The sequence below is a fragment of the Hemiscyllium ocellatum genome, chromosome 12 (genome assembly GCF_020745735.1).
Source record: "Hemiscyllium ocellatum isolate sHemOce1 chromosome 12, sHemOce1.pat.X.cur, whole genome shotgun sequence".
In the NCBI taxonomy this organism is placed as follows: domain Eukaryota; kingdom Metazoa; phylum Chordata; class Chondrichthyes; order Orectolobiformes; family Hemiscylliidae; genus Hemiscyllium; species Hemiscyllium ocellatum.
This window is the reverse complement of record NC_083412.1, coordinates 53,215,692-53,792,407: the sequence shown is the minus strand read 5'-3', so window position 1 is coordinate 53,792,407 and position 576,716 is coordinate 53,215,692. Positions and strand designations below refer to the sequence as shown.

Below are 576,716 nucleotides of genomic sequence, written 5' to 3'. Positions count from 1 at the left end.
GCCACACAGGTAAAATGTGTACTTTGATCTTTAACTAACCCATTAAGTTTCTCCGTTAACAAGGCTATGTTGTCCTTTGATTTATTTTCAGAGAGGTCGTAAAAGACAGATTCAAAAGTCTAAGTTGAAGGGTTTTAGAGCCAGTTTGATTATAGCTAACAGATACTGCCTCAGGCAACAGGCTTTCAAGTGTTTTAAAAAACACTTATACAATGAAAGAGGAGTGGCCATTTCTCCCAGCTCAGCTTTTCTCTGGTTTTCTCTAGTTTGGCCCAGGGCCAGCTTTGACAAAGGGTCAGTTAGATTCGAAACGTCAACTGTTTTCTCTCCTTACGGATGCTGCCAGACCTGCTGAGATTTTCCAGCATTTTCTCTTTTGGTTTCTCTGGTTTGGTTTGGTTTTTAGCAGTAGTATTTAGAAGAACCAGATCCAGGCTCATACTCTCTCTTGGACTTCTCTCCTATAAGACCCTGTGTTTGATTTTACCTTTTGTGCTGAGGAGTGTTTGTGGGGATTGTCGCAAGTAATGGGAACAGCATTATTAAGTTGGGACAGTCTGCTGTGTTTTCGAATAGGTTAAATTATTCAGTATTCTGTTCTCTGTTGTTTGTGTTTCATTCGGTATTCTTGTAAATAAATTCTGTTTTGTTTAAGTGGTTTGACCAGCTACATCACTTCTGGGATATCTAACTTAAACAACTAGCCAAGTTAGAGTCTGGGCTATTTTCTTAAATGTTTTGAGGGGGTCTGGCCTGGTGTATAAAACTGTAAAGAAATAGTCGACAAGGTTGTCACCAGAACCTTGAGATTAGTTTTGAAATGCAAAAGTTAAAATTAATTAGTAAAATACTTCAGCTGATTCTGTTTCCATTACCCTTTCCTCTAACGTCCGTGTAGACACACTTATCACCGGACATGTTTACCTGGTCTGGCCTCATCCATCTTGGTCTGTCTGGTGTGACCCTGCCCATTATATTTTCTTCCACACTACCTCAGCCTGTTCTGCTCTTGCCATTTCCTCTATATCAAGCAAGAGCCACTGGTCTCTAACCTCCTGTGTCTCAATGTACAGCTCCCACACAAATTGTTTCACTTTCCCTCTCACTAGTCAAACCTCGCTTTCCTGGCAACCTCTTTTTCCTCTTCCATATTCCTGTGTAAAACTGCAGTGTCTACTTTGTTGAACCCAATTGCTGCAGCTGCCACCTGATGCTGCCTCATTTGTCCAATGGTTACCCAGTTAGATGAGATCTTTACTTTAATCTTTATCACTGCTGCCTCTGGTGATGATAAAGCAGCTCCTACTAATTCCTTAACTGTCGCTTCATATTGTTGTATATGTCCTCCTTGTGATGGAACATAATACCATCAATTCCATACTACCATATAATTGTGCACTACTTCAAAGACATGCCCACTGTCTATGTGAATGTGAGCCTGTTGAATGCTGAAACACACTGAGTGCATATAATATAACATACAATCAGGACCCAGAATATAACATTTCAGTTTGTTTTCAAATTTCCGTTTCTTTTTTTACTGCCCCTGAAGATGTGTATGGTCACACTCTCTCTGTGATGATATTGCTTACCTACAGATTCTGGATTAGTGGTGCTGGAAGAGCACTGCAGTTCAGGCAGCATCCAATGTGCAGTGAAATCGACGTTTCAGGCAAAAGCCTTTCATCAGGAATAAAGGCAGTGAGCCTGAAGTGTGGAGAGATAAGCTAGAGGAGGGTGGGGGTGGGGAGAAAGTAGCATAGAGTACAATGGGTGAGTGGGGGAGGGGATGAAGGTGATAGGTCAGGGAGGAGAGGGTGGAGTAGATAGGTGGAAAAGGAGATAGGCAGGTAGGACAAGTCCGGACAAGTCATGGGGAAAGTGCTGAGCTGTAAGTTTGGAACTAGGGTGAGCTGGGGAAGGGGAAATGAGAAAACTGTTGAAGTCCACATTGATGCCTTGGGGTTGAAATGTTCCAAGGTAGAAGATGAGGTGTTCTTCCTCCAGGCGTCTGGTGGTGAGGAGTGGCGGTCAAGGAAGCCCAGGACCTCCATGTCCTCGGCAGAGTGGGAGGGGGAGTTGAAATGTTAGGTCACGGTGTGGTTGATTGGTGCAGGTGTCCCGGAGATGTTCCCTAAAGCGCTCAGTTAGGAGGCGCCCAGTCTCCCCAATGTAGAGGAGACCGCATCGGGAGCAACGGATACAATAAATGATATTAATGGATGTGCAGGTGAAACTTTGATGGATGTGGAAGGCTCCTTTAGGGCCTTGGATAGAGGTGAGGGAGGAGGTGTGGGCACAGGTTTTACAGTTCCTGCGGTGGCAGGGGAAAGTGCCAGGATGGGAGGGTGGGTTGTAGGGGCGTGTGGACCTGACCAGGTAGTCACGGAGGGAATGGTCTTTGCAGAAGGTGGAAAGGGGTGGAGAGGGAAATATATCCCTGGTGGTGGAGTCTTTTTGGAGGTGGCGGAAATGTCGGCAGATGATTTGGTTTATGTGAAGGTTTGTCGGGTGGAAGGTGAGCACCGGGGCGTTCTGTCCTTGTTACGGTTGGAGGGGTGGGGTCTGAGGGCGGAGGTGCGGAATGTGGACGAGATGCGTTGGAGGGCATCCTTAACCACGTGGGAAGGGAAATTGTTACCTACAGATTGTCTCACTCCATAACATTCGCTAGCAGAAATTATTGTTCACTCTTACCTACAGGCATTTAAACAAGAATGTCTTAACTACCATGTCTGACGAACTTAAAAGATCCTACCATTCTATTTCTTTTAATCCACTTCCAACTTGTGGATATTCTAACTACAGCTCCCAAGTTTTAATTATTCCGATCAAAACTTTATCTTATATTGGTATGTTAATCAGATTACACCAACTACGCCAAAGTAGATTCTATCTTTCTTTAACTTAGGCATCTCATTATTACTATTTATTCATGACAATTAGAGACTTTTACTTCCCAATAAAATATTCTTAAAACAAAAGTAAATCATTCCTATTTGATTCTAGATACGAACATTTCTCCTATGTTCATTTTGTTTTTATATTTGCTTATCTTCACTTTCCAGAATTAGCCACTAAGTTTTCTTTAATGTTAAGTTGCTTCTTTAAACCCTATTTCTTTCATAGAAATTTCATGGGTTTTTTATTTCCTTGCAAGACTGGAGAACAAAAGGAGTTGTATTTCTTCAAATATTAGCAAGTCTGCCAGCAGAGTCTCAGTTTCCTGGTTGCTCTTGCTATTAATGACAATCTGACTGAAAATTTAACCCTTAACTAACTGCAAGTGTCTGAACCCCTTCAGCTCCCCATTTTTGTCAGTTCTTCTATGAGTGCAGCAATTCTACAAAGATTCTACGACAATTAAACAGGACCACAGTCTGTCTCATACCTCATCCATCAGTCTTGCATTCTCTCCATACCCTCCATCATAGCCCAATATTGAACCTCCTACTCTAGCTCAACTCTACCTGAGTGGCTACTTCCAGGAGTTGACGGGTATGTCATAAACCCCCAAACACAGAAAATGCTGGAGAAACTCAGCAGGTTTGGCAACTGTTCTGAAGAGTAATGTTGAACTCAGTGTTAACTTTGTTTCTCTCTCCACAGATGCGGTCAGACCTGCTGAGTTTCCCCAGCATTTTCAGATTTCTAGTATCTGAAGCATTTTCCTTTTATTATTTTAGCAAAGCCCTACTTGATCTTCAACGAATCCCGATGTGGTCAAGAGATGGTCTAACTATTAGATCACTTCATGTAAATTTCCTATTGACTGTTTAAAATATCCCCTTTTATAAAGTTGTTTATCAAACCCCAATTCCGAAACAACTATATCCAGGCTTGGATGTTTAAAACAGTACCTTATTATCAGGGGCGCAAGCATTTGCAGTCAATTTTGGATTTGCCCATTGTGTAGCACTGTTTCAAAAGATACCACATGGCCTGACTGGTCAAGTTCCCATCTCTAAAACGCAAAGCCTTTAATGTAAATTTGATATCTGATTTGATTTTTGTAAGACCAACTGCTTTTCAAAAACAGTACAAGCATATGACAAGATCTTATTTGTACATTTGTTTACTTTTTTCTTAAACAATTTCCAACTTTTAAGTTCAAATTGATTTAATTTAGTTTATTGTAGTCACATGTACCTAAGTACAGTGAAAAGCTTTGCTTTGCAAGCAGTACAGGCAGATCATAGCAAACAAGGACGTACAGATCATAGGGTGCTTAGACAGAGCAAGACATACAGGTTACAGCTGCGCAGGCAGTGCACAAAACAAGATCAACATTAGTAAGATCATTATTGTTTGAAGTTAGAGAGTCCATTTGTCAGTCAAATAACAGCAGGGAAGCACCAGTTCTTGAACTTGGTGTGTGTGTCTGTGTTCAAGCTCCTGTATCTTGTGCCTGATGGAAGAGGTTGTAGGAGGGCATTATCAGGGTGGGAGAGATTTCTGATGATGTTGGCAGCCTTTCTGTGGCAACGAGAAGTGTAAATGGAATTCATGGATGGGAGGTTGGCTTCCATGATGGTCTGGGTTGTGCAAACAACCTTCAGTAGTTTTTTACCCTCCTGGACAGAGCAGTTGCCTTGCCAGGCCATGATGCATCCAAATAGAATACTTTCTGTGGTACATCAGTAAAAGTTGGTGAGAGTCCTTGCAGAAATGCTGAATTTCTTAAGCCACCTGAGGAAAAGGCATTGTGCATTTCTTTACTGTTGCATCTACATGGGAAGTCCAGGGCAGGTTATCGCCATTCCTAGGTACTTGACGTTCTTTACTCTCTACACCTCAGTTCCATTGATGTAGATGGGGAGCTCCAAAGTTGAACATTGGTGTCAGAAGTGGGATATCGCAGAAATTGAGGCATAATAGCTTTAACTTTGAGAAGCAGTAGATTGTAGCTAATCACATTGAGTAATTCCTAAGTAAAACAATGGCCTTGAACTTCCTGAGAATGACAGTTAACAGAAAAGATAGGACCATCAGTAGCTTGAAATTGTAGAGTGTGATGGAAAATGCAAGCATGTTCTAGATAGACTTGCTAAAGATTTCTAAAAGGAACAATTGAGTTTGAAGCTTTCAGGAATAAGTTGGTTTTAATGCATCTGTGTGTTTTACAGCTGGATAGCAAAAACAGACAGCTTTGGGAGTTAGTAAATAAACTGCAAAGAAAGATGATAGCCAACAGGAAAGCACTATATTATACAATAAAGTGTGTCGCATGAGGAGAAAACTGCTATTAGCCCCAATAGTGGACTTGGAAAACAATTTACAGACAAAACATACTAAAATAAATGGAAAGTTAGAACATGAAACCGACTTCTCCCCATGTTTAGCTAAAATCAAACAGTACAGCCACAGCAACTCTGTGAAGAGATAGAAGCTGACTACTGTCTCAAATCAAGGTTGGTACGTCTGGGCTCTGTTGAAAGTATTTGAGGGTGCTTTCACTAGAGCATCAGAGACTGGGGGATGACCTTATAGAGGTTTTATAAAATCATGAGGGGCAGCGATCGGGTGAGTAGCTGAAATCTTTTCCCCAAGGTTGGGGAATGCAAAATGAGAGGTTTAAGGTGAGGGGGGAAAAATTTAAAGGGGACCTAAGGGACAACATTTACACAAAGAATATGGCACGTGTATGGAATGAGCTGCCAGAGGAAGTGGTGGAGGCTGGTACAATTACAACATTTAAAAGGTATCCGGAATGGTATATGGAAAGGAAGAATTTAGGGGGATATGGACCAAATGGGACTAGATTAATTTTGAGTATCTGGTTGGCATGGACAAATTGAACTGAAGGGTCTGTATCCATGCTGTACGTCTCTATGATTCTACACTGCCTCTCTAAAAACTGGCATGAGAAAGAAATTAAATGTTTGGAGAGAGTGAATTTACTTTTTGATCTTAATTTAAAAGCAAATTTTCTGAGTTGAGAGAAACTCCGTTTGTTCCCAAAATCGACACATTAGCTGAAGTTTGCAAATATCCAGTTTGAGACTGACACACTCCATACTCCATGAAGAGGGCATTACTTTGCAAGCTGAGGGGGTCTCCATATATTGTATGGACCATATGACATCTCCAGGTAAGGCAAAAGTCATAGGCGTACGCTTCTTAATCAACACTACCTGGTGCTCAGATGCGGCGACCCTGGCACTACTTCCCAGACCTACAATACCTTACAGTGAAATGCCATCCCTACTATCTGCCATCCTGACAGCAGTCTACATATTCCTGATGAAGGGCTTATGACCGAAATGTCGATTCTCCTGCTCCTCAGATGCTGCCTGACCTGCTGTACTTTTCCCGCACTACACTCTCGACTCAGATCTCCAGCATCTGCAGGCCTCACTTTCTCCGAGCAGTCTACATATCACCCCATGCAAATTTGAAGAATTCCCTGGATGAAATTTACACTGCTACAAATGCTCTGGAGACTAAATTCCTGAAGGCCTTATTCATCATGGCAGGCACCATCAACTAGACCAATCTCACGAGGGTGCTGCCAAAGTACCACCAACGCACTGAAGGACCACTGCGACAAATGCATCAAAGATGCCTAGCATTCCATTTCCCATCTACACTTCGGGAAATCAAATCATAATGTTGCATTCCTCTTCCCAGCTTACAAGCAGAAGCTAAAAGCGGAAAATCCTCTACAGAAAGTATAATATTGCTGGTGTAAGGTAGCGGAAGAGCTTCTCTGGCACTGCTTAGAATAGGTGGACTGCACCATGCTCAAGAACTCAGTGGACAATCTGGACTAGTATGCCACCACCATCACGGACTTCATTAGCCAGTACGTGGAAGATTGCGTGCCAAAGAAGTCGATCCGGATGGAAACAAACCCTTTGATCCAACTTGTCCATGCCGATCAGCTATCCTAAACTGATCCCATTTGTCAGCATTTGACCCAAATCCCTCTAAAACTTTCTTATTCATGTATCTATCCAGATGCCTTTTAAATGTTGTAATTGTACCCACCTCCACTTCCTCTGGCAGCTCAATCAGCTCATGCACTAGTCTCTGCGTAAAAATATTGCCCCTCAGGTCCCTTTTAAATCTTGCCCTTTCACCTTAAGCCTATGGACTCCCCCACCCTCTGAAAAAGACTTTTGCTATTCACCCTATCTGTGCCCCTCATGATTTCATAAACCTCTACAAGGTCACACCTCAGCCTCAGACACTCCAGGGAGAATTGCCTCAGCCTATTTAACCTCTCCTTATAGCTCAAACTGTCCAATCCTACCAATATCCTTGTAAATCCTTTCTGAACCTTTTCAAATTTCATAAGATCTTTTCTATAGCAGGGAGACCAGAATTGAACGTAGTATTCTAAAAGTGGCCTCACCAATGTTCTGTACAACCACATCATGATGACCCAACTCTTACACCCAGTGCACTGACCATTTGGAAGACAAGCGTGCCAAATGCCACCTTCACTACCCTGTCTACCTGCAACTATGCACCTGCACCCCTAGGTCCCTGGTTTATCTTACCAAAATGTAGCACCTCACATTTATCTAAATCAAACTCCATCTGTCATTTCTCGCTACATTAGCCCATCTGATCAAGGTCCTGTTGTAATCTGAGATAACCTCATTCTTGTCCACTATACCACCAGTTTTGGTGTCCTAGAGTCACACGTGGAAACAGACCCTTTAGTACAACTAGTCCACGTTGACCATGTTCCCAAACTAAACTAGTCTCACCTGCCTGCAGTTTGGCCAATATCTCTCCAAACCATTCCTATTCATGTACTTAACCAAATGTCTTTTAAACATCGTAACTGTACCTGCATCCATCAATTCCTCTGGCACTTTATTCAATTCAAATTCAAATCATTTATATAAATTACAAAAAGCATGGACCCAGCACCAATCCTTCCAGGTTACCGCTGTTCACAGGTCTCTAGTCTGAAAAAACAACTCTTTAGCAGCACCCTCTGTCTTCTACTTTCAAGCCAGTTTTGTATCCAATTAGGCAGCTCCCCTTGAATTCCATCTGATATATCCCTGCTAACCAGTCTACTATGTGGAGCCTTGTCAAGATCCTTGATAAAATCCATATGGACATCTTCTACCACTGTATTTCACAAGTTTAAGATTTTCATGCCAGGGTTTATCCATCTCTCTTCCAGTTTGGCATGTTCCCAAGTTGATGTCAGGTGTCCCAAATGCACCTGCTTCCCTCACCCTATCTCTTAAATCTGTTTGATACTCGACGGGACTGTCTTCTGATCAGCTTATTGCACTACCTATGGGTGGTAAACAAGCTATACACACCCATATATTCACTATACTCACTGTGCCTGGATGGATGCAGCTTGACACCATCCAGGACAAAGCAGTTCACTTGGTTGGCACTGCATCCAAAAGCGTCTACTCCCTCCACCATCGATGCTCAGTAGCAGCAATGTATACTATCTACAAGATGAACTGTAGAAATTCACCAAAGATCCTTAGACAGCACCTTTCAAATCCACGACCACTTCTATCCAGAAGGATGGGAAGACATGGAAATGCAACCACATGCAAGTCCCCCTCCAAGCCGCTCACCATCCAGACTTGGAAATATATCGCCGTTCCCTCACTGTTGCTGAGTCAAAATCCTGGAATTCTCACCCTCTTGGCATTGAGGGTCATCCCATAGCAGGTGGACTGCAGCAGTTCAAGAAGGCTGCTAACCACCATCTTCTCAAGAGCAACTAGGGTTAGGCAACAAATGTTGGCCAGTTACCAATGTCCACATCCTACAAATGAATTTTTAAAAATTGCCATGCCATGCTGTTGGTTCAAGACAAGTATCCTGTTTGTGTTTGTTATGTTGCGGTAAGTTCTAATGACAGACCACAGGAGTTTGAGTACAATTTATGATCATTAAATCAAGCAAAGGGAGAGTTTGCTCTAAACGAGCAAGAATAAACTCTCCTGAATATAAAAAATTCATCACATCTTCATTTTTAGCCTCATTCCGTTAGTAAAATTCCAGCCTTGTCAGTATGCAATCATACAGTAAACAGGAGTTTTAAGTCTTGGGTATGTATTTTCATTCACCCAAGAAAAGCCTCTTACCTTGCACCAGCCTGGCTGTATTGTTTGGTTCAACTCTTACCCATTTATCCTCTCCCTCCCTTTTGTCTCCTCTAACCAGTTAATCCATTTTAGTTCCTACAGCCTTTCAGGAAGATTCTTGCTGTTCTCAGCTTTTATGGTGTACAACATTCGCCTAGAGAATTTTTTTTTGCTACAAGTATAGAAGTCACGATTTAGTCTTACTCTTACACTTTTAAACTCCAGTCCTCTTATAATAAAGGCCATCATTATCATTTACTTCCTCAGTTGTTTTTATGGCATGTTGTATGAGTGGCACAAATGCTGCTGCAGTTAACGGCAGTATTTCTAAGGAGCACAGTAAGATTTTTATTCTATTTTTAGCAAATCAACCCAGATGTCTCCTTGTAGATAATTACCGAACCACACAAATATTGACCATACGTGGCACATTACCTTCTTTCTCTTGTTTCTTTGTTCCATAATTGCTCTTCACTCCCATCAACTACCTTTTTCTCCAACATTTCTCTCTGTTTCTGTTTCTATCCACATCCGTCTATCCAATGGAATACTCCTTAAATTTCTTCCTCCAGTCTTCATGTCTTATGTGACAAATGGTTCGCTTTGAAAATATTTTCTTTACAGCTATTATGTTTCTAATGCACAGAATCTTTCTTTTATCATGCTAATTTTCTCACATTCCTTCATCTAGGGCATCACTTTAAAAATGAATGAATTGAACCATTGTATCGTTGCAAGAATAATGCATGGTGGAATGATACATAGACAAGGTAAGTAGAAAATCTATATGAATCCACAAATTTAACTCTTACCACTCTAAGAAATTGAAGTTGTATTCATACTTTTGGAATAAAACATTCAGTCGATAATTTTTCCATCAGCGTCTGCCCTATGTTGCCAATGGGAGAAGTAACAAATAATTAAGTATCAACTAAAACGAGAAGTGAAGGAAAAATTTCTCACATGAGAAAATAAGATTTTGGAACAAGTCGTTCAAGAAAACCATTGGAACAGGCACCATATAGTATTCATGAGTCTTTTGGGTGCATTTCTGGAAATAAGGGTTTTGTTTAAAAAAAGGGACCAGGATTTTCCTGTACCTAAAATATACACTTAAGTTTTTATCTGACTCTTTTAAAATATTTAGGAACACTCCATGTTGGTGATGAAATCAGAGAAATAAATGGCATCAGTGTAGCTAACCAGACAGTGGAACAGCTTCAAAAGATGCTTGTGAGTATATAGATCACCTTTGCTTTTTTAAGACCAATATTAAAGTAATTTAATGTTCAGGACTTTTAATCTGTCTTTATTTTAGGGATGAATGGTGGGGTACATTGCCTCTGAGGCCTACATGCAAATCACCTTAAAATGACAAGTCATCTTTGCTCTTTCTGTTCATTAGCCAATTATAAGTATCCATTGGTACAAATTTGACATGAGCTTTGTAAACTAACAGGTGTTATTAGGCCACAGGTCTTAGTGATGTATATTGAACACATTATTGAAGGAAATTTAAGATACATTCACTTTTAGATAGTTGTTACAATTTATGATCTGTACTAAACCAATAAATATTCTATCTGTTTACCATCACGTTTATTGCAGCTTAAATCATTCACGCTACACCCAAAGTCAGCCCCACATCTCCTGTACGAAACAACATACCTTTTCCTGATATCCAGTGTAACGTTAATGTGGTCCAGAGGAGGAGCAGTAGTAGTTTGGTTATGGTATTACTGCCCAATTACTTATATTCCTTTCAATAACAGATCAATGAGCATCTAAGTTATAAACCAATTAATTGTATTATTTAACGCATATTGCTGGATTGAAGGTGGTTTTCTGCAAAACTTAATCCGTTTACCTTTCCATTTCACAACATGAATGTTAACAAAGTGTTACTGCTACACAAACTCTGTGAATGAGATAAAAGTGCCCTACAAAATTTACTCATCTTTGAAACTAGCTGGTACTAACTTTCACTATGCTTCAGTTTTAAGTCTTTCACAGCTTTCATGTGACTGCAGAGACAGCAAAACCCTCCTGTGTTGCTCATAGTTCTAGCATCAAATACTTGCATATTGTATTTATTCCCGCACAGGAATGTTTCTCTCCCCAATTCACTATTGAACTTGCACAAAAATGTTGGGTGAGGAACTCTTGCCCAGATTTTTTAATGCCACAGCCTTTGTGTAACTCCATAATGCAAATATGGCCTGTGTGAATTGTTGGAGTAGTGAAAGTGAAAAGGTGTTGAGTGCGTTGCTGTCCCATCTTTCCCTTCTTTGTTTCTGTTCTCCCACTTCTTCTCTGTCATTCCCCTATCCTTTACATCCCTATTCCCCCCTCCATCATGCCCCTATCTATCTTTCCTTTGGGTCCTTCATCTTTTGCATCTCATTATCCACTCATTTGCCCTCTCTCCCTCCCTTCTGTTTGTTCAAAATGCACACAATCTGTAGGCAGTCAGTTCATATGACATTTTATAAATTCCTACTTTGCAAATAGAACCGGTCTGACTCAGGGTTGGAATACAGACAGACTCTAATCTCACACCTTTCATGCATTGTCTGAGCTGAGATGTGACTTTTTTTTAAAAGTAAAACCTTAAGTTATCTTGGGAATGTGACTTGAAAGAAGTTCTGGGATTTACATATTTATGAATAGAAACCTGCCACCCATTCTAAGTGATTAAAGACTTAACAGCAATCTAGGTTTGTTCAATAAATCGCATCAGTTGAATGAAACTTCGATATTTCATTATAAATATGTGTCCTATGACCCTGCTCCACTAGCTACCTGAGGAAGAAGCAATGCTCTGAAAGATTGTACTTCTAAATAAACCTGTTGGACGATAACTTGGTGTTGTATGATTTTTAACTTTGTCCACCCCAGTCCTACACACGCAACTCCATATCATGGCTACTTTGAGATATTTCTTTGCAAGTTTCCTTCTTAGTTCCATAAAATCTGCCTGCAGGACCTTGTCCTTCTTCCTACTGACATCATTGCTACTGATATGGACCACAACCTCAGGGCAATAACCCTCTCAGGTCAATGCAAAAGCAAGAAAGTTATAATGAATCCATTTAAAGAAGTGTTTCAACCTGAAGTGGAGTACCGGGTACCATACTTTAAGCTGAACACATGGAAGATTTACAGGAATTGTTCCAGGGATAAGGGACTTCAGTTACAAAGATAAGGTGGAGAAGCTGGAATTGCTCTCCATAAAGAAAGGATTGTTCAGAGGAAATTGGATGGAAGTGTTTGAAAACCTGAGGGGCCTGGACAGAGTAGAAAGTATTTAGTTGTTTCCTTTGGCAGAGAACCAGAGGAAAAAGATTTAAAGTGATGACAAAAGAATGAAAAGCAGCATGAGTTTTGTTTTACACGGCAAGTTGCTTACAACTGGAACTCGTTGAGTATGTTGGAAGTGACTTTCAATAAGGAATTGGATAAACACCCAAAAATAAAAATTATGTTGAGTTATGAGGTAAGGTCCTGTTGGGAATGTAACCAGCTAAATCGCTCTTCTAGAGAGCTGGTTCAGACCCGATAGGCTTTGACAATTCTGTGTCATAACCATTGAATGATTTTGTACCAAGATAATTTTCTTGCCTAGCTTCATTTCTCTATTTCAACTAAATGAAGATTTTCTGCTATTTCTCATTTATTAGTCAAAAAGCTGTTTGGCTGGAAGTAACTTACCTGCTAAGCTCCTTTTTTGCTTGTGAAAAAAATATGAAGACAGACATAAATGCCACAGAGCGAAAACTTTAAGTGCTTTGTGTTTCAAACATGATCAAAAGCTGCATTTTGTATGAAACCTTTGCACAAATAAATATACTTACTGAAAAGTCAACTCAAAGTTTGTTGTGGAAATGTGTGGCACTACTAAACGGTTGTTAAAACTTAATGGTTTCATCTTACATACAACGCTCAAATGTCAGACTCTTGGATTTTAATGGATATTGACTTTTTCTCACTTTCAGAGGGAAATGAGAGGAAGTATCACCTTCAAGATTGTGCCAAGTTATCGCACTCAATCTGCTTCCTGTGAGGTAACAAATTTTAAAATTAGGTATTTTTAATAATCCCCCTACTTTGATGACTAACTGCGTGCTGACTGGTGATTGTTAAAGCTTTCTGTGTAGGTTGGTTCTGCCTGTACAGTTCAATATGCACACCAATTTTATAACAAAGATAACGGAATAAATGAGCGGATCCCTTTACTAATATAACATGGAGGCAAACATCTTTGTTTAGCTGAATGGAAATATGGGTGAATTTGGATTGTTTCAATTACTAAGTGTTTACTTGAATGGAATTCCATAAATTCCCTTGATCCAAATGAATTAGTTTTTCTATTTTGTATTAGATATAATTACTAACTGACAAATCTCTGCAACCTTGATCGCAGTTAAAGAAAGTCATGTTATATCTTGTAGTTTTGCTTGTTGTGGAACAGGATTTGGAAGTCTACACTGTCTCCTCTGGAAACTGAAATCTATTGGTAATATTTCATTGTCTGTGCAAGGCTGGGGGTTGGGAAAGAGCTTGACTGCTTTACCAACTCAAAGATTTTACTCTCTAGATACCATTCCAATAGGGTAGGCTAATCTTGGTTAGTTACCTAACTAATAAAATTACATAAAACCTATTGTATTACATCTGTCTCTAACGCATCTTGGAACAATGCAATACTGTTCCACATGTACAGACCTGTATTTGGATCAATTTGTATCATACATGCTGGACAAACTCAGGTCTGGCAGCATCTGTAGCAAATATACTAAATGCTTTGAGTCCAGTATGACACTTCTTAGTAAAGAAGAGTCATTGTGAAATTGAAATTTAATTATGTTCCTCTTTTCAGAGATGCTACCAAACCTGCTGAGTTTCTTCAGTATTTTCTGTTTTTATTTCAGATCTTCAGCATACAGAGTACTGTTTGGTTTTATACTATTGCAATATGTATGCATTTGGTGAAATAAGTTGATGCAAATCAAGTGACTTTTTCATGGGTACAGATCAGTGACACAAATATCAGTACTCAATTGACAATTCCATCTCAGTCGACCAAAAAAATGCAAGGAAAATATAATTCATGTGGTTGGTATTATGATTTTTTTCCCCACTTTAGGTTAAAACATGTAGATGTCAATAATAAATTTAGCTCAACTTTTCATGATTTATTCTACATCTATGGTGTTATGTACTGACATCTTATTCGATAAGTGGAAAAGAATTATGTTCTGCAGTACCAATACCATAATGAGCACCACAATTTCACCAAAATGTCCTTTTTAAAAACAAGGAGAGATACAAAACTTAGCCACTTTCTTCTGCCTCAAAAAAGTGAAAATTTCTTTCCACTGGTTGTAAAGACTAAACTGTAAGAAACATACTAATATTCTGCCAGGACAATCTTGGTTGTGACTGACACAGGAATTGATTTCATTTAATTCAAGTAATTTGTCAATGTCAGGCGCAATGCTGTTTGTTAAGGTTACATTACTAGTTTACAAGTTATCAAGGGAAAGCCACTGGCAATTATTAATAACAAATAATAAGGAATTGTTAAAAAGTACAAATTTTAAACAGAATTTGCAACAAATAACATGTTCATTGCTCTTTATTAACAAGAGAAAGACAAATCAGTGCAGGCATGATTCTTCAATGAAACTCTTCAAATTTGAGGTTAAATTCTACACTTCACAGTCCTTCGAAGTTGCAGATTACACAAACACACTGCTTTTAATCAGAAGGTTCATGACATTTCTAGCTCTTTCTAGTTTTCATATATCATCTAGGTAGGTCACTAGTTTTGTTACAATATCTTTAAAAAAAACTGTTTTGTTGTTGTTATAAAAATGAGTAAACTTGCTAAATGGGTTTTCAAAATGGTAGTAAAACCCTAAAAATGCCTAATAAAAAGTGAATTTTATTCATTCAATTGTATTGACCAGAATGGACAGAATCAAGGAAATGACTGGCTGAAATTTAGTTAAAAGTCCTTCAAGCCTTTATTCTAGAAATACAAATTCTGCTGACTATATATAAAGTGTGAACTGTACACTAAATGATGGCCTACAGTGTATAATTAAGTTATCCCTGACATTTTAAATGGATTTTTATTCACTGTGATGTGAGCATACCTAGCAAGGCCAACACTTGTTGCTCAACACTAATTGGCCTTGAGAAGCTACCTTGTTAAATTGCTGCAGCCTGATCGTTTTTTGTTTCAGAAAGGAAAGGAATCCAGTATATAGCACCTTGCACAATCTTGATGTGTGGTAAAGTGTTTCACAGCTTATAGAGTACTTTCAAAGTCTAGTCAGTATTACAATATGGGAAACACATCAGGTAGTTTGCACATAGCAAGCCCTCACAGCAGCAACTTATAATGATCTGAATTGTTTTTTGTGATATGAATTGAGGGGTAAATATTAGCCAGGGACCACTTCTTTGAAATAGTGTCCTAAGATCTTTCATGCCTCACTGAGGATGATGACACTGATGTAATGTCTCATCTTGAAGACAACACTTCCAACAGTCTTGTACACTGCCTAGATTGTGCTCAAGTGTTGAAGTGACACCTGAAGCAACACTTTCTGACACAAAAGATGCACATCCTACCAATAAATAGAATTAGCACTGCAATGACTAGGGAAACTTCAGTTTTAGTTTGCTTCAATTTCAAATGCTAGAATCTTCTTGAGTCCAGTTTCCATTAAAATAACAACGTTATTGCATGATTGCAAACTCCTGAAGTCTCCTTGAATGTTTTCATAGTTCACTAGCTACCTCTAGTGGTAGAAAGTGAATCCTGTGCCAAAACATGAACATTTTGGTACTCGGAATGATTAAAAGAACAGAAATGTTCAATCCCATCACTTTCTTTTGGTTTCACTTATCTTCCCGTTTGATGAATATGACAATTGCATAGCTATTCAGTCCTTAAGTTCCGCTCTACCTTGATGTGTTTGACTCTTTTGATATTAACCCGCTCATCACTACTTTAAGATTTCAGAATTTGCCCAAATCCCAGAACTTGTTATTATCTCAAATTAGCACAGTAAACAACAACAGTTGTTTTGATAACATGTTTTAAGTTTGAAATAACAAAGCAAAAAAAAGTGTAAAAATACAGCCTTTTATCAGACCGTACAGAATAGAATAGCAATTTATTGTCACTTGTATTTATGAAAATACAGTGAGATTCGTATAAGTTGCCACAATTCGGTGCCATTTTAATTTCAGAAATCATAAAAAGAAATAATTGAGACAAAGTTAGGCCAAAGTTCAACTTTTGTTCCTTCCCCGGCTCCTGGGTTTCTAGAGTGGCTACAGGATACCTCCACCAAAGCTGCCCCTGAGGCAGCCAAAGCAAGGATTTCTGGACTGGACCCACCGTACTGCCACCACCGAAACCACTACATCACCGCCATAGCAAGGAAGGATAGACTGGAGCCATCAAGTCAGCAATGCTGAAGCCATTGCCACTTCAGTCACCAACCAAAGCTGCCCCATTACTGCCATAGCCGCAAGGAACAAACCGGAACCGCCATGCCGTCACCACTATAGCCATTGCTGAAGCCACCAGGAGCAATGGACCAGAGTCACTGACGATGATAACTTCCTGGCAGGTGCCTGGAACAGACATCCAGATCCATCACGCTGTCACCACCACAGCAGGCCCTCGCAACTGCCGCCTTCTACCACAGCCACAGAAAAGAAGGAAAGGTGGACTTTGATCGCATAGAGAAATTAAGAAACAAAAGAAAGACAGGAATGCTGCCAGCCAAGTGAACAAGAGCAGGCACAAACGGGCACCGAGCCCAGATACTTGCTACCCTGCTGCTGCTGCCATTTTATAACATTCTTGAAAGATAAGTGAAAACTGAAGAAGCTGGAAGGGTTAAACATTTGTGCACTTCTGGTTATTCTGGTGCTGGCAATTATGTAGGCATCTACTTAATTCCGAGCTCTGGTGGACTCTGTTTTTGTAGGTCTAGCTTATTCTGCTGTAGTTTAAAGAAGCTATAGTAATTTCAGTATAGGGAACAGCACACAAGCATCTATTTCCCCACAACATAAGCCACAGACACCCCAAATGTAAGAGCCCTTAAATCTTGAATTGTGTATCTTAAGCACCCTCTCTTTAAAAAAAAAATCCGTAGTTGTTTGTTTGACAATCCAACATGAAGAGAGTTCCAGCTAAAAAGAAACTTGTTCTCAGCCTTTGTATGCAGTAATTTTCCACACGAGTATTTTGATTACAATCAGGAGCAGAAGATCAAGCCTGATTCGGAGTGCTGAGGCTAGTCTGGCCTTAGCTAAGATCAGTTTACTTGGCAGAGTCTTGGAATCAAGCTTTGGGGTTTCCTGATCTGCATTGTTTAGTTACTCTTTAAACTCACTGAGCATCAAGAAAACTCCTATTCCCATGCTAAGCAAATTATGACTTATTTTAAAATAAACCTTGTTACCTATCCTCTTCCTGTGACCTCTCCCAAAAATGGTGCATTATGGACTATAGATAGTGTGTAACTGGCTCAACTCAAATATTGAACTAGATCACAGACTTCCAAAGCTAGTGCTTAGATTTGGACCCTGGTAATGTACAATTGCAGTTTCATTGGAGGCAATGTAATCCTACTTGCGTGCCAAGAATGGATGTAAAGTTTTTTATATGCTGTACTGAAAAAACTTGCTTGGGAAAGGGAAAATGTGACAATGATTTACCAGCAGAAATTGTCTGTGATACTTGCTTTCAATAAACAAGTTTGTCTTGAATATACTCAATGCTTGAGCTACCATAAGCCTTTGTTGCAGACAATTTCAAAGATTCTCCAATGCTGTGTCAATTAATTACTCATCCTTCTCAATCCTAAATTGCCAATGCTTTATTCTGACACTAAGACCCCAAATTCTGGACTCCCAGGTCAGGAGTTAAAACCTCTGAGCAGCTATCTGGTCAAGCCCTGTAAAAATTTAATACATTATACTTCATGTAAGTAACCTTTGAAATAAAAGCTTTTGGTTTAATATAACAGGGATTGTGAAACATGAATTAACCAGACAGCTGTTCAATCCTAATCTATTTTTGAAAACTCTGCTTACACATAGAGCTTTATTCCTTTATGTGGAATTGAGAGACTGATTCCTATTTAGAAACAATTGAATTACACCTTGTCCTATTCTTTAAAACAGTGTATAAAATTCTGACATGTGTTGCAGTTGTTTATGTAAGGTACTACTGAACCTTCTATCTCGTTGCAGAGAGATTCCCCCTCCACATCCAGACAATCCCCTGCTAACGGCTATAGCAGCACTTATAATTCTGTTTCGGTAAGGCTTCCATTTACAACACCAATCCAAAGTTCTGTTGCCAGTAGTGTAATTGTGTAAATGCTGACGATTACCTCTGTACCAAAGACATTTTCTTAATAAAAGACCTGCCAGTTTTTAATATCAAGTGCGTAGAAGCCATTGATAATATCATTTGTTTCCTGATAATTTATGAAGATTAGTTTTCAGCTATGGATCAGTTCCAATGTATCTTGCTTCCAAGATTCATTGGCACAACCAACTACTGTAAACTGTTTATAAAAAAGGATAAAAATTAGGTGGGCAGGAGAAGTAGAGAGAAGTCATTTGTGTAATGATCATGCCCAACTGAAAGTTGATACAACATTACATCTAGTCTTTAAAGCATGGTTCACATGAGAGCTCTGAGAATTATGGTTAGGTTCCGCTATCTGAGTTCTCAAATTGGTGTGCCCACTGCTGCTGTGGTACATGCACATTACTATGTGAAGCTGGAGCCTGGCCTGGCAATTCAATGCTAAAGATCATTCTTTTGTCTATTGATGAAAAGTATGGGATTTTTGTACATTTTCAACACAAGTTCTTATCTTACCAGCTTTCAACTTCAGCAATCATACAAGATGTGCTCATTCATTACAGAATGTGCAGAATTTATTTTGCCGAAAAAAGGGGCCACAAAATAAACTTTTGACGTAATTTGTGCAATCAATTTGCAGAACTCTGAAGACAAATAAGAACATACTTTTCTAAGTAGCAGTGAAACTTTTTATTGTGGTAGTGATTAGGTAATTTCAGAATATGCACTATCTGTCCAATTTTTAAATAATCAAAAGAGAACTAGTATGATAACAGTCTCCTTCCAGTATAGTTTGGATGTTGCTGTCTTTTTATTACTCCTGTATTCACTAAGTTATTGTCAGTTTACCTACAAACCTGGCTCCACCCTGCTGTTTTTGCCAGTTTTCTCCCCACTTTACACAAGTCTACCATCCAACTGGATAATTTTTTTGTGTGAATGTAGACCAAAATAAACAATCAAGCTTATTCCTGCACAGAGGGAATCATACCAGATCCTGCCCTCCTCAGTGTACATGGTATTGTACATGGATTGTAATCAGAAATATATAAGCAGTGGATAGTTTTCCCCTCCATAACCAGGAGCATATATTCACAGGAAGGAAATTGAAAGAGAAAATTAACTCTCGCCACTTACAGTTTCCTCCCTTTGTCTAATCCAGGAATGACATTTGGAGAAGCCCAAGATCTGGCATTTGCTACACATTGTGTCACAGAAATGTGCAAGGAGCAAGGAACTAATAGTAATTAGATTAGATTAGATTAGATTACTTACAGTGTGGAAACAGGCCCTTCAGCCCAACAAGTCCACACCGACCCGCCGAAGCGCAACCCACCCATACCCCTAACCTAACACTACGGGCAATTTAGCATGGCCAATTCACCTGACCCGCACATCTTTGGACTGTGGGAGGAAACCGGAGCACCCGGAGGAAACCCACGCAGACACGGGGAGAACGTGCAAACTCCACACAGTCAGTCGCCTGAGGCGGGAATTGAACCCAGGTCCCTGGCGCTGTGAACAAATAATTTACAACAGAGAGTTTGTAAACTGAATATACTTTATGTAATGAAAGAGCGATTTTCTGGAGGGTGAATTCAAACAATATAGTAACACAATTCAATATCTCAATCAAATTACTCAGTTGGCAAAGGTGCTGAAATTTAGTAAACCCAAATTCTATTTCACCTATATAAAACATGCACAAAATACTTCCAGTTGAGTTCTGCCACATAGAAACAATTATTGTGTTCATTCACAGTTAAACACCTAGAACATTATATTTTGTTGAATGATTACTACAGTGTTACTGCAGTTCAGCTGCTTACTTGTGTTGAAAATGTAGATTGCCTAATGGGAATGGGCAATATTGTTCATAGCTGGTATCTGCTTTCTACAGCTTGTTGCTAAGCAGCCTGGCCTACTTATTCAGTGAATCATTTTATGTAATGGCTTGATGCATTATGCAGACTGATGCTTATAACACCTAATTATATCATAATTTTTGTAATAATCAAGCAAATAATAAATGCAATATATGGTAGAATTATCATAGCTTTGCTTTGAAGGTGAAATGAAAATCTCTTTTCCTTGGGTTGACTTTATCCTACAGGACTTGCCATCAACTACACAACCAAAAGGACGACAGGTGAATAGTTTAACTCAATAGAAATTTTATAGTATTCCTGACTTAGTATGGACTTATAATCTATTTTCTCATTTGATATTTTGTATGTTGAATTCTTTAAATTTTCAATTGATTGTATTATATAAATCTATATCTGGCCAGAGTAGAATTGGCAACAGCTGTCCGAATATTTTGGATCATAACATGATGCAGTGCAGAAACAGAACATTCGGCTAATTCAACCTATACTTCTTTGTTAGAGTGACCAATTATCTAAGTTTCCTATTCTTTCCCAATAGCTGTGTACATTTTCCCGTCATTTGTGATTTTTGAACCTCTTTATCAAATCTCCTTATAATCTTCTCTTTTCTGAGATTAACCACCCCAGCTGCTCCATTCTCTATGTAACTGAAATCCCTCTTAATTGATACTATTCTAGTTGATTTGTTCTACACCCTTTCCAAGGCTTTGTCATCCTGCTGTCTTCAAAGATTAGTGCATGTTTAACCCCATCCTTTCTGGCATGTTTCATGTTGCGCCTCATTCTTCAATGCAAAATTTATCAATTTGTACTTCCTTGCATTAAACTGCCACGTGCCTGCTCATTTCACCAGTCTACATCCTCCTAAATCCTGGATAACCATCCTCCTCAATGATTACATTTCAAATTTTTTGTCATCGACAGACTTTGAAATGATACCCTATAAACACAACTGTGCATTATTAATCTGCACCAAAAAGAGCACTGATTCTAAAACTGACCATTTTAGAACATCATGGTATACTTCCCAACAGTTTAAAAATTATCCACTCACCATTTATGACAAATAATGAGGTGGTACTTTCGTGAACGCTTTTTCAACATCCATAAACCCTGCACACACTCATCAACCTTCTCTGTTATGACATTATTTAACTTGATCAGATTATTCAAACATAATGTATTTTAACAAATTGTTGTTAAACTTTTGACCCATATTATTTGAAATTCTGATTAATTTTGTCACAAGTCATTAGCAACAATATTGCCCCACCACTGATGTTCAGCTGATTGTTTAAAAAAGGGTAGTTATGGGCCAAAGTGTTGCCAGTCCTTTAGTAACCATTCCTATATTCAAGAAACGTTAGAAAATTATACTGATCACCTTCGCATTGTTTTTATCCCATGTAGTAGTTCTACTGCCTACTGTAGCAATATGTAGAAATTTGTAAACTTTTGACATTAAATGCTTAAAAGTCCCAAGCCAGTCATTTTTATGAAAATGTAAAGAACTGTTTTTTTTTTAATTTTTATCCTTACATTTACCATTGTGTTGTGTATTTGTTAGTTCTATTTTTGACAGTTTGTGTTCCTTTAAATTCCCTGGATATGCATTCAACAAACCTTATATCTCCTTATAAAACCTCACTTGTTTCATAGATTTATGTTCGAGCACAATTTGAATATGATCCATCAAAGGATGACCTTATACCTTGTAAAGAGGCTGGTATCCGGTTCCGAGTTGGAGAGATCATACAAATCATCAGTAAGGATGACCACAACTGGTGGCAAGGCAAATTAGAAAACTCTAAAAATGGTACAGCTGGACTCATTCCCTCTCCTGAACTCCAGGAATGGTGAGTCTTCGCAAATATCTTTTATCAACAAGACACTTACTTAATTGACCATGATAGCTTTTCAATTCAAGACATGAACATTATGAGTATTGCTTACAATTCCAAAAGCTGCCTTAACTGATAATTGCCTCCCTGTCATCACACTATTTATACTACATAATATCTTGGAGAATGCATGATTTGCTTCATCTGAATGACAGTAAGACTGAAACCATCAATGCTGCACTACATTTGCTAGGTTCGTGTTTTTGCTGTAGTGACACTCATTACCACATCTTTATCTAGTTTCCAAATGTGTAAGGGACGAGTTTAGGGTTTGGCGTAACTGAAATTCCATATCTTGTTTTATAATTTTTATGATATGAGCACTCTGGCAAGGACAGCATTTATTGCCCTTCTGTTGTTGCACTTGAGAAGGTGGTAGTGAGCTGCCTTTTAAATACCCCCAACCATGTAATGGAAAAGAAACCATAATGGTGTAAGTAAGAGCTCTGTAGGATTTAGACTCAGACAATATATATATATTATGTTTTGATGAATTATTTCCAAGTTAGAATGTCACCTAACCAGGAGAAGGGAACTTGCAGGTTGGGAGAGTATGCTGTGAGGAAGATTCAGAGAAGCCCCTGTGTAATTTGACAAGTAAGCAAGCAAATACATGGTGGATGACTGTGAGGTTATCCACTTTGGTAGCAGAAACAGGGAGGCAGGTTTATTATCTGAATGGTGATAGATTGAGAGAAATGTAACAAGACCTTGATGTCGTCATGCACCAGTTGCTGAAAGTGAACGTGTAGTGCAGCATGCAGTGAAGAAGGCAAATGATATTTTGATCTTGTTAGAACCCTCACTAATTTTTCATTTCTTTTCACCAATTTTGGTTTAGAGCTGTCAGCTGAGACCTATAGACTAGGAGCTTGTTTTTAAAATGAACAAAAAAACTGGTACTCACTTATGAGGCCACGCCTGGACCTTGGCGCGATTCCAGCCTTGGGCGACTGTGTGTGGAATTTACACATTCTCCCCATGTCTGCGTGGGTTTCCTCCTGGTGCTCTGGTTTCCTCCCACAATCCAAAGATGTGCAACTCAGGTGAATTGGCCATGCTAAATTGCCCATGGTATTCAGGGATGTGTAGGTTAGGTGCATTAATCAGGGATAAATGTAAAGTAATAGGTTAGGGGAATTGTTCTGGGCGGGTGACTCTTCGGTGGGTCAGTGTGGACTGGTTGGACCAAACGGCATGTTTCCTTCCACACTGTAGGGATTCTATGAACAGCTAGGAGCTAAATTAAAAAGCAGGACCAAAAAGGTAATAATCTCTGGATTACTACCTAAACCACGAGCTAATTGGCCCAGGGTCAATAAGATTGAGAAGATAAATGTGGCTTAAAGATTGGTGAGGGAGAAGTCGGTTTGAATTCATGGGACATTAGCACCAATACCAGGAAAGAAGGGACCTGTTCCAATGGGACGGTCTTCATCTGAACCATGCTGGGACCAGCGTCCTAGTGAATCGCACAATTAGGGCTGTAGATCGAGCTTTAAACTAAATTGAGGAGGAGGGTTCAGTTAGAGGGGAAATTAGAAAACCAAAATTAAAGGAGGAGGCAACAGGAGAGGTTGTTAAAGTCTCCAGCACAGATACAAATAGGACAGTGTGTTTTAAAAGGGATTACAATCAAACTTCAAGCACATTGGACAAACGCATGACAATGAGAAGAGGGTCGGTTAATACAGGGTTGTTATATCTGAATACGCACAGTTGAGGGAATAAGCTTGTGGCACAGATTGAAATTGACAGATATGATGTAGTGGGCATCATGGAGCCATGGCAGTAAGGGCACAGGATTGGGAGCTGAATATTCAAGAATATACGTCCTAATAAAAGATAGGCAGGTAGTCAGAGGGAGTGGGGTTGCCTTACTAGGTTGCCTTTCATATAAATGAAATTAAATCAGTAGTAAGAAACAAAATAAGGTCAGATGGTGTAGAATCTGTGTGGGTAGAATTGAGGAACTGCAAAGCTAAAAAAAACACATAGCTGGGGTTATGTTTTGGCCTCCAAACAGTAGTCAGGAGCTGGGGCAGGTGGTAGTGGATTGCAAGAAAAGGAATTTGTGGAATGTCTATGAAATGGCTTTCTGGAGCAGCTTGTGGTGGACCCCAAAAGGAACAAGCAATATGGGATTTTGTGTTGTGCAATGAGGAAACTTGATAAGGGAGCTGAAGGTGAAGGAATCCTTAGGAGGCAATTATCATAATATCATTGAATTTACTCTACAGTTTGAGAGGGAGAACATAGAATCAGAGGTAACTGTATTACAGCTGAATAAAGGCAACAATAGTAGCATGAGGGAGGAGCTGGGTAGAATAGACTGGGAGAGGAGCCTAGTAGGGAAGACAATGGAACAGTAAGGGCAGGATTTTCTGGGAGTAATTCAGGAGACACGCAGAGATTCATCCCGAGGAAAAAGAAGCATGATATAGGGAAGATGAAGTAATCATGGCTGACTAAGGAAGTCAGGGATAGTAAAAAAGCAAAAGAGAAAGAATATAATTTGGCAAAAGGCAGTGAGAAACCACAGTATTTGGAAGCTTACAAAGACCAATGGAGGGCAACAAAAAAATAAATAAGGAAGGAGAAGATTAAATATGAGGGTAAACTAGCCAGTAATTTAAAGGAAGACTGTAAGAGTTTCTTTTGATATATAAAGGGCAAAAGAGAGGCAAAAGTGGACATGGGCTTGAGAAATTGTGGTGGGGAACAAGGAAATGGCTGAGGAACTGAATAATTACTTGGCATCAGTCTTCACAGCTTAAAACAAGATTAATATCCCAAAAATTCAAGAGAGTAAGGGGGCGGAGGTGAGTATAGTGTTCCATCACTAAGGAGAAGGTGCCAGAAAAACTGAATGGCCTGAAGGTGGATAAATCACCTGAACCAGATGGACTACACCGCAGAGTTCTAAGGGAGATAGCTAAAGAGAGAGTGTGGAGGTGTGATGATCTTTCAGGAATCGCCAAAATCAGGGAGGATCCCAGAGGACTGGAAAATCACTAACGTGACACCCCAATTTAAAAAGGGAGTAAGGCAAAAGGCAGAAAATTACAGTCAAATTAGCCTCACCTCGGTCATGGGTAAGATACTGGAATCTGTTGTGAAGGATGAGATTTCTGAATACTTGGAAATGTCATAAAATAGGGCAGAGTCAGCATGGTTTCATCGAGGGGAGATCATGTCTGACAAATCTGCTACAATTTGTGAGGAAGTAATGAGCATGTTAGACCAAGGAGAACCAATGGATGTTATCTGTCTGGACTTCAAGAAAGCCTTTGACAAGGTGCCACACAGGAGGCTACTGAATAAGATAAGGGCCCATGGTGTCAGAGGCAAGGTGCTAACATGGATAGAAGCTTGACTGTCTGGCAGAAAGCAGAGAATAGGGATAAAAACATCCTTCTCAGGATGGCAGCCGATGCCAAGTGGTGTTCTGCAAGCTCGGTTTTGGGACAAGTTTTCACTTTATACATTAATGATCTAGATGAAGGAACTGAGGGCCTTCTGGCTAAATTTGCAGACAATACAAAGATGAGTAGAGGGACAGATAACATTGAGGAGGCGGGAGGCTGCAGAAGGATTTGGACAGGATAGGAGAGTGGACAGTGAAGTGGCAGATGGAGTGCAACATGGGAAAGTGTGAAGTCATGCACTTTGGTAGGAAGAATAGAGGCATGGACTATTTCTAAATGATCAGAAAATTTAGAACTCAGAAGTGCAAAGAGACTTGGGAGTTCTTGTCCACGATTCTCTCAAGGTTAACTTGCGGGTTGAGTCAGTAGTTAGGAAGGCCAATGCAATGTTGGCATTTGTTTTGAGAGGACTTGAATATAAAAGCAGTGAAGTACTTCTGAGGCTCTGGTCAGACTATATTTTGGAGTACTGTGCACAGTTTTGGGTTCCATGTCTCGGGAAGCATGTACTGGCCTTGGAGCGGGTTCAGAGGAGATTCACGAGAATGGTCCCAGGAATGAAAAGCTTAACATAAAGAATGTTTAAGGACTCTGAGTCTATACTCAAAGTTTAGAAAGATGAGGGATTATCTAATTGAAACTTACAGAATACTGAATGGTCTGGACAGAGTGAATGTTCAGAAGATGTTTCCATTGGTAGGAGATGAAGAGAGGACATTTTAGAACAGAGATAAGGAAAACCTCTTCAGCCAGACAGTGGTGAATCTATGGAATTCATTGCCACAGCAGGCTGTAGAGGCCAATTCGTTGAGTGTATTTAAGACTGAGATAGATAGGTTCTTGATTGTCAAGGGGATCAAGAGTTACAGGGAGAAAGCAGGAGAATGAGGTTGAGAAACTTATCAGCCTTGATTGAATGGCGGAGCAGACTCAATGGGTTGAATAGCCTAACTTCTGCTCCTATGTCTTATGATCTAAACCAGGCAGTTTGGCTCTACTTGCCTTCAAAAATAAACCAATTTCTGTCATCTGTTTTGTTGAGTTGAAACAGGTGCATATGTGTACGTGATCTTTCAGTCTGCAAAGAGCAGGACCTTAAGTTCTAAATGTGGAGCTTTCTAGTACATGCAAGTGCACCAGATTGACAATGTTAAATTGATTGTCAGTGTAATTCCTAGCAGATTCAGGATTACTTCACAAATATCGCAGAATTAATTTTAATGTTAGACGCACTATTTTGAGTTTTGCATGCATGAGCTGGTTGCGCATGATCTGTATCTGGCTTGTTGCGAATATCTCAAGGGGTATGCTGTTTGATATGATCTACAGTCTTTTGGGTGTGTGACCTTGACACCAAAAATCACAATAGTAGTGAAATTCATAAATCTCACTACTCATTTGTGTGATGTGCAGACTTCTTTTTGGCTTGACATCAGTGTCCTGTAAAAGGCAGATATCAGTTGTGTTCTCCTGCATAGTACATGTGCACAATCCTTTATCCGAAATGCTCGGGACCAGCTAGTTTTCGGAATTCAGAATTTTTCAAATTTCAGAATAAGTGACAGTTTGATGGTGACATTTTTAAAAATCTTGCCAGAGGAGCAGACTCGCTCAGTAAAACAGGCCTTCAGAGAGAATTGAGGCCTGCCAGTGCTTGGCCACACCCCCACTTGTCTCATCTGAGTGTCACGCATCGAGTGGGTGTCGACTTGGGTTAACAGTTTGCACACCAAACAACCTTGTTAATGAGAAAGAAACTTCACAACAAAACCTTGGGACTTTGGAGCTTTTCAGATTTCGGATAAAGGATTGTCTCCCTGCATTAGATTTGTTTCATCTTATACTCAGGCTTTCTGTGGTAATCCGAGATAGACTGCACCCTTTGGCTCGTTCATGAGTTTGTGCAAAATGGAAAAGTAAATCATTTAGTCAGGATAGCCATTATTTCATAGGATTGCTTTGATGAGTCGTATTCCAGTATCAGGTTTGCACAGTGAACAAATGGCTGAAGCCCCAATTGCAAAGTTATCAATCGGGCCAATAATTCAGCACAAGGAACTGTAGGAATCCTAACATGTATGTTTTGACAGAGAAAGTTAGGCTTGTGGTAGACTGTTTTGGAGAACCTCCATGATGATTTCTCAACTCGAGGATAGGACCTCTTTTGACTACTCCGTTTTAAAAGTGAATTTGAGAGCAAGATGAATCCATTAAGATATGTTTTATCAGTTACAATTTAGTGATTATTATTATTATTAAGACAGCATTTTGTTTGAGAAGTCATTAATGATTTGAATTTAGTTTTCCCTGCTGCCATGGTAGTACTTGAACTCGTCCTGAGCATTAGTCCAGGCCCTGAGTTACTGGTCCTGTAACATCACCATTATGCCAGTGTTCTTACTGTATTCAATTATTAAATTATAAGACAAAACATTTGCAGAATTGCATGCTTTTTAACCATTTTGTATAACCCATTTTAGAAAGGGAAATAGAATTAAAAGATTTTGTCGTTATAACTGCATTTTTGAAATTATTAATTATACCTAATCAGTCAAACAACTACAACTGAATTAATTATCTTCAGGATAAGAACTGGATAAATGCTTGAGTAGGAGAAGCTTTGCAGGGTTATAGAGATACATATGAACTAATTTTAAATATGTGATACAGTGATCTATGTGCTGCTATGGCAGGAAACTGGCTTAGGAAAAAAGTAGCAAGCCAAGATTCAGGAATAAACGTGAGAAGAAAGATGAATATTCTGAAGTATCTTTAGGAATCATGGAGTACTTATTTCAGAAATGTTCCTCAAGATTAAATGTATTGGAGTTCTGAATAAAGCAAATTGGTCATGTACAGTATAGATTTGAAAGTACAAATAATGGATTATCTTTGAATAGTTGAAATATGGTGGCAAATTAATGAAGGATATTTAATCAGGTTGGGGGAACTCCACTGGCTTCCCACCACTGCCCTGATTAAGAGTGTGGTGAAAAGGGTTCGTGAATGGCCTTCCTGCACCACTGCCAATTGAGGCCATTGGGAAATGAATGTCCACTTTTTTCAATGATGCTGTTGTCATATATGGATTTGTCACATGAGGAGCTCTGAAAGCAGATCCTATGGGGTTGCTCATGGGCTGTGATTCCTTATTTGAATGCTGAACAAGGGTTCTGGGACAGGGGAGAGGAGTCCCGTTAGGCTCATTCCCCCTTTCCTTGCTGTCAATACATCCCACTCCCCCAGCATACTCTATCCCCCACCACCTCTCTTTGCCTGGGTTCGTAATTGCTCCCACACCTAGTGTGGCTGTAGTGGTGGCTTCAGCCTGTGTCTCACGGTGATGGTGCCTAACAGTAAAGAGCTGCCAGCCTCTGCCCAGTCGCTGTCATTACTTCAGTGAGCTTTCCCACGTAGACATGCCATGGGACTTTTGACCGTCATCATCTTCATTGCATGCCCTTTGCTTTCTTATGATATCCTTATTGACAACTATACCTAATTTGTTGTATTTTTGTTTCCATAACAAGGCGTGTTGCATGTATAGCAATGGAAAAGACCAAACAAGAACAGCAGGCTAGCTGTACCTGGTTTGGAAAAAAGAAGAAACAATACAAGGATAAATATCTGGCCAAGCACAATGCAGGTATTATGTTTCGTTTAGCTGCTGAAATTCTTAATTTTATTGCACCTATACATGCCCTTCTTAAAAAAAATCTTTAAAACTACAATAATTCTTGCTGGGTTAATGAACAAAGTGAGGTTTTCTGATTGTGTATTAATGCCATTAATGACCTATTGAAAATAATAAAGTGACAGCTACTAGTTGTAATATTTGCTTGGCTTGTCAGCAATTTTAACCCAATTAATATAGTTATTTTCATGGATTTAATATATCAGTAGTCATCTTCCTAGATTGGGAGTTTACCAAATTAAAGCACTCCGGAGATTTATGTTTTAAATTTTAAGCTGCCATTAAATTATTGCAGGAAGTGTAATGTAGAATTAACACACGGACAGAAACTGCATTTTTAACCTAAAATGATATTTATTTGCTTCTAGTTACTGCACTTAATTAATACTAAAATAAGTCATTGCAACAAAAAGCATCAAAATCATATTTTTGCAATCCATTTGGATTTACTGCAATATCTCTTGGTCCACTAAGCAGTTTGAGTATTGAACTTTTATGGAGTTGGCTCACAGTGCACTATTTCTGTTTGTAAAACGGCAGAATCCTGGCATGGATCAATAGCTTTCTTTTGTGATCCAGATTGAATAGCCATATCTTTCATGCATATGTTTCTCATTCGTTTCAACAGTGGAATAAATTACTCCTAGGTGAGGTGAGGTGTGTTATTAAAAGTCATTATTATCTGGTAAAATGAACACAATAGAGTCACAGTTATAATCAGATCTATTTAATCGTGTGATCACTATGACAAAATAATGATGCTATGTTACCCTACTTGAATAGGTCATGTCAATTAACTTAAAAACATTATAAATCCTCCATGTTCTAGCCTACAACCTATTTTCTGCATTTCTTTACTGCCAGACTGCCAACCACACAATATTGAGACTTGGTCAAAAAATGCTAGTGAATATAACTGTTTCTGCAATCCTTCCCTTTGAAACTAGCTTTGTGTAAAATTCAACAGAACTCCATCTCTCAAACCACTCACCTAATGAATGCAATGATCATGATGTTTGTTCTGATTCTGGTCCTATAAGCTTTTTAAGTGTAACCAGCCTTTCTAGTAGCTTCTATTTGTCAATTGTGAGCCCAACTTCTATCTAAATTATTTCTTCTTTCACTATGACTTTGATAACATCCTTCTCAATGTAACACTTGACACAATTATCACAACTCAGAATGAGGCCATTTGGCATTCTGTCTGCACCAGTTCTCCAAATGAACATTTCGCTTTGTGCCTTTCTCCAGCCTTTACCTTCTAATACTGCACAGTGTTCCAATTCAATTAATTATGTAATTCCTTGTTGAATGCCTCAATTGAACCTGCCTACTCCAAACTCTCATATTCAATGAGTTCCAACCGTAACCGCTCACTGCATGAAAACGTTTTTGTCTTAATATTACTTTTCCTGAGTCTGTGCCCTTTCATTTTCTAAACTTTCACAGGTGGAAACATTTTTTTCCCTATTTATTCTACACAGATCTCCAGCATCCATAGTTCTTTGTTTTATATTATTCATCTAGTGAACCTTCTCTGAACTGCCTCCAATGCAGTTATGTCCTTCCTCAAATAAGGAGACCAAAACTGCAACAGTCCTCTAGCTGCAGTCTCACCAATTCCTTGTACAATTAGAACATCTTCCTGCTTTTCTACTCCATTCCGTTAACAATAAATGCCAAAATTCTATTTTACCTCCTTATTACCTGCATACCTAGCTTTCTAAACTGATGCAAGAGGACAGTCAGATCTCTCTGCACTGAAGCTTTTGAAGTTTCTCTCCATTTAGATAAGAAGTTACCTTTCTATTCTTTCAATCAAAATGGATAATCCCTCACTTAATTGCATTAAACTCCATCTGCCAAATGTTGACTTATTTACCTAACCAATCCTTATACATTTGTAGTTTTTATTTTATTTTCTTACTGCAGACTTACTTTCCCAACTATTTTAGTGTTCTCTGCAAATCTATCTATAATACATTCTTTCCCAGCATTCAAGTCATTAATATTGATTGTAAGTAGTTAGGGCATGAGAACCAAACTTATGGCATCCCACTAGTTACAGCCTGTCAATCAGAAAGATACTCATTTATCTCAATTCCATAATATACATTCCCCCTAACACTTTGTGATATTACCTTGTGTATTAACCTTTCATGTCATACCTTATCAAGTGCCTCTGGAAGTCCACACACATTATATCTATAGGGTCCGCATTACCTACTTTGCTTTTTACATCTCTGAAGAGCTCTAGCAAATTAGTTGAACATGATTTACACTTCATGAAACCATGCTGACGCTGATGGGTTGCTATTATGATTTGCTAGATGTCCTACTGCTACTTTCTTAATTATGGATCCTAGCAACAGACATTGAACTAAGCGATCTATAGTTTCCTATTTTCTGTCTCCCTTTTTTTTGAATAAGACTGTTACATTGCTATTTTTTTTCAATCTATTGAAACTTTTTCGGAATTCATAAGTATTATTATATTTCATATTTGAGGGAATTTTATATTATAACCACCATCTCTGCTGCCACTTTCTTTCAGACCCTCGGATGTAGGCCATCCATGGGGACTTGTCTGCCTTTAATTTTGATAGTTTGCTCAATACTTTTTCTCTAGTGATTGTGATTATTTTAAGTTCTTCCTTTTCTATGATCTGTGCATTATCTGTTATAATTGAAATGGTTTTAGTATCCTCTACCATGAAAACTGAGGCAAAATATGAGGTCATTTGTGTTCCCAATTATTAACTCCCCAGTCTCATTCTCCAGTGGGAATGACATTCATCTTAGCTACTCTCTTCATTTTTATATGCAGTACTTATTGAAGTATTTGCTATCAATTTTTGTACTTTGTGCTCATCTTCTTTCTTAATGAATCCTTGTTTTTATTAGTTTTATTTTAGTAATCCTTTGTGGGTCTTTGAAAATTACCCAATCTTCAGCCTGCCACTGAACATTGCAATATGGTATGCCTTAGTTTCTCATGTTATCTTTAACTTCTTTGCTTAGCCGTGGATGCTTTCTTCCACTCTCGTACAATCTTTCTTCCTCTTCGCAATATATTTTAGTTGGGATGAATGGAATGTCTCCTTAAATATCTGCCACTGTTAATCAACTGTCCTATCTTGTAGTCTTTCTACAAAGACCATGAGAAGCGAACAGCCTACTCCCTGGTTGGTTTCACAGCATACTGCTGCAAGAAACAATCTCTAATACAATCTTCCTCAAGGCTACCTTTGCCAATTTGATTAATCCAGTTCATATCCGTATTAAAAGCATCCATGATTATTGTCATAGCTTTCTTACAAGCCCTCAGTATTTCCTGGTTTATACCAGAGCCGTGGTAATAAGGGACTCCATAGTGAGAGGAACTGAATGGAGTTTCTGTGGCAACAGGCGGGATTTAAGGATGGTGTGTTGCCTTCCTGGTGCCAGGATTAAGGACATCTCAGACAGAGTGCAGGAAATCCTCAAGGGCAAAGGTGAAGAGCCAGAGGTGGTGGTAGGTCAGCACAAATGATGTCGGGAAAAAGAGGAGGAACATACTACAGCGGGACTTCGGAGAACTAGGAAGAAGGCCGAAAAGCAGGACGTCCAGAGTGGTTATCTCCGGTTTGCTTCCAGTTCCTCGGGCTGGAGAGGCCGGGAAGAGGGAGATAATGGACTTGAATGTGTGGCTGGGGAACTGGTGCAGGAAGCAAGGATTTAAATTCTTGGATCACTGGGGTATGTTTTGTGGTAAGCATAAATTATACAAAAGAGACGGTTTGCACCTTAATAGGTTGAGGACCAGCATTCTGGCAGGCAGGTTTGCTCTGCAACACAGCTGCATTTAAACTAAATAGCGGGGGGGAGGGGACAAACTGGAAGTTTAAGAAGGAAATTGAAGGGAAAGTTAGAACAAGGGAAGTCGAGAAAGACAATGGTATCAATGAAGCAGAAAAAAAGGGATCATGCTGTAAGGTTGAGTGAAATAGGGGTTGATAGGAAGGGTAGGGCAGTAACAAATTAAAAATACTATATATGAATGCACGAAGTATTAGAAATAAGATGGATGAGCTTGAGGCTCTTTTGGAAATTGGCAGCTACGATATTGTGGGGATAACTGAGACGTGGTTTCAAGTGGACAGGGTCTGGGAAATGAATATTCAAGGCTATACGTGCTATCGTAAGGACAGACTGACGGGCAGAGGGGGTGGGGTGGCCCTGTTGGTAAGGGATGATATTCAGTCCCTTGCACGGAGGTACATAGAACATAGAACATAGAAGGATACAGCGCAGTACAGGCCCTTCGGCCCTCGATGTTGCGCCGACCGAATCCTACCTAACCTATACTAGCCCAATAACTTCCAAATGCCTATCCAATGCCCGCTTAAATGACCATAAAGAAGGAGAGTTCACCACTGATACGGGCAGGGCATTCCATGAACTCACAACCCGCTGTGTGAAGAATCTACCCCTAACATCTGTCCTATACCTACCACCCCTTAATTTAAAGCTATGTCCCCTAGTAACACCTGACTCCATTAGCGGTAAAAGGTTCTTAGTATCTACCCTATCTAAACCCCTAATCATCTTATACACTTCTATCAGATCTCCCCTAAACCTTCTCTTCCCCAATGAGAACAGCCCCAAGCGCCTCAGCCTTTCAAAGAGAATCAAAGAGTACCTAGAATCAGGGGATGTAGAGTCAGTATGGATAGAGCTGAGAAATTCTAAGAGTAGAAAGACCCTCTTGGGAGTTATCTACAGGCCCCCAAACAGTAATATGGATGTAGGGTGTAAATTGAATAAGAAGCTGAAATTGGCCTGTCGCAAAGATGTTACTACAGTTGTTATGGGGGATTTCAACATGCAGGTAGACTGGGAGAATCAGGATGGTATTGGACCTCAAGAAAAAGACTTTGTGGAGTGCCTCCGAGATGGATTCTTAGAACAGCTGTTGCTGGAGCCTATCAGGGAGAAGGCAATTCTGGATCTGGTATTGTGCAATGAACCAGAATTGCTCTGGGACCTCGAAGTGAAGGAGCCATTAGGAGGTAGTGACCATAATACAATAAGCTTCAATCTGCAATTTGAGAGGGAGAGGATAGAATCAGAAATGACAATATTTCAGTTGAATAAAGGGAACTATGGAGCTATGAGGGAGGAGCTGGCCAAAGTTCAATGGTGCAATACCTTAGCAGGGATGACACGGGCGGCACGGTGGCACAGTGGTTAGCACTGCTGCCTCACAGCGCCTGTAGACCCGGGTTCAATTCCCGACTCAGGCGACTGACTGTGTGGAGTTTGCACGTTCTCCCCGTGTCTGCGTGGGTTTCCTCCGGGTGCTCCGGTTTCCTCCCACAGTCACAAAGATGTGCGGGTCAGGTGAATTGGCCAAGCTAAATTGCCCGTAGTGTTAGGTAAGGGGTAAATGTAAGGGTATGGGTGGGTTGCGCTTCGGCGGGTCGGTGTGGACTTGTTGGGCCGAAGGGCCTGTTTCCACACTGTAAGTCTAAGTCTAAGACAGTGGAGGAACAATGGCAGATATTTCTGGGTATAATGCAGAAGATGCAGGATCAGTTCATTCCAAAAAGGAAGGAAGATCCTATGAGGAAGCAGGGGTAGCCGTGGCTGACGAGGGAAGTTAAGAAACATATAAAGTTAAAAGAGAAAAAGTATATCATAGCAAAGATGAGTGGGAAAACGGAGGACTGGGAAGCTTTTAAAGAACAACAGAGGATTACTAAGAAGGAAATATGCAGAGAAAAAATGAGGTACGAAGGTAAACTAGCCAGAAATGTAAAGGAGGATAGTAAAAGCTTTTTTAGGTATGTGAAATGGGGAAAAAATGGTTAGGCCTAAAATTGGGCCCTTGAAGACAGAAACAGGGGAATATATTACGGGGAGCAAAGAAATGGCAGAAGAGTTGAATTGGTACTTCAGATCTGTGTTCACTGGGGAAGACACAAGCAATCTCCCTGAGGTAACAGTGGCTGAAGGACCTGAACTGAAGGGAATTTATATTTGCCAGAAACTGGTGTTGGAGACACTGTTAGGTCTGAAGGCTGATAAGTGCCCAGGGCCTGATGGTCTACATCCCAGGGTGCTGAAGGAGGTGGCTCTAGAAATCTTGGATGCGTTGGTGATTATTTTCCAGAGTTCGATAGATTCAGGATCAGTTCCTGGGGATTGGAGGGTGGCTAATGTTGTACCACGTTTTAAGAAAGGAGCGAGAGAGAAAGCAGGAAATTATAGACCAGTTAGTCTGACCTCAGTGGTGGGAAGGATGTTGGAATCAATTATAAAGGATGAAATTATGACACATCTGAATAGCAGTAACAGGATAGGTCAGAGTCAGCATGGATTTATGAAAGGGAACTCATGCTTGACTAATCTTCTGGAATGGCGGGACTATCATAGGTTGCAAGATTGGAGTGATTGGGCTTGTATACCCTTGAGTTTAGAAGACTGAGAGGGGATCTGATTGAGACGTATAAGATTATTAAAGGATTGGGCACTCTGGAGGCAGGAAACATGTTTCCCCTGATGGGTGAGTCCCAAACCAGAGGACACAGCTTAAAAATATGGGGTAGGCCATTTAGGACAGAGATGAGGAGAAACTTCTTCACCCAGAGAGTAGTGGGTGTGTGGAATGCTGTGCCCCAGAAGGCAGTAGAGGCCCAGTCTCTGGATTTGTTTAAGAAAGAATTGGATAGAGCTCTCAAGGATAGTGGAATCAAGGGTTATGGAGATAAGGCAGGAACAGGATACTGATTGAGGATGATCAGCCATGATCATAATGAGTGGTGGTGCAGGCTCGAAGAGCAGAATGGCCTACTCCTGCACCTATTGTCTTATCCTACTGTGGAACTATTGTGAGGGGATCTATAGATTACTCCCACTAGGGTCTTCTTTCCCTTGCTATTTCTTATTTCTCCCTGTACTGATTCTACATTTTTATCTCCAATGCCAAAATCATTTATCACAGCAGGATGATCTCTTCCTTTATTTAGATCATCTCATTTTCCTGTCTTCTCTAGATTCCTTGATGCATTAAGACAATCACGTGCTCTGTACCTTCCTTTCATTTTTTTTTATAGCAGCAGTCAACCTCATAACTAACTTGCACTTCTACCTTCTTACAATTTGAATTTTTTTTAAATTTTCCAGCAGCAACTCCTGAAAACAAAAGGCCATGCAGCAAACCTCATCAGTGTACAAGTGCTGTGCACAGGCCCTCAGAATATGTACAGCTTAAAGGGAACATGGCTCTTGACACTCTATTGGAGAAAATAAAATGCCTCGCCTCGTTTTAACTGGGTGATTCCCTTATTTTTAAACAGTGATGGCTGGTACTATGTCCTCCCAGAAGGGAAACTAGCTCCACAAATATCCTGTCAAGACCCCACAGGATCTACATGTTTCAATCAAGGACCTCTTACTCTTTTAAATTTTAGCGCACATAAACCTAGCCTATCTGCCTTTCCTGACAATCTAACCATTCCAGATATTAGTGTGGTAAACCCTCTATGAACTGCTTCCAACTCTCTTTCACAAACCATGACTCCACTCTGTTGTAATTTCTTTAATAACACCTACTAACATTTTCCCCTCTGTCAGATGTTTGGCTAACAGACTTTTATTCCTGATTAATGTTTCCATTCCTTTTTGAAAGAAGGAGCTCTATTTTGCTATTTTCCAATCTAATGGGACCTTCCCCTAATTTAGGGAGTTTTGGAAAATTAAAATCAGCCATCTCACTTGCCACCTCTTTGAAAACCCTAGATTCAAGGATCTAGGTATTTATCAGCCCACAAATCCATCCATTTACAATTTATTCAGTTCCACTTCTCTGGTGATTGTAATTTTTTTTGATTCCTCCTTCCTTCCATATTTTATTTGCAGCTGCTTCTGGAATGTTACTTGTATATTACTGAAAACTTACTGCCAGTGCCTCTGCAATTTGCATTTTCACTTCCTTTAGTTTCCTTGGCTTTATCTTTTAGCCATGCCTTCTACCTCCAAGTGTAGATCTTTTGGTACCTAATCTGGAGCTAAAAAGCTCCTTTTGCAATTTTTTTTATTATTTATGTCTGTTGAAGACATTTGGATTTATTACATTTTACTTAAATTGCCAGTGTTTTCTCATTTTTCTTTGCCACTTGTTGGGATTTTGAAAAGCAACAACACATCCCATTGTCAGTCAGTAATAAGGGTGTTTTTTTGCTGAAAATGGTATCTTTGTAAATTATATATTCATCTCAATATGCAAGGAAATATGACTGACCACCCAAGAAATTTCACAAAAGCCTGAGCTAAAGACAAATCAATCATTGGCAAGCAAGTGCTTTTTTTTAAACTGCTAAATGCTTCATCTAAGTGAGTGACAGGTGATCTTTCAAGGAAACTATATAGTCATTTTCCTCACTCCAGCATGTTTCATTCATTAATCTAGACATAAAATTAAGAAAAATTATCCACGGTAGGTACCCAGGTGTAATTGTGCATCAGAACTAAGATTCTGATTCTGCTTTGAACGATAAACCAATGTTGTACACTTAAATTTGCTTATATGCTTAACCTGTGCTGTATTGATACACCTTTGACAGGACACAACCACAGATCATTGTAAAGGGATTGCTAAAAAGTGGAATCGCAGCCCATGACACAGTTATGACAAGCTGAGAAAATGGGGAACCAAACTGAAACTTGCAATTATGTAGAACTAGTCTTGAATGTATGGCAAACATAATAGATTCGAATTGGCCTTGGGTTTGTGTATATTTGTAAAAATGGAATAATGTACATGCTAGTTCCAAACCAAATAAGCACTGCATACATCTGTCACTCAACCTGGCTGAATGTTATTTGATCTACATAGGATTACTTTAGCCCTTTTGCAATGTAATGTGCTTATTGCCTTTTTGCGGATAAGATATATCTTCCATATGTTGCATTTTGTTTGTAATGTAACATTTAATTTGCTTTAGTATGGGTTTTTGTGTGTTTTATATATTTTGGTTGTAATTTAACAGTACAATGCAACATTGCTTACACAATGATGCTTATACATTTTTCATGCTGTCTTCCACCCAATGGCCTCTATGCATGTAAGTAACTGTGATTGAGTGACATGAACTTTTCTCCCTAATTCCATCATTTTATTTTTGTTTGTCTCATCAACATTACAGAAGTTAAAACTGCATTATATTTTGTTGGAAAATCAGTTTCTATATTTGATCAATAAAGATTAAACTTCTGAAAAGCAAATTGATGTGAATGACCCAGGACTACAACAATTACATATCTTATTTAATTATATTTAACGTTAGTTTCAGGTGTGGTGTACAGCAGCAGGTTTGCCAACCAATCAATCTTGATCAGAACTCAACAGAGCCATTTAGTCATAGAGTCATACAGCATAGAAACAGATCCTTTGGTCCAACTCGTCTATGCTGACCAAGTTTCCCAAACTGAACTCGTCCCACTTGCCTGCTTTTGGCCCATGCCCCTCTAAACCTTTCCTATTAATGTTTTAAATGTTGTAAGTGTTCCTGCATTTACCAGTGCTTCTGGCAGTTCATGGTATCTGTGAACCACCCTCTTTGTGAAAAAGTTGCCCCTCAGGTCCTTTTTAAATCCTTCTCCTCTCACCTAAAAAAGTGCCCCTAGTTTTGAACTCACGCAATCTAGGAAAAAGACCTTTGCTGTTCACCTCATCTCTTCTCCTCATGATTTTATAAACTTCTATAATGTCACCTCTCAACTTCCTACATTCCAGTGAAAAAGTTCCAGCCTGTCCTTATAACTCAAAGCCTCAAGTTCTGGAAACAGCCTGGTAAATCTTTACTGAATCCTCTCCAATTTAATAATATCTTTTTTGTGGTGAGCTGTAAGTACTTTGTGAAAGAGCCCTAAACGTCAGACACCCCATTCACCTAATATATTTTCTCTGTCATCTGTTCAGTCTGTGGCATGAAGTGCGAGCCCAGCAACTCAGCAGCTTATACTTCACGTTTCTCTCCCATTTATTTCATATTGGCTTTGGGTCAGTCATCCTGCCAGCTAAGAAAGACATGGTGTTGCCAACAGTAATTCACGATAGCGTAAGAGTAGATGTTGATTGAGCATAGATGAAGTAATGAAATTCTATATTCAGGTTGTAGTTAAAACATTGTTGCTTGGATATTTTCCATTGTAAAAGAGACATACTTCTGTAATTCAGTGGTTCTCAGACATTCCCTATAAATTATGATATATCTATAATGTAAGAGCCCTGCATATGAAGAGTGTTTTAATAATCCTTTTTTTAAAAAATAAGTTCCTTACTTGCAAATATCAGTAAGGTGGGATGTGCTTGCTTCTCACTGTAGAATCTTTCTATTCTTTGCAAAAACACGAAGAAAGCAGGTACACAGAAAGCTCCAATAAAGCAGTAGACACCAAGAACATGAGATGAGAAGGAGCACAGGTGTAGGAAAAACGTGGAAAGTGCAAGAACGTAGAGAGATTAACACAGTCCTCACCTGTCAGTCATTCTTGCTATTCCCCCCTGCCACCGTCATATTAGTTCACAAACACCCGGAAAAGCTCCTACAGACCAAAGCTAGGTTTTTAGACCCTATATTGAGAGCCACTATATTAATGAAGGTTCCAGCAGAGAAAAGCAATCTACCACAATGACTCCTGTGACAACATTACACTGTAATCAGTTATTAATGTGATAATTGCAAAGGGAAGTATCATTAAGTGAATATTTATAATCTTAATTAGTTACACTAATTTAGGATGTGTGAGGCTAAATGATTGTCAATGTGTAAAGAGACATTATGAAACTATAATGCAGCTTTAACTGAGTGATGAAATTGTTATGTAAGATTCATAATCCCCTGTAAGTGCGTCAGAAATTAATTAGTGTTTCATCTAATTTACAACAGCAATAATGAATGCAACTTTCTGCCTTTAATGACTCTGATGACATTTCCTTTAATATTGTGGCTGAAGACAAAGTCTATGGTGTTATTACCGTTGACTTTAGAAATTGGCAACATTATTATTGCAGGTGGTGAAGGCTCCAATTGAAGGATCCTTTTTTTTCCATTTAGAATTTAAATTATTTGTTTATAGTTTGATATATTTGAGGAGCTTATACCCTACTTTCATGCCTTATCTGCCTGAAGTTCATTTGTCTGAACAGGTTGCCTTAACTGTAATGCTTCCCTGCTTTTAGCAAGATCAGTAGTCTTTAAATGTAAGCTTTGCAGCTAGGAAAGTCTTCCAGATTAATTAGACAAGAGATGAATGTGAGTGAATGCTATGGAACTGGTGGACACCCTTTGTATTAGTGCATTAAATACTGTCTGGCCTCCTCCTGATATCAGCTAAGTGGCCACAGATTGTATAAATTCTTCTGCAAGCCCTGATTCAGAATTGTCCAAAAGTATATATTTCAAAGTAGGTGACTAGAAAAAAGCATTTTAAAAGTTCTGCTGAATTTTACATTTTTACATATAAATGTATGAAAAGTACCACTTTTCCTTTCTCTCTAGGAGCCTTATGTCTCTCCATTACCTCTGGGAGTAATTGTTTTATTAAAACTTTAATTCTGTTCAGAATCTTAAAGATTAATTGTTTAATTAATTAAGAGAGCAACCTGGAGCAAGTAATACATAAGGTTCTTCAAAAGTAAATAAACATTAAACTGTCAAGATAGAGCAGGAAACTAGTATTATTTCCCGAGACCACATGAAAAGCTCACTGCATAGAGGGCAAAAAATTCCATTGCACTAAGAAAACCCAACAAAAGTACATATAGAAAAAAAAATCTGCATTTCATTGCTGTAACGTGTTAAGGTGTTCAGCAAAAAAGTAGGTCATTTAGGATGTGTTTTCCCATGTTTAGAAGTTTGCTCATAAAAGACTCAATGTTCTATTATGCTGTTTCATTTAATTTTTTTTGTTTTCAGTAATATAGATTATCGAAAGATGCAGGTTTATGGCATGAAAAACAATTTTATGAATAACCAAAATGTGTATGTGCCAAATCTTACAAACAACCCTTCTGTTTTTATCAATAACTTGTACAATCACATTCACATTTTAAAATTGCCCATTATTCAATTGTAATACTAAATGCATTTCATTACGTCTCATTTTAATACAAGTATTCAATCACAGAATAACTTGTTATTATACATCAGTCACTTTAGAAGAATCAATATTTATTTTCAATTTGGTGCATTAGATCCTAAAAGAGTTTACAACCGTCAGTGGTTATTTTCAGAAATGCTGAATTTTTCCCTTGTATTTTAGCTGCTTTGTAAAACATTTGTAATGCTCATAATATGCAACTCATTCTCTCAGTGGGCTTCCTTTTCAGTCTTTGACCAACTAGACCTTGTTACATATGAAGAGGTAGTAAAACTGCCAGCCTTCAGAAGGAAGACGCTAGTGTTACTAGGTAAAAAAAAAATTAGTAAAATAACATTCTGGAATGGCAATTAGAAAACAGCACCACCAAAATTATATTTTAGAAATGAATTAAGACTTTTCCAATTTTGCTGTTTTTGTTTCTGGGAAAGGGGCCCATGGAGTGGGGCGAAGACACATAAAAAATACTCTGATCACAAAGCATCCGGACAGATTTGCATACCCTATTCCACGTAAGTGATAGTATTTTAAATATTGTGCTTGTTGAATGTAATTAGTAACTAAATTATTAAATCAAAGCCATGGTTTGTTGGAGTGCCATGATCGTGTATGATTTTTCTCATGAAAGAGTAAAACCAGTACCACGCTACAAAGGCAACATATTGGCATGCATTTTTCTCCAAACTGAAGGATGGTCTGACCCATGGAACTCTCACAATCAATGTCAATTGTCTTCAGAATGACAGACAAAAAATGATTGATTTATTGTTGTCACATTGTCTCATGAGATAAAGTGAAAGTGTTTTGCATGCTATACAAGCAGATCATACCACACAAAGTGCATTATGGTAGCAGAACAGATTGCAGAATAAAGTGTTACAGCTGCAGAGAAGGTGTAGAGAGAGAGGGATTAGAATTAATGTTTGAGAGGTCCATTCAAAAGCCTGACAACAGGGAAAAAGTTGTTTTTGAATACACTTGTACGTAAATTCAAACTTGTATTATCTTCTGCCCAACGCAAGAAAGTGGATCAGTATAACCGGAGTGGGAGGGGTCTTTGATTATGTTGATTGTTTTCCTGATGCAGCAGGAAGTATTGATGGAGTCAATGGATGGAAGGCTGGTATACTTGATAGACTGGGCTGTGTTCACAACTCTGTAGTTTCTTGCAGTCTTCGAAAGAGCAGTCTTCATACGATGTTATGATGCAACCAGAAAGGATGCTTTCAATGATGCATCTATTAAAAATTTATTAGAGTTCTTGTGGACATGCCAAATTTGCTTATCCTCATGAGGAAGTAGAGAGATTTTTGTGCTTTCTTGACTGTCGCGTCAACATGTGTAAACCAGGGCAGATTGTTGGTGTTCATCACTCCGAAGAACTTGACACACTCAACTATCTCCACCTCTGCACCATTGACGCAGATGGGGCGAGCCCTCCACTCTGCTTCCTGAAGTCAATGACTAGCTTCTTCATTTTGCTGACATTGATGATGGGATTGTTCTCTACACCATGCTGTTAGGCATTCAGTCTTGTTTCCTGTATTATGCCTTGTCATTGTTTCAGATCCGACTTGCAGTAGTGATGTCTTCAGCAGACTTGTAAATGGATTTGGAGTGGAATTTGGCCCCACAGTCATGAATGTATAAGAAATATAATAGGGGGCTGAGTATGCAGCTTTGTGGGGCACTGGTATGGGGATGATGGTGGGGGATGTATTGTCGCCTGTTCTAACTGATAGCAGTCAAGGATCCAGTTACAGTGAGGGAGCTGAGACCTAGGTCTCAGAGTTTGCAATTGAGGTTGTTTGAAATATGGTGTTGAAGACTGAGCTGTAGCCAATAGGTAGGAGCCTAATGTCGGTATCCAGATGTTCCAATAATGAGTGTAGGGCCAGGGAGAAGGCATCTGTAATGTGTCTGTTGCATTGATAGGTGAATTGCAAAGGATCAAGACAATTTGGTGGGCTGGAATTGATGTGAGCCATGGCTAACCTCTCAAAGCACTTGATAATTATGGAGGTCAAAGCTACCAGGTGGTAGTCATTGAAGCACACTACATGATTTTTCTTTGGCATCAGAATGGTGGTGACCTTCTCGAAACAGGTGGAGGCGTCCATCACTACTATCTTGTTGACAGCAATAAACACTGGCTTAAAAATCCAAATGGTCTCAGAGCCATTCCCTGCCTCCATAGCATCAAAAAAAGCTGCACTCTGCTAGTCAAGGAGCTCTCTGTTGCCATGGCCCACAGTAGTAACCTAGCTGTTGCATTTTCTTTTAAATAATGGGATTCGAAAAGTTTGGCAACCTAAAAGAACATCCTATTGCTATTTTCAAGCTAAAGGACTTTGTATTGGTTCTCCAGCTTCGAGAGTCCTCTACCACTCCTAATTTGATGGCAAACCCACCTTCTCGCCACTAATTTGCCAATTTAGTAAAATCACGGATGTGTGTTTCCCACAATGAAAGCTTTTGACACCCACTTGAGCTGATTTCCTGAATCTTTCAGGGAAACATCTGCCCATGTTTCACCCACTGATTGTTTTTGTGTTTTGCTAATTGATATTTACCTCCAACCCATCAGCATCTCCAAGTTAAAATTTTGTACTGACTTTGAAACCTTACCACTACCTATCTCTCTGTCTCTGACACCTTTGAACTCCAAAATCCATTGACATCCTTGTGCTTTTCCAACTCCAGTTTTGTATTTGTACAGCTCCTGCTACCTTCAGCCACCATTGGGGACCACACTTTCAGCTACATAGGTTCCAAATGCTGCACTTTTTTCTCTCAACCTTTCCATATGTGTCTCTCTGTCATATTAAAATCTGCATTGAGGTTCCTCCGAAAGCTTACCCACATACCAGACGTTTGGTTACCCCTCTTATTGTCTGTTCCTTTGACACCTGTGTCAGTTTTTGTTTATCTGGTTACACTCATGTGAAATACCTTTGAATGGTTTTCTAGGTTGATGGCATTATTTACATAAAACTCATTATTACCATGATGACACCCAGCCTCATTTTTCAGTATGCCAGTGCCATCAGAAGAGAAGAATATAATATATTTAATTATTACCTATGTTATGGCTAATCAATTCACACTGTTCAATTAATGAAATGAAAATTGTTAACTGTGGTCACATATTCTTTAAGTTTAAATGTACAACTGCAAGTGTCTAAAGTAAGGCCTAATATATTTTCTGGTTTAAACTACCCTGCTTCCTGTGAAGAAACATAGATTGAGGAGAAAGTAATGAGTTGCAGCCTTAAATTGTGCGAGCAGTTTATCTCAATAATAGGAGAGTCCTTCTCTTCGTAGATACTACCCGACCTGCCAGAAAAGATGAAGAAAATGGTAAAAATTACCATTTTGTTTCACATGATCAAATGATGCAAGATATTTCCAATAATGAATATCTGGAGTATGGCAGTCATGAGGATGCAATGTATGGAACAAAGTTGGAAACGATACGCAAAATCCATGAACAAGGACTGATTGCAATACTTGATGTTGAACCCCAGGTAATGATAAATAATTGATGGTCAAGCAATGGATAGAAACAAAGCATTTGAAGTTGAAGACTTCCTTTAAAGGCCTTAATTTTAAATGCAGTTTGGGTGAAGGGATTTGATGTTATCAACGGATCGATATTAGATGATGCCAACATTGACTTTTTTTGGTATGTTACGCAGTGCTGCAATGCAAATGTTCACAAATTTGTAAGAGCCGTAATCTGCATTTATATACCCTTTTGCTTTTTTATCATCAACTGTTTTCTTTTGGATAGATGAAAGAAGAAAGACAGTGTGGAAATGTTACCAGTAAATACTACTGGTAGTTTAGTAGTAATTGCCTAAGACTAGGAAGAAGCACATAAATGTAATTTGACCAAATGTCTGGGACGGTACAGGCTCGTCATTGACCGAATTAATGTAACTATTGCTGGTCGAACTGCACAAACCATGGGCCCAGTTAGCTCGTAGTTAATTGATTTTATTTGGTGCAGTAGGGATCCTGTAAATGGATTCCTGATGAAGAGCTTTTGCCCGAAACGTCGATTTTGCTGCTCGTTGGATGCTGCCTGAACTGCTGTGCTCTTCCAGCACCACTGATCCAGAATCCTGAAAATGGGCTGAATCTCAGGAGTTATGGAGGAAAGGCTCCTCTTCTGATCACTATACAGTGACCTCTGGTGGAAGTACATGACTGTAAATTATGAGGAAAGAAACAGGCTGACCACGTTCTTTATAGTCAAATAATTCGCCTGTGAGACTTTGTCTGCAGCTCTTCAACTTGGATCCAAAGTTCCTCGAGCTGCATCCACTTAATATAGATGTGTTCACTCTTGATCACATTGGTGTCCAACAGCTTCCACATGTTCTGTCATCGCTATCATATTTGATATAACTTATAAGTTAATTATTTGAGATTCCCTGTTCTCCAAGCTTCACTATAATGATAGTCATCTTAAATATTATCATATTACTGTACTTTTTTAATTTTCCTTAAATCTCAAACCAGCACTCAAGAGACCAAGTAAGTGAGTGACAAGATTATCCCCTTCATGTAAATAATGTTCTACATTTGATAAAGCATTCACTTTGTTTTTTTGGTAGAGCTGAAGGTTTCCAGTCTCGGGCATTATGTAAATGAAACATATGAGATGTGATTTATCCACATCACTGGTTTAGATGCTCAACTACAGTTTTTAATTAATCCTCTTAACTCTTGATCTGACACAGGCTCTAAAGGTTTTGCGAACTGCTGAGTTTGCCCCATTTGTCGTTTTCATTGCTGCACCAACCATTACTCCAGGCATGACTGAGGTAAGACAACAATTCTGAAGCTTTATCTTTGTTTACATTACAGATTTTATATGTACTGCCTTACAACTTGATCTTTTACTGCACTGAAATTGCCTGAGTTAAATGCTTAATTGAATATCTGATTATCAGTTTAATATTATAGTAAATATATACTGTGCTTCTTAAAAACCTGTTCCTGTTGAACTTTTTGTTTTGATTTGGAGCCACCACTACAACCAAATAAAACATCTTTTAATCTTCACATTTGCATCCTTCCTTAAATAAAGTTACCAATACTTTGAGCAGTTCTCTGGATGTGGGCTCACCAGTGCTCTCTATAGTTGAAGAATGACCTCCCGACATTTGTATTCAATTCCCCCTCAAAATAAGTGATAACATTCTCCAAGCTTTCCTAACTACTTGCTGTATCTGCATGCTGTCCTTTTGAGATTCACGCACAAGGACATCCAGATCACTCTGAATCACAATCTCTTACCATTTAGGTAGTATTAAGCTTCTGTTTTATTCTTCCTGCTAAAATAGACAATATATGGCTTAGTGAGGCCATGAGGGAATTTGAATATTAAAGTAGAATTTTGAATTTGAAACATTGTTGCACCAGGAACCAGTGTAGGTCCATGAGTGCAAGGGTTATAGTTGAATACTGCAAATTAAGATATTGTGAAGTTTGGATGAGTTCACAATTATGGTGGGTGTAAGATGGAAACATGGTCTGGAGAGCATTGAATTATTATGTCTCCAGAAACAAAAGCAAAGGTGAAAGCTGAGATGTGGTGTGGATGAGCATTATTGCAAAGATGAATGAACTTATTTTGGAGAAAGAGGGCATGTAACCGAAGGCTCAGGTCAGAGCCATATAGGATGCCAATATTGAAACAATCAAGTTCAACCTGAGATTGTGACATGGCAGGGAATGGAATGCATGACTGGGGAAGAGCATTTTTTACAGTGTAATGAGGAGTAGCGTTTAGTATAGTTGGACGCCACTGTGTGAAAACTGACATTGTGTTTTCAGACAATTTTGTTGAAATCAGACATGGGAGGAACTATGTAATGATGAAATGCAGGAAGAGAGGACATTAAAAGGAGGAGCTACGGATGAGGTAACAGTCCATGTACAAGACAAAATTTAAGGGGAGATTGTGGCATAGTTGTGATGTCACTGGAATCGTAATCCAGAGGCCCAAGCTATTGCTTTGGGAATACAGGTTCACATTCCACCACAGCTTTGGTATAATTCCATGCCAATGAATAAATGATAATTGAAAGCTAGTCTAATTATGACCATGAAATTATTAACAGTTTTCATTTTAAAGCCATCTGGTTCACGAATGTCCTTCAGAAAGAGAAATTTGTCATTCTTACCCCGACTGGCTCATATGAGATTCAAGTTTCTGGCCCTCAAATAGCTTAGCAACCTGCAGAGTTCAAGGGATTAGGGATGGACAATAAATGCTGACCTTGTCAGCAAAACCTGCATTCCAAAAAAGAATAAATAAAAATCACTACTTTTCTCAATACCTTCACCTTGGCTCTAAATTCAGAATTCGAGAGTGTGGTGCTGGAAAAGCACAGCAGGTCAGGCAGCATCCAAGGAGCAGGGGGATCAACGTTTCAGGCATAAGCCCTCCCTCTAATTTCAGAAGATTATCTAATGTTTGTAATTCTGACTCCAGCCGGCCTTCTGCTCTCTGTCTCAATAAGATTGTTAAACTATTTCTTCATTCTGGTCAGCGTTGTGGTGTAAATCCATGCCCACCAAAAAATCAAGTTCAGACTGTCCAAAACCCATTTACCCATTTATTGTAAGATAACAACATTCGAAATACTTTCACATTTGATTGGATCATAGATCCGACAGCTGGATGGACAAGATCCCCAATCTAGTATGCTGTCCAGTCCCCTAAAAAGAAGCACTGATTCAATAGCCAAACGTGGAGCAGCATTAATGTGGTTGTAGACCTGTCAATTTGAAAGAATAAAGAAGCATGATTACAGGAAGCAACAATGAAGCAATGAGAATCTGTGCTGATGGGTTATGAAAGTGAAATCTTTGACAAAAGAATTTGCAGCAAAGATGCTTCACAAACTAGATGATTTGTAAGTGGTAAACTTAATTTTTCCAAGTTGCTTTTTCTATATGTAGATTCTGTTTCAATTTCTGTTTCTTTTGTTTGTCTGTTGTAATTGTTTTTATTTAAACTCGCATTTTATGTTAATTTTCTTGCAACCTTTCTGATTTTAACATAGCTCCCAAGGTGGTGCAAAAAGCTACCTGTAAGTATTTGCATTTGCCAAGGTTGTCTTATGAAACTGGTGGCTTAGCTGTAGCAATGAATAATGCTATAGTTTTCACTAAGAAAAGGTTAGCAAAATTTCTAATGCTTGGAGCCTAGGCAGCTGAAAACTAGTACTGGTTGTTGAATGGAAATAGGGATCCACCTTTGATTTTTCTTTCTAACTTTGTCTGTCTCTCTCTCTCTCTCTTTTTTCTCCCAACCCATCCCTAACCCCACCCAAACCCAGCTGCCCCCCCCCACCCCAACCACCACCACCAGCATCCTAAATCTCTGCCACAGAATTGTATTTCAATAGAACGTGTGTTTCAATGTGCATGCACAGTGTGGTACTTACATATGAAATCACACATACATTTTACATGATGATATAGTGTCTGGAATTGTGTTTATGCATATTTGCGGATTAGCGTACATGTGTAGCTGCCTACAATTATAGGTGTCAGCAAACACTGCCTTTCTTGCTGCCTCCAGGACGATTTAACATAGGAATGGACAATCATCTCATGGATTTGTTTGGTGCAACTAGAGGCTCTTCGTTTGCTTTCTTAACGCTCAGTCACTTCAGGCCTGCTTTGATCCTCGTAGAACCTCTGTCTTGATTTGCCTCCTCAGCTTATAAATGCTCATAGTACTTCTGTATTGCCTTGCTGTTTAGTGCAGATGCAAAACTAGGCAACTTGTCATGGTTGTCAGCAGTTATCCAACAAAGGGGAGATGTTACTCTATGGCATCATGCTAATTCAGTCTTACATTGGTAGCACATGTTACAGATATATGCAGCAAATATATTGCCATGTGCATCAACTAAGTGGCTGTGTCTTAAAGTATAAGAGGTGTAATCCTCAGTAATATTAAGGAGGAACATTTGAAATCAAGTGTTCCCAGTACGAGAACTCAAGGGCATTGTCTGATCAAAGTCCAGAGGGTTGAACACATTCAGCTTGCACATTACCACAGTCCGGAGAGTAGGTCACAGGCAGTCCTGCAGGTCCAGTGCATGCAGTTGGAATTCACGATAAGTCTGTTAGAGCATTGCACACAAATCAGTCAGTAGTCTGATCATTCATTAGTCAGGGCTATATGTTGAAATTGGTTAGAAGCTAGGCAATGGTCATTCTGGGGGTCAACTCCATAAATGTCAAAGGATGTTGAACGGGCGCCACTGCTATGATAGGTAAGTTGGGGAAATCAGTTCTCTGAATTGGTGGGAGCAACCAGGGATGCAGAGAGGACAATAATTGAGATGGAAAGAAACAAGAGAATGTTATGGGATGCTGCCACAGTTGGGGGGGATGCAGGTTATCATTGGTCACTACCAGTCTAGCTTCAATGGGTGCACAGGAGGAAGAAAGTGAAACACTATAATGGGCATTACTAAACTGTAGGCTTAGGATTTTACTGAGTGCTGAAGGCACAAGACCACTCGGTGCGTGGGAACCTGTGGAGGCTTAACTGATGGGCTGGCCAGTGAGTGCCAGCAACAAAGCAACATGGCTTTTTGAGGGGGGTGCCTTTGATTACCAGGCTGTGTCTGAGACCGTGCTAAATGCGACCTGCATTCCTTCCGTACTCGTGTGACTCATAAATGCATACTGCAAAAGGAAAACGGCTTTGACCACACCTGGAATGAACAGAGTTAGTGTTTTTTTGCTTTCTGAGCACATGGACATTACTTGTGAGCAATCTGGCACTGTGGCTCAGTGGTTAGCACTGCTGCTTTGCAGCACCAGGAGTCCAATTTGATTCCAGGCTGGGGTGACTATTGGTATGGAGTTTGCACATTCTCCCGTGTGTGCATGGGATTCCTCCGGGTGCTAAGGTTTCCTCCCATAGTCCAAAGATGTGCAGGTTAGGTGGTTTAGCTATGGGAAATGCAGGGTCCCAGTGCTCGGGTTGGGGGATGGGGATGGATCTGGGTGGGATGCTGTTTGGAAATTGATGGGCTTGACGGGCTGAATGGCCCGATTCTATATTGTAGGGATTCTATTAAAAAAATTAAGTATTTCAAAGGGCTATTACATGTACATGTTAAAGTTATTTATAATTGTAACATCATGCTTGCATAACTAAACTATGTCAGGTACAGATGTTGGTCACAAGCTTTCTTGGTCATTCATTGCACATTGAAGATAGTAACCTTTATGAAAGAGAAGCAAATAATAGCAAACCTTTGAAAGGGCACCTGAGGACCACAAAGCACAAAGATACAGCAAAATCTCAAGGGAGCAAGGGCACAGGTCTGATTCTCTGTCATTATTGAACTGTTAGTATTCACCACTATAACTTTATAGTGCAAACGCCTTTTTTGGTTGGAAGAACAGAGTCACAGTACTCATACAGCACTAACAATCTGTACCTGTCTCATTGCAGTATGACTCACGCTACAATCCTCAGCCTAAGGTCCCCATTTGAAATAAAAACCTAAAGAACTGCGGATGCTGTAAGTCAGGAAAACAAATAGAAATTGCTGGGAAAGCTCAGCAGCATGTGTGGAGACAAATCAGAGTTAATGTTTTGGGGTCGAGTGACCCTTCCTCACAACTGATGGAAGCAAGGAAAATGTCAGTTTATATGTAGAAGATAGGGTGAGGGGGGAGGGTAAGGGGTAAACAATAGTTGGGGATAGAACTCAGAGAGAGAGAAGACTAGTTAGACAGACAAAGGTGAGGATAAATATTTGGTTGAGAGAGCAAATGGCTATTAATGGGGACTGTTAGTGGCTCTCAATGGGTTGTGTGTAGTAGCAGTCAAGATTAGAGTGGTGCTGGAAAAGCACAGTAGGCCAGGCAGCATCAGAGGAGCAGAAAAATTCACATTTCAGGCAAAAGCCCTTCATCAGGAAGTCAATTTTCCTGCTCCTGGAATGTTGCCTAACCTGCTGTGCTTTTCCAGCACCACTCTAACCTTGACTCTAATCTCCAGCATCTGCAGTACCCACCTCTGCCCTGTGTGTAATAGCAGAGTAAGTGATAACAAGGCCAGCTAATGGGGTTGGAATAAGAACATGGGAGAGCTCAAGCCCTAAAATTATTGAACTCAATATTGAGTCTGGAAGGCTGCAGGGTCCCAAGGGTACGATTATGTTTTGTTCTTACAGCTCGTGCTGACCTTCGATGAGCACTGCAGCAAGCCTGAGACAGATAAAAATAGGAATTGCTGGAAAAGCTTAGCAGGTCTGGCAGCATCTGTGGAGCGTTAAAGTTTCAGGTTGAGTGATGCTACCTCAGAAATGATGATGGTAAGAAAGCATTGCCCATCATCTCTGTCTCTGGTTTGCTGAGACAAAGGATCATTTGGCCCTGAAAAGTTAACTCTGACTTCTCTCCACAGATGCTGCCAGATCTGCTGAGCTTTTCCAATAATTTCAATTTTTCCCCCATTTGGAAGTTGCAAGTAGAAGCATTCCATGGCCCTTGTTATCAGATTCCTCCATTTCCCACTGTATGCTGGAGTTCGCTAAACCATCACCGTGAGAGATGTGAATGCTGACTGTTCACATTACGAAGGATCTATTTTGTTTATTTATGTTCCCCACACGGGTTCGTTGCAAGCGTGACTGATGGAACCAGTCACAGTAAGAAGTTTTCATCATTTGTTGCTGTAATGTAGCAACGTGTAGAGAATGGAGACAGAACAGATCCACCTACAAGTCCAGGGCCAGGAGCAACATCCAGCAGATGCTAAAATTTTCCATATGAAGAAGCTGCCACTGAAGATCCCCTCAGGTAGTGTAGCAATACCAGAATCTATCAATACTATTTCCTCCAGATGAGCAAGGTGCATGGTTGTTGCAGGCTGTGGATGTCCTAGACTGCTCATAGAGCTCTGCCTACTACTGGAGTGGGGCCAGTGACATGGAAGAGTTGGTGGCCATCCTATCACATCTGCACTAATTCTTTATGCAGCTGGCTGTTTCCAAAAATCCATTGGGGATCTCTTGATCCTCAACCCACAAACGAATTAAGACTATTAATGCAATTTTGTCCAGATCACACTATTTCATGTCATTTTCCAATGTTGTATTCAGTGCTGCAGCTTGGGCAGTAGTCTTTGGCTCCCTCCAGGTGCAGGGCAACATAAATGTAGACATATTACATGAGAGGGCTATGTCATAACATAGTTGACTTCTTCAATTGAAAGAGATTCCATTCTATCAATGTCCAAGTAACCTGTGATCATCAGTACCACATCTTAGAGCCCTCTGCCAAGTGCCATGGAAGCCACCATGATGTCTATACCCTTAAGAACTCTCATTTTCTCACGTAATTTCAAGGGTTGAATGCTTTACAAGGATGGTTACTGGTAGACAAGGTCTGCCCTCTGTGATCATGGCTGAAAATTCTGTTATACACCCTCCTGACTGAGGCAGAATGTGTTTGCAGTGCAGCTCATTCTTCAACGAGGAGAATGATGGACCAGATACTGGATCTGCTGAAAATGATGTTCAATAGAATGAACTGGGTTCAGTGATCATTCATTGACTGTAAATTCATTGGTACTCAGAAGGCAAGCAGTTCATTTCTGTTCCATGAAGCTTTGTCTTTTTTTTCCTTCTTCACTTAACATTGCTGAATAAAAGTGAATGTTTTGAACTGTTTGAAGGCTTTCCAATATTCAATGGTCCAACTTGGTGTAATGAGAGGGTGCTGGGCTACACGAGGCATGGGGGAAAGAATAGCACTAACTGAGACCGTATAGTAATGAGATTAGGCTAAGGATGGGGAAGCTGTGTGGTTGGTTCTTAAGTAGCAACAGATAAAGAATATGCATTTATATGCACATTGAAGTATCAGATATGACACCTATGTGGCCTGAGAAACATCCGTTTATAGTTACACTGCCACTGTGTGCACAGTGAAGGACATTCTGGATTGCCAGCAGCGGCAAGTATTTATGCCTTTAACAAGTTTTAAACTTTATAGGTGCCATAGAGTTCTGGTGCGTAGACAAGGAAGAATGTTTGGGGAGGTATTGTGAGAAAGCACACTAGGCCTTACAGAGAGAAACTCTCCATAGATCTTGCAAAAATTGACCCTTAGCTGATTTGTGATAAGATTCGGTCCTTGGTGTCATGGAGGGAGATCCAATCATGGATTTCTAAAGGGAATTATCTGAAAAAATTTTTAAAACTGTTGAACAATAGAGAGGGGGAGACATTGAAATGGAAGTTAAAAATTCAACGTTAAATTCCTTCTTGGTATGAATTAGACAAAGTAATTAAGTTAAAAGTTCAGCATAGCCATTCCGTCTTAAGTGTTTAGCCATGCTAGGCTTGCACTCCCCACAATCTCCTCCACATTGGGCTCACTCTCTCAAGTTCCCCCACATGCGCTCCCTGCCTCCCATGCTGGCTCGATCTCTTGCTTTCCCCTGCTCTGCGCCAAAGTTGACTCCCTGTGCCGCCGCCACTGGGAAGAAACCTTGCCTCAGCCTGGACACCTTGAAGCTGGTGATCTCTCCAGAGAAGTTAAGTAGATTAAAGTAAGGAAGAGAAAACGGAAAGGGGTAAAAAAAAATTAAAAGTGGACGCAGTAGATGAGCTCCAGGTAGAAGCCTGTATACTGTGCTGTTACTCCGCCACCATCTTGACAACAGGAACTTGTGCTGATGCTGAAAGCTAGCACAGATGCAAAGGGCTGAATGGGCTACTTTTTAAAATAAAGAAATCATAGAAACATTGTATAGTTTGCTTTATTCTTAAATATTAGAATAAATACAGAAATAAAGGACATTGGTTAGGTCACTATCGGAATACTGCATGCAATTCTGGTCTCTGTGCTATAGGAAGGATATTGTGAAACTTGAAAGGGCTCAGAAAGGATTTACAAGGATATTGCTAGGATTGGACGGTTTGAGCTGTAGAGAGAGGCTGGATAGACTGACGCTACTTACCCTGGAGCATCGGAGGCTGAGGGGTGGCCTTACAGAGGTTTATATAATCATGAGGGGCATAGATATAGGTTATCTGTGTGGGGAGTGGGGGAGTCTAAAACTAGAGGGCATAGGTTTAAGTGCGTGGGGAAAGACTTAAAAGGGACCTAAGGGGCACATTTTCACACAGGGTGTGCATGTATGGAATGAGCTGCCAGAGGAAGTGATGGAGGCTGGTACAATTACAACATTTAAAAGATATGGGTACATGAATAGGAAGGGTTTAGAGGGATATGGGCTGAATGCTGGCAAATGGGACAAGATTAATTTGGAATATCTGGTTGGCTTGGATGAGTTGGATTGAAGGTCTGTTTCCATACTATATCTTTCTATGATTCTGTGGATGTAGCAGCCTATATATTTTGTTGCTCTGGCAAGCTCCTTCCCTCAGAAATTAGATCCAGACTTCTGAATTTAGGCAGTAAATATTATTCTAAGCCACATACTTTATCTGGACCAGACAGGATTTTATTGCCTTTTCATATTTATTATGTGTGTGCAATACTACACACATGTTCTGCCTTCTAGAGTACATTGCAGTTGACTTATCATCTGTTAGCCAAATTGGTTCTGCATAGTCAGTCTCAAGAAAATTTCTCAAAATCACAAGTTTGGTAAGTACTGATTTGCAATAAGCTGTCACTGATGAGGCACATTGGCAGAGGTAGTGTCCCTACCTCTGAACCAGCCTGGGTTCAAGTCCCATCTAACATATCTGAAAAGCTTGATGAAAAATGCCTAAAACAAAATTGCGGAGCACCAGTGTTAACCAGACTGCTCTGGGTTTAAGTCCCACTTCAGAGCTTAGCTCTGGGAGAACCCAGCCACTGGTACAGGCAATTCAGTGCATATTGGTGCCAGTGTTCAACCTTGTTAACTGGGGTAGGTTAGCAATAGGAAGGGTAAGGGATCTGTTTGTAAAAGCACCCATCAAATCTACCAAATACAGTGGATATGAAGGGTGGTCAGTCAGCATCATAGTAATTCCCTGGAACATTAAGGGGAAAGCTGAAAAAGCAGATGACAATACACAATTAGTTTTGGTTCAGTCAGGGTATGTATGTTGGTTAAAACTGTAGGAAGCAAGATATTCTGATTTTCTTTTTAGACTGAAATGCTTTGTCTGTTCAGTACATTATGGAGAATGTATGATTCTAGATATTTTTAATCAACCCATTCAGATATGTTATGGCACACGTATGGGCAGGTGGGACTTAAACTCTGACTTTCTGGCCTAAATGATGGGGCATTACCACTATTCTATAAGAGCCCTGATGTACAATTCTGTGAATAACAAGCATGTAATCAAAATTATATTCCTTCAGTTTACCAATTAATTTACATCCACCCTAAAATGGTGCAAAAGACCAACCTTGAGCAACTACATAAAACTACAGTGAAACTCTGATACATTGCGCTGACAAAGAAACACTGTTGTTTTAAGAAAGCAAATGTCTATTTATCCTTGACTCAGATTGTACTGGTTCAGCATTACTTACCATATGCAAATCTGTTTAATGCATCACCATGTGTAGGAAGATTCCACTTGACTGCAAGGTAAATGGTCTTCTCTTAGACATTAATTATCATTTAATATCTTTCTGTTCCTCAGGATGAATCTCTTCAGCGTTTGCAGAAGGAATCAGAAATTTTACAGAAAACTTATGCACACTACTTCGATCTAACCATAATCAACAATGAAATAGATGAGACCATCAGGCATCTGGAAGAAGCCATTGAACTTGTGTGTACCACACCACAGTGGGTCCCTGTATCCTGGGTATATTAAGGACCAGACAGAAAAATCATGAACTTTATCATTCCCTAGCACCACCTTGACATTAGACTTTGTAAATTACCTCGCATCAAGTCTTACCCCTTATAGACAGTCTAGGATTAGTGTGCCCTAATTTTTTTTTGACTATTGTCATGTCCTACTAGATGGATGGAGAGATAAAAATTACCAAACTCTTACAGTGACAGTGTCCCTTTTTAAAGCTGTGTGAGGCTTGCAATTGTTATTAAAAATTCAGATCTACATATGCTTTCTGATCTGTATGGATCCAATAATTCCACATGGTCCTCAAAACTTATGCAAACTCTTGTTACCTCCAATTTTTTCAAGTAAATTTTAAATGCCACCATCCTATCCAGATTTATTTGGAAAATATTTTTAAAATAATATAAATATATTTAATTTATCATTAATGGAGTCCAACAACCTTGCTGGCTAGTTGAAATTTAATTTCATTATGGTGATAAAACATTGCAAGTGCAGAATAAAATCTTCTGGTTTAGTCGCCAATTGAAGATCAAAAAACATGAGCACAAGCATTAATTGAAGTTTTTGAGTCTGCAAAGTTACAGTAGTCAGAGCGTGAAGTAAATTTAGATTTGATTTTTTTCATACATAAACCAATCAGGGCTATTAAAGGGATACCGTCATTTGCAATTTAAAGATGTACAAACATTTTAGGATTTGAATCAGGATTTACTGCATGTGGACAGTTACAAGCATTCATGCTGTTGGTGTATCTGTGTTGGAAACTGTATTCTACAGCAACGTACATTCCATTTGTTGGAAAATTACCCAAGGGAATTATTGTTCAAAAAACTGTAAACCTATGCACATCTCTTGCATTGTGGGCAAGTTTATAAATGACTGATTTTTAATCATGTAGTGAAATGTGTTTGTACTTTGTTGCAATTTAATTTGTTCTAAGGGGAAGAATTAAGAGTTTTGCCATTTCAAATGTGTGTTGTCTTTGAATATAAATATTTTAATTACGTTCCGTCTGGAAAAAATGGTTTAATTTTTATCATTGAAGTATATGTATTAAAAATGCACAAATTTTACTAAAATAGTGTGCAAAAGAGAAATAGTTTGTGGTCAGATATAAACAGTTTAGGTCACATCACAACTTCATTCAAACTGGCTTCAGTGCTTCTGAAGATAGCAACAAACACAGCAACTGCAATTGGGCATTTTTTTAAAATATACTTCCTTTTATGTGGTTTTTTTATCATTTTTATATTATACCCTAAATGTCTTTCTACAAGCTTATATTGAACACATCCAAACCCAGTCATGTAAAATTGAATAGCTGCAAATATTGACTTTCAACACAGCTGCCTAAGACAATATTGTGTTTCAGTTACAGGACTGTAAGTTCTATACTTTTGTAACTGGTCCATGGTAAGACCAGTATGGTGCTGGCTGTTGGAAACTGAATAGTACCTCTGAACATGTAATATAAAAATGAAAATACTGTGGAAAAATGTAAACAGAAATGAAGCACAACTTCACAACTGGAATTTATTGAACATTTTCATATTTTCTGGCAAGTCCATTCAGATAGAGAGAAATGGTATTTTATAGACCTGTTCCCACCAGGATTTTAGAGCACAGAGGAATGAATTGTTTGCCTTAAGACATTTTGTAACTTAATTCCTGCTTTCTTTGATGTAATACCATTCCTAACAGTATTGAAAGGATATTTAGATATGTTATACATTTCAAAAATTGCTTATTGTTTAATATTGCATAAATGCCGTGAATGCTTTGATGAAACACAATTGGCCATGGAAATCTGTATTAAAGGACAAGTGATACAGCTGAAATCCGTGAGTAATTGAAAATATAAATCAATTATAATGGGAGCTATTTAAATCGTGAATACTTTAGTTGTCTTTTTCTGAATATTTTATAATTTGGTATTTAATATGTCAGTTATAAACACCAACTGAAACAGTTCAGTTTTACTATATTAATTAATCAGATGCTGTTGATTCAGTCCCCTGTTTTTTTCTGCATTTGTATGTCAATAGTTAAGTGTTCAGCGCACATGAAGTCATTGATTTCCATATTATGGAAGACAAAATATGTGAATCTCATAGAAATTCATCATGACCAAATGTACAAAGTACAAAGTTTCAGGTCATGTCAGGTGCACCCTTTGTATTTTACAACAAAAGCGTACACAATTTAAAATGTATTTGTGCATAAGCATGTGAAGTTGATCATACGGTATTGATAATTTGTATGCTAATTACCAAATAGTGTAATTTTCACATTGCTTTGACGTATTCTCTTCTCTCGTCTGCAAATAAGAGGAAAGTCTGTAATCTTAACTTCTCAATATTGGCATGTTTCTATTTAGGCACAAGAAACATGTTTCATGTCACACAACTGGCTTAAAGCTAAATCTTTTTTCTTCCCTAAGATATGACGCCTTAATTTCACACATCAGTCTATCTGAAAGTAAACAGAGCACATTCCTACCACCACATGAGTGAAAAAGCAAACTGTATGAAGGCCAAGTCAAATTGCTTCTTTCAGTAGTATTTGAATCACTTCAAAGTTGCTTCACACTGTGAAACAGGCAATATTAAAATATTTTGTCTGTTGATGATTGACAGAAAGAATGTTCCCAAGTTCTCTGCTGTTCACTCAATTTGAAAATTATTTTGGAAGAATTCTTTTATATATGAAAACATTTATACTTAGTGTAGCACTTGATTCAGTAGTACACCACTTCTCTGAGTCAAAAGATTGTTCTGAGGCTGCACTCTAGAGACAAAATAATCCACATTGAAGCTCAAACACTGGGATAGTGCTGCAGTGGATGAGTTGTCATTTTTTCAAATGAATCATTAAACCTGTCTGCCCTTACAGTTGGGCATTAAACATACCATGGTGTCATTTAAAGATCAAAGGCGTCCCCTTGATATTCCAGACAAACTTTATCACTCAAAGTAACATGAAAAAACAATTGCATATTTATTTATCATTTTAAAATATTGTTGTTCACAAATTGCCTGCTCTGTTTCCCTGCATTACAATGATTACTGATGCAGTATAGTCCTTTGTTATGATTTCCTGATACTATGAAAGGCACTATTGTTATGCCCAGATTTGTTACAGTCCAAGATGGAAGTCCACAAATGGTTACGGTTCTACATGAGGAGAGATGAACTGACGCCCTGTCTTCATTCACCCATCCTCTTGATTTGACATATTAAGGGTATTTTAAAATTGATCCCGTCCCTTGTCTCAGACCTTTCTTCCAAACCGAATTGACATTTTCTTCAAAGAAACTAATTTAGCTAGACTTTCTTGAGTTAACAAAAAGTGAGTTTTATTACGCATGTTTTTCATGTGTTTTAATATGACATGCTTACATTAAAAGTAAGCAAGTCCAAAAGGATAAAAGAAAAACAAATATATGGTTCAGTCTGAATTATTTGTGAAGTGTTGATCATTGAATGTTGCAGCTGTTGGATAACCAATACCTGTCTTTGATAGGTGAATTGTGGGTTCCATAATCCTTAGTTTTGCAAAATGGTTGAACTTCTGCAGTTCTAAATTCTTTCAACCATGATAGAATTCCAACATTCAGGGTGAGTAAGAGTCCTTTTGTTTTCCAGATTCCCTTGTTACCTGTTACCTGGCTGGTAGCAAGTTGACTTCTAGCACACAAAGTGAAAACAGTGTCTAGAGGATATTCTTTCAACTGTGACCCTTTACAAAACTTGGACCAAGCCTGGTTCAAATGAGAATGCTCAGTTCCACTGGTACACTCAGTCAAGTTGAAACCTGTCCTCCTCCTCCTTCAAACGAAAATCACAATGTACCTGCAATTTGTGACATAATCCACAGAAGGTTGATTACTTTTGAGCAAGAGATTTTCAACTCCATGTTAACTTTGTAGCCACGAGATCACTGTCCAGTCTGTTTTGATTTGGCTTTTGCACCCCCCCACGGCCACCCTTTGATGTATTGTTGTTTGAAGTTTCCATTGCAGCTGTAGTTGTGGCTTTTCGTGGGTGTCCGTTTCTACAGAAAGACACTTAATTTAAATCCACAACTATCTTTGGCTGTATCAATCTTTTAAAAAGAAATTTGGGATTACAAATTTAAAATACTACTTTGAAGTTCAGACCCATGGTCGTGATATAAGAAGAGTGCAAGCTGTTGTATTTTTATTTATTTTTGATATAGTTTATTGTCACATGGTTTTGGATAGAGGTCTGACCTAGTAAAAGTCACTGTTTGCTTTGAACAAAAGTGACCTAAACATTTATAGTAGATTTTGACTTTCTGTGCTAGTATGATAAGATGACAGGGATCAGAAAAATAAGCAGTATACAAGTATTTAAATTAGTTTTCCTGTCTCTATGAACCTCCTGTAGTTCTACCATCAGTAGCAGGAGATACTGTGATCTGGAACTGTAACCAAATTTTTGATTATGTCAGCTTTGGCTTAGCGTCTTTTTTTTAATCATGTATTTGTTTTCCATGTTAAAAGTACTTTATAAATTTAGGTTGTTGTTGGAGCTATAATGTTGAGGAATGGAAGATGCACTTTGATCCAGAAAATATAGAACATACACAATGAGACAGCCATTAGTGAAGCCAGAAAAAGAAAATTATTTGTGTATGGTAACAAAAACATTGAGAAACTAGCAAAACATAAATGGTAAATACATACAATGTGATTGACATAAAGTAATGAATATGTGAACATACAAATTCAGAACAGAACTAGACTGCTCAGTCCATGATCCAGCATGTCTCTAACTTCAGGCATAACATTTTATACTTTCAGAAATGCTGGCATCTGTATCTGGGTCAGAATGAACTACCTAGTACAACCTGAGCTAAGCCTAATTGAAACTCCACAATCAGAATATGCTATATAAAAAATAGTGCCATTCTGCTATACAAAATATCAATAAGGCATCACACTTTTTCACCATCTCAGTCTATCATCAGATATATTGCAAAGGTTCAGTTTTTCCCTTTAAGTTTCTGGAATTTAACCTCTGGCAATAGCAAACAATTTGCCTTATTGATTTATAATACGTGCAACTTGCACCCTAATAGTCATTTTTATCAGGAATCTAATGAAAGGTCTAACCCAAAATATTAAACCTTATTTTCCCCTTTCATGTACTAATGAACTTGTGCATTTCTAACATTTTCAGTTTTAAATTCCAAATTTCAACTGTTGCGAGTTTTCTTTTTAAGTCTTAATTGATTTTACTTAAGAACTATTATATGCACAATACACATTTTATTATGTCCACTGTTGTCAGTTTTGAAAGTTTGATTTTCAGTCAGAACAGTAGTTTGTCAATGGAGATATTTCAAATTACACCAATTTGGAAACTAATGCATTAATAGACAGGCAATCAGAAAATTCTCATATCCCTCAATTCCTTACCCCTTGACTGAGCCATCATCTTGGAGCACATCTCAAACAAAATACAGAAAAAAAGTGTGTTGGGGCTGCTGTAATTCTTTAAATAATGAGGATCCTTATTACTTGCTTTAGGTGATTACAAATAGCATAGAATAAGTCTCACAATAGCAGGTCTGAGAATAACATCCTCACGACATTTGCTAGTGCTGTTAGATTAAATTAACTTGTCTGTGTAATAGGAACCTAAGATGGAGTTCAGATTCAAGAAAAGCAAAACTAGAAAAAGGAAGTGAACTAGTAAGCAAAACAAAGCTGCTGAAGCAACAGCAAGCATCAAATATGATCAAAATGAAAATTAATATTATCAAAAGACTGAATTCAAGGCACCCCTTCTGGAGTGATAGAAAATTCACAAAACATTGATTCAAGTTCACAAATTGCAAATTAGAATCTGATTTAATTGCTATATCAGAGACATGGCTGCAGGGTGGTGAATACTAAAGTTAGGCAAATCGTAAGTCAAGAACATAAAGATACATGTAACGTAGATAATACAGTAACATTTGCACATAATAGGTTAAACAATTCAGCAGTAATGTGGAGGATGAATTCAGTGTGTGGTTTGAAACTGTGTTGAGGAGCCAATGAAAGATTGGACTATTTTGGATTTGATGTGAAATGAGAAAGGGCTAAATAATAAACATGGTGAGACTTTAAGAAATAGAAACTTTAATATATTAGAATTTACATTGTTTGGATACAGTGTAGTCCATTCTGAAACTAAGATCTTAAATCTACCAAGGAAATAGAGGCAAGTTAACTCGTGAATTGGGAAAATACGCAAAGATTTGATGGTAGACAAGAGCTAGTATTTAAAGAAATAGGGTCCACAGTAGGCTGAGGAACGTACAGGGCACAGATATCCAAAGGAAAAAGTGGATTAGCCATGTTTAATGAAAGATGTCAGGGATTAGATCAAAAGTAGGTGGCTTGTTATCTTGATTGGGAGCAATTTAAGACCTAGCACAGGAAGACAAAGAAACTGAAAAGGAAAAGTGATTAATGTAAACTAGCAGGCAGCATAAAGATGTTGTAAAAGCTTCTATTAACAAGTGAAACAGAAAACATTAACAAAGATCAATGTGGGCCCATTATAAGTAGTGATAGGAAATAATATGTGGTGGAGAAACCAAACAGTTACTGGTTTTTATCTTCACGAGAGAAGATGCAGAAAATCTTCCAGAAATACGGGCAGCACGGTGGCACAGTGGTTAGCACTGCTGCCTCACAGCGCCAGGGACCTGGGTTCAATTCCCGCCTCAGGCGACTGACTGTGTGGAGTTTGCACATTCTCCCCGTGTCTGCGTGGGTTTCCTCCGGGTGCTCCAGTTTCCTCCCACAGTCACAAAGATGTGTGGGTCAGGTGAATTGGCCATGCTAAATTGCCCGTACTGTTAGGTTAGAAGTATGGGTGGGTTGCGCTTCGGCGGGTCGGTGTGGACTTGTTGGGCCGAAGGGCCTGTTTCCACACTGTAAGTAATCTAATCTAATCTAAAAAAAAATACAAGGGAGTTGTGTAAATGAAAAGCTAACAGAAATTAATAAAGTAGTAGTACTTGAAAATTTAATCAGATTGAGAATTAACCCAGTTAGTTTCATCCCAAAACATTGAAGTAAGTAGCAAAACAGATTGTTGAAAAATAGTGGTTATCTTTGATAACTGTACAGATTCTGAAAGGGTCCTTATCCCCACTATTTTCACAAGGAGGCAAGTGTGATCCACACTTCAGTTAGCCTGATATCCATAGTGGAGAAGATGTTCAAGGATATAAAGCATGGGATATCTAAATGTTCAGAAAATAATGGCAAAATTGGGTAGAGTTAGCATGGATTTGTGAAAGCGAAATCATGTTTGACAAACTTGCAGATTTTTGAGGATGTTACTTTCAGCATTAACAAAAGAGAACCTGTGGATCTGGCATATTTGGATTTCCAGGTATTTTTGATAAGGTCCCACACAAAATTAGAGTCAATGAGATTGAGGTGGGAAGAACAATTCTAATATGAATTGTGAAGTAGTTAATTGACAGAAGGTAGAAAGTATAAATAAATAGATCATCCTTAGGACAGAAGGCTGCAAGAATACATGCTGGGTCCATAACTGGTCACAGTTAATATATATCATTTATTTATGGGGACCAATTGTAACATTTCCAAAGGTACTCATGATAAACTGGATGGGACCCAAGTTGTGAGGAGATGCAAGGAGTCTTCAAGAGGATTTGTACAAGCTAAGTGAATGGACTAGAGCATGGCAAATGGAATATAAGTGTGAAGATATTCACCTTGGTAAGAAACAAAAAGAATATTTCTTAAATGGTGAGAGGTTTTGACGTATGAATGTTCAAAGGGTGTTGGTGTCCACATCCATGAGTCACAAAAGGCTAGCATACAGATGCACAAAGCAATTAAAAATACATGGTATATTGGCATTCATTTCAAGAGGATTTCAGAACAGATGTAAAGATGTCTTGTTGCAGTTGTATAAAGCCTTGGTGTGACCTCACCTTCAGTATTGTGTGCAATTTTGGTCTCCATATCTAAGGAAGGATATACTTGCCATAGGGAACATACAAAGGAGGTTTAATACATTAAATCCTGGGATGGCAGGATTGTTTTATGATGAGAGATTAAGGTATTTGGGCCTGTATTCTCCAAGGAAATCTTACTATTCTGAAATTCCTATAGGACCTGACAGTTTGGATATCAGGAGCAGGTTTTTCCTGAATGTTGATTCCAGAAAGTGGCAGACCATGTAAGAGTACAATTTGGTGGAATTTCTTCACTCAGAGTATAGTGAATCTCTAATATCTAGGGCACTGTGGAAGTTCAATCAATGAGTATATTTAAGACAAAAATTGATAAATTTCTCAAGACTAAATGACTTTGAGGAATATTTAGAGACGGTGTGGGAATGTGGCATTGAAGATCCCTGAGTGCCAGGATAGGCTCAATGGACTGAATGCCTCACTTGTGTTCTTCTGTTTCTACTGACCTTACATAAACTCATGAATGGATGAGTGCATCTAATAACCTTGATGAAATAGACTTGGTATGCAAGATGTACCAGTTTTCTCCTCAGAGTGAGATGTTTGGTTAAGGTATAATAGTAAACAAGATAAAATGACACCAAAACACTAACTACGATAATTGAAGTATTATTGTTCTATTCCCTCTTCGACCATTAATTGTTGCTCAGCTCATTTTGTGTCTCAACCACCGTCTATTTGCTCATGTGCTTTCTCTCTAAACTAATTCCCGACCAAGTACCCTTCCTGGTCACCACAGGAATTCAGAGTGGAAGTAGGCAACTGAGCCCTTTGAGCCTACTCTGCTATTTAACATGATCATGGCTGATCTTATCCTGGTCTCAACTGTACTTGCGTGTCTGCTCCCCATAGCCCTTTATCCTGTTTTCATCAGAAACTTATCTATTTATTTCTTGAAACTTGATTGATTCTGCCGCCTGTACTCTGGGGGACAGTGGGTTCCACAGATTCACAATCCTCTGAGAATAGTAGTATCCCCTCAGTTTTGAACTTACCTCTTCTCACTATAGCCTCTTGTTTGAGATGTCCCACAAGGGAGAATATTATCAATCCTTGTAAGAATATATATCTCAGTCAGATCCCTCCCCCATTCTTCTGAACTCCAGTGAGTACAAAGCCAAGCTGTTCAACCAATTCTTGTGTGTAGCCCTTTCATGCCTGGAATGAACCCGGTGAAAACTACTCTGAGCTGTCTCCAGTGCCACCACATCCTTCCTCAAGTAAGGAAGCCAAACTTGGACACATTAATCCAGGTGTGGTCTCACCAATGCCTTATGTAATTGTACCAACACTTCTTTAAAGTCCAAACCATTGGCAATAAAAGGCAGGATTCCATTTTCCATTCTTTATATATTCTGCACCTATACCCATTTTCTGCGATTTCATGCCCAAATCCTTCTGCACTGATGTACTTTAAATCTGTTTCCCATTTAAATCATAAAATGCCCTTATATTTTTCTGGCCAAAATAGACAACCCAGCATTTCTCCACATTAAACTGCATTGCCAGATTCTGACCCATTCTCCTAGCCTATCAATATCTATCTGTAAACTCTTCATTACTGCCTGTTTTTGCACCTATTTTATTATCATCTATGAATTTTGTAATGTTATACTCTATCCCTGCTTAATCTAGCAAACATTGCAGATTAATAATAGTTCCCTGTTCTGTAGTAGTGTTCACTTCCTTTTGAAATAAGCCATTGTCATTCCTCTCAAAAGAACCTGCCCTGGATCCATCTATTCTTGCACATATCCAAACAATTTCCACCTCCCTTCTCCAAGTCCTGACATGTTTTTGACAAGTCCCTAACATATTGTCAGATTTCTATTTCTACCATAACCCTGAACAGACCCTTAGCAAACTCATAAATAAAGAGCTATGTAACTGAACATGGTACAAAGTCTTCTGTCTTCATCAATCTGTAGTCTTGAACACAGTTGATCACACCACCATCCAATATTTTTCTGGTGTGGAGGTGCTGGTGTTGGACTGGGGTGGACAATTCAGAAGTAGCACGACACCAGGTTATAGTCCAACAGGTTTTATTTGAAATCACAAGCTTTTGGAGTGCTGCTGCTTCATCAGGTGAGCAGATGAAGCAGCAGCACTCTGAAAGCTTGTGATTTCAAATAAACCTGTTGGACTATAACCCCCCCGGTATTGTGTGACTTTTGACAATATTTTTCTGTATTGTGCATCTGAGTCAGATTCCATTCATCTGGTTTTATTATTTCTTAAGTTTAATTCTACTTTCTACTGTGATTTCCCAGTCTTGAACTGTAATTTTTTGATCCCCAATGGATTACTGAATTGGTCCACTCAGTTTCTCGTATATGTGCTTAACTGAGCAACATCATCTGAAGCACAATGACAGGTTGTATGCAGCTGACACTCACCTCTAAATCACCAGGTCTCACTCTCTCAACTCCTCCATTTTTTCTCAATTGCCAGTTTATCTGATATCCAGTAACAGGATAAGCAGAAATATTTTTGTATTAAACATTGTGAACATCCATTTCCTTTAATTTCCTGCCTTTGTCCTCCCACTGGCTACTGTCTGAAGCTGAATTAGTCTGATTATTATTGTAGTGTCCTAAATTGACATTCAGCTATACTTCTGGCTCCAAATTCTCTCAATCACCAAAACCACCTACTTGTCTCAGGCCACCTTGACCCAACCTTCAGCTCAGTGTAATTTTGCCTATTTATAATAACTCTGCCACTGTCCTTTTGCAGCTGAAGTCCTCATTCTGTTTCCAGTATCCCTGACTTCCCATATTCCACACCTCCATGAACTTCCATTCACCTGGAACACTGCTGCCCATAGCCTAATTTGCACCAAGTTCTGTTTACTTGTCATCTCCGTGTATGTTTATCTTACAAACTCCTGACCCAATAGCACCTCAATTGTAAAATTCCCATCCTGTGTTTATATCTTCTCGCATTCTTGGGCCTTGCCATCTTTATAATCTCTAACAATCCTATAATCCTCCAAAAACTTCTCATTTCATCAATTTTGATTTCTTGTACACCTGTGATTTATATAAACCACTTTGAACAATTCCCATAGTATGCTTCTCTACCTCTTCTCATTTAACACACTTCTTAAATCATACACTTTTAACCAGGTTATTGTCTGCTTTACCGAATTATTTTTCGTACATCTTACTATTTGCAATGTGGTTTGCCTTCTGTGAAGTAAGTTGAGATGTCTTACTATGCAGCCGGTGGCCTATAAAATCACTGTCCAATGATATAACTGTAAAGCTTGCTCCATAAACTTTTATGATGATTAATTTCCTAATTCCATAGATACCTTCGGACCATTCGGTCTAAAATACACACATACGTCAAGCAAGTGATATTGATGGCAAGTGATGCATCAAGCACAGGGCAACCTGCAGCATTTTCCAGGCAGATAAAGGAACCAACCAGACAAGGGTTGTTGAGCATCCAGGCTAACTATAATGGTACTCATGTAAACCTTAGGGCTCCTCCAATTAATCATGTTGAGACAAATAGAAGAAGGTTACATTCAATTAATATTTAGATATGCATATTATAATTCTACTCAATGGCAGTCATAGAGATGTACAGCATGGAAACAGACCCTTCAGTCCAACCCAACCATGTCGACCAGACATCCCTACCCAATCTGATCCCACCTGCCAGCACCCGGCCCATATCTCTCCAAACCCTTCCTATTCATATACCCATCCAAATGCCTCTTAAATGTTGCAATTGTACCAGCCTCCACCACATCCTCTGGCAGCTCATTCCATACACATACCACCCTCTGCTTGAAAACGTTGCCCCTTAAGTCTCTTTTATATCTTTCCCCTCTCACCCTAAACCTATGTCCTCTAGTTCTGGACTCCCCCATCCCAAGGAAAAGAGTTTGCCTATTTATCCTATCCATGCCCCTCATAATTTTGTAAACCTCTATAAGGTCACCCCTCAGCCTCCAATGCTCCAGGGAAAACAGGCCCATCCTATTCAGCCTCTCCCTGTAGCTTAGATCCTCCAATCCTGGCAACATCTTTGTAAATCTTTTCTGAATCCTTTCAAGTTTCACAACATCTTTCCAATAGGAAGGAGACTGGAATTGCACGCAATTTTCCAACAGTGGCCTAACCAACGTCTTGTACAGCCGCAACATGACCACTGAACTCCTGTACTCAATACTCTGACCAATAAAGGAAAGCATACCAAACGCCTTCTTCACTATCCTGTCTACCTGTGATTCCACTTTCAAGGAGCTATGAACCTGCACTCCAAGGTCTCTTTGTTCAGCAACACTCCCTAGGACCTTACCATTAAGTGTATAAGTCCTGCTAAGATCTGCTTTCCCAAAATGCAGCACCTCGCATTTATCTGAATTAAACTCCATCTGCCACTTCTCAGCCCATGGGCCCATCGGGTCCAGATCCTGTTGTAATCTGAAGTTACCCTCTTCACTGTCCAGTACACCTCCAATTTTGGTGTCATCTGCAAACTTACTAACTGTACCTCTTATGCTCGCATCCAAATCATTTATGTAAATGACAAAACGTAGAGGGCCCAGCACCAATCCTTGTGGCACTCCACTGGTCACAGGCCTCCAATCTGAAAAACAACCCTTCACCACCACCCTCTGTTTTCTACTTTTGAGCCAGTTCTGTATCCAAATGGCTAGTTCTCCCTGTATTCCATGAGATCTAACCTTGCTAATCAGTCTCCCATGGGGAACCTTGTTGAACACTTACTGAAGTCCATATAGACCACATCTACTGCTCTGCCCTCATCAATCTTCTTTGTTACTTCAAAAAACTCAAAGTTTGAGAGACATGATTTCCCACACACAAAGCCATGTTGACTACCCCAAATCAGTCATTGCCTTTCCAAATACATGTACATTCTGTCCCTCAAGATTCCCTCCAACAACTTGCCCACCACTGAGGTCAGGCTCACCGGTCTATAGTTCCCTGGCTTGTCTTTACCACCCTTCTTAAACATTGGCACCACGTTTGCCAACCTCCAGTCTTCCGGCACCTCACCTGTGACTATCGATGATAAAAATATCTCAGCAAGAGGCCCAGCAATCACTTCTCTAGTTTCCCACAGAGTTCGCAGGTACACCTGATCAGTTCCTGGGGATGTATCCACCTTTATGTGTTTAAAGACATCCAGTACTTCCTCCTCTGTAATTTGAACATTTTGCAAGATGTCACCATCTATTTCCCTACAGTCTATATCTTCCATATCCTTTTCCACAGTAAATACTGATGCAAAATATTCATTTAGTATCTCCCCCATTTTCTGTGGCTCCACACAAGGCCGCCTTGCTGATCTTTGAGGGGCCCCATTCTCTCCCCAGTTACCCTTTTGTCCTTAATATATTTGTAAAAAACCTTTGGATTCTCCTTAATTCTATTTGCCAAAGCTATCTCATGTCCCCGTTTTGCCCTCATGATTTCCCTCTTAAGTATACCCCTACTTTTCATGTTGCAGTTGTATAAGCCTCTGGTGCGGCTGCATCTGGAGTATTGTCTGCAGTTTTTGGTCGCCATACAATAGGAAGGATGTGGAGACACTGGAACGGGTGCAGAGGAGGTTTACCAGGATGTTGCCTGGTATGGTAGGAAGATCCTTTGAGGAAAGGCTGAGGCACTTGGGGCTGTTTTCATTGGAGAAAAGAAGGTTTAGGGGTGACTTGATAGAGGTGTACAAGATGATTAGGGGTTTAGAGAGGGTTGACCACGAGAACCTTTTTCCACGTATGGAGTCAGCTATTACGAGGGGGCATAGCTTTAAATTAAGGGGTGGTAGGTATAGGACAGATGTTAGGGGTAGATTCTTTACTCAGCAAGTCGTGAGTTCATGGAATGCCCTGCCAGTAGCAGTGGTGGACTCTTCCTCTTTATGGGCATTTAAACAGGCATTGGACAGGTATATGGAGGATAGTGGGCTAGTGTAGGTTAGGTGGGCTTGGATTGGCACAACATCAAGGATGTTCTATGTACTTTCTTTATACTCTTCTCGGGATTCACTCAATCTATCCTGTCTATACCTGACATATGCTTCCTTCTTTTTCTTAACCAAACCCTCAATTTCTTTAGTCATCCAGCATTCCTATACCTACCAGCCTTCCCTTTTACCCTGACAGGAATATCCTTTCTCTGGATTCTTGTTATCTCATTTTTGAAGGCTTCCCATTTTCTAGCCATCCCTTTACCTGTGAACATCTGCCTCCAATCAGCTTTCAAAAGTTCTTGCCTAACATCATCAAAATTGGCCTTTCTCCAATTTAGGACTTCAACTTTTAGATCTGGTCTATCCTTTTCCATTACTATTTTAAAACAACTAGAATTATGATCGCTGGCCCCAAAGTGCTCCCCCACTGACATCTCAGTCACCTGCCCTGCCTTATTTCCCAAGAGCAGGTCAAGTTTTGCAACTTCTCTAGTGGGTACATCCACATACTGAATCAGAAAATTGTCTTGTACACACTTAAGAAATTCCTCTCCATCTAAACCTTTAACACTATGGCAGTCCCAGTCGATGTTTGGAAAGTTAAAATCCCCTACTATAACTACCCTATTATTCTTACAGATAGCTGAGATATCCTTACAAGTTTGTTTCTCAATTTCCCTCTGACTATTGGGGGGTCTATAATACAATCCCAATCAGGTGATCATCCCTTTCTTATTTCTCCATTCCACCCAAATAACTTGCCTGGATGTATTTCCAAGAATATCCTCCCTCAGCACAGCTGCAATGCTATCCCTTATCAAAAATGCCACTTCCCCTCCTCTCTTTCTATTCTTCCTGTAGCATTTGTATCCTGGAACATTAAGTGCCAGTCCTGTCCATCCCTGAGCAATGTTTCCAAAATTGCTGATATCCCAGTCCCATGTTCCTAACCATGCCCTGAGTTCATCTGCCTTCCCTGTTAGGCCCCTTGCATTGAAATAAATGCAGTTTAATTTATTAGTCCTACCTTGTCCCTGCCTGCCCTGACTGTTTGACTGACTTCTGTTCTCAGCTGTACCTGTCTCAGATCAATCTCTTTCCTCACTATCTCCCTGGGCACCCAAACCCCACCTTACTGGTTTAAATCCTCCCAAACAGTTCTAGCAAATTTCCCTGCCAGTAGATTAGTCCCCTTCCAATTTAGGTGCAATCCATCCTTCTTGTACAGGTCACTTCTACCCCAAAAGAGATTCCAATGATCCAAAAATGTGAATCCTTCTCTCATACGCCAGCTCCTCAGCAATGCATTCATCTGCTCTATCCTCTTATTCCTGCCCTCATTAGCTCGTAGCACTGGGAGTAATCCAGATATTACTACTCTTGATGACCTTTTTAAATTTCTGCCTAACTCTCTGTAATTTCCCTTCAGAGTCTCAACCTTTTCCTTTCCAATGTGGACAATGACCTCCTGCTGGCCCCTCTCCCCCGAGAGAACATTCTGCATCCTCTCTGAGACATCCTTGATCCTGGCACCAGGGAAGCAACACACCATTCTGCTTTTTCTCTGCTGGCCACAGAAACGTCTGTCTGTACCTCTGAGTACAGAATCACCGAACACAATTGCTCTCTTGGAAGCCGATGTATCCCTCATTGCATTAGAGCCAGTCTCAATACCAGAAACTTGGATTCTCAGGGGAACGTAGCATGAACAGCCATCACCCCCTACATTTTCCAAAACAGCATACCTATTTGAAATGGGTATATCAACAAAAGACTCCTGTCCTTGGTGCTGACCTCTCTTACCCTTCCTGGAGTTAACCCATCTATGTGACTGTATCTGAGACTTTCCCCCCTTCCTATAACTGCCATCCATCACATACTGTTGCTGTTGCAAATTCCTCATCGCTTCTATCTGTCTCTCCAACCGATCCACTCGATCTGATAAGATTTGCATCCAAAAGCACTTATGACAGATATAATCCACAGCAACCCTTAAACTCTCTTTAAACTCCCACATCTGACAAGAAGTACATATCACTGCAAAGGCCAATTTTTGCTCCTTCACAATCTACAGACCCAGAAAACAACCACAGTCTTACTCCTCTACAAACACTGCCCCAGGTTAAATTAATAGCTATGGCTTATATTTTAAGTTTAATCGAGAGACGTATTTCCAAAATCACATAATCAAGAAAGAATCCACTATAGTCACTACTGCAGCCTTTCTCTTGGACAGACTTAAAACAACAATTAACTTATCTGATTCTTGCTGTGAACTTCGCCCAACAGTTCCTCCAAGATTAGTTGTGAATTTCACTGTTTGTTAATGTCCAGCGATACACTAATTCAAACAGCAAAGGCAGTAACTGTGCAGGTTCATTCTTTCTCTCTCTCTCTCTCTCTCTCTCTCTCTCTCTGCACTGTCCTCACCATGTGCTTCCTTTGTCTGCTCTGCTCCCTTTTAATCTGCTGTTGTTTTGACTTTTTTTTACCAAAATTCCAAAACAATACAACAGCATATAAAATAGTAATTGCTGCTCCTGGAATTCGAGGAAATCACCTCCAACACCTAAAATACCTCAAAAAAAGGAGCAGCTCTTCCAGCCAGAAATTTTTCCCATCCTCCAACTTGGATTACCCAGAATCCTCCCATCAAGAAAACAACTATGTCTTTAGTTGTCCACAATACCTATGTTATTTGAAGGCTCTCACAGTTTAAATGGATGGTTACTGGGAAATGAATGAGCAAAAGCAGAATTAAGGTACAGGGTAAGAACTGTCTTAGTATTACAGTAGAATATGACATTTGTATGATAAGGCAACGATTGCAGTCAGGCACTAGAATACAGCTATGCCAAAGTAATTACAATGTGCTTACTTTCCACATAAAGATGCAGTGAACAATAGTAGAAATCCATTGTATAATAGGAGCAAAAGCACTTTTGAAATTGAAAGAAATTTGTGCAGGCCAAAAGTTTAGTGTATCAGACTCATTGGCATCTGTGGACAAATCGTTCATTTTGCACAGCTCTCAGATTTCCTTTCACTAAACTAAAATACCATCTTAAAAGTTATTAGACCTTTTAATATAGTTCATCCCAATGACAAAAAGCACAAAGTACCCAAATTTATTCCATATATAACAAAGTGTTTCAATTTCCAACTTCTGCACTTCCCTTTAATGCCCTACTACCACTTCTAGTGTCTGCTGAATGGCACAATAAGTTTGACACAAGTAATAAGTGTACTTTGTTGGTCTTAAGGGATTAAAATTGTATTATATGTACGATGTCATGAAGTAACCCTAGCATGATTGAACTACATCTGTGAATGGTAATGGATGCACATACCTGTCTATTAACGGCCACTTTTTTTTAGATATTTTTATTAGAAATTTAACATTTTTGCAAGTTTATAAAAATAAACAAAACTCTCAAATACAAACATTGATGTACAATTAAATCAAATATACAATAGTCAAAATTTAACAAAGGAAAGAAAAAAAAACAAAAACCAAAATAAAATTTAAAAAAACAGAACTCAACATTCTACTAATCTAACCTATAACTAACCAGAGTGTATACTTAAGTCTCTTACATGCTCGGAATGTATTAACATCAAATGTAATAAAACCCATATTCGTGCGGGATTCCTCTCCCAAGGGGCCCCGGAGCAGCCAGGTTTGTAGTCCTCACTATATAAAGGCCCTTGTTAGGATGGCCGAAATATCTGCATTTATGTAATTCAAAAAGGGCTGCCATTTTTTATAAAATAATTCAGTCTTTCGGTGCACCATATTTGTAAGGAAGTCAAGGGGAATATATTCCATAATTAATCTGTGCCAATTTGAAAGTCCAGGGGGGCCCTCAGCCACCCAGTTCATCAAAATATTTTTCCTTGCACAGAAAGAGAGAATAGAAAATAGTCTCTTCCCGTGCGTATCCAGGGAGGAAAAGTTCGAAAAGCCCAAAAGGAGAGATACAGGGTCCACTCTAATTTCCGTTCCTAAAATATCTGTCAGGGTACTTGCTACTTTAGTCCAATATCTACGGATCTTATGACAAGTCCATAGGCAATGTACCAGAGTGCCCACCTCTATTTTGCATTTGGGACACATTGGAGATGCTCCTGCCTTAAATTTTGCCAATCGAGCCGGTGCTATATGGGCCCTATGAAGTATCTTCAGCTGGATAGCCTGGGTTCTGTTACAGATAGTAATTCTTCTAGCATTTTCCCAAATATCATTCCACGTTTCTATAGAGATTTCTAGTCCCAAGTCTTGATCCCATGTTTTAAGCAGATTGTCCATATCTCCCGACACTTCATCATGTAGTAAATGATAAATAGTACTAACGGAGGATACCCCCACTGGTCATAGGACATTACATTCTCTATCTGATTTATAAAGACTATCTATTAACGTAGTCGTCTTCTGTATATAATCTCGAATTTGGAAGTATCGAAAGAGGTCTCCATTGGGTAACCCGAATTTCTGACGCAGCTGTTCAAAGGACATCAGGACCCCATCTTTAAATAGGTCCCCTAAACATGAGATACCCCTGGATCTCCAGAGTTTAAAAGTGGCATCTGTAAACCCCGGTTGGAATCCCCATGCCCCTACTATCGGTGCATGGGGGGATGTTTTATGTAAATTACCCTCATTTTGCCGCATTATATTCCAGGCCTTAATTGTGTTTAGTATTATGGGGTTTTTACAGTGATGTGTAATGATTTTCCTCTTGTCTGAAAATAAGAGGTTAGTAAGTGGGTATTTTACTTGGGAGGCCTCGATGTCCAGCCAGATTGATTGTGGATCAGACAAGACCCAGTCAGCTATGTAACTTAATAGGGAACTTAACTGATATTTTCTAAAGTCTGGGAAATCCAGTCCTCCCCTTGCCTGTGGAAGCTGTAGCTTCTTCAGCTTAATAAGGGGCCGTCTATGATTCCAAATAAAGGAACCCAGCCAGCCATATAATTTACGTAGGGCTATCCTTGGCAGCATCACCGGGAGCATTCTCATAGGATATAAGAGACGGGGCAGAACATTCATTTTAATTAGTGCTTTCTACCCAACCAGGAAATTGGAAGGTCTCCCCATCGCTGGAGGTCCTGCCTTATCCTTTCCAGTAATTGCACAAAATTCGCCTTATACAACTGACCAAATACTGGAGTAATAAAAATACCTAAATATAAGAAGCCCTCCAGGGACCAACGAAAGGGAAAGAGGGATCCGTCCACTAAGTGGGGTGTCATAACCAGGCCACCCATTGGCATAACCTCCGATTTTGAAAAAATAATTTTATAGCCTGAGAATGCACTAAATGTATTAATAACTTGAATTAGACGAGGTACTGACATCAGAGGATTATTGAGGAATAAAAGAACATCACCTGCATAAAGGGTAATTTTGTGTTTACCTGTACCAATCCTCAGGGCCGTTATATTAGGATCAGTCCGTATAGCTTCTGCTAGTGGTTCAATTATTAGCGTAAATAACAATGGCGAGAGAGGACATCCTTGACGGCAGCCCCTACCCACACTGAAGCTATCCGATCTTAATCCATTGGTAATAACAACTGCTTTGGGATCACTATACAATGTTGAGACCCATTTGGTAAACACCTGTCCAACGCCAAACCTTTCCAATGTGTAAAACAAATATGACCATTCAACCCTATCGAATGCCTTTTCCGCGTCTAATTAAATTACTACTCCTGGTATCTTTCCCTGATGGCAGGCTTGGATCATATTCAGGACCCTTCTAATATTATTGGATGATCTACAGCCTTTAATAAATCCCGTCTGATCCTCCTTTATAATATATGGCAGTATCCTTTCTAGTCTCAGTGCTAACATTTTAGAGAGGATTTTAAAATCTACATTTAGCAAGGATATTGGTCTATAAGATGTACAGTCTTCTGGATCTTTTCCTTTTTTGAGGATAAGAGAGATAGTTGCCTCTTTCAGCGAAGGCGGGAGACAGACCTGACTATATGCAAAGTTATACATGTCCATAAGTGGATCAGCCAATATTTCTGTAAATTCTTTATAGAATTCAGCTTGAAAACCATCCGGGCCCGGTGCCTTTCTGCTCTGGAGTTGCCTAATTGCATCAAGTATTTCTTGGACTGTTAGAGGAGCATTTAAGGCCGATACCTGTTCCGGAGTCAAGCCCGGAAAGGTCAAATTTTTTAAAAATGACTGCATCCTCCTAGTCCTATCTTCACAATCCTGCGATTTATATAACTCAGAATAAAATTCTCTAAAGATCGCATTAATCTTTTTATGATCATGAGTCAAGGTACCTGTACTTTCCTTGATAGTCATAATAGTCTGAGGGGCCTTCTTTTTCTTTGCAAGAAATGCTAAGTATCTACCCGGTTTGTCGCCATATTCATATAACCTTTGTTTTGCAAATAATATTTCCCTCTTAGCCGTTTGAGTAAGCGTAGTGTTTAGAGCTGTCCTAAGAGCCATAATCCTTTGCAATTTTATAATAGAAGGTCTATCAGCGTATGCTGTTTCAGCTGCTTTTAAGCGAGCTTCAAGCAGACGCTGTTGCTCTCCCTTCAGTTTCTTCTGGGTCGCTGAGTAGGAGATAATCAAACCTCGTGCATAAGCTTTGATGGTCTCCCACATCATTGATGGGTTGCTAGCCGTACCTGAATTAAATTCTAAAATAGTTTTAAATTCTTGGGAGAAGTACTTTACAAATTTACTATCTTTTATCAGGAAGGGGTCCATACGCCAATGCCGAGCGGATGTCCCATTGTTCCTTGCCTTAGTTTCCATATATACAGCGGCGTGGTTGGAAATCGCTATAGTACCTATTTTACAGGATAATATAGAATTTTTAAAAATCGATGGGGCAAAAAACATATCTTGTATGACATTTATGTGGATTAGAGTAGAAAGAAAAATCTCTACCCTGTGGATGAAGACATCTCCATACATCTACCAATCCTAATCCTTTATTCAGATCCGCCAATTGTCTAGATCTGGGAGATACTCCGGCAGCACTCTTGGGAATCCTATCTATTTCCGGATCCATAATACAATTAAAGTCTCCCCCTATAATTGTATGGCGGGCACCAAAGGCCATCAATTTTGAAAAAGCTTCTGTTATAAATTTAGAGGGGTGTGCCGGGGGGCAGTACAAATTTAGAATCCCATATTCCTCTCCATTTACGAGGGCTTTAATCAAAATATATCGTCCAAATTCATCTTTTATCTGATTTAGAATTTTGAAAGGGAAATTCTTCCGAACAAGAATAACAACTCCCCTACTTTTTGAGCTAAAAGAAGAGAAAAGGGCCTGATCAAATCCGCTCTGCCGTAATTTTAAATGTTCTTTATCCGACAGGTGTGTCTCTTGTAGGAGAGCTATATCAACTCTTTCTTTCTTAAGATTTGATAATATTTTCTTCCTTTTGACTGGCGAATTACTCCCCTTGACATTCCAGGTGCACCACTTAACCAACTGATCAACCATAATCATCTGGGCAGATCCGAGACCCCTTGGGAGGGGAAACCCTATCTGGAACATCCCGAGCATGGAGCATATAAAATTTACAAAAATAAAGGCTCTCTATTACACTCACAACAATATAATAAAAGACTATTTCTAAATAAAAAAAATATTAAAAGTACCTAAATGGAGATTTTCCCCCTTGTTCCCAGGGAGCGTTACTTCCTCTCCAAAAGTCCATCTTATCCTCTCTCAACCAATGCCCCACCCTTGACCCAGGTGCTCCTCAATAAAATTAGGAGAATTCAAATATAATACAAAGTGAGCACCCTACCCCCGCCCACACCAACACCTGGATATATTTGAGAATGTTAATACCAAAGTTTGTGCGAAGATTTGTAGCTCGGGTGCTTGTTGTAGTGGTTCTGTTCGCCGAGCTGGAAGTTTTTGTTGCAAACGTTTCGTCCCCTGGCTAGGAGACATCATCAGTGCTGTGAAGCCTCCTGCGAAGCGCTTCTTTGATGTTTCTTCCGGCATTTATAGTGGTCTGTCCTTGCCGCTTCCAGGTGTCAGAACTGACAGCCAGACTACTGCGACCCCTAGGACTCATAACGGCACACAAACCAACAGCCACGCTCAGACAACAACTTACTAGAACAAAGGAGCCAATACCCAACATGAGCAAAACTAATGTAGTTTATAAAATACCATGCAAGGACTGCACAAAACACTATATAGGACAAACAGGAAGACAGCTAACAATCCGCATACATGAACACCAACTAGCCACGAAACGACACGACCAGCTATCCCTAGTAGCCACACACTCAGACAACAAGCAACATGAATTCGACTGGGAAAACACTACTATCATAGGGCAAGCCAGACAGAGAACAGCCAGGGAATTCCTAGAGGCATGGCATTCATCCACAAATTCCATCAACAGACACATCGACCTGGACCCAATATACCAATCACTACAGCGGACAGCTGAAACTGACACCTGGAAGCGGCAAGGACAGACCACTATAAATGCCGGAAGAAACATCAAAGAAGCGCTTCGCAGGAGGCTCCACAGCACTGATGATGTCTCCTAGCCAGGGGACGAAACGTTTGCAACAAAAACTTCCAGCTCGGCGAACAGAACCACTACAATGTTAATACCGTATATAAATATATAACTATAAAATTACAATCTCAACAAGTAATAATTAGATATAATAATACAAAATAATAGGGGAAAAACAACCCCGCTCCTAAAGACAGAGGTAAAATAGAATAATGTAACCACCTCCCCCCACCAACATTAACCAATCGCCCCAACATATATATACATACATACATACATACCCACATATATACATAAAGTAATAAAAGAAAACAAACCAAGCGGGGGGGGGGGGGAGAAAATCAAATCCCTCTCCACGCCCCCCATGATAATATTAAACACTGAGGTAAAAAAAGGAGAGAAGGAAAAAAAAGGGGGGGAATATAGACCAAAGTGGGGGGAAAGGCAAACCAGCATCCACAATCTCTCACAGTTTATTTAAGAGAGTCCAAGAATTCCTTAGCCTTCTCTGGTGAACTGAAGTTATATATGGATCCTTCGTGGTTAAAACGTAGCGTCGCTGGATAGCGTAAGGAGTACTGAGTATTTAAGTCCCTTAAACGCTTCTTCACCTCATCAAATGCCTTCCTCTTTCGGACCAGAGCTGGGGAAAAGTCCTGAAATAGCATGATCTTGGATCCTTTATAGATCATGGCTTGGGGGTCTTTTCCAAGATTTCTTGAGGCTTCTAGGAGCATCTGCCTCTCCCTATAGCTCTGCAGCTGGAACAGGACCGGGCGTGGGCGCTGATTTGAGCCGGGCCCACGTATTGCGACCCGGTAGGCCCATTCCACCCTTACCTGGCCTGATCCAGCATGCAGATTTAAAAGCTCTGGCAGCCACTGCTCCAGGAATGCTATAAGCTGGCCTTCCTCTTCCCGTTCGGGAAGGCCCAGCAACCGAATATTTTTTCGACGACCTCGATTATCGAGGCCGTCAATATGATTTTCTAAGGTCCGGACTCGCTGCTCGAGAGTCCGGACCTGATCCGCGGCTGATTGAGCTGCAGTCTCCAAGGTCGCGGCCTTTAACTCCGCCCCTCCGACTTGGCGCTCCAGTTCCTGGATGTCTCGGTCGTGCTTCTGCAGCGCGGCCGAGAGTGATTCCCAGCGATATCGGGACTCCTCGATGAAGGCATCGATCTTCGCGTCCAGCTTGGTAATCATCTCTACAAGGCTTGTTACCGTCGGTAAGTCCCCCGGGGCAGCTGTGGACGCCTCTGCTGCAGCTGAAGTGGGGGAGGGGGTCCTGCATGTTGAGAGCTGCGGGCTCCCTTCCCTTTGGTCATTTTTCACTAAATATTAGACTATTTAAATATAATACTAAGCAACTATTTAAATTTAACAGCTATTATGAATGATTTGGTGAGTGTGGTAGGGGTGGGTGACCCACTTTACCCAAGTCTTGGGAAGAGCACTATAGACTCAGACTTGCTGGGTCGCCGCCATCTTGGATCCCCCCACGGCCACTTTTTTAACCCTTTAAGAAGAGTTGGCTGCTTAGGAGGATGGTTGATTGCCTGAGGTATGGCAATGGGGGTGGAGAGGTTAGTGAGTGAAAAGGAAAATGCACAGAAGGCAAGATTTAGAGAATTAGCAATTATAAATAAACACTTTTAACATGAGTCTGCTGCCAGCAGCTGCAAAATTCCAGCTCCAATCATATATTACGGGACAAAACATTGTTGATTTTGGTACTCATTCTTCAGCACCCAAAATGACTAAGACTTAATATGGAACAGGATGCAAGCAGCAGAGTTTCAGATTTTGTTCCTAGAGTGGATGTTAAAAGACTGGCAAGAAGGATATTGGAGAAACTGAAAGCAGGGATGATAGAAGCTTGAATATGGTTTGCAGGAGGCTGGGAGCATTTGGGATACAAGTAAATAACCATGTGAAAGTGGAAATTAGTTCTTTTGACAGAAAGTTCAGACTATGTTTTTATGAAACAAGAGATCAAAGTCCAGCATTGCCTAATAAAGCCTCAATAAGTAGTTAGGCAGGGACCGGAACCAGTTTGTGGTTTCACTGGAGGTTAAAGTCAATGTTTTCATCTTCAGAAAGTTCAGATGAGACAAGTTGATTGGATAAAGGATTAGAGATTCAAATAGACCTGAACTAGCTAATACCAAGCAACATACCATTAAAAAGTATCATATACTGCCATTGCTTCTCTATCTAGGAGCATCTGCTTGTCCTCTGAAATATTGTTGTGATAAACACTAAACTTCCAGTATGGGAACAATTGCTCTCAAACTTTGCCTCAAAGAATCATTCAGTTTAGTTATTTATCTATGTTTTAGAACAAAGAAACTCTACAGTCCAGGAACAGGCCCTTCGGCCCTCCAAGCCTGAGCCGTTCCAAATGTACTGTCTAAGCCTATCGTCCAATTCCTAAGCATTTGTATCCCTCTGCTCCTCACCTACTCATGCATCTGTCCAGATGCACCTTAAATGAATCTATCGTGCCTGCCTCTACCTCTGCTGGTAACGTGTTCCAGGCACTTACCACCCTCTGTATAAAGTACTTTCCACGGATATTCCCTTAAACATTTCACCTCTCACCTTGAATGTGTGACCTCAGTGAATCTCTATCTCTATCCACCCTGTCTATACCCTTCATGGTTTTGTAAACCTCAATCAGGTCCTCCCTCAATCTTTTTTCTAATGAAAACAATCCTAACCTACTCAACTTCTCTTCACAGCCAGCACCTTCCATACCAGGCAACATCCTCATAAACCTTCTCTGCACCCTCTCCAAAGTGTCCACATCCTTTTGGTAATATGATGATCAAAACTGTACACCGTATTCTAAATGCGGCCGAACCAAAGTCTTGTACAATTTCAACATGACCTGCCAGCTCTTATACTCAATATCCCGTCCGATGAAGGCAAGCACACCATATGCCTTCATGACCACTCTATCCACCTGTGCAGCAACCTTCAGAGTACAATGGACCTAAACTCACTATCTCTCTGCTCATCAACTTCTCCCAAGGCTCTTCCATTTACCGTATAGTTTGCTCTAGAATTAGAGAAAATGCATCATCTCACATTTGCCTGGATTGAACACCATCGGCCACTTCTCCACCCAACTCTCCAGTCTATCTATATTCTCCTGTATTCTTTGACAGTCCCTTATGCTTTCTGTTACTCCACCAATCTTCATGTCATCTGCAAATTTACTGATCAGACCAACAATGCCCTCTTCCAGATCATTTATGTATATCACAAACAAACAGTGGCCCCAGCACTGACCCTTGTGGAACACTACTGGTCACCTTTCTCCATTTCGAGAAATTCCCTTCAACTACTACACTCTGTCTCCTGTTGCTCAACCAGTTTTTTATCCACCTAGCTAGAACACCCTGCACACCATGTGACTTCACTTTCTCCATGAGTTTACCATGGGGAACCTTATCAAATGCCTTACTAAAGTCCATGTCTATGACATCTACAGCCCTTCCTTCATCTATCAAAGAACTCTATTGTTGGTAAGGCACGATCTCCCCTGCACAAAACCATGTTGCCTATCACTGATAAGGCCACTCTTTTCCAAATATAGATAGATTTTATTCCTCAGTACCTTCTCCAGCAACTTTCCCACCACTGATGTCAGGCTCACTGGTCTGTAGTTACCTGGAATATCCCTACATGAGCAACCCTCCAATCCTCCGACACCTCACCTGTATTTAAGGATGCTACAAAGATATCTGTTACGGCCCCAGCTGTTGCCTCTCTTGCCTCCCTCAGCAATCTGGCATAGATCCCATCCGGTCCTGGGGATTTATCCACCTTAATATCCTTTAGCCTACCCAACACATCTTCCCTCCTTATGTCAATGTGATCCAGAGTAAACAAACTTCTATCTCTAATGTCAGCATTCATGTCCCTCTCCTCAGCTCAGTTTTCTACAGCTGTAAAAGGATTAATTTATTAGATGGAATTTGTGCTGTGCTAGCTACCTTTAATATTCTAATAACCCAGATGATATATATTCAGCACACAACACAAGGGAAGTGGTGGTATTGTCACTGGACCTAACCATGTTCAACTTTTGAGGACTCTTCTGGCAGTGGTAGTGTCACCAACTCTGAGCCAGTAGGTCACTGTTTCAAGATTAGAGTGGTGCTGGAAAAGCACAGCAGTTCAGGCAGCATCCGAGAGCAGTAAAATTGTGCTTTGGGCAAAAGTCCTTCATCAGGAATACAGGCAGAGAGCCTGAAGGATGGAGAGACCCTTCAGGCTCTCTGTCTGTATTCCTGATGAAGAGCTTTTGCTGCCTGAACTGCTGTGCTTTTCCAGCACCACTCTAATCTTGAATCTGGTTTCCAGCATCTGCAGTCATTATTTTTACCTGGTCACTGTTTCAAGTCCTACTTATTCCAGAGAAATGCACAATCCATCTAAATAGGTTGATAAGGAACGTTTGTAACACAAAATTAGTTTCACTATGAAAAGTCAAATCTATGGTCCATGAAATCTTCTGTCCTTAAATAGCTTTGTTTCTTTTACCAACTTTTAAGCATATTTTATCAAGGTGTGATAGCACTTTTGATTTTAAAAAAATCTCAAGACAAGGTTAATCTCAACATTTTCATTGCAATTTCTGTCATTTTTACTTAGTTAAATGACGCCAATGCTTCTCATTACTTCAGTCTAAACATTACTGATTATACTTTTCATTTGTTTCTTGTGGATAGTCAGTTTCTAACTCTTTGCACGATTACCACAATCCTCCCAGATTACGATTTCTAATAGATCAAAACATAAATCCCTGCATCAAAGATAAAAGGGTTATTGTGGCCAACATTCTGTCTAGATCAGTTTTTTTCTTGTACAGAGGGATGTGCTTATGTAATACATCCATGTAAATGATATTTATAATGTACATATTACAAAAACACACGATGGTCAGATACAATATGCCCATTATTTATTAATTGAAGATGCTAACGGTAAAAGGTATTAATATTTAATCAAAGTCGACTAAGTCGGGAATCGCTGTCTGCAACATACGTGATTCCGTCTTCATTTTACAAAGTATTCTCGTTTTAAAAAATGTGGGTGCTGTGAAATTGCCAAATACAGCATGTGAGCTCAAGACTCTTCATCCTGTACAAAACTTAACCAACCTCTAGTAGAGGTTCAGAGCGATCGAGGAGGTTTATCGTTGGCCTCAATCCTAGAAGGTGACAGATGGCACACGATGATTTAAAACGAAAGGCGGCAGAGAACAGATCCAGCGGTTCAAACAAATACAAGATCAGTTCTCTCTGTTGTGGTTCCAAACTGAGGGGAGCCAAACTCAAATTCAACTTTTGCAATTCGTGCCTTTTTGTTTGACATGATAAAGATTGCATTCGAAGAGATTGCCTGCGTCCTGCAGCTGTATTAATACACGGCAAATGCTGCAGCAGCTGAACGCTGTCTCAGATATTGTAGCATAACATTATAATGGGTATGAACACAACCTGGATGTGGAGATCCAGATTACTGTTGACAGTAACCGCTGTAGACGTTTCCCGGTTAACTCCGCCCGGGACTGACATATTCCTGAAGATTTCGGTGGTGTTCTCCGAATCCTCGTACTTTTCAGGGAAAAGTAATTTCGAGATAAGGTTACTGAATCTATTGTCGGCGATGGAGCGGGCATGCTCTGTCGGAATTGGAGTATAAACTGTCTCATTCTGTTCCACTGGATCGACACAAATCCCTTCCGTAGATTTGGGGAAGAGCACTTGACTCAGATCCATACCCGCTACTGACGGTGGAGAGGCACACGGGATGTCCCGGACAAGTTTGTAGTTTTCCATCCACTCTTTCAACCATTCCATCTTGCAGTCACACTCCCATGGGTTCCTGAAGACATAGAGCCTGCCGAGGAAATATACAGGTTGGAAAACGGAAAACGGCAGTGAGGTCAGGTTATTGCTATTCAAATGTAAGGAGATCAAACTGGTCAGGTTTTCAAAAGTCCCTTCCTCGATGTAACTGATGGCGTTTCTGTCGAGATAGAGAACCTCTAACTCAACTAGCTGACTGAACCAAGTACTGGAGACGTTCACCAAAGCATTACCTCCCAGGTTTAACATCTTCAGGTGCCTGAGTTCTTGAAAAGCAAACTCGGGAAGGTTCCTCAGGACGTTATCATTAAGATAGAGATATTCCAATTCCACGCAGTCTTTAAAACCTTTTTCGTGGATTACCGCAATTTTGTTGTTTTGTAAATTTAAATATTTCAAACGGCGTAATCCTTGCAGAGAGTTATAAGCCACTGCTTCAATTCTGTTCCTCTCCAGATACAAAAGCCTGAGAGTCTCTGTGGCCCTCACTGCTGCAGGGATTCTCCTGAAGTTATTCTGCCACATAGCCAACTCCTGCAGAGAGGGAACTGCTATAAAGATCCGGTCTGGGATATTAAATAGATTGCAATTAGACAAATCGAGCTTCTTAAGTCGTTTGAGATTAGTGAACGTTCTGGTGTGCAGATACTTAATAAACTCGTTGTGGGCGAGTTGGAGTTCGCTGAGATGGGGCAGCCCTTTAAATGCGCCTGGGGTAATGAAAGAGAGATTGTTGTGGTTTAAGGATAAAGAGCGGAGGGCTGGAAGAGTACCGAAGGCCTTCTCTGACAAAAATTTGATGTTATTTTTCTCCAAACTGATAAGGGAGGCCTCCCATGGGAAGTCGCTGAGGACTTGCTGCAATCCGGCTCGGTCACAGAGAACGACACAGTTTCTCTCAGCAGAACAAGTGCACACTGTGGGACAGAGGCGAGAGCAGGTCCAGGCAGCAGAGGCACGCAGAGTCGCGAACAAAACCACTGAAAAATAAATCGACAGGAAACAGACGATGATACACATTATTATTTAAAGCAGAACGTTTAGAACCTGAAAGTACAAAGAAAGGCCCGTTTGTATTTCAGAACTGACAGTGATGCTTCGTCAGTAATTTCTAATCAATTTGTTCCGAGATAATATTTCTGGAGCAGGTGAAACCTAGCTCAGAGGCTGGGGCAATACCAGTTCGCCACAAGAGAATGCTTTGAAGAAGTAACAAGGATGTGTGGACAGAGGTCATGAAATAGGTTAAGTATGTTTGAACTTTGGAAAGTCAGACTTGCCAAAGCTTCCCTTGACTGGCGGATATCTCACTCAGAGAACCCTCTGCCCCCTTCCTCCCACACCCTTTGATCCAACCTCGTTAGCGAGTCCTGCTATTTACAGTAATTGTAAACTCAATGCTATTCACTTTGGGGCAAATTGCTTTCATCGCCACCTCCTGCCCTGAGCTGGTGGTCCACATTAGGAAGTGAACTACACATGTCCTCTAGGGCTTCTCAAAACCTGAAACTACAAGGTCAATAAACTGATCAGCTGCGGTGTCCTGACTCTACAATGCTCTGTATTTACCCTCGGGGTCTGCAGGAGATCGGGGAAGAAATTGGATTTGGATGTTTTACTGTTTGTCTCTGAGATTTGAGGCCTACTATTTCCCGGTTCGAAGTGGTTTCCAGGAAGCCTGGGGACTGCAAAGGGCATTGACTATTTCAATGATGCGGACTGAGGGGCCCAAGGAACGAGAGGGAAAAGATTTCAATCCCAAAGTCAGGTTCAAATGGCCTTTGGTAAAAAAATAAAACTAGCAGATAGGTTGAAGCGCTATCGAGTATAACAACCCCGTGAATTAGGAGGGGAATGATATGAATCAAAAAAGAAATGGTCAGGATGCAAGATTTCCGGAAGAAAGTTACAGCGAAAATAAAAGGACAAGCGGGTCAGGTGGGAACAGGCGGAGCAAAGAAGGTCAAGCGAGAATGATCAGAATATGTACAACCTGCGAGGTTAATGAAATAAATGAATAGAGTGAGGGACAAGTGATAACAATCCAAATGTTCCAAGTCTTATTTGTCAGATATTTTTCAGACGGCTGCAAATAAATTAGATTTTAATCGCCAGTTAACCAGATTGGATAGTAACATTAAATACCGTTTAAAATGATCAGATGCATCTCTGTGCTTTTTCATCTGTAACATCTCAGAATAGAGATGCACCGCGGTCTCTCTTGCTGAACACTGTCTAAAAAATACAAAGAAAATAAAATATGGGTAAGGTCAACCGTTACAACAATGTCCTCTTTGTCGGCATTTCCAACAATGAGAACCTGAACAAACAGTTGTGACGGGTTAATCAAAGTCAGTAACTGTACACAGCACCTACCTTATACACAGCCTGTTGTTCTTCGCTTTTCAAGTCCATAGCAGTGATTTCTGTCTCGGTTGAATTCACAGGTTTTTTTAAAAAAAAGAGGCTTCCGGCAATTTTTCCAAAATCCATCACTTAATGCATCGACAAATCTGCAATGTGAAAAGGGATTAGTCACAATCCAGCTGAAACATCTCCTGCGAATCACACTGATAAATGCATTTTACCTTTTCTAAAAAAAAACTCTGGAAATGCTCCATGTCGTTCAATTGCGAATACTCCATGATGAGCAAAGAGGGAAATTAATGCCATTTTATACTCATTCCATTTTGGGTCGAAGGATGACCAAACTGTCTGTTACTAAGTTTTTGGACAAAATAATGTCTTTGTTTAACTTTTCCAGAATATTTTACAGCCGTGCCTTTCTTTCAGATTCCAGAATAATTCCTTCTCAATGCTCCAAGTGCGAGGAATTGTTTGATGGCTCAGTAGTGGTGTTGTTACGTCGGTTAATGCAGCAGTTATTGGAAGCAAGCAATTTCCCAACGTGATAAGGGACCCCCCTCCCAACCCCCCACCCCGTTACTAGGAAAGTCTGAGCTTCACAGACTGAATGGTCTTCCCCCTCTGTACTAATAGTGCAATATCTTTACCGCTGTAATGATCAGTCTGGCTTCAGTCAGAGTCCTGAGGGATCTGAGCATTGGAGCACGTAATTTAGATCCATGGCACTGACGAAATGTTGCATATATGAGCTGTTACCAGGGAACACTGATTAAATTGAGACCCCCATTGTTGTTATCCTAGCTGATAAGAATAATAGACAAAACAGAATGATGTGAAATTTGGCTTGATAGACCATGAGTTTTAGCTGTGCTATTGAGCTAACATGGTGGCCTGTCACTCAACATATGCACACAAGGCTGAGGGGATATTTCACCAAAAGAACAAAACCTTATTACACACTTTTAAAATAAATACAAAGCTATACAAGACAATGTGGAAAGCTCTAGCCATAAAAGCAAAATGCAAGATTTAAACCCGGGTCCCTGGTGCTGTGGGGTAGCTATACTAACCACTGTGTCACCATTAATAGGAAGGATTGAAGAAGTTGATTTTTTATTCCTTGGAGGAAAAAGGCTAAGAGGAGATTTGATAGAAGTTTTCAAATTCATGAGCGGTTTTGTCAGAGGAATACGGAGAAACTATTCCTATGCAAAAATGCATCAAGAACCAAGGGGCAGTTTTATGATGTTTTGCAAAAGAAGCATGTGCAAGGTGAGAGAAAAACTTCTTCACACAGTGAGTATCCCAGCTTTGGAATGCACTGCTGGCAAATGTGATGGTGTCGGATTCAATTGAGGCATTCAAGGGGGCGTTTGATGATTGTTTCCATTTAAATAATGTGCATGGTTTCAGTAAGAAGACAAGAGACTAGCACATAAGTAAAATGCTCAGAGAGCCAGTGGAGACAAACTGGGCTAAGTGCCCTCCTTCTATGCTTTAATGATTCAGTGATTCTATGATTGAGAGATGGTGGGAAGCAGTTTAAGTAAAAGGTTGAATAGCTTTTAGACCTTTCTAGCCTTTCTCCCTGGAACACTGTAGCAGTGTAGAAATGATAGAGTCTACCATTACAAATAGTCATTGGAGCATTGAGGAGGGATTAGTTTGGAGTCCAAAAGAAAGGCATGGCAGTAAAATATTCTGGGAAAGTCATTACAAATACTCAATCTCATTTATAGAGCTTCTGTATTACTGAAAAAAGACACATTTTGCCAAAGCCCTTTGTCTTGTATGTACCAGGAAATTTCACAAGAATACAAATTCAGATGGAGAATCAATACTCATTGGGGAGACGATGGCTTGGTGATATTATCCCGAGACTATTAAACCAGAGACCCAGGTAATGGTCTGGGGACCACAGTTCAAATCCTACCATAGCAGATGGTGTCATTGCAATTCACGAATAATCTGGGTAAGGGTCTAACAGTAGCCATTGGCAGGAAAACCCCACCTGGTCCACTAATATCCTTTAGGGAAGGAAACTGCTGTCCTTACCTTGTTGGTCTACATGTAGCTCCTGATCCACAGCAATGTGATTTACCCTTAATTGGCTGCTGGGTACATACTATGATTTTTTTTTAATTGCATGAGAGGATAGTGCTGTTGATTGGCAAGTGACCTCTGCATGGTACAGCATTGCCATGGAGACTGCAAAATTTAAATGCAGATTGACAGTTTATAGCCAAGCTTTAAAATAATCCTTAATAAATCAGCGGATGCCAGTTCAAAGAACTGATCGACTAGATACAGATTTCTTGTTCCCTGCTATCATAAGTTCTCCTTCCTTGGATATCAAACACTAAAAACAAGGCCTTTTTAACCCGTACTAGTCATTAACTCCTGTGCTTGATCACAATCCTCTAAGCTCGAATTGGTAGTTGCATGAGCAATCCATCAATAGTCTATTTTTATTTATTCAATTTTTATTTTGTTTATACATCATCAGTCCATCAACAGTTTTTTGATTTTTTTCATTTTGTGGGTTGTGGCATCACAGGTCGGCCAGCATTTATTGTGCGTCCCTAGCTGCCCTTGAGAAGGTGGTGGTGTTCCCATATTCTTGAACCACTGCATTCCACCTGATATGGTTGATCCACATTGCCATGAGGGAGGGAATTCCAGGAGTTGACACAGCGACAGTCAAGAAATGCCAATGTATTTTCAAACAGGATGGTGAGTGGTTTGGAGAGTAACTTGAAGGTGGTGGTATTCCCATATCTCTGCTGCACTTGTCCTTCTGGACGGAAGTGATTGTGGGATTGGGAGGTACTGTCAGAGGCTCTTTGGTGAATTTCTGCAGTGCAGCTTTAAGATAGTACACACTGCTGCGACTAGGCATTGGGTAGTGGAGGGAGTGGATGCTTTTGGGTGTAGTGCCAATCAAGCAGGCTGCTTTGTCTTGGATGGAGTCATGCTTCTTGACTGTTGGGGTTTCATTGATCCTGACTTGTGCCTCGTAGATGGTGGACAGACTTTGGGGAGTCAGAAGGGGTGTTACTCACCATAGTATTCCTAGTTTTTGATCTGCTCCTGTAACCACTGCATTTATGTGGTGAGTCAAGTTGAGTTTCTGATCAATGACAACTCTCAGGATGTTGATGGTGGGGAACTCAGTGATGATAACACCATTGAATGTCAAGGAGCATTGGTTAGATTGTCCCTTATTGGTGATGGTTATAGCCTGGCATTTGTGTGGCATGAATGTTTCTTACCCCTTGTCAGCCCAATCCTGGTTATTGTCCAGTTCTTGTTGCATTTGGACACAGGCTGCTTCCCTGTCCGAGCAGTCACAAATGGTGCTGAACATTGTGCAATCATCGGCGAACATCCCCACTTCTGGCCTTATGATGGAGGCAAGGTCATTGATGTAGCTACTGAAGATAGTTGGGCCAAGGACACTACCCTGAGAAACTCCTGCATAGATGTTTTGGAGCTGAGATGACTGACCTCCAACAACCACCACCATCTTCCTATGTGTCAGGTATGACTGAAACCACCAGAGAGTTTGCCCCCTGATAACCATTGTTTTGTTAGGGCTCTTTGATGCCGCACTTGGTCGAATGCAGCCTTGATGTCAAGACCGTAAAACCATAAGACATAGGAGCAGAAATTGGGCCATTCAACCCATCAAGTCTGCTTCACTATTCAATCATGGTTGATAAGTTTTGCAACCCCATTCTCCCACTTTCTCCCCATAACCCTTGAATCCCCTTGATATTCAAGAATTTATCTATTTCAGTCTAAATATACTCAATGACCTGGCCTCCACAGCCTTCTGTGGCAAGGAATTCCATTGATTCACCACTCTTTGGCTGAAGAGGTTTCTCCTTAACACCATTCTAAAAGGTCTTTGCTTCACCCTCAGGTCCTAGTCTCTTTTACCAGTGGAAACATCTTCCCAACATGTGTTCTGTCCAGGCCACTCAGTATACTGTGTGTTTCATTTAGATCCCCTCTCATCCTTTTAAACTCCATCGACTGTAGACTCAGAGTCCTCAATCATTCCTCATATGTTAAACTTTTCATTCTTGGGACCATTCTTGTGAACTTTCTCTGAATAATATCCAGGACCAAATCATCTTTCTTGAGATATGGGGCCCAAAACTGTGCACAGTACTTCAAATATGGTCTGGCCAGAGCCTTATAGAGTCTCAGAAGTACATCCCTGCTTTTATATTCAAGTCCTCTCAAAATAAATGCCATCGTTGCATTTGCCTTCCTAACTACTGACTCAGACTGCAATCTTATCTTGAGAGAATCCTAAACTAGAACTCTTTGTGCTTCTGAATTATCTCCCCATTTAGAAAATAGTCCATGCCATTCTTCCTACCAAAGTGCATGACCTCACACTTTCCCATGTTGTACTCCATCTGCCACTTCTTTGCCCACTTTCCTAACCTGTCCAAATCCTTCTGCGGCCTCCCTGCATAATCAATGATACCTGTCCCTCTACCTATCTTTGTATCATGTGCAAACTTAGCCAGAATGCCCTCAGTTCCTTCATCTAGATCATTAATGTATAAAGTGAAAAGTTGTGGTCCCAACAGCAAGCTTTGCTGAACTTCACTTGTCAGTGGCTACCATCCTGAGAAGGACCCTTTTATCCCCACTCTCTGCTTTCTGTCAGACAGCCAAGCTTCTATCCATGTTAGCACCTTGCCTCTGACACCACGGGCCCTTATCTAACTCAGTGGCCTCCTATGTGGCTCCTTGGGACCACAACGTTTTTTGAAGTCCAGGTAGCTAACATCTATTGGTTCTGCTTGTTCTAACATGCTCATTACTTGCAAATTTGTCAGGCATGACCTTCTCTTGATGAAAACATGCTGACTTTGCCTTATTTCACCATACATTTCCACATATACGGAAATCTCATCCTTCACAATGGATTCTAGGATCTTACTGATGACTGAGGTTAGACTAATTGGTCTGTAATTTTCCGTCTTTGCCTTAGTCCCTTTTTAAACAGGAGTGTCATTTTGTGATTCTAGTGATTTCTGAAAGATTACCACAAACCCCCAACAATCTCTTCAGCTACCTCCCTTAGAACTCTGGGGTGTAGTCCATCTGGTCCAGGTGATTTATCCACCTTCAGGCCATTCAGTTTTTCTAGCACCTTCTCCTTGGTGATGGACAGCTCTGCTCCTCCCTCTCTTGAATTTTTGGGGTATTAATCATGTCTTCCAGCGAGAAGACTGACTCCAAACAATGATTAATTCCTCAGCCATTTCCTTGTTCCCCACTACTATTTCTCTAACATCATTTTTCAGCGGCCCAATGTCCACTTTTGCCTCTCTTTTGCCTTTTCTATGCCTAAAGAAACTCTTACAGTCATCCTTTATATTACTGGCTAGCTTACCCTCAGTTTTGATCTTCTCCCTCCCCATTTCTTTTTTTTTTGTTACCCTCTGTTGGTCTTTGTAAGCTTCCCAATCCATTGGTTTCTCACTTCCCTTCACCACATTATATGCTTTCTCACTTGCTTTTATTCTAACCCTGACTTCCCTAGTCAGCCATGGTTGCTTCATCCTCCCTGTATCCTGCTTCTTTTTCCTCAGGATGAATCTCTACTGTGTCGCCTGTTTACTCCCAGAAACTCCTGCCCTTACTGTTCCATTGTCTTCCCTACTAGGCTCCTCTCCCAGTCTATTCTAACCAGCAACTCCCTCATGCTTCTATTGTTGCCTTTATTCAGCTGTAATACAGTTACCTCTGATTCTATCTACTCCCTCTCAAACTGCAGAGTATATTCAACCATATTATGACCACTCCTTTAGCTTAAACTCCCTTACCAAGTCTGCCTCATTGCACAACACTAAATCCAGTGAATGGTTTATGCCCAGTACGTCAACTCTCCTGTTCCTTAGACACTGCCTGACCTTTTGCAGTGTCACACTTTTCAGCAAAATCCTGTATTGTCTGTGCACTCGTGGGCTCCATGAAAAGCTGCTCCAAAAGGCCATCTTGTAGACATTCCACAAATTCCTTTTCCTGTAATTCACTACCTGATTTTCCCAAGCCATCTGTATATTGGAATCCCCCATGATCACTGTAACTTTGCCTTTCCTACACATCTTTTCTATCTCCTGGTGTATCTTGCGCCCCAACACCTGACTACTCTTTGTAGGCCTGTATATAACTCCGACTATTTTTTTTAACCTTTGTGGTTCCTTATTGATACCCGCACAGGCTCTACACCATCTGACCCTATTTCATTTTTTGCTATTGATTTAGTTTCATTTCTTACTAATAAGGCAACCTCACCCCCCTCTGCTCACTTGCCTGTCTTTTTGATACTATGTGTATCCTTGAATATTCAACTTCCAATCCTGATCCCCTTACAGCCATGTCTCCATGATGCGACCACATCATGCCTGCCAATTTCAATCTATGCTACAAGCTCATTTACCTCATTTCCTATACTGCGTGCATTCAGATATAACACCTTCAGTCCTGTATTTACCATGTTCTTCTCATTGTCATTTGTTTGTCCAGTGTCCTTGTAATTTGATTGCTAACCCTTTCCATACGCACTATCCTATTTGTGTCTTTGCTGGAGATTTTAATGAACTCTCCTGAGTTCTGCACTCACACAAGGGCTGTCACTTACACCTCACCGCTGGAATTCAGCTCTTTTGTCCATGTTTGATGGCTGTAAAGAGGTCAAGAGCTGAGTGGCCCTGGTGGAATTCAAACTCAGCATCACTGAGCAGGTTATTGCTGAGCACGTGCAGCACAGTGTATCAGTGTTTAGCACTGCTGCCTCATAGCACCAGGGTCCCAGGTTCAATTCCAGCCTCGGGCGACTGTCTGTGTGGAGTTTGCAAATTCTCCCTGTGTCTGTGTGGGTTTCCTCCCACAATCCAAAGACGTGCTGGTCAAGTGAATGCTAAATTGCCCATAGTGTTAGGTGCATTAGTCAGAGGGAAACAGATTTGGGTGGGTTACTCTTCACAGGGTTGGTGTGGACTTGTTGGGCCGAAGGGCCTATTTCCACACTGTAGGGAATCTAATCTAAAAGCACTGTTGCTCACGCCTTCCATCGATGATCAAGCGTAGACTGATGGGCCAGTAATTGGCTGAGTTGGAGTTGTCCTGCTTTTTATGTACAAGACATACTTGAGCAATTTTCCACATTGTTGGATAGATGCAAGTGTTGTGACTGTACTGGAACAGCATGGCTAGGGGAGCAGCAAGTTCTGGAGCACAAGCTTTCAGTACTATTGCCAGAATGTTGTCAGGGCTATAGCCTTTGTAGTATCCAATGTCTCCAACCATTTCTTGATATCACGTGGAGTGAATCAAATTGGCTGAAGACTGGTATCTGTAATGCTGGGGACCACTGGAGGAGGCCATGATGGAGATCATCCACATGCATATTGGCTGATGATTGCTGTGAAAGCCTTATCTTTTGTACTGATGTGCTGGATTCTTCCATCACTGAGGATGGGGATATTTGTGGAACCTCCTCGTCCAGTGAATTGTTTTTTTTAATGTATTTTTATTGAAAAAATAGACTTTTTAAATATTACAACAAATACAAAATAATACAATTCAAAACAATACAAAGAAAGAATACAAAAAAAGTTTTTAAAAACCAATCCGCCCTTATGTACAAACGTATAAATAAATACAGAAAAATACATAATAAAAAACCCAACTAACTATTTAATTAAATAAATAATAACCAACAACAAACTAATAATAATTAGTAATAACTCAACCCAGTCAAACAAGACACTCATACATTCGCAGTTCCTCCTCCCTGGATATTGGACTCATAAAATACAATCGTTACAGCGATATAAAAGCCCTTATTAGTATGGCAGATAAATCTATGTCCAGGTATTCCAAACATGGTCACCATATCTTATAAAAATTCTCAGTTTTGTGGTGTATCATATTTGTGAGAAAATCCAAAGGGATGTGCTCCATAACAAACTTCCGCCAACCCGACTGGCCCGGGGTGGTTTTCAGGAAGATATTCTTTCTTGCGCAGAAAGTGAGGACGTGGAAAAGGTTTTTCTTACGCGTATCTACAGGGAACACACTGGGCAGGCCAAGAAGAAGAGAGATCGGGTCCTTCTCCAGCCTTACACCCAAAATCCCCTCCATTGCACCCACCACAGTGCTCCAGTATGTTTGAAGGCTACCACAGGACCAGAGACAATGGGTAAGAGTACCCGCACCAACCTTGCACTTGAGACATGTTGAAGATATCCCTGGTTTAAATTTTGACAAAAGGTCCGGAGCCAAGTGGACCCTGTGGAGAATCATCAACTGTAAAGCATAGATCTTATTGCAAATTGATATTTTTCTTGTGTTTTCCAAATATCTTCCCATACCTCTGAGGAGACGTCAACACTTAGCTCTCTCTCCCATACCCTGCAGAGTCGATCAAACTCACCCCCCGCCTCCCAAGTGATGATATAAAGTGCTGATAGAAAGCATACTCAGCACTGAGCATCCTCCTGTCTATGTCAGATTTGTAGGGATCAGTCAAAAGTCTTTCTTTGAATATAATTCTTAACTTGAAAAAGATGAAAGAGGTCCCTGTTAGATAACTCGTATTTCTGTGCTAGCTGATCGTTGTGTCTCCCTCAAATAAATCGCCCATGCAAGACAAACCCCTAGCTGCCCAACGCTTGAATCCTGAATCTATCATCCCTGGTTGAAAACCCAGCATACCCACTCTATGTGTAAGAGAAGATGTTTTGCCAATATTGCCTTCCCTCTGCCGAATTGCCCTCCATACTTTAACAGTATTGATAACTATTGGGTTATGGCAATATTCCATAACTGTCCTCATTTTGTCCAAAAACAGCAAACTAGTAAGGGGGCACTTTGCCTGAGAGGTTTTGATATCTAACCATATTCAAAGAGAGTCCCCACAGGCCCAATCACTCACGTAAGATAAAAGCGAGCTTAATTGATAGCGTTTAATGTCCGGGTGGTCCATTCCCCAATCTGTGAGGCAATTGCAGTTTAGCTAATTTAATGAGGAGTTGCTTACGATGCCAAATAAAGGAGCTGAACCAGCCGTTCAGTCTCCTGAATGTTTGCTTATTGAAAATCAGAGGGAGCATCCGTATAGGATATAACAAACGGGGGAGAATATTCATCTTAATAATTGTTATCCGACTCAACCACAAGACCGGAACCGCCTCCCATCTTTGAAGGTCTTGCTTGATTTTGTCAAATAATTGAACAACATTAGCTTCAAACAACTGATCAAGAACTGGAGTAATGAATATGCCCAAATACACACAAAACCCCATGACCATCTCAATGGAAATCAATATTTGCCCTCAAGACCTAGCACCTTCATAAGACCACCCATAGACATAGTCTCTGATTTTGCAAGATTAATCTTGTACCCAGAAGAGGCGCCAAATGAGCTGATGCATTCTATCAGGTGAGGCACTGAAACTGCTGGATTTGACAAAAAAAATGAGGACATCGTCTGTGTACAACAAAATCTTATGTAATTTTGACTCCACTCCTGGAGCTGATATATTAGGATCCCCACGAATGGCCTCCATCAATGGTTCAATCACCAAAGTAAAAAGCAGTGGGGAGAGGGGACAGCCCTGCCGGCTACCCCTAAAAATGTTAAAATTGCTTGATTGTACCCCGTTGGTGATGACTGCAGCGACAGGGTCACTGTAGAGAACCTTCACCCATCTTATAAAGACTTCACCCAAGCCAAACCACTCTAGAGTATAGAAAAATTATGGTCACTCAACTTGGTCAAATGCCTTTGCATCTAGAGAAATCACCAATCCCTGTATTGACTGTTGTTGACATGCTTGAATTACATTAAGCAGCCTCCTAACATTATTGGAGGACCTGCAGTCCTTTATGAAGCCCATCTGGTCCTCTTTATCAATAGAAGGTAACACAGTCTCCAGCCTTAACACAAGAGTCTTAGAGAGGATTTTAAAGTCCACATTTAAGAGTGAAATGGGCCTGTACGAAGCACAGTCTTCTGAGACCTTACCCTTTTTTGAGAATAAGTGAAATGTTGGTCTCTCTCAAAGATGGCAGGAGACAGTCATGGCTGTATGAGTCATTGAACATGTTGAGCATCGGGTCTGACAATATGTTGATAATTTCCTAAAAGAATTTGCTGGGAAGTCCATCAGGACCAGGCACCTTTCCATTCTGAAGCTGCTTAACAGTCTCCTGTACCTCTTGCTCTGAGAAAGGTTGTTAAGAAGGCATATAGTGTTTTAGCTTTTATTAATAAGGGATCGAGTTCCAGAACCATGAGGTTATGCTACAACTGTACAAAACTGTAGTGCGGCCGCACTTGGAGTTTTGTATACAGTTCTGGTCACCGCATTATAAGAAGGATGTGAAAGCTTTGGAAAGGGTGCAGAGGAGTTTACTAGGATGTTGCCTGGGAAGGTCTTATGAGGAAAGGCTGTGGGACTTGAGGCTGTTTTCATTAGAGAGAAGAAGGTTAAGAGGTGACTTAATAGAAACATATAAGATAATTAGAGGGTTAGATAGGGTGGACAGAGAGAGTCTTTTTTTCCAAGTATGGTGACGGCGAGCACGAGGGGGTATAGCTTTAAATTGAGGGGTGATAGATATAGGACAAATGTCGGAGGTAATTTCTTTACTCAGAGAGTAGTAAGGGTGTGGAATGCTTTGCCTGCAATGGTAGTAGATTCTCCAACTTTAAGTACATTTAAGTCGTCATTGGACAAGCATATGGACGTACATGGAACAGTGTAGGTTAGATAGGCTACAGATCGGTATGACAGGTCAGCGCAACATCGAGGGCCGAAGGGCCTGTACTGCGCTGTAATGTTCTATGTTCTATGTCTCTTGTTCGGGAGTCACACCCGAGAGTTCCAGATCCTTAAAAAAGACTCCATTTTGGCCCGTCTCTCCTCACAACCCTCAGATCGGCATAGCTTAGAGTAAGATCTCTGGAATATCACATTAATCTTTTTGGAGTCACATGTTAAGTTTCCAAGACCCTTCCCTAATGAGCATATTGGCTTGTGGAGCACTTCTTTTCCTGGCAAAATATGCTAAGTATTTGCCTGGCCTGTCGCCATGCTCATATAATCTTTGTTTTGTGAAAGTAAGCTCCTCTTTTGCTGTCCATGTGAGCACAGAATTCAATGCAGACCACAGCACTGTAATCCTCTGTAGTTTGACCAACGAGGGCCTGTCAGAGTATGCCTTCTCGGCTGCCTTCAACCATGCTTCGAGAAGACGTTGCTGCTCACCCTTCTGCCACTTCCTACTGGCAGAGTAGGAAATAATTAAGCCCCTGGCATAGGCTTTGGCACTTTCCCAAAGGACGGATGGGAGACTAACCGAGCCTGAATTAATGTCCAGAAACGCCAGAAGCTCCGTAGAGAAGTACTCCACAAACTTATTATCCTTGAGGATAAAGGGATCCATTTGGCAGTATCTCAAACCCACTGTAACGTACTTAATTTTAACCAACAGGTACACTGGAGTGTGATCGGAGATGGTAATATTGCTAATCGTACAAGATGCCACCAAATCCAGGGTAGCCACGGGGGTCAGAAAAAAAATCAGTCCTGGTGTAACATCTTAGTAGATTGAGAAAAAAGACGTAAAATCCCTGCCTGTAGGTTGAATTCCAGAGAGGAGGAACTCGAACCACAAATCATTGAGCCTTCGTGTCACAAGATTCATCGAACTTAAAAACTACATAAGGAGATCCAAGATGGCGGCGACTCAGCAAGTCTGAGTCTACAGAGCCCTTCCCAAAACCTGGGTAAAGTGGGTTTCCTGCCCCCACCACACTTGCCAAACCACCCAAAAAATTTCTTTAATCTTAATTAGCTGCTGAATATTATATTTAAATAGTCTAATACTGAGTGGATAATGAGTAAATCAAAGGGACCCCGCAGCTCTCAGAAAACAAAGACCCCTCCCCCACCCTCCTCTCCTCCGGCTGCAGCTGATGTAAAAACAGGCCTTATAGAGATGATTGCTAGATTGGAATCGACACTCGTCAATTTCATCGCAGAATCCCGACAGAGATGGAATGCATTCGAAGAAAAGCTGCAGAAACAGAATCAAACTATAGGAGAATTACAGGGCCGAGTGGAGGGGGTGGAACTAAAGGCCACGACCTCCGAGGCTGCAGCTCAAACAGCTGCAGAACAGGTGCGAACCCTCGAGCAGAGAATCAGGGCCTTTGAAATCTACATCGATGATATTGACAACAGAAATCGGAGAAAGAATATTCGGTTGCTGGGCCTTCAAGAACAAGAAGGGAAAGGACAGTAAGCAGCATTTCTGGAGCGATGGCTGCCCCAGCTTTTAAACCTGGGGGCTGAAACTGATCGGGTAAGGGTGGAGTGGGCCTACCGGGTCGCAGTACGCGGATCTGGCCCAAACCAGCGCCCACGCCCGGTCCTGTTCCGGCTGCAGAGTTATAGGGAGAGGCAGATACTCCTGGATGCCTCCAGAAAGCTTGGAAAGGATCCTAAAGCTATGATTCATGAAGGATCCAAGATTATGTTATTTCAGGACTTCTCCCCGGCTTTGGCACGAAGAACGAAGGCGTTTGATGAGGTGAAGAAATGTTTAAGGGACTTAGATATTCAATACACCTTACGCTACCCAGCAACGTTATGCTTTACCCATGAAGGATCCGAGTATAATTTTAGATCATCGGAAGAGGCCAAGAAACTTTTAGACTCGGTTAAATAAATCGTAAGAGACAATTTATGTTGGCTTGCCTCTCCCACACTCCGTGGGGAGAAATGGATACTTTATTCTACTTTACTTTTGCCTCTGGGAGCGGGGTTGTCTTCCTTGCTATGTTATTATACTTAACTGTAATCTGTTGGAGTTGTAATTTTATAGTTATGTGTGTTTGTACATGGCATTGATGCTATTAGATATACTCAGGTATGGGTGGGGAGGGGTGGGGGTGCGGTGCTCACTGTTAACTCTAGCTCGGTATTATATCTAAATCCTATTAAGGAGCGCCCGGGTCGAGGGTGGGACACTGTTTGGGAGAGGATATGATGGAACGTTGGAAAGGTAGTAAGGCCCCCTGAGAACAAGGGGGAAGATCTCCATGCAAACATGTTTAATTTTTTTTTGTTCTTATTGTTTGGAAATAGCTTCCTTTTTATCATACTGTTATGAGTGTATTAGAGAACATTTTCTCTTATTTGACGGATGTAAGCGACTCAACTATACACTCTGGATGATTGTGGATTAGTTGAATTTTGATGATTGTATATTTAAGATCTATTTTTATATTAATGTCTGTGCTTGAAAATTCTGCTTATTTTTGTAAATTTGTCAAAATGTTAAATTCCCAATAAAAATATCTATAAAAAAAACTACATAAACTAAAACCTACAAAGCTATCAAAGATTATATACAACAAAAACCAAAAAACAAACCAACATATAAAGCGCCAACAGTGTTTAATAGGGGAACTCACCCTCAGCCCAAAGAGGGCAACTACCCATCCCAAAACCCAACTTCCCATCCCACTGCCAAGACAGCAGCCCAGGCATTTAAATACCTGAATCGGGTATAAACTGCCCATAAGTAGGCATCTAGCCATCCCAACCATTTTCTCTCCTCCTAGCTAGAGTCGCACCACAAACACAAGCAGAAAAGAAAGAAAATACACCACGGAATAGCAATGTGAATCAAGAAAACCTTTTTAAAGAAAAAAGGGGTAAATACTCCACCCATCCTTTGGTATAATTTAACTTAGAAATTGAAAGTACATATCTCAACCGCCGCCAAACATAGTTTAAACCGGATTATTACCAATAAAAAAAAGGAAAAGAAGGCTCCAAGCAGACTTCCTCTGTTTTTTAAAGAAAAAAAAGACATACCCAAGCAACACTACTATTTGTACGTACTAAATTATTCAGATTAGGTCAATTGGTCCACATTGTCTCTTGTCTTCTCCGAAGTGTCAAAGGGATGTATGGATCCATCTAAGGTGAACCTTGGCACCGCTGGGTACCTCAGGGAGTACAGAATGCCAAGCTCTCTCAGTTTTCTCTTGACACCGTCTTAGGATTTTCTTTTCTGGATCACCGCTGCTGAGAGGTCCTGGAAGAGCATGATCTTAGAGCCCTTGTACATTAGGGCTTTCAGATCATTCCCCTGGATTCTGGAAGCTTCCACGATTCTCTCCTTATCTCTATAGTGATGAAACCGCACCAGGAGAGGACGAGGATGTTGACCCAGATCTGATCTCCACGCCGTGACCTGATAAACTCTCTCAATCTTCAAACCTCTCATGCTGGCCTCCAAGTTAAAGGATTTCGGAAGCCAGTCCTCAATAAATTCCGCTGGCCACTCACCTTCCTTACCCTCCAGCAGACCGACAATCTGAATTTTTTTTTCCTGCCCCTATTCTCAAGATCATCCACTTGGTCATGCAAACTACAACCAGCATCTCCAGAACTTCGATCCTATCCTTGAGGAACTGGCATTAGCTTCCACCACTGTGACCCTGTGCTCCACCTCATCCGTCCTCTTTTTCACATCTCCCAGCTGCTGTTCATGCTTCTGCAGCATGAGAGAGATCAGGGCCAGCTACTCCTCTACCTGCTTACCCAGCATCTCGCAAGATTTTGCAAGCACGTTCACCAGGGCCTGGTAGGTATTTTAGTCCAAGGATCCTGCAGGCTGGGCCACAGGCCTGGCCTTAGACACTCCTCCTTCCTTCTTCGGCATCTCTGCACGGCAAAAATGCAGGTGTTGATTTTTTACAGTTTCCTGGGACTCCACGACCTTTCCAGAGTCCCAGGATATCACGATGATGCAGGCTAGTTGGGTTAGACGTTCATCCCACTTGTGCTGTGGTGCGGCGCTCTGCACCGCGGTCCTCCTAGATCGTTGCCATCTTGGATCCCCTCCAGTGAGTTGTTTAATCATCCACCACCATTTGCAACTGAATGTGTCATGATTACTTATCCATTGGTTGTGGGATTGCTTAGTTTTGTCTATCATTTGCTACTTATGCTGTTTGGTTTGCAAGTACTCCTGTTTGTGGCTCCACCAGGTTGACACCTCATCTTCAGGTGTACCTGGTGCTGCTCCTGGCATCCCCTCCTGCACTCTCCATTGAACTGGGGTTGTTCCCCAGGCTTAACGGTAATGGTTGAGTGGGGGAATATGCCAGGCCTTGAGATTACAGATAGTGCTGGAGTACAATTCTGCTGCTGTTGATTACCCACAGCGCCTCATGGATGCCCAGTCTTGAGTTGCTAGGTCTGTTCGAAGTCTGTCCCACTCAGCACATTGATAGTGCCACACAACATGATGGAGGTTATTCTGAATGTGAAGGCAGGACTTTGTCTCCACAAGGACTGTGTGGTGGTCACTCTTGCTGATACTAGCATAGACAGTTGCATCTGCAGCTGGCAGATTGGTAAGGATGAGGTCAAGTATGTTTTGTCCTCTTGTTTGTTCCCTCATCACAAATCACAGACCCAACCTAGCAGCTATGCACTTTAGGAGCCGACCAGCTCAATCAATAGGACAGCTGCCAAGCAACTCTTGGTGGTGGATACTAAAAAAAACTCACCCAGAGTACATTTTGTGCCCTTTGCCATCCTCAGTGCTTCCTCCAAGTGTTGTTCAACAGCCCAGGGAGGAAAGTACATGGTAATCAGCAGGAGATTTCCTTGTCTGTGTTCAAACTGAAGCCATGAGACTCCATGGGGTCTGGAGACAATATTGAGGATTCCCAGGGAACTCCCTCATGACTGTATACCACTATGCCAATGCCTCTGCTGAGTCTGTCCTGTCGGACACATCCAGGGATGGTGATGATGGTGTCTGGGACATTGTCTCTGTTATGACACCGAGGGGAACCCTTCTGTTAATTAAACCAAACACTCATTTGGCTGGTTAAATTCAAATTGTCATCAAAACAGCAACCAACTCAGGCATCCATTTCACAGCCAACTGTCACATATTTTCAAATTTTCCAATGCACTCTGAGAATGCTAGCTAATCATATGACAGGTGTTTGAAAGTCCTTAGTGTAGAACAGCATTCACTCTCTCTTAAAAGGTACAGTGCATGCCTTCAACTTCATGACAGTCTGTAAGGTATAATTCCATGAGTATGATAATGTCAGGTTGTTGCTTGCCCCCAGATGTTAGGAAGGAGGAATTTACAGTGTTGACTGAGCTGTTTCTGCCATTATCTTTTCCAGTTTCTAGACCAATGCCAGGTGATCAATCTGGTTTCATTTCTTTGAGACTTTGTAGTGAATGGTACCACTGAATGGCTTGCTAGGTCATTTCAGAATCAACCACATTGCTGTGGGTCTGGAGTCACATGTAGGCCCGACCAGGTGAGGATGGCAGTTTAGCTTCCCTGAAGGACATTACTGAACTGGGTTTTCCTGACAATCGACAATGATTCCATGAGCATCAGTAGATTCGTAATTCCTGATTCCAGTCTTTGGTTAACTGACCGAGCTGTGACCAATTCCTGATCAGTTTCTTTAAAAGTAATGATGATCATTATGACATCACTTCTCACTGTCTCTTGCTTTATCCTTTGAAATGCCAATCACTTTGTGAGATCATACATTTTCTATCAGTTTGGTCCTCTTAGTTTACCAACTCATTACAGAATTAATTGCAACGTTTTACATATATAATCTATACTATATGTATACACACACATACAAATGTATATACCCATAGGCCTGTTACATACTTTTAAATTACAAACCGGAATCATTTTGATACATAACTGTGCCTTTAACTTTTTTTAATGCATTTGCATGTGTTAACATAAATTTACATTAATAAGCCACAAACAGCAATAAAAGCTTAAACCAACAACCTTGCTTTTGACATGGGCTAAATGACTTTTCTTCTCACAGAAAGTATTCCACAACTGACTACAATTAAACAAACATGGAAACATAGAAAATAGGAGCAGGCCAATTCAACCTTTCAAACCAGCTCCAGCTTTTAACTTAATCATGGCTGATACCCAACGAGTACTCTATTCCCACTTTCTCCCCATATTCTTTGATCCTTTTAGCCTATATGTAACTCTTCCTTGAAAACATTCAATATTTAGGTCTTAACCTCACTCTGTGTAAGAGAATTCCTCAGGTTCACCACTCTCTGGGCGAAGAAGTTTCTCCTAATCTGACCTAAATAGTCTATCCCATGTCTTTGAAATGTGATCTTGGTTCTGGGGATTCCCTGGAATATCCTTCATGCATTTACCCTGTCTAATTTTGTGAGAACTTTAAGGGGGGACTTTCATAGAAACCTTTATTCTTCTAAATGCCAGTGAAAATGGCCCTAACTGATCCCGTCATTCTTCATACATCAGTCTGTCAGGAATCAGTCTGGTAAACCTTTGATATATTCCCTTCATAGCCCGAATATCCTTCCTCAGACAAGGAGACCAAAACTGCACACAACACGCCAGCTGTGGTCTCATGTTTAGAATTACAACAAGACTTTGTTGCACCAGTACTCAATTTTTTTCAATATGAAGGCCAGTGTATTATTTGTTTTCTTTACTGCCTGCTGCCCCTGCACGGTTGCACCTTCTCTTTTCCTAGTCTTTAACCATTCAGATAATAACTGCCTTCCTGTTGTTACTAACAAAGTAGAAAACCTTACATATATCTGTAACTATATTTCATCTGCCATGCATTTGCCCATTCAATCAACTTGTCCAAAACAAACTGAGGCATCTCTGGGCACTCTCCCATCCAGTTTTGTTTTGTCTATAAACTTAAAGATAAATTTAAATCATTAATATATATTGCAAATACTGCAATCCCAAGCACTAATCTCTGTGCTGTTCCACTTGTCACTTCCTGCCGCTTGAGAAAAAAAACACAATTATTTCAACTCTTTGTTTCCTCTGTGCCACCCATTCTCTATCCAGGTCAGTACATTACTGCCCCAATCACATACAGTTTAATTCTACATTCTAGTCTCTTCTGTGGCACCCTACTGAAAACCTTCTGAAAGTGGAGTTAAATCACATCTCACTTATCAACACTAAGTTACACCTTCAAAAAATTCCAGTAGATTTCTCTTTTAAAAATCCATACTGACTCTGTCCAATTGTGTCACTGTGCTCTGCTATTAAATCTTTTATAATGGTCTCTAGCATTTTCACCATTACTGAAGTCAGGCTAGTCAGTCTATAATTCTCTCCAACCTCTACAATTCTCTTCATAATTCTCTACCTCATTTTTTAAATATCAGGGTGATATTAGTAACTCTTCAGCGATAGGGACTCTTTCAGAATCTATAGAATCTTGAAAACTGACATCTAGTGCATTCACAATTTCTAGGACCACTTCTTTTAAGTATTCTAGTGTGTTGTCTCAATCAAATGCTCCAGTTACTGTTCTGTCCTCAGGTGTAATCAGGTCTCTATTTAACACAGTTAGTTGTGGATCTTCAATCAATCTCTGGCACATTTGATCTGATTGCTAAGAGTTTCTCTGCACCTACAGTGTAGGAGATCAGTCCAGTCTGTGCTACAAGAATGGCTGGTACCCACTTCACGCCAGTGGTGCCATTCCTTGATTCATTACCAACACCTCTTTACTTGTCAACATTGTTGCTTGTTGTGTGTGATTGCAGCAAATCAAATGCTGTACGCAATTAATGCTTTACAATTTAGCAAGACCAGAGAACTCTGAGTCATCAAGTAGGTTGTGTTCTGGTAAGTTAATAAAAATTGGTTCAGTCTTTCAGACAGTGACATTTCTTCCCAAGTTCTCTTGACTTCAAAAATCTGTTCCATGGCTAATAAGTGCAGCAGGCTAAAGAGCTAGAAATACATGTGGAATTCTGTCATAAATTCAACTACATTATTAGATTTGTGAATACAGTCTAAGTAGAATCTCAAAAACATGGACAACTGACATAATGATGGAATGTAGAATTGCAGTATTCAAGTTAGATTTATAGATCAATATGCTCACACTAACATATAACTAAATATCCCAAGAAAAATTGGTATTATCCATAATGAGGTAGCTGCTCAGGCCATGTTGATGTAAGGGTTGCTCTTTTGTTTGTTGCTTGGGGTCTTCTTCACAAAGGTTTGTCTGCAGTTATTGTTGATAATCTGTTGATGCACCAGTCTTTTATACCCTTTTTCTTAGGTTTGAAATTGGCACAGGTCAGCTGCAAGCTGCTAACTATTGGTTCCAGGTGTGGCAATCACCAGTCAGCTTTTGCTAAGACATTGTCTTGTGATTATCTCTTTTGTTAGTTGATTATTCTATTATCAGCCAGATTTTACAATTCTGTCACCACAGCTTCTTACTTCTGTACTCTTGTGAGGCATGTCCAGCCAAGTCTTGAAGCTAGTAAAACAGCTTGACCATTTTTCCCACTGAATAGGGTTTTAACCATATAGCGTATGATTATAGCTACTCTTAAGGATTAGACAAATCTTTCTGTCAAACCATTTGTCAATGGCTGATGGGAAGCTGATCAGATCTGGTGAATTCTGCAGTGCTTTAAGTAGCTTGTAAACAATTATGATATGAATCATTATCTCATGGAAGTTGGATCGCCAATGCTTAATTGTATAAATGTGAACTGATAGCAACAATGCCCATCTCTGCTGCAACTCAGTGCGAGAGAAGGTATCCCAGTATGAGGCCCAAGTATTTTGGCCTATGGTCTGTACATAAAGTATATTCCCAGCCATTGGTACTGGTGGAGCCAACTAATGTCAAATATGATTCTAGAATGATTTAATATAGTTAAACAAAGCAGAATGTAAAAGCTATTGGCTACTCTTCACCATTTGGTAATATGTGAGAAACGACTTCTCTCACTCCAGTGATGCACCACGTACTGGTTATAACAGTAGTTTCTGTCAAAAAAAGTCAGAGAACTTCTGACTTAAAGCCTTGTTGCCAATGTAAGGTCTGTTTTACATTGATCTTCCCATTTCCAATACTTGCTTTGGTACAATAAATTGTGGAATGGCTTGAAAATGGCAGCAAGATTTGGGACAAACCTGCCATTGTAACAAAGGCAAACATTATCATAGTTGGTTGACATTTTGAGGTGGCAGTTATGGCTTTTATTTTTATTTGTGTGCTCCCTTAGCATCAATGACATAGCCTAAATATTCAATGGAATAGTTTTAAAAATTCACACCTGTGAATTCACCCTTCAGCCATAATCTTCAAGTTTCTGCAGAGTAACACCGAAATTGTGGAGATGCTCTTTTTTATTTCTCCCAGAGACTAACATAACACTGGATTCCTTCCATTCCACTTAAAACTCATCCATGGAACAATGCAGGTACAGATATGATTTCAAATAGAAGTCTCTTATATGTGAACAGTTGTTTTGTTTTGTGTTACACTCAAGTATTTGTGTGACACAGGATCTACTTTCACCTGAAGATTAGCTTGACTAAGGTCAAATTACTGATTTCTAGCTAGTCCAACAAATAGGTCATTGATTAAAGGTAAGGGATACTGCTCAGCACACCATTCCAGATGAATAGTGGCTTAGGAATCACTGTGGATGCATATCATTCATCTTTCTTCATTACTGCTATGTTACGTGCGATTGAATCATTCACTTGCAGACTCAAAGACTCCTGCCTTGATAAGCCTCTCAAATTCTGCATCAATCTTTGGTCAAATTGCATAAGGCACTGATCTGGCTTTTCAACATTTCACATGATTCTCATTCTGGATTTTCAACTTGACAGGTCTTTCCCGTTGAAAATAATGGCATGGTCCTTCAGAATTTATGATAGATCACTCTCAGAATCCGACATGCAGTTTGATTTGCTCCAAACTCATAGCAAGAACATTTCCTTTGACAATGTGTAAAGCAAAATCTTCAGACTGGCCATATAACTGAATACTTACAGTGATACTACCCTTTAAAGACACCACTTTTGCTGAGGGATGCAGTGCAACACAACTCACCAGATTCTGATATACACTTTGAAGTATCAATGAAACTGCCATTCTGATATCCACCTCCATTCTTACCAGTTTGCCAGTCAGTCAGGGAGGGACCCAGTATTGGTTAGTGCTACCAGGAATAGCCAGTATGTTTAATAACTCCTCTTTGGACTAAGTGTCTGGGCTTTTCTCATGCCCTTTTTGTATCATGTAGATTTTCTACCTACTCTTTCTGTTATCTCACTCTCATGCTGTTCATGACTCCTTCTCAAGCACACCCTATCAATATGCCCTTTTCCTGCTGCAGCTTCTGCATACCAACAATTTGCTACTAGGTTGGCAGTTTGGAGTTTGCATTGGTGCTTTTCTCTATCATTTTGTGAACTCTTATGCTCGAATTTTGCTGTTGACCTTCCTTGGCTGCTAGCTTCACCAAGTCTGCTAGCTTCACCAAGTCTGCTATTTCCAGTGCTTTCCTTAATTACAGATCCCTTGTGGATTACTTCACATCTTAAACCACACTGCAGTCGGTCTCTGATAGCATCATTTAAGTTGTCTCTAAATTCATGGAATGCTGCTATTTTCTTTAAAATTGATAGAACTGGGAAATAAATTCACTATCATGCTGGTTATGTTTGTGGAGTCTAAACCTTTCAGCAATTACCAATGGTTTTGGTGAAAAATAGTTCCATAGGATTCCTACAATTTCTAAAGTTTTGGAACCCAGTTTCTCTGGCTGTACAAGGCTCTATAGAATGTAGAAGAAATTCCCCCCACCCCACCCCACAATATTCAGGAATGCAGGGAATGAGTAAATCTGCTTCAATTTTGTTAACTTGAACAATAGATGGGTAGATCTTCCAGCTTTCTTTTCGTCTGATGGTTTGCTGGCACCAATATTTCCCACCATTTCATAGTTTCAAAATGGTAAAGGCTGCATAACACAAGGCACCACAGATTGTAATGCTTTGAAAGGGAAGAAACAAGGTAGCAAAGTATTCCGGAGACTGCTGGTTTCTTCTGGAGTCTATATTCCTAGCTCAAGACATTTCTTTCCATCTAAGACACTCATTGTGTTCATTTAGGCTGGAGAACAGGGCAAACTTCTCCTTGCCGAGGGTGAATTTGTTCTGGTGGCTGTATCTGCTTCAGTGCAGCAATGGCATTTTTTGATTTTTCATCAAAAGCACCTCTGCTATTTGCAGTGAGGGCAATTTGTTTTTCATCTTGGCTTCTGCTCAAAGTACAGGAGGCCATAAGCATCGAACAGCAGGAGCTTTAAAGAGGTAACAAAATTATGACAGTTATTTACTCACCCAAAATGGGCAATGACATGTTATGTGAACAGACAGTTCAGCATATTTACACAATGGCGTTTGGATAATGTATTGACATGAATAGAAGACTAGCTATCAGGAAGTCGAGAAGAGAAATAAATGGGTCTTTTTCAAGCTGGCAGTGATGTTCCAGAGATCAGTGCCAGGGCCTCAACTGTTTATAATTCATAAACGATTTGGGTGAATGGACTGATAACAAAAGATAGTCAGGAAAGTCAGTTATAAAGCAGACATTAGGTTAATTGAGTAAGCAAAGATCTGGAACATAGTGTGCAATATATGGGAAAATGTAAAGTTGTCAGTTTTGGATAAATGAATAAAAAGTACAATAAATGGTGATAATTGTAATGCGGAGAAATGCAGTGTGATCTAGCTGTCTCATTGTGCGACTCAGGTTAGTGCAGGTACTGCAATAATCAGTAAATGGAATATGGTTTGGTGGGGGGCGGGGGGGGGGGGGGGGGAAGAATTGAAAGTAAGAGGTTATGCTTCAGTTATACAGAACATTGGTGAGATTGCATCTACAGTACAGTCCATACATTGATCACCATAACCATGAAGGACATTATACATTGGAAGCAGATTAGAGAAGATTTACAGGACCAAACCTGGAATATGCAGATTGCCTTATGAAGGCAGGCTAAACAGGCTAAGCTCTTATTTTCTGGAGTTTGGAGGAGTCAGATGACAATTAAAAAAAACAAGATCCTAAGGGGACATGACTGGATGAATGTGGAGGGGTCTGAGAGGAACGAACAGCAAACGCAGTCTTTCAAAAATTTTTTTTAAGACAGATAGGTTCTTGATTACTAAAGGGATGAAAGATTATCCAAGACATGCAGGAATGCAGATTAAGGCCAAAAATCAGACCACGACCTTATTGATTGGTGGTGCATATTCAAAGGGCCAACAAGTCTCTGGCAATTCCTCACTCCCTAGGTCCTATTTGCAAAAACATCAAGTAAACTTGCCTTTTTTTTTACACTGAAGGTTTTTTTTAAAAAATGAGAAGTTTCCCAAAGCTAATGGAATACATTTTTTTTTGTATAGTTTCAAATTGTTTGCCTCAGCTAGTTACTATGGTCCACTTGGTGGAAGCATTTCCATCAAAAAACAGCAGTGACACTCCTAACATGAGGGATCCTAATTTCAAAGTGACACCTCAATACTAGTCTAATAGTTACCACTTTGATGGAAAAGTTCTGATCCTCTTTCTAGCAAAGATTGTGTTTATAATGGGGACATTAAAATATGGAGAAAAAGGGAGAGAGTGATAAGATGCACTTTGTAATGCTGTTTTAAGAACAATAACCTGAATTTCTCTATAGTTTTTTTTTAAAAAACTAACCAACAGACTAAGCATATTGTAGAAGTTTGCCATGTGTTTGAGCTGTTGCTGTCCACAATCCAACACCATTTGAAAAGCAATTAGGGAAAATCAAAACTTAAGGTTATGCTGGAGTATCCGATCCTAATAAACAAATGAACCATAGTTTTAGTCCATACCGTGAAATATATTAAGATACCCTAACCAACCTGACATGCATATAAATTATAGGACCTGGTAACAGAGAGGTAATGTCTCAGTCAGTTGCCAAAAAGCAGCAGCTTGAATTTGTAGCACACAAGTTCTCACACTTTGTATTCTTTGCAGCTTGAATGAATACTGCAGGTTAGAAAGCTGACAAACAAAATTTCCAGTAATAAAGGTTATCTGAGCAGTATTTTAAAAATATGAAGTTGGGGCATATATCAAATGATCCAGGTGAACAACATAGCTGACGAGAAGGATAAGGGCCTCTTGCTCATCCATTGCTTTCCAAGGATGAAATCTTGGAATTAGAATCAGTTCAGCTTAGTTCCTTTCTGCAAAGCTTTTCTTTCCCAAACATTTACCAGTCTAGTTACGAGCCTGTGAACTTTCTCCCTGAAAGTTAAACTGCAGCTACCAACACCTTTGATTCTTAGTATCAATGCAAGCTGCAGCACCACATTTTTCATGTTGGTTTGCCATTTGCACCCAGACAAAGTGCACGGTCTTATATTCTTCCCCACCCCCCCCCCCACCCCTTGCATTTCTACAGCCGCTTGCATAATCAAAATTTACAAATAGATTTGGCTCATAAATTGCCAAGTTTAAGCTTGGTGCAAATTTAAAACTGCAGGTTGCCACTCAGCAATTACAAAAGTATACTTAATACTTTCATGTAGAGAACTAGATGCTAACTAAACACTAAATAATGCACAAGTTATTCACAACTTCAAAAGGAGGATAAGCCCAGCTTGGATGCAAATGACAGCCAGAGTCTGCATTTCGAGTTGAAAAATGTTGCAAAGTAGCAGAGATGAATCAAAAAATATCCACCACCAGATTTCCACACCAGCTGAGGTTACCATGAAAGACTCTGCTGTAATGCCCCACAGGTTTAACTGCCACCAGTTGTCTCTCAAGAGCAACCTTGTGGTCTTGTAGAATTATGACTACTTTTTAGAAAATTCAAATTTACTCACTGATTGGTAAAAGGTCTCAGACAACATCCTGGCTGTAGCAAAGACTTACTTTCCAGCACTGGATGCTTTTTTAAACCAAGGTGTTCCAGTATAACTGCACAACGCCAGAATCTGTGCAAACAATGGTCGGGTAAGGGGCCCACACAAAAAAAAACCCGACTCACTTCAACTACAGAATCTACTCATGAAATTGACCAATCATTTCTATTCAATTTGGCTATCAGGATCATGGTATCAGCCTTCATTAGTCAAAACCACCTCCTGGATGAAAACCTCATCTGCTGCCTAAATTTGAAAATGTAATATGATCAGTTAATTCAGGAAACATCTATACCAGACAGTTGGACAATTAATTCTCCTTGACATTCAAAATACCACCACCACAGAATACCTCAACAATGTATGATCAACAGGAAGAAAGAGTGTGCAGTGGAATCAGAATTAAAACACTAATTTTAATATGGTCAACCAAATAGGTGTGTCTTTTGGGAAGGAAATCTGTTGCTGTCACCTAGCGTTCAGTGTCTCATAGCAATTTGAAGCTATAGAGGGGCTGAATAAGCTAGGACTATTTCTCCTGGAGCACCAGACGCTGAGGGGTGACCTCAGAGGTTTATAAAACCATGAGGGGCATGCTTAGGATAAATAGACAAGGTCTTTCCCCTGGGGTGGAAGAGTCCAGAACTAGAGGACATAGGTCTAAGGTGAGTGGGGGAAAAAGATGAGGGACCTAAGGGGAACTTCTTCCCCCACAGGTGGTGTGCGCATGGAGTGAGCTGCCAGAGAAAGTGGTAGAGACTAGTACAATTGCAACATTTAAAAGGCATCTGGATGGATATGAATAGGAAGGGTTGAGGGGGCTATATGGGTCAGGTGCTGGCAAGTGATATCTGGTCAGCATGAATGAGCTAGACCAAAAGGTCTGTTTCCATGCTGTACATCTATGACTATAGTTGACTCAATTGCCATATAGTCCAATAAAACATTTAGTTGTATGAAATTGCTACAGTAAAGCCAGAAAAGAAAGGAAACCAGATGGATCATGTGGCAATCTAGACATTTATCACTAGATCAAAAACCATGGAACTACCTTCATAACAGCATTTTGGGTGCACCTGGATCATAAAGGCTAATGGATCAAGTTGGCAGCTCGCCACCAGGTGGTGGGATGGGCAAAAAGCGTTGATGTAAAATCAGCAACATCCACATTCCATGAAGGAACAAAAGTACTAGGGAGTTAACTGGACCAAACAAACTCTGCTCTGCAGGAACATCAAAAACATCCATATTGTGTGTGCGCGTGCACGCATGTTTTTTTTTGGGGGGGGGGCGTTGGAGACAATGGACTTCAAGATTTATCACTGCAGAGTGCTGGTATAGACTATATGATCTTGCTAATGTTCTGGCCATTGCTAGTCATGTGAGCAAGGAAAGCTTCTAGTGTTAAATGCTAGAGAGTCTCCGAGCACAGAAATAAACCCTTGTCCAACTTTAACATGCTGGCCAGACATCCCAGCTCTGACCTAGGCTCATTTGCCAACACTGGTCCATATTCCTGTGAACCCTTCCTATACATATACTCATCCAGATGCTTGTTAAAAATGTTGGAATTGTGCCAAATTCCGCCACCTCAGACAGTTCATCGCGCACACGGTGTGAAAAATTGCCTCTGGTCCCTTTTAAATCTTTCCCTCCTCACCTTAAATCTATCCCCTCTGCTTTTGCTCCCACCCCAGGAAAGAAAACTTGGCTATTCACTATGTCCACACCCCCAGCAGTTTTATCAAGTTATCCCTCAGCCTCCAACACTCCAGGGTAAAAAGGCCCAGCCTATTCACAGCCTCTCCCTACAAGTCAAACCCTCCAGTCCGAAAGAATTAGAGCCTTTAAAAAAGCCTGAGAAACAAGTGTTAAGCAAAGTTATTAAGGGATATGGGCCAATGGGAGGCATGTTATAGTTACGGCATACACTAGTGCTTAAAAATGCAGAATCTTAATTTACACTTGCACTCCTACCACCACATTGTTATCGGTTCAGATGAAAAACCATGCAACTTATATTCTAGGAGGCTAGCTTACCCAACTGTAACTAAATTTCACAGCTGATCATAAGGCCTTGAACATGTTGGATCCAAGGCAGAAGACCAACTAATACTGCATACAGGTTTAAACAAAACTTCAAATTATCCATATTCAGATTTGTGCAGAGCACAGTAAATAGGTTACTTCCAATTTTGAGATCTATTCACAGCCAGCAATTGGCTACAATGTCCCAACAGCAAACAGTTATAGAGGTTAAAAAGGAAAAAACATTGGTCAAAAAAGTAGTTCAGTGCTTAGTACCATGGAAACTGAAACAAGAGGGGCAAGCTGGGACACATTTGAAAAAATGCTGCTCCTCTGGAGGTTAATCTGCTGTCAAAAAAGTCACGCACTGTGCTGGTCGTATGGCATTAAGTGATCAGCAAATAAAAGTGAACTAAAGAAGAGACCTCATAACCCCATGCAGTCTCATTTCTAATGCCACAAATTATGGGTACCCTAGGTTGCACATGTTTAGTACCAATTTTTTCACTAATGACTATTCTCTGAAGTTCAAGGACCAGTTGAATTCAATAGTACATGGATCCAGATTTTAAAAATTAGACTTAAAACTACATTTTCTCAGGATCCAGAAAGCTTCCAGTGCAAAGTGACAATTGCGAAATTAGTGGATGATCTAAAGACTAGATGACATTTCAAACCTTAGTGGACTTGCAACATTGCTTGCTTTTTTTAGGCTCATGTTTAAAAGAAAAAGATTGGGACCAGAATTTTCTCCATTTTCACAGGTCAACAAAAGAAACCATTAGTTGATGCAGCTCAAACCTTTTATTGATAAAATCATACAAGTAATGCACAGCGGAGTCTTCTCGTGCAATGTAGAGCATAGCATCTAAACTATTATAGAAAGCAAATTCTAGATCTACAGTGACTAAAAGGTATTCAATGCACTGAGCAAGGACTGGACATTCATGCACTGCAATAGTCTTGTTGGAAGTTACAGCATGAAGAGCATTTCTATAATTTGAGAATGTTAGGTCTAAAAACTACCACTTGCTTAGAAGTGTCAAGTTGAATACCCAAGTCACTTAATACACAAATGCAACTAAATGCAACAATAAATTGATAACCACATGTATTAAATTTGCTCTTTGCCAGACATTCACTAAACATAAAAAAACAAATTGGAGTACCTCAACATTTTGCCATTTTCTAAACATTTTCCTCTAGAATTTTAAGAAACTCTGTCCAAACCTTGGCATATTTTATTTCAGTTTTGATCAAATTACCCACATGAATGAATTTGATAGGACAATGGGAATTAGCGGCAATCAAGGCCGACGGTGGGTTGTGGTTCAGTTTCTGACTCTGGGTCCAATATGACCTTAACAATAAGAGCTCACGCTACCCCGAAATATATGTATATATATTCACGCATACGTTGACATTCAACATTCAAGTGCCAGTGTTTTTGGACTGTCTTTTGGTCAAGTTACTTTTTCGGGTTTTCTATGAACTTTCAAAGAATCACTTTAGGCTTACAAAACAAAAACACAAAAATTAAATATTTGTCAAATGAATAAATATTACACAAAACTAGCAGCAAAAATACCTAGATTTGTTGTGTGCAAATAGTTAATTCCCAACTGTTAGACCCCCATGGTCCCAAAATAGTCCTGGTTTGGTATCTAGCCTCTTTCCCACCCCCTCCCCTTCTAACTAAGCTGCGTTTGACAATCACTGCAAAAAAAGACTTGGAGGTTCAAGAAAATGCATGCAAGACAAGACATCTGTATATAAAATATTCTTTCTGAATGTGCATTAAAATAAATTTGTTAAAGGTATTTAGATCTCTTATATAAAACCTGATGGGCACAATGTATAAGGGCCTAAACCTACCTGTATAGCACCATTCATCACAAGAGATTAGCTCAATACTGTCAGTGCATCTACTTTCCATTGATGAGAATTTCAGTACAAGAAGGCACAACACACTTCAGATGTATTGCACGTGATAGTTCTTTTGCTACTTTTCAGTTCGTTCTCCGCCGACTAAGATTGCCAGTAGTTTTTATACTGGCAGTCTGGCCATTTAAGCCAAGAAAAAAAAACCTACCCTATCTTGGCAGTTTGAGGTCAACTCACCTGACTGCAGCATTATACAGCCCAACATTTAAGAGGTGGGAAACTTCTTTGGCCAGATTTAGCGGAATAAACTGACAATTTGTCCACATAATGGACAGTGCAAAAGGAAACCCAAACCACTATTATGTAGTGGATATGCAATCGATTACCAGCGTTGGCACCTTGTGCAGTAATGTGTACATTTCCATTCTCTGTGATCTCCAAGCATCAAACTTCAGACCCTAGTGGAGCAACTTTACAGAATCTACAGTAAACAGTTAAATGCGGCTTTTCTGAACTTTGTAACGCAGCTTGAATATACACAAATGTAATTTTTTTTCAGTAAAGAAGCCTGCTGCAGAGATCTTTCTGTTCGTTCCCCTTGACCAAAAAACAACACTAGCATGCGTATCAGACCAAAAATCAGCCGAGTCCGTCTGTACAGTCGCTCGGTGCAGTGGTCCATTTAGCCATTCTGAAATTTCAATTTCCTTTTAGATACGGCAGGCATTTAGATTTCTAATGGATGGGATTTTCATCCACACCTAAAAAGTTTCAAGTTTTCAAACTCCCCTAAAAAAAATACATTCCTAGCTACTTTCTGCCCACTCCAGGCAAGCCTGAATTAGTTAACTAGCTGCCTTTAAATGTTGTCAAGTTAGTAGATGTCAAGTTCTCAACTTTTGCATTTGCTTAGGTGTAGTAATCTGAAACAGCAGTGTATTAGAACTTGACACTGTACACATTGTTGGAATGGCTTGTAAAACTACCATGTCCCCAACAGATATCTATCCAGGATAGAGTGAGCAACATCGGTTTCCCACAGTAGGGATCAGAATGCTGCAAATGCCCCAAGTTGTCTTTACAGGTCACGCATGTCAAGGCCGTAATGGAGGTTGCTGTTTATTTTCAGCCTTGTAACATTGTTAAGTGCAACTGGGTAAATGACTCCTGATAAAGCCATTTCACCCTGCTTCTGCCAAGGTTTGTTTTGCCCAAGTCTCTCTCAGATTGTGCTAGAGAATGATTGTGAGAACTCAGGCCCAATGAACCAGTAGGACATCAAAAATAAAAGTTCCTCTATAAAGGCACAGTACATTAACATACAAATGATCCTCAGTTACAGAGAAATCAACTTAAATACAGCACACAGTTTAAACATCTATAGCCAATATTCTAGTGCTGTTTATGGCCACATTTTCTTCATGGTCTAGGGTTTGTGTTCCTCTGCTACTGCTTTCTCTTTGCATTTGAGCTCCCTTTAAAAATCCAGAGAATCACAGCTGGTAATGTACTGCGAGTTCTTGAAGCTACACAAGGTATAGTCTGGCTCAGTTACATGTGGTTTCCATTTAGCTTGTTTGGCAAGGTGGCATCCACTGCAATATATTCTTCAGTTTCCCCACCAATCCACCTGGGAGTTGTAAGCTCCACCATATCCATCAGCATTGTAATAACTTCCATAACCACCTGGAAAACAAATGCACTTTATTAGAAACTTAAAGTGACAAATTCAATTTAAAATTTGCTCACCACCACCACCACCTTCAAGGGCAACTAGAATCAGGCAATAAATCCTGACCAGCCAGGGACACACATCCCACATAGAAGAATCTAGAAGTTCAATTTGCAACAGTCTGTGGCATGAAAATGAATTCTGGACAGCAACTCAACTGGATATGAGATTCTACTAATTAAATTCTCCTATGAATTGGAAAATGATGCATTACTAGCTACTCTGAAAATAGGCTGCACATTTCTTCTCCATGTGAAGCATTTTAACTTCAGACAAAAGTAAAAATTTACCCAAGAAATCTCAAGTACTCAGCAGGTTAACATCTTACCTCCTCCATACCCTCTAGGTCCACTATGGCCAGTGCTGCGGTTCCCACGAGTATTGAAGCTGCTGCTGGTCTGCCTGTAATCTCGGGCACCAAATCCTGCTCCAAACCGACTGAAATGCAAAATGCAAAATTCAAAATACTTTGAACTAGAAATTGTGAACTTGCTGCATGCAGCTCTAGCATCCCAAACCCACTACCTCAGTTGTGTACTTGTACATTCAAGATATGGGACCAGAAGCAGAAAAATTACCAAGCTGCAAATAAATGAGCAAAGTAGTCCATCTGGAAGGGGCAACTGCTTCTGAGTGTTTAGTGACAGCCATTCTGGCCTCCAGAATTTAGCTCGTCTTGAAATTAGTGAGAATGCCAGTGTCAGTACTGAAGTCATTAGAACATGAATAACTGAATTATAGAAACTAGATAGCAATTTTATACTAAACGAATTTGGACCATTCACCCAAATAATTACATGCTGCATAATTATAGCAAAGGCCAAAACAAGCAATTCTATATCAACCAACTAACCAGAAATTTCTCAACTGTTAATGTTCATTCTTTAGAGAATGAACATTTAAGTGTTTAGAACTCAAATTACTACATTAAAAAGGAACCTGCATCACAAATAATCCCCATTTATTGAAGTCACCAATATTAAGAATGCAAATGCAACCACAAATCTATATGCTCTATTTAAATTTTTTTTAAAATGTGCAGTACTGCAGCAAATTAGCAATGTTTTGAAATGAACTTAGCTAGATCTTGTTCACCACTGTCTCTTGGTTAAGTGGCAAAATGCTGCCAATTAAGATAGTGTAGCTTTCCAAATCAGATTGCCGAATGTTCCTCTAAGGAGGTTAGTTTTAATCAAGTCAGTCACAGCACAAACCCTTCAGTCCAACTTGACCAAATATTTAATCTAGTCCCATGTCCCTGTAAATCCTTCCTATCCATATACCCATCCAGATGCCATTTGATAAGGTGCCACACGGGAGGCTGCTGAGCAAGGTGAAGGCCCATGGTGTTCGAGGTGAGCTACTGGTATGGATTGAGGATTGGCTGTCTGACAGAAGGCAGAGAGTTGGGATAAAAAAAAAGTTCTTATTTTGGAATGGCAGCCCGCAGGGTTCAGTGTTGGGGCCGCAGCTGTTCACATTATATATTAGTGATCTGGATGAAAGGACTGGGGGCATTCTAGCCAAGTTTGCTGATGATACGAAGATGGTGGACAGGCAGGTAGTACTGAGGAAGTGGAGAGGCTGCAGAAGGATCTAGACAGTTTGGGAGAGTGGTCCAGGAAATGGCTGATGGGATTCAACGTGAAGAAATGCAAGGTCTTGCACTTTGGAAAAAAAAGAATAAAAGCGTAGGCTACTTTCTGAACGGTGAGAAAATTCATAAAGCCAAAGTACAAAGGGATCTGGGAGTGCTCGTCGAGGATTCTCTAAAGGTAAACATGCAGGTCGAGTCCATGATTAAGAAAACGAATGCAATGTTGTCATTTATCTCAAGAAGGTTGGAATATAAAAGCACCGTTGTGCTACTGAGACTTTATAGGCCCCATTTGGAGTACTGTATCCAGTTTTGGTTCCCACACCTTAGGAAGACACTGGCACTGGAGCATGTCCAGAGATTCACAGATGATCCCTGGAATGGTAGGTCTAACATACGAGGAACAGCTAAGGATCCTGGGATTGTATTCCCTGGAGTTTAGAAGATTAAAGGGGAGATTTAATAGAAACTTACAAGATAATACATGGTTTAGAAAGGGTGGACACTAGGAAATTGTTTCCTAGGCATGGAGACTAGGACCCGTGGACACAGCCTGAGAATTAGAGGGGGTCAATTCAGAACAGAAATGCGGAGACATTTCTTCAGCCAGAGTGTGGTGGGCCTGTGGAACTCATTGCCGCAGAGTGCAGTGGAGGCCGGGATGCTAAATGTCTTCAAGGCAGAGATTGATAAATTCTTGATGTCACAAGGAATTAAAGGGCTACGGGGAGAATGTTGGTAAGTGGAGTTGAAATACCTATCAGCCATGATTGAATGGCAGAGTGGACTCGATGGGCTGAATGGCCTTACTTCCACTCCTATGTCTTATACTTAGTGAAATGTTGTAATTGGAGCAGATTCCTTATCTTCCTCAGACAGCTCATACCATACACATCACCCTCTGCATGGAAAAAATGCCCTTTAAGTCCCTTTTAAACCTTCCCTACTCACCCTAAAACCTATGCCCTCCAGTTTCAGACTCCCCCACCATAGGGTAAAGACTTGTCTACTTACCCTATTCATGCCCATGATTTTAGAAATCTCACCCAACCACCTCACACTCCAGGGGAGGATAGCCCCAGCCTATTTGGCCTTTCCCTGTAGCTCAAACCCTCCACCCCTGACAACTGCCTTGTAAATCTTTTGAGCCCTTTCAATGTTCAGAACAACCTTTCTACAGCAGCAAGACCAGAACTGCTCGCAGTATTCCAAAGTGGCCTAACCAATGTCCTGTACAGCCTCAACATGTCCCAGCTCCTACACAATTCACTGGCCAATAAAGGCAAGTATACCAAACGCCTTCATCACTATCCTATTACCTGTGACTCCACTTTCAAGGAATAATAAATCTGCATTTCAAGGTCTGTTCAGCAACACGCTATAGGACCTCCCCATTAAAGTGTAGAAGCCCTGCTCTAAATTTGCCTTTGCAAAATGTAGCATCTCATTTACCTAAATTAAAGTCCATCTGACACTTCTCAGCCCCTTGGCCAATCAAGATCCCGTTGCACTCAAGTCAGCAAATAAGTGAAATAGACTTAATTATGCTTCTCTAAAGTGGATTAATGAAAACAGGACTTTAAATTACAATGATTCTTGTTAAAATATTATGCAGCAATTTAGAAAGCACATACAGCCATGGTCCAAAGACAAACTAGCTTCCATTTTTGCTGGTAAAGTTTCAGCAAGAAGAGAGCTGTTTCAGATGAACAAAATCAGTTGCAGAACTTTACAGCACAAAAGATACTTAGAGTGTACACAAACCTACTTGGGTCCTACTTTATCCAAAGTCATATTTTCTATTCCTTTCTCACTAAAGGTTTGCATACTTTTACCTTAAGAAAAAATACACTTGTGGTGGTTACTACAACTACTTGTAACACTCATTTCGAACCCAAATACGTCTAAGTTTGTCCTTTGTTTACATTCTCTTAAACATTGCAGACTAATGCATTTGCATCAAACTCTTGGAAATTACCAAGATATTGAATACCCACAAAACCAAAATAAAAGCAGCATAGTAGCAGTCAACACAAGGTTAGAATTACAGAACATACAGTAAAATGAAAATCTCAAATAGTTTAAAAAAGCCATTTCACAGTCTAGTTCTATCATTGTTACAGTCAAAGCTCTTCGATTGCTAACCTCCCACGCCTGAAGGCTCCACCACTCTGTACCCCTCCAGGTAAGGATTTCTCAACCTATTAGGAAGGAGTTGCTCCAAAAATCTTTAATGGATTCATAAAAGCTACTGTATGCTAATGAATGCCTAATCTTGATCTCAGACATAAAATATTTTGTTATACTCCAAACATTTTGCAGATTCATCCAGTCACCCACTAACCTTCTTTCCAGTTAGAGAATGTTCTTTTTGTTGGACCACCTCAGTTGATGGGAGATGCAGAGCACACGCATGCATACTCAGGACCTATCTGCACACTTACCTCTTTGTTCGTCCACGACCAGAGCTCCTATGCTGTTGCTCATATGCCAGGTTTTCTAGCCAGGATGGTACTTCTTGCTTAGCTTCCACAAGCAGATCCAGAAGATCTTTAGTAATATTGCTGTTCTTCTCATTAAAGAAGGAAGTGGCAAGACCTAAAAAAGGACAAAAGCAACTAAACTATATTCACCAAAAAAAAAAACACTATTCCATTAGGGCTACTGGAGCAGTACTGGCATACCCATTATGTTTAAACAAAAAGTACAGTAAAATTATCTGGCATTTACAAAAAAAAGTGTGCCAGCTGATCAAATATTCTAGCTAAGAGATCATGTAAAAACAATAGAAATGTAATGCAGAAGGTATACACTTTCTATTTTCCAGCATGAGTCACAATAATAATAATAATACTACAACTTTTTCTTAACTTAGTAGCAGTGAGACTTCTCACTTACCCTCAACTGACTACTTTGACATCACAATAATACAGTAAGCTTGGCATTTTAGGTATATAATTGCTGCCAGTTTAGACTGCCATTTCATAAGGGTGCTGGTTAAGACAAAGTCTGCTGTAGAATCCCTTTTATATAAAAAAAACGGTGGTAATTACTTCAGCTGATGAAACTTACCAAGGTTGCCAACTCTACCAGTTCGTCCAATGCGATGCACATACTCCTCAATATCACTTGGTAGATCAAAATTGATAACATGTTTGACATTAGAAATGTCAAGCCCACGGGCTGCAACCTGTGGATTGGAAGTCACATTTTAACCAATAATAAAAAAAAAATCAGTAATTTATACTGAATTTAGTTTATTTGTCTGAATGAAACAAAGCTACAGCTGGTTTGAGTATAAACTGGAAAGCCTTTAAATAGGAATTTAAAAATCTCAAACATGCACAATTGCTTGTTTATACCCAGGCTATACTTGTTCAACATTGCTCAAAAAACTTAATTTTGGAAAGTACCGCAGTGGCAACCAGGATGGGGCATCTTCCAGAGCGAAACTGATGCAGAGCCTCTTCTCTATCTCTCTGAGAACGGTCACCATGGATACTTGTACAAGCATAACCCTCACGATAAAGAAAATCTTCCAATGAATCTGCACCTTTCTTAGTCTCCACAAAGACCAGTGTAAGGGAATCTTTGCCTTAAAAAAAAAATGAAAGCAAAAACTAATTAGTTGGATATAAAGAGGAAAGCATTCCTTGTTTGAAAACAAATTGTGCACGCTTGTGTAAGAGGAAATCAATTGCATCCAAAGCAGAAATAAAATGTCTAAGTTGATAGTGACTGCAAGCTGCTGCACCAAATGTGTCTCATTCTTGAGAAATTTCAATATGCAGCTATTTAAAACAGCAACCACTCTTGAACATCCTGAAGTGCTGACAGTAAACCAGTTATTCAATTTCCCTTTTGGATACCAATGGCCATGGAACTACTTTTCAAATTACTGTCCATCTAAAACAGCATGAACAGATGTTGCTCAAGAAGTTTCATAACATCCTCAATATAAGACAGTATTCAGAAAATTAGCTCAAGCGTAGGAAAACATTCTTTTAAAGCTTAAACTTAGCTATATGCAACTCAGCATTGAGGGAAATAAAATCAAGCAGGGATCCACAAAAATATATTTCTGATTTAAAATAAAAGCCTGTTAAATTACTTTTACCTGTGGCATTCAAGAGGTCCAAAAGGAATGATCGCTTGTCCTGTTCCTCCACCCATACCACTTTCTGAGTTATGTTTTCAGAGGTGGAACCCACACGACCAACTGCCAAGAATATATATTCATCAAGAAAGTCACGAGCAAGTATCTACAGATAAATTTTCATGAGAAAAATGTAGTCAAACACTGGGCAATTATAATGATAAAAGGTGCAAATGACAAGTCTGACATTTCCCCATAAATATTGCGAAAAGAGAAATTGAAGTCCAAAAGTTGGCCCAAATTGTTGCCTAAAATTTAAGTGCATCAAGTCATTAACAATTGCCATTTCAAGCACAATGTAAACAATTCATTTTTGAACATTAAGCAAATTACTGTACTGACTACATAATGCACAACATCCCACAATTAACCACAGTGGGCAAGACTTGAACACTGAAAAGCAGCAATGAAAACTGACAACTTCCACAGAAAATTGAACATAGGTAGGAAGCTTAAAAGGTTGGGAAAGGCACCGGAACACAGTGCAAACAGGTGATCTTTCACAGTAGAAGTTGACATTCTCTACTTTTCTTATTTAGGGATATGACATCTTTCTTTGGCCTGCCTTGCATAATTAAGCCACAATGAGATTTACATGTTGGAGAAAGGAGAAAAGTCAGGCCACTTCTTTGTAGATCTTAAGCTGGGTTTACTCAAGTCATTTGCTCAATTTGGTAAAAACTTTTTACAATGATTTTAGTCAGAATGATAGAAGTCTCTTGCTGTCCAGAAGATGACAATTCAAGGAGGGGCCTTAAGATCACAGCAACATCCCAGTCCTGCTTTGAAAATAAAATGCAGACATTTGTGCTCACTCCAAACTGAACTCTATTGTTGAGACCACCAATCACTAACCTGTATCTCTTTTGGAAATGTTGCACTGAACATCAGAGTTTGCCTCACGTCTTTTGGTGGCATTGCATCCTGCTCGACAATACGGCGAATCTGTGGTTCAAATCCCATGTCAAGCATCCTGTCAGCCTCATCCAATACTAAATACCTATCAGACAAAATTCAGTTCAAGAATGAAGCTAATATTGAAACAAAGTTCAAATCCAGAAAGCTGTGTTGTATAACTCTCCACGTGCTCCCTCCACAAACTGATCCGACGAGTGACTTGATCAGAAAAGCTCGACTTACCTGGTTACAAGCTCTTTCAAGAAATGGAATACTAAAATACATACATTTGAGGCAGGCATCTGAATAGCATTCAGGAACTAGCTAATTAATATTGTTAATTCTTCACTTGCAAACTGAGTTGGTTAGCAGTTTCCATCTACTACAAAAGAATATCGAGTCGAGAAAGGGAAATCTACTCATTCTTTTATAAGATGGTAGCTTATGGTTTAAGCTCTTATTCAGGATTAAATCATACATACACAAGCTCTCAGATCAGCCAAAATTAGTTACAAAGTATACAGATTATCTGGATTCTTTTCTGGATGTGGGACTAGATTATTTTAGCATTTAGAGACCTTCAAGGGCTCAGTGCAGTGAGGACCCCTTCCTCTGTCCTACAAGATCCAGCTTTAAGACCACCTGCATCATGTTATGCCCTGTGCAATTTGCAGTCAAAATGCACGTCAGTAAAATTGGGAATGGTACAAAGAATTGGGGAAAGCAAGTTTTACTTTGGAAAGATGTTAATCTTTGAATTGGTTTAATTTTCTACAGGGGAAGGTTGCTGATCATTAACCTATACAGGTGTTTTGCTCAATTCTACTGAACTGGTTTTAATTAGTACAGACACTTAATATTAACAAAATAGAAAAAACTACAAGTAATTAAACAAATATTGAAGTACAGCAGGGAAGATTTCAAGTGACATGTACAGCATATGGGATTTCCAGTACAACAGTTCAAGGCACTTCAATTCAGTCAAGCTAGAGCCTGAACTGTAGATGTCAACACCAGGGTGGGACAAGCTTACTCACATCTTGTACCAGCTGGTGGTCAAGTCTCAGGATAGGAGTAGGGTGTTGATTTGTTCAGAACTTGGGGACAGGCACAAGACAGTCTCAAGAGCCATGGATCACACCTGATCCAGAGGTTTGTAATTTTTTTTGAACAGGTAAACTAAAAATATATACAACATACACACACAAACAAGGTTTGAGGTTCTTTCACTTGTTGTTTGGAGGGAAGGCAGTGATCAGCAACTGACTACAACATTGTAAATACTTGGGTGGGAGAGGGAGGGAAGAGAAGAAGGAGTGCAGGCGGAGTTCAGTTATTGCAGTAAAAGTATATACTGATGACAATGGTAAGACAAGCAATACAGGACATTTATGTAGTCATGAGGAGCAGGCACCAAATTTAAAAAGTCAAAGGAATACCAGAAACCATGCATGGATTAGTATAGGGCAAAAGATTAGAGAAACAAATGTGTGGCTCCAAAACAGTGTTAGAACACGAATTCCAGTTTGTGGGTCATCATCACTTTACTGGGAAAAGCAGGGCTCTTGCCGGTGGGACAATCTCCATCTGAACAGTACTGGCTAGTGCTCTAGCAACTTCAAAACCTCATTACTTGGGAAGTAGTTTCAAAATAAATAGTTGGGGCCTGGAATCAAGTTGGGAAATGGTTAAAAAGGATAAAGACAAAAAATATAGACGATGAGAAGTGATACATAAACAATGGCAGGAAGGGACAGAGCACAACTATAAACCAGATCAGGCTTGATGCTACAATGAGGACAAAACCAGTCTGATTATAGCATTTGAAACAGTACAGATGAAACAGATTAAAATTTATATTTGCACTGAGCCTCAGGATGCAGGATGACAGGTTACAATCTGAATAATGAAAGATACATAAAAAACTTATGGACAAGATGCTAACAGGGTGATGTAACAACAGCATTAGCACACAGGGATGTTCAGGAAACATGAACAAGTATTTTGGGTCAAGACAAGTCAGTGTTCAACTGCACTGACATGGTAGGGTCAAGTACAAGGATGGCACGTAAAAACAAGTAGGAGCTAGTCAAAAGACCACAAGTGTTGAGGGATTTTAACTGCTAGACAGATTGAAAGGAGACAAAAAAAAAGGGGGGGAAGAATGTTTTGTTTTCAAAGTTCATGATATTCTCTGGCTCCAGAAACAGGTGCAAAACTAGGTGCTATCACATTAAGTTGCCTCCTTCAACAGCAAGGGAAGGATAAGAGTACAAGATATAAAGTAGCTATGAAAAGTCAACTAAAAACTGGTGGCCTTTAGTTTGTCCCCTATATTGGAAAATGTGTACAGTCAGCTTGATTCAACCAGTTTTTTCCACTATCAGGCTATAGATTATGCAATGTTTACATCACACCACTATACCACAAACCATAAAAACAAAAAAAAATTAAAATTAAACAGCCTGTGCACTGCTAGTGTGTGAACTGGCAGTCAGAACTGAAGGCTTGACCGTTTTGATTTAAAAAAAGCACTGAGCAGAGCATGATCAACATACAACAAGTCAACATAAGGGTCGAGTAGGTCCTCAACTTTTTAATGACACTATGGGAATAAAGGATTACAGCTTGTTCTGCTATAATGTGTTTTGTTAACACAAATTCACTATTACAAATCAAATTGGGGGGAGCTGTTTCTAAAACTTCAATTTTCTATAATGTAGGGTTGCACAAGAATGCAACCATTGCATTCTTGAAGAACTACTTGTATAAATCACTTCTTGAAATCAAGTCCAATCAGTATTAAATTCATTCAAGTTAGACTAGAAGCACAAGCTATTAGATAAAAGATTTAACATACTTGCAATAGTCTAATCCAACCTTTCCTCTCTCGATCATATCAACTAAACGGCCAGGTGTGGCAACAAGCAGATGACATCCACGTTCCAAATCTCTGATCTGTTGTCCAATGTCAGCTCCTCCATAAACTACAGATGGTCGAACTTTAGAACGATATGCAAACTGCAAATAAAGTTTAACATGTAAAACCAGTTTTCATTAAATATTAAAACACCGGTTATTTTTCAAACCTTACCTTTCTGGATTCATCATAGATCTGTACTGCGAGTTCTCTGGTAGGAGCTAGAACCAAAGCAATTGGATATTGCTTACGGCGACCATATTTAGAGGAATCCTGTGGAATAATCAAAATTCAACAATAGGCCACTTCAGTGTTGAAAAAGTGGAAGAATGGCTGAATTTGCAAGAATAATTTAAAGAGTCCTTACTTGAGCTTTTGCATTCTTTAAAGCTTCACCAGGACCTTCTGCATAGATTTGGCTAAGAATAGGAAGCAAAAATGCTGCAGTTTTTCCAGAGCCTAAAAAAGGGATAACAAGTAATTAACAAGTCTAATTATTTTATATGCAGAAAAATGATAAATCTTATACTCCCCTACCTACACTGATGTGTCATTCTGCAAATAAACCTGGACAGAAATGCCCACATTAATAAAGCAAAGTAACCAATTTCCTGTGACCAACAGGAGTCAGAAGTAACAAATGGGGATGCACTAATTCACACAAGTTGCAACAAATGGAACTGTGCTGATGTCTAAGCTGAAAGTGAAAAGTTAAGGAATCAGCAGTGTATCCAGATTTGTCAACAATATGCTAAGTAAGAGAACAGTACATTACAGAGGATTTTATACAGTCAAAAAGTGTAATTCAAGATACACTTTTCATCCAAACTGACTGGTAGAGAATGTATCAATTGACAGTTGGGAAAGCAGCATTTAAACCTTAAAATCAAGCAGTGAACTTTTTCTCAAGGCAATGCCAAACCAGTAAACTGCTTTCATTTTAGTTTGGGAAGTTTAAACAGGTGTGTTCATCAGTAAACAGATCTGCAGATTAATGATTCTTACTTCAATATGTAAACATAACAGCATGAATGACAATCCTAGAATCAGTTGTCAGTAATTTTAAATGGAACAGCCTCAAACAAACATCGTCTAACTGCAGTGTCACTGTTGCAGATTTTCCAAGCACAGGCTGGTTGTGTACAGTATTTTCCTGCTGCAAACAAGGATACACATTGATTGTAGGGAATTTAATCCAAGACTGACACACAATGTGGAAACAGGCCCTTTGGCCCAATAAGTCCACACTGACCTGAAGAATGATCCAAACTCCTTCCCCTACATTTACCCTAATACACCTAACACTGGACAATTTAGCATGGCCAATTCAGATGACCTGTACATCCTTTGGAATGAAAGGGGAAACCAGAGCACCCAGTGGAAATCCATGCAGACACAGGGAGAATGTTCAAACTCCAAAACAGAGACAGAATCAAACTTGGATCCCTGGCGCTGTGATGTAGCAGCACTAACCAGTGAGCCACCTTGCCGCCCCTTTTGGCCCACATACCTCAATTTCTGCTGCATATTGAAGAAACTCAAGACCTAAAACTGGAAGCTAAGAATAACCACTCAATCCTGGAAGGACAAGGCATCTCCAATGTTTGAGCTACAGTAAAAGTAAAACCTGTGATATAGATGTGTTTGATACCAACAGGGCACAACCATCAAGCCAAAAAAAAAACATTCTGGCTATCTTGACAAATGAGTAAGGAGATATCAAGACCAGTGAGATGCCAAGTTTACAGACTGTATATCCCAAAGACTGGCGATCACACTAAACAGATCTCTTCAGCTGCTTGCAATAAAGACACTGACTGTATCCAATATCCTGCGCTTGCAAAATTCAGATTAGCTTAGATTCACAACTGGACATTTGCTGAAGAATCCAGAGGGAAAAATTACATAGCCCAATTTAGGAATGTCAAAGCTTGCAATGAGATGTGCATTTTGGAAGCTCCATTAAAAAAAAGGAGCCAGTGTACTTCGCAGACACATGATACAAAGTCAAATGAATGTATGCTCACCTCAAGACAGAAAGCATTTACTGAATTTTGAAGTTCAGCCACAGCAGCTAAACAGAACTAAGACTGGATGTTCCAAAAGACATACACGTAACAAGTGACTGTTAAATGAATACTGAGTTTTAGTTGCTCAATTGACAATTCAAATTTAACCAATTAATTTAAATATCACCCAGGATACTAAAACCCATTAGTGTTTGAATTTATTGTATTGACATCAGACCAATAACAGGTTATGAGGGGGTATAAAATCTGGGCATTGAGAATTGGCCAAGCAACAGCCATGGAGCCTGAGGGCTAACTGTCCATCTAACATTTTGCTCTCGAAGAAATAAGGTGGCACTAATCAAAAGATACATTTCCTAGTAAAAAAAAAACAGTAAAAAGAAATGACAACCCAGGGAGACCAGCAGATGGAAAATCTAACAGTGGAGAAGACTGAGTGTGGACTTGAGATTAAGTTAATGTAATGCTTAAATTGTTATGGGAGCAGCGTTTTTATGGAGTTGAGGTCAGGTAGTAAAAAAAAGTGTTCAGATTGTTTAGTGTTCACAATTCAAATTAGAAAAAATTACTTTTCTTTAAATAGTGGAAATTAGGAGTTCTTTAACTTCACAGATTAGAAGGACAGTCAAGCTTTTATGGGTGTGGGGTTTTAATTAACAGTGGTTCAAACTCAGTATTGTAACACAAACAAGTACATGCACTGCATCTTTTGGAAAGATGGAGAAAGTCAAACTGCCTAGTTTAAAATTTTGAGTCTGGCAGTTAACTGTCAAGAATTAGTGGATTCACCAAGACAACATTTCTACCAGAGTCCATCTTCCAACAAACCACCAACCTCCTCACTAAGTTTTAGTTTCTGTAATTGATTTTCTTGCAAGTTACCCTGATGACAGACAAAAAAAAAACTCTGTTCCAAATTTAACTTCAGTATCAACCAACTATACAAGATTGATAATGGTTAATAGATGTACAAAAGATTATGGTGGGTCTTCACATAGGGGAGACTATGTAAAGTCAAAACTCCCCCTCTGTGCACCCCCCCATTCTAAAAAGGAAGATTTGTAAAAACCCATCTGGTTGACTAAGTGGTGTCAAAGGTCACCAAGACTAGCTTACAATTTCAGAGTTATTAATCCAATTTAAACTACGGCAGCTTATGGGATTGCAACTAGTTTTCAGGACACGCTGCATAATAGAATATTTGAAAATTTAGTCAAAGGCTGACCAAAGAGTATTTGATTTTAAAACAGCATAAGAAAAGTTTACATATTCACAAAAGTATGACCATAAAGCCTAATTGATAATACATAAGCATTCAAAAAAAGTAGATAAGAACAAAGACAAGAATGTGCCAAATTAGCACTGGGAGGAGCTCAGGCTACAAATACCACTTGTGCTAAAGTTTCAAACATTTACTTGCCTGTTTGAGCACATGCCATCAAATCCCTCTTCGATATAATGATGGGGATTGCATGTTTCTGCACAGGAGTTGGACGATCATAGCGACTCAGCTCAATGTTGCCCATTATTATTTCTCCCATGTTTACGTCCTGGAACTAAAATGCATAATTCAAGTTGAAAACTACTTGGTCCAGCCATTAAATGTTGCCTCTGCATTTCTTAAGCTGGTTTTCCTTAAGTACTATTGCATCACATACACATTTAGGTCAAATTTAGCATCAATTGGATGTTTTCATTTTTGGTTTTTTAGAAGCAAAAGTGCAGAGGATTGGTCTACTTACAGTTTCAATGTGAGGAGGAGAGTTGGCACCAGTTGCTTCAACAGGAATGTCATCATACTTCTCAAAGTTGATTCCTGTGTTACTTGCAGAAAACAACTCCCTAAACAAGAAAATTGCCTTCCTGAGAAATTGAACATATACTTCAAGGTATCTCAACAATGAAGTTAACATGCAACTGCACCAATATCTGCTGCAGCATTTCACATTATAACTGAATTTAAGTTCAATGTACAGAGAAACCTTGATTATCAGAATTTCAGATTATCTGAAGATCAAGATCCCAATAGAAACGTTCCAAAGATATTGCCAACACTGATCGCGCCTTTTGTTTACAATGATTAAAAATGAACTCTGCTTAATGAAATGCTGTAGAGAACAGTCCTGGACATAACAGGTGCCCAAATAACATCGCCAAATGACTGACCACCCATCATCTTCTTTCTCTCTCCCCCCCGCCTCCACTTTCCCTGGAGTTCTACACAGGAGTGCACCCTAAACCTCACCTCCACTTCCCCTGTGAATCTCTAACATTGTTCAGTACAGGGCAAAGGTAGAATTTGTCAAAAATGTTGCAGTAAAAAGTTGTGCGCACTAGTTTGAGACACCCCCAAAAGTCAGCAGCAGTCTCACTGTTGTTTTCTAGTCCAGCTGCCCCGAGTTGGGAAGTGGCACCCTCAGCAATGCTGCAGGTCCCTTACACAGACATCTGCTCAAACAAGCCTTGAAACAGAAGGAGCAAGGCAGGCAGAGTGAAGAAAGAGGAAACTTCAGAAAACTGAGTCCCAAAGGAGATGCACTGAATCAATCAAGTGAATAATCAATTATCTGAATGAAATAGTGCCCACCTGTCTTGTTCAGCTAGAGATTCCTCTGTATAACCAATATGTAAAATGTCAGGTAAGAGCAATGAGACTGAAATCCACCAAGCAGGAAAAAGTGTTTCAGTTGATATTTGAAGAATGCTCACATGGTCATATGTAAAACACAGATCATTCAATCTTCCCTGTCTGCAGACTTTACAGGCTTCCAAAATCACCCTCAAACATGCACATTCTCCTGTCCACTGTCCAATGCTCAATTCCTTCAACACTTAGCTAACAAAAAATTGGAGATGCTGCAATTTGTTTCTGAACTTTGCACCTCTAGCTTCTCAAGATTTAAACTGGTTTGCCATCATACTATGGCCAGACATCACCCAAAAGACTGGATTAGCTTCTATGTATACAAACATAGGAGAAAGTGAGGTCTGCAGATGCTGGAAAAGCGCAGGTCAGGCAGCATCCAAGGAGCAGGAGAGTCAACGTTTCAGGCATGAGCCCTTGCAGGGCTCATGCCTGAAACGGCGACTCTCCTGCTCCTTGGATGCTGCCTGACCTGCTGTGCTTTTCCAGCAACACATTTTCAGTATACAAACTGAGTACTAACTTTGGACTCATCTGCTACCTCTATGCTTTTTAAGTGCCAGCCAGACATCCAGTCCTAATGGTCCACAATTTCCTTCAAGCCAAAACTGGAAAAATTGAATGTGTTAAGTTCAAACCCCCACCTCCAAACAAACCGTAGTCGCTATCCTACTCAAATGCCAACCACCTGTCACCACCAGCTTCATTTACAATTCATGCAGGTCAAATGTCTCCAGTTTACAATTCATTAGCTCCCATCACTGCTTCACCCTTCCCAGATTGCACACCCAATCATGAAACTGCACCAAGTTCTGCTGCAGCACAGCACCTCCAATTTCTAAAAAAATTCAGGTCATTGTAGATACAATCAAAGACTTGTTCTGAGCGGGTAAGAATTCCAAACTTACTGTTCCATGCGTTCATTTGGTGGCAGCTGTTTTGACCAATCATCATCATCTCGTTTGTCTTCCACCCAACGACTATTTCCACCTTCACGAGATCCAAATCCTCCACGATCCATTCTGCCAAATCCTCCACGGTCAGTGCGGCTCCCAAAGTGATCATAAGCACTGTCACTAGCATTTCCTCTGCCACGATCGTCATATCTGATGTGAGCAATAACAGTCCAGCAGAAGATAAGTCACTGAGCCCAGGGGCATATAGACACTTGGCACAATTCGGGAAGCATTACAGGTAGATTTATGCACTTCAGTTAGAATATTCACTACTCAAGTGGGAAGGAAAAAAGGGAGTTCAGAGTATAAACTATAATTAAAAAAGTTTCAAAATTAGTAAAAAGATCATGGTTATTTCAAGTCAGAATCATCCTACCTTCCCCTTCCACGATCATTGAAGAAACTCGATTTACCCCGATCAGCTCGTGATCCAAAACTGCTGTATGGATCTCTAACTTCCTTGTTACTCCATCCTCCATCTCTCTCATAACCAAAGCCTGTCATTTAAATAAGACAGACATCAATGCTACTGAGCTGCATTTCAAAAAGTGTCAGTATTTAAGCAGAAAAATCCCATTGAGCAAGAGAAAATAAGCCTATTACTGGCATACGGGGTCCCAAAATAGACATGGTCACTCACTCAAATCTGCAGATGGGTTATGCTAGCTCAGATACTCAAAAGCAAAAATTGAAATTGGATCCAAGACCTCTTAAAAAAAAACAAACTGCCTAAAAGTTTTTCATCTTCCAAGAGTTCAGTTTCTGGTGCCAGCTTTTCTGCTGTACACAAATGATACCAATTTGTACAAAACAGTTCTACGCTGGACTTAAAGTCTCTTTACAGAATAAAAACATCCTTTTTTCATATCAACTCAGTAATTTGACATTTGAACCAGGTACAATTTTTATGACCAGAACTATAGTAGTCCAACTAGTGACTGGCAATCACTCAAGTACAACATTCTATTTGAATTCACCAAGGACAACAAGGGATAGGTAATGATTGTTAGCCCAAGCCAGTGATGTGCAGGAGCAAAATTTTAAAAGAGAGAGTGTTTAAGCATTGTATATAATGCTAAACTGTTCATTTAAAGCCAGATACCATAGCATTTTGTTCTGCACAACTGTAGAGAAACAAATGCAAATATTTGAAATCTAACATTTCTAAAAATACATATAATCCATGCAAAGACTGAGTACATGCTAAAATGCACTGAGAAAGGTGTTCAAGCAGGCTAAGTTCCTAATCTAGGTGTGAATTGACAAAAGTGTAGAATTTGCACAATACCCTAAGCAATAAGTAGCTGGACCACCAGCAATGAGTAGTCAGTTTAGAATTAGATTTCAGTCACGGATGAAATCCGGAATGGGAAAAAAAAAAATCAGAAAGCAGGCTTTTCACTAATACTAAATCTTGAATACATGAGCAAAGTCTGCAGGAGTTTGTACACTGAAACAAAGCTGGTTAATGCTTTTGGGAAAATTCTGCTCACTCAGCATCACCAGTGACATGGTTCGTGCCCCAGACTATTTTACTGGATTTCAGCATAGTTATGAAGGTGCAGAGGACTGAGTGGGTGGATGCATGCATGCTTTTGCTACCACGACACTTCCTTGCAACTTCAAGGAAAGCAACAAACTTTCTTTCAAAAGGAAAGGAGATATCATTTTTTTGGATTATAGCTCAGACCACAGGGCTCTAGTTGAGTAATGACCATTAATCATGACCTCAGCATTAAAAAAAACTTCTACATTATACTTAAGTGTTAGTTTGCAGATCTTCCATCTTAGACCACAAGAGTGCACAAAGACTTGCCAGTGCTTCTTTAAACACCCTGGTATTTCTACTTTAGTTAACAAAACAGTGATATTAGATACCACAGGACATCAGGGTGAAAGCAGGAAGTGATCGATTAATATTTAACTTTAATTTGTCTGGTAACATGGTATACAACATCAGATGGCAACTGTCCTCATGGTTAAACAAGGTAAAATCTCACTGACTAAATCTAGGCAATTTTTATTCTGCTGAGTAATGTCACATCAGTAACTTCAATAGTTGACATTAAACAAAAAAAGCAGCAAAATCCATGACCTGATAATCAATTGATCATAAGCCAAGTAAGATTCACACAGTACATGCGCTGAAAGCAGTGTCTTGTAATTTCACATTAAGTGACAAATGGTGAAATTCTCTGAAGTACGTGAAAGCTCACTTGTATCTATCATACAGATTGCACAAGTGGTCAGCAAAAAAAAGTTAATTTCACAACTTAATGTGGATTTACGTCATACCAAATACTTTGGTAGTGGACTTTGCTTTTACATTTATATACAAGCCCAAATGTCAAAGACACACCATCGAGTGCATTACGCTTAAATGTTTTGGCTGCCTTTCAAATAGTATGGCAGAAAGTCAGTATATTTCTAAAGTGAACATGTCAAACTGAAATAAAACAGCCTAGCAAATAAGTGAAAATAAATTGATGAAATCCAGGTCGGACACTGCAGCCGTGGGGGAAAGTAGCGTTAACATTTTGCTTCCGGGGCCCTTCAGAACGGAATGTTAACCATTTCTTCTCCACAAATGCAATCCGAAATACGAATTTCTCCAGCAGCGTGTTCACTTGTTTCAGGCCATAAACACTGGTCCAAAAATTACCTTGCAGATAAGTTAGAAACCAGTTTTTAATCACCTAGCTCTTTTTACAGGTCTGTTTATAGTTAAAAGTCACAACACCAGGTTGTAGTCCAACAGGTTTATTTTGAACCACTACTTTTGGAGCATTGCTCCTTGATCATGTGGTTAGGATACTCCAAACAAGCCTGTTGGACTACAACCTGGTGTTGTGACTTTTAACTATCAGAGTGTTATTTTTAAAGCTTGTACACCCCAATCCAACACTGGCACCTCCAAATAGTGTCCGTTTATAATTCGGTTGGAAATACCAACCATTTGTTTGTGACAAGTTTTGTAGAGGTTCTTGTCTCTATTCTCAAACTACCCCGCTGTGATGGGTCATTTCAGTAAAGAATTTGAGTTAGAAAAAAAAAGAAAACTTGGCACAGCAATTATCCCAGTCAGTAAAAGGTTGTGACAATATATAGCTTTAAGTGTATATTGTCCTTTTTAAAAAGTTTGAGACAGAAGCCAAGCGATCTGCCAAAAGCCAACTCAAGCTCGAGAAACCTTTAAAAAGTTGAAACAACAGAAGCAGCCTGAAGTGGTAAAGTTCCTACAGACCCAGGAATTTTACTTTTAGCTGCCTGCAGTGGTGGGGTCTTGAAGCTGAACATGACAGCTGTTACAGCTAAAAACAGGTTCTCTTCCTGCTGCTAGAATTGCAGGAGACACTATTCTACAGAATTTGCCTTTGCCAAGGGTGTTTAGGGGATGTTCTGACTAGTAAATAGTCCAATAGTTATAGTTAAGCCAATCATTGTATTTTGCCTTTTCATACTGGATTTAAAAAGTGCATCTTCCTTAAAGTCAAATAGTTTGATCAATTGAATTGCATCTGGAAAAAATGTCTCAACACTTACTTCGAAAGTTAATTTGGGTCTAGGCTGTCAGTGTTCTGTGGGATTTGAGCTGGTTAATAATAAAGTCTAGATAAATGCTCAGCATTCACAACTAGTGTCAACTGCTGCCAGCTTTAAATGCTAATTCAGATATACACAATATTTTGATCAAAAATCCTAGAACTTAAAACCAGATGGCAGTTTACCAGAACTAAAAGAGAAACTAAGCCAAGTAACAGTTACACAGCAGTAAAGTATCCCAGAGGTGCAGGTTAGTGCTCTAGGTACAGCGTTTGAAAAAAAAGAGTACCATGGCTGCTTTGGGGCACTTAAATTCAATTAGCAAGTGTGAAATTGCAAGGCCTCAGTAGTGACAAACTATCTGATTCAGTAAGCCTTTCAGACAATATCTACTGCCTTTGCATAGTGTGGCCAACATACAATTTCAGTGCTACAGTCATGTGGTAACATTGGCCTCCATCTGTACAGCAAGTATAGATGAGGACCAAGTGCTGGTTTTTAAGTAATGCCCACAGCCCATGAGAAAATGAAAAATAGATTTAAGATTTTTTTTCCTTCAATTTTTAAAATATGCAGTTCCCCTCATCCTCCTACAAATTTAAGACATAAATGCCCAAGATGTTGAATGGAACTTGGAAGCCCTTCGCACTAAGAATATTAAGGTCAGAATGTAGGTGTAACAAGTATTAGTAAGACAGGTGAGACAAAGTAGAGTTCTTGCTTCAATTGTATAGGAGCTTGGTGGGAATTCTTAAGGACAGTACCACTGCTGCCATGCCTAGACCAAGAGACCCAGATTCAAATCCATCTGCTCCAGGATGTGTAGTGACATCTGATCAGGCTGATTGGAAAATTCATTAAATAAATTTGTAGGAGCTTGGTAGGAACCCCTCATGTTGTGCCACTATTCCTAAAATCGTAAATCCCAGGTTAAGCCCCACACTGGAGATCTGTGATAAAACCTCATGGGGTGCTTAAAAATCTGTAGGAATATACCTGGCTCATGCAAGATTTATTGCTATAGAGCAAGTATAACAAAAAAAAACTCACTGGATTGGTTTTTGCTCCATGTAGAAATTGCCAACCTGGGCCTATAAATCTAAAGATTGTGAATTTCAATGAAATCGCAATTCTTCCCAAAATGCTAAAATCAAATTAGAAATGATGCATTTAAGACATTCCCCTTGACAGAGTCTAGAATCTGAGGACATTTAAAACTAAAGATATATTATATTTAGGACTGAGCCAAGGATAATTTAGCCTCAGGTGGTGAATCTTTGAAATTCTCTTGGGGTACAGTCTGATAGAAAAATTAGATAATGGGTTAAAAGGATTAAGAGAATAAAGGCATAGGAGTATCTGATCAGGCATTGAATAGCAGAGCTGGTTAAACAGGCTGAATGGCCTACTCATGAACTGGCACCCCAGCCTACAAGCAACTTGAATAATAGCACCATTAACAAATGGTAACCATATTTAATGCAGAGCAAAAATACAGTTAGATCACAGCCTACAAGCACATGCATAAGGTGTTGAATGAGATGGTGGCCTTTACAATATGGCACTAAACTGAAGGTGTGTTACTGTAAATTGCAAGGTAAACAATTAGTCAAGGATTAAAATAAACAATTCTCACACCAACCTTCATATTCATACTTGATTCTACTTGCATTCTTCAAAGTCTGCAACTGGTCCCAATCTTGAGGTGTCCATGAAAAGACACTGGAAATATTGTATCAAGCCCTGCTAACCCTCGTAGACATTAGCTTCCAATTTGGCACGGTCTCAAATTTCTACATTTCCTCACTTTTGTTCTCCCCTCATCTTCCTATTTTCTACATATTGTTGCTCAGCTAAAAAAGATTGGATGTACATCACTCAATGTCTGGAATCCTCCAAACTTCAGTCACTGTCCTAATCTTGCATACTGGTGCCAACATTTAATGCTCTGAAATATGCCACAGTTGTAGATATGTTCACGAAGTTGATTTACTGAGGTTTCATCCTGTCTAGGTGAAATCAGTGCTTTGGAGCCTCCTGTGAAGTGCTGCTGTACTGTTTCTTCTGTAATTTAGTTCCATTCCTTCTGCTTCCAGTTGTTCATTGTAGTGGTCAGTACATTACAGGTTGCACAGTGGTTAGCACTGCTGCCTCAGTGTTCAGTTCCCGCCTCAGGCGACTGTGTGGCGTTTGCACGTTCTCCCCATGTCTGCGTGGGTTTCCTCCCACAGTCCAAAGATGAGAGTGTCAGGTGAATTTGCCATGCTAAAAATTGCCCGTAGTGTTAGGTAAGGGGTAAATGTAAGGGTATGGGTGGGGTGCGCTTCGGCAGGTCGGTGTGCACTTGTTGGGCCGAAGGGCCTGTTTCCACACTAAGTAATCTAATCAGGTCTTGGTCTGTGTGAGATGGAGTCCATGAATAAGTGCCATGCTTCTCTAAGTTCTATCTAGCTTGTCCTATGTTTGTCATATTGCCCCAATCAAATGTGTTTTTTTTTTAAAAATCCACATATGGCTGCTAGGGACAGCTGGTCATGGTGACAATTTCCATCAGGACAACACAATTGTAGGATAACCTAGATAAAGGACAAAACTTCTAGAAGCATAGCACTTATCCACAGATGCCAAACACGCAGACCTAGACTCAACATACAGGCCTCTACAACAAAATGTGAACTGGAAACCAGAAGCAGCAGGAAAGGAACCAAACAAATTTCAGAGAAGACAGCACAGCAGTGCTTCAGAGAAGGCTCCAAAGCACTGAAAACGTCACACAGACATGTTAAGAAACATCTGAAAATCAACTTTCCAGCTGTGAACATATCCACAACTATGGCAACTAGAACCTGAGCCACAAGTCTCTAAGCAGATCTTCAGCTATGAAATATCTTGAGATTATACTTTTTTTAAAAAAAACTTTAGATCAGTTCAGTGCCAGTTGGTAGTTGTGGTGCAGCAATAAGTTATCTGAACCAAGAGGTCTGGATTCAAATCCCATCTGCTCCGGAGGTGGGCCATATTTCTGACCAAATTGATTAGGAAATATCTTCAAATTGATTGTATTGCAACTAATTAGCATGCTCAGTTTCGAAAACAAAAAATTCGCAATCAACTCCACACAGTGATTGAACACTGGCATAAGAATGTTGAGATTAGTTTTGCACACCTGATCCAGCAGTTTGCTGGGCACCAGGATTGAATGCTCGACTCCGATAGCCTCCATGGCCACTTGTGTCATTTCGAGTACATCCTCTACTGTTCAGTTCAAAACGATCACGGTCATAACCATTTATGCAACTTTCTCTTCCATCATGGCAACCATTAATTGAACTATTTCCTCGATTTCCAGAATCCCAGCTTGAATCTTCGTTTACATGAGGAAAGAGTGTTAGCTTTCAGCAATACCAACAGTAGTCTGCACCTTACCTGCATGCTCGAGGGCATACCAACATATCAGTTAACAAAGATGCCAATTTTGGTTCCACTGGTCGTGAGATTTAGTATTGATGGGAAGGGTTACACAACCTCTGCATCCGATAGAGAGAGAATAGAAGTCATAGCAAGAGCAAACTGTTTCACCACTAAGCAGGCAACATTTTAAAAATCAATCCCTTTTGTTGGAAATACCAATTGATTTCGGTAAAATCAGTACTTACCAAAAAAAGCATTTTAAAATATAATCTGGTTACAACTAAGTTTCCTAATTTGAGCTTTCACATACAAGTCCATTTTGTATCTTGTACCATTACACTACCCACTTTATGTAACCAGGTTACCCCAAGAACAGAGTATTCGAGATGGATTTCATTTAGAAGTAGTATTTCTATAGCATGAGTCTGATGCAAAATTACAAGTTCAGCACTCACTAATAAGCTACATCTAGCAAACTTCCATTACCCAAAGGCCTGAGCAATGCAGCACATTGAGCCAATTACCCTCCACAACCCAACAGACTGCTATCCAAAGGATGGAGTAAATAATTAAAACAATGATAATACCAACTTTTCTAAACAGTCAGAGTGCATTTCAGAAGGAAGCTACAGCTGGCTTTGGAACACTAACCATTTGCACTTCTCATCTGCTTCAGGTTAGACCTTCTCAGTGGCCGGTCAACTACAATAATCTCAGGGTCCCTGAGATGACACCATCTGGATACCAACCATGGCATTTTATGCCTAGGTTATTTACCCATAAACCCCTAAGATGTGCTTATGATACTAAGACTCTACAAAGCACTGACAGATGAGAACTGACAGACAACTTCTGACTAGAATTATAACAGGTGATGAACATTCAAATAGCAGCTCATGCTGGCTAAGAAAGCAACTCAAATTAGTCCTTACCGTTGCCCGTATAACAGAGCAACTGAAGGCTTAGGCGTACAAGAACAAGTAATTTCCCAGGTATTACATATGCATTAGGATTCTTCGAAATAAACCTTAAATGACATGGATAGCACACTATAGAGGCACCATAAGGATGCAGGAATGCAACATTGAGATCTTGTGAACAGTTTGGGTAATTTCTCTTTCAAGGGAGTGGGGATAGAGGTAGCAGAACATTTGAGAATTTAGGGAGACACTCAAACACCAAACAGAAGTACAAAAAAGATCAAGGAAATCTAGAAGTAATTTTGCTGGACGAAACAGACTGCAAACAAGCTACAGTAGGCCAGCTAAATGCTCACTGAAAGTTCACTGCATCTTGTTTCAAATAGTAGAAAACGTCAAGACATCCAGGAAGATTTCATATGAAAAAAAAGCTTTTTTAAAAGATACTGAATCTAACTGGATATCAGGTACTAGAAACAATTTCAACAGAGTACAACACACAATTAACTGCTCTAAGAAGGTACCTGTAAGTTGATTAAAAAAACCAACCACTGCAAATTTCATAACAGTTCATGAAATATAGACTTTCATTTCAAGTGTTCACATTAACAGATTCCTAGATAACAAAAAAGTGACAAAAATCCTGTACAAGCATAAAAAGTTAACATTAAAAGGCTTCCAGTTGCAGTGTTGCGCTAGTATAAAATGTGGAATGAAGGTCTTAGAATATTAATTCCTAACATGCAGAAAAACAAGCTTTATCATGCCAAATTAAACCAATTTCCAACCAGATTGTGGAAGTTAGCAGTTAAGTCGAACAACTGAAAACAGTTAGCTTTTAGCCAAAGGCTAATACATGGACAAAAACTGGTAACTGCTCAAAAGAAAGCACACACTGAACAGTCTCTATTGTCTTAAGTTACTGTATTATCCTTGGTCCCCTCCAACCAATACATAGATCATGGATTTATTTGTACAGAATGAACTTGCGTAGTGAAAAGTGTGCAGTTACTTGAGATTAAATTGGGCATCTACTGAACCTGCAGAATTTAGTGGCACGTGCAATGTTAGATTTTTTTTCTTGAAAATCATGCACCATGTCAAATGTCATACCACTTTGGTCCAGCCAGATTTGACTGCAGCTCTGATGCATGTCCATCTCTTGCCAGGGACCTCTTGGGAAAGCTGAGGTAACAGTAACAAGCCAGTTTTCAGAAGGGATTTATTGCAAAAGCTAGGAGGGGATTTTTTATTACCTGTTTTACAGCACTTCCAGCCAGCTCTTTCTTCCACAATAGAAAGAAAGTGTTTCTGCAATTTGCAAGAACTTAGTATGGTTTAAACAAACCAATCCAATAAAAACAGATGCTAATTTGCTATGTCCAATATAAGGTGGTTATTGCAGTTACATTTTGTTTTGACAAAGATGAAGTGCTAAGATTCTACTCAGACCAACCTTAACACTTAATATCTTTCAGATCATGTAATATTAAACAAAATTTAAACAATTTTCACATAACGCTAACTTGGGTCCATTAAGTGTAGGAAGGGACATTTAGTTCAAAATCGGTGGTAGTTACTTACAATGAGACACCAGATCTGCATGTGAAAAATCTTAATTCAAAGCCAAACCTCATGCCTTTTCACACACTAAGTGCAAAAAAGTGCAGACTTACAAATTCTCAACATTGGATAATTAATGGGACGATTTGTTCCAAATGGATTATAAGCTGAAAAAGAAATGGGAGCTGTCAATTCACCTAATGGTGAAAAACAATTACATCCGAGTCAACAGCAAGCATTTAATTGCTTGCAATTTGGTGCGAACTTAACTGTTGTGATTTGGGAATTGAACGGTCAAAACTAGCATAGAAACAGACCAAAAACTTCAAACTATTCGCAATGAATTCAACAAGGATCAGCACTGAAGTCAGTCTTTTCCACCATCCCCTACAATGGGCAGAATTCCATACTGCAAGCAAAGTTGGTGGGCTTGCAGACTGTATATGCAAACTTTCCACCATGGTCAACCATTACAACCAAGTGTGGGGTACCATCCCATAGCATCAGCAAGCTCAACAGGATATTTTTAAAAATAGAAATTAATCTGTCAAGAAAGCATTTTAAAGGAGGCAGCAGATTAGTGGGGTTTTCACAGATATCATTCCAGGGATGTATGAGCAAATCCTGCCATATCAGATGTTGGATTGGGAATTCAATACAACTCTGGAATTAAGAGTCTATGAAACCACTGTCAGTCAATCAGAAAAACCTACCGGTTCACTAATGTCCTTTAGGGAAGGAAACTACTCTCCTTACCTGGGAGTGACTCTAGACCCATTATGTGGTTGACTCAATGGCCTGCTGGGCAATTAGGGATGGGTATTAGATGCTTACCTAGCCAGGTATTCCTCATCCCACAACTAAATTAAAAAGCTTTATACCACAGTATCAAGTTTGATCTGAGAATGATTTAACATCCTGGTTCCCAAGAACAGCTCTGACAAGAAACTTAACTTGCTCTTCATACCAACAGATTGCTTCAACTGTTTCTCCTCATATTTTGCCTATTTCAATAAACCCCATGTGTAAAAACTTGTCCAAGTGCTCTTTACCCAAAATCTAGGATATTATCAGTTTCCTGACAGATTCATCCTTCACACAAAAAAAACTGACCCCATTTAACATTCAACACTCGGCAGATACACCTTCTGAAGGAAAGCCAAAGATTTGCTATTGCTTAAGTATTTTAGACTACACAGAGCAAATCTTGAAGTGCTATATTAACAGAAACCAAATCAAAACATCAGTCTTAACTGACCATAGACATTCCATAGTAGTAATGATCAGTGTCCCAGCCAGCATTCTTCCCCAATTCCTTGATTATATGAACACAATCTGAAAAACTTGCCAACTTCAGGAAGTGGATGTAATGAAGTTTTAAAAGTTTCAACCAATGTGCATTCAGAGAGCACTGCTGGAAACCAATTACTAACCTTCCCTTTTTGCCATGGTGCCATCTCTGGATACAAGTCAGCACTAGTCATTTATAATTGGGTGGAAAATATTGTGCCATGGATCAAAGTCTGTACTAATGCAGTACTGTGCAAGGGTCACATGCTTTCCTTTTAGACTATTAGTTGAAAACACCAGGAATGCTTTGCAACATGGGGGAGGGAATCAAGATATGCACACAGGGAAGGGTGGGGGCCCAAAATTCTTATTCAAAAAGTTACAGTAAGATGCCTGCCCACTGGATCAACTATCACAGCAAGAGTTCATTTTACAAATAGGATGTTCCTAAAACAACCAGGAACAGAAAATTCAGCAAGAGTAAGTGCTGGAGGTTTGATATACAATTTATTGAAACTGTAATTTGAGGATTTTTACTGTTAGTAAACTGCCAAATATTTCAAATGCTTCTTCACATACCTCTCCAAACAAAAAGATAAAACATTCCAATCACCATTACACTTGAAATTTATGCAATAAAGACATTCAAGTCCCCTTCTCTAAAATGAAGGTTGCAGTTTCTCCTCCTGCATCTTTGCACACCACATGCTGTGTTCAGGATAGCAATTGAAATATTTCAGCATTGACTTATATTTCAAAGCTACAGTCTTTAAGAAATTTACTAGTATCAAACCAGAAACTAAATTAAGAGCAATATATCCCTCAGGAATCAGCACACCGCAAGCAGCCAGCCCCAGAACATTGAATTACAGTAATTCCAACTGGTAGGAATAGTTCGAAAAACATGCATACAAGTTATTTTCTCTCCTGCAACGTTAAAAGTTATACTGCAGGACATAAGAATGCAAAGTTATTTTGACTTTTTTCTCCATGTAACTTTAAAAGAGACACAGACAAAGGAAGCACATAGTGAGGTCAGTGTGAGGGACTGGAGGTGTGGGGGGGGGGGGGGGGGGGGGGAGGAAGGACGGGGAGGGGAGAGAGGGAGATAAAGTTTATAGGTTACTGTGGATAGAGGTCACAGATGGGCTAACTCAAGGAAAGGTAAGAGAAGTAGGCAGTTAGTGCAGGAGACATCTGTGGCTATCCTCATTTCAATATGTATGCTGCTTTGGAAAATATAGTGGGTGATTGATTCACAGGGAACGTAGCACGAACAGCCAACTTTCTGGTATGGAGATTGGGTGCAATGAAATGAGGGGCACGTTGGGTTCCAAGAGATCAGTTGTGTTAAGGGACTCTCTAGTCAGAGGTACAGACAGACATTTCTGTGGCCAGTGAAAAATCAGAATGGTGCACATCGCTTCCCTGTTGCCAGGATCAAGTATGTCTCAGGAGGGTGCAGAATGTTCAAAGGGGAGAAGGGCCCGCAGGGAGACGGGGGAGGGGGGAGGAAGATCTAAGACGACTCATGGGGCAACTCCTTCCACAGAAGGTGGTATGGAATGAGCTGCCAGAGGAAGTTGAGGCAGCTAGTACAATTGCAACATTTAAAAGGCATTTCGATGGGCATGTGAATAGGAAGGTTTCGGAGGGATATGGGCCAAGAGCTGGCAAGTTGAACTAGATTGGGTTGGGATGGGATATCTGGTCAGCATGGACCAAAGGGTCTGTTTCCATGCTGTACATCTGACTATTTTTTGAACAGTTTGGGGGGGGGGGGGGGGGGAAAGCAGCAAAGAGCAGCCAAGCGCCAACAGAACTGCCAGCAGAATCTCTCCGGAAATGTACCTCTCAAGAAAGTAGTGCAGAAGACCAAAGAGGATCTAGAGGAATACACAAGGGAAGTTTGACATCCAAGAGAGGGCAACTGGTTTTGAAAATTGATTTGCCTTGAGAGATTTTAAATCAGACCAGTAGAGGGAGGTGTAAAAATAGGTTTAAGAGAAAGGACTTGTAAATCGTTGGGGTGTTCTTTTGGACTTAAAAATAAAAAATGTTTTTAATTTTTTTTCCCCCTAAATGGGGGAGTTCTTTGCCATTCAATTTAAGATTATGGCAAGAGGCGAGTTTGTGTCTGGTTTAAATTTCAAAGTAACGGGTATCTGGGAAGGTCTTCTGTGTTTAAATATTTTCCTTAACAGCACTGAACAGGTTGTATATAGACCAACATAGTCTCATATGGGATAAGATCTCAACTTCAACCTACACCAGATTTTTCAAACCACCATTTAGCTAGATCCATACGCTAATCCCATTTCTGGTAGCGCCAATCAGCACAAAGTGAGCTTATTGAATTTCCTTTCTCAAAGTCAAAATTGAAGCTATTGTCAACATTGCAGTACGTAAAAATAGAGTAACTGAAGTTGGAACAATCAGGATAAAGGTTTAAAATACTTATTGACTTCAACTTTCCTCAAGATTATTATATCTTCAAATACCTGTTGAACTTTTAGAATGCTTTCATGAAGACATATCCTTCCTTAACCAAGAGACCAAACTATATGCAAGGTTCCTGGTGTGATCTCACGTCCTGTACAATTGCAGAAGACCGATCAACTTTTATACCCATAGGATGGTGGATTAAATTTCAAGGACACCCAAATCTAGTATATGCCTCCATTTCTTTCAGTTAAAGTGGACAGACTATTTTTGACAGTGAGGACTGCAGATGCTGGAAGGTCAGAGTTGAAAAGTATGGCATTGGAAAAGTGCAGATCAGACAGTAGAGGAGCATGGAGGGCTTATGCCCAAAACAGCAATCCTTCTGCTCCTCTGATGCTACCTAATCTACTTGTGCTTTTCCAGTCCCAGTGTTTTATTTCCTTCAATTTAATAATTTACCCCCCTTCTTGGTAGGGTGTTCTTAAATCAACTTGCTCAGATGTCATGACAATTAAAGATGGACTTATACCCACCCTTTTGGGCACTGCACTACAACAGCCCTCAAATCTTTAATTTAGGAATGCTCATCTCTTACCTCTCCCCAAACACTAGGACTCTTCGCTTGTGCAGTGACTGGTGTTACACCTGAACAGGATGGCAACCTAACCACTGCATGCTCAACAAATCCAACAAAAATTCATCAAACACCAATTTCACACAAAAGCATCACACTGCTGGATTATACCACCTTAAAAAGGATTCAAGTATTTTCAAATAGACCATTTACTTCACGTATGACGTTTAATGATGCTTCTGTTGAAGGGGCTATAAAATCACTTCCATGACCTTTTTGCTATTTCTTCACTCCAAAATCAAGATTTACCATGTGTAATGGTTGAATGGAGGATAATCTCAGATAAGACCTCATTCTTTAAACAGCTGTGCCAACTCTTCAACCTTCCAAAAAAGGTTGAATATCCTAATTTTCAAATCCCACTTTGTCAAACACTTCTCCCAATTACAAAACCAAAACAATAGATGCCGGAAAACAATGGTGAATAAACTCAGCAAGTCCAGAGATAGAACTAATGTTTTGAGCTCGTTATGACTTTGCTCAGATGAAAAGCCATTCCAGACATTAACAGATCTGCCAAACTAGCTAGGTTTCCCCAGCATTCTTATTCTGTTTTGAATTGCCTGCTTATCCAACTTAAATTTTAAAGGTTTATCATTTTTATTTGGCCATGGGATGTCAGCATCATGGAGGCCAGCATTTAATCTCTCATCCATAAAGGCCCACAGTACAGTTACTCAAACACTGCTTTCTGGAGAGGAGAGACCAAGAAAGCTTGATATATATTCTTCCCTAGAGGATATTAGTAAAAAGCGTTATGATAGCTGCAGATTAATCATTTGGCCAGCTCTCCAGTCCAGATTTTAGTGAAATCTGAATTCACTATCTGCTATAGTGGCATTTGAACCCATGCTAGTTCAGTGAAAACACCATTTTGCCAATATCTCAAGTTATTATCCAACTAATATTACTTAATATACTCAATCCTTTTTGGAATTTAATTCCTCGCCACGCTATCACCTTGTCCTTCTGACTTTAATTTTCCCACGAACCCCATTTAGGTACATCAGCATACTGTTTCCAGAGAAATTTGGGTCAAGGCTAACTGACAGTACATTAGATTTGATGCCTGTGCTAAGGTTTCACTCACCCCAAACTCAATGCCGATTCAATTCCCCAATGTTAATTAAGATCAGGTGGTCTGTGGGACTTTAAAAATTTAGTTCCTGACTGCTTAGATTTGCTCAGCAAAAGTCTCAGTTAAATATTTGGACCATAATGGCTACATCCTTCTCAGAGGACATCTACTCTATCACTGTCCCTGCTTCACCTACATTCTTTCACTCCAAATAGTTGCCTGCTTAATATGATCAGTTTGTTCATCCTTCCTGCAGTTCCCATTAATTCATTCAACCTGCAAGAACTTTGAACATGTTAGATAAGCATCAGGAGGCTACTCCACTGCTAACTTTTTTCTATTACCAATACTTGGGTCTGCGAGTCACACCTTCTAGTCCCGGATTGGAGTACAGGTATGACCGTCTGCTCTCTCTCCTCAGCATCCCTCCAAAACGTCTAGTGTCCAGGTACCTTATCCTAACCTAATTGCAGCACCCAAAACTGGAATTTACCTTAACTGCTAACATGTTAAAATTTTGGTTCACAGGTGAATTAGTTGAAGGGCAGGGAAAAAAAAAGCAGTAATCTCCTACCCTAGGTGATCTCTCTTACCTTTCCTGGAGTTAACCCATCTATGTGACTGTATGAGAGACTCACACCGCCCCCCCACCCAATAACAGCCATCCATCACATACTGTTGCTGTTGCAAATTCCCCATCGCTTCTACCGATCCACTCGATCTGATAAGATTCACACCCAACAGCATATAATCCACAGTCACCATTAAACTCTAAATTCCCACATCTGACAAGTAGTACATATGGCCTTTGCAGTGGTTTTGGCTCTTTCATAATCTACAAACCCAGAAAATAACACCATCTTATTCCTCTACATAACACTGCCATAGTGTTAAAGGTTTAGATGGAGAGGAATTTGTTAAATGCGTAGAAGACAATTTTCTGATTCAGTATGTGGATGTACCTACTAGAGAAGGTGCAAACCTTGACCTACTCTTGGGAAATAAGGCAGGGTACAGTGGGGGAGCACTTTGGGGCCAACGACCATAATTCTATTAGATTTAAAATAGTGATGGAAAAGGATAGACAACATCTAAAAGTTCAAGTTCTAAATTGGAGAACAGCCAATTTTGACGGTATTAGGCAAGAACTTTCAAAAGCCGATTGGGGGCAGATGTTCGCAGCTAAAGGGACGGCTGGAAAATGGGAAGCCTTCAGAAATGAGATAACAAGAATCCAGAGAAAGTATATTCCTATCAGGGTAAAAAGGGAAGGCTGGTAGATATAGGGAATGCTGGATGACTAAAGAAATTGAGGGTTTGGTTAAGAAAAAGGAAGCATGTGTCAGGTATAGACAAGATAGATTGAGTGAATCCTTGGAAGAGTATAAAAGAAGTAGGAGTATACCCAAGAGGGAAATCAGGAGGGCAAAAAGGGGACATGAGATAGCAGTGGCAAATAAAATTAAGGAGAATCCAAAGGGTTTTAACAAATATATTAAGGACAAAAGGGTAACTAGGGAGAGAATAGGGCCCCTCAAAAGATCAGCAAGGCGGCCTATCTAGGGAGCCACAGAAAATAGGGGAGATACTAAATGAATATTTTGCAGGATTTGGAAGATATAGACTAGGGAAATAGATGGTGACATCTTGCAAAACACCCAGATTACAGGGGAGGAAGTGCTAGACATCTTGAAATGGTTAAAAGGTGGATAAATCCCCAGGACCTGATCAGGTGTACCCAAGAATTCTGGGGAAAGCTAGAGAAGTGATTGCTAGACCTCTTGCTGAGATATTTGTATCATCGATAGTCACAGGTGAGGTGCCGGAAGGCTGGAGATTGTCAAACATGGTGCCACTGTTTAAGAAGGGCAGTAAAGACAAGCCAGGGAACTGTAGACCAGTGAGCCTGACCTCAGTGGTGGGCAAGTTCTTGGAGGGAATCCTGAGAGGCAGGATATACATGTATTTGGAAAGGCAAGGACTGATTCGAGATAGTCAACATGGCTTTGTGCGTGGGAAATCATGTTTCACAAACTTGATTGAGTTTTTTGAAGTAGTAACAAAGAAGATTGATGAGGGCAGAGTAGATGTGATCTATATAGACTTCAGTAAGGCGTTCAACAAGGTTCTCCGTGGGAGACTGATTAGCAAGGTTAGATCTCATGGGATACAGGGAGAATTAGACATTTGGATACAGAACTGGATCAAAAAGGTAGAAGACATAGGGTGATGGTGGAGGGTTGTTTTTCAGACTAGAGGCCTGTGACCAGTGAAGTGCCACAAGGATCAGCGCTTGGTCCTCTACTTTGTCATTTACTAAATGATTTGGATGCAAGCATAAGAGGTACAGTTAGTGAGTTTGCAGATGACACCAAAATTGGAGGTGTATGGACAGCGAAGAGTGTTACCTCAGATTACAACAGTATCCAGACCAGATAGGCAAATGGGCGGAGTGGCAAATGGAGTTTAATTCAGATAAATGCGAGGTGCTGCATTTTAGGAAATCAAATCTTAGCAGGACTTATACACTTAATGGTAAGGTCCTACGGAGTGTTGCTGATCAAAGATCTTGGAGTGCAGGTTCATAGCTCCTTGAAAGTGGAGTCACAGGTAGATAGGATAGTGAAGGTGGCATTTGGTATGCTTTCCTTTATTGGAAAGAGTATTGAGTAGAGGGGTTGGGAGGTCATGTTGCAGCTGTACAGGACATTGGTTAGGTCACTGTCGGAATACTGCGTGCAATTTTGGACTCCTTCCTATTAGAAAGATGTTGTAAAACTTGAAATGGGTTCAGAAAAGATTTACAAGGATGTTGCCAAGGTTGGAGGATTTGAGGTTGAACAGGCTGGGGCTGTTTCCCCTGGACTGTCGGAAGCTGAGGGGTGACCTTGCAGAGGTTTACAAAATTGAGGGGCATGCATAGGATAAACAAAGTCTTTTCCCTGGGATTGGAGAGTCCAGAACTAGAGGGCATATGTTTAGGGTGAGGGGGAAAAAGATATAAAAGAGATCCAAGGGGCAACATTTTCACAGAGGGTGGTACGTTTATGGAAGGAGCTGCCAGAGGATGTGGTGGAGGCTGGTACAATTTCAACATTTAAGAGGCATTTGGACAGATATATGAATAGGAAGGGTCTGAGGGATATGGGCTAGGTTGGGTTGGGATATCTGGTCAGCATGGACAGGTTGGACCGAAGGGTCTATTTCCATGCTGTATATCTCTATGATTCTATGATTATCGGCCTTCCAGTCATCATTAACAGGTGACAATAGACTGTTTAACATTTAACTACCAAATAGAAAGCCACAAATTAAAATTAGATATATCTGCCTCAATACCAAAGCAAGATTTCATTAATTAGATCATGCCATTCAATAAAACAAAGCTTCTATACCGTAAATTAGTTATCAAACTTGCCATTAAAGAACGAGTACATGTTAAACCAATTTTCTGCCCTTTAAACAAAAAGTCACATTTTCCCATCTTTAGCTGCCAACTTTGTTCAGAGCTTGGGGTGGAGAATCAATAATCAGTTATCCCTTCAGGTCTAAAACACCGATGTAACAATATTGCTTAAGTGCATGGATTATAGTTTAAGATATCCATTACACTCACATTGACTCAAGTCCAGACTTGAACAGTATGCTGATTAAGACTCTTGGAATTACCCAAGACCAACTTTACAAGATCTACAGCATTTAAATACAATTTACTTCATTAGGTTTCCCTTGCAAGTTGCTGTCTTTTCTTGAAAAGAGAAGCCAACTACAGTTAACATGTGGTTATAGTATTTGAAATTAATCACTTCTTGATACTTACCAAATGCTGAACTGAAAATCAGTACCATTTACATGTGGCACCAGTGCCATCTTGAGCAGACAAAGAACTTCAAACTGCAATAAACAGTGTAGTGCAGTATATAGCTACAGTATATTTTAGTGCAGTAGGAACATAGTTCCATGATATTCCTACTGAAAAGTAAATACATTTGCCTTGTACAATTTGGTAGGAGCAAGTAATTTGACAAGAGATACTATTCAACACCATTTCTGTGCAAACGTACTTCAGCTGCCGATTCAAACTTCACCCATTCCCACCTTACAGATTAAAAATGGAATTCAAACAATGTCGCCCTTTGGGAAAGAGAGAAAAAAAAACTACAAAAGTCTAACACTCAGCCTTGGACATTCATATTCCAAAAGCACAGCAGGTTTTTAACATTGCTGCAAATATTAACTTGTAATTACCTCAGCCAGTTTAATAATGACAATAAGAACACCTGATACAAGTTTTAATTCTGTGTGATGGAGCGGTTCTTAAGCAGCAGTGAACCTTGACACTTTGAAGATTATGGAGTGCTGCTAGACACTTGCAGGAATTTCCAGGCCTGGATGAGATTGTATTAACAAATTCTAAAAATCGCTTATACTCGCAGACTTCAGACACAGGAGAAAATAGTTAAGACATTTTTACTATGCACATTTAAAAAGCAATGGCGATCAACCTCAAGACTTTTTTTTAAGATCTGAACTTTGCATAAACAATTACAATGTATACCCTTGTGCAACATGGCAGAAGCAGCCAACAGTAACCAAGGTCTGTTGAAAGCAACTAGCTGTAATGAGACACCTGCAGCAACTTAACATGCACAAAACATGTTCTTCTGCCAAATCATCGGACAATCAAACAGCAATAAAACAATGCTCTCAAGTGTATTGATGTGTTTCATTTTAAATTAAGCTTTTCAGCTGATTAAAGAACTTCTGAAGTTGACATACTGCAATGTCTTTTCTGGAGCCTAAACAGTAGAAGCAAACTTAGACAATTCTATTGATGATAAAGGAGATTGTTGACACCTACTAATAATCACAAGATCCTGCAGTCAAGCATGAAAGTGCTTATTTGTCAGTTCAAAACTGATTAGATTAGATTCCCTATAGTATGGAAACAGGCCCTTCAGCCCAACAAGTCCACACAGACCCTCCGAAGAGCCTCTCGCCCAGACCCATTTCCCTCTGAATGATGTACCTAACACTATGGGCAATTTAGCATGGCCAATTCGCCTGACCTGCACATCTGTGGACTGTGGGAGGAAACCCACGTAGGCAAAGGGAGTATGTGCAAACTCCACAGACAGTCACAAGGCTGGAATCGAACCTGGGACCGTCGCTGAGGCAGCATTGCTAACCACTGAGCCACTGTGTTGCCCCAATTTTATTCCAATTTGTAGAAGATTCAGTACAGTTTAGCCTGAAAACGGTCATGATCATACCAGATTATTAATTCTTCCTTCCCTAAATGAGTCTCCAGACCTAATCCGGAATGAGCCCTATTTCTGATCAATTTCATCAAACAGCTAGAATCTGAGACAAGCTTTGAAGAGGTGCCATGATAGAAAACCACAACAGTTGAAAAGTTAATTTTAATACTGACATAGCATGCAGATGAGTGCACAAGTGTTCATTCTAAAAAATGTTAGATTAGCTCAGATTATGTAAAAAAACTGGCAGCTTCACTTTATTAACTTTTCTTACAGCAATGAAAAAAAGAGTGAGGGAATCAAAGAAAAGCATCAGTAATATAGGAAGTACCATGCAGTCAAAAGCAAAATTGAGCATTTAGACCAAGGCTACAGATTTTGTAATCCATACTCCCAAACACACGCATACAATTTCCAATTGCAGCCTTCCACTTACTGGAATCAAATTTCCATTAGGACATAGAATGCAAACTCAATACAATTCAACTATCACTCACTTAAAGGAAGTACTTGTTATACTGACTTACCATTCTTGGATGCCTCTTTATTTCTTAGATGAGGAGGAATATAACGTCCTTCTACAAAGAAAGTAGAACTGTTAAGTCTACTTCCCCAAGTTAAAAATGGCCACTTACAAATTTAAACCATTTGACAAATCTTAAATTTTAATGTCTCACACCCATTTAAAAAGCAGTTGGCCCTTTAGAAATCATAAGCATCACACCTCAAGGCTTACGTTCTAGCCAATTTCTTATTCCATCAGCTGGCAAGGATAAAAATTCTAGTGGACATTAAGAGATGGGGAAACCTGGATTTTTTTTTTATTATTAATGTAATTAAATATATCCCAAGTTAGCAACAGCAATGGGAGCAAACAACCTTGATTTTTTTTAAAAAACAGTAGCTTAAGTCAAATTTGCATAGCATGTGCACACCTCCCACATCAGTATGTCATCCAAAAAGAAAAGGCTTTTTGATAGTTTGAATAATTGTCACTCAATACAAGTGAAATTAGGTGGACATTCAAGGTTTGAAGAAAGTGTAACAAGATATTTTACTGAAGGTGATGCATAACTATCTTAACTAATCTAAAAAAGGACTGGAGTGGACAGTTTAAAAAAAAAATCACACCACCACTTCATGAAGCAGCAGCACTTCAAAAACTAGTGTCCCCAAAATAAACCTGTTGAACTATAATTTTGTGTTGCAACATGATATTTTTAACTTGACAGTCTCCGATACCAGTACACTGTTATGACAACAGCCCTCAATTTTATAAACATGCAAAGGAGGCCTGTTGCAGAACAATGCATTTGCCCATATTACAATTGTGGATCTCATTCAAACAGGGTGAAACGGCATGTAACAAGTACAAATTAACAGGGTATAGTGTTTAAGAAAATCAGACTTCAATTTACTCAAAAGGTCCTTGCTGCTAATTTTTAATGTCTGATGGCGGAGATCTCATCGCAAGAGAATCTAAACTGAATGCAGTCTGGGGGTAGATGGGAAACTGATAAATACTGCAATCAGATCAACCATGATTTTATTCAATATAAAAAATTCAAAATAAAAAAAAACTTATTCTCCCAAGTTTTACATTCCTATAGACTCAAGATGGGGTTCAAACAGGGTTCTAGAACTGGAAACAGCTTTCCCAATTTCCTAGAAATGGATACTCCTTTCTTGTTTGTTATACTTTAGTTCAAAAATTTGTATACATGATGCCACAAGTGGAAAAAATAGCATTAGGGTAACAAGCTCCTTCACAGCTCCATGGTCCTATGATCCAAAATGAATCAGATTTCAGAATGTACAAGACTTCCCCACATCAGGCAAATTGAAAGAAACACTGAGGCATATTCCAACACCTGCAAAGATGCAAGCTTTGTGCAATTCTATTCTGCTTGCAGGAAGAACAAATTCAAGGATCATTTGCCTAAGCAAGTTCAAATCATCAATGTTTATTTTATCTGCACATATCCTAACTTACCATTCTATCACTTTAGGGTCTGAAACAGACAGCAGTCAAAGACATTCATCACAATTAGATTCAAACTTCCCACATCACAAACTGACAGGCCTACAGGTTTGTTTTCTCCCCCCGTCTTAAGGGGGCAACATAAGTGGCATTTTGAATTAGAAAAGTTTTAAGTTCAGATATTGGTTACAAGTGTCTAAATACGGAGATGCAGCTGCTTCAGGTCCCACATTCTTGGTTTTAAAAGATCTACAAATCCTAGAAATTTTTTCACTTTGTTTTAGGTTGCCTTGTACCACAGTCTAAAAATAGAAATATTTAAACAATCAACTTATTTACATTTTCAATTTAAAGCATGCAAGATCAATATCCAAATTTCTTTCCAGTTTATTTCATATTCCTTTGTCCTTTGGTCTACAACTAGTAAGCTAAAAAGTTAAGGGAACAAAATAATTTTGCTTTGTAGCAAACACCTCAACTGGTTAGCTTCACTCAGGTTCAACGTTTGAGTAATTCATGAAATTGAAAACATAACATTCTAATTCAGTACAAAAGGCAGACACAATGCCCTAGGTTTAAGCCTGTTCGCATGATGGATACATCATTCTGCCAGATTAATGTTTAGTAACAAATAACTGTACTCAATACAAAATGTGCAAAAGTGGTACTTACTGCCTGCCCCACCAGCACTCTGAGCATCACCTGCTGACGATGTCAAGTCTAGGCCAGCAAGCTGAGAAATACAAAGTAAAAGTAAACAAGTTGAAATGATTAACTGTACAGTCAGATTTTCAGTAAATGACTTCAACCAAGAATGCCCTGCAAGATTCAGATCCAGCCACATCATTCCATCTGCAAAATTAGCTGATTTTCCAACCATGTGGGCACAGACTAGCCTTAAAACACTACAGTACATATACTGTAGTTACATTTAGTATGGTTAGGGAAAGATTCCCAGGATTTGGATCCTGCAATAAACAGTTGCAAGTCAGAACAGCATGTGTCCTGTAAAGAAACATGCATGTGACAGTGCTCCAATGTTTCTACTGCATCTATGTAGGTTGTAGAAGCCAAGGGTTTACATCACACCTGACCTGTGCCATAGGTGGTAGACAGACTTTGAGGAGTCAACCTGTTCTTGCAACTACTGTATTTATATGGCTGGTCCAATTCAACTGGAATTGGTGAAACCTTGGAGATCGGTAGTGGGGGATTCAATAATAAATGTCATAGAACATAGCATTCTTTTGGTGATAATTAGAGTTGTAACAGTCCAAGCAGAAGGGCAGGACAACAGACATGTTCAGTATCAAAGGAGCATCAAGTGACTAAACAGTGGAAGACATCTGACTACATGCCAGGCTTTTCAAGGAGAAGGATATTTTCACAACACTCCATGAGTTACAATGGTGTAGCAGGACTGCAGAGATTAGAAGTCATCTAAAAAAAAAATGGATTAAGCTAGTGAGCCAACTACCTCTGCACAAAACCATGTTGTCTCCTACTAATTAGTCCATTTGCTTCTAAAAATTCATATAGACCTTGGAGACTCTTTCCAATAGTTTCCCTTACACTGACATAAGGCTGGTAGAAAGTGGGACTGCAGATGTTGGAGATCAGAATCATATGTGGCACTAAAAACAAGTCAGGCAGCATCCAAGGAGGAGAATCTACATTTCAGGCATCAGGACTTATGCCCAAAATAGATTCTCCTGCTCCTCAGATGCCACTTGACCTGCTGTGCTATTCCAGCACTGACACAAGGCACACAGGCCTGTAATTTCTAGATTACCCCACTACCCTTCTTAAACAATGGTACTACATTGGCTGTTCTACAGTATTCTGGGACCTCACCTGTAACTAAAGAGATGCAAAAGATGTCTGTCAACACTCCAGAAATTTGCTCTTTGCTTCCTTCAGTATTCTGGGATAGACCCCATCAGGACCCGAGGACTTATCTACCTTAATACTTTAAGGCACTCAGCACCTCTTCATTTGTAATAGCAACTTGGCTTGGAAATACAACACACCCTTCCCTTAGGACATCCTCCACCAATTCCTTCTCTTTTGTAAAGACTGAGAAGGTATTTGTTTAGGACTTCACCTACCTCTTCTGGCTCTTCAAAAACCCTTTGTCCTAGAGTCGGCCAATCTTTTCCTTATGTATCAAAAGCCTTGGGATTCTTAATTATGCTTGCTAATTACTTTTCATGAGCTTAATTCTTGTTTATGTTCTCTCCCTATATACTTAAAGGGCTCCCTCAGTTCCCATCTTCCTAGATCTTTTGTCTGCTTTTTTTTGATGAAGGTCATACTATCTCTGATCACCTAACTTGCCATACTTATCTTTCATTCTCACTGGAATATGCCATTCCTTGAACTCTTAACTGCCGCTTGAAATACTCCCACATGTCTGATAAGGATTTCCACCTCAAAAACTGCCTCTAATCAAAATTCTCCAGTTCCTGCCCAATATTCTTGTAGTTCACCTGCTGTTAACTCTACCCACGAGTATCTTAAAACTCAGTATTATGGTCACTACTCCCGAAATTCCCCACTAAAACTTTGCTTATCTGGCTGGGCTCATTTCCCACAACCAGGTCCAGTGTAACCCAATTCCTGGTTGGATTGTTTATGTACTGCGTAAACAAACCCTCCTGAAAATGGTCCCAACTACTCCCCCAAAATGCTCTTCACACCTCTGGAACAGGTACGACTTTAACCCAATACTTCTTGACTTGGGTAGATGCACGACTGTGCCACATGGTTTAAACCACAGGCATGTCTGCCTTAAGGAACTGACCATTAAATACAAGATAACCACACTATTGTAACCTTCATAGTTATCTTAAACAACCAAATCAAGTCAAAAAGAGAAAGGTTGTAGACCAAATCTCTCCATACAAAATGCTACAGTATTCATCTAGTGCAAGGCAAGTCCTCTGCTTATTGCAGGACCTCTGCTTGGACCTTGTTTCAGTCAACTAATTCAGGGCTTGTTCCTTTTTACAAAAACCACTAGGTTCATACTTCACCACTGACGTCTTTTAGGTTTCTCATTTTGATTGCCATTCTGTACAATGTGCTGAATACTGGGCCTATCAAGGCTACACAGACTTTATTTCCACACCCTCTTTATGGCATGGGTCAACTAGGCCTGAGGCATCATCTGCTCAGACCACCCTTAAACAATTTGCCATTACATTGCCTACAAGGCAATTTTACATAGAAGGAAAGTGTACTTTTTTAAAAAAAGAATCAGTGCCAATAAGATAAAGCCATTACACAAATTCAGAGGAATAATTTCCTTGGAGGAATGTTGCTTTCAGTTTTCCCGAAGGTTTTTTTAAAAAAAATAAAAAACCAAGCACATTTGAGTTGCCTCGGATCAAGTCAATGATGAACTGCTACATGAATAGCAATTACATTAAGATTATAAACGTGATCAGGATATCCTGTCCCTTGGTTTACCAATATATACACTAAGCTCTTTAGGAAAAGCTGGAATGTCCATTCTGGTATTATTTCATGGTGTTACTGTAACGAGCGATAGTCAAATGCAGAGGCCATCATGCATTCATTTATTGAAGACTTAAAACACTAATCCAATTCTGCAATAATTCAATTACCACCTAGAGAACATGAAACCCACAAGTAGTTTTTCAAACTGATTTCCTGATTCAGACTTGCTCATTAACAGTACCCTGTACCTGCATTAGGCAGTTGTCCGGCTTGTATACAAACCGGAATGCCCTGTAGAGGGCAGTGCTCGTTTGATGTTTTGGCGAAGGGAACTTGCAATGCAAAAGTCCATGACCAAAAAAAAGATGTTTGGCAAATAAACATTACCCATTAAAGTCATCTAATGGCCTACAGCTACCTTAACATTCGAGTGCATGAAACATGTGCCCTTTTTATATTCGAGCATCAAGTATTCATTGCACAATTTTACGTTGAATATCTCCGCCCCCAATGTAGTTGATTAAGTATTGGTCATTGATTTAACTGCGAAACGGAAGGTTTAATCTAGGGACACTCGTTATTTTGCAATCGCGCAGCGCTGCACCCACCCGGACCTCCCTTTTCTAATCCCATGCCCAAGGCCGTAAATAATAATGACTGCGAAGTGCCGAAGCTGTTCGGTATAAAAGATCGTCCATTTTCTTTTAAATCGTGACACGAGCGGACGATTGCACCAAATTCCTCGATGGGAAGCGATCTCGTTTCGTAAAGCGGTCGAACGTTGCTGAGCAAGCACTTTTCACATCTTGGTGCCAATTTTATTTTTGGGGGGGAAAAAAATAATTACCGCACAACACGGCAGTAGAAAATGGCACCGCACGTTCGTTACGCTTACAGGAAACTTAAAACCTTTTGTGACGAGCCTTCTCCACCCTTTCCAGTCACCCCCGTCAGACTTCAACACGCCCGTCTTCGTCAGAGAAATTAATCACCGGGATTTTAATATTTAACACCCCCCCTCCCTCTAATGTCCGCCCGGGACTCAAGACTTCTGCAATGGCCATGGACTGAGCACCGTTACCTTCAAAACAAAAAAAAAGGAGGTGAAAGACCGTTCCGAAACGGTTCATAATCTGAAACCTCCTTCAGCTTAAAAAAAGCTGCTGCGCCAGTCACAATGATGGCGCAGTTTCCTAGCGCACACAAGCCGAGTAAACAAGAGAGAGAGAGAGAGAGAGGCCAGCAGCCTACTCTCCATCTGTAACCTGTTCTCCGAGCAAGTAAAACATTTCACACGGCTGTACCAGTCTCTTCCGGTCGTATTCAACAACAAAAAAAACATGCCCAAAGTATGGACGGAACTAGTTCAGGAGTTAGGGAAACCCAATTTTTTTTAAGATCTGAAAACTTGTCGAGGCGGGACAGGGGCAGGACCAAGTCAGGCAGGCAGGCATTGAAAGCCAACACCGGGACTACGGTTGGGATCAGGAGTTTAATCACTATCTCCCAAAAAAAACAGGAGGATACAGCCATCCACATTTGTAGATGCGAGCGACGTGCCACTAAAACGATGGCGGTGTCAATTTGAAATTCTCGATGCCGAATGCCAAGTCAAAAAGACACTTTCTGAATCGATTAAAGTCTAAAAGTGAATGTATGATACAAATAGGCCAACGCTTCACTTCCCCCCGCCCCCACTCCATGCTCAAAATACCAACACTCGAGCTTGTTAAAAGTAGAGACGAAGTTGAGAGGAAATCACGCCATGACCGAGGCTTTAAATGACAACCGATGGGACTTGAAGAGGGGTAAACGCCGTTGTGAGACACACAGAGAGAGAAGGCAGGAGATTTTTAATCACTTTACTACTAAGGCCGCCATTACACATTTCGCTAGGTTTCCCTGCGCACATTTAAAACAAAAAAAAACCCACCCCCACCTCAAACTCCCCGCCGGGATAAACCCAAGAAGGGAAAAAAAATACCGTTTGTCGAAAGGAAAGAGTGCAGGAAGAAATGACCCCCTCCCCGGTGTTCCCGCCGCGGTGAAGGCAGACAAAGAACGTGGAGCCAGTTATTTCTCAGCCACATTGGGACCACCGCCGTCCACAGGAACCGAAATAGAGAGAGGGGGTGGGGGGGGGTGGGAGAGAGAGAGAGAGAGAGAATCCGACAGTCAGGATCACCCTCCACCTCCCCCCCCCCCCCCACGACAAGAAAAACCCTCAGACAAAAAAAGAAACTTTAAAAAAAAACCCAGACTCCTCCCCACCAGCTGCAGCCCCGGCGACTTCGAGGGAGACAAAAGCCGCCATTGTGGGCGAGTTCCCCCGCAACCCCCCTGGGGAGGAGGGGGGGAGGAGGGAGGGAGGGAGGGAGGGGGGGGGGGGGGAAGGGTGAGGGGGTAAAGAGAAGGAAGGAGGGGGTTAAAGAAAGCGCACCGACATCTCTCTCCCCCCCCCCCAAACACACACATCCATTAGAGAGAGAAAAAATCACAATTAAACAAGTCAGTGGAGTGGAGATCCACTCACCTGCTGATCTAGATCCAGTACATTTCCGATGGCCACATGACTCATAACTAAAAAATGAGTACAAAATTTCCGACTGAGGGGAAAAAAAAACCAAAAGAAAAAGTTCTCTCTCTTGAAAGGGGGGGAAATAAAAGGAGGACTGGGAACTATCCCCGGTGGGAAATCTTTCTTATCGTCTTCCGATTTGTTTATCCACTTATGAGAGAAGCAAACTATAGGAGACCCAGGTACGTAGAACCAGCCAACCGAGCCCTCGGTACCGGTGCCGCTTCTTGCCGATCCTCCGTTCGCTGTCGCACTCTCTCCCTCGTCCCTTCGTCTCTCGTTATCATCAATTCGCGCTGAGGCCGCCGGGAACCCAGACCGGCCACGTGACACAGCTCCCAACCAACCAGCAGGAGCGGCCGCACCAGTGCGCTCGAGACCTGGTTAAAGGACGCCGCCAGTATCGCGAGAGCCAGCTCTCTTCCCTGCCCCCGCACCCCATAAACTTTCCCTTCCCAATATCGCGAGGTTTGCACCGAGTTCCCTCGGCCTTGTGACAACTTGTGTCCGGTAGCGAACTTTTCAATCGCTCATTCTTGAGCTTGCGAAGGCCCCAGACTTCTCAGTGGCAATAGTACTTTGTTTACTCCTCCCTTCTTCCGAAAAATGTGTGTTACATAAACACCAAAATGCTGCTAATACTGAGTTCCAGATACATCTCAGGAGAGAAAATGAAAATTCCTTACTTTAAGATGTCAGCAGCATTTCGCTTCTGTGTCACCATCGTGTGAAGTGGTGTTGAAGCGAGTGAATTGTCTTGACTACTTTTGGATGCTAAGTAATCTTTCCCTAATTTGATTGTTTTAACAATGTATTACATTGTTTCTTCAATCAAAATCATCAATGGTTGAAAATGCTCATATTTCATCATAAAGGTATTTATAATTTACATAATTAGTGAGACTGGGATTACAATGAGACTGGCTCAGTAATGTGCCACTATAGTGATAAGCCATAACTGGATGGATCACATGCTTTGCTGCCAAACACAACCTGACCAAACACAAGATGTGAAGCCTTGTGGCGGGAACACAACAAAAAGTTCAATCAGCCCACTGAGCTTGATCTACCTTTCAATAAGGTCGCAGTCTGATTGAAATCTTAACTTCACTTTCCTGTAACCATTGACGCTCTTTGTGTGTCCTATGAAGATGGATTGAATTACTTGTTTAAAGCCTCTTTTGTTTCCTGCTTTCTATTAGTTTCCTAGTTTCATCCAAGGTTATAAATGCTCATTTTAGCTAGTACTTCCTTTTCATATATCTGGAGACGCTTCTACAATCTGATTTTATATTTCTTGATTGCTTTCTTTCAAACTCCAGTTTCTTGCGATTATTTGTTTCCTCGTCCTTTGCTATTTTCTTAAACTCTGCAAATTTTCTGGGCCTACAATGAGAGGCACAATTGTTACAACACAAGTGACCATTTTGCCCATCCTGTCTATACAATTTTATTACCTAGTTCCAATCTCCTATCATTTCCCCCATATCCTTACAAGTTTATAAAGGCATAACGTGTTGGCACAGACTTGGTGGGCCTGTTCCTGTGCTGTTTTGTTCTTTGTAACATGTTGTGAAGAAGGGGGAACTGGTGAATTTACTGCAAGTTTCAGAAAGTACTTGATAAGGCTGAACATCAAAGGAATGCAAAATATAAAAGCTCATGGTGTAGGTGTAGCATATTGGTATGGTTAGATGATTATTTGGCTAAGAAGAAGCAGAGAGTAGATGTAGTCCTTTCAAGTTGGCAAGATGTAATGAGTGGTTTGCCACAGGGATCACTGTTGGGGCCTCAAATGTTTGTAATTTATATAAATGACACTTGAATGGATGAAAGGTATTTGATGACGATACAAAGATAAATATAAAAGGAAGTTTCGAAGAGGACACTAGGCTGTTCGAAAAAGATAATGGGAGGTTAAGTAAGTGAGCATCAATGTGGCAAATGGAGTATAAAGTGGGAAAATGTGAAATTTTTGCAGAAAGAATTTTAAAAAGCATATTGTCTAAATGGTGAGAGATTACAGAGGCCTAAGATGCAGAGGAATCAGGATATCCCTCTGTGTGTCCAATGTGAATGCATTGGAGGCAGTCCAGGGAAGATATAATGAACGAATAACTGGACTGGATGGTTCTTCTTGTGGCAAAGAGTTGGACAGGCAAGAGTTTTGTTTACTAGAGTTTAAAAGAGTCAGAGATGACTTGATTTAAACAGAGAAAATCCAGGTGGGTCTTGGCAGAGTAGATGCTGAGAGGATGTTTCCTCCTGTGGGGAGTCTAGAACGAGGGGTCACTGTTTAAAACTCAGGACACCCATTTAAAAGAGAGGTTAGTTTAATTTTTTTCTCTGAGAGTGACAGGAGCCTATGGCACTTTTTCCCTGAGAACATGATATACCTAACCTGACTGCCTCATGAATTTAATCTCAACCATAAGCACTGTATTTGAAGAGACCATAAGAGATAGTGGCCAGCATTACTCTAATTTTCATTCTGGTTGTGCAGGACTGAGAGGTCTGGGGACAGTAGTGACTTCTGACCGTTGTGCATGGTACATTGGCGGTGGTGTGTTGGTAATGACATTGGACTAGTAACCAGAACCTCAGGCAAGTGTGCTGGGGACATGGATTTGAATCCCACCATGACAGATGGTGAAATTTGAATTCAATAAAATCTGGAATTAAAAGCTAGTCTAATGATGACCATGCATTCATTGTCAATTGTCATAAAACTCCATCTGGTTCATTACTGCCTTTTAAGGAAGTAAGTCTGCCATCCTTACCTGGTCTGGCCAACATGTGACTCCAGGCCCAAGGCAATGTAGTTGACTCTTAACTGCACTCTGAAATGGCCCAGCAAGCCACTCAGTTCCAGTAAAATTAGAAATGGATAGTAAAGCTCAATCAGTTTCACTAACATCCTATGAAAGAATAATTTTTAAATGATTGTCGGTATTATCAAGAAATAATTACTCAGCACTGCTCAGTCTTGGTTCTGTGAGGGCCACAAGGCTCCCAATCTGAATGCAGTATTGATGTAAATGGAATAAAAAGCTGAATTTTAGAGATGCGGTGAAGTTCACTGCCCTTGACATCAAGGCAGCATTTGATTGAATGTGGAATTAAAGAGTCCTATCTAAACTGAAGTCAATGGGAATTAGTGATGGGGGGAATTTTCCATTGATTGAAGTCATACTGAGCAAGATGATTTTATTTGTTGGAAGGCAATCATCTCAGCTCAATGACATAGCTGCTGGAAGTACTCAGGGTAGCATGAGGTTCAAACATCCTCAGCTGCTTCATTAATGATATTCCCTCCATTCTGAGGTCAGAGCGAGGTTGTTGGCTGATGATGTCAGTGTTCAATTTAATTCTTAATTCCTCAGTTACTGAAGTAGACCGTGCCTGCATGCACCAAGGCCTGAAGAACATTCAGTTGGGCTGATGAGTGGGAAATAACATTTGCAACATACTGGTACCAGACAATGCACCAGTCTAACCACCTTCTCTTGACACTCAATAGCACTACCATTGCTGAACCACAGAATCAATATGCTGAAGATCAAGATTGACCAAAAAGCTAACTGGACCCACCATATAAATACAGTGGCAAGAGCTGGTTGCAGAGTAGATGTTTTCTGACAAGGGATGAACCTCTGAATCCCAAAATTTACTCATAAACTATAAGACACCAGTCAGGAGGGGTGGAGAAGAAAGCTGCAACAGAGGTTGGGGGACAAGAGGCTGCAAGGGGGGTTGACTGGGAGAAGAAGACTGCAAAGGAGGTGGAAGGCCAAAAAAGGTTGCAAAGAATTTAGGCACGAGAGGCTTGGAGATGGATTTTGAGGAGGAGTGTGGCAGAGGATGGTGCAAGGTATGTTGCTGGGGAGAAGGAGATTGCAAAGGGAATGGAAAATAAGGAGGGTGCAAGAGGACTGGCAAGAAGAAGAAGGCTGTAAATGGGGTGGAGTGAGTGGGAAGAAGACCATAATAGGATAGGGGAGATGTAGCTATAAGTGGGTGAATAGAGAGGGATACTAAAAGGGATTGGAGATTTGAAGAAGAAAGTTGCAATGGACTGTTGGGATAAGAGGCCACAGGGGTATGAGGGAAGGAGGTTACTGGAAGGGGGTGTGGTGTAGATGGAGGCTGCAAGAAGCATTGGGAGATGGAGGAAATTGCAAGAGGAGTGGGAGAAAAGGTTTAAAGGAGAGATGTATTGGGAAATGGCGGGTTGAAATAGGAGAGTCATCAAGTGGTTCCATTGGGATTGGGAGTAGAAGGTTTAAAGGAGAGATGTATTGGGAAATGGCGGGTTGAAATAGGGGAGGCAGCAAGTGGTTCCATTGGGATTGGGAATAGAAGGAAGCTACAGGAGAGGTGGAAGGAAGAATGAGATTGTAAAATGGCTGTAGTGGGAGAAAGAAGCTATAAGAGGGGAGGGTGGAGAAAACAGGATGTTCCAAGGAAGGATTCAGGAGAAGGCAGCTGCAGGATGAGGTGGTAGGGGAAAATCAGCTGTAAGAGAGGTGGGAAAGGTATGCTGCAAAGAAGAATGAGGGAGTCTGCAAAGGAGACAAACAGATTTAAACCTGTCAAATAAATATTCAGCTAACTAGGAGCTAGAAAACTTGAAATCAATAAGATAATGGAACATCGAGGTTAACTACAAATATTCAGGAGCTACTATATAGGGAAAATGTATGGAAGCTATTATAATGAACTGTGTTAATTATTAAGTTTAAATCTGACATTGAGATCTGAGATGTCATAAAAGAGTATAAATCTCATAGTTAAAATCTTCCAGTTCTGTGTTCATGCGTTAGAAATGTGTTGATTAGCTGCAACATCACAAGTCTACAAAGAGTGTGTTTAGGTTGATGACTTTTGTGTGTTGAAGTGTGTGTCAGTTACTTAGAGAAATTTTTGGGGAGTGATGGCCTGGTGGTATTATCACTGGCCTTTTAGTCCAGAAACCAAAGTAATCTTCTGGGGACCTGGGTTTGAATCCTGCCAGACTAGATGGTAGAATTTGAATTCAATAAAAATCTGGAATTATGTCTAATGATGACTGTGATTGATTGGCGAAAAACCTATCTGGTTCACTAATGTCCTTTAGGGAGGAAATCTGCCATTTTTACTTGGTTTGGCCTCCATGTGACTCCAGAGCCATAGGAATGCGATTGACTCTGGGCAATTCGGAATCAGCAATAAATGCTGACCTAGCCAGTGACACCCTCATCCCATGAATGAATTAAAGGAAAAATAAGTTTTTGACTTTTGCCTAAAATTGCATACTCTGAAATCTAGGAAATTAATGCTTTCTTTGTGTATCAAAGCTTTAAGTTTAATGGAAGGGTGATAATTATTGAGATTATTGATTAATTCTTCTGCTGTGTTATGTTCCACAATCAGTATAGCAGTGTACATTTAAGAGACATAGTAATGATATCAATACCAAATCATAAGGTGTCTTTTGTGTATAAAGTTCACATACTCCATTTTACCCTGAGATCATAGAGTCATAGCGATGTACAGCATGGAAACAGACCTTTCAGTTCAACTTGTCTATGCCAACCAGATATCCTAATCTAGTCCCATTTGCCAACACTTGTCCCTCTAAACCCATTCTATTCACATACCCATCCAGATGCCTTTTAAATGCTGTAAATGTCTCCACCACTTCCTCTGGCAGCTCTTTCCATACACGCACCACCCTCTGTGTGAAAAGGTTGCCCCTTAGGTGTCTTTTATATCTTTCTCCTCTCACCCTAAACCTATGCTGTCTAGTTCTGAACTCCACACCCAAGAGAAAAGACCTTGTCTATTTATCCTATCCATGCCCCTCATGATTTTATAAGTCTCTGTAAGGTAACCCCTCAGCCTCTGGTGCTCCAGGGAAAACAGCCCCAGCCTATTCAGCCTCTCCCTATAGCTCAAATCCTCCAACCCTGGCAACATCCTTGTAAATCTTTTCTGAACCCTTTCAAGTTTCACAACGTCCTTCCAATAGGAAGGAGACCAAAGTTGCACGCAAGCATGACACACTACTGGAAGCATATTACTTAATGATGTTTAGTGTTGGCAAGACACTTCAATGTCTGAGAAATGTGATGTTTATGTATAAAAGCTAGATGTAATAAATGTCTGTTGGATTCTTCAATACCACAATTTTACTGACATACTGACCATGAACAAAACACAAAATTTTTCCCTTTTTCCAATAAAAAAAATTATGTCAAACTATATACATGGTTGTACTTTGTATTGTTGATTCAATAATTACAAAAATTGGTAAAACAGAGTTTAAATACTAATACTTCAAATTTCAATGTAACACTTTGGAGAACTGCTAACTTGTTCTCAACTGGTACCTGTAATCGTATACTTGGAAACCAAATGTGAGCAAATATTACATACATGTTTGTAAAGAGTTAAGCGTTGTTCTTTATTGCGCTTGTTTGATGGATGTCTTACTGTTGGTTGCTGTCCCTCAATGACACTACACAATTGTGTGATCTTTCTCAATCTCTTGTGCATGATTGTACATTAGTCAAAGCTGCCTTCTGTTCCTTCACAATGTAGCATTTTCCTCAGTAAGTACTTTGCATGACCTGGATTGTTTGCATATTTATAAACCTTTGCTGTTGTATATGGATCCTAACTCACACTCTCTGCCCAATCTACTGTTTTGGTAGTTCTCTACCTACTGTCTCAGTGCGTATCTCTTTCATTCTTCTCTGGTTATCCTATGCCTCAGAATGGTGAAATAATTGGTTGCTGGGCAAGGTTGTTTGTACTTGCATTCCTAGCACAAGTTATGCTGCAGATAGTAACCCCTTCTCCAATGCTGTTGCATGAAAATGCACATCAACAATGCAATCTGAAAATCCTGCTGTTACTTGACATTATTGATAATTGATTTGTTACAATATAGCGTTCATTCTGATCATTTGAGCAAAGATAGTGCAGTGGCAATATCATATGGGCTATTCCACACTGAGCTGAAAATGTGTTGCTGGAAAAGCGCAGCAGGTCAGGCAGCATCCAAGGAGCAGGAGAATCGACGTTTCGGGCATGAGCCCTTCTTCAGGCTCCACGCTGAGTACACATCCTGAAACAGTTTGCCTGTGTACTGTGGCTCATTATCGGACACCTTTGGATCCAGTATACTAAATATACTGAAAATTGTGCTCATAGTGTCAGCAGTGGTCATGCTTGTTGTGTTATTAAGTCATCGAACCTTGGAAGATTTGGAGAAATAACCTGTAACAAGGATGAAATCTTCAATGTGCACTGTGGATAAGTCAGTTATTACATCATGCAACGAGTGAATGGAGAAGTGTTTGCATGTAGAAGCTCCCTCTGCTGTTAGGGTTGGTATGTTTGGCCTGACTCACATAGATGCATGAGTCATTGAAGATCCTGATTAATCCCTGGTACACAGATTCACATACTGGCCATCTGTACGTTCTGTACCCATGTATCTCCAGTGTAACAGAGACATTTTGTAATGGTTTAGATATTAGGTCTTGTTGTATTCTTCTCTGTATGGCCAAAATAAACAAATCTGCTAAGATACTTACTTTATACTGTCAGACCAAAGGGTAATAATCCTTTGAAACTCTTTTACTTACTCATCTTCGGTAGTTGTTGATTGCAGTTGTTCACACTGGGTCTTGCCAAATTGTAAGAAATCAATCTGGAGAATGCCTTCAACTTCAAAGTCTATAACATAGATGTATCAATCAAGAGGAGTATCTTGGCCTTTGTGTGGGTTATGTAATCTGCTCAGTGTGTCAGATGTAAACATTCTAGTACAATGCTTATATCTCAATTTAAATTCATAATATTACAATTCAGACAGGATGAATGTGCTGGAAATCAACCCTACTTCACAAATGTTCAAGGTCAGAGGGAAGTCCTCGTCCGGTTGAGATCATTAGGGCAGTCCTCATAAGGTGGGGCCTTGTTGGTGGCAGATCTTGTCAGTCAGCTGTCTTCTGAGGCACCATTATGGACCAGAGAGGAGGCAGAAAACTCACTGTAGAGTTCTGTATTATTAGCTAGAGAGCAGAATGCTGCCTTTACAGCTATGTAGTGATTGACATACTCAGTGCCAATTGCTTGTTCGTCTTCTGGTATCAACAACCCATCCTGAATTATCATGGTTGTATACTTCTCTTTGTCTGTTAAGTAATGTATCATATCTAAACTATCTGAGAATCCCTTACAAATTGTCCACTTTTTTGTAAATTTGTAGATGGGGTATGAGCGTCACTGGCTGGGATTTATTGCCCAACCCCTTGTTGCCCTTGAGAGGATGATGCCTTCTTGAACCATGCATTACACTTGGTTGAAGTAGACCCATAACACTGTTATGGAGGGAATACCAATATTTTGGTACTCTGAAGGACATTGAAGGAACTGTATTATATTTCCAATATTGGAATGGTGAATGGCTTGGAGAGGAACTTGCAATAGGTGGCGTTCCCATGTATCCATTGCCCTTGCCCTTCTAGATGGTCCTGCTCATTGGCTTGAAAGATGCTGTTTGGGAGCCTTGGTGAATTTCTGCAGTGCATCTTGTAGATGGTACACACTGCTGCTACTTAGCGTTGGCATAAAATGGCGTGAATGTTTATGGATGTGCTGTCAATCAAGTGGTCTGCTTTTCCCTGGATGGTGTCAAGTTTCTTGAGTATTCATGCAAGTGCATTCATCCAGACCGATAAAAAGTATTGCATCACATTCCTGATCCATGTCTTGTCAGGAGGTGAGTTATTCAAGATTCCTAATCTCTGACTTGCTCTTGTAGCCATTATATTTATTTAGCTAGTCTAGTTCAATTTTTGGTCAATGGTAACAATTCAGGATGTTGCTGGTGGGGATTCAGTGCTGGTAATGCCAGTAAATGTCAACAGGTAATGTTTAGATTCTCTTGCTGGATATGGTCATTGCGTTGCACAAATGTTACTTACCACCTGTCAGCCCAAACCTAGATATTGTCCACATCCTGTTGTATTCGGACATGGACTATTTCTTTTTATCTGAATAGTCATGAATGGACTGAATATTATGCAATCATCAGCAAGTTCTAAAGGAAGAGTGCTGAATTGGGTGAAGGCCAACTGTAGCAAAATTTGGCAGGAGCTGGGGCATGTGGATTGGAAACAGCTGTTTGAGGGTAAATCCACATTTAATATGTGGGAGGCTTTTAAAGAGAGGTTGATTAGAATGCAGGACAGACATGTCCCTGTGAAAATAAGGGATAGAAATGGCAAGATTAGGAAACCATGGATGACAGGTGAAATTATGAGGCTAGCTAAGAAGAAGAAGAAAGTATACATGAGGTCTAGGCAACTGAAAACAGATGAAGCTTTGAAAGAATGTCAGGAAATAGGACCAATCTGAAATGAAGAATTAAGAGGGCTTAAAAGGGGTCATGAATATCTTTCGCAAACAGGGTTAAGGAAATCCCAAAACCTTTTATTCATGATAAGGAGCAAGAGGGTAACAAGAGAAAAAGTTGGCCCACTCAAGAACAAAGGAGGAAAGTTATGCTTGGAATCAGAGAAAATGGGTGAGATTCTTAATGAGTACTTTGCGTTGGTATTCACTGAGGAGAGAGACATGATGGATGTTGAGGTTATGGATAGATATTGATTACTTTAGGTCAGTTGGCATAAGGAGGGAGGAAGTTTTGGGTATAGTAAAAGGCATTAAGGTGGAAAAGTCCCCAGGTCCAGATGGGATCTATTGCAGGTTACTGAGGGAAGCTAGAGAGAAAATAGCTGGAACCTTAACAGGTCTCTTTGCAGCATCCTTGAACACGGGTGAGCTCCTGGAGGTCTGGAGAATTGCTAATGTATTCACTTGTTTAAGAAGGGTAGCAAGGATAATCCAGGTAATTATAGACCAGTGAGCCTGATGTTAGTGGTAGAGAAGCCGCTGGAGAAGATACTGAGGAATAGGATCTATTTACATTTGGAAGAAAATGGGCTTATCAGTGATAGGCAGCATTGTCTTGTACAGTGAAGGTCATATCTTACCAACTTAGAAGAATTCTTTGAAGAAGTGACAAAGTTGATTGAGAGAAGGGCTGTAGATGTCATGTACATGAATTTCAGCAAGGTATTTGCTAAGGCTCCCCATGGTAGGCTGATGGAGAAAGTGAAATCGCATGGGGTCCAGATGGATATAAAACTGGCTGGGCAACAGGAAACAGAGAGTAGTAGTGGGGAAGGGAGTTTCTCAAAATGGAGAACTGTGACCAGTGGGTGTTCCATAGGGATCCATGCTGGACTACTGTTGTTTGTGATATACATAAATGCTCTGGAGGAAGGTACAGGTGGTCTGATTAACAAGTTAACAGATGACACTAAAATGGTGAAGTAGCAGGTAGTGAAGAGGGCTGTCGGAAAATGCAATATGGATAGATTGGAGAGTTGGGCAGAGAGATAGCAGGTGGAGTTCAATCCATCTGCTGTCTCTCCGAGATGATGCATTTTGGAAGATCCAATTCTAGAATGAACTATACAGTAAATGGAAAAGCCCTGGGGAAAATTGATGTACAGAGGGATCTGGGTTTTTAGGTCCATTGTACCCTGAAGGTAACATGCATATCGATAGAATGGTCAAGAAGACATACGGGATGCTCTCCTTTATCAGACGGGGTATTGAGTTCAAGAGTTGGTAGGTTATGTTACAGTTGTACATGGCTTTGATTTGGCTACCTTTGGAATACTGCGTACAGTTCTCGTCGCTGCATTATCAGAAGGATGCGGACGCTTTGGAGAGGGTACAGAGGAGGTTCACCATGCTTTTGCCTGACTATGAAGAGAGCTTGACTAGATTAGGATTATTTACATTAGAAAGACAGAGTTTGGTGGGGGTGTGGGGGGAACCTGATTGAGGTCTACAAAATCATGAGAGGTATAGTATAGACAGGGTGGATAGCAAGAAGCTTTTTCCCAGAGTGGGGAACTCAATCACAAGTTCAAAGTGAGCAGGGAAATGTTTAAGGGAGATATGCTTGTAAAATTCTTTATGAAGAGGGTAGCAGGTGCTTGGAACATGTTGCCAGCAGAAGTGATAGAGGCTGGCATGATAGCATCATTTGAGATGTACCTAGACAGATACATGAATGAGCAGAGAGCAGAGGGATAGAGGATCTGGATGTGTGCAGGTTTGGAGGGCCAAAGGGCCTGATTCTGTGCTGTAATTTTCTTTGTTCTTTGTTCAAATATCCCCACTTGAAGAAGCAGCTGGAGATGCTTGGGCCTTGGACACTAGCCTAAAGAACTTGTGCAGAGATGTCCAGTACTGCTATTTTAGATTAGATTAAATTAGATTCCCTACAGTGTGGAAACAGGCCCTTCGGCCCAACAAGTCCACAACGACCCTCCGAAGAGTAACCCACCCAGACCCATTTCCCTCTGACTAATGCACCTAACACTGTGGGTAATTTAGCATGGCCAATTCAGCTAACCTATACATCTTTGGGTTGTGGGAGGAAACTGGAGCTCCCAGAGGAAATCCTTGCAGACATGGGGAGAATGTGCAAACTCCACACAGACAGTCACCCGAGGCTGGGATTGAACCTGGTGCTGTGAGGCAGCAGTGCTAACCACTGGGCCATATTGGATGAAAAAATCCCAACATCTAACAATGAGAAACATTCAAACAGACAGTGTTAGCATTTATCATTTAGAAAAAGTAGATAAAGTAAGCTATGCTTCCTTAGAAGTACTGATGAGAGAAATTATTTTGAGGAATTAGAAAATGACAGAAATGTTGAATGAGTGTTTTGTGTCAGCTTTGTAACAGAAGCAACAATTTATAGAACAGAAATAGAAGTGATCAAGGGGCAAAAAGGATGAAGAACTTAAAAGTGATTAATATCTTGGACAAAAGATATTGGAGAAATTTCAGAAACTCACAGTATTCAAACAGCTATCTGTCTTGTCATGGCAGCAATTCCTGATGAAGGGCTTTTGCCTGAAACGTCAATTTTACTGCTCCTTGGATGCTGCCTGAACTGCTGAGCTTTTCCAGCACCACTCTAATCTAGACTCTGGTTTCCAGCATCTGCAGTCATTGTTTTTACCTGTCTGAAAGAGCAAGTTACCTAGAGCCACACATCAGCCTTTTTCCGTTATCCTTTCATATTTTACTTTTTCAGATAATAATCTAATTCCCTCAAATGTCTTAATTGAACATATCTCCACGACATTTGCAAGTAGTGCACTCCAGATTCAACTATATGCTGTATGAAAAGAAATCCCCATGTCTTCCTTGTTTCTTTTGCCAGTTACCTTAAATCTATGCCATCATGAATAGGAAAGGTCTGGAGGGTTATGGATCAAGCGCAGGTAGGTGGGACAAAATGAAAACCAAAAGAACTGTGGATGCTGTATATCAGAGATAAAAATAGAAATTGATGGAAAAGCTCATCAGGTGTGTCACCATCTGTGAAGAGAAATCAGAGATAATGATTCAGAAATGTCACTTGACCCAAAATGTTAATTCTGATTCCTCTCTACAGATGCTGCCAAGCCTACTGAGCTTTTCAAGCAATTTCTATTTTTGGCAGCTAGGACTAGTTTGGTTTGGAAACATAGTTGGTGTAGACTAGTTAGACTGAAGGGTCTGTTTCCATGCTGAATGACTCTATGATTCTCTTGTTATACTCTGGTTTGGTTTTGGTGTCTAAAACAGTGAAATTGATTGAACACTTCATTTGGGTTATTCAAATCCTAAAGAAAGTTTCAGATGAATAAGTGTCTGACTTTGGTGTCAATTCTATCTCCAACAACTTAGTTTAGCTATTGCATAGGGTACCACCCTTGAAGGAAAATTTCCTGGAACTTTTCCTGTAACTGCTCTGTTTCTTTGCCTTCACTCAGGTTTGTCTGCAACTACTGAAGAAGCTGTAACCTTTGCTGCTGCCAATTTGTTGCCGAGGAGTAAATCAACTCCATCTATGAGTAAACTATGGGTGTAATTGAGGACACAGTACAGAGGTTCATCCCAAAGAAAAGAAAGATTATCAGGGGAGGGGTTAGACAGCCAAAGAAAGCCAGGAAATGTATCAATGAAAAAGAGAGAGCCTATGAAGTGGCTAAGAGCACTGGGAAATCAGAAGATTGGGAAGACTACAAAAACAAACAGAAGATAACAAAGAAAGAAATAAGGAAGGAGAGGATCAAATATGAAGATAAGATAGTCAGTAATATTAGAAATGATAGTAAAAGTTTCTTTCAATACATAAGATACAAATGAGAGGCAAAAGTAGAAATTGGGCCACTCCAAATTGATGCAGGAAGGTCAGTGCTGGGAGATAAGGAAATAGCTGAAAAACTTAATAAGTACTTTGTGTCAGTCATCACAGTGGAAGACATGAGTAATATCCCAACAATTAAGGAGAGTCGTGGGCAGAGTTAGGTATGGTAGCCATTACAAAAGAGAAAGTGCTAGAAAAGCAAAAAGATCAAAAAATTGATAAATCTCCTGGCCCCGATGGGTTACATCCTAGAGTTCTGAGAGAGGTAGCTGAGGAAATAGCAGAGGCGCTGATTGTGATCTTGCAAAAATCAGGGAAAGTCCCAGATGATTGGAAATCGCTGTTGTGACCCCCTTCTTCAAGAAAGGATCAAGACAAAAGATGGAAAATTATAGGCCAATTAGCTTAACCTTGGTTGTTGGTAAAATTCTAGAATCCATCGTTAAGGATGAAGTTTCTAAATTCTTGGAAGTGAAAGGTTGGATTAGAACAAGTCAACATGGATTTAGTTATGGGAGGTCGTGCCTGACCAACCTATTAGAATTCTTTGAAGAGGTAACAAGGTTAGACCAGGGAAACTCAATGCATGTCATCTATCTAGACTTCCATAACGTCTTTGATAAGGTGCCTCACGGGAGGCTGCTGAGTAAGGTAAGGGCCTATGGTGTTTGAAGTGAGCTACTGGCATGGAATGGGGATTGGCTGTCTGACAGAAGGCAGACAGTTGGGATTAAATGTTCTTTTTCGGAATGGAGTGGTGACAAGCGGGGTCCTGCAGGGTTCAGTGTTGGGGCCACAGCTGTTCACTTTATATTGTTGTGGTTCTGCTCGCCGAGCTGGAAGTTTTTGCTGCAAACGTTTCGTTCCCTGGCTAGGGAACATCATCAGTGCTGTTGGAGCCTCGTGTGAAGCGCTGCTTTGATGTTTCTTCCGGCTTCACAGGAGGCTCCAACAGCACTGATGATGTTCCCTAGCCAGGGAACGAAACGTTTGCAGCAAAAACTTCCAGCTCGGCGAGCAGAACCACAACAACGGATACCCGAGCTACAAATCTTCAATCAGATTTTAATCACTTTATATTATTAATGATCTGGATGAAGGGACAGGGACATTCTGGAAAGGTTGGCCGATGCTATGAAGTTAGGCAGACATGCAGGTAGTACCGAGGAGGTGAGGAGGCTGCAGAAATATTTAGACAGTTTAGGAGAGTGGTCCAGGAAACGGCTGATGAAATTCAACATGAGCAAGTGCAAGGTCCTGCACTTTGAAGGAAAGAATACAGGCATGAACTATTTTCTAAACGGTGAGAAAATTCATAAAACCAAAATACGAAGGCATCTGGGAGTGCTAGTCCAGGATTCTCTAAAGGTTGATTTGCAGGTTGAGTCCATGATTAAGAAAGCAAATGTAATGTTGTCATTTATCTCAAGAGGGTTGGAATATAAAAGCAGCGATATGCTTCTGAGACTTTATAAAGCTCTAGTTTTGGGCCCCACACCTCAGGAAGGACACACTGGCACTGGAGCATGTCCAGCGGAGATTCACACGGATGATCCCTGGAATGTCTTCCACTATGAAGGCTGACACAAAGTACTTATTAAGTTTTTCAGCTATTTCCTTATCTCCCAGCATTAGTCTTCCTGCATCAGTTTGGAGTGGCCCAATTTCTACTTTTGCCTCTCATTTGTATCTTATGTATTGAAAACTAACATATGATGATTGGCTGAGGATGTTGGGATTGTATTCATTAGAGTTTAGAAGGTTGAGGGGAGATAATGCATGGCTTAGAAAGGGTGGACGCTGGGAAGTTGTTTCCATTCATGGGGCGAATAGGACCCGTGGGCAAAGCCTTAAAATTAGAGGGGCAGGGGATCAATTTAGAACGGAAATGAGGAGACATTTCTTCAGCCAGAGAGTGGTGGGCCTGTGGAATTCATTGCCGCAGAACACATTGGAGGCCAGGACATTGGGTCTTCAAGGCAGAGATTGATAAATTCTTAATCTCGCAAGGAATTAAGGGTTATGGGGAGAGTGCGGGTAAGTGGAATTGAAACACCATCAGCTATGATTAAATGGTGGAGTGGACTCAAAGGACCAAATGCCCTTGCTTCCACTTCTATGTTTTATGGTGTTATGGATAAATAGGTACCTTGCAGGTCACAACTGAGATGCACCCAATACAAACATACAGGTATATATATTCTTCATTAATACTGTTTACTAAAGTTTTAGCATTCATGTCACTGTGGCAGAAAAGTCATGCCTTTCCCCGCCAGAAGAATTTGAGTGGCACCTGTAACTCTATGTATGACTATAGACTATGATTATACTTGCTTCATTTGAGGAATAATGAGATATGTTCCTTTGATCAGAGTTCTTTAGAATTCTTTTCTTTCAAGTTTTCCCTGCACTCTCGGCAGTGCTTATACTGGAATCACTGTTTCAGCCTGATATATTTTCAGTGAAGACTAATTTCTCTATATTGCCTCAACCCTTCACTCAGTCCTCATGATCGACTGATTAGCTACCCATGGAGCTGTGTATTCACAAAGTTCCATTTTTATTGCCTCAGTAGATCAATCACAGTCTTTTATAGTATATAGAAGAGGTACATAGGAGTGGTAACTGTGTTTTTTGTTAAGCCTCAGAAGTTTGTGCCCCTATCCATCACAGATAAAAAGGACTAAGTGTATAAGTCTGTTCAGGATGCTTCCAGATATTCCTAAATTTCTGCCTGTAAGACTGGGACCAATACACACACGCCAAGAATACAATCACAGACGTAGAAAGCAAGGCATAAACCTCATGAGCACTTCCGACAATGTGTTTTGCGTTGGAATATTCGTATATTTTGGCCATCTCATCTGCCTAGCTATCTTTTCAAAGCAACTGAAAATACCTCATTGTCACTTTCATCAATTTTTGGGAGAGCTTGTACAAATTTCAACAGGTCTTAATTGGATCCTGCATTAGATTTAGATCCTTCTTTGTTGTAATGTTTCCTGGAGCCAAAAACCCTTTTTGTCAGTTTCAGCTTTTTAAGATGATCTTCATTTTCTTCCCTTTTACCCTTCTCTGACATGTTTTCTGTCTTTCATTTTCCTTTCTATGTAATGTTTCTTTCTCTGCTCTCTGGAGTTCAAGATCTTTTAAAATTTCTATTTTCTTTTCAATTTCAAGCTTTTCATCTGCACTTGAATTTTAGCTCATTCAGTTAACTCACAATCTATTTTAAGTTTCATTCTTCCAATTTCAAATCTTGGTGCTGTTACCTGAATTATGTCTGCTTTCTTAACTCTGCTTCCAATTCAGTTAGGAAAAGCACAGCAGGTCAGGCAGCACCAAGCAGCAGGAGAGTAGATGTTTTGGGAATAAGGAATATGATGAAAGGCTTTTGCCCGAAACATCAGCTGTCCTGCTCCTTGAATGCTGCCTGACCTGCTGTGCTTTTCTAGCACCACACTTTTTGACTCTGAGTCTCCAGCATCTGCAGTCCTCATTTTCTTCCCATCTAGTTGGCCTATTTTGGTTATTATTTATGAATCATTTAGGAATACATTTTCCATTTCAATAAAGTCTCAGCACCTGCCAAAGACGTTTTGATTAATACTATTCAAGAAACTTGTTAACATTGTTTTCATCCTATTTCGATTATTATTACATCACTTCCAGTTAAATATCCAGACAACACCCCCACAAGACCAAGGTTGGAGGAGTACACAACTGTTACAATGTAATTTTAAAAATTAGTGTTTCCTGGTACCAATATGGCCAACTAAATACCTTATCTGTGCATCAGATTTTAAATAAAAAGAATCAACCAATTTTCTCACTAAGGATTGGATTATTATCAAAACAAAATTCATTGAATGAAAATGTGTATTTAGGAATATAAAACTATAAATTGTCCCAAAACATGCTTTTACTCTTCAGAAAAACAAAAACAGTAGAAAAACAGATTTCTCTGCAGAAATTAAGTCTCTGAAAAATAACTTTATCCTTTTGTCCTCAAGAATAACCCATTGGTCAAAGTGTAGAAAATTTCAAATCTGTCGCTTTTTCCCTTTTTGACATGTTCCCCCAATCACTCTTTCAGAAGAATTAAGAGGTTTTACCCTGAATTAAAAAAAACCAAAAGAACCACGGATGCTCAAAATCAGAAACAAAAACAGAAATTGTTGGAAAATCTCAGCATGTCTGGCAGCATCTGTGCAGAGAAATCAGACTTAACCATTTGGGTCCAGTGACCTTTCCTCAGAACTGATGGTAGCTAGGAATAAGTTTTTTTTAATGCAGAAGGTAGGGTGAGGGAAAGGGGTAAGCAGTAAACGATAGCTGGAGATAAAGCCCAAAGAGAGAGAGAGAACAGCTGGACAGACAAAGGAGTGGATAATAGTCAGCCTAGGAGAATGAATAGATGATGATGGGGAGTATTAGTGGCTAACAGTAGGTGGTATATATTAGCAGACTATGCGATAACAAAGCCTGATGTGTGGAGAAATGGGAAAGAAGAGCTGGGCAGTTTGTCTTTGCAAAGCATTCTCTATTCAGTCACTGTTCAAACTCTTCTAGTGGGTGTCTACAGCAAAGCAATCAGTTATCACCAGTCATGTGGTTTCTAGAAAGCCTTGTTTAAAAAAACGTCAACAATCACACAACACCAGGTTATAGTCCAACAGAATTATTTGGAAGCACTAGCTTTTGAGGCACTGCCTCTTCATCAGATGATTGTGGAACAGGACCAAAAGACCCAGCACCTTGAAAGTTAGTGCTTCCAAATAAATCTGTTGCACTATAACCTGGTGTTCTGTGATTTCTAACTTTGTCCACCCCAGTCCAACACAGTCACCTCCAAATCATTGTTAAAAAAAGTTCTCCAATGTCCACAGTGACCTTTCAGCAACCTATTGTAAAGAAGGTATTCACACAAAACTTCCAAAATTTCCATAGAAGTCCTCCATGAAGCACCTTTGTTACAACAGATATAAATTGTCAAGTAAATAATATGCCATAATATCTGCAGTTCTAAAATGCAACAAAGAAACAAAAGCAAGCATAGCAATGGGAATAGTTGTATTTAGTCAGAAGAGACTATTTCTAATTGATAGGCTGAATAAATAACTTGGGAAACATCAGGAAACATTCCTGATGAAGGGCTTATGTCTGAAACATCGATTCTCCTGTTCCTTGGATGCTGCCTGACCTGCTGTGCTTTTCCAGTGCCACACTTTTCGACTGGGAAATATCTTGCAAAGAGCTTGATTTGGCATGTTGCTTTGTATGGACACAAGACTTTGAACTTAAGACAAATGGAGACTAACTTGCTAAATTGCTTTGGAATGTGGTTTAACAGAGAATAGAAAGGACCAGTGAACAAAGAAATTTGCTGATTGTAACTAGGAAAAGTAGAGACTTGACAGGACATATCCTAACAGGAAACCATCGAGTAAAATGTGTTATATAGAGAACATCTCAAGGATAAAGAGGAAGAGAGAGAAAGAGAATATCAATATGAGCTAATTTCAAATTGGAACACTTGCACAGGTAGACAAATCTTTTACAGCCACTAGAGGGCAGGAATCTGGGCTTAATTTTGCATTTGTGACACACCACCTCACACAATGGCATACTCTTAATACCGTGGTCAACTGTGCTCTAGAGTCACCCCTAAGTGGGTGTGGGATCTCAGGCAAATCACACTGAGTGAGATCCTTCATTCCCAGAAACTATAAAAGTCACATGATGCCACTCTCACCTATTTAAATGTCACCTCCATTCTGGCTTCCGATTCTTCTCAAGCACCTATGGCTAGTGTCCCGTTTTGCCCAATCCTAGTGATGTTTCTGTCATTAGCTAAAACACAGACTGAAACCTCTGCAGAGTGATTTGAACAAATCACATCTTTCTTGAAGGTACTGCTGAGCTAAACCTGTCCGCAGGGTCACCATGTTCAAAGCTTTAAAAAAGTGGGAAAACATATCCACATTCCCCAACTGGGCAGTCTGCTGCCTCAGTTGTAAGTGCTGCTGCCTCACTGCATCAGAGACTTGGGTTCGATTCCACTGTCAGGCGATGGTCTGCGTGGAGTTTGCACATTCTCCCTGTGTCTGCATGGGTTTCCTCTAGGTGCTCCGGTTTCTTCCCACAGTCCAAAGGTGTGAAGATTACATGGATTGGCTGTGCTAAATTATCTATAATGTTCAGGGCCTGGATTAGCCGTGGTAATATAAAGGGGTTACAAGGATAGGGAGTGGGGTTGGGGCTGGGGCTGGGGCTGGGGCTGAATATGATGCTCTTCGGAGAGTTGGTGTGGACTCGATGGCTGCAAATGTGTTGCTGGTCAAAGCACAGCAGGTTAGGCAGCATCTCAGGAATAGAGAATTCGACGTTTCGAGCATAAGCCCTTCATCAGGAATGAAGGGCTTATGCTCGAAACGTCGAATTCTCTATTCCTGAGATGCTGCCTAACCTGCTGTGCTTTGACCAGCAACACATTTGCAGCTGTGATCTCCAGCATCTGCAGACCTCATTTTTTACTCGTGGACTCGATGGGTCAAATGATCTCTTTCCACACTATTAGGATTCTATGATTACCCTCATCCTGGTGGCTACCTTTGTTTGTGGCAACATTAAGCTGTGCATTGAACCAAATACCATGTGTCATAATGTGTTAAGGTTCTAACTTTGCAGAGAAATGAATTTAGCCACTCATTGAAATATAGAAGATAGAAGCAGGAATTGAGCATTTGATTCTTTAAGCCTACTCTGTCATTCAAGGTTATCAGGACTGACCTTCTATCTCAATGCCATATTTCTGCCTTTCCCCCATACCGTCAATATCTTTAAAATCTAAGAATATATCTGTCTCTTTCTTGAATGCATTCAGTGCTTTGGCTTTCACAGTCTTATATGACAAAGAATCCACAGATTCATTATCCTTCCATAGAATCACTACGCAAATAGTTGGACCATACTGTATATCCTGACCCTCATGGAAATGTTTGACAGAATGTTTGATGACTAGTTCATCAGGCAGTGATCAGCACCTAACATCCTCAAGCTCCTGCAAGAAAAAGAGATAGTTGATCCCATCAGGTGGTTCCCTGAGTAGACTGTCAAAATAATTTGGCAGAATGCATTACCACGAGAACTTTCAAATAATTACCAGCACATAGCTTGACTGTTGATGATGAAAAGGGCACATTCTGTCAGATCACTGATGGACATTTGGATTTTCTGTGTCTTTGTGGGCTGCCCTTGAAATGTGCATTTGTGAAGAGACTGCTGTGCACCTCCTTTTGGAATGTGCCTCTGTAGAGAAGGTCTGGAGAGAGATGCAGTGACTTTTGTCAAGGTTCAGCCCAGCAGCTCCCTGATACAGCACTCTGCACTATATCGGCTGTTCCTAGTGACGCACTTTGAGACAAACATCAACAATGCCTGGAGGATCATCAGCTCAGAAAAGATGCGCTTTGGTTTGTCCAAAGATTTGCTGGTGTTCTAGTTCAAAGAATTGTTCCCAACTGAGTTTTGTGGACTGACACATTCTCATATTCAGGAGGCCTATATACTGAGGAATGCACTAAAGCTTGGGGCAGCCACCGCAAAGGCATAGTGGGGAAAACCCCTCTCGTGTACCAAGGGGCTGTAGAATCCCTTGGAAACAAGGAAAAGGTCCTGCAAAGTTGAGGGCTAGATACTTTGCTAACGTCATGGTTATATCAAGGGTATTGTGAAAGCAAAAATTAATTTAAGAAGGAAAATTAATTTCATTTTTATAATCTTTCTATCTATGGAATTAAATGTTTAAGGGCTGATGTAATAAACACTTCTCAAAAATTGCAACAGCTTAAATGAGTAAATTCAAAGCAGTGTTAATGACAAAGTGATTAGATTCCTGGTTTAATTTATGATTTTGGAGATGCCAGTGTTGGACTGGGGTGTGGAGAAAGTGAGGAGTGCAGATGCTGGAGACCAGAGTTGAAAAATGTGGTGCTGGTAAAACACAGCAGGCCAGGCAGCATCTGAGGAGTAGGAGAATCGACGTTTCGGGCATAAGCCCTTCTTCCTGAAGGGTAAATTCTTCCTGGGTAAATTCAAGGCAGCGTTAATGACAAAGTGATTAGAGTCCTGGTTTAATTTATGATTTGGAGATGCCAGTGTTGGACTGGGGTGTGGAGAAAGTGAGGACTGCAGATGCTGGAGACAAAAGTTGAAAAATGTGGTGCTGGTAAAACACAGCAGGCCAGGCAGCATCTGAGGAGTAGGAGAATCGACGTTTCGGGCATAAGCCCTTCGAAGGGCTTATGCCTGAAACGTCGATTCTCCTACTCCTCAGATGCTGCTTGGCCTGCTGTGTTTTACCAGCACCACATTTTTCAACTCTTGGACTGGGGTATACAAAGTTAAAAATCACACAACACCAGGTTATAGTCCAACAGGTTTAATTGGAAGCACTAGCTTTCGGACGACTACTCCTTCATCTGGTGTTTGTGTCAACCAACTGATGAAGGAGCAGCACTCCGAAAGCTCGTGCCTTCAATTAAACCTGTTGGACTACAACCTGGAGTTGTGTGATTTCTAACTTGGTTTAATTTAGATTTGTTACATAAGGCATTAAATATCATAGGTAATGTAATTGAATTGAGGCAAACAAGAGTGCAGCATATTCAATGAAAAAAGGTTGCATTTCACATAATGTCTATTTTAAAATCTTTGTAATGTACTTTTAGATAATTTATGAATAAAACATATCTTTTGCAAAATGAAGCTGATACATCCATAATGCACTCATATAAAATAAAATCTTTAATTTCAAATTTTGAATATAAAATATTCATTGTGCTTGTCCTTGATTCTGGGAAGAAACTGTTGATTCTTTTTGGATAGTGTGGCTGTTTACCAGTAAATGTAGGCCGCCTATAAACTGGGAATTCTCGGAAACCAAGAAGCTAATTGACAGCCCGAAGGCCACAGGGCCACCCGGAACTGGAGGAAATAAACTACAATACCCATCATGCAACATCGGCCCGCGCACACAATTGACCGTTTAATTTTTAAAAGTTTTAATTTTGACAAATATCGTTCTAGGTTTGCCTTCACAAGAATCGCCTTTTACTTTTGGTGCATTATTTGTGGAGAAATGTAATGTAACTGAAGGGTGGGTGTCCACGGGTCCGGAAGAAGTCGTCGCGCGGTGGAGGGAGACTTCCTTTCGCGCGGACAGTGCTCAAGGTAAGGAGCTTGTGGTGACCGTTGAATGGCGGCAATCCGTCTGTAATCTCTTGTTTAAACGGCCATCCGGCTAATTTTGTTCATTAGAGTTAATCAGCATCATGTCGGTGTTTCTGCTGAGAATGTATTTTATCACATTTCCGGATATTTGGGCAGTTTAAAACGCATTTTCGATGGAGGGCCCTGTTCCCTGTAACATGGAGCGTCCGGGTGTGAAGACGCTGCAATTGTGGATGAATAACAGCGGATAAGGTTTTAATCTCCTGCTGCCCTCCTGATTGGGTTTTTGTTTTGCGCTAGCACGGATTTAAGGTTATGTTGTCCCCAGTGGGAAAGCTGAGAGAATAAGTTGGAATTCGTCGTTTTTTATATAAAGAAGCTGGGCAAGGAAGTCATAAGGTACAGAGTTAGGCCATTATTGTATGTCTCACTGTCTTTGAAATCTTTGCAGTCTACAATCACGGATTGCTACTTTGCACTCTTTTTTTTATCTTAATACTTAGATCATATTTCTTTTTCCTGGCTCTTTTAGAAATGCCGCGAGTACCTAAAATCAAACGTAATGAAGGATACTGCAGAGAAGTCAAATGATATCCTGTTGCAGCAATGAGTGTGCCATAACCTGAGATTTAAATGTCCAGCCACAGCGTAGAAAATAGGAGTAGGCCGTTCAGTATGCTCCACCGTTCAATATGATGTCGGTTGATCTCATTTCATTGCTTTAGTGCTAAAAGCTACATTTACATCATTCTCAAAAGTCTTCAGTGTTTAGGCTTCAGCACCTTACTGTGACAAAAGTAAAAACAATTCCTGATGAAGGGCTTTCGCCTGAAACGTCGATTTCGCTCCTCCTTGGATGCTGCCTGAACTGCTGTGCTCTTCCAGCACTACTAATCCAGAGCCTTACTGTGACAGATAATTCAACAGATTCACCGTTCTCTGCTTGAAGGATTTTTTTCTGTCTCATCCATGGCCTAATCTGTGGATTGTGACCCCTGGTTCTAGAGTCCCTGGTCATCGGAAAGATCCTGCATTCACCTTCTAATCCTTCTAGAATTTTCAAAAGTTTCATGAGATCTCTCCTCATTCTTCTGAACTGTAGTGAATATAGTCAGAACTGATCCAGTCTCTCCTCATATGTTAATCCTGGCATCCCACAAATCAGTCTGTAAACCTCCTTTGCACTCCCTCAATAGCCAGAATATCCTTCATCAGATAAGGAGCCAAACAGTGCACATCATTCCAGATATGGTCTTAGCAAGACATCTTTGCTTCTGTAGTAAAATTCACTTGCTATGTAGACAAAAGTATTTGTCGTCTTTGCCTGCTGCACTTGCATACTTTCTTTCAGCGCCTGGTGCCCAAAAACTCCCAGATCTCATTGCACAACCATCTTCCCCAGTTTTATTGTCATTCAGATGAAAATTGTTTTTGCTACCAAAGTGGATGACCTCCCATTGATACACGTTATACTGCATCTAGTATATACTTGACTTGGCCAAATAGCCAAATGTTTTGACAGTTGTTGTGAAAGGATGGGTGTATGAGGTAAATTTGAGGTTAGGATGTCAGGTGAGTGATTGCTACAGGTACATCAAAGTATGAGTTGAGGAGGGTTTGGTGATTGTCAGGTTTTCTTTGCGGGGAGTGGGTGTAGTAATCAGTTTAGATTGGAGAATGGGTGATTGCAAAGGATTTGTGGTAAATTGGGGGTTCAGCTTAACATTGGATTTGAATTAGGCTTTTATTCATCTAACATTTTCTGGGGTAACCAAAAATGGAACAGTCTGAGTTTTCTGCTTTTGACAGATTCTTCTGGAGGGTCCCACACATGGGCCCATGAACCATTGGAATCTTTAACCTCCTGGGAAGTTTCCATGGAGACTATGATTCCACATGGCTCTGATGTGCAACCTCAATCTGTGATATTCCATCAGAATATCTGGGCCATTCCTAGACTTGTAATTTTACATTTAACTGATTCTGAGTGAGTGGAAATTTTTTAAAGTTATAATTAAATGGGTGGAAAATTACAATATTTCTGAAGTTTATCTATTATCTGTTGTTTTAACTTCTGGAATAATTTTAGGGGGAATCATTTAGATTGGATTTTTGTATTTACAGGGTGCACAATGGGTCGTGTAATTAGAGGCCAGAGGAAGGGTGCAGGCTCTGTCTTCAAAGCTCACGTGAAACACAGGAAAGGTCCTGCAAAGTTGAGAGCTGTGGATTTTGCTGAACGTCATGGTTATATCAAGGGTATTGTCAAGGCAAGTATTCATTTAAGAATGGAATTTTTCTTCAATCAATGGAGTTAACGAAATCATAGAATTTTGCAGCATTGTAACAGACCCTTCAGTCCGATTCATCTATGCTGATCAGATATCCTAAACGGATGTAGTCCCATTTCCCAGCATTTGGCCCCTATCCCTCTTAAACCCTTCCTATTCATGTAACTCATCCCAATGCCTTTCAAATGTTGTAATTGTACCCATCTCTCTCACACTCACCGCCTCCCCCCCCCCCCCCCCCTCCCCCCTCCCTCCCTCTCTCCCCATCCCATGTCCCTGGCTTGTTCCATACATGGACCAAGCACTGTGTGAAAACAAATTGCCTCGAGCTTCTTTTTAAATCTTTGCCTTCTCATAAGGATAAAACAATAAACATGTCTCCAAAATCACAGCTGCTTAAATAGGTAAATTTATGGCAGAAATAATTATAAACTAATTAGATTCTTGACTTATTTTGCAGGATATAATTCATGACCCTGGCCGTGGTGCTCCTTTAGCAAAGGTGGTGTTCCGAGATCCTTACAGGTTCAAAAGGAGGACTGAGCTGTTCATTGCAGCAGAGGGTATTCACACTGGTCAGTTTATCTACTGTGGTAAGAAAGGTAAGGTGTGAAATTATATTATGAGAGAGAGATATATATTGTGTGTGTTTTCTACTTGTGATGAATTTCGGGGTTTTTTCCCGGATGACAGCTGGTGCCTAGTGGAGTTCCACAGGGCAGAAGTGGGTACTGCAGATGCTGAAGATTAGAGTCAAGATTAGAGAGGTGCTGGAAAAGCACAGCAGGTCAGGCAGCATCTGAGGAGCAGGAAAGTCGATGTTTTGGGCAAAAGCCCTTCATCAGGGAAGGGCTGATAAAGGGCTTTTGCCCAAAATGCCAATTTTCCTGCTCCTCAGATGCTGCCTGACCTGCTGTGCTTTTCCAGCACCTCTCTAATCTTGACTCTGAGTCCCTGTGGTGCTCAGTGTTGGGATCACAATTGTTCATGTTATACATTAGTGATCTGGACAAAGGATAGGTGGTAGGTTAGATATTGTTAAGAAAGCAGGGAGGTTGCAGAACAACTTGAGCATTTAAGATGAGTGGGCAAAGAATTGCAGATTGAATATAATGTGGAAATGTGAGGTTATAAATTTTAGGAGGAAAAATAGAAGCGTATACCATTTTCTAAGTGAGGAATGGCTTCAGAAATCAAAGGCACAAAGGGACTTGGTAGCCCTAGTTCAGGATTCTCTGCAGGTTCAGCTGGCGGTAGGGAAGGCAAATGCAATGTTGACATTCATTTTGAGAGGACTAGAAAATGAGCAAAGGTGTACTGCTCAGGCAGTATAATGTGCTGGTTGGACAACATTTGACATTGTGAGCAGTTTTGGTCCATATCTAGAGAAAGATGTGCTGGCATTTGAGGGAGTCCAGTGTAGGTTTACAAGAGTGATCCTGGGGTAAAGGGCTTGTCGTATGAGGAGCAGTTGAGAACTCCTAGGTCTGTACTTGATGTAGTTGAGGAGGGGGATCATAGTCTCTAGTCCACTCTACGCTTCCAAGAGCAGGGAAGACTCGGACCTGGGGACACAGCCTCCGTGAAAGGCTGACCCGATACAACTGAGATGAGGAGAAATTTCTTCAACCAGAAAACGATGTCTCTGTGGACCGCATTACGACAGAGGGCTTTGGAGGCCTAGTAATTGAATGTATTTAAAACAGTTTCTTAATACAAGAGGGATCAATGGTTGTGGGGAGAAGGCAGGAAAATGCTGATTTGTTTCTCAAACACAATGATTGAACGGCAGAGGAGACTTGATTGACTCAGTGGCCTGATTTTGCTCCTGAATCTTAGTCTTATGAAGCTATTTGGTAAATAATTTAATCAAACAAACCAGGAAGGTTCTAGGTTAACTCTGATCTTATCCAGTTACTTCCCAGAAAAGGTAACTATTGAAATAAAGTTAGAAAGATCCAAGTTTCAAAACTTTGACATCACCTTTTATAAAATGTGAATGGAGATTTTGGGGTGATATAGAGATGTAGCAGCAGCACAAATGCCAAATCAGGGAGGTAGCTGTGGAAAATAAGGTTAAGGCCAATCCAAAAAGATTGAACAAGTACATTTAAGAGCAAGCAATTAGAGAAAGATTAGGATCTGTTAAAGATCAGAGGTCATTTTTGTGTTGGACCTCAGGAGATGGGTGAGATTAAATGAATATTGTCAATTTTTACTGTGAAGAAAGAAGTGGAGGCTGAAGACCTTGGGGAAATATTCATGTTTTGAAAACCAGTCACATTACTGAAGAGCAAGTGTTGGGGGTATTAGAAAATATGAAGGTGGATAAATCTCTGGGACCTGATCTAGTGTATTCCAAGTTGTGGAAGTTAGGCGAGAAATTGTGAGGGCCCTTACAGAAACACTTGTACCATCTGTAATTACAAGTGAGGTGCTAGATTGCTGGAAATTGGCTAATGTGCCTTTATTTAAGAAGGAATGTAAGGAGAAACCTGCAAACTAGACCTGAGAGTCTGATGTCAGTGGTGGGCTAGTTGTAGAGGGTGATTCTGAAAGATAGGAGTTATATGCATGGGGGAGGGGGGGAAAACGAGGAATGATTAGGGATAGTCAGCATGTTTTGAGAGAGAGAAATCATGTCTCTTGAACTTGATGTTACTTTGTTTTTTTTTAAAACAAAGAAGATTGAGGGCAGAGCAGTAAGGTTTCACATGGTGGACTAATCAGTAAAGGTCGATCACATTGGTTTCAGGGTGAGCTTGCCAGCTGGATACAAAACTGCCTTAATGGCAGGAGATAGAGAATGATAGGAGAGGGTTGTTCTTTGGACTGGAGGTCTATGACCAGTGGTGTTCTATGGATTGGTGCTGGGTCCAATTTTGTTTGTCATTTTACATAAATGATTTGATGAAAACAGAAGACATGTTTAGTAAGTTTGTGGATGACCTCAAAATTGTGGTGTAGTGGATAGTGAAGAAGGTTATCTAAGATTATAAAGAGGTTTGTTGGGCTGAGGAGTGGCAGATAGTTTAATTTGGATAAATGCGAGTTATTGAATTTTGGTAAAACAAGTGAGGGCAGGACTTGTACCGTTAAAAGTAGTGTTGTAGAGCAGAGACTTAAGGATTCAGGTACAGAATTCTTTCAAGTTTACATCACATAAATAGGAGGGTTAGGTACTTAGCAGACTTGCTTTCATTGCTCACTCCTTTTTGAGTACAGGAGTTGAGACGTTATGTTGAGTTTTTACAGGATGTTGGTGAGGCCTCTTCTGGAGTAGTGTTGTCTGGTTCTGCTTACCGTGGTACAGGAAGAATGTTATTAAGCTGGAGAGTGTTCAGAAGAGATTTACCAGGATGTTGCCAGGACTGCGTGTTCTCATCTGTAAGGATAGGCTGGGACTCCTTTCACTAGAGCGTAGGAGGTTGAGAGGGGTATAGATAATGTGAATGGCAAGTGTCCTTTCCCTAGGGTGGTGGATTTTAAAATTAGGGGGCATATTTTTAAGGTGAGCGGATAAAAACTTAAAAAGGTATGAGGGGCAAATTTCTTTTGACACAAAGATGGTTCATGTGTGGAATGAACTTTCAGGGGAAGTGATGGATGTCGGTCTAGATACAACATTTTAAAAGATATTTCGAGAAGTACATGAATAAGAAATGTTTGGGATATGGGCCAAGCACCAGGCAGGTGGGATTAATTTAGTTTGGGGTGACGATCAGCATGGACGTTTTGGACCGAAGGGTCTGTTTCTGTACTGTATGACTCTAACTCAGTTTTTCAAGCATGATGCTTGAATTTTCTGTCGTCCCTATCTTGAGTATAATTGCAACTGAAATAATGCATCCGTCAAGATACATTATTCTTTGATCTTTTAATACTTTGAAGTGATGCTGTACTCCTTTTAGTGCTGCCTTGATTACCTCACGTTGCATGCAGTTTTGGCCGTGCTTTTAAAAGGGTCGGAATGAGTTTTTCGGACACTTGGAAAGTGAATGGGATTCGTACAAATAAACGCTTGGATGTTCTCCAAATGCTCTGTCTTTGAGGCCACCTAGTCTACATTTCAGTTGCCATAAAAATCTGCGGTGCCTGTCCCCGTGTTGCAGAACAAATGCTCTCCAGTCTCGCTTAGATGTGGCTGCCAATTTTTTTCTTTATCTGCACTTGCACCCCTTTTCCTCCAGTCTCATCCACTTCACATTTGTGGCTTTTTACATTCATGTTTAACCTGGCATCAGCAAGAAGCAGGGTGGTGTGGGACACCATTAAAGGTTAAAACGGTTAATCAATGAGGCTGACTTTTGTTTTTCCCTGATGGTCCCATGTATAACTGGTTCCTGAGTAATGTAACTAAGCAGAGTACTTGGGCAAAATATTTGACATTCACACCAAATTTGTTGACTCAAACTTTTTAAACTCTTCCTTGCTTGCAGCTCAATTGAACATTGGAAATGTCCTCCCTGTGGGTACTATGCCAGAAGGCACCATAGTGTGTTGTCTGGAAGAGAAGCCAGGTGACCGTGGCAAACTTGCCCGTGCCTCTGGTAATTACGCCACAGTCATTTCCCACAATCCTGAGACTAAGAAAAGTCGTGTCAAGTTGCCATCTGGTTCTAAGAAAGTTGTTTCCTCAGCGAACAGAGCTATTGTTGGTAAGATTTACTTGACAATTTTTACAAAGTCCTTCTAACAATTCTGTTGACTGTTAAGCCTAAAAATATTCAACTCATTCGCAATTCATTGCTTTCAACATGAACTACATCCAAAACTAGGAAGAGGGCAACATTTGGTTTATAGTATTTATTGTGTCTAAATATTTACACAAATCAAAACTAGTTCTTTGTTTAAAATTGTTTAAACAGTGCTTTATTATCTTGTAATAAAGGTTGTGCATGTTATAGTTCATTATGTTATCTAATTTAATCGGTTGTATTTGAGAAAAAATGTTTCAGTATGATATTTAGTTATGCACCAGTTGGTACAATAACTGCATTTGGCAACATCTTTGAAGTGATTGGATTTCTAACTCAAGAATATTGAATAACATACTAATTACAGTATAAATTAAAGTGTAGTTATGCTAGTTAGGTATTTACATTGATTGCAGGTGTTGTTGCTGGTGGTGGTCGTATTGATAAGCCCATATTGAAGGCGGGTCGGGCTTACCACAAATACAAGGCAAAGAGAAACTGCTGGCCACGTGTTCGTGGTGTGGCTATGAATGTAAGTGATAGTTCATCTTATGTTTTTGCCTCATTCTTTGTAAACCGCAGATCACAACTTTTCTGCGGGCACCGATGTGAACTTACATTATTCCCTTGGATACTGTTGTTATCTTTCAACCAAAAAAAGCACCCTCAACCTCAACATGCAAATCCCTGATCCAACTGTCTGCAGCCAATCTTTCCCCTCCGGTTTTTGAATATGTTGTGAGCTCACATTCATTTTACCTGGCACTCATTTGAATACCTCTGTTCTGATGAAGACTCACTAGACTCGGAATGTTAACTCTGTTTTATTCTCACCAATGCTACCAGACTTGCTGAGTTTGTCCAGCAATTTTGTTTTTGTTTGATTTCCAGCCTTGGCAGTTCTTTGTTTTATTTTAATGTCTCTCAGGTTTCTTATCCTCTCAAATATGGTCTCAATCCGAATTTCAAATCACATTTGCTGTGACTGAAAGTTCCTTGTCTGTTTGATTTTTCTAGTCTGTGGTCAACAACAGCAGCTTCATGTATCAGTTCACTCCCTTGTTCAAAATTATAATGTCCTCACTAGCAAAACTTCAGAGGTTCTCTTCCCATAGTGTAGCTTCTGAAACAGTTCATGGTTGCCTGATTATTGCTTATTTACTCTCTGTTCCATTGTAACAAAATTACAGACATTGTCAGGTTCCACAAGAATGTCTATTCTTCCAGTTTTGCATTAAAATGGTTAGCAACTTTGTCCTGCCAAGAGGTCTACCATCTATGGACTGTCATACCCCCAAGCAGTTTGCTGTACTGATAGCAGCCATGTCTTTCGTCATAAGCTTGGTGGTCCCTTAAAACTTCCATTTCTTTATCCTTTTCAGCAAATTCAGGATTATTCCTAAACCTACTACTTGAACCAAGATTTTAGCCACACCCTCTTTTTAACCTTTTTGACTTGGTGTCAAATTTGGTTTGATTGTGTATTATCATTTTTCTATGTGTAAGGTCTATATGAATGCAAAGTTTAGTTAGTAACATGCTAATCTAAATTAGATTTGAATTATAATTAAGAAGTGTCCCTTCCATTCCCAAACCAACTGCTTCTCCAGATTGGACATGACCTGTCTTGTATTTCCATTTGCCCTGGTACTTTTAAAATTAAATTGCACATGTACGGACGCTTGATGTAGTTTACCATTTAAGATCCAACTTGGCTGGACCATTCAAATCATTGGTGTAATTTGCTCTAATCAGCCAAAATTGCTTACTATTCCTGGATTATGATAATTTGCAGCATTATATTTGTATTCTTCATCTTAAACCCATTCCCCTTTATTCATAATAAGTGCAAAGAATTCAAGTTACTAAGACTACCTGCACCACTACCTTGTCAAGTTAAATTTAGTCTCCGGTTCCACCACAACCCACCGTAATTTCTGTGGTTTTAAAAGTAGGTAAATTTGTTGCATGTACACTATTTAGAATCTTCCAAATTTCTTTTGATTCAGCAAGTATTTGAAAAAGAAAAAGCAACTCTTGCTCTGATTTAATAATCATGAGAAAGGGAAATCAGAATCCGCTGATGACTTCTCTGGAAATGTAGTTTCTATAACTGCAAATTTGATTGGGAAATGTTATTTATGTGGACTTCCAGAAGGCATTTAGTGAAGTATCTCATGAGGCTTTAGCTGAAGTTTATGGGATCAAGGGTAAATTATTGACCTGGATAAATGAATGAGTGGCAGGAACCAGAGTAGGAATAATGGACAGACATTCTATTTGGCAAAATGTGATCAGTGATGTCCTGCAAGGGTTACTATTGGATCTTCAACCTTTCATTATTTATGATTAACAAAGCTGATGGTACCCTTTCCTAGTTTGTTGATGACATAAAGATCAGCAATTTGGAAAAAAGCCTAAATTAGAAACATGCTAAATTGATAAATTGTGAATTTGTGGTACTTTAGACCTCAGAAGCTGAATGAAAGGTTGCTGACTGGGGACTAAAAGAAAAGAACAGGGGGTTTTAGTGAAAATAGGCCCAGAGAGACTGGAGACGAGTAAGTTCAGAAAATTAGGATGTATAAGTGACTTGTTCCAGAGGGTGCTAAGTCTGCTGTCTCCTTGAATCAGAGGGTCACTGTACCTCCAGTGAGGGGAAGGTTTCAGCAGGAGTGTCCTTCCTGCTTAATGCAGCTGGTGTGAACAGTTGCATCTATCCTATCTTGTCTGTAGGATCAGGAGTACTGGACAGATGAAGTACAAACCCCAACTGGACTAAGTGATTTATTTCCATACTCCTTTTTAAATAATGAGCTTTGCCAAATGTAGAAATGTACAGGAATTGTAGGGTATAGAATTTGTTAAAACCATTTTTCTTCTTCCACAGCCTGTAGAACATCCTTTTGGTGGTGGTAACCATCAGCACATCGGGAAGCCATCAACAATCAGAAGGGATGCTCCAGCTGGTCGTAAGGTTGGTCTCATTGCTGCTCGTCGTACCGGTAGACTGCGTGGTACCAAGACTGTCCAGGAAAAGGAGAACTAGTTTCTTTGTGTATTTGCATAAATTTGAAAAATAAATATTTTAAAAAAAACTTGACTGTGACTGTTGCTCTTAATCTCTGGTAAGTGTTGATGGGTGATTTGATTGCAGCTTCCCAGCAAAGTATAAGCTCTCTAACAAATAGGCAGGTGGACTGCAAATTTAGAATAGGGTGTAGTCACTGACAAAACTGGAACTCCTATGGTTGAGAGGTTATTAAAAATGATATGCTGGTTCATTACTTCAAACATAAAGGTTAAATTTGGTTGTATGCAGTAGAGAAGTTAGGAGGGATTTGTATCAACATTGCATAAGCACTAAACAGTTTCACTCTCGAAAATAATTACTTATAATATTTCACCATCACCCCATCATTTAACTGTCTAAGAAATGTGAGAATTTAATGCTACAGTGAACCATTTGGTAGTATGATGGTAATTGACATGAATAGTGATTAAAGTAAGTAGTAAACTCTTCAAATACGTACAGTTGGTATAGGTTTGTTATGTTTGATCCATTTCTTTCATCGTGCCCCTTTCCTCGGCTAAGAGAACAAACACACATACAAGCCAAGGGCTCCCTTAATAAGCTTCTTAAACATCAGCACTAAAGAAAAGGCTGAAACATTTGCAACAATCTTCAGCTAGAAATCAGATTGAATGACCCATCTTGGCATCTGCCACAGAATCGGCAGCCTTAAGCTAAGTCAATTTACTTCACATCAAAAAGTGATTAAAGGCACCAGATAGTGCAGAGGCTATGAGGCCTGACATCATTCTAGCAATATTGCTGAAAATGGGTGCTCCAGACCATGCTGCATCTCTGACCAAACTATTCTGGTGTAGTTACACCTGCATCTACCTGACAATGTGAAAAACGGTCCAGGCATATGCGGTACACAAAAAGGACAAATCCAACTGAACCAGTTAACCCCATTATTCTCGAACATCAGTGAAGTTGTACTATGAGGTAGCATCTGCACACTTAGTCTATATTTCACTAGGGCTGCTCAATCCATGACCTCATTACAAAATACACAAACAAAATTCCAGAGCTAGCTAGCTGCTGAAGGAGTAACATACCGAAAGCTGCTTCCAAATAAACCTGTTGGGACTATAACCTGGTGTGTGATTTTTAGCTTTGTCTGCCCCAGTCCAACATATCATGTGTTTGTGAGAGTGATAATTGAGATCTTTGCCAAACCTAGATGGTGTCCAAGTCTTGCTGCATTTTGGACATGGGCTGTTTTAGTATCTGAGTTGTCAGGAATGGTTAATATTGTGCAATTATCCCCTGTTTTGAATTAAAGATCATTGAAGCAGTAGCTGGAACTAGTTGGGATGAAGACATTATCATGATAAATGCTTGCATTGACGCCCTACAGCCAAGATGATTTGACCTCCAATAAACACAACCATCTTCCTGTGTGCTCGGTATGATTCCAACCAGAGAATGTTTCCTTCAATAGCCATTGACTCCAGTTCTTCTAGGGTTGCTTGATACCACAGTCTAATGAATTCTATCTTGATGTCAAGGGCAGTCACCCTTTCAACAAGTTCAGCCTTTTATAGAGAGTCAAAGAGATGTACAGCACGGAAACAGACCCTTTGGTCAAGTTGTCCATGCTGACCAGATATCCCAACCCAATCTAGTCCCACCTTCAGCTCCCAGCCTATATCCCTCCAAACCCTTCCTATTCACATACCCATTCAGATGTCTTTTAAATGTTGCAATTGTCCACCACTTCCTCTGGCAGCTCATTCCATACACGCAACACCCTCCGAATGAAAAAGTTGCCCCTTCGGTCTCATATCTTTCCTGTCTCACTCTAAATCTATGCCCTCTAGTTCTGGACTCACCCAGCCCAGGGAAGAGACTTTGTCTATTTATCCTATTCATGCTCCTCATGATTTTATAAACTTCTATAAGGTCACCCCTGAGCCTCAGATGCTCCAGGGAAAACGCTGTAGCCTATTCAACCTCTCCCTCTAGCTCAAATCTTCCAACCCTGGCAACATCATTGTAAATCTTTTCTGAACCCTTTCAAGTTTCACAATAGGAAGGAGACCAGAATTGCACCTAATATTCCAAAAGTGGCCTAACCAATATCCTATACAGCCGCAACATGACCTCCCAACTCCTGTACTCAATACACTCACCAATAAAGGGAAGCATACCAAACGCCTTCTTCACTATCCCATTTATTTGCAACTCTACATTCAAGGAGCTATGAACCTGCACTCCAAGGTCTCTTTGTTGAGCAACATTCCCTAGGACCTTATCATTAAGTGTATAAGTCCTGCTAAGATTTGTTTTCCCAAAATGCAGCACCTCGCATTTATCTAAAAATTAAACTCCATCTGCCACTTCTCAGCCCATTGCTCCATCTGATCAAGATCCCATTGTTATCTGAGGTAACCTTCTTTGCTGTCCACTACACCTCCAATTTTGGTGTCATCTGCAAACTTACTAACTATACCTCTTATGCTTACATCCATATCATTTATATAAATGATGAAAAGCAGTAGACTCAGCACCGATTCCTGTGGCACTCCACTGGTCACAGACCTCCAGTCTGAAAAACAACGCTCCACCACACCCTCTGTCTTCTACCTTTGAGCCAGTTCTGTATCCAAATGGCTAGTTGTCCCTGTGTTACATGAGATCTAACCTTGTTAACCAGTCTCCCATGGGAACCTTGTCGAATGCCTTGCTGAAGTCCATATAGATCACGTCTATAGCTCTGCCCTCATCAATCCTCTTTGTTACTTCGTCAGAAAACCTGTGTGTGTTTCAAGACATACAGCACTTCCTCCTCTAGTTGTCACCATCTAGTTCCCTACTTTCTATACCTTGCATGTCCTTTTCCACAGTAAATACTGATGCAAAATACTTGTTTAGTATCTTCCCCATCTCCTGTGGCCTTACTGACCTTCAAATGGTCCTATTCTCTCCCTAGTTACACTTTTGTCCTTAATGTATTTGTAAAACCCTTAACTCTATTTGCCAAAGCGCTCTCATGTCCCCTTTTTGCCCTCCTGATTTCCCTCTTAAGTATACTCCTGCCTTTATACTCTTCTAAGGATTCACTCGAACTATCCTGTCTATACCTGACATATGCTGTCTTCTTTTTCTTAACCAAACCCTCAATTACTTTAGTCATCCAGCATTGCCTATCCCTGACAGGAATACACTACCTCTGGACTCTCGTTATTTCATTTCTGAAGGCTTCCCATTTTCCAGCCGTCCCTTTACCTGCGAACATCTGTCCCCAAACGGCTTTTGAAAGTTCTTGCCTAAACTGTCAAAATTGGCCTTTCTCCAGTTTAGAATTTCAACTTTTAGATTTGGTCTATCTTTTTCCATCACTATTTCAAAACTAGGAGAATTATGGTCGCTGGCCCCAAAGTGCTACCCCACTGACACCTCAGTCACCTGCCCTGCCTTATTTTCCAAGAGTAGGTCAAGTTTTGCACCTTCTCTAGTAGGTACATCCACATACTGAATCAGAAAGTTTTTTTTGTACACACTTAACACTATGGCAGTCCCACACCATGTTTGGAAAGTTAAAATCACCTACATAACCACCCTGATCCAAAAATGTGAATCCTTCTCCCATACACCAGCTCCTTAGCCATGCATTCATCTGCTCTATCCTCCTATTTCTGCCCTCATTAGCTCATAGCACTGGGAGTAATCCAGATGTTACTATACTCGAGGACCTCCTTTTTAAATTCCTGCCTAACTCTGTCATCTCTCAACCTTTTCCCTTCCTATGTCGTTGGTTCCAGTGTGTACAATGACCTCCTGCTGGCCCCTTGAGAACATTCTGCATCCTCTCTGAGACATCCTTGATCCTGGCACCAGGGAAGCAACACACCATTCTGATTTTTCGCTGCTGGCCACAGAAACATCTGTCTGTACCTTGGAATAGAGTGTCTCCCAACATAATTGATCCCTTGGAACCTGACCTAACCCTCGTTGCCTTAGTGCCAGTGTCAATAGCAGATACTTGGCTGTTTGCATTACATTCCCCCAAGAATCCATCACCCCCTACATTTTCCAAAACAGCATACTTGTTTGAAGTGGTGATAGCCAGAGAAGACTCCTGCACTAGCTGCCTATCTCTCTTACCTTTCCTGGAGTTAATCCAACTATGTGACTGTATCTGCGATTTTTCTCCCTTCCTATAACTGCCATCCATCACGCCCCCTTGCTCTTGTAAATTCCTTATTGCCGATCTTTCAAACCGATCCATTTGATTTGATAGGATTTGCAACCAACGGCTTTTATTGCAGATATAGTCCTCAGTAACACAAACTTTCCCTAAGCTCCCATCTGCCAAGAAGAGCATATCACTCGACTAAAGACGATTTTTGCTTCTTTCAATATACAGACTAGATAATAGCACTGTCTTACTCCTCTACAAAACACCGCTTCAGGTTAATTTAATAGTTATAGCTTATATTTTTAAGTTTAATTGAGACATATCTCAATATGACATGTAAATCAAGAAAGAACCCACTCTACTCACTACTGCTGTAGACCTACTGTAAGGCCACACTTAAAATATTCACTTATCCGTTTCTGTGCTGTGACCTCTCCCAAACAGGTTCGTCCAAGATCAGTTGTGAATTTTACTGTTTGTTAATTTTCCCAGATGCACTCCGATATCTATCAATACATGAATTCAAACAGCAAAAGGCAGTAACTGTGTAGGTTCACTGCTGTGTCAGTTAGCAATGTGGGTTTCTCTCTCTCTCTCTCTCTCTCTCTCTCCTGCATTAACCTCACAATGTGCTTCCTTTGTCAGTTCTGCTCCTATTTTGACTTTTTTTTCTCTGAAGTTCCAAAACAATGCAACAGTATATAAAAGTCATAACTGCTCCTGGAATTTGAGGAAATCACCTCCAACACATAAACTACCTCAAAAAAAGGAGCAGCCTGTTACAGCCAGAAATTTTTCCCTCCACCATCTTGGATTACCCAGAATATCTGTCCATATTTGGACCCAGACTGTCATGAGGTCAAGTTGTGTGGATCTAATAGGATCTAAACTCAATTATTCCTTTGCAAATGCTGCTTGAAAGTTGTTCATGACCCCTCTGTCATGATAATGATGAGTGAGAGCAGACTAATCTAGCGTTGATTTGCTGAGTTGGATTTGTCCTTTTACTTTGGAACTCAAAATGTAAATAATGTTCCACATTCTTGGACAACTAATGAAATAGCTTGGCTAGGGCTGCATTCAGATCTGGAACATGTCTCCAGGACATTGCTGGAATGTTATCAGAGCTTATAGCTTTTTCAGTATTCAGTTCCTTCAGCTACTTTCTTGATATCGCATGGAATATATTGAAATGGTTGAAGTGTCACATCTGTGAGGCTAGTGACCTCAGTACGAGACTGCTTCTGCTGTTTAGATGCAAGTAGTTTTGGGTTGTAACTTCAAGGTTGACACCTAAGTTTTAGATTTGCCTGTTCATGCTTCTAATATGCCCTCCCATAATCTTCATTGAATGAGGGCTGATGTCTTGGCTTGATGGTAATGGTAGAATTAGAGATATGCTGGGCAGTTAGGCTTTTGATTGTAGTTAGACACCATTTGGCTGATTGCTTAGCTTATCAATGCTTGGGTTTAAGTTGCTAGATATGTATACTCTGTACCATTTAATAACGGTAGCACTACACAAGATGATGCACCGTATCCTCAATATGATGCTGCATAAATGACTATGTGGTGGAGGCAGTTAGGTTAGCTTGGTGAAGCTGAGGCCGTTGATCTTTCTATCTTTTTTGTTCCCTCAAGCTGCTGCAGAGCCAGTCTAGCAACTATGTCCTTTAGGACCCGACCAGGTCTACTGCTACTGGCAATCTACTTGATGGTAGACATTGATGTTCCCCACTCAGAATACACTGTACTGTTGACATCCTCAATCCTTCCTCAAGTGTGTTCATCAAGGGACAGTACATATCATCAGGTCCAGGAAGGGTTGTAGTTGAGTGTCAAGATCTTTCCTGGCCCATATTGAACAGGTCCCTAGCTCCATTTTGAACAGAGTGATGAAGAGAGTGGGCAGAGAGAAGTGAGGGCTGCCGGGTTGGTTGGTTTTCCTCACTTAAAAAAGGACTTACCACTAGACTCTGGCCTCCATTTTGAGCAGAGCAGCAAGGAAAGAGGGTGGAGAGAAGCGAGGGCTGCCAGGAAATTTTTAAGTGGGTGAGATCTAAATCTGAGACCCTGCACCGTAGGGCTGCCCTCCCACCCACCTCCTCTAACCTTACTAAGAGTCTGTAAACTCGGTACGTTTTCAGGGTTTTCTCTTTTTTTCTTCTTCTCTTCCTTTGTTTAGTCCTGTGCGGGCTTTCAGATTAGCGGGATATGGATGTTATGGCAGTTGTATATTCCTCCTGCAGAATGTGGCAGGTGAGAGACACTACATGTCTCTGCTGACCACATCTCCAGGAAGTGCACCCAACTCCAGCTCCTCGAAAACCGAGTTAGGGAATTGGAGCTGGATGAACTGTGGATCATCCAGGAAGCTGAGGGAGAAATTGAGAGGATGTAAAGAAAGGGGGTCACTCCTCAGACACAGGTTAGGACAGCTGGGTTACAGTCAGGGGGAGGAAAGGGAAACAACAAATAGAGCAGGGATCCCTTGTGGCTGTTTCCCTCAGCAATAAGTATACCGTTTTGGAAACTGCTGGTGGGGACGGCCTACCAAGGGAAAGCCCTAGTTATGAAGTCTCTGGCACTGTGGCTCAGAAGGGAAGGGGGAGGGAGAACAGAAAAGTGCTAGTGGTAGGGGACTCAATAGTTAGATGGATTGTCAGGAGATTGTATGGTCAGGAATGGGACTCCCGGAAGGTATGTTGCCTCCACAGTGTCAGGATCGGGATGTCTCCGATCGGGTCTACAGGATTCTGAAGGGGGAGGGTGAGCAGCCAGAAATTGTAGTACATATTGGCACCAATGATATAGCCAGGAAAGGGGTTGAGGATCTGAAAAGTGACTACAAAGAGCTAGGTTGGAAACTGAAGAGCAGGACGAGTAGAGGTTTGCTACTGGTGCTACGAGACAATGAGGTGAGGAATAGTCAGTGAGTGCAGCTTAACACGTGTCTGTGAGGCTGGTGGAGGAGGGAGGGCTACAGATACTTAGACCATTGGGATGACTTCTGGGGAAGGTGAGACTTGTACATGAAGGACGGGTTGCATCTGAACTGGAGGGGCATAAATGTTCTGGGTGGGAGATTTGATTATGTGGTTCAGGAGGGTTCAAACTAGTTTGGCAAAGCAGTGGGAACCAGAACTACATATCTGAGAGGGGGGCAATTGTAGATGGGGCGGTTACAGGATGTAGCGAATCTATCAGGACACTGCCCCGCAGCACCAGGCATACCAGAGACAGCAGCAGCAGCAGCCTCCCCCCACCCCCCTCCCCTCCAAGGACCTGACAGACTCACAGGAATTGGCTGCGGCAATGGAGAGACTTACCTTGAAGGTTGAGCCTGTGATTGAGGAGATCCGTGGGGAGATTCGTGCCCAGGTCCAACCTATAGGTATGAGAGAAATAAAAGGATGATTAGGATAGGAATAGGGCCAGTTAAAGACAGAAGTGGGAAGTTGAGCACGGACCCTATAGAAATTGGAGAGGTGCTAAATGAACATTTATCATCAGTGTTCATTCAGGAAATGGAGAATATTGTAAAGGAGAATATTAGACTAGAAAGGATCGAGGTTAGTTACGCACAGGTGTTGTCAATTCTAGAAGGAGTGTAAGTAGACAAGTCCCCTGTGCCGATGGGATTTATCCAAGGATTCTCTGGGAAGCTAGGGAGGAGATAGCAGAGCCTTTGGCTTTGATATTTGAGTTGTCATTGTCTACGGGTTTAGTACCTGAGGACTGGAGGATTGCAAATGTTGTGCCTTGTTCAAAGAGGGCTGCAGAGATGACCCAGGTAAGACCTGTGAGCCTTACTTCTGTTGTAGGAAAGGTTTTGGAAAGGATTATAAGAGCTAAGATTTATAATCATCTAGCACGCAACAATTTGATTTCAGATAGTCAACATGGTTTTGTCAAGGGAGGTCATGTCTCACAAATCTCATTGAGATGAGGGTAGGGCAGTTGACATGGTATACTTGGACTTCAGTAAAGCCTTTCATAAGGTTCCACATGGTAGGCTGATGGAGAAAATGCAGAGGCATGGGATTGAGGGTGATTTAGCAGTTTGGATTAGAAACTGGCTTTGTGTAAGAAGGCAGCGAGTGGTGGTTGATGGGAAGTATTCAGTCTGAAGTCCAGTTACTAGTGTATTCCACAATAATCTGTTTTGGGGCCACTGCTGTTTGTCATTTTTATAAATGACTTAGACACAGGCAGAGGTGGATGGATTAGTAAATATAAATGGATTAGATGACCCTAGAGTCGGTGGACAGTTTGGAAGAATGTTACAGGTTGCAGGGAGATTTGGATAAACTGCAGAATTGGGCTGAGAGGTGGCAAATGGAGTTCAATGCAGCTATATGTGAGGTGATGCACTTTGGGAAGAACAAAAGGATGGCAGAGTACTTGGTCAATGGAAAGATTCTTTGTAGTATGGATGTGCAGAGGGATCTTGGAGTCTTAGATTAGATTACTTACAGTGTGGAAACAGGCCCTTCAGCCCAACAAGTCCACACCGACCCACCGAAGCGCAACCCACCCATACCCCTACATTTACCCCTTACCTAATACTACAGGCAATTTAGCATGGCCAATTCACCTGACCTGCACATCTTTGGACTGTGGGAGGAGACCAGAGCACCCAGAGGAAACCCACGCAGACACGGGGAGAACGTACAAACTCCACACAGTCAGTCGCCTGAGGCGGGAATTGAACCCAGGTCTCTGGTGCTGAGAGGCAGCAGTGCTAACCACTGTGCCGCCCACCAAAGCCATGTGCATAGATCTCTGAAAGTTGCCACCCAGGTGGATAGTGCTGTGCATAGTGTGTTAGGTTTCATTGGTAGAGAGGTTGAGTTCCAGAACCGCAATATCCTGCTGCAACTATACAAAACGCTGGGACGGCCACACTTGGAATATTGTGTACAGTTCTGGTCGTCCCATTACAGGAAGGATGTGGAAGCATTGGAAAAGGTGTAGAGGAGATTTATCAGGATGTTGCCTGGTCAGGAGGGAAGGTCTTATGAGGAAAGGCTGAGAGATTTGGATCTTTTCTCATTGGAAAGAAGGCGGCTAAGGGGGATTTGATAGAGACACACAAGATGATCAGAGGGTTAGATAGGGTAGACAGAGAAAGACTTCTTCCTAGGATGATGACGTCAGTTTGTGCGAGAGGGCATAGCTACAAATTGAGGGGTGATAGATTTAAGACAGATGTCAGAGGGAAGTTCTTTACAGAGAGAGTGGCGAGGGTGTGGAATGCCCTACCTGCTAATGCAGTCAACTCAGCCACATTAGGGACATTTAAACAATCCTTAGAAAAGCTCATGGATGATTTTGGGATAATGTAGGGGGACGAGCTGAGAATAGTTCACAGGTCGGCGCAACATTGGGACGAAGGGTCTGTTCTGCACTGTATTGTTCTATATTCTATCACGTCCAGAAACACGAACAGGAGATCCAGGGCCTCGGGGAGCGGCCCTGGAGGGTGATGGAGGGTCGAACTAAGGCCTCGGAAGCTGCAATGGAGTCCTCATCCAGTCGGATCCAGGTGCTGGAGCGAGAGGTGCGGGCCTTGCGAAATCATATCGACGACCTCGAAAATTGAATCGGACGATAAATCTCTGAATTGTCAGGCTTTCTCAAGGCGAGGAAGATGAGCAGTTAGTGAGCTTCTTTGAAAGCTGGCTGCTGAAGTTTTTGGGCCTTCACACAGAGTCCAGCAGGTTGCAGATTGAAAGGACGTATCGGGTTACAGAGCATAGGTCAGGACCAGTGCACTTCCACTCATACAAGGACAAGCAAAAAGTCATAAAAGCTTCTAAATTACTGGGAAATGATCCGTAGGCACTGCTGTACAAGGGATCAAAAATCATGTTTTTACAGAATTTCTCAGAAGCTTTAATTCGAAAGAGGAAGTGCTTTGATGAAGTTAAAAAGAGGCTGAGGAACTTGGGTATCCGGTCTCCATGAGATACCCCGCAGTGTTTTGTTTCAGGCACGAGGACTCAGTTTATACATTTGGCTCAGTGAATAAAGCTAAAAACGTGTAGACACTTTAAAATAGACGGACTGGCCTGAAGAATATGGTTAATATTCGTTCTCTTTTCCTTCTTTCCCCATTTTTTCCCTTTTTTTAAATTCCTTTTATTCTCCCTAATAATTTCTTTTTTGGAAAGGGGGTAAAAAATTGGAATAAGTTCATAGAGTCAGAGATGTACAGCATGGACACAGACCCTTCGGTCCGACCTGTCCATACCGACCAGATATCCCAACTCAATCTAGTCCCGCTTGCCAGCACCCGGCCCATATCCCTCCAAGCCCTTCTTATTCATATCTTCTCCCTTTTAAAACTGTTGTTGTTTTGACTTTTTTTCCCCTAAAGTTCCAAAACAATGCAACAGCATATGAAACAGTAATTGCTGCTCCTGCAATTTGAGGGAATCGCCTCCAGCACCTAAAATACCTCAAAGGAGCAGCTGTTACAGCCAGAAATTTTCCCGTCCTCCATCTTGGATTACCCAGAATCCTCATTTGTTTCTTTTTTTTAAATAACTGGATTTTCTGATGGAAAATTTTGTGGATATTCTTTGTTGTTCCCCTTTTTTTTTTGTTTGTTCTGTTTCTCTTTTAGTCGCAACTAGGAGTGACATGAAGCCCGGGATAAGTGGAGTGCTCATCCTAACTTTTACTTTTTTCTGTTGATTTAAGGATCATCTTCTTGTTTTTTACTTCTGGCCTAAGGCTGGGGCACAGTTTGGGTTTGAAGGAGGGGATGGGTTGGATGAGTGCACCCTATGGGCATGGGGAGAGAGTCTTTCATTCAAGATTTCATAGTTAGCTTTCTTTGTAGTTTTTTTGGTTGTAATAGTTGTTTGTAGTTATGATACAGTAGCTTTTGGATACATAATTCTTCAACTCTATGAGTCCTTATTTACTTGTGCACAGTGCTTTAGTCTCTCCTTCCCCCTCCCAGGGGTTCAAGGATCTCTGAAAGGGGATAAGGCGAAGTATCTTATTAAATGGTGCACCTGGCACATCAAGGGAAGTCATTCGCCTGTTAAAAGGAAACAAAACGCTTTCTAGCCTTAAGAGGGAAAGGGTTGATATCGCTTTATTGCAGGGAACCCATCTTGATGATGGGGACTACCTGAAATTACAACGGGGGTTATGACTGGGTATTTTTTTCATCCTTTACTTCTAAAAGTAGGGGACTGGCAGTTCTAATCCAGAAAACCTTCCGTTCACATTATTTGAGCAGGGACGGTTTGTGATACTTAAAGTCCTGATTCATGGGGAGGAATATGGCATTTTAAATGTCTACTATCCTCCAGCTGTCCCCTCAAATTTTTGATTAGTGCTTTCTCTAAGCTGAGTGCCTTTGGAACACAGCACATTATTATGGGGGGGGGGTGGATTTTAATTGTCTTTTGGATCTGACAGTGGACAGGATGCCTTGTGGCCCCCGACTATTTCTTCGCAGGCCAAGCAGGTGACTGACTTATGGGAGGAGTTGGGGCTGGTGGATATTTGGAAATGTCTTCACCCTACCAGCAGGGACTTCACCTTTTTTGCAAACCCACATAAATGTCACACAAAGATTGATCTCTTTCTGGCTCCCTCGGTTCTTTGGTTTCGATTATGAGTTGTAAAATTGGAAATATAACTATCTCTGATCACGTGGCAATATATTTGGAAGTTAAGGCCAAGAGTGAAGGCCTAGGTTTGTGACACTGGTGTTTGGACCCTTTTCTCCTTAAGGATTCCAAATTTGTGGAATACGTTTTGAAGGAGTTTCAGGAATTCTTGACTATCAACTCAGGCATGGCTAATAGTCCATCCATGCTATGGGAAACTGCTAAGGCCTTTACTAGGGGATTAGCTATTTCCTATTCGGCTAGCCAAAAACGACAGGAGGAACAGCAGCGTCTACTTGAGACACAGTTGAAAGCTGCCGAGACGACACATTCTGCGCGGCCTTCGGTGACTAAGCTACAGTGGATCACGGCACTGTGGGCTGCCTTGAATTCAATACTGACATTAAAATGCAAAGGAAGAACTTGCTTTTGCTAGACAAAGGCTGTTTGAATATGGGGATAGGCCAGGGAAGTATTTAGCGTACCTGATGAGGAAAAAGCGTGCTCCCCAATCCATTACTGCATTTAGAGACAGAGCCGGGGTCCTTACATACAATGCTAAAAAGATTAAAGAGGCTTTTCGCAGCTTTTACTCTGAATTGTATCGGTCTGAAGGTTGCGAGGACAGGAATGCTAAAATGGAGGCTTTTTTAAGAACCTGAACCTCCCAGGGGTAACCATGGAACAAGGCTCTCTCCCCCTTGACAGTTCAGGAAATACAGGAGGCAACTTCAGAGTGGGAAAGCGCCTGGCCCTGATGGTCTCCTGGGTGAGTTTTATAAGGAGTTTATAGGGATTCTGTCAGGGCTGATGTTGGAGATGTACAATCACTCCTATTTGCATGAATGCCTACCATCATCTTTGAGAGAAGCTAATATTTCCTTAATTCTTAAGAAGGGGAAGGTTCCTGAGGATTGTGCCTCATACAGGCCCTTCTCTCTATTAAATTCAGATTTTAAGATTCTGTCCAAGATCCTGGCAATGAGATTGGAAAGGGTGTTGCCCCAAATTATTAAAGAGGGCCAGACAGGCTTTATAAGGGGCCATAGGTGGTCTAATATTATTAGAAGGTTCCTGAATATGTTCTAGGTTTGTCAGCAATGATGGATTCGGGGTTGGTGATTTCCTTAGATGCAGAGAAGGCATTTGACCAGGTGGAATGGCCGTATCTTTTTTATGTCTTAGAGCGGTTTGGGTTGGGTGGGGTCTTTGTGAGGTGGGGGAGGTTTTATATCAACCCCCTCTGGCTGCGGTCATCACCAATGAGGTGAAGTCTGGGAACTTTAGGATTGATAGGGGCAGTCATCAAGGCTAACCCCTCTCACCGTTGTTGTTTATGTTGGTGATAGAGCTGCTGACAGAGGCCATACCCCAGAACGTCCACATAACCGCTCCGGAAGTGGGATCGAGGGCACACAAAATTACACTGTATACAGATGATGTCCTTCTGTTTTTATTGAACCCAATGACCTCTGTACCTCATTTGAGACAATGTATCAATTCAGTCAGGGCTATTTCAGGATCAACTTTGCAAAATCGGAGGCTATGCCTTTGGGGAACCTTAAGGATGTGCTAAAAGTTGAAGGTGGCCCTAAGTTCTCTTAAGTGGTCATGGGCAGGGTTCCGATACCTAGGCATTTTTACTACCCTTAAGTTTGATCTGCTATTTTGGACTAACTTTGCTCACTTGCTCGACAACATTAGGTGAGATCGCCAGAGGCTCTTCCAATTTCACAGCTGGGCTGAATCTCTCTCATTAAGATGAATGTTCCCACGCATATGCTCTCTATAACATTTCCCAGGTCAACATTGCGGAAGGTTATGGGATGGTTTGGTTCCTTTGTCTGGCATCATGGGCGGCCCCTCATCAAACTTACTAAATTGCAGTTACCTCAAGGAAGGAGTTGATTTCTCAGACATCAGGAGGTATCAATTGAGTTCCCTGCTGTCCTTTGTCTGTGATTGGGTAGTTTCTAGTTTGGGAGACTTGGTTGAGGGGAAGGTTTTGATATCTTTTGAGCAACTGAGCTGCAAATATGGGTTACCCAGCATCGACCTTTTCTGTTTTTTTCAGGTTAGGGATTTCATCCAGAAGACGACTACGCTTCTCCCTAAGCCCGATACAGAGAGGTTGTTGCTACACTCCACAAGCACCCTTTTGGTTAGTGCCCTCTATCGCCTACTGGGTGGCAGGACCTGGCAGGATATTAACTGGTTATGAGAGGTCTGGGAGCAGGAGCTAGGAGTGGAGATCTCTTCTGAAACATGGGAGAACGCTCGAAAAATCTCAATCTGTAATGGGTCATGCGCTACACAGTTAGAAGTTCTGCACAGGGCTCATCTGGCACAGGATTGTCTGGTGAAGTTTAAAAAAAAGGGCATCTTCAGTGTGCCCCAAACGTAAAATAAGTTTCGGTACTCTTACCCATTGCTTGTGGACGTGCCACAGGCTCCGTGTTTATTGGAGTGCTGTGATGGGAGAGATAGGGAGGGTATTGAAGACTGAAGTCAAAGGTAACCTAATGTCTTTCCTCAAGACAGGAGCATCCCCAATTTGCCCTCAATGTAAAAGTTGGTAATTTCATTGTCTGTGGACATGCCATAGGATCTGTAGATACTGGGACAGTGTAGCGAATGCTTTGGCAAAGATTTTGGGAACTGAGATTGGGCTGGACCCGGTGTCTCTCCTTTTGGGCTTTCCAAAATCTTCCTTCTCTAGATGCATGTGGGAAGAAACTGTTAACTATCCTCTCCTTTTGTGCGAGGAAAAACATTTTAGTGAGCCGGGTATCGGAAAGTCCCTCATGACTTTCGAATTGGCATAGGTTATGGAATATATTCCCGTGGACTTCCTTAAGAATATGGTGCATCAAAATCAGAATTATTTTATAAAGCATGGCAGCCCTTTTTGAGCTACACCCATGCAGATGTATTGGCCACACTATCCTGGGCCTTTGTTTAGCCACGAGGATGATGTCTGTCAGTTCGGGGGCTGATGGGTGGGAGAATCCCGTATATGACTTTATATAATTTTATTTTGACTGTATTCATTTATTGACCTTCTTTCGTTTTGTTGTTGTTGGTAATGTATGATACTGTGTTTTTTTTTATATACAGAATCTTCTTTCTAATATCTTATTCTGTTTCGGTAGCTTGTAGAGTAGATTATTAGTTAGATTTCTTAACTTTATATTCATGCTGTGTTATTATAAAGTGGTTACACTATTTTGTATTAATTTTGTAAAAAAAAACTTTTCTTTTCAATAAAAATATTTACAAAAAATAGGGAGGGTGAAAAAAAGAGGAGAGGGTGTCGCATTGCTAATCAGAAAGTGCATCACAGCTACAGAAATGAAGGTTGTTGAGGAAGGTTTGTTCTCTGAGTCAGTATGGGTAGAAATTAGGAACAGCAACTTCATTTGGGGTTTTCTACAGACCGTCCCCTAATAGCAGTAGAGAGATTGATATAGGCTGGCAGATTTTGGAACAATGTATATGTAGCAGGGTTGTTATGGGTGACTTCAACTTTCCCCAATTTGACTGGAACCTCCTTAGTGCAGCTGGTTTGAATGAAGCAGTTTTTGTCAGGTGTGTTCAGGAGGGTTTCCTTACTCAGTACGTAGATAGGCCGACGAGGGGAGAGGCCATTTTGGATTTGGTGCTCAGCAATGAGCCAGGATAGGTTTCAGATCTCAAGGTGGGAGGACACTTTGATGACAGTGACAACTGCCTCACATTTACCATAGCTTTGGAGAGGGAAAGGAGCAGTTACCAAGGGAAGATATATAATTGGGGAAAAGGAAATTATGACGCCATCAGACAGGGGTTGGAAAGTACAGATTGAGAACAATTGTTCCACAGAAAGAGCACAACAGACATGTGGAGACTGTTTAAGGAGCAATTGTTGTGAGTGATGAATAATTTGTTCCTCTGAAACAGGCAAGAAGGGGTAAGATTAAGGAGCCTTGGATGACGAGAACAGAGGAGCTTCTCGTCAAAAGGAAGAAGGCAGCATACATAAGGTGGAGGCGGCTTTAGAGGATTACAGGCTTACAAGAAAGGAGCTCAGAAATGGATTGAGGAAAGCCAGGAGGGGGCATGAAAAGGGCTTGGCAGGAAGGATTAGGGAAACCCAAAGGCATTTTACTCATACATGAGGAATAAGAAAATGATCAGGGAGAAGGTAGTGCCGGTCAGGGATAACGTATGGAACTTGTGCATGGAGTCTGAGCAGATAGGGGAAACCCTAGATGAGTTTTTGGCTTTGGTTTTCACTAAGGAAAGGGACCTTGTAGTGAATGAGAACTTTGAGGAGCTGGGAAACAGGCTTGAACAGATCAAGATTGATGAAGTTGATGTGCTGGAAATTTTGGCAAATATTAAGATTGATAAGTCCCCAGAGCCAGACCAGATTTATTCTAGGTTGCTCCAGAGAGAGAGAAAGGAGGTTGCGTAGCTGCTGGCGAAGATCTTTGCTTCCTCACTCTCCACGGGAGTTGAACCGGAGGGAGTGAATGTTGTTCCTCTTTGCGAGGAGGAGAATAGGGAAATCCCTGGCAATTATAGTCTTATGTCTGTGGTCAGCCAAGTTTTGGGAAGAATTCTGAGGGATAGGATTTATGACTATTTGGAAAAGCATCGCTTGATTAAAGGCAGTCAGCATGGCTTTGTGAGGGGCAGGTCATGCCTCACAAATCTTATTGAGTTGTTTGAGGTGGTGATGAAACAGGTCAACAAAGGTCAAGCAGTGGATGTGGTGTATATGGACTTCAGCTAGGCATTTGATAAGGTTCCCCATGGTAGGTTCATTCATAAAGTCAGGAAGTATGGGATACAGGGAGATTTGGCTGTCTGGATTTAGAATGGGTTGACTGACAGAAGGCAGAGAGTGGTTGTAGATGGAAAGTATTCTGCCTGGAGGTCAGTGGTGAGTGGTGTCCCACAGTTCTCTGTTCTGGAGCCTCTGCTCTTTGTAGTTTTTATAAATGACTTGGCAAGGTTTGTAGCTCAAGTTGAGGTTTAGGGTGTAGGTTTGCTCGCTGATCTGGAGGTTTGATATCCAGACATTTCATTACCTGGCTAGGTGTCATCATCAGTGGTGACCTCCAAGTGAAGCGAAGCTGTTGTCTCCTGATTTCTATTTATATGTTCTATTCTATTTATATATTATTCTACTTATAAATAGAAATCAGGAGACAACAACTTTGCTTCACGTGGAAGTCACCACTGATGTTACCTAGCCAGGAAATGAAATGTCTTGGCTATCAAACCTACAGCTCAGCGAGCAAACCTACACCCAATAAATGACTTGGCTGAGGCTGTTGAGGGGTGGGTTAGTAAATTTGCCTATGATACAAAGTTTGGAGGTGTTGCTTATAGTAAGAGGGCTATTGCAAGCGGCAATGTGACATAGACAGGATGCACAGCTTGGCTAATAGTAGATGGAGTTCAACCTGGATAAATGCGAAGTGATGTGTTTTGGAAGGTCAAATTTGAATGTTGCATATAGGATTAAAGACAGGATTCTTGGCAGTGTGGAGGAACAGAGGGGTCTTGGTGTGTAGGTACATAGATCCCTCAAAGCTGCCACCCAAGTGGATAGGGTTGTTAATAAAGCATATGGTGTTTTGACTTTCATTAACAGGGGGATCAAGTTTAAGAGCTGTGAGGTTTTGCTGCAGCTCTACAAGACCTTGGTGAGACCATACTTGGAATATTGTGTCCAGTTCTGGTCGCCTTATTATAGGAAAGATACACAGAAGTTTTGGAGAGGGTGCAAAGAAGGTTTATTCGGATGCTGCCTGGACTGGAGGGCTTGCCTTACGAAGAGAGGTTGACTAAGCTCGGACTTTTCTCTCTGGAGAGAAGGAAGAAGAAAAGTGACCTGATCGAGGTATACAAGGCAATGAGGGGCATGGATAGAGTCAATAGCCAGAGACTCTTCCCCAGGGCAGGATTGACTGGCATAAGGGGTCATAGTTTTAAGATATTAGGAGAAAGGTATAAAGGGGACGTCAGGGGTAGGTTCTTTATGCAGAGAGTCGTGAATGCATGGAATGTGTTGCCAGTGGTGGTGGTGGTGGAAGCAGAGTCATTAGGGACATGTGAGCGACAGCTGGTTAGGTTATTTTATTTTAAATTAGGAATAATCCTCAGCACATCATGGGCTGAAGGGCCTGTTCTGTGCTGTACTTTTCTATGTTGTATATTTAGCAAGATGCCACGTGACTTCAGGGGATCCAGAATCAGTGTTGAGAAGTCCCAGAGCAACTCCTTCCCAACTGTATACCACTGCACCACCTCTAATGCAAATATCCTGCCAGTAGGAAAGGACATACCCAGAGATGCAATGATTACACACAGGAGATGTCTGGAAAGTATGATTCAGTGAGTATGACTATGCTGCAGTTGCTGTGCAGCAGTTCTCCCAAGTTTCAGCCCCAAATACTGATTAAGAGGGCTTTGCATGGTTGACAGGCCTGTTTTCCACTATCATTTCAGAGCCTGTGCCAATACCAAGTGTCTCACCCAGTTTGATTCCTTTGTTTAGATTTCGGGGCATGATACAACGATGCCATTTCAAAGGACTCTTAAGAATCATTAAGCTTACCTTCGGTCTGGAGGCACAGATAGGTAAAACAATGCAAGGCTAGCAGATCTTGCTCCCCAAAAAGATATTAATAAAGCGATAGGTTTTTGCAACAATTTACAATTGTTTTTGGTACCCATCAGGCCATCTTATCATTTCACCAGTTGTGGGATTCAAATCCATGTTAATTACAGGTCAGTGACATTATCAATACTCCATTACATCACTCTCAGTTGATGCTATAATGAATGACAATGTATAATTCATGGAGGGTTTTTGCAAAAGGAGACTGAACAGATTAGGAATAGATGATAGGGTTAGAATCCTTTGTCTGAAAAGCTTGGGACAAACTGTTTTTCACTTAAAGAATATTTTCTGTTATATACACTTTCAGGTCCATGAAGGCCCTTTGGAAAAAAAAAACTGCCTGAATAGACCTGAACAGATTGGCAGGTACACCGAGTTCAGACCTTTAGGGGAAAAAACAACTTTACTTTTAGGTCTGTTTGGGCTAAGCAAACTTCTTTCTCTCTCCCCCCAAGGGACAACCTACATCTAAAAGCAACCATATGATTGCACAATAAAAAGCAGTAGTAAATAGAAAAGTTAAAGGTTAGAAAAGCAGGTCGTGTACATATAAGGAAGGTTCAAGTTATAACATTTACTATTACATTATGGAAGTTGATCAGAAGTAGGGTGGGCTACTTGAAAACAGATGCTGTTAATGAAGAGAAAATGCCAGGTTGAATCACTATTTACAATTTAAGATGATGTCAAATGTCAGGCTAGAAGAGAACTGTTAATTGACATAAACAGGAAGCAACAGCCAAGTGCTATTTTAACTAGACTATCAATCCAAAGATCCTAATGTCTGGATACTCTGTTCTGAATCCCACCATTGCACATGGTGGAACGTGAATGCAATAATTTAAAAAAACGGATAGTATCTAATAATGGTCATGAAGCTGTTGTTGATTTGTCAGCCAAGTAATTAGGTTGACTTTTAACTTTTTTGGATTATGACCAAGCCAGCAACACCCATGTACTGTGAACAAATTTGAATAAGATGCTGAAGCTGTCCATGTCCAAATGCAGAAAGACCTGGAAAATGTCCAAGTTTGGGATGATAAGCGACAAGTAACATTTGCATCACACAAATGCCAGACAATAATCAATGACAGAATCTAACCATTACCTCTTGACATTCAGTAGTGGCTGAAGCCCCCATTATTTCAACATCCTGGTGCCATCACTGGTGAGAAATTGGGCTGGACTAGCCATTCAAATATCGTGGTGACAAGAGCAGCTCAGAGGTTTGAAATCTTAAAGAAAGTAACACCTCCTGACTCCCCAAAACCTAACCATAACCAACAAGGCACAAGCCAGGATAGCAATGAGATACTTCCCAATTGCTAACAAAAAGCTTGACACCACCCAGGTCAAAATAGGCCAATTGTTTGGGATCAAATTCACGAACAGTCACTTCACCACCAATGGTCAGGAGCAGCAGGGCTTCCCATTGACAAGATGCAACTCAGAAATTTACCGAGACTCCTTAGCACTTTCCAAACTCTCAAAAACCAGTTAGAAGAACAAGGATATCAGATACATGGGAACATAACTAACTACAATTCCCTCGCCAAACCCATTCTCCATCCTGACCTGAAAATATATCAATTCTTCACTATCATATCAAAATCTTGGAATTCCCTCCTGAATGGCATCGTGGGTCTACCTACACCAAATAGATTGCAACATTAAGGCAGCAACTCATGACCACCTTCTCAAATAGGGATGGACAAAAGATGCTGATCCAGCCAATGATGTCCACATCCCTTGAATGAATTTAAAAATTACTCCATCTTATTCAAATTTTGCAAACTCTTCAAAGGCCAGGTTCAAATAAGATTTCATTGTTGTATGAATCGTACAACTCAGTCAGTGACTAGATGAACCAAATGGAGTTTTAACAACCAACTAAATTAAACTGAACGTCTAGTTACTAATAGAGTCCTGATACTCTTCCTTGAAACGGTGTGCCATCCTCCAATTTGCTGGTACACCCCAATCTCAGTTGATGGTGCTGCTTAAGATGTCAGATTCCAGAAATTGGTATATTTTGTTTTAGTTTGGCTGATTAACATAGCTACTCTACTAGCAGAGAAACAAAAAACCTGTTTTGGAACTCAGTGATTGACTCTGCTCTGAAATTAAAACTAAAATTGCAATGTGTCTACTTAAATAAATCTTAAAACATTAACACATTAGAGGATGCCCAATGTGCTTGGTCTGTAGTCTAGTATATTTGGATCATTGTTCAGGAATGACTCTGACCTCTAAAGTAAACCTTCACAGAAATACACCACAGCCTCATGTCTTTCTAAAACAGCCCATATTCCAAAAATGAAATTTTCCACATCTTTTGTCACACCGTTATCTAGCGAAGATCAGATAATTATCGCAACCACCATATAAAATATCTAAATCTAAAGTAATACAACTTGTCTATTCCCTTCCCTACACAGTAATTTCATATTAAAAACCTCCACCACTCTCTATGAACCATGTGCACTCATTCCAAATGATTTAATTCTATACTCAAGCGCGAATGGATCACGGGTGACAATTTTTTTCACATTATAATTGTGGAATCATTTAAATTTAGTCTCTTTTGTAGTATTTGTCAAAGAATATTTAGATGCATCAAAGTTAAAAGTCACAACACCTGGTTATAGTCCAACAGGTTTAATTGGAAGCACAAGCTTTCGGAGCGCCGCTCCTTCATCAGGTGGTTGTGAAGGACACAATTGTAAGGCAGAATTTACAGCAAAAGTTTATAGTGTGATGTAACTGAAATTATGCATTGATAAATACCTTGATTGTTTGTTGAGTCTTTCATCTGTTCGAATACCATGATAGTTCACTTTTTTCATGTGTAAATCACAAAACCTTTTTAAAAAAAGTTGCATTCTCAGGTTAACTGTAACAATTGGTGTTGGTTAGACAACATGTTGAAGGTGTTAGCCCCATATTCTGTCTGTGCCATAATGTTGAGATTGATTCTAATCTTAAAAAGTGAGGTAACAGAATCTTACATGAATTCATGCAGTTTTTGAGCAAAGTACAATGTAACTCTGAGTACAAATTCACCCCACAAACGGGTGTGTCTTTGGTCAGATTAGCTGGCAGCAGCCTGTAGTGTTCCTGGTTGTTCAGGACCCACGGACCAGTCGAACCGGGAACATTCCACATCAGAGTGGACATTTCAGCACATTACGTCAGCATCCCCCACAATGGCAACAGCCTCAGCACTTAACACCAACAACTACCAATCTCCAAACACTGTCCTACAACACATCTGCTTTATCTTCGATCACAGCATCTTCACCTTTGACAACCAGTTCTTCATCCAGACTCACTGAACAGCCATGGGGACCAAATTTGCACCCCAAAATGCCAACATCTTCATGCACAGGTTCGAACAAGACTTCCTTACGCAGGACCTCCAACCAACACTATACACCAGGTACATTAGCGAGGAGTCCCACCATCAAACTCACCATGGACTACTCTCAACTATCTGTCTCATTCTTGGACACCTGCATCTCCATCAAGGATGGACACGTCAGCACTACACTCTACCACAAACCCACAATCTCATAATACTACACTTCTCCAGCTTCCACCCAAAACATATTATAACAGCCATCCCCAAAGACAAGCTCTACGCGTATACTGGATCTGTTCAGATGAGGAGGAACGTGATGGGCACCTGGAAGTACTCAGTACCCAGTTCTTGAGGGCATCCCTATGCTCAACTCATCGACTGCCACTTCTGATGTGCCACAGCAAGGAACCGTAATGACCTCCTCAGGAGACAGACACATGCTGCAACTGTCCAGTACTTCCCAGGAGCTGAAAAAATACGCCATGTTCTTCACGACCTGCAACACGTTATCAATGAGGATGAGCACCTGCCTAGACCTTACCCACACCTCCACTGCTTGCAAGAACGCTGTGGGAACCTAGAAAAGTGATTACCTGGCCTCTTGCTAAGATATTTGTATCATCGAGTCACAGGTGAGGTGCTGGAAGACTGGAGGTTGGAAAACGTGGTGCCACTGTTTAATAAGGGCAGTAAAGACAAGCCAGGGAACTACAGACTGGTGAGCCTGACCTCATGGTGGGCAAGGTGTTGGATGGAATCCGAGGGACAGGACATACATGTTTTTGGAAAGGCAAGGACTGATTCGAGATAGTCGACATGGCTTTGGGTGTGGGAAATCATGTCTCACAAACTTGATTGAGTTTTTTGATGAAATAACAAAGAAGATTGATGAGGGCAGAGCAGTAGATGTGATCTATATGGACTTCAGTAAGGCGTTCGACAAGGTTCCCCATGGGAGACTGATTAGCAAGGTTAGATCTCATGGAATACAGGGAGAACTAGCCATTTGGATACAGAACTGGCTCAAAAGTAGAAAACAGAGGGTGGTGGTGAAGGGTTGTTTTTCAGACTGGAGGCCTGTGACCAGTGGAGTGCCATAAGGATCGGTGCTGGGTCTTCTATTTTTTGTCATTTACATAAATGATTTGGATGCGAGCATAAGGGGTACAGTTAGTAAGTTTGCAGGTGACACCAAAATTGGAGTTGTAGTGGACAGTGAAGAGGGTTACCTCAGATTACAACAGGATCTGGACCAGATGGGCCAATGGGCTGAGAAGTGGCAGATGGAGTTTAATTTAGATAAATGAGGTGCTGCATTTTGGGAAAGCAAATCTTAGCAGGACTTATACAGTTAATGGTAAGGTTGTGGGAGTGTTGCTGAACAACGACCTTGGAGTGCAGGTTCGTAGCTCCTTGAAAGTGGAGTCGGAGGTAGACAGCAGAGTGAAGGAGGCGTTTGGTATGCTTTCCTTTATTGGTCAGAGTATTGAGTACCGGAGTTGGGAGGTCATGTTGCAGCTGTACAGGACATTGGTTAGGCCACTGTTGGAATATTGCGTGCAATTCTGGTCTCCTTCCTATTGGAAAGATGTTGTGAAACTTGAAAAGGGTTCAGAAGAGATTTACAAGGATGTTGCCGGGGTTGTTTTCCCTGGAGTGTCGAAGACTGAGAGGTGGCCTTATAGAAGTTTACAAAATTATGAAGGGCATGAATAGGATAAATATACAAAGTCTTTTCCCTGGGGTCGAGTAGTCCAGAACTAGAGGGAATAGGTTTAGGGTGAGAAGGGAAAGATATGAAAGAGACCTAAGGGGCAACGTTTCACACAGAGGGTGGTACGTGTATGGAATGAGCTGCCAGAGGATGTGGTGGAGGCACATTTAAAAGGCATTTGGATGAGTATGTAAATAGGATATGGACTGGGTGCTGACAGGTGGGACTAGATTGGACTGGGATATCTGGTTGGCATGGACAGGTTGGAACGAAGGGTCTGTTTCCATGCTGTACATCTCCATGACTTTATGCTTGCCTTTAAACAACCACCAAACCTCAAACAGATCATTGTCCTGCCGGGCTTTCAGGACAACTCCATACAACCCTGTTACGGTAGGCACTGCAAGACGTGTCAGAGTGTGGACATGGATACCACTATTACCATGTGGGGACACCTCCCACATGTACGTGGCAGGTACTCATGTGACTCAGCCAATGTTGTCTCTCTTATACGTTGCAGGCAAGGATGCCCTGAGGCATGGGTACATTGGGGAAACCGAACAAAGGCTACGGCAACGGATTAATGGGCACCACACAACAATCAACAGACAGGAGTGTTCCCTCCCAGTTGGAGAACACTTCAGTGGTCCAGGACATTTGACCTCGGACCTTCGGGTGACTATCCTCCAAGTCTGACTTCAGGACAGGCAGCAGCGAAAAGTGGGCAAGCAGAGGCTGATAGTCAAGTTCGGTACCCAAAGGGAGGGCCTCAACCGGGACCTTGGGTTCATGTCACACTACAGGTGACCACCACTGCACTATACACAGACACTCACGCACCCCTTCACAGACTTAAGACACTCTACACTCACATGTACACTCTCTCAGACACTCACAACACCCCCCCTCCCAACTCAGACAGACAGACAGACACACACACACACACACACAAAGACCCACATATACACATACGTTTGTGGGGTGAATTTGTACTTGCAGAGCTACATTGTACTTTGCTCAAAAACTGCATGAATTCGTGTAACACTCTGTTACCTCACTTTTTAGATTAGAATCAGTCTAAACATTGTGGCACAGACAGAGAACACAGGGGGCTTACACCTTCAACATATTGTCTAGCTAACACCAATTGTTACAGTTAACCTGAGAATGCAACTTTTTTAAAAAAAGTATTGCGATTTACACATGAAAGATGTGAAACTATGGTATTCGAACAGATGAAAGACTCATAAACAATCAAGGTATTTTTCAATGTATAATTTCAGTTACATTTGCTATAAATTCTGTCTTACAATTGTGTCCTCCACAACCACCTGACGAAGGAGCGGCGCTCCGAAAGCTCGTGCTTCCAAATAAACCTGTTGGACCATAACCTGATGTTGTGCGACTTTTAACTTTGTACAGCCCAGTCCAACACCAGCATCTTCAAATCATAGACTCATCAAAAGATTATTTACTTTCAACTCTTCAAAAGTTGCTTCATATTCTGCAAAACCAACCAACAACCCACAAATTTTCTTCAATTATTGACATTCTTTACCATCATTTGCTCTCAAATCACATCTAATTATAATGTAGACTCCTGTGCCCAAAGTAATTTGGTTTTCCCCTTTTGCATTTTTATCCACCAATTCTGAACTCCTCAAAATAATTGTTCTTGAATAATGCTAAGTCAGATAATAATAATAACTCATCAGTCTTTGGAGTAAAAGATTCTTAACATCTTATTTATACGAAAGAATATGGGGGAGGAATTAAATACTATCACAAAGTAATAGTATGAGACAAAATAACGGGGTTAAAGCTTGTAAGGCTGTTGGACTTGATGGCTTGCATCTTATTATCCTAAACTAGTAGATACAACAATAGTAGAAGCAGTGGTTCTAATTTTCCAAAAGGCCTTGGATTCTGGAGAAGTACCAGACAATTAGAAAACTGCCGAAGTGACACCCCTATTCAAATATCAGGTTACTATAGTCGATTAACATAACTTTTGTTGTTGGAAAGCTACTAGTATCAATTAAGGAAGTAATAGCAGAACATTTGGAAAATTATAAGCTAATCAAACAGAGTCAGCATGGTTTCATGAAAAAGGAAATAGTATTGGACTGATTTAGAGATGTGTGCGGAAGTCTCAGAGTTTAGAGGGGAAACCAGTAAATGTGTTGTATTTGGACTTTCAGATAGTATTTGACAAGGTACATTACAAAAGGTTAAGTCAATAGCTCAGAGTCCATGGTGTTGGAGGCAGTACATTGGAATTGACAGAGAATTGGGCTCATGGGCAGGAAACAGCAAATGCAGATAAAAGGGTTCTTTACTACTTTGGCAACCGATGGAGTTCCACAGAGATCAGTATGGGACAGCATCTGTTTACAATATATATTAATGACCTTGAGGAAGGAAGTGAATATAGTATTGTCTAATTTGCAGATGAGAAGAATAGATGCAAGAGAAATACAATGTACAGAGAAATATTGATAAATTAAGTGGGCAAAAAGCTGACAAATGGAGTATATTGTGAGAAATGTGAAGTTGTTCGCTTTGAAAGGGAGAACAACAGCACGGAATATTATTTAAATAGGGAAAAAACTGCAACACAAAGGGATTTGGGGGTACACGTGTTTGAAACAGATTGCACATAGTGTGGCAAGTTATCAGGAAGGCTAATGGACCTTATTTCAAAGGAAATTGGAGTGCAAAAGTAGTAAAGTCGTACTGCAAACTTCACAAGATACTGGTGAGACCACATCTGGAATGTGAGTACTTTGGTTCCCCTCATTTAGGGAAGGATATCATTGGAGGCAATTCACTCACATGATCACTGCTATGAAGGGACTGTCTCATGAGCAAAGACTAAATATGGTAGGACTCTAGCCTTCATCAGTTAGGGCATTAAACATAAAAGTTGGGAAGTTATGTTGCAGTTGTATAGGATGTTGGTGAGGTGCATGTGGAGTATTGTGTTCAGTTTTGGTCACCTTGCTTTAGGAAGGATGTTATTAAACTAGAAAGAGTGAAGAAGAAACTTTAAGAATGTGGTTAGGTCTCAAGAGTCTGAGTTACAGGGAGATGTTGAAAAGGCAAGGACGTTTTTCTTTCGACCATAGAAGATTGAGGGGGGATCTTATAGAAGTGTTTAAGATCAAGTGACACGAATAAGATGAATGCTCTCAGTCTCTTTCCCAGGGTTGGGGAATTTAGGACTAGAGGGCAACAGTTTAAGGTTAGAGGGAAAAGAATGATTGAGAATACTCTGAGGGACAACTTTTTTCACAGAGGGTGGTACATATATGTGGAATGAGCTGCCAGCAGAAGTGGTTGAGGTGGGTACATCAACAACATTTCAAAAGCATTTGGACAAACACATGGATAGGAAAGGTTTAGAAGGATGCGAGCTAAGTGCAGGAAAATGGTGTTAAGCATGGACCAGTTTGGGCCAAAAGACCAGTCTCTGTGCTGTATGACTCAATGAATCTGAGCAGAAGGGTGTGGGGCCAGAATGAATTAAAGAGATCTGAGACAGGATGGCGGATGAGAGATTAAGATTTCATTTCTCATAATTCAAATAAATAGTAATTGGTATTGTAAAGGTACAAAGGATCAATATAAGCAGCCTTCTGTATATCGTTCATGTGAAAGGATTAAAAAAACGCCAGCCAAAAAAAGAACATAGAGGCAGACACAATGATTTAAAATTGGTTCAATCAATATTGAGTACGGAAGTATGGACACTGCCATGATAAAATGTGATGCTATTCCTCAATCTTGCATTGAGCTTGTGTCCTAGTGTTCCAATTTATTTCTCCCAACATATATTGCCTAGCCTGCTTAATTCTTCCAGCAGGTTTCATTTTCAGGAAAAACAAATGTTTCTGATTTCAAGACCATTTCTATAATTTACTTCATTTTAAAAGGAACATCAAACTATAAGCTATGTAATTGAATGCACAAAAAAATTACCTGACAACTTATAGCCACAAGACAATCTTGCCAATTTTGCCTACCTTCCAGAAGAATTCTGTTCCATGGAATCAATGGTCTTCCACCGCTATTATCAACGACAGTCTTAACACTAGAGTATCACTGCAGAACATAACCTTGTTGAAGAGCATATTTCTGTCAATGTCACTAGATAGCAATCAAGAGTGACAATATAGCTATTTTTCCCCCTCATCTTTGTTGAGACTGTATATATTATTATAATAATTACACAATTGGCTTGAGTAAATTCACCACACGGCATGTTTTCAAGTCATAAAACTAAATTCAATACCTTGCTGAGTTAGTGAGGACATCAGTAGGGTAATCACCCGAGGATATGAAGGGAATTTATGAATGAGTGTGCAGTTTCTAATTCTCTTCATGCAACCTATGTTGAAACGCACATTAGTTTTTAAAAATTCTCTTGTGGGGTATGAGCACCACTGCCTAGCCACCCGAGTGAACAACAGACAAAGAAAGTGTCAGGTTCAGTTGTGCTTACAAAGTAGAACAAACCATCAGTAAGAGTTCAGATTCAGTGACAGTGAACAAGTGTAAAGTGTGGAACAACATAGAAAAATAGGGAGAGAAAGGAGTAACTTCGTTCAGTCCAAATTAAACTGAATGCTTGACATTTATACTGATCTCCAACTGGGGACATAAACATAGGTTACAAAGTTCACATTTTTTCATCCTATGACCATTTATCTAAAGCTTCCCAAAGAATGTGTTTGCAGATTTTCAATACTAAAATTTTGTGCTTCAAATGTTGTGGATGCATGCTTAGAAACAGGAGGAACTAGTTTAATAATTTACAACATCACACAAACACTTATATGTTGGGACTGTTGCCCTTAGAAAATCCCACAGTTCATTACAAATTACTTCTTCAGGTTTACTGACCCTTCATAAATTCAGAACACTGACCAATGAAATGACAGACAAAATGTTCACTGTGTCAATATTTCAATTTCTTTATTGTTGCTAGGGGGAGTTTAGTTGTAAGTATACCTCTGTGCACAAAAAAATACCAGGTGAAAGGTCACAGTGTGACTGTAGTTTCAGAATTCAACGCCACGTTATCAGCAAAACAAAAGCCAGCAAAACTTGGCATGGAACTCTGCACAGTCATTTTTTTTTAATATTTTTTTTAAATAAGAACACAGGATAAAATGATCCTTTTAATTCATGTTCTTTCTGAATTCAGCAAAATAATTTCTATAAAATAAAACTGCAAAATATTTAAATATAATAGGGTGGGTTGAGTCTGTTTTGCAGGGGTATTTGGTTTGAGACAAATTCCAAAAAAATACACATTCAAGTTACCAATTTCTTTTCCTTTTTAAATACAGTATTTACTGATTATTTCCTCAAAATCCATAAACAAAAGTCTAGTTTTGGAATAGAGAATCCTGCAGAATCATGACTAACCAGCAGTTTTTCTTTTAAAATTACAACCCTGCTTATGTCTGAATTAGTCTGACAGGATGGACAAGGAGCTAAGACAATTGCTTTCAAGTAGAATTGTGAATGCAACACACTAGCAATCTGCATCTCCCCCCTCCCCCCACCCTCTCACCCACCCCGGCCCAGTGGCAGTCATGTACATCTGGACTTCTACTTCACTGGGCTGCAGTAGGAGGGAAGTTTAGAAGTTAATCTAAGTAAGCTCTACCAAGGAAATAAAACAAGCACACCAAGTACTGTCTATTATGCTCCAGGCATCCTGGCATAGCAACTGTTGCATATATTTTTCCTCCTTTAAATTCCTATAAATCCAAAACTAATAATCCTTTATCCCACCCATAGACTGCCAAATATTAGATTTGAATATATGTGCAATTGAAAGCAACTTATACTCACATTTTTCTCCAATTGAAACCATCAAGGTGTAACAAAAAAAAACTGAGCACAGCATTTGTTGCTCAGGAATTAAAAACTGCTGTCATTAGAATCATTTTTTCTCATTGGCTACACTAATTTGATGTGAAGCCATGCTAAATGTTACAGCATAACTAGAGCTTCAAAATGATTCAACTAATATCAGAATGAAAAAAAGGCAATGAAAAAAGTTCCAGATTAACATTACATCACCATTGTCCCACATCAACCAAATGTTAAAAAGTCACCATCAAATAACTCAAAGTAAAAGCAACTCTGGTGGCATGAGTTAACCTTTTTCTGTCTGGTTGAAATGGCCATGTATTTTGAAAATAATTTGATTCACACTGCCGGTAGGCAGATAACCCTCAATGCTGAGCACAGCTGATAAAGCAAAGATTAGATTTTGTGTGTTTTGTAGGTCTGCAACACTCCTCAAGCAAATCAACATTGCTGAGGATTTAACAGTCAAACATTAATATACTATATACACCTTGCCATTTATACATTAGCATCGGGCCATTTATTACAAAACACTATACACTTTTTCCCACTGCAGGCAAGTTATACGTCAACAGCATTGCTCTGCAGGGCAGACAGTGAATAGACTCTCCATTCCAGATTGGACAGTTTTTGTTTTTAAAAGGTGTTTCTTGCACTGGTGTAGACAGACCCAGAGGAGGTTGAACTGTAAGGCCTGGGCACGTGCTCGAGCCAGTGTCTTTATCAGGTACATTGGAGAACTATCTGCAAGTTAATCTTTTGCCTGTGATGCAGGAATGTCTTCACTGCTTTCCCAATTTTCTTGAGTTCGCTGACCCGTGCGCTGGGGATTGTTCATATGGTGTGCCACAGGGCCGGTGTATGGCTGACCATGCAAATGGTTATTCTGTGAATTAAAAGATTTGTTGAAGATGTTTTAGGAGCAAAATTAAAATCAAGAAAGCTGTACATTTTGCATGCAAATTTAAGCAAAGTAAAATCAACAATATGCTTAAATAAACCAGCAAACAAATGTAATGTTTGTGTAACGTGCATTTTGAAAACTTCCAATCATAGTTAGGATGTAGAAAATGTCATACATCATGGTTGTTCACTTTGCTGAAGCTGAAAGGAACAGTTAAGGTGGCAAAATAGAAACAAAGTAATAAAAGTGGCCCACTGAACATACCACAAAAAAATAATACATTCAATCCAAAGTACATTGTCATCCTTGTCTTATAGAAATGATCTTTCAAGTAAATCAACAATAGAATAATTAATGATGGCTACTTGGAGTGTGTCTTCACACTAAGATTTGAACACAATCTAGACTGATATCCCAATGCAGAACTGTGTGCACTGCATTGCTGAGGGTTTATCTTTCAGATGAGATGTTAAGCCAAAATCAAAGATTCCAAGCACTTTTCAAAGACAATCAGAGCTCAAGCACTTGTGAACATCCAGCGGTTGTGACACCCACATTTTTTTCTTTCTTACCTGGAGGAGCTGTCTTTGTACTTTCTACAATCTTATTGTGTGAAAGAAGTAGAATTAAGAAGTAAAATATTAAATTTTTTTGTTGCAAAAATAGGTGTATTCTATTTATAGCTGAATACTATTTCTATTGTTGGCTTTTATATCAGAAAACTAGAATTCACGAGATTAGAAGTGATGACTCAGCTTTAAAAAATCCTCTGAACTCTGAAACTAAAGATCAGAGAGGTAACCCAATCGAGAGAATATTCTCTGAAATTTATAAAAGGTTATGGATAATCTGATCCAAGTTTTCAAAATATTTCTAATTAGGGAGCCAGGACTCCCAGGCACAAAAAAGACTTTTCAGGAGCGAAATTAGGAGACACTTCTACATCAGATGTTTGAAAGTTGAAAATCTCTGCTCTTCAAATGGATACTAGATCCACTGCTCATTTTAAATCTAAAACAGGTTGATTTCGTTACCTAAAAGATCCAAATGTAGGGGAATGGTCACCACATGGAGCTAGGTCACAGATCAGTAAAATGGTCTTTAATAAAGCAGGAAGTTTGAGGACCCAAATGGCTTAATTCATGTTAATGTTTCAGACAGATGTTCAGGGCACCCAATTCCATAGCTAAAATATATCCTGGAACTGCGAAGCACCTCATTCCTCAAATCTATGAAACTCTTGCAATGAAGCACTCACGGACACAGGTGTGGCTACAATCATAAGCTTGCATGTCAGGATAAATGGGAGGGGTCTATAACATTGCCAAAAAAAATTAAACTAGTGAAAAGATTTTAGATTTCAAAGAATCAAGAAATGGGGAAGGAAAACAAATTAATAAAATAAGCAAAAAGACGAAATATTTCAATAGGTACATAAATAGAAAGAAGTCAGTGAAAGTAAGTGTTGGTTTCATTAGAAGCAGTGAATAAAATTATAATGGGAAAAAGGATACAGCAGAAACGTATTTTGCATCTATGTAGAGGATAATAAATTACTAATAAAAACTAATGGAGAATCATATTTTAGCAGAAAGAAGAACGTAAAGAAATTGGGTTAGTAAATAATACTGGGGATATCAACAGGATTAAGTGGTAACAAATCCTCTGAACCTGATAACCTACATCCTAGATTTTCAAGAGAGGTGGAGATAGTGGACTTATTCACTTTGATCTTCCAGTACTCCTTAGATTCTAGGGCAGCTCCCAAAGATTGGAAGGTAACAAATGTAATCCGAAGATTTGAGGAGAAAGACAGAAATGGAAATCTTTAGGACAATTAGCCTATTAGTAGCAGACAAAATGCAGCAACTGAACAAAATGGTTCTTTCACAAATTCAAAAGATTAGTTGGACATCCCGACCTTTGCAGGGCTCTTGTCCCCAACTAATTCCAGACACTGAAGTACACTGTCCAAGCTCGTCATTATTCAAAACAGCCCCAGCAGAAGCAGCAAAGCAAGTATTGCTTTTAAAACAAAATCTCAAATGTCCATAGTGACCTTTCAATGAGTTAATCAAGCAACTACTCCAGATATTTCCACCCCAACTCGAGATTCATTTTCCCCATAATCCTTCAAATCTGAAATCCTGGAAAAAGTAATCAAATGAAGCATTGTAGAGATAATAGCCACCATTATTGCAATCTTTACTAATGTTAACTACTTCTGTTAATGTAACCAATTCCCGTTGTATTCATATTTCTTTCCTTTCTGCTTTCAATCCAACCCAGAGCACTAGATTTGTTACCACACACCTTAATTTTGTTATTCCCTGCCATCACCTAAACTTGTATAGCCTTCATTTCCCTCTCTGGCCTCGAGCATGTCATCACTTTTTTTTTGTACTGCTTGGCAGTTTAACTGTACAAGTCCTTGAAGTTTTGTTTCTGTGCAACTACCTGCATGTGGCAATTTAAAGGGGAACCTGTGTGAAGACTGTATGCAAATTTCTATTTTGTAGTTTTACTGGGGTAACCAATCACATTTTAAGTCTTTGTCTAAAGATTTACATTAACATTCAGTCTTTAAGCTGTGCTGTAGCTTCCTGTTCATCCCATCTTGCTATACCTTATAGTTCCAGCTATTCTCTCCAGGATCCCAGTCCACCTTCAGCAATAATCTGGTAGTTCTACTTTCTTCCCATCTAACTCCATGTGTAATCTAACCTCCTTGCTTGCAGTGAGGCAGGTAGCAATGAAAGGGTGGGTAGCACCCCAATTATAAACGGACCCGTGTTACATATTTGAATAATGCTTTTTGTCTCCAATTTTGGAACCTTTTTGTTCTTGTGAATTCTTTCATGTGTCCATTGAAGGATGTGCATTTACAAATCCTTATTTAATCACTGTTTACTTGTCTTGGTCAGTAGCTCAGATAGCCTTTTAAATCACAAAAGTATTGCATTTAAATCCCACTATATATTTGAGCACATACCCTTCACTGTAACCTCAGTTCTGAGAAATTTTGTGTGGTCAGAAGCAAATGAGGCATTAAACCAAGCAACTGTTCAAAGATTAATGTGAGGGTAGCACAGAAGCCCAGTGGTTAGGACTACTACCTCTCAGTGGCTGGGACCTGGATTCAATTCCACCCTTGGGCGATTGTGTGGAGTTTGGACATTCCACGTTTGCATGGGTTTCCTTCAGGTACTCTGGTTTCCTGCTACAGTCCAAAGATGTGCAGGTTAGGTGATTGCCCATACTAAATTGCCTGTAGTGCCTAGGTGGATTAACCAAGGAAAATGCAGGATTATGGGGCGGCGTGGTGGGGGTTGAGTGGGATGCTTGTTAGAGGGTCAGTGTAGACTCGATAGACCAAATGGCATGCTCCACACTATAGGGATTCTTAATTCCTCTAAGATAATTGGTACTATTCAAGTTGCTAAGAATCTCTCTTGCTGTTTTAATCAATGTTTCCCTCAACCAAAATGAAATGTGTTCAATTTTGCTGATTGAGGTCATATACTTAAATTGACTACTACATTTAACTACAAACAATTGTGATTGCTTCAAAAAATATTCCATTGATTGTGAAATGCTTTGGAACATCCTGTGGGTGTGGTAAATGTTCTATGATTGCAAACCATTTTCTAATGTGTAAGACAAAAAGGGTGGGCCAGCCCTTTAAGCTTTAAGATTTTAATATCATGAAAATAAAATGTTGAAGCCATGATGTAGCCACCTTTATTTAAAATTACATCAGGAAATGTATGTGGAGATTAGAATAATATAATGCCTACACTGTAGCAGCACATGGCATCCACAACAACCCTCCAAACAGCATCTCACCCAGACCCAGCCCCCTATCTCTGTAACCCTGCCTCTCCTGTGGCTAATCCATCTAACCTACATATTCCAGGATACTATGAACAATTTGGATGGCTAATCCATCTAACCTACATATTCCAGGATACTATGAACAATTTGGATGGCCAATCCACCTAACCTGCACAACGTTGGACTGTGGGAGGAAACTGGACCACCAAGGAAACCGGTGTAGACACTGGGAAAATGTGCCAACTCTGTTGCCCAGACCTGGAATTGAAGCTGGTACCCTGGATCTGTTAGGCAGCAGTGCTAAACACTGAGCCACCCTGCCATATTATGTCACTGTTTTTTTAATTTGTTCAGGGATGTGGGCTTCACAAGCTGAACCAGCATTGTCCATCCTTAATTACTTGAGCTGGTTGCAGGAAGGCATTGTCTTCTAAAACCACTGCACTTCACATGGTGTACATATATCCACTCAATTTTATGACGACAGTTCATCTGCTCTTGTTGCCTCAGTATTTGTATGACTAATTCTGCTTCTGGTCAATGGACAGTGAGGGTGTTCAGCATTGGTATTACCAAAGGTGAAGGGGCAATGAGGAGATTCTCACTTCAGCTGAAGAGGGTTGGGCTAGGACACTACCCTGAAGAATTCCTGCAGTAACGTCCTAAAGTAGAGATGAATGACCTCTTATTATCCCAATCATCTTTTGTGCTCAGTATGACTTTAATTAGCAGAGATTTCTCTTCAAATTCCACTGATTCGAGCTTTGCTAGGGCTCTTTGATGCCATACTCCCACCAATTGTCGTCTTTATGTCAAGGTCAGTCACTTTCACCTATGAGGTTCAACTCTTTTGACCATGTTTAAACCAAGGCTGGAATGAGATTGCGTCATCTTTGCACAATACTATCTTATATTTACAATGCAGATCAGATTTCCTGAGTAAACATCTGTGCTAGCTGGCTGTCATCTCTACTTTCCTGTGGTTAACTTTACATGCAACTGGTACACTATAATAATTCCAAAATTTAAATTGAAGCTCCTGCAGTGTTGCAACCATAGCCCTTCGTCAGCAAATAAGTCACAACCCTTTACAATCTCATCTTATCCTTTCTGCTACCCGTTTTCTTGACCTCTCTTCTAATCTTGGTGCCATTTCTTTTTAAATGTTCTACTGTTTGGCTAGATTTATGCTCATTTCCACACCTCCACTTCCTCAGTCTGATCATCCTCAAGGTAATGTAATGAAAAAAAGACCAAATATGTACTTACAAATGAGCTTATACCGTCATTTCTACATTGCAAAATATTCAACAGCAGGGATGAGTTAGCATATCATTGACAACCTCTGTGTCAAACATAATTGAACTATCAATTCAGAATCTCTCCACCTGGAAACACCATAGACGTCCACCTCTGCAGCATTATTCATCATGACCCAAGGTTAGACTATTTGTTATTGAAACCCTTGTCTATTCTTTGTCTACAGGTTCAACTAGTCCAATGTTGCTACTAATTAGAAGTTTGAGGTTCAAGAGAATAAAGTCACAAGATATCATGGTTTGTATAAGCAATAATAAATTTTACAACATAATTAACAATACATGTAAAATGTACAATTTAACATCCTAAATTAACACTTGACACACATGATCAACAGTGGTGATCAAATACATTAGAGTACATCAAAGTGCAACCGCAATCAATATAGATCCCACAGGTATTTTAGCAACACCCCCAGATGTTGATAACATTACGATTTATCAAATATCACGAAACTTTGCATGTTCTCAACTCTTCACTTTTGCCGACCTCGCAACAGTCAAACCATTAACAATTGCTTCCTGTTCTGGTCATGTTTTTGGGTCTACATTTCCCTGGACTCTGCAAACAGACCTCTGTTACTTACATGCACAACTCCAGTTTTTCAGCAACAACTAGCTTCACCAAGCTAGAACCACCTCAGTTTTCGTGAGCTCTAATCTTGCCATATGCAAACGCTGCTTGTGTGCTTTTCAAGCACTGCTCTCAGTTGCACCAACTCCAACTTCTGACTTAACTGCTTGCTCACTTCAAAACTTTTGCCCAAGTTCCAACAGCAGAAATATCCAACTGCTCTGGACTTTGCATTAAGTTCATAAACATAGAATGAATGTAGCTCAGTCGCCTTTCCAACAGTACAGCTAAGAGCTGCACTGCATAACACAGCATTTATGTCTCTTATCTTCTTACATATTTACTGATTTTACCCACGAACCATAAAACTTGGAACTCTTCAGTGACTCAAAAACTATTCCTTTTTTTATTGAAAGGACAGAATAGTGGCCAGCATTGCTGCCTTTCAGCACCAGAGATCCAGGTTCTATTCCAGCCTCAAGAGGCCGTTAGTGTGGAGTTTGCACATACTCCCCATGTCTCCATGGCTTTCCGCCGAGTGCTCTGGTTTCTTCAGAGTCCAAGGATGTGCAATTTTGGTGGATTGACCATGCTTCATTACCCATAGTGTTCAGGGATGGGTAGGTTAGGTGCATTAGCCACAGGAAATGCAGGGATAGAGTAGTGGAATGGGTCTGGGTGGGATGTTGTTCAGAGGGTTGGCGTGGACTTGTCGGGCCAAATGGCCTGTTTTTGCACTGTGGGGATTCTACAAAAAGCAAACTATCCTGAATGACCTATTGAAATGTTTGGATTAAGCCAGTCCCCCTTACTTGGAAACAAATGTTACAATTCAGATCACTGACTTCTGCAGAACAATTGGTTACAACAGGAAATACATACAGCTGCCCATTTCTTAACCTATAAACATGCCTCAAAGACCCCAATATTTAATGACTAACATATGTTAGTGCATCAGAAACCAATGTTTAAATCTTCCAAATTTAAATTTCTCCACGAAGCCATCCCAGCACATCTGTAATTACCATTCTGCAAACTTCCTCAAACTCTGGCTTATTGTGCACCCACACTCATTTCAACCAAGGCTAGTAATTTCCTTGGTCAAACTTCTTTTATGACTAATCCATAAATGCGCTCTCTCATACCAGCCGAAGAGTCACTCACACCAATACAATACTACTTAGTTCAGTGTCAATTTTTGTTTATGTTCTTGTGACAAACCTTTGCCTACATTAAAAGGTATTACACAAATGCAAGTAGATGCGCTAGAGTTAATTTTTAAAATATACTTTATGTGCCTTTCCTAAGAGCCTTTTCTGTAAAAAATCCTAACGTCCACATTTAGATCAGAAATGACAAGAGATTCACACTTCACGGAGGTAATTGCACCCTCCTTCAACATGAGGTGCTACACCAGCATCACTGGCACAGTGCATAATCAGTGTGAAGTTTCAGAGCCATTTAACATAATTATGCACTGGAACCTCTAATGGAAATACCAAAACAGTAAATAATATAAAATAATAGCTCATGCAGGGTTGGCATAAGTCATTGACCTTGAAGAAAACAGCCCAGACGTGTCTGACAACTTCGGTTATAAGGATTTTCCAATATTAAGTTCCAACTGGCACAAAATCAAGGGGATCTTCAAACATTCAGCAATGGTGATATAATTAACTAGTGTGGAGGCCTAAGCACAGCTTAAAAAAAAATCTGATGGCAAACCAGGAAGTAAAATGCTATTTTGATGATGGCATCGACTCAAAATTATAATTACTTTTCTCTCCAACAAATGCTGCTAGATATTGAGTATTTTGCTGCACTTACACTTTTATTTTCGTTAAATCCACTAATTAGCTTTTCTTTTTAAAAGACACAGTGCAACAAAAATTGTTGACTTATCTGATGGACACAAAGTATCAAGCAGGCTCAAGAAAGGATGTTAAAAATGTATCAATTATGTGGATTCTGGGTAATCCAAGATGGAGGATGGGAAAAATCTTTGGCTGTAAGAGCTGCTCCGTTTTTTGAGGTATTTTAGATGCTGGAGATGATTTCCTCAAATTCCAGGAGCAGCAATGACTATTTTATATGCTGTTGCATTGTTTTGGAACTTTGGGGGAAAAAAAAGTCAAAACAACAGCAGTTTAAAAGGGAGAAAAGCAGACAAAGGAAGCACACGGTGAGGACAGTGCAGGAGAGAGGGAGGGAGGGAGAGAGGGGGGAGGGAGGGAGAGAGGGAGAGAGGGAGGGAGGGAGGGAGGGAGGGAGAGAGAGAGAGAGAGAGAGAGAGACAGAGAGAGACAGAGAGAGAGAGAGAGACACAGAGACAGACAGAGAGAGAGAGACAGAGAGAGACAGAGAGAGACAGAGAGAGACAGAGAGAGACAGAGAGAGACAGAGAGAGACAGAGAGAGACAGAGAGAGACAGAGAGAGACAGAGAGAGACAGAGAGAGACAGAGAGAGACAGAGAGAGACAGAGAGAGAGAACCTACACAGTTACCGCCTTTGCTATTTGAATTTGTGTATCGCTGGACGTTGAAGTGCATCTGGGAAAATTAACAGTGAAATTCACAAATAATCTTGAAGGAACTGTTGGTCGAAGTTCACAGCACAGAATCAGATAAATTAATTGTTGTTTTAAGTCTGTCCAAGAGAAAGGCTGCAGTAGGGAGTATACTGGATTCTTTCTTGATCATATGTTGTTGGAGATAAGTCTCTTGATTAAACTTAAAATATGAGCCATAGCTATTAATTTAACCTGGGGCAGTGTTTGTAAAGGAGCAAGACTGTTTATTTTCTGGGTCTGTAGATTGTGAAGGAGCAAAAAATGGCCTGTGGGAGTTTAAGGGTTACTGTGGATTATATCTGCCATAAATGCTGTTGGATACGAATCTAATCAGATCGAGTGGATCGACTGGAGAGACAGACAGAAGCAATGAGGAATTACCAACAGCAACAGTATGTGATGGACGGCGGGGGGGAAGGAAGTCTCAGATACAGTCACATAGATGGGTTAACTCCAGGAAGGGCGAGAGAGGTTGCCACCTAGGGCAGGAATCTTTTATGGATATACCAATTCCAAACAGGTATGCTGTTTTAGAAAATGTAGGTAGTGATGGACTCTCAGGGGAACGTAGCACGAACAGCCAAGTTTCTGGTATTGAGACGGGCTCTAATGCAACGAGGGGTACATCGGCTTCCAAGAGATCAATTGTGTTAGGGGATTCTGTAGTCAGAGGTACAGACTGACGTTTCTGTGGCCAGCAGAGAAAAAGCAGAATGGTGTGTTGTTTCCCTGGTGCCAGGATCAAGGATGTCTCAGAGGGTGCGGAATGTCCTCATGGGGGAAAAGAGGCCAGCAGGAGGTCATTATCCACATTGGAAGGATTCACATTTTTGGATTACTGGAATCTCTTTTGGGGTAGAAGTGACCAGTACAAGGAGGATGGATTACACCTCAATTGGAAGGGGACTAATATACTGGCAGGGAAATTTGCTGGAACTGCTTGGAAGGATTTAAACTAGTAAGTGGGGCGGGGGGGGAAGAGAGAGGGGGGGACGAGAGAGAGAGAGAGGAGAGAGAGAGGAGAGAGAGGGAGAGGAGAGAGGGAGAGAGGGGGAGAGAGAGAGGGAGAGAGAGAGGGAGAGAGAGAGAGAGGGAGGGAGAGAGAGAGAGAGGGAGAGAGAGAGGGAGAGAGGGGGAGAGAGAGAGGGAGGGAGGGAGAGAGAGAGGGAGAGAGAGAGGGAGAGAGAGAGAGAGACCCAGGGATATACTGAGGAGAGAGATCGATCTGAGACAGGTATAGCTGAGAATAGAAGTGAGTCAAACAGAAAGGGGACAAGGTAGGACTAGTGAATTAAACTGCATTTATTTCAATGCAAGGGGCCTAACAGGGAAGGCAGATAACTCAGGGCATGGTTAGGAACATGGGACTGGGATATCATAGCAATTATGGAAACATGGCTCAGGGATGGGCAGGACTGGCAGCTTAATGTTCCAAGATACAAATGCTACAGGAAGGATAGAAATGGAGACGAGAGAGGAGGGGGAGTGGCATTTTTGATAAGGGATAACATTACAGCTGTGCTGAAGGAATATATTCCTGGAAATGCATCCAGGAAAGTTATTTGGGGGGAAACTGAGAAATAAGAAAGGAATGATCACCTTACTGGGATTGTATTATTGACTATGGTGGGGGGGGGGGGGGGGGGGGGGGGTCAGAGGGAAATTGAGAAACAAACTTGTGAGGAGATCTCAGCTATCTGTAAGAATAATAGGGTAGTTCTGGTAGGGGATTTTAACTTTCCAAACATCGACTGGGACTGCCATAGTGTTAAAGGTTTAGATGGAGAGGAATTTCTTAAGTGTGTACAAGACAATTTTCTGATTCAGAATGTGGATGTACCCATTAGAGAAGGTGCAAAACTTGACCTACTCTTGGGAAATAAGGCAGGGCAGGTGACTGAGGTGTCAGTGGGGGAGCACTTTGGGGCCAGTGACCATAATTCTATTCGTTTTAAAAGAGTGATGGAAAAGGATAGACCAGATCTAAAAGTTGAAGTTCTAAATTGGAGAAAAGCCAATTTTGACAGTATTTGGCAAGAACTTTCGAAAGCTGGTTGGAGGCAGATGTTCGCAGGTAAAGGAACAGCTGGAAGATGGGAAGCCTTCAGAAATAAGATAACAAGAATCCAGAAAAAGGGTGAAAGGGAATGCTGGATGACTAAAGAAATTGAGGGTTTGGTTAAGAAAAAGAAGGAAGCATATGTCAGGTATAGACAGGATAGATTGAGTGAATCCTTAGTAAAGTATAAAGAAAGTAGGAGTATACTTAAGAGGGAAATCAGGAAGGCAAAATGGGGACGTGAGATAGTTTGGCAAATAGAATTAAGGAGAATCCAAACGGTTTTTACAAATATATTAAGGACAAAAGGGTAACTGGGGAGAGAATCAGCAAGGTGGCCATTGTGTGGAGCCACAGAAAATGGGGGAGATACTGAATGAATATTTTGCATCCGAATTTACTGTGGAAAAGGATATGGAAGATATAGACTGTAGGGGAATAGATGGTGACATGTTGCAAAATGTCCAGATTACCGAGGAGGGAGTGCTGGATGTCTTGAAACGGCTAAAAGTGGATAAATCCCCAGGACCTGATCAGGTGTACCCGAGAACTCTGTGGGAAGCTAGAGAAGTGATTGCTGGGCCTCTTGCTGAGATACTTGTATCATCAATAGTCACAGGTGCCGGAAGACTGGAGGTTGGCAAACGTGGTGCCCTGCTTAAGAGGGGTGTAAAGACAAACCAGGGAACTATAGACCGGTGAGGCTGATTGAGTTTTTTGAAGTAGTAACAAAGATGATTGATGAAGGCAGAGTAGTAGATGAGATCTATATGGACTTTAGTAAGGTGTTCGAAAAGGTTCCCCATGGGAGACTGGTTAGCAAGGTTAGATCTCATGGAATACAGGGAGAACTAGCCATTTGGATACAGAACTGGCTCAAAATGTAGAAGACAGAGGGTGGTGGTGGAGGGTTGTTTTTCAGACTGGAGGCCTGTGACCTCCAGGAGTGCCACAAGGATCGGTGCTGGGTCCTCTACTTTTTGTCATTTACATAAATGATTTGGATGCGAGCATAAGAGGTACAGTTAGTAAGTTTGCAGATGACACCAAAATTAGTGGTGTAGTGGACAGCTAAGAGGGTTACCTCAAATTACAACAGTATCCGGACCAGATGGGCCAATGGGCTGAGAAGTGGCAGATGGAGTTTAATTCAGATAAATGCGAGGTGCTGCATTTTGGGAAAGAAAATCTTAGCAGGACTTATACACTTAATGGCAAGGTCCTTGGGAGTGTTGCTGAACAAAGAGACTTGGAGTGCAGGTTCATAGCTCCTTGAAAATGGAGTCACAGGTAAATAAGAAAGCGAAGACGACGTTTGGTATGCTTTCCTTTATTGGAGTTGGGAGGTCATGTTGCGGCTCTACAGGACATTGGTTAGGCCACTGTTGGAATATTGCGTGCAATTCTAGTCTCCTTCCTATCGAAAAGGCTTCAGAAAAGATTTACAAGAATGTTGCCAGTGTTGGAGGATCTGAGCTACAGGGAGAGGTTGAACAGGCTGGGGCTGTTTTCCGTGGAGTGTCAGAGGTTGAGGGGAGACCTTATAGAGGTTTACAAAATTATGAGGGGCATGGATAGAATAAATAGACAAAGTCTTTTTCCTGGGTTGGGGGAGTCCAGACCTAGAGGGCATAGGTTTAGGGTGTGAGGGGAAAGATATAAAAGAGACCTAAGGGGCAACTTTTTCACGCAGAGGGTGGTACGTGTATGGAATGAGCTGTTAGAGGAAGTGGGGGCGGCTGGTACAATTGCAACATTTAAGAAGCATTTGGATGGGTATATGAATAGGAAGGGTTTGGAGGGACATGGGCCGGGTGCTGGCAGGTGGGACTAGATTGGTCGGCATGGACAGGTTGGACCGAAGGGTCTGTTTCGATGCTATACATCTTTATGACTCTATGATGGAAAATTCTGAGTTTACACAAATGTCAAATGAACTTATTCTGGACTGCAAGAGTTCTTGTTTATTAACAACGTAGTATTTTTTTTTGGTGGTGGTGGCGGCAGTTTGTGGGGTGGAGTTTCAAGATAGGTTAAGATTGAAGTTGAAGTTCTCACCAATTCAATAATCATTGTTACTTTGAAGATTCAACACAGAATCGCTGACAGCAACTTGTGGATTCTTGTATTCAATTGTGCACGTGGACCCCAGCAGTTGGTGAGTTTCAGAAAAGTAATGATGGTGAACAAATAGCTTGGAGCTGCATGTATCCAACATGTAGGGAGCATTTCATTCCATTCCAGACTTTTAATACCATTGATTGTTAAGTTGGGGAGCGAATTGTTAGATTTTTCTGGTCAGATATAGTCATGGCTTAGCACTTGCATAGCATCAATATTACCTACCAGCCCAATATTGGATGATATCCAGGTCTTGCTGCATTTGGACATGGATTGTATCATTATCCAATAAGTCTCAATGGGAATGAAAATTGTTCGATTATCAGTGAACATCCCCACTTGTGACCTTATGATGATTGGAAGGTCAGTAGCAAAGCAGCTCAACACTATTGGGCCATCATGGCTCTCATTAATAGTACAAAATCAGGATGTCTTACTTGAAAATCACGTGCATGAGCTCAATGATCAGCTAGACTTGTTTACGTCTCTCAGAAAATGCACTGGAACGCTTTCAATGATGGATATAAAATAAAACTTTATTTTGTAGATAATAAACTTAAAAACTTGTTTGCTTCAAGCATGACAACCTGAAATGCAAAAACGCACCTTATACAATGGAGCATCTTATTTTTACACAAAGTGAAAATAATAGGGCTTCCCAATACTTTATGGGGTAAAGCAAGCATGGAATTTAACAGGAACATTGCACTTTTAATTTCTGTAAAGTCAATCAAATACAGCTAGCTATTATTGGATCAGTTAAAACTCTTTTCAATACTTGCATATTTTCAATTAACTTTCCCCAAAACTGGCGTCACTGCATTTCATTCATTGTTTAAATGATGGGACGACACCTGCAATACTTCCTCGAAAAGCAAAGTGCAAATCTCATAGTCAAAGTCAAAGATAACTTTATATCACTGTCAGCCAAGCAACAATATAATGATGAAATTGAAATTGAAATTTATATATTTATTTAAATTTTAGACACAACAAGAAATATTTCTAAAATCTCATTATATTGTTAACAGCCACTTTTTCACTTGGAGTAAGTACTTCCTTTTTGTATTGTACTGAGCAAAACTCAAATAGCAAATACCATTTAAAGTTCTCGCTCCAGAGTCACTTTTCTCGTTTAACACACAATGCATAAATTGAACAAGCCTCTTCAATTTTTCTCCACATGTAAGCATTACAGAAATTTTTGCTGGAAATACAAATCAGAAAATGGAAGCTTGGATTATTTCTGTTTTTAGTAACTTGAAGGAAAATAGAATTATCTATTATTCTTTCACAGGAACTGGATTTGATACTTGAGACATACCAACGTCAAGAATCTTGTGAAAAATAATTAATTGTCTAGCAACATGATTTGGATTGGTTTAAGTAAAGTTTATCGCAAATTTGAGGAACTGATGGAACAAAGGATGTCAAAAAAGCTATCAACCATTTAAATCCTCATTCCTCTTTCTCGTAACTGGAAAAAAAGTACCACTCAAAGATGTAGATAGTAGAATAAAAGAACGGAAGAACAAAAGAAAAACTTTGAATTCATGTCAAGACACATCCAAAATCCATCTATTTAATTGAGAATCGCCACAATGCACAGGAAAAAATATCAAAAACCAGAACAAACTGGAAAAGTCAAATCATATCACCTTTTTAAGCATGAACTTGGATCCAGGGATTGAGCCTTTTTGGTTAATATTTTATACGCATGATAATTATGAAAAAGACTTTGTCTCATCTGTTCTGTTTGTGAATGTTTGCATTTACATTTTAAGGGTGTATAGTTCATTGAGTAATAATTACCTTGCTTTGCCATATATTGGCAGATAAATGTTTTATAATAAGTGTGTTTTTTCTCTTGTTCATTGATGAAACGTGGTATGAATTTCTTCCACCTTAGGTAGAAGTCAAGAGTCAGGCACTAACCAACTTAGAGATTGAATTCACCATATTCCATATTTGTGATGGCTTGTGGAACAGGAGGGTTCAAGCTAATTTCCAACAGAGTCATGACACTTGAGTCAGCAAGTACGTCAAGTTGATCAAAACAAAAACAGTTCAAGTATCAACTGACTGTCAGAGTGGAATGTTAGATTCTGAACCTAAATTTATCCTGCAATGAAGTGGCAAATGTTAGCCAAGTGTTTTCTTCACAATGGGATAAAATCATAGAGTCATAGAGACGTACAGCATGGAAACAGACCCTTTGGTCCAACTCGTCCATGCCGACCAGATATCCCAACCCAACCTTGTCCCACCTGCCAGCACCCGGACCCATATCCCTCCAAACCCTTCCTATTCAGATACCCATCCAAATGCTTCTTAAAATATTCCACCAGTCACCTCTATCTCTCTTGTGTTGTCACTATTACTGAGTTCTTTATATTAAAGTCATGACAAGCAGGATCGTGGGATTTCTCTTTAAACAGGTTAGTGCTCACATTAAGAATGCTCAAGAAAGAAAGAAGAAGAAATGGGAATAAACTGAAATTAAGCTGATGAATACAATTTGCGTACACAATCATTTTGCTCTGTTTCTCATTGGCAGAATTCTGCCAAGCAAAAAACAAAAGGGAACAATGGTAAGAAATTAACACAAACTGTTCCGAAAGCTGAGTTAGTTCTGGTGTACATAAAAGGTTGGAGTCTCCAACTTGTGATTTCAACTTAGGTTGCACCACCAGAAAAGAAACTGATCAATAATTTCAGGAGGCAATGAATTTATGTTTCAATGAATATCCATACTCATGGATTAATGGAACAATTAGTTAGATGATTTTAGTATGCATTAGAAATGCGAAGAAATTTGTTTCAACAATCACAGAAATAAAGTTTTGTATTTGAATAGTGAATATATGACCCAATTTTAATGCCCTGAATTAAAACTTGCAATGCTCCTTCAATGGGTTTACAAAAGAGTATTTCCAGAAGTTCAAAACTCCAAACATCTGATCTCGGTATATGCCCAGGATAAGAAAAATTGATCCATGGTTAAACGTTGTTCTACATGGAATTTCAAAAATTAGATTGTGCCTGCTTATCATTTACAAATCCGTTTTCCCGCAGATACAATGTAAAATTAAATGACTTTTTTTTATATATAAGCAAGCGCAAAGAAAGAAATTGGGGCAATGAAAGACTGAAGACTTACCTGTTGATATTGAGAGCTTGGTGAATGGGGATACAAAGGAGCATCTTCTGGTGGGGAAGAATCATGATCATCTGGTGCATCTTGATCATCTGGCTCCTAAAATGTCAACATATTGAGTAAGCAATGAAGAACATGCAGGGGAAAGTGTCATATTTTACACTGTAAGTTGGATGATAAACAAGAGGGGGGGGAGGAGTTTTGGCATATATTTTGAGACAGCAGAAAGGGGGTGGGGGAGCAGAGCTGTGGGGGACCTGATGGTGGAAGTCTGAATAGGTAAGGTGAAGCTGTACCATCTATCTTTTGTTAATTTGCAAAAATGAACACAAACATGGACAAATTTAAATGTTCAAAGCTGAAATTTCTCAATTCCTTACCTCTTCTGGACATAGCTCACATGCTTTTGCAAGAGTCATCCTGGCACTGTGTGACCTCTCCAAGAAGTAACCATTTGATGTTTCGTTGCTTTGTACAGGGGGTGACCAGTTGTTATAGGTATACTGTGGATTTCCAGGATACGGCCGACGCTCTAGCTCTTCTCCAAGCCACTCAACTGCCCAGGTCCATTTCCTTTTCAGATCCCCATTACTCTGCATGATCATTAAAATAAAATGTACAATTAAAACTTAACAGTGACTGCAGTTAAAACATGTTCCATTCATTGCAAAGCACATAGGTTCCAAGTTCATGACATTATCTTTAAAATACAAGCCTTTTTGATTAGATTCGGTAAGGAGATACAAGTGAGCCCTCCATGATGACATGGGCCATTTAGTTGAAGTTTGGTCCCTTTTCCACACAATTGTCAAATATTTCTTGAATAAGTGGTGTAACTGGTTACAGTCAGGAAGGGAGGGAAAGTATGTCAACACAGCATGTACATTCACCATTTTAAGTTATATATGAGCTGACCAATCAGGAGCAGGGGTCGTCTTTTGGATCCTCTGCCATTAGATAAAATCACGGCTGATCAGATTGTAGCGTCCACTCTTCTTTCCTGCCTAATCCCAATAGCTTGAACTCCTTTGTTATTCAAGGATTTAATTCTGCCTGTTGAGTGACCCTGCCTCCATTACTGAGAAATAATAATTCCCCCACATACAGTGCTCAGAAAATATTTACTTTTATCTCAGTCTGAAATGAGAAGTTCTTATTGCTCATCCTATCCCCTTTTCTATTCCTTCCCACAAGGCAAAATATGCTTTCAGCATCCACCCAGGCAAATATTCTCAGGGCTTGTATGTTACAATATAATCACCTTTCATCTAAACTTAAATTAATACAGGCTCAACTTTCCCTCTCCATTTTCATGATAACCCCTTCATCCCAGGAATTAGTCCAGTGAACTTGCTTTAAACTACTTCTAATGCAGTTATGGCATTGCTTAAATAAGGAGATCAAAACTATGTATAGTATCCCACTAAAACAAAAAGAACTGCAGATGTGCGAAATCTGAAAAACTGCAGGAGAAACTCAGGTTTGACAGCATTTATAGAGAGAAAACAGCGGTAAATGTTTTGGATCCTGTGACCCTTCTTCAGAACATCCTCGGTGATCAGAACTTGGGGCATAGTCTGTTTCTTTCTCTAGCTCTGCTTGTTAACTGAGATAGTCAAAATAAAACAGATCTGTTTCATGGTACTTTTTATTTTTATTAAGTAATCATCTCTAATTTAATGCTTAAAATAATGGTAAATTCCTTGCTTAAATTCACATTTATTGTTATGCTAAATCTTATCATCCTCAAACTGTTGACCAGCCCTACAGTGAAAGAAAAATTGAAATTTGGCCCTCCCACATGAACACGTTGGGCAAGCCTGTTTTTACTCCATCTGGCTTTTTTTTGGCCTCTCACGCAGCCTACCCATATTTCTTTGCACACTTGCGTCCTTTTCACAATTTACTCTTCTACCTTTTGCCTCAATAAATTTAACATACACAGCTGGTCCCTTGATCTAACTTACTGATATATCATAAATAATTAAATCACCACTGACCCCAGTGTCTCTCTACTCCTGCTGCAAATCCAAAATTGACCCATTTATGTATATTGTTTCCTGTTGCTCATCAATCCTCTGATTATATATACACTGCGCCCTATGCCACACATTTTTGGTTTGTGCAGCAACCACTTCTATGACACCTTATCCAAATACATCATATGTACTTACTTTCCTTCAACCATATTGTTATTTCCTCAAGCAACTCTAATAAATTAAACAAACTTTGTTTTCCTTCCAGAAAATACATTGATTGTCAGATTGCAGTGAGAGTTTCTAAGTGCCCTGCTGTAACTTCCTGAACAATTGATTCTAGCATTTTCTTACGGTAAATGTTAGGCTAACTGACCTATTTTTTCTGCTTTGTTTCCCTCTTTTCTTAAATTGAAATCATTCAATATATTCCAAACGGATGTGAATCTTGGACATATTAGAAAATTAAAACCAATGCACTGACCTTCTCTTCTTAAAGACCCTAGAACGAGGTCCAGCAGGATAAAGGAGTCTTGTCAGCCCTCAGTTCTATTACTTTTCACAGTGCCTTTTCCCTGGTGATCATTATTTTAAGTACCTACCCCAACCCCGCCCCCCCCACCACTCCACCTTTCACTTGTTGACAAGTCATTTTTTTACATGTCAAGTTGTGTCATATACAGTGAACAGAGATACAAAATGTGTGCTAATAGATCAAATATCCGTTTACATGGTATTCAGGAAAACAATGCAGTAAAATCTAGCTTTAAATCATTGGTCTGATCTGCAACAAGTCTACAAAAGATGATGATTGGCTTTAGATTTCTTATGTGGTTGAAGCAGGATATGGAGTCCAACTTTCTTTTCACGCATAGGCAAAATTCCCTTTGCAATATTCAAAGATATTGTTATCAGCTGTTCTTCACTTGAAGGATGACATCTACTCAGCTACAACATTCTGCTGCCGTTTTCATGAAACTAAGCCAGCAATTTTCTTTAATAAAAATATTTCTATTAAGACCATTGTAATTCTTTTACAAAAGATCTATATACACGGTGGCACAGTGGTTAGCACTACTGCCTCACAGCGCCAGGGACCTGGGTTCAATTCCTGACTCAGGCGACTGACTGTGTGGAGTTTGCACGTTCTCCCCGTGTCTGCGTGGGTTTCCTCCGGGTGCTCCGGTTTCCTCCCACAGTCCAAAGATGTGCGGGTCAGGTGAATTGGCCATGCTAAATTGCCCGTAGTGTTAGGTAAGGGGTATATGTAGGGGTATGGGTGGGTTGTGCTTCGGCGGGTCGGTGTGGACTTGTTGGGCCGAAGGGCCTGTTTCCACACTAAGTAATCTAATCTAATCTAAAAAGAGGAAAAACACCAAAAACAGAAAAGTAGAGGCAGTACAACAAAGTTGTAACTCAGTACTATTATTAATGAAGACCTACTATTCTACCAGAACAAACGTATCTACTTAAACTAAACTACAAACAAATTAAATAATTATCAACTTAAACTAAATTCAAGTAACATAAATTAAATCTCACTACTTGATTCTATTTCACTCAGCACACCTTCACCGAGGCTCCCACCCTTGGGAGCACCAGCTACAATACCCATATTCTTATTACCCCCAGTCTCCTCCTCCCAGGGCTCCATTGGCACCCACACTGATTCCCACGGCTATTTCACTGCTCTAATTAATATTGCTGATAAGTCTGCATCAATATAATTTAAAAAGGGCTGCCACATCTTTTAAAAATACTGTTTTATGGTGCACCATCTCTGAGAGGTAGTCTTGGGGGAGATGCTCCACTAACATCCAAGCCACCACAAGACCTGGTGGATTTTCCCGATGCCCAATTCATTAAAATGTTCTCCCTCGCATAATGAATAAGAATATTACACAATTTCTTCCACTGTTGCCCCAGAGGGGGCAAATTTGGCAACCCCAAAAGATGATATAACAGATCCACATTTATTTTAATCCCCAGGATGTCCTTTAGCTCCCTGATTATAGCACTCCAGCATCTCTCATGATCTTACAACATGACCAGTAGCAGTGACTCAAAGTGCCTACATTAATTTTACATTTGGGATACCGTGATGACACTCCTCTCTTGAGCTTAGCTAGCCTTTCTGGTGCCATATGAGCCCTGTGGAATATCTTCAATCGCATGGCCTGTGCTGTTACACACTAAAATTTTCCTTACATATCCCCATATATCTTCCCATACCTCTGATGAAATATCCTCTCCTAGCTCTCGATTCCACGTCCTTCCAGTCCCCCAAGGCACGACCTTTCTGTAAATGATACAAGTACTGACTGAAAGAGCACCCATACACCGGAGTACTCGTTTCTCCACGTGACTTGTAACACTGAGCCAGGAGCACAGTATTCCTTTGTATATAATCCCTTAACTGAAAGTACCGGAAAAGGTCCCTGTTTGGAAAATCCATATTTCTGGCTTAACTGACTAAAAGACATCAGGATCTCCCCCTCGAACAAATCTCCCAGGTACGAGATTCTCTTATTCTCCCATAGCTTAAAGCCGGAGTCCATTGCCCCAGGTTTAAATCCGTGTGTTCCCACCAATGGGGTAAACGGCAAGGTCTTTGACCAATTGCCCTCGTCTTGCCTCATTATCCTCCAGGTTTTCACTGTATTTAAAATGATTGGATTCTTACGCTATTCAGTCACAGATTTCATCTTATCCATAAACAATAAGTTAACTAGAGGGCATTCTCAACTGCGAGGCTTCAATATCAAGCCACATTGACTCCAAACTCCCCATCCCCAGTTGCCAACATAAGCTAACAGGACGCTTATTTGATATTTCTTCAAATCCAGAAGATCCACCCCTCTCTCTCACCCTGCGAAAGTTGCAATTTAGCGAATTTAATTAGAGGGTACCTGTGGCACTACATGAAGGACCCTAGCCAATCACTGAGCCTCTGTAACACTTGACTGGGTAGCACAACAGGAGCATTCTCATGGGGTACAACAGGCGAAGAACATTCATTTTAATCAGGGTTATTCGGCCCAGCCATGATAATGGTAACCCCTCCCACCACTGCACATCCTGTTTTATCCTCTCCAATAGTTGCACAGTTAGCTTTATACACTTGGTGGAAAGGAGAGGTAATAAAAGTTCCCACAAGCCAATTCTTAACCTGTATACGTTCAGGGCATGGGGCAAAGCTTCCCCAGAGGTAGTGGAATACGAGGTGCAGAACCTGCTCTTAATATCTCCTCGTCAACCAAACTGATTCACCAATATTGACACTGCAACTCGAAATGTGATGCAGACTGAAGGACAAATATCACCACACCTGCAGGTCACGAGCATTTACATTTCAGACCTCCTATTGAATCTGGAGGATGAGACACTGCCAATGAAATTTCTCTAACACAGTCTAATATTTAGGGCAGTACTTGCATGTGATGACAACAACCACTCTGTACAAGACAACACCTGTTGACTTGTTCTTCAGGGGGTAGGTGATGGGCTGTAGCATCAGCAGTGGACTAAAAATCCAGAGACCTAGATAATGCTATGGGGACTTGAGTTTGAATCCCACCATGGCAGTTGGTGGGATTGGAATTCAATTTTAAAAACATCTGTTGATTGTTGGAAAATCCCATCTTTAGGGAAGGAAACTGCTGCCCTTACCTGGTCTGGCCTACATGTGACTCCAGAGCCACAGCAATGTGGTTGCCTCCTAACTTCCCTCTGAGCAATCAAGGATGGGCAACTAGCCAGTGAACGAATGACAAAAAGACAAAGCCTGTGCAGTGCAGAAGGTTGAGCTGGTGCTGCTGATCTAGTATTGGATCCTTGCCAACAGCTGTCTTTTGAGAAAGGTTGCTGCCAAGGCACGGTAAGTGTCCCAAAACATTTTCATCAACATATATATTTGGGTGATGAGACATGGGTTTTGTGATGAGTTTTGTTCGGCATTATTCGAGGACAGGCCAGATTTCTTGTAGTAATTATTGAAGCGTTTAAGCATTGTTTGCAAATCCGATGCAGCAGTGGAAATGGCACTGCTGTTATCCATAAATAGTCAGTCATGCATTCGTAGTGTTCCGTTTAGTTCAGCTTTCACAGGAAGGTGACAATGGTTAAAGAATCTTCTCAGTAGACAGTATGGAATACTAACACAAGGCGGCAGTTGATACTAGTCTGCTGTGCTGCACACCTGCACTCAAATCACTGAGTTAGGTCAGGACCGGTTTGATGAAAATTATTTTGGAATAAGAGACCTCCTAGAGAAAAACTCAGCCAGGCAAATCAACTCAAGGTCAAAACTCAAGGTGATAGGCTGATGGCCGAAGACAAATCCAGAAGGTAAAGAATATATAATGGAAAGAGAAAGTGAAAGCCTGAAAAGGTCCAATAAAATGTTGGTTATCATGACATGCAAAGATTATTGAAGCCACCAGTGACTTCATAAACCCAGGTCAAATGGATGAAATCCCCTTGATTTACTGGATAATGTTTTCCTTATTAATAGTACAATACCACCAAGACATACTGAAAGATTCAAAGTTTGGGAGAAGATTTGTAGCTCGGGTGCTCGTTGTTGTGGTTCTGTTCGCTGAGCTGGGAAATTGTGTTGCAAACATTCCATCCCCTGTCTAGGTGACATCCTCAGCGCTTGGGAGCCTCCTGTGAAGTGCTTTTGTGATGTTTCCTCCAGCATTTATAGTGGTTTGTCTCTGCCGCTTCCGGTTGTCAGTTCCAGCTGTCCGCTGCAGTGGCCGGTATATTCGGTCCAGGTCAATTTGTTTGTTGATAGGATCTGTGGATGAGTGCCATGCCTCTAGGAATTACCTGGCTGTTCTCTGTTTGGCTTGCCCTATAATAGTAGTGTTGTCCCAGTTGAATTCATGTTGCTTGTCATCTGCGTGTGGGGCTACTAAGGATAGCTGGTCATGTCATTTCATGGCTTGTTGGTGTTCATGGATGCGGATCGTTAACGGTCTTCCTGTTTGTCCTATGTAGTGTTTTGTGCAGTCCTTGCATGGGATTTTGTACACTACATTGGTTTTGCTCGTGCTGGGTATCGGGTCCTTCATTCTGGTGAGTTGCTGTCTGAGAGTGGTCGTTGGTTTGTGTGCTGTTATGAGTCCTAGCAGTCGCAGTAGTCTGGCTGTCTGTTCAGAAATGCTCCTGAAGTATGGTAGTGTGGCTAGTCCTTTGGGTTGCGGCATGTCCTCGTTCCGTTGTCTCTCCATTAGGCATCTGTTGATGCAATTGCACGGGTATAAGTTTTTGGCGAATACATTGTATAGGTGTTCTTCTTCCTCCTTTTGCAGTTCTGGTGTGCTGCAGTGTGTTGTGGCCCTTTGGAATAGTGTCTTCTTTTGTGTGTGTTGGGGTGGTTGCTTTCATAATTCAGGACTTGGTCTGTGTGCGCGGCTTTCCTGTATACCTTTGTGCTGAATTCTCCGTTCTGTGTTCTCTGTACCATCACGTCTAGGAACACCAACTAGCCACGAAGCGGCAGAGACAAACCACTATAAATGCTGGAGGAAACATCACAGAAGCGCTTCACAGGAGGCTCCCAAACACTGAGGATGTCACCTAGATAGGGGACGAAACGTTTGCAACACAAATTCCCAGCTCGGCGAACAGAACCACAACATATTGAAAGAATTTCTCAACTGTGAATCCAGAATTACAGCCTCTTCAGGCTATCCCCAAACACTCTGTGGTACAATCCAGGGGTACAATCAAGTATCCCCAAATACTCTGTGGTAAAATCTCCCTTTTCTTCATAGCAGGTAATAGTTGAAATTAATTCTCATGAATTACCTACATTTTGTGGCTGACAGAATGAAGTCACACTAGCTTCAATTTTTTTTTAAAAAAGGGAATCTCTAATTTGGTCTTCATTGTCAGGCAAATCCAAGAAACTCTTCATTACATTCACTGATCTGTCCAAAGCATTTGACTCAGTAAAATCGAGACACCGTAGATTGCGCTTCAAAGAATTAAAATTGTAAGAAATTCACTGGAGGCTGCATATACTGCAACACAACGTCACAAATGCAATATAATATGACATGACGCAAATGTCAAGTGGGAAAGAGCTGAACATGGCCAAGCAATGCTATGCAAATGACCCAAGCTATTTGACAGTAGCTAGTCATGTCAATGCTCAACTACTGCACCCTCTAATGTCAGAAAGGCCTGTAAATATTAAATATTGGATAGGATGAGGCTTAGTTGCATTGAGTGAAGGAGGGTGGGAACTACATACATACAAACAAACAATGGCCATTGGTAAAGAATTAAGCATTTCTCAAGAAATTTTGGAAATTCATGTTTTTTTTTTAATCCATTCACAGGATGAGAGGCACTGGCTCGGCCAATATTTATTGCCTATCTCAGAGGGCAGTTAAGAATCAACCACATTGCTGTTGGTCTAGAGTCACATGGAGGCCAGACCAGGTAAGGATGGCAATTTCCTTCCCTCACCGACATTAGAAGGAATATGTTTTTCTGACAAATAACATTAAATTCATGGTCATGAACAAATTCTTGGTTCCAGATTTTCATTTAATTTAAATTCCACATGTGTGGTGGGATTTGAACCCAAGTCTCAAGAACATTACCAGAGTCTTTGGATGAACAGTCCAGTGATAATGCACTAGGTTATTGCCTCTCACCCAAATTTCTAATGGAGTTTTAGGATGTATGAATGGGTCACAAGGTGAATACTGGAAAAGGTTCTTGGGGATAAGTTTTAAACTAAGTTATTGTTGCAATTTTAAAAAATTCTTCAGAGCATTATAACAAGACAGGGTCTTTAGGAATGCGATTTAACTTGAAGTGATGGGTAAGAAATTTTGTGAAATAATTTTCTTTATGCTTTGTTTATTTTGAGAGTGAACAATAATCGCATTTTAAATTTCTTCGCACAAAATATTTTTGTAGACGGTCACTTTGGTGGATTAAATGACAATGTTGGTCCCATTCATTCTGCAAGACTTCAGCTGAAATCAGACATGTGCATAACTATAAATATTTTCTCTATTTGATATATACACTTGCAAATCGGTTGCAGAGTGGTTCATATGTTATTTAGATGCAATGGCAGCCTGTTACTTTTAATATAATTGCTCAAGATGTTCTCCATAATCTCAGGGGAATGTAGCACTGACAGCCAGGGTTATGGTACCAAGATTTTTAAATTATTCATTCATAGGAGGAGGGTATCACTGGCTCAGTCAGCATTTATTGTCCATCCCTAATTGCCCAATGGGTAGTTAACAGTCAACCACATTGCTGTGGATCTGGAATCAGATGTTGGCCAGACCAGGTGAGGATGGCAGTTTTCTATTAGTGAACCACGTGTTTTTTTCTAACAATCAACAATGGATTCATGGTCATCATTAGATTCTTAATTCCAGATTTTTACTGAATTTAAATTACGCCACCTACCATGGTGGGATTTGAACCCAGGTCCTCAGATCAACAGCTGCTTGGGTGGATTTAAACTAGTAAGAGACTGAGAGAGGAAAAGAGATCAGTCTGAGAATGGTACAGTTGGAAAAAGGACTAAGTCAGTGTCAGGGCAGGCAGGAACTAAATAGAGGACAAGGTAGGACAGATAAATTAAACTGCATTTATTTAAATGCAGGAGGCCTAATGGGTAAGCCAAATGAATTCAGGACATGGTTAGGAATAAGAAACTGGGATATCATAGCGATTACAGAGATGCGGCTCAGTGATGCAGAGGACTAGCAGCTTCATGTTTCAGGGTATAGATGCTATAGGAAGGATCAATGGTGTTGGTGGCGGCAGAGGGATGGAGAAATGGTCTTTTTGATTAGAGATAACATAACAATTGTATTTTGGGAGCATATTCCTGGGAATACGTCTGGCAAGTTTTTTGGGTGGAACTGAGATTGGGTTATCTTATAGGCATCCCAAATAGCAGGAAATTGAGAAACAAACTTGTAAGCAGATCTCAGTTATCCAAAAGAAGAATAAGACGGTTATGGTAGAGGATTTTAACTTTCCAAACATAGTCTGGGTCTTCCTTCGTGTTAAGGGTTTAGATGGAGAGTAATTTGCTAAGTGCATACAAGAACATTGTCTATTTCAGTATGTGGATATATCTACTAGAGAACGTGCAAAGCGTGACCTACTCTTGGGGGAAAAAGACAGGGCAGGTGACTGAGGTAACAGTGAGAGAGCACTTTGGAACCAGTGGCCATAGTTCTATTAGCTTTAAAAGTGTGATGGAAAAGGATAGACCAGATCTAAAAGTTAAAGTTTAAATTGAAGGAAGGCCAATTGTGACAGTATTTGACAAAAACTTTCAACAGTTGATGGGGGGGGTGGGGGTGGGCGAATGTTTGCAGGTAAAGAAATGTCTGGAAAATGGGAGGCCTTCAAAAATGAGATAACATGAGTCCAGAGATAGTATGATCCTGTAAGGGTGAATGGCAAGGCTGGTAGGCATAGGGAATGCTGGAGAACTAGAGAAATTAAGGTTTTGGTCAAGAATAAAAAGAAAGCACTGTATGTAGTCATGTATAGGTCGAGTTTTGAAGACTGTTTCAAAGCCAAAATTAGGGGGTCAACTGATACATTAGGTACTGAAATTCATGCTGTAGTTCGAAATACTATATTATTAGCAGAAGTCTATTTGATCACACAACTAATCCCAGGTAAAGAAGAATACTAAATAGTTACTGAACCCTAATCCTATACTACTGTCCATCTTCCTGCCAGGTCTGAATCAGGAACACAAACTTTCTTCAATTTGTTACATTCTCCGATACAGTACATGGAGTTCCAATCTGTGACGGTTAGGTGGGCAGTCTGATCGGTGGGCAGTGATGTAATTGGAGACAGGTGATTGGCACTGCCTCCCTACCGTGCACCTGCATTGGGCCATGCTGATGGAAGGCGCTGGAGGTTTGTAGTCTTGGCCGAATTTGTTTTGGGTTTGGGGGGCGGTTAGCCACAGTGGGAGTAGGGGTAAGGCCCTGTTACACAATGGCTCACTCAACAAACTGTGCTGAAACTAAAGTAATGGAACTTACACTGCACACCACACTATTATTCTAAAGAGAACACTAATTGTAAATTAACTTAGAATACAAAATTGGACTTTAAAAGAGGAACAATGTATCCCTTAACACCCCAATGTAACACTCTACATGAGTGTTATTCTTCATATTGTTTTAGAACTGAAGCAGTATAATGAAATGTTAAAGAATTAAATATATACCAGCACGTAGTTAATATATCTCACTTTTATTCAGTTATAATGGCACGATTAAAATGATTTAACTTTTTAACAATATTAACTTTAGGATGTACAGTGAACAAAGTGCATTAAGTGCCGATTGACTTAGCACCGTTTTGAACGAATGAATGAACCAAAACTTGCTGCAATAAACCAAGTGGGGTAAGTAGAGTTACGAGTTAATGAACAGAGAAGCGATATACCAGTAGTAACCAAAGAACGATGAGTAGAGCTACCAGTATGAAAGAATTAATGCAATTTTGTTCAGGTGAGTTAATGGGAACATTGACTTTATTTTCTTCATTAGGAAATCTAGGAAATTTCAGCAAAATAAGTTAATAGGAACATGCAGTTTCCCTTGCAAAAGGTTTCTAATGCGATACAATAGGATCGATTTACACTAGATATATGGAAAATACAAGAGTTTTGGACAAAATAAGGGGCTGACTTATACAGGAAATTGACTTATACACGAGTATGCACAGTATATGCAAGGTAAAGACAACAGAAATCGAATGATTCCCCAGAAGGCAGTAAGAGGAAAATTAGGAGGGCAAAAAAGGGACAGGGTTTGGTAAACAGGGTTAAGGAGAATCCAAAGGGATTCTACAAATACATTAAAGACAAAAAGGGTAACAAGAGAGAGAATAGACCCTCTGAAAGATCAGCAAGGCAACCTATGTGTGGAACAGCAAGAGGTGAGGGGCAATCGCAAACTATTGTTTTGCGCCAGTGAAGGATATGGAAGTTAGAGAACATAAGGAAATAAATACTGACATTTTGAAAAATGTCCATACGTCAGAGGTGGTGGTGCTGGAAATGTATAAAGGTGGATAAATCCCCAGGACTTGATCAGGTGTACCTTCGAATGCTGTGGGAAGCTAAGGAAATGATTGCTGGTCCTTTGCCGAAAGATGTGTGTCATAGACAGCCACAGGCAAGGCGCTGGAAGACTGGAGGTTGGAGAACATGGTGCCACTACTGAAGAGAGGTGGTAAGGAAAAGTGAGGCAACCATAGACCAGTCAACCTATGTTGATGGTGGGCAAGTTGTTGGAGGGAATCTTGAGGGACAGGATTTGGAAAGAAAAGGATTGACTAGGGATAGTTAACATGGTTGTGTGCATGGGAAAGTGTGTCTCATGAACTTGATTGAGTTTTTTGAAGAAATAACGAAGACGATTGATGAGGGCAGAGCAGTGGACGTGATCTCTCTGGACTTAAGTAAGGCGCTTGACAAGGTTACTCTCGGTAGACTGATTAGCAAGGTTAGATTATATGGAATACAGGGAGAATTAGCAATTTGGATACAGAACTGGCTGGAAGGTAGAAGACAGAGGGTGGTGGTGGAGGGTTGTTTTTCAGACTGGTGGCCTGTGACCAGCAGTATGCCACGAAGTTTGCTGCTGGGGTCACTGTTATTTATACAAATGATATGTAAGTGAACGAGGGGTCTAGGTAGTAAGCTTACAGATGACACCAACATTGGATGTATAGTGGACAGTGAAGATGGTTACCTCAGAGTACGATGGGATCTTGATCAGATGGTCTAGTGGGTCAAGGAATGGCAGATGAGAGTTAAGGCAAGTCAGGGCAGGGTAGTGAAGGTGGAGTTTGGTATGCTTTGGTAGGGAGCATATCTGTAAGCTTGAAAGGGTTCAAGAAATATTTACAGGGACGTTGTCAGGGTTGAGCTATAGGGAGAGGCTGAATAGGCTGGGGCTATTTTCCTTGGAATATCAGAGGCTAAGGGGTGACCCCATAGAGGCTTGTCCAATCATGAGGGATATGAATAGAGTAAAAAGGAGTAAAGCTTTGCACTCAAAGACAGCAGAGACTTAACGATAAAAGTGTTATAGTGAGATTAACTTATCCTCTGCAAGTATCCTCAGACACTGGCATCTACTTTCCTTTGGTAAGGTAATAAATTAATTTAGGCAATCTTTTCCATTTTGAATCTCAGGCACAATAAGCATTAACATGAAAAACTTAAGTGCCCAAAAAGAAACTGATTCAGAGTGACAGAAATCCAGACGATATGACAATTCTGGATTTGTCAGAGACTAAATCTCTGTGGAAAATCCAATGTGTTAATACACTAATGAGTTACTACCATCTCATCATATAAACCACTCAATAAATAGGATTTGCCTTTTCATAAACAATGCAGCAATTCATACATGAGACTGAACAGGTTGAAGGAGGCAACATGACAAAATGAGGCAAGACTGAACCACAAATCTAACTCAAACTCTCCAGGAGGTTTCTGTGGTTGCTCCTGGCTTCCCATTTTATTAAAAGAAAACTTTTACCTGAAGGATCTGGTAGGCTACAGGACATGAACTGAAGAGGGCAACCATGCATTTAATACACTGGTATGCTCTCTTCTGATAGTGGTTTTTAGAACGCTGGATGGTGTCAAACAGTCCGTCTCTGTCATCAGGAATCCCTTTCAATGCATTGTGAATCCTACAGGAAAAGATACATTTGCAAAATGTTGAGGCACTCAAAAACATATTTATATACTTCAATTTATGTCAGAGCCTTTTCTTTAGCTAAACAGACAAGAACTTAATTTGTTTCAAGGTCTGTGGTATTCACACTATATTAAAGCTAAAAGGTGTGATGGAGTACCTGAGTTAATTTCTCAAGGAGGTAGGCTTCTATTAAATTCATGCATCCATAGACAGGCCAAGATCCAAACAATACTGCATGACCAATCATAATGCAAATGTCAACTTCCTTACGACACAATACAAGTACTTAATTAAAATGCTGTATGCAATTCAACTACTGACAACAGTAATGACTGTAGTTGAATCTTACATGTGCAACTTGATAGGAAGAGTTTTCCCCACATCTCAGATCCTGTTCATTGGTTAGATATTTTCGCCCTCTTGTTCTTGGCTTATGTATCAAGTTTTCCTCACATCTACATTATCCACACCTCCCTGAGATAAAATCCCTTTCAGTTTTGTCTCTCATGTACAATCTTGGATCCCTATCACTTTTTTCTGAACCATCTTCAACAGCAAGTATAGTGCCTAAACTGTATACATTTCAAATTTAGCTTCAGCAACAATCTCCACAACATTCAAACTCAGTTCAAGTTATTGTCATGTGCCCTTGAGATTGATTCAGAACAATGAACCTTATGAATTGAGTGCTGACTTTTAGAAATGCACCATAATGTTGAGAAGCCAGTGCGCACAATCATTTTTTTGAAACTACATCCCTAAAGTATTTAGATAAACTTGAAACGGTCTTGTTTCCAACTAAGCAAAAATCTAAATCAAAAGGCTATACCTCATACCGTTATAGTTCAAATCTGCATCAAATGCAATCTGCAGTTGGCAGCTCAAAGTCAATCTATTCATAAGTAGTAAATCAATAATTAAAAGAAAAAGCTTGGTTCATCAGTACACAGTGAAAAGAATGCTTTCAAAATCACCAAATGAACACTAGGCATAATCATTTGATTCTCAAAATAGTAAGGTGCATTGCAGTCTTATGCTTCAGTACAGATTGACTCCTAGCACTCTCTAAAGATCCATTTAGTAACAGAGGTCTAAGCAAGTTATTTAAGTAAAAGATCCCTGACCTGTGAATGATTACCTTAGCACAGCCTGCTTCACATTAAACATATGCTAATAATCACTATTCCTGGGCTAGGAAGGAGAAAACTAAAATGAACTAGAATTCAAATTTCCGATCATTCTTCCAATGATGCATGTGGCCCAACTGTATGAGCTTTATGTAAAGGCATGGTTAGAATTTGTCAAAGATGGTCCAGTTCCACGGTCATAAAGTTCAATAAAAGTTCGCATATGAAGAGTACATTTCTGTGTGGAAACAAAGGGGAGTGACTACTCTCATAATTATGTCCCAATCATCACCTAATTCCTTCATCAGAATAGGAAGATGGTGCTGGAGAGGGATTGCCATGATGGGAGCAGAAGAGAAATAAAGTAGTCAAAAAGCTTGTAGAAAGCTGCTGTATACTCAACTGCAACTGTTATCTTCCCAGTTCACAAAATCTAAACCTATTTCATGAAACATTTTCACAGCACTTGGCTGAAGGTTTCAGAGTTGTTTTACGCTCAATGGGACACTCACCTGTGGGTTTGCCAAGAGTCTTCTATAAGCAGGATTTGCAGAAGAAGATCTAAGTAGGGCCTAAGCTCATAGGTATAAGAATATGCCACCTAGGAATGAAAATGTTACATGTTAAATGTGGAATGTTTGTTACATCAAATGGAGCATATACACTTCAAAATTAAAATAATATCTTTTCAAGTTAAATGTTGAAAACTTGTGAACTTCTGTGTAAAATGCAGAATCAGTCACAATCACAAACTCAGTTTCATAAAAGCAGGTGCTCCATGCAAACATTACTTCTTTGCTCAGCACACAAAGACATTACAACTTAAGACTCCAAAATAGTCAGAATACTCTTCACAGAAAGTATTTCAAAAATATACAGAAAGCATTTGAATTAATATCAAGAGGAACAGAAATGTTGTCTTAGACTTGTGTAACTTGGGTAAAACTGTGTGGAATATTGGACATCAAGACAAAGGACAAAGTATTAAAAAACAGGCTTTGCATAAATGATAAGATACAGGAAAGTTTGAACTGGTGGGGTTTTTCCGTTATAAAAAAGCTTCCGTTATAAAAAAGCAACGTTTGAAAAATGGCTGAGAGGTCATAGAGATGTACAGCATAGAAACAGACCCTTTGGTCCAACTTGTCTATGCCGAAGAGATATCCCAACCTAATATAGGCCCATTTGCAATCACTTGGCTCATACCCATCAAAACTCTTCACATTCATACATCCAACCAGATGCCTTTGAAACATTGCGATTGTACCAGCCTCCATCACTTCCTCTAGAAGCTCATTCCATAGACGCATCATCCTCTGCATGAAAAAGTTGCCCCCTTAGTTCCCTTTTATATCTTTCCCCCCTCAGCCTCAACCTACATCTTCCAGTTCTGGACTCTTTGTCCAGTTCTGTAATCAAATGGCCAGTTCTCCCTGTATTCCATGAGATCTAACCTTACTAACCAGTCTTCAAATTAATAAGGATAAATACTGTTATTTGTAATGCATAGTTAGGGACACCATGAACTTCCACAAGGTCTAAAAAGGAAAAATAATTTGAACGTTTCCACAGAATAATCATGTTGGAGTTATGTTTAATGTTATGTAATGGAGCCAATCATATCAAAGCACACTCAGGTGGTTAAGTGATTTTAACGAAAACATAACGTGCCTTATCTCTCAATGGCTGTTTGCTAATTTAACATTCAAAAAGGTATTACAAACTTTAAATTTGCTTAGTAAAATGTGCAATGGCTAAAACAGTATAGGTCTTTGATTCAGGAGTATACTTATATATTAACTTAAAATTATTAACAGGAACAGACAAACGTGCCTTGTGTAAGCTATGTATTGCACCTTTTGCACACGGTCTTAAGAATAGTTTATCGATCTTTCTGGAGGTGGATTGAAGTCTGATATGGTGAATGGAAAATGAAGGCTGAAACAAACTTGGCTTTTACTACTCATTCTACTTCTCTACTAAAAATGTAAGAAACCATAACTCCTATACCTTGCCCGTATGTGGGCAGACTGCTTGCTTATAGCACTATCTTTCCTGTTGTTTCCCGATGTGAAAATATATCACCTGCACCAGTCTTCAGTTCCAAGATTCCCTCCCAATCCACTCCTCAGAAACTTATAACAGCCTACTCCATTTCCTATGGTACTTTTCCAAGTAAATACAGGAGATGCTTTACCTGCCCTTATAAGTTAGCCCTTTCCATCAAAGACCCAACACATCTGAGGTGAAACAGCAATTTGTGTGGACTTCTTAAATTAGAATGCTGAACTGCAATCTTCACAATGCAGGTCCTTTAGGTTAGGGTGGCCAAACAGAGTCAGCCATTGCTTTGTATTTAGTCAACATGATCTTGAGCTTCCAGTTATATGTCATTGTTATTCCCCTCTGTGACCCTGTAGTGTTCTAATGAAGTGCAACACAAGCTTATTGCCCTCATTTTGCTTAATTCATCTTAGCTGACTGGTTTCTTTCACCCTCTTATTTCTGACATGCAAAGCGCACTATTGTATTCCGATCTTGCCAATCATAACTCTCTCAATAAATCATCCATTTCTTTACTTCTTCCATCATCATTCCCTTTTGCTTTGCAACATGACATATTTACACTTCACCACTCTTGCCCCTCTAATCTATCATAGGCTTTTCCATTTTAATATTTTTTTCCAGTTTAGATCCAAGGTCACAGACATAAAAAATTAAATCGTTTCTCTTTTCCACCAACATGACAAGGCCTACTCAGGATTCTCAGCATTTTGTTTTTCATTCACAATTTCAGACTAGGTCAGATTGGAATGTCTGGTCAACTCGAATGAGTTGTACTGAAGGATCTGTTTCTGTGCTGTATGACTCTACAATTTGGATCTACACAAAAAATTTGCAAACAAGTCCAAAGTAGAAAGTTATTTTTGCTTATTTTGACAAATTTCAAATTACATAAAATACACTTTTCATCCATCATAAACCCAATTCTTAAATTTCCAAACATGAATTGGAATCAGGAATGGCAACATTCAAGGTTTCAGACCCAAAATGTTTACCCCTTTCATTCACTTTCTGATCGGTTGGATGTTTTCTGTTTATTCTACTCATTTCATATTCCCAGAAAGTGTAACATTGCACATTTATAATCTTAGCCGAATTTACTTTCGTCAAGGTCCTCCTTCTCCCAACCAATCTTCAATACCCAAATAAAAAGAATCCAGACCTGCCAGAGGAGTTCACTGAGCACAGTGGAAGAGAACTGTGGATTTTCCCAGCAACAGAAGCGAAGCAATTTGATGGTTTCTTCAGAATTGCTGCAGTCTTCAATAATCTTTTTCACATAACTAGTTCGTACAAACAGGATGTCTGCAACACTCTGCTGGATAGTCATTATAGGTTGGGACAAGTTAGGATCACCATAGGGATTTGATAAGGGTGGATTTCCTGAAAAGAAAGAACATTGCTCTATTATTTTGCTATCTTTAAATATTTGAAGTAACTGAAAATTATTAATTGGTTAGCTTTCAAATTTGACCATTACTTATCAGGGGCAATTTATCGTTTATTTTCCAAATATGTCCAGCTTTTGAAGATGTAACTGGTAGAATACAGGAGGAAGAACTTGTAGATAACGTGGTTGGATTTTCATAAAACCTGTGATGAAATTCCACATAAGTTAATGTGGAAAATCAAAGCACATGGGACTCAAGGTAATATATGGACATGGATTCAGAACTGGTGAGCAGGCAGGAAACGTAATAGAAATAAATGAGCCTTGTTTGGAGGAGGAGGCCAACTAATGGGAGATCAAATTGATTAGTGTTTGGGCCCACAAATTCACAATACATGGATTTACAATTTGGATGAGGAAATGAAATACAACATTTCCAAGTTGTCTGACAGCACAAAACTAGATGGGATTGAGAGTGGTGAGAAGAATGTACGAGGGTGTCCTGTATAACAGTCACCGAAAGCAACCACTTTGGGGCAGCAAGTAATGAGGAAGGTAAATGGTATGGTGGTCTGCATGCAGAAGATTTTGAATACAGCAGCAAACAAGTGTAAGCAATTATACAGGGCAAGAAGAAACCCAGGAGTATTGTGTGCAGTTTTGGTCTCCTCATCCAAGGAAAGGAATTCGGTGTAGAGGGAGTGCAGCAAAGGTTCACCAGGTTGATTCATGGACTGGCAGATTTGTAGTATGAGGAAAGATTAGGTTATTTGGGTCTGTATTCCCTCAAGTTGACAAGAATGAGATGAGATTGCAACAAAATTTTTTTCAGGGCTATGCAAACTGGATGGAGAGATGATGTTACCCTTGGCTGGAGGTCCAGAATAAAACATCATAGGCTCAGTTCATTTTGACTGCGATGAAGGGAAATTTGTCCAATCATTGGTGGTGAATCAGCAGAATTCTCTACCACAGAAAACCATGAAGGGCAAGCAACTGAACAGGTTTAAGAAATAAATAGATTTCTAGAGGCTAAATGTCTTAATGGGCATTGGGAGAAAGCACGAGCATGGCACAGAGATAGTGAATCAACAATAATCATGCTAAATGGCAGAGTGAGCTCAAATGGGTCTGATGGCCTATTCATGCCGTTTTCCACATTTTCCATTTCCCTTCAAAACAGAGTTTTGGAAGAATGGTGGGTGCAGAATACATGATGCTTGTCGTTTTCTATGCCCAACTAAAGATAGATTCTTGCAACAGCAATTTACGTTCATTGCAACATAGTTGGAATTTAACACTCCAAGTATCTTTTTATAAAATGGAGTTAGATGTATTAAAAACAAAAATCTCCATTTAACATTAACAAGTTATCAAATTTTGTATACTGATTAAAAGTCCACCAATAATGTTTACCTGTCTTACAAATCAAACCAAAATACTCGAAAGTTAACGTTCTCTTGAAAGTATATGATTAGTATACAATTACGATATTATTGAGAAAGCATGGTGGGATGTGAAATTACTTAACAAGGCTTCAAACTCTACTTACCTGATTGCTTATGATCCCAGACCTGACTAAATTTAAATAAAAACTGCAAGAACTGCAGATGCTGTAAATCAGAAAAAACTGAATCTCTGGCAAAGTTCAGCAGATCTGGCAGCATCAGTTCTGAGGAAGGGTTACCAGACCCAAAATGTTAACTTTTATTTCTCTTTGCAGAAACTGCTACATCTGCTGAGCTTTTCCAGCAACTTCTGTTTTTGTTTCAGCCCAAATTTAATATCATCTGGCTGGGAACCAGTATTCTTTTTAAAGAAAGCAAAGTGAGAGATCCAGAGGTTCTTAGCAAGAAAAAAAAATCCACAGAACTCTAAAGTTCTAAAACAACAGACTTGACTATACGATGTCAGATCAGTAATACAATCTTTAATACATGTACAACTTATATTCTAACACCCAGAATTGATAAATGGTAAATACAGCTGACACATGGTGATCAAAGATCCGACAGTGCACATCAAATAGCAAAATTTCATCACAGCAGATTCCTAGTCTTTTCAGCAATTCTTCACAGACATTCATGGCACAGTGAGTCAAAAGATCTCATGAAACAATGAATCACAATCTTTAACGTTTGCTGATCCGGTCTTGAAACTTCCATTCTAAGAGCGTCTCTGTCATGAACTTCAAAGGCTCCTCTTGTTCTGGTTAGTCACTCTCCTTTCCTGAGTAAATGCTCTGCTCGACTTCAAGAACTTTGCTCTTTTGCGAACTCTCAGCCAAAAATCCAGTTTGTCATCCTGCCAGCATCACCACCACTATCTTTTTCTGAATTCCAATCTCGCTCAGTGCAGCGAGCAAATGCCGTTTGTGGCACTGTCAACATACATTCACAGTTATCCTGAACTATTCATGACATTCTCCAGAGACTTGTTTCCAACATTTAACCAACTCTAGACTCCTAGAACCCTGGTTTGAGTTGTGACAGTTCAGACACATTCAACACCTCAATGGGCTCATCAGCCCAAAAGGAGAACCCACACTGCTTGCACTCCAATTGGATTGCAACTTTTCTTGAAACACATCTTAATGGGATATGGACATAATTGCTCAGACAGCAGTGAAGAAACAACTGCACAAATATAGACTAAAGCATGCAAGGATGGCATGGCATATCGCCAAACCTGAAAGGACATTCGTGAACCAGACAGGTTTTTGTTAACAGGTGTCATTGGTTACATGGTCATAATTAGGTTAAATGTTTTGCAAACTTAATTCACATTTCACTATATGCACGGTGGGATTCAAACCAGTGGCCCCAGAACCTCTGGATTAGTTATCCAATGAAATCACCAGTATGCCACTGCCTTCATCTCTCTTACACTCACCAACTTTTCTAACTGCTTATAAACTTTGACTACTTTTCAGTGACTTTTGGACCATCATGTGAATACTGAAATCCTATAGACGGCCCCCACTCTGATTGCTAAACAAAACTGCATGCAATAAGTACTTTGGAACAACCAAAACTATCAATCCCTCAGAACTGAATGTGCCTTGAATATTAGATGCACACAAGAATGCTGGCTTCTGCTTCACACAGGTGTTAACAAAAATGCAGAATTCATCAGTCACAGAGAACCTCAATGTAATGCACATGTCTCAAATTTGATTAGTAATCAATGAAACAGAGCACAAGTACAATTCCTGGACATTTAACAATGTACACCAAATATGGACCTCACAATAGTATATTCCTCTTCCTTCTACAAGTATCAAAAGTTAACATTTACTCCCTTTTACTCATGAAACTTTGGTTCTGAAATTCTCACTTCCTTACCATTAATTGAAGACTGCATGCGTGATGATACATCACAGCAACGAACCAACTGTGACACCACAGCGTAAAGTTTTCCCAGTTCTGCATACTGGTATTTGATAGGTGGTCCTGGGCCTTCATCCAAAGCTACAAGCATAAATGTTGCAGGCACATTTAGCTTCAATAACTGTGTCTTCTCAGCCACACCTAGTAAAAACAAATTAAGCGAAGAATTGAAACTCAACAAGAGATTAAATCTGTCTCACATAACTTTTTTTCAGTGTATCTGTGGTGAACTGGAAACCAAAGTAATAACATTTATACCAAATAACCCTAAATGTGCAATTACCAACAAGATTTCCATTTACTGTAGCTTGTACTTAATATAAGCCAGAACCAAAGTAAATTGCTCATCATGGGAGACTCATTTTTAAATTGTGTTCCAAGTTCTAGTTTGTCCCACAAAGGTTAACATCCTATCGCAGGAACACAAAAAATAGGAACAGGATTAAGTCATTGGTACATTAAACTTTGCGCCATTTAACCAGACCATAGCTAATCTGCTACCTCAACACCATCAGCCACAGTAGCATATATACCTCAATAGTTGAAATATCAGACCTCACTGACCCTGTCTAGTCCTTTCTGGATCTTCTGTATCAATAAGATAATCTCTTCACAGAAAATCCATGACACAGACTCAAACCATCCAACAGTGGTTAGCACTGCTGCCTCACAGCGCCAGAGACCCGGGTTCAATTCCCGCCTCAGGCGACTGACTGTGTGGAGTTTGCACATTCTCCCCGTGTCTGCGTGGGTTTCCTCCCACAGTCCAAAGATGTGCAGGTTAGGTGAATTGGCCATGCTAAATTGCCCGTAGTGTTAGGTAAAGGGGTAAATGTAGGGGAATGGGTAGGATGCGCTTTGGTGGGGTGGTGTGGACTTGTTGGGTCGAAGGGCCTGTTTCCACACTAAGTAATCTAATCTGATCTTTACCAAGCGGGTCATATTTTACACATGGTGAAATTATGTGTGTCTTTGTTCCACTCAATCCATGCCCTTTATAATGTTCAGTTATCAAGTCAGAGAGTTATAGCACGGAAATAGACACTTCGGTCCAATTCGTCCAAACTGACCAGGTTTCCCAAACCAAACTAGTCCCATTCGCTTGCATTTGGCCCATAGCCTTTTAAATCTTCCCAATTCATGTACCTTTCCAAATGGCTTATAAATGTTGTTATAATTGTATCTGCACCTACCATTCCTCTGGCAGTTCATTCCACATACGATCCACTGTGTTGAAAACATTGCTCTTCCGGTCCTTTTTAAAATCTTTCCCCTCTCACCTTAAAATTATGTCCCTGAGTTTTGAACTCCTCCACCCTAAGGGAAAGACCATTGCTATTCACCTTACTGGCACCTCTTGTGATTCCATAAATGTCAAAAGTCACCCCTGAACCTCCAATGCTCCAGAGAAAAAAGTCCCAGCCTATCCAAATAATTCAAACCCTCCAGTCCTGGAAATAATCTTCAAAGTATTTTTTGCACCCTTTCCAATTTAAATATCCTTCCTATAAAAGGATTCTTGAAATTTCAATGCTTCTTTTGTTATTGCACTCCAAAATGTTTTATATCAACACAGCATTACTAACATGGTCTTGGATACACAGGATATAACTTAGAACTTTGCAGGTGCCACAAAAACTTAAAAATGCAGCAAAAGGGAAGGTATGTGCAGATTAATGATTTGAAGTATAAGATCCGAAAGGAGATGTCGAAAGAATGTTTCCTCATGTGAGACAATTTAGAACAAAACTTCTAGTTTTGAGATAACAGATGTAAAACAGATGAGGAGAAATTACTTCTGAAAGGACTATGATTGTGGTATTCACTATTCCAGAGTGCTTTGGTTACTGGGGCATTGAGTAAATTACAGAGCGAGCGAGAGTGAGAGAGATTGCTCTTAGTTCTTATGTTTTTAAGAATTCAAATGGCAGCCAATATTTAATACAAAAAAGGATCGAGTGATTATGGTAGGAAGAATGAGATGAGGTAAAATAAAGATTAGATTACTTACAGTGTGGAAACAGGCCCTTCGGCCCAACAAGTCCACACCGACCCGCCGAAGCGCAACCCACCCATACCCCTACATATACCCCTTACCTAACACTACGGGCAATTTAGCATGGCCAATTCACCTGACCCGCACATCTTTTGGACTGTGGGAGGAAACCGGAGCACCCGGAGGAAACCCACGCAGACACAGGGAGAACGTGCAAACTCCACACAGTCAGTCAGTCACCTGAGGCGGGAATTGAACCCAGGTCCCTGGCGCTGTGAGGCAGCAGTGCTAACCACTGTGCCACCGTGCCGCCCTTTAACAAATGGCATAATTTCAAAAAGGGTAGTGGAAAAGAGATGTGAAGGCATGTATTTTGAGACTTTGAAGATGCAAGATGGCATAACAAATTGAGAAGACAGTTTTAAAAAAATGGAATCCTTTACATTCTACACCTCTGTTAATAAAGGCAAAGGAAAGATGATAGATAAAACCTTTAAGTACTAGTTAGGTCGCTAAAGTTGTGTGGTCAATTTTGAGTGTCACACTTCTGAAGTATATAGCTGGAAACAGTACAGAAGGAAATCAATTAATGATGGTGGTGAGACACTGGAGAAATTGGGGTGATCATCTTGAACACAGTCTTCAGATTGATGCTTGAACTAAAGCATTTGAGATCTTTGGTTTGATGAACTGAGAACAACTGCTGGAGAAGTGCAGGAATTTCACATGTATAAGATCAATTTTAAAAATATTTCAACATCCAGCATTTGTGGAGTACACTTTGTTCAGAGATATAAGCATTTGAAAAGACATTGACTTTACCAGTTTGAAGTGCCATCATCAACACTGCATGCACCCAGGTCAGAACTTTACTATTTCTTACACCAGTTGAGTAATCCCTCAGAGTAAGCAAATTAGAAAGCAAGTCAGAAACAAGATTTGGCATTGATGTCCATTCTAGAATGAGCAGCCTAAATATATTCCTTACAGGACTCTTACAGTCAATGCCTCAAATAAATTAATGTAGGAGCTCACGATATCACCAGTCATCTATTTTCAATTCTGCATAATCACTGCAACTTTAAATAAGTATTAGAAGCAAGTGATAAGATTAAAGAAAAACAGTTTGCCTACCCTGGTCTCAGGTGCACAACATCCATCCATTCTCTCAGCCCAAAACCCTAACACTCAAGCTCTCATGACTCCACAATCCTCAAAAGGAATTCAAATGTTAACTCAGTTCAGTCGTTTGAATCTTTAATGCCAAGATGTATGGGAGAAGGATTCACATTTCTGGATCATTGTAATCTCTTTTGGGGTAGAGGTGACTTGTACAAGAAGGATGGATTGCACCTAAATTGGAAGGAGACTGGCAAGGAAATTTGCTAGAACTGCTTGAGAGGATTTAAACTAGTGAGGTGGGGGTGGGGGGGGGGGGGGGAAAGAGGAGGAAACCCAGGGAGATATGATGAAAGAGATCAATCTGAGACTGGTACAGCTGAGAACAGAAGTGAGTCAAACAAACAGTCAGGGCAGGCAGGGACAAGGTAGGACTAATAAATTAAACTGCATTTATTTCAATGCAAGAGGCCTAACAGGGAAGGCAGATGACCTCAGGGCATGGTTAGGAACATGGGACTGGGATATCATAGCAATTACGGAAACATGGCTCAGGGGTAGACCAGATCTAAAAGTTGAAGTTCTAAATTGGAGAAAGGCCAATTTTGACAGTATTTGGCAAGAACTTTCGAAAGCTGGTTGGTGGCAGATGTTCGCAGGTAAAGGAACAGCTGGAAAACGGGAAGCCTTCAGAAACGAGATAACAAGAATCCAGAGAAAGTATATTCCTGTCGGGGTGAAAGGGAAGGCTGGTGGGTGAAAGGGAAGGCTGGTAGGTATAGGGAATACTGGATGACTGAAGAAATTGAGAGTTTGGTTAAGAAAAAGAAGAAAGCATATGTCAGGTTTCGACAGGATTGATCGAGTGAATCCTTAGAGTATAAAGAAAGGAGGAGTATACTTAAGAGGGAAATCAGGAGGACAAAATGGGGACATGAGATAGCTTTGGCAAATAGAATTAAGGAGAATCCAAAGGGTTTTTACAAATATATTAAGAACAAAAGGGTAACTAGGGAGAGAATAGAACCCCTCAAAGATCAGAAGGCGGCCTTTGTGTGGAGCCACAGAAAATGGGGGAGATGCTAAACGAATATTTTGCATCAGTATTTACTGTGGAAAAGGATACAGAAGATAAAGACTATAGGGAAATAGATGGTGACATCTTACAAAATGTCCAGATTACAGAGGAGGAAGTGCTGGATGTCTTGAAATGGTTAAAAGTGGATAAATCCCCAGGACCTGATCAGGTGTTCCCGAGAACTCTGTGGGAAGCTGGAGAAGTGATTGCTGGGCCTCAGATATTTGTATCATCGATAGTCACAGGTGAGGTGCCGGAAGACTGGAGGTTGGCAAACGCGGTGCCACTGCTTAAGAAGGGCACTAAAGACAAGTCAGGGAACAATAGGCCAGTGAGCCTGACCTCGGTGGTGGGCAAGTTGTTGGAGGGAATCCTGAGGGACAGGATGTACATGTATTTGGAAAGGCAAGGATTAATTCGGGATTGTCAACATGGCTTTGTGCATCGGAAATCATGTCTAACAAACTTGATTGAGATTTTTTGAAGTGATAAAGAAGATTGATGAGGGCAGAGCAGCAGGTGAGATCTATATGGACTTCAGTAAGGCGTTCGACAAGGTTCCCCATGGGAGACTGAATAGCAAGGTTAGATCTCATGGAATACAAGGAGAACTAGCCATTTGGATACAGAACTGGCTCGAGGGTAAAAGACAGAGGGTGGTGGTGGAGGGTTGTTTTCAGACTGGAGGCCTGTGACAAGTGGAGTGCCACAAGGATCGGTGCTGGACCCTCTAATTTTTGTCGTTTACATAAATGATTTGGATGCGAGCATAAGAGGTACAGTTAGTAAGGTTGCAGATGACACCAAAATTGGAGCTGTAGTGGACAGCGAAGAGGGTTACCTCCAATTACAACAGGGTCTGGACCAGATGGGCCAATGGGCTGAGAAGTGGCATATGGAGTTTAATTCAGATAAATGTGAGGTGCTGCATTTTGGGAAAGCAAATCTTAGCAGGACTTATCCACAGGTCCTAGGGAGTGTTGCTGAACAAAGAGACTTTGGAGTGCAGGTTCCTTGAAAATGGAATCACACGTAGACAGGATAGTGAAGGAGGCATTTGGTATGCTTTCCTTTATTGGTCAGAGTATTGAGTACAGGAGTTTGGAAGTCATGTTGCGGCTGTACAGGACATTGGTTAGGTCACTGTTGGAATATTGCATGCAATTCTGATCTTCTTCCTATTGGAAAGATGTGAAACTTGAAAGGGTTCGGAAAAGATTTACAAGGTTATTGCCAGGGTTGGAGGATCTGAGCTACAGGGAGAGGCTGAACAGGCTGGGATTGTTTTCCCTGGAGTTCAGAGACTGAGGGGTGACCTTATAGAGGTTTACAAAATTATAAGGGGCATGGATAAGATAAATAGACAATGTCTTTTCCCTGGGGTCAGGGAGCCCAGAACTAGAGGGCATTAGTTTAGGGTGAGAGGGGGTAGATATAAAAGAGGCCCAAGGGGCAATTTTTTCATACAGAGAGTGATACGTGTATGGAATGAGCTTCCAGAGGATGTGGTGGAGGTTGGTACAATTGCAACATTTAAGAGGCATTTAGATGGGTATATGATTAGGAAGGATTTGGAGGGATATGGGCCGGGTGCTGGCAGGTGGGACTAGATTGGGTTGGGATATCCGGTCGGCGCGGACGGGTTGGACCGAAGGGTCTGTTTCCATGATGTGCATCTCTATGACTTTATCTGAGCTTGTTTCTTCATGTCATCACATTTATACCAAGAATCAGGGTACCAAGTCATTCAAATCTGAATTAAAGTAATAACCAGCACATACATATGCATGAATTGTAGAGTGAGAAAAGGGATAGGAAAGAGAAAGAGAATTGTGATAAGTGCTAGCAAGATAACATTTTCAAAATGCCAACAACAGGACAGAGAGTATCGTCTCAGAATAAAGGGCTGCCAATTTAAGACTGAGATGAGGAATTTCTTCTCTCAGAGGGTTGAGTACCGTTGAAACTCTTTGCCAAGAGAGCTGTGAGAGCAAAGCCCTTGTACATATTTAAGGCTGAGAGAGAAATTCTTGATCAGTCGGGGAATCAAGGGTTATAGGAAAAATTCAGGAAAGTATTCATGAGGCATATTCGATCAGCCATAACCCTACCGAATGGCAGAGCAGGCTAGTGCGGCCATATAGCCTATTCCTGTTCCTATTTATGTTCTTTTCCAAAAGTTACATTTTTACAAGGACCTAAAGCTTGCCAACTTTCATTCCAGAGGACACCATGCCCCTGACTGGCTACCCAAAATTCTCAAAGAAACTGCTCAAGTTGTTGCATTAGACTATATGATGAAAAGACAATCCAGATATATTGTAATTTTTAAGAACACACAAGTCTGCACAATTATGCATCACTGAGGACATTCAGCATTATAATAATTAGCAAGCTTCTAAGTCTTTCACAGTAACACACTCCAACAGAAATTTGAAAAGGGTCACAATCAACACAAAGAAGAAAGAAAACTCGGTCCATCGCGAATATTAACCCTGGCCAAAATGAACAGATGATCCATAATGGCAAAATTTGTTTAATGTCATGAAGTCCAGAATATGGTTTTGAAAATACAATCAAAAACACTGTCCCATGGTCATTGTTTCTTTGGCTGTTTTTATGGTTCTCTTTGATGGTACTGAGTACCTGAGTTTATGTTGGCATTCTGACAAATCAGGCTGTGAACAGAAATGATTAGCCACAACTTTAAAAAAGCTGAAAGGGTTTACAAGTGTGTCCTTCATTTTGTTTAAATTAGAAGCTACTGTTGGAATAGAAGAGCAAGGAGATTTTATGCCACAAAATGATTACAGCTTACAAAAAACTTTCAAAACATTATTCAGATATGCAAAGTTTTGCACAAAAACTCACCGCTCTGTATTCAAAATGAAAAATTGCTGAAGATTTCTGTGAATACATGGTAAAAACAGAAGCAAAAATTATTAAAGTGAGACAGTTAGTGATGTCCTTACCCAGATTGGCATACATAACAAAGAGGTTGAAGTACTGTGTCAAGTGCCGTCCATGCTCAGAAACTTCTCGTCGGAGTAGGTTCAGAACAGCTCTGAGAAGGTGATCGCTGAGACTTAAATTATCGAAAGCCTGTACAGCACAAATAGTTTAAAAAACAACTCGGTCTAATTCACAACAATTCAAAAACTTTTTATTAATTAAACACTTCTGTTAAGATGACTTTTCTTGTTTCTTCTTCAAGCTGCAACTCCTTGCTGATTCACTTGTCCCAAATGGTCATTATTAATTGGAGAGTTTTGGCAATCTCTTTGGACCGATCATGTACCAAGAACATTGGACTTCTATGTCCAATATGAACATCCTGCATGACAAACTTTTGATCAGCAGCAAATTGATTAAAGTTCCTGTAAGAATATTCATTACGGTACTGTTTCTTAAAAAGAAAGTACTTCACTTGGCAGAACAATGAATCTGAAGGGGTGAAGAAGAAACAGATAGAAAACTGATTTGAAGAGGACTTATATATTCTAATTGAACAAGCAGAGCCAAAAAGAGTGGCACTGGAAAAGCAGTGCAGCTCAGGCAGCAGCGGAGCAGCTGGAGTCGACATTTTGGGCATAAGTTCTTCATCAGAATTGTGGAGGGGGAAGGGGGCTGAGAGATAATAGAAGGGTGGGGCAGAGGTGTTAAGTGGATTTAGGTGAGAGGGTGCAGGAGGTAAGTGGGAAGGAAGATGGACAGGTACGACAGATCAAGAGGGTAGTGCCAAGTTGGAGGGTCCTGAGGAGGAAGATAAAGCCTTCTTCCTCTAGTTTGGGAGTGGGTTTGGTTTGGCGCTGGAGATGGTTCAGGACTTGCATGTGCTTAAGAGTGGGAGTTGAAGTGGTTGGCGACAGGGCAGTGGGTGTTTTTGGAGTATGTCCCGCTGAACCATTCTACAAATTGATGCCCTGTCTCCCCCACGTACAGGAGGCCACAGTGAGAGCAATGGATGCAGTAGACGAGGTGGATGTCTTTTCGGGGTGGGGGGGGGGGGGGGGGGGGGGGGGGAAAAGGAGAGAGGGGCAGGGGGAAAAGGAGAGAGGGGCAGGGGGAAAAGGAGAGAGGGGCAGGGGGAAAAGGAGAGAGGGGCAGGGGGAAAAGGAGAGAGGGGCAGGGGGAAAAGGAGAGAGGGGCAGGGGGAAAAGGAGAGAGGGGCAGGGGGAAAAGGAGAGGGGGCAGGGGGAAAAGAAAGAGGGGCGGGGAAGAAAGAAAGAGGGGCGGGGAAGAAAGAAAGAGGGGCGGGGAAGAAAGAAAGAGGGGCGGGGAAGAAAGAAAGAGGGGCGGGGAAGAAAGAAAGAGGGGCGGGGAAGAAAGAAAGAGGGGCGGGGAAGAAATGTATGAATTGATTTAAGTTCTATTCTAAGAATTTCACCATTACAGCCTGCCAACTTAGAGTACACGGCCACAATCTCTACTACACGTCTCCTGCTGTTCAGTCCATTACCTAATTACATAAATTTGTATAACAGTTTCCAAAATATCGTGCTAAGTAACATATAGTTAAAGAGTTGTTGGTCTAATGCTCATTTTCTGAGCAGGCTGCAATGTTATTTAATTAACTATTTCAGGTTTTACAAATGTGATTTATATAACTAAAAGATTTGGAACAGAATTATTTTCCACCTTTCAATATAACACAACACTGCTGCCTCTAAATAGCGGATTTTGCAAATCAACAGATAGTGGACTATACAAATGCAGTATAAAAGGAAAAGGTTTAGATGCTTAGAACACATAAGAAACAAAGTTGGTTGTAACAGCAGATTACAACATTGTAGACATAATTCCTTCATAAGAATGGAAGTGCACAATTAAAATGTTTTTCTTGTGAAAACATTCTACAAAACAAACAAGCTCGTATCTGCCTAGCTTATGAACATTCTTACCTGAGTGGAAGGTCCTGGGGATGCAAAAGGAGAGGGGCATGGTCCATCTTGCAAGGAGAAATGTGCAATAAATACAATGAGCTTAGCAAAAGCACTCCTCACTTCTGTACTGGGGCATTCCAGAAGGTACTCTGAGAAGCGATTTGGATAGGCAAAAAGAACATTATGTGCAAACCAACAGCGTACATTCTTGCTGTGACGGAGCAGGATACACAATGCATCATACCTGTTGGGTAAAAAGAGACCTTTCCTCAAAAAAAATTACACAATGTAGAGTACAGTCTAAAATGCAAAAACAGAATGACAAGCAAGGTTAGTAGCTCAGGTTAAAGTTTAGGGTGTAGGTTTGCTCGCTGAGCTGTAGGTTTGATATCCAGACATTTCATTACCTGGCTAGGTAACATCATCACTGGCGACCTCCAAGTGAAGCGAAGCTGTTGTCTCCTGCTTTATATCTTTCTCCTGGATGGGGTTCCTGGGGTTTGTGGCGGTGTCATTTCCTGTTCGTTTTTGGAGGGGTTAATAGCCTGTCCCAGGATAGCTGTGCTGTCCCAGTTGAAATGGTGAATTTTTTTCATCCGTGTGTAGGGCTACGAGGGAGAGAGGGTCGTGTCTTTTTGTGGCTAGCTGGTGTTCGTGCATCCTGGTGGCTAACTTTCTTCCCGTTTGTCCTACATAGTGTTTGTGGCAGTCCTCGCAAGGAATTTTGTAGATTATGTTGGTTTTGTCCATGGGTTGTACTGGGTCTTTTGGGTTTGTTAGCTTTTGTTTGAGAGCTACTAGGATTCCAAGGGGTCTTAGTAGTCTGGCTGTCATCTCTGAAACTTCTCTGATGTATGGTAAGATGGTTAGAGTTTCTAGCTGTGTTTGGTCTGCTTGTCATGGTTTGTACTTGAGGAGTCTGCGCACTATTATTTGAGTATCCGTTCTTCTTGAATATGTTGTATAGGTGGTTCTCCTCTATTTTCCGAAGTTCGTCTGTGCTGCAGTGTGTGGTGGCTCGTTGGAATAGTGTTCTGATACAAAGAACTACACGCAAGACTGAAATACCTAGTAGAAGAGTCACAGCACTCCATCCGCTCCACCCAGGAATTCCTAAAAATCAAAAACACCTAAATAGAGGAAGACGAAGCAACGATCTCATTTGACGTAACAGCACTGTTCACCTCCATCAGCCTCGACCTGGCAAAGGAAACACTTACCACACTTTTTGAAGAGACCATCACACACACACCAACCACCATTAATCACATTACCAATGAAAACATCATGAAGCTAGTGGACCTGTGCCTCACCACCCACTTCACTTATAACAACATAGTCTACAAACAAACCAATGTGATTGAAAGTGAAGTGGGTGGTGAGGCACAGGTCCACTAGCTTCATGATGTTTTCGTTGGTAATGTGATTAATGGTGGTTGGTGTGTGTGTGATGGTCTCTTCAAAAAGTGTGGTAAGTGTTTCCTTTGCCAGGTCGAGGCTGATGGAGGTGAACAGTGCTGTTACGTCAAATGAGATCGTTGCTTCGTCTTCCTCTATTTTGGTGTTTTTGATTTTTAGGAATTCCTGGGTGGAGTGGATGGAGTGCTGTGACTCTTCTACTAGGTATTTCAGTCTTGCGTGTAGTTCTTTATATCAGAACACTATTCCAACGAGCCACCACACACTGCAGCACAGACGAACTTCGGAAAACAGAGAACCACCTATACAACATATTCGAGAAGAACGGATACTCAAATAATAGTGCGCAGATTCCTCATGACAAGCAGACCAAACACAGCTAGAAACCCTAACCACCTTACCATACATCAAAGAAGTTTCAGAAATGACAGCCAGACTACTAAGACCCCTTGGAATCCTAGTAGCACACAAACCCACCAACACACTCAAACAAAAGCTAACAAACTTAAAAGACCCAGTACAACCCATGGACAAAACCAACGTCATCTACAAAATTTCATGCGAAGACTGCCACAAACACGACGCAGGACAAACAGGAAGAAAGTTAGCCACCAGGATACACGAACACCAGCTAGCCACAAAAAGACATGACCCTCTCTCCCTCGTAGCCCTACACACATGAAAAAAAACCACCATTTCGACTGGGACAGCACAGCTTTCCTGGGACAGGCTAAGCAAAGACATAACAGAGAATTCCTGGAGGCCTGGCACTCCAACCACAATGCCATAAACAAACGCATAGATCTAGATGGCATCTATCAACCCCTCAGAAAACAAACAGGAAATGACACCACCACAAACCCCAGGAACCCCATCCAGGAGAAAGATATAAATAGAAAGCAGGAGACAACAGCTTCGCTTCACTTGGAGGTCGCCAGTGATGATGTTACCTAGCCTGGTAATGAAACGCCTGGATATCAAACCTACAGCTCAGCGAGGAAACCTACTCCCCAGAATGACAAGGCTATTTCTTCAATGGGTAATAGCACTATTTAGTCATACATGCACTGGATTTATTAATTCAATGAAGAACTGAGTAAAGGATCAGCTAAGCCAAATCCTCTTGTAAATCAACAGAATCTGTCTAGATTGATGCTTACATAATCATTTGGAGCAATTAGTGGGGAAGGGGAGAGGGGAAAACTAATTTTACAAAGTAAACAAAAATTGCTTTCCTCTCTCACCTGAGGAACAAAATTTCTCGAATTTGGTTGCACGGGCAATAGCCAGTGCATTTCTTTCCTTCTTATGTAGATCCACACAGGACAGCTCTTAACTAGAGACAGGGTCTCACAAAGACCAGTGTGGAAGTATCATGACACCACCATCGTCAAGCAATAGAAGAAAAAGAGGGGAGGGCAGCAGAAAATTTTGCTTCCAAATATTCCATCATGGAAAATGTAAATTTACCCATCCCTACCCTTTCCCAAACAGTTTTCCTCTCCAGTTAGATTCACCATACCAGCCACTGAAAGTGCCATGATTATCAGAGGCTTTTTTCACAATTCACCCACCACTACAAACAAGCTGTAAGTTCTTTTGTTTTAAAGTTAGCACTGTTTCAATGCTGGCGAAAATGAACAATTAAACTATTGATGTAGAGTGTCAGAGTTGCATGAATATCTAAATTATATTTTTACAAATGAGTTAAGAACAGAAGTAGGCCACTTTTGCCCATTGAACCTGTTTCATCTTTCAGTAAGATCCTTGATTAAACCTCAACTCCATATTCCTTCTCCTTCCAACGCAAACTGGGGGAACAGCATCTCATCGAATTTGAAATCCTGCAGTATTCAGGACTCAATATCAAGTTTTGACAATTTCATGGCAAAAATCATCCCACCTCTCCACATTTTTCAAATTGATTATTTTGAGCGTAACCAACACATTTTCAATTACTGAATTTCCATTATTATTTAACGAGCAGTACTATATCCTTGGCTTACTATCAACAATGACCCTCTCTCTCTCTGAGCTCCGTCTCTGACAAATCCACTCACACTTTCACCTCACAGCTACCCTACACCCACAACTATCTGCCCTACCCCCAACTTCTTGTTTTAAGTATAAATACCATTCTTCCCTTTATTGATAGACCAACTCCCCATTTTATCCACACTTGAACTGTTAACAGCCTGGCTTTCAATAAACACAAACAATAAAGTTTTCACTTCTAAATTGCACAGTTCAAAACAACATCTGCGCCCAGCTTGGTGAAAAGAAATCAAATTTTGATGACAAGAAAGACTCACCATTCACTTGCTGGACCACGGACTATTTTCTTTGTGTGAAACCCAGTATTAAACAAAAATCTCGCAGCAAGTTGAATACTGATCATAGCCAGTTCTTCAGCTTCTGGTAAGAGATGATCTTGCCCTGCATAAGAAAAAATGATTGAGAAACAAATGCTAACAAGCTTTCTCATTTTAATTTTTCAGACATCACCTCAACAGAACATTTCAAACGATTAACGTAAAATATTTCTAGCTGTCATGACTTACTTGATCAAGTTTTAACTTTCTACATCATTGAATCAAACCTCAATGCTCTAATTGAATAGTCGGCTGACAGGGATTTAGCACTCCACTTCAAGTTGTTGGCAATTTTCCAAAAACAAATATTTAAAACAGAACTGGATTGTGAACTGACATCCAGTTCACAACCTCCATTCTCACAGAATTATCGAGGCATTGTTGATTAATCAGAGTAATCAATCTTTCATTAATTTGCATTTAACACACCGTGATATGACACAAGGAATAATCACAGTGGAGGAGAACTTTTGGTGCCATAGCTTTGAATTCATCACTCCTTTCCAGCATGACAGACCGCATCACAAATTACTGAAGTTTTTCTATCGTAACACAAATTCATAAAAGTTTCCAGAAATAAACAACCCGCGTTTGAATAAATAACTAAACGCTTCTAACATCAATGTAATAGATTTCCTGCAGCAGCTGCTAAAAATAGTGTTCTTTCAGAAATAGTGGCTTGATAAGATGAAACAACAAAGGAGACTGGCTAGTCCACAGAATCATGCTGATTCTTCAGAACCATCCAATTATGTAACTTGCAACCATACAAGCATTTAGGAAGCTGGTAACAACGATGAAAGAAATGCAATACATTGATGTGTAAGATCACAACAGATGTGGGAAAACAAAAGGAATGCATGCAAAGATTTAGTACAATGTCCTCTTCTTTAGTAATTAAATCCTCTAACCAAGTCAAGGATGCATGAATCTTTTTAATGCTTTTACTAGTTGCCCTATCACTTTAAAATTTGTGGACAGATGTAGACCTCTGTTTCTACCATCTAAACTGACTTTCAGTTATCTTCTAAAAAGGACCATAAGAAATAGGAGTGTAAGTCAATCATTTTGAGGCATCAAGTCTGCTTGACCATTCAAAATGATCATGCGGATTGCTTTGTATTTAATTTCCCTAGTCCTGTCTATCTCAGAAAACCTTAGAATATTCCCTTGCTTAGCAAGATTCTATCACCCCTTTAAAAACATTGAGTGATTTCATCTCCTCCACCTTCCAAGGTAGTATCTTCCAGAGTTTCACAAGCCTCAGAAAAAAATTCTAATCCGTGTCTTTAAATAAGATTTGAAAAAAAACGTAGCATCCAAGATGTAGTCTCACAAATGTTCTGCCTAACTTAAGCATAGCATCCTTCAGATCATGTCAAGTTCTCTCATTATGAAGAACAGCACACCATTGGTCTCCTTGATTACGTGCTGTACTTGCATATCAACTTAGTGATTCATGCATTAAAACACCTGAATCTTGTCAACCTGTTGCTCCATCTGTTTGCTTTGTGCCCCCTCCCTTGAGAGTCATTTCATTGCTCCCATTTCTCTTTCACCTCCTAGTTTACAGGAACACCAAAACATTTTTATATTTGTTTTGTGAAGAGAGCAGAAAATTCTGTATTTCATCTGCCATTTCCTTAAAATCAACAGAAGAATAGTAGATTTCACTAATTTCATTCTCTGGAGGATCAACGCACACACTTTTTAAACAAAATACCTGTAGAAACTCTTGCTACTCATTTTAACATTGCTATCTAGTTTCCACTTGTATAAATTTCTTCATTCGATTAATGTTTTAATCATTTTCTGCTTTCTTTGCAATCTGACCAATCGCCTGACCAGCCATTGTCTCTGCACACATCTGCTTTACTCAAGTTTGATACTTTCCTTAACTTCTTTAGTTAACTATGGATGGCAAGGCCTTCTTTTTCTCCCACTTCCAATCTCCTCCAGACCAAAGGGGTAGCCATGGGCATCTTCACTGGGTATGTGGAACTGTCCATCTTCCATAGCTACACCGGCACCATTCCCCACTTTTTTCTCCGCTACATTGTTGATTTTTTTTGATGCTACATTGTGCTCCCACGAGGAGGTTGAACAGTTCAATTTCACCAACACATTCCACCCCAACCTTAACTTCAACTGGACCATCTTGGACACCACCCTCCCCTTCCTGGACCTCTTCATCTCCATCAACAGTGACTGACAATACAGATTTTTTTAGATTAGATTCCCTACAGTGTGGAAACAGGCCCTTTAGCCCAACAAGTCCACACTGACCCTTCGAAGAGTAACCACCGAGACCCATTTCCCTCTGACTAATGGACAATTTAGCATGGCCAATTCACCCGACCTGCACCTCTTTGGACTGTGGGAGGAAACCTGAGCACCCTGAGGAAACCCACACAGACATGGGGAGAATGTACAAACTCCAGTCACCAGAGGGAATCGAACCTGGGTCCCTGGTGCTGTCTTCTACAAACCCACCACCTCCCACAGCTACCTGGACTATACCTCCTCCCACCCTGCCTCCTGTCAAAACATTATTCTTTATTCAGGTTCCTTTACTTCTTGCCACTTCTGCTTCCAGGAGGATCAGTTCCACCACAGAATACATCAGATGGCCTCGTTCTTCAAAGACCACAATTTCCCCTCCTAAGTGGTCGATGATGCCCTCCAGCACATTTCATCCTCTTCCCGCACCTCTACCTTCGAACCCCACCTCTCCACTGCAACAAGGACAGAACCCCGCTGGTCATCACCTTCCACCCCACCAATCTTCGGATACATTGCATCATCCTCCACCATTTCCGCCACCTACAAGCAGACCCCACCACTAGAGATATATTTCCCTCCCCTCCCCACCTCTTTCTGCATTCCATTAAAGACCATGCCCTCTGCAACAGTCAGGATCATGCCCCCCCCCCACCCCGCCCCCCCCCCATCAACCCATACTCCCCTCCTGGCACCTTCGCCTGCCACCACAAGAATTGCAAAATCTGCGTCCTCACCTCCTTCCAAGACCCCAAAAGGAGCCTTTCACATCCATCAGAGATTTATCTGCACTTCCACATGTCATTTATTGTATCTGTTGCTCCTGATGCGGTCTCCTCTACATTGGGGAGACAGGATGTCTACTTTCAGAATGCTTCAGAGAACATCTCTGGGATACACACATACAATAACCCCACCGCCCCATTGCCAAACACTAAATCCCCCTCTGCTACGGCCAAGGACATGCTGGTCCTCCATCACCAAATCCTAACTACCTGACACCTGAAGGAAGAATGTCTCATCTTCCACCTTGAGACCTTTCAAGCTATGTGGATTTCACCAGTGTCTTCATTTCCCCTGCCCTCACTTTATCCCAGATCCAACCTTGGCACCACCCTCATGACCTGTCCATCTTCCTTCCCACACATCTGCTCCACCCTTCTCTCTGACCTTCACTTCACCATTACCCCCACCTGCATTTAACTATCACACTCTCAGGTACCTACCCCCCAGTACATCCCCTCTACCCTATTTATCTCTTTACTCTCTTGGCATACAAGCCTCATTGCTGATGAGGGGCTTATGCCCAAAATGTCGATTCCCCTGCACCTCGGATGCTGCCTGACCTGCTGTTTTTCCAGCATCACACTTTACTCTGATCTCCAGCATCTGCAGTCTTCCCTTCCTCCTCTTTGAATATACTAAGTAATCTGAAATATCTCCTTCAACTATCCCTCTTTAGATCACACTCCAATTCAGCATGCCAACTCACTTAAGTCAGTTGTCACACTAACACAGTATTTAAAGTTTAAGACATTTGTGTTAGACCCAACCTTCTTCCTTTTGATTTGGACATAAAATTCAAACACACTGTGGTCACTGCTATCTTGGAGGTCCCTTGACTCCAAGGTCATTAATTAAACATGTCGCAATACACAATTCCAGGTGTGGTATAATCTGCTTTCTGAGGGCTCAAAATTCTGTTGCTCCAAACTCCCTTGAAAACATTGTGTGTTCGGCTTATCCAGACTCACCAGTCAATCTAAGTTTTGCTAACTTGTATCCAAATTGAAGTTAGCCACAATTATTGCAATCCCCTTATTTAGTTTGCCCCACATTGCAGACTATTTCCACAAATGACTTCTTTGCCCACTTTTTGTACCTCCACCCAAACCAATTCAATATCCTGGTTGCTGAACTGTGGTCATCTCTAAATAATGTACAAGTGTCATTTTGATTAACAATACTATCCTTCTACTTCAAATCAAAATCAAGTATCATAGATCCTTTAACATTCAGGGATTAATTTTGGCAGATACAATTCCATTTGGCTATCAGTGCATATTTAGGAACTTCAATGTGCACTATTTGTTTACTTAATTCAGAAAGCTACACAAGTCAGATACAGAGCTTTTACTTTTGTCTTTTTCTAATCATTCTAACAACAGTATCGCAGTTGTTAGTGTATTTCCAGATTTTTGTTTTACTTCTGACTCTTACATCCCAAATTATAATTTCTCCCTTACCCTGTCTTGGACACTTTGATATACAACATTTTACCATACTTGATCCCTTGTCCCTTCAATTCAAAACTTTCTCTGACTTAGACAGTTCAGAAGATAGGTACAGCCCCCACTTTCCCCACTCCTGGAGCTAGTGCAAATGCAAAATTCTGATTAAGAGTCACTGGACTCAAAACATTAACTGTTTTTTCTCCACAGATGTCAGACCTGTTGTGCTTCTCCAGCACTTTGTTTCTGTTCCTTGGGCTGGACTCACTTCACATACAATCTTTGAGCTGGGCATTCATCTCTCTAAGCTGACTTGCTCTATATGCCAGTGAACATGTGGCTCAGGTAATAATCAGAGGTTACAACTTGAGGTTCTGATTCTAATTTGGCACTCAGCTTCTCATACTGACCACCTCCATTGTGCTGCCCATATTGTTGTTAACTACATGGGCCATGATGACTGAATCAAGTAAATTTCCCCTCTCTCACGCAATACAGTATCTGTAGTTCAGTTTCCAACTCATACTCTTAAGTGAAGCTCCTTGAATTTCACACACTTGCCCCAGACAGGTTTGCTCTTGATCAGCATGCCATCCAGGGGCTCCCACATGCGACAACTGTGACATCATTGCCCATCCTTCATGTGTTTCATGGAAAAGTTTAATTATTTTATTGATTTTATACTTTGAAAGTAAGCTTCATTAACCTCATCACCAGGTGCTATATTACATTTAAACTTCAGACTCAGATACCAAATTGCTTGCTTTAGTTTCCTTCCTTTTGTGCAGGAAATATTCCGGAGGCTGAAAATGTTTAGGAAAAGCTGAAGTAAACTAATACAACAACTCTTTCCCTTCCTCTGCCCTAACTCCCTTAATCATTTACTCTGGTACTCTATTGTCATCATTTTCAAGGGCTAAATTGCTCTGAGTTGATCAGTTTTATGCGTTAATAAAGCCTTGACTCACTTATGGAGCTAGTTTCAGATGGTTCTTTAGAAATATACAGTCTTTGTTTCATCCTGCAAATGAATAACTTCCTGTACCATGGAGCTACGGTCTTCTGCGCAGCTCCTGAAAACTACTTCAGCTTTGCATGTCGTGTGAAAAAAAATCAAACCTGTAAATGAACTGGCATACGTATGGAGTTTGCCATTAAGAACACTTCCACAAGGACTTCAGAAATGCATTCCAATGACCTCAAACCAGCCCTAAAAAGATCAAACGTACCCAATAACTCAGGAGAGATTCTGGTTTATGACTGATCAAAATGGAGAAAGCTGAGTCAGGAAAGAACCAAACACGTTTATACACTTCGTGGGAGCATGCAGAGACGTCAAAGGAAGTGTATAAACCTCAAAACAATGACTTATCCAACCTTTCATGCATCACCTGTCCCGGCACAGCATGCAGATCACAGTCAATCGAACAGCTATCTCAGAACCCACTGAACTGAAGCAAGTCATGTTTGATTCCAAGAAGAATTTCAGTTCTGAGATACCTGAGCTAATGGGTCACAATTGATACATGGCAATGACAGGATTTTGCAATTCAGGGTGAGAGAATTAATTTAGGCCAGAGGGATACAATAATTCAAGCTTAGTGGTTTGAGGACAAATGCATGCGTATTAGAGTGCGTGGCACAGTGGTTAGCACGGCTGCCTCACAGCGCCTGAGACCCGGGTTCAATTCCCGACTCAGGCGACAGACTGTGAGGAGTTTGCACGTTCTCCCCGTGCCTGCGTGGGTTTCCTCCGGGTGCTCCGGTTTCCTCCCACAGTCCAAAGATGTGCGGGTCAGGTGAATTGGCCATGCTAAATTGCCCATAGTGTTAGGTAAGGAGTAAATGTAGGGGTATGGGTGGGTTGCGCTTCGGTGGGTCGGTGTGGACTTGTTGGGCCGAAGGGCCTGTTTCCACATTGTAAGTAATCTAATCTAATCTAAAAATATAAAGTGAACACTAATTTTGAATTTGATCCACAGCCCTGAGCGGAAATGAAAGTTAGCATTTGCCAATTTTAGTTACTCACTATATAGTTTGGCCAATATAAAATCTGCCAATTTACCATCAAAGTTTTAAAACTATACCTTCATTTTCTTTTGCTAAGCTTAGAAGCGAGGAACGTGCTACTGTGATTGGTTTTCATTGCACTTTTGCAAATAAGGATTGTTGCATATTATTTTTCTATAGCTTAATATTGGACAAAGCTGTAAGTGACATCCCATTTCTTGATAAAAAGAATAGACTAAAGAATGCACAATTTTGAAATCCGAATTTGAGACCCTCATTCTAAACAATCTATCTGACACACAACGCATAGACTAGCAAACAAAAACAAATTGCTGGAGAAATTCATATCTGGCAGCATCTGTAGAGAGAAAGCAGAGTTAATGTTTTGGGTCCAGTGACCTTTCTTCAGAAACATGCTGAATTTTCCAGCAATTTCTATTTTTGATTTCCAACAGCCACAGTTTTTTCGTTTTGTTTGCTACAAAGCAGCAAATGCAGTTTTAGTTGTGCAAACAGGCTGGTACAATGGCAAATGTGCTACACTTACTTATTTACTGAGGTCTCACTACAATAAAACAAGGGCACATGCAACTTAAATGCTTTGGCCTTGAAGGGAAAACAAGTTAGCTGTGAAGTCATGAGCCTTTTCAGTTTCCACATGCTAGGACACCAGAAACGCAAGGGTAGTGCATGCATTCCAAATCAACTACAGAGGAACCTCAATTATGCAAACACCAATTATCTGAAAATCTGATTATCCGAAGGAGATCTCGAGGTCCTAGTAGAAACATTAAAGACGTGCTTCCAACAGTGATTGTGTCGTTTGTTTACAGTGATTAAACAGGCAGAGTCTCCAAATGACTGACCTCCCTCTCTCTCCCCCTACAGTTTACTGGAATTCTACATAGTGTTATACCCTAACCATTGGACAGGATTTGGGGGGTGGTCGGGGGGCAGTATTGGGGGCGGAGTCTTGCGCGGTGTGCTGCTACAGTCTCCTGAATGGGAGCAGACTTTAAAAACTCAGGTCCCAGAGGAAAGGCATTTAATTGAATAATCGATTATTCGAATGAAATAGTGCACGCCCATCTCATTCAGATAATCAAGGTTCCCCTGTACACTGTTAATGCACCCATTGCTTCTGTTGATTGTAAGTAACAGTTACACAGGCAATTTGGTTGCCGTTACCTTCCACAAAGTAGGTGGTACATTGATACAGTATTTGCTTCCTTATCAGCTAAAAGGAGGTGGTATCGCTCTTCTGGAAAAGAGCAGATGCAGACCCTTTCGTCCAACTAGTCCAAACCAACGATGTATCAAAACCAAACTGGTCCCACTCGATTTGGCCCATATCCCTCTAAACTTTTGCTGTTGATGTACTTATCCAAATGTCTTTCAAATATTATAAATGTCCTGTTTCCACCACTTCCTGTGTGAAAAAAGTTGCCCTCATGTCCTTTGCAAAATCTTTCTCCTCTTACCTTACCTATGCCCCTCAGGATTTTATACACCTCTGTAAGGTCACCCATAAATGCTCCAGTGAAATAAGTTCTAAATATCTTTACAACTCAAACCAGCCATAGATGGCAACATTCTGATAAATCTTTTCTCAACTTTCTCCAATTTAATATCCTTCCTATGGCAGGGTTACCAGAACTGTACACGGCAAGCCCCCTTCTGGAGTACTAACATCCTGTAACAACCTCAACATGAAATCCCAACTCCAACACTCAAAAGTTTAAGCATTGAAGACAAGAGTGCTAAGCACTTTAATGGTTCTGCCTACATGCGATGCAAATTTCAAAGAATTATTTTAAACTGGAATGTTTCTAGGAAGGTGAACCAAACTGTTAGTTTGCAACCATACTTTTAACAAAATACTACTTAGATTTCATCTGGAATACTGCATGCAGTTTTGGGTCCTACATCATAGTAAGACATGAATACATGTCAACATAGAAGCAATTTTGGTGCAGTGAGAGTGTCCCTACCCCTGGATTATTTCCTGTTTCAAGCTCCACGGGCTCCAGAGGTGTGGGACAGCAATTCTGAACAGTTTGACAAAAGTACTTTTCTTAAAAACAAGAATGGTTCCATGAATAGAAACTTCAGTTATGTGGAGACTGAACTAGTTCGGCCTGTTCTTCTGGGAGAGAAACATTTTATAGATGTTTGCAACTTCACGAGTGGGCTGAATGGATAAAAGAGACAGCAGCTTTTTCCACTCATTCAAGTTACAAGAGTAAGAGGGCACAGATTTAAAGTGATGTTGGATGATATGGTGGAAAAGCATAGAATTTTACACAGCAAAGAATTACAGTCTGCAATGCACTGCCTGGAAATATGGAGGAGGAAGTTTCAATTGAACCATTCAAGAGAGCACTGGATGATTATCTGGATATAACTCATGCAGAAAGGTAGGAGGAAAAAGGAGATTGGCAGTAAGCGACGATACTTATTTGAAGAACCATTGTAGGCATGATGGGCCAAAAGGCCTCCTTCTGAACTGTAATAATTCTGTAATTTGTATAACATATCAACATAACACTCATCAGACCAGCTTCTGATTAAAAAGTGGAGCTGTGGGATTAGATTGGGATTGCTCCAGTTAAAAGTCTGAGTTTCAAAACCTCATGGAAGGTTACTTAACACCTTCCTGAAGTGCTAATGGGCCAATAACATTGAAATACTCTTCACTAAGTGTACTATGAATACAGAATTCACTTGAGACTGGTAAAATAACATTGCATCTTGTGTACTTTTGAACTTTGTAACATAATGCATTGCTGGCTGGCCAGATTGTAAAAACCTCACTTTAAAATAAACTGTATACCGTTAGCACTTAGTATCTGACCATAAACACTTTACGGACAACATACACTTTCACAAACCTTTACTTTCAAACAGAGATCTTAAAAGTTGGCATCAGTAAAATTCCAACTATGAAATAAATGATTTTGCATTCCTTAAGATGAAATATAATATTAGCCAAGACAGAAGGTATACTCACCAGGTGGAGGATTCAGGTAGACACTGTTACAGGTCAGTAGTTTCTTAATAAATTGGAAATACTCCAGGCTATACTGCATTCTGTTGTGCATGAACTGCACATTCTGTTTTCGTACACTTCGTTCAATGACACTTGGCATTTTTATCTGGTGTGGTTTTATACTAATCTCCAGCTCAGAAATGTACTTAATTAATTCATTATCTTTAGCTAGTGTGTCCATACGTTCATAAAACAGTATGTAAGCATTCCACCATCGCTTTTGCCGCCTGTATGACATTCGTTTCATCATATGGTCAAAAACTTCACCCATATACTCGCCACCAAAGCACTGGTTTTTCATTTCTTCATCATCATCCATTTTGCACTCAGTTACATCACCATCATCAAACTTATACCATTTGTTTTTCTCACCATCTCCACCATTTCGTTGAATGATGTATGAATAATAATGTCCTCCACTTGCCTGACCACTATGCACTAAAACACCAACCAGTCTATATTTAGTGCTACCAGGCTGCTCGTTATCTGGCTGGTCATTTTGAATCAACTGATTTTCTGGGTTGATGTCATCCCCTTCCAATTTGGCAACCCCAGCCACAGTGTAAGGTTCCATATCCAGCTCTCGTGGAAATTCAAAATAGTCATTGAACTTAATTGCACATTCCCTTTCCCAGTCATAGTCAAATCGCTTCAGTTGAATTGCTAAAACTGGTGGCAGCTTCTTGATTAGTAAACGCTTCACTGTATCAACCTGCAAAACAGAAAAGACATTAAATATAATGTTTAAGAAGCAATTACACAAATATAAATATCAAAAGAAACCTCAGCCTATACAAGAGAACACAACTTTTTAGTATATTTTCTTTCATATATTCTCTCTTTATATGCCTTTCCTAAAACAGGAAATAATAGAGTACAGCTGCAGTCAGTTATCCTGTACTTCACCCAATCACATATAATAGGCATGATTTGGAGATGCTGGTGTTGGACTGGGGTGCACAAAGTTAAAAGTCACAACACCAGGTTATAGTCCAACAGGCTTAATTGGAAGCACACTAGCTTTCGTAACGATGCTCCTTCATCAGGCCCTACCACCTGATGGAGTGTCACTCCGAAAACTAGTGTGCTTCCAATTAAACGTGGACTATAACCTGGTGTTGTATGATTTTTAACTATGTATAATGTGGACATTCAACTGAGATGTACAGCAGCTAACCAACAAATTCATCTTTCAGTTTACAGCAACACTTGTACAGAACATACAGAACATTACTTTAGTCTTATGAAATACCAACAGTTAAGACATGGGTATCGACTTCTTGATAACAAACTTATGAAGGGTTCAGATAACTAACTAAACAGTTTGAAGTTAGGACGGCAAGGTGGTTCAGTGGTTAGCCTTGCTGCCTCACAGCACCAGGATCCCAGGTTCAATTCTAACCTTGGTCAACTGTCCCTGTGGAGTCTGTCCATTCTCCCAGTGTCTGCGTGGGTTTTCTCCAGGTACTCCGGTTTCGTCCCACAGTCCAAAGATGTGCAGGTTAGGTGGATTGGCCATGCTAAATTGCCCGTAATGTTAGCTGCATTAGCCAGAGGGAAATGGGTCTGGGTGGGTTACTCTTTGGAGGGTCAGTGTGAACTTGTTGGGCCAAAGGGCCTGTTTCCACACTGTAGGGAATCTAATCTAATCTAAAACTGCAACATCACAAACTTCTGTCAGCCTTCATCCTATCTGTAACCAACACAGTTTGCATAATTACAAATATCAGGCAAGAAGAGATCAGAACCTAACACAAGAATGAGATTTGGAAGTATTTTACAAAGTAAGTATGGTAAATGTTTCAAATCTCTTCTAAAAACAGTTTTGCATGGTAGATTTCCATTTACTTGATAGGTTTTTGTCTAAAAAGGTGGTAAAAGACAGAGAAAGGTTTTTTTTGGATTTGATTATAGACCAGGATAATTAAATAGCAAACTACTTTTAATGTGAACAATACTTTTATCATTTTCTAGATGTGACCTTAACTTTGCACCTCACAGCAGTTTAAACTTTCCATGGCACAGTTCAGAGAAAGAGTTCTTCACTTAACCTAGTCAACACCTTGATCAAATACCAAAAACATTAACCAGTCATTATTTCATGCAAGGTTCTAGGGTCTTGTAGAGTCCCCGAATCCCTCCAGTGTGGATGCAACAATTAGCTGCATGACATCACACTCTAATTTTATACTAATTTGTTCAGATATGCGGGAGTCACAGGCGTGAACAACATTTACTGACTGCTTCCAGTTGCCCTGGAGGTGGTGGTGGTGAGGTACTTACTTAAACTGAAGTCTTTGGACACTAGGGGTAAAAAAATGAGGTCTGCAGATGCTGGAGATCAGAGCTGAAAATGTGTTGCTGGTTAAAGCACAGCAGGTTAGGCAGCATCCAAGGAACAGGAAATTCGACGTTTCGGGCACTGGATTCCTGATGAAGGGCTTATGCCCGAAACGTCGAATTTCCTGTTCCTTGGATGCTGCCTAACCTGCTGTGCTTTAACCAGCAACACATTTTCAGCTCTTTGGACACTAGGTCAACTATAGTTTGGGAGCTGCAGGAAAGTTGATCAAGAAACAATGAAGCAACAGTGATATAGTTCCAAACTTGGATGGAGGATGATTTAGAAGGGAAATTGTAAATAGTAGCATTTGCATGCACCTGCACCTTCGTCCTCTTGAAGGAGTAGATTGCAGATTTGGAATGATAACATAACAGCCTGAATGCATTACTGCAATTCATCTTGCATATGGTGCACAGTTCTACTACTATGCATGATGGTGCAGGAACAGTATGTTGAATGTGATGGATGAGGTGCCAATCAAGCAGACTTTGCCCTGCATGATGTCAAGCTTCTCGGCCCCAGTTCAGTGCATTCTATCACAGTCCTGACTTGTGATTTTTAAGTGTTGGAGAGGCATTGGGGAAATATGTAGATTGTGATTTGTTATCAGAGGACTACCTTAATCAAAGATCTTTGAATTTAAACTTGAGAGAATATAGCTCACAAACGCTTAAAAATTGCACTTTTACCACCACCCAAAGTTGTAACATACATGCTATCTCCTCGACACTTCACTTCAGCTCTGAACAAGAGAGTCATCTGACCTCGAAATGTTAGTTTGCGCTCACTCAATGGATGCCATCTGACCCGCTGTAATCTCCACCATTTATGGTTTTCAGGACAAACTTTGTATTTTGGATTACACAGCCAACTGCCACTAATTTAGCTCACATGATACAACTGAAAAATGGATGTTTTCAAGGTACTGGAAAATGACAACTACATTGCACTAAGCGGACTGGAAAAAGAGAACATATTCCCCCTCACAATCTCTGAACAACCGCTATAAGCAGCGATGGTGAAATTCTCAATCCAGTTATTTCAACATATCCACCTCACACATTAGATCTGCTATCACATACATCAAGAGATGGGCTTCAACTTATAATCATAACATGTTTGCTAATCTCTACAAAAGTTCTTATTTATACAATGTGAGGGACTATTTTAATATTAGCTTCCTAGGTTTTGAAGCAGCAGTGCATCTACACGGAGGAAATGGTGGGAGATGACAATAGTTGGTCAGGTTATGAAGGCACTGGTCACAGAAATTAGCCCAGTGAATATTTAAAGCTGGAGGAAAAAGCTTTGTAGTTCAACACTTGGAGGGACTAAAGGTGCAGTGGCAGCATAAGACAAAGAAAACCTGTGTGAAGCTGTTAACCTCTCAAGGTAGCTGAATTAGTTGTCAGCTGTTGAGCAGCTGGAGGGCTTAATAACTGCTAAACAATGGATTTCTTTCAAATGCTGGGACGAGATCAGATTGGGATCTCTGTTCGGTGCAGATGATTTGGATCGAAGGATCTGTTTCCATGTTGTATGACTATGACTCTATATTGAATGGAATTCTCCTAACATTTAATGTTTAGCAATTCTCTTCCTCACCAACAGGTACATATTCTGGTTAATTCTGCATTGCTGTCCTAACCCTATATCTCTCAGATGTCGTTTCATTCTTATAAACAGAATGTCAGTGGCACATTCCAGTGCTGCAACCTAAATCACCCCAATCAAGTTGTTGCCAAAAGCAAAAGATATTATTGAATTAGAAATCTATAGTATGGAAGATGGCATTTCAGCCCACTGCAAGCTGGGGCTAGCATCCATTTATTCATACTTTCCAGCACGGGCAGCCTGATGGCTGGTAGATGTCCCACAAGACTGCAGCACTAAGAATAATGATGCATGAATCATAGTTCAAACTTTCCAACAGGATTTTCAGAAATATTTTTGCAGGTCCTTTTGTTAAAATCCCTACAGGGCTGCTCATGCCTGAATTCTCACTGGAGAGCCATGCAACAATTAAGAGACTGTTATGAGTTACATTAGCACACAAAGGACCTCTTTCTCTACTCCGAATTCCTCTCCTTGACCTCTCCATGTGATCTCCTCCACTCTCCCTTCCCCACTGTCGCCATTATGTATCTCTCAAAATGTGTATTTTGTTATCCCTACAGGAAACACTACCGAAGATCCACTTATATAGGGGAAAAGAATTCAAGCATTAATAGTTACCATCAAAATGACAGCAAACATGATCCCAAGGAGGAAAGAAAGGATAAACCTAATTATGAATAAACAATTGCAACACTGAGCAATAACTGGTGAATGATGCGTTGTTACTAACATAAGCAACTGATACCTTGGTTTACCAATGCATCAATTAAAACGGTCTTGATTAATGAGGGAGAACAACATGCCTATGAGGTTGGTGCTTCCTGGTGGATAACAATCTTTAATCCAAATCTGTGTACATACTGAATGGAAGAAAGCATGCGATCTTTGAAATTCTCAAATAGAAGTCAAATCACAAAATACTTAAAGTGTCATGGATTAAGAACTAAGAATTTAAGAGAAAATTGCTTACCTTTTTGTTGCATTTCTCACAATGGTATGCATTGGCACCTTCCAGTAGGTCTCCTTTGACATACTGTTCAAGTGAATCAAGCAGATTTTGATGATTTCTAATGTCAACATTCAGTGTTGTGAAGGATTCCTCACATTCATATCTTAAAAAAAAGTAAAAATGTATTGCAATCACGACACCAGAAGTATATCACAATAGAAAGTGTGGAAATATTATAAACTTTTATGAAAATAATGATAGAATTCAAGAGGACAGAGACTAGTGGAAGAAGGAGAAGGGTGGGATAGAATTTGATAGTGTTCAGAACACTGACTACAGTAGATAGGGACAAACAGCTCACATACACCAATGTGCTGTGCATGGTCACAAAGGAGATCACATGTAGAGTGAGACACAACCGGAGTATATAGCTTGGGGAATTTTGAGATAATGTGGGAATTTGGAGGGGGGAAAGGGGTGCTTTAAGATCTGAGCTTGTAGGGTATTTTAACAGGATCAATTCAAGCCCAAGATTTGGAGCCCAATACAAGAGAAAACGACAATCGCAGGAAAACCACATTACTGGTTGGTAGAATAACCAACTATTATTAGTTACTTTCAAATCGAAGGTAAATATTTCCTCTATTCACAAGTTACAAACTGAAAGACTAGCAGGAAATTTTCAATAATCAAATTAAGAACAAAGTGAATAATATTGAGTCTAACCAGCTGATGCGTTGTACCTGCACTATGTAGTGACTAATTGGCATGGTGGCTCAGTGGTTAGCACTGCCGCTTCACTGCACCAAGGAGCTGGGTTCAAATCCAGTCTCGGGTGACTATCTCTGTGGAGTTTGCAAGTTATCCCCGCATCTGCATGAGTTTCCTCCGGATGCTCTAGTTCCTCCCACAATCCAAGGATGTGCAGGTCAGGTGAATTGGCCATGCTAAATTGCCCATAGTGTCAGTGATGAATATAGGGTCTTGGGTGGGTTGCTCTTTGGAAAGTCGGTGTGGACTTGTTGGGCTGAAGGACCTGTTTCCATACTGTGGGTAATTTAATCTATGGGGCGGCATGGTGGCACAGTAGTTAGCACTGTTGCCTCACAGTGCCTGAGACCCGGGTTCAATTCCCGACTCAGGCGACTGTGTGGAGTTTGCACCTTCTCCCCGTGTCTGCGTGGGTTTCCTCCGGGTGCTCCGGTTTCCTCCCACAGTCCAAAGATGTGCGGGTCAGGTGAATTGGCCATGCTAAATTGCCCGTAGTGTTAGGTAAGGGGTAAATGTATGGGTGGGTTGCGCTTCGGTGGGTCGGTGTGGACTTGTTGGGCCGAAGGGCCTGTTTCCACACTAAGTAATCTAATCTAATCTAATCTAAAGTGTTGGTTGACTGAGCAACTCTAGCTCAGTTGACGAGTTGAAGTCTGAGCTTTAATATTGTGACACATGAATGAGGGCGAAAAGGTTGCATGGACACCTTCAGGAGGCAGTCACACCAGATTAACTCAAATTTGATAAGTGGTCAGGGAGAGGAGAGTGAGACTACAAGTGGGGCAGATAGAGTGATCCAGCACAGTGCTGAAAGAGTCTCAGCCCTTTAGCTTGTCTATCAGGTGCGAGATTCTTGTTCCCTGTATGGACAAGACCAGAGGCCATAGGTAGATGAACAAACTGTCCACAGCACTGTGGTACAGGGCGACATTCAAGAGTGGGAGAAAAGAGAAATGTAGTTGTAATTGGGAATAGTACAGTTAGGAGAGTCAGCACAGTTCTATGGTCAGAATCCAAAGTTCTGAAGGCTGCCTGGCACTCAGGCTTAGAACATCTCATGAGCTGCACAGGAACTTGGAGTGGGAGGGGAAGATCCAGTAACATACAAATGGGAAGGAAGAGGAGAGAGATTCTGCTAAGGGAAGATGAGCAGCTCGGGGCCAAACTGAACAAAATTGAAAAGGTGCAGGGTCAACAAGATTAAAGAGGTAAGCATGTGGTCCAAAAGATTGGCGTGGAAGAAATGGGTCTGAATTTATGGGACACTGGGACCAGTACTGGGGAAGAAAGGAACTGTTCTAATGGAATGGCTTGCACTTAAATCATTCTGACACCAGAGTCCTGACAAATCGTATAACTGAGGCTGTGGATAATGCTTCAAATGAATAGCAGGGGAATGGAATAAGTAAGAGGGTTCAAAGGAAGTTATTAAAGCTTCCAGGACAAATAATAGGAGAGTGAGTATGGAGAAGCTCAGGAATCTAACTTCAGGCACTGTAATTAAGGGGACAACTATGACAAGGGAGGCAGTCACCACATGACTGAGTGTTGCACTTAAGAGTCATAGTCATAGAGATGCGCAGCATGAAAACAGACCCTTCGGTCCAACCCGCCCATGCCGACCAGATATCCCAACGCAATCTAGTCCCACCTGCCAGCACCCGGCCCACATCCCTCCAAACCCTCCCTATTCATATACCCATCTAAATGCCTCTTAAATGTTGCACTTGTACCAGTCTCCACCACTTCCTCTGCAGCTCATTTCAAACACATACCACCCTGTGTGTGAAAAAGTTGCCTCTTAGATCTCTTTTATATCTTTCCCCTCTCACCCTAAACCTATGCCCTCTAGTTCTGGACTCGCCCACCCTAGGGAAAAAACTTTGTCTATTTATCCTATCCTTGTCCATCAATTTTGTAAACCTCTATAAGGTCACCCTTCAGCCTCCAAAGTTCCAGGGAAAACAGCCCCAGCCTGTTCAGCCTCTCCCAATAGCTCAAATCCTTCAACCCTGGCAACATCCTTATAAATCTTTTCTGAACCCTTTCAAGTTTCACAACATCTTTCTGATAGGAAGGAAACCAGAACAGCATGCAATATTCCAACAGTGGTCTAACCAAAATTCTGCACAGCTGCAACATGACCTCCCAACTCCTGTACTCAATACTCTGACCAATAAAGGAAAGCATACTAAATGCCGCCTTCACTATCCTGTCTGCAACTCCACTTTCAAGGAGCTATGAACCTGGACTCCAAGGTCTCTTTGTTCAGCAACACTCCTTAGGACCTTACCATGAAGGTGGATAAGTCCTGCTAAAATTTGCTTTCCCAAAATGCAGCACCTCACATTTATCTAAATTAAACTCCATCTGCCACCTCTCAGCCCATTGGCCCATCTGGTCAAGATCCTGTTGTAATCTGAGGTAACCCTCTTCATTGTCCACTACAGCTCCAATTTTGGTGTCATCTGCAAACTTACTAACTGTACCTCATGCTCGCATCCAAATCATTTATATAAATGACAAAAAGTAGTGGACCCAGCACCAATCCTTGTGGCACTCCACTGGTCACAGGCCTCCAGTCTGAAAAACAACCCTCCACCACTACCCTCCGTCTTCTATCTTTGAGCCAGTTCTGTATCCAAATGGCTAGTTCTCCCTATATTCCACGAGATCTAACCTTGCTAACCAGTCTCCCATGGGGAACCTTGTCGAATGCTTTACTGAAGTCCATATAGATCACATCTACCGCTCTGCCCTCATCAATCCTCTTTGTTACTTCTTCAAAAAAACTCAATCAAGTTTGTGAGATGGTTTCCCACGCACAGAGCCATGTTGACTATCCCAAATCAGTCCTTGCCTTTCCAAATACATCTGGTCTCTCCAGATTCCCTCAACCACCGACATCAGGCTCACTGGTCTACAGTTCCCTGGCTTCTCTTTACTGCACTTCTTAAACAGTGGCACCATGTCAGCCAACCTCCAGTCTTCCTGTGACTATCGATGATACAAATATCTAAGCAAGAGGCCCAGCAATCACTTCCCTAGCTTCCCACAGTTTTAGGGTACACCTGATCATGTCCCGAGGATTTATCCACCTTTATGCATTTCAAGACATCCAGCACTTCCTCCTCTGTAGTATGGACATTTTTCAAGATGTCACCATCTATTTTCCTACATTCTATAACTTCCATGTTCTTTTCCACAGTAAACACTGACGCAAAATACTTGTTCAGTATCTCCCCCATCTCCTGCAGCTCCACACAAAGGCTACGTTGCTGATCTTTGAGGGGCCCTATTCTCTCCCTAGTTACCCTTTTTTCCTTAATGTATTAGTAAAAACCCTTTGGAAGCTCCTTAATTCTATTTGCTAAAGCTATCTCATGCTCCCTTTTTGGCCTCCTGATTTCCCTCTTAAGTATACTTTAAGGATTCACGTGATCTACCCTGTCTATACCAGACATATGCTTCCTTCTTTTTCTTGACCAAACCCTCAAATTTCTTTAGTCATCCACCATCCTCAATACCTACCAGCCTTTTCTTTCACCGTAACAGGAATATACTTTCTCTGGATTCTCGTTCTCTCATTTCTGAAGGCTTCCCATTTCCCAGCTGTCCCTTTACCTGCGAACATTTGCCCCCAATCAGCTTTCGAAAATTCTTGCCTAATACCATCAAAATTGGACTTTCTCCAATTCAGAAGTTCAACTTTTAGATCTGGTCAATCCTTTTCTATCACTATTTAAAATCTAATGGAATTATGGTCGCTGGCCCCAAAGTGCTCCCCCAGTGATACCTCCTTCACCTGCCCTGCCTTATTTCCCAAGAGTAGGTCAAGTTTTGCACCTACTCTAGTAGGTAAATCCACATACTGAATCAGAAAATTTTCTTGTACACACTTAAATTCCTCTCCATCTAAACCCTTCACACTACGGCAGTCCCTGCCAATGTTTGGAAAGTTATTCTTACAGATAGCTGAGATCTCCTTACAAATTTATTTCTCAATTTCCCTCCGACTATTAGGGGGTCTATAATACAATCCCAATAAGGTGATCATCGTTTCTTATTTCTCAGTTCCACCCAAATAACTTCCCTGGATGTATTTCGAGGAATATCCTTCCTCAGTACAACTGTAATACTATCCCTTATCAAAAACCCTACTCCCCCTCCTCTGTTGCCTCCCCTTCTATCCTCCCTGTAGCATTTGTATCCTGGAACATTAAGCTGCCAGTCCTGTTTATCCCTGAGCCATGTTTCTGGATTTGCTATGACATCCCAGTCCCATGTTCCTAGCCATGCCCTGAGTTCATCTGTCTTCTCTTTTAGACCCCTTGCATTGAAATAAATGCAGTTTAATTTATTAGTCCGACCCTGACTATTTGACTCGCTTCTATTCTCAACTGTACCAGTCTCAGATTGACCTCTTTCCTCACTATCTCCCTGGGTCCCATCGCCCCAATTTTACTAGTCTAAATTCTCCCGAGCAGGTCTTGCAAATCTCCCTGCCAGTATATTAGTCCCCTTCCAATTTAGGTGCAATCTGTCCTTCTTGTACAGGTCACTTCTACCCCAAAAGAGACTCCAATGATCCAAAAATGTGAATCCTTTCCCATACACCAGCTCCTCAGCCATGCATTCATCTGCTCTATCCTCCTATTCCTGCCCTCACTAGTTCGTAACACCATGAATAATCCACATATTACTACCCTCGAGGACCTCCCTTTTAAATTCCTGCCTAACTCTGTGCAATCGCTCTTCAGAATCTCAACTTTTTCCCTTCCTATGTCGTTGGTTCCAATGTGAACAGTGACCTCCTGCTGACTCATCTCCCTGGTGAGAACATTCTGCACCCTCTCTGACACATCCTGGATCCTGGCACCAGGGAAGCAACACACCATTCTGATTTTTCACTGCTGGCCTCAGAAATGTCTTCAAAGTTTGTGAGAAGATTTGTAGCTCGGGTGCTCGTTGTTGTGGTTCTGTTCGCCAAGCTGGGAGTTTTTCTTGCAAACGTTTCGTCCCCTTTCTAGGTGACATCTTCAGTGCTTGAGAGCCTCCTGTGATGCGCTTCTGTGCTGATTCCTCCGGCGTTTATACTGGTTTGAATCTGCCGCTTCCGGTTGTCAGTTGCTGTCCGCTGCAGTGGCCGGTATATAGGGTCTAGGTCGATGTGTCTGTTGATAGAATTCGTGGATGAGTGGATCATCCACGAATTCTATCAACAGACACATCGACCTAGACCCTATATACCGGCCTCTGCAACGGACAGCAACTGACAACCGGAAGCGGCAGATTCAAACCAGTATAAACGCCGGAGGAATCAGCACAGAAGCGCTTCACAGGAGGCTCCCAAGCACTGAAGATGTCACCTAGAAAGGGGACGAAACATTTGCAAGAAAAACTCCCAGCTCGGCGAACAGAACCTCAGAAATGTCTGTCTGTACCTCAGACTATCCCCTAACACAATTGATCTCTTGGAACCCAACATATCCCTCATTGTATTAGAGCGTTTCTGAATACCAGAAACTTGGCTGTTCATGCTACGTTCCCATGTGTATCGATCACCGCCTACATTTTCCAAAGCAGCATACTTGTTTGAAATGGAGATAGCCACAGATGACTCCTGCACGAACTGCCTACCTCTCTTACCTTTCCTGGAGTTAACCCAGGAGTTAATCTATGTGACTGCATCTGCAACTTTTCCCCCTTCCTATAACTGCCATCCATCACCGCAGTTGCTGCAAATTCCTCATTGCCTCTAACTGTCTCTCCAACCGATCAACTTAAATGATTATACAAATCTAAGTAAATGAGCCTGCAGCACAGGTTGAAATTGATGGCTATGTTCAGAGTATCAGAGATATGGGTGCAAGGGGATCAAGGTTGAATATGTGCCTTATCAAAAAGGACAGGCAGATGGTCAAGTGTGCCTTGTTAGTAAAAAAAAATAAATAAATAGCAAGTGAGATTGTCATAAGGTGCTGAATCTGTGTAGTTAAAGTTAGGAACTGCAAAGGAATAAAGAATCTGATGGGAGTTGTGTAGAGGCTTCCAAACAGTCGTCAGGATGTGGGACAGAAACTAAGTCAGCATTATAAAAAGACAGAAAAGAACCATTACATTAATCATTACAATTCAGTGTACATGTGGACGGGAAAAGTCAGGTTTGTAGCAGACCCCAAGAAAAGGAATTTGGGCAGTATCAACAAGATGGTTATTTTTGGAAAAGCTAGGGTTAGAGCCAACTACAGAACAGGTAATTCTGGCTTTGGTGATGCGTAAAGAGGTAGACTTGATTAGGGAGCTTAAAGGTGAAGGAACCCCAAGTGGGCAGAGACCATAACATGATAGAAATCACCCTGCAGTATGAGGGGGAAAAGCTGGAACCAAACAAAACAGTATTACAATTGAGTAAAATTAACTATCAAGACATGTTGGAGGAGGTGGCCAGAACTGATTGGAAAGGGAGGCTAGCTGGGAATATAGTAGAGCAGCAGTCACAGAAGTTTCTAAGGATATTTCAAGAAGCACACCAGAAATTCATCCCAACAAAAAAGTAACATGAAAGGGAGATGGTAACCATGGCTGACAAGGGAAGTCAGGGACAACATAAAAGCAAAATGCAATGAGAGTAGTGGGAAGTCAGAGAGTTGGGAAGCCTTTAAAAACCAAAAAGGACAAGTGACAATAAGGGAGAGAAGAAGAAACATTAGGGTAAGCTAGGTGGAAGTATAAAAGATTGCAACAGCTCATTTAAAGATATCAGCGATAATTGAATGGTGCAGCAGACCTGAGTGGCCTAATTCTGTTCCTAAACTTGTGGTTTTATGTTCTAAGAATATTTGCGAAATTAAGTAATGGTGTCAAGAGGAAACAATCGTTAATGCAGCAATTAGTTCTAAATTAGGTAGTTCCATAATGCGATAATTGCGTTCTTGTGCAACCCAATGTTATAGAAAAATCGTGATTTAGAAACAGCATTAAAAATATTGCGCTACAGGCAATGTTTTAAAAAATTGCACATTAGAAATAGTGTCCCCAATTCGTCATTTGCATAATAGCAAATTTGCATTAATGAAATGCATGTTACAGCAGAATGACCTGTACTCTGCTTGTGGGGCAGAACAAATTGAATTAGCACTTGCAAGTGAGTTATGAATAATTATCTCAGAGAATCAAAATGGAATTAGTTGGGGATACTCTGGCAGCATCTGTGCAGAAAAAATAGAGTTGCACTGAGCCCAGTGACCAGGGCTCTGAAGGGCCACTGGACTCAAAATGTTAACTTTGCTTTCTCTCCACAGATAATGCAAGACCTGCGGAGTTTCTCCAGCAATTTCTGCTTTGGTTTTAGATTTATAGCAGTCGCAATTCTTCGCTTTAATTATCTCGAGAAAGAATTTTCAGCACTGAGGAAAAGATGAGTTATGGGACATGCTCAGCTACTCGAGCTTCTATGTTGTAATGCTAAGTATTATAAAATTGTGTGCTCAGTACAGTTCTACATTACAATCCTGAGGTCAGGAATCTCAATAAAAGTTCTTATGTTTTAAGAACCCCACTGAATCCAAATCAATTTTGCAACACCAAAATATGGAGTGAATTCCATTTCTTCATTTATCTCGCGTCACCTTACCCACGAACAATTGCATAGAATTTTACACGGGAAAATAACGAATTATAGATGCATGCATTACTAGTATGTAAAAATACATTGCTGTTAGTTTAGCAAAACAGAGCTCACAGTCAACCTCCTATAGAGTTCCAATAATCTGTAAATTTGTGTAATTAAAATTGGGGTTAGTACTTAACTAGAGATACTTTGCCAAGATTTACAGTCCTGCCAGGCCACTCAGCCTTGAGTCAATGAAAGGAAACAAACGAAACTGTAGCAACTAATCCCAAACATGCTGACTTGTGGCAAAAGGGATTAATTTTTTAAATTTTCCATTGTTTTACAGGAAGGCACTAAAAAAAAGCTCTTTGTCCCTCATCTGAGTTATCTGCAATTCATTAGGATTCTTTCTCACTCTTACTTTTCATATAAACACGAACAAGTTACTCAGCCCATTGAGCATGTCCCACCATTCAATCACGGCTGAGTGAATACTAATGTCTTTTATTCATTCAATCCCTAGCACGATGGCACACCAAAAAAATCCCAACAGAATGGAAGGTTTTGTTCTAAGAGAGAGGGTGAATTCAAACAAATTCTACAACGGAGAGATGGTGTTCCAGAAACTTCTGAGCCACTACATATGCACTTTCTTAACTACCCAATTTCTTATATATTTCAATATAGTTCAACTGATGCATTCCCAAACAATGCTCATTCTCCAGAGGGATTGAGCAAAACTGTGACTGGTATCTCTTTGCAAGGTTCTTCAAACATAACAGCCACTCAAGCTTAATTTTATTTTAAACTTAAAATAAAATACAATATTTGCATTTATGAGCAATTCACTGAATAGTATAATTTTTCCAAGGTACATTCTCATTGCATACTTTATCAAACTCCTGTACGACAAACCCAGAAGTCACAATGCAAAGTTAATATTTGCTGCTGCATCTCTCATATGCCATTTTTTTGAAAATTTTACAACTAGGAACATTTAAGGATTGCCAATTATCTCACACTTTCTACTAAGTTATCAATGTTTTCACACAAAATCCAACCCGAGCTTCTCTTTCAATGAAGAAATTCAACAATTCCGACATAAAAATTGCACTGCTATCAGACTGGCAATTGTGTAATAAAAACTTAATTATTTATGTTAACCACAATACTTAAAAATCCTTTGTAGCAATGAGACAAAACAATGTAATATTAGACTTCTGTTGCATTCACCTGTGTGGACAGCCTTGACAAATCTTCTGATCAGCAAAGGAACCTCCAAGAACTTTGCTGAGCATAGTTGCATGTCCAAGAGCTTTCAAAGCTTCATCCAGACTATCTACTAAAGAGTTGAAGAATTCCAAAGCATCATGTTGCTCTCGAAGGTTGACTGGCTCACCCCAAAGCCTGGGGAAAGGAGGTAATATTTTGTATTCTAGCACATGGTCTCAAGTCTTGCTTCAAATTCATAACTATTAAACTCACACTCTCCAATTGTACACATTCAACCCACTTAAAGACCTGTTTGCAGTTATGTTAAATCATTCCCCTCAGCTTTACGCATTAAAAATTGACAATCTTTTTCCCCAATTGCCACCAAGTGCACAGTTCTGTCAATGCATTTGACAATTTAGTTAATTTTATTTTTATTTAAAATTTTATTTTCTCAATTTGCCAGAACACCAAGTGCAAAATACCATGCTCTTCTCTGCAGCCTCACTCTCTACCAACTGCCATTTGTAGGAGTTGAGTTTCACACACAACTTTTCAGCAAAATGCAGTGAAAGCTTCTTCACCACAGGCAAGAACTCATTTCCCAAAGAAAAAAAAACACTTCTGCAATTTTCAAACTACAAACCTGAACTGTTTCCAGAAACCTCTAGGCACATAGTATTGCAATCTTGAGGCAGCCAAATGTCCAAAAATGACTTGCAGATGTCTCAGGACCCCAATATTGTATTCCTTTCGATCTTCAGTTTTTCCAATTACAGGTTTGTCATAATGGTGGTGGTAACTAAAAACATCATCTCTAGGATCGACATTGCTCTTTAAAAACAGATTTTTAAAAATCAATTGAGATTAAAACAAAATGCTTCTCAACAGAAGCTAAATGCAATTTTGCAGCAACTTAATAATTAAATTTGAATCCAGAGGAACCTCAATTATCCGAAGGACACGGGCAGGGAGTATTTTGTTCGGTAAATCGAATGCCAGAGTAACAGTTTAGCCAAGCATCTGGACCTTGCAATTTAACCGAATAAGCAGATCTTTGCATAATTGAATACTGGATAATAGAGGTTCCTCTGCATGTGCAATCACAATATCAAAAATCACAAAGTATACTCAAAAATTATTTTGTTAAGCACAACTTTTCTTTTCAGAGAAAGTGAGGACTGCAGATGCTGGAGATCAGAGTCAAAAAGTGTGGAGCTGGAAAAGCATCAGGACTTTCTGATGAAGAGCTTATGCTTGAAATGTTGACTCTCTTGCTTCTTGAATGCTACGTGACTGGCTGTGTTTTTCCAGTGCCACACTCTTTGGCAATGTTTTTTTGGATATCTAAAAATATAATTGAACAGACTTTGACTGCAGTGTATTTAATAACTATTAATTTGACATACTCCAACTCAAAAATGCTTGGTCCAAGCAGCTTCAAGTTTTAGTTCTTCACAGGGAAGTGAGAGTAAAAAATGTAACCAAAAGTGAGCAAAAAGCAGCGGAAGGAATCAGGAGGACAGCAAATAAAGTGGGGAATAATTCAATGCCTGGAGGTTTGGAGGGGAATCCTATGTTTGTTGACGGAGTGAACTGATAGAGGCAGAAGACCAAAGGAGAACAGGTTGTGTTTCAAATGAGAGCTGAAAATCATTTGACTCTACTCAACATAAAGGAATGACTTTCCACTTTGAATAGTGACTCTCAGTGCCAGAGACATTGATGTCTAATTGCTAATACTAATCACATTGTTCAATGGATATCTATACTTTCAATCATTTATTCTAAAATGTCTAGAGTGTGGTTAGCTTGTTTCTCTGGTGAAAAAAATACTACCTCATACTATTTGATGTAAGTCTCTGGTAAAGCAGACAGTGCAAGTGATTTGGTGAAGCCAACAGTACAGCTTCTGAACTTAGACAGCAACCTTTCGATATTTACATTGAATTGCACATCTAGCCCTAACTTCAAGTTGCTACACCATTTATGCAGAATAGATAAAGCACCATTAGCTTCACCATTGTTTTGGCAACACAATCCACCCTAATAAAAAAAGTGACCAATGTCTATGTAACTATGAAGGTTGTTGCAATAAGATTAAAATGTGTGAGACCTTACAACATACTGAATATGTCGTTTTGTGTATTTGAGGGCTGGTTTCCAAAACAAGTTTTAAATACAAAAGTCCAAGGTATGTATATTTCAAGAAGATTTCACTACATTAACAAAACAAATTTAAAAATATTTCCAGTACAGGGTAGTTGCCATTGACATTTATCAACAGCTTAGGTAGAAAAAGTGTTCAACATTTAAGCATTTCAACAGACATGACTTGTCTTTTGACATAAATGTAATAGTTGTAACTTGTGTTCACCTCATTATCCTGTTTCTCATCACCAGATGTATCATCATCAACATCACTACCAGTGCCTTCAATTGTAAGGATACCATTTCTAATAGCTGGGATCATGTATAGCTGCTGAATAACAGAATTCATGTAACATGTAGCACCAGCATTCTTTAATCCTACAAATCCTTTTGATGGACGTGGTCCTACTGGTGGCAAGTATTCCCACTCTGTCAATGCTTCACAACCTAAACAAAAATTAAAATCTTACAATCAATGAATAAAATTTCAGACAGATTTCATAATACCATACTGGAACACCAAAATATTTTCAAAAGTGGTTCACTATGTACAACTGCAACTGAAAAAGGCTGAAGCAGATCAAAACTACTATTGCTACAGGAGAAAATTAAACATTGATCAATGGGACCTATCAAAGGATAGCTAATGTTTGGAGTTCTGCTCACAATATGTAGCATACAATGACAGTTTTTGCTGTGAAGAATCTAAACAGAGGAAGCTCAAAAAATTTAATAAAAATGCCCATTAAAAAAATGGTTTTAACTAGTTATGCTATTGGGTACTCTTGAGTACTTCATGTTCTATTCTCATGGCATGCAATAGTAACTGAATTATTGAAGGTACCAACTGGTGGAGATCAGCATACAGCTATCACTAATTTTGCAACTTTACACCATTTAATTTCCTTTGATGCTGGAATGTGGCGAAATAAGCACGGAAAATGTTCAAACCAACAATATCATTTGAGAAAGATAACGGAAATTAAGACTGAAAGAAGAAATGCATTGGAACATCTTAAAATAGTAGCTTCATTATTTATAACCTTTCAACATTTTTCTAGATTCTGTGAACATTTCAGCAGATTGGAAAATCACAAATTTAACACTTCTATTCAAGGAAGGGAGACACTAAGCAAGATACTATGGCCAGTTAGCCTCTCACTTTTCACTGTGAAAATGCTTAAATCCATTAACAAGATACTGACCGAGCATTTTGAAAATCAGAACAAACAGGCTGATTCAACACTGTTTTGTCTTGAAGGAAAGTGTCTCATAATTATTAGTATTCTTTGAGAACAAGGGTGGATAAAAGCAAAACAACAGGGTACGTGGACCATCAAAAACATTTGCCAAAGTGTCACAAAAGATTACAATACATGGAATTATGGTACTGAGGGTCATATTACTGTGGATAGAGGACTGAGAAATGGAAAACAGACTTGGGATAAATGGGTTACAATTCCAGGATAGCCAACTGTAACCTGTAGAGAGCTGCAGAGATCAGTGCTGCTACCTAAACAGTTTACAATCTATACTATTGTCTTGCACAAAAGGATGCACTCAATTGTAGCCAAATTTGCTGATGCTACAAAAGATATGCAGGAAAACAAGTTGTGAAGAGCAATCTATGGTACTGCAAAGAGATATATTTAGACTATCAGAGTACACAAAAATTTGGTAAATCTATGTATTATGTGGGAAAACACGAGCACACTCAAGTTGCAGGAAGTATAGAAAAGCAGAACATCATTTAAAATGGAAGACTGTAGAATCTCACTAGGACACGGTGGCACAGTGGTTAGCACTGCTGCCTCACAGCGCCTGAGACCCGGGTTCAATTCCTGACTCAGGCGACTGACTGTGTGGAGTTTGCACATTCTCCCCGGGTGCTCCGGTTTCCTCCCACAGTCCAAAGATGTGCGGGTCAAGTGAATTGGCCATGCTAAATTGCCTGTAGTGATAGGTAAGGGGTAAATGTAGGGGTATGGGTGCGTTGCGCTTTGGCGGGTCGGTGTGGACTTGTTGGGCCGAAGGGCCTGTTTCCACACTGAGTAATCTAATCTAAAGAGAAAAAAAGTGCTACAATGTAAAGGGTGCCCTTACTCATGAACCACCTGAAGTCAGCACCCAATTGCAGCGAGTAATTAAGGTAACAAATGGAACACTGGCCTGTACAGGACAGAAGTGAAATGCACCAGAAGTACTTTTGTACAATTTTGCTCACATTAAAGAGGAACACACTTGTATTTGAAGCCAGTTAGAGAAGATTTACTTGGTTGATTTCTTGGATGAAGGGGTTGCCTTACTTGGCAAGATTTGGCAGTTTGGGTCGATACAAGAGTGGGATCAGAATCGTCGTATTAAATGGAGAGTTGACACGGAAAAGAGAGATTTTTTTTGTGGAGGATCTAGACCTGGGAACAAGTTTCACAAAGGAGTATAGGAGACAAAAATGAGGGGTAATTGCGTCTGAGGGTCAGCAAAACTTGAAATTCTCTACCCCAGTTAACTATGGAGGCTGTGTCAGTGAACATATTGAAGACTGAGTAAGACAACTGCTCATTAACAATAATTCAGAGGTCAGGCAGGAAAATTGAGTTAAGGCTACAACCAGATCAGCCACGACTTCACTGAATAGCAGAAGCAGCTTAAGGGGCTGAATAACTTACACATGCTGCTATTTCTTGTGGAGTCTGCATCAACTAACTATATAAGGATGCCAAGATGGTTCGCTTTTTAAGTGAGTTCAATTCTTGTATTGATGGTGCTTCATAAAGTCTTGATTCTTTTAGTGTATTAAAGACTCAGGAGGCACATTTTAAGGTGTACTATTAAATTGATAACACTTAAAAAAAAATATACAGGTCAAAATCAGAAAAGACTACAATGTTGTCGCTAAATGTATTGAAAGTCAAAAAGTCCTTCATCCCTAAAACAGCCATACATAGTATGATGACTTCATCCATGATCAAGCTCAAACAAGATTGGCTGAAATATTGAAAGGCAAATATTTTATGATGCAATTTCTTTGCTGCTACTTGGTAAGGAATAAAAGGACATTTCGAAAACTTACTGCTTCAAATGCTTCACTTTTTGTTCTAACATCAAATGTAAAATGTCTGTCAATTCAAAACGGTTTTTGTTTACTTTCTTCTTTTCAATTAAGTTCCTCTCTATGATGGCAAATGGGGGAACACATCAACCATCCAAGTCACCTCTACACATGACTATCCATCCCCATTAACATTTCTTTTTCAGTAAGAAGTGTCACTGATTGAAGTACTGTTCTCAAATTGATACCACCTCCATGCCATTCAACAAGCCATTCTTCAGTTAAGAGTTCCTGAGCATCTGCAGGCTGTTTTGATGGCATGGCACAGAACCAAAGTTAAGCTCTCCAAACTATAAATATTGATATTTTGGGAATAAATATTGAAAATATGTAGGTCAGGCAGCATTTGCGGAGAAAGAGTTGATGTTTCAGGTTCTGATTAAGGATCACCAACCTGAAATGTTAACGATTGGTTTCTTACTGATGCTGCCTAACCTGCTAAATATTTCCAGCATTTTTGATTTTATTTCAGTTCTCCAGGACTTAGTTTATATATACACATGACTCTGAGCTTGGTAACCTGGTAATTTTAGAGACACGAGCGTGTATTTAATTCAGTTAAAGGAAAACCACCTTGGCTTAGAAAATTGAGCCAAGGAAAAGGTTAGGACTTCAGTAACAAAGATCACATTGTTTCATCTGATAATTACGTAGGAGATATGGCGCATTACAAGCAAGGATTTTGGCTCTGCCCGGAGACACTGAAGGAATGTTTAGCAGCCACTGCATCATACCAAGACTTGTACTGATCAAGTTCCTTTCATGCCTTTAAGGCATCCCAAGGTCTTTTACCACCAATGTAGTAATTTTGAATCGGAATTATTGCTACAACAAAGCAGCAGTGAATTTGATCACAGCAAGTCCTCAAAAAATCAAAACGTAATTTATTTTTCTGATGCTGAGGGACAAATGCCTTCAGGAAACCTTTTGTTTTAAAAAAAACGTTCAGCCAAAAGATCTTTTACACCCAAAGCAGCCTGATTGGGTCTCAGGTTCAATATTTCATCTGAATGATGGTTCTTCCTAAATGTTGTGCTCAAGTCCATCAAGTGATACTTTGACCCACAGCCTGATCATCAGACAAAATTGCTATCAACTGAATCATAGTTGAAATGACGAGAAGTAAAATTATCTTTCTATGAATTTCCTGCCTTCAATGCATTCATGGAGACTTCGCATCTTCGTCTACATGCTTACCATCTTATCTAGTGAACAATTTTAAAATACCTGCATAATACATATCCGTCATAGTGTCGACTATTTGTTTGAGGTTTTGCACACAGCCAACAGCCAGTGCTACCAACAACTCAAAGCTGGCATTGATTGCAGCAGGTGCACTACAGACAGGAATGGCCTGTTCAGATGGCAATTCTCCGCTTTTCTTGTACTGTAGATAAACATTAGAGGCTGGAAATATGAAGTCATCTATCAGTTCCTATAGATTCAAGTCAGAAGAAGAGATTTCAGTTACTCATTAACTTAATTTCATTGTCTGCAGTGCATGAACAATAAACATGAATACTTAAGTGTTAAAATATCAATTCACATTTAAAATTTCAGATTGATATTATAGTCAAATAGGATTGAGGACAGTATAATCATTTGGGGAATTTTAAAAAATGGTTGTTACCATAATACTCCAAATTCCTTCAACTGTTCCAAGCAAAATTAGGTTTTTTTGCAATGTGTTGACATGTTGCACAATTATTTAAGCTCATACAAAGATTTACTTTATATAACGATTAGTCTTTTAGCTCCAAACTTATTCCCTTGTTCAAGAACAGGAATAGGGTTAATCCTGGGAATTACAGATCAGTCTTATGTCAGTGGTGGGCAAATTATTGGGGAATATTCTGAGAGACAGGATTTATGATTACTAGGAAAACCACATTTTGATGAGAGATTGTCAGCATGGCTTTGAGCGGGGGAGGCCATGCCTCAAGCCTTATTGAATTTCTTGAGGATGTGACAAAACACACTGATGAAGGTAGAGCACAGGATGTGGTGTACATGGATTTTAGCAAGGTATTTGATAAGGTTCCCCATGGTAAGCTCATTCAGAAAGTAAGGAAGCATGGGATACAGGGAAATTTGACTGTCTGGATACAGAATTGGTTTCCATCCACCCCATTAGTGGATGGAAATGATTCAGCCAAGAACTCACTGGCCGTAGTGTTCCGTTGTGATTGGTTCTCGGATTTCTGCTCTTTGTTATTTTCATCAATGACATGGCTGAGGAAGCCGAAGGATAGGTTAGAAAGTTTGTCGATGACACGAAGGTTAGTGGCCCGTGGATAGTGCGGAGTGCTGTTATAAGTTGCAACAGGTCATTGACAGGTTGTAGAGCTAGGCTGATCAGTGACAGCTGGAGTTCAACTTGGAAAAGTAAAATAATTCATTTTGAAAGGTCAAATTTCAATGCAGAATACAAAGTTAAAAGCAGGATTCTTGACAGTGCGGAGGAACAGAGGAATCTTGAGGTCCATGTCCTCAAAGTTGTTAAGAAGGCATATGGTATGTTGGTTTTCATTAGTGGGGGATTGAGTTTAAGAGCCATGAGATTATGCTGCAGCTCTATTGAGTCCTAGTTAAACCACACTTGGAATATTGTATTCAGTTTTGGTTGCCTCATTATAGGAAGGATATGGAAGCTTTAGAAAGGGTGCAGAGGAGTTTTTCCAGGATGCTGCCTGGACTGGAGGGCATGTCTTATTAAGAAAGGTTGAGGGAGCTAAGGCTTTTCTCTTCGGAGCAAAGGGTGAAAGGCGACTTGACAGTGTACAAGATGATGAGAGGCATAGGCAGAATGGATAGCCAGAGAGACTTTTTCCCCAGGGTGGAGATAGCAATGATGGGGAATAATTTTAAGGTGAATGGAGGAAGGTTTAGAGGAGATGTTAGTGGTAGGTTCTTTAGAGAGTGGCGAGTGCATGAAATGTACTGCCAGCAGTGATTATATGGTAAGATAGATTAGGGACATTTAAACGACTCTTGGATAGGCATATGGATGATTGTAAAATGAAGGGTATGTAGGTTAGTTGATCTTAAAGTAGGATAAAAGGTCAGCACAATATCAAGAGACGAAGGGTCTGTATTGTGCTGTTCTATGTTCCACAAAGTAACACTAAAACTCAAAAGCAAATCAGCATCACAGCCTAAATGCAGAGGGAAAACCTGACAATTTGGCTGCAGAAAGATATGTAAATCAGGTGTTAAATTACAATAAATTCAAATACTTATGTCAATCTCTGAAATTCCATTTGTCAACCACCCTCTCCCACTTAAGATGATGGATGACAAAAGCCCTTTGGAACTGGAATCAAATGTCTTGGGTAGGAATGAAATACGAGCCTCTTCCCAGTCATGAAAGGCACCTGTGATCCGGTGCTTAATTGCATAAAATGTAAAAAATACTGGATGGTAAATCAGGAAAATTTTACTCCTCACGCAAAGGACATTGCAGTTCACCATTTTGCACCCGATTCTTGCCCCAGATCCTATAAAGTCATGATGTAATAATGTAATTATTTTACTGGTTTTGATTGTGTGGTTTGTAATTTCTTATAAAATAGATAGAGATTAGCTACTAATCTTGTGGCATTGTTCACAAAAAATTGTCAAACATGTTGCTCAGAACTGAGATCAGATGACAGTGTCATAGAGATGTACAGCATAGAAACAGACCCTTTGGTCCAACTCATCCATCACGACCAGATATCCCAGCCCAATCTAGTCCCACCAGCCAGCACCCGGCCCATTCTCCTCCAAACCCTTCCTATTCACATACCCATCCAGATGCCTTTTAAATGCTGCAATTGTACTAGCCTTCACCAGTTCCTCTGGCAGCTCATTCCACACACTAATCTCCCTCTGCATGAAATAGTTGCCTCTTAGGTCTCTTTTATATCTTTCCCCTCACACTCTAAACCTATGCCTTCTAGTTCTGGACTTGCTCACACCAGGGAAAAGACTTTGTCAATTTATTCTATCCATGCCCCTCATGATTCTATAAACCTCCATAAGGTCACCCCTCAGCCTCAGACAGCCCTAACCTATTCAACCTCTCCCGATAGCTCAAATCCTTTAACCCTGGCAACATCCTTGTAAATCTTTTCTTAACCCTTTCAAGTTTCACAACATCCTTCCAATAGGAAAGAAACCAGAATTGCACACAATATTCCAAAAGTGGCCTAAGGAAAGCATACCAAACGCCTCCTTCACTGTCTTATCTACCTGCAACTCTACTTCAAGGAGCTATGAACCTGCACTCCAAAGTCTTTTCTGAACCCTTTCAAGTTTCACAACATCCTCCCAATAGGAATGAGACCAGAATCATATGCAATGTCCCAACAGTGGCCTAACCAATGTCCTCTACAGCTGCAACATGACCTCCTGACTCCTGTATTCAATACTCTGACCAAGAAAGGAAAGCATACCTAACGCCACCTTCACTATCCTATGTACCTGCAACTCTACTTTCAAGGAGCTATGAACCTGCACTCCAAAGTCTTTGTACAGCAATACTCCCTAGGACCTTACCATTAAGTGTATAAGTCCTGCTAAGATTTGCTTTCCCAAAATGCAGCACCTCGCATTTACCTAAATTAAACTCCATCTGCCACTACTCAGCCCATCGGCTCATCTGATCAAGATCCCATTGTAATCTAAGGGAACCTTCTTCGCTGTCCACTATACCTCCAATTTTGGTGTCATCTGCAAACTTACTAAGACCTGTGCAGATGTAATAGACTGAAAGTGAACCATTTGAAATAAAAATGGAATTGTTTGGGCTAGTTTAACAAAATGGTATAGGCGATGGCAAGGAGAAAATTAGCAAATTAACAGCATATATAATTGAATAGGGCAAAATTACATATAATGACATTATTATATTCATATTATTTCTACCATAGGTCAACTGTAAAACACTTCACATATAGGACTAATGAGGTATGAACAATACTAAGAAAATAATTACCATGTGTCAGTTTGTGGTGACTTGGATGCAAATGTGATGCGAGGTGAGAGACAGCACATGTGGCCTTAGAGAGTTTTGTTGAAGTGGTTTGGAGGAGGGGGGAACAGAGGAGTTTGGAGAGAGCTGGCAGTCGTGGCTTGGAGAAAAATCGTGATGGCAAGTGTACAATAAAAAGAATTAGTATTAAGAAATGTCAAAGGTACTTTTAGGAAACTCAAAAGGTAATACACAGACCAATGAGTTATGGCAGGTATAAAGAGTGAAAAGGACTGAAAAAGGTATAAATTATAAAGCAGATAAGAGATTCTTCAGAAGTCTAACATTTGCTTGGTGGCTTACGACTATAAAGGAAAACCGGATTGGAGAAATTTCCAATAATCAAAGTAGGCTTAAGTGGGTCAGAGAAATATACATGCATTAAGCATGAGCTCGTATCAAAAACCCTTGCAACATGTTCCACCATTCAGTGAAGTTAAAATTAATCTGTGACCCAACTCTATCTCCCTGTCTTTGTCCCATTACTCTTATTTTGTTTGGCTCTCGAAAATCTATACGCCTCAGATTTGAAACTGACAATTGATTGAACATCAATGCTGTGGGCAGGAGTGTTTCACACATCTATCACTTGAAAAGTCTAATTTTTAGACTATGTCCCCAAGATTACTAATCAGAAACATTTTATTCCCAGCTAGCGTATTTGTTCTCCCTTCTGAACACTTCGATCAAATTAGCCCTTACCCTTACAGGCAATACTTCCAAAGTTTGTTTAATCTTTGCAAAATTTTTATCTTCTCAGTCCAAGTATTACTCTAGTACACCCACCTTAGACTTCCTGCAAGATCACCACAGACTTCCAAATACAAATTCTGTCTGGACATCCAGTTCAATTACACCCAGGATAATCAACTATCCTGAATTTTTTTTAGCATAGTTTTGCATTTTGTCTTTTTGTTCAACATCTCCTTAGAACAATGAGGGGTGATCTTATGGAAACACAGGATTGAGAGCCTTTGCAGAGTACACGCTGAGAACATTCACCCTCATGAGGAAACTCTGATTAGAGGATACGGTGTCAGAATAAAGGGGCACTCATTTAAGACTCTCTTGCAGAGCTGAGTGCCTTTGGTACAGAAAGCGGAGGGTAGAATCCTTGTGCATACTTAAGGCAAAGATAAATTCTTGATCAGTAGGGGAATCAAGAGTTACAGGGAAAAGGAAGGAAAACTGATGTGAGCCATGTTTTGATTGAATGGTGGAGCAGGCTGAAAGGCTGAATAGCCTACTCCTGCTCCTATTTCTTATGGTCCCCAGGGGAAGTTTCCTGAGACACCATTTGACAGATTTCTCCAGGCTAAGCGAATAGGCTGCTCTGGCCTCCTCCTGTTGAGGCAGCACCATGCTCATGCACAAATACAGCCAGTGATGTCATGCTTAAGCAATTACTAAGGCAATAAAAAAAAGGAGCAACAAATGAAGGTCTGTGATAGAAGAAAAGGCTGTAGAAATTAATTAACAAAGGGGATGATAAGGCAAGGCAACAGGGATAGCACTGCAGAAGTAAAGTCTAAAAACAGGGTCTACAGAAAGCACAAACAGGAAATCACAACCAATCACCACAATTATCATGCAAAACAACTGATCATAAGTCCTGAAACAAAACTGCTGATCTTAATACTGTATCTGGAACACCATAAAGTAGAAATCAAAACAAGAATTTAAAAAAAAAATAATTTGGGATGGTGTCACTGTCTGACCAGCATTCATTGCCTGTCCTGACAAAAAAAAGAACAGTACAGATACAGGCCCTTTGAACCTCCAAGCCTGGGCTGAAACATTTTTGCTTTTTCACACTACAACTGTCTTCACTTACAGGATCCATATCCCACTATTCCCTTCCTATTCATGTATTCACCCAGGTGCTACTTGAATGCTGCTATTGTGTCTGCTTCCACCACCACCACCTCTGGCAGCACGCATGACGTACTCACCATCAAGTGTCTCAAAGGACTGCCTCACACATCTCAAAACTCCTCCCCCACCATGAATCTGCAACCCCTCAAAGGACCTTTCCACCCTGGGGGAAAAGCCTCATTCTCCACTCTATGCATGCCATTTACAATCTTAGAAATTTGTATTATGTCACCCCTCCTGCGTTCCAGTGAAAACAAACCAGGCGTAGCCAAACCTTTCTTGATGGCTAAAATCCCCCATCCCAGGCAACACCCTGGTAAACCTTTTCTGTACCCTCTCTAAAGCATCCACATCCTCCTGGTAGTGTGGTCACCAGAACTGTACACAATATTCAGAGTGTGGCATAACTACAATTCTATAAAGCTGCAGCAGAACTCATCTATCCTTATACTCACTGCCTCTTCCAATGAAGGCAAGTGTGCCAGAGGTTTTTTTTAACTACCGTATCTACCTGCACTGCCACCTTCAGTGATCTGTGGACCTGCACACCCGGATACCTCGGCATAACGATATTCCGAAGGGAAATTCTGCCATTATAATTGCCACCTGTACGTGACCTCCCAAAATGCATCACCTCATGTGTCCAGGTTAAAATCCATGTGCCATTTTTCTGCCTATGCCTCTAATGGATCTACGTCCTGCTGTAGCCTCTGATAATTCTCCTCACTATCCACAAATCCACTACTCTTGGTATCATCTATTTAGTAAGTTTGCAGATCAGCCATGTTTTCCTCCAAATCATTTATGTAGATCACAAACATCAGAGGTCCCAGCACTGATCCCTGTGGATGATACTAGTCACAATTCTACATTCCGAAAAGCACCGTTCCACTTTTACCCTCTGTCTCCTAAGACTAAGCCAGTTCTATATCCATCTTGCCAGCTCAGCCCAATACCTTTTGCACCAGTGTGTCATGAGGGACCATGTCAAATGCTTTATCCAAGTCCATGTTGCCCTTGAGGTGGTGGCAGCGGTGATCAGCTTTCTTGAACTGTCGCTTTCAGTTGCACTCATCTAGGCAATTGAGGAGCATTCCATCACACTCCTGACTTGTGCCTTGTAGACAGTGGGCAGATTTTGGATTCGGGAAGTGAGTGACTTGTAGCAGTATTCCAAGCCTCTGACCTACTCTAGTAGCCAAAGTTGTGTGTCCAGTTGGGTTTCTAGTTATTGGTAACACCACAGGATGTTGATAGAAAGGGATTCAATGATGGTAACATCACTGAATGTTAAAGGATGGTGGTTAGATTATTTCTCATCGCTGATGGCCATAGCCTGGCATTTGTGCAGTGTGAATGTTTCTTGCCCCTTGTCAGCTCAAGCCAGGATATTGACCAGATCTTGCCGAATTTGGACATGGATTGGTTCAGTATCAGAATGTCGGGAATTGTGCTGAACATTCCCTCCATCTAGAAGTGAGGGTAAGCAGTTGATGAAGTAGCTGAAAGATGGTTGGGCTAAGGAAACTACCCTGAGGAACTCCTGTAAAAGTGTCCTGGAGCTGAGAAGACGGGACGGCCAACAACTACAACCATTTTTCTACATGCTAGAGGTTAAGTTTTACCTCAGCCATGTAGGAGGCAAAAGGGAGGAGAATAAGAAAAATTAAATTGTTCTGTAAACAACAAAAAAAAAACCATGTTCACAGTCAAGGGTAGAAAGGTAATGTCTTACAAAAGTGAGCATTCAAGTTATGTTTGGTACACCCAATGGAGAAGAGACCGCATGAGTAATGGATGCAATAACTTTAATACAGTAAATTGCTGTTCCACCTTGGAGGGGAAGGCATGCGGGTTCAAAAGCATCTGCATGGGGAGGTATCAGAGTGCAATCAATGAGTGCATCAGCATAGTGCAGAGGGGGTCAGTCTCTTCAGGATGCTAAATAGAAGGAAAGGCAAGATTATCTTGGATGGTGCACAAAGTTTGGGGCTGTGAAAATAACAAGGATAACCTTGGAGTGACTATGGCATAATAGTGAATTGCTAGATGAGTAAACCAAAGTCTGAGACTAATATCCTGAGGACACAAGTTTGAATACCAGTTGGTGAAATTTGAAGTCAATAAAAACTAAAAGCATGGCAACGACGTAATCATTATCCACTGTCCACAGTCATAAAAACTCATCATGCTCAGGAAATCAACAAGACGAAAGGAAAGAAAGGAAATCTGCCATTATTAACTGCAGTGGCTGACATGACTCCAAATCCACAGCAAATGTGGTTGCCTTTTAAATTCCTTCTGAAATGGCCAAGCAACTTACTTAGTTTAAGGGCAATAAGGGATGTGAAATAAATACTTGCTCAGCTTATAATGCCCAAATTCCATGACTGAATACCAAAAAAACTATTTAATATGGACCGCAAAGCAGTCCTACATGGTTCTGAAAGGAATGAAATGGATGAGAAAAGGTGGTCAAGAAGTCAAAGGCACTTCAGTCACTTAACAGGACAAGATGCAAGTGAAACAAAATGCCAAATTCCTGACTGAAATAGGCCAAGAGGAAGTCTAGTCTACTATAATAGTTCAGTTCTCATGTTTTGGCCTCCCTACTAGTCAGAGTTAGACAGCACGGAAACAGATCCCTTGGTTGAAGGAGTCAATGCTAACCATGTTCCCAAATTAAACTAGTCCCATTGCCTCAGTTTGGCCTCCAAACCTTTCCTATTCATGTATTTATCCAAATATCTTTTAAATATTGTAACTGTACCTGCAGCCACCACAGTTCCTCTGACAGTTCATTCCGCATACAAACCACTGTGTAAAAATATACCCCTCACCTTTTTAAGACTTTCTCCTCTCAGCTTAAACAATTGCCTCCAAGTTTCTAACTCCCCACCCTTGGGAAAAGACTCTTGCTATTCACCTTATCTATGCACCTCATGATTTTATAAATTTCCATAAGGTCACTCCTCTATCTCCTATGCTCCAGTGAAAAAAGTCCCAAACAATCCAGCCTATCTTAACAACTTTAACCCTCCAAGCCCAGCAATGTACATATTCACTGAACTTTCTCCAATTTAATAACATAACTTGGGAGATTATATATTCATACAAGCATACTGTTACTTCATCTTCAGCTTCTGTCCCAACAACACCCACAATAGGAACATATAAACTGGTTCACTGTTATCCAACTTCAACCTTCCAAGTGCCTACATAATTCTTCCCCTATGAATCTTGTTTCTCCTACACACTCCCAAAGTTCAATATAAAATATTTCAATTATGCACTTGAAACACAACACTAAGTTTAACAATTTCAAATGATAATCACCTTTTTTCAGCTGCAGTTGTTGACAGATCTGCCACTTCACATTTAGACCCATTTTTTTTTGTTGTCCCACTCTAACCTCTTTTCACTATGCATTCACATTCTTCGGCAGCTAAATCTGTCCTCTTTCTACCCTGGGTTTTCTACCCAAACGGAAACCTCTTTTGTTACCTCAATCCCTGCCTCTTGCTTGAAAGAGGGTCAATCTACCTTTTGCTTGTTCAATGAAAGGTCATCAACCTGAAACACTAATTCTGCTTCTCTTTCCTGACTTGCTGAGTATTTCATTATTTTAGGTATCCAGCCATATGCTTTCCGGTGCATTATTTCCTTCTATATTTGGTTACATAAGCTGGCTTCAAGAGTTTTCATAGAAAATTATATTTCAATGATGAAACAGAAGAATAACCTAAAAGTTCTCAGCAGGAAATAAGTTCTATTGATAAACAGCAGACCTAAAGCGATAGACAGGCAAATATGTGCACACATCGAACAAAGATCAAAATTTAATGTTCAGTATTTGTACTAATCAAAAAGGATTGTAATTCAAATTATCCAAAAAGATACTGCTCTACACAACTTAAAACTTATTTTAAAATGTTAGCATATAATTTGTACTGATGTATTTCCAGTTCAGATGTATTAAAACAAACGCAAATCCAATAGATTTGACATTTTCATGAGACTATGGATTTGAACAAAATACTGCACCATATCACACATCTTTAATTAATTATTAAGAAATACCTTAATGAGATTTGCTCCACCCTTCTCTGACCCCATATGATATTTCTTTTCCGGTGTCTGGAAGGCCAATAGCTCCTTTGTAACTCCAAGATGACCCTCTAGAATTGTTTCTTCAACACCAGTTTCACTTGTCCTTTTCACCTCATCCTAACATTTAGGGAAGGGAGATTAGGCAGGAAAAATTAAAAACACACATCATGAAAGCAGTGCCACAATAACAAGAAGATTATGTGCAATGTTTAAAATAGACAACTATTTTCATGTTTTAAATTTCTCATATATGCTTTCATTATACATAAGCACAGTGCTGGGGGTACTCATTGAGAGTCAGAGTTAGTTCCTTAATTGCAACTTTACATGGAGAATGGCTGTCTTTCAGAATCAATGTTAAAGCCAAAACGTTAAGCTGCTGAGGGCAATATTTTTGTTCAGTCAATATAAAAGTTTTAACATTGCCATTCATGTGCAGTAATCATCATTTCCAACTGAAATAACTGGCAGACAAGGAAAGCTTCAGTGAAAAAAGCTTTAAAGATATTTTCAGCTCAGTACAATATAAAAGGACAACTATTGTACCTGTCTGAATCAACCACTGTAAAACACATGAAAATCTATCCTTACCTAGCCTGCAGAGGACTTGAAACCAACAGTAATACGGTTGCTGCTTAACAGCCCTCAGGACAATTAGAGTTAATTACTAAATGCTGACCAAGCTAGCAAATTTATTACTCTATGAATTGGGAAGTCAAAGTCAAGGACTTCTAAGGAAATTCCTTCCCAATAGGATGACATTACGGCACCATCTCTGGTGGGTTTGTCCTGCTGGTAGGACAAACCTAGAGAGGAGTCGAAGAGTGTAGTGCTGGAAAAGCACAGGTCAGGCATCATCAGAGAAGGATAGTCGATGTTTCGGGCATAAGCTCTTCATCAGTAATGAGGCTTGTGAGTCAAGGGTGCAGAGGGATAATGGGAGTGGGGTGAGGCTGGGGAGGGAAGGCACCTGGGAATGTGATAGGTGGATGAAGGTGGGGCTCAAAGTGATAGGTAGGGAGAGGAGGGTAGAGCAAACAGGTGGGCACGAAGATGGATAGATAGGACCACTCAAGAAGGCAGTGCCGAGTTGGATGGTTGGGAGTGGGATACGGTTGGGGGAGGGGAAATGGGGAACCTGGTGAAATCCACATAGGTAGATGAAGATGGATCAATGTGGATTACACCAGGTTCCCAATTTACCCTCCCCCACTTTATCTCAGTCCCAACCTTCCAACTCGCCACTGCCTTGTTCAACGATCCCACCTGTCCATCTTCTTTCCCACCTTCACCTACTTATCATATCCCCATCTACCTTCCCAACCCCCAGCCCCACTCCCCTCCCATTTATCTCTCAGCCCCCTTGGCTCACATGCCTGAAGGGCGTATGCCCAAAATGTCGACTCTCCAGCTCCTTTGATGCTACCTGACCAGCTGTGTTTTTCTAGTACCACTGTCTTCGACTCTGATCTCCAGCATCTGCAGTCCTCACTTTCTCAGATTTGACTTAAACCTAGGGAGTGGGAATGGTGAAGGAAATCTGCTTTCCTTACCTTTAACTCCAGACCACAGCGACGTAGTTGACTTTTAACTGTCCTCTGAATTGGGTAATTATGCCACTAAGTTGTGTGACAATTTGGGATTAATACAAAATGTTATACAAGTAAGCCATGTCCAAGTGTCATGAACAAATTGAAAGAAATAATTCTATTTAAACAATCTCAACTTCCACAAATATTATACTAAGGTTATATGAAGGTTGTGTTTGTATTCAGAAGGAAAAGTATATCACTTTTTGGCAACATCTTAAATGCAAGAATTCCCTCTTTTGGAAGTTAAGATGTGGCATGACATTAAATACAAGACTTTTTTCAGCAAGTTTCGGTATTTTCCTTCAAAGTCAATATAGGATAATTAGAAATGAATGCCCAAAGTAAATAATTTAGAAAGAGTTTATTTTCCATATTTGGAGTTACCTCCATGAACAAGTTCAAAACTTGCAAATAATTTAAATGTTTGACCATGGAATCTAAAAGTGCTTAACTATACTGCTGAGGGAATGCAATGTTAAAGCTGCAGCTTTATGAATGAGAAGTTAAAGTCAAGTTCGATCTGTTTTTCACAAGCAGATATCTTGCCCGACCAAGATAACTAAATACAAAAGTAAAATTTCACTTGTGGAACCCTGCTGTAAGGAAACAGGAAGGATTACCTTAAAGCTGTCGCTTGCTAATGGACAAGTAAATAAATAGTTGGGGTTTACCTCTAAGCAGCAAGGTATTTTAAAAAAAGACTCTCAAAAAGGAAAACACTGACTTTAGATAGAGGGTAACTTAAAAAACAAATTCTGAAAACCGATAGGAAGCAAATACTATGTGTCTGACACGAGGAAGCTCAGAGGAACAAAAGGGATCTTGGATGCTTGTCCCCAGATCCCTGAAGGTGATAGGATAGGCTATTCGGGTGATTAAGAAGGCATGCTATGAGACCAAAAAAGAGAAAATGCTGGAAAATCTCAGCAAGTCTTGCAGCATCTGTAAGGAGAGAAAAGAGCTGATATTGAGTCTAACCGACCCTTTGTCAAAAAAAAAGGAGAAATAGGGAGGTAGTTATACTAGGCTGACAGAAGGCGAGTCATGGCTCCAGAAGCAAAGTTGACAATAAAGAGATGATAATGATGATGCATAAAGAGATTATAGGGAGATTAGGAGTAGTCAATGACCAAGGCTGAAGCCAGTGCTATGTGACAAAATATGTGGGGGATGGGTAAAAGAGAAATGGGTGAAGCAGAGGCAAAATGGAAAACGGGAAAAGAGTAGCAAAGGGGGAAGAGGAGAGGAAAAAGGTGATGAGAGAGTGGGGAGCGAGAGAAAAAGAGAGACAATCAAGAAATAAGAGGTACAGAACAGTGAAAGTAATATATAAAAAATAAATAAAATTTAAAAAATTACGGAGCAAATACCATCTGAGACATTGGCCTTTAATCAGTCGTGGCAGTAATAACAAGTGTTGGGAGGTTATGTTGGAACTGTACAAAACTTTGGTTAGGCTACAGCTGGAGTGTTGCGTTTAGTTCTGATCCCTTCCTATGAAAAGAGGCTAGATGGGGCAGCACGGTGGCTCAGCAGTTAGCACTGCTGCTTCATAGCGCCAGGGACCTGGGTTCGATTCTAGTCTCAGATGACCATCTGTGAGTTTGCACATTCTCCCCGTGAGATTCCTCTGGGTGCTCCAGTTTCCTCCCACAATCCAGAGATGTGTGGGTTAGGTGAATTGGCCTTGCTAAATTGCCCGTATTGTTCAGGAATGCGTGGATTAGGTGCAGTAACTGGGCTAAATGTAGAGGAGGGGGGAATGGATCTGGGTGGGTTACTCTTCAGAGGGTCGGTGTGGTCGTGTTGGGCCGAAGGGCCTGCTTCCACACTGTAGGGATTCTGTAAAAAAAAACAACAGGCTTGGATTTTCTTCAGAGAAAAAAAGGCTGAGGGGTGGAGGGATTATAGCTGAGATGTATAAGATTATGAGGGGCATGGATAGAAGGATTAATAATGAGGGAGCATAACTTTAAGGTGAAAGCAAAAAGTGTAGGAGGTGGAGTTTGAGGAATAACTTGTTCACCTTGAGTGTGGTGCGCATCTGGAATGCACCGCTTGGGCAACGGGTAGAGGCAGGAAATCTTTCAACCTTTAAACATTGTTTGGTTGAGCACTTGAAATGTTGTAACATTGAAGTCGATAGACCAAGTGCTGGAAAGTGGGTTTAATGTAGACAGTACAGATTTAATGGGCTGGAGGGCCTCTCCATGGTCAGAGGCAAAAAAACAGACTTATCAAATAGAGGATGCTGTCACAAACAAACAGTCATGGAGACCAATTTCACTCATCTGACTCCAATCAGGGATCAGTAAAACAAAGAATGACCAACAGAAAGGGGTCACCAACTCCTTGCTATCCTCAAGCATTTCTTTTTCAATACCGGACTATTCTTACCTGGATGGATCATAACTTTTCAGCCTGCTCACACCACATGTTAAACCGTGTCTATTTAGCTTCTGCATTAATAAACTTAATTTCTAATAAACTACCAGAAAATTAGTTAGAAATGGATAACTGCCTGAGGTATGTGTGGCTCTAAAGTCTTGTGTGCAAAAGAACTATGAAATTTATTTGACACAAAGCAACAATGCAAGCTAGCATTAAGTATTTCGGAAAATCCTGAGGATTTATGACATAAATTTAAGCTGTTTCTTTCATTCACAACCCTTTGTCCTGCAGGGAAAGATTCCATGAAAAACGTTATCTTCAGTTCCAAGCTATACAAAACTGACTTCTCAAATGACATGGGGAAAAGGTTATATCAACTCACGATCATTAAAGCGAACATTCATTGTTCAGTGAATTGCCACAGAATTAGAGGGTGAATGATCGCAATTAAAGATACAACAGTGAAGACGACTAAAGAATAAATAAATTAAGGCTAAGATATCAAACCAATAAGGGAGTTGAGCATTATTGGAGTAAGGCAGAAACTGGAGTTGCGGATTATCAGACTCGATGGGCTGAATGGCCTAATTCTGCTCATACATTTTATGGTCTAACGCAAAAGGGATACAATCTCCCGGGATCTTTATACAATTGTTACTTCATTCTACAGTGAGCCACTACTTGGCTGCCACAATCCCCCAACAAGTCAACCTGTGACCTTCATTGCGACCTACCCCACCGAGTGACTTTTCAGCTGTCTACATTTTTAACCTTGCCAAATTGATCAAGTTTTCAGATTTCTCCTCCCTTTAAACACATTTTCATCTAGTCATTGTCAGGATAGATTATGAATCTACTTCATTACCCTACCAACAAGCAAGTCTTCACATGTGACTTGTTAATAAGTTCTTATTATAGTGGCCATCAACCTATGCATTTTCAGTCAACTCACAATGAAGTGAAGGACTGAAACAAGAGAAGGGGGATGATTTAGGAAGCAATTATACTGGAAAATGAGCTGAAGGATGAGGTAATGTTGCTTTAAAGCATGACTATTGCAAAACTGCTCATGGCAAAAACCAACGATTGCAGGTAAACGTAAATCAGCTAATGCTAATCCACATACACATGGAGACAATTTTGGTCCCTCAATACTCAAGTCTTGGCAATTTCTTACAGCAAGGCAAGTTAACATTATTTGTGACAGAAAACATAGATGGCTTATTTATTTTATGCTTTGATGCTTCTTGCAGGGTTAAAATTTGAATGGCCAACTGCTACAGCAAGCTGTGAAGAACAAATGATTTCTGACAATTGTGCGCATACAAGTTTCATAGGACAAAAAGTACTCTTCATTTTTAAAGAAGTTGTACCTTTTGTTCCCACTTCGCTCATTAAACCTTGCTGCATTTGTGAAATAGCACTCTGGCAGCTACAATAATAAATCCAGACAGACGCAGAAACAAAGCTCAATAAACCAACATCGCACCAAACAGATCAATATACTGCAGATGCTGGAAATTTAAGCAAGCAATGCAAGGAACATTCATATTCGAGCGAATATGCATCATGAACAACGCTGTATGATTCTACCACAAGGCAAGATAAACACGGGAAAAACAAACCAAAATATTAAACTGACCATGTCTTCACAGATGTCATCTAACTTGGACACATATTAAAGCACTTCAGGAGCATTTTAGGAATCTCTCTCCTAAGCAAGACAAATTTGACAGGAGGAATTCACACCCAGCCAGTTTGCCTTTCATTCATTCTCCATGTTAGCTTCAGCTTTGGTGGATAAATGAGGCATAATTGCTCAATTACTTGACTGCCTGAGCATATTTCATACTTGCACCGGAAATGGCAATATCTATTCAGGCTGTCACCAAGCTGTAAGCAGCAGTGATTTATTCTTGGAAGTTCAAAGACCACTCAGTACTCTCAATTATGTATCCAACAGAAGTTAGCTGGTCATCTAACATCTTTACATACGATGAAATACAAATACAGCACTTGGAGGCCAGTGTGTAGTTTGCACACAGATCACAAATTAGTAATATGTTATATACACTGTATTTACTAGAAATAATATCATACAATAATCAAATGCAATCAATTTCACGTGGTGCATCACAATGGAACAGCAATACTAATTTAATCATTGCATGATTACTGCAACGTGCAGTTCACAAGATTTTGCATATTTCTTCATCTTGTGGGCAAAATGATGCAAAGCAAGATGTTTTATGAATATATTTTAGAGTTTGGATTTTGATTTGCAAGCATGGTGGGGGTGGGATTTCATAATTAGGTCATTTGCACTCCTAAGGCTATGCTTATATTTTTAAAAACCAGCATGTGTTTGTATTTTTCTAAGGTGTAAGTGGGGTTTAGTTTGCATTAGAAGATTCTTACCAGCTGACAAAGTAAAGATTGAAGTAAGCTTCCTTTCAGTTATAAGAATTGGGATTATTTTTTGCAAACTGAAAATACCCAAGGTCTGGAAAACTTTGGCTTGTCAGTTTGCAGAAGTCCTCGTTGAAGTTAGATTTATGAAACACTTTCACCAAGAGAAAGGAATTATTCAAAGTTAGGAAATAGTTTACATCAATTTAAGCATTTTAGTTGACATTTCCAGACCAGAAAGAGTTTACTGAGAACCCTGAAGGACGTTTGAAGCTGACAAGGTCTAAACTCAGTTCTATGAGTACTCAAGGAAGAGGCCATCAAACTCTCAAAAGAAATAGCCAAATTAAACCTATAGCTGCAATACAGAAAGAAATTTTCTTTGTTTGAATATTGTAATGTTACGGTGCCGGTTTTGATCAGATTGCAAGTTACTGTGTTTTGTAATTTTTCAAATTGTCAAACTGAATATCCTAGTTTATTCTACTTTACCTTTTGTTTTGGAGAATAAACTTCTGTTTTAATGTTAAAACCAAGTTTGCAACACTGCACGATTGTGCTTCAAAGACTACCTCACTAAAATAAAACAAAACAGGACCAGTCAAGCCAATTTCAGTCTGGGATCTGAATTGCTGCAAATAGCAATCAACCTCAGATCATAATGATGTGGAGAAATCAAAGGGGCCCATCCCTGGGCTACTTCAAAACTACTTTCTTGCTCCAGTAAGGAAGAGTTATTCATTAATCCTGCTTCAGACAGATGAAAGCACAATATGAATCAATACCTGAAAAATGATCAATCCACACACTATTAAACATAGACAAATATTAAAAGCCTTTCACTTTACTGAACACAAATTCTGAATTTCCTGAATTCCAGAAATTTACTCACTCTAATCCGCTTGAGCCAGTCAATTTCGTTGTTGAGCAGAACTTCTGCATTGGGCAGGTTAATGTTACTGTTGTATGCATAATTAAGAAGATGCCTCAACAGTGTGAAGTAGTCTGATGAATGCTTTGCTCTCTCTCTTGCAGTACTCTGATGACGAGAAAACAATAACTCAATTGAATGTAGTCAAATACATTAAAAGGGCTGAATGAAAATCAAAACGTTAACTATTTAGAATGCTTTGATTTTGCAGATTATTCAATCAATAGATTACTCAGTAATGTTCATCACCAGGAGTTTAAACTTCCATATTAAATCCAGTGGTCTCTCAGTGCTCTCAAAAGCTTTGAAAGATTACTTACTGCCAGCACTGTGAAGAGTAGAGTAATGAAGAAAAGTAGAGGTCGATGTCCCATACAGCATCTGGTAGCCATCAAGAAGAACTGCTCTTGGGCCATTTGTCTAACTAATCTATAGGGAAGAACAAAACTTTCCAGTGAATGCCTATCACAATTGCATGCTTTGAAGTTAATTCAATAAAAGAAATGGACATTGTATTGTTCAGTTTTCATTTTCCTCAGATTAAGTACGACTTTGCACCATGTGGAAGTTACCACAGTCAGTGTTCCCAGATCTCTGTGTAGCTACTTAAGAATTGCACTGGTATAAGGCTTTTCATATCCTCACACCACAAAGCGCTTCATCGTTATTAGTTACTATGAAGTGTAGTTCTGTTTTGTAACCAACTTGATCAATTTGCACTAGTGACCACAACCAAGACCAGTGAGTAGTTCATGGATTTTGTTTAGGTTGAGTTGAGGGGGAACAGTTGGCTACAAAACTGAGAAGCCCCTATTCTTAACTGAAAAACGTTACAGAATCCTTTATTAAATTTTTAAAAATAAAGTGGAGTAAATTTTAATATTTTATTGACAAGGTGAAGTTTAAACCAGCAATTGTACAAATAGTTAAAATCCCATGGATAATCATAATATAACAAATTGTCAACACAAAACATAAAATGGATTTCCAAAAGACAGAGTGTACAATAACTATAACTTAACACATGATATGAAACAAATAAAAACTGCCTCCAAATTTATTTTTAAATAGCATGAAGGAGAAAAGCACATGATTTCAAAACATTTCTACACATTGACATTGATGGGGTTTTTAACAACATGCCCCGAGGAGCATATCATTAACAATAGATGGATTTCCATATTTAATGCATGTGCATTTTTGCCCAAAAGTTGCTCTAAGTTTACAGTTCTAATGTTGACAATTTCTAAGCCACAGTAACTGCAAACCTCAGACTATTAAATTTATAACCTCAACTCATACAAGTGTGCGACTACTGACCACAGGAGAAACCAATATGAATGTACATCAATATAAAGATGCGACTTAGAGGCACAGTATTCTTATACTTAGGATGAATAGTTCAGCAAAAGGTCAGCAATCATTCAAGTCTGATAGGTCCACAACAAAAGCTTCCCTCAGCCTTTTCTATCAGTAAACTCTGAGGAACAGAAAAACATAATGATCTCAGTTGATCAGAAAGACAGGTAAGTCATTCTGCCCACAGCGTCTTCTCTGCTACTCATTAATATTGTAACTGATTCAACTGCAGCCTTAAAATAGTGGTAGAGCAAAGTGTAACTAGGAGAAAGTGAGGACTGCAGATGCTGGAGACCAGAGTTGAAAAATGTGTTGCTGGAAAAACAGCAGGCCAGACAGCATCCGAGGAGCAGGAGAATCGACGTTTCGGGCATAAGTCCTTCCTGAAGAAGGGCTTTTGCCCGAAACGTCGATTCTCCTCGGATGCTGCCTGGTCTACTGTGTTTTTGTAGCACCACATTTTTCAACGTAGAGCAAAGTGTGCAGAGGACACAGTCTGCAGAGGGATATAGACAGATTAAATGAGTGGGCAAGGGTCTAGCAGATGGAGTACAATATTATTAAATGTGAGGTCATCCATTTTGTTAAGAATAAATGGTGAAAGATTGCAGCATACTGCCGTGCAGAGGGACCTGGGTGTCCTTGTCCACAAATCAAAGTTCATTTGCAGGTACAGCAGGTAGATAAGGCGGCAAATGGGTTATTGTCCTTCATCACTGGGGAGAGTGGAGTTTAAAAGGGAGATTATGCTACAGCTGTCTAGGGTGCTGGTGAGGCCACACCTGTGCACACTTATGCTCTCCTTACTTGAGAAGGATGTACTAGCACTGGAGGGGGTGCAGAGGAGGTTCACTACATTGATTTCAGAGTTGAGAGGATTGGTTTGAGGAGAGATCGAGTAGACCGGGACTCCCTTCCAGAAGACTGAAGTGGGATTTTATAGAAACCGATAAAATTATGAAGGGAATAGATAAGATAGAAGCAGGGAGATTGTTTCCAGTGGCAGGTGAAACTAGATCTAGGGGGCATAGTCTCAAAATTAGGGGAAGCAGATTTAGGACTACATTGAAAATGAACTTCTTCATCCAAAGAGGTGTGAATCTGTGGAATTCCTTGTCCAGTGAAACAGCTGAGGCTACCTTATTTTAAGGCACAGATGGACTTTTTTTTTAAGAACAGTAAAGGAATTAAAGGTTATGGTGAGTGGGCGGGTAAATGGGACTTGAGTCCACAAGGTGATCAACCGTGATCTTATTGAATGGCACAGCAGGCTCAATGGGCCAGATAGCCGATGACTCCTTCTATTTCTTGTTATGTAACTCCACTTTCCTGTCCAACCCCCGAACACTCCTTTCAATCAAAGAATCTGTCATTATTCTAGGCTTAAGTAATAGTCATCCAGCCTCTACTGCACATTCCTTCCACAGGGAGGAAAGGACAGTGGCCCAAAGTGTTGGCCCAAGGGGGTGACAGTCACACAATGACACTGTCACTGGACTAGCAACTTAAAATCATCTCATGGTAATATCTGGAGACAATGAGATCAAATCTGCAAGATCAGGGGCACAAGCCTTTAGGACTATTGCCACAATCAAAGGAAAAGGAAGGAAACTGGACAGACAGCCGAACACCGGAAACAATGCAATCTAACTTGTCAACTTTACAAAATCCCAACAAGCATATGAGGCTTGAATCAAAACTGGGAGACCAAATCAGACCAGTTGAGTAGCTTCCTGACACTGTCAGGTCTGATTATGACCAGACACTATCACTATCCCTAGTGTTATGAAACTCCCCCCACCCAAATAACTAAAACAAAAACACCCAGAGGGGCTCGGCTCCTAATCTGTTAAAAATGAGAAAAGTGGTATAACCTACCTCTCAACAATCTCTCCCCTTCCCCCCACTCCAAAATCTGTTTATCAAGGAGTGGTTAAATGAAATGAAATATTTTCACTCACTCTATAATGACAAGTTTATCAGACACCAACAGTTAACAAATTAAAAGACACACTAACAAACCAAACAATTCCCCTCTAACAACTAATTATTCCCAAATAAAATAAAATTCTAATGGTATGTTGTTGCAATAAAATACAAGTCTGAATTATATAAAAATACAATAAAAACAGTCTCAAAATCACAGCTAGGTTGTGTCACCCAGATCTTGGTGTTATCTCAGTTGATGTTCTTTCAGTAACGCTCCTCTCCGCTGAATTCTGGACAGGAATATTAACTAAGAGGTTGCTGTATCTTCAGTCAGATAACGGTTGCTCAGAGAGGTAATCTCTTCAGATGGCAAGTTGCTCTCCGCCACTTCCAAATGCAATGTTTTTTTTGAAAATGCGTACACAGTATGAGCAGGTAGGGGAAGAATTAAGTTTTGAATTTTGTGAAACAAGAGGTTCACCTAAGCATGACTCAGATCAGATAGGAACTTGCAGTTAATAATGGAGTGCTACAGACAAGGGTAGTGGGATAATAAGGTGGAAAAGCATTAATTGTGTATAGCCATTGAACAAGATGAGGTAGCATTCAGTATGTAAAGTCAGTTAACAATGTGAAAAGCCTTCATTAGGTAAAGCCAGTTATTGATTGTGTTAACAGCAGATGGCTTAATCTTTACTACTGACACTTGCTGATTGTAACAGTCACCCAATCAATATGTCTGTTGCCTTGTCTGGATTGTCCTCCCTGTCAAAATGACTATATAGTTCATTAAGAAACTGTTGTTCGAGAAAAGACCAAGAACTCATGTCTTTGTGCTCATAGGCGATCATTCTCTCTCCCTTCAGGACCTGGAATATAGTTTAGTTTTACCTCCTTCACCTATGTCTCAGAGCGTTTTGCTTCAACTGAGGGAGGAAACAGGACCCTATTAAATGTCTTTACAACTGGACTGGTTTTAGGTTGTCAAAATCATAAGATTTAAATTCAATTGGCCCTTAGTCTCCAACTGCCTGGTTTAAACTAATTGGCTAAATAAATCAATCTGTTGTTTTGGTAAAAATACTGCTTTGCCTGCGAACAGTGTAGCCTTTTGATACAGACGTTTCAAGTTGAGCGTCAACTGGCAAACTGCTGTCCAGAGACATTTTCAAGTCACGAAGCATAGAAAAAAAATCTTTTAAAGAGACAATGCATCCTTCCCCAGATCATTTTACAAAGATCAAATTCTAAAATCCTGTCTTCAAATCCATAAATACTCTCCGTCCAAATATTTTAGTGTGTCGGAGCCTGAGGGTTGACCTTATGCAGGTTTGTACAATCCTATGGGGCACGGATAGTATAAATAGACAAAGTCTTTTTCTTGGGATAGGGGAAGCTGGAACTAGAGGGCATAGGTTTAAGGCTTGAGGGGAAAGCTTGGGCGGCACGGTGGCAGTGGGCGGCACGGTGGCACAGTGGTTAGCACTGCTGCCTCACAGCACCAGAGACCCGGGTTCAATTCCCGACTCAGGCGACTGACTGTGTGGAGTTTGCACGTTCTCCCCGTGTCTGCGTGGGTTTCCTCCGGGTGCTCCGGTTTCCTCCCACAGTCCAAAGATGTGCGGGTCAGGTGAATTGGCCATGCTAAATTGTCCGTAGTGTTAGGTAAGGGGTAAATGTAGGGGTATGGGTGGGTTGCGCTTCGGCGGGTCAGTGTGGACTTGTTGGGCCGAAGGGCCTGTTTCCACACTGTAAGTAATCTAATCTAATCTAAAAAAAAATAAAAAGAGGCCTAAGGGACAATTTTTTCACGCAGAGGAGTGGCACTTGCCAGGGGAAGTGGACGGGTCTGGCACAATTACAACATGCAAAAGGCATCTGGATGGATACCTGAATGGGGGGGGGGGGGGGGGTTTAGAGGAATATGGCCATGCACTGGCAAATGGAATTAGATTACAATATCCAGATTACATGGACGATTTGGACCAAAGGGTCTTTTTCTGTGCTGTACATTTCTATGACTTTTTAATGGGGAGAATGCGGGTAAGTGGAGTTAAAATACCCATCAGCCATGATTGTATGGCGGAGTGGACTCGAAGGGCCGAATGGCCTTACTTCCACTCCTATGTCTTATGGTCTTATGACTCTAATTGCAAACCATATGTCACAATCTTCACTGTCCATGACCATACCAGTAGGAGTGACCACTTCACATCCCTCATGGAGACAGAGTCCTGCGTTCACACTGAGGTAACCCTCCACTGTATTGTGTGATACTACCTATGCTAAATGGGACAGACTTCAAATGGATTTAGCAACTCAAAATTGGCCAACCATGAGACAATAGATACCATCAGCAGAACTGTCTTCAATCACAATCTGTAACCTCATAGCCCAGCATGCTATTAATATAAAGTCCAAAAAACAAGACCAAATATATCTACATCTATTAACCAGAATATTCCAGCAGATGATCCAGAGAAGGAAGAGGTTTTCTTGCCTCTGCTTTGCCCATGACACACTACGTTGCCCAGTGACTATTTAACCTCTTTTAGGCTCACATGTACAGCATGGAAACAGATCCTTTAGCCCAACTCGTCCATGCTGACCAGACATTCTAAATTAATCTAGCCCCGTGACGATTCTGTCACTTTAACAAAGTTATTTTGTTCTTGGGTTTCTTCTTTAAAAAGCAAGTTTGTAAAGGTAGAGGTGCCAAGGGCTCTAGGAAGAGCCTAGTTTAAACAATGGCAAGGGAGAGGCTAGTTCTCCCAGCTCAGGTTTTTCACTCATTTGGCTTAGCTGTTGCAGTCACAAGATGCTAGAGTCCAGGAGATTGCAAGCTCCAGCAAATGATTCCTGACTTTCTTTCTGAAATCTCTTTGGATGTTGTTCCCTTCTGCCTGTAAGAACCAGTTTCAATTTATCTTTTTGCCAAAGGGTGTGTTTATTGGACATTACTGGACTGGAACAGTTCTTTAGTTAAGTTGCTGTATCAGGTCGCTTAAGTTTTCCGATAGTTAAGTTATTCTAAATTCCATTTTCTTTTGTTCTTGTTTGAATTGGTGTGTTTAAAAAAATTGTTTTGTTTATAGCTGAGTGGTTTGACCAGCTGCATCACACCTGGAATATTCACTTCACATTTGCCTTTAAAATAAGAACATTTAAAAAATATTATTTAAATGGTGAAGTAAGTGCAGAAAGCTACAGAACAGGATTTTGGGAGCCCTCACCCATGAATCACAAAGATTCATCTAAGTTCAGTAGGTAATAGGCAAGGTAAGTGGAATGCTGACCTTTATTTCAAAAGGAATATATCATAAAAATCAGGTTTTCTCGAACTAAACAAGGTACTAGCCAGCATGTGTGAAGAGTTTTGGGCCACTTATCAAATGGATGATATATTGGCATAGGAAATTAGCCCAGAGAAGGTTCTCTTGGCTGGTAGTAGGTCTGAAAGAACAGTCTTAAGAGGAGATGAATAGACGATTTGGCCTGTATTTGTTGGTATGTTAAAGTACAAGGGGTGACCTTATTGAAACATACAAGGATTTTAGATGACTTGATAAGATAGATGCTGAGAAGTTAAACCCCCTTGCAGGACAGTCTTGGACCAGTGGACATCATTGCACACTAACAGGTTGCACATTTAAGGTAGAAATGAGGAGGAATTTCTTCTGTCAGAGTTGATATTCTGTTAAATTCTTAAACAGAGTAGCAGAATCAAAGGTTATGGTGAAAAGGCAGAAAAGTGGAGTTGGGGATTATCGGTTCAGCCATGATTGTGCTGAATGGTATAGTAGATTAGTTAGGCTGAATGGCCGAATTCTGCTCCTCTGCATGGTCTTGTGGAATCCAATCTAGCCAATAAACTGCCCTATCAGTCAACATTCAATCCTCAAGATGAAAAATGTCATTGACTGCAATCAAGTGACAAACGAATAAATTGAGATTCAGTCTGGGTTCGGCCAGAGTCAGTCAATCCTTCGTGAGCTCATTACAATCTTGTTCCAAAAATGGACAAAAGAGTGGCGAGTGTGACTGCCCATGACATCAAGACTGCATTCAACTGAGTATGACAGCAAATGGAAAAACTCTCTACTTCTGGAGTTGCTCATAGCAAAGGAATATGGCTCTGGTTGATAGAGGTCAATCTCAGTCCTAAAACATCATGCAGGAATTGATCAGAGTATTACCCTAGATCTAGCATCTTCAATTGCTGTAGCAATGAGCTCCCTCTATCTTAAAAACATAAGTGAGGTTTGTCGATGATTATATTATGCTGAGCATCATTTACGATTCTTCAGACATGAACGAAGTGTGTGCCAATATTCAGCAAGACCTGAACAACATCTAGGTTGAAAAGTGGCAAGTAACAATACACAAGTGTCAGGCAATAACCAATGCCAAAAAGAAAGATTATAACTATTGCCCTGACATTGGAAGTCAATACAGAGCAAATTCCCCACTATTAACATTCAGGAAGTCTACAACTGAGAAACTGTGATGCAAGGCGTCTGCTTTATTAGGAGTATTATTTAGATTTAGTGCATTGGTGGGGGGATGAGAATTTGGTCTGTGCATTTAATGACTAGCTTTCAGATACTTCTGTAGTCAATGTCATTTCTTTTCAAACATAGCGAGAGACTCTTCCTAGAGAGTTTACATTAGGACGTTTCATTAGCAAACCACAAAACAGCTGTGTATGAGGCATCAAGTGCAAGGTTTTTGGGAAGTAAAGGGAAACATGACCCATAAGATTGGGAAAATGTTTTGGTTTCAAGGTTTGCAGAGGTCTTGGCTGAAGCTTGATGATACAGGTCCTCCTGAAGGAAGAAAGGTAGTTTGAAAGACATCAAAGAAGCAGCTCAGATTCTCAAGATATAATTTAAGCCACAGAAAGGTTAAGCTCAGAATAGGTGATAAAAGATGAGTACTGTAAAGGAGTGCACTTGGGACTGGTGGGTAGGCATTTTACCAGATGTTTTGAAATTTTCAAATGTGATGTACTAAACAACTTTGATTATCTGAATGAGACTAGCAGGGTGTATTTTGTTCGGATAACGGATTGTTCGGAGAATGGATAGTGTTTTTATGGGACCTTGCAATCTTGTTTGGATAATCTGAAACTCTGATAACTGACGCTCGGATAATTGAGGTGGTCTGTAAATAGGTTTGTTTGTTCTATTTATAGTTGATGCAGCACAATAAATTTCTGTTTCACTGACAAAACCAAATTTCTAGTATTGCACGCTTGCATTTCAATGAAAGACTACCTCATTTAAAGCAAGTTAAAATAAACATAATGCATCAAATCAGGTTTTATTCTGGGATCTGAATTATCCAATAATATCAGCTGTGGCTGCAACAGCAAGTCAGAGGACAGGGATTTAGTGTGAAATAACCCTCACTTCCTGGCTCCCCAATATCTGTCCACCATCCATAAGGCACAAAAGAGGGGAGTGAGATCAAATGCTCTACACCTGTCTGAATTGGTGTAGCTCCAACATGACAGGTCTGACTCCATTCAATTCAAAACAGCCACTTGATTGGTACCTAATCTGAGATATTCAAGGGTTAATTAGCTCTGTTGACTTGCAGGAAATTAAATGTCCCGAGGCTAGGATGGGATGCCTCTGCCTGACAGGTCAATGTTTGAGAAGATTTGTACCTCAGGTTGAGGTTCTGGACGTAGGTTTGCTCGCTGAGCTGAAGGTTCGTTTTCAGACGTTTTATCACTAGGGTAACATCATCAATGAGCCTTCAGATAAAGCAGCAGTGGCATGGACCATTTTCTACTTGTGTGTTTAGGGTTTCTTGGGATGGTGATGTCATTTCCTGTTCTTTTTCACAGGGAGTGGATTGTACTTTTCCAGGTAGATTGTAAGGAATTTACATGCCCATCCCTTGCCATTCAGAGCTATTTGCTTGGCCATTTCCTAGTTATTCAAAATAAAATTACATCATCATCCTATTCAAAATCAGTAAGAGTATTGCAGTTGGAATTTTGACTACTCCCTGTCGTGTTAAAAGACAATTCACAACAGATTTGAGCATTAAGGGATGATTTCCTTAATATTGTTTCTGGAAATGTAGTAATCACTACATTGTCACTTGAGTGGCATGTGACTATGGGGGGGGGGGGGGGGTGGAGATGACTGGAGGTTGTCTTGGGGGCATTATTGATTGTGATGTAAAGGAGATTGTATAAAGGAAAAAAAGAGAGAGGAGAAAGAGGAGAGAGAGGAGAGAGAGAGAGAGGAGAAAGAGAGAGAGAGAGAGGAGAAAGAGAAGAGAGAGAGAGGAGAAAGAGAGAGAGAGAGAGGAGAAAGAGAGAGAGAGAGAGAGGAGAAAGAGAAGAGAAGAGAGAGAGAGGAGAAAGAGAAGAGAAGAGAGAGAGGAGAAAGAGAAGAGAAGAGAGAGAGAGAGAAAGAGAAGAGAAGAGAGAGAGGAGAAAGAGAAGAGAGAGGAGAAAGAGAAAAAAGAGAGGAGAAAGGGAAGAGGGGTCTGGGTTTCTCCAGAAAGCTTGTTCTATATTGTACTTAATAAAATTTTGGTTGTTCACAGAAGTTGGCATGTTGCATTTGCATCAAATGTGTAAGAATCTCAAGAAAAATTACCTAACAAATCAACTATTGTGAACATTATTCCTTCATCTCCTAAGCAGCATATACCATCTACAAGATGCACTTCAACTCCTCAAAATCTCCTCTACCAAACCCATCACCTCTGTCACCTCCAAGGACAAGGACACTGATACATGGGAACACAATCATCTGCATGCTCCAAGTCACATATCATGACGACTTGGGACGATAGTAACAATGAAGGAACATTTGAGAACTCCCCTTTAACAGCACTGTGGGATATCTATACCACAGGCTGCAGCAGTTCAAGGCAGCAGCTCAGCAGCATCAGCTTCAGGGCAACTGAGAATCAGCAATAAATGATAAACCCTTACTATGAGGCGATGAATTCGTCCTGCCTCATCACACATTTGTTCTAAAATAGCCTGTTATATAACCATATTTGAAGCAACAATCCCAAAGCATTCTGATCTCAGCCTACATACCACTTCTGCAGTTTTTATTTGATTTACTTGAAGATTACCACAGATTAACAAAGGTTACCTCAGATTGTAATGGGATCTTAGTCAGGTGGGCCAGTGGACTGAGGAGTGGCAGATGGAGTTAATTTAGGTAAATGCGAGGTGCTGCATTTTGGGAAAGCAAATCTTAGCAGGACTTATACAGTTAATGGTAAGGTCCGAGGGAGTGTTGCTGAACAAAGACACCTTGGAGTGCAGGTTCATAGCTCCTTGAAAGTGGAGTCGCAGGTAGATAGGATAGTGAAGGCGGCATTTGGTAGCCATAGGGAGAGGTTGAATAGGTTGGGGCTGTTTTCCCTGGAGCATCGGTGGCTGAGGGGTGACCTTATAGAGGTTTATACAATCATGAGGGGCAAAGGTAAGATAAATAGACAAAGTCTTTTCCTTGAGGTGGGCGATTCCGGAACTAGAGGGCATAGATTTTGGGCGAGAGGGGAAAGATATAAAAGACCAAAGGGACAGATTTCACACAGAGGGTGATATGTGTGTGGAATGAGCTGCCAGAGGAAGTGGTGAAGGCTAGTACAATTGCAACATTTAAAAGGTATCTGGATGAGTATATGAATTGGAAGGGTTTGGAGGGATATGGGCCAGGTGCTGGCAGGTGGATCTAGATTGGGTTGGGATATCTGGTCAGTGTGGACAAGTTGGACCGAAGGGTCTGTTTCCGTGCTGCACGTATCGATGACTATCAAAAATCTCAAATCTGTCTTGCAAATAATCCGTGAGTTATTTCTATATTTATAATCTGTCCCAATGTATAGTAACTACTGAGAGGTCTAATGACCACTTTCACTGGTGACTCGTTATTTTTCATAATCACGTGGATTCTACATTTTGAACCAAGATAATTTCTCACAATTGGGCTGAACTTATCCTTGATTAACAGAGCCTCCCAATCCCTTTTCCTTGCAGAATTTCCAGAATCTTACAATTTGTGCAAATTCAAGTCCAAGTCATGAACACTTTGCATACATGGATCTATAAATAGCCATAATATACACCCATTTGTTATTAATTCCTGCATCATGTTTCAAATAATCTTAGCTTTCAGCCTTACAATTAGCTTACACTAATTTCTTGTCCTTTGTCGATTCATTTTGAAATTTTCCTTCATTATTAAATTTGATGTGTTCGCCACAGCCAGAGTTAGCTGACCTGCCAGTATACTATTTTCAGTATGGTTCAGGTGTAGGTCATACTGAGGGTACAGCTTCCTCTTCACTGAGTTCTGATACCAGTGTCCCTCGAATTGAAGCCTACTTCTGCCACACCATTCTTGGGGCAACACATTAAAACAGCATATATATCTGGCATGATCTTCAAATTTAGTGACTTCAACTTATCAGATTTTAGAATGGCACACAATCCTTCATAAATCATAATGGTCAGCTTATAGATCCAAGATACTACATTCAGTGAGAAACTGAATAATAAACAAAACATTTAAAATCAAAGATAGATGTTTCATAGTTAAAGTTTCTACACTGTCCTCTTGCATTTCTGTGTGGCAATTTAAGGAGACAAGAAGATTCCAATTTCTACCACTGATGCCGTTAAAAGAACGGATATCAAGTATGATACAGAAACTTTCTTTGTTAAGTGACTCTATTATGAATTCCCCCGTTTGAATAGAACAGATTCACTTCACTATAGTCCATGAGGTAAAACATCCAGCAAGCTTTGATGCTACTTGAAGTGATTTATAACAAAGCAACTTATGAATGGACCAATGTGCAATCAAAAACATTACTTACTTGCTGTGACAATGCAGTAGCAAATCTATTATGAAGGTCTGCCATGCCTTTTCTTTACTAAGAGTATCAAGCGCCGTTGGAACCAGTGCAAAGCACAATGTCATCACTTCCAGTGCTTCACAGCAAACATGCTCATCTTCAGAATCTGGTTCATTTCCTGCATTAGTCTTCAGTTAAAATGACAGAAAAATGCAATTTAAGGCTGGAGCCCACAATTCATAAAAGCAGATTTTGACAGTTTCCAACTTTCATATTCAAAATCAAAATTCAAAGACAAAGTAAATGGTTTCCCCTTATTCGATGTACTTTGAAGTAGGCAATTTAGCCCATTCAACCTACTTTGAACCATTATTTAAAAATAATGAATAATCTGTGACATTCATTTGACTTTGTTGCGCACCCCAACACCCTTTGACTCCACAAGGGTGTAAGAATCTATTTGATGCTAAAAACATGCAATTATTCCATTCCATAGAGAATTCCATGTACTAACAGCGCTTAGATAAAAAGGTTTCCCTCCCTACCTCTTTTTGTAAATCTGCAGAGGTGGAGACAGCAGACATGAAGAAATATTGAGCATTAATAAAACATCTTATTGAGTCTTACTTCCTTTCGTTTGCAATGGAATACATTAAGTGCATAATTCTGCACAATATTTTTCTTGCTATTAGGTATTAAAAATCAACAATCTTAAGTACATTGTATTTAAATTTGTTTTAACTAATGATTTAATCATTTTAGCCAGCTAGGAACTCTCATTTAGTGCAATGTTCGAGAGATCCAATATCACAAAATAGTAGTTTTAAAAGCTGCACAGGAACACTCATCTGCAGATGTACTGAAACAAATTTCTGAAGGTGACAGGGTTGCATGGAAGTCTTCTATAGCATCCCTGAATAGATAAGTGTACAAATGCGAAGTTATGCTAAACATTTAGAACCTCCAATTAGCTTTATACTGGGGTACAGTGATTACTCATGTGGATGCCCAGCAGTTAAGGTGCCCAGGCCTTGCAGCCGTTTGAGAATGAGGCTGGGGAAATAATAATGAGAAGTTGAATAATACTTTTTATCTGTTCTTCATGTAAGGGATACTAACAGTACTCCAATCATTCTAAATAAGATGCGGAGTAGATGGGGATGGAGAGACGAGAAATGAAGGGAATAAACACTCACTAGAGAAAAAATAATAGGGAAACTTATGCAGCCTAAGGTCATGGACGTGATGGATTTCAGGATCCTAAGATTTTAAAGACAGTAGCTACAGACATAGTTGATGCACTAGTAGTAAACTTCCAAACGCCCGTAGATTCTGGAAAAGATGCCAGAGGATTGGGAAAGTGCCAATCTAACTTTATGTAAAAAAAGATGACAAACAGGTAACTATAGGCCATTTAGCTCAACTACTGTTGTTAGCAAAACGCTAGAGTCTGTAATAAAGGATGTAACAGCCAAGCATTTAGAAATCCATAATATAATCAAGCAGAGTCAGCATGGCCCATGAATGGGAAATCATACATGACAAATTTACTATTAGAACGTATCAATGTGAGTAGTTAGAGGGGAAAATCAGTAGATGTAATATATTTGAATATTCAAAAAAGCATTTCATAAGTATTGTGTGAAGTACTTAAGATGAACCAAGGTGTTGGAGCAATATATTAACGTGGTTAGAGGACTGACTAACTAACAGAAGACAATTTGAAAAAAAACTGCAGATGATGGAAATACAAAACAAAAACAAGTAGCTGGGGGACACTTAGCAGGACTAGCAGTATCAATGGAGAGAAAGCAGAGTTAACATTTTGTACCCAGTTACCCTTGCTCTGAAGTTTTGTTACAAAAATTGTAACAGCAGTGTGTTTTTGGATAAAGGGGTTAATTCCAAATTAGCAAACTATAAACAGAGGTGTGCCACAGGGATCAGAATGGAGTTCTGAATTATTTACATATATTGATGACATGGAGGAAAGATGTTACGATGCAAGTTTGCAGCTGACAAAAGTAGAGGGAGAAGTCAAGTAGCAAAGATAACACAAGCAGTCTATAGAGGGATATTGATAGGTGAAGCAAGTGAGCAAAACCTGGCAGATGAAATATAATATGGGAAAATAAGGTTCTGCATTTTGACAGGAAGAACAGGGTTTGGATTATTATTTACATGGGGAAAAAAAAAGTACAGAAAGCTGCAGCAGAGAGAGATTTGCAAGTCCTCATACATAAGTCATACAGGATTAGTATCCTAGTTCAAGGGTAGTAGAGAACCTAAATGGAATGCTGGTCTTTATTTCCAAACGAATAAAGCATAAAACTCAGGGAGAACTTGCTAAAACTGTACAAGGCACCAGTCTGACCTCAATACAGTGAGCAGTTTTGGTCTCCTTATCAAAAAAGTATGATGACATTGAAGGCAGTTGAGAGAAGATTAATGAGGTTGATCCAAGGTATGGAAGGATTTTATGAGGAGAGATTGCGTATTTTTAAACTGCAATGAGAGCAGGCCTAAACAACGGAGAGGCAACCTTACTGCAACATATACGATCCTGAGGTATCTTGATAGCACAGGTTAGGAAAGGTCGCTTCTCCTTGTGGAGAATCTAGAACAGAGGGTACATTCTCAATGAGGAATCACTCACTTAAGACATGAGTTTTTTTTCCCTTCTCTCAGGGTGGTAAATCTAAGGCATTCCTCACTGCAGAGGGCTGTTGAGGATGGGAGCAACAAGTACATGCAAGGCAGAGATAGACAGATTTTTAATAATTAAGGAAATTAAGGGTTTAGAGAAAAGGCAGGAAAATGGATCAACAACTGAGATTTCATTGAATGGCAGAACAACCTACGATACAGTAAGACTTGGGAGCAGAAGATATGAAGAACAGTAACAATGATGGGAAAGATGTCAAGGCCTGGATGATAAGGAAAATGTCCTAAAGCACGGAGACAGCTGGCCCATGCAGACCAAAATGTCCATCCACACTAAATCCATTATCCTGCAAGTGGCCTATGTCCTTTTATCCATGCATTGGTCCAAATGCCCTACAAATATTGTTAATGTGCCTGCTTCAAACACTTCAGCTGGCAGCTCATTGCATGTGCATATCAGCTCCTGTGTAAAAAATGAAAAATCAACAGCAATAATGGTGAAATGCTTCAGTTCCATGGGAAGACTGGAGGAAATTTGGACTGTTCTACGTAAGAAGAATCAAGAGGACATTGTCTTCCTATGAACATGCATTGCATTACTTGATATTTTTCATAACAATTGAAACGGGTATTCTCCTAGTGAGACACTCCACTTGGACTCTGAATTAACTTGTATTCATCTGAAACCTTGCAGCAAATACTTTAACTCCAGTTTTATTTGCTCATTGATGAGTGTACCCTCATTCACAATGGATACCATTCTAGCAATTTCTTAAACTTATTTTCTCATGTTGAAATACCTCCATCCATCAGCCTTTCTTCTCTGGTTGCTGATATGTCCCTTTGAAGGATAACAACCACCAACAATTCATGCAATATGACCATGTCTGCTGCAGTTAGAGATCCCCACAAAGCGTAGCTTAATGGAGCCATCATCAGGCAAACTGCAAAATTCATTCCAGTAACGATTTCCAAAGATCGATCTTTTGACATTGGCAGAGTAAATTGCACCTTCCAGAAAAACTATTCCGTATATTACCCTTAAAAGGGTCCAAACAGATACTCAAACCTCAGCTTAATATTTCATCCAGGCACAGCACGTCCAACAAAGGAGCACAGAACAGAATTGAAATTTCAGCGGAGATTATGTGAAATTTTAGTGCTAAGCCAGCACTCAAACTCAAGTCATGGTGAAAATGTCACAAGTTGAACGAAGTGGAGAATTAAGAACTCTTCCAGGCAATGATTACTTCAGGTAGACAATCCTTTATCCGAAATCCGAAAAGCTCCAAATTCCAAAGTTTTTTTTCTCATTAAAAAGGTTGTTTGGCATGCAAACAGTTAACCCAAGTCAACACCCACTCTGTGTGTATCACTTAAATGCGACATATGGGGGCTTGGCCCAGCACTGGCAGGCCTCAATTCTCTCTTGACAGAGTGTCTGCTCCTCTGGTAGGATTTTTAAACATTTCCCCAAACTGTCACTTGTCCGAAATTCAAAAAATTCGGAATTCCAAAAACCAGCTGGTCCCGACCATGTCGGATAAAGTAGCGTGCACCTGTATTTGGAATTTCTGGCTGTCGTGACCATCATTTCTCTTGCAGATTCTTCCTGCTTAGTTTGAATAGTCTTGTATGTTTTTCTACACTTATACAGTTGGCCAAATTGAAAACTATTGATGTTTCTTAATTTGAAATCTATGCATAATTTTGTTCTGTATTCTGTATTATCCAGCACGCTGAATCAAATCATACATATTTACCGTTAGCTCAAATAGACCAGTGAGTTGACCAAACAAATGCACAATGTGACATAACGGTCTTGGTATTCAAGTCCAACTTTACCAATGCACACAAACATTCAATAAATTGACGTGTTTAGACAGGTGCAATTTCACCGAGATTAATATTAAAGTCAAATGCACACTTTCTGTCAAACACCACAAGGATAATTTCTTTGGAGCTCCTGCAATTACATCACAAACCTCAGGAGAAAAGCTGTTTATGCCTCAAATACAATCACAAGTTACAATACTGAACCTAGAGAAGTTTTCAAGAACTTCACCCATAAATCAATCACCTTTGGCTTAGGATCGAGATATTTGAGATTGTGTTTAAAATTAAATTGAAAATAATGAACTTACTTTCTCATATATCTTGCTAATCTCTTCGCTTGAACTGAACACAAGCTGTATTGAACCGCAGCCAGAGGCCCAGATAATCTTTTGTACTGCTCTAATAACACAAATGTCTGGGATGTATTTTGAAGCCTTAGAAAGAAAACAGTGTGATTAACTAAATTCTGAACAATGTTTGGATTACAAAATGCAACACTGAAATGGTTAGATTTTTTGATATAGCACTTAACTATTACAAAGGAAACTTGTAGAAACTACCCAAGAATGCACAATTCCAAGTCTGCTTTATCCCTATAATATTCATGGTAAATATCTATGGGAAATTCAAAGTTTTATTATTTAAGATACTCAGCACCATGCAAGAGTACACGTCTCCTGCTTAATTTAGCAACAAGTCTGTAAAAAGAACACTGAATAAAGTTTCCAATTTAATGCTTTAGTTGGTGTAAGATTAGGCTCAAAAATGTTATCTCCAAAACAATTAATCAGTACTGATCATGTTAAGGGTTAATTGGACATAGCTATAAGGAAAGTACATGAAAAACAGACTTGGTGGAAAAAAGCCTGCTTTGGCTTCCGATGACTTGTCTTGGAGTTAGGAACAGGCTGTTTTGTAGAGACATCTGGATTTGTTTGTGAACACCTGTCACAAACTTGGAAAGTACTCAGATGACAATACAGTACATAATATCAGGTTCTGAATGATAGTAAGACAGGAAACCTTTCACTACTGAACTGGGGTTTGATAGACTGGGACCATGGACTTTCACTATTAGACCGAGATTCGCAAATTGCTGTCGTGGAAATAGAGATGTCCAAGTGCCAGTTGTAACACAGGAGTCCCCGATCGGCAGAAGGCAGTGAGACTCACTTATGAAATATATCAAAAATAGTTTAAGCTAACATATTATTCATGTTTGCATATATGTAAATTAAACTAATAAATTTGCATCATATTAAAGCAAATGTGCCTTCTGGTATTTATTTTTTATGAGATCTCCAAGAATCTGTTAGACACTTTTCCCACCCCCCCCAACATCACAGTTCAGGAAACACGTGTTAAGAACCTTTTCCAACTGAAATTGGGTCAAGATTTGCCTAACGTTTTACAAATAACCATTACTTATATAGCACAGCATTCAATTTAGAAAAGCTGGGAGCAAGATGCTTTTATCCATTACACCATTCACAACATCAGGATTTCAAATGATACACAAACAAATTCAGAACGTTTACACAATATCTTTACAAATAAAAGTTTTAGTTACTTTAAACTTCTTAGCTGTATCTGATATTGACACATGGAGACTTTTGTGCTCTCATTGGCTTGATCACTATTTTTTGGAACGTTTTGCTGCATAACCGTACAAAAGTAATTTTTCCCTCCGTCTGAACCAGGTTTACCACAAAGAATTTCATTCTTGCTTTGATGTTCAGTTCATAAGGACCCACCAACCTTTAATCACCGACAAGATCAGCACTGGGTTGGAGATGCAGAACGTATTTAATATTAGATTCTACTTTTCAAGCTTACCCTCAAATTTAATATCCAAAAACTTAGATAAAAATGGAAAAGATGAAGATGAGAGTAACAGTTTGCTCAAATGGTGGGCGCAAGGGCAAGTTTTTTTTTGAGGAGAGCATGACAATGGCAGATTTCGATGAGGGCAAATAGTTTGAGAACATTTTTCTTCTCAGCTAAAAATAGAAATTTTCTCTTTAAACAGGAATGTAAGTCGGATTGTTAACAATTTGTTCGAAATAGGGGGTTAAGACCAGACCAAACCCCTTGAAAAATATATTAAGAAGGTAGCCTACACCTGAACTGTTTCGAATTTTTAAAGGCAAGAGTGAGGGACGCAATTCGATTGGTCAAACTACCAGGCTTGAAGCAAACGAACAATTTTAATAACAGCAACTGTTCCAAAATAGTAAAATCACAAACACACTCTTGGGGAAAAGGCAAATTCAGTGAAATTGATTAGTGCACATGCAATTCTCTAATCCAGGAGGGAAAGAACACAAAATTCTGGCAAAAAGAACTCAAGTGTTTTGCTGTAGCAGGGAGAGATGTATAGCAACTTCCAAACCTCAACAGCTACTGAAAGTTAAATTTAACTCCTGGTTCTGTGGGAGCTTGGCCCTACCCATTCATGCTGCCTCTATGGTTTCAACTTTTGAAAAACTCCAAGGCCTCAAGAGTCGTCTACTTTCTTGCTTTGGAACAGACTACTCAGTACCTCTCCCTCAACTTTCCTTCATTTAAAAAAACAGGACATAACACACCACGTAAAGCTACAGTATCATCACAAGGGTGGAGAGGTTGTCCTCACCAACAAGATGAGCTCAAAGATAATTACGGGAAATACAAACAAAACTAGATACTCATGGGATAAATATTGCACATGTGCCCTTGTTATTTCTTTTCCTCAACAAAGCAAAGTATATCACTTTCTTTTCATTGTAAAGGATGATGCTGATTAGCGTCTATCATTTAACATTAAATGAATGATGGGTTAGATTTATTCGGAAACCAAATCTATTTATTTACTAGGGTCCAAAGGCTTGGTGAATTAATAAAACCATTGAAATCTGGCACTCTGATAAAACCGAGGAAAGCTTCATAAGAACCAGTTCTGATCCATGGATGACAGCTCAAATGGAGAATTCAGAATCATAATTTATTAAGTTAAAAAATTGTTTATACTGGTATTTTTCAGTCTAATTATTCATGAGGAAAAGTAGCATTATGTTGCAATGTTAACAGAAATAAATATTTCCTGAATTGATTGCATTTTCTATACACCGAGATATGCAAAAGACTCACTTGGAATCTGACCTCGTATTGGCTAAGAGTGGTGTTTGGCAACATTGACAGTTTTGTGATCAGCATTACACGGGTGGAAAATAATTTCTCACCTGGTTTGGAAAATGAATCAATATCTGCACAGTATTCACAGAAAACTTATATACAATTAAATATCATGTCCATTTGATAATTTCTTTAAATCAATAAGAAACAAAGTAATAATAAGCAAGATTCTTGTCACACAAATTCAACATTTATAACCAACAAACCCTGGAGACAAGCATACTAACCTCATCTGAAATCTGCTGTGCCAGACGAATGGCAACATTTCGCAACATACATTCTGAAGTAGGGTTCGGAATGTTATGCAGAGCATTCTGTAGAACTACAGCCTGGCTATGAGTAGCATGATTTATCTGTTTAAAAATAAAGAGAGAGCCTGAACAAAATATGGAGCAGGGACATCCTAATATCTTGAAATAATAAAAAAAACATTAATGCAAGCTAACGATATAATCTATTGAGCATTCTGCCATCTACAGAACAAGAGTAAGTTAAATATGAGACATCAGGTTGACAACACAAATGAGAACCAGTGATCATAAAAGTTTCAGAGGGCAAGCGAGAAAAGAAGTAAGAGTAGCACCAAGGTCAAAATGCAGGAAGAGACTGAGAAGCCTTTTGTAGGCACCTGGATAAAACAAAGAACACAGCTCAGAAAGAGGCCTTTCAGCACTAACCTACATCAATACATTTTGTCCTTCCATATTAAAACTGTCTTCACTTACAGGATCCATATCCCACTATTCCCTTCCTATTCATGTATTCATCCAGGTGCTTCTTGAATGCTGCTATTGTGTCTGCTTCCACCATCTCCTCTGGCAGTGTTTTGCAGGCAGTCATCACCCTTTGTGCAAAAAACTTGCCTCAAACATCTGGGTAAACCTTTTCTGTACCCTCTCCAAAGCATTCACATCCTTCTGGCCATGTGGTCACCAGAACTGTACACAATATTCCAAGAGTAGTATAACTCTATAAAGCTGCAGCTTTGTCTATCCTTATACTCAATGCCCCTTCCAAGGAAGGCAAGCATGCCATAGGCCTGTTTTACCACCTTATCTATCTGCATTGCCTTATCACCTTCAGTGATCTGTGGACCCGCACACCCTGATGTCTCAGCATATCAATATTCCTAAAGGTTCTGCCTTTCGCTGTATAATTTCCGCCTGCGCTTGACCTCCCAAAATGTATCACCTCACATTTGTCCAGGTTAAACTCCATCTGCCATTTTTCTGCCTATGCCTGCAACAGATCAATATCCTGCTGTATCCTCTGACAATCCTCCGCACTATCTGCAACGCCACCAATCTGTGTCACCTGCAAACAATTAGACCAGCTAAGTGTGCATCCAAGTCATTTTTGTAGGTCACAGCACTGATCCCTGTGAAACACCATTAATCACAGTACTCCATTCCGAAAAGCATCCTTCCATCGCTACCCTCTGTTGCCTATAACTAAGGCAGTTCTGTATTCATCTTGCCAGATTACCCGATACCATGAGGCTTCACCTTTTGCACCAGTCTGTGATGAGGGACCTTGTTAAAGACTTTATTAAGTCCATGTAGACAACATCAACCATGTTTCCCTCAATAATGTTTGTCACCTCCTCAAAAAAGCTCAATTAAGTTAGTGAGGTATGAGCTCCCCTGCACAAAACCATGCTGTTTATCACTAATTGGTCCATTCATTTCTAAATGCTTATAGATCTTGAGAATCTTTTCCAATAATTTCCTCCCACCAAGGAGCTCACAAGCCTGTAATTTTCTGGGATTGTCCCGGTTACCCTTTTTAAAGTGAGACACCATTAGCTCTTCTCCAGTCCTCTGTGACCTCACCTGTGGTCAAAGAGGATACGAAGACTTCTGTTAATAATAAAAAAAGGGAAACAAAGGATTAAGAATGACAGACTAAAATGGAGGCTTGGGACATGGAGAGAGCATGGCTAAAGTACCAAATGACTACTTGATATGTCTATCAAGAAAGATGCTGCCAAAGCTGTGGTGAAAAAGGGGACAACCTAGGATTTGAATGGGTTAAAAATTGAAAAAAAAAATCTGAAAAGAATGGCTGTACGACAAGTTGATAAATCAAGATGACAGGATTAAATAAGATGGACTGAACACATGGAGGGAAATAAAGAACAGAAACTGTGAAACTGATAGCCGTTATCTTCTAACCCTTGTTAGAAATGTAAGTAGCACTCAGACTGGAAAAATGCCAAATACACAACCTGTTCAAAAGAATGATGCAAGACTAAGCACAATTTTCGTTTGACCTCAGCATGAGGAAAACTTTCAGAATCCAAGAAAAAAAGTCATCGGACCCAAGGAGACTAATGAAATAGTGACAATGAGATTTGTTAAAGGGAGATTGCATCTGATTTGATTTCAGTTTTTTGGTGAAGTAATGAGGGTTGCTGAAGATAATGAAGTTGAACAGGGTACATGAATTCCCAAATGATATTTGAAGTCGCGACCAAGTTGAATCCCACGGACGCAAAAATGGCAGTAAGGATACTAATTTAGCTGAGTGATAGAAAACAAAGGTTAGCAGTAAACAGTTTGTTTCTGGACTGCAGGAAGATATATTGTGTCCACTGCTTTTCTTGATATATATTAATGATAGAGACTTGGGTGTGCAGGGCACAGAATGAAGATTTGCAGACGACAAACTTTAAAATTACTGTGAACTTGGATCAGAACACAGGTGTCAAGATAATACAGCCTGGTGGAATGGACAAACACAAGGTAAATGAAATTCGATGCAAAAAGCATAAAGTGGTACCTTTGTAAAGGAAGAATGAGAAACTGCAATAAAAAAAAGCATCATGGACAATTCTAATGATGGTGCACAGGGACCTGGAGATAGGTATGCATGAATTGTTGAAATTGGATGGGCAGGTTGAGAAAGTAGTCAATAAGGCATGCATGATCGTGCTGCTTATAAACAAAGGCACAGTTTACATAAGCATGCAATTATGGTGAACCTTGACGAAACATTTGGTGGGCTTCAACTAAAAGTAACAAGTTCAGTTCACACTTGAGGAATAATAAGACGACACTGGAGTGAGCACAAAAAGATTTGAGAATTAATAAACGATACTTCTGTTACAAGTCCAAATTGGTAGAGCTGATCTCATTTTCCTTTAATATAGTTAAGAGCGGATTTGATGGAGGTATTCAAAATCATGTGGGATCTGGACAAAAGAAAGGGTAACAAGCTACTCACATCAAATAAAATCTTGCTACATAATGAACAGTTAGGATTCGGAATACCCAATTGTTAGATTCAGACTTTCAGTCATGACTACAAAAGGTAATTAGCTAATAACATGGATAAAAAGAATTGCAGGCAAGACAGGGGAGAAGTCCGACAAACATGACAAGCCAAATGAATCCTACAATGTTTACAAAAGTATTCGAATGAAAAGAACTGTACAGGTAAAATTAGATTAGAAAATAAAGTACAATCCATATCTTTAAAGTAATTCAGATGAGATCAAACTACTACACAATGGTCATTAAACTTGCCCATTCTCAAATAGATTACAACTTCAAACTGACTGGCTGCAGGTTTAATATATATTTATTAATGAAATCAGCAATGAGACAACTCGCACTGCTAACACCTCCCACGTCCTTAACATTAAGAAAATCTGGCTTTTTACACACAATATCAGACAGTAGTTTATCAAGAATTCTGCATTATAAAAGGATACATACTGGTGAAACAGTACTGGAACCTTCCACAACTGGCTGAAATGCTTCTGCCACAGCTCTAACATGACCATATCCAACTGCTGTGAGCAATAATTTGGCTATTTTTAATGCATTGAGATACGCAGCCCTTCGAGTCTCCATGTCTGCATTGAGCATAAAGTTATTCCTGGTTAATATGCCAAGAACAAGGAATACACCCCCACTTTTCAAAAAGTTGTATTGGAAATCACTTGCATCTTCTCCCAAAGGTGCACTGGCAGGCATTAACAAAGCATACACCACCTGTAAGTGAAGAGAAGTATTTTTATATACAATTCAAATCCAAATTTCATTGCAAATAAGTATCAATATTTAGTTATCAGTCTCTAAATTTGAAACCTTACTGATAAGCCAGCTTTTATGCCCATCTTCTTGCCATGTCAAAAATGCAGTTACAAAAAAGTACTCTATCAATGTTCAACATTATAATTTCATTCCTCAAAACCATATAGCCGACTTGCAATTCATTTCAAAGATCCATTAAAAAGGGGAAGCACAGCGCCTCAGTGATTACACTGCTGTCTCAGAGTACAAGGGACCAGAGTTCAATTCCACCCTCAACCAGCTGTTTGCATAAAATTTGCACATTCTGCTGTGATGTCCTCCCACAGGCGTAACATGCTGGTTACGTGAAATAGCAATGGCAAATGCTGAGTTACAGGGACAGGGTAGTCAGGTGTGTCTGAGTGGGATGCTCTTCCGAGACGGCAGTGTGGACGTGATGGCCCGAAAGGCCTGCTTCCACACTGTAGGGATTCCATGACTTTGCTCACTATTGACTTCAAGCTGAAGGTGCCCATTCTCTCTCTTTCCCTCTTCCTAAATAACAGGATTACATTTGTCATCTTGCACTCAACAATAACATTTCAAGAACCTATATGATTAAAAAATGTAATCTACATTCACTACCTACATCAGGGTTAGTTTCTCCTCTTGCCCTGAACTGGAAAATATCAACTTTGCTTTTAGTTTTATTTGCTTTCACATGGTCCATTTCTAACGCTTATCTTCTTCAACTGTAACCACTGTTATCATTTTTGAGGTCAGGTTATCAATAATGTTCATCAGCACCCAAAAGCTACCTCAATGACAAAGTTCCTTGGCTTAGTTCCAATGAGGATTAGAGTGGTGCTGGAAAAGCACAGCAGGTCAGGCAGCATCCAAGGAGCAGGAAAGCTCCTTGGATGCTGCCTGACCTGCTGTGCTTTTCCAGCACCACTAATCTAGACTCTAATCTCCAGCACCTGCAGTACCCACTTCTGCCGAGTCTACTTTGACAACAATCTTTCATACCAGGGTTTCTCTATTTCCTCAACAGAGGATTTCCCCCATGTCTAATGGTTTAACAGGGCTCTCAAACAAAGAGAAAAAGAGATGTACAACACAAAAACAGACCCTTTGGTCCAACTCGCCCAAGCCAACCAGATATCCAACCTAATGTAGCCCCATTTACCAGCATTTGGCCCATATCCTTCTAAACTATTCCTATTCATATACCCATCCAGATGCCTTTAAATGTTGTAACTGCACCACTTCCTGTGCAGCTCATTCGATATACACACCACCCTCTGCATGAAAAAGGTTGCCCCTTCAGTGACTAAAATTCTGCTCTTTGCATTTCCCTTCCTCAATCCTTATAGCGTTCCCCATATCTATCATGCCCCAACTCAACAGACTCTGGACAATGTCATCTCCAGTCTAAATAATACATCTGCGCTATCCCTCCCAGCATTTCAAGGAGCATTCCTCAAGACGACCAAAAGTGCTTTCCTATCGGATACCACAGGATACAAAGATACCCATTTATCAAGTCTTGCCTCATCATCCATGACCCAAATACAGTAACTTGCTACTGCATAAGCAATGTTTATTGTTTTTAATTTTGTTTGCAATGGTCAGTTTTCAAAATAGTTGTCTCTACATTGAGCAGCCCAAATGCATATGATCTGATCTTTATGCAGAACAACATTCATTCAGTTCACAAGCATGACCCTATGTTACTGGTCACATGTCTTAATAATTTTCCACCCTGGTCTCCCATGAAGTCCTTGTCCTCAGCCTACTTTGGTTTTCCAATAATGTTTGAGTCCCTAGAATAGCATGTGGTTCATCAGACAACTTTCTCTAGTCAAATATTGAATTACTTCAGAATCCAACTTCTGCTCACTTTATTTTTTCCCAAAGCAGGTCACAGCAAAGACATACAAATCACCAGTGTCAGTTTTCTCCTGCCATCCTCTCCACAAATACAATTATAACTATTTGCATAATGCTGTACTACAACTTGAAATAACTAATTACACACCTCAGTTAGGTATAACACTTGAGAGGCAGATTGTCCAAAAAAAAGTGAGTCAAGATTTGGACTGAGGCTGCTCTCCCCGAGCTTTGCATGATCCAAGCAAATAGCACGAAGTTTTTCGACTGTAGTGTTATCTGAAACAAAAGAATGTAAGATTATGCAAAATATGACAACATCATCAAGAAAAGTGGCCTGATTTAATATTTTAACGCTTCCTTTATTTGAATATAAGCTGGAAAGAGCCAAAGGTTTCCATCTTGCACTCATCAGGACAAATTCAAGAACACAAAACTTAAATGATCAGAAGTATTTATACCACATGATGGCAGATAAATCAGTTTGATTTTAGAAACACTACTAAAAAACCATCAATTGATGGCCCCTTAGTTATACACCAAATCCTTCATGAACAGGACAAGACAGAGAAATGGCATGGCATAAAATGAATTCACTTATATGGAAAGGAGCAAGTTGAAACAGTTCTTATAGTATACAAAATTGAAGGGCTACTAAAAATTATGAAAAGATTTTACTGGAGTAGACAAAAAGGAAAAAAAAAACTTCAGGACAACTTGCAAGAATACCCATTTAAGGGGAAAAACAAACATTTCTCAAGACAATGCCTTGACCAGAGACACTGTGCCAAGTTAAAAATTTAAACAGACCTGGCAGCTAAGTGTAAATGTGCATTCTCCATAACAATGTCTCTACTAACCAGAGTCCACTTGACAACCAATCAGCATGCTCTTCTCACAATATAAACATGATTTTTAAAAAAAAATTGATATTCTTGCAAATTGGCACAAAAAGCTTTGACAAAATGTCAGTTTTTGGTAATATTCAACGTCTAATCTATCATGTACTATTTCACTTTTATTTTGCCCGGTCAGCAGCTTTTCAATTACAGAACGGGTTCATGATGCATTGCAAACGTTGTGCTCTGTTAACATACATACTTTCAAAAGAATGGTGTGACATCTTCCAACACTGCAGATAGCAAAACATTTCAAATACATACAAATATGTTGTTAACATCCAACCAGCATTATTAAACAAACATTCACAATAAGCTTCCAAACAATTAACTGCCTCTGAATTCCATTTTACTTCCCCCTTTGCCCCTGAAATTACAACTAAAAATTCATCAATTCTGTTATGGGGTATAAAGCAAAGTCAACGGTTTCAATTGGGAAATCAAAATAATTGCATGTATTTTGAATACAATCAGGGCTTTGAATCCTCAATTTACTGTACATTTCAAAAACACAACTGGTTTTAGGACTAAAGTTGTTGTTTTCTGCTAAGAACATGTGTTTCACTTTCAAGATTATGAATAGTGTGCAAGGAAAGAAAAAAAACTACATAAGAATAAAAAGGAAACATGATCTTATTGATTATTCCATTTCATTAGTCTTTATGCACAAGCATTTTGATCCATATTTTTCATGGCGCATCTCAGCATGATAAACACCGTTCAATAAAAAGGATTTTGTCACTTTACAATTTACTTTAAGTGAAAGAGTTTCCAATTTCATTATTTTAGCATTGGGTTGGAGTTTTCATTTATACTTGACCATAATGAAAGACAGCAATCAGTGCTCTATTCTTTAACATGACAACATTTGAGAAAACCTAAGCAACCAATTGACATTTTTCACAGTAGCATCAGAATTCACATGGTGGAAAACAAAGTCTAGATAGAGTACCATCATCTAAAAACATCAAGACAAAACAACTTTCCCACTTAAGACTGGAAGAACTTATCATAGGACATCTGTGTAAACAATCACGCAAAGATAAGCGCCCATTTCTTCTTCTTGGGCAGATCCTCATGCTTAAGGATGACTTTCTTCCATTCAGCTGTTCTCCAAAGGGGACTAAATATTCCACTACTACTACAGCTGGAGTTTGTTGAAGTCAGTGGGATATACACTGTTTGCACTGTATTCACTTGGCCTCCATTTGGGCCTAAATGAGATGCTCAAAACAGTTGACACTTTCATAAGTGCTGCTTCTTAGGCTAGAGGTACCCTGCCATGAGTCAGTAGGGATCTTTCAATGAGGCTTCAAACCATCCTCAAAATGATTCTGTTGCCTTCATGGTAACTAACTGCCATGCTGATGCTCAGAGCCTGCTTTGGAAGCCCTGCGTCAAACATGTGGAAAATGTGGCCCAGCCAACACAGCTAATTAAATATACTCTGTCTTGATACTGGGGATGTTGACCTGCAAAAGTATATTGATATTGGAACACCAATCCTGGTCATATTTCTGAAGTTTGACTTTCTATTTGTACTACTATCAAGTGAACATACTAAGTTAGCTGTGATATATACAACAAAGTCAGAAGTCACTAGTTTTAGTCCAACAGGTTTACTTGAAATCACAAGCTTTCAAAATGCAGCCCCCCTTCATCAGGTGAAGGTGAGAGAGAAAAACGCACAGACGCAGAAGTTACAGGCAGAGAGATCAAAAGATCATACAACTGGCGTGAGTGGAGTGTCAAACAATGACTCTCTGCAGGTGACTAAGAGTGTTTGACAGAGTATAAATGTCAACAGTTGAATAACAAGCAAAGGGATAATCTCTTGTCAGATTAAATGAGGGAGAGAGAAAATTACCAAAAATAAAAGAAATCAGGTGGTTCTAGAGAGAAACCAAATGATGTAACATCATGATAGGTATAAGAGTCGCATGCCGAGAGGGTAACCAAAGTAATAAGTAATCCAAAACTATAAAAACTAATTAAGGTAGGAGTCACATGTAGCACGACATAAACCCAATATCATGGTTGAGGCCATTTTGTGAACACATGGTTATCATTTTCTGTTCAGCGATTCTGCATTGTGGTCGATCAATGCGGTTGACTTGGCAGATGCTTACCCCAAAAGATCGGAGGCTGAATGTCCTTGACCACAAGAGTGTTCCTCAAATGGGAGGGAACACTCCTGTCTGGCGATTGTAGTGCAGTGCCCATTTATCCATCATCAAAATATTTGTGTGGTCTCACCAATATACCAACCCTCAAAGCATCCTTGCCTGCAGTAAATGCAATAGACAATACTGGCCAAGTCACAAATATCTGCTGTGCAAATGTGATGGTAGTATCCATGTCGATAAATCTGACATCTCTTGCAGAGGTGGCCATGGCAGGATTGTGTGGTGTTGTGGTCAATGCTGTCCTTTAGGCTGGGTAGCTTGCCGTAAATGGCCCACTTGAGGTTTGGCAGTTGGTTGAAGATGAGAAGTGGAGGGATAGAGACGATCTTGATCAAGGACATTCAGTTTCTGATCTTCGGATAAGCGTCCTCCATGGCACACCAAAATCACCAAAGAGAAGCTGATAGCCAAGTTCCATATTCATGAAAACAGCCTCAACTGTGTTCATGTCACGTGAAGTGTCACCCCATCACACTGCTCTGTATCTGCAAAATCTTCCTTACTGTCCTGCTTTGACACCGCCACCTTGATAAATTATGATCTCTCTACCTTAATTAATTAGTTTGTACAATTTTGGATTACTTATTACTCCGGTTAGACCCTTGGCATGCAACTCATACCTATTGTGTTATTCCAGTCATTCGGTTTGTCTCCAACACTACCCTAGTTAATTTTTTGTAATTATCTCTCTGCCTCATTTAATCGGATTACAGACCAGCCCCTCACTTGTTGACACTTCACTCAGACCGTCTGACAGTCTTGGTCACCTTCAGAGAGTTATTATTCGACATTCCACTCACACCAGTTGTATCATCTTTTGATCTCTCTACCCTTGATCTGTGTGCACTCTCCTCATTCAATTCACCTGATGAAAGAGCTATGTTCTGAAAGTTGAGATTTCAAATATACTTGTTGGATTATAAACTGGTGTCATGTGACTTGATTTTGTCCACCCCAGTTTTTCACCAGCACTTCCACATCGTAATATATAGGATTATATAGCTAATTGCACACAGAAACAGCAGGCACGCACAAAGAAACCCACACATGCAGAATGCACATTTAAATGATGGTTGGTGAGACAAATTGTTAAGTTTCCACATTGTGACGCACAAGACTGATCAAAGCAATCTTCAGAGCAACGTTAGGAAAAGTTCCAAAATGATATTGCAATCTTGCTTCAGAGCTGAGAATCCAAAGAACATAGCTGTTAGAGCAAAGATACGAAGGAACTTTGTGGAGTGAGAACTTTGAGGTTACTAGTAACCATCTTGCAATACAACAATATTTTAAATCAAAACGTTATTCATCGTGTTAATTCTCCCAGAAAGACCACTTGCACAAAATATGGCAAGTAGCTTGGAATTTCACGATTTTAAGTGGTTGAAGAATCATACGGAGACAATTAATTCAGCATAGTTTTGAACAAAGGTAAATGTTGGTATACAGATTTATTACAGCTAGAAAATTTGACTTGACCACAATAGAGATAAAAGCCAGAAACAAAGTAATTTTAACAAAAAAAAAATTTCCCAATGGAAGAGACACAAAGCAAAGCAAAGGTGATCAATTTGGTCAATCTGTTCATACTTGAGGAGCTGAGGACAAGAAATCGCCATTACACAGGCATACTGACGAGCAATTAACTTAACTACTTACTTCCCTGAAGTAAATTGGGACTAAATAAGTCCCACATCAATGTATTTGGATATCAAAATAAAATTTCATAGCCAGCTTATACTGAAAGTAAGAGACAAGGAATGTGCTCATCTTCATTGGATCCAGCATTATTTTGCCGGTTTTATCTATTTTTGTTTGATTTATTGTAAAGTTCCTGGTAAGTAGCTATAACTTCATAAATCACTGTGCAAAAGACATGCCTTTCACACTAAACTTGTAGAAAGCCTCTTTCAGTTCTACAGGTTATATGGGGCCTGCAATAAATGTACTGCTCAGCCTCCTCCACTTGATATTCATGACGATTTTATAAACTCCATGAAGTTAACAGTACAGATCATAAATCAGTGGAACTAGAATAGCATTTCAAGTGCCATTCAAAAACAGTTCAAAAAGAAAGGCAAAACTAGGTTTCATGCAACCACAGCAAAGCAATACAAGACTAACCACATGAATTACCTTTGTATGTCTTGTTTTGGTGGGGGGTCCTGACTGCCAACTGGGGTTTATTATTCCAGTGTTTTACTATTTGACTAAGTGGTAAAGAGTAGGTTAATGATGCATGAATTGCAACAACTCATGAAGGCAGCTCACCACCATGTTCCCAAACAGGGAGGGGCAATAAATCCTGGCTAACCTGCAATGCCCAGATCTCTCAAAATGAGTTTTAAAAAGTGTGGGATCAAGCAGTAGGCATGACTGAGAAATGACAGCTCCAGGACCTGGCAGTGGGAGTTGAGGGATGAAGCTTGTCTTGGAAGACTCTGGGAAAGGAAAATGCAGCCGTGTCAGCTGAGTGGATACTTCCAGGTATGAGAATATGCCCAGTGCTCCTTGCATTTGTTAGAAATGAGAATAGAGATGTGGGAAAAGAAAAAAAGTTTTCAGGAGACAATTATTTTTTGGACAAAATGAAGCTGAGATTATACTTACACTACAAAAGGATGTTATTAAACTGAAGATACAGAAAAGATTTGCAAGGATATTAATGGGAAGGGAAGGCAAGTTAAAAGGAGAGGTTGGGATTTCTTCCCCCTGGAATGTAGGGACTGAGGGGTGACCTTGAGGTTTATAAAATCATGAGGGGCAAAGATACAGGGAATAGCCAAGGACTTTTCCCCACGGTAGAGGCATTCAAAATTAGGAGGGTATAGGTTTAACTTGAGAGGGGAAAGATTTAAAAGGGACCCAAGGGGTAACTGTTTCACACAGAGGAAGGTTTGTATGTGGAATGAACTGCCAGATGAAGTGGTAGATGCAGGTAAAGTCCATAATTTAAAAGACATTTGGAAAGGTACATGAATAAGAAAGGTTTAGAGGTATATGGGCCATATATAAGGATATGAGCCAAACGAAGGGAAATGGGACCATTTGCGCTTGGGAAACCCTGTTTGGATGAGTTTGATTGGCTAGCTGGTCAAATGGTTGGATGAGTGAGAATTACTTAGGGTGAAAACAAAAGTTCAACTTCTAGATGACTATCTGCAATGAAGTGCATGCCCAGGTATAATATCAAGGTTAAGAAGAAGGGCGGTGAAAGGAAAGTCCTTTCTCCCGAAGTAAGCACAAACTTCACGGTAAGACACAGGAGCAGAAATTAGGCCATTCAGCCCAACCAGTCTGCTCTGACATTCAATCATGGCTGGTAAGCTTCTCAACCTCATTTTCCTCAATAGTCTTGACCCCCTTGACAAACAAGAATCTTAATCCAAGAATGAGTTCCATATATTCACCGCTGGCTGAAGAGGTTTCTCCACATCTGTTCTCAGAGGTCTGTGTTTTACTGGAAGGCTGTGCCCTCTGGTTTCAGTCTCTCTTACCAATGGAAAATCTTCCCAATATGTGTTCTGTCCAGGCCATTCAATATTTGATGTTTCAATTAGATTCCACACGCGCCACCCCAATCCTTCTAGTATAAACCCAGAGTCCTCAAACTTTCATGTGTTAAGTTTTTCACTTCTGGGACTATTCTCGTGAACTTCCCCTGAGCATGCTCTAGGGCCAGTATATCCTTCCTGAAATATGGGGCCCAAAACTGCACATGATACTCCAAATGTGGTCTGGCTTGAGCCTTATAAAGCCTCGGAAATACACTTTTTATGTTCAAGTCCTTACAAAATAAATGCCATCATTGCATTTGCCTTCCTAACCACTGACGCAACTTGCAAGTTTTCCTCGAGAGAATCCTGGACTAGAACTTCCAAGTCTCTGTGTACTTCAGACTTCTGAACTCTCCTATTTAGAAAGTAGTCCATGCCTCTATTCTTCCTACCAAGTGCAGGATCTCACACTTTATCATGTTTACACCCATCTGCCACTTCTTTGCCCACTCTAACCTGTCCAAATCCATCTCAGCCTTCCCTCCTCCTCAATGCTACCTGTCCCTTTATCTACCTTTGCATCATGTGCAAACTTAGCCCAGAATGCCCTCAATTCCTTCATTTAGATCAGGAATATAAAAAGTGAAAAATTGTGGTCCCAACACTGAGCCTCGCAGAACATCACTTGTCACCAACTGCCATCCTGAGAAAGACCCTTTTATCCCTATTCTCTGCTTTCTGCAGACAGCCAGACTTCTATCCATGCTAGCAGCTTGCCTCTAACACCATGGGCCCTTATCTTACTCTGCATCCTCCTGTGCACCATCTTGTCAAAGGCCTTCTTGAAGTCCAGGTAGATAACATCCATTGGCTCTCCTTGATCTAATTTGCTCATTAAAGAATTCAAGGAGATTTGTCAGGATTGACCTCCCCTTGATGAAACCATGCTGACAAGAGGAAATTCCTTTCCACATCCACCTGCAATCAGGTTATCCCTCACTCTTCCACACTTCAGTAGAAACAAGCCAATTCTTAATCCCCTTCTTTGGATCAATGGTTTGCCCACCATTGCAGCTTTATTGTTGTCAGATAGAAAGGAACAACTGTTGCAGGTGCTCCGTCAATTTTGTCATTGCCTATTCAGTCATCCCTTTAGGTGGTGTCCCCAGTTTATCATACCATCACTGGTTTCACATATTTAGATTCTGTATCCTCATCTCATAAAGTGTGACACGATCCCTGAACAAAGGGAGAGCGAACAACGACTATCATATTTTGTTGAGTTGCCCCCAAGGGGACTTGCACAGCTTGACTGCCAATAATTCCATTCTCATGACACAATATCCAGTCTAGGATGACCTCTTCTCTAGTTGCTTACTCAATGAATTGATCCAGAACAACAATTTCGTAAACATTCCAGGAGTTCCTCCACTATGGTATTGTTATTGATAGGATTTGTCCAATCTATGCTCAAATTGAAGTTCTCTAATTTCCTGTTAAATGCCTTCTCAACCTTATGACTATAGCTTGGATACAGGTATTGAGGGGACCTCTTGTAGCACAGCGCTTATCCCTACAACTGGTCCAGGAGACTTGAGTTCAAGTCCTACCTGCTCCAGAGGTATGTAATAACATTTCCCAACAGGTTGAATGGATAAATAAGCTTTTTAAAAAATTAGACAAGCTCCCACTGCCATTTTCTGCCCTTGGCATTTCTAATTGTCCAAACAGATTCCACTTGACCAAAGCTACATTCCTGCTACTGTACACAAATTGCCTTACAATGATGGTCAACAAACCATCTGCCACCTTAATAGCTTGCTACACCTGCATGACTGTTTTCAGGTGACTGTTCAACACCAATCTGCTCCCTATGTTCATTAACACATTGTAACAACATTCTATTTTTTCAACCAAAGTGGATAACCCCCCCACTTATCCATGTCGTAGTGCATCTGCCATATATTTGCTCAACTCATCTATATCATCTTGAATCCTCTCTACATGCCCGTCAACCCCCTCACGTTTCTCCTAGTTTTACATCCCTGGTCAACGAGAAAATGCAGTTCTCTCATTTTGCTTCATTACATGCCAGATTGAGAGAATGGTCAAATATCTTTATCTATCCATCTGCATCCTCCTGATGTCGTACAAACGAGACGTTAACCATCTTTGCGCAATCTGAAAATTCATCTACCATGCTTTAACACCTCTAGGCTAAGACAAGTTGAGAAAAGCTGAGTTTATGGCCCAGTCACTTACAGATCTCAACTTGTCACATCTTGCCAATCAGAAGATGGCATGTTTATGCGCACTGTTTTCTGTCAGTTAGTCAATCCTCCGTCCTTGCTAATGCATTATCTTATACGCCATAAGTTCTTTCTTTACTCAGTAACTTTGTGGGATCTTCTGCACTCCAAAAAACGTACATCTGCAGGCTCCCCTTAATCTACAACCCATGTTACTCCTTCAAAGGGCTCCCAATAAATTTATTAAGAATGACCGATTACCTCGAATTGTTCTAAGTATGCAGCTACGACTTCCTTAGTGACTGACTCTAACAGCTTCTCCAAAATAGACAGCCTGTCATTCCATGTTTTCTGCCTCAAACTATTCTTGAATGCAACAGCTGTACTTATGAAGTCCAGTCTGATAGAATCTTTCCAGAATCTTAAGTAATTTAGATTACCCTTCCCTTTTTGAAATTCACTGACTAGAAGCTTTGCTGGCTAGACTATTTGTTGCCCATTCTGAGCTGGTGCTGAGCCTGCTTTTATGAACAAACTTGGTCTGTAGATGGAAGAACATCCATAATGCTGTTAGGGATGAAAGTTCCACTATTCTGACCCAGTGACATGAAAGGAATGGTGATATATTTCCAAATTTGGATAGTGAATGGCTTAGACAAACTTGCAGGTGGTGGTGCTCAAATGTATGTTTCCCTTGTTGTTTAAGATGGTAACAGACGCCTGTTAGGAAGCTGCAGTCAAAGCAGCCTTAGTGAATTTTGAAAGTGCATTTTAAATGGCAGATGATGCTAGTATGCTACCTAGGACCCATAGGGTTAAGCTCTTCAGGAAATTGGAGAGGGTCAACTTGCAAGTGCAATTTGCTCAGTACAAGATCCCCCAGTGGCTAAAAGTTCAAAGGTCTAGCTGCCTCCTCTGACCCATCCACCCACACCAAGCAATCTTGATATATAAACAGTACTGAGGAAAGAAAAAAATTCTCGTAATGAAGATATAGCAAAATATTTATTTGGTTTCACCTTTATTATCTATTCATTTCCCCATTCTTAGTCTCCAGAAAGGCAGTACTTTACTTACACCTTTTCTTTTCAAACACCTGCACAAGATCTTGCTATCCAATATAACCTTTCTAGCCAGCTTTTGCTCATATTTCACATACAGGTACTTCCCTATAATGCTTGTCTATTAAACAAGATTTGTGGATTGCAGACTTGTTTTTGATAAAGTGAACTCCCATTCGCTGTTAAGCGATTCTCATCCTTGGAATTAGGTTTCAGTGTACAGAGGACCGCATTGGCATCACGAGATCAGTCAGCTCACGAAGAGCTCCTTGAAAGGTGTTGTGAAATGTTTGGGGAACTATCATGAAATGTCTTTACAGCCTGAGGACAAGCTGGGGTCAATCTGTTAATTTAAAAACTTAAGAGTTGAGATGGGAGTGAAAATTTACTGGTATTGATTAACAGTAAAAGGATAGCATTGAAGAGTAGACTCACGTGAATCTATTTCCGTGAATAATCACAACGGTAATCAACTGTAAAAAGTGAGTACAAGGGCTTGGACATGGTCAGTCAGCTGCTCAGAGTGGTCAGAGTGAGGAAATGCCACACATAGTGAGTGATGAAAAGAAAGGTGGGTGACAGACTTACTTTTGGTGCCTGTGTGGAGATGTCCTGAGGGAGTGAGCAGGATGTGCAAGAGATTCAGGGTTAGTCAGGGTCAGATGTTAGCAAGGATGAGAATGAGTGGGGAAGATGTTGCAAGAAATGGTGGGTACAGTCAGAGTGAGAGAGAGGTATCAACAGAAGATGGTGACACTTTCACTGGCAGAGTGCAGGTCATTGATCATGTTCCTACATTCTGTGTTCCCTCAGATGATTGAGACTGCCTGGATGGTAATCTTGATCTAGGTTTGCATGGTTCTGGTAGAATGGCACCCTCTGTTGGCCGAGGAAAAAAGGATGACCTGCCTCTGCATCATGCCATCCTCATCAGCGACATCTTCATGTCCCTGCCCACAAAGAGAGGCATCAATTATCCATTTATTGGCCACATCCAGAGTCAATGTCAAGAACCATGCAGGCAGATCAGGAATGACAGCTTGTCTGGATGCACAATATCTTTTTATAAATGGTGCTGCACCACAGATACAATCATAGAGATGTACAGCATGGAAACAAACCCTTCGGTCCAACCCATCCATGCCGACCTGATATCCCGACCCAATCTAGTCCCACCTGCCAGGAAATCCAGGAAGTGGTGAGTTGTTTTGGAAATGGCACACAGTATGATGGTTATAGAATGTGATAAAGGTACACAAAGGATCAGGTAGGTAATAAATCAGGTGGGTTTTGTAAAATAAAGTGATGGACGTCCCTAAGCATCATGATGTGAAACCCTCCGAAAAACTTGAAAAAAAAACAGACACATAGATCAAGGACTGAACCTTCGTTTCTTTCACAATCAAGGCAAGATTCATTCTGGGATCTCACTTGTGCACTGTTATCATTGGATGGGATCAAAAGACTGGCAAGAATGTCATGCAGCATGCAAGTATACATGCCAATCCAGAGTAATCAGTTGAAGATTCTGATAAATTGCACTGTACAGTACCATACAACAGGTCAGTTACAACAAGTCAAAACTTAAGACTGTGCTGTCATTTCTGTTAGACAAGCTACTACTTTTGTTTCGATTTTTATTGGTTTGCCTCCAACCCTTCCCCCCCCCCCCAATAGGCCACATTATTTCTATTGCATGATTTTCTATAACACCACTTCACAAAGGAAGACAACCACTGTGTTATAGGAGAACTACCTGTCCTGAGTCCTGAATAATCTATCATCTACCATTCTTTACCTTCTGTTCAATAACCTAAAAGTTCATTTATTTCGGTACAATATGCTTTTTCAAGTTTTATTCTTTCCCGATCTTTTGACTTATCTGCTAGTAGTGGATCTTCTCCTTGCAGCGGAATGTACTTACTGTGAGTGCCACTGTATCTCTTTTGAACTATCACTAAGCCTTGCACCACAGCTGACTTCAGGTTGTGACTTTCATGCCTTTATAAAACTCTTAGATACTCATCATCAACCAAATCTTCTCTTTCAAGTTGGATGGAAAATTCACATGAATGCAACTCTGTATGAGTGCCTTTACTCCAAAATCAATTAATGCTATCACATTACACAATACCAAGTCAAATATAATGATTTCTCTTGTTTGCGATCATGTTCATGGTGATCATGTAAGAAACACTTTCTCAATCACACCCCCTGGCTTTAATCTTCCTCCCAGGAAGAGTTTTCTTCCAGTATCTATTCTCTCCAATCGCTTCAAGATGTTATGTTTTTCATAAAGATCACCTCAAACCCACAAGTCCAATGGATATGCAATTACAAGCCTAACCAGTTCAACCATTCAGGAATAAAGAACAAAGATTTTGTTGACATCAATCTAGTCCCCTCTGTCTTTCGAATGAAAATAATCCTAATCTCGTCAGCCTCTCTTCATAGTCAACACCCTCCATACAAGGCCACATCCTGGTGAACTTCCTCTGCACCCTCTTCCACATCCTTTTGCTGGCGTGGCAACCAAAAATGCATGCAATATTCCAAATGCAGCCAAACCAAAGTATACAACTGTAACATGACTTGCCAACTCTTGTACTCAATGCTCCTGACCACTATCAATATGCGTTGCCAACTTCAAGGTACAATGGATCTGAACACCCAGATCCCTCTGTACATGAATTTTGCCCAGGGGTTTTCCATTTACCGCACAGATCACCCTTGAATTGCATCTTCCAAAATGCATCACCTCGCATTTGTCCGGATTGAACTCCATCCGCCCAACTTTCCAATCTATCTACATTCTGTTGCATTCTCCAACAGTCCCCTTCACTATCTGTTACTCTACCAATCGTAGTCATCTGCAAACTTGCGAATCGGACCACCTATATCTTCCTCCACATCATTTATGTAGATCACAAACAACAGTGGTCCCAGCATGGATCCCTGTGGAACACCATGGGTCACAGTTCTCCATTTTAACGAAACTCTCTTCCACTACTACTGTCTCTTGGTGCCCAGCCAGTTTTCCATCCATCTAGCTAGTACACCCTGGATTCAGTGCGACTTCACTTTCTCCATCAGCCTAATCTGTGCTGTCAAATGCCTCACTGAAGTCCATGTATGTGACATCTACAGCCCTTCTCTCAATGAACTTGGTCAACTTCTTCAAAGAGTTCTATTAAGTTGGTCAGACATGACCTTTCCTGCACAAAACCATGTTGCCTATCACTAATGGCCCAATTTTCTTCCAAATGTAAATAGATCCTATCGCTCAGTATCTTTTCCAGCAACTTCTCTACCACTAACATCACGCTCATTAGTCTATAATTACCTAGATTATCCTTGTTAAGGTATGGGATACTGTACCTTTTAGAGTTAAAAGCTAGCAGAACTACCTGATACAGCATTAAATGTTCTGAATAAGGTAACAAAATACCATTTGGTTGAACAGTTAGATCAGCTGGGTTGCCTGGAGATGACAAAACAAATTTAAACGTGGCCAGTTTAAATTATGCCCCAAATACCAACCTCCAATCAAGTCTGAATTTAGTATATTGACAATATTAAAAATCAAATGAAACAATCCAAAGCTTTGGGGTATAAGACTGGGAAAAATTGAACAGATGGAAGAGAACTGCCAACCCGCAAGTACAGATTGCCCAAAACACAGCTCTCTTAAAGGTACCTTATCTATCAATGGACCTGTGAAACAGAAATCCCTTAGAAGAAAATTTATGGAGGAAAATACAAAAAGATTCACCAGCTGCCTGGACTAGTATTATTGAAGGGAAAGTAAGAAGATAACTTAGAGGAAGGAGTTGTAAATAGTTAATTATTCTCTGTTATACTTTAAAAAATAAAGTTGTCAATTTTTACTTTAAATACTATTTGGCCTCTCGAATTTTCACAGATTACTGCATGGAATAAATCTTTTCTGTGTTGTTGGTTGAAATTAAGCAGGAGGCTTACCCATGTCAAAACATCCTTGCTACCCTTCTTAAACAAGGGGACAGTATTAGCAATTCTCCAGTCCTCCAGGACCTCACCTGTGTTCAAGGATGCTGCAAAGACATCTGTTAAGGCCCCAACTATTTCCTCTCTTGCTTCCCTCAGTAACCTGCCATAGATCCCAACCGGACCTGGTGACTTCTCCACCTTAATGCCTTTTACAATACCCAACACTTCCTCCCTCCTTCTGCCAACCTGACCTAGAGTAATCAAACATCCGTCCCTAACCTCAACATCTGTCATGTCCCTCTCCTCAGTGAATACCGACGCAAAGAATCTCACCTACTCTGACTCCACACATAAACTTTCCTTTTTTGTCCTTGAATGGGCCAACTCTTTCTCTCATTACCCTCTTGCTCCTTATGAATAAAAGGTATTGGGATTTCCTTAACCCTGTTTGCTAAAGATATTTATGATTGTTTTTAGTCCTTAGTGGCTCATTTCAGATTGGTCCTACTTTTCCAATATTCTTCCAAAGCTTTGTCTGTTTTCAGTTGCCTCGACCTCATGTATGCTTCCTTTTTCCCTCTGAGCTAGTCTCATAATTTCACCTGTCATCCACAGTTCCCTAAACTTGCCATTTCTATCCCTCATTTTCACAGGGACATGTCTGCCTGCATTCTAATCAACCTCTCTTTAAAAGTCTCCCATATATCAAATGTGGATTTACCTTCGAACAGCTGCTCCCAAACATTCCCCAGCTCCTGCTGAATTTTGCTATCGTTGGCTTTCCCCAATTTAGCACTCTTCCTTGAGGACCACAACTGTCTTCACCCATGAGTATTCTAAATCTTATGAAATTGTGACCACTATTCCCAAAGTAACCCCCTACAGAAACTTAAACCACCTCGCTGGGCTCATTCCCCAACACCAGGTCCGGTATTGCCACCTCCAGAGTTGGACTATTTACATCTTGCTTTATAAAACCCTCCTGGATGCTCCTTGCAAATTCTGCTCCACTGAGTAAATCCCAGTCAATGTTGGGAAAATTAAAATATCCTATCACCACCACCCTGTTGCTCCTATCTTTCCATAATATGTTTACACATTTGCACCTCTATCACATGCTCATGGTTGGGAGGCCTGCAGTGCAGCCCCAACATTGAGCACTTCCCATATTGCCTCAATACAAGTCCTCAATAGTGCCCTCCTTCAGCACATCTGTGATATCCTCTCTGACCAGTAAAGCAACTTCTCCACTCCCTTTACCTCCCTCGATTCTGCCTGAAACATCTATATCCTGGGATATTTAGTTGCCAATCCTGCCCTTCCCGCAACCAAGTCTCAGTAATAGTAATAACATCAAACTCCCAGGTACTAATTCCAAGCCCTAAATTCATCTGCCATATCTATTACATTTCTCGCATTAAGAGAAATGCAGCTCAGACCACCTGTCCCTTTGCATTTATCATCTGCTCCTTGCCTATCCTTTCCCCTAAGTCATGCTGACTTCACTATCTTCGTTCCTTACAGGCTTTAGGTTACTATCTCGTTTCTGTTCAGTAACTTCCTCATTTGGTTTCCAAAGCTTAGTCTGTTTTCAGTTGCCTAGACCTCATGTATGCTTCCTTTTTCCTCTGAGCTAGTCTCATAATTTGACCTGTCATCCACAGTTCTTGGCTAAAAGTTATTCAGAAATAGTAGTGGTGGAAAGTAAGAAGGAACCATGGCAGTACTGATCTTCAGAATGAACCACGGACATAAAATGTCTCCCGCAGAACTGGTTCCAATGTCCCAAAAATCTGAAACCCTCCCTCCTGCACCATTTCTCAAGCCACGCATTCATCTTGCTTATTCTTCCATTTCTACTTTGACTAGCATGTAGCACTGCTAGCAATCCTAAGATTGCTACCTGAGGTCCTACTTTTTAAACCTGGCTCCGAACTCCCAAAATTCGGCTTGTAGGACCTCATCCCAATTTTTACCTATATGCACCTACTGGCTGTTCATCCCTCCCCTTCAGAATGTTCTGCAGCTAATCTGAGACATCCATTCGGGAATCTGGTTTTCAACCACAGAACCGCCTACATACTCCCCTTAGAATTGAATCCCCCATGACTATAGCCCCTCCACTCTTTTTCCCACCATTCTGTACAGCAGAGCCAGCCACAGTGCCATGAACCTGGCTATTGCTGCCTTCTCCTGGTGACCTATCTCCCCCAACAGTATCCAAAACGGTATATCTGTATTGGAGGGAGATGACTGCAAGTGGCACCTACACTGCCTTCCTGCTCCTTCTCTGCCTTCTGGTCACCCCTCCCTTTCTCCCTCAGCAGTGTGACCAATTTGCTAAAAGTGCTATCCACAACCACCTCAGCATCGCAGATGCAGCTCCAGAGCCATCATACAGTCAAACAAGAGCTGCAGCTGGACACAGTTCCTGCACATGAAGGAGACAGGGTCATCAGTCGTGTGACTGAGCTCCCACATTAAGCAAGAGGAGCCTAATATGGGTCAGAGATCTTCTGCCATTTTACTATTAAGCTTAACTTAGTCCAACTGTAATATCAAATAATAGATAAATGAAAGGAAAAAAAAGGAGTTAAGCCTTTCATCCCAGAAATAGACGTGAACCTTCTCATATGCTTTTTAATTATCAAAGACCAAAACTGCACCCATATTCTAGATTGATCTCACCAAAGTCCTCAACAACTCTAGTAAAACTGTCGTATAATATTCCATTCTCCTTGCAATAAATGGCAACATTCCATTTGAACTTCAAATTGCTTCTTGTGCCTGCATAGCAATTCTGAACTTCATGGGCCAGGACACCCTGATTCCTCTGTACCATTGTGATAAGCAGACTTTCTTGACTACCAAAGGGATCAAAGGTTATGGGAGAAGGGCAGGAGAATGGAGTTGAGAAACATATCAACTATGATCAAATAGCATAAGAGACTTGATTAGCCAAATTACCTAATTCTGTCCCAATACCTTACGGTCTTCATTCATAGTGTAATGCCTTTATATTCTTCCTGATAGTGTGAACTAACTCACATTTACCCATGTGACATTCCATCTGCTAAATGTTTGGTCACTCAATCTGTATTTCTCTGTACACACTACACTCTTGACACCTTACTTTCCCATTCTTCTTGGCCTCACTGGTAAATTTAAGTACCATACATTTGATGCCTTCATTTAAATTGCTGATATAATCAGTTTTAGTTCACTTATTCTGAAAAATAAAGGTTGAATGATGTCCTGCATTGGATTAATATAATTAGTAATAAAAATAAACAGACATACAATGTAAAGGACAGCTAATTAAAATCACAGGTTACTGTCCAACAGAACACTATAGGTTGACATACAATACAGCAGACCTGCACATGCAGAGTCCTCCTTGCAAACATGTAACAACATTTTACCAGGGTTTTTTTCCAGACATTTTTATGGATCTTTTTCGAACCTACATTTTAGCTCCAGAAAACATGAATAAGTATCCTCTACAATCTCAGTGAGGAAGCATCTTCTAAATTCCAACCATTATGTCAAGGTTCTTTTAATTAATTTAGGAGTTTAAGGTGGAGACATCTCATTATCACCTCTTCAGCTGTTAGAAAAGGTTTCTATTTATTCCGACTAAACCTCTTTTTCATTTTATACATCTCCATCAAATCCCCTCATCTAAGGAGAACTTCAACTTCTCTGCAGTCCTGTTCCAGTCCAGTTACATCACTGGCAAAGTGAACAATTGCCCAGGGATGTCTTGTCCACAAAATGCACAAATCAAATCTTAACGGCTTGGTGGCTCAGTGGTTAGCACTACAATATCACAGCACCAGGGTCCAGGTTTGATTGCAACCTCGGGCAACCATCTGTGTGGAGTTTGCACATTCTTCCTGCGTCTGCATGGGTTTCCTCAATCCAAAGATATGTAGGTCAGGTGGATTAGCCATGCTAAATTGCCCATAGTGTCAGACGCTTTAGTCAGAGGGGAATGGGCCTGGATGGGTTACTCTTCGGAGGGTCGGTGACTGGTTGGGCCAAATGGCCAGCTTCCACACTGTAGGGAACCCAATCTAATTGCTGACTCATCAGTCTGTTCTCAATCTTCACTTTAAAAATCTGTCAGTCTGTTTACTCAGTTGAGTATCCATCATGACCACTGGACTGCAGATTTCATTAAGCCTTTGTCCAAGCATGGAAGTAGACTGAATCCCAGAAATGGAATGAGTGTAACTGGCCCTGCTATCAAGGCAGTATTGTCCAAACTTGGCACTGGGAAACCCTAGCAAAACCGAAGTCAACACAATCCAGGGGCAAGCAACTCTCCATTGATTGGAGTTATATTAAATGTAAAAGGAAGATTTCTGTTGTTCTTCAATGGAGCTGCATTAGATACTGTGTCTACAACAGGTCAGGTGAGGAGTTCTGGGGTGGGTGCCTGGTCTGATTCCCTAATGACTCTACACCTTTCAGAAGGCATGTCCAGTATACATTGAAAACTCTACTTTCCTGGATGAGTGTTGTGCCCTTATTCAAGAAGGGCCTCAAAGAAAATGTTGGGAATTACAGACCAGTAATCCTAACATTTATGGTAGGTAAATTACTTGAAAAAAACTGAGGGATAAGATACATGCATTTGGAAAGACAGGGCTTGATTAGGAGTAAACAGCATGGCTTTGTGTATGGCAGTGAAGTGCCTTAGGGATCCGTGCTGGGCCCATTGCTGTTTGTTATCTATATCAATGCTTTGGATGAGAACGTGCAAAGCATGATGAGTAAATTTGCAGATGACACTAAAGTAGGTGGCATCAGGGACAGAAAGGAAAACTTTCAGACCTTGATCAGCTGCGGAAGTGGGTTGAGAAGTGGTAAATGGAGTTTAAGATAGCTAAGTGTGAGGTCTTACATTTTGCAAAGTCAAATCTAGGAGTGCAGTGGAACTGAGGTTCCTTGGATTTCAATTGCCTGTTCTCTGAAAATGGAGTCAGAAGTAGACAGGGCAGTGAAGGCAGCTTTTGGCACACTGGTGGCCTTCATCAGTCAGGGCACTGAATACAGAAGTTGGGAAGTTACACTGCAGTTGTACAGAACTTAGTGAGGCTGCACTTGGAGTACTGTGATCAGTTTTGGTCACATTGTTACATGAAAAAGAGTGCAGAAGAAATTTACAAGGATGTTGCCCGGACTCAATGGTCCGAGTTATAGGGAGAGTTTGGATAAGCTAGGATGTTTCTCTTCAGAGGATAGGAGGCTGAGGAGGGAATCTAACAAAAGTGTAGAAGATCAAAAGAGACATGGATAGGGTGAATGCACTCAGTCTCCTTCTTTCCACCCCCCCCAACCCCCAATTCCAGTCTGCCTCTATTCCTGAAAGGCTTTTGCCCGAAATGTCGATTTTCTTGCTCCTCGGATGTTGCCTAAACTGCTGTGCTTTTCCAGCACCACTCTAATCTAGAATCGGTTTCCAGCATCTGCAGCCCTGGTTTTTACCTAGCTGACTCTGACTTCCAGTCTATCCCATTCACCAACCCATCCTCTCACCAATTCTTTGCACTTCCTACTTTGCGCTCCTGAAGCTGCACTCTTCTTTAAGATCCAGTTCCAAAATCAGAACTTTAGGCTTGTGGATGTTAAGATGTCAAAGTGGATCTCAAATGTTTTAAAAACACGACTGCATGTTGACTCCCATAGCAAAACCCTCGCTCCCTCTGGAGATTAGTAGCAAGACACAGTAGGGGAGGAGGGGGTTTAAGAGTTTTGCTAGGAGGAAGGATCATCGAGTGTGTTAAGAAGCACTGGAAGCTGCAAATCACAAGACTAGTTAGCAAAATTGGTAGGCGAGGGAATGAGGGGTCTCAAGTTGAAAGGTCAGCAGCAAGCATGGGTTAGGCAATTAGATAGGCCTACAAGTTGGAGGGTATACAGCAAGACTGTGGGTTAGGTGAGATATTAAAGGGGTTAATTTGCTCTGCTGGCATGAAAGAACTTGGATATCCCGAGGTAGGGTGGTTATGTTTCTGTCTTGCAGGTGGTATGATTAGATTAGATTAGATTACTTACAGTGTGGAAACAGGCCCTTCGGCCCAACAAGCCCACCCCTTTATCTAACACTATGGGCAATTTAGCATGGACAATTCACCCACACATCTTTGGACTGTGGGAGGAAACCACGCAGACACGGGGAGAACATGCAAACTCCGCAGTCAGTCGCCTGAGGCGGGAATCGAACCCGGGTCTCTGGCCCTGTGAGGCAGCAGTGCTAACCACTGTGCCACCGTGCCATCCATAAAATGGTATGTAAAATTTACATAGCCATCTCCTGCTATACAGAATCAATAAGAACACTGCAGTTAGGAATCTAACTACACCTTGCAATTAAAACTATTTCCACCAGATATTGCCATTAAATTATGTTCTAAATCACACTGTAGTGATTTGATTATTTCCAGAAACATTGTGCCTTGAGTGGCATGTCACTCCAGGGGAGTGGCTGGGGGTTGTCCTTTGGGCAATACTGATGATGCGAAATTCTGTGTTCCCTTGTTCAGGGAGATCGCTTGACAAGCTTCACAACCATTGCGAAGAATGCTAAGTGATCCTCCAAAGCTTGTACTTGCTTAATAAACTTTGGCTGTTCACAGAAGTTAGCGTAATGCATTTACATCAAGTGTGTAACAATCTCAAGAAAAAGAACCTAACATAGGTAGCAGAACATGTGGTGAGTCGCAACTACTGTACTCTACCATGGGTGGCACAGTGGCTAGCACTGCTGCCTCACAGCACCAGGGACCCAGGTTTGACCTTTGTGGTGGGGATGGTCTTCAGAGGGTCAGTGTGAACCCCATAGACTGCTACCATACTATGGGTTCCTTGAATACCTACAGTTCTGAGGAAGGGTCACTGGACCCAAAATGTTAGCTCTGATAACAGTAGCACAGATACTGCCACACATTCTGAGCTCTCTCAGTAGAGTGTGTTTTGGTTTTTATTTACTTACTGTAACATTGTTAATTTATTGAAAATTCTAATTACCAAAATAGCATTCAGCTAAGTATCTCAATTTCAAGTTTGAATGCTTTAATAATGCCTGTTCACTAATGCAGGTTCTACATTCCACAGGTTTTACACTGAATCACATTACTGTTAAACCACAGTCAGTTCACTTTAAGTTGCACTTTTTAGAAGGAGAACTCAACTTTAAGGATGTGTCTAAGCTGGGTGCACTTAATAAATCAACTTATATATTTTGTAACTAACAAAAATGTTAAAATAAGGCCAGGTAGCTTGCGCTTGCAGTACTTACCTCAAATTCAGTTTGAATTCACAACTTCATTTACCAAATGGAACATGTAAACAAAAATATTCATCTCAGGCTATCAACTCAAAATTGAGTAAACATGCTTCTATCCATTAAATTATCTGCATTGTTTTAAAAACAGTCATTCGTGAGATGTGGGCATTGTCAGCATTTGCTTGGGAAGGTGTCAGTGGACTGCCATGAGGTGTCAGTACATCCACAGTGCTGTTAGGAAGTGAGTTCTAGATTTCTGACCCAGCAACAGTAGGTATGATATTCCAGGCCATGGTGGTGTGTGGTTTAGATGATTAAGTTATAGATTGTGCTCCAATGAACCTGCTACCTTTGTCCTTCCAGGTATTAAACGTCACACATTTATAAGGTACCTTCATAAGAGTATGGATGGGTTGTTGCAGTGCCTGTTGGACATGCTAAGTTCTGTTGCTAGTGTCTATTACTGGCAAAACAAGCTAGTTAACAGAAATTTCCAGGTATTTTCTAATCAAGTTGCTCATTAGACATCTCTGGAAATGTGTGGGGCTTAGAAGCAGGGACACTAACATGTTTTTTATAAGATACAGCGCAGTACAGGCCCTTCGGCCCTCGATGTTGCGCCGACCGAATCCTACCTAACCTACACTAGCCCAATAACTTCCAAATGCCTATCCAATGCCCGCTTAAATGACCATAAAGGAGGAGAGTTCACCACTGCTACTGGCAGGGCATTCCATGAACTCACAACCCGCTGTGTAAAGAATCTACCCCTAACATCTGTCCTATACCTACCACCCCTTAATTTAAAGCTGTGTCCCCTAGTAACACCTGACTCCATTAGCGGTAAAAGGTTCTCAGTGTCGACCCTATCTAAACCCCTAATCATCTTATACACCTCTATCAAATCTCCCCTAAACCTTCTCTACTCCAATGAGAACAGCCCCAAGTGCCTCAGCCTTTCCTCATAAGATGTTCCTACCATTCCAGGCAACATCCTGGTAAACCTCCTCTGCACTCGTTCCAATGCCTCCACATCCTTCCTATAGTATGGCGACCAAAACTGCACACAATACTCCAGATGAGGCCGCACCAGAGTCTTATACAGTTGCAACATGACCTCAGGACTCCGGAACTCAATTCCTCTACCAATAAAGCCCAGTACACCATATGCCTTCCTCACAGCACTATTTACCTGGGTGGCAACTTTCAGAGATCTGTGTACATGGACACCAAGATCCGTCTGCTCATCCACACTACCAAGTAGCCTACCATTAGCCCAGTAATCCATCTTCTTGTTACTCCTACCAAAGTGAATGACTTCACACTTAGCTACATTGAATTCCATTTGCCACATTTCTGCCCAGCTCTGCAACTTATCTATATCCCGCTGTAACCTACCACTTCCTTCCTCACTATCCACAACTCCACCGACTTTTGTGTCATCCGCAAACTTGCTTACCCAGCTTTCAAGCCCTTCCTCTAGATCATTTATAAAGATAACAAAAAGCAATGGTCCCAAAACAGATCCTTGTGGTACACCGCTAGTAACTGCACTCCAAGATGAACATAGTCCATCAACTACTATCCTCTGTCTCCTTCCAGCCAGCCAATTCCTAATCCAAACCTCTAATGTATCCTCAATGCCATACCTCCGTAGATTTAGCATTAGCCTACCATGGGGAACCTTATCGAACGCCTTACTAAAATCCATATACACCGCATCTACTGCTTTACCCTCATCCACTTCCTTAGTCACCTTCTCAAAGAACTCAATAAGGTTTGTGAGGCACGACCTGCCCTTCACAAAAACCATGCTGGCTATCCTTGATCACGTTATTCCTATCCAGATGTTCATAAATCTTATCCCTTACCATTCTCTCTAAGACTTTGCCCACCACTGAAGTCAGACTCACTGGCCTATAGTTACTAGGGCTATCCCTACTCCCTTTCTTGAACAAGGGGACCACATTCGCTATCCTCCAGTCCTCTGGTACTATTCCCGTTGACAATGACGACATAAAAATCCAGGCCAATGGCTCTGCTATCTCCTCCCTAGCTTCCCATAGGATCCTAGGGTAAATGCCATCAGGCCCAGGAGACTTCTCTATTTTCATCCTCTCCAATATTCCCAGAACCTCTTCCCTGCATATTTCCAGGCCATCCATTCGAATCATTTGTGACTCCATATTCACATCAGCAACAGTGTCCTGTTCCTGAGTGAATACTGATGAAAAGTATTGATTTAATGTCTCTCCAATCTCCTCCGCCTCCACACACAACTTCCCACTACTATCCTTGACTGGACCGATACCTACCCTAGTCATCCTTTTATTCCTGACATACCTATAGAAAGCCTTTGGGTTTTCCCTAATCCTACCAGCTAAAGACTTTTCATGTCCCCTTCTCGCTTCTCTTAGCTCTCTCTTTAGATCCTTCCTGGCTACCTTATAACTCTCTATCGCCCCAACTGAACCTTCACGCCTCATCTTTACATATGCCGCCTTCTTCCCTTTCACAAGGGATCCCAATTCCTTACTAAACCACGGCTGCCTCACAAGGCCCTTTACACCATGCCTGACTGGTACATACTTATCGAGGACACGTAGTAGCTGCTCCTTGAACAATCCCCACATCTCATTAGTGTTCTTCTCTTGAAGCCTGTTTTTCCAATCCACACATCCTAAGTCATGCCTCACTGCATCATAATTTCCCTGTCCCCAGCTATAACTCTTGCCCTGCGGCGCACACTTATCCCTCTCCATCACTATAGTAAAAGTCACCGAGTTGTGGTCACTGTCCCCGAAGTGCTCACCTACCTCCAAGTCTAACACCTGGCCTGGTTCGTTACCTAGAACCAAATCCAGTATAGCCTCACCTCTTGTTGGCCTGTCTACATATTGTGTCAGGAAACCCTCCTGCACACATTGGACAAACACCGACCCATCTAATGAACTCGAGCTATAGCTCTCCCAGTCAATATCTGGGAAGTTAAAGTCCCCCATAACAACCACCCTGCTACCTTCACTCTTTTCCTGAATCATCCTCGCAATATTATCCTCTACTTCTCTAGGACTATTAGGAGGCCTGTAGAAAACACCTAACAGGGTGACCTCACCTTTCCTATTTCTAACCTGAGCCCAAACTACCTCAGATGGCAAGTCCTCTTCCATCGTCCATTCCACTGCTGTAATACTATCTTTGACAAGTAATGCCACACCTCCCCCTTTTTTACCCCCATGTCTGATCCTACTAAAACATTTAAACCCTGGAACCTGCAACAGCCATTCTTGTCCCTGTTCTACCCACGTCTCTGTAATGGCCACAACATCGAAGTCCCAGGTACCGACCCACGCTGCAAGTTCACCTACCTTATTTCTTATACTTCTGGCATTGAAGTATACACACTTCAATCCACCCTTCTGTTTACAGGCACCCTCCTTCGAGATTGCTGCATTATTCATAACCTCCCTACACTCAAGGTCCTGCACCCTAAAGCTACAGTCCAGGTTCCCATGCCCCGGCGGAGTTAGTTTAAACCCTCCCAAAGAGCACTAGCAAACCTCCCAAGGATACTGGTGCCTCAGGTTCAGGCGTAGACCATCCTTTTTATAGAGGTCCCACCTTCCCCAGAAAGAACCCCAGTTGTCCAGAAACCGGAATCCCTCCCTCCTGCACCATCCCTGTAGCCACGCATTTAACTGCTCTCTCTCCCTATTCCTCGACTCTCTATCACGTGGCACGGGTAACAAACCAGAGACTACAACTCTGTTTGTTCTAACTCTGAGCTTCCAACCGAGCTCCCTGAAAGCCTGTCTGACATCCTCACCCCTCTTCCTACCTATATCGTTGGTGCCAACGTGGACCACGATCTGGGGCTGCTCCCCCTCCCCCTTAAGGACCCGGAAAACACGATCAGCGACATCACGTACCCTTGTACCTGGGAGGCAACATACCAAACGTGAGTCACTGTTGCCCCCCCACAAAACCGTCTGTCTGTACCCCTCACTATCGAGTCCCCAAGAACTATCGCTCTTGTACCACAAGGATCCAGAAGATAACTTTCCATTTTTTGTCATTGTCATTGCCACCTGCTATTTCATAAAACAAAGCACTAAAATTGGAAACGCACAATGTTCAATTATCCCTTTTAGTCAATGTCAGCAAAATTTTCCTTTAAAGCATAAAGAATGGGACCAGCAAATAAAGTGAATTTCTCACTTATTTGCTCATTGAACCAGATGATCCCCTATCTCAAAGAGAAACAAACTTACAGAACCATGGGAATTTCACAACATACTGGACTGAACAGCAACCTATGCACATCAGTCAGCGTGAAAGTATAAAACTCATTTATTGAAAATTGCTTGCTTAACAAAGTATGCCAAACAAACATGCCCAACATTTAGCCATCTGCACTTTCTATGTATATGATTGTGATATCCACGGTTGCCTAACTTAGCCAATTTGGAAAACAAAGTGTCATGATTGTAATTGCAATGTTAGTGAACTATGTCAAATCTCCTTTGAATGTGCGATTGCAAACTGCAAACCCATATTATGCAATAATATAGACCAAAATCAACCAATTCAAAAGCCAATCTCACTCCTCTGCAAACTTCACCTGAAACATTAAGCTCAACCAAATTGAACAAAACAGCTGATCCCAAATTTATCCTGCACAACATTCTCAAATGTTCATTGGTTAAATTAATAGTAGCTTGAGAATAATTGAACACAACTTTCATAGGTAGATATCCTTGTTCCTCACTAGCAGTTCAGCCCTCCGTTAACTAATTTCCATAAGTTATTTTACGAAAAGTAGTCACCTCGGTTATTTATGCCTCTTTAGCACAATTAATGGCATTGAAGCTTAAGGTTTAAATACCTAAATAATCAGTTGGCGATACTCACATTATCTACTCGTTGAAATAAACATTGGTAGAAGTACATTAGTCTCATTAGTATCTTAAGTACCTTACCAGGAGGCATGAGCTTCATAAGAATGCGAGCACCATCTCTCAGCTGTGGCATGTTTAGGCTACTGCCCAGATCTGCAACTTGCCAAAGAAAGGAAATGTATCGCGGGTGTAAGGACATTATCTAAGGAAGAAGCAGATTAGGAATAACTAAATCATCTGAATTCAAATACTATTAAATGTGCAGAGACACCTGTCTGAATACACATGACATCTTACCAAAAGCTAAGCACAACTGAATTAACTTGTTTGGAAGAGGGGAAACATCATACTAATTCACTTCAATCTCAGAATATTTTGGTTCATTATCAATTTTTGCCAAATTGTACCAGAAGTTTTAAAATGGATGAAGCAAAGGATGACATTTATCAGTGATCAATGTCTAGTCCATAGCTTGAGAGTTAGCTTGTTTAAACAAAAGCACTCATTTGAGCGAGAGCGTTTCAAACTGTCAACAGATTCTCAACATCAAGCACAGAACCCAACCTCAAACTCATGTTCAGTAAGACAATTTCGTTTTTACAGAGATGCTGCAGTATGTGTTTATTCAAGCAGACTTCAATGTGTTCGAACAGGAGAAACAGGGACGTTCTTCCAGTGTCATGGCTGATATTTATCCCTTAAACTATTCTTTAAAAAGTTACCAAAAAAGAGAAAATGCTGGAAAATCTGCAAGGAGAGAAAAGGTCTGGCAGCATCTGTAAGGAGAGAAAAGAGCTGACATTTCGAGTCTAACTGATCCTTTGTCAAAGCTGGCTTAAAAAAGTTAATTGGTTTCAAACCTCAGTACTGTTTAGACTGTGCTGTGCACATACTGACTACCATTTTTATCTAAAGCTACAGTCACTGCAATCCAACAGTAATTTGTTTAATGTAAAATACTTTGGGAACTCCGAACAATGGGAAAGGCACCATATGAGAGTAACTTCATTCAAGTAGCTAATCTTGCTGTTCCCATCTTTAGAGCAATAACTCTACCATCAATCAATTGATCCCCATTTAGCCACACACAAAGGATTGGACAGGAACAAGGAAACAGGATTATTCAATTTTAATCAGGGGTCATCTGCCGTCAGAGCACCCTTGATGTAACTGCCCAAAAAGAATGCTTTTTCGAAAAGTGCCAGGTTGCAAAGTCGGCAAATGATTCATGCAGGAGAAATATTTCACAAGGCTGGGATATGTTAGGCACTGCTAGCCTAGTTGAACTTGAATACAAGAATGCAAAACCATTCTTCCTTCTCCATATTCTGCCCATTAATACAGATCTCAACAAGGCAGGTATCTTAAAGACAACTGATGTCTTCTCACAGTTAGTAAACAAACTAAATTGATTAGCTGGAAGCCAGTTTTTGCATTACTCTCTTCTGATACCATGTGTCTTTGTGAACATCCCTGATATTTCCAATCTCTCAGAACATAAAAATCCAACATATCCAGCAAGAATTATTTAATCAGGATCACTGGCTCAATTATCCACTGATCCAGTTGACAGTGCTTAAGTATCTCAGTAACATAGCCCCCACAAAGTTTCATAAAATAACTGGGTGCACCTGTCCTCTTTCTGCCATAGATTAGCTGTCAAGTTAAAACACTTTTTTAGTAACATACTGGTCTGCCGTGAAACAACTTGCAACAAGTGCCACACTTTGAAATTCATGATGTCCACACCTACATCCAAGGAGGCATGAGGGCATGACCCTTTTGTTTGTGAGGAGAAATTGAACAAAGAAAGCCATTAACAATTTTAGCTGTTTCCCTGATCCATCATGCTTATTTCATCTCAGACAATTAACCCCTACTTAATTTGCGAAGTTCTTAGCAGTAGTCACTTTATCTACATCTTTTGCAAGTTGGTATTTCTCAAGATACTCTTGCCCATCCACAAAGAACCCCTGACATGCTTGGCAATCTATGACAGTTTACATGCCACACGAATGAAAAATCAATATACACACTTTAAAATGAATAATTTTATCAGCAGGGTATAGATAGGACAAGTTACATTGCCTTCAAGTAGTATCTGATAAACAACCTGTCTTGACAGTAATGGAAATTACAAGAAATGCCAACATACACGTTTGCTTGTGTGCATTGTAGCAACTACAGTAACTCTTTTAGCCACCATACCTTCTTGATGGCTCCAATTAAAATTGCATCGAATTTAACTCTGGAACAGGGACTTGGCACTACTGACCTATACTACGCAAGCCTCCGGCACCTCACTTTATTCCTTTATATTTCTGTTCTCATATCCTTAACCAACTTCTTAATCCAAGCAACGCATTTCTAATATTCCATGTAACATTCTAACTATTCACAAGGTAAACGTTTAACATACAGCATAACTACTGCAGTTGTATTTGCAATTTTCTTTGCTATGAATCAATTTTGCGGTTAAATACAAATCCACCTGATCAAATCTGTCCATAATTTTGAAGACCTGTTCAGGTCACTGTGCAGTTTTCTTTTTCTAGAAAACCCTCCCCATCCACACTTTACTGATTCTTATTCACAATTTACACCAACTCAGTCTGGTAGTTCGCCAGTATTGTACAGAGTACTTTACGCACTTTAGATAAACACCTGAAATGCAAGTAACAGCAGACTGCTGCCAGTGATATTGTAGCTGCATGCGCAAAGTCATAACATTACACTTAATTGAAAGTAGTAAGCACACAAGACTTCTGCCAAAAATCACTAGTTATGTGGAGTTTCAATTAAGGATTCTTGTATGCAAGCGCACACCCATGCTCCTATAGATATCTCATCAAGCCCACAAAACTTCACTTGTGAGTACATCTAAATCAATACAAAATGGGAAATATCACTTTGCAACAAATATTCACAATGTATTATATTACAAAATGTCTTCGTACTAAATTGGTAAATATTGACAAAATCTATGACAAACAATACATTGCAATTAAGATGATCAAGATAGGTGATCTTGAAACAAGGTAGAAATGCAAATATGAAAACGCAAACTTAGGGAATCAAGGACTAACAGTGCAACCATGATTGGCAAAAGTCAATATCCATTCCATAATGCACATAATTTAGTTAAGAGTTGTACGCAGAAATGCCAAAATTGGCATAAAGTTTTTTGCACTCTTGAAAGCTTAAGAATTAAGTTGAAACTCTGAATATGCAATCCAATTATGTCATTTGGAATACATGGCAGAGACACCGCATTTTGAAATTAAAATGAATTGCTCTTTCAACTCCTATGCGTAAAATTACATGGAACAGCATATCGAAATTAGCTAGATTAGCTAGATTAGATTACTTAGTGTGGAAACAGGCCCTTCGACCCAACAAGTCCACACCAACCCTCCAAACAGCAACCCACCCAGACCCATTCCCCTACATTTACCCCTTCACCTAATTTAGCATGGCAATTCACCTAACCTGCACATCTTTAGACTGTGGGAGGAAACTGGAGGAAATCCACGCAGACACGGGGAGAATGTGCAAACTCCACACAGACAGTTGCCCGAGGTGGGATTTGAACCCGGCTACAACTCCAGAAGTCAAGTCAGGCTAAATTACTAATATATATCATGCAACTTAAGAAACTGAGCTGTTGAAGTTCAGCTACAGCTGTTGCACTTTAGGTACCAGGTCTCTCTGAATGCACTATTTTTCCCTTGCAGTAATGAGAGAATGAATGGAACATGCAACTGAGTGGGATCTCTGTGTGTGGGGTTGGTGGTTTGGGGGTTGCAGGTTAGATTACAGCTATGGTTTTGAAGCTACAAATTTGAAGTTTTTAGAAAATAGAAAGAAGGTCAGTTAAAATTTATTACCCTAGCTTATTTGCCAAATTTTCCCATGGAATCAGCTAGCAAAGATACTGGCACTTTGCTTCACAGAAACCCATTTTACTGATTGGTCTTCGTTATGCAAGCAGGTCAATATCCAAACAATCATGCTTTTGCTTGCATTTTTCTTATACGTTCCAAATGCCATTTTTCTTACTAAGGTAACCTCTGATCTGGCAGATATGAATATCTTGAGAGGAAGTGCAATGAGGATTTACATCAGTCTGATAAATCGAAGTTTAGCCATACAAGGAGAGATTAGTTCAACTGGGCCTGTATTCACTGCAGTTTAATTGCTTGATTTTATCCAGTCTACACATACCTTAGTCACCGCAAGAATGCTGTGGAAATTCATCCTTCACGATTGGAAATAGCCTTGTGACGCGAGTCTGTTATTACTTAGGAGATACAACTAGCGTTCAGTTGAAAAGTTAATTTAATGATTAGTAGCATGTGACAACCAGCATTAACACGAGGTCTGCAATAGAACCTCAGCTTATCTTTGGATGCTGGAAGAGAGATTAAAATCTGTTTGCAAATAAGGCCATAATAGAAAGGAGCATTAGGCCCATGGAGTCCGTTGTGTCGTAGAATCAGGGCTGACACATGAAATTAAAAATGGTGGAGAAAGTCTGGTGCCTGTGAGCCACAAGTTGTGATGACAAAGTAGACCGAGTGGCAAAACTATGGCTGAATTCAATGTGAGGAAGCATTAAGTCATAGTTTTGAATCTGCAGAACAACAATGACAAAGTTGACTTGGCAGCAAGAAACTGGAAGGCAAATGACAGAACTTGGGAGCTGAATGCACACAGCTTACTTCAGGTTATGGATAGATACAAAACATAACCAAGGCAAATGGAATTTTGGTTTTTACCTCAATAGTTGGTGTTTAAGTGAAAAAAAGGATGCTACGTTGCAACATAGTCTTGATTATAAAAAGTCTGTCTGACAGCATTGAATTGGGACCTCATTTTTCATTTCGAAGCAGACCATGAGAAAGCACAGCATAATGCTAGGTATAACACCACTCAAGTTTTAAGTGAGCTCAAGTTTACTGAGAACAGAGACCAGGAGGCCAGGTAAAAGCATAAAAACGTGGTCAAGTACAGAGTAATGAAATAATGTGTCGAAGTCTGACAAGTTCAAGAGATGTGGAGCAGACATGGTGTGGAGGTCAAAGTAAATAAGCCTCATGATGGAATCAAGTGCAGAAACATACTAAATTCTTGGATATTGAATTCCTAGGGACAAGTCAAATTGAGGCAGAGTTGTTAAATATCTACACTAAATGCTTATTTGCAGTACAATGATGCTCAGAAGAATTAGTTAACTTAAAATCATTTTGACCAAAAGCTTTTTCATCTTAAATAATCAGCCTAAAAACTACTGATGGAGGGGCCCTCTTGTGGTGCAGTGGTCATGTCCCTACATCTGGACAGAGTCAGGTTCAAATCCCACCTCCAGTTGTATAACAAAGTCTCTGAACAGGCTGATTTGTAATGTTGGTTCATAAAAAACTACTGTTGAAAATATAGTACAGCTTATCATTCCAAATCTCTCAATTATCTGATAGGATTCACTAAATCAACTGTTTTAACATGAAGATATAAAAAGTAGGAAGGAAGGAAGGGGCTTGTGGTATTTGTGCCAAATAATTAATCCACAAATTCAACTATAGTTCTATGAACCCGGGTTTGAATCGTGTCATGGCACATGGTGGAATCTGAATTAAATAAACAGCTGGAACTATTAATATATTGATGACCATGAAATTGTTGCCTGTTTTTGGGAAAAAAATCATCTGGTTCATATATGTCCTTCAGGGGAAATAGATGTGCAATCTTCACCTGGTCTGGTCTACATGTAACTCCTGAGCCACAGCAACATGGTCGTCTAAACGGTCCTCTAAAAAAATGGACAAGCAAGCCAGTTATAGATCAATCACTAAAGTCTCAACAAAGTATTAAATCCAGATGGAAAACCTGGCATCAACCCAGGTATCAGAAACATCCAAAGCCCTGTCAATGCTGCAAAGTCCTCCTTACTAACGTCAGGGGGTTAGTGTCAAAAGTTGGAGAGCTGTCTCAGACTAGTCATGCAACAGTATGACAGGCATAATTAGAGAATCATACTTTAAAATACCCCAAACACCAAAGACCGTTCCTGGCTGCATCCTATCCCACCAGCAGTGGCACAGCAATATAGAGTTGGCAAGGGGTTGTCCAAGGAGCTCCTCAACATGGCCTTGCAACCTCCATGAACTCTCATGGCAAAAGGTTATCATGGGCAAGAAAACCTCTTACTGATTACCATGTACGGTCCTCCTCTAGCTGATAAATCAGTACTCCATGTTAAACCACACTTGGAGGAAGCATCAAGGCAACAAGGGTGCCCTCTGGGTGGGAAATTTCAATGTCAGAAACAAGGTCAAAAACATACTTGAACTCAACTTGAGCAATCTATCTGCTCTAAATGCATCTATCCATGTCTATCAGTAAGTAACTACCGCAGTCTTTGGGGAGACAAAGTCTCACCTTCACATTGAAAATAACCTCCATCATGTGACGCTGCATTATCACCGTGCTAAGTATTATTTCCCTCTTCATCTGCCATCTTTTATGACCCCAACTCGCCCTCAATTAGTAGTGCTATTGCCAAGCCATTCATGGTGGCTTGATATTGAAATCCCCCAGAGTATCCTCTGCACCCTTGTGACCCTCAATACTCCTCCACATATGATTCAATGGGAGGACAATTTAACAAGAGCTTCTGAAGCCAATATCACCAACATTCAAGCAAAACTTTGACTTCTTCATTCTGAATTCTGCGTAAGTGTTCAGAAACCGCAAACTGTCAATCATACTCAGTCTTGATATGGAGAGGCCGGTGTTGGACTGGCATATACAAAGTTAAAAATCACAACACCAGGTTATAGTCCAATAGATTTAATTAGAAGCACTAACTTTCAGAGCGCTGCTCCTTCAACCACCTGATGAAGGAGCAGCGCTCCGAAACCTAGGGCTTCCAATTAAACCTGTTGGACTATAGCCTGGTGTTGTGTGATTTTAAACTTTGTATACCCAGTCTTGTTCCTGAGCTCCCAAAATGTTCTAGATGTGAAGATATTTCTCCACGAAGAGTGGTGAGCCAATGGAATTCATTACAACAGAAAGCAGTTGAAGCCAAAACAATGAATGGAGTAACAGACTCAAAAGGGCCAAATAGTTTTCTCCAGTTCCTATTTTCCAAGTTTCTATGACCAGCATTTCACAGGAGCAGGAAATACTGAACCTTAGTTTAACCTAAGTACAATAGTACTAATATTAATTTGGGGATGTGTGAATATGAAGAGGACAAACGTGTCATCCAAGTTGCAACAGCAGAGTGATTAAGGAAGTGAAAAGGAACCAAATCCTGTCATCCAAATCAGACAACATCAAGGGATGCCAAACCCCAAGTGCCAAAGATTTCTGTTCAGGCATGAAGACCCTGTCTAAAACTTGCAAATCAATGGGTGATGACGTATTTTCTGAGCATCCTCTTTCTAATAAAGATTAATACACAGTATTTATTAACTATTCCAACCCTGCCCTGTGCCTCAAAAATACAAGTAATAAATTGTGTCCCTAACATGACCCTACATTTATTAACAGCTCAATATTTACACGCTTGCACACCAATTGTGTTTTCTTTTCCTCAACTGCCATTCTATTTTCATTCTCTATTTACCAACCTTATTTTCCTGTGTTCTTCCTCTTCCAATTTGTAGTATTTGGCCTGGTTCTTGCTGGAACAAAAACCTGGATACACTGTACTCTTAAATTCCCTAGTCAGTCAAACAACACTTAGACCCATCCTTCCCTTTTACCAGCATGTACCTGATAAGTCTCCACATTCAAGACTAAACAAAGATTTTCCTGTCAACCTGGCTACATCCTCTGTCAACTCAATGAGATTAGCCATATTCCAACTAAGTTTACTTCTGATTATTTCTGGTCCTTCTCCATTAACAATGCCAACTATAATGACGTGAACGTGTTTCCCAACAAAAATGAGTCCAATCAATCGCACTGGACTTGAAATGCTAATTCTTTACCTCTCCACAAAATGTCATCTGACCTGAGCTTCTCCGGGACTTGGTTTTTAAATTCAGATTCATCCACTTTATCAAACTCACTTCCAGTACCAAATCCAACAATCTCTCTTAAACAAGACCAAGAATATAAAATAAAACAAAGAACTGTGGATGCTGGAAATTTGAAACAAAAACAGAAACTGGAGAAACTCAGTAGGTCTGGCAACATTTAAGAGAAAGTTTATTTAATGTTCAGTCCAGTGACCCTCGTTCAAAACTGATGGCAGCTAAGAAACCTGTTGCATCTGTTACAATGCCACCTTGCACAGGGGGACCTCAAATGTCCACGTCCCTCAACTGAAGATACCCCACCACCCTAGATGAGAGCCCTAAACCATATCTGACTCATTTCCTCTAACTCTGCACTCACCCCTTCTCCCCCTTCCCACAACACCAATAGGATCCGCAGGTCTTCACTTTCCTCCCCACCAGCATTGGTATCCAAAGGATCACGAGCTGTCAATTGCATTAGTCTCCTACCCTCCCTTGACAGTTTTTAAAACAGGGACTGTTTCTTCCACTCCTCCTCCCCTCTTAGCATCTTCCCATCCAACTGCTCCCTCTCCTCACTATCCAATGCTCCTGACACCTTCCAGAGGTTTAGCTGAACTTCACTCAATCTAGTCTACTATACTGGCTGCTCACTATGTGGTTGCCTCTATGCTGGGAGACGAAACACAGACTGGAGGAACCACTTAACAGAACACTCATATTCTATCACTGAAAAGTCTCCCGAGCTGCCAGTTGCCTGCCACTTCAGTACACTGTGTTGTCAAGCCTGCTGTACTGTTCTGGCAAGACTTAGCACAAGATGAAAACAGCATTTCATTTTCCATTTGGAGACCCTGCAGATTTCATGACTCAATATCAAGTTCAATAATTTTACAGCCTAAACACCTTCTCCGCGTCCTTTACCTGCCCCCACCCTGTCATGACATGGGCTGCTTTGAGCACAACTAATCTATCTCTACCTATTTATGGTCCCATTATCAGCTCTCTTTTTTTCTCTTGAGCATAGCAATATCCATTGCTTTTCTCCCCAACTGGTGTTGTCTCCATTTCACCTATCCTCTCACTCCACCTCTCCTCGTAGCTACAATCAACTCTGAATGGTCACTGGACACGAAACGTTAACTCCGCTCTCTCTGTACAGAAGCTTCCAAGCCTGCTGAGTTTCTTCAGCATTGTTTTTGTTTCAAACCAAGAACATACTGTGTACAGGAAAGCTTCCTGGACCATTCTAGAGACTCTCCCTCTTCAACCCCTTAACTTTGTAACTCAATCAATAGGTGAGCAATTTTCCCTCAATAATACAAGTGGGAATGTAAGTAAGCGATTGCACAATGTTCAGTGCATTCACAACTCTTAGGTACTGTAGCAGTCAGCTTCACTACGCAGCAAGATCACAACAACATTTAGGTTTGGGCTAATAATTGGCAATTAACATCACCTGACACCAAGTCTTAATCATAGACAGATGCAGCAAGGAAACAGACCTTTTGGTCCAACTTGTCCATGCCGACCAGATATCCGAAATGTATCTAGTCCCATTTACCAGCATTTTGCCCATATGCCTGTAAACCCTTCCAATTTACATACCCATCCAGATGTCTTTTAAAATATTATAATTGTACCAGCCTCCATCACCTCCTCTGGCAGCTCACTCCATAGACACATCACCCTGTGTGTGAAACTGTTGCCCCTTAGGTCCCATTTAAATCTTCCTCCTCCCATCCTAAACCTACGCCACTTAGTTCTGGATTCCCCCACCCCAGGGAAAAGACCTCGTCTTTTACCCTATCCATGCACTTCATGATTTTATAACCTCTAAGGTCACCCCTCAGTCTCTACACTCCAGGGATAACAGCCCAGCCTATTCAGCCTCTCTCTCTATAGCTCTAATGCTCCAACCTGAATGGCATGGTGGCTCAGTGGTTAGCACTGCTGCCTCACAGCACCAGGGACCCAGGTTCGACTCCAGCCTTGGGCAACTGTCTGTGTGGAGTTTGCACATTCACCCCATGTCTGCGTGGGTTTCCTCCGGATGCTCCGGTTTCCTCCCACAGTCTAAAGATGTGCAGGTCAGGTGAATTGGCTATTCTAAATTGCCCATGTTAGGGGCATTATTCGGGGGGAAATGGGTCTTGGTGGGTTACTCTTCGGAGGGTCGGTGTGGACTTTGTTAGGCTGAAGGGCCTGTTTCCATATTGTAGGGAATCTAATCTAAACATCCTTGTAAATATCTTTTCTGAACCCTTCCAAGTTGTACAAAATCCTTCCTTTTAGGAGGGGGACGAGAATTGAACAATATTCCAAAAGTGGCCTAACCAATGTCTTGGACAGCTGCAACAACTCCTGTACTCACTACTGACCAATAAAGGAAAGCTTACCAAACACCTTCATCATTATCTACCTGTGACTCTACTTTCAAGGAACTATGAACCTGCACTCCAAGGTCTCTTTGTTCAGCAACACTCCCTAGGACCTTACCATTAAGTGTATAAGCTCTGCTAAGATTTGCTTTCCCAAAATGCAGCACCTCACATTTATCTGAATTAAATTCCATTTGCCACTTCTCAGCCTATTGGCCCATCTGGTCCAGATCCTGTTGTAATCTGAGGTTACCCTCTTCGCTGCCCACTACATCCCCAAATTTGATGTCATCTGCAAACTTACTAACTGTACCTCATGCTCGCATCCAAATCATTTATATAAATGACAAAAAGTAGAGGGCCCAGCACCGATCCTTGTGGCACTCCGCTGGTCACAGGCCTCCAGTCTGAAAAACAACCCTCCACCACCACCCTCTGTCTTCTACCTTTGAGCCAGTTCTGTATCCAAATGGCTAGTTCTCCCTGTATTCCATAAGATCTTACCTTGCTAATCAGTCTCCCATGGGGAATCTTGTTGAATGCCTTACTGAAGTCCATATAGATCACATCTACTGCTCTACCCTCATCATTCTTGGTTACTTCTTCAAAAAACTCAATCAAGTTTGTGAGACATGATTTCCCACACAAAGCCATGTTGACTATCCCGAATCAGTCCTTGCCTTTCCATATACATGTACATCCTGTTCCTCAGGACTCCCTCCAACAACTTGCCCACCACTGAAGTCAGGCTCACTGGTCTACAGTTCCCTGGCTTGTCTTTAGTGCCCTTCTTAAACAGTGGCACCATGATTGCCAACCTCCAGTCTTCTGGCACCTCACCTGTGACTATCAATGACAAATATCTTAGCAAGAGGCTCAGCAATCACTTCTCTAGCTTCCCAAAGAGTTCTCGGGTACACCTGATGAGGTCCTGGGGATTTATCCACTTGTAACAGTTTCAAGACATCCAGCACTTCCTCCTCTGTAATCTGGACATTTTGTAAGATGTCACCATCTATTTCCCTACAGTCTATATCTTCCGTATTATTTTCCACAGTAAATACTGATGCAAAATATTCATTTAGCATCTCCCCCATTTTCTGTGGCTCCACACAAAGGCTGCCTTCTGATCTTTGAGGGGCTCTATTCTCTCTCTAGTTACCCTTTTGTTCTTAATATATTTGTAAAAACCCTTCAGATTCTCCTTAAATCTATTCGCCAAAGCTATCTCATGTCCCCGTTTTGCCCTCCTGATTTCCCTCTTAAGTATACTCCTACTTTCTTTATACTCTAAGGATTCACTTGTTCTATCCTGTGTATACCTGACATATGCTTCCGTCTTCTCCTTAACCAAAACCTCAATTTCTTTGGTCATCCAGCAATCCCTATACCTACCAACCTTCCCTTTTACCCTGACAGGAATATCCTTTCTCTGGATTCTTGTTATCTCATTTCTGAAGGCTTCCCATTTTCTAGCCGTCCCTTTACCTGCAAACATCTGCCTCCAATCAGCTTTCGAAAGTTCTTGCTTAATACCTTTCCCCAATTCAGAACTTCAACTTTTAGATCTGGTCTATCCTTTTCCATCACTCTTTTAAAATGAATAGAATTATGGTCGCTGGCCCCAAAGTGCTCCCCCACTGACACCTCAGTCACCTGCCCTGCCTTATTTCCTAAAGCAGGTCTAGATTTTCACCTTCTCTAATAGGTACACCCACATACTGAATCAGAAAATTGTCTTGTACACCCTTAAGAAATTCCTCTCCATCTAAACCTTTTAATACTATGGCAGTCCTAGGCGATGTTTGGAAAGTTAAAATCCCCTACCATAACTACCTTATTATTCTTACAGATAGCTGAGATCTCCTTACAAGTTTGTTTCTCAATTTCCCTCAGACCCCCCCAATAGTCAATAATACAATCCCAATAAGATGATCATCCCTTTCTTTTTTCTAAGTTCCACCCAAATAACTTCCCTGGATGTATTTCCGGGAACATCATACAGCTGTAATGCTATCCTTTATCAAAAATGCCACTCCCCCTCCTCTCTTGCCTCCCATTCTATCATTCCTGTAGTATTTGTATCCTGGAACATTAAGCTGCCAGTCCTGCCCATCCCTGAGCCATGTTTCCATAATTGCTATGATATCCCAGCCCCATGTTCCTAACCATGCCCTGAGGTCATCTGCCTTCCCTGTTAGGCCCCTTGCATGGAAATAAATGCAGTTTAATTTATTAGTTCTACCTTGTTCCTGCCTGCCCTTTCTGTTTGCCTCACTTCTCTTCTCAGCTGTACCCGTTTCAGATCAATCTCTTTCCTCACTATCTCCCTGGGTCCACAAAAGACTCCTGCACTAGGTGCCGACCTCTTGCCCTTCCTGGAGTTAACCCATCTATGTGACTGTATCCGAGACTTTCCCCCATTCCCATAACTGCCATCCATCACATACCGTTGCTGTTGCAAATTCCTCATCGCTTCTATCTGTCTCTCCAACCGATCCACTCGATCTGATAAGATTCGCATCCAACAGCATTTATGGCAGATATAATCCGCAGTAACCCTTAAACTCTCTTTAAACTCCCACATCTGACAAGAAATACATCTCACTGCAAAGGCCATTTTTGCTCCTTCACAATCTACAGACCCAGAAAACAAAACCATCTGATTCCTCTACAAACACTGCCCCCAGATTAAATTAAGAGCTATGGCTTATATTTTAAGTTTAATCGAGATTTAGCTCCAAAAACATTTCATCAAGGAAGAATCCACTATACTCACTACTGCAGCCTCTCTCTTGGACAGACTTAAAACAATTAACTTATCTGATTCTGTGCTGTGAACTTCGCCCAACAGTACCTTCAAGATTTGTGAATTTCACTGTTTGTTAATTTTCCCAGATGCACTTCAACGTCCAGCGATACACGAATTCAAACAGCAAAGGCAGTAACTGTGCAGGTTCTCTCTCTCTCGCAATGTCCTCACCATGTGCTTCCTTTGTCTGCTTTTCCCCCTTTTAAACTGCTGTTGTTTTGACTTTCTTTTTCCCCAAAGTTCCAAAGCAATGCAACAGCATATAAAACAGTAATTGCTGCTCCTGGAATTCGAGGAAATCACCTCCAACACCTAAAATACTTCAAATAAGGAGCAGCACTTACAGCCAGAAATTTTTCCCGTCCTCCATCTTGGATTACAAATTACTGTGAACTTGCACAGCAACCATTTAAAGAACATGTTTCCTGAAATTTTAAAATTTCAGGAAACATGTTCCTTGCGTTACATAAAACCCAGAAACACTACATGCAAATTAAAGGAACGTAATATTCTTACCACTCCAGGTAAGCAGCTTTCTACCTCAGGATTTGGACCATCACTGTAGTGGTTACCATGATTTCCAGGGGAGCCCGTTGAAGAATCAGAAGAGCTATCAGGACTTGAAGGCATATTTGAACTTATCTGTGTTAGCTTGGCTGTAATAAGCTGAAACATAAATCTCTTATTAGAAGGGATGAAACAGAATTTTTTAAACTTATACTATCCCTATAACTAACTTCTGCCCAATCTCATTTCAAATAGCTATCTAACTTCTGATCTGCTTCCTGTGACTTCACTATTTGCCATAATGAGCAATATGGAGTATCTGGTAGGTCATTTTTGATGAGCAAAGCTGGTACTGCAAGATTAAATGACACAACATAACACTTTAAGCAGGTATCCACCGTTTTGTATTAAACTTTGAGGAAATTCTCATTTGTTTCAGTATATTCTGCTTTAATCCCAGAGCTTGCAAGAATTCCGTATAGTTTTTTTAGATGTCTTTCATAAATTCAGCTACACCACATTGTTATTTAGTTCCCCACTACAGTTCTTCTATTCTCAAAGTAAGTCTGAGACACTGAAGGGATCACACCAGGAAAAAAGTATGTGAAGCACTGAGGTGGACTCCTAAACATTTAAGATGCTGCTCTTTATGGATTTCTCCAGTTAATTACCAAGCAGAAATTTTGGTTTACTACAATATTACAGTCAAATACAAACAAACTCATTAATAGTAGACTGAAGGCAAAGTGAATACTGTGCAAAAAAAATTATCTGAATGAATGCCAGTGGATAAGTCAGCCCTATTGTGCACCCCAACTTTTCAGCAACTGCATTAAGACAAGTGATGTTAACTCTGCATCTGAACTTATACATGGAATACCAGAGCTTAGTGTGAAATGGTTAACTGGCAAAAGCAACTATGCAAGAAGTTTTGTTCATTGTGCCCTGTGCAGGTTCTCTAGATAAATTCAGATTACCTGATGAAATGTTAAAATTCTTGGAATAGAGAAAATTGATTTCAATGCTAACAGTTTATGGTGATTCTCAGTAACCAGAGGCCAGATCCTATATTTTGCATCCCAGTTGTAAAATGGACTGTAGCATTGCAATCAAAGTAGCACTTTAAGTCATAATAAACATCTTTACATGAATTGAATGTAGGTGTGAAACCTCCCTGCTATGTGAACTTAAAAGGTACTTAATTGTGCATGTACAGCAAGCATGGATACAAACAGTGCAGGTAAACTGAACATTTAGAACAGGACTCTGATTTTAGTTAAGGCCAACTTTCATGTTTTAATACAAAGACCAGAGAAATTGCTGCACACAGCTTGATATCAAAAGATGGCTCACGGAGAATCTAACAATTTAAAACTGAGAACTGACAACAGATTGGGCAAAGTCAGTTTTTGACTCTGAGTCTTCAAGGGAATTACCATCATACCTGAAGTGAGCACTGTAATTTATCAAGCTCTCTCAATAGCTGATTTTGAATTTACCCAATTATTCTTTTTGAAAAAGCAAACACCAAGTTGCTCCTCTCCCTCATCATCTATACACTGCATTTGAAACCTTAATCAATTATGAACTAAGCATCTGATAATTAATCAAACACAATCAGTCCCACATTCCTTTTGTTTCATGAAAATGGCTGGCTTCCACTGTACATCTCTTGCCCCCACTCAGACCAACATAACAAGGAATGGTTTGCCTCTTTAAACTTTCATTTTACTGAAAACACTGAAGCAAGAAATATTTTGTCTGGATACAGAGGCTAAAAATATCAATTTTACATTAGCAATGTTTGGAATCTACAAATTTTCCATAACCACTTAGTTCAGCCAACCTAGATCAATGCTCTGTCTCAGGAGAACTGAATTTTACAAATAAACTGCCAACTGTTGAAACATTTTGTTGCTACTTCACTGATTAATTCTGCTACTGGGACCAATGAACACAGAAATGACTGCCAGAATTTTCTTTTGAAACCCAAACTTAAGTGTCAAGACATTATTTTCAGGCTCCTAAATTTCCTTAAAATAACTAATGTTCCAATATATTATCAACTGGGAGGACACCTCAGATCAGTCAGTATTTAACACCCAGATTGTTACAATCCTTGAGTTGATTTATTGGAAAGACTTGATGACAAATTCAAAGTGAACTAAATCCAGTAATTTCATAAAATAGCAATAAAAAGCTATGTTCCAATTTGCTAACCAGCTAACACGTGATCCCAGCTTCTTGTAGAACTCAGGAGATAATATTACACGAAATGTGTTTTCTGGTTATAATCAAGAAGCTATTCCTGTTTTATGATCACAATTTCAGAAATTCTCAAGAGAGCAATATACAATAAATATTGAGTAGATTAAGCAAATGTGAAAATTTGAATTATGAAAAGGGCTGCTCATGATTGCAAATGGTGGGGGGGGGGGGGGTAACAGTCATTTCTATCTAGTTACATTAATTTTCTTCATTGTTGACTATAAATGTTTTATTCACAGTACTTACAGTTTTATCTTTAAGATTTAACTGTCCGATTAATTTCCGATCATCAGCAGGGTCTACAAGTTCACCACCAATAAATAGTTCTACTTTTGTATGTGCACTGTTTGCTTTTATTCTACTGAGGATACAGCGTCTAACAGACCCAATGGTGTCATTTGTGTGAGACCAAATATCCAAATCTTCCACCTGACGTCCTTGATTTGGAAATCGTACAACAAGCGATACATGTTTTCCACGAAAAGCTCTGAAAAAGGCAAATTCTGAGTGTCATGAAGGGCAGATTTTCTTTCACAAAAAAAAATTGTAAATGTTGGTATCCAGGTCATTTAGGTGTGCTTGTCTAAAAAACACTAGTAAACAGGTACAGAAAACAACTGTGTAATAAATGGAATGTAGACTTATTCCAATGTGATTGGAGTATAGAAAAAAAACAAACTTTGCAACAATTGTACTGGGTTTTGGTAAGATCACATTTGAAATGCTGAGAGAAATGAGACATTTTGGTTTCCAAATTTAAGAAAGGTAAAGTTGCCATAATCCCAAAGGACCACAGGGCAGCTCTCCCAGAGAGAAACAACCGGTGGGGAGCTTAACTCAAGGATCACCACACCGGAAGACATGAACAAGGTTGAGAAGGTGACCTCAGCCAATGCGTGAATTGAACGCACACTTGGTATTACAAATCGATCATCCAGTCAAATGAGTTAAGTGACCCCTGAAGAAAGAGCATATTGCATTGGAGGCAGTACAATGAAGATTAACTGAACTCGTCCCAGGGATGACAGGTGATCCTGCAATAAAAAGCAAACCAATTTGAGCCTACATTCTCAGGAGTTCCAGAGAATGAGACACAACCAAGATTAGATTGAAAATTTTCAAGGGATATAATAACAAATATGGAGAAACTAATTCTGGTCAGTGAGTCGAAAATACACGGTCATTTTGGACTGGATTGATAAGAAAGCAACTCAAAAGATTGAGAATCTTTGGAATTAGTGACCAGAGAGGATTATGATCGCTCCAACTGTTAATACATACAAGCCTGGAAGACAGATGTTGTATCTATGCTGGAATTAAAGATTACAGAAAGCAGGCAGAGAAATGGAATTGACGCCCAAGATTAAACATGATTGTTGTGAAGCAGGCTCGACAGGCCCCATAGTGTACTCCTTGCCTGATTTTTGTTTTCTGTAAATCATCCCAACTAGTCACAAATTTGCATTTCTGAATTAAGCCTCAAATATACCGAATGCATAACTAAAGATTATTCCAAAATGTGGTTTGCACAAATTATTATAGCTTCACTTCATAACAGAGACAAAAAAAACTGCAGATGCCGGAAGAACATGGCAAGCCGCGCTTGGGGAGGGGGCACAGTGATGAGGTTGCGATTGGTGAATACAGGTGATGGGTATGCCCTGGTTGGCTGGTGCGATGAATGAATCCAGTTGGTAGCTGGTATGAAGTGTCAGTCAGAGGGATGGAAGGGAGGTGGTGGGGCTAGAAAGGGAGTCAGGAAGTGGGTGGCAAGGTTATTTGTAATTGGAAAACTCAATGTAGAGTCCTTTGTAGAGACTGTCCAGGCAGAAGATGAGGTGTTCTCCAATTTGCAGTCTGATTCACTGTGGCAATAGAGGAGACTAAAGAAGGACATGTCAGAGAGGGAGTGGAAAGCGAAATTGAAATGGGCAGTGACTGGAGGTCAGGGTGGCCCATACGGGACTGGGGCTGAGATGCTCACCAAATCATTGCCTAAGTTTATGTTTAGTCTGCTTGATGTAAAGACGACTGTACTGAGAGTACCAGATACAATAAACTAGGTTGGAGAGGCAAGTAAACCTTTTTGACCTTGAAGGGCTGTGTGGGGCCCTGGATGTAGATGAGGGAAGTGGTGTGCCAGCAGGTTTTGCATTTTCTTACAGTTGTGGTGCAGTTTGCATCTTTTACGTTTCCTAAAAGTTCAACTAAAGTAATTTTGTCGAGTTGACTTAAATTCCACTTATTTGTTCAGAGACCAAAATCATATATGCAATGCCCATCTTCAGGTTATGGTACTGCCACCTTTGTCCATAAGTAAACAGCTTTGATATTCCTCTCAGATATTGTCAAGACAACTGATGAATTGATTAACAAGCAATATAACATATTCCATCATACATTCTTCAGAAATGGCACTTTTGGAATAATGCATGCAATTCTGGTCTCCCTCCTATAAGGGCATTATGAAACTTGAAATAGTTCAGAAAAGATTGACAAGGATGTTGCCAGGGTTGGAGGATTTGAGCTATTGGGAGGGATTGAATAGGCTGGGGTTACTTTCCCTGAGCGTTGGAAGCTGAGAGGTTACCTAATAGAGGTTTATAAAATCATGAGGGGCGTGGACAGGATAAATCAACAACGTATTTTCCCTGGTGGGGGAGTCCAGAACTAGAAAGCGGGGAAAAATATAAAAGGGACCTAAGGGGGCAACTTTTTCATGCAGAGGTGCATGTATGGAATGAGCTGCCAGAGGAAGTGGTGGACGTTGTTACAATTTAAAAGGCATCTGGATGGGTGTATGAATAAGAAGGGTTTAGAGGGATATGGGTGAAGTGCTGGTAAATTGGACTAGATTAGGTTAGGATGTCTAGTTTGCATGGACAAGGGTCTGTTTCTGTGCTTTACATCTCTCGGACTCTAACTAATAATCCAACACGAGAAAATCCATGCCAGATGACAAATAATTCAATGGATTGAATTGAAAATGTAATATAATTTTTCAAGTAGATTAACAGAACATACAACTGACATTATTTTCAGAACTTATCAATAGTACTGGACATCATGAAGAATTAATGATAGATACTCCAAAGGACATCAATCGTGAGAGTGGGGAGATTAAATTAAAGCTCAAATCTTAGAATTTTGAGTCATCAAAATCCAAGTGCAGTTTTACCAAAAACAAAATCACAATTCACCATACAAAAACACTTAATTTTTGTTAAAATGTAATGCAATTGATAGCTTTTCATCTGTTAGTGAAAGCAGTACTTGAAATATACATACCTAGACATTGGTAGAATCGTCCGTTCTTCATGGTAGTCACTGTCGCACTCATTTATGTACTCACGCAACACTGTCAATACACGTACCATCCGTATTGCCTCCTGCCTTGCACAATTAATACTGTCTTTGTCACCATCTAGTACACACAGTGTATCATAAGAGGCCTTCAATCGATCAAAACACGACTGAATGAAGTCTTCATGAATCTCGACCTATTTGTGCAAATGTTGGCAGCAATTAGGCACTGCTTCATCCCAGCTTCAAACAGCAACCAATTTTTCATCCCATACACATTCTGCACCTTCACAACTTTCCTCTTGCTCAGTACAAATTAACAAGCATGTTAAGGTACCTCTGTTCACTTATCAGGATATAGACAAAATTTGAAAGTAAAAAGCATTGGGCTCTTCTGGGAGTGGTAGTGAATCTAACTCTGGGACACAAGGTTCAATCGCCATCTGGCGAAGAGGTGGGTCATAAACATGTCCAAATAGGTTGATTAAATAAATATTTAACTCTAGTAGCAACTTTGCTTTGCACATACTCTCCAAATCACAACAGCACAGAAGCACATCTAGATTTCTAAAATCCTCAATGAAATCACAATTTAAAATATGTATAGTAGAAGCTCAACCAGAAAAACTCACACTGAGCATCCTTCTTATGGCTGACTCACCTGATTAACCTGCAATCGTGGACCAAGATTTGTGTATATTTCTTTTAGCAGGTCTATTGCTCTACTTGCAATGTCATCACTTCCTTGAATTACTACCTATGGAGGACAGAATGGCAAAGCATTAACATTTTTAGCTCAAATCAAACTTCATACAGTTAACATAAAACCCCAAATACTGCTGCAAAGTTCATGTAAGTTTGTGTAACAGACTTGACTTTTTTTATCTGCCATCCTAATTTTTGAATGTTACTTAATTGTACAAAGGAACAACACAACTCAGAATCCAGTTTATCGCAATTCAATGAAAAGGCTAGTACCAAGATTCTGGTCTTGTCGAGCCAGATTTTGTATCAATTCCTTCTTGGGACTATTTATTTCATTCTCAAAGTAAGATCTTGTTCACCAGTACTTACAGAGCAAGAAATACACATTCACACCTGTGCTTTATCGGTCACTCAACCATATTAATATGCACACCCTACCTCCAAAACAATGAAGCACCTACACAATCTAAAGCAACTACTGGAGCTAAAACTACATTGAAACTTATAACATGTTGCGTAATATTGGTTTTAACACCTTCAGGCTCAACTGGCTGAATTATTTTAATAGCAGCTTCTGTTTAAACACATGGTTATGAACACTGCATATAGATTAGATGATTAGATTAGATTCCCTACAGTGTGGAAACAGGCCCTTCGGCCCACCAAATCCACACTGACCCTCCAAAGAGTAACCCAACCAGAGCCATCTCCCTCTGACTAATGCACCTAAAACTATGGGCAATTGAGCATGGTCAATTGACCTAACCTGTACGTCTTTGGACTGTGGGAGAAAACTGGAGCACCCAGAGGAAACCCACGCAGACATGGGGAGAATATGCAAACTCCACACAGTCAGTTGCCCGAGGCTAGAATCGAACCTGGTGCTGTGAAGCAGCTGAGCTAACCACTGAGCTGTCCCAAACATTGAGATAACAGCCTTATATTCTCGATCTTTACCGTTCTTCTACACTCAACCTATTTAATAGCGCACTCAAACTTGGACACTCCTTTTTCACACACTGGGTATATAATTTCCTATATTGTCAGCCTGTATTTTTATCTTTTAAAACCTTCACCAAATCTTCCCTTGCAATCCTTTCCCTGCCCTCATTTAGGGTCAAGTTCCCTCTTCAGGCAGAGAGGTACAAATGGTTCTGACACCTCACCAATGCATTTGAGCTTCCTTCTTCCGAGTTATACTAAGTCTGGCCCATCAACAGAAACCCATACCTCTCTAGTTAGTGTGGGAGGAAAATGTTCAATTCCCAGATCTTCTTTACTGAGTCAATTTGCTTCTGGATCAGGTAGTCAGCCAAACACACTTGCAGTATGCATAAACATTCAAGGGAACTCTATTTGCACTATGGTTCCAGTATGGTCATCTAATCTCAAACATCTCTGCAGAGTTCCTCAGGGTAATGCCCTTGGCCCAAACATCTTCAGCTGCTTCATCAATGACCTTCCCTTCATCATAAAAGGTCAGTAGTGGGAATGTTCACCTATGATTGCACAATTTTCAGCACCATTAGCCACTCTTCAGAAACTGAAGCAGTCTATGTTCAAATGCAACAAGATCTGGATACTATCCCAGCTTGAACTGGCCAGGGGCAATTAACATTTGGACCACACAAATGCCAGGCTATGACAATCACCCCTTGACATTCAATGGTGCTACCATCACTGAGTCTCCCATTATCTAAATCTCGAGAGTCATCTTTGACCATAAACTCAACTGGACTCATCACAAACAGTGGCTACAAGAGCAGGTCAGAATTGAGGAAGCCTGCAACAAGTAATCCCTCCTGAATCCCCAAAGCCTGTCCACCATCTACAAGGCACAAGTCAGGAGTATGATGGAATACTCCTCACTTGCCTAGATGGATACAGCCCCAACAAAATGAGCATGACACTCAGGACAAAGCAGCCCGCTTGATTGTCACATCAACAAACATCCACTCCCTCCACCACCGGTACTCAATAGCAGCAGTGCATACAGTCTGTTTTGCTATAACATTGTAGTTACATTCTCGTGTGAACTCATGTTGGAGAAAATCATGCAATAGAAATAAAGTGGTCTGTGGAAAAAACAGGATTAGCAGCAAACCACTAAAAATATCAATAAAAATTGAGAAATAGTTAGCCTAACAAATGATAGCACAGCCTAGTGAATGTTAAAGTCTATTTTCATGAAATACAATAAATTAAACACGAAAGAGTTTGAGTTTGCTGAATTACAGTACTGTATTAAGATGGGGTGGAGGGTCTTGATCAGCAGCATCACTTTCGGGTGCTGTGCAGAGTTATGAAGAAAGAAAATATTTAGTCCAGAAGTAGATGGCAGCAGTCCTTTGGACTCACTGTTGGAGACGTCGGGGGGGGGGGTTGGTTTTAAAAAAAGGCATCTAGCTATTGCTGTTTGCAATCTTTCTTTCATGAAGAAGCTGTTCATAGGGAGTCGGGTAAGATTTTATGCCACGGACTGCTATCCTGATGCGTTCTGCATTGTAGTCATTGTCTTCTAATAGCTGCAACTGCTCCTCAACTTCCCTCAGTCTAGAGGCAAAAGACATGGAAAGTTCTTGTGGTACTGCATCCTGGACGACTTCATTGTTAGCTTCAAATTTTCCCTGCAGCAACAAGTTGTTGCAGATCAACTGTGGAGAGGCCTTCACAATGGGCCTCAAACAGGTCCTCAACATCCTCAGTCTCCACTTCTTCAAATCCACCTTTCTTTGCAAGAGTAACAGTTATTTGATTGCTGGAAGCTCCTCTGACAGTTCAACACCTTCAAAAAAAAATCAAGAAGAAAATGTGGGAGAAGCTTCTGCCAAACCACATGAGTAGTCCTGACTGACATCACCCCAGGCCTCCACAATGTCAACAGCATTCTTAATGTTAAAGCTCTTGTGAAATTTAACAGCAGTGTCCTCATTATGCCATTCAGTAGCTGCCATCAGCTTCTTGAATGAGAGTCTTAAATAATAAGCTTTACAAGCTGCTATTGCATTCTGGTCCATGGATTGAATGAGACAAATTGTGGTCGAAAGGTAGAAATAGCACTTTGCTGTTTTCAGAACGTTCACCAATGGTGGGAGGATGGCTTGCTACATTGTCCAGAACGAGGAGTATCCTGAAACCCAAATTTTCTCCTGCAATAATTTCTAAAACCATCCTCAAAAAAAATCAACAAAGGTCAGAAAACTTTGCCCCATCACCCGTCTTTTGCTTGACCTGATGTAAACACCTCGAGCGGATTTAAAATAGTCTTTCAAGGCTCACAGGTTGGCTGAGTGGTACACTACATGCTTAAGCTCTAAGATTCCACCAGCACTGGCATCCAACAATACACACATACATTTCTTTGCCACCTTAAAGCTTGGAGCATGTGCTTCATTCTTAGAAATGTAGGTTCTGAATGGCATTTGCATCCAGCAAAAACCTGTCTCGTTCAAAGTGAATATTTGATCCAAGGTATAGCCTTCTTCCTCAATTTTTTTCATCACGAGGAACTAACAGTGCACACTCCTTGTCTGCACTGGCAGGTTCGCCTCATGATTTTACGTTATGAAAAGCATAGCAGCTCTTGAATCCAACAAAACAGTCACTACTAGCACTAAAGGCAAGCACATCTGCAGGATTTTCAGCTTTTCTCCTGAGGTCTTCATAAATTGATAAGCTTTGTTTCATGACGAGAAAAGTGGTCCCAGAACGCTATTTTGATTGACCTTTTATCCACACACTTAGATGTTCCACGTCAAGTTACTTTATTTGTGATCTCAGATTTGCTAGCACTCTGACTTGTTCCAACAATGCAGCTTGCTTTAATTCTTACTGTATTGTCTCTAATGGTGAATAGCACAGACTCCTTCATTCTTGTTGCACGAACAATATCACCACATGCTCTTTCATTACATTCAAAACAATAACATCTAGCATCTGTGCAAAAGTTACAGCCTCTTTTACCCTCACCATATATGATTTTTTCCACCAGATGCTTCCTGTCAACATTCTTGTGACTTTCTCCTTCCATATTCATAGAAAGCACAGCGAGACTTGTTAAAAAAAACCTAAAATTACTGAGTACAGCACCATATCTTTCACAAAGCACTTCAGCACAAGCATGCGAGCTGACTGATCATATGATGTTGATGCAGAGTCCAGTCCTCCATGCGATGCAGAGTCCAGTCCTCCATGCACTGCAGACCCAGTGTCAGGGATGGAATCATATAGTAGCCAACAGTGTTACAAAACACCATTTCCCAATTCATCTATCACATTATTGCTAATCATGTTGACAAAATACATGTTAAAAGAGAACAACCTGTACTATCTACAAGATGCACTGACACTGCAGAAATTCAAAGACCCTCAGCCAGCACCTTCCAAACCCATGACCACTTCCATCCAGAAGGACAAGGGAAGCAGGTGCACAGGAACACCACCACCTTCAAGTTCCCCTCCAAGCCACTCACCATCCTGACTTGGAAATACATCTCAGTTCCTTCACCATTGTGCCTAAACCCTGGAATTCCCTCCCTCATGGCATTGTGGATCAACCTACAGCAAGGGGACTGCAGCAGTTCAAGGTGGCAGCTCACTATCACCTTATCAAGGTCCCAACTAGGGACAGACAAAAAATTCTGGCAGAATGCAACACCCACATCCTACAAACAAATAATTACATAAAACAAATTTGAAAATTACCATTGGTGAATTTCATTGCATCAGCCTGGCTGATGCAATGATGAATCTGGACTTCTCAAGTCCTGCGGCTTTGAATAGAGCTTTTCTATTCCAGTTTGGCAGCTGGGCGTATCAAAAGTAATCAGCAACTCACCCATTTTGGCAATGTAATATTTTGGTTTTTGCCACCATCTGATTAATTACTGGAAAACGGTAAGATGTCTTGTGGTCATCTGAGTGATACTGGTTAAAGTGCAGAACAAAATAACTTTTGGTAAGCCCTAGGGATTGATTTAGCTCATTTAAATCCATATTTAATATTGTGTTTTTGATGATGGAACCACTCTGATAATTGATGGCCCATTAAGTATTTCATAAGACCATGCCAATGGTTGGTCACTATTTACAAGATACATTTGATCTTGGGCATTTTCTTCCAAGTGGAGTCATTCCTCCATGCTCTGTTTTACTGAACAGTGAACTCCCTGACTGCAGGCGAATTTCAATAGAGTTCACAAACATGATGATTTTTAGTTAGATGTCACTTGGTATTTCATTGCTTTTTCGGAGAACACATTTACATCTGTTGTGTGCCATGCAATGTCTGCCTTGTGGAGATATGTTTAGGTCATGCATCTTTTTGGGCAACACTGCTGTATCACTTGACTGAATCCATGCACCAATTTAGGCAGGTAGTAAAACATGCTTTTCTGAACTACAAAATTGAGGCCAACTCCAAAGGCAAGTTAAGTATTTAATTGCAAAATAAAGGTGGTGATTGGCAACCTATATCCCAATTATAAGCCAAAACATGATTTATCACACAGGTCAATCTATGGGAATGATAGTTCTAAATTCAGGATTTCAGCACAATCTTGGACTTAAAACTTCATTTCCCAAAACTAAAAAACCGTAACTGAAATTCCACAAACAGACTATAATAGTTTGTGCATATACACATATGCACACAAATACACTGCTCTTATTCAGGAGGAATGTACAGACAAACAGGAAAGAAACATTTCATGTTTCAAGTTAAATATCACTTCTTTGCATTAAAAAGTACTTGCATAAACATCAATTTGGGAGTTCGGAAATTTTGTCTGAATATGGGAGCCATGATATCCCAGTTTTAAATTGGCAAGTCCAGCTACTCATCATGAATTAGTTTTTATCCAAGGCAGGCTCAACTTTAACTCAATGACCAGCAAAGCATGACACCTGATGGGAGTCACAAAACCTGTGAAATAATATCACTGTCAGAAAGTCATATTTCTCTGCACTCCAGCATGTTTGCTGTCACTTAAAGCCAGAGCTCAAACAAACAGCACACTTAGCAATGTTATGCTTCCAGTAACAGCAGAATTAAGGAACAGAATTGTCTCTTGGCCTGAAACTCTGTTCTACCATAACTGATCTGCCATCCAAGTTCATACATATGCCTTGACTCACTCTCTTGAAATTCAATTCACAAAAAAACAAAAGTAATCCAGCATCTAGTTTTTTGATAGTACAAAACTCGAATGTTGCCGAAAAGATATTTTGTCAAAGCTTTTTGTCTCGTATATGAGGACATTCACAGGAACACCAATATAAAAGGGTAACAATTTGTGCGGTATGAGTTCGGATAGGTAGAGGCATAGCCATGGAGAACGTATCAGTTAGATGACTTCCATTTAACTACAATTCTTAGTTTAAATTTAAACAAGGTAGGTTGACTGTGATTGGTCAATACATTAGCTAGTTTTGTATCAGTGAAACAGGTGCAGTGTGTAAATATCCTTTCTGCTTACCAAGATCTGGACCTAGTGTATTAATATGTAGTTTGCAGTGCCACACTGCAAACCCAGCTAACAATGTGAAATTATTTTCTCAATCTATTGTTTCACCTTCTCAGATAAAGTTGCAAATGCAGAATCCCATGTAAATTTGGAGACTGTGTTGTGAAATTTGCAAGCACAAGCTGGAGTCGGGTGATCAGTTGTTGCTCACTGAACAGCTGAAGGGACATGTGGTTTGATTTGATCCACTGATCTTTGGGACGAGGAGTAAAGATTTCTCGCATTAAACTGGACACAAACTCATTTTACTTCACTTATCTGTAATGCCACATTGCAGAACTAACTAATATGTAATATATGCAAATAGTGCATTTGTAACATGTATTTCCTACAAATACTGCATCTCCAAAGTACAAATTTATTCTGCTATGTATCATTAGCAAAGACGTGGATGGTATGAAACTGATCAGGTCCCTTTCAGCTTCAATCATATTCAAAATTTCAGCTTGAACTAAATAGTCGTTTGAGTTCCAAACAAAAAAACTTCATTTTAAACTCAAGGTGGAATGGTAACAATTTCAGTTTCAATACAATAAAGACTGAACTGAGTGATATCAATAAATATTTTTCTGGAGACATCCTTGAATACTTTACAGGTATAGAGCATGTTTCAATGTTTCAAAGCACATTTTTTCAATTTTTAAAAAAAATTCTTGAGCGACTGAAGGAACATTTTGTACGTTTTTGGATGTCATTTTATCAACAACCAATATATACAAATCAAGTAGCAGCAGACATTCTCAGCTCTGATCTCCAGCATCTGCAGACCTCACTTTTTACTAGTAGCAGATATCCCCCTTCTTTCAAAATCCCTTCAGTGTGGAATCAATTTCAGTTCAAAGTTCATCCTCGATTTGAACCCTCCATTGCTTTGTCTCCAGGCATGCAAGTAGAATTTTTTAAAAGTCTTTGTGGAGCAGCAAAACCATTCAACCTGTACCAATAACCGACTAAAAAATAATGGGAATAAATAGATATGGCAGCATCTGCAAATAAAACTTTCCCCCTTCCACTGCAGCCATTTTTGTACAATCAGCACGAATACCACTTAAACCAGTTTCATTTTGTAGCTAAGATGTTTATGTTCTTACCCTCCAAAGATACTCCAGTCCTATTAACTCTAGATCATCCATCATATAAGCACGCCGTTTTGCTACAAGCTTCCCTTCACGACAGTTCACAGCTTTGAAAAACCGCTCAAAGCACTTCATTCCATTTTCAGTTAAGAGAGAAGGATCCAGTTGCAGGACATTATTTTCAAAAAAGTCCTTGTTTATGTCTGGATCTAAGTCAGGTTCATCTCCCATCAACTTAGAAAACCATTTAAAACAAGCTTCACGATCGCAAAGGTAGACAGCATTCTCAGCTAAGCACTTCCAGATTTGCTTGGCTTGAGGAGCACACAACCACAACTGGCCATCCTTCAATAAAAATCTAGGGAATAAAACGCAGATAAACATGGTTAGGGGTTGTGATAGAACACCTTTTCAAGCAAAATCTCATTTGTTGAGATGGTTCATGACTTCAGCTCTCTATATCAACAGCCAGCAAATCAATTCATTTCCCTAAACTGGTAAATAATTTGCATACACCACTGACCTCAAGAAATTTAGTCGCTCTTGGACCTCTTGCACATGGCTATACCGACTCCCTGATCGTACAGTTTGTGGATCATACTCTGGGTACTCTGCAAGATACAAAATTCCCCTTAGATGCGCAAGACATTTACCAAGTTACAAAAATGATTTCTCACTTTCTCAAAAAGATCCACAGCAGTATTACAACAGTGAAGTTCTTCAGCATGCAATCAAGTCTCAGCCTAGATTATGTGAACTGTATCAAGTGAAGCATAACTAATCCAGAGGGTGGTGAGTTAAGGACTACTGTAATACATTGAGAACTGGATATATCTTATTGTTAAGATAGTTTAGTTTCACTTAGAGCACTTCAATTTTGGAGAAATAGCTAGACAGGTTTCTTCAAAAGGGGCAACTCAAGTTCACTGTGAACATTACTTCTGTTTGCAAGACTTTCAGTAAATAACATGGCGTGACAAACACTTGCTGCAACTGTTTTCAACAGTTAGAGGTTGAAGAAATTCTCACTTTATCTGGCTAAGGAGGAAGTCGTCTAGCTCAGGACAAACTGAGATTGTATGAAAGCCTTTGAGTGAAGAGTTGTAGTGGATGAAAGTCTGCTTTATGCTGCCCAGCTAACCAATCTCAGCTCTTTAAAGAAAATCTTGTTGATGAGTTCAGGATGAAACTAATTTGTTCTTTTCAAAGAATTATTTAATAAATGCCTCAAGACTCAATTTCTTGATAGGTTGTGCCTGCAGGACTTCAGAGACAATTGTGCATGATTACAGACTAGAATACATGCAAGAACAATACAACAATACACATAAATCTCTGCGAGGTTTTATTTTCACCACCCTTTTGAGTGAAAAAGTGCACGCACGTCTCTTGGGGATATTGAGAGATAAGCAATCTATAACAGAAATATAAATTGTGTTAACCAATTGCTACATCACTATTGAATAAGAAAACATTTCTACTATAAACAAATGATTGGTTGATCGATCTTAATTTCTAAAACTTGATACAGATAAGGTATTTACTGGGTCATCGTGACAACTGGAAAAATGGCCAGTGGATAGTAGCACTTCATCTACATTGTACACTTCTAGCCTTGGGTCTCACATAAAACTGAGCACTTGCATACATAGTGCAGAACATAAGTAGATGTGGGTATCAATAGGAAAAGAAAACAGGGAATATACTGGTTTCTTGCTCTTTTTTATGAAAATGACTGACAGTTCTCAACACTTAGCTGGTTATGCAAGATATATCTCTGATCTGCAAAGAATAACAAAAGTCAGGCAAAATTGAGGAGTAATACAAATGTTTGAAACTGAAGAACAGCAATACAAACCAGACAATGAATGAATTCAGTAAGAGAAATCAAATACAAATGAAGACAATTGAACAGGAAACAAGTGCAAACTATACAGCTTGAACTAGTTGTACTTCAGAGAACAGAAAAGGTGAGTGAGCACAAGCGAAAAGGGAAGGGGAAAGAGTCGAGAGAAACAATGAGGGGGTGGGGAGAAGAGAGGGAGAGAGCACAACAAAGGGAAAGAGGAACAAAGGAAGAGACACAGATGGGGAGGAGACATGAGTGTGAATGGGATGGGGGGGGGGGGGGGGAGAGAGAGGGGGGTTTGGGGGGCTGTTGAGTCTGCTCTACCATTCAGTGTGATCATGGTTGATCTCAGCTCTACCCTGACTCCACTTTCGTGCCCGCTCACTAGAATTCTTCAAAGCCAAAGATCAATGCTGGGACTTCACGTGCTTCCACAAATGCAGATGAAAATTTGCACGCAGTCTGATTTGTAAGACTGTAGATACACCAAAATAGTGGTATGATAATAGAAATTGCTGAAAAAGCTCAACAGTTGGCAACTTTTGTGGACAGAAATCAGTTAATGTTTCAGCTCTGAGGAAGATTACTCAACCTGAAACATTTCTTCTAATTTCTGAGCTTTTCAAGCAATTTCTATTTTTATTGCTCATTAACAGCACCCGCAGTGCTTTCAGTTTTTTAGTATGAGAATTGGAGGTGTTGTGGATGGTGTGCAAAGTGGTCAAAACAAACAGCACGATGTGAATTAGTTAGAAAACTGCATTGAGGAATGGCAGGTGAAGTTCAATCCAAAGAAGAGAGATGATACATTTTGGGGAAATCAAATTCAAGAGAAAAACATACAGTAAATGATAGGCCCTTTAGAAGCATTGTTATAGAGAGAGAACTTGGCAACGCAAGTCCATAGCTCCCTGAAAGTTGGGGCACTGGTAGATTAAGGTAGCAAAGGCAGTGTGTAGTATGCTGTCTTCAGCAGTTGGGGTACAGATTATACAAATTGGCACGCCATGTTGCAACTATATACAACTTCAGTTTGGCCAGATCTGGAGCACTGTGTGCAGTTCTGGTCACAATACTATGAAACATGCGAAGACTTTGGAGGGGTGCAAAAGTGGCTTAACCAACATGTTATGTGGACTTGAGTGTATTAACTGTAAGGAGATTGGATAAACTGGGATTATTTTCTTCAGAGCAACAGAGACTGAGAAGCAACCCGATAAAAGTAAATAAAATGATGAGAAACATAAAGAACGTGGATAGCTGGAGTCTTCTTTCCCCCAGGGCGAGAATGTCAAATATTAGTGGGGAGCATAGCTTTAGACAGTAGTTGGAGGGATGGGTGGGGGGAGAGTCGGTTAAATGAGATGGCAAGTACTTTTGGTTTAAAAATGCAGAGCGTGGGAGGTGCCTGGATCACACTGCCACAACAGGTGGTAGAAGCAGATATGAGAGCAACATTTCAGAGGCATTTAAATACACATATGTATAGGCAATGAATAAAGGGATACAGACCACAGGTAGATGGGATTAGTTTAGAACACCATCATGGTCAGCACTGACATGGTCAACTGAAAGGCCTATTCTTGTTTCATACTGTTGTCTGCTCTATTGCTTACTAAAAATCTGTTTATCTCCTTCATAAATTAGTTCAATGTTCCAGCATCTACCACACAGTGAATTCCAAAGATTAACAAAGCTTTGACAGAAATAATTTATCTCTACTTCCGTCTCAAGTCTATTACCCCTTATACTACAACTATGAGATCTCTTTCTCAATTTCCCCACAAGGGGGACATTCGCTCTACATTTGCCTAGACAATGCCTTTTAACATCTTATACACCTCAATTACATCTTCTGTCATTCTTGTAAACTCTGGAGATTATAGCCCCAAACTGCTCACTCTCTCTTAAGACGACAAAATCCACATCTCTGGAATCAATCTTGAGAATCTCCTCTGAGTCACCTCCAATGCAAATACATCCCTCACGAGGTAAACAGAACAAAATTGCAAGTAATACTGCAGATGTGGTCTCACAAACGTCTTGTACAGTTACAGCAATACTTCCCTGCTTTTATATTTCATTCTTTCAGCCATTTTCCAAAATTCCATTTGTGTTCCTTATTACCTGTTGTACTTGCATATTCATTTTCTGCACTTCACATGAGGACACATCCCTCTGCACTGAAGGACTCAGAAGTTTCTGTCCATTTACCTAAAAAGTCACCTTTCTATTCCTCCAAACAAAATGGATAACATAGATGAAACTCCAGCTGCCAAATTTTGGCCTATTCACCTATCCATATTCATTTGTACATTTCTTTCTTCTTCAAAGAAACTTACTTTCTCATCTATTTTAACGCCATCTGCAAATATGGCAAGTGTATTTTCTACAACTGCATCCACATCATTAACATAGACTGTAAATAGTTTGGTCTGAGGACCCAAGTTGCACCATGACAACGACCAAAGACCCATTATCACAACTTTGTTTATTAGCCAAGCCTTTATCCACAAGGAAAATTTGCCAAACACAATGTCATCTTAACCTTGCCCATTAGATTTTTGTGTAACAAGTTTTGCAAGTCCAGAGATACGACATCCGCATTAACCTTATTTTCACGTCACTTGCTACATCTTCCATGACTTTTTGCAAATTAGTCAACCATGATTTATCCTTCATAAAAGTACACCGACTCAGATAAATCACATTATGATTTTTCAAATGTCCTGTTACCTACTTCCTTAACGATGGACTCTAATGACATATGTTAAACCCACTAGTACATCATTTCTTACTTTCTGCCTCTCACTTTTTGAATACGGATGTTGTATTAGCATTTCTCTAATCCACTGGAACTTTTCCCATATTCAGGAAGTTTTGGAATGGTACAACTAATGGATCCCACTACCGCTCCTACCACTTCTTTTACGACTCTAGGATACAGGCCTTCGGATCCCAGGGACTTGTCTGTATTCAATCCCAATAGTTTCCTCAATACATTTCCCTAGTGATGTTGACTAAGTCCCTCCCTTTCTGCAACTGCTGTTTTGTTACTTTTGGGATGGTACCAGTGCCCAAATGAAATATGAGTGACTCTACCATTTGTGTACTTCCCACTATTAACTCTCCAATCTCATTCTGCAAGGGATCAACACTGATTTTAACTTCCTTCTTTCCTTTCACACATGTAAAACCTTTGTACCTGTTTTGATATTTTGCATGACTTTCCTTTCTTAATTTACCTTGGCTCTTTTTTCATTTTTTTTAAAAAAGTAACCCTTGGTTGATCTTTAAAGGTTGCCCAACGTTCCAATGACCATGCTCGAAATGTCGATTCTCCTGATCTTCAAATGCTGCCTGACCAGTTGTGCTTTTCCAGCAGCACACTCTTCAACTCTGATCTCCACCAACTGCAGTGCTCACTTTCCCCTTTATAAATATTGTCCAAATTAGCGTGCATTTTTGCTCTTTAAACTTCCTTGCAAAGGTGTGGATGTTTTCTCTCCTTCCTTGAATCAGTTTCTCTCTGGGAATTTTTTTTTATTCATAACAATTGAATATCTCTTTAAACATTTGCCAGTCCATCAAATGCACCACTTTTTAGTCCTGCTAGCTATATCATTTCCTTTGTTTAACTCCAAAATGCTGGAATGGGATTTCAGTTTCTCACCCCTCAACAAAATTTGAAGTTCAAGCATGCTTGGAATACACTTTCCTGGAGGATCCTTTGTAAGAAGATTAATTAATCCCACTTCTGTAAACACCACCAAATCCAGAATAGGCTGCTCCCTGGCTTCTTCCACAACATATTCCTCCAAGAAACAATCTCCAATTCATTAAATAAATTTTCCCTCAAGTTCCAGGCACTCACCACCATTTATGTGAAAAACCTGTCCCACGCATCTCAAAGTTTCCCCCTCACACCTTGAACCTGTGTCCCCTAGCATTTGAGCCTTCCACTTTGGGGGGAAAAAAGGTTTCTGTTGTCCCATTGTTTGAGAAGTAGCAAGGATAATCCAACAAATTACAGGCCTGAGAGTCTCATGTCAGTGGTAGTGAAATTGGAAAAGATTCTCAGAGAAACATCCATAAGATTTAAAAGCAAAATGGACTGATTAGCGATAGACAGCATGGTTTGGTGCAGGGGGAGGCTGTACCCCACTAATTTGATTGAGTTTTTTTTTTGAGGAGGTCACAAAGATGATTAGTAAGGGAAAGGCAGTTGTTTACATGAACTTCAGTAAAGCCTTTGACAAGGCCCCTCGTGGTTTAAAAGGTGAAGCTGCATGGTAACAGGGGTTAGCTGGCAAGAACTGGCTTAGTCATAGGAAACAGAAGATAGCAGAGGAAGGATGCTTGCCAAAATGGAGGACTGTGATTAGTGGTGTTCCACAAGAATCAGTGCTGGGACCTCTGTTGTTCAGTGTCCATAAATGATTTGGAGTAAAACACAGCAGGTCTAATTACTAAGTTTGCCAATGATGCAAAGATTGATGGAGTTGTGAATAGTGAGGAGAATTGTCAGAAGATACAGCAGGATATAGATTTGTGGGAGGCATGGGCAGAAAAAATGGCAGATGAAGTTTAACTGGATTGTTCACTGGAGTAGTACCAGATGATTGGAGGTTGGCAAATGTTATTCCCTTGTTCAAGAAAGGGAGTAGGGATAACCCTGAGAATTACAGACTAATCAGTGGTATATCTGTGGTTGGCAAATTACTGCAGAGGATTCTGAGATACGGGATTTATTATTATTTGGAAAACCATAGTTTGATTTGAGATAGTCAGCATGGCTTTGAGGGGGGCAGGTCATGCCTCACAAGCCTTACTGAATTCTGAGGATGTGACAAACACATTGAAGAAGGTAGAGCATGTGGTGTGGATTTTAGCAATGCATTTGATAAGGTTTCCCATGGTAGGCTCATTCAGAAAGTATGGAAGCATGGGAAACAGGGAAATTTGGATGTCGAGATACAGAATTGGTTGGCCCAATGAAAACAGAGGATGGTAGTAGATGGAAAGTACTCAGCCTGGAGCTTGGTGACCAGTGGTGTTCCGCAGGGTCCTCTGCTCTTTGTAATTCTTATAAATGACTTGGATGAGGAAATGAAGGGTGAATTAGTAAGTTTGCTGATGATACAAAGGGTGGAGGAATTGCGGATTGTGCTGTAAGTTGCAAAAGGACATTAACAGAATATGGAGCTGGGCTGACAAGTGGCAGACGGAGTTCAACCGAGAAAAGTATCAAGTGATTCTTCTGGAAGATTGAATTTGAATGCAGATTGCAAGTTTAAAAGGTAGGAATCTTGGCAGTAAAGGGGAACAAGAGGTATCTTGGGGTCCACGCTCCTATATCCCTCAAAGCTGCGGCCCAAGTTGATACAGTTGTTAAAAAGGTATCTAATGTGTTAGCTTTCATTAGCAGGGGGATTGAGTTGAAGAGCCGCTAGGTTATGCGGCAGCTCTACAGAACTCTGGTTTGAACACAACATTCCACATGTGGTCTATTAGTTTGACTTTAGAGTAGGATAAAAGATCAGCACAACAATCGAGGGCCAAAGGGGCTGAACTGTGCCAAGTTCGAAATGTGAGGTGATGCACGTTGGGAGGTCAAGTACAGGTGGAAATAATAGTGAACAGCAGAACACCCCTTAGAAGGATTGATATGCAGAGGCATCTGGGTGTGCAAGTCCACAAATCACTGGAGGTGGCAATGCAGCTAGTTAGAAAAAGAGCCCTATGACATGTTTGCCTTCAATGGAAAGGGCAGTGAGTATAAGGATAGATAAATTCTGCTGCGGCTTTATAGAATAATTATGCCACACTCCGAATATTGTGTACAGTTCTGGTGACCACACTACCAGAAGGACGTGGATGCTTCAGAGAGGGTATAGAAAAGGTTTACCAGGATGTTGCCTAGAATGGGGGATTTTAGCTATCAAAAAAGGTTGGCTACGACTGGTTTGTCTTCACTGGAAAGCAGGAGAGGTTGAGGGGTGACCTAATACAACTTTTTAAGATTGTGAATGGATAGAGTGGAGAATGAGGCTTTTCCCCAAGGTGAAGAGGCCATTTACTAGGGGACACAGTCACAGTGGGGAGGGGGTGTAAAACAGATGTGCAAAGCATGTTTTTCACACAAAATGGTGGCGAGTGCGTCGAGCGTGCAGCCAGAGGATGTGATGGAAGCAGACACAATAGCAGCACTCAAACAGCACCTGAGAGGAATAAGAAATGTGCGAGGCACATTTTTCACACCAGAGGTGGTGACTGCCTGGAATGTACTGCCACAGGTGACAATGGAAACATACAATAGCAGCATTCAAGCAGCACCTGGATGATTACATGAACAGGCAGGGTATGGAGGGATCTGGATCCCTTAATTGATCAGTTTTAACATGGAAAGGCAAAATGTGGCAGTGCAGGCTTGGAGGGCTGAGGGGCCTGTGACTGTACGGCATTGTTCTTTGTTCTATCATTGCCAATTTGATAATCCAGTCTATGCGCAGATTAAAATTACTCAGTTATTGCTGTACCTTTGTTATGAGCCCTCAGAATTTCCTGGTTTATCCTGTACCCCACTGCAGGATTACTGTTTGGGAACTGATAAATTACTCTCACCAGGAACTTCTCTTCCTTGCTATTCCTTATTTCTATCCAGATTGCATCTTGATCCCCAGTGCTGATAAACATGGGAGGCAATGGTCTAGTGCAGGGGTGGGGAACCTGTGGCCTTCTAGGCCATTGCGTGTGGCCTTTTGAATGAATCCAAATTTTGCAGAACAAATCTTTTATTTTTTATTATGTTTATTTTCATCCTTTATTATTTTTAATCTTAAAATGAATGTATTTAAAATACCAGAGAGTAAAAGGAAATTCAACAAAATAATCCTCACAGACTGACCGCCACAATTAAAAAAGTGAATTTTGAAGAATATATAATCGAAGTTTTTTGGATGCGGCCTTATTAGATTACAACTGATATAATGCAGCCTTCCAACATGAAAAGGTTCCCCACCTCTGGTCTAGTGGAATTAGATGATAGGGAATTCATCCAGAGACCCATGTAACAGTCTGAGAGCCTGGTTCAAATTCCACCACAGTGGATGGTGAAATATGAATGCAATATAAAAAACATGGAATTGAGAACTTAATGACGACCATGAATCCTTTGTCAATTGTCAGAAAAGCCCATCTGGTTCACTAATATCCTTTAGGGAAGGAAACTGCCATCCTTATCTGGTCTGGCCTACATGTGACTCCAGACCCACAGCAACATGGTTGACTCTTAATTGCCTTCTGGACAATTAGAGATAGGCAATAAATGCAGGTCTAGTCCAGAACATCCCATGAATGAATACATCGTCTCTCTCCTGGTGCCAGGTTCAAGGAATTCACATGGTTGCAGGACATTGTTTTGAGGGAAGGTAAAAAGCCAGAACTTGTCATCAAAGTCATTATCAATGACTGAAGTAGGTACTGAAAGCAGATTTCAGGAAGTTAGGAATGTCAGTCATTTTTCTGCCACAAAAATATTTGTAAGCTTTAGCTCACCCATTCATCCTGCTGAGCACCGAACAGCCGTAGCTCTCAAATCTTCTGTCATACAGTCATAGATGTTCAGCAAGGAAACAGACCCTTCGGTTCAACCCGTCCATGCCGACCAGATATCTCAACTCAATCTAGTCCCATCTACCAGCACCCGACCCATATTCCTCCAAACCCTTCCTATTCATATACCCATCCAGATGCCTTTTAAATGTTGCATTTGTACTAGCCTCCACCACTTCCTCTGGCAGCTCATTCCATACATGTACCACCCTCTGCATGAAAAAGTTGTCCCTTAGGTCTCTTTTATATCTTTCCCCTCTCACCCTAAACCTATGCCCTCTAGTTCTGGATTTCCTCCACCCCAAGGGCAAGACTTTGTCTATTTATCCTACTCATGCCCCTCAATTTTATAAACCTCTAAGGTCACCCCTGAGCCTCCGACGCTCCAGGGAAAACAGTCCCAGCCTGATCAGCCTCTCTTTACAGCTCAAATCCTCCAACCCTGGCAATATCCTTGTAAATCTTTTCTGAGCCCTTTCAAGTTTCACAACATCCTCCCAATAGGAATGAGACCAGAATCATATGCAATGTCCCAACAGTGGCCTAACCAATGTCCTGTACAGCTGCAACATGACCTCCTGACTCCTGTACTCAATACTCTGACCAAGAAAGGAAAGCATACCAAACGCCTTCTTCACTATCCTATCTACCTGTGACTCCACTTTGACGGAGCTATGAACCTGCACTCCAAGGTCTCTTTGTTCAGCAGCACTCCCTAGGACCTTACCATTAAGTGTATAAGTCCTGCTTAGATTTGCTTTCCCAAAATGCAGCACTTCGCTTTTATCTGAATTGCCACTTCTCAGCCCATTGGCCCATCTGATCAAGATCCCTTTGTAATCTGAGGTAACCGCCTTCTTCTGTCCACTACACCTCCAAATTTGGTGTCATCTGCAAACTTTCTAACTATACCTCTTATACTCACATCAATTGGTAAGGAAAATAATTTTTCTGTATACTTGCATGTGGTTAATATCACCTCAAATAATTTCCATGACTAAGTAGGTTTCTTCATTTGCCAATTTTTACTACTACCCAATGCCATGTTTGTCTGCCTCAGACAGCTGAAGAAAGAAAATTGGCAAAACATACTTGAAGTAACAATTTGTTTCTAAGTCCCCTAAGTTGAATCAGTTCATCTATCAAGTCAACTGTTTAGTTACAAAGTATTGCCAAATACATCTTACCTTCTCCCATGGAAATAGAGGATTCTGTGACCTGTGAGTTGAATGAATCATAAATCTCACCTCACCCAAATTAAAAGTCAACAGCAGATCCAAACTGGATATATTCCAGTCTGGGAATACAATATTATACAAATAGAATCAACCAAGTGGGCACTTTGAACTTTGCTTAACAGGAATTGAACAATTTATTTCAAAAAAATATATGCTACATGCTTTACCTTTATGGAATTGTCTTATATTTTCCATATAAGCAGACAGGTTTTCAGCTACCAAAGTGACCAATGAATGATTGTGTTGCAGTTGGTTAATCAAGTCATGTCGATAGAACACATGAGGACTTCTTTGAGTCTGGCTACAAAGAAAACATTTCTTGTTAATCATAACCATTGACATACTCGAATCAATTTATTGCGGTACTAACTAATTAAAACACTTCTAATACACATGCACACAATTCCTACAGTAATGATGTTCAAACTTTCAAGTGTGGGAGCTCCCTAATGTATGTGAAAAGTCTATGAGCTAACAATGTCAACTATCAATGAGGTGCAAAAGTAAATAAATGTGTTAAGAAAAAATGGCAAATGACTGCAGATATGTAAGGGAGTAGCAAATCTTAAAGAAACCAACATCTATAAGCTCTAAAATAACTAACAAAAGTTGAACCTGTATTCAGTAGCTCAACACACAATCTTTATGCTGCACTATACATAACAGTTGTTAGAGATAAATTTACATTACATTACATTTAACCAATGTAAATAGTTTATCCTAGAGGTCACAACCCAGTATGAAAAGCAGCACAATGTTAGAAAAGGTATGGTTGGAAAAACCAGGTTGTGCATCTTGGAAGAAAAGATGAAGGAGAGATGTGTTAGGAGTGCACAAGACTACATTAATCTTATTTAAACCTGGTGAAGATTAGCTATGCAACCTTAACTAATCTGACAAGAATGGTGCAAGCAAATCTAATATTTTAGTCAAACATTGCAAGGGGTACAAGAAAGAATTTTGTTACAGTGAGTAGCCATAATGAAAACACAACAAGGGGTTCAACTATCATCTTTCAGTAAAGATTTCAATATCTTAGCTACCTCCGATCTTCACAAAATTCTGAATAGTTCCCTCGGCCTGTTCCGTTTTCCATTTAAATATCGTAAAACTTGTTCTTCACCAGTACTTCAATTTCGTGTGTGTGTGTGTGTGTGTATCTGTATGTGTGTGTATATATGTGTGTGTGTGTGTGTGTATATGTGTGTGTGTGTGTGTGTGTATATGTGTGTGTGTGTGTATATAAACATTTGCCACCTTTTAATGAGGTGTGTGTTTCCATTAAATATTTGTAATATCAGAGTTCCATGGAGGGATTCAGCAACTTATTCCAGGCCTATATTGACACTACAAAACAGTATAAAGTATGAAGTACCTTTCACAATCTGCAGACACCATAAAGAGCATGTCAACTAATTAAATACTTAGAAAATATTGCCCCATTCACTGCCACATTTTCTACATAGCAAGTTACACACCATTTGCTTCCACAGACAACAGGATAAATTATCAATCTTTACTTTTGTTTAAGGGATAAATATTAGTGGGACACTGGGAGACCACTTTGCTCTTGCTGAAATATTTTTGTGGGATCCTTCACCTCTGTCTAAGAAACTGGCTAAACATCTTATCAGAGATGGCTCCTTCGGCTATCCAGTTTTTCCTCAGCATGAGAATATTGTGCACTCATGTCTTTTGGGGATTGAACCCACAAATCTTGTAATTCAGCTTAGAATTACATCAGTTAGCAACGCTGACATCAACAAGAGATCCTTTGAGGTAGAATCTGGTAGTAAACCTCAAGATATTCAGAGACTGTCATGGTATGTGGTGCACATTTAACAATTAATGGGATGGGCATGACAAAATTTTTTTTAACAACAATGAAAATAAATTCATTGGAGGACTGAGGGGGTACTAAATGCACAAAATCTCACTAGTCTGGGAAATCAAGCCTTGTTTAGTGTAGTCAAAATGAGAGGCACTGAAGGGGTAATTAAAAGAGCAAAGTGGACCTCACATACTGCATTGCTATTAAAGATGATATTGCTGTTCTAAATGTCAAGCAACTTAAACGCCAACCTTTGAGACTTGAACACATTTGTACAATAACTCAATGACAACTTCTTTGATCAAATCTACAATTCAAGTTGCCAATTACCTTTATGCTAATAATTTGTTTACCCTCCAGCAACTTTATTACATCTGCACCCCTACCAGAGGCAGATATCGCATTTGATCAGTACACTTGCCCTTAATGTCTTCTGCTTGCTATCTCATTTTATTTAAACGGCAGGAAAAGGATCACTGCTTCACTCAAACTTACTTGGTATTCTGCTGTATTATGAAAAAAATGCCATGTACTCCAACTTCGAGCATCATAAACAAAGCTTTACCTTCAAAAGCTATCATTTCCTGATAGCAGACCTAGATTGTCTAAATTTCCATTAGACATCAAATACACAAAACAATATTTGAAGTATAAATTTATTTTCAAGAATGAGTATAAAGTACTATGTGCAACTAAATCCAAAAAATGATAATCGTTTGAAATAATTATTTGCACATGTTTTAGAAAATTCCCACATCTCAGGATTCTGAACAGTCTTTCGTCTTACCTTAAATTCTGTGGTGCTTCTCCAAATAGGCTACAGATTTCCCTAATTTGTTTCAAAGCAGGAATGACCCATTTATCATTGGTACGTAGTTCCTCCACAAAACGATCTATCCACTGGATCTTTTGAGTGTCTCTGTCCTATTTGAATTGAAATTGGCATTAGTAACATTCCAAGCACAAGAGCCACAGGGGAATTTAATACCTTGACAATTACACAAATTTCGCTTAAATGTGGACAGGACCGGGCATTAACATTCCTGAATGCAAAGTTCAGCAAAGATGGGAAAAATCGACAAGGCAGTGATTGAGAAGAATATTACAGTGCTAGAAATACATGGATGGGAGACTGTCTACTTGGTTACAGTTAAGGAAGAGGAGATGTACTATCTTACGAATTCATGCATTCTATCAGCTGCAAATTGGTAAAGATTTGGAAAAACAAATTTGCAAGAAAATTAGAGGTGCAAACAGCAGTGACATGGGGGGATGCAAATTATCCCAATATTGACTGTGATAACAGATAATACAACTTCATATGTGTTTGAAGGAATTTTCTACATCAGTATGCATTTAGCTTGACAAGAAAGTTAACATTGCTGCATCTGGTCCCAGAGTAAGTAAGGAATGCAGTTGCTGGAGATCAGAGTCGAAAAGTGCTGTGCTGGAAAAGCATCGCAGGTCAGGCAGCAGGCTGATGGGAATTGTTATTGGACACTAGTCATCTCAACCTCTGGGTACACTTGCTGGAAAACATCCAGATACCAATTCAGATTCAACCATATGCTGCTTCATCAATCCTTTCCCTCCATCATAACCTCAATGTCTGATGATTGAATGGCGTTCTCTTCCATTACAACTCTTCAGATTAAGTGCTGGATGCGTTGAAGCACATAGGTGGATAAATCCCCAGGACTTGATCAAGTGTACCCTATAACTCTGTGGGAAGCTAGGGAAGTGATTACTGGGGCCCTTGCTGAGATATTTCTATCAATCATCAATAGTCACAGGTGAGGTGCTGGAAGACTGGAGGTTGGCTAACGTGGCACCGCTATTTAAGAAAGGTGATAAGGACAAGACCAGTGAACTAATGTCAGTACTGGGCAAGTTGTTGGAGGGAATCCTGAGGGACAGGATTTACAGGTATTTGGAAAGGCAAGGACTGATTAGGGATAATCAACATGCCTTTGTGCGTGATTGAGCTTGAAGTAACAAAGAGGATTGATGAGGGCAGAGCAGTGGATGCGATCTATATGGACTTCAGTAAGGTGTTCAACAAGGTTTCCCACGGGAGACTGGTTAGCAAGGTTAGATCTCATGGAATAGAGTGAGAACTAGCCATTTGAATACAGAACTGGCTCAAAAGTAGAAGACAGAGGGTTCCGTTTCAGACTGGAGGCCTGCGACCAGTGGAGTGCCACAAGGATCAGTGCTGGGTCCACGAACTGAGAGTTAAATAGGAGAGTATTGCAGGAGGGGGGTTAGCTGGGATAGATAGATACAGATGGGGGAAGAGGGTGATAGTGGGAGGTTGAAGCGGATAGGTCAAAAAGAAGATGGAGGGGTTGGGCTGTGCCGATTTAGATGGCTGGATCTGGGATGAGGTTGGGAGAGGGGAGAGAAGAAAATGGTAAAGTTGATGTTGATGCTGTGTGGTCGCAGGGTCCCAAGGCTGAAGATGAGGTGTTCTTCCTCCAGTCATCAGGTGACTTGGACTTAGTGATGCAGGCAGACTAGGACGTGCATGTCCTTGGTGGAGTGGAAGGGTTTGAAGTGGTTGGCCACAGAGCAGCGGGCTGTTTGGCGAGTGTCCCCCAGAAATGTTCCCTGATGTGTTGCAAGTTAGCAACTTGCCTCCCCAATGTACAAGAGACCACATCAAGAGCAACAGACAGAGTAGTGAGGTGTTTGGATGCAAAGGAAAACCTGTGCCAGATGTGAAAAGATCCTGTGAGGCTTTGGGTGGAACTGAAAGGTAAAGTGATGGCACAGGTTTTACGTCTCTTGTTGGTAAGGGAAGATGTTGAGAGTGGAGGGTGGGTTGTTGGGGTCATGGACCACAGAGGGAATGATTTCTGCAGAATGCAGATCAGGGTGGGGAGGAAAAGCAGAGTCTGACTGTAGGTGGCAGAGGATAATGCACTGTATCTGGTTATTCATGGGTTGGGTGCTGAGGACTGAGGGGTCGTGGAGGAGATGCAGTGGAGGGCATTGTTCATCACGTGGGAGCAGAAATTGCAGTTCTTGAAATACAAAGCCATCTGGGATATTCTGGAGTGGAATTGCTCCTCCTGGAAGCAGATACAGCAGAGGAGTGGCCGTAAAGAATCATGTTTTTGCAGGGGGCGTGGGAGGTGGTCTAGTCCAGGTCCTGGGAGAGTCAGTGGGTTTGAAATAGATGTCTGTTCAGTCAGTCACTGGAGATGGAGACAGGAGGTCCAAGAAGGGGAGGGAGGTGGATCTGGTCCCAGGCAATGAAGACGATCAACTAATCAACTATCATGTGCTTTCGGACAGCAACCAAAAACAGAGCGGAGCAAATCAGAACAAAACTAATAAATTGCAGAGGGATTGATCTTACTGCAGCAAGCATGAACTGGAAATAAAGTGTTTGCCAATTATCACAGACTATTTGACTGACTTTAAAGGAAATGACAATTAAGGTACTGTTGAGGCACTTGGCCATGAAATGAAAAACCAGAACTAAGTCCAAACCCACTGGATGACAAAACAGATAGCAGGATGAAGCAAAGAAGTTCAATAGGACAGGTGTCAGGTTTATAACAGAAACACAAATGTTGAGGGAAAAATAGGAAACTGACAAAAAAACATCAAGAAACTGGGATCTGACATAAGCACGTAAGTAGTAACAAAGCAGTATAAGGATCTCTGGAACTGATGGCAGACTAAAACAGGAAATTACACCTGGGAAGGGAGAGCATGGTTGTAACAGTAAATGAGTATTCAGCATTGATCTTTATTGAGGAAGACATTGCCAAAATCATGAAAGTTAGTTGAGATACTGGATGTGGGAAAAATTGAAAAAGGTGGATGTTAGAAAAGTTCATGATAATTAAGCTTAAGGACCAGGTCTAGAAGAAACCAACGAAAGTAAAAGGAAGAAACAACGACACTGGGCATAAGGTTCCAACCCCTTTCAATCCAGGTATCAAAGACTACAGTATTAAAAAGAGGTTACACATTTGTAGGTAGTGTATGGACAAGTACAGTAAATATTGGCAACTTAGTTTAATCTTGGTTGGATTGAATATAGTTATGATAATCCAGGACAAGATTAACAGTGAATTGGACAGTTACATATTAAGAAAAATTAGCACGGATTTGATAAAAGCAAATTGTGGTTAACTGTTTCAAAATTTCCAAAACTGGTTCGGATTGTGATTGGTGAGGAGAACGAAAGAATTTAAAAGGAGTGAGCAGATAAGCAAATGAAACTTAATGCAGAGAAATGTGAAGCATTACATTTTGGTCAGAGGAACAAGGAGAGGTAATGTGAAATGAAGGGCTCAATTTTAAAAGGGACGTAGGAGCATTTGGGGGTAGGGAGCAATGTTCATAAATAATTTGTTGAGCTTTGAATTTACCATATATGCCTCAATTAAAAATGTACTGCAGCAGAATGCCTTGGGATCAGCCATGTAAAAGTTTGTCATGTCTTCTTTAACACAATGCAACACACAAATACCTGAGAACAGCTATAATCCAGGATTTTGATGTGCGCACTTAAAGCCTGGTCCATGATGTCAACAGGTACATCATCACTGTGTGCTAAATTCCACAGAAGGTTCAACACTTTGTGTGCCATCACACCATCTTTGTCATCCTCAGCAAGGCGACGAATCAACTCTAACAGCTTTTCACGTTGCTTTTTACTTGCATTTGTCCAACTTGCCTAAATTAAAATTTTGGACAGAAAATGAATATGTAATTGATCATTTTGACTAATTTCTTTTAGCATAAAAGAAATTTACCTTAAAGCAATCAAAAAGGTGATCAAGCTGTTCTGGAGAAAAATCCCAAGCCAATTTTGCAAGGAGGTCATGGACATTCTTCACAATTGCTTCATGTTTACCAGCCTGCAGAAAAAAGTATATATCTATCAACATCAAAAATTCCAGTAGTGGAAGATTCTTTGAAGAATCAAATCTTTTGAAGAAACACCAATTCTTCCAGACACGATGCATTTTCTCCACTTAGCGACAGAACTTGAAGCAAAATACAAACACCACTAATTTCAAACTACTAACAGGCAAAACATCTGGAGCAGGCAACAGCAATATTCTGTTAACTCTATTAATATTAGTGCAGCCTTTCAGTGGTGATATTCTCACTCAGGTCAAGAGATCATGAATTCAACACCCATTCCGCAGGTCTTAGCGCATACATAGCACTACGCAAAAAGATCTCACATTGTCAGAGATGCTGCATTTCAGATGAACCTGAATGATTCATTTCAAAAAACAGCGCTGGAGTTCAGTGATAGCTTGGCCAAAATTATTTCTTGTGACGAGCAATAAATAAAGTGGTCAATTATCTGTTTTTTTTTAAAATTGGTTGCTGTTTTCTATAATAGAAGCAACAACGCAGAACATTTGTTCAGGCAGCATGAGATATTTTAAAGGCATAATAAATAAATCAAAACTGCAAAAGCTGGAGATCTGAACCAAAAACAGAAATTGCTGGCAACAAGCTCAGCAGGTCTGGTAACATCTGTGGGAAGAACAGAGAATTAATGTTTTGAGTCCAGTGACTCAATTAGAACCGATACCAACTAGGAAGGATCAGGGCTTTTGGTATTGGGCTCTCTCTCACGGTAGCAATGCTGCCTCACTATGCTAGGGGCACGTTCAATTGGGTGACACACTGTATAGAGTTTGCACTGTGTCTGTGTGGGTTTCCTCTGAGTGGTCAGGTTTCCTCTCAAAGTCTGAAGATGTGCAGGTTAGGTGGATGAGCCATGGGAAATGCAGAATCACAGGATATGTTGGGGTCTCGTTTGGATGCTGTCACTGAACCGAATGGCTTCTTTCTGCACTGTACGGATTCTAATGATGTTATGATGTCGAAGGAGTAGGCAATCAAGGTGATTATGGATGGCAGGCGAGCATAGAACAGAAGTGCACCGAATGATAATGAGAAACGGAGGCTCATCAAGAAAACAGCAGCGGCATATGCTAAGTTTAGGCAGTGGCATATAGCAAATACAGACAGCTGGGCTCCAGTGAATCTCGAGCATAAGGGCAGGGGTATATTCAAGAGGGAAATCAGGATGGCAAAAACAGGGCATAAGATAGCTTTGGCAAATAGGGTTAAGGAGATTCCAAAGCGATTCTACAAATAAATTAAGGGCAAAAGAGAGAACAGGGCCCCTCGAGGATCAGCAAGACCATCTAGGTATGGAACTGCAAGAGACGTGCGAGATACTAAACGAGTATTTCAAGTCAGCATTTACGCTGGAGGAGGATAAGAAAGTAGAGAACTTGGGGAAATTAATAGTGACACCTTGAAAAGCACCTGTATTACAGAGATGGTGGCGATGGATATCATGAACTGCTTCAAGGTGGATAAATCCCCAGGACGCAATCAGGTGTATCCCAGAACTTTGTGGGAAACTAGGGAAATAATTGGTGGGCTCTTTGCTGAGATACTTCTATCACTGATATTCACAGATGAGGTACTGGAAGACTAGAGGGTGGTTGATGTCATGACATTATTTGAGAAAGGTTGCAAGGAAAAGCCAAGTAACTGTAGATTGGTGAGCCTGAGGTCAGTGGTGGGTAAGCTGCTGGAGGAGATTTGGAGGGATAGGATTCACATATATTTGGAAAGGCAAGGTCTGATTAGGGATAGTCAATATGATTGCACGTGGACAATTGTGTCTCACTAACTTGACTGATTTTTTTTCTGAAGCAGGGACCATGATGTTTGATTAGGGCAGTGGCAGACCTGATCTACATGGACTTCAACAAGGCACTCGGTAAGGGTCTGTTTGGCAAACTGGTTCTAGCAAGCTTAGATCACAGGCAACCAAGGGGGAGTTAGCCATTTGGATACAAAATTGGCTTGAAGGTAAAAGACAGAGGATGGTAGTGGAGGGTTCTTTTTCAGTCTGCAGACTCATGACCAGTGGTATGTTGGAAGGATCTGTGCTGGACCCACTGCTTTTCGTCATTTACTTGCATGATTTGTATGTGAATGTAGGAGGAATGGTTACTAAGTTTGCAGATGACAATGAAATTGTTTGCAGATGACAGTGAAAGTTCTCAGTACAACAAAACCTTGATCAAATGGGCCAAAGACTGGCAGATGGAGTTCTGTTGAGATAAATATGACGTGTTGCATTTTGGTATGGCAAATCAGGGTAGACTTATACAGTTAATGGTAAGATCCTAGGGAGTGTTGTCCAAAGAGACCTTGGAGTGCAGGTTCATAGTTCCTTGAAAGTAGAGTCCCACACAGACAGGATAGTGAACGCGGTGATTAGTATGCTTTCCTTTACCGGTCAGAGCATTAAGTATACGAGTTGGGAGGTCATGTTGTGCTCCACGGGACATTGATTAGGCCACTGTTGGAATATTACATTCAATTTTGGTCTCCCTGCTACAGGAAAGATGTTGAACTTGAAAAGGGTTCTGAAAAGATTTACAAGGACTTGACAGATTGAGCTACTGAGAGACACCAAATAAGCTGGGGCTATTTTCCCTCAAGTTTTGAAGGCAGAAGGGTGACTTTTATAGGTTTATAACATCACAAGGGGCATGAATAAGATAAATAGGCATGGTCTTTTCCAACAAAAGATGGCATAGGTTTAAGGTGAGGGAGAAAAAATTTAAAAGGAACTTGAGGGGCAACATTTTCACAGGGGGGGGGTGAGTGTATGGAATAAGCTGCCAGAGAAAGTGGTGGAGGTTGGTACAATTACAACATTTAAAAGGCATCTGGATGGGTCCATGAATAGGAAGGACTTGGAGGGATATGGGCCAGGTGCTGGCAGAGTGGACTAGATTAATTTAGACTATCTCATCGGAATAGATGAATTGAACTGAAGGATCTGTTTCTGTGCCGTACAATGCCATGACACTGATAGCTAAGGGTAGGAGACAATAGTTTACCTGTGCTGAAAGCAAACCATTTAATGTCATAATAGGCGCCTAAGTGAATGAAAATAGATTTGATGTGGAGGTGCTGGTGTTGGACAGGGCTGGGCAAGATCAAACATCACAACACCAGGTTATAGTCCAACAGATTTATTTAAAAACACTTTTGGAGCATTGCTCCTTCATCAGGTGTAGCGAGGAGGCAGTCACAGAATTTATAAGATAGATCAAAAGGGTCATACAACTGATGCAAATGTATTGAAAATACAAAATGGCTGACTCCTTCATGTTAAATCTTTAATCAGTTAGAAAGGCGATGCAGATTTCAATTAATTAAAATGCAAATCCCAGAATTTCTTCAAGTCACTGCCCTCAGAAAACGAAAGGTTTTATCAACGTATTCAAGAGGTGACATCTCAGGTCAGACAATGCATTTTAGGCGCAAGGCGTTGTTTACAATTTCTCTGTCTCATCCTGGAGTCAGACTATTTTTATTTTCAAAGCAGGATTTTATAAAATGCCACATTAAATCGACAAATTGTGCATTTTTTGAACCAAGTTGAATGTACCTGCAAATACAAATCTCCAAGTACAAATTCACCCTGTAGGCACATATTTGTACGGTGGTTGACACAGAGAGGGAGTATGAGAGTGGGTGCAAGCAGGAGCATGCACAAGCAGCAAGAGGAGTACAAGCACATGTTTGCTTAAACATGTGTGTATAGCATGGTGGGATCACCTGTAGTGCAACATGAACCCCAGATCACAGTTGAGGCCATATTCATGGGTACCAAACTTGGCTATCAGTCTCTGTTGAGTGACTCTACGTCATTATGTGCCCCAAAGTCTGCCTTGTAGGACATTTACCTGAAGATAGAGGTTGAATGCCCTTGACCATTTTAGTGCTCCTCCACTGGGAGGAAACACCTGCTTGGTGATTGTTGTGCAGCATCCATTCATCCGTTGTCATAGCGTCTGCATGGTTTCATCAATATACCATGCCTGATTAATGATTTAACTGGAGAGTGTCGGCCATTTTAGGTTGTTCAATAATTAGATTAGATCCCCTACAGTGTGGAACCAGGCCCTTTGGCCCAACAAGTCCACACCGACCCTCCAAAGAGTAACCCACCCAGACCCATTTCCTTCTTACTAGTGTATCTAACACTACGGCCAATTTACCTGATCAGCACATCTTTGGACTGTGGGAGGAAACCAGAGCACCTGGGGGAAACCCACACAGACATGGGAGAATATGCAAACTCCACACACAGTTGCCTGAGGCCAGAATCAAACCTGGGTCCCTGGTACTGTGAGGTAGTACTGCTAACCACTGAGCCACCAATACAACCGGCACACGCACATCTCAACAGCATGTAAACATAAATCTCAGATAAAAATCGGAAATGTTATGCTTCCACATCAGTTGTATGACCCTTTAATCTTTTAACTTGTGTCTGATGTCTCCGGTCTCTAAACACCTGATACAGGAGCAATGCTCCGAAAGCTAGAGTTTTCAAATAAACCTTTTGGAGTACAATCTGGTGCGATTTTTGAACTTTAAAATAGGTTGGCTGTGCAAAAAACAACCCATGTCAGAACAGGATGAATCAGATACTGCATGCAATGTTGAGTCCCAAAGACTACAAGGTCCCCAAGCAGAAAATAAGATGCTGTTCTTCAAGTTTGTGCAGAGGCCCGCTGGTATGCCGCAGCAAACCTGCAACAGAAATGTTGCTGTGGAAACATGATGGTATTTTAGGGGCAGACTGTTGGTGTTCTTCAAACAGCCACTCAATCTATGTTCCAGTTCCTTAAGTGGAGGAGATCACACTGAACAGCGAATACAGTCGACTAGATGGATCTGTGATTGCTTAGGAAGGTGCCGTGAGGGCGCTGCAAGGTTGGGAAAGGAGGACTAGATTGCAAGCAATACAGGTAAATCACTACTCTAGCTCCTCATTCCATAAAGCACCTTCTCATGCAATCACACATGTAACAGCTGCCTGTTTAGCTCTTTCCTCCTCACCATCTAAGTACCCAGGATATGTTTTATAGGTGAGGCATTAATTTACCTGTACTTCATTCAATCTCATCAATAAAAGCTGTCATTTCTATCACCTCTAACAGGACACCACATCCAGACATATTCCCCTCCCTTTGTCAGCATTTCAGGGGGACCACTCCCTCCAGGGCATTTTGAAACACTCTTCCATTTAATATAAAATGTTGAATTCAGAAGATTTTTGTTAAACCAAAATGCAGTAACTGGATTACAACTCCAGTTGGTCTACAGATTCCAAACATTTGTTAAAAATACATTAGGCAGCTAGTATATTACTATTCATGTCTATATTTCTGCAGAGATCAAACTCCATTGTACAAAGTACAGTATGGAGGAAGTATAGTCCGTGAGTTAAGTAAAGGGTTAAAAGTCTCAAGTGCAAAATGTCAGTTAAACAATTCATTATCTCATGATAATCTTGGTCATGCGTAATTGTGCCATAGTGTTCCACTGTTAGACCATTCTATGTGAACATTATGACATATTTGTCAGCACTCAGGCATATTCAAGGAGAAAGTGGAATTTAGTTGAAAATTAAAGAATGCGAAATATAAATAGACTGCAATTAATTTTTTTTTACAAGAAGTGGAGATCTGAGATCATTTATATTTGTGCTTCTGTCTCGTAGTTAAAAGTTTACATTTGAGAACAATGTTTTTTTGTTCACAATTTCTATGTAAAATCTAGATTCCAAGTTATAAGACTTATTATTTGTTGTCTTTGATATCACAACCAAGTAAACACTAATAAAAAAGTCAACACAAATAGAAAATGTGATGATATCATGTACTATACCACCTAATAAAGGATTAGTAAGAACAGAAAAAGAGCCTGCCTGCAAACCAACAAGTAGTTTCTGAGAATATCAAAAAAAAATTTAATCTCCGGCCAACATTGTTATGATTTTAAATTTTAGTTGCATTTGTACTGGTTTGAACAAGTAGGCAACATATTTTGTTATTTTCCCCCTCCCATGTAATATCATGGAAACAATCATTGCACTTCAGCCTCCTGAAAATTCCAAACTAATTTGTAGTTTTTACTTGCTTAACAGATAAAAGTCTCTTGTGTAATACCAAGCGTTAATGCACAGGCTTCAAAAGTCAAGATTTCAGCATAAATTTTAAATCTACAAGAGGACACAACCTAAAATCTGAGTTTATTTGATAGGTTTCTGCTAATTTTCCAGTTGGATTATAAACTTTGGAATATTTGTTTACAGTGTTATTAGAAAGCTGGTGGGGGAAAAAAAGCCAAAGGTAATTTCATCCTTTCTGATCTATTACAAAGTTAAGCTTAGGAGGGTTTTGGAATATTGCTGACTTGCCAAGGAAAGTATTGGATCCCACATACTAATTTGATTATAAAAACAAATTTAAATTACAATGATTCATATTTACATAATGCTTTTATCATGCTGAATGTCCCAACTGCTTCACAGATGCATGATCCCACAAATTGTGATGCCAAGTCAATGAAAGAGGCAAGTCAAGTGACAATGGCTTCCTTAAAGTGGGAAAGTCTGAAGAACTTCCTTAAAAGGGAAAGCCACTGCAGCTTGAGTTAGCAAAACCATAAGAACTCATTAAAGGACTTGAACACAACCTTTTACTTCTGCGAGAGACAGTGCCACTATTCCAACCCCCAGTGCCTCCAAAATACCAGCCTGTCTTCACCACTCTCCACAAACCCTCTGCCATCAACTGCACTGATACCATTGTCCCCTACTTCCCCTTCCATACCTTCAATGGGCCCACTACAACTAGCCCCTCTTCCTTCCAAAAGTGTACTGGTCACACCTATCTCGATCCCAGCTGCTATGAGCATGCTGCCAACCATACCCTTCTTACCCTCCTCCATTCTGACAATCTCCAGCTCGTGGTTATTTATTTTCCTAAAGGAAGGTGTGACTGCCTAAAAAGAAACTAGGACAATGATCATTTCTAGCTTATTTTATGCAAAATGTAACATTTGTGACACTTACATGTAGCATGGCTCATGCATACAAACACTGAGATAAATTTCACCACTTGAAAATAGTTTTGTCCATGCAGATTTCAAAGCTAAGCATATTTTTTTTTGCCAGCATTAAACATCCAAGTGCAAGCAATTTAGAATTGTCCTTCAATGAATCTAATGCATCTTTAAACAAAACTAAGAATCATACATGACTAGACTGAACACTGTTCAATATTTCCTCACCTGTGCGGCCCAAATGTTGTCGAGATCTTGGAGGGTGAGTGCTTTTTCTTTAATGACAAAGCGAAGTATTTTCTCTAGTTTCTCAACATATTGTGGCTGATGTAGACTATCACGTAATACAATCGACAAGATATTGTTTTGTTGAATCCATTCCTACAAATAATTCACAGAAATGAGGCTCATTGTCAAATACACAAAATACCAATGACAACCCTTTAAAAAACCAAAATGTTTCAGATTTTATGGAAATTGGTTTTACAAACTGAAAATCTCAGGAACAATGGTCAATCATTTTCTAACTTTCAACATATTCTAAACACTAAAAAAAATGTTCATCACCCAGGTCTCAAAGTAGGGAGAGAAACCAGTTCACCACATTTCTGAGATAGCAGATAACAAATTGCAACAGAGAACATTTATGCAGCAAATGGCATTATGATGATGCAAGTTGAGCACAGGTGTGGGAAAAGTACTATAGTGTGGAACAAATAAAGACAGCTGTTGATTGCAGGGTTTAGCTCTGAATAACTTTTTATTAAATACGCTGGCAATTAATTGACAAAGAAAAAAATGTATGCTATCAAATATTTTTATTTCTCTAACTTGCAAATCCATATGCGCACCATTACATTTATTACATATTTTCTGGTATGCAGACTTCTCCGTTAGATTCTAAATTCTAAAAAGACATTTGTCATTTCCAAAGTTCAATAACTAATTCAAGCAGAACACATTAAACTACGAAGACAAATTGATGAGAAGACACTGAAGATGTTTGAACAATGAAACATTAGACTACACATTTTCCACTTTGATACAAAAGTAAACCTTACTACTTACTGCCATTCTCTCCGCTGTCAACCATTCTTCTTCTTCCGGACTGCCATGGCGATGAGTATAATAAGAGACACTGGAAATCACCTTGTTAACTTCATTTAGTGCATTCATTTTTCCATTAAAAGATGAAATTTGTAACAACCTATCAAAGATAAAGTTAAGTTACGATAACAAAAAAAAACCAAATCTGCAATAAAAATTGAAATCTTCTAGTAAAATTACCTTAGTATCATTTTTAGCCTAAATATTTCTAAATTTTTGACAGTTTCCTCCTGCCCAGGAACCCGTGAAGCTAAGTTTTTCAGTGATTTTATTATCATAGATAATGCATCATTTTTGGCTTCATTCTTCGCTTCTTTTTTCAGTTCCTCATCCGTCAGATTTTCTAGAAACTGTGGAACCATTTCAATTATAGGAAGGAAGTATTTCTTCACTGTGTGCAAGGTAAGAAATTCATAACACTGTCCAAAAGGTCTGCAGAGAATTTAAAAAATGGTATTAGCATCCTTGTTTTTATGTTATTAAACAATGTCTTCATACAAGTTGAAAATGCTTAAACAAAAAAAACTTAATTTGCATGTCAATGAAGTTTAATGCATCAGTCAATCAGTAAGTAACCAAATCAGCACACATTCTCAGCGATGTTAATTAGCTTACACCCATGTCCAGTTTGCACTTGCTGCATTGACTTCAGACATAATTCCTACCTCTGAGCCAAAAGGCTTGGGGTCAAGTCCCACCTGCTCAAGTGTGTCATAACATATCTGAACATGCCGATATATAACATTTAAAGCACAATTCCTTTACAAGTTATGAACAAAGGTATAACTTCCGCTTATTAGACTTTTCCATTCAACTGTGCAGGAAAGGCTCTTTGTGAACCACATGTCAGTCTGTTTGATTTGGTAGTAAAACAAATAAACACAAGATGAGGAATCAACACTGCAAAACTGTGTCAAGTCTAATTCAGAATTAAATATAATGAAACAGGAGACTTTGCAGAGGGTGAACTACATTTTTATAAAGGCACTTCCTACCCACTGGAGGTAATACACAAAATTCACACAATGTAATTACGCCAAATAATTAAAACACATTGGAGTTAGGTATAAAGAGTAAACTACTGAGACTTACTCCAAAAATCAGGTTGACAGCTTTTGGCTGCTCTCAGATCAAACTAATGATACTTTGTATGCAGGCTACTCTTGTACAGCTGATTCAGATGTGGTTCCTCTCAAACCTATCCAAGTTGGCATAAGAAGCGGAAAGAGCACCAATTCAACTGTACATATTTCTTTAGGTTGAAAGGTTGACATTGTACAGCATCAATATGCATGATTACAAGTTTTGTGGAGGGTAACACAATAATTGCTTGAAATGAATTGCTATATGATTTTCATTAGAATTGAGTAAATTATACTCAAGTCCGAAACAGAAACCATCCAAAGATTGAAATTGCAGTCTGCAGCATCAAGTTAATACAAGAACAATTAGTGTGCAAGAAAAATTACAATTAAATTTCCACTAATGACCAGAAAATATGTTCAAAGCTTTGTCTGCACTCTAGGAAACCACTTCTCATCACACTAGTTTCAGTGGGTGCAGAAACCCAAATTCAAAGATAGCACATTTTCAGAAAACTTTACAAGCAAATGAGGATCAAATCGAATTTTTGATTTGATTCTCCAAGTTCAAATGTGTTTTTGGTAGTTTTTGAAAGTCCATTTAAACAAACAATCTGAGGTGTACAGTCACCGACTAGACACGGAACCCAAATTGTTTTCCCACAAAGTAGTTTCTGCAGGTTTCCAGTCAGAAGTTCCACAGAAAAGTTAGTTCACTAGCTCACATCAATACAGTACTTTAAAGGAAGATCAAAAGAGGATCAAGTTTCCTTTATTTGTCTACCCAAGACATAATTGCAAAATACCACCTGCCACTCACTAACGTCTATTATTTGCAGAGCAATTGGCATTATTAATTTCTTGAGGAAATGGAAATGGATAACAGAACTTGGCCTTTCTTTAAATTTTATGACAGCCATTTAATCCTTCGAATCTTTTTCTGGATATTAGGCTTTTTTTTTGCAAAATCACGTGCAATATTTTGTCTGACCTTGAAATATCACACGGAAATGTGTGGTATTCTGCAACAAAAAAATTCTGATGTTTTTAAAAGATTCACATCCATTCAAGTTTCACAAACATGACAAACATGAATTTATTAGAACAAAGCTACATTCTGCTTTGGCAAAAAAAAATCTCAAACCATTTCACAACGATTACACAGTCTGTTGCAGCTTTCAAGACAAAACAATTCAACCTCAAGAGTCTCGTCAGTCTGGCACCTAAGTTAGCAACACAAGAGTCACGACTAGTTCAGTTTAGACGTTTTTTTATGGTTTGTGAGATGCAAACAATTGGAGTAAATTGACTTTAGTTCTATCAGCCTAAAATAATTCCACAGTTAGAGGAAGAAACAACAGGAATAAGTAGGATTTACAGAGCTAGAAATCAAGAACCTAGGAGCAAGACCAAGAAATTTAAACCTGTGAGCTTGTTCTACCATAGCCATCAGTTTATTGTTTCCATTTGCCTGCATGCTTCCCAATCAAAACTTCATCTCTTAATTCTTGACAAAACTCAGCAATCCAAAATCCACTTAGAAAGAGTTAGTCATACTCTCAACCCTTAAAAAAATCCAACCTTTATTTTTAAAGACGACATTTTATTTTTAAAACTGCACACCCAAGTTTAGTCCTCCCACAAGAGAAAGCGTCCAAAGGATCTACCTCATCAAGACCCCGAAGAATCTTTACATTCGAAAACAAAATCACTCAATTCTTTTAAACTTCAATTTGTATAGACCCTACTTGCTCAATTTTTCATGGTAAGCCCTTCATTAACTTAACCTTCTCCGAACTGCTTTTAAGGCAAATATAATCTTTACTTAAATAAGGAAACCAAAACATGCATACAGTCCAAAGTCTCAGCAAAGCTTTGCATAACTGTCATAAAATTTTACGCTACTTGCTGAAAGTAACATTGTTTGCCTCGCTAATCACTTGCCCTAAAAGCATATTAATGCTTGTGATTCATGTTCTACGATGCCCAGATTCCTCTGTACTTCTGAGTTCTGAAATCACTCTCCATTGAAACAATACACTTATTCTATTCTTCCAAAGTAGATAAATTCATATATTCCCACATACTCCATCTTCCAAATTTCTGCCCACAATCTCAAAATATATTTAGTCCACTACAGACTCTTCACTTCGTTTGCAACAGTTTGCCTCTATTTTGGTGTCACCAACAAACTTGGCTGCCATACATTTGGTCCCCTCATCTAAATCATTGATATAGATCAATTTGTGTCCCAACACTGATAGCTGTAACTAGTGGAGGGCTACAGGTGGGAATTAGCAAAAAGATGTACTGTCCTCTACTCAAAACAAACAAAACTACACAGCACTATGTACTGTACAGTTTCCTCCCACAGAATAAGCATGCATAATTAAGTTGTCAGAGATGTTACAAGGAGAGAGAATTATGAAAAACAGTTGCTTTAAAAATTGAAAGGTAATAGCACTTTTTAAGAAGTGACTCTCATGAGCTAAAAGAACAGCAAACAAGTGTTATTAAACATGCAGAATTTTTTTATAGTCTTAGAAGTATTGGAAATAAAGAAAGTACAACAAGGAAAATGCATGAATAGGATGAACAGCTCAAAGTTTGACAAGTAAAATTAGTGAATTAGTGTAATTTATCACAACTAAAAGGTTTTTGGTTTGAAATATCAAGGAGTTCAGGACTATGAGGTAGTGACAAAAAAGAGTTGAGGATTGGAACAGATCACCCATACCATAGCCAGCGGCAGGGCAGGTTAAATATCCTACTTCTATTTTCTAGGTTTCCATCTATGACTTCATTTCTTGACTTCTTGAACTCAAGAAATATAGAAAATATATTAACATTCAGATATACACCAATACCTGGAAAGGAAGGGTTTAGATTCACATCGAATCTACAGAGACCTTTGGAAGAGCATGCCACGCAGACCCAGCCCCTGTCATATCCACATAAGCCTGCAGTTCCCATCCCTAATCCACCTAACTTCCACATCTTTGGACTGGGAAAGGAAACCCACGCAGAATGGGGAGAAAACACAAACTCTACACAGTCACCCAAAGTTGGAACTGAACCCAAGTCCCTGACTCTGAGGCAGCAATGCTGACCACTGACCCAACATGCCACCTGAATAGAGGGAGAAAAATACAAGAGTACCACAATCTGATTTAATATTGCACAGTAAAACAACGTGGGGAATACTAGATGCACTGCAATACAAAAGGAATCCTAGGATGCATCAATACCAAAAGATGCTGCTGCTATCGTACAAAATCTGGAAAGAATGCAAGAACATGGAGCATGGAAACAAAACAATACCCTGTGAACATCACAATGGCAAAAAGGGTGACTTAGAAGTGCTAACGGTGAAAAGTATGACACGGACAGACAGACAAGAGCGGTTGCAAGAAATGGTCTGTGGACTGTGGAATGAGGCAGCCAGTTGATCAGTGGAATCTGTGACAAGAGATTGGTTACAATGGGATTGAGGTATTTCTGCCTGAGAACTTCAGAATAAGAGCAACCAACGTTCCTGGAACAAACTGCCAGAGTGCAAGTATTATTAATAGAGCATAGGGGAGCTTAGGGTGTAAAATTATTAGTATAAGAAAGGAAGATTGGGACATATAGGTTCTGAGTTTTGGAGAGAAGGCTTGGGTTGCCAGTGTTCTCTGACTCAAGTTAAAAATAACTTTAAAAAATAGTTTTTCCCAAGACTTCTCAAAACAAACATAGTCCTCCTAGATCTGAGATTTGGAAGCAGCCACTGAATTTTAAGGCCTGTTAAAAAAAAAACAAGCTTCCAAACTGAGATAATCAAGTTGTAAGCACAGGCAATAAAGTGCAGTTACGGCCACAATCAATGGCAGGGCATTCTCAAGGGTCCAGGTAGTTTACTCTCACTTATATTTCATATCAAAGGTTTTCAGAGCCCTTCATCAAGCAAAGACTGATCTGTATTATCCGCACATCTGTGTCACTCCCAATCTAATATATCTGCCCTACACTCTTCACACAAGAACAACAGGAGCCTATTTGAGTCTGTTCCACCACTTTGTCATGTTGTGGTTGATCGTCAGCCAAATTCTACACACACAGCTTTGTCTCTTATCACTTAGCATTTCTAGTTAACAATCTAGAAATCTCAACTAAAACTTAAGTGATCATGCATCAATTGCCACTTATAAGAGAGCATTCCAAATTTCTACCATCCTGATACATAAGCATTTTGTAATTTCATTCCTGTAAGGTCTGCTCCTATACCTTATACTCCTACCAGCAGAAATAAGTTGGGTAGGAAGAAACAAACACTCAATTCTACTTGATATCATGAAAATTTCAATCATATCATCCCTCACAACTTGCAGTGTCTAGTTAGTGCAACAGCAGTTCATGTTTTGAGCCATTCACACTTGAGCCTCAGTCCAGTTATCATCTGGTAAAGATACGTATGTAATACTGATCTTTGAAGGAGTACTTAACTCGTGCAGTGCTCAGAACTGCCCAGTTCTTCAAGTAGACAATATAGTTAAAGCACTACTTCAAATCTCCTGTATTCTAGTCCTCTGACAACACTTGAGAGCAACTATAACATGTTGTAGTTATTTGTTCATTTTCTCCCTTTTCTTGAAAATGAAGATTGTCAAGGTTACTTGGAACATCTGTTTTGCCAGAGTTTCATCCAAGAGATCAGTGTGTCTCCATGTATCATTACTCTGCAGAAACCTTGAGTACCATAGGATTTGCTGTTTGTCATCTACTTGACTGCATTTAACATTTTTGACCACTTTTGACTGTTACCAGAGTTTGGTTGCGGCTTTGCGGTACTAAACTTCTTTTCTGTAGGCTCTCAACACCACTGGCAGGCAGAGGATGCTGAGTTTGAACATTTTTGTAGTTCACTGAAACAAGTCTGGTGTAATTTCGTGGTGATGTCCCAAGGTATTCTTGAGCAAAGAGCGATAATTAATTTCAATGACTGCCATCACCTTGGACATTGTTAAATGATGTGACCAGTTCATGTAGACTTCAATGCATTTGCTCTCCAAATTGCTTGAACTTGTACTATTTGTTTGATAGGCCAGAGACTTCAAACCTTCTCAGTACTTAGCGAGTTGCGAGAAGATTTGTAGCTCAGGTTGAGATTTTGGATGGAGGTTTGCTCGGTGAGCTGAAACGGTTCATTTCCAGACATTTCGTTACCCTACTAGGTAACATCTTCAGTGGGCCTCATGTATCATATGGATGAGGAAGGAAACTAGCTCGACTGGGACAACACATCCGTCCTAGGACAAGCCAAACAAAGACATGCACAAGAATTCCTAGAAGCATGGCATTCCAACTGGAACTCTATCAACAAACACATTGAGTTAGACCACATCTACCACCCCCTGAGAAAAGGAAGTGGAAGTGACTTCACCACAGGAAATGACATCACCAACCCAAAGAAACCCAAACATATAAATAGAAAGCAGGAATTTTCAGCATTGCTTTGCATGAGGCCCACTGAAGATGTTACCTAGCAGGGTAATGAAACTTCTGGAAATGAACCTTTCAGCTCAGTGATCAAACCTACATCCTTCTCAGTACGTCACAGCTGTTGGCTCTTTTTGAGCGGTCTCAAACACCAAGTGAATGGTTTGTCCAACATTGGTCAACCATAGCTGTAGCACAAGGAAGGATGAGGAGCTTCAGTTCTGGATGGCAGGTTTGTGACGCAGTAATGCCAACAGCGCAGGCTCAATTCTTGCACCGGCTGAAGTTACCATGAAGGACTCTCTTTCTCAAGGTGTGGTGACTCCCAACTTAAACAAACCTGAGTCATCATTCTTTCTAATGAAGAGCAGCCTTATGGTCTGGTAAGACTATGGCCACTTCACCTTTACTGTCAACAGCAGAGAACAATTGAAGAGTTAAGAACATTGCAAAAGAAGCCTTCATACATAGTCATGAAAAGAATACTCCTGTGAATGGTCAAAGCATTTCAGATCTGGTTAGAGAAACACCACAACATTAAAAGAGATAGTAATGCTCCTTCTCCCAAGAAGTGACTAACTTCCAAGCAGACATAAGCTACACTGCAAGACAATGGCCTGCGAAAACATTACAGAGTTGGAAATCAGCAGTGAACAAACCGGCATTGAAGGCTTTGAATGTCCAACTTAAAGTCCCTGGTGAGCCAGTGGAAACTTGAAATTGGCATAGTAATCCAGGATGGGAAAGTAGTTAAATACTTAAGCCATCAAATTGAACATCTTGAGCAGACACCATGAGGCATGGCTAAAGAAACAGAAGAGGCCGCAAAAGGAAGATGAATCCAACTTCACAGACCAAGAATCATTACAAAAGCAGTAATTAAAGTAATAATGCTGGCCAGATTAAAAACAAACATATCATCTAAGGTAGTGTGTTTGGGAATTCAAACACAGGACAGAAATTCCTCATGACAGCCATGATACAAGACAGGAATAATTTATTTAAGCCATGAGGAGTTGTAATCATTCATTGATAAACTGATATAAGTGGCAATTTTAACATTTGGACATTAAATCCACAATAAAGGAAGCAAATCTCCATTTTACCAATAAGGGTAGGAATGATCCATTTAGCTGCAACGAAACAACAGCATAGAAAAGAACTGTTATTATGATTGTACAGAAAAGCCACTTGCTGTTTCTAGACTTGGTACAATCCAAAACAATCAAGATAAACAGTCTTGGGAACTGTCACTGCAATGTCAAATTCCATAATAAACAATGTATTAGTCCCATGTTATTAGTATTCCTCATTACAATCAAAGTATCACAAATGTTTTGTGTAATTAAATCAGACATCCATTTACAGAATATAAAGTTGTTATGGTTGCATTTTAAGCTTTTTGATGGAAACAGACAGCATATTGTTTTGCCTACAAAGCTTCCTTTTATGATACTGGAATTCCAACTTAGGTAAACAATACTGATAAAATCAAAAAACAAGATATGCTTCCCTTGAAATAAGGGAATCATTCAAACAATCATCCAAGTCAAAATATTTGGCCTGATTACATGGATACAGAATTCCCTATTGTTACTTAATATGCAAAAACTACTAAAACTTCCCCAATTCTTCTCACATTAGTACATTGACACATTTAAGAAGTCTGCTTACTTGATGAGTGCTGCAATTATCTGAACATTTAACGCTGAACCACTGACAAATCGATCATGTAGAATCTGAAATCCATTCAACGTTCCAAACTTGTTGATGAGATCCACAAGCCAACCCTAGAGATAAGTTAGAAGTTAAAATCCAAATTATTTGTACTCATTTAAGCTCTACGGTAAGTGCTTTTGTGGCAATTGAGATTACGCAGTTACTCCTTCTGTAACTTGCATTCTGAAACCATGGAATAACTCATACCAATTCATTAATTCTTTAGTATTGCAGAAACATTCAAGAAAAGATTAAATGGCCCACAGCCCTGCAAATGCAATCCAACTGTCATAAGTACAATACTTATCAACTCTCCTTGCACACAACTTTGGAGAGAAAGCACTTGGGCTGCAGGAATATTTCTTCAATAAATACAAATACTCCTTTTAATATAAGAAAACAATGAAAACTCAAAATCCCACCTTTGTTTTAAGGATCAAAGAGGGAAAAACCCTGTCCATAATGACCATTTTGATGAATCCCTGATCCACAGTTTACTCAGAAAACCTTGTACTCCAACCCCTGAAAAGCATCCAGGGAGTATCAAAATTATGATTTTCCTAAGCCACTAATTCTTGAGATCATAAAAATCTAAATGGACAAGTCATGATGTGGGCTAACACCCGAATGACCTAATTAATCATTACAGACAGAAACTACATTTGGAGAACAGAAGATATAGAAGCAGGCCATTCAGGTCAGGAAGTCTGCTCTGCCATTCAAGGGGATCATGGCTGATCTGATCATCCTCAATTCCATTTTCCTACCTTAACCTCATAACTCTTGATACCTTTACTGATTAATAAAAAAAAATCACAGGAGGAATTGCTGATTAGCACAGTATGAATTGCTGGCTTGCTCACTTCTTAACAAGTCTTGCTCACGATAAACAACTTCTGTTTTTTATCTTTTGTAATTTTCCTCACTCTGAGGTATGGCTAACTGTTCTCTATCAGCTACGAACACGAAGTAGAACATTCTCAATGGGGAGACTAGTTTAGTACAAAAACAACTAAGCTTTCACTGCCTTGAATTAAACACCCACAGAAAAATTCAGCCTTAGTCAAAACTGCAAGAGATCATGATTCAGATCTGGAAGAATTGTCTCTTCCCTAACTCAAATGCATTTAGACTAATTTTAAAATGCTACTTGCAGTGCCAATTGATAAGTTAATTCAGAAATGACCACTAGACATTAAATCCAGAATCAATTGAGCAGGGATGGCCCAGAGATTCAATAGATATCTTGCTAAGATTTCTAGGGAACCAGATTGCCTAAATGATATTTGATTAATAAAATTTCATTTCTTCAATGCAAAGACTCAGGTTAAAAGTGGACAAATCAATATTGCACACAGAAGTCAGAGTCAGAGGTATACAGTACAGAAACAAACTCTTCGATCCAACTCGTCCACGCCAACCAAGTTTCCCAAACTAAATTAGTCCCATTGGCCTGTGTTTTCCTCTTAACCTTTGCTATTCATGACCAGTCCAAATGTCTTTCACATGTTCTAACTGTACCTGCAAGTTCCTCTGGTAGTTCATACCACATACAATCCACCCTCTGAACAGCTGCCCGTCAGGTCCCTTTTAAATCTTTCTCCTCTGACCATAAACCTGTGCGCGCTATTTTTGAACTCCCACTCTCGAGAAAAGACCTTTGCTATTCACCTTATCTATACCACTCATGACTTTATAAAGTTCTAGAAGGACACCCCTCAACTTCCTAACGTTCCACTGAAAGTCATCCCAGCCTATAACTCAAACCCTCCAGTCCTGGCAATACTCTGGTAAATCTTTTCTGAACCCTCTCAAATTAAATAATATCCTTCATATAACAGGGCAACCAGAACTATGCACTGTACTCCAAAAGGGGCCTCACGAACATCCTGTACAACCTTAACATGTCACAACTCCCATGACTTCATTGCTCAGACCTTTTTGAGTTAAGTGTGCCAAACACGTTTTTAACCACCCTACCTGGAACACAGCATTCAATGAACTGTGTGCCTGAACCCCTGGGTCTCTCTTCCCATTACTACCACAGGGCCCATGATTAAACTGCAAGTACTGCCCTTATTCATTTTACCAAAATGCAATGCCTCACATTTATCCAATTTTGGTGCCATCCACAACCTTATTAACGATGCCTCCACATTTTTCATCCAAATCGTTTATATACATGACATAAGTGGACCCAATACTGAACCCAGTGGATCACTGCTAATTTCAGGCCTCCAGTCTGAAAAACCAACCACCATGACCCTGTCCCAGACAGTCCAGCCAATTTTGTATCCAATTGGCAAGCTGTCCCCAAATCCCATATGATCTTACTTTATTAACTAGTCTACCACATGGAATCTTGTCAAAGGCTTTCTTATAGTCCACATAGACAACATCTACCACTCTGCTCTCATCTAAGTTTTTGGTCACGTCCTCAAGAAATTCAATCAAGTTTGAGAGACATGATTTTCCAAACACAAAGCCATGGTGACTATCCCTTACCAGTCCTTGCCTCTCCAAACGCATGTAAATCCTATCTGTCAGAACCCCCTCTGAAAACTCACCATCCCTAATATCAGATAGATTTGTCTATAGTTCCCAGGCTTCTCCTTACACCCTTTCTTAAAAAATACAAAACATAAGCCACCTTCCAGTCCTCTGGCACTTCACCCATCATTGTAAATGATATAAATATCTCTGCTTGGGGCCCTACAATTTCTTCCTTGACTTCCCACAACATCCTGGGATATAACTGATCAAGTCCCAGAGATTTATTCACTTTCTTAAATAAAATCTCCAGCACCTTCTCTGTAATGTGGGCTGTTTTCAAGACATGAATATTTATCTCCCCAAGTTCCTTAGTCTCCATGCCTTTCTCTGTAGTCAAAACCGGATGTAATGGTGTTACAGTTAAATAAAAGGTAATTATGAGGGCATGAGAGAGGAACTGACAAAAATAGACTGGAAGCAGAGCCTAGCGGGGAAGACAGTAGAGCAAAAATGGCAGGAGTTTGTGGGTATAATTGAGGACACTGTACAGAGGTTCATCCCAAGAAAAGATAGATTTTCCGGGGAGAGATTAGACAGCCATGGCTGACAAAGGAAGTCAGGAAATATATTAAAGAAAAAGAGAGATCCTATAAAGTGGCCAAGAGCACTGGGAAATCAGAAGATTGTTATCCTCTGTTTGTTTTTGTAGTCTTCCAAAGAGAAATAAGGAAGGAGAGGATCAAATATGAAGGTAGGCTAGCCAGTAATTAGAAATGATAGTAGACGTTTCTTTCAATACATAAGAAACAAGCGACAGGCAAAAGTGGACAATGGGTCACTTCAAACTGATGCTGGAAGCCTAGTGATGGGAGATAGGGAAATAGCAGGAGAAGTTAACAAGTACTTTGCGTCAGTCTTCACAGTGGAAGACATGAGTAACATCCCAACAATTAAAGGGAGTCAGGGGGCTGAGTTGAGTATGGTTGCCATTACAAAAGAGAAAGTGCTAGAAAAGCTAAAAGGTCTTAAAATTGATAAATTTCCTGGCCCCGATGGGATACATCCTAGAGTTCTGAGAGAGGTGGCTGAGGAAATAGCGGAGGTGTTGGTTGAGATCTTTCAAAAGTCACTGGAGTCAGGGAAAGTCCCGGATGATCGGAAGATCGCTGTTGTAACCCACTTGTTCAAGAAAAGATCAAGACAAAAGATGGAAAATTATAGGCCAATTATCCTAACCACAGTTGTTGGTAAAATTCTAGAATCCATCATTAAGAATGAGGTTTCTAAATACTTGGAAGAGCAGAGTCTGATTAGAACAAGTCAACATGGATTTAGTAAGGGGAGGTCGTGTCTGACAAACCTGTTGGAATTCTTTTGAAGAGGTGACAAGTAGGTTAGATCAGGGAAACCCACTGGATGTGGTCTATCTAGACTTCCAAAAGGCCTTTGATAAGGTGCCATATGGGAGGCTGCTGAGCAAGGTGAAGGCCCATGGTGTTCGAGGTGAGTTACTGGGATGGATTGAGGATTGGCTGTCTGACAGAAGGCAGAGAGTTGGGATAAAAGGTTCTTCATCAGAATGGCAGCCAGTGACAAGCGGTGTCCCGCAGGGTTCAGTGTTGAGGCTGCAGCTATTCACATTATATATTAATGATCTAGATGAGGGGACTGGGGGCATTCTAGCGAAGTTTGCTGATGATACGAAGTGAAGTGGACAGGCAGGTAGTACTGAGGAAGTGGGGAGGCTGCAGAAGGACCTAGACAGTTTGGGAGAGTGGTCCAGGAAATGGCTGATGGGATTCATCCTGAGCAAATGCGAGGTCTTGCACTTTGGAAAAAAGAATAAAAGCGTAGACTACTTTCTGAACGGTGAGAAAATTCGTAAAGCCAAAGTACAAAGGGATCTGGGAGTGCTGGTCAAGGATTCTCTAAAGGTAAACATGCAGGTTGAGTCCGTGATTAAGAAAACGAATGCAATGTTGTCATTTATCTCAAGAGGGTTGGAATATAAAAGCACCGTTGTGCTACTGAGACTTTATAAAGCTCTGGTTAGGCCCCATTTGGAATACTGTATCCAGTTTTGATCCCCACACCTCAGGAAAGACATAGTGGCACTGGAGCGTGTCCAGCAGAGATTCACACGGATGATCCCTGGAATGGTAGGTCTAACATATGAGGAAAGGCTGAGGATCCTGGGATTGTATTCATTGCAGTTTAGAAGATTAAGGGGAGATTTAATAGAAACTTACAAGATAATGCATGGCTTGGAAAGGGTGGATGCTACGAAAGTGTTTCCATTAGGTGAGGAGACTAGGACCCATGGACACAGCCTGAGAATTAGAGGGGGTCAATTCAGAACAGAAATGCAGAGACATTTCTTCAGCCAGAGTGTGGTGGGCCTGTGGAATTCATTGCAGCAGAGTGCAGTGGAGGCCGGGACGCTAAATGTCTTCAAGGCAGAGATTGATAAATTCTTGATGTCACAAGGAATTAAGGGCTACAGGGAGAATGATGGTAATTGGAGTTGAAATGCCCATCAATCATGATTGAATGGCAGAGTGGTCTCAATGGGCCAAATAGCCTTACTTCCACTCCTGTGTCTTCTGGTCTTATGGTCAAAATCTGTTTAACAGATGTAGACTAAAGTGGACAGGAGCTCATTTAACTTGCAGCTCCCTGACATCACTAATTTCCATGTTTGACATTCACATACTGTCAAGCAGTAAAAAGTACCACTTTCAAAAGTCTACTAATGTTACTAATTTATCAAGATTTGCCACTTCTAGACACAATTTAATCCAACTTTACAGCTCCCCAATGTAGAAAGTTCTTGTCATATTTATTAGAAATGAACTGCAACAAACGCTCATTAACTTACAATAGTGAACTTTCATTAAACAAAAAAAGGCAGAATTGCCAAACCTTTGGTGAACGTGGATCAGGCGGTCGAGCAAAGAGTTCATCTTCAGCTAGTTGGACTCCTGCAGGAACAGTCTCAGATGGGCGTGTACCATTGTAGATATGAAATTTGCAGTGAGGATTTAAGGCCATAGCAAGAAGTTCAAGAAGTGGAAACCAGTCTTGGGACAGCTTGGCTACACACAGTTCTATGAGGCGATGAGTATTATTTATAATACACCTCTTAAAAGAAAAGAATGAACATCAATTGTATAATCAAGTATTCTGTAGCAATGCATTTCACAAAAAGCTAACTGACTCAACTTAAAGTTTCACACTAACAAATGAAACACTTGTGGCACAGATTGTTAATAATGCAATGCAAACCATTTGCCACTCTCAATGGCTAAGGTTCTTCTCTCAGCTCATGACAACTTTTAACTTACTACATTACTCCTGATCCACTTAACTATTAAGCTGCTCAGCCCAGCTCTTACTTCACAGACAAATATTCCTATCAGTCTTCAATTAAATAAGATGTTTGCATTCAGAGCTGAACGGTTATAGTTTGCAGGAGACAACAGAAACACTTGCATCATCCTTCAAACTATTTAAGGCTGTGTGCTGATGCAATTTGATTTTCAAGTCATCCAAGCATTTTGAGCAAAAGATGCAGTAGTACAAAAACTAGGGAAGGAGAAATCACTAGGATCACAGTAGCACATATTATCATAGATTACTGTTGAAAAGAGCACTTCCCTCCTCTATCTCAAGATTGAAATCAATACTTTCAATACATAAATGGTCTCAACGTAATAATCTATTACTGACACTGAAGAAATGAAGACAAATTTAAAATCCAATGGACAATTCATTTTCGTACAATTCCCTAAGAGATCTGGAAAAGTGATAATTATCCATTCAGGTATGTTTAAGTACTGGCATGCAAATAATTGCGAGTCAACCAAGATTTTTAATCAAACGACAGCCATTAAGTTTATAATCTACATTTTGAAATCTGCAACTTTTCCTCTCTACTACACAAATAAGATGAGTGTATACTATTATAGGTGATCAAAATTTTTATTGGTTAAGGTGTTTACTTCCATAGCCATGAGTCAGACAAAGGCAGAAATTAAGAGTCATTTCAACTTCAGAACAAGAGTAGACCTTTCAATTCTGATCTATCATTTGCTAAGATCATGGCTGACCAAAATGGGGTGGAAGTGAGGTCTGCAGATGCTGGAGATCAGAGCTGAAAATGTGTTGCTGAAAAAGCACAGCAGGTCAGGCAGCATCCAGGGAACAGGAGATTCGATGTTTCGGGCATAAGCCCTTCTTCAGGAATGAGGAAAGTGAGTCCAGCAGGCTAAGATAAAAGGTAGGGAGGAGGGGCAATGGAGATGTGATAGGTGGAAGGAGGTCAAGGTGAGGGTGGTAAGCCGGAGTGGGGTGGGGGCGGAGAGGTCAGGAAGAAGACCGCCTTCCTAATCTGCAGTCTTCTTCCTGACCTCTCCGCCCCCACCCCACTCCGGCTTACCACCCTCACCTTGACCTCCTTCCACCTATCACATCTCCATTGCCCCTCCCCCAAGTCCCTCCTCCCTACCTTTTATCTTAGCCTGCTGGACTCACTTTCCTCATTCCTGAAGAAGGGCTTATGCCCGAAACATCGAATCTCCTGTTCCCTGGATGCTGCCTAACCTGCTGCGCTTTTTCAGCGACACATTTTCAGCTCTGATCAAAATGGGGTCTCAACTCCACATTCCTGTCTGCGCTCCATACCCTCAACTCCTTTTACGATTAAAAATAGGAGAGCAAATTTGAATGAATTCAATTATCCAACCTCCACAGGTTTCCAAGGAAGAAAATTCCAGAGTTGAACTATGCTTTTAACTTCCATATTGTGAATTTTTAAATTAGGTTTGGACCTGGTGAAAGCCACTGAAATCAACAAAACAATTTTCAGGGAATTAAAAATCTAAGTATTTAATTGATATTTTTACCCAAAATGACCTCTGAAAAGCCACATAGCTTTACACTAGATACAAGAAACAGTGAGAAAAATCCACATTTGATTATAACACTGGATGGAAATCAAGCCCAAAGGGACGGCAGAAAGAAGAGGCTACAAAAAGTCAAAACAGAAGTTGCTCGAGAAAGCCAATGGACCATTCTTCAAAACTGGACTCAAATGTTAACTCTTTCCACTGATGCAGCCAGAACTGTAGGGTTTCTAACAACTTTTGCTTTTTTTGTGTTTATATTCTGCCATCCACAGTTCTTTTGCTTTATTATACAAGATGATGCCAGCATGCTAAGTGACTGTGTTACAAGGCATGTTGTGAATATCTAACACAGTTGAGGTTGATATTTTGGAGACAAATTTTAGCTCTGTCAAGTTATTACAGTAATATAATTAAACTGGTTTAATTAGAGAAGGCCAAAATAGCTCAAAAAAACCCATTTAAAAGCTGACCTTTGTTTGTTCAATGAAGTTCGAACAAAAAAATTATAATACAAATTTAGAGACTCACGATTGGTATGTTGCCTCCCAGGTGCAAGGGTACGTGACGTCTCTGATCGTATTTTCTGGGTCCTTAATGGGGAGGGGGAGCAGCCTGAAGTCGTGGTCCACATTGGCACCAACGACATAGGTAGGAAGAGGGATGAGGATGTTAGACAGGCTTTCAGGGAGCTAGGTTGGAAGCTCAGAGTTAGAACAAACAGAGTTGTTGTCTCTGGTTTGTTACCCGTGCCACTTGATAGAGAGTCGAGGAACAGGGAGAGAGAACAGTTAAATGTGTGGCTACAGGGATGGTGCAGGAGGGAGGGATTCCGGTATCTGGATAACTGGGGTTCTTTCTGGGGAAGGCGGGACCTCTATAAACAGGATGGTCTACACCTGAACCTGAGGGGCACCAGTTTCCTGGCCGGGGGGGGGGGGGGTTGCTAGTGCTTTTTTTTGGGGGGGGTGGTTTAAACTAACTCTGCAGGGGCATGGGAACCTAGACTGTAGCTTTAGGATGCATGACCCGGAGTGTAGGAGGTTAAGAACATGGCATCAATCTCGAAGGAGGGTGCCTGTAAACAGGAAGGTGGCTTGAAGTGTGTATACTTCAATGCGAAAAGTATACGAAATAAGGTAGGTGAACTTGCAGCATGAGTTGGTACCTGGGAGTTCGATGTTGTGGCTATTACGGAGACATGGGTAGAACAGGGACAGGATTGGCTGTTGCAGGTTCCAGGGTTTAAATGTTTTAGTAGGGTCAGAGGTGGGGGTAAAAGAAGAGGAGGTGTGACACTGCTTGTCAAGGATACTATTACAGTGGTGGAAAGGACAATGGATGAACACTCGCCATCTCAGGTAGTTTGGGCTGAGGTTAGACATAGGAAAGGTGAAGTCACCCTGTTAGGAGTTTTCTACAGGCCTCCTAATAGTCCTAGAGACGTAGAAGAAAGGATTGCGAGGATGATTCAGGAGAAGAGTGAAAGTAACGGGATGGTTGTTATAGGGGACTTTAACTTTCCAGATATTGACTGGAAAAGCTATAGCTCGAGTACGTTAGATGGGTCGGTGTTTGTCCAATGTGTGCAGTAGGGTTTCCTGACACAATATGTAGACAGGCCAACAAGAGGTGAGGCCAGGTGTTAGAATTGGAGGTAGGTGAGCACTTTAGGGACAGTGACCACAATTCGGTGACTTTTACTCTAGTGATGGAGAGAGATAAGTGTGCACTGCAGGGCAAGAGTTATAGCTGGGGGCAGGGAAATTATGATGCAGTGAGGCATGACTTAGGATGCGTGGCTTGGAAAAGTAGGCTTCAAATGAAGGGCACAATTGATATGTGGAGCTTGTTCAAGGAGCAACTATTGAGTGTCCTTGATAATTATGTACCTGTCAGGCAGGGAGGAAAGGGTTGTGTGAGGGAGCCGTGGTTTAATAAGGAATTGGAATCCCTTGTTAAAGGGAAGAGGGCAGCCTATGTAAAGATGAGGCTTGATGGTTCAATTGGGGCGACTGAGAGTTAAGGTAGCCAGGAAAGATCTAAAGAGAGAGCTAAGAGCAGCAAGGAGGGGACATGAAAAGTCCTTCCCTAGGATTAGGGAAAACCCAAAGGCTTTCTATAGGTATGTCAGGAATAAAAGAATGACTAGGGTAGGAATAGGTCCAGCCAAGGATAGTAGTGGGAAGTTGCACGTGGAGGCTGAAGAGATTGGGGAGACAATGAATGAATACTTTTCGTCAGTATTCACTCAGGAACAGGACATTGTGGCCGATGTGAATATTGAGTCACAATTAATTAGAATGGATGGCTTTGAGGTATGTAGGGAAGAGGTGTTGGAAATTCTGGAAAGGGTGAAAATAGATAAGTCTCCTGGGCCTGATGGCATTTATCCTAGGATTCTCTGGGAAGCAAGGGAGGAGATTGCAGAGCCATTGGCCTTGATTTTTTATGTCCTCGTTGTCTACAGGAATAGTGCCAGAAGACTGGAGGACAGCAAATGTGGTTCCCTTGTTCAAGAAGGGGAGTAGGGATAACCCTAGTAACTATAGGCTGTTGAGTCTCACTTCTGTTGTGGGCAAAGTCTTAGAGAGAATTGTAAGGGATAGGATTTATGAACATCTGGATAGGAATAATGTGATCAAGGATAGTAGGCATGGTTTTGTGAAGGGCAGGTCGTGCCTCACAAACCTTATTGAATTCTTTGAGAAGGTGACTAAGGAGGTGGACGAGGGTAAAGTGGTAGATGTGCTGTATATGGATTTTAGTAAGGCGTTTGATAAGGTTCCCCATGGTAGGCTACTGCAAAAAATACGGAGGTATGGCATTGAAGGTGGGTTGGAGGTTTGGATTAGGAATTGGCTGGCTGGAAGAAAACAATTGATGGTAAAGGTTCATCTTGGAGTGCAGTTACCAGTGGTGTTCCGCAAGGATCCGTTTTGGGACCATTGCTGTTTGTCATTTTTATAAATAACCTGGAGGAGGGGCTAGAAGGTTGGGTGAGCATGTTTGCAGATGATACGAAAGTCGGTGGAGTTGTTGACAGTGAGGAAGGATGTGGCAGGTTACAGCGTGATATAGATAAGCTGCAGAGCTGGGCAGAAAGATGGCAAATGGAGTTCAATGTAGCTAAGTGTAAAGTGATTCACTTTGGTAAGAGTAACAACTGGGCTAATGGTCTGATACTTGGTAGTGTGGATGAGCAGAGGGATCTTGGTGTCCATGTACACAGATCTCTGAAAGTTGCCACCCAGGTAAATAGTGCTGTGAAGGTGGCATATGGCGTACTGGCTTTTATTGGTAGAGGAATTGAGTTCCGGAATCCTGAGGTCATGTTGCAGTTGTATAAGACTCTGGTGCGGCCGCATCTGGAGTATTGTGGACAGTGTTGGTTGCCATACTATGGGCAGGATGTGGAGGCACTGGAACGGGTGCAGAGGTTTACCAGGATGTTGCCTGGTATGGTGGGAAGATCGTATGAGGAAAGGCTGAGGCACTTGGGGCTGTTTTCATTGGAGAAAATAAGATTTAGGGGTGACTTGATAGAGGTGTACAAGATTATTAGGGGTTTAGATAGGGTTGACAATGAGAACCTTTTTCCACGTATGGAGTCATCTATAACGAGGGGGCATAGCTTTAAATTAAGGGGTAGTAGGTATAGGACAGATGTTAGGGGTAGATTCTTTACTCAGCGAGTCGTGAGTTCATGGAATGCCCTGCCAGTAGCAGTGGTGGACTCTCCCTCTTTATGGGCATTTAAACGGGCATTGGATAGGCATATGGAGGATAGTGGGATAGTGTAGGTTAGGTGGGCTTGGATCAGCACAACATCGAGGGCCAAAGGACCTGTACTGCGCTGTATTTTTCTATGTTCTATGTAAATTTATTTTGAAGAACAACCAGAGATGTCATCTCTCCAATACATGCAGCAATGGTAGTCTAGAAAATGTTTATGTTTAAGGAAACACACCAAAATATAGTGCAAGAGTTTTATGCAAACACTGGAAGGTTATAAAGCTCATTAACTTGATCAGATCAAAAAATAATGGTAATTGAGGACAACACAGAACATGCTGGAGGTAGATGGAACATAGGGAGCTATTTATTTTATCTGGCTGTTTGCTTAGTGTGTTTGCCAGAGTTTGGACCTTATATGACTTGCAGCTCAGACAGCCAAAATGACAGCAAGATTGACCTGTGCCATACAGAGAACTCAAAAATTCAAACTTCATTTACCACATAAAATACAGATGATGCTTAATCTCAGTTTGAATTTTGAGAGGGAACAAAAGCTTGAAGATTGCCTAGTTTGAAATTAATGGAAAAACCCAGTGGTCTCAATAGAGAATTGGGGGGGAGGGAAGTAAATCAACTGAATAACTGGCAAGTATTGAAAGTAATTGAGGCATTCACATCAGGTAAATTCAAATTCCACTGGAGAACAGCTGGGTTAAGGATAAATATCTTGTCAGGACTAAACATAAAAAAGTCGAGTAAAAAGTGAGGCCTGCAGATGCTGGAGATCAGAGCTGAAAATGTGTTGCTGGTTAAAGCACAACAGGTCAGGCAGCATCCAAGGAACAGGAAATTCGACGTTTTGGGCCAGAGCCCTTCATCATCAGGAATGATGAAGGGCTCTGGCCCGAAACGTCGAATTTCCTGTTCCTTGGAAGCTGCCTGACCTGCTGTGCTTTAACCAGCAACACATTTTCAGCTCTAGACATAAAAAAGTCATAGTCTTCTCAAGTAAATAACTAGAGCAATTGACACTTGAGAGAATTCTTGCAGAAAGTAAGTAGACATAAGGCCTGGCACAAGTGATTATAAGCTGTAGTATCATAAATCACACTTCTTCTGTTTAATTTTAATGACAGTTTGCATTTTGTTTAAAAGTCATGTGAATTTCTTGGTTAAACCAAGGAGCTCACAATTTCTATTCAAATGCCAAGTCACAAACTGGATCGCAACAAATGGCAGAATTAGTAAAACCAGGAAATGTTATGTTATTCACTTTGGTCTTTTAAAAAAGAAAAAAAATTAAGTTTTTTTTAAGACATTAGTCTTGTAAAATTAAACTTGAGAGCCCCTCAGATACACTCTTAAAAGGCTCACAAAGTTACAATGCAGGTACAGCAAGTGATTAAGAGGAGAAATGATACGTTGGTTTTATTTGCATGGGGATTTGGATACAAGATTAAGGAAATCTTGCTACAATCGTACAGAACTTTGAGCCCATACCAGGACGACCATAAAGATCACATTTGCTTTTTGAGTCGAGGTATCGAATGTTAAGAATTCTATGGGTTTATATGAAGTTGAAGAAATACAACAATGCAAGTTGCAGAAATACTTCAGGATTTAACAATGAATTAGCTGCGCAGAAAACCTGAATTTTCTATTTCCATAATTCTTTTCAATCTACATACAAGCTTCATAAACTAAACAAATATTCCACTATAAGCAAAAAAGAAAAAACTCACATGGATTTCAAACTTCCAACCACTCACAGCCTCATCGGTTAGAATTTTTGTGAAGGAAATTGTGAGACCATCACGGAAAAAACGCTGACATGCTTCACTTTTGATATCAAGGCCTTGAAAATGAAAGAAGGTACGCCTGATCAATACTGCTGGGAACACTTTGTTGCACTGTGAAATTCACCAATAATCAAAGCAGCTTACAATGTAATTCATGCACGTCTAATTACTGGGATGACACGTAGATACAAATGTTAAGCTATAAAGGTCAGCAGTTTGATTATCTAAGATTTGGACTACCGACTACATTTCAAATTATGTATCAATCATCCCACATACTTAATACATTTAAACCAATATGTTCAGAATTGTTATGACATCTCTAGCACAGATGGGACTTGATCCCAGGCCTCCTGGCTCAGAGGTAGGGATACTATTATTACATCACAAATCTCTTCTCTCAAACTCATTCCTCCTACATTTACAACTGTGTCAACACTACACAATTGATCTAATTATAGGCAGCTAAGTCAATTGTTTAATGGACAAAGTCTCGAGGCAAATAGCTCAAAATCATTCCACAATTTCTGCTGCTTATAAAATGAGTTTGACTTTGGGCCTGAAAAAACAAGTTATCCAAAATATATTTGACATCAATGCAACATTCAACAACATTAGTTTGTGATTTTAAGACATAATTTCACACACTATAGCAATTAAATTACGTCATTATAAAAAAGTTAACATAAGACATTTAGGTCTTGGATTTTGCAAATATGCATTGCACATTTCCTGAACATCTATCAGAATCCAATTCTTCATTAAGTGAACACTGTTTTCAAGCCTCTTTCAAAATTTTATAGAACACTCAAATGGTAATTTATGAAGCGTTCTGTCCACACCTGCTGTTTGATTAATTGCCCCTGCAATACTTAAATAACTTAGAACTAAATAAAAATGTATTTCCAATACATTCTCCTTTGCACAATAATTTTCCAAAATTAGTGAGGTAATGACTTCCCTCAAGGCAGTACTTTATAAAAATCCATCTTTTTCAAGCCAATCAAGATTTCTCAAACTTAGAAGCATGGGTGAACTGGCGATTTCATCAACTTTCCAAATGGAAAAATATTTTCTTTCAGCGTGGGCTTGCTATCTTGAAGCTAATTTTTCCACCTTCCACAAGTAATGCTTCAACCCAAAAAGTTCACAGTACTTTTACACTTGCCACAATTATTATTAAAGGATTTTGAACTGAGGAAAGGCCCCATATGCATTTACTAAGTAACTGCTGCACTACAACGTATCACATCAGATCTTCCCACGAAAGAATTCCTGTTTGGACAGCTGGTGAGTTAGTCTTTGATTGGCTTCTCTGGTTTACCTAAATACTCTTGACTGAAATCCTCCCATTCAAGCATAAGTAGTTGATACTGGCCAAGGTTCACATGATTAGTTTCAAAGAACTGAAAAATTGCTAAACCCATAGAAACTAACAGCATTAAGTCATGAACTGATTTTTCAAGGATGATCTAACAAAAAATATTTTTTGTTAGAAGGTGGGACAGCAAGAATCAGGGCCATTCACAAAATTCAATAGTGAATTCAGGAACGACGTAGAGGGTGGAATGTGGAGCTTGCTGTGACAAGAGATAGATTCATTTAAGGGGAAGTCTGGCAAGTACATGATCAAAGAAATAGAATGACATCGCAATAGGGGGACATGATGCACATGTGGTCCATATAAGCATGGCTAATTGGACCAAACTACTGGTTTCTGTAGTTCACAAATTATTTAACTGTTAAAAAAAACATGAATGTTAGTTCAGGCCAGGTCAACTGCGCATGGATGCGTTTAGATCCAATAAATATGCATCTTTTAGGTCAGAGAGAGCATCCACAGACAATACTTACGTGGAAGGTATTACTGTCTCTCAAAACAAGTTATGGCAGTTATGATACAGCTTTCATGAAACATGAACAATTTTCAATCAAGCAGGAATAACAATTAACTTGACAAATTTATTGCTGGTTGACTCCCAAACAACATTTCTCTAAATTATAACTATTCAATTTTGTCCACGTTTTCAAAGCATTCAGCATCTTCAAGCCATAAAATGAACTTTAAGCATTTATACTCCAAGCCATTAATTATTTGCAATATATCTGAACAGATTTCAAAAACTTACTTTTTTTACTAAGATCTACAGCAGCTTCTAGTAGGACTTCCAATTCGCCTTTAGGCAACACTGGAACTACCCAACGAGGTCTGAAAGAAGCAAAATGTCAAGTTAAAATAAGATACTTGAGGCCAAATTGTTTCATTTTTAGTTGAGTTGCACTCACCTATTAATCATATCATCCAGCTTGGCCAAATCAGTGTGAGGAAAAGCAGGCTCCTCTTCCTCAAGTTGAGGAGGAGCATCACCCTGACCTTGTTCATCAGGAGGGCTCACTGGCGAGTTCTCACTGGATGTATTTGGAGAAGATGTCTGTTGCAATTAAATAAACATTGAATCAGTAATATTACAAAAAATATGATCAAGCAAGATCAACATGGCTTCATGAAGGGGAAATCATGCCTAACAATTTTATTAGAATTCTTTGAGGTGGCAACAAGCAGGATAGATAAAGAGGAAGCAATGGTTTCCAGAAGTACTTTGACAACGTGCCACACAAATGGCTGGTAAAAAAGAAAATAAGGTTTTGGGGTTAGGGAATGGCATGGATCGAGGATTGGGTGACTGGCAGAGAGTACATATAAAGGCACCTTTTTCAGGATGGCAGCCAGTGACTGGTAGATTTCTGCAGGTCAGTGTTAGGACCACACCTATTCACGCCATACATTAGTGATCTGGACGAAAGAACTGAAGCCATTGTTGCTAAGTTTGCAGATGATGCAAAGATAGGTGGAGGTACACCTAGTTTTGAGGAAGTTGCCAGACTGCAGAAGGACTTGAACATACTTGGAGTGTAGACAAACAAATGGCAAATAGAACACTATGTGGGAAAGTGAGATATTGTAGAATTGGGGAGGAAGAACAAACAAAGACTTTGAAAATCTGAAGCACAAAGGTCTTGGAATCCTATTTCACAATTCTCTTAAGGTTAACATACAGGCTCAGTCAGCAGTTTGGAAGGCAAATGCAATATTAGCACTTACATTAAGAGGGCCAGAACACAAGCAGAGAAGTGACTGCAAGTTTAATACACAAGTTAGACATCTTCTGGTAGAAAGAAACTCGTGGACCACCTTTTCACATTCATGCCCTCACTGCTGATGCACAGTAATAGCATGCACAAGATACATTCTAGCGTCTGATCAACATTCCCTCAATAGCAATTCTCAAACCCACAATCTGCAAATTCCTCTCAAAGTCATACACCACCTTGACTTGAAAATACATCACTGCCATCAATGACAAAGCCAGGACCTTTCCCAAAGCACTTTTTCCTGGGGTGAGGGAGTTCAAAATTAGACAGCGTAGATTTAAGGCAAAAGGGGCAAGATTGTAAAAAGGACACGAGGGATAACTTTTTAAATGCAGAGGGTGGTGCACATATGGAACAAGTCGCCAAAGGGAGTGATGCAGGCATATACAATTACAACATTTAAAAGGCCATTTGGATGGGTACATGAATAGAAAGATGTGCTCAGACAGTATTTGGAATATTGTGAGCAGGTTTTGTGCAGTGTATCCAGGGAAGGATGCAGGAGTCCACAGAACATTAACAATGATCCCTGGGATAAGAGCTCATCATTACAGAAGCAGTTGAGTTCTGCGGGTTTGTACTCGCAGCAGTTTAGAACAATTAGGGGGATCTGATTGACACACTCAGAATACAGAGGGGTCTGGATAGTGTGGATGTGGAGATGATATTTCCAGTAAAGAGACACTAGAACCTAAGGGCACAGCCTCAGAGCGAAGGAATGACCTTTTAGAACAGAGGTGAGGAGAATCTTCTTCAGCCACAGGGTGGCGAGACTACAGATTTCAATACTGCAGAAGGCAGAGGCCAAGTCATTGCATGTATCTAAGACAGAGATAGATTTTTGATTGCTAAGGATTTATGGAGAGACGGCAGGAGAATGGGGTTGAGAAACATCGAGTAAAAAAATGAGGTCTGCAGATGCTGGAGATCACAGCTGCAAATGTGTTGCTGGTCAAAGCACAGCAGGTTAGGCAGAGAATTCCTCTATTCCTGAGATGCTGCCTAACCTGCTGTGCTTTGACCAGCAACACATTTGCAGTTGAGAAACATCGGCCATGATTTGAATGGCAGAACAGACTGGTTAGGTCAAATGGCTAATTCTGCTGTCTTATGGTATTAAGTTTGAATTTTCAGAACATGTTTAATTAGTTTAGGCTACTTCATGAGCTAACAGCCCATGGTGGTTAAAGTAGTTTCTTACCATGGGCAGAGGATTGGTTAACTAATAGAACAGCTACCCTGAGGGTTCTATGGTCAGGATGGCAATCTGTAACTAATGGAATGCCATAAGATCAGTGCCAGGACTACAAATATTTACAATATATACTTCACTGGAATGAGGAAATGAAATTATATCCAAGTTTACAAATGAAACAAAAATAGGTGGAAAGGCAAGAGCTGAAGTCTGTAGAGAAATGCCAACAAATTCAATGGACAAAAACTTGACAGATAGACATGGTTGGGAAAATGCAAAGTTATACACTTTGGCAGGAAGAATACAGGAGCAGAATATTACAGGTCGTTCTGATATAACAGAAGGTTCATCAACATAAATTGGCTACAACCCTATTAACAAATTGCAGACACTATTTGGATAACGCAAACTTTCTAGTGAACAGGTATAGCGATTTTCTGTAGCAATCTTCTACAGCATGACTTTCGACAGCATGAGGTTGCAGATGAATGCAACCATAACTTATTATCAGAATGCCCTGTATTTGAATGGTCAAAACCTACCAAAAGATGCAGAACAGATGACTTTGAAGCCCTCATTCATAAATCACAAAGGTAGCACACAAATTTAGCAGGAAAGGGAAGGTAAAAGGAATGCTGGCATTTATTTCAAAAGGGCATGAAATACAAAACTAGGGAACTGTTGCTAAAATTATACAAGGTACTAGTTTGACCACCGCTGGAATGCTGGGAACAGTTTTGGGTCCATTATCTCAAGAAAAGATAAAACTGGCAGTGAAAGCAATCCAGAACAGGTTCACTTGGGTTGATGTCAGGTACGTAGGGACCATCTCACGAGTGGAGGCTAAGTAGGTTTGGCCTTTATAACTATAACTTGGAATGGTAAATGACCTTTTTTAAAATGACAAGATTTTGAAGGAAAAACATAACTGGACACAAAACATAAACTCTGCTTTCTCTCCACCAAAGCTGCCAAACCCAAGTTTTTCCAGCAATTTTGGTTTTTCTGATTTCCAGCATCCATAGTTCTTTGGTATTTCTATTCAGAAGCTGCCTCTTCAGAAGGTGTTAAGCAACTTGACGGGGTCAGTGTGGAAAGGTTAATTCCCCTCATAAGATTATGGCCTCTGAATAAGCAGTTGCCCTTTTAAGAGATGCAAGGTGGAATTTCTATCAATGAGTAGTGAACTTGTGCAATGCTCTCTCACAGAAGGCTGTCGAGGATGGGTGTATGACGTTCATTCCCAGTGGGGATACAAATTTTAATCAATTAGAAAATAAAGGGTTACTGGGTTAAGGCAGCAAAGTGGAGTTGCCAGTTATCAGATTAGCCATGATTTCAGTGAATGGTAGAACAGACTGACTGGATTGAACGGCCTAATTCTTCTGTTTTACTGGTTAACATAATTTGCAAAAATTCCTGAGGAAAATAGACAAAATTTGTGGTGATCTAATATGTACTGTCTCAAAGGATAGTGGAGACACTGTCCAAAAATAACTTGCAAAAAATGGAAACATTCAATATTTGAGAAAGTCAATTTGTAGGACATTGAGAAATAAACAGAAGGTAGAATTCAAGACGTTTTTTAAAATTGCCAAAATAGTCAACAGACACGATTAACCAAGTAGCCTCCTTTTATCCTGACATACACTTTGACTGAATGAAATTAGCTGGGGAAACTTAACAGCTGTACAGTTTATGAACATAGAGGTCATCGAGTCAGATGTACAGCATGGAAATGGACCCTTCAGTCCAACCTGTCCATGCTGACCAGATATCCCAACCCAATCTAGTCCCACCTGCCAGCACACGGTCCATATCCCTCCAAACCCTTCCTACTCATATACCCATCCAAATGCCTCTTAAATGTTGCAATTGTACCAGCCTCCACCACATCCTCTGGCAGCTCATTCCATACACATATCACCCTTTGCGTGAAAAAGTTGCCCCGTAGGTCCCTTTTATATCTTTCTCCTCTCACCCTAAACCTATGCCCTCTAGTTCTGGACTCCCCAACCCCATAGAAGAGACTTTGCCTATTTACCCTATCCATTCTCCTCAATTTTGTAAACCTCTATAAGGTCACCCCTCAGCCTCCGACGCTCCAGGGAAAACAGCCCCAGCCTGTTCAGCCTCTCTCTGTAGCTCAAATCCTCCAACCCTGGCAACATCCTTGTAAATCTTTTCTGAACCCTTTCATATTTCTCAACATCTTTCCGATAGGAAGGAGACAGAATTGCATGCAATATTCCAACAGTGGCCTAACCAATGTCCTGTACAGCCACAACATGACCTCCCGACTCCTGTACTCAATACTCTGACCAATAAAGGAAAGCATACCAAACGCCACCTTCACGATCCTATCTACCTGCGACTCCACTTTCAAAGAGCTATGAACCTGCACTCCAAGGTCTCTTTGTTCAGCCATACTCCCTAGGACCTTACCATTAAGTGTATAAGTCCTGCTAAGATTTGCTTTCCCAAAATGCAGCACCTCGCATTTATCTAAATTAAACTCCATCTGCCACTTCTCAACTCATTGGCCCACCTGGTCCAGATCCTGTTGTAATCTGAGTTAACCCTCTTCGCTATCCACTACGCCTCCAATTTTCATGTCATCTGCAAACTTACTAACTTATGCTCACATCCAAATCATTTATGTACATGTCAAAAAGCAGAGGACCCAGCACCGATCCTTGTGGCACTCCACTGGTAAATAACCAGAATTGTACATAGATTACACAAAGTGCACAACCTTGCTGCAAATAAGAAAAACAGGGTTTAAACCCTGCCTACAAAATCTGAATTCAAGACACCCCAAACAGGTGTTTCCTAATTATTCAAAACCACAGAGTGACAGCTATGACCAGAAATTATTAACATGTAGATGTAAATCACAAGATCCTAGTTAACTTAAACAGTCACAAAACTGTTTCACTCAGAACAAAAAGTAATGGTCTATATTAACAATTAGTTGTAAAATCAGTGTCAAAATAAATCATTTGTTTCCTTAAGCAGTTAACCACAACAGTCTTGCAATAACCTCCTGAAAAGTAGCACAACTCTGTTGACCAGGTATGAACAGGAATTAGTGAACTATTTTAGATTGTATAATTTAAGATGCTTTGAGGACTGAAAACTATTGTAGAATTCAAAAAAGGGCAGATATCAATCAAAACACAAGCGATCTCTACCATCAATTCACAACTAATGCTAATTAGTTACAATTCCCATATTTGATGCTTTGTGTCACTACTTGCATGCATCTCATTCCATATTCAGTATTCTATAATATCTTATGACATTTCTTGTGTTTACTCCAGAATAGTTTTGGTTTCAAAGTGAGATAGAACATTACAGCACAGTACTGGCCCTTCAGCCCTTGATGTTGCACCGACATGTGAAATTAATCTAATACCCATCGAACCTACACCATTCCATTATTATCCATATGTATGTTCAATGCCCATTTAAATGACCTCATCAGCGAGTCTACTAATGTTGCAGGCAGGCCATTCCACGCCCTTTACTGCTCCGAGAAAAGAAACCACCCCTGATATTTGTCCTAATTCTATCACCCCCTCAATTTAAAGCTATGTCCCCTCATATCAGCCTTCACTATCCAGGGAAAAAAGCCCTCACTGTCCACCCTATCTAACCCGTTGATTATCTTGTACGTCTCAATAAAGTAACCTCTCAACCTTCTCTCCAACGAAAACAGCCTCAGTTGCCTCAGACTTTCCTCTGAAGACCTTCCCTCTATACCATGCAACATCCTTGTAAATCTCCTCTGAATCCTTCCAAAGCTTCCACATCTTTCCTATAGCACGGTGACCAGAATTGCACGCAATACTCGAGGTGCGGCCTTACCAGTGCCTTGTACAGCCAAAGCATGACCTCATGGCTCCGAAACTTAACCCCCTTATCAATAAATGCCAACACACCTTCTTAACAATACCTTAACAACCCTATCAAGCTAGATGGCAACTTTGAGGGATTTATGCACCTGGACACCAAGATCTCTCTGTTCATCTACACTGCCAGGTATTTTACCACGAGCCCAGTACTCTGCATTCCTGTTACTTCTTCCGAAGTGAACCTCACTTTTCCACATTAAACTCCATTTGCCACTTCTCAGCCCAGCTATGCATCTTATCTATGTCCCTCTGTAACCCACAACATCCTACAGCACTATCCACAACTCTGCCTCCCTTAGTGTCATCTGCAAATTTACTAACCCACCCTTCTATGCCCACATCCAGATCATTTATAAAATGATAAACAGCAGTGGCTGATAGTGCAACAGACCAGAATGCCTTTACAGACAACGCATAAAAACTTTGTTACACTAACAGCGGTGTGATAGCCTTGCACTGTCAGCACTTGTCATGCCTGCGCTTCCAGTTGGAGATTTTGCATCTCATACTCTGATGTGCTGCAATGACCATTACACTGGTTTGTTCTGACTCCTCAGCTGAACTCTGTTGACTAGCATCTTGACTGTTAGTTACCCTAAGATCACTTTGCTGTTAATACTGCAGTAAGGGTGCTCAACATTCCATATTGGAACTGAAACATACAAGAGATATCTCGAGGCAGACCAATAACTGAAAACAAATCCAGATTTACTATTAATAGGTGAAAAACATGAAATCTTTAAATATAATTGAGCACTTACAGTATAACTATACTGTTACAGTGTAATTAATACCATAACAGACGGCAAAAGAATACACTGAACTGGGCACTCTAAACGACTGATACTTCATAAAGACGCAAGAACTAGGAGGCCATCTTGCCCCTTAAGCCTGTTCTGCCATTAATATCACATCTGATCTTTTTGTGGATTCACCTCAACTTAGCCGCCCTCTTACCATAAACCTTAATTCCTTTACTGCTCAAAAACTAAATTTAGCTTTAAAAACATTTACTGAGGAAGCCTCAACTACTTCACTGGGCAGGGAATTCTACAGATTCTCAACACTCTGGATGAAGTCCCTTATCAATTCAATCCTGAATCTGCTCCCCCTAATTTTGAGGTTATGCTTTCTTGTCCTAGTTACATCCAGTGGGGGAAACATCCTCTCAACTTCTATCCAATTTCATGTTTTGATAAGCCCCCACATTCTAAATTCCAATGAATATTATCCCAGTCTACTCAGTCTCTAAGATAACACCCTCAACTGAAATCTGCCGAGTGAACCTCCTCTGCACCCCTTGTAGTGCCAGTAAATCCTTAAGAACAAAACTGCACTCAGTGCTCCAGCCAGGTATGGCCTCACCAGCACCGTATACAGCTGCAACACAACCTCCCTGCTTTTCAACTCAATCCCTTTTAGCAATAAAAGGACAAAATTGCATGTGCCTTCTTAATTATCTGTTGCATCTACAGACCAATCTTTTGTGAGTTATGCACAAGGACACCAGATCCCTTTGCACAGCAGCATGCTGCAAATTTTTTTAATCATATATAGTACTTTTTAACTGTTACTCCTAACAAAATTGATGACTTCACATTTATTAATCTTGTGCTCAAACTTAAACCGAACCAAGCAACCTTTGTATTCCCAGCCCAAAGGTCTACATCAACATACGTTTTTCTTCTCCATCTCGCACTGCACAGATAATGGTTTCCTTTTCCTTCGCAAATAGGGTTACCATTTCATCTCTCTCAATTTATGATTGCATTTTAAGATGACTCTTGCTCTATATATGAGCATCTTGTCACTGACAATCATCCTTACTTTCTTACAATACTAATTTTAGTCTCAGCCAATCTTTTGTCAATTTATGCAGTTAAAGCACAGTAACATTATCCTCTATCTTTGTCTCATAACCCCATCCCAACTTGCTGAATTCTCAAAATGCTTATTCTCTTCAATCCCAACAAGATTATTCAGCAGAATGATTTTTAAGTTGCCACATATCAACGAGGAGGTTTGGTAAAAGTGAAGGCAAATGGTAAAAATTCTCCGATCACTTTACATCAAAAATTTCAATCATCAGCTTTTTATGGAAATTGCACAGGAAATGGTATCACAACAACTTAGAACACAAAGCTGACGTACAATGGTGACCAAAAACAACAGGATTTAAGATTGTGAAAAAAAGGAAGTGTGTCAATTTTTCGATACCTCCCATGACTTATATGTAGTCACTTCAAGAGTAAATCCAGTAGAGAAACAGTGCAATGTTGGAAATTGTGCCTCGCTTTAAGCAGGTGGGTGGGGACTTTTAGAAAAGTGGCAGTGGTAGATTGGAGGTACACACAGAACTGGAGACAGATTAAGTGGAGGAGTGTGGGGGAAGTAAAGGGAAGACAGAACAACAAGAGAATGAAGCAGTGAGTAGAAATGAATCCAGGGGTAAGGATGCTACACTATTCCATCACAGGCGGGCCCTTGAAACATACATGTAATTTTATCAAATCAAGTACACCCAGCTGTCTTATTTCAGACAGCAAAATAAAGTGCAAAACTTGTATTGCAAAATATAAAAAGGCCTCACTTGTGACAAGAGCATTTTTCAGAAAATAAGATTGAAAATTGAAAACTGAAAACATGAAAATACAAGATTTCAATTGTGCACATCAAGGTGAGAGAAAATAATATTCTGCGGTGCAGACAAAAAGCAAATGTGAAATATTCAAGTTTGAACGCTTACCTGATTCTGTGGGAGAGGAGGCTGAGACTGTCCATCAGGCGCCTGGCCTTGGTTGTCATTCCCTCCTACAGGAGAGCCACGGGTCGTGGCTGTCATACTCGCCACTGGACAGATCTTTGCAATTTTGTCTGGCTATGTGGTTGTTGAAAGAGAAAAATAAACTGCCTCCTCACCGAAGATGCGAAACAAATTTAGATCTGTACATAAAAGCACCACCTTGAGCCCAGGTTGTTTTGCAGAGACCATTGCACAGCCTGAAAGAAGCAAATAAATTAATGTCTAATTCGAATTGTTTCAACACAGGTAACTATTGCACAAATATTTGATGCAAGTCATTTCAACCATCAACTACAAACCAATCACCAACTGTGGTCGTGTAACCAGCAACATTGTATTTTTACATTAGAAATTAAAAATTCATCTGGTGGAAAGGCAGATGCCACTCACTAACAAATACAAAGCCCAAAAACAAAGCCAATAGAGACACGAGTGGCATGCTCCTATGATTAAGTATTTTTCAATGTATGAGATAAAATGTGGCCATGAGGCCCAACTTCCATGAATAAACAGGCAAAGAATGCACTGCGTGGAGAATATGAATGCGCAGCACCAAGAGTCATTTAGTAGCACCATTACTGATTAAGCTTCAAGTTCTAGAGACAGGACTAATGGCCCACAACACGTGGTATGGGAAAATTCCACTTGATTTTGTCTGCACCAATCCAGTGGTGAAAGATACGTTTGTCGATAACTAAATGTTAAATAACTCATGCCTAGTCTGCATGAAGGTAAAACCCTGCCTTCCAAGGTAAAACTCAGCAATGTTCTTCCATCCATCATAAGATCAGAAATGGGGATATTGAGCCCTATTTGCAGCTTCTCAAATACGGAAGTATTGCATGTCTAAATGCATTAAAACCAGAATATATTTAGGCTTGTGCTGACAATAAACATTTCGGTCACAGCAGTGCCAGGCAATGACCAGTACCAACTGGAGAGAACCTAACCATCACCCAAATGATATTAAATTATTAGAAATGAGACAATCAAGGAGTGACACTGACAAAGTGAACTTTTCTTTAGTTGTCAGAGGATATTATAAGAAGCAAAACTTATTTTTTTCACCTAAGTTGAATGCATTTTCATAAGGTGCCACAGAAAGTAAAGGCTCAACGTAGGAGGGAACATTTTGGGTCAGTGGTGCTGAGCTGTCCTTTCTAATTGGCTCTCTGGTACAGCATCTTACACAGTTCAAACTTGCCCCAGCAATTTTAATACATTTCTAATTAAGCTAATCATATCACTGAACCACAAAGATAGCCAGGATTGTGGTCCACCTCCAGCTCGTCATTGTTTTTCTTCTTGAAGATTTTCATATTGGATACAGTATTCACAGTAACATTTGTCAGGTGCAGCTTATTAACTGCCAATTAATTCAATTCTTGTCTATTACTTCAGGATCTTTTAAATTCATTACAGGAAAATACAAAATATTGATTGTCTAGTTACCGAAACAAAGGAATGATGAATGGCTCTTTTAGATTAGCAAGACATAATGAATGAGACGTTACTGATAGCCGTGCTAGAATCTAAGTCCTAAAGCCAACTTAAAGCTACAAAAGGAATATTGAGCAGTTAAGAGATAGATAAGGTTAAGTGAAATCGATAAGCAATGACTGGCAGTTGGAGTTTGTTAGGGCTGCCCATGACTGAGCAGCATAAAATGGCCACCAACTGTGATGGCTCATGCAGGACATGGCTGACAGTAGTTAAAGCTCTTGGGAAAATACTTGTTTAATGTGGCCCTCAAATAAAACAGTAGTAGATCCATGTAATCAAGGTTACTGGCTGAGATAGAATGTGCAGCTGCAGTTGCTTACATAAATAAGACCATTTCACATTATTGAGTAACTGCTCAAACTATTTAATCCGTTACAACATTAAGAGTAGCTTTTAAGATTCTTCAGATAATCATAGATATAGATGCCGAAGTAGTTCTCGATCCAAAAAAAAAATCTCCACAAGCATTACAGGAAAAGATTCAAATCAGTTTCAGACGGTAAAAGCAGCCCCCATATCATTACAGGGAGGATTAAGTCATAGGTACACAGTAGCTGACATCAGACAGTAGACTGCATGAACACATTAAGACAACTGGTTAGCTGAAGAATTCTAACATGAGGTGTAACCACATAACTTTGTTGGAACTGATCAAAGATTCAATATTCTTTTCTATTTCCTGTAATGAAGATCTTCAAAGGTCCTGAAGTAATAGACAAGTAGCTAATTAGTTGGGAGTTAACACGGTGCAGCTAGCAAATGTTACGTGAATATCGTATCCATTGTGAAAAGCCTCAAGACGATAAAGTCTAGGAAATCATGAAGGACTGGGGGTGGACCACAAGCCTATCCATCCCTCTGCAGTTGTGATAGGATTGGCTTAATTGGACATAAACTGAAATTGCTAAGGCATGCTTGAACTGTGTGGAATGCTGTACCAGACAGCCAATTACAAAGGGATAACTTGGCACTGCTGATGAATAGCAATCAAAGACGGGGAGTGTGTGCTCCAAGTTTTAACTGTACAAGTTAAAGCATTCTGAAACTTGTGTGCCTTATTGCTCTGGCGAAATGAGGCTGTAAATCGCAATAAGGGGTATCTGAAACTACTCCACGACTGACTCTTTGGAAAATAGGAGATCTAACAGAGTACAATAGAGGAGTATATGAACTTGTCCACTTTAGCAGGAAAAAAAGTATTATTGTGGAGAGAGATAGATTTCCAACCTTTGATGTTCAGAGGTATTTTCATGAGTCAGAAATGGTTTGTATTTAACACTAATTGTTTTGCTGCTGCAGAAACTCAGCAGTCCATGCACAGAGTCAATGTGTTCAGAGGATTCTGTATCATGGAGACTAATCGAAATAGAGCAGCGCCTCGACTTACGAACTTAATCCGTTCTAGGACCCGGTTCGCGAACCGAAAAGTCCGCAAACGGAATCAAAATTTTCCCATTGTTCAGATAACGTAACAACGCTTGGACGGCTGTTGACAGTGCACGCGCCAAAGACGAACTGAATGAGATCATGCGGGGCCCGAAAGCTTTTGCGTTCAAACAAACGCGTAACAAAGCAGAACAATGAAACCACATGGTTGCACACGGGCTTTTTGTTTTCATACCTTGAATTTTGTACGTACGTTGAAGCAAGATTTTACGTACAATCCTGTTCGTAAACCGATTTGTTCGTGAACAGGGTCTTCGTATGTCGAGGCGCTACAGTACATATACCATCGGTTACCAGAACAAATTTACTCCAAATCTCTCAACATAGAAGGATAAGCCCTACACATGGGTCACATCTTTCCTTTGCACATATACTAGTATTCACCATCATTTACATGAGATGTTTTCTTTTCCCACGTTTAAGCTTAATTTACAATACACTAACACAAAAATTGGGAGTTGGGGGTGGGCACTCAATCGCTCAAGTTGACCCCGAAGATCAGATTTGGGAATGGTATTGATAGTACAGAGGTAGTGTTCCTATCTCTAAGCCAGGAGGCTTAGGTGAATGAGACTTGGAGAGTTGAGATGCAAGCAGCAGAGTTTGGTATGATCTGGAGTGTTTTGTCAGAGGACTCCAGCACAGAAAAAAGAGCTGCCCCTTGAATCTGTCAGTCAACAATCATCTCACTACTCAAATCCCATTTTGATAGGGACAATATCACTGTACAAGACCGTTATCTCTGAACAAAGGCCTGGGTTCAAGCCTTTTCACATTTCTTGAATAGATATCTCTGAACAGGTTGATCAGAATTTTATTTTAAAATAACAAAACCTATTGGACTCCCAAAGTCAAATTACAACGTAAGAATACAGGAGCAAGAAACAATCATTCAGCCCATTCAGCTGGCTCCACCAGTCAGACAAGTAGGGCAACCGTATTGTCCCAACCTCTAAGCCTAGAAGCCAAGGTTTAAAGTCTCACCTGCTCCAGATGTGAGTAATAACAACATGACTGGAGAGATCAATCTTTTCTTTAAAAAATGACCCAAATACACCACATTCCTGCACATCCATCCTTGCAAACCTCTCATCGCCTTGCTACTTCTACCTTAAAAATATTCAAAAGCTCCCTTCTTCAAAAATAGAAATCCAAGGAAAAATGAGAAAATATTTCTCATCTGGCTTGCGTGATCTTACTCATCTGCGTTGACTTAAATTTCCAGTGCTTCCATAAGAAATATTTCTCAACACTCCCAACCTCATCCCTCTCACCTGAAAGGAGGACGTGCCAGCAGATCTCTGCAGCAACATAACTACAATCAATAAAAATTGCAGTAATTACAGGGATATCGCCCTGCTCACATCACTGAGTACAAGAATTGAGATGTCATGCTGAGGTTGTACAGGACATGGGTGAGGCTACTTTTGGAGAACAGTGCAGTTCTTGTTGCCTGCTGTAGGGAGGATTTTATTAAATTGGAAAAAGGTGCAGAAAAGATTTACAAGGACGTCATTGGGACTGGAAGATTTGAGTTATAAGAGGGGCTGAATAAGCTGGGACCTTTATTCCATGGAGTATAGGAGGCTGAGGTATAAAATCATGAAAGGCATAGATAAGGTGCACAGTAATGGTCTTTTCACTAGGATAGGCCAGTTCAAAAATAAAGGACACAGGTTTAAGGTGAGAGAAGAAAGATTTAAAGAGGGACCTAACGGGCAAATTATTCCACGTACAGGATGCAATGAACTGCCAGAGGAAAAAGGTAGATGCATCTAAGTTACAACATTTAAAAGACATTTGCATAGGTACATTAACAAAGGTTTTGACGAAACTGGGCCAAACAGGCCAACAGGACTAGCTTAGTTTGGCAAACTTTGTCAGCATGGATGAGTTGGACCGAAGCTCTGGTCAACTCCAAAGTGATTCATCACTCAAGATTTTAATTCAAATGCCTTCCTCTTCCAGATCAATAATTTTTACCCCTCGAAGAGTCCTTCACAGCAGTTTTTTTTTTACTTGGAGATTTTCCCTGGCACACACATTAGGCAAATCCTTCAGCCCAATTTCAAATCTTTGCAAATTTGGTCTCTTGAATCTAAATGCAAACTTTCAGACATTCCTGCTATGAAACAAAAGTTTGGCCTATTCCTTTTTCTCCCAGAGATGCTGCCAGGCCAACTTGGAATTTCAAAAGCTTCTAGGAAAGGCTTTGCTCAAATCACATTGCCATGGCAATGCGAACACAAGCCCTATACCCCAGGTAGAAATACTGATGAACTACCACTGAGATACCAACACGCATGCCAAGTCAACGGACAACTCAAAGCTTAACTCATTACAAGCCAACATTTTCAACACCTGCCCAGATCTTGGGAGACTGTGGCTCTAATCATTATTCCTACTAATGCTACTACCATTATTGCCAAACGTGAATATATTGCACTTTGTTGCATGGAAAACAATCTGACCCTTGCTTTAAATCTTGACCAGTCACTTCACATTCTCTTTATGGAGCACATGTACTATATATACTAAATTCAAGACAGACATAACTCAATATTAGAAAAACCTCAATTGTAACAATTCCTCAGGGACATTAGGTGAATGAGACTTGGGATGCAAGCAGCAGTTTGGTATGATCTTAAGTTTACACAGAATGGAAGAAGGGAGTTGGCCAAGACAGTTTATAGCAGTCATTTCTTGAGATAACAAAGGAACGGCCAAAAAATGTTTTCAGCAGAAAAATATAGATACTGCAAACTACACGCTCATCAACAAATAAATATGTAGTCATGTTAAATCTTTCCCAGTGAAGTAGAAAAGTTTCACACCACTGAACACGTTCTAGAGAGATGGTTCAAACTGGCAAACTCGCCGCCCCAACAAAGTTACTAGGTCCAACATCAATACTTGTACATCCCAAACCTCAGAGGACAATGATTTGGGCAAACACAAAGCCAACTTTCTTTATGTGCCATCAGAGAAAACAAAATCCTGCACAATGTACACATGCAGCCCAGTATTAAATGCCACCCATCCCACACAACTTTAGCAGGGTCAGAGCATTCACAGTACCCAAAGACAAAAGAAGTCACTTTCAAGGGTACATGAACATGACAAATTTCTATGGTATAAAACACAAAGCAAACAAAGCATTAAATATTTTGACACAAGTCAAATTAAGAATCTCAAAGGGCAGATAGCAAGGGGAAACAGCAACATTTTGGTCATGTCACTGGATGAATATTTCAGAGACCCAAGACAATACTCTGGACTCATGGGCTCAAATCCCACCATAATAACTTTGAATTTAAATTCAAAACTAAATCTAAAATCTTTTTTAAAAAACTAGTCTCAGTAATAGCGACCAGTATATGAGCAATCGTAATACCCATTTGAATCACAAATGTCTTTTTGTGGAAAATTTGCCACTCTCATTTGATCAACTACACATGACTACACAACAGTACATAGGACTTTTAAACATCATCTGAAATAACTGAGCAAGACAATCAAGGACAATTCAGCATGGACAGCAAATGCTATCCTACTAATGCACCCATATCCCATGAAAAACAACTTCAACCCTATGCTCATTAAGCAGACCAAACCTTCAACCACACTGAACACAATTACTCTCCATAATGAGCAAAAGGAGGTCAATCGCCTTACCCTCCATAATTAGTGAAAGGAATGCAGCTGGTAACGAAGCTGATCTGGCAGTAAGGACTCCACAGCTTTCCACTGACAGCTAACCCTCTAACCCCTGCTGCCCTCCAATCACCTATGTCAATGCACTAATTTGAACTTCATTTCCAACAAAGCCAGAGATAAATACATTCGCCCACACAAAGAACAAACTGTTTCTCTCCCACCAACTGAGCACAAAGAAACCTCCATCTCCATCTATTAAGTATAAACAGCTTATTGTTGTGCCAAATTTAGTTACTGATATTACAATTTGTCAATTAAAGATGTCATTTTAGTTTTTTTGATACAATTTACATTCAAAACACGTTATTTGCAAAATTTGTAACTTCACTAAATGCTTCTCCCTTATGCCAACAGATTGAATAAATCAAGTCCTTACAGTCTATCAACAAAAATAACCAATTTTACTGTTGGCAAATCAGGTGGTTATTTTAAGACTGCAGCTACAAACATTAAATCGTAAGGAACATATTTCAATCCAGAACATAAAACTTGAAGCCTCTAGATTAATGTGGAAATGAATAATAACTGAATATTTGAAATTTAATTTGGGAGATAAGTAGATATTTTGAACAATTATCTATAAATATTGCAGCTTTTTTTTAAAAAAGTGCAACAAACACAAAACATCAAATTCTCAATTCAAAGAACGATGGATTCTGGAAATTTTTGATTTCCTGAATCCAAAGTGAGCCTAAACATTAACTCTGCTTTCTCTTCATAGATGCTGCTGAATACTTCCAGCAATTTCTGATTTTGTATCTATTCTCAATTATTAACTACAGTAAAAACATCAGACCTAAAAATCTATGCAACACAATTCACATTGTGCTAAAGCTCATGGCTTAATCACCATTATGCAACATAAAATAAAAATTGCAATTAGAAATTGTGAAAAGTATGCTATGCTGGTTGATCCTTTAATGTTTCAAACTGGTTGCCAAAGCTGTTATGAAATTTGGATTTAGTTTGCTCCAGTTGAATTCTTCCAACTGCAACTAGTTATAAACTGATAGCACAACAAACTTACACTGATCATCGGCTAGATTTTGTTTTGTTTTACAGAAATGATTTTAAAATGAGCTGAAGTCCCTTGACCTGAAACATTAAATCTGTTACTCTCACTGATGCTGCCAGACCTGAGCATTTTCAAAATTTTATGTTGGCTTTCGTTTTTAAAATGGTTTTGTAAGTTTGGGAGATTTGTAGCTCGGGTGCTCGTTGTAGTTGTTTGCCAAGCTGGGAGTTTGTATTGCAGACGTTGCGTCCCCTGTCTAGGTGACATCCTCAGTGCTTGGGAGCCTCCTGTGAAGCGCTTCTGTGATGTTTCCTCCGGCATTTATAGCGATTTGTACCAAGTTGCATCAAGACAGTTCAAAAGGGCCACAACACACTGCAGTACACCAGAACTGCAAAAAGAGGAAGAACACCTATACAATGTATCCGCCAAAACAGATACCCACGCAATTTCATCAACAGATGCCTAAGGGAAAGACAACGGAATGAGGACATGCCGCAACCCAAAGGGCTAGCCACACTACCATACATCAAAAACAGTTCCGAACCGACAGCCAGACTACTGCGACCCCTAGGACTCATAACAGCACACAAACCAACAGCCACTCTCAGACAACACCTCACCAGGACGAAGGACCCGATACCCAGCATGAGCAAAACCAATGTGGTGTACAAAATCCCATGCAAGGACTGTACAAAACACTACATAGGACAAACAGGAAGACAGCTAACGGTCCGCATCCATGAACACCAACTAGCCACGAAACGACATGACCAGCTATCTTTAGTAGCCACACACGCAGATTACAATCAACATGAGTTCAACTGGGACAACACTACTATTATAGGACAAGCCAAACAGAGAACAGCCAGGGAATTCCTAGAGGCATGGCACTCATCCACAGATTCAATCAACAAACACATCGACCTGGACCCAATATACTGGCAACTGCAGCGGACAGCTGGAACTGACTACCAGAAGCGGCAGATACAAATCACTATAAATGCCAGAGGAAACATCACAGAAGCGCTTCACAGGAGGCTCCCAAGCACTGAGGGTGTCACCTAGACAGGGGACGAAACATCTGTAACACAAACTCCCAGCTCGGCGAACAGAACCACAACAATAGTTTTGTAATATTGTCACTCTCTTTTATAAACAGATACTTTCATTAGGTGATCCAAGACCACTGATTAAATACCACAAAATCCTCATGGCATCTAGCAGCATGGGAGATAGAGCTAGAAACCCACAAGCACCGTAATAGTTTGACAGGAATCCACAATCAGATGAATCCACAATTTTGTAAGCATTGTGGAAAACAAGCCTTCTGGGATACATAAGAACCTTGGATTAATGGTAGTGACTGAGCAGAAATAAGGTTAAGAGATCTCAGAAATGCAAGCAGTGTCATGACCATGAGATAGAAGATCCCTGCAAACAGTGCTGGAAAGGCGATCACATTGATGCCTCAAATTGCAGGTGTTGAGTGTCCACGTGGTGCTATTGATGGAGCCTCCAGTATGTTCTGCAGATAGCACATAGTGCTGCCAATGTCTAGTGTGGATAATATAAATGCTTAAGCTATCAGTTGGATACAAATTAAGTGGGTTGTTTTGCCTGTTGTATCCACTGTTGGAGCTGCACTCATTCAGGCAAATATAGCATTATTACAGATGTATAATTAAAATATTTTATTTTGCTTATGTCTTTAAAATGGACAAAATCTTATAAAATGGTTGCCAGTGTTCACACGATTCCCTCACTGATACAAGGACGAGACCATATTCACTTCAATGAGAAATCACAAGAGACCTTTTGCAATCCAACGAACATTCCCAAAGATAAGCAGAAACTCCATGATAACCATCTCCCATTCAAGAGTGAATAGTGTTGGCTCACCACAGGTATGAAACCTCTCAATGAGAGCCAAAGTAACAACTGAAGCAGTTCAACACGTTAATGAGTCTGCATTACATGCTAAGGCCAGTCCAACACCTGATATGGAAGCATGATAAAATGCTGCTATCCCAAGTGGGTTAAGCTTTAATCTATACAAAAGAGGTTGTGGATAATTTTTGGACTCAAACCAATGAGGAAAATTTGGAGAAACAAAAACATTAGATTGATTTCTCAGCTGAAGACAACTCAAGGAGGAGGGAAAGCAGTTGTTTTGTTGCCAAAACAGACCAAAGTGTCATAACCACAGAACTAATGGGGAATAGGAAATATTCTCTCTGCAAATAATGCTCAGCCACCCATGCAGGCAAATACCAACTAGCATAGCATCTCACCATAGCTTAACCTTATTTTCAACTCCATCACTTCAGAAACATAATTGAGCACAGCCTGTGAAAATTCAATGGAAAATTTATCATCTACTTTTTGTTAGGTTCTTTTTAAAAATCCTTATGCATTTGATGCAACTACAACACACCAACTTGTGAAAGCCAAAACCCTTCTCCACTACAAGCTATGGAGGAACCGTCAACACTCCTTGCAATGCTTGCAGAGCAGTGTCAAGAGATCTCCCTGAACAAAGGGACCAATTCTTCATTTAAACAGAATCTTAGATCAGTCAGCAATGCCCACAAGACAATCCCACTTTTGACTAGAAGTGATAGATTTGCAGTGCTTCTTGAGATTGCGTAATCACTTAGCTGCGTACATACAGCTTTGCTGGTTCATGTACATGTAGAAAAGAGTTGCAACTTCAGGTTGAGATCTAATTTTTCAAGAAGCAAATTTGACATACAAATATGGCCAAGACCACATGACTTTGTTCTTAGCATGATCCTCTGTACTCCTGGATTACTGCTAAAAGTGTGACAAATAATTTGATTAGATTAGACTTACAGTGTGGAAACAGGCCCTTCGGCCCAACAAGTCCACACCGACCCGCCGAAGCGCAACCCACCCATACCCCTTACCTAACACTACGGGCAATTTAGCATGGCCAATTTTGATGAGCTTACAATTGTGGTCAAAAATTTTCAACTACATCAACTGCCAGACCGGTTCAAAATTTATCCCTTTTAACATAATCGTCATTTCACAAAACATAAGGGAGGGCATCTTTACATGTCAGATAGGTTGGTTAGAATGAAGTCAATGAAGTCAAGTGGACATTTCTCTCCTGTTGGTTTTCCAATCAACTGCCTTAAGCCCAGTATGACATACTGTAGCTTTCAAAAGTTGGTTAGCTCAACGGTTATGGCATGATCAAGTCATTTGATGTACACTGATGTTCAGCATATAATTCCGCACCTTTACTGCCCTCATTGCTTCTTTCAAGAAGTATTCAACATCAACAGTAATTGATTTACCAGCAGGGGGTGGGGGGGGGGTCCAACTATGGCACAAAGCTGTCAACCCAGTAGAACAGGATCTAGATTCAAGAGCCCAAATTTGCAAAGATTCAGAATTGGGCTGAAATGAGTCTGAGACATTATACAAACAGATAGTTAGGTGGAACCTTGAGTAATTTGCAGCACAATTCCAGCATGGTTCAAAGAGGTTAGTAAGGAGTTTGCATGATTAATTGCATTGTTTCTGATACATAGAGATTTGCTACAACCGAGTAGTTTGCTTGGCTACTTTAGACAGCAGTGAAGAGTCAACCAAATGACATGTGGACAGCCTGGAGTCACAAAGAAGCCACCGCAGGAAAGAAAAATGACAATGGAATCAGATGGGCTTTTACAATAATTTGGTAGTTACATCATTGAGTCATAGAGATATACGGCACAGAAACAGACCCTTCCGTCCAATGCGTCCATGCCGACCAGGTATCCCAACTAACCTAGTCCCTTCTGCCAGCACCCGGCCCAAATCCCTCCAAACCCTTCCTATTCATACACCCATCCAGGATGCCTTTCAAATGTTGCAATTGTACTAGCCTCCACTACTTTCTCTGGCAGCTCATTCCATACACATACCACCATTGCGTTGCCTTATAGCTTTCCCCTCTCAACTTAAACCTATGCCCTCTATCTGTGGAGTCCCCCACCCCAAGGAAAAGACTTTGTCTGTTTATCCTACCCATGCCCCTCATGATTTTATAAACCTCTATAAGGTCACCCTTCAGCCTTCGACACTCCAGGGAAACAGCCTTCACCTATTCAACCTCTCCCTGTAGCTCAAATCCTCAATTCTCAAAACATCAATCACTACAGAGCAATATCTTCAATTCCAATCTTACTCACTGAATTTAAGTTCCACTAGTTGCAATGGGATTTGAACTGAATTCTCCAGAACATGGAACATTAGTGCAGGAACACAGCCAGTGTTCAACTCCTCCTATGTGCACAAGCAGATGAAACATCTGAGGATTCTGGTTGACACTGCCACTTTCCAAATATTTGTTATGATTAATTATTAAAAAGTACATAGATTTGTCAGAAAAAAATACATTTGTAATGAGCTACTATCCAAGGTTCAAAGAATGAAGGCTAAATGCTCCTGGCATTCAGTTATATGGATGGATGTTTGGAATCTTAGATGGTGAACAAAGGTTAGAATTGTGCATTGCTATGACGGAGCAGCATTGGGAGTGGGCAGGGTCTCATAGCTGCATGCGAGTGCTAAGATAACACCCCTTGCTTTCTGACAAAACATCAGGGCCCAAACTGTGTAACATCAAGCATCCCCTTCCCTTCTCGTCACCATTTCATTTTTATGTTATGCCTCAAACAAATTATTACAAACTTTTTGATAAGTGACCACATTTCCCCAATTTTCAAAAGATCATGGCAGACCAAGTTTTAGTTTGACAAGCTACCCATTTCCGCAAACTGTTACAATGTATTTCAGTTGACGAAAAAAATACACTTAGAAATGGCTGTGTCACTAAGGGAATCACCAGTCACTATAAATTACTGGTGGTCTCTAAGTGAATCTGTTAGATTCAACCAGAGCTAAATTCTCTTTTTTAAACAAAAGGTTGCTCAGAAGAAACTCAAATATTCATGAGACATTCATCTTGAGTTGAAACAAGAGGATCTTAACTGCAACTCAATGCTTCCCAAACTCACTCAACGTGAGCCTATTAACAGGTTTGAAAATTGCCCTGACCCCAGAGAACTGAGAAAATGGAGGAAATGCTCAGAGATCATGGAAGAATGAAGTATTTTAATATTCCAGGACTATTAAAAATCCAAGCGCTCTAAGGTTTTTTGAGATCACAAATCAAACTTCAAAAATCAGTTAGTTTGGCCAGGCCTGCTATAAACTCAAGATTTAAAGCAGCCTAACTGCTGTTAACACTCAAAACTCAGTATCAGCTGCTGCTCAACTCACCACTCCACTGAGGTTCATGACTCACAGATTGAGAAACCTGGCTCAAGAAAATCAGAACCCTGGATTTCTCTTTCTGTAAACCTGACAAGGTTATTTCGTGATGAATATTCCTGTGGAACATCATTTCTTATTGATATTCTTGGCTTCTTTCTTATTAAAAATGAATCTCCGTTTTAGTAGGTAGCAATTTTTTTTGTATAGGAAAACTTGCCATGCAATCAAAGCCATTAATTATGGCTTTTTAAAAAAAAACTCTGGGTGAATTCAACTAGAATACACACACCATGGACACAATGATTCCAGTAATTTGCTCTTTCAATGGCTCTCAGTACTTTTTTCACCAAACAAGACGTGTGACTGACAGAAAATGGGTGACTTATTTTGTACCAGTCAATGACTCAATGGAGAGTGTAATTGTTCAAACTATTCTCTATTCGTGAACAGCTTGCAGTTAGATTTGCCCTTGTCCATGTAATCTCCACAATATCTTATTCTGCAAGCTGATGGGAGTGAAAGCTAGACACCATGTCTAGCCACTGCACTGAGTAAGCAAAGTCAGTACCACTGACAAGACCAATGTGGGCCTGGATTAGAAAATCAGCAACCCAAATCTGTCCACTGCCACATAACTGTCCCACTGTGTTGAATGCTTCATACACACTTGCCCTACTCATCCCACTTCCATCACCTGCTTGCCACCCCCTTCTCTGTTCCATTCACATCTACACAAAATCAGAACACTTCAATAAATGAAACTTGTATTTTAACATACCTTCAAGTCTTAATAAGCTAATTTCTGCATGATAATTTCAATATTCTTTAATACAAGCAATAATCTGTGGAGTCACTAGCAGTGACAGTGCAGCAATTTGTACATGGTGTCATCCATTCAATATATTCAGATAAGCCTCCAAACAGCAAGGTGGTTCTTGAAAATGTTAGAGGAGTTACAAAACAAATTATCAAATCTATCATTTAACCATTCAGCTGCCCTCAGAGGTTTTTGTGATATTTGTATAAAGAACAATGAGTGCTACTGGTCTTGTCATTATTTGGACAGCAAGTGTATGCACCGTTATCAGGCTAATGGGAGCCAATGATTCAGGCTACCTAAATAGCAAATTCCAAGTGTACGTTAATCTCATTTGACCAGCAACTAAGAAATATAGCTCCAGAACTAGAGATTTTCCCGTGAAAATGTATGCAACTTCCTCTACTTTTGAAATTGAAGACGGAACAAAATTTAATGAAATGTACAAGAAGAACATGAACGAAAGGATATGCAATGGTACCTAGTATTTAGAATTGCGATGGAAGGGTGGAGTGGCATTCACAACTAATGGGATTAAAGCTGCCTGGAATTTGACTGAAAGAAGATGTGGGATCCTATTCTGCAACAAATTCCAAGGATGTCTACAATGTAGACCAAAAGACCTGCTAAGACTTGCCATCAGGGTGGCAGTCTCTGCTCCGGCATCACAAGTTTTGTTATTTAAAATTCAATGGTTAATGTTTTGTTTTAGTTACAAATTAGTGTCTCTATTCACCCCTATTTACAAACCCAAATATGCTCACGCACAAACACTATTTAGCATTAGAATTAATGCTTAAGTTAATCAATTACTTTTATTAAAGCAATTCAAATTGGAATGATCAAAAATTCAAGTCTCAGCTTGATATATTTTCGAAGTTAACACATGGAAGTTTAATTAAAAATTATAACTATTTGAATATAAGCTAGACCAAATAGTATCAGACATGTGCCAACAGAAATAAGTCTCTCAAGGCAGCTAACTGGCTTTTACAAATGAAGAAAATGAAGGTCAAAATTTCAAGTTCAGAGGAAAGTAATTTGGATAGTCCATGCTTTTGAAGATGATCTGTTTTCCCTGGGGTTTCCATAAAATTTGAAAAATCAATTATAATAAACCCTAACAAAATAAAGCTTTGGAATTTTATCCTCCCATTTCTCTTAAGCATGGAATACAAACAAATAATGCTGAAAAGTGCAGACAATATTTTTGAAACAGAATGAAGTAAACAAATCAGGTATTCCACAAAAAAAGCAAGTCAGATGTAAAGAAATTGATGCTCCAACTCAAAGATCTCCAACTGGAATTCTGAATTAGCACCAGCAACTTAAATTACGTAGAACTTGGAGAATAAATCTGAAACTGTATTAGAGTTACAAGGTGATATACAGATAGTTGGCAAAGATAAATAGATTGTGGACACAGTAAATCAGAAAAAGGGACTGTTGAGCAAAGAAGGATGCTTTAATTTGTAACAATACAACTGGAGACAAATTTTGATAGCCAAGTTGTCAAACTACACTTTTATTTTAGTTTTGGTATTTTTGGCAGTTTCAATTTTTGCTGAAATTTGCAAACCACCTTGACTTTATGTAGAAATGCATTTCTCACCCATTTAAAATCCAGAAAGGCAGTGTGCAAGGTTGCAGTTACATATTTGGCGGGAGCACAGTCAGGATGTAGATGGATCAACAGTATTTCAGACAAAAAGTCTTTGAAATGAGGTGCAAAAATGCTCTATTTCCTGTCATGCGGGATTTATAAATCTCAATATTTTTCACCTGGAAGCAGAATCTAGGTCATTTTCTCCACAGTAACAATGCCCTGATAGCTGTTTGAATTAAATTCTACAAGCATAAGAAATTGAGGAAAATAGTTCAACTGTAACTTATGACTTTGAAAGTAATTTGCAAACTAATAGGAGCAGTGGTAAAGATCACCCATCTTGGAATAGTTATGTTAACTAAGTTCTACTTAGAAATAATATTATGTTTAAATCTATATTTTAACCCATGCATAAAGAGGATCAAGCAAATAGGAAAAAGATTGACCGACAATTGAACAGAACCACATATACAGCCATGATATTTATTAAATGAATTAGCTAATCTGTGTTTGCAGGTTTAAGAGACAGCTTCAAAACTTAAAGTTTAAGATCACATCTATTTCCTGTACGAATTCTAACCTACTCAAAATTTGTGATAATTAAATATCCTAGCTTGTAAATGCTAAAGTAACAATGAAAATTATACCACATACACCAGGTTATGGCTTTTCCTATCAGAAAATATGATATCATGCTGCGTCATACTCATCGAATTTGCACCATCCTCTTACATGTACTTGGCTACAAACACTCTCGTGTCAGTCATCTAACAACACACCTGAATTGACTAATTTTCCTCTTGAGACTTTTTGTGGCACCAACGTAACTTCCTTTCATGACTGTAACAGTTAGTTATTGTGTAATGACAAAAACAGATTCACAAGTATATCACCGCAGCTGAAAGTTACATTACACAAAATAACTTTAAACAACTGATCACCAGTAAGAGTCAGAAATCCAGGATTAAATTGTCCAGTTTAGAGTTCCAACTATGACCTCAAGAACGTAGGCTATGATTCTATTACATGAAAGCTGGGGGGGGAAAGTACTCATGGTTATAGAGCACAGAACCAGACCCTTACATTCAACTAGTCCACGCCAAACATAACCCCAGACTAAACTGGTCCCATCTGCCTGCTCCTGGCCCATACCCCTCCAAACCTTTCCTATTCATGTACTTGTCCAAAAGATATTTGGATATTTGGACATTGCAATTGTAACCACTTCTTCATTCCACATACAAACCACACAAAGACTTTTGCCCCTTGTGTCTCTTTTAAAATCTCGCTCCTCTGAAAAAACTTCAGCTTTATTTTGTAATCATCAATTACACAAGTTTGTTCAAAACAACTTCAGAGTCAAAAAATCATAGCACAGAGGATAATTCAAGCCATTAACTGCATGAAAATTGCACCATAGGTTTTACATAAAAAGTGACCTTTTTAAATATCTAAACCATGCTCATTTTCAACTAGTCAATATCTCAAGTGAGACTCTTTTCTGAAGAAAGCTGTCTTAAGTTCCTAAGTAGTTTATGCTATCAGTTCTACATTCAAACATCAGCAAATGTCAGCTGTACTAAATCTTATGCATCATGATTCTTGCCTAAAACTTCCACCACATCATGCCGAAATTCGAAAAAATTAGTTTGTTCTTAAATTTAAAATTGATTTTATACAAATGAAAGTCAAATGAAAAAAAGTTACAAGTCAAATGAAAACTTGACAACTTGAACCCATATCATTAATCTACATATTGACTTTTTATTTTGTTTCTTTGCATAATGAAAAATTCTTCCAGTTCAAGTAAAATATGAACTGAAAAAGTTATTACCACTTTATAGACATGTCCAATTCAGCTGAGACCAAGGACAAACATTCCTTCAAATAATTCCAATGATGGGTAACACCCAATTCACTTTCCTGATTGTAATGTGCTTTCCCAACATATTTATACTTCCTAAGGAAAGCAAAAGGTGAAACAATTGTAATTATGTCTTTTTACTTAAAAAAATCTGCAAGTTGCAAATAAAAGATGGCTTAAATATTATAATTACAAATGGCATTGCACAATCCTTATTTACTTCATATTTCTACAAAGCCAAGTCTGCAATCTTGAAGTTTAGTTCTGGTCCAGAACTATGAAAAGCTAAATTAATGACCATATTGCCCTGGAATCATGCAAGCACAATTACAAAATTTTAAATTTGACCCACTCTGCCCTTTACCAGGTTCTCTCTTCAATTTATAAGGTTTAATTGAGATTAGCCTTATTTTCTGGACTACCCAGATTAAAGTTCAAAGAAGAAAAGGAAACAACTGAAAAGTACAAAATATAAAAGAGTTTGAAGCTGATAACCAAAGAAATCCAAAAACGTTTTCTAAGCAATAATGGAGGGTGGGGCACAATGCCTCAGTGGGTGGTATGTTGGCTCACTGGTTTACATGGAGAAAGTGAGGTCTGCAGATGCTGGAGATCAGAGCTGAAAATGTGTTGCTGGAAAAGCGCGGGTCAGGCAGCATCCAAGGAACAGGAAATTTGACATTTCGGTCCTGAAGGGCTTATGCCCGAAACGTCGAATTTCCTGTTCCTTGGATGCTGCCTGACCTGCTGCGCTTTTTCCAGCAACACATTTTCAGCTCAATGGTTCACATTGCTACCTCACTGCACTAGGGTTCAATTTCATCCTCGGGCGACTGCCTATGTGGAATTTGCATGTTCTCCCCTTGTCTGTGTGGGTTGCCTTCAGGTGCTCTCGCTTCCTCCCACAGTCTAATGAAGTGCGGGTTAGGTGGATTAGCTATGGAAATGCAGACTTCCAGGCATAGGGCAGGAGGGTGGACCTGAGAGAAATGCACTTTGGAGGGTCAGTGTGGACTTAATGGGTTGAATGACCTGCTTCCACACTAATTCTATTGTGAGTAATAGGAGGGTTTAAGCTTCGGAACAAAAAAAAGGAAATGGAAGGCAAAGACAGAGCTTAACTATTAAATGAGTACCTGTGTATCTTTTCTTACCAAGAAGGTACTTGGGATATTAAATGAGAAGAGAACTGAAATATTAACATTAATGCAAGGTATTATAAAGCAATTAATATTGGCAAGTCACCAATGTTAGATGGGTGCATCTGAGGGTGGGAACTAAAACTGCAAAAAGGGATGCGCCATAAGCGTCTAACATTCTTTACATATACACAGGGTTTGGGGGAGCGCGATTGAGTGAGAGCGGGGGGGGGGGGGGGGGGGGAGAGAGAGAGAGAGAGAAGGTGGACAATTACACAATTGAAAAAGGAGTCAGAAAAAACCCAACAACTGCGCAACTTTAATCTTGGTAGTAGGAAAGCGTTTGTGAAAATTAAACTGTGACAAAATCAAGTCATTGCAACAAGGGATTATTAGTTTTACAAAGTCAGCATACATTGTTAAAGACGAGCTTTGTCTACTTCAATTATGTTTTTAAGGGAACTACAGTGGTTCATGATGGCATTGTGGTTAACGTGATGTATATGAGCTTCCAGAAGGCACCTGATAAAATGGTGCATTTCAACAAAATTGAAGACAAATAAATAAAGCAAGATAGCAGTGGAATATGAAGTTTGCTGAGTGAAGGAAACAGTGTACTTCGAACTAAAGAGATATTATCTCAGATAGGCGCTACGATCACTCTTCTTGATATACAATGATTTGATTTTCAGTATGCAGGATTCAATTTAAAGTTGTACAAATCACACAAAATGTTTGTGGACTGAAGAGATATGGTAGAACCCAAAAGCAACACAGAAATTAATGGAATGCACAGAGATGTAGCAGGTCAAATTTAATCTAGATAAATACAAAGTGATATATTTTTGCTAAGAACACGAAGAGGCAGCCACGATACAAACTACAACAAAGAGACCAATTATTGAATGTGGCAAGACAGATTAAGAAACTGGATAACAGTGCAGAGTATAACAAGGTGGTTATGGTCAGCTTTTATTATAGTCCCGATTTGGCACTTGAGTGTCCAATTCTCAGCATCACACTTCAGACAAAGGTGTGAAAGCTTCAGATAGCACAAAAAAGACGATCCAGCAATAATAAATTTCAATAAATACAGGTTTGAGAAGCTGGTGCTGTCTCTTTAGAAAAGGTTGAGAGGAGTTTATTTGGAGCAATCTCGAGGGAAACTGTTCACTTTGGCAGTCAAGAACCAAATGGCACAGATTGAATGCTGTTGGCCAAAGAAAAGCAGCAACTTTAAAAATGCATAATCTTCAATTCTCTGCCTGACAGGATGGTGATGGCAGATTTACTTGTGCTTTCAAAAGGGAATTGAACAAGCACCTGAAGATAAAACATTTGCAGCATTACAAGGACAGGAGTGGAACTAGCTTAATATTGCATTCAGTGCTGTTCTCCATACTGCAGTAAACATTTTGTTAAACTTGAAAGGAAGGATGTAGTGGGATTGGATAGTTTGAGCTACAGGAAGCAGCAGAATAGGCTGGTGCTTTTATCCCTGCAGAGTCAGAGGCTGACCTTATAGAGGTTAGTAAGGTCAGAAGTAGCATGGATAGGGAAAATAATCACACCTTTATTACCAGAGTAGGGGAGTCCAAAACTAGAGGGCCTAGGTTTAAGCTAAGAAGGAAAAGATTTAAAAGGGATCTAAGGGCCAACTTTTTCATGTAGAGGGTGCGAATATGGAACAAGCTTCCAGAGATGACAGTGAAAGTAGTGATATTTACAACATTCATATGGCAAGTGGATGGGTACGTGAATAGGAAGGGTTTTGAAGGATTTGGGCCAATTGCTAGCAAACAGAATAGATCAATTTAGGATATCTGGGTGGCACAGACAAGTTAGACCAAAAAGGTCTGTTTCCGTGCTGTACAACTATGACTAATTGCTCTTTCAGAAAGCCAATGTGGTCTTGAAGGGCTAAAAGCCTGCCTGCACTGTATCTAATGATCCTATGTTAACATGGATTAGCACTGAAACATATAGCAATACAGATAGACATTTGGGTTTTCTCATGCAAAGAAACAAAATAAAAAGTCAATATATAGATTAATGACATGGGCTCAAGTTGTCAAATTTTCATTTGACATAACTTCTTCTGTACAAAATTATCTATTTTAAATTTAAGAACAAACTAATTTTTTCGAATTCCAGCATGATATGGAGGAAGTTTTGGGCAAGAATCATGATGTAAGTACAGCTTAAGTTTTATTCCTGCCTGAGCCACCAGTGATTGGCTGCTATTAAGACTGAACTGCCATACCTATAACAAAGCTTACTCAATAAGTTTGTCAACCAGTGTTATAAGCGATAGATTAAACACCCCCTACTTTCTCACTAACCATTAAGGGCGAAGACATTTGTTTGCTTACATCAGTGAAAATATACAATGGTGAAACATACCACTTGTACTTCAGAGTTAAATAAAGGGTTTCAGGCCAGTTCCTGATATCAGCTACTCTACAAAAATGTTTCATGGTTAGTGCCCCTCAGGTTTTTTTGGGGGGGGGGGGCGGGGGGTGGAGGGGAAAGGGAAAAGAGTGCCAGGTTAGGCAAAGACAAAGACAGTCAGGGACTATGGGACAACCTCATAGAAGTTTATAAAATCATGAAGGGCATGGATAAGGTAAATAGGCCAGGTCTTTTCCCTGGGGTGGTGAGTCCTGAACTAGAGGGCACAGGTTTAGGGTGAGAGAGAAGAAAGATATAAGGAGTCCCATGGGGCAACTTTTTCAGGCAGAGGATGATGCGTATGTGGAATGGGCTGCCAGAGGAATGGTGGATGCTCGTACAATTGCAACATTTAAAAGGCATCTGGATGGATATGTGAATAGAAAAGGGTTTTGAGGAATATGGACCAGGTCTGGCAGGTGGGACTGGATTGGGATGGGATATTAGTTCTGCATGGACAAGTTGGACGAAAGGGTCGGTTTCTATGCTGTACATTTCTATGACTACTTATCACCATATACAAGTTCAACATCAGTTCATGTACTACAAGTACGAACTGCACTGAATACTGGAATGTGTTACACAGTTTTTGCCAAATGTTTCTCTCACAAACTATGAGTATATTGTCAGCAAAGCCGAGAAACATGACAAAAATTCTGTCAAAGTACTTGATTGTCCTGCAACATCAAATTTTCTTCACTACTTGAAAAGTCTTCCTGAATAGTTAACATTAGATTCAGGAATTAATTTAATTTTTCCATATTTACAACTGAAGAAACACCATTTTTCATCTAAATTTATAGTTCACAATGATTTCAGATATTCCACTGGTTCCAAAGACGTGGAAATAGATCATGAATGATTCAAAGTGGTTTTTGTAATATGGAAGCAATTAAATTTAAAATTGATTATTCAGTCACTAATACCAGAAAATTTGAAGTTTATCATCTTTGTAAATACATCTAATGTCAATAGTCCTTCAACCTAAGGTCATGATTATTCAGTCAAGAAATGTAAAATAAAAAGTAAGGCTTCTTCAACTTCCATGCTTCTATTTTAATTCCAATCAGATTTGTAGAAATTGAAGAGTAAGAGGACTTTCTACTTTTTAGAAAGCTATTTGACAGACTTGAAAACACAAATAAAACTTGGTTACAACTCTGGTTGCATGGCCAGACCATACAGCTCACCCACGACATTCTGACATACTAATTAACAAGCACTTGGGGGAGAAAAGACAACTAATGCAGTTTTGGTCCAAGTCATAAGTCACAGGTGCAAAATCTCTATTGCACGATTCTTTAACACCAATGTGTTAAAACGGGCCATATTAGAGGACAAAGCTTTCAGTGGCATGTCACTTCCAACAAGAACAAAAGCTAACTACAAAGGCTAATCCAGGTAATAACATAACCCAGTCTTCAAAACAAATTCAGCCAATTATCTCAACTTATTTAATGCATTATATTAAATGGGATATCAATTCAAAAATTACAAGAAAAGTAATTTGTACCCATTCCAGAATTGTTTCTTGTTTCTGTTCATACTTTAAGCTACTCATTAGATGAAGGCTGGGAACAGACATTTTGTGAAGAACTCCATGGGCTGACATCATAAAAGTACTACTCCAGTGACATCATAAATAGCAAACACACCAAGGATGAAGACTGCATAATTATGTGGTATTATAGGTTGATCGTGGCATCACTACATCTTCTATTTTAAATTAATCCATTGCTAACTGCAGTTAAAATAGTACATACTGCATACAAATTCACAACTATTTATCCTAAACTGTACTGTTAGGTTTTTTCCCCAGGAGGTTTCGGGCAGAAGATGCAACTCGCACACAACTTCTGCAAACAGTTAAAGCTTATTAAAGCTTGTACAAGCTAGGTGACCCCTTTTGACCCTCTCCGTAGGCAAGTGAAGTCCTGAACAAGAAAAAAAATCCTCTAAATCAGTTGGCCATGCCTGCAGATGCTCTAGCCATTTGCCCACAATCACACGCCACTCTAGACAAGCCCCAGGTAGAATGGCAGGATGAGATCATCCTCAAAGCTGATGCAAATGCTAATATCCTAATCCTGGGGCATCGTTATGCAGATGATTTCCTAACTCACCGATTCCTCAGGACAATACAGGTGCGACATACCTCTGGCCAGAGAGCATTTCGAGATGGAAGAGACTGAATTATATTTTAACTTGACAATAGCAGGGGAGTAATAACAAATGACTGTCTAGATGAAGTGTAAATTACAATGGATAGTCATCCACATTCTTTCATGATGGTTATCCCCACCTAAAGGCAGTGCAGTTTAACCTTTTAGGATTACATTCATGTCCAGAGAGATAATCCCATTTAATCTTTTAACATTACAATACAGCTGTTTAAGGTGTCAGAAAACTTTGTAATCCTGTAGCAGCTATATAACTAGGCTCAAATAGCTAATGAATGATTTTTGTTTAATCATGGACAAACTCAACATTTAAATAGTAATTTAAAATAGTCAAAGTGCCCCAAACCTGGAAGGCTACAGGCCAACAGCATGAAAGTGACAATGACAGTGAGTTGCTCATTTGAGGACAAAGACTGTTGTATTGAATGGGCTCCTTCTTGGTATAAATTTCCAGAAATAAATGATGGCATACAAATATATTTTCAAATGTCAATGCCAAGTTTTCTCAGGCCTGCATGAAAACTCCATTTCATAGTTTCAAAGCTTAAATTTCTTTCAGAATTAAATCTCAAATACTTGAATTATAACAGAGTTAAACTTACAATCACAACATTTTGGATAAAACCAGTCTAGCCAATTACCTATCCAATCTACACTCAATCACTATCAAGACACCTTCGGTCATTTCAGAGATGTCCACAAGTAATAGGAGCATTGGTAGGCTTTTGAGCCCCTCAAGCCTACTCTTCCATTCAATATTCCTCACATCTACATTTCTGCCCTTACCCCATAACCCTTTATTCCACTAATGATCAAGAAACTCTCAGTCTTAAATATAAACAAGGAATCTACAGCCACAACTCTGTGGCAAGGCGCTCCAAAATTTCTCAACCCTCAAATTCCTCATCTCAGTCTTAAAAGTGGCTCCTCTTCATTGAAACAATGTCCTCTGGACCTAGACTCCCACAAGGAAAGATATCCTGTCAAGCCCATTAAGAATCCTCTATGTTGCAATGAGAATACTTCTCATCCTTCGAAACCCCACCAAGTGAAGTCTCAAACTGTTAAACCTTAGTTTATAAGATAATCCCTCCTTACCATAGATCATCCCAGCAAACCTGCTCTGAACTACCTCCAAGGAAACGATATCTTTTAATTAGGGGATTAAAACTGCTCTCAGTACTCCAGCTATGGTCTCACCAGCACCTTGTACAGTTGCAAGACAGACTTTCCTACTCATATTACAACCACCTTGAAAGAAGGGCTAACCTTCCATTCACCTTCCTGATTACCTGCTGCATTTGTGTGTCAACTTTCTGAACAAGCACCCCAAGTCCCTTTGTGATGCAGCTTTCTGTTTCACTTCAGGTAAATAATGTTCTGTTGGAATTCTTCAACTAACAAGCAGCACGATTCAGCAACAACCAACATTCAATTGGGTTCTGCCAGATGTTAGCTCTAGAACCAATTACAGTCTTTGTCCAAACATAACAATTAAATTCTCAAGGCGAGTCGACAGTAATGCCCTTCACATAACGGTAGCATGGAACCGAGTGCACATCAGGCAGCCCTAGCAAAATTGAAGACCACGGGAATCAGGGAGAAAACTCTCCACAGGTTCATTTCATACTTCATAATCACAACCACGTTCTTTTTGAGGTGTTATTTAACTAAGTCCCCAGAACGCCCTGCTGTAAGAGTACGCTAGAGTAGTCTTCTCAGACCAATTACTTGCAGTTGCTTCAGTAATCTTACCTAAAGCAGGTCACAAATGTGGATGCTCATTAATAAGTGGTGTCCAGAACCAGCCACAGGGCCTCAGATATTGAAACAGTCCACATTCTTACCGACAGCAAAAACACAGACAGCAGTCAGGCTGTGTTAACTGTCAGTAAACTTTGAAGGGCTTTTGCCCGAAACGTCAATTTTCCTACTCCTCGGATGCTGCCTGACCTGCTGTGCTTTTCCAGCACCACACTAATCTTGAATTTGCAGATCAAGTACCAGGCAATGAAAACTGCATACAACACTCGGACCAACCCTTTTACCCCCTTACTGAACAAGCGTCTGTCCATCTCTATCTAAAATTATTTAAAGACTCTACTTCCATCACTGAGAAATAAAGGCTTTTGATCTTCATGAAATTTTTTGCCTGATCTCTATTAAATGGGCATGCCCTGAATAGAGACTTGTTCCAAATTCTCCCACGACAGCAAACATCCTCTCTATATTTAACCAGTCAAGACTCCAAGATCTTATCTTTCAAATCAAGTCACCTCTTCCTCCTCTAAATTCCTACAGATACAAGGTGAGCCAGGCCAACTTTTGTCATAACATGACCAAGTACAGAAGTCCGGTAAACCTCCTTTGTACACCACCAACACATTCACATTGTTCCTCAACTAAGAGGAGAAAGTGAGGACTGCAGATGCTGGAGATCAGAGCTGAAAATGAGTTGCTGGAAAAGCGCAGGTCAGGCAGCATCCAGGGAACAGGAGATTCGACGTTTCGGGCATAAGTCCTTCTTCAGGAATGAGGAAAGTGCGTCCAGCAGGCTAAGATAAAAGGTAGGGAGGAGGGACTTGGGGGAGGGATGTTGGAGATGCGATAGGTGGAAGGAGGTGCCGGAGTGGGGTGGGGGCAGAGTGGTCAGGAAGAAGATTGCAGGTTAGGAAGGCGGTGCTGAGTTCGAGGGATTTGACTGAGACAAGGTGGGGGGAGGGGAAAATGAGGAAAGTGGAGAAATCTGAGTTCATCCCTTGTGGTTGGAGGGTTCCTAGGCGAAAGATCCTACCTCCTTCAACCTATTGCATCTCCAACGCACCTCCCCCAAGTCCCCCCTCCCTACCTTTTATCTTAGCCTGCTGGACACACTTTCCTCATTCCTGAAGGGCTTATGCCCGAAACGTCGAATCTCCTGTTCCGTGGATGCTGCCTGACCTACTGCGCTTTTCCAGCAATACATTTTCAGCTCTGTTCCTCAACTAAGGTGACCAATACTGTGTACAGTATTCAAGATACAGCCTCACCAGTGGCCTGGATAATCCAAGCATAGCCTCCTTACTTTTGTACTCAATTCCACTAATGATAAATGATAATATTTACCAGCTTTATATACTTGCATTACTGTACCCTAATCTTTGGCAATTTATGCACGAGGATTCAGAGATACTTGGGCACCTCTACAATCTGTCACCATTTGCTTCCCCAAAATAGATAATTTCACATTTTCCCACATTATACTTCAATTGCCACAATATCTTACACTCAATTTTTTGTTGTCTCTTTGCCATTCTCACTGCTTACTTTCTTACCACTGTGTCCCCTTAATGTTAACTCAGTTTCTCTCTCCACAGATCCTGCCAGACTTGCTGAGTTTCTCCAGCAGTGTCAAAACCATTAAAGACAAAGCAAGACCTCGATCAGTGCCTTGTTCATTACTAACACATGGTGGGCATAGTGCACACCACCTATAAGATGCCCTAAACTAGATTAGGATATCTATTTAGCATGGATGTGTTGGATCAAGGGGTCTGTTTCCATTCCGTACAACTCCATCACTAATTCTCTTGACAAATCAGTACCATCTACCAACTGGAAGGACAACAGACATGAGTATACCAACACCTACAAACTCCCCTTCAAACTACAAACCATTATGACTTTGAATCATACAGCTGCTCTTGGGTGTAGCTGGGTCAAAATCATTGAACTCCTTTCTCACTGCACTGTGGCTGAACATAGTGCAGTTTCAAGAGGTTTGCCAAAAAAACAAACAATGACTCTCACCCACCCTGATCAATGCACCTGACACAGCCTTCATCTCTGTTCCCTCAATTTCAAGGAACATAGATTTGAAGGAATAGGACTGCAATTAGTTTCACTGCCCACCACCAGGTCCAGCTGAATTGAATTGGTCAGCCTAAATCTAATGATAACCACAGACTATTTCTCTGTGGTTAACTATTTCTAAAGCCCTTCATCCTCACCTACAAGTGCCAGGGGCTCAGGGGATCTTATCTGCTGCCTATACCTTGTCCCTTCCCCCACCTCAATTAAATAAAATCATCCCAGTGTCATGGAATCATTATAAACCAAAGTATGACACTCGATCCAAACACGGAGATAGAGCCAAATGATAGAGCTTTGTCTGTAAAGCAGATTTTGAGTGTATGTGGGGGGGGGGGGGGGGAGAGAGAGAGGAGGAGGAAGAGAAAGGGAGAGGGGAAGGAAGGGAGGGAGGGAGACAGCGGCGATAAGGTAAGAAAGGGAGCAGAGGGTGGGTATTCTAGAGCTTGGGCATAGGTAACTCAAGATATGGACAGTAATGTGGAGCGATTAAAAATCAGCAATACTTTTAAAAATTCACTCGGGGGAGTGGGCATCGCTGGCTGTACCAGCATTTATTGCCATCCCTAATCTTGGGTGGTTGCAGCAAGCAGCCTTCTTGAACGGTTTCAGTCGACCCACAGTACTGTTAAGGAGGAAGTGCCAGGATTTATGCGAGTGAAGGAACAGTGCTGTTGATAGTGAATTATTCAATAATAGTAACACCATAACATCAAGAAAGGTGGTTAGATTCTTTTGCTGAAGACAGCCATTGCCTGACATGTGTGGCATGAATGTTACTTGCCATTTTTCAGTCCAAGCCTGCAAACTGTCCAGGTCATGCTACATTTGGATATGGACTGCTTCAGTCTGAGGAGCTGCAAATGGTGCTGAACACGATTCATCGATGACTGCACATTCCCACTTCTGACCCTATAATGAAGGGAAAGTCGTTGATGAAGCAGCTGAAGATCATTAGGCCTAGGACACTATCTTGAGGAACTCCTGCAGAGATTTCCTGGAGCTGAAGTGACCAGGCTCTAACAACTACAGCCATCTTCCCACGCGCCAAGTATAACTGTAACCAGCGGAGAATTTTGTCAGATTCCCAATGACTCCAGTTTTGTTAGGGCTCCTTGATGCCACTTAGTAATATGTCAAGAGCCACCACTCTGACCTCACCTCTGGAATTCAGCATTTTTGTCCATGTTTCAACCAAAGCTGTAGAGAGAGGCTAGAATTAGATGAGCACAAACATTGCTGAAGATTGGAGGCCGGATCAGATTTTTTTTTACATTCCAGACCTCAGCATGTCCCTGGTCTAAAGTTTTAGCCTCATTAAATGAACATAACCATAGTCCCAAGAGTATGATTCTGTTCCACTCCCTAGATACAACTTCTAAGCAACTCTGCTTTAAGACATTCTGTATACTGATGACTATCCCACAGAAAAAAGAATTTAACTTCACTTCACAAAAGGCAAAAGTCCAACACAAGGAAAATTTATGAACAGACAGATCTCAGCTCAGAAGTTAGACATGTTCAAATCCATTGCATTAAGTCACCCAATAAGTTTACAACATTCACAAATTCAATAAACAATTCTCTTGGTTGTGACCCACTTAAATTCATCTTGGCCTACTTTTGACTACTGCATGGTTAGTTTCTAAATTTAAATGTTATATGATGTCAAATAAATATAATACTGTTACTACAACAGAATTCCAGTACACCACTGCATAACATTCTACCATCAGGGATAAATTTATAACCCTGATCCAAATCTAAAAGCTCCCTAACAATGTGGACATATCCAATTAACTGCCCTTAGTTCAAGATAACTTCAAGACCATGTTTTCATTATTTAATGAGTTGTGATATGGGTCAAGTGCAGACAAATGGGATGAGTTTAGTTTGGGATAATTGTCAGCTTGGACTGCTGAACAAACTGAAGGGTCTGTTTCCATGCTCTATGACTTTATAACAAGTCAAATTAAGATCTGAAAATAAACTGACACCATTAAAAATCAGATAAAAAGGTAGCAGTCATGGCTTAATAGGCAACAATACAATCTGGTGCAACAATGTTAAAGACATCTCACAGTAAGGTGACAGCCATTGTGCCAGGGCAGCTATTATCAATCACAACAGCTTGAGGTGCTGCACCTAAGTTCAGAAATTCTGGAGCAGAGATTAGTCTGATGGCGAAAATGAGCAAAGCAGGATTTTTGCTCCTAATATTATCTTGTACTCATGCTGAAAGTATACATGTGTAGATACTGGCTAAGGTATATCACGTCATGGTTGCAATGCCACTAACAGTTGTTAGGATTCACTGCCAAAGCCCTTGCATCATGAATAGTTAGTGTAGCAGAAAATCAGAAGGCTCTTGATAACCATGATGTAAATTGCCATCTTCCCAAGAGGATGGGGATGGCATGAAATAATATCAAGGTTTCTGTACGTTCACAGTAAAATCAAGTAAATTTATTGCTGTTGTGGTTCTGTTCGCCGAGCTGGAAATTTGTGTTGCAAATGTTTCGGCCCCTGTCTAAGTGACATCCTCAGTGCTTGGGAGCCTCCTGTGAAATGCTTCTGTGATATTTCCTCTGGCACTTATAGTAGTTTGTCTCTGCCACTTCTGGTTGTCAGTTCCACCTGTCCGCTGCAGTGGCCGGTATATTGGGTCCAGGTCGATGTGTTTGTTGATAGAATCTGTGGATGAGTGCCATGCCTCTAGGGAGTTCCCTGGCCGTTCTCTGTTTGGCTTGCCCTATAATAGTAGTGTCGTCCCAGTCGAATTCATGTTGCTTGCTATCTGCATGTTTGGCTACTAAGGATAGCTGGTCATGTCGTTTCGTGGCTAGTTGGTGTTCATGGGTGCAGATCGTTAGCTGTCTTATGTAGTGTTTTGTGCAGTCCTTGCATGGAATTTTGTACACTACATTGGTTTTGCTCATGCTGGGTATCGGGCCCTTCGTTCTGGTGAGTTGTTGTCCGAGAGTGGCTGTTGGTTTGTGTGCTGTTATGAGTCCTAGGGGTCGCAGTAGTCTGGCTGTCAGTTCGGAAATGTATGGTAGTGGGGCTAGTCCTTTGGGTTGCGTCATGTCCTCGTTCCGTTGTCTCTCCCTTAGGCATCTGTTGCTGAAATTGCGCTGGTATCCGTTTTTGGCGAATACATTGTATAGGTGTTCTTCTTCCTCTTTTTGCAGTTCTAGTGTGCTGCAGTGTGTTGTGGCCCTTTTGAATAGTGTCTTGAAGCAACTTCTTGTGTGTGTGTGTGTGTTGGGGTGGTTGCTTTCATAATTCAGGACTTGGTCTGTGTGTGTGGCTTTCCTGTATACCTTTGTGCTGAATTCTCCTTTCGGTGTTCTCTGTACCATCACGTCTAGGAATGGGAATTGGTTGTCCTTTTCTTCCTCTCTCATGAATCGGATTCCTGTGAGTGTGGCGTTGATGATCTGGTGTGTGTTCTCTATTTCTGTTTTTTTAATGATTACAAAGGTGTCATCCATATAGCTGACCCAGAGTTTGGGTTGAATTTGCGGTAAGATTTTGTTCTAACCTTTGCATTACTGCTTCTGCTACGAGTCCAGAGATGGGTGAGCCCATGGGTGTTCCGTTGATTTGTTCGTATATCTGGTTGTTGAATGTGAAGTGTGTTGTGAGGCACAGATCCAGTAGTTTGAGTATGCCATCTTTGTTGATAGGTTCAACGTCCTGTTGTCTGTTCTGTATGTCCAGCAGGTTGGCTATTGTTTCTCTGGCTAAGGTTTTGTCGACAGAGGTGAACAGTGCCGTTACATCCAATGAGACCATGGTTTCTTTCTTGTCTGTGTGTTTATTTCTGATGATGTCCAAGAATTCCTGTGTTGATTGTATAGAGTGTCTGGATCCGCTGATCAGGTGTTTCAGTTTCTGCTGTAGTTCTTTAGCCAGTTTATTATAGGGCAAGCCAAACAGAGAACGGCCAGGGAATTCCTAGAGGCATGGCACTCATCCACAGATTCTATCAACAAACACATCGACCTGGACCAAATATACCGGCCACTGCAGCGGACAGCTGGAACTGACAACCGGAAGCAGCAGAAACAAACCACTATAAATGCCGGAGGAAACATCACATAAGCATTTCACAGGAGGCTCCCAAGCACTGAGGATGTCACCTAGACAGGGGACGAAATGTTTGCAACACAAATTCCCAGCTCAGCGAACAGAACCACAATAACGAGCACCCGAGCTACAAATCTTCTCCCAAACTTTAAATTTATTGCTATGTTAATGAAGACATCTTCAGTAAGTGCAACTTGAAAGTTTGAACTAAGTAGGTCTCAACTAAAGACATGCAACATCAATTTGGACATGGCCTCTTAAAATCAGGTGCTTGTTCCTGTTCTGCTTTATCCATTTACAGTGCTCTGATTGAGTAATGTATTCAGAACCATCAAGTCTTACATCTGCACAAAACTCTGTGACCGACACTAACAAACACACCTCTCCTCAACAAAAAGGAAGAACTAGGGAATCTAATGACCTACTTAGCCAGATAATGTTGTTGCTCTGAAAGCGTCCATAGATGATAACCTAGCATACAGACTTTCTCCAGCTGATCAGCAATTTACAAAATAACTGCTGCCTTGGCAGTAGCAATGAGGCAGGCTTTTGCAGGGGGAATATGCACTGAACTCCACACATGGGAAACAAAATTATGGACAGACAGAGACATGTCAAAAAATAATCAAAAGTTGGGAATAATGCTGGAAGTCAAAAATCTCATTCTTGCCTTTATAATATGAATCGTCAATTATTTCAAGTCTGTTCAAAAGTTCTCCAACTTGTTAAAGCCTGGAAACTACATTTACAAATTTCATCACTTGTCCAGATTTTCAATGATCCTCAAGAACCCTCAACTTCCAGTCATCACTCCAACAGTTTGAATTCCTGATGAAGGGCTTATGCTCGAAACGTCGAATTCTCTATTCCTGAGATGCTGCCTAACCTGCTGTGCTTTGACCAGCAACACATTTGCAGCTGTGAACTGTTAACCTGGTCAACCAATAACATGCAGAAAATAGACTTCATTTGACCTATGCAGATTAATTTTATCTCTAACTTTCATAAAACAATTACTTTTGGCCAATCCAAAGGTGTCTGGAGGTGGTAACATGTGGATAAAGTGCATAAAGGTGGATGCATTGCCCTGACATTTTTGTAAGGCATTTGCTGAAGTACTCCACCAAACTTTACAATGGAAAATAAAAAGCTCAACGTAGGGGTTAACAAACTATTAAAGATGATTGGCTGGCAAAAAGAAAGCAAATGGTAGATCTAAGTTTCAGGTTCACAAGTTGTAACAAGTGACATGCTACAGGAATCAATGCTGGGATCTCAACTTTAGATAAATTTTATAAATAACTTTGAAGAGACAGAAGGTTATGGTTCTCAAATGCATTAATGACACAGAAATTAGGAGTAGACTATTTAGCCCTTCAAGCTGCCCCACCACACTATATCCTCTATCTCAATGCTATATTCCCACTTTCTCCTCATTCCCCTTGATCTGTTCAAAATCTTAATCTTTCTTGAAAATATTCAGTCTCCACAGACTTCTGGGGTAAAGAATTCCACAAGTTCACAACCCTTTCCTCATTTCACCCAAAATAATCTCACCCTTATTCTGTGATTGGTTCTGCTCTTCCTGGTCTTCCAAATCAGAAAAAACATACTCCCTGCATCTATTTAAGTACATTGTGAAGTGGATAGGATATTACAAAAAGATACTGCTGTTTAAGTCAGTGGACAAAGATGTGACAAACTGAGTACAATATGGGACAATGTGAAATTAACCACTTTGGCAGAATAAAGAGACCAGATTTCTAAAAGACAGATTGTAGAGCTCTGAATCGCAAATGAACGCGAGTGTTCTCATGCATGAGCTGCAAAAGGTTAGTATGCTGGTAGAGCAAGTAATTCAGAACACTAAGTATATTTATTGAGGGGAAGCAAACACAAAGGAAGATTATGCTTCAGTTATACAAAGCTTGATGAGCCAGCATCTGAAGTGCTGCGCATACTATTGGTCTCTATTTAAGGAAGGATGTAAATCCATTGGAAGCAATTTAGAAAATCTTTGCAACATTAATAACTGGAGATGAACTGTTTTATGAGTAAAGGTTGACAGTTGAACCCGATGGAGTTTCGAAGACTTAGAGGTGACTTCATTGAAACACAAAAACCTAAGGAGGTCTTGACAGGGTAGATGTGGAAAGTATGTTTCTTAAAATGGGAGAATAAAGAACTGGGATCACGATTTAAAATTCAGGATTTGGACATTTAAAACAGATCAGGTGAACATATTTGTCAGTTAGAGTCAAGAGCTGTACAGTATGCAAACAGACCCTTCAATCCAACTCATCTGTGCCAACCAAATATCCTAAATTAATCTAGTCTTATTTGCCAGCATTTGACCAATATCCCTCTAAACCCTTCCCATTCATGTACCCATCCACATGCCTTTTAGATGCTGTAACTGTACCAGCCTTCACCATTTCTTCTGGCAGCTCATTCCATACACGCCACTTTCTGCATGAAAAGGTTGCCCCTTAGGTCCCTTTTAAATCTTTCCCTTCTCACCTTAAACCTATGCCCCCTAGTTTTGGACTTCCCACCAGGGGCAAAGACCTTGTCTATTTACCCTATCCATGCTTCTCATGACCGTATCAGCCTAAGGTCACCTCTCAGCCTCCAATGCTCCGGGGAAAATAGTCCCAACCTATTCAGCTTTCTTTTAACTCAAACCCTCCAACGCCAGCAATAGCTTCATAAATCTTTTTCTGAATCCTTTCAAGTTTCACAAGATCCTTCCTATAGTAGCGAGACCAGAATTGAACATAATATTCCAAAAGTGGTCTTACTCATGTCCTGCACATTCACAGTATGACCTCCCAACCCCTATACTCAATACACTGATCAATAAAGGTAAGAATACCAAATGCCTTCTTCACTAGCCTGTCTATTTACAACTCTGTCTTAAAGGAATTATGAACCTGCACTCTAAGATCTCTTTGTTCAGAAACATTGCCCAGGACCTTAAGTATATAAATTCTGTCCAAATTTGCCTTACCAAAATGCAACATCTCACATTTATCTGAATTAAACTTCATCTGCCACTCCACGGTCCATCGTACTCTGAAATAACCTTCTTCACTGTCCACTACACCACAAAGCTTGACATTGTCTGCAAAGTTACTAACCATTCCTCCCACACTCATCTAATTCAAGTCTTTTCATAGAAACATGGTGGAGGCAGAGTCATATAGTATTTTTAAGGAAAAGAAACTGAAATTTTAAAACAAATTGCTAAAAGGCTATCAGGGATACTGGGGAATGTAACTTTGAGGTTCCAATCGGATCAGCAATAACTTTATTGAATGGCCAAGCAGACTTGAAGGGATGAATAGACTACCCTTGCTCAACTCAACATTGGCTTGCTTTCTCTCCATGGATGCTGCCTGAACCACTAATAGCCCCAGCACTTTTTGTTTTCAGCTACTCTTGCTCATTTGTAGATTTAAATCACAAAGGCATTCTTCAATATGATAAACACATTTTTTCTCCAGTCTGCCAAACTGAGCATCCCATGGAAATAACAGCATTCTACTTTGATGGTAAAAACGGTGTACACATTCCAAAGCAACTACTGATGCAAGAACTTCAGAGGGAAATAAGGAAAACAAAAAGGCGACTTGAGATAGCTTTGGCAAACAGTTAAATAGGCCAAAGGGATGCTACAAATAGATGCTGTAGATCACTATGACATGAAAGACAAAAGAGTAGCTAGGGAGAGAATAGGGCCTCTTAAAGATCAGGAAGGCTGCCTGTGTTTGGACCTACAGGAGATGGGGCAAGGTACTAAACAGGTATTTTGCATGTGTTTGCTGTGAAGAAAGATACAGTAGACTGGGTAATAAATAGCAAAATCTTGAAAAAAGGCCATATTAGAGAAGTGGTGGTGCTGGAAGTCTTAAAACGCATAGAGGGGGAAATCAATCAATCCCAAGGTTGATCAGGTGTACTCTAGAGTCCTATGGGAAGCTAGATAAGTGATCACTGGGCCCCTTGCTGAGGTATTTATATCATTGATAGCCACCAGAGAGTGCTGGACGACTGAAGGTTGGCTAACATTATGCCATTACAGAAGAAGGGTGGTAAGGAAAAGCCAGGGAACTACAGACAGGTTAGCTTGACATCAGTGATAGGCAGGTCGTTGGAGGGGGTCCTAAGATAAGATTTACATGTATTTGGAAAGGCAACGCCTGATTATGGATAATCAAAATGGCCTTGTGCAGAGAAAACTGTTTCATGAACTTGATTGAGTTTTTTAAAGAAATAACAAGGATTTTTAAGGGTAGAGCTGTGGACGTGATCTATATGGACGTCAGTAAGGTGTTCAACAAGGTTCCTCGTGGATTAGCAAGGTTATATCACATGGAATGCAGGGAAAACTAGCTATCAGGATACAGAACTGGCTCAAAAGTAGAGGACAGAAGGTGGTGGTGGAGGGTTGTTTTTCAGACTGGAGGCCTGCGATCAGGGATGTGTCACAAGGATCAATGCTGGGTCCGCTGTATTTCATAATTTATTTAAACAATTTAGAGGTGAACATAGGAGGTATGGTTAGCAAGCTTGCAAATGATAACAAAATTGGATGTGTAACAGACAACAAAGGTTACCTCAAAGTACAACAGGATCTTGATCAGATAGGCCAATGGGCTGAGGAGTGGCAGGTGGAGTTTAATTTAGATGAGTGTGAGGTGCTGCATTTGGGAAAAGCAAGTCAGGGCAGGAGTTATACACTTAACTGGGGAGTGTTGTTCAAAGAGACCTTGGAGTGTGGGTTCATAGTTCCTTGAAAGTGGAGTCGCAGGTAGACAGGATAGTGAAGACAGCATTCGATATTCTTGCCTTTATTGGTCAGTGTATCAAGTAGGGGAGTGGGGAAGTCATGTTGCAACTGTAATAAACATTGATCAGGCCACTATTGGAATATCACATTCAATCCTAGTCTCCCTGCTAAGGGAAGAACATTATGAAACTTGAAAGGGCTCAGAAAAAAATTACAAGAATGTCACCAGGGTTGGAGGGTGTGAGCTATAGAAAGAGGCTGAATAGGCTGTTTTCCCTGCAGTGTGGGAGACTGATGGTAACCTTATACAGGTTTATAAAACCATTAGGGGCATGGATAGGATAAATAGACAAGGTCTTTTTCCTGGAATGGCAGAGTTCAAAACTAGAGGGCAGAGGCGTACAGTCAGAGGGCAAGATACAAAAGGGACCTAACAGGCAACTTTTTCCCATAGAGTGGGTGGTGTCTGGATGGAATGAGCTGCCAGAGGAAGTAGTGAAGGCTGGTATCATTACAACATTTAAAAGGCATCTGGATGAATATGAATAGGAATGATTTACAGAATGGGCAAAATGCTGGCAAGTGACAGTAGATTAATTTAGGATACCTGTTTGGCATGGACAAGTTTGACCAAAGGGTCTGCTTCAATACTGTACAACTCTGTCATTCCAGTCTTCATGGTATGTCAAAAGGCATCTACATTTTTGGGAATCTGGAGTTACAACAGTGTACACAGACAAGATTCATACATATTCCAAATAGGACACTGATAATTCAAGACAGGTGACAAAAGCGACAATACTTCTCTTTTTAAAAAAAAATCATTTGATGCTTTCATTTCAGAGACCATAAGGCTTAGGAGTAGAAATAAGACATTCAGCCTAACAAATCTACTGAGACTGGGACCAACCAAATACAGTATAGGCTGCTAGCCATTTTTCAAAGAAATTAAATTTTGCATTATCAACTTTGTTCATGTGAGCATAAAGAGTACAGCTGCAGCTCAATTTCTATAAGTGCTGGTGGCCATCTCCTTTCAAAGTTGAACTTACCATTACTGGCAATTTCAGTTTGGTCTATAAGAGCACCACAAATATAATCATGCAGCTGCCATAATGGAACTCAACTGCAACACTTTCATAAATAATGATTAATTTTCAAAGTTGTATCTAAGGTTATGGCAGAAAGGCAAAATTCCTTGCTATTCTAACTACCTAACTGCTGCATTTATGAAAGAAAAAAAATTATAGGTCAAATGGCTTCAAAAAAAATCAGACGATTAACATGCAATGAAGTAGCCACTGAAGCAAATATACAAATTATCGATCGAATACCAGTACAAAAAAAAATTTGTTACTAACGTGAGTTTGCAATAATTATTTCTTGAAACCGGGACGTGTTTACTATAAGATGCAACTTAGTACTGCATCAGGATATTGAAATTTCAACCTCACGTGAACGTATTACGCCAGTGAACTTTAAGTCTCACGATAACCTATAACTGTAATTACAGTTCAATTACATACTCAATTTGCCATTACTTGAAAGTGTATACATTCTGAACATTACGATCTTCCGTTATAAAATTAATGTTTCAAAACGTTAACTGTAACCTAGGCCTGAAGTATTCGAGGCCTACCATTTCCAAAGGAAAAAAACCACCTCAGAAATGGCGTTTAACAGTACAAGATGCAAGGGGGAAGTGTTTAATTTCCAGTGCGTTCGAAAGGGCGATCATTAAATTTTAAGGGTGGGGAAAGAAAACATTCGCCACCTTCATTTGAGCCCAATGACTCAAAGCAATGCAGGTCTTCTGCACACAAACGGGCGCTTTCCCCTTACATACAGGCAGATGAGGGGAGCCTGTCAGCCATTTTCCTCCTCACGCAGGCAGCAGCCGGCTTTACTGTCGCCGTCAAAAGCCCTGAGACATGTAAACAGCTTCTTTGGTTTTTCACGGCGCTTTTCAGACTTTTCAATCCTCTTGCTCAGAGATGTCTAGCTTAACGGTCAGAAATAATTGTATCTGCTGAGCCACTGAACTCTCATTCCCCCCCCACCCCCAACTCAACCTAAATCCAATAAAACAATTTTATAATAACTCCGAGAGCCCCATGCCTTACCAGGAATTAGGTCTCCTTTTCCAGGACTGTGAGCCTGGGTTGCGTAGGGAGGGCGAGTGTGAAACAGGGGGTAAGGGGGGAAAAGGGGAAGGGAAACGACTTCAGGTTTTTTTTCCCCTCTCCCGCTGTCTCTTCTTCTTTTCTTCACCCCTCTTCCCCCCACCCCACTCCTTTTATTCGTTCCTGTCAACCTTGAAGAGAATCCACCCCAAACATCAACCCCGTTCTCACCAGGACCGAGCCACACAACAATATGGCGGCGGTGCGCGTTAGTTAAAAAAAACTGCACAAACAGAGCAGACGCAATGGCCTGCGACGGCACCGAGACGCACAGGAGGAAGAAAATAGTAAAGAGCGGGTTAAAAAAAAAGGGAGGAAATAAGTGAAAGGTCTGGAGGAGACGGTCAGTTATTCGGGGATTTTGTCCTGTTTGTCTCTAGATCTTTCACCCCGCAAAACTAATACATTTTAAACCCCAGCCCGAAAAACAAAGTTACTCTTGTTATTGTTAATAAAATAATAAGAACCCGGATTCTACGCAACCTCCCAATTACGAGTCTTTTGATATTTTTATAAGAAAGGGGACTATTGCTGCCATTTTCTCTCTTATTCCATTATTGTTTGTTTTCCCACCCGCCCGCCTGTCTCTGTCTCTGTGTCTGTGTCTGTGTCTATTTCTATTTCTGCCCCCCACACAACCCTCCTCCTACACTCGAGCCGCTGTCGCCTCCGCCTGAAGCCACCCCCAGTCCCAGGCGACTAGCCGGACATCACCCGCAACCCCGGATGATGTCGTCACCGTGGTACGGGAGGCCCGACAAGCGCCATCTATTGACTGAACAGATCCATGACTCCTGCACCTCCCCCACATAATCACCTTTGGAAAGGGTAAATAAAGTTTAAGTGCACTTCTCTTACATTGGGAAGAAGTAAGGAAATATATCAGTTGGATTTGTTTTCGGAACATTGTTGAGGCAAACGTGTTTGGTTGTGTAAAATCAGTATCTGTCTTCATCTGACATTCCCAATAATCAAGAGTTCACAATGCCATCACACTATAATGAACCAGGGAAACCTGAAGGCCTCACAAACTCAGTGGGAGATTGTCATATATTGGTAATGCCACTGAATCAGCAGTACCACAACTCAACTAATATTCTGCAGACACAGGTTCATGATAACTGGTAATATTTTAATTCAATGAAAGTCTGGAATTGAAAACTAGCCAAACGGGGACCAGACAACTACTGCCAATTAGCAATATAAACCCATCTGCTTCCTCAAAAAGAAAATCTTTACCTGGTTGGGCCTACATGTCACATCAGACGCACACAATGTGGTTATCTGCCCTGCCAGCAATTGGGCAATAAATGCTGGTTGAGCCAGAAATGCCACATCCCCATGAATAATTTTTTAAAAACTAGTTTGATGCATTGAAAACACACTTGTTGTTGTTAAGTACAGTTTGACCTCCTAGCAAACAGAATAACTAGGACTGTAGAGAAGGCTTTAAACTAATTAAAGGCAGAAATTTGGGAGTATAAATTGGATACGGAAGAACAGCATCGCATCAATTTGGATAACAATATCCAGAATTGAATAGGAAGCAATAGAAACATTGAAAAACAATAGTGAATACGGTCAAAAGGTTAAAAAAAATGCGAAAATGCAAAATTAATGGCATTTTGCTTTAACACACAAAGTATTTGAAATAAAGTGGATGACTGCATGAATACAGACCAACACGTATGATCTTATAGTCATTACAGACACACGATTATAATGAGATCAAAGCTGGAAATAAGTATCTCAGAGTGTGACTTTTCAAAGGGACAAGCAGGAATGAAAGGGCGGTAGAGTAAGATTGTTGTTATGTGATGGAATAAGTACAATAGCAAGAAACTATCTTAAATTAGAAAATGTAGAATCCTAATGGCAGAGGTAAGATATAAAATGAAAGACACTGATGGGAATATTTTGTCGGCTCCCTAACAGTAGCTGTACAGTGGGACACAAAAAAAGGAGACAATGAGGGCATATAACAAAGGCAGCACATTAATAGTGGGTAACTTCATTCTTTATGTAGACCGGAATAGTCAGATTGGCAGAGAAAGCCATGAGGAAAAATTTATAATGTGTATTTGGGACAGTCTCCTGGAAAATTATATGGTGGATGCAGTCAGGGATCAGAATATTTTGGATCTGGTGATGCGTATTGAGGACAGTTTAATAAATGTCAGAGATTAAGATTGCCTCTGAAATAGTAGCCATAACATGGTAGAAGTTAGCATTTGGCTTGAGAGGAAAGAACATGAAACTACTGTGCTCAGTTTAAATAAAGGCACTTACAAAGGAATGAGGGCAGAATGTACGAGGGAAGGAATTTAACAGCAAAAACGCTTGAGGAATAATGGCAGACAAATAATTCATGGTTCATAGCAAAGACATAGTCCAGTAATGAAGATGGATTCTAGGAAAGGGCTAAACCAACAATTGTTTATCAAAAAAATTAAGGACAGCATCGGAAAGAAAGAAAACACATGCAATATGGCAAAGATTAGTGGTAAACCAGAGGAAAAATTTAAAAACCAACAAAAGATGATGCAAAGAAATCATAAAGAAGGAGAAAATAAAGATTCAGGATCTTTGTACAAGTAATGTCAAGATGGACAGCAAGAAGCTGTTTAATCACAGAATCATAGAGATGTACAGTCCAACTCATCTGCGCTTACCAGATATCCTAAATTAATTTAATCCCATTTGCCAGCACTTGGCCCATATCCCTCTAAACCCTTCCTATTCATATGTCTTTTAAATGTTGTAATGGTACAAGTCTCCACCACTTCTTCTGGCAGCTCATTCCATACACGCACCACTTTCTGAGTGACAAAGTTGCCCCTTAGGTACCTTCTAAATCTTTCCCTTTTCACCTTCAACCTATGCCCTTTAGGTTTGGACACCCCACCCCAGGGAAAATGCCCCTCATGATTTTATAAACCTCTATAAGGTCACCCCTCAGCCTCAGATGCTCCAGGGAGAACAGTCCCAGCCTATTCAGCCTCTTCCTATAGCTCAAACTCTCCAACCCTGACAATATCCTTGTAAATTTTTTCTGAACCCTTTCAAGTTTCACAACATCCTTCCTAATGGAGGGAGATCAGAATTATACACATTCTTCCAAAAGTGACCTAATCAATGTCCTGTACAGCCATAATATAACATCCCAACTCCAATACGCAATGTCTGACCAATAAAAGGAAAGCATACTAAACACTTTCTTCACTATCCTGTCCACCTGTGAATCCACTTTCAAGGAACTATGAATCTGCACTCCAAGATCACTTTGTTCAACACTTACCATTAACTGTGTAAGTCCTGCCGAAAATGCCTTTCCAAAATGTAGCACCTCACATTTATCTAAATTTAAGTCCATCTGCCATTCCTCGAACCAATGGCCAATCTGATCAAGATCCTGTTGTACTCTGCGGTAACCTTTTGGTACAAAATTGGTACAATTTTGGTGTCATCTGCAAACTTGCTAACTATATATCCTATGTTCACATCCAAATCGTTAACATAAATAACAAAAAGCAATAGACCCAGCACCGATCCTTGTGGAACACTGCTAATCACAGCCTCCAGTCTGAAAAGCAACCCTCCACCACCACCTTCTGACTTCTATCTTTGAGCCAGTTCTGTATCCAAATGGCCAGTTCTCACTGTACTCCACATGATCCAATCTTGCTAACCAGTCTACAATGAAGAACCTTGTTGAACACCTTACTGAAGTCCATTTAGAGCATGTCCACTGCTTTGCCCTTATTAATCCTTATTATTTCTTCAAAAAACTCAAACAAGTAAGTGAGACATCATTTCCCACGCCCAACGCCATGTTGACTAACCCTAATCAGTCCTTGCCTTTTCAAATACATGTAAATCCTGTCCCTCAGGATTCTCTCCACTGCTGATGTCAGGCTCACCAGTCTATAATTCCTTGGCTTTTCCTTCAATCTTTCATAAATAGTGCCACCACGTTAGCTAACCTCCAGGCTTCCAGGAACTCACCTATGACTATCGATAACACAAATATCTCAGCGAGGGGCCCAGCAATCACTTCCCTAGCTTCTACAGAGGTCTAGAGTACACCTGATCAGGTCCTGGGGACTTATTCACTTCTATGCGTTTCAAGATATCCAGCACTTCCTCCTCTGTAATACAGATATTTTTCAAGATGTCACCATCTATCTCCCTACATTCTATATCTTCCACATCTTTCTCCACAGTGAACATTGATGCAAAATACTTGTTTAGTATCTCCCCCATCTCTTGTGGTTCCACACTTAGGCTGTCTTGCTGATCTTTGAGGGGCCCTATTCTCTCCTTAGTTACCCTTTTGTCCTTAATGTATTTATCAAATCCCTTTGGATTCTCCTTAGCCCCAGTTGCCAAAGTTATCTCATGTCCCCTTTTTGTCCTCCTGATTTTCCTCTTAACTATGCTCCTACTGCCTTTGTATGCTTCTAAGGATTCACTCGATCGCTGCTGTCTATACCTGACATATGCCTTTTTCATTTTCTTGACCAACACCCCAATTTCTCTAGTCATCCAGCATTTCCTACACCTACCAGTCTTGCCTTTCATCCTAACAAGAACATATTGTCTCTAGACTCTTTGTGGGCGGCACGGTGGCAGTGGGCGGCACGGTGGCACAGTGGTTAGCACTGCTGCCTCACAGCGCCTGAAGACCCGGGTTCAATTCCCGACTCAGGCGACTGACTGTGTGGAGTTTGCACGTTCTCCCCGTGTCTGCGTGGGTTTCCTCCGGGTGCTCCGGTTTCCTCCCACAGTCCAAAGATGTGCGGGTCAGGTGAATTGGCCATGCTAAATTGCCCGTAGTGTTAGGTAAGGGGTAATGTAGGAGTATGGGTGGGTTTCGCTTCGGCGGGTCGGTGTGGACTTGTTGGGCCGAAGGGCCTGTTTCCACACTGTAAGTCTAGTCTAGTCTCATTATCTCATTTTTGAAGGCTTCCCATTTTCCAACCATCCCTTTACCTGCAAACATCTGCATCCAATCAACTTTTGAATCTTGCTTATTACCATCAAAATTAGCCTTTCTCCAATTTAGAACTTTAACTTTTGATCTAGTCCATCCTTTTCCATCATTATTTTAAAATTAATAGAATTATGGTCGCTTCCCCGAAATGATCCATCTAAACCCTTAACACTATGGCAATCCCAGTCAATATTTGGAAAGTTAAAATCCCCTATCATAACCACCTTATTATTTTTATAGATAATGGAGATCTCCTTACAAATTTATTTCTCAATTTCCTGCTGACTATTGGGACAATAAGGTGATCATTCTTTCTTATTTCTCAGTTCCACCCAAATAATATCCCTGGATGTATTCTCAAGAATATCTTGCCTAAGTACAGCCATAATGTTATGCCTTATCAAAAATGTCACTTACCCTCCTCTTGTGACCCCCTCTCTGACCTTCATATAACATTTGTATCCTAGAACATTAAACTGCTAGTCCTGTCCATCCCTGAGCCATGTCTCTGTAATTGCTATGATATCCCAGTCCCATGTTCCTAACCATGCCCTGAATTCATCTGCTTTCCCTGTTAGGCCTCTTGCATTGAAATAAGTGGACTTTAATGTATTAGTCCTACCTTGTTCTGTGTTTTCTTCCTGCCTGCCTTGACTGTTTGGCTTGCTCCTTTTCCCAACTGTACCAGTCTCAGACTGATGTCTTTCCTCACTATCTCCACCAACCCACACCCCCCCCCCACCTTACTCTTTTAAATCCTCCTTTTCCTGCGTAGCAAATCTCCATGCCAGTATATTCCAGTTCAGTGCAATCCATCCTACTTATACAGGTCACTTCTACCTCAAAATAGATTCCAATAATCCAAAAATGTGAACCCTTTTCCCCTGCACCAGCTCCTCAGCCACACATTCATCTGCTCCATCCTCCTACTCCTACCCTCACCAGCTCATAGCACCAAGAGTAATCCAGATTACCATGTTTGAGGACCTGGGGAAGAGAGAATCCAAAGTTAACATAGTTTGCTCAGAGAATGAGGCTGGAGAAAGAATAATGGAAAACCTTGAAATGGTAGCATAGTTGAGCAAATACATTGCATCAGTCTTCACAGTAGAAGACATTAATAGCATGCCAAAATTACGAAGTAATCTCGGAGCAAAAGGAAGAGAGGAAATAAATTCAATAAATATTACTAGAGAATAAATTCTGGGGAATCTAATGGGGCTAAAGATTGATAGGTCCCCTGGACCTGAGGGGATGCATCTTAGGATATTAAAGGCAGTAGCTACAAAGATAAGGGATGTACTGGAGTAATATTACTGGACTTATTAGATTCTGATAAAATCCCAGTTGATTCGAAAACCCCCAATGTATACCTTTATTTAGAAAGGGAAGGAGACAAAAAAAATGGTCATTATATTACATGAGCTAAATGTTTCCTGTTGGGAAAATGTTAGTCCATTATAAAGGATGTAATGGCAGAGCATTTAAAAATACATAAACCAATCAAGCAGCTTCATGAAGGGGAAATCATGCTTGACAAATTTATTGGAATTTTTTGAGGAGGTAACAAACAGGGCAGATAAATGAGAAATAGTAGATGTAATATTTTTGGAAAATATTTGATAAGGTCCACACATTAATAAGGTAAAAGCCCATGGTATTGGGAGGCAATATGTCAGCAGAAACAGAGGATTTGTTAACTAATACAGACAAAGAGTTGGGATAATGGATCATTTTTAGGATGACAACCTTTGTGCCATAGGGATCAGTGCTGGGCCACAATTATTGACAATAAAATGATTTACTTGGATGTGCAAAGTGAATGTACTATAGCCAAGTTTTCAGTGACACAAAAATAGGTGAGAAGGGCAAGTCGTGAGGATGTCACAAAGAATCTGCAGAGGGATATAGACAGGCTTAATAAAGGACAAAAATCTTGGCAGGTGTAATATTGTGTGGAGAAATGTAAGATTATGCACTTTGGCAGCAAGAATTGAAGTGGTGAATATTATTTAAAGGAAGAATGATTGTAGAAAGCTACAGAACAGAGAAATTAGTGAGCCTTTGTTCATGAATTATGAAAGGCTTGCATCCAAGGTTAGTGTGTAACATGAAAGGCAAATGGGATGCTGGCCTTCATTTCAAAGGAAATGGAACATAAAAATCAGGAGATTTTGTTCAAAGTACACAAGACAGTAATGAGACCACAAATGGAATACTGCAAACAGTTTTGTTCCCTATCTAAGGAAAAATATATTGGCATTGAAGGCAGTCCAGAGAAGGTTCACTCAGTTGATCTCGGGTATGAAGGGACTGTCATTTGAGGAGAGGTTGAGTAGATCGGGCTTGTACATATTGTAATATGAAAGAATGAGAGGTGACCTTATTGAAATGTGATATTTGAATGCAATTTTAAAACCAAAAATTGAACCACATGGATAGCTACAATATTCAGGATATTCAGTCTTGATTTACTTCCCTCTAGAGCACAAAAATGGGCATCAGTGATTTGGATTTACAGAAGAGCCAAGTTACAACATTTAAAAGACATTTGGATACGTACATGAACAGGAAAGGTTTAGAGGGATGTGGTCTAAATACAAGCAAGTGGGACTAGTTTAGTTTGGGAAATTTGGTTGGCCTGGATAAGTTGGACTGAAAGGTTTGTTTCCATGCTGTAAGATTTTATGATTCTATAACCCAGATCACCTCAATACATGAACTAAATATTTGATTTTTATTTTAAACACTGAACAATAGCTACTTTGCTTAAATTTTCTTCTCAGCTTTAGAGTAGTACCAAAGGCTCAGTAGTAAATATATTAATAAATTAATTATCACAGAATTATTGCAGCACAGAAGGAGGCCATTCAGCCCAAATTGTTTGAACTAGCTTGCCAAATTAGTTCACTTCATATCATTCTCCTGTCTTCTTCCCATAAACTTGCATATTGCACCTTTTCAAATCACAGTTTAATTCCTTTAAATGCCTCAACTGAATCTGCCCACAGATATAGGTGGTGTATTCCAGACCCTAAACGCTCGTTGTACGAAATCGCATGTTGCTTTTGCTTCTTTCATCCAATTATTTTAAGCCTGCGCACTCTTGTTCTCATCTTTTCACAAGTGGAAACAGTTTCTCTCTATCCACTTAGAATCATAGAGATGTACAGCACAAAACAGACCCTTCAGTCCAACTCTTCCATGCTGGCCAGATATTCTAAATTAATCTCATCTCATTTTCCAGCACTTGGCCCATATCCTTCTAAACCCTTCATAGAATGTTAGGAGAAAGTGAGGACTGCAGATGCTGGAGATCAGAGTCAAGACTGTGGTGCTGGAAAAGCACAGCAGGTCAGGCAGCATCCAAGGAGGGCGCAGACCTGACCAGCGACATATTTCCCTTACCATCCCTATCTGTATTCCATAAAGATTATTCCCTCCGTGACTCTCTAGTCAGGTCCATGCCCCCCACCATTTTATCCTCATCTTCCCTTGCCACCACAGGAATTGCAAAACCTGCGCCCACATCCTCCCCCTCACCACTGTCCAAGGCCCCTAAGGAGCCTTTCACATCCATAAGAATTTTACCAGCACTTCCACATATGTCATTTACTGTATCTGTTGCTTCCAATGCGGTCTCCTCTACATTGGAGGACAGGATACCTACTTACAGATCGCTTCAGAGACATCTCCAGGATACACGCAACCGATGTCTGGAGGAAGAACACTTCATCTTCCTCCTTGGAACCCTCCAACCACATGAGATCAATGTAGATTTCACCAATTTCCTCATTTCCCCTCCTCCCACCTTATCCCAGATCTAACCTTATAACTCGGCACCGCCCTCATGACCTGTCCTATCTGTCCATCTTCCTTCCCATCTATCCGCTCCACCCTCTCTCTGATCTATCACCATTACCCCACTTTCATCCACCTATCACACTCTCAGCTAACTTCCCCCAGCCGCAAACTCTTCCCATTTATCTCTCCACCCCTTTGGCTCACAAGCCTCATTCCTGACGAAAGGCTATTGCTCGAAATATTTATTCTCCTGCTCCTCGGATGCTGTCTGACCTGCCATGCTTTTCCAGCACCACACTCTCGACCCTTCATAGGATGTTGCCAGGGTTGGAGGATTTGAGCTATAGGGAGAGGCTGTATAGGTTAGGGCTGTTTTCCCTGGAGCGTTGAAGGCTAATATATAATCATGAGGAGGGTGGATATGATAAATAGACAAAGTTTTTGCCTGAGGTGGGGGAGTCCAGAACTAGAGGGCATAGCTAGAGGGTGAGAGGGAAAAGATATAAAAGGGACACAGAGGGTGTTGCGTGTATGGAATAAGCTGCCAAATGAAGTTGCGGAGGCTGGGACAATTAAAACATTTAAAAGGTATCTGGATGGGTATATGAGTAGGAAGGGTTTAGTTTGTCCAGGCTGTTCTTAATTTTGCATATCTTTATTAAAATACCCAAATCAAATCTGGTCTCAACTTTCTCTTCTCCAAAGAAAACAGTTCGAACTTCTCCAATCATCATAAGTTAATGTTCCTCATCCCTGAAACCATTCCTGTAAATCTCTTCTACACCTGTTCAATATTCACATCCTTCCCGAAGTGTACCACCCAGAACTGGATGGAATACTCCAACTGAGACCAACCTATTGTATTATGTAAATCTTCTTTCTCTTGTATGCTATGCCCTGATTCATAAAACCCTGGATATTGTATGCATTTTTAACTTTTTTCTTAATCCATCCTGCCACTTTTGCCCATCCTGCCTATGCACATAAACATCTGCACCACATTTAAAAACTGCCCTTTAGTTTACCTTGTTTCTCCATGTTCTTCCTCCCAAAAAGAATCATTTTGAACCACATTGAACTTCATCTGCCACCTGTCTGCTACTTATGCCAATTGTCTCCTCATATGTTACAATGTTTCCAAGCCTTATATCATTAAAAAAACTTCGAAATTATGCCCTGTACATTATATACAAAGTTTCTTCTAGTCCAGGAATATCTATTAACCACTACCCTCTGTTTCCTATCTCTCAGCCAATGTTGATGTTAGAGTCATAGAGATATACAAAATGGAAACAGACCCTTTGGTCCAATCCGTCCTTGCCGGCCAGATATCCCAACCCAATCTCGTCCCACCTGCCAGCACCTGGCCTATATCCCTCCAAACCCTTTCTATACTTGTACCCATCCAAATGTCTCTTAAATGTTGCAATTGTACCAGCCTCCACCACTTCCTCTGGCAGCTCAGTCCATACACGTACCATCCTCTGTATTGTCCCTTTTATTTCATAAACTATAGCAATGCCCAGAAGTCTGACTTGTGGTATTGTATAACATGTACTTGGAAGTCTACATATATAAGAGTAAAAAGTGAGGTCTGCAGTTGCTGGAGATCAGAGCTGAAAATGTGTTGCTGGTGAAAGCACAGCAGGTCAGGCAGCATCCAAGGAACAGGAAATTCGACGTTTCGGGCCAGAGCCCTTCATCAGGAATGTTTCCTGATGAAGGGCTCTGGCCCGAAACGTCGAATTTCCTGTTCCTTGGATGCTGCCTGACCTGCTGTGCTTTAACCAGCAACACATTTTCAGTCTACATATATAATACTTGTGGGATTGGACCGTCCTTTTTATGAGCTTCCCTCATGGTGCTATCTAGTACTAGGGGACACAATTTAGAAATTATAGGTCTCCTACTGAAAACTGAGATGAGTATAAGTTTTCTTACCAGAGATAAGTTACAGGAATTTCCTTTCCGTGAAAGCCTTGGGTCATTTAATATATTCAAATCTGATTTAGATGGCTATTTGATAGACAATGAAGTCAAGGGCTATGCAAAAGGACAGAAAACTCGAGGTCATGGCACAATTAGAACAGTCATGAATTTAATGAAAACAGAACAGGCTCAAAGGGTTAAATTTCCCACACTTGCTCTGGATTCTTATGTTCTCTGATGCACAGCAACTGAATTCACTCAGGTGACTTGGTCCAGAAAAACACAAAGGTCCCAGGGCAAAGCAGGTTGATTAGTAGTGGGACATAGTATAATAGTTTAGGGAATTGAGTATATCTTAACTGAGATTTTAAGGAATAACATAATAATAAAGTAAAACTGTCAGGTCACCATAAATGATATTTTGGTGCCATGTGGCATCATGTTTTCAAGTAAACAGTTTTAAAAATATTGTGTCAAAAAATTGCGTATGGTCAGACTCTTGGAAACTGTATTTGCTGAGAATTAAGTATGCATTTTTTCTGTTGTGATGACACCAACTTTTTCTTGTAAAACAACAAAATATCTCAAATACATTCACTGGATTTAGAAATGCTAGTGTTGGACTGAGGTGGACAAAGTATAACCAGGTTATAGTCTAACAGGTTTATTTGGAAGCACTGGCTTTTGGAGCGCTGCTCCTTCATCAGGTGGTTGTTGAGTATAAAATCGTAAAACACAGAATTTATAGCAAAAGGTTACAGTGTGATGTAACTGAAATTATATATTGAAAATGACCTGGATTGTTTGTTAAGTCTCTCATCTTTTAGAGTGGCCATATTGGCTTCATATGTGAATCCCAGAACTTTTTAAAAGTTACATTCTCAAGTGAACTTTAACAATAGGTGCCATGTCAGCTCAGATAATGCATTGAATGTGTGAGGTGCCTTGCGTGAGGCTGTCTCTGCCCCAATGTTTAGACTGATTCTGTTTCTAAATGAGGGATTTACAGAATCTTACATGGATTGATGCAGTTTTTGAGCAAAATGAAATGTAATTCTGCAAGTACAAATTCACCTCACAAACTTATATGTGTATGTGTGTGCGTGTGTGTAATGGGGTTTAAGTCTGTGAGTGTGTGTGTGTGTGTGTGTGTGTGTGTGTGTGTGTGTGTGTGTGTGTGTGTGTGTGTGTGTGTGTGTGTATATCATGCAGTGAGGTCACCTGTAGTGTGACATGAACCCAAGGTCCCAGTTGAGGCCATCCCCACTGCTTACTGAACTTGGCTATCAACCTCTGCTCTGCCACTGTCCTGAAGTCCACTTTGGAGATGGTCACCCAAAGTTCCAAGGCTAAATATCCCAGATTATGAAGTGTTCTCTGAATGGGAGGGAAATCCCTGTCTGGCAATTGTTGTGCAGTTCCTGATGAAGGACTTTTGCCCGAAATGTCGATTTTGCTGCTCCTCGGATGCTGCCTGAACTGCTGTGCTCTTCCAGCACCACTAATCCAAAATCTGGTTTCCAGCATCTGCAGTCATTGTTTTTACCTAATTGTTGTGCAGTGTCCATTCATCTGTCGCTGCAGCCTTTGCTCGATCTAGCCAATGTACCATGCCTCAGGATCCCACCGGAGGGCCACTGTCCTGGGAGGTAAAACAAAATGTCACCCAATCACGATGTAACGCCATCCATGCTCTCAAAACCAATCAAAGCATTGTCATCAAACCAGCAGATAAAGGAGAAGCCATCAGAATAGAACAGATTACTGAAGGGAGTATACTGACAACTGAACAACCAAGAACATTACAGGCAACTACCGGCCGATCTACTCAGTCTGGTTTTATCTCAGAACAGGAAAGAGGACAAAATCAACTGCTAGGTCATAAAATTAGAGCAGGATCCAAAAGCAATGGTTTCAATCTTCCCAATATTTACTTAAATTCAATCCAGTGTGAGATGTTGATTAAACTGTCCAGTAATTTAGCAACAATGGAGGATTTGAGAAAGGTAGTACAGCTCCTGCTGTCAGCAAAAGGAACATAAGAACAGCAGTAGGTCATTTCTCTTAAACCGCCTCCACCATTCAACATGATATGGCTGATTGTACACTTCAATGCGTTTTCCCACCCATCACCAAAATTCCATATGCCATTGCTACTTATAAATCTGTAACCTTTACTTTTAACCTCTCTTTAACAAAGACTCTTAAACATATTCAACACCTGAGCTTACACAGACCTCTGTCAGAGAGAATTCCAAAGATTCACAACCCTCAAGACTAAAAACATTTCTTCTTATCTTGGACTCTATTGACATTCTCCTTATTTTTAAATTATCTACCCTGGTTTTTGATTCCCCAACCAGGAGAAAGGCTGACTTCTCCTACCATATACCCTGACTGTACCTTTAAATATTTTATATGTTTCATAGAACACCAACAATGTGGTTAGTTTGTCTCTTATTGATGATGGTCATATCTAGTGGTGCGAATGTTACTTGGCTCTTGTCAGCCCAAGCCTGGATATTGTCCAGATCTTGTTGCATTTGAATATGGACTGCCTCAGCATCTGAGTCGCAAATGGTGGCTAAACATTGTGCAATCATCAGCAAATATCCAACTTCTGGCCTTATGATGGATGGATGGTCATTGATGAAGAAGCTGAAGATGCTTGGGCCTAGGACACTACCCTGAGGAACTCCTGCAGATATATCCTGGAGCTGAGATGTCTGACCTCCAAAAACCATGACCATCTTCATACGTGTCAGGTATAACTCTAACCACCAGAGAGTTTGTCCCCAATACCCATTGATTCCAGTTTTGCTTGGGCTCTTTGACGCCACACTTGGTTGAATGCAGCCTTGATGTCAGGGGCTGGCACTCTCACCTCACCTCTGGGATTCAGTTCTTTGTCCATGTTTGAACTGGGGTTGTGATGAGATTCAGAGCTGAATGGCCTTGGGTGCCACTGAGCAGGTTATTGTTGAGCAGATGCTGCTTGATAACACCTTTGAAGACACATCACTTTACTGATGATCAACAGCAGTCTGATGGAGCAGTAATTATCCTGCTTTTTAAGTACATGACATACTTGGGCAATTTTCCACATTGTTGGGTAGTTGCCAAAGTTGTAACCATACTGGAACAGCTTAGCTAGAAGAGCACCAAGTTCTCAAGCACGTCTTCAGGACTATTGCCAGAATATTGTCAGGACCCTTTGCAACATCCAGTGACTCCAACCATTTCTTGATATCAGGTGGAGGAAATTGAACTCGCTGAAGACTGGAATCTCTGATGCTGGGGACCACTGGAGGAGGTTGACAGTGATCATCCACTCAGCACGTCTGGCTGATGATTGCTGCGAAAGCTTTATCTTTTGTACTGATGTGCTGGTCTCTTCCATCATTAACGATGGGGATATTTGTGGAGCTTCCTCCTCCACAGAATTGTTTAATCATCCACCACCATTCACGACTGGGTGTAGCAGGACTGCAGAGCTTTGAACTAATTCGTTGGTTGTGGGATTGCTAGCTCTGACTGTCACTTGCTGCTTATGCTGTTTGGTATGCAAGTAATCCTACCTGGTGGCTTTAACAAGTTGACACCTCATCTTCAGGTGTACCTGGTGCTACTCCGGGCATGCCCTCCTGTATTCTCTATTGAACCAGGCTTGATGGTAATGGTTGAGTGGAGGATATGCTGAGCCATGAGGTTACAGATTGTGCTGAAGTACAATTCTGCTGCTGTTGATGTCCCGCAGTGCCTCGTGGATGCCCAGCTTTGCATTGTTAGATCTGATGAAAGTCTGTCCCATTTAGCCAGTGATAGTGCCACCCAAACAACGGAGGTTATTCTGAATATGAAGGCAGGATTTTGTCTCCACAAGGACTGTATGGTGGTCCCTCTTGTTGATACTGTCATAGACAGATGCATCTGCAGCTGGAAGATTGGTAAAGATGAGGTCAAGTATGTTTTTCCATCTTGTTGGTTCCCTCACCACCTGCCACAGACCCAATCTTGCAGCTAGCTCCTTTAGGACCCAAACAGTTTGATCAGTAATGCTGCTGCCAAGCCACACTTGGTGGTGGACTTTGAAATTCTATATCCAGAGTACACATTCTACCCTTGCCATCCTCAATGCTTCCTCCAAGTGTTGTTCAATGTGGAGGGGTACCGATTCATCAGTGGAGGGAAAGCAGTTTGTGGCAACCAGCAGGTTTCCATGCCCATGTTTGACCTGAAGCCACGAGACTTCATGGGGTCCAGAGTCAATATTGAGGATTCCCAGGGCAACTCCCTCCCAACTGTATACTACTGTGCCACCACCTCAGTGGTGGGAGGATTGATCAATAAGTTTGCAGATGACTGAAATTGTTCGAGTGGTAAGTATTGAGGAAGATTACAGGAGAATATAGACAGACTGGTCAGAAGGATTGACCACTGACAATTGGAATTTAATCGGTTAAATGTGAGGTGACGCATTTGTGCGGGACAAACAAGATAAGCTAATATGACGAACCATAGTGTGCATGTACACAGGTCCATTAATGTATTAGGACAGGTGGATAAGATGGTTAAGAAGCATATGGTATTCTTGACTTTATTAGCTGAAGCATTGAGTTTAAGAACAGAAAGGTGATACTAGAACAGTATAAAACATTGGTTAGTCCACAGCTAGAGTATCATGTGCAATTGTGGAATACACATTATAGGAGAAATATGATTACACTGGAGTGAGTTTGAAGATTTATCAGGATGTTCCCTAGGCTGGAGAGTTTTAACTTTGAAGAGATATTGGATAGACCAGGGTTCGTTTCCTGGGAGCTGAGGAGACTCTGGGGTCGTGATGGAGATGTACAAAATTATGAGGAACATAGATATGGAAGAGAGGAAGAATCTTTTCCCCTTGTTGGAGGGATCAATGACCAGGGACACGCATTTAAGATTAGGGGTAGAAGTTTTAGAGGCAATGTGAGGGGAAAACATAATTGATCCAGGTAGAGGCAGAAGCCGTCATAACAATTAAGTAGTATAGAGATTGTGCAATTGTAATACCAAGGTATACACGGCTATGGGCCACGTGCTGGAAAATGGTGTGAGAACGTTAAATGGCTGCTTTCGACCAGCACAGATGCGATGTGCCAAATGGCCTTTTTAATGTACTGTAGACCTTTATGTTTCTATGACTAAAACAAGCTCAATTCTTGTTTGTTTCTGTACAGGGCCAGAATCAAAAATCAGTGGCCTGGAAATCCATAAGTTATAAATTGAAATGAATGTACTTTAGACACAAGATTGCACAATAGTGGGATGAGGTAAAATGTGTTTTGACAAATACTGAGAAATTGTGAAAATTCTATCAAATTACCTTTTCACTGGACTATTGGTAATTAAACACAGTAGTTTAAATTCTTTCATCTACATCTACAATATATCAAAATCTCCTTTGTCCATTCTGGAAAGTTTAGTTGATGGCATTTTTAAAAATTTCATCACAATTAGTTTTAACCATCAGCTTTTTGGACCTAATTTAAGTCTTCAAAAAAAGAAAACTCTTGTTTTTAATGCATATCTGTTGAATCATACAATTGAAATGTATCAGCCCTCAAAATATCATGGGATTGATTTTCCCTGAGAGCTTCTGAAACAGCTATCAAGCTTAAATAGGCATGAGAAACCCCATTCAATCATTCAACGTAATCATCCTCCAGAGGGGCTTGATGGAACTGGCCTGGAAACAAGATTGGGCCAAAGAACGAGTACACATGATTGTGGTACTGTTTTGGTGCCAACTTGCTCTTGCTCCCAGCCACACATTTACAGTGATGTTTCATGGTTACACAGACTGCACTCAAAGACACTTAGCAGAGGAACAAGTTCCATGACTGCAGGAAACCAGTTAGTGCACAAATGGTAAAATTGCATTTCTTCAAAAAAATGCACGCACTATAATTTGCAGCTACAAATTAATAAAGTTAACCAATATACACGGTCACAAGGAAAAAAATTATCATTCACCATCCAAGCAATGTGTTAACACTAGTCCAATTCCATCAGTCTTTACACATGCTTTACATACATAGTCTTTAAAACACATTGGTGTCCGAATGGAATATGTGCACAATGTCATTGGCTATTCCTCTGGTATCTGCAGTTTTATCAATATAAAATTGATAAATGTATCAATGTCATCTCACCTTGATTTGGTCACTCACACATCTTGCTACTTTGGACTTCAATAGTATCTTCACACTTGGAAAAGTAGCATGGTTCTGCATGAGGTTATCTTTGGATGGGAGTATTTTTCATGCCTTCAATTGACGCGTTTCTCCCCTGAAGAATTGCCGTCCATAAGTCTTTGCAGATTTGCTCAATTTTTAAAATATTCCTTTTGCCAATTTTCACTGCTGTCTCAGCCTTTTCATTTGACTGGGGATATCGTGAAGATAAATGTATGGTGTTGAATTTCCCATTACTTGATGAAGCAGCTGAATTCTTCACTTGTGAATTGAGGACTGTAGGCATTCAACACAATGTCTGAAATGTTGTAAGGACTGAAGTGAGCTTTTTGACATTTTACAATCTCACAGGTAGTCATTGAAATTAGTCGATCTAATTCTCAGTATCAAATAGCAGTTAATGATTATAAGATGATCAAGTTCCTAAAAGAATGAAGATGACAACACCAAGATTCACCTCTGGTCCACTTGAGATGTCATGTGTCATAAGCCATTCTATCCTTAGCTTGGTATTTGTTACAAACATTTCACTGGCTATTATAATCCTTAATCTTGTTGCTCATGTTTGACCAATACAGCAGTTCATTAAGTCACAGAGTCATAGAGATGTAAAGCATGGAAACAGACCCTTCGGTCCAACTCGTCCATGCCTACCAGATATCCTAACCTAATCTAATCCCATTTGCCAGCACTTGGCCCATAACAGTCTAAACCATTCTATTCATATACCCATTCAGATGCTTTTAAATGCTGTAATTGTACCAGCCTCCACCACTTTCTCTGGCAGCTCATTCCATACAAGCATCACCCTCTGTGTGAAAATGTTGCCCCTTAGGTCCCTTTTATATCTTTCCCCTCTCACCCTAAATCTATGTCCTCTGTTCTGGACTCCCCCACCCCAGGGAAAAGACCTTGTCTATTTATCTTATCCATGCCCCCTCATGGTTTTATAAATTTCTACAAGGTCACCCCTCAACCTCTGAAGCTTCAGGAAAAACAGCCCCAGCCTATTCAGCCTCTCCTAATCCTCCAACCCTGGCAACAACCTTGTAACTCTTTTCTGAACCCTTTCAAGTTTCACAATATCCTTCCGATGGGAAGGAGACCAAAATTGCATGCAATATTCCAAACGTGCCTAACGAATGTCCTGTACAGCTGCAACATGACCTCCCAACCCCAATATTCAATGTTCTGACCAATAAAGGAAAGCAAACCAAAAACCTTCTTCACTCTCCTATCCACTTGTGACTCTACTTTCAAGGAACAGTGAACATGCTCTCCAAGGTCTCTTTGTTGAGCAATACTCTCCACGACCTTACCATTAAGTTTAAGTGTTTAAGTCCTGTTCTGATTTGCTTTTCCAAAAGACAGCAGGTCACATTTATCTAAATTAACTAAATCGGACACTCCTCAGCCCATTGGCCCACTTCATCAAGTTCCCATTGTACTCTACAATTACCTTTCTCACTGTCCACTCCACCTCCAATTTTGATGTCATCTGCAAACTTACTAATCATACTTTCTATGTTCACATCTAAATCATTTATATGAATGATAAAAAGCATTGAACCCAGCACTGATCCTTGTAGCACACCACCTGTCACAGGCCTCCAGTCTGAAAAGCAACACTCCATCACCACCCTCAGTCTTCAACCTTTGAGCCAGTTCTGTATCCAAATGGTTAGTTCTCCCTGTCTTCCATGAGATCTGACCTTGCTAACCTGTCTCCCATGAGGAACCTTGTCGAATGCCTTACTGAAGTCCATACAGATCATGTCGACTGCTCTGCCTTCATCAATTCTCTTTGTTGCTTCTTCAAAAAACTCAATCAACTTCGTGACGCATAATTTCCCACACACAAAGCCATTTGATTAACCCTAATCAGTCTTGCCCACCACTGATGTCGGGCTACCAGTTTGTAGTTCCTTGGCTTTTCATTACCTTTCTTAAATAGTTGCACCACATTAGCCAACCTCCAGTCTTCCAGCATATCACGTGTGATTATCAATGAGACAAATATCTCAACAAGGGCCCAGGAATCACTTCCCTAGCTTCCCACCAAGTTCTAGGTTACACCTGATCAGATCCTGAGGATTTATCCACTTTTATGTATTTCAAGACATCCAGCACCTCCTCTGTAACATGAACATTTTTCAAAATGTCACTAACTATTTCCTCACATTCTGTATCTTCCATGTCCTTCTCCACAGTAAACACTGATGCCCTCCTGATTTCCCTCTTAAATATACTCCTACTGCCTTTATACTCTTCTAAGGATTCACTTGATCTCTGCTGTCTATACCTGACATATGCTTCCTTCCTTTGCTTCTTGCTGTCCTTTTATAAATGCCTGGTAGGTGCTTCCTTGATGCTATCTGGCAATCCTTTCAGCACTACTTGGGAAGTTGCATTTTTTATGTAATTTGATTGACTTGAGCAAAATGCTTATCTTTCAAATTGATTGCTTTTGCAGCATCACGGACTTTGAGGGCAGGTGGTGCCCTTACTTTTCATTTCATCTTGAAGATTTCACATACTCTGTTAGCATGCTCAACTTTCTTCAAAGGAAGCACTAATCTCCACAATATGTTGGCAATGTACATCTGTTTCCCTTGTTTACATATCATGTGAACACATTTCTGTTAATGAAATAACATTCAATGCAGATGCTTTGGTACAGTTAGAACTGGTTTGAGGAAAATACTTTGAAGTGCATTCTGGTCACTTTGGTCTCTCCCAGATAGGCTTGATTAAAATGCTCACAATAGCCGCACATCCTTTTTCTGAGTGTAGCATGATTCAAAACCTGCCAGTGCCTTGGATGCAAATAAAGTTGTTTGTCTTTGCTGCACAAGGATCCTTGTCTCACTTGCAAAATGACTTTATCATTGACACCATAGTACCTGACCACACTTGTTGTTACTAGTTGTTTGATTCTACTGAAAGCTGCTTGGTTCTATGACCAAAAACCACTGCATATCCTTAATAGTGAGCTTGTATAGAGGTTCTGATCATGGTCTGCAATGGCTTATTTGATTGACTCAGATATTCCAAAGGCATAAAGTCTGTAAACTGTAGAGCTCTGTCAGAAATCTGAGGAATCTCAGATGCTGCTTTTCCCTGAGAATTGCCCAGTAAGTTGAAGATTATCAATGGGCAGTTTCCTTGGGTGGGGAGATGAAAAACATTAATGCTATAAAATTCAAAGGATTCCACTTCTGTTCATAGTTACCCAGGAAAAAATTGACAATGAACACCTAAACTTTGAGTAACTATGAAGCTGACCCCTCCTCAATATATAACATGCATCCTTAACTACAAATCCATGGCCTCTTACCCAGACTCCTGAAAACTACCACACATTGACTAAAACTCCCGACCCAACATTATTCTATGCTTCACCCATGGGATTGAATACTCTCCCTTGCCAACAGCCTGAATCACTAGGTCCCGACACCCACTGTCACCGTCCTACGACCCCCATACTCTACCACTGTCGAGCTGAACCTCCATTAGCCCCGACACACCTGCCCCACCGGCCCTGATGTTTCCGTCTTCCACCAGCCCTGACAAATCCAACTCAGTGAGCCTAAATACTCCATCATTTGGCTGGCACCTTAACCTGAATTAATTGTCCCCCTAAGTCCACACTAATCCTCTGTCCTCACCGTTTCACAGCAGCTGTCAAAGTACCTGGCAGTGTTGGACCTTTAACTCTCAAAACACAGCACATAGACTGTTACAGAACATGACTTGATTGAACCCCTTCTGACTATCCTGCATTACTGGAGTACAGTGTTGAGTTCAGATACATTTTGTATCTCTGAAGGAGGCAGTTTAGAAATGTAGACTTCAGGTGTAATGAAAAAACGTATGTGTGAAGTGGCAATCCAACTATGATTGCCACTCTTTGAAATATCTAGGTTTTGTATCTCCACATCCATTGACCAGGCAGGTCATCCACAATAGCTTCCGATCCAGGAAGATCACAGATTTTTTGTTGTCTGCATTGATGTTATTCTTGAGCAGTGGAGGTACCAAATGGCACATGTAACCAATTGCATCTCCTAATTGAGATCCGAATGGCATTCAGAGTCTAGTTTAAAACAAAAATGCTGTTCCTTCCATCTTCACATGTTAATAACCATTCTTCACATTGAGAGTAGCAAACACCCTTGCTTTGGCAAGTTGTGGGAAAATTTCTTCAATGGTTGACAGAGGTAATTGAGATGTGCTCAGTCCTTTGGGCACTTTCAGTTTTCCAAGTTTTTTTTTAACTGATATCATGTTGCTAAACCAATCTGTAAGAGTCATCACTTTCTTGATTACTTCCTTCTTTTCCAGCTCTTCCATCATTCTTTCAGGATAAACCTGAGGACAGACAGAACTCTCCTTAGCCAATGATGATTTGCTCTCTCATTCTTGCTGGCTTCAAGATGATATTCACCGTGACATTCACTACCTATCAGAACATTTCCATAATCTTTTAGGATTTGTTTAGCAGTCAGTGACTTAGGGGTCTACAAAATGTTGTTAATGTATTCTGGCAAGTATGGGATTACTAGTCCAAGATTTGGACTTGTTTCAGTTGAGACAAGTGGGTTTTTCTGCAGTTACTTACTGGAAATTCAAATTTTAATTTTTTACTATTGCAGACGGGTCCTCTAAATATGAGGATCATTCCATCACATTGACTCAATCTTATTTTCAGGGGTTTCATTTTTGGGGTCACTAACCTGAGCAATTTTGCACAGGTCTGCAAAACTCTGGATTGTTACATGTAGCAGTGATGTCTCTCTGACATTTATTGTTCATTTGATGCTGTCTTTCTCCAGTCATCACTTTTGTACTTCAGGACACCAACCTGTTGTATGGCATGAGTCAGCTGATCTCTCTCCAGTAGCCATCCTTATAGGCTTATTTTTGCCTCTTTCAAACTAAACAGTTGCTCTAACCACAAGAATTGGAATCGCTGCACGCATTGCTTTCCCCACAGCAGAAGTGCTTTTCTTGTTTTTGTGTCATGCCCTCTGCAGTATTAACAACATATTCTGAATATATTCTGTCCTTGACCTTTCTGCTAGCATCTCTGCAAATTATTCTTCATTTTTCCAATTTGTTCTCATTCAGACTGGCAAGTCTCTCAATACAATGCAATCAATTTCTGTTCACACATTAATACACAAACATAGGCTTATGATTGACAATCTGAGAGCTGCAACTCTTATATGCTCAGGATTTTTAAAACATTCTATTGCTATTTCTTAGTTTTTCAACTAGGAATGGTAAAAAAAAGTTCCAATTATATCTCAAATCTTTAATTTCCACAGCAGCAGGGAGTAGAGAATACATACTCATTTGACTCATCAAGTAATTCCATATTGCAAACTGGACTAGATTGATTTGGGATATCTGGTTGGCATGAATGAGTTGGACCGAAGGGTCTGATTCCATGCTGTACATTTCTCTGACTCTATGACTTTATGTTGTTTTTAAAGTTCTTCCTTGTGTAGGGAGTGCTGCCTGGTATATTGCTCACCAGCTCCCTGGTTCTGATACTGGATTTATGTGATGGAATGTGGTGTGATGGAAGACAGAGACTCCAGAGGCAAAGAAAACTTTAATTTTACTGATAACAAGAAAATTGGATATATGTACAACAATGGGGAAAAAAAGTGAATATTTCAAAACCCGAACATATAAATCAAAGTTGAATGTCTGAGACTTGTCTGACAGTTAACTTGAACCCTAGTCAACCCTTGCAGCCCAGATTTGATACCACAGGTTTAAAATTACAGTGAGTACTGTAATTGCTTACTACTGGGTGACAGAGAAAAGAGAGAGAGAGAGAGAGAGAGAGAGACGGAGAGAAAAAAAACCTCATTCACTCAGAGTCCCACCCTGCTTCCCTTTCCTGGGGATACCCTGCACAGTTGGCCCCAAAGCCCACCTTCTTTAATCCTAACTAATGAAGCTGGGACAGAGGGTCTCAATGACCTTGGTCAAGACTCTAGTGCTGGAAAAGCACAGCACGTCAGGCAGCATCTGAAGAGCAGGAGAATCAACGCTTCAGAGAAAAACCCATCATCAGGAATGAGGCTTGTGAGCCATGGGGGTGGAGAGATAAATGGGAGGTGGGGGGGGGTGGACCTGGGGGGAAGGTAATTGAGAGTGCAATAGGTAGATGCAGGTGGGGTAATGGTGATAGTTCGGAGAGGAGGGTGGAGCAGATAGGTGAAAAGGGAGATGGACATGCAGGACAGGTCTTGAGGGTGGTGCCGAGTTGGAAGGTTGGAACTGATGTAGATTAGATTACTTACAGTGTGGAAACAGGCCCTTCGGCCCAACAAGTCCACACCGACCCTCCGAAGAGCAACCCACCCAGACCCATTCCCCTACATTTACCCCTTCACCTAACACTACAGGCAATTTAGCATGGCCAATTCACCTAACCTGCCCATTTTTGGACTGTGGAAGGAAACCGAAGCACCTAGAGGAAACCCACGCAGACATGGGGAGAATGTGCAAACTCCACACAGATAGTTGCCTGAGATGGGAATTGAACCTGGGTCTCTGGCGCTGTGAGGCAGCAGTGCTAACCACTGTGCCACCGTGCAAGGGGAAATGAGGAAACTGGTGAAGTTCACATTTGATGCTGTGTGGTTAGACGGTCCCAAGGCAGAAGATAAGGCCTCCAGGGGTCGGGTGGTTAGGGTGTGGCGATGGAGGAGGCCCAGGACCTGCATCTCCTTGGTGGAGTGGGAGGGGGCATTGACATATTCGGCCATGGGGTGGTGGGGTTGGTTGGTGCGGGTATCCTGGAGATGTTTTCTGAAGTGATCTGCAAGTAGGCATCCTGCTTCCTGCCTCATATTCTGCCTTGGGACCCTTCAACTACATACGCCTCATCTTCTACCTTGGGATCCTCCAACCACATGGCATCAATGTGGACTTCCCGAAATTCCTCATTTCCCTTCCTCCCACCTTACCCCCAGACCCACCCCTCTCCCATTTATCTCTCCACCCCTTTGGATCACAACCTCATTCCTGATGAAAGGTTCTTGCCTTAAACGTCAATGGGTGGCATGGTGGCTTAGTGATTAGCACTGCTGCCTCACAGCACTGGAGACCCGGGTTCGACTCCAACCTTGGGTGAGTGTCTGTGTGGAGTGCGCACATTCCCCCTGTGTTTTCTTGGGTTTCCTCTGGGTGTACCGGTTTCCTCACACAATCCAAAGATGTGCAGGTCAGGTGAATTAGCCATGCTAAACTGCCCATAATGTTAGGTGCATTAGTCAGGTGTAAATATAGGGGAAGGGAACAAGTCTGGGTGGGTGACTCTTCGGAGGGTCGGTGTGGACCTGTTGGGCTGAGGGGCCTGTTTCCATACTGTAGGGAATCTAGTCTAATCTATCTGCTCCACCCTCCTCTCCGACCTATCACCATTACTTCCACCCGCATCTACTTATCACACTCTCAGCTGTCTTTCCCCCAGTCCCACCCCCTCCCATTTATCTCGCCACCCCCTTGGCTCGCAAGACTCATTCCTGATGAAGTGCTCTTGCCCAAAACATCGTTTCCTTCTCCTTGGATGCTGCCTGACCTGCTGTGCCTTTCCAGCACCACATTCTCAACTCTGATCTCCAGCATCTGCAGTCCTCACCTTGATGACCTTGGGCTCACCTCTGGAGTAGAACACGGGCTTGTCTTGCTCTCATACGTAGTCTCCCGCCATAGCTGGGCTCTGCTGCGCACCAGAAGTGCTGATTTTTCCTGTTGTCCTGGATGGTGCTGGATGTTGCTGGTATTACTCCAGCCAGTGCCTTCTTTCTCTTCTTCTCTCTGTTTTAGAGATCAGGACTCCCCCAGTTATCCCCAAGTGCAGATCCCTTATGTCCTGCCAAATCTTATTTTGATCATTGGCTTGGCTTGCTATTGTTCCTCCTCTTAGGGCTGAATGAGCCTCCTGATTACTGGATGGAGTGTAACTGGTTTCTTAATGGTTTGGAATGTCTGGAATTTCCCTTCAATGGGTGCTCATTAAAAGTTTGACTCATAGTGTGAGGGTTCATACAGCGAGAGACAAAATAGTTTTACATGGAGTGGGTCAGGCAGCATCCAAGGAGCAGGAAAATCGATATTTCGGGCAAAATCCCCACATCAGGAAATTCAGCTCCTCAGATGCTGCCTTACCTGCTGTGCTTTTCCAGCACCACTCTAATCTAGACTCTGGTTTCCAGCATCTGAGTCCTCACTTTTGCCTAGGTTTACATGTAGCACAATGATGCTGCATGTTTGGTATTTCGTGCCCTAGCACTGATTGAAAGTTAAATGACTCTGTATGGCTCTGTACCCCTGTAATTGTTTTGAAGGTCTGAAGTTGTTTTGTTCTGCAGTCTGGCTTTCATTGTTTTAAATTGGGACGTGAATAGGGAAGTTGGGGTGGGGGGGGGGGGTCCTTCCTTTAGCATTGCAAGCTAACACCTGTTCCAGACAGCTGTCCCTAGCCTTGCATATTACATGATCTGTCCCAACCAGCCTTCCCTGTTTCAGTTGAGGCCCATAGCTTCTTGACTCCAAAAGTTCAGTGAATTTTAGTCCAATGTACTCTCCATAGATTTATGTCCAACATTCACAGTGTTTTAGTTCAGGGTATATCCACAAGCTGATGGGGCTTTTTGCCCCACCTTACAATCCCCATTTTGGGTGGGCAAAAAATCATCAAGGCCCCAAGACCAGCTTCCCAGATTACCTAATCTGCCCAGTGCATGACTCTCTGTAAAAGGAAACAGATTGGATTAGGGATATATTAGGAATAATGTATATCACATACATTACAATCCAATTGCAAATGTTTACATTGATTGGTTCCATACAAAATAAAGATATTTCAAGCAGAATGCCACCCTGTCTTAACTCTGCCCACACGGAATGTCAGGTCTGTTGTATCTGCTTTGGTGCCAGGATCTACGAGCCCGTCTCCTGGCCCAAAAGCAGACAATCCCGAACTGGCACAAAACCAAACCGTGAGAGTTCACCCAGATCCAGGTAGGGATTTCAACCTCGAGCCCCTATGTCTCACCATGACCATGCTGTCAATTTAGTTATCTCCCTCCCAATCTTATAGTTTGTTTGCTCAAGGTTATGGAAGTGCTTTTGGGACATTTCTACTGGGACAGGGACATGAAGCAGAGGAGGAATACAGTATCCAAAGTGGGACACATAATCTAGCAGATTGGTGAAGTTGTCCCTGACAGGTGAATTGTGGAGGGTTCAGGAATCGGGGTAATGTATTCCTGGGCCACTTGAATATCTTTCTATGGTTTGAAACAAAACCTGCTGTCATTTACTGGACATGTCAGGTGCCGCTCGTACCGGTAGCTGGACATGCTCGTTGCGACACAATAGGTCCAACTACCTAAGTATGCCACCTGTGGAGGAACGTGGTCCCATGCCATCACCTCCATAGTGCAGTTTATAGGCTCCATGTTTACAACTTGGAACCTGTACTGGGGCCCCAAGAAGATGTTCAAGTGCTGAGGACACAGTATTACATGTGCATGCTGGCTCCGGCACCCTGACAGGTCAATCCCTACTATAGAGTACTCTCACTTTATGACATAGGGCAGGACCATCTTGAAATGGACATGTACTCCTCCATGAATGACTCCAATATTCTCCACCCTGTAAACTGGTGTGGGCGTGAGACTGCAGTAATCACTGGCATTTGGACAGCTACACACATACACACCTCCTCTGGCAATCTACAGGGACAGGGTAGGCTTCTGGGGCCAGGTAGAGCTGGTATGGGCTGAATAAATGCTGAAGGGGTGGAGCGCCACTAGGTATTTGTTGCTGATCCAGGAGGTGACCCTGCCCTGTTGCAGGTCCTTCAGTTACTACAGCCTTCACCCAGTAACCAAGCCCCAAACAGCACACACACCTCATTCCTAGCAGCGTCCTCCAAGGCGTTCACCATCTTGATATGTCTCTCCAGCTCAGCAGTATCTCTTTTACATGGACTGTCATGGCTTGGTCCTCCTGAAGTTCTTTCCCCACCACTGTGTTTTCCTCCCTTAATATTTTGTGGAGTTAGTCCTTCAAATCCTTAATCTGCAGGGCTAGTTGAATGTCATTCATGCTGTTGAGGAGTGATGACCGCGTATCATACACTGTGGCCAAGTCATTCCCTGTTTACCCATACCTAACTGATTAGATTTCTCTGCAGCAGAAGCACATAGGTCTGCTCTATCAGTTTTTCTGAAGTCCAGTTTGTAAACCCAAGGAACATTTCCCAGAGCAAGGCCTGGTACAGTCATTCAGTTCTCCCTTGGGCACCACTCCAGTAGGTGGATTTCAATTAAGTTCAGTATTACTGACATAAGAGCATCGTGCACCCCTTGGTTTTGTCCGTCCGGATTAGAACTACGCCATTCTTGGGGATCTTGGTGGTGGGGGTCACCTATCTATGTCTATCTTGACAGGAGTGTGAGTAGGCAGGGGTTTCCTGGGGAGAGCGCTGAGTTCAGTGACACTAATGATGGTAGAGGGTTTCAGGATGGTGCAGGACTCCATCCTTGGATTCCATCAGATCCTGTCCCCAGTGTCCTGCCATTGCCAGTTGAAAGCAATGAACATCCCTGCTGGGCAGATCCTTTTCAACCCCCCACATGCACACATAGATTCCCTGTTCGTACATACACCATTTATGCCAGCTGATACTCACCCCTCCCTGGGTCCCCATGATCATCTATTAAGCATCATTGTCCAATCACACCCAGTTAGTGCTCTGGTCCCTGGTGTCCCTGCTCAGTTTCCTGAGCCACCGCCACCTACTCAGAGCGATATCCCCCATCCAACTGAGACATACCTGTTTACCTCCCACCATCCAAACCTAGGAAGTGCTATTTTTATCCTCTGGCATGGAATGGATGCCTCCCGATAGGTGAACCCAGTGAGACTGAAGTACCAAGTAGAATTTGACGAGCAACACTGGCTACATTCCCCAGTGGAAGTAGGAGATGTTTCCTTAGTGCTGGATGTGCCACCTCTGGTGCTGATGCTAGGGGCTTTTCCCCCTGTGACCCATATACCAGCGATTCTCCATATCGTCCGTGTCTGGTACTAACTCTGATCTGAATGACCAGCACCAGCACTCAATCTACTTCTGAGGGTTTCGTCCTGTAACATACAACACAAGTATGGCCTCACCCTTCAGCCATTCCCAGGATCAGCTTCACATTACCTAAACTTAAACCCATAAAAATGACCCAAAACTCTTTAAGATTTGCCCAAATCCTGGTACAACAAATAGAAGCAAAGTAGTTCCAAAACCGTACTATACACATAACTCAAGCTGTACAGTGCCACCCAGTTCTGGCTGGCCAGCCTAGTATCTGACCGTCCTAAACCTGCGGCCTCAGGTTGGCCACTACACTGGGGATCAGGGTACCCGAGGCTTAGGAGCTCAAAGGGTTTTCCTTAGTATTCCTCAGTCTGAATCCCATACTGGGGATAACTGGCCCTGTGAGGCAGCTCATTGGGCCAGGCCCTGGGACTGGTGGGGCTGTGGCCTCCTCCTTTGACTTCCCCTCCTCTGGGGCCTCTTTAGGGGTGGCCATGCCCTCCTTGTAGTCTGCCATTACCTGCCATTCCGACTGCGTGACGGTTCTCCTGGGCTTGACCAACTTGGATTGGTTGAAACGGAACCATCTAGTCCCCTGGGATAGCTTTTCCGCATATACCATTGGGCTCGCCTTGTCCACTATACTACACTGGCCGTTGTACAGTGACTCAGAGACTCCCACCCAGGCATAATTCTGAACCATGACCTTGTCCCCTAATTCCCTGCAGCCTGCAGAGTTTCATGCACCAACTGGTTACCTCAGTGTTGCTTGCCCATGTTAGAAGCGGCCTGCCAGTGAATCTGTTTTAGACGATCATACAGATCTTTTGCAAAACAGTCACAGGTGATTTCCCTGAGCTGACCCTCCGTCAGCACTGGGGCTAGAACATGAGAAGGAGTGCACATAACCTTCCTGTCATGCGTTTGTGGGAGGAGCACCCTGTACTTCTAGATGGACTGGCTTAAATCCCCATTCGGATAAGGGGCAGAATCTCTGTCCATTTCTTGGGTGAATCATCCCACCTCCTTCCGCAGCCTTTCCTTTATCGTTCGATTCATCCTCTCAGTAAGTTTGCAGATGACATAAAAATTGGAGTTGTAGTGGACAGCGAAAAAGGTTACCTCGGATTACAACGGGATCTTGACCAGATGAACCAATGGGCTGAAGAGTGGCAGATGGAGTTTAATTTAGATAAATGTTACGTGTAGCATTTTGGGAAAGCAAAATCTTAGCAGGACTTATACACTTAATGTTAAGGTCCTAGGGAGTGTTGCTGAACAAAGAGACCTTGGAGTGCAGGTTTTTAGCTCCTTGAAAGTAGAGTCCCAGGTAGATAGGATAGTGAAGAAGGCATTTGGTACGCTTTCCTTTATTGGTCAGAATATTGAGTACAGGAGTTGGGAGGTCATGTTGCGGCTGTACAGGACATTGGTTAGGCCACTGTTGGAGTATTGCATGGAATTCTGGTTTCCTTCCTATTGGAAGGATGTTGTGAAACTTGAAAGGGTTCAGAAAGGATTTACAAGGATGTTATGATTTGGAGATGCCGGTGTTGGAACTGGGGTGAACAAAGTTAAAAATCGCACAACACCAGGTTATAGTCCAACAGGTTTTTTAGGAAGCAAATGCTTTCGGAGTGCTGATGAAGGAGCAGCGCTCCAAAAGTTAATGCTTTCAAATAAACATGTTGGATTACAACCTGGTGTTGTGTGATTTTTAAGTTTGTACAAGGATGTTGCCAGGGTTGGAGGATTTGAGTTTAGGGAAAGTTTGAATAGACTGGGGAGGTTTTCCCTCAAGCATCGGAGGCTGAGGGGTGACCTTATAAAGGTTTATAAAATCATGAGGGGCATGGATAGGATAAATAGACAAGTTCTTTCCCCTGGTGTGGGGAGTCCAGAACTAGAGGGCATAGGTTTAGGGTGAGAGGGAAAGATATAAAAGAGACCTAAGGGGCAACTTTTTCACACAGAGGGTGATGCATGTATGGAATGAGCTGCCAGAGGAAGTGGTGGACGCTGGTACAATTGCAACATTTCAAAGGCATCTGGATGGGCGTATGAATAGGAAGGATTTTGGCTGGGTGCTGACAGGTGGGACTAGATTGTTTTGGGATATCTGGTCAGCATGGACAAGTTGGACCAAAGGATTTGTTTCTATGCTGTACATCTCTATGACTCTATGACTCTCAACAATTCCTAAAGACTGCAGGTTGTGAGTCACATGCCACTTCCCCTCTATTCCCAGAACCTTAAGGATGGCCTGAATTAAATATCTGCCTTGGTCCAATTGCACATATTGTGGAAGCCTCCATTGGAAGAACACTCCTTTAACTAAAATCCTAGCTGTCCCCTTTGTGATGGCTGTTCGGCAAGAGAAGACTTCCACCCATTTAGGGAGTACATGCACCAGGACTAGACAGTACTTGTGGTGGGTAGTGGGCCTATGTAATCTATCCGGATGGATTTCCCCTCTAATGTGCTATGGTACTGCCTTGTTCTTCTGGGCTCTAGGGTTATTCCCCACACATACCAGACAGGCTGCACAAAAGTCGCAGACATCCCCTTTAATCCTGGCCACACCCAGTCTGCTCCACCCTCCACCAGGTAGTTTCTAGCCTGGGATGGAGCCTCGTGGGCCAGCTGGAGGAACTCCCACCTGTACTGCTGCGGAACCACCTACTGATCCCCCTTACAAACCATATCCTCCTTCATTGTAATGTCGGGTGCTATGTATGAGCGTTCTACCCTTTCTCCCTTAGCCAAGGTATTTAGAATTTCCTTGAAGGCGGGCTCTTGTGATTGGACTGTTTTCAGGTCCGGGGCTGGGGCTACCCCACTGCTTCCAGTAGTCTTGTCACTATCCCTAGCTGCCACTACTGTGCCTGACCCATGTGGATCCCAGAAGATCCTTGTCCTAGCTCCCTCTTTCACTAGAATGTTGGTTTTCCAGTTGCCCTCAGCCCAGGGTTTGGTCTTGGAGCTAACTTTCTGGAAGTATATCCATTCCATCCCCAGCACTGTCATAATTCTTTCTAGCAAGGGTTTAATCACCATGGGCTTCCCATCTGCTGAGGTGAACCCTCAGTGGGACCAGATGGCCAGATAGTCCATGCATGAGTTGCATATAAACATGTTATCTGAGTAGATGGCATAAGGAGTGGGGAATTTCGCCGGGAGGGTAAACACATAGGCTACTGCCGCCAGCTCAGTGTGCTGGGCATTCATAGTACTGGGGTGCGTAATTCCCAGGGTGATCCTGGCCTGTGGGACATAGATCCTGAAACCTGTGAGTTGTTCCCTGGCTGTTACTGTGCTGGACCCATCCACATCGATTTTGAGGCCTATCAGATAAACTTCCGCCTTAAACCTTATGTTCTGTTTTTGATTTTGCCGCTGTTTACCTATTATTTACTTATCTATGCTACTTAAGTCTGTGATCTGCTTGTAGTGCTCACAAGACAAAGCTTTTTACTGTGTCTTGGTACACGTGACAATAAATTCAATTTAAATTCAATTCATATCCTATAACCCATCGATTGAACACTGGTGAGATGCCCCAGTTTAAACCATGTTAGCTGCAAACTTGGGCTCACATGGACCCTATATTCTCAAGTCCATTTGGGACAGTGGCAGGGTCCAGTGAGCAATGAGTGCAATGCTCATTGTCCTGTCCTTGATTCTGCTATTAAGTAACATTTGGATGGAGGTATGATGGGTGAGGAGGGTTATTGGGGACACTCCAGTAAAATCCTTTGCTCATTTTATTGCCTAATAGATAGTCAGAAGATGCCTGTCACAGTTAGAGTACCCTTTCTCCACATATGTGAGCTTCCTAGAGCAGTAAGCTACCACTCTAAGCTGGCTGTGCCACTCCTGTAGCAGCACCGCAGTTAGATTATCCCTGTTTGCAGATACCTCTAAGAAGAAATCTGCCCCCTGGTCAATGGCCCCAAGTGCTGGCACAGTCTGAGTTTGACTTGCAACTCTTGTCCCACTCCCGGCCCAACCTGTCACATAGGAGCCAGAGTGGGGGGGGGGGGGTGCTGCTGTTGTCGCATAGGCCTCTATGAAGGCCCTGCAATACGTGGTGAACTCTAGGAAGGATCATACCCCTATAACCGTGGTTGGGGCGGGCAGTTCCTGAATTGCCTTCCTCCTAGCCTCGTCTAAGGCCCTCTCCCCTGCTTGCATTGTCAGTCCTCGGAATTTAACCTCCTGTTGGTCCACCTGGGCCTTCTTTGTGTTTAAACTCTTCCCCTCTCAACAACTCCAGCAGCTCAGCCAGTAAAGGGCCATGCTCTTCCTGAGTGTCAGTGAAACGCAGCGGGTCATCTTCATATTGCAATATCTGCTGGGGCCAGCTGAATCCCTTTACACAATTTCCCATACACCAATGAAAAATGCTGGGGGTTATGGAAACCCTGGAGGAGACATGTCCAGGTGTATTGCTGCCCTTTAAAAGTAAAAGTGAACTTGCATCACGCCTCCCATTTCATAGGGATAGACCAGAATCCATTAGAAATATCCAGAACTGTAAAAACAATGACTGATCATTGCCAGGATGCTACTGATAAGGTGGGGATGTGGGGATGTTCTTGATCAGCACTCTGAAGTCCACTGTACTCTCCAGGAATTGTCTGGTTTTTTGACCAGCGAAAGTGGAGCATTCACATGGGTGGCTATGGGCCTTAACACCTCCATCTAACCAATGCCTCTAGAGCTATTTCCAAGTTGGCATCCACCTCTTGGGAAACGCTATATTGTTTCCGCGGTCAGGTCATGGGGGCCTCCTCTACTCTGCCTTCTATTCCCTTCAGGAGAAAGTAAGCACTGCAGATGCTGGAAATCAGAGTCAAAACGTGTGGTGCTGGAAGCCAATCTGCTCATTACGTGTGAACCCGACGAAGCTGTACAGGATTCCACTGGACAGGGGCGAGCTGGTGGGATTTTCTGAGTACACTAAAGTGCTGGGAGCCCCAGTATCCAGGAGGTAGGTCCCCTTTACCTCCTCCACCGTCATCTTCACACATGGCCTCTTCCATGGGTTATATTCTAGTTGGTGTAGGTACACAGTTAAGTGGCCTAGTCACATCTGAATTGCTGTTGGATGGATGCTGGAGTCACCCGCAACTGTTGCTATCGCTACGTTCCCCGAACCCCCCCAGGATAGCCCTGAGTGTTTCCATGAACCATCCATGGTGCTTGGGGAGCTCTGTGAAGACGGACCTGATTCTCAGGTGACCATGGGGAATCCTGACACTCACACTTCTTCCGGGGATTGGGGCAAACCTTTATCTGATGCCTGGTTTTTCCACACCCAAAACATACGTCCTTCTTGTCAGGAGGGCTACCTCCCTCTTGGCACCATTCCTTCTTTCCCTGGAAGGGCTTGATCTCATAGAGTTTTCACTCAGGTACTTTCTCCTGCTCCTCCCATTCCGAAAGCAAGTGATAACTGTCTCACTATTAATTCCTCCATAATTTGGGGGTCCTTAGGGTCAAACCAAGGTTCACCCTTGGTCCGCAACCTTGGTAAGCTGTCTGCCGCCAGGGTGTGGAGCCAACGAGCCTGGTCACTGCCTCTGAGGTTATCCCTTTCCAAGTTCCTTCTGCAGGCATTCGCATAGATGGGTCACAATCTGTCAGTGAATGCCAGCGGGGTTTCTCCTGCCACCTGTAAGGTATTCTTTACTCGGGAAAAACAGCTCCCATCAGTGAAGCCCATTCCTTCCAGAATCTCTTCCTGGATGGCTGCTAATGCATTGTGCCCCATTTACTCTCTGCAGCTAGGGCATTGTACATTCTGCTGTACAAAGAGAACAGCAGCAACTTGGCCATTTCTGCATCATCACACCCATTCATCTCTCCCACCTGCTCCACTTCCATAAAAGGGATGGATGGGTCAATTTCTCCTGTGGGGACTCAAACCAGTTCTCCAAATCCCCTTGCTCCTGCCCATTCTGGGGCACACCATACTTGTGCTGTTGTACCAGGTGCATTGGCCCTGATCCCGGCCCTTCCTGTATTGGACCTACATCTCCTTTTACCTCCTGTTGGCCCTGGCCTGCTCCCAGCGTCCTCGCTACTGAACAAGCCCCCACCCGCTGAATGACCAGATCCCCTCCCATTACCATGGGTAGTGATTCAGTGACGTCTCCTGCACTACAGTCTAACTGCTCTCCCAGCTAGGTAATAACAAAGACTGCAAATGCTGGAAACCAGATTCTATCACACCAGGACTCCCCATGGTGCCCTAGGCGAATGAGCACCTAACTGCCCTACAATCCACACCCCTCACACCCCTTTGCTCCCTCCTGCCTGCCTAAGCCACTCCCAGGCTAACCATGCACACCACGCCTCTGGTCTGGGACAAAGCTTGGCCAGCTGACAGCTCTGTTCTTGGCAGGAACCGTCCTCTTCCCTACTGAGCCCTTCCCAACAGGCCACGTTATAGGCTGCCTGTATATATTTCAGCTTCTCCTCCTACACCTGGAGTTGATCACCCAAACGCTTGTTTTCCTCAAGCACATTCATTTATCTTAGGCTGAGGGGGAACCTTATTGAGGTTTATATAATCATGAGGGGCATGGATAGAGTAAATACACAACGTCTTTTCCTTGGGGTGGGGGAGTCCAAAACTACAGGACATAGGTTTAGGGTGAAAAATTTAAAAGGGACCTAAGGGACAACATTTTAATGCAGAGGGTGCCAGAGGAAGTGGTGGAGGTTGGCACCATTATAACATTTAAAAGGCATCTGAATGGATATATAATTAGGAAGGGTTTAGAGGGAAATGGGCCCAAATGCTGGCAAATGGGACGAGATTAGGTTAGGATATCTGGTTGGCATGGACGAGTTGGATGAGAAGGGTCTGTTTCCATGCTGTACATCTCTAAGATTCCATGACTCTATGACTCTTTATAAAATTAAATAGTCTATCTGATTTCTGTGCTGTTCTTCCACCTGCCATCTTTCCTACTTCTCCCACTGCAGATCCTCATGCAGCATCTCACCCTTCCTAGTCCTTAAGGTGTAGTCCTCCTCTGCCTTCTTCAGCACTACCTTAAACTCCTCAATCCTCCTGTCCAATATTCAGACCTGTCTCTGCAGGCAGAGGAGCCAGACTGCCTTTTCTGTGGAGTGCTTGTACTGTTTCCTCTCTTGATGTGGAGGTGCCAGTATTGGACTGAGGTGGACAAAGTTAAAAATCACAAAACACCAGGTTATGGTCCCAACAGGTTTATTTGCAAGTACTAGCTTTCAGAGCACTGCTCCTTCATCAGGTAACTTGCTCTCTGTCCACTGGCCTGCCACTTCCCCAGGACACTCTGCCCTAAGCAGTTCCTTTCCTTTGAAATATTCACTTTCCTGAACACATAGAGGAAATCCTCTCTTCCATCCGGTTCTTGACCTCTGTCACACCCTCCAGAGCACCACATTCACTCGGTCATTGTCCCTTCATGGTCTGGAGGGAGTTCTGCCTGGTTTATTGTTCATCAGCTCCCTGGTTCTGACACTGGACTTCTTTAGTGGAATGTGGTGTGGTGGAAAACACAGGAGGCAGATGCTTCAGCAGCAAAGAAAACTCTAATTTTATTGATAACAAGCAAATTGTACAGCAATGGGAAAAAAAATGAGTGTTTCAAAACCTGACAATTATAGATCAAAGTTGAATGTCTGAGACTTGTCTGACAGTTAACTTGAACTCAAGTCTGGGCTGCAAGAGTTGACTAAATACTACAGGTTTAAAATTACCGTGAGTAATTGCTAACTAATAGGTGACAGAGAAAAGAGAGAGAGAGAGAGAGAGAAGAAAACAAAATACCCTGCTTCCCTTTCCTGGGGATGCCCTGCACATTGGCCCCAAAGCCCAGCCCCCACCCCCCACCGCCTCCCCCCCACCCCCACCCCCCCCTTATCCTAACTAACAAAGCTAGGACAGAGGGTCTGGATGACCTTGGGCTCACCTTGCTATTGTTCCTCCTCTCAGGGCTGAATGAGCCTCCTGATTACTGGATGGAGTGTACAGTAAATGGTTTTTCAATGGTTTGAAATGTCCAGAATTTCCCTTGAATGGGTGCTTGTTAAAAGTTGACTAGTAGTGTGAAGGCTCTTCCAGCCACAGGTTTACATGTAGCACAATGATGCTGCATGTTCAGGATTTCTGTGCCTGAGCACTGATTGAAAGTTGAATGGCTCTGTATCTCTGTAGGCTCCAGAATGTCTGAAGTTGTTTTGTTCTGCAGTCTGGCTTTCACTGTTTTAAGTTGGGACGTGAATGGGGTGTCTTCCTTTAGCTTTGCAAGCTAGCCCCTGTTCCAGACAGCTGCCCCGGCTTGTGTATTACACAGACTGCCCCAGCCTTACTTCCCTGGTTTGGTTGAGACCCTTAGTTTCTTGAGTCTAAACGTTCAGTGAATTTTAATCCAATGTACTTTCCGTAAATTTATGCCCAAAGTTCAGAGGGTTTTAGTTCAGAGTATGTCCACAAACTGATGGGAATTTTTGCTCCACCTTACATTTGCTTTTTCTTCCAACAACTGACTCACCTACAGAACTGAAATCTCTCATTACAAGTGATGACACAGGAACAAGCTTACATCAGAGACTCACGATTACAGCAAACTGGTCGTGATACTAGTCGCTAGGTTGTCTGCCCATTCCAATACTTTGCTGCTCTTTCCCTTTCACGTATCTCACCAGCTTGGTCTTTTATGCAAATATTGTTATCATTTTATTTCTGCCAAAGATTTCACCATCTGATGTATATCTCTCGTTTTGTGATTTATTTCCAGCTCCAAGACCTCATCAAATAATTCATCCTACATTTCCGATTAGCTTTGACTGGTGAGATGTGGGGACCTTATCTTTTTTGATGTGTAATAAAGATTGAAATAACGTAAGAGGTAAAATAAAAGACAAGGACAAAATAGTATTAACAGATAGCAAGGACGTAAGGAATTAAAGCAGAATGGTCCATAATGTGGAAAATTATTGTGGCTGAACACACACAATATCACAGATGTCCGAGAACAAAGAACCAAAGACAATTTTCATTTAGGACAGAGATGAGGAGAAACTTCTTCACCCAGAGAGTGGTGGGTGTGTGGAATGCTCTGCTCCAGAAGGCAGTGGAGACCCAGTCTCTGGATTCGTTTAAGAAAGTTGAATAGAGCTCTCAAGGATAGTGGAAACAAGGGTTATAGAAATAAGGCAGGAACAGGATACTGATTGAGGATGATCAGCCACGATCATACTGAATGGTGGTGCAGGCTTGAAGGGCAGAATGGCCTATCGTCTATTGTCACCTTTGAGAAACTGGAGGGCCCTGTCCACAGCTGGAAAATGAGTATGACCAATAATGAATAGAAGACCCAGAGAGTCTGATTTGGAGAAAGTGAGGACAGCAGATGCTGAAGGTCAGAGTCAAAAAGTGTGGTGCTGGAAAAACATTGCAGGTCAGACAGTAACCAAGGAGCAGGAGAATCGACATTTCAGGCATAAGCCTTTCATTCCTGATTAAGGGCTTATGCTCAAAAAATCAACTCTCCTGCTCCTCAGATGCTGCCTGATCTGCTGTGCTTTTCCAATGCCACACTTTCTGACTCAAGAGTCTGATTTGTTGAGGTAAGGCATCATTTGGCACAAATAACTGGGTTCACACAGTTTTGGGTACTGATTACTATTGAAGCTTAATTAGTGACAGTCGTCTCAGTTCACTTCAGCTCTATTTAAGAGAAGATGTATCGACAGTGCACAAATCAGTAAGCTTCACACGATCAGGAAGGAGGGATCACATCCAAAGAGAGGTGAGAATATAGATCAGCGATTTTGGGGCAGCAGGGGAATTTGGTGCAGAGAAGAGGTACCATAAAATCACAAAGTCATCAGACCTTTCTAACAGGATAAATTGAAGAAAAGGTTCAGGATCCCAGCCAAAGCAAAGATTGGCATCACAGGAAAACTAATTGAACTGGTTGGCAAAGGCTGCTAATTTGACAAACTAGGAGAGATTACTTTCAGATTGATGGTAAATATTCGTCCTATTTACCTATTACAAAAAAACCAACAGGAATTCAAAAAAAAGAAAACTAAGTAAATAGATTTACAGGGCCAGGCGATGTTTGTACCTACATGATGTGAGAGCTGGTAGACCCCATTGTGGTCAACAGTGACAACATCAGTAGCAAGTGTTGATAGCTTGAAGAATTCTGGCTCAGAATTGATGATACTTACCTGGCAAGGGAGATCTATGATCTAGGTGGTTCTCTCAGGATAAATCTGAGCTGAGAATCTCCATCATCAAAAGAAGTTGAGATCATCACTGGATTGCAATTGTCAGCAGAACTTGAAGGATCGTCAGATGAGCTGAGATGTAATTGGTGGACCTTTATGCTGGCTTCAGCTGAATGCCAATGCAGTGACTAATCAACCACAACCATGGTCTCTGCTTTTGCCCACACCCAAGACCAAGGAGTCTGCAATACAGTCAGGGTGACTGTGAAGAAGGTGGAGGAAGGATCACCAGTTGACGGGACCTACTTCATGAGGAAGGTCTTCCTTGATTGCTGCAGATTCCTCATAGATACAATTGCCTACAAGCAGGGCAGAGGGGTGGATGGCTGCTTCATCACCCTGGACTAGGAGAAGGCCTTTGACAGGATATTGCACACGCACATGTAGGACGTACTTTCCAAAATGGACTTAAGGAAGGGAATCCACAACTGGATCTGACCGCTAAACACAAACATTGTTAGTGCAGTCTCAATCAACAGTTGGGAATCAGACAGCTTCCCAGTCAGATCTGGAGTCAGACAGGGCTGCCTACTCTTTCCTCCTTTGTTTCTATGTTGTATAGAGCCTTTTACCAAGTCCATCAGGAAGGATGCACGCCTGAGATGAGTGCGTATTCCAGGTAGTGAAGGCCTGCAAGTCAAAATCTCCCTGTTCATGGATGATGTCACTGTTTTATGCTTGGATCTGCTGTCAGTGTGCAGACTCATGAGCATCAGTGATCAGTTCGAACTGTCCTCAGAAGCCAAGATAAATTAAGGCAACAGTGAGGCTATGTTCTTTGGAACTGGGCTGAATGGTCCTTTATCCTCTACACCAGCAGGACAGATTACCTGAAGGTGCTGGAAGTATGGTTTGGAGGGGCTCTGGCATGTGCAAAATCCTGGGAAGAGCATATCTCCAAGGTGAAGCAGAAACTGGGCTTTTCAGATCATTGCTCCCACTCCGTTGCATGTAAAGACCTGGTCATCAGGTATGAGACATTCTCTGTGTTGTTGTACGTGGCACAGCTCTGGCCCTTTCCCAGAACCTGCACTATTGCAGTCACCCAAGCCATCATTTACTTCATCTGGAGGTCTAGGACGGATGGTTACGACAGGGACACCAATGTTTTGGATAATGGAGAACAAATGTCCCCAATGCCACTCTCATCCTGATGTGTAGCTGTAACAAGCTATGTATCATTCCATATTGAGGTTCATACTGAGGTTCTACTTATCCCCAGTGTTGGAAAGGATGGGTCTAGCCTCATTGCTGGATAATGCTCCAAGTAGTTGGACCATTCTGTATCACCTGTTGTGCAGAAACATGCAAACAACACCAACTTTGGCCACAAGTCCATCGGGAAGTGGTCAGCACATAACATCCTTGAGACCCTATGGAATGGGCAAGAGTGGATCCTGTCGGGGTGTTCCCTGGGCTAATTGTGAAAGTCATTTAGCAGAATGCCTCATCGCCAGAACTTTTCAGCAAGCATCAGAGCTTGGTTGGTGGTGAGAAAAGCACCACCCATGAGCTCCTTCATGTCTGTCTAGATACTCTGTGCCACCGCATGCTGCCCTTGAAGTGGCGGTGGGGGGGGGGGGGGATCTGCCTTTGCAAAGAAAGTCTAGAAAAAGATGCAGTGGAGGTTGAGGTTCCTCCTGAGCAGCTCCTTGGCACAGGGTTCTGGGCTCCATGGGCTGTTCCCCAGGACTCACACTGAGACAATCATCGACTGTGCCTGGAAGAACATGAAATCGATGAAAGAAGTTTTTTGATATGCCCAAAACTTGTTGGTCTTCCAGAACAGGGAGTTGATCTTGACCAAGTATTGCAGACTGACACATTCCAATGTCGAGGACTACATGCTGAGGAACCCACTAAAACTTGGTACTCAAGTAGAAGGTTGGAAGAACACAGCAAGCCAGGTAGCATCAAGAGGTGGAGAGGTTAACATTTTGGATGTAACCCTTCTTCAAGACTGGAGGTGGGGGTAAGGTGAACCGCACATAAAAGGAGGGGGGGTGCAGGGTGGTGAGGTCGGGATAGGCAAATACAAGTAAATGGTATAACCTGGTTAGTCAATGTGAGGAATGAATTCTGTTGGTAGCTGGAAGGAAGGGTCGATTAGAGGAATGGAAGGTAGGGGCAGGGGCTGGAAAGGGATGTTATTTGAAATTGGAGAATTCTATGTTGAGTCCTCTGGGCTGTCGGTTGCCCAGGTGGAAGATGAGGAGCTGTTCCTCCAAATTGCAGTCCGATTTGCTGTGGCAATGGAGGAGGACAAGGATGTTCATATCGGAAAGGGTGTTGAAAGGGGAATTAAAATGGGCGGTGACTGGGAGGTCAGGTTGGCCCCTACGGGCCTGGTTATGATGTTCAGCAAAACATACCCTGAGTTTACGTTGTGGTCTTCTCTACAATGGGAAGACCAATCAGGAGCACAGGATACAGTCAACCAGGCTGGAGGAGAGGCAGATGAACCTCTGTCTCACCTGGAAGGACTGTTTGGGGCCCTGAATGGAGGTGAGGGGGCATGTGTGCCAGCAGGTTTTGCATCATTTACAGTTGCAGGGGAAGGAGGTTTGGTGGGGAGGGTGGCATGGGAAGGAGTGGCAAAGGGAACGACCCATGTGGAAGGCAGAGAGGGATGGGGAGGGGAACATGTTCTTGGTGGTCTAATTGGAGTGGGCGGAAGTGTTTAAATATATGTTGGATGCAGAGACTTGTGGGGTGGTAGGTAAAGACAAGGGGGAGCCCTGTCTTTCTTGTGTTTGAGGGATGTGTTTAGAGCAGTGGAGCAGGAAATGAAGGAAGTGCGGTGCAGGGCTGGCTGGATGATAAAAGGGTGAAAATCATGTTCAAAATAGGCGAGCATCTGGGATGCTTGGAAGTGGAATGTCTCCTCGTCCAAGTAGATACGGTGGAGGCATTATGAATTGGGAGAACGAGATGGAATTCTTGCAGGATACTGTGTGGGTGAAGGTATGGTCCAGGTTGGAGCAGCTGCTGCCAAGGTGCAGTAGGGTAAGACCACCATCTAACACCTTTCTGCAGAAGTTAAATGGGGGTCTGTACAGTTATCAGACCCTCTTGATGCCTCAAGTGTACATCAATATAATCTTGTGAAAGTAAGAAATGCCTTTACTTTGTTTGTTGGATCGAGTCAAACTCCAATGTTTGTTTGTTTCTTCACATGCTGCTTTACAGAACCAAACTGCCTCAGTATATAAAGACATTTTTATCAATAAAGTATATTTTTGAAATAATGAAAAAACATGAGCTAGAGTTTGAAAGAAAGGATGATCCGGAATCTGAGCTTCAAACATTGTGACATACCAGGAAGGGAGAGAGTTACCTAGATGATGTGTTTCAGGAGGCAGTCACACCCTTCAGATTAACTACTTCAAAATCAGACAGTGGTGAGGGACAGAGAGGTGTGACTGCGAAAGAGGAAGGTGGATGGTTCCAGTAAGTAATGCTGAAAGAACGTCAGCTCTCGAGCTTGTCCAACAGGTTTGAGATTCTTCTTCCCTGTGTAAATGAGACCAGGGGCTATAGGGCGGATGAACAACTGTCCGTGATGCAGGGAGATATTCAACAGGGCAGAGAAAAGAGAAATGTAGTTGCAACTGGGGAGAGTCTAGTCAGGGGAATAGACACTGTTCTTTGTGGCCAGGATCAAGAGTGCCTAATCCTGCGTTGCCTGCCTGGCCCCCAGGTTCAGTATATTGTTTCTGGGTTGCGGAGGAACTTGGCACGGGAGGGAAAAGATGCAGTTGTTGTAGTCCATGTAGGTACCAATGAAATTGATAGAAAGAAGAAAGAGGTTCATTTGATAAAAATGAGCTGCTAGGAGAAAAATGAAAAGCAAAAACAAAAAGATAACATAGAACAATACAGTGCAGAACAGGTCCTTGATGTTGCACCAAAAAATAACAATTTGATTTGATTTATTGTTGTCAAGTGCAATGAAAAGTTTTGTTTTGTGAGCAGTACAGGCAGATCATAACAAACAAAGACATTCAGATTATAGTGGCTTAGACAGATTGAAGCAGGTAAGGTTACAAATGCACAGGAGGTTCAAGATCAGTTTTAGATTTGAAATGAGAAATTCATTCAACAGTCTAATAACAGCAGGGAAGAAGTTTTTCGTGAACCTGTTGGTGTGTGTGTTCAAGCTTCTGTATATTCTGCCTGATGGAAGAGGTTGGAAGAGAGTATGGGGCGAGAGGGGTCTTTGATGATGTTGGCAGCCTTTCACAAGAAGTGTACATGGACCCATGGATGGTTCCATGGTGGTTTGGGCTGTGCACACAACTTTCTTACAGTCTTGGGATTAGCAGTTGCCATACCAAGCCTCTATGCACCCAGATAGAATGCTTTCTATGGTGCATCTGTAGATGTTACCTATGGTCCTTATGGACATGCCGAATTTTTTAAGCCTTCTTTGGAAGAAGAGTCAATGTTGTGTCTTCATGACCATCGCATCTATGTGGGAGTCCAGGACAGTTTGTTGGTTGTTGTCACCTCCAGGAACTTGACGGTCTCAACCTTCTCCACCTCAGCTCCATTGATTTTGGTAGGGGTGTGTCCTTTCTTCCTTAAGTCAATGATTAGTTCTTTCGTTTTGCCAACATGAGAGAGATCATTCTCATTGTACCACAACACCAAACACTATCTCCTTCCTGTATTTGGACTAATCATTGTTTGATATCTGGCCTATAAATATGGTGTCATCAGCAAACGTGCAGATGGCATTCACGCAAAATTTGGCTAAACAGTCTTGAATGTACAGAGAGTACAGTATGGAGCTGAGTACACATCTTTGCAGGGTGCCAATGTTGAGGACATGCTGTTATCTATCTTCACTGACTACGGCGTATGGGTCAGGGAGCTGAGGATCCAGTTACAGAGAGCGGAGGTTGTGGAGTTTTGAGATCAGTGTGGAGGGGATTATGGTGCTGAATGTGGAGCTGCAGTCAATAAGTAGAAGCCTGACATAGGTGTCCTTATTATCCAGATGTTCCAGGGATGAGTTCAGAGCGAAGGAAATGGTGTCTGCTGTGGACCTGTTTTGCCTGTAAGCGAATTGCCGGGGAATGGGGCAGGCTGGGAGGCTCGAGTTGATGTGAGCCATGACTAACCTTTTGAAGCGCTTCATGATTATGGAGGTCAGAGCCACTGGACAATGTTGCATGTATTTTCTTTAGTACTGTGACTTGGTGGTCTTCTTAGTGCAAGTGGGGACTTCAGATTGTAGCAAGGAGAGATTAAAGGCAGCAAATACTTCCACCAGCTGGTCTACACAGGAACCGAGTGCACAGCCAAGGACTCGGTCTGGACCAGTTGCTTTCTGTAGCAGTGACAGAGGGAACGGTGCATCCAGAGCTGTTCGGGCAGGTGACACTGCACCGCTGGTACTGTGCTCGAATAGAGTATGAAAAGCATTGAGCATATCAGGGAGGGATAACTATATCCAGATCACTACCTGAGCTACAAGCTAATTGAGAGAGGGTCAACAAAATTAAAGAGGTAACCCGCATAGCTCAAAGATTGGTGCAAGAGCAACAGATTCAAATTCATGAGACATTGGCACCAATAATGGGAAAGGAGGGAGCTGTTCTGATGGGACAAGCTTCACTTGAATCATGCAGGGATCAGAATCCTGGCAAATTGCATGACTTGGGCTGTAGACAGACTTGAAAACCAAATAGTAGAATCCATTTAGGTAGAAGTAATAAACAGCAAGAAAAGAAGGTATTGTTCAGAATAATGTACAGATGTCTCTGTGTGTGTGTCTCTCTCTCTCTCTCTACCCCCCCGCCCCCCCCAAATATTTTAAGCAACTTAGTTTCCAACTTTTTCTTATTTTAAAGGCAAATTTAAAGTGCCATGTTCTGGAAACAATTTGATCAAACTACTCGACATTAAGCAAACAATTTATTCAAAAAACTATTGTTAACATACAAAAAAAAGGAAGAAAAACTTCGAAAAGCTTAACTTTATTGGAAGTATTAACAAAATAATAGATACAGTAACTATTACTAATTTTGTGTTCCAATGTATTACCATCCCAAAAAACACACCCATTGGCAAAAAGGCAAATAAAAAAAATGATTTTGTTTCATATGCAATCCAGCAGCTGAGGAACAGAATCCCCAACTTTTAGATGTAATTGAGTGAGGGAAAAATAGCTTCCACTTCTTCAGGCCCATAACAGCAACTGCTGAAAGCTAACTAAACATTCTTGATCTGTGTGTGCTTGACGACACCCACTCAGTCTGCTTCTATTAATCCAACTTTTAAAAAAAAACCCAAGGCTTCACAAGATTTTTAAAAATCTTCTCATAGATTGCTCACCACCTGTCCCCTAATCTCCCTCTAAAAGAAACCAGGACAAAACATCGCTTAAAGCCACAGCATCATCACATCAGGGATCATTTCCTAGGGCAATATGTCAGGAAGCCAACCAGTAAGCAGGCTTTCCTGGATATGGTTATGGGTAGGTTTGATAAACAACGTCAGAGTAAAAGATCTCAAGGAAGAACTGATCATAACAAGATAGAATTTAGATTTCAGTTCAAGAGTGAGAAACATGGGTCAGAAATAAAGGAATTTACAATGAAATGAGTATAGAGATAGCTAAAGTGAACTAGGTGGATAGAACCTTAGGATAGCAGGATTGACAGTAAGCAAGCAATGGCAGATATCTTAGGTTATAATTCATGACTCTCCGCAACAATATATCCCAGTAAGGAATGAAGATTCTGAGAGAGGGATAAACCAACCATGACTAACCAAGGAAGGTAAGGAAAATATTAACTTGAAAACAAAAGCATAAAAAGGAAGCAAAAGTCAGTGATAGCACCAAAGACTGGGATACATTCAGAATTCAGCAAAGGAGGACTAAAAAGATTATAAAAAGAGACAGAAAATAAACTACAACACCAAATTAGCAAGGAATATAAAACTTGACAATAAGAATTTTTTCTAAATATATAAAAAGTAAGGCAGAGAGATCAAAGTAAACATAGGCACCTAAGAAAATGAATCTAGGGAGATGATTTTGGGGAACAAGGAAATGGCACAGGAGTTATACAGATGTTTTGTATTAGTCTTTACAGTGGAAGATACTCCATTAGTACTCAAGAATATGGGAAGAAATTAAGTACCCGTTACCATTACTAAAGAAGTAGTTTTAGATAAACTAATGGGGCTAAATGGTGACAAGCCTCCAGGCCCTGAAGGCTTACATCCCAGGATCCTAAAAGAGGTCGATAGAGATAGTGGGTGCATTGGTTGTGATTTCCAAAAATCCTTGTATTCTGTTGAAGTACCAGAGGACTGGAAAACAGTTAACATGACACCCCATTCAAAAGGCTAGGGAGACAAAAAGTGGGTAACTATAGGCTAATTAACCTAACATCTATTGTTGGAATAGTATTAGAATCAAATGTTGAGGAAGTAACAGCAGAACATTTAGAAAATCATAATCTATTCAAGCAGAGACAGCATGGCTTCATGAAAGGAAAATCTTGTCTGACTGATTTAGAAATTTAATAAGTCGCAACTTCCTACAAGAGTGGATAGAGAGGAACCAATAGACATGTTGCATTTGGACTTCCAGAAGATATTTGACAATGTACCTCACAAAGGTTAAGTCATAACATAAGAGCCCATGATGTTGGAGGTAGTATATTGGCATGGATTGATAATTAGCAAAGGGCAGGAAACAGCAGGTGGAGATTAGGGGTTCTTCTTCAGGTTGGTGACCCATGACCAATGGGGGTTTACAGGGATGAATGCTGAGACTGCAATTGTTCACAATATATTATTAATGACTTGAAAGAAGTGAATGTACTTCAACTAAATATGCAGATTGCACAATAAATCAGTGGAAAGGGAGAGAGGGAAATAAATAGTTTTCAGAAAGATAGGTTAAGCAAGTGGGCGAAAAATTGGCAAATGGAGCATAATGTGGAAAAATGCAAAGTTGACCATTTTAGAAGGTAAAATGGGGATGAACTGCAGAAATCTGCAACACAAAGGGACCAGGGGGTACTTGTACATGAAACACAAAGATAGCACACAGGTGCAGCAGGTAGTCAGGAAGGCTAATGGAATGTTGGGCATTATTTCAAGGGGGTAAGGTATAAGAATAGGGAAATCCTCCAAAAACTGTAGAAGGGGGTGGTGGGGTCTCATCTGGAGTACTGACAGTAGTTTCATCCCTTTAATTTGGTGAAGACATCATTTCATTGGAGATAGTTCAGAGAAGGTTCAGAACATTGATCAATGGTATGGAGGGATTGTGTTATGAGCAAAAGCTGAACACATTAGGACTGTACTCATTGGAGTTGAGAAGGACGGGAGGTGATTTCATTGAAAACATTAGGATTCTGAAGGAGCTTTACAGGGAATTCGCTGAAGGGCTGTCTACTCACGGGAGAGTCTAGGACCAGAAGGCAAAGTCTCAGGATGAAAGGAGTGACAATTTAAGACAGAGTTGAGGAGGAATTTCTTCTCTTAGAAGGTTGAGTGTTTTTGGGATTCTTTGCCACAGAGAGAGCTGTGGAGGTAGAAGAAGGCTGAGATAGAAAGATTCTTGATAAGCAGGGGAATCAAGGATTATGGGGAAAGAACACATGAGACATGTTGGGTCAGCCATGATCCTATTGAATGGTGGAGGGGGAGACAGTAAGTACTGCAGATTCTGGAAGTCAGAGTCAATAGATGTGAAGCTGCAAAAGCACAGTGGGTCAGACAGCATCCAAGGAGTGGAAAAGTCAACATTTCAGATCGAAACCCTTCGTCAAGACTGGGGAGGGGGAGGGGAGCCAGAAGTAAATGGGGGTGGTGGGGTGGGGCTGGGGGCAGATAGGTTGAGATGGTGATAGGCGGATGCAGATGGGGGACAATTGTAATTGGTCAGTGGGAAGGGTGGAGCAGATAGGCGAGTAGCAAGATGGACAGCTTAGGTCAAGTTGGTGAGGAGGAGGGGAGAGCTGGACATAGAATAAGGCTGGAGGGATTTTAGATTAGATTAGATTCCTTACAGTGTGGAAACAGGTCCTTCGGCCCAACCAGTCCACACTGACCCTCCAAAAGAGTAACCCTCCCAGACCCATTTCCCTCTGACTAATGCACCTAACACTATGGGCAATTTAGCACGGCCAATTCACCTGACCTGTACGTCTTTGGACTTTGGGAGGAAACCCACACAGACACAAGGAGAATGTGCAAACTCCACACAGTCACCCAAGGTTGGAATTGAACCTGGGATCCTGGTGCTGTGAGGCTGCAGTGCTAACCACTGAGCCACCACGTCGCTGGAGAAATAATTATTGAGACTGTAAGATCCCCAGGTGAAATATCAGGTGTTGCTCCTCCATGTTACATTGGGCCTCATTCTGACAGTGGAGGAGACCAAGGATGGACATAGTGCCAGGGGATTGGGAGGGGAAAGAAGGTCTGCTGATGCATGCAGAGCACAGAAGCTCTGCAAACTGGTCCCCGAGTCTGCGGTTGGTCTCCCCAATATCGAGAAGACCACATCGGGAGCAATGGATGCAATAGATCACATTGGCTGAAGTGCAGATGAATCTCTGCCAGATCTGGAAAGATTGTTTGGAGCCTTTGACTGAGGTGAGGCAAGGGGAGGTACAGGGGCAGGTGTTGCACCTCTTGCAGTTGCAGGGGAAGAAACTGGGTATGGGTAGAGAAGTTGGTGGGGAGTGTAGAGTTGATGAGGGAGGCGTGGAATAAACGGTCCCTTTGGAAAGCAGATGAGAGGTGAAGGAAATAATTTTTGGTGCTGGGATCAGAGGATGGCAGAAATGTTAGAGGATGATACATTGGATTGCTTGGATCTGTCCACCCCTCTCACTTGCTTCAACCTCTCCCAATTGGAATGCGCAGCCCTTCGCTCCAACTCAAACCTCACCATCAAACCTGCCGATGGGGGTGGGGGTGGAGGTGGGGGGTGTCACGGTGATAGTATGGTGAACTGACCTCTACATCATTGAGGCCAGATGCCAACTATATGACACCTCCTCATACTGTCCCCTCGATTATGACCCCACCTCCGATCACCAAGCCATCATCACCCAGACCATCAACCACCTCATTACTTCGGAAGATCTCCCATCCACAATGTCCAGCCTGATGGTGCCCCAATCCCACACCACCCGTTTGGATCTCCTACCCAAATTCCATAACCTGACTGCCCCACTCGATCCATTCTCTCTGCCTGCTCTTGCCCCACTGAACTCATCTCTTTCTACCCCAACTCCGTTCTTTCCCCTTTGGTCCTGAAACTCCATACTTGCATTCATAAGAATTATGTGACACAACCCACACCATCCAAGACTTCCAAAACGTTCAATTTTCTAGCCCCCATCACCTCATCTTCACCAAGGACATACAGGCTTTTTACACCTGTATCCCCCACATGGAGAGCCTAAAAGCCCTCTGCTTTCTCTTCTCACGTAGGCCCAAACAGTCCCACTCCACAGACACTTTCAATTATTTGGCAGAACTGGTCTTCCTTCAACAAATTTCCTTTAACTCCTCCCACTTCCTATAAACGAAAGGGGTAACCACCGGCACCTGCATGTACCTGAGCTATGTCTGCCTCATTACAGGATTTGTAGATTAGATTCCAGAACTACACTAACATCGCCCCTCACTTCTTCCTCCATCATACTGATAACTGCATCAGTACTGCCTCATGCTCCTGCTTTGTCAACACCTTCCACCCCATCCTCAAATTCACCTGGACTATTTCTGACACATCCTCCCCTTTCCGGACCTCTCTGTCTCCATCTCTGGAAACAGACTCACCACTGATATCCATTTCAAATCCACTGACTCCCACAACGATCTTGACAACATCTCCTCTCATTCACCCTCCTGCAATATGCTATCCCATGTTCCCAATTCCCCCAGCTCTGCTGCATCTGATCCCAGGATGAGGCATTCTACTCCAAGACATCCCAGATATCCTCCTACTTTAGGGAGTATAGTTTCTCCTCTCAGTAATTAAGGATACCCCTCAACCACTCCTCCTCCTCCTCCAATTCCCACACTTCTGCCCTTCCACTAACAACAATAAGAATAGAGACCCCTTAGTCCTCACACACCACCCCACCAACTCAGAATCCAAAGCATCATCCTCCGACATTTCCATCACCTACAATCAGACCTCACCATCGAAAAAACTTTCATTCCCACTCTATTTTTCAAAGGGACCGTTCATTCTGCAACTCCGTTGGCAACTCTCTACTCCCCACCAACTTCTCCACTACATCAGATACCTTTCCCTGCAACCACAAGATTTTGAACGCCTGGCCCTACACCTCCCCTCACCTCCATCCAAGGCCCCAAATATCTTTTCAGATTCAGCAGAGATTCATCTGCACTTCATTCAACCTGATCCATTGTATCCGTTGCTCCTGATGTGGTCTCCTCTATATCGGGGAGACCAAACTCGGGGACCCGTTTGTGGAGCATCTGTGCTCTGCCCACATCAACTATCCCGACCTTCTGGTTGCCATCCATTTTAATTCCACAAGTCCATCCTTGGCCTCCACCACTGTCAGAGTGAGGTCCAATGTATACTGGAGGAACAATATGTGATATTTCACCTGGGGAGTTTACAGTCCAATGGCCTCAACGTTGACTTCATCAGCTTCAAACTTCATCCACTGTATCCCCCAGCCATATCTGATGTCCATCCCTCCCCCTCCTCTTTGCCTCTCCGACCTGACCTAACCTCTCCATCTTCCTACTCACCTATCCACTTCAGCCTTCCCAATGACCAATTACAATCACCCCTTCCTGCATCCACCCTGATTACCATCCCACCAACCCTCCCTCCAGCCCTACACTCCTCTCTCTATTTACCACTGGGCTCCCCTCCCCCTCTCCAGGCCTGGCAAAAGGTTTCAGCCCAAAACGTTGACTTTTCTGCTCCCCGGATGCTGCTTGACTGCGGTGCTTTTCCAGCTTCACATCTATTGAATGGTGGAGCAAACTTAAGGAGCTAAATGGCAGAGTCCTGTTATTATTTCTTTTGGTCTCATGAGTCATAACAGATTCCTAGTCAATAAACTTTTGCTGGAGCTCCAAGACACTGTCGGGGGTAACTCACAGATCAAATTCCTGAGGTCAGATGTTGGGCTTGCACCTTCTGACCAGTCAAGACATTACATGTCATTCAGTGATAGCTAATTAAAAAGTTAGGCATTTAACCAACAATGCAATTTAGAAAATATGCTAATTTTCTATTGTTCTCAGGGAGCATACATTAAGCTTTGAATCAGCCTATTCGGATATAAGTTTATTCTGATTGAGACTGTGCACAGTGGCCAAGCTACAAATCATTGTGAATGCATACACAGAGACATATGAGAATGGATCTAATTTTAAACATGTGGAAGACATAGGTTCTCTACCAGCCCACTCCTGCCACACAACACTGCATCCCCTAGCATCCCCAATGACTTTCAAAATCTATGGCGAATCCCTGAATAATGTGGGTCATTTCCCATACCTCTAGAGCCTCCTCTCTATGCAAGCAAACATTGATGATGAAATCCAATAGTCCAATGCACCAATGCAGTTTTGAACACCTGCGGAACAAAGCATTTGAAATCTGAAAATTCAAACCCAGCACCCAGCTCCTGGTCTACAGAGTAGCCATGGTCCCCATCCTCCTACACGCATCATGTACCGCAGACACATCAAATCTCTGGAGAGTTATCACTAGCATTGCCATTGCAAATTCCTGCAAATCCACTGGCAAGAGAGACATGCTAATGTAAACTTCCCCTCCCAGGCCAATATTCCCAATATTAAGGCACTGGTCATACAAAACCAGCTGTATAGGGTGAGCCACCTTGTCCATATGACCAACATAAGATTCCCTAAACAGGTACTCTACTCCAAGCTCAGCAATAATAAGCAATCACTAGGAGTGCAGAGGAAATGCTACAAGGACATCCTGAAGGCCTGCCTACACAAAAGCTACGTCCCCAACTACAACTGCCTAGAATGCACAATCTGAAGAAGAAGCATCCACAAAGTCGCCCACCATTTCAAAGGTCATCGAATGGAGCATGTGAAGACCAAATGCAACTAGTAGAAACATCATGCAGAGTCCAGAATGCCCCACCCACCCACCTGCCTCATCATACACCACCATCTCATCTATGGCAGAGTCTGTCGCTCTTGGAATGAGCAATTAAACCAATGCAGAATCTATCTACTCTTGACTGGAAGTAAGTCTTCCTTGACCCTGAGGGACAGCCAACAAAAAGTGATGACTATTTGTAATTCAGTGGAGAGCCTTTGACCTGCTTCCCACTGGCATATTTCAAACTGTCCACTTGGCCTTTCATGCACAAAGCCTGCAAACAGCAGATGGAGAAAATCCTAACAACCTTGTTCTACAATCACTTAGAATGCAGAAATCAGCAAAGTTTGTGCCACACTGAATGGAACAATCATGATGCTTCAAAAGGCATTGTGACCAATTACCTCTGAGTCTAGGACATCAGCCTACACAAGCCCCATAGTTAGCAGTGAAAAGTCATGGTAGGAAAATAAGAGATACAAAAAAGGTTGGGTCATGTACAAGAAGTCCTTCTCACAGTAGTAACTGATACATTTACTGACAAAATTGACTTTAATTCACAAGAGATCATCTTCTTTCCTCATTACATTCAAAGGAATTGGTAGTTTCTTGAGAACAGCAAGTTGAAATATTAGGCAGGAAAGCTTGATACTGTACATGCATAAAGATCACTGATAGACACTACACTGACCTACCAGAGCTTGTAGAAGTACTGATGTCAAGGCGCTGGTGTTGGACTGGGGTTAATAAAGTTAAAAATCACGCAACAATAGGTTATAGCCCAACAGGTTTATTTGAAAGTACAAGCTTTCGGAGCACTGCTCCTTCATCAGATAGCTAGTGGGGCAGGAGCATAAAACACAGAATTTATAATAAAAAGATCAAAGTGTCATACAACTGATGTGATGTATTGAACAAACCTAGATTGCTGTTAAGTCTTTAATTGAACTTAACCTTTTACTATGAAGTCTGTGTCCTATGATCCTGCCCCACTAGTTACCTGATGAAGGAGCAGTGCTCCGAAAGCTTGTACTTTCAAATAAACCAGTTGGAATATAACCTGGTGTTGTGTGTTTTTTAAACTTTGTAGAAGAAAGATAGATCTTTTCCAGCTGACAAGATACAAACTTTGTAAGAGATGGGAAATTTAGGAACGGATAGGAATTCTAGTAAAGATAAGATACAAATGATCAATTCCAGGTTGTTGGCCAATCTCAGATAGTGACTGTAATTAAGGCTAATCTGGTTGTTGAACAAGTTTTTCCCTAACCCAAGATCACAGAGAGCAGGAAAATGAGTATTTTATGGTGAGATCCTGACATGTTATGATCAAGTTAAATCAATGATATGTTAATTGTAATTGGTGATTTAAAACACCCAAATTAGTGAAGGACCAATATGGAATGTATATAGGTCAATGTTGGCTTGGATCAAGAACTGATAGAGGAAAGGGACTTTCAAGAAAAAAAAAGCTCTTTCAAGAAAATATTCGGATTATGGCAAACCATAAAGAAAAAGATATACTTGCAGAAGTTTAGGCAATATGTTTAGAAATCAAATATGTGATAGTGAAACAATGTCTTAGAAATAATATAAAAGCCACTAATATATTTCCCAACATTGTTATAAATTCAGATCAATCCCTTATGGAAAAAAAATCAAACTGAAATTGAATTTTGAAGGATGAAATTATTGCCGAGGCATTCACTCTCAAAAATAACAAGTGTGAATGTCTCAGTAATGAGGAGTCAGAACAGAACTCTGAGAACAAAAATTAAATGGTGAATGAAAAATTATGAAAGACAGCACATAACATCTTACAAAGAAAATATAACCAAAATAGAAAGGAAAAACACAGGGAGCAAATGATGGATGAGATATAAGCAACAATGATAGAAAAGGGAAAGAAGAGAAACACAGCCCAGTATGATGAATTTGAATATACTGTTTAACAGAAGAAAGTCAGTTTATGTGGTGCTGTTTGCAATCTCAGGATACCTCAGATCACCTATTACTGAAGACACATTGTTTTTGTGGAAGATGGTTTCTTGCAAGGACAGACTCTTTAAAAGGGTAATCACCTGAATACAAAATACATATTTTACCCAAAAGTAGGTACACCATTACATAACTGAGACAGAAGCTCTTAAAATAAACATTTTTTCAGCTTTATACTTACAGAATATCAAGCAGACAGGAAAAAGCTGTGTCATTGTAATAATGTTGAGTTAACATAAGGAACAGGATGCAGTCTATTGTGTGCCCTCTTCACATACTAAGGGGACTTCATGCAACTTGCAAAAGCATAAACGTGGTGTGTGTGGGGGTGGGGAACTGAATTAGATGGCAGAAATCTTGATTTCCCTATGAAGAGCGGAAATACTTGATTATCTTAGCAGCATGTTTTTGACATCTCCAGCCTTAAATTGTTCTGTGATGAGTTCCCACGAATTATACCTTTGCACACTATAAATATGAATTCATGGAAAACGTCTTTTTAATCACATCATACCTTAAAGATATAGGCAGAAGTGCTTGAGAATCTTGTGGCATCCCATTTTGCATAAGGGTGGTAGGGTGGTTAGGAATGAGGTCAACTAGATGGATCTCATAGAAAATAACTCCCTGATTGAGGCTGTTAACTTGGTCTAGTGAAGGAATCCTGGCTGATAGATATAATCTGGAGTGTCAGGGATTCTGTTCACTCTAGGAACCAGTTCTGAGCTAGCTTGGTAGTGATATGTACTATGCACATTAAATAAGGGATGACTTGGTGATGTGATCCCAACCTTTGTGGTATTCAGGTAGAATACAACAGTCAGCTTTGTGCTGAGTCCCTGACTTCAGTGGTTTTCTTGTGACTGTGTGAAGTAAGAGAAACGAGCAAGGAATGGCAGGTTGGATGGAGGCTTGGGACCAAAAGGGTGAGTCAGTGTTGAGGGGAGTAGTGTGGAATAGGATCAGGGCATGAATGAATGGAAGAGTTTCAAGGAAGCTCAGAAAACATAGTTGGGGACATGGAGGAGAGAAGTGGAACACTCTGGTGGGAACATTCAATGTAAGAAAATGAGGGGCTTTAAGAGTGGTGGCAGGACTGTCCATATATCTGTTCTGAAGAAGGGTCACTGGATCCAAAATGTTAACTCTGCTTTCTTTCCAGTGATACTACCAGACCTGCTGAGTTTTTCCAGCAATTTGTTTTTGTTCCTGTCCATATATGGGTCCATCACAGGGTGATGATGAAAAAGTCCTTACAGCTCTTTTGAGGTCACCTACATTAATATAGCTATCTCTAGTGAGAGTGATCTCGGGACAATGCCCTTTGCAATGCATAGAAGAGAAGATCAGTAAGCCAGATACCACAGATTAGAAGGTTAAAAAAAAGTATGCTTACATGAACATTCAATAAAGGGTAATTCAAAACCACACCATCATTTTATCCACAATAATGGAAATGTTCCTTTCTTCCCTGTAATCATTCCTGGTTGCCAACTGCAAGTCATGCTCATACATTTAGCTGTCTTTCTTAGCTAGTCTCAACCAACAAGGATGATGCATTTGTACATAAAGGAAAATCAATGGGATGGGCACCGTTGTGCTCTCACTAAGTCACATGTTAATGGCAATGGTGTTGGGCAGGAAAGATGTGGCCTCAATGAAAAGTCCCCTCATTTGTCCAGGAAGATTTTTTATAGCCTGCCAGTTAATGGTGATTCTCATCACAGAAATGCTTTCCTCAACATTTAATTACAAAGGTCGCCCAGGACTATAAATTTAAATTTTAATCATACTGGAATGAGCAAAAAGCAAGGGATTAAAAATGGTGCCCATATCTCGTTCCACTGCTGGGAACAGTGCAGCAATAACATTCTACCTATTGTGTGTTGTTAACTTTGGAAAATACATGAACCACATTAAGACACAGAATGAGATTTTAAACAATCCAAAACCCACTGATATGCAAGGATTAAAAATTTGGTTCTTGGTCATTCTTCAAGATATAGTTGAGTCATTTTCTCAAACTATAATTGAAGTTTGTAGCAAACAGCCTCTAACCGGCTCACCTGATTATCACGGGGATTCTACTGACAGATACAGCAGCCTGATCATCACCTGCTGTCGTTTGAGTCAGAAATTGTAAACATTCAAATTACTAACAGCTGTTAGACACAGAAAGCACATCATGTGAAGGCCTGGAGCTTCTGCAAAGTTGCATTGTTTTTTCAACACATTGTCCAAACTAACAAAGAATTTCAAGTGCAAGTTATGTCAGAACGAATCAAGTTTCAGCATTTTTTTTGCCCTAGGAAACTTACATATTGAATTAATCACTATGTCAAGTTTCCACTAATTGGGCCTACTCATGAGCCTTTGTGGATGTTCTTAAAATTATTGAATGATTGAGCCATTATTTTTTAAGTTATAATATGGGGGAAATGATAATGTTTAATTTAAGAAACATACTACTGTACACCAGTCAAATTAGTATTCTGTGCAGTTCTTTTAAAATGATTCTCAGTTATTTAAAAGTAGTTTTCTAGTGATTGAAAAATAGATAGGTGATGGAGTGGGCACACTTGTTGAAAATGCCTTCAGCTGTATTAACAAATCTCTAAAGTGTTACAACTCTAATAAACAATTATGTTATATTGCATTGTTCTGGATGATGGAAGATTTTATGATAGATGACATCAAAATAAGTTTGAGGAGAAACTGCAGTAAAGAATTCAATTCAGAAAACTTCAATTTTGAGCACAATTTGCAGATGGATTTCTGAATGTGCTCAAATTAAATATTTCACTTACTCCATTCACTCTATGCTTTCAGATCCACCTCCTATTAGTCAAACATGTAGCTCTTGGGCAACACAAAGATTGGAGGGAGTGCAGATACTGAGGAGGATTGCCAGAGGATACAGCAGGAGATAAATAAGCTAGAGACTTGGACAGAGAAATGGCATATGAATTTTAATCAGGACAAATAGGAGGTGATGCATTTTGGGAGATCCAATGCTTCAACATAGAGAGGGATCTAGGTGAACAGGTCCATAGTTTCCTAAAAGTTGCAATGCAAGTGGTCAGGTGGTCAAGAGGCATATGTCATGCTTACCTTCACCTTGGTTAGGGCATAGAGTGTAAAAACTGGCATGTCATGTTGCAGCTATTTAGGACTTTTGTTGACTCTATTTGGAATATTGTGTACAGTTCTGGTTGCCACATTATCAGAAGGATGGGAAAGCTTTGGAAATGGTATAGAGATGGTTTACCAGGATGTTGGCTGGTTTGGAGGATATAAGCTATGAGGAGAGATTGGACAAATTTGGCTTGTTCTCACTTGAATGTTAATGGATGAGGGGTGACATGATAGCAATGTGCAAAATTTTGAAAGGCAAGGATAGAATGCATAGTTGGAGTCTTTTTGCCAGGGTAGAAATGTCCATTATCAGGAGATATAGGTTGAAGTTTAAAGGAGATGTGAGAGGCTTTTATTTGTTACAGGGAGGGTTGTAAATGCCTGCAATGCACTGCCAGTGAAGATGGTGGAGGCAGATAAAACAGCAATGATTAAGAGTGACTTGAGAGGCAGATTAATAGGCAGGGAATAGAGGGATACAGACAGCATAGAGGCAAATGGACTTTAGTTTAGAAAGGCATCATGTGTTGGCACAGTCTTGGTGGGCTGAACTGCCTGTTGCTGTACTGTGCTGTATTGTTCTGTATCTGAACATACATCACATTTGAAACAAAGTAAACAAACTGCTGGCATACCTTGAAGTAAACACATATAATCTAATTGCCATTCCAGTGATGTGGCTATAGGATGACAATAATTGGGGCCTGAATATAGAGGGGTATATATGATGTTTTAAAAAAAAACAAAGCTTTGTATAGGTGAAGGGATGGCACTGTTTCCAAGGATGGCATTTGTGCAACAGTTAGAGATAATCTTGGTTCAGGAGGTTAGGATTTGGAATCAATTTGGGTGGAGATGAGGAATAGTGGTAGAAAGAAGCCACATGTAGGGGTGGTGTACATGCTCTCTAACAGTAACCACAGTATAGGACAAAGTATACAATAAGAAACAGTGGGAGCTTGTGAGAAAAGGATGGGTATTTATTCAACATTCAAACTGGAAAAATCATATTGGCAGCAGCAGCCTAGATGAGGAATTCATAGAATGCTCTTGAGATAGCTCCTTAATAGCAGCATGTTTTGGAACAGACCAGAGAGAAAGTTATACTATATACTTAGTATTTCATATTGTGACAGTACTAATTCGTTAACTCAGAGTAAAAGGACCCACACGGTAACAGCAAACACATTATGACTGAATTTTACATACATTTGAAAGGGAGAAGATTGGGTCCAAGTTTAGGCTGTTAAATATAAATTAGGGCAATTATGTGGGCATGAAAGCTGAGCTAGCTGAAATGAACTGGCATACTAGGCTAGGGAATAGGTATATAAAAATGTGTTGGCAGGTATTTAATGAGATATTTCAGAATATTCAGAATATGTATATTCCGACTACAGTGAATGTTGTTTTAACCAATAGCCTAAAATTGAAACCAAAAATTATATATCTCAAAAACCTGAAGTTTACTGAGTTATCACGATCTCCACAATGTCGGAGTAGATAGTTGGGGGCACAAGTGAGAAGGCTCTCTGCCTTTAAGTTTTATTTAAGGCAGAGTTGTATTATTACTTAAGTGATTTATGCTGCAAATAAAAGTATAACATTGTATACCCCCTGCATTACATTTCTATTACTTAATGTTTGTTTTTACAGTGATTATGGGGATCTCTTGATTAACCAAGATACTTAATCAACTGGCACACTCCTGGTCCCATAGGTGCCAGTTAATAAAAAGTTTCCTGTACAAAGAAAAATTCTCAAGGGAGTACCCTCATCTGTGATTAACTAAAGAAGTTAAGCAATACATCAAACTTTGTAAAAAGCAGATAACTATGCAAAGCTGAGTGGCAGATCAGAACATAAAGAATCAGAGAAAAATCGAAAGATTACTCAGGAGGAAGAAATTAGAGTGAGAGAAAATTAGCTCAGAATGTTAAAACAAAAGATAAGTGCTTTTTCAGATTTTTCAAAAGAATGGTTGATCTTCTAGAAAGTAAGATTGGCGAGTAAATAGTAGATAATAAGGAAATGGCAGATGAATTAAGCAAATATCTTGCTTCTGTCTTCACTACAGAGGATCCAAAAACATTCCAGTCATAGCTATAAATCAAGACATAGAAAGGAATGAGAAAAATAGTGAGATTACAATCATGAAGGAAATGATACTAATCAAACTGATGGAGGTGTGAACTGACAAGTCTTTGGACAGATGGACTTCATCCTTAGGTATTAAAAAGGGGTAGCTAATCAGCTAGTAAATCTGTGGTGTTAATTTTCCAAACTTCTATCAAACTGTGAAGTCGCAAATATAATCCCTCTATTCAAGAAAGGAAGGAGGCAGGAAACTGTAGTCTACATAACCTGACATCCATCGTGAGGACAATGTTTGATTAGATTAGATTACTTACAGTGTGGAAACAGGCCCTTCGGCCCAACAAGTCCACACCAACCCCGACCCGCCGAAGCGCAACCCACCCATACCCCTTACCTAACACTACGGACAATTTAGCATGGCCAATTCACCTGACCTGCACATCTTTGGACTGTGGGAGGAAACCGGAGCAAACCCACGCAGACACGGGGAGAACGTGCAAACTCCACACAGTCAGTCAGTCGCCTGAGGCGGGAATTGAACCTGGGTCTCTAACGCTGTGAGGCAGCAGTGCTAACCACTGTGCCACTGTGCCGCCCACTATTTGGAACAATATTAAAGAGATCATAGCTGGACACTTTGAAAAATTCAAGGCAAATTGGGAAGGGTCAGCATAATTCCATCAAAGGAAAATCATATTTAAACAATTTGAGTTTTTTGAAGAAGTAACATACACTCTGTATAAAGGGATGTCTGTAAATGTATTAGATTAGATTAGACTTACAGTGTGGAAACAGGCCCTTCGGCCCAACAAGTCCACACCGACCCGCCGAAGCGCAACCCACCCATACCCCTACATTTACCCCTTACCTAACACTACGGGCAATTTAGCTTGGCCAACTCACCTGACCCGCACATCTTTGGACTGTGGGAGGAAACCGGAGCACCCGGAGGAAACCCACGCAGACACGGGGAGAATGTGCAAACTCCACACAGTCGCCTGAGTCGGGAATTGAACCCGGGTCTACAGGCGCTGTGAGGCAGCAGTGCTAACCACTGTGCCACCGTGCCGCCCACTATTGTACATGGATTTCCAGAAGATATTTGGTAAGGTTGTCATTTCATAAGGTTCTTGTGGAAAATAAATGCTCTGGTACAGGGTGTAACACATTAGCATGGATTGATGATGCCTGGCAGAAAATGGTAGAGATAAATGGGTTTGATTAGCAGAATGTGACAAGTGAGTCTCACAAGAGTTGTTGCTGGGATCTCTTTTTTTTTAGTTTAAAAAAATGACATATAGGAGGGGAGTGAAAGCACAGTAGATAAATTCACAAATGACACCAAACTAGATCAAAAAGTACGTTGTGAAAAAAACATAAGGAGGTTGCTGACAGATAAAGATCTGTTAAGTGAATTGGCAAGAAATCTGGCAGATGGAAACGATGTAAGAAAAGAATAAGTTATCACTTTAATAGGAAAGATGCAAAGGCAGAATATTACATATGAACATACGAACTAGGACAAAATAGACCATTCAGATCTTCAAGTTTGCATTGCCATTCAATAACATCATGGCTGATCTGATTTTAACCTCGAGTCTACATTCCTGCCCATCCCCAATAATGTTCCATCCCATTGTAATCAGGGATCATCTACCTCTGCCTTAAACATAAATAGATTCTGCATCCACTGCCTTTTGAGGAAGGGAATTCCAATAACTGACAGCCCTCAGAGTTTCCTCACCTATCTTAAATGGGTGACCACTTACTTTTAAACAATGACCCCCAAATTCACCACTCTCCCACAAGAGAAAACATCCTTTCCACATCCATCTGGTTAAATCCCTTCAAGATCTTACACATTTCAATTCAGCACCTCTTAGTTTTCCACATTTCAGAGGATACAGGCCCATCAGGGCTAGCCTTTCCTCATAAGGCAATCCACTTATTCCAGACATTAATCTAGTAAACCTTCTCTGAACTGCTTCCATCACATCCTCCATAATTACAGTGATCAGTAAAATACACAATATTCCATATGTGGTCTCACCAATAACTTGTATAACTGAAGTATAATCTCACAATAAAACATTCTATTAGATTTGCATACTAATTTTCTGCAATTCATGCATTACGACACCCAGATCTCTGTATCTTAGAGCTATGTGGCCTCTCATCATTTAGATATGTTAATTTTTTATTCTTTCTTCCAAAACGGACAATTTCTCAGTTCTCTATATTGTACTTCATTTGCCAGATCTTTGCCCATTCACTTAACCTATCTCTATTTCTCTGTAGGCTCCCTAACATCCTCTTCACAGCTCACTTGCTTAGCTACCTTTGTGTCATTAGCAAACTTAAGTTATAACCATATCTTCAGTTCCTTCATCCAAACCATGTATATAAATTGTCATGAGTTGAGGTCCCAGCACTGACCCCTGGGGCACACCACTTGTGACATCCTGAAAAAGACCAACTTATTCCTCCTCACTGCTTCCTGCTCGCCAGTCAATCTTCTATCCATTGCCATTATGTTACCCACTACACCACGCACTTTTATTTTCCATAATAAGCACCTTATCCAATGTCTTCTGGAAATCTAAAGGCAACACATCCACTGGTTCCCCTTTACCTACAGAACAGGTTAATTCTTTAAATAACTCTAATAAATTGGTTAAACATGATTTCCCTTTGACAAAACCATATTGGCCCTGCCTGATTGTTTAATTGGAAAAGGATTGCAGAATTCCAATTTCAGGGAGATCTATGTGTTCAAGGGCATGAGTCACAAAAAGCTAGTATGCAGATACAGAGCACACAAAACAAGAAGGCGAATGAGATGTTTTCCATTAGTACAAGAGGAATTGAACATAAAAGTAAGAATGTTATTCTTCAGTTATACAGGGCATTGGTAAGATCACATCTCAAATATTGTGTCAATTTGTGTCTCCAAATTTAAGGAAGAATCTAAATGCATTGCAGGAGGTTCAGAGAACATGATAAGTTGAATGCTGTGTTGTCTTATGAGGATAAGTTGGACAGGGTGGGCATGTTTTCACTGGAGATCGAAAGAGTAAAGAGCAAGATGATGAAAGTAAAAAAGACCCTAAATGCTCTTGATAAAATACATATGGAAAGGATGTTTCCATTTGTTCAATAACTAGTAAATCCTGGCTGAGTAGAGATGAGAAGAATTTATTTTTTTGAGGGTTGTGCAACTTTGGAACTCTGCCTCAGAAGGCAGTGGAGGCACAGTCATAGTTTATAAGGGTCTACCGCACAAAAAAAAAAGGCCTTTTACCCCATCAAGTCTGTTCTTGTCAAAAAACAACCATCTAGTTATTCTAATTCCGCTTTCCAGTACTTGACCATATCCTTGTATGCCTTGGCATCAAAGAGTACATCTAAGTACTTTCTTCAATGCTATGAGGATTTCTGCCTCCATCACCCTTACAGGCAGTGGGCTTCAGTTTCCCAGGAGAGGGTAAAGAGCATCAAGTTCCTAGGAGTGATGATTACCAACAATCTGTCCTGGACCTTGCGTGTAGATGTTATAGTCAAAAAGGCACAAAACCATGCCTCTTCTTCCTCAGAAGGCTTAGGAAATTTGGCATATCCATAAGAACTTTAACCAACTTTTACAGATGCACTACAGAAAGCATTCGATGTGGGTGCATAACTGCTTGGTATGGTAACTGCTCTGCCCAGAACCATAAGAAACAACAGAAAGCTGTGTGCACCGCCCAGATGATCTTGAAAGCCAACCTCCCATTCATGGACTCCATCTACACTTCTTGTTTCCACGGAAAAGCTGCCAACATCATCATTACTTCCCACCTGGTAATATCCTCTTCCAACCTCTTCTGTCAGACATAAGATACAGAAGTTTGAACATGCACCAACAGGTTCAAGAACAGCATCTTCCCTGTTATTATTAGATTGTTGAATGGACCTTTTTAATTTCAAATCTAAGCTTGATCTTACTTTTATGCACCTCCCTTGCAGCTGTAATCTTGTATGCCATGCTCTGTCTAAATGCTCTATGATCTGCATGTCCTTGTATGTTATAACCTGCTTGTACTGCTCACAAAACAAAACTTTTCATTGCACTTATGAACATGTGACAAGAATAATTGAAATCAAATCCTTTGGCCGAAAATGTTTATCCTCGCATCCCCTCTAACCCTTTTGTCTCTTACCTTAAATCTGTGCCCCGGTTATTCATCCCACCACCAAGGGGAAAACTTTCTTCCCATCAACCCTGTCATTGTCCTTCATAATTTTATAGAACTCAATCATGTCACCCCTCAGTCTCCTCTGCTCCAAGAAAAACAACTCAAAGCTGTCCAATCTCTCTTCATAACTCAAACTCGCCAGCCCAGGCAACATCTTGTTACATTTCCTCTTCACCTTCACCAGTGCAATCACATCCCTCCTACAGCATAGATTCCAGAAATGCACACAATACTCAAGCTGTGGGTCACTAAAAATACTCAATGTGGAAGTAAATCAATGCTTGATAGGGAAAGGAATCAAAATGATATGACAGGTAGAAGATGATGTGGCGTTCAAAACACAAACACATCAGCCCTGACCTTATTGAATGATGGAGGTGGCTCAGAGGAACAAATTACTGATTTCTGCTCCTATTTTCTATGTGCATATGTAAAACATAGATGTATTTGCAGGTCTTGAATGTTTTCCTGGTGAGTATTGTCTTCAAACAGATGAAACTGGGACAGCAACTCAACATCTGTCAAGGAGAGCTCCAACTGCTCTCAAGTCCAGCCTGAAGGACAAAAATAGAAGAGCTGGGGGGAAAAGGCAATAACAGAGTTACAACTATTACAGATTGGATAAGCAGCAGGGTAGCAGTGAAAACTCTTGGCAAACTGAGAGCATACACAGATCAAAAGTCCAGAGATGTGCAGGTTAGGAGGATTGGCTATGCTAAATTGCTCATAATGTCCAGGGATGTGTGAGCTAGGAGGATTAGCCATAGGGGGTCTGGATGAACTGTTGTTTGGAGAGTCAATGTAGACCTGATGGGCTGAATGGCCTGCTTCCACACTGTAGGGATTCTATGATCTCAGTAAAACTTTGAAGAGATCTCACTACCCCATGTAAAACTTTGAAGAAAATTGGTCACATTTTGTCAAGGCAAAGGACTCTACCATCTGCACTGCAAAGGATGGTTACTGGCGTGCAGTTGGAGGAAAGCAGAAGTTTTCTAACTGAACTGTGATGCCACTTGAGTGAGACAGGTGGTTGTATATTCCTGCAGAAGAGTATTAAGAGTATAGACAGGATGGGATAGCCAGTGATCTTTCCAGAGTTAAAGTTACTACAGATGATCTGCTAGCCTACAGATGTGGGCTCACGATGGAAGAAGCTATCACAGACCATAACCTGAATCTGGCACAATTGCCAGAGAGAGCTCAGCAGATAACCCAGAATCTGACCAAGAAAAATATGCAAAAGAAACGCCTGAAATTATGTAGAGGTACACAATCTTTTATCTGCAATGCTAGGGACCAGTTGGTTTTCAGAATTCAGAATAAGTGGCAGTTTAACAGTGGAATTTTAAAAAATCTTATCGAGCAGCAGACTCACAGTGAGTACTACGAGCCCAGAGACAGAATTGAGGCCTGCCAGTGCTGGGCCACAACCCCGGCGTCGCATCTGAGTGACATGTATTGAGTGGGTGTGGATTAGGTTAACTGTTTGTATGCCAAACAACCTTGTTAATGAGAAAAAAGCTTCACGAAAAACTTTTCAGATTTTGGAGGTTTTTGGATTTCAGGATTTTGGCTAAAGGGTTGTCTACCTATATATATGTCATGTACTGACACCAAAAGAACTTTGCTTGGACCCTGAAAAGTTAAGAACTGTAGCAGAGATGCAATGATTGTCAGATGTGAAAGTAGTGCAATTATGTGTTGGATATGTCGAGTAATTAGCAAAGCTCCTGCCAAATTTGTCATCACAGTATGAACATCTATCCAAAGGCAACATTTAGAAACTGCAGTGTTCATGGGACAGAGAACAAGAAACAGTTTTCACTAGTAACAAACCTAGTAGCAACTACAGTGACAATAATGCAGTCACTTTGCACTGTGATGCTGGCAAGACAGGACCTGGAGCAACCCTTAGGAAGTGTGGACAATGAGCTGCATTTGCACCCAGAAAATTAACACAAATGGAACAATGCCACATTCAGATAGATAAAGTGTGCTTGGCTGTTATCTTCTTTTGTGAGCATTTTAATCAAAATCTGTTTGAGAGAGACACAGTGATGGTGGAATTTGATCACGAGCCACTTCAAAGTATCCTCCTTAAAACATTTCAAACTACTCCAGAGCGTATGCAATGAATTTTACTTTGTTTACAAAGATATCATTTAAAAGTGACATACAAGCAACGGAAACAGATGTACATTGCTGACATGCTGTGGAGATTGTTGCTCCCTATAAGCATGCTAAGACAGCATGTGAAATCTTGATTCAATGAGAAGCAACAGCACAGATGCTCTGGAAGTCATCAATGCAGTGGAAATATGGAAAGATAACACTCTTGCTATAATCAAAGAGATAATGCAAAACAAAAGTAACTCACCAAATGTTGCAGGATGATTTGATGAAAGTACCTCCTGAAAGCAAAGACTGGATGTAGGTTTGCTCGCTGAGCTGGAAGGTTCATTTTCAGATATTCCATCAGCATACTAGGTAACATCTTCAGTGAGCCACTGTATAAAGCACTGGTGATGTAGCCCTCTTATGTGCTTGGGTTTCCTTGGGTTGGTGATGTTATTTCCTGTGGTGACATCATTTCCTATGGTGATCTCATTTCCTGTTCTTTTTCCTCAGGGGGTGGTAAATGGGATCCAAGTCAATATGTTTGTTGATAGAGTTCTGGTTGGAATGCCACGCTTCTAGGAATTCTCATGTATCAAGGACGTGTGTGTTGCTATAAGAGTGAATTGGGCAAACAGAGTTGAAGTGATAGCACAAGTTCACATAACGTACAAAAGAAATAGAGTTACTGTTCCCAAGGGTATCACTGAAATAAATTTAAGTGCATCCATACATGACAAAGTAATTGAGTCTAACTACGGATAGGAGAGGTGCTCAAGCAGTCAAGCATAAGCAATGAGATTAAAGATTTGTTAGCCAATGCAATACTTATAACAAATACCCAGTAAGGTAAAGAACTGCTTGTGAGACATACTGACTATTCATTTCTTACCAACTGAGTTAAATATGTGTTCCTTTCCACCACTCGTTCTGTCCATCTACTCCCTTCCACCTAAAGTAAACATGCCTTTTCTTTCCTCAACCTTCATCTCTTTTGCCTTCCATCTGAACATTTATCTGTTCTTGATCATTGCCCTGTATATAGAATTTTGAAGATTCAGCCTTTGACTGTTTGTCTTCCTGATCCTCGAGTTCAAAAGAAATCCACAACATTAGAGCTAAATTCCTTGCAAGACACTTCCCAAGGTCGAGTGCTTTGCACGAACAATGGAAAGATATTTCCCTGCCATTCAGCTTTGTCTATTCCACTCAAATATTCAATCTGGAGAGCTGACAAAAACACAGCAGACAGGAAAACATGAAAAAGAGATAAACAACTGAAAACAAGACAGCGAATCATAAGACAGCAGAAGCCAGAAGACAGATACAGAATGCATTAAGACAAAACAGCCAAAACAGAAAACCTGTCCTCCTGTTTACAAATTGTAAGTACTTATGCAAGATCCATTGAAACATCTTCTGCCTAAATGAAAATCCATTGGGAATTTTTATTGACAACACTTACCTGATTGTTTATCATGCTGCAATAGAATTCTCACAGAAATAGCCCAGATCTTGTGTTCACAACATTACCATTCATAGCAACAGACCTTCCTTGAGTTTAACATAACAACCTCTGATAAGCAGGAAGCTGATACCTTTACAGAGATCAGGAATCTGTATTAAAAGGACTAGAAACAGTGTTCCTATTCAAACAGAGTGAGAAATACTTACGGACTGAGGCACTCAAGTGTTTATTTTTAGTTCATTCTCAGGATGAGGCCATTGCTGGTTATGCCAGCATTTGTTGCCCATCCCTAATTGCCCAGAAGGCAGTTCAGATTCATCCACATTACTGTGGATCTGCAGTCACATGGAGGCCAGACCAGGAAAGTTTCCTTCCCTAAGTGACATTATTGAACCAGATGGGTTTTCCTAACAATGGATTTGTGGTCATTGTAACACTCTTAATTTCAGATTTTTATTGAATTTAAATTCCCTGGGTCCCTGGAACATTGCCTGGGTCTATGAATTAACCACTCAGCAATATTACCATTAAGCCATCAGCTCCCCAAGAAGTTTAAAGCAGGAAGTAAATGTAAGAATATTTAAGGAAGGTAAAATCATGCGAATAAAGTGAAATATGCAGAACATTGGGTCACTAATAAAATATAAAAGGTTACCCATTTAAGACAGAAATGAAATATTTTGATCAAAGACAGTTTAGTGTCTTTGGATCTCTTCAACAAAAGATGGTGAAAGCAGAGGTAGATTGATTCTTAAAAATAACAAAAGAGATAGGATGAAAAGGCTATTAGAATAGACAGAAATACGGTGTAATCAGATCAGCCATAATTTTATTAAATGGCAAAGCAGGTCTAAGGGACCAGGTGTCAAGATTAGAAAAGCTGGAAAAGCACAGCAGGTCAGGCAGCATCCGAGGAGCAGGAAAATCACGTTTTGGGCAAAAGCCCTTTGAATGTATAAGTTTATATTCAATGAATAAATGTTCACTTACACTTGAATGGAAAATCTCCATTGTTTTTGTCATTTTCATGACTAAATACTTCAACTTCTTGCCCTTCATGTTTCTAAATGCTAAGTCACAGCAAAATATTATTGAATGGTTATGTATGAAAAAAATTGATTCCACTGTTCAGTGAATCTAAAACACATTGGCACTGGCTCAGAATAAGAGCCATTCAATTCAGACTCAGGCGAGAGAAAATTAGTTTACTCGAAAGGGTTGTAAATCTTCAGAATTCTCTCTCTCAGGAATTGTCAATGCTCCATCATTGAACACATTTAAGAATTGGCATCAATATATTTTAGGATGAAATGTGTACTGCAGATGCTGGAGATTAAAGTCAAGAATAGAGTGGTCCTGGAAAAGCACAACAGGTCAGGCAGCATCAGAGGAGCAGGAAAATCGCATTTCGGGCAAAAGCCCTTCATCATTCCAGATGAAGGGCGTTTGCCCGAAACATTGATTTCCCTGCTCCTCAGATGCTGCCTGGCCTGCTGTGCTTTTCCAGCACCACTCAAATATATTTTTGTCTCCCAAAGAATCAAAGATAACGGAGAACAGGTGGAAGACTGGAACTCAAGCCCAAGAACAATCACGATTGTACCGAACTGGGGAACAGATTTCATTAGTCATATACTGTAATCCAGGTACAAATTATTGTGTTCTTGTCATGAGGCCTAGGAAGAAGCAAAAGAAAGACACCTAGTCACATATCAAATTGCATATGTGCAGATGTTGAACATTGCTGTTCAATTTACTCCCTAACAATCGTAAGTGCTGACAATCTCCCTGGTATCGTACATAAAATCCAGTTCATTATTGTTGCTAATCTGGCATGGTTCCCTGTCACACCAGCAGGTGGTGCTGCAGTCAGATCATCACTTCACTTTGCTTTATCTCCAGAGTTCATCCTAGTTTTGGCCATTAATTACTCCAGTATCTGCCCGTTGTCACAGATCAAGAATTCTCAAGCCATTTTGGTTCCTCTAACCAACATGATCATGTAGCCATGTTCATGAATTCCCCTTCTGCACATAATAAATGCAGTTGTATCTTCTAAAAGTAAACTGCTTGTTTCACAGAACCAATGAAAATTAACTTCACAAGTAAATGTGAGTGTGAATGGGTAGAAAATCGGATTGATCTTAAATAAATGAGCAAAAAAGTGAAAATGTACTCAGTACAGCACATAGTTACACCACACAGTATCAATTTGATGTTATTTCACTAACACAACTGTTCCTAAGGGCCTTCCCTGTCTGGTTAATTCTCTGTAACAAAACTAATAAAAGGATTTTTTTTCTGGTGAGAGCTTCCACTTCAGTGAGGAGTCTTTTAGAGTAATCCATATCAAACAACCTGTTCTGAAAACTCTGCTTTCAGGTTGACAGCCATGACAACTGCAGCTGAAACAACCCACATTTTCTAAAATTCAACAACTGCTCAGAAAGCAACCAATATGTTCTTTAAAACAATTCTCCCAATCTTACATTGTTAACACACTCTTTAAAAAAATTGTATGATCCACATCTTTGCCAAAAATATGTTTCCTTGAATCACACCCTAAGTGTATACATAGTATAATTCAAACACATCATTAGTTTTTGAGATATTCAGTTTAATGTCTATCAGATAGAAGTGAGAACATTACCTCTATTCACCAAGAGATAATAAGTGTGCCATCATAGATGAAAAGTAACCCATGGAAAGGGCCAGCCATATTTTATATAAATGTATCATTCAAGCCTGAACTTACTTAATAACGTATCAAGTATAAGCTTGTTAAACAAATGAAGTTAGCATTCAGTGTAGCGAACACCTCCAGCACTCTCCTACCTCAATGTTATTTCAATTTTGCATCTCTTCCTTAGGGATTTTCTAGCCTAGTTGAGACCTAACAATAAGTTTGCCAAGAGCAAAGGTTTTTGTTAAAACAAATCCCAACTGAGGAGGCTTCAAACTAACAACCTCATTGGACAGGGAAGATAGAGGAGAAGGAAACATGAATTGGCTGCAGTCAGAGGGTTACAGAGGGATAATTGCTGTGCTGTAATTAATGGATACATGATCGAAAGCTAGATCCTCCATCACTAGACATAACATGGCTGCATCTTTCTCCACAGTATGTAGCAATGATGACTAAGTTTCACCTGGATGGGGGGGAAGTGCTTGGGTTTCTGCCGAGTTGCAGGAGGATAGGCTTGATTGTGACATTAATATACAGTGGGTGAGCATAAGAAATTCTTTTCATGTCTGGGTCGAACTTTTCCTCATTGGAATGTATTGATTTGTACTCAGTAGATGTCCTAGTTTTCTGATTTTCTTCATTTGCTGGGGCGTGGAGGGGAACTGGTGATTTTTTTTCGATTGTTGTAAGCAGACCAATTAGATGGTGGTGAATTTGAACTCATGAAAAAATGAAGGATAGGGATCTACTTAGTGGACAGACTTGGTATCATGCTTGGACATGTTCTGAAATGGGCTGAGTCACTCTTTCTGCAAATGGGGAAGATTTCCATGATTTGTGTACTACAAGCAGTTTGCCAACTTAAATGCCCAGGGGGAATTTCTGCTGAGCGGAAGGGAGGGGCTCTTGTTGTATTGTTGTTTGATCAGTGAGGAGAAGGGCCCAGCTGTTTGTAATGTGGGTTAAAATTTAATTGCTCTCATGATTACTTTTCCTCACTTATTAATGCGATCTGTATTCTGATGAAGGCTGCTTTCCAATTATCTTAAATTGGGCCGTGAATGATAAAGTCTTTTCTCCTCATTCAATTCAGAAATCCTGTAAATGTAAGTTCAAATAAAAGTTAACACTGTTTAGTCTTATTAAATTACCTACAGTATGCAAACAGGCTTTTTGGTCCAACAAGTCCACACTGACCCTCCAAAGAGTCAGGACCTATTCCCCTACAAATGCACCGAACACTATGGGCAATTTAGCATGGCCAGTTCACCTGGCCTGCATATCTTTGGATTGTGGGAGGAAACCAGAGCACCAGGAGGAAACCCATGCAGACACAGGAAGAACGGGCAAACTCCACACAGACAGAGGTAAAAACAATGACTGCAGATGCTGGAAACCAGATTCTGGATCAGTGGTGCTGGAAGAGCACAGCAGTTCAGGCAGCATCCAACGAGCAGCGAAATCGACGTTTCGGGCAAAAGCCCTTCATCAGGACAGACACAGTCGCCTAAGGCGGGAATCAAACCCAGGTCCATGGTACTGAGAGGCACAGTGCTAATCACTGAGCCACTGTGTCGCCCTTCTACTGTGCTGGATTTCTTTAGAAAGTCTATCCCTGTTTGTTTACTTTATTGAGAGTCCACAACAGTAAACTTTGTTAGGAACAAATTACTGCAGTTGCTGGAATCTGAATTGAAAACAAAAAGTGCTGAAAATCACAGCAGGTCAGGCAGCATCCATGGAGAGAAAACAAGCTAACATTTCAAATCTGGATGACTTTTCAGTGTCACCTCGACTTGAAATATTAGCTTGCTTTCTCTCCATGGATGCTGCCTAAACAGTTATCATCTCCAGCATTTTTTGTTTTCAGTATACTTTATTATTTCATTGTGGAGAATCATCTGCCTGGTGAGGACTATTTCATACAATTTGCTCTTACAAGTTTTTTAAGTCTATTAAAAAGTGATGTATTCATCTGGTCCATGCCTAAAATGATGCCATTATGACTTCTTGGGAGTCAATTGACTTGGAGTTATAAAGGCAGTTCAGTGGGCCTTTCATGTAACATTAGATAGAACCCACTGATTTCAATATGTCAAATCACACTACCGGTGCAATAACTGTAGACCTGGTCTGTCACTTTTTTGATGCATAACAGATATACAAAATGCTGACAACGTTGCAGAACCCTTCCAAGGCTCTGTTGGAGCTCTGTAAGACTAATTACTCAAACTTTAGCTCAAAAGAACTTGAGCTCTGCAATTATCTGGAAATTCAAACTGATGAGAGGCCTTTGGAAACATGACAGGACAAAGAACCCAGTTCCTTAATGAGATTTAAAGATTGAAACAAAAACAGATGACTGAAGAAGAAAAAAATATAGTGAGAATTACAGGTAGGAAAGAAAGAGGAAAAAAATTAAAATATCAAGAAAAAGAAATTAAAATGAAGACAAAAATTAAAACATTAAAGATTTTAACTGTATGATAGAACACTTATGTTTCTGGGCCAGAAGCATTGAGAGGCGGTTAACTATTCAGTTCAAATCCTAACTTCCTGCATGCTTAAGTTTCAAATAATGTGTAGATGAAACTAATGACTTGGTTGAGGTCAAGCTGCTGTTTTTGTGAGGCTAACCACAGGGCAGGGTGACAAAAGTTGTCCAGCAATTTATGCAGATTCATAACCATGAGGAACATCTTCCTTGCAATAGATGATTTATAATTGTATCCATGTTTAACATGGTCTTCTTTGGAAGCTAATGTGAGCTATTTGCATTTTATGAAATCACTCATATTTGTTTTTGGAGATCTGAGGGTACAAAAGGCACTACTGACAAGTTGGAGTAAGCTCACAGGTGAGTTTATGCTGGAAATTTGGAGTCTAACTTTTCTGAAGGATCCCATTCCTGTCAACATTTAATTCCAACTTCCTGCAAAACCATTAGATCTCAACAAACTTCACCAATTTTTTACACTCATACTCCAAAATAAGTCTCCTTCATCATGAGCATACAGTGTTCAGAAAACTTATGACTCCATTTTCAATTGTCTATAATCTCAGAACTTCCACTCAGGCTCCTGGAATCCTGAAACAGGGTATCCAAACACATGGACCTACCTCACAATATTATCACAACCTAATACTGAATCAGAGTACTTCGAGATCTCTGATCTCTTTTCAGTTTTGCCTTCAAAGTTCCAGAGCTATCGTCAATGCTGATTTTTTTTTAATTTAACCTGTTCAGAATTACTATGACAAACCTCTGGAGTAGGTGGGACTCTTGGCTCACAGGTAGAGACACAACCACTATGCCACAAGAACCTTCAGAGTCTGTTGTAATCATGGTTTGCATAATAATTCAATTCTTATAAACTGGGGATTCACTGAGTAATATCATGCAAGATCTGTTAACATTAATTAATGCAGTGGGAGATGGAGTCATAACTATGAACAGCACAGAAACAGACCCTTTGGTCCAACTCATCATGCCAACCAGATATCCTAACTAGTTCTATTTGCCAGCAATTGGTGCACATCCCTCTAAACCTTTCCTATTCATATACCTGTCCAGATGCCTTTGAAATATTGTAATTGTACCAGCCTCTACCACTTCCTCTGGCAGCTCATTCCATTCACCCACCACCCTCTGCGTGAAAAAGTTGCCCCTTTAAAACTTTTCTTTCTCAACTTAAATCTATGCCTTCTAGTTTTGCACCCACCCCCCACCACCACCACTATGGGGAAAAGACTTATCGATTCACTCTATCAATGCCCCTCATGATCTTCTATAAGGTCACTCCTCAACCTCCAACACTTTAGGGAAAATAGTCCGAGCCTATCCCAGACTCGGGTAGCACAGTGGCTAGGACTGATGCCTCACAGCGCCAGAGACCCAGATTTGATCCCAGCCTCGGGCAACTGTCTGTGTGGAGTTTGCACATTCTCCTTGTGTTTGCGTGGGTTTTCTCTGGTTTCCTCCCACAGACCAAAGATGTGCAGGCTAGGTGAATTGGCCATGCTAAATTGCCTGTAGAGTTTGGTGAATTAGTCAAAAGGAAATGGGTCTGGGTAGATTACTCTTTGGAGGGTTGGTGTGGACTTGTTGGGCCAAAGGGCCTGTTTCCATTGTAGGGAATCTAATCTATTCAGCCTCTCACTTTAGCTCCAACCCTTGCAATATTTTTGTAAACCTTTTCTGAATCCTTTCAAATTTAACAACATCCTTCCTATTGCAGGGAGAGCAGAATTGTACACAGTATTCCAAAAGTAGCCTAACCAATGTCCTGTACAGCCACAATATGACCTCCCAACTCCTATATTCAATGCAGTGATCAATTAAGGCAAGCATACTAACAACACTTTCTTCACTATCCTGTCCACCTTAGACTCTACTTTCAAGGAGCTATGAACCTACCCTCCAAGGTCTCTTTGTTCAGCAACACTCCCCAGGAGCGGACCAATAAGTGTGTGTGTCCTGCCCTGACTTGCTTTTCCAAAATGCAGCACCTCACATTTATCTTATTTAAACCCCATCTGCCATTCAATGCACTGGCCCATCTGATCAAGGTAATCCGAGGTAACCTTCTGCACTGTCCACTACACATCCAATTTTTGTGACATCTGCAAACTTACTAATCATACATCCTACGTTCACACCCCAATCATTTATATAAATGATGAAAAGCAGTGGACCCAGCACTGATCCTTGTAGCCCACCACTGGTCACAGGCCTCCAGATGAAAAGCAACCCTCACCATCACCCTCTGTATTCTATGCAGTCTTAAACTTGATTTTCCATATAAACCAGTATTTTCTTCTCCCAAACAAGGGCAAATGCAACAGATAATGAACCACACATTTCAACCTCATTTGTCTCCATAAGTATTCTCTCCAACTTCTATTTGCTAAGTGCAGTCAGGTTGTTGTACTGCATCATCCCTTTAAGATTCAATGACCAGAGAGGCATGTATCTTAAAAGGAAATGTTGCTGGTATGTGGCCAATTTTTCCCTGCATTTCACATTCCTGATTACTGTGTGGCTGCAGAAAAACACCCACTGAAAGATTCAGTTATTTCTGCTCCACATCTGTCAGATTGGCAAGGAGAGATTTACAGAACTAAACAAGATATCAAGAAAATGAAATGTGCCACATGCTACATAGAAATGTTAAAAAAACTCCCAGTTAATTGCTCATGAACAAATTCCATGTTTGAGACAATGTAGAAATTAATTAAGTAGGAATTTATATAGTTTACGGTTGCTGACAGTTTTATGCTTGTCCAGCAATGTCACAATTCTGAGTACACAAGTATATAGTCTGTTTCTTTTGAGGCTTTCTACAAGGTGCTGTGTATTTTTCGAAAATATATACTCATTCATGGGATGTGCTCCTGAATTGATTGCACATCACTAGTTGGCCTTGAGAAGGCACGGTGAGCTGCCTTCTTGAACCACTGCTATCAATGTAGTGTGGGTAGACCCGCAATGCTGTTCGGGAGGAGTTCCAGGATATTGATTGCAGAATCATTATTTGCAGCTCAAAGCTGTAGCTTTGAGTTGACATGGATGAGTTGGACTGAAGGGTCTGTTTCTGTGCTGTGTCCCTTATGAGTCTCCTGAAGTTGATAATTCGTCTCCTGAGCCCTACAATAAGAGAAAATGATATTAACACTACTAATGCCATTTCAAAGAACTATGTATCGTAGAATCCCTCCAGCTGGAAACAGGCCATTTGGCCCAACAAGTCCTTAGCGGCCCCAGACCCATTCCCCAACCACTCTACATTTACCCCTGACTAATGCACCTAACCTACACATCCCTGAACACTATGGGCAATTAGCATGGTCAATTCACTGAATCTGCACATTTTTGCACTGTGGGAGGAAACCTGAGCAGCCAGAGGAAACCCACGCAGACATGGGGAGAATGTCTGTGTGGAGTCTGCACAGTTGCCAGGAGACTGGGATCAAACCCAGGTCCCTGGCACAGTGAGGCAGCAGTGCTAACCACTGAGCTACCATGCCATCTTTTCTCAGACCATCTTCAACTGGTCTACTGTTCATTCTCATTAGAATACAGTGCTCCTTGCACTGACTTTTGTGGTACAGTTTGTAGACAATAACTTTTATACAGATCACGTTATGCCCTTCCCTGCCAAATAACACTGCTTCTCTAAGCAGAATTTAAATTTGACTTCATGTATGCAGCATGATAGGAGATTAATTATCTTCCTATGCATACAAATTAAATCATACATTTGCAGTTTTGTTACATGAGGAACATTTCAAACTTTGAACATTTGTTTTAAATAATAATTTTGACTGATATTGTTAAATACAATGGATCAATAAAACTATTAGCCACTGACATAACTCAAAAGGAATATTAATTGGGAAAAATAACAACTCCCAAAGTTTATACCCTATAGCAGTCTTCAGCTTGTTTTAGTTTATTTATTGAAGAAATTGTTGATTCTTCTAATCTGAATTTGGAAACCTCAGTACAGTTCATCTCAGAAAAATAATTTTACAGTTAGAAACAGATATATGATATAACTGTAAGCAAGCTGTTACCATATGTTCTAATTCCCTATGGAAATCAGAAATGTCTGCACTGGTCTCCCATAGGCATCTCTGCAGTTGTGGTTCTGCACAAACTAAACAGGATTTGCTCATCTTTATTAGCAAGTTTATTTCAAGCCATTGAATGAAATTTAATTTGACATTATTTCATTCAAGTTTCCATATCCAGACACAGGACTCAAAGTGATACTTGATAAGACAATGCATAATTCTAAGGAATCTTCACGGATAACCAAGGCTTGTCCTGATCTTTGGCATATTGTTGAAACTAATTTACTAAGATTTCTATTTTTACTGAATCAATCTTTACAAGGAGGTTAATTCTCACATGCTTAAATTCAGTTTCTACAGCTCAGCAATATATGAAATAACTTGCAATTAACCAGTGTATTCAAAGATATGAAACATCCAAAAGCCTTTCACAGATTTTTATCAGCCAAAGGAAAACAGCGCGATATTAGGACAAGCTTGGGAAGGTAACTAGGGAAAGAATAGAGCCCCTCAAAGATCAGCAAGGTGGCCTTTGTGTGGAGGCGCAGGAGATGGGGAAAATACTAAACAAATATTTTGCATCAGTGTTTACTGTGGAAAGGGACATGGAAGATATAGAATGTAGGGAGGTAGATGGTGACATCTTGAAAAATGTCCATATTACAGAGGACGAAATGCGGATGTCTTGAAATGCACAAATGTGGATAAATCCCCAGGATGAGATCAGGTGTACCCTAGAACTCTGAAAGCTAGGAAAGCAATTGCTGAACTACTTGCTGAAATATTTGTATCATCAATAGTCACACGTGAGGTGCCTGAGGACCGGAGGTTGGCTAATGTGGTGCCACTAATTAAGAAGGGTGGTAAGGACAAGCCAGGGAACTATAGACCCGTGAGTCTGATGTCAGTGGTGAGCAAGTTATTGAATGTACATGTTATAGGATGTACATGTATTTGGAAAAGCAAGGCCTGATTCAGGATAGTCAGCATGGCTTAGTGCGTGGGAAATCATGTCTCACAAACTTGATTGAGTTTTTTTTGAAGTAGTAACAAAGAGGATTGATGAGGACAGAGTGGTGGATGTGATCTATATGGACTTCAGCAAAGCATTTGACGAGGTTCCCCTTGGCAGACTGGTTAGCAAGGTTAGATCTCATGGAACACAGGGAGAACTAGCCATTTGGATACAGAACAGGCTCAAAGGTAGAAGACAGAGAATGGTGGTGGAGGATTGTTTTTCAGACTGGAGGCCTGTGACCAGTGGAGTGCCATAAGGATCTGTGCTGGGTCCACTACTTTTCATCATTTATAGGAATGATTTGGATGTGCGCATAAGAGGTACAGTTAGCAAGTTTGCAGATGACACCGAAATTGGAGGTGTAGTGACAGCGAAGGTTACCTCAGATTACAATGGGACCTTGAAAATGGGCCAACAGGCTTAGAAGTGGCAGATGGAGTTTAATTCAGATAAATGTGAGGTGCTGCATTTTGGGAAAGCAAATTTTAGCAGGACTAATACACTTAATGGTAAGGTCCTAGGGAGTGTTGCTGAACAAAGAGACCTTGGAGTGCAGGTTCATAGCTCCTTGAAAGTGGAGTCGCAGGTAGATAGGATAGTGAAGGCGGTGTTTGGTATGCTTTCCTTTATTGGTCAGAGTATTGAGTACAGGAGTTGGGAGGTCATGTTGCAGTTGTACAGGACATTTAGGCCACTTTTGGAATATTGCGTGCAATTCCGGTCTCCTTCCGATTGGGAGGATGTTGTGAAACTTGAAAGGGTTCAGAAAAGATTTAAATGGATGTTGCCAGGATTGGAGGATTTGAGCTACAGGGAGAGGCTGGGGCTGTTTTCCCTGGAGGGTTGGAGGCTGAAGGGTGACCTTATAGAGGTTTATAAAATCATGAGGGGCATAGATAGGATAAATAGACGAAGTCTTTTTCCTGAGGTGGTGGATGTCCAGAACTAGAGGGCATAAAATTAGGGTGAGAGGGGAAAGATATAAAAAGAGATCTAAGGGGCAATGTTTTCACGCAGAGGGTAATAGGTGTATGGAATGAGCTGCCAGAGGGAGTGGTGGAGGCTGGTACAATTGCAACATTTAAAATGCACTTGGTTGGGTATATGAATGGGAAGGGTTTGAAGGGATATAGCTGAGTATTGGCAAATGGGACTAGATTGGGGTGGGATATCTGGTTTGCATAGATGAGTTGGACCAAAGTGTGTTTCCATGCTGTACATCTTTATGACTGTGGTCAAGGGAAGAGAAAGAGCCTATAAGAGAGAGAAAAAAAAGAGGGCAAGGGGGAGCTGCACAGATTTAGAAAAGGAATTCTTGAGCTTTGGGCTGAGGCAGCTGAAGGTGCTAACACCACTGTCAGGGCGGTGGACAGTTGGGTCACATTACAGATCAGAATTGGGAGGATTAGAGAGACCTTGATGCAATTTCTGAGCTAAAGGATGAAGCACTGACAGGAGTGGATGAACACATGGATAAAAATTTAAAGTCTGAGGGTGGACTTAGAATGAGTAAGATAGGTGAACAGGACTTGAAGCAAACTCAGATAGGCAGAACTGAAGTGAAGTTTACATTGATGTAAATTGGGAAGCTCACCAGGAGACCACTGGAATACTGGATAATAAAAACATAATTGAGGATGTAGCAACATAGATTTCAGTAGGAGTAACTGCAATATTATGAAGGCGAACAAGCAATATTATGGAGGTGAAAGAACAGAGTCTTGCTGTTTGGAATGAATACTGATTAAAAGTTCAGCTCGGGATTAAATAGGGTATTAAGGTCATGAGTAGTCCAGTTTGTCCTCAGATGGAGGCAGGATTGAATCAAATTACTAGAAAAAGGCTTATAGGAGTTGACTAAAGATAAATTATATCAGTCTTCTAACATAACTGGAAAAATTTTCTAATCATCTCATGCATAATATTTAGCAAATAGTATGATAAATCAGAAGTGAAAGAATCAAGAGAGGTAGTGATGAGACTGGGTGTTGTGAGCATACATATAGAATCTGGATTAGTGGTGCTGGAAGAGCACAGCAGTTCAGGCAGCATACAAAGTGCAGCGAAATCAACGTTTCGGGCAAAATTCCTGATGTCGATTTCGCTGCACTTTGGATGCTGCCTGAACTGCTGTGCTCTTCCAGCACCACTAATCCAGATTCTGGTTTCCAGTCATTGTTTATACCTCTACATATAGAATCTGACACGTTTCTTGAATGAGATCAATGAAGGACAGCTGGTAGTTGAGAAATAAGAGATCAAAGTTAAATCCTTGGGCACTCCAAAAGCAATGGTACAGAAAATTCTGTGACTGCATAGGACCTGGTATGAGCAGTCCCAACTAGAGGATGAGGAGGCGAGTTTGACAAGATAGTGCGACCAAGTGCGGGCAAAGTGACGGACTGAGGAGGAATTGTTCTCACGATCAAGTAGAATATCACACAATACCAGGTTATAGTCCAACAGGTTTAATTGGAAGCACTAGCTTTCGGAGTGCTAGATGTGACAACCACCTGATGAAGGAGCAGCGCTGCGAAAGCTCGTGCTTCCAATTAAACCTGTTGGACTATAACCTGGTGTTATGTGATTATTAAACTTTGTGCACCCCAGCCCAACACTGGCATCTCCAAACCAAGCAGAATATGACTTATGATTTTGTGAAATATCAATTCAGCACTCTGCAAAGCCGGAGATGTATTCAGAAAACTTAAAATGAGTTTGAGAGGCAACAACATGTCCACGGAAAACTGCACAGGGGCAGATTGGGTTTGCATATCGAAATATATCGCTACCCTTCTATTGATAAGTAGTCAATAGAAAGGCCATCCTGACTCTTACTATCACCTGATGAAGGAGCGTCGCTCCGAAAGCTAGTGCTTCCAATTA

General features: G+C 40.6%; 5 protein-coding genes across 10 annotated transcripts in view; 2 read left to right on the top strand and 3 right to left on the bottom strand.

Moving 5' to 3' along the window:
* The window catches only part of caska (calcium/calmodulin-dependent serine protein kinase a), a 618,991-nt gene extending 560,733 nt beyond the window's left edge, over positions 1–58,258 (top strand). Inside the window, exons 15-26 of one of the 4 annotated variants that reach the window (XM_060833555.1) lie at positions 9,772–9,850; positions 10,228–10,313; positions 13,076–13,144; positions 18,369–18,437; positions 20,606–20,641; positions 22,041–22,237; positions 29,241–29,356; positions 41,781–41,861; positions 41,983–42,063; positions 44,876–45,078; positions 46,300–46,383; positions 56,227–58,257. In XM_060833555.1, coding sequence (XP_060689538.1) covers positions 9,772–9,850; positions 10,228–10,313; positions 13,076–13,144; positions 18,369–18,437; positions 20,606–20,641; positions 22,041–22,237; positions 29,241–29,356; positions 41,781–41,861; positions 41,983–42,063; positions 44,876–45,078; positions 46,300–46,383; positions 56,227–56,403 — 1,278 coding nt within the window. In that variant the 3' untranslated portion in view covers positions 56,404–58,257. Of the gene's footprint in view, positions 1–9,771; positions 9,851–10,227; positions 10,314–13,075; positions 13,145–18,368; positions 18,438–20,605; positions 20,642–22,040; positions 22,238–29,240; positions 29,357–41,780; positions 41,862–41,982; positions 42,064–44,875; positions 45,079–46,299; positions 46,384–56,226 lie in introns of all 4 variants that reach the window. The other 3 variants (XM_060833557.1, XM_060833556.1, XM_060833558.1) reach the window with 3 other exon arrangements.
* A 21,255-nt stretch (positions 58,259–79,513) lies between these two features.
* nyx (nyctalopin) lies at positions 79,514–85,827 on the bottom strand (the record flags this gene model as incomplete). Its single annotated transcript, XM_060832784.1, has 3 exons — positions 84,436–85,827; positions 80,896–80,934; positions 79,514–79,525 (listed from the first exon to the last, which is right to left on the bottom strand). Coding segments are annotated over exons 1-3 (1,443 nt in total), but the record flags the coding sequence as incomplete, so codon positions are not given.
* A 29,046-nt stretch (positions 85,828–114,873) lies between these two features.
* On the bottom strand, positions 114,874–161,416 carry ddx3xa (DEAD-box helicase 3 X-linked a). Of its 2 annotated transcripts, XM_060833554.1 has the most exons (17): positions 161,022–161,416; positions 155,699–155,759; positions 153,573–153,623; positions 133,277–133,397; positions 132,853–133,050; positions 131,043–131,142; positions 130,721–130,856; positions 127,638–127,729; positions 127,445–127,543; positions 127,211–127,371; positions 124,309–124,453; positions 123,415–123,559; positions 122,711–122,892; positions 122,370–122,487; positions 121,742–121,895; positions 118,029–118,138; positions 114,874–117,654 (listed from the first exon to the last, which is right to left on the bottom strand). In XM_060833554.1, exons 1-17 carry the CDS (start codon positions 161,064–161,066, stop codon positions 117,578–117,580), a joined length of 1,995 nt encoding a protein of 664 aa, XP_060689537.1. In that variant the 5' UTR covers positions 161,067–161,416; the 3' UTR covers positions 114,874–117,577. The 2 variants fall into 2 exon arrangements, with proteins under 2 accessions (XP_060689537.1, XP_060689536.1); XM_060833553.1 differs by lacking the exons at positions 153,573–153,623; positions 155,699–155,759; positions 161,022–161,416 and adding exons at positions 139,610–139,807; positions 141,888–141,936.
* Positions 161,417–183,508: 22,092 nt separating this feature from the next.
* rpl8 (ribosomal protein L8) lies at positions 183,509–193,665 on the top strand. The gene is made up of 6 exons (XM_060833055.1): positions 183,509–183,582; positions 185,707–185,852; positions 186,334–186,475; positions 190,313–190,531; positions 190,987–191,102; positions 193,461–193,665. Exons 2-6 carry the CDS (start codon positions 185,715–185,717, stop codon positions 193,617–193,619), a joined length of 774 nt encoding a protein of 257 aa, XP_060689038.1. The 5' UTR covers positions 183,509–183,582; positions 185,707–185,714; the 3' UTR covers positions 193,620–193,665.
* Positions 193,666–222,120: 28,455 nt separating this feature from the next.
* On the bottom strand, positions 222,121–497,649 carry usp9 (ubiquitin specific peptidase 9). Of its 2 annotated transcripts, XM_060833551.1 has the most exons (45): positions 496,937–497,649; positions 458,994–459,247; positions 450,269–450,414; positions 450,112–450,191; positions 447,926–448,038; positions 440,464–440,682; positions 435,004–435,119; positions 426,950–427,201; positions 426,731–426,869; positions 425,891–426,043; positions 418,498–418,602; positions 418,212–418,418; positions 414,510–414,646; positions 412,059–412,192; positions 401,714–401,801; positions 401,206–401,548; positions 393,547–393,642; positions 392,871–393,082; positions 389,829–390,069; positions 387,324–387,473; positions 373,666–373,786; positions 347,680–347,810; positions 345,339–345,617; positions 341,847–341,972; positions 338,754–338,879; positions 333,967–334,133; positions 322,134–322,242; positions 321,775–321,921; positions 314,461–314,607; positions 304,719–304,926; positions 300,606–300,826; positions 298,875–299,062; positions 298,250–298,423; positions 288,652–288,793; positions 283,682–284,432; positions 274,091–274,214; positions 270,378–270,603; positions 268,449–268,578; positions 261,239–261,424; positions 257,667–257,887; positions 254,953–255,041; positions 253,149–253,305; positions 239,974–240,186; positions 239,597–239,692; positions 222,121–223,941 (listed from the first exon to the last, which is right to left on the bottom strand). In XM_060833551.1, the coding sequence occupies exons 2-45, from the start codon at positions 459,087–459,089 to the stop codon at positions 223,807–223,809; spliced, it is 7,641 nt and encodes a 2,546-aa protein (XP_060689534.1). In that variant the 5' UTR covers positions 459,090–459,247; positions 496,937–497,649; the 3' UTR covers positions 222,121–223,806. The 2 variants fall into 2 exon arrangements, with proteins under 2 accessions (XP_060689534.1, XP_060689535.1); XM_060833552.1 differs by lacking the exons at positions 435,004–435,119; positions 440,464–440,682; positions 447,926–448,038; ... (1 more) ...; positions 458,994–459,247; positions 496,937–497,649 and having other exon boundaries at positions 450,112–450,130.
* Positions 497,650–576,716: the final 79,067 nt, after the last annotated feature.

What these genes read in the sequence shown, in the direction of transcription:
- ddx3xa (XM_060833553.1), bottom strand. Translation starts at nt 141,933, where the DNA reads ATGGACATGCATCAGAGCTGCAGTCAAATCTGGCTGGACCAAAGTG. An exon ending in TGGTAGAGTTGGCAACCTTG is followed by an intron (nt 121,896 to 122,369) that starts GTAAGTTTCATC and finishes GTCCTTTTTTAG; the next exon opens with GTCTTGCCACTTCCTTCTTT. An exon ending in GGTCGTGGACGAACAAAGAG is followed by an intron (nt 118,139 to 121,741) that starts GTAAGTGTGCAG and finishes TTTGCATTTCAG; the next exon opens with TCGGTTTGGAGCAGGATTTG.
- rpl8 (XM_060833055.1), top strand. Translation starts at nt 185,715, where the DNA reads ATGGGTCGTGTAATTAGAGGCCAGAGGAAGGGTGCAGGCTCTGTCTTC. An exon ending in TATCTACTGTGGTAAGAAAG is followed by an intron (nt 186,476 to 190,312) that starts GTAAGGTGTGAA and finishes CCTTGCTTGCAG; the next exon opens with CTCAATTGAACATTGGAAAT. An exon ending in AGCGAACAGAGCTATTGTTG is followed by an intron (nt 190,532 to 190,986) that starts GTAAGATTTACT and finishes CATTGATTGCAG; the next exon opens with GTGTTGTTGCTGGTGGTGGT.
- usp9 (XM_060833551.1), bottom strand. Translation starts at nt 459,089, where the DNA reads ATGACAGCCACGACCCGTGGCTCTCCTGTAGGAGGGAATGACAACCAA. An exon ending in GGTTTCTGGAAACAGTTCAG is followed by an intron (nt 298,424 to 298,874) that starts GTTTGTAGTTTG and finishes TCCTTTCCCCAG; the next exon opens with GCTTTGGGGTGAGCCAGTCA. An exon ending in CGTGGTCCAGCAAGTGAATG is followed by an intron (nt 270,604 to 274,090) that starts GTGAGTCTTTCT and finishes TTTACCCAACAG; the next exon opens with GTATGATGCATTGTGTATCC.